Source organism: Mobula birostris, chromosome 24, assembly GCF_030028105.1.
Source record: "Mobula birostris isolate sMobBir1 chromosome 24, sMobBir1.hap1, whole genome shotgun sequence".
NCBI lineage: Eukaryota > Metazoa > Chordata > Chondrichthyes > Myliobatiformes > Myliobatidae > Mobula > Mobula birostris.
The window spans coordinates 57,483,300-57,887,525 of record NC_092393.1 but is presented as its reverse complement, the minus strand read 5'-3'; the positions used below and the strand labels follow the sequence as shown (position 1 = coordinate 57,887,525).

General features: G+C 42.9%; 2 protein-coding genes across 5 annotated transcripts; both read left to right on the top strand.

The window, feature by feature from the left end:
• The first annotated feature begins 25,112 nt into the window (after positions 1-25,112).
• LOC140187369 (protein kinase C alpha type) lies at positions 25,113-340,018 on the top strand. Of its 2 annotated transcripts, XM_072242638.1 has the most exons (18): positions 25,113-25,459; positions 25,765-25,796; positions 142,871-142,953; positions 199,242-199,353; positions 203,827-203,958; positions 251,255-251,411; positions 256,182-256,316; positions 257,754-257,844; positions 275,084-275,215; positions 275,877-276,050; positions 303,267-303,358; positions 304,647-304,709; positions 307,896-308,034; positions 320,413-320,493; positions 323,781-323,888; positions 326,282-326,422; positions 330,923-330,952; positions 337,922-340,018. In XM_072242638.1, the coding sequence occupies exons 1-18, from the start codon at positions 25,293-25,295 to the stop codon at positions 338,084-338,086; spliced, it is 2,034 nt and encodes a 677-aa protein (XP_072098739.1). In that variant the 5' UTR covers positions 25,113-25,292; the 3' UTR covers positions 338,087-340,018. The 2 variants fall into 2 exon arrangements, with proteins under 2 accessions (XP_072098739.1, XP_072098741.1); XM_072242640.1 differs by lacking the exon at positions 330,923-330,952 and having other exon boundaries at positions 25,114-25,459.
• Positions 340,019-359,699: 19,681 nt separating this feature from the next.
• LOC140187080 (voltage-dependent calcium channel gamma-5 subunit) lies at positions 359,700-403,509 on the top strand. 3 transcript variants are annotated; one of them, XM_072242013.1, is made up of 6 exons: positions 359,700-360,115; positions 394,156-394,363; positions 395,943-396,029; positions 397,798-397,938; positions 399,011-399,156; positions 401,925-403,509. In XM_072242013.1, the coding sequence occupies exons 2-6, from the start codon at positions 394,156-394,158 to the stop codon at positions 402,180-402,182; spliced, it is 840 nt and encodes a 279-aa protein (XP_072098114.1). In that variant the 5' UTR covers positions 359,700-360,115; the 3' UTR covers positions 402,183-403,509. The 3 variants fall into 3 exon arrangements, with proteins under 3 accessions (XP_072098114.1, XP_072098115.1, XP_072098116.1); XM_072242014.1 differs by lacking the exon at positions 395,943-396,029; XM_072242015.1 differs by lacking the exon at positions 397,798-397,938.
• The last annotated feature ends 717 nt before the right edge of the window (positions 403,510-404,226 follow it).

Here is a 404,226-nt window from a genome sequence, read left to right as displayed (position 1 = left end):
TTGAAGGATTCGCTTCTGAACACCACCGTTGTAATCTGAGTTATTTTCACATTCCTATTAGCTTGAACTCATTCCGACCATTTTCCTCTGACCTCTCTCATCAACAAAGCATTTTTGCCCACAGAACTGCTGCTCACTGGATATTTTTGGGGGGTTTCTTGCACCATTCTCTGTAAACTTTGGACACTGCTGTGCATGAAAACTCCAGGAGATCAGTAGTTTCTAAGGTACTCAAACCTGATACTCAAATCTGGCACCAACAATTATTCCATGGTCAAAGTTACTTAGATCACATTTCTTCCCCATTCTGATGTTTGGTCTGCACAACAACTGAATCTCTTGACCATGTCTGCATGCTTTTATTCATTGTGTTGCTGCCACATGATTGGCTGATTAGATATTTGCATAAATGAGCAAGTGTACAGGTTGTCCTAATGAAGTGGCCACTGAGTATAAATCACAAGTCTGAACACCTTCTCAGGAATGCTCCCTACAATAGCTCAACTCTGTAGCCCACCAGCCAGTATCAACAGTAAACCAATAGTAAGGAGTGCACATTTCACCATGAGTCTATGTGTGTACAGCATGGACTGCAGTATTATCCATTATTGTATGAGTTCACCGTATAGCCTGGGGTTCCAGCAAAATGAATGTTAATTCTGGATACAGTAGGTGAGGTATTAGCTATGAGTGAGTGCGTGAGGCCTCCGTCAGTCAAGGTCGACCATGGATGTTGCGTCCTAACTGTCTAGATACACAAGCCAGGGCAGTGTAGTATGGAGAGCAAGTTGTCACTTATTTAGCAAAGTCTCTCTCTCCATGCATCTGATGAACCCAAAGACATGGCAGAGATGATACAGTTTAGTACCAGCAGTGTTTCAGGAGTTGCCAGTCAACATTGAACTCATCGTAGGAGTGCCTTGGGGACTCCAGCTCTGGATTTTTCCCTCATGGTTTACTCCTGAAGCCTTCCCCATGAGTGGGTATAGCTGCAAGGCAGCAGAGGTTTGAGATCAGAGTTTTCCTTCTCCTATGTGAGCAGCCAACCACAGCTGATGAACCCATCTGCCCGAAACGACTGGTTTTAAGGCACCAGTAACCAGCCTTTGCTCCTTCACCTGTCAGTAGAAATGGTTCCGCCAGGCTTAATAATAATAATAGTAAGTACTTTATTGATCACGAGTGGAAAATTCTTTCATTACAGCAGCAACATTTAAAAACACGGAACAGTGTGCATACTTAATTAACCATAATATAAACAAATAATTTACCAATGTGTAATAATAATGTACAAAATAATAAAGCGGAGACTATCGTACAATTATGTGTGTTCTCCAGTCGCACAGAGATGAACTGTTGTATACAGTACCTATAAAAAGTATTCACCCCACCCCCACCCCAGAAATTTTCATGTTTTATTGGTTTACAATGTTGAATCACAGTGGATTTAATTTGGCTTGTTTGACTCTGCTCAACAGAAGAAGACTCTTTTATGTCAAAGTGAAAACAAATTGTTACAAAGTGATCTAAATTAATTGCAAATATAAAGCACAAAGTAATTGATTGCATAAGTATTCACCCCCTATAATATGATACACCAAATCATCACTGGTGCAGCCAATTGGTTCTAGAAGTTACATAATTAGCTTTTAGAATCCTATGTGCAGTCAAGGTGTTTCAATGAATTGTAGTAAAAGTACACCTGTATCTGGAAGATCCAACTGCTGGTGAGTCAGTATCCTGGCAAAAACTACACCATGAAGACAAAAGAACTCTCCAAGCAACTCTGTGAAAAAGTTATTGAAAAGCACAAGTCAAGAGACAGATACAAGAAAATTTCCAAGTTGCTGAATATCCTTTGGGGTACAGTTAGGTGAATCATCAAGAACTGGAAAGAATATGACAAGGCTGTAAATCTGCCTAGAGCGGGCTGTTCTCAAAAACTGTGACCAGGCAAGAAGGGGACTAGTGAGGGAGGCCACCAAGAGACCTATAACAACTCTGGAGGAGCTACAAGCTTCAGTGGCTGAGATGGGAGATTAGATTATTAGATTATGAGGACACTCAGTCCTCGTTTATTGTCATTTAGAAATGCATGCATTAAAAAATGATACAATGTTCCTCCAGAGAGATATCACAGAAACACAGAACAGACCAAGACTAAAACTGACAAAACCACATAATTATAACATGTAGTTACAATAGTGCAAAGCAATACCGTAATTTGATAAAGAGCAGACCATGGGCACGGTAAAAAAAAGTCTCAAGTCCCAATAGCCCCATCATCTCACGCAGGCGGTAGAAGGGAGAAGCTCTCTCTGCCATGAACTCCAAGTGCCGCAAACTTGCCGATGCATTGGAAGCACCCGACCGCAGCCGAATCTATGAGTCCATCCAAAAACTTCGAGCCTCCGACCAGCCCTCTGACACTGAGCACCAAGCACCATCTCTGCCAAGGGCTTCGACCCCGCCCCGGCCACCGAGCGACAAGCAAAGCCGAGGACTCGGGGCCTTCTCCTCTGGAGATTCTGGATCACACAGTAACAGCGGCAGCGAAACAGGCATTTCAGAAGTTTCACAGATGTTCCTCTGTGCTCTCACGTCTGACTCCATCAAATCAAGATTGTGCACAGCACCCTACTTGACAGATAACAGGTATCATTCACCAGAGTGGCCGCTGCAAGCTGCGTTGCGCCGCCATCTTCTCCTCCTGAGAGACTGTGCATACAACAACTGTTGCCTGGGTGCTTCACCAGTTGCAGTGTTATGGGAGAGTGGCAAAGAGAAAGCCACTGTTGAAAAAAACTCACATGAGATCTGGGCTAGAGTTTGGCAAAAGGCATGTGGGAGGCTAAAGCCAGCTGGAAGAAGATTCTATGGTCTGATGAAACCAAAATTGAGCTTATTGTCCATAAGACTAATTGCTATGTTTGGCATAAGCTAAACACCACACATCATCAAAAACACACTATCCCTAGGCGAAGCATGGTATTGGCTGCATCACGCTGTGGAGATGCTTTACTGCAGCAAGCCCTGGAAGACTTATGAAGATAGAGGGTAAAATTAATGCAACAAAATACAGGAAAATCAGGATGCAGTCTGCAAGGGAACTGTGACTTGGGAGAAGATTTATTTTCCAGCAAGACAAAGACCTAAAGCATAAAGCCAAAGCTACATAGGAATGGCTTAAAAACAACAAAGTTAATGTCCTGGAGTGGCCAAGTCAGAGTCCAGACCTCAATTCAATTGAGAATTTGTGGCTGGACTTGATAAGGGCTGTTCACTCATGATCCCCATGCAGTCTACAGAGCTTGAGCAGCTTTGTAAAGAACAATGGGGAAAAATTGCAGTGTCCAGATGTGCAAAGCTGAGACTCAAGGCTGTAATTGCTGCCAAAGATGCATCTACCGAATACTGACTTGAAAGGAGTGAATACTTATGCAATCAATTATTTTCTGTTTTATATTTGTAATTAATTTAGATCACTCTGTAGAGATTTATTTTCACTTTGACATGAAAGAGTCTTTTTCTGTCGATCAGTGTCCAAAACAGCCAAATTAAATCCACTGTGATTTAATGTTGAAAAACAGTAAAACATGAAAACTTCCAAGAGGGGTAGGGATGAATACTGTTTATAAACACCGTTTGCTTATTGCATTTGGTAGGAAAGATTTTCTGTAACAATCCTTGTGACAGCGGAGCGGAATGAGTCTGTTTGAAAACGTGCTCTGCTGCTTATTCAGTAGGTCATGGAGACGATGTGCCTGATTGTCCATAATGGATAACAGTTTGTATAGTGACCTCCTTTCCACCATTAACTCAAAAGAGTCCGGGTTGTAACCAAGGACAGATCCAGCCTTTCTGATCAGTTTGCTTTGTCTTTTTGCATCACCAGCATTGATGCTGTTCCCCCAACATAAAGCAGCAAAAAAGACTGCACTCGCAAGAACAGACTGGTAAAAGATCTCCAACATCCTACTGCACACATTGAAGGATCTCAGCTTCCTTAGAAAATAGACTCTGCTCATCCCCTTCTTGTAAACAGCCTTGGTGTTGGCTTTCCAGTCAAGGAGAACATCCAGGTATTTGTACTCGACCACCTCTGCAACTTCTCCCAGAATGTATACAGGACTTGTCACAGTCCTCTTCCTCCTAAAATCGATCACCATCTCCCTGGTTTTGGCCATATTCGGGAACAGGTGATTCCTCCCACTCCACTCCACAAACTTGACCACCAGTCATCTGTACTCTGATTCCTGCCCATCTCTGATACACCCAACCACTGCAAAGACAACAGAGAACTTCTGTAACTGGCAAGACTCAGAGTTGTACTGAAAGTCTGAGGTGTACAGTGTAATAGCTAAGCCACACGTGAAGGCCAGGAGATGGACTGGGTTGTCAGAGGGTATTTGAGGTGCACACCACTAAGTGCATTTAATAAGTAATGGGAGCTTGCCCCAATACCACTCCCAGCTGTAACAACCTCAAGGAACTGTTAGCTGTGAAGTGTATGTGAAAGAGTAGGGTGTGGGATTTTAGCTGTGCATGTATGTATTGCAATAGAAAGTGGGAATTATCTATGAGATGATGTGAATAACAAGGAGAGCAGTATGAGGTCTTAATATATATGTAGAGATTGTGATTTTACTCTTGATCGTGTATATACTAAACCTAAGTGTGTGTTATGCAACAATGAAGAGTGGGGCATTAGCTTTGAGTGTTTCTGAAGAGCCGAGAGTTTGTCATTGGTTTATTATTGTCAGATGTACCAGTATACAGTGAAAAAGTTTGTTTTGCATGCCTTGCAAATCGATAATTTCATAAGTGCATCATGGTAATACAAAGGGGAAACCAATGGCAGAATATAGTGTTACAAACACAAGTTCTAATGATCCACATGATCCTGGCGTCTTCCCTTCTTAGCCCTGATGAAGGGTCTCAGTCCAAAACGTCAATTGTTTACTCTTTTTCACAGATGCTGCCTGGCCTGCTGAGTTCCTCCAGTGTTTTCTGTGTGTTGTTATTGTGTTACAGTTACAGATAAAGGAATTAAACTTAAATCAGAATAGCATCAGGTTGTAAACACAAGAGATTAGCAGTTGCTGAAAATCCAGAGTAACACACTCAAATTGCTGGAAGAACTCAGCAGGTCAGACAGCATCTATGGAAAGGAATAAGCAGTGAAGGTTTTGGGCCAAGACCTAGCCCCAAAAGTTGACTTTTTATTCCTCTCCATAAATGCTATCTGATCTACTGTGTTCCTTCCTCCAGCATTCTGTGTGTGCTACGTAGCATCAGATTGACAATCCTGCACACTTCTGTGGGTCACTGTTGTGAAACCCACTTAATGTTGATCTCACATAAATGACCAGGCACTGACATTTCAGTTTATGAATAATCTTGAGTTTGTTCCAAAATTTCAGCAAATCAATCAATGTTGTCTTTTATAGAAATGCAGAGAATTTGTGTGTTTTGACTGCAGAATTCAGTGAAAATTATTTTATAGCCTTTATAAGTCCTAGAAATTCAGCAACAATTGTAAACAGAGGATTTCATAACTCTCTGCTTGCCATCTTGTTAATAATTATCTCTGCACCAGACTGACCCTTCCTTCTCCAGGCTTGTGCATAAATCATGGCTCCCAGATATGGTAGCAGACAAATTCTACAAAGCCCTTGTTTGGAAACTTAGCAAAATTAGGACTGGTGCTCAGTTTAGAAGCTCACTGGTCAGCTGCTCTATATGACAACAAAAAATCAGGAACACAAAACCTAAGAATAAAGATAAAGATTAGCTTCATATGTCACATTGAAACTTACAGTGAAATGTGTCATTTGCATTAAATTAAGTCAGCAAGGACTATACTAAGCAGACCACAAATATGGCCATACTTCCAGAACCAACATAGCATGCTCTGAACTTACTAACCCTAATTGTACACCTTTAGACTGTGGGAAGAAATCAGAGCACTGGAAGAAACCTACACAGTTACCCAGAGAATGTAGAAACTCTTTACAGGCAGTAGCAGGAATCAAACCCTGATCTTACAGTAGGTGCTATAAAGCATTGTGCTAACCAGCTGGAGTGCGTTGGCAGCAGTTACTTAATACATATAGATAAACAGACATTCTGTCCAGTGCTAAGAGCAGTACTTACGGAGGTGTGTGTGGGAAACTATGTTTAATTTTAAGAGTGAAGCGCAGATCAATATACATCAGCAGTGGCTCTGAAGGTTTCATTCTTGCCTCTGGAGTCAGAAAGTTGTTGATTTCAAATACACTCTAAAGATGAGCAGAAAGATTTTAGGATGAAGTCTGGTTTGTACTTTCAAACTAAAAGATCACATGATAAAATTTTGAGGAAGAGCAGAAGAGTCGCGCAGGCCAACATTTATCCTTCAAACAACATAACAGAAAGAGGTTTCCTGGTCATTATCACTCTGCTGCCTGTGTCGTGCAAATTGGTTGCTGTATTTCTGACGGTCTTATAGTGACGCCAGTTTAAAACAACTTAATTAGCTTAGGATGACTTCAGATGAACTAAAAGTGTCACAAAAGACTCCTTTAAATGCAAGCCTTTATTTCTTTCGAAGTAAATTATTGTAATTTGTTAAGGGGGCCACCTGGCTGGCACGTACGTGACATCTCCCTGCAATTCTTAACCAGAAAGCTGTTAAAAGTGTTACGTCAGCAGATGTTCCTTCATTAGAATTACAACTCAGGCCACACACTGCATTTCAAACAGTATTTTTGTTCAGTATTTAAAAATTGAAAAGCTGTAGGTGTAGATAATAACAACAGAAAATACTTGAAGTACTCAGCAGGCTGAGCAGTATCAGTGGACAGAAAATCAGTGCAAGTGTTTCAAATCGGTGGTCCTTTGTCAGAACAATAATGTTTGGTCTGTGTCTGTCTTACTGATGAGAGCAGAGCTGCTCAGTTTTCCCAGCAGCAGTCTAACTGGGAGTGACAGTGTAGCATAGGACCGGCGATTGGAATATCAGAGTTCAAGTCCACCCACCATCTGTACATCATGGGTAAAGCCCTCCCAACCATTGAGCACATCTACATGAAACACTGTCATAGGAAAGCAGCATCCATCATCAGTGATCCTCACCACACAGTCCATGCTCTTTTCTTGCTGTTGCCATTAGGTCGAATGTACAAGATCTTCAGGACTTACACCACAGGTTCAAGAACAGTTATGTTGAGGAGATGAGGAGAGAAGACGTGAATGGAGAGAGTTGGTAGACCGCTGGATGGAGTGGACTTGAAGCGAGGGTCTGAAGGTCAGCGATGACTGGAGGAGATCGATGGCGGACATTGGCCTTATCAGTGAGCTCTAACATTTGCGCATTAGACTGTTTCATGAAAATGGGCCCTTTTCTTTTTTTTGTTTCTTTACTAACCAGATAGTCAAATTAAGAATTATAAAGCTGAATCATTTAATCGCATACTGTATTGTGTACTGTTTGTTATTTCGTGGCACTGATTTGTAACAGGGGACACATGGCGCAGCACCCACCCAAACAAGATTTCTTAACTTTGGCCGGGCTGGGGGCTATCATCCCCTAGATTAAGCTGCTGTCGTAGGAAGTCTGCAATTTCTGCGTGTCTGAGTCCAGATCCTGGTCCGCTGGAGGCTGAAGAATACTGACTGTCTTGGGTTTAGAGGACAGTTCACGTGCCTGGGTGGAATAGGGACTTGTTTCGCTGCTGTCATCTTTTTGCTTGTTGTATTCTGTGTTGTTCTGCTGTACATTGTGCGCGTGCTATGTTGGCACTGGAATGTGCAGTGACACGTGTAGACTGCCCCAGCACACCCTCTGGTGTGTTGGTGGTTGATGCTAATGCCACATTTCACTGTATGCTTCAATGTACACCTGAGAAATAAACTTGAACCTTGAATCGTTTGGAGCACTTCTGCTCCAACTTTGAAGTTCCTTTCTTTCTCTTTAAAACATCTTAAAGTCTGACCGCCATCTTAACTTCAAGTCACCTCACCTGAATGTTGGTTAATAAATGCAGAAAATGCCAGAAACATTCTACCTGGGTATTGTAATTAGGAATATGCTAGCTTGGCTACTGAATTGGTGTGGAAATATGGTGACCTGGCAGGACGTTTGTGATCAGGATGCCAGCTAAGATGAGCTGCAATGATTTGTGTCTTTCTGTGCACAGGTGTGCACATTCTATTCACCCTGTCAAGGTAGCAGTTTCCTGAGGTCACCACAGCGATGTCATTTACAGATGTGAGCAAACTCTTGTAATGTTTGGTTATCTTGAATGGTCATACCTATACTTAATTCAGAGGAATCACCTGGATTATTGATCCAGTAGCTTTAGTTTCTATAGTTTGTAAGAAAGCACAAAGTGGGAAAAAGCCATTCATTGATCAAGTCCATCACATACCTGGTCTCTGAAGGGAATATTCTCCATGAATCACATCTTCCCTTCATCCTTCTGCTTGCCGCAGTTCAATTACATAAACACAAAAGATTCTGCAGATGCTGGAAATCTTGAGCAACACGCAAAAAATGCTGGAGGAACTCAGCAAGTCAGACAGCATCAATGGAGGAGAATAAACAGAATGTTTTAACCCAAAATAATAATTGGTTATTCCCCTCCAAAGATGCTTTCAAACATTCAGCATTAAACCTGAGTGTATCAATGCAAGGAGCATTGTTGCTACACACACTGTAATTCTGAAAGCCTCTTATTCAAAATAATTTCCACAATCCAAAGGGATTCCATTTAAACTTAGTGAAATAGCCCGAAACCAAGGATGATCAGATTGACAGGCTACGCTCCCAACCTTCTGACATTGATAATTCAGTGTGACCATATCATTGTAAGACCAATCTCTCCAGTCTTGCTCCCAGCTTTCAGATGTCCTGTCGATATTCTTCCAAAAAAACAATAAACATCCAGCTGAACCAAAGCTTCTTTTGGGCAAAATCTGTTTCTATGTCACAAACCATCCAGGGTTTATGCTCCTGTAGGATATCGTGGGAGGGGTTGCTGTGTTAAGAGGCTTGGATAGGAGGTAACTGAGGGGCTGGGTTGTTGTTCCTTTAAAGCCAGCACATTTTTAAGGGTTGTATCATATGACTAACTGTGTGTTTCATCAGCCTGGTGTGGAACATTCCAGAAGCAGTCCATGTGTGTGGAAATGCCACAGTAGGAGATACTGAGTGGCCCTTTTGTCAATAAAGAATCATTTCCATTAGTTTAATTTCTATTTTTCCATATCTTGTATATTACCTAAGGGAGATACTGTGATCCGATAATCCTTGACCTTCTTGCTGGTTAGATGAGTAACTATTACTGCAGAGGTAGGACTGCCCGTATTAGCAACAATACAGGGGTGTGAGATTATCCGCACAGTTCCATTATTATCAGTGACAATAGTATTGTGATTCCCAACACCAGTCAGTTCCATCGCGCGTGCAGAGCAATGTCAACCAAAGGGCAGCGGGACATCAACAGGACGCTGAGCTGGGCTGAGAAATGGCAGATGGAGTTCAACCCAGAGGTGCCCAGCACAGTACATATAACTCACACATACAACTCATAAAGCTACCACCAATAAATTAACAAATAATAAGGTGTATTAATGATACACATTAAAAGGTAAACAATATGATGCTACTGACGCTTCTTACCTGATGAGACGGCCTGGGGGAAGAAGCTGTTTCCCTTCCTAACGTGCCTGATGGTAGGGAGTCAAGGAGATTGTTGGAAAGATGGGAAGGATCAGTGACAATAATGCTAAGGGTCCTGCATATACGCAGCACTCTGAAAAATATCTCTGATGGGTGGAAGGGAGATACCAATGATCCTCTCACCAGTGATTCATTCAGTGCAGCATGAAGTGATACATTTTGGAAGGTGAAATTTAAAGGCAGAGCACAGGGTTATTGGCAGAATTCTTGGCAGTGGGGAGGAATAGAAGGATCTTGGGGCCCTCGTCCAGTAGTCCTTTAAGGCTGCTGCATATATTGATAGCTTTTTTAAAAGGGCAAATGGTGTGTTGGCCTTCTTAGTTGGAGGTTTGAGATCAAGAACCATGAGGTAATGTTGCAGCTCTACAAAACCCTGGTTATACCTCACTTGGAATATTGCGTTCAGTTCTGATCACCTCATTATAGGAAGGATGTGCAAGCCTTGGGGAGTGTGCAGAGCAGATTTCCCAGGATGCTGCCTGAATTAGAAGACATGTCTTATGAAGATAGGTTGAGCAAGCTAGTGTTTTCTGTTTGGATGTAAAGAGGATGAGTTGGGACTTGATAGCATTGTTCAAAATGATAAGAGGCATAAATCGAGTGGATAACCAAAGACTTTTCCCAGAAACTGCTAACACAAGAGGGCATAATCTTAATGTGATTGGAGAAAGTATAGAGGGGAGGTCAGAGATAGGTTCTTTACACAGAGAGTAGTAGGTGCATGGAATGCCCTGCCACCAGTAGTGGTAAAGGTAGGGGCCTTTTAGGAAACTCTTAGATAGACACATGGATGATAGAAAATGGAGGGCTATGTGGGAGGGAAGGGTTAGATTGATCTTAGTGTGGTTAAAAGGTTGGCACTGCATCATGGGCAGAAGGGCCTGTACTGTGCTGTAATGTCCTGTGTTGTAAAGTGAGTATGGCTGGAAGTCAGCACAGCCTGAAGGATAATAAACAGACTGCTGGAGAAATTCAAGCAGCGACTTTGGAGAGAAATAGACGTTGACATTCTGGATACCAGCTTGTTTGTTGCTCTGGATTTCAGTACCTCCATAGCCTCAAGAATGTTGAACTGCACAGCCAATTACAAAAGATAAGTTTGAGGGTGTTGTGTCCAGGTCACAGAATGCAGCCAGAAAATAACAGTGACCTTGAAAGGGGTGAAGCAGCAGCAAGAAGAGCTCCTGTAGCTTGAAATAGGATATTTGCTGCTTCTTTTCTACAGGTCATCAAAATACTTGTAGTTCCTCCATTCATAAGGATGCTAAGGCTTAGAAGCAATCAGAGGAAACCCATACAGTAAACGTCTATAAATATATATAAACATCTTACAAACAACGGCAGGAATTGAATCCCAATTTTCCAATTGCTGGTGCTGTAAAACTTTATGTTAACCACTGTGCTATTGAGGGGCTGAATGGTCTACCCCTGTTCCTAACTCTTATCTTCCTAAGTAAGTGGTAGTTGTGGCTTTATAAGTCTTGGATATAGTGAGGGAAGTGAAATTGCACTGGTGTTTGGATGATGATGTGGGTAAATCTCAGCCTGCTGAATTTTGTGATGTCACTGGTGAGGGCTATTCCTGTGTAGCAAATGACTGGGACTTAAAGGGATATCCTTGGATCTCAGAAAAGTTCTCTTCTTGTACATTTGACTCCTTATATAACACTACGTATTACAGAGCTGCAGTATTGTGCTACAGTCTTTGGCACATATACTGGCTAGGATGCTGCAGAATTTTGCACAGTACTTTATTTGTCAATGTCAAGAGGAGAGTGAGTTTTTAAAGCTGGTGGGAGCAAAGGATATTGGGAATGGCGAGGGTGGATCGCTGCGGGAGGGGTGTGGAATAGGTGGTAGAGGAGGAGTGCCAGGAGCAGGGAGTGGTGCGTGTGCAGTTCTGAGACACCAGGCAAGGTAATTTGATTCTAAACAATTGGTTTATTCATCATTACAGAATATCTCTCTGGTGCTTCCTGCTCCCTCCCCTCTCCCTTCCCCTTTTCCCAACCATGATTTCCCCGCTCCCTGCCCCCTTCCCACTCTCAGTCCACAATAGAGACCCATATCAGAATCAGGTTTATCATCACTCACATATGTCATGACATTTGCTTTTCTTAGTGGCAGCAGTACAGTGCAATACTTAAAATTACTACAGTGCTGTGCAAAAGTCTAAGACACACTAGCTATATAGATTTCACTTAGATGTTTGCACATTACTGTAGACCTAATGCTGTACTCCATATTGTCTTTTAAGATGGTGGTTCCTTTTGTAATGTAGAAGATCTGTCAGTGGATCTTTTCCTCTCTATTTGATCTTCCTAGTCTTGCCAAGACCTAACATTCTCACATTCTCCTTGGTGATCATCAAGTCAAATTCACAGGGGAGCTATCATTGATTGTGATCTCCTCACCATGTTTTTACATCCTCTTCACTATAACAGCTCTTCCTGTGTGATATCAGATGCACTTCCAGGAGAAACTTCCTGAGCACCAACATTTATTTTGTGTGTTTTGTTCAGGATTGTTTCTGTCATTTCACTTCTACTATTATATCCATCTTCATATCCGTGTTGCAGCTTGCAGTGATTTCTGAGAGAAGATGCAATCTTCAGAGCTGTTGAGGCATTTTGGAGGCATCTCAAGGGAAGCATAGATTGAACTATATTGAATCCTGACAAGAAAGGAACACTGCAGCCTTGATGATCTCAATGAAGATGAAAATATTGTGGGAGGTAGTTCAAAATGTACTATGGGCAGAGATTGGCATGGCATTAATGATGGTGAAAACATCCAGGATTTACAACCTAGACCTGGTGACCACTGACTTATGCATTGTAGATGGCAAGAAGGCTTTGGGAGGCAGTCAGGAGTCAAACACATTACTGTGGGTTTGGAGTGTTAAGGAGGTAAGAATTGCAGATGAGTGCAACAGATGGATTTTTACGAAGAAATCATATTGTTATGGTCACCATCTTAGAGACTTAATTTTTAGATTCCAGATTAGTAACAGAATTTAAATTCTGCAGTTGCCCCTGGGATCTGACCGCTTACTTGCTTGACTTGCTAATAGGGCAAATCAAACAAAACCACATCATCAAAGTATTGGAGCATCCATAATGTGTGTAATCGCTGTACTTTGAATTTCAGTGGTTTATGTGCAAATTCACTCAGCTTCTTCTGGATACAACTCATTACACCCCTCTTTGCTTTTCTTTGTCTTGGAGGTTCTCCACGTGCCAGGTTCTGGCCCTCCTGCTCCTAACTCACTTTCCCATCCAGTTTTATACAGCTAACCAACTTGGATAAGTTACGCTGGCTTTAGAACAAGAGCTAGAGGAAAACAGCATCCATCACCAAGGACCTCCACCATCCAGGCCATGCTCTCTACTCACTGCTGTCATCGGGCAGGTAGTAAAGGAGCTTTTGTGTCCCACACCACCAGGTTCAGGGACAGTAATACGCTGGAGGAACTCAGCAGGTCGGGCAGCATCCTTGGAAACGACGAGTTGATGTTTTGGGCTGGAACCCTTCGTCAGGACTGTCGGGGGAAGGGGCAGACGCCCTATAAAGAAGGTGGGGGAGAGGGTGGGAAGGAGAAGGCTGGTAGGTTCCAGGTGAACAACCAGTAAGGGGAAAGATAAAGGGGTGGGGGGGGGGGAGGTGATAGGCAGGAAAGGTGAAGAAGGAATAGGGGAAAACACAATGGGTAGTAGAAGGAGGCAGAATCATGAGGGAGGTGATAGGCAGCTGGGGGAGGGGGCAGAGTGACATAGGGATAGAGGAAGGGAGGGGGAGGGAATTACCGGAAGTTGGAGAATTCTATGTTCATACCAAGGAGCTGGAGACTACCTAGACGGTATATGAGGTGTTGCTGCTCCAACCTGAGTTTAGCCTCATTGGCCCTTAGTAATCAAAGTATTCAGTATAAGAGCTGGAATGTTATGATGGGGTTGTATAAGGCATTGGTGAGGCCGAATCTGGAGTATTGTGTTCAGTTTTGGTCACCAAATTACAGGAAGGATATTAATAAGGTCGAAAGAGTGCAGAGAAGGTTTACAAGGATGTTGCCAGGACTTGAGAAGCTCAGTTACAGAGAAAGGCTGAATAGGTTAGGACTTTATTCCCTGGAGTGTAGAAGAATGAGGGGAGATTTGATAGAGGTATATAAAATTATGATGGGTATAGATAGAGTGAATGCAAGCAGGCTTTTTCCACTGAGGCAAGGGGAGAAAAAAACCAGAGGACATGGGTTAAGGGTGAAGGGGGAAGAGTTTAAAGGGAATATTAAGGGAGGCTTCTTCCCACAGAGAGTGGTGGGAGTGTGGAATGAGCTGCCAGACGAGGTGTTAAATGCGGTTTCTTTTTTAACATTTAAGAATAAATTGGACAGATACATGGATGGGAGGTGTATGGAGGGATATGGTCCATGTGCAGGTCAGTGGGACTAAGCAGAAAATGGTTCAGCACAGCCAAGAAGGGCCAAAAGGCCTGTTTCTGTGCTGTAGTTTTTTTTCATCATGGCAGTAGAGGAGGCCATGTATGGATATATCTGAATGGGAGTGGGAAGCAGAGTTGAAGTGGGTGGCTACTGGGAGATCCTGTCTGTTGTGGCGGACGGAGTGGAGGTGCTCGACGAAGCGGTCCCCCAATCTGCGTCGGCTTTCACCGATGTAGAGGAGGCCGCACCGGGAGTAGACAGGATCTCCCAGTAGCCACCCACTTCAACTCTGCTTCCCACTCCCATTCAGATATGTCCATACATGGCCTCCTCTACTGCTATGATGGGGCTAAACTCAGGTTGGAGGAGCAACACCCCATATACCATCTAGGTAGTCTCCAGCCCCTTGGTATGAGCATAGAATTCTCCAACTTCTGGTAATTCCCTCCCCCTCCCTTCCCCTATCCCTATTTCACTCTGCCCCCTCCGCCAGCTGCCTATCACCTCCCTCATGGTTCCGCCTCCTTCTACTACCCATTGTGTTTTCCCCTATTCCTTCTTCACCTTTCCTGCCTATCACCTCCCTACCTCCCTTCCCTCACCCCTTTATCTTTCCCCTTACTGGTTTTTCACCTGGCACCTACCAGTCTTCTCTTTCCCACCCTCCGCACCTTCTTTATAGGGCCTCTGCCCCTTCTCTCTACAGTCCTGACGAAGGGTTCCAGCCCGAAACGTCGACTCATCTTTTCCATGGATGCTGCCCGACCTGCTGAGTTCCTCCAGCATGTTGTGAGTATTACTTTGACCCCAGCATCTGCAGATTATTTTGTGTTCAGGAACAGTAATTACCCCTCAGCCATCAAGCTCCTGAACCAACGTGGACCACAACTTTGAAATGATCACTGAACACAACCAATGGACCTACTTTCAGGGACATTCCAACTCATATTCTCAGTATTGTTTATTTATTTGTTTACTATTTGCTATTTGTATTTGCACTGTTTGGTCTTCTTTGCACATTGGTTATATGTTAGACTTTGTGTGGTAGTTTTTCATTGCATTTCTGATGTGACTCTTTGTTTTATTATGAATGCCCATAAGAAATTGAATCTCAGAGTAGTGTATGATGACATATGTATACTTTGATAATACATTTGCTTTGAACATTGAACATTATAGCATAAGATAGGCCATTCAGCCCTAAAGTGCTATGCTGACTTTTTAACCTGCTCTAAGATCAATCTTACCCTTCCCTCTGACATAGTCCTCCATTTTTCTAGCATCCATGTCCCCATCTAAGGGTTTCTTAAATGTCCCTTATGTACCTGCCTCTACCACCAACTGTGTTATGACGCTCTATGCACCCCCACCCTCCATGTAAAGCACCTACCTCTGACATCCCCCTCCCCTCATACTTTCCTCATCTATTTTACTGGTGAGCATTGTGAACAGTTAAGGCTCAAACATAAATCCTTTCACCATTCCGCTCTTTGTAACCAGACAACTAGAAAATTACCCATTTGTTCCAGCACTCTGTTCTGTCCATTGCTTAATTCAAATCCAATTCCACGTTGTCTCAGAAAGGCAACGTCCAAGATTAAGGATCTCCAGCACCCAGGGCATGCCCTTTTCTCACTGTTACCATCAGGTAGGAGGTACAGAAGCCTGAAGGCACACACTCAGAGATTCAGGAACAGCTTCTTCCCCTCTGCCATCCGATTCCTAAATGGACATTGAACCCTTGGACACTACCTCACTTTTTAAATATATATTATTTCTATTTTTTGCACGATTTTTAATCTATTCAATATACGTATACAGTAATTTATTTTTTATTTATTATTATCATCATTTTTTCTTCTACATTATGTATTGCATTGAACTTCTGCTGCTGTTAACAAATTTCACATCATATGCCAGTGATAATAAACTTGATTATGATTAATTCTCCAAAAACCTGTCTTGTGATTGCAAATCCTGATGGAGTATCATTTGGTTTACCCAGGGGAGGTACTCTGTGCTCCCTTGAAACTCACGAGGGTTGTGGTTTCCATGCTCCTTTTAAACTTACTGGGTTCATGGGAAAATTTATTATAACGCTGTATTTTATAACAGTAATGGGACCACTTCTTTTCACCTTATATTTCACAGATTTGGACGACAGATTCAATGGCTTTGAGGCCTAGTTTTCAGATGATACAAGGATAGGTGGAGGGGCAGATAGTCTGCTGATGGGAGAATGGGTAAAGAAGTGACAGATGGAGAGAAATACACTTGGTAGGAGGAATAAAAGCATTGACTATTTTCTAAGTGGGGAGAAAATTCAAAAATCAGAGGTGGAAAGGGACTTGGGAGTTCTTGTGCAGGATTCCCTAAAGGTTAACTTTCAGGTTGAGGCAGTGGTAAGGAAGGCAAATGCAATGTTAGCATTCATTTTGACAGGACTAGAATATAAGAGCAAGGATGCAATGCTGAGTCATTATAAGGCACTTGTGAGACTGCACTTGGAGCATTCTGAGCATTTTTGGGCCCCTTATACAGTAGCTTAGAAAAGATAGTCTGGCATTGGAGAGAGTCCAGAGGAGGCCCATGAGAATGATTGTGGGAATGAAAGGGTTAATGTATGAAGAGTGTTTGATGGTTCAGGGCCTATACTCACTTGAGTTTAGAAGAATGAAAGGGAACTCATTGAAGCCCACCAAATATTAAATAGGCAAACACGAGAAAATCTGCAGATGCTAGAAATTCAAGTAACACACACAAAATGCTGGTGGAACGCAGCAGGCCAGGCAGAGCGCATCTATAGGAAGAAGTACAGTCGACGTTTCGGGCCGAGACCCTTCGTCAGGACTAACTGAAAGAAGAGATAGTAAGAGATTTGAAAGTGGGAGGGGGAGGGGAAGATCAGAAATGATAGGAGAATACAGGAGGGGAAGGGATGGAGCCAAGAGCTGGACAGGTGATTGGCAAAAGGGATACAGAGCTGGAAAAGGGGGAGGATCATGGGACCGGAAGCCTAGGGAGAAAGAAAAGGAAGGGGAGGCCAGAGGAAGATGGAGAGCAGACAATGAGTGATTGTGAGAGTGACAGAGAGAGAAGGAAAAAAAAGAGGGGGAAATAATAAATAAGGGATGGGGTAAGAAGGGGAGGAGGGGCATTAACAGAAGTTAGAGAAATCAATGTTCATGCCATCAGGTTGGAGGTTATCCAGATGGAATATAAGGTGTTGTTCCTCCAACCTGAGTGTGGCTTCATCTTGACAGTAGAGGAGGCCGTGGATTAACATATCAGAATGGGAATTGGACATGGAATTAAAATGTGTGGCCACTGGGAGATCCTGCTTTCTCTGGCGGACAGAGCGTAAGTAATATTAAATAGCCTTGAAAAGAGTGGGTGTGGACAGGATGTTTCATAGTGGGGGAACTCTATGACCAGAGGGCACAAACTCAGATTAGAGGGATGTAGGTTTGGAACAGAGATGAGGAGGAATTTATTTAGCCACAGAGTGGTGAATCTGTGCAATGAATTACCACGGACAGCTGTGGAGGCCAAGTCATTGAGTATATTTAAAGTGGAGGTTGATAGGTTCTTCAATCACAAACAAGAGATGCTAGAAATGCAGAAACAGATGTGTGTGTTGATAGGTTTTTGATTAGTCAGGGTGTCAAAGGTTACGGGGAGAAGATAGGAGAATGGGATTGAGAAAATTAGCCATGATGAAATGATGGAGAGTCTCGATTGGCCAAATAGCCTAGTTGTTTCCTGTGTCTTATGGTCTTATTTTTAAAGAAACATGGCATACTACATCATTAATGGAATAACATCCAATAGTCCAAAAAAATCTGCCAGTCAGGTACCACCAATATTCTAATGGTGTTGCATTATTAGAATTTTACTGTATAATTATCCTAGTCTTGTGTAACAACTTGAATCTCAAGAAAATTTCTGGAATGGCATCTTATTGAATCCCTTCTAAGGATTTAAACCTACATCCGCTGGGCACTTTCATCCCTTGCCCATTGCATCGTCACAAAAATGTTTCACTTTATCAACCAGAATTGGGTATTCTGATAAAATGTACAATCAGTGGCCACTTTATTAGCTCAATCCTATACCTAATGAAGTGGCCACTAAATGTATATTCCTGGTCTTCTGCTGTTTGAGCCCATCCACTTCAAGATTCAATGTCCATTCAGAGAAGCTCTTCTGCACACCACTGTTGTGACATGTGGTTATTTGAGTTACTGTCACCCTCCTGTCAGCCTGAACCAGTCTGGCCATTCTCTTCTGACCTCTCTCATTAACAAGGTGCTTTCACCCACAGAACTGCCGCTCATCGGATGTTATTTTTTGTTTCTCGCGCCCCTCTCTGTAAACTCTAGAGACTGTTGTGTGTGAAAATTCCAGAAGATCAGCAGTTTCTGAGATACTGAAACCACCCCATCTCGCACCAACAATCATTCCATAGACAAGGTCATTTAGATCAAGTTTCTTCCCCATCCTGATGTTTGGTCTGAACAACAACTGAACTTCTGACCATGTCTGCATGCTTTTATACATTGAGTTTCTGTCACATGATTGGCTAATGAGACATTTGCATAACAAGCAGGGGGACAGGTGTCCCTAATACTGAGTATAACTTTTTGAAGTGCCTTGCTAACAAGCCCCACATCATAGATGCATTCCTTGTTGACAATGATGTTCTGCTCACGGGTCTGTGTTGTAGATCCAGGACTCTCAGTCTCAAAATGACAATTCAGAATTGAGTTGTGCAGAAAGTTCTCTGTTCAAAGAATAGTGATCTTTTGGTATTGTCCATCAAAAGAATAACAAACATTCAGTTACTGACACTGTTGAAAACAGAGACTGATAGAACTTTATAGATGTAGGAGTTAAGGTAAGTGATGAACCTTTATCATATTGAATATGGAACAGGTATAAGGCTTATTTCTGTCTCTTAAGTAGTTCCCTGATTTCTCTCTCCTTCCTTTCTTGAAGTTTATCTGTGTCATGTTCTCATCCTTGTGGACTGTACCTGAACCTCAGGAGTTTTGGCAGACAAAAACCACAGCAATGACAACTACTTTTAAATGCACAGATAATGGGTGATTTGAGTTGAGGAACTTGTTCACTCATAGTCTTTTTGCTATTCCCTTTTCTCAGTTCCTCTGTCTCCGCTGCATCTGTTCTCGAGATGAGGGTTTATATTCCGGAATATCTGAGATGTTCTTTTTCTTCACACAGTGGGGTTCCCTTCCTCCACTACTGATGCTGCCCTCACCCACATCTCCTCCATTTCCCGGACATCTACCCTCATGCCATCTTCCTGCCACCAGAACAGGGATAGAGTTCCCCTTGCCCATACCTACCAACCTACAAGCCTCCGCAACTAGCACGTAGTTCTTGGTAATTTCTCCCATCTTCAACAAGATCCTACCACTAAACACATCTCCCCCAACCCCAACTCTCTGTTTTCCACAAGGATCACTCTCTACATGACTCCCTTGTCTATTCAACCCTCCCCACTGTTCTCCCCCTTGGCAGTTCTACCCGCAAGCAGGGCAAGCAGCACCTGCCCTTTTACCTGCCCCCTCACCACTATTCAAGGTGCCAAACAGTCATTCCAGGTGAGGCAACACTCAAGTTGGAGGAGCAACACCTCCTATTCCATCTGGGTAGCCTTCAACCTGACACTAACATTGAATTTTCTAACTCAGTGATTCCCAGTGGGGGCAGTTACGTGTCCTAAGGGGGCGTTTGGGGAAATAGAAATCGTCAGGGGTGGTAAGCGGCACCCTAACTTGAGGCACGATACCTGACCAACTGTGTTAACTTGCTGCTGTCGTCAACATTCAATAGGCATTCCCAGTTTGTGTTAATTTTTCTTTTAATTTAGCCCCATTAATAATGGATAAATATGTATGGCACGATCTCTATGAGTCTGATGCCAGTGAAGCCTTGAATTCTAATCCTGCTAAGAAACAGAAACTACAGGAAGTGTGTCAGTACAATGTTACATACCTGGAGTGTGGTTTTATTCCATTCTCATCAGATCAGCAATGCCCATGTGTCTTATTTGTAATACTGTATTGTCTAATGAAGCCATGAAACCATCAAGATTGATGGAATACTCCCGTAAAATACACCCTGAAAAGGCTACTTACGGTATTACTCAGTTCCAGAAGATGAAAGAAGCATTTGAAAAGCGTTGCACATTTGCCAAGAAAGCTAGAAATGACCTTTAAAGTGGTTTCATTGTTTCTTATAACATTTACAAAATGATAACAAAGTGTGGAAAATCTTATACAATTAGTGAAAGATGAATAATTCTGGCTGTATCTGAAGTGCTTACCACTGTTCTCAAAATGGACACCTGTGTTTTAAAATCAATTCCTCTGAGTAATAACTTTGTAGCTCATTGTATTGATGAAATGAGTGAAGACATTGAGTATCAGCTATGCACAGAGCTACAAAAAACAGATTTTGGGACACAACTGGATGAATCAACTGTGTGAGGCAAAAAAGCATTGCTAATGGCATATGTAGGGTTTACCAACAATAGAAATGTTTTTGAAGAGATTCTCTTCTGCAAAAAGTTAAAAACAAATAGCAATGGAGAATCAATCTACAAATTCGAAATGTATATTGAGGATAGAAGTATTCTGAATAGGAACATGATTTTTTTGTGCAACAGATGGAGCACTATATATGACAGGTAACCATGCTAGTTTAGTGCCATTTATGAAAAAAAGACATTCCAAGTCTGTTTGTAATCCATTGTGTAATTCATTGTCAACATCTCACAGCCAAAAACTCAGCCAGTGGCTTTTTTCAAGCATGACTCTTGTATTATCTGCTATCAACAAAATTAAAGGTCATCCATTGAATGCAGAATATTTCACCAGTTATGCCAAGATATTGATGAAGAGTTTGAATGCTTGCTCCTTTGCACTGAAGTGCATTGGCTGTCAAAAGGCTGCTGCTTAAAGCGTTTCTTTGATCCTTTTCACACAGTGGTTGAATTTTTGCTCAAAGTTGACAAGAGCTTGGGAAACAAGATTGAACTTCTGTATGAAGATTTGGCATATCTAACTGATCTGTATCACAAAATGAACACTCTAAATATTAGATTATTAGATTATGAGGGCACTCAGTCCTCATTTATTGTCATTTAGGAATGCATGCATTAAAAAATGATGCAACGTTCCCCCAGAACGATATCACAAGAAAACACAGGACAAACCAAGACTAGAATTGAAAAAAAAACACATAATTATAACGTATAGTTACAACAGTGCAAAGCAATACCATAATTTGATAAAGAACAGACCATGGGCACGGTTAAAAAAAAGTCTCAAAGTCCCGATAGACTCATAATCTTATGCAGGTGGTAGAAGGGAGAAACTCTCCCTGCCATGAACCTCCAAGCGCCGCCAACTTGCCAATGCAGCACCATTGGAAGCACTCGACCGCAGCAGACTCTGAATCCATCCGAAATCTTTGAGCCTCCGACCAGCCCCTCCGACACAGCCTCTCCAAGCACCATCCTCTGCCGAGCGCTTCGACCTTGCCCCAGCCGCCGAGCAACAAGCAAAGCGGAGGACTTGGGACCTTTTCCTCCGGAGATTCTGGACCACACAGTAGCAGCAGTAGCGAAGCAGGCATTTCAGAAGTTTCACCAGATGTTCCTCCGTGCTCTCATGTCCGTCTCCATCAAATCAGGATTGTGCACGGCATCCTACTTGACAAATAGCAGACATCACCACCAGAGTGGCCACTGCAAGCTGCGTCGCGCAGCCATCTTCTCCTCCCTCCTTACATGAAACTGCAGGGTGAGAATTTCAATTTAATCCAGGCAAAAAGTGTAGTGCCCACTTTTGTCAGAAAGTTGGAGATATATAAGCAAAACATTGAGAGAAGGATGTTCTCACAGTCCCCCTGCATGGAAATACAGCACTTTCTTTCACAGATGCAATTTGCAAGAGTACTGCTTATACCTGCAGTCACTGAAGAAAGATTTTCAGAATTGATTCAAGGATTTGAACAATCTGGAGATTCTGGGCTGGTTAATTAACCCATTTCTTTGCAAGGTGGAAGTACAGGAAGAAAGCTTGCAAGAAAAAATTATTGAAATTCAGAATGAAGCAGCAAAAATGCTTTTCTAGAATGTCAGCTTTTGTGGTATGTGGGTACACTGTCATATGAAGTTTTCTGATCTTTGGAGAAGAGCCAATCTGCTCTTTGTTGCATTTCCATCCTCCTACCTTGTCGATAGAGGCTTCATATACTCACAAAAACCAGAAGCCACTAGGACATGTTATATGTGGGGACTTAAGGCTTTTGTTGTTACAACTTGAACCAAGTAGTTCAACTCTTGCTAAAGACCATTAAGCTCAAGGATCATATTGATATTGAAACTATTGTACAGTGCACAGGTCCTGTGTAGGCTAATTTTAAAGACAAATAAAAATTCAAAGCTGAATCATTTTTCTCTTAGACACTGGAACGTAAATTGTGCCAAGAGGGGTGTGGGAAATATGAAAATCCTTTGGGAGTGTTGGGCTAAAAAAGGTTGGGAAACACTGCTCTAACTTCTGGTAATTTCTCTCTCCTCCCCTTCTCTCTTTTTCTCCTAATACCCCTTCTCTTCTCCTCATCTGCCCATCACCTCTCTGTGGTTCCCCTCCTCCTTTCCTTTCTCTTATGGTCCACAGTCCTCTCCTGTCTGATGTCTTCTTCAGCCTTTACGTCTTCCACTTATCACCTCCCAGCTTCTCATTTCATCTCCCTCGCCCACCCACTCACTTTCCCCCTCACCTGGTCCCACTAGCTCATACTCCTTCACCTCCCCTTCTGCTACTTCTCTCTTCTTCTACGTCTCTCTTCTTCTTCCCTCTTTTCCAGTTATGATGAAGGATCTTGTCTCTTCATAGATACTGCCTGACCTGCTGAGTTCCTCCATCATTAGTTGTTGTTGCTCATAGACTGATTGTTGCTCCAATATACTTTATCTCTTTAATGAAATTAATCACATTCATTAATCTTTCATTAAAGAGATGAAATTAATCCCTTGTCAGAACATTGATCCACAACTCTGTCTTTCCATTTGATTTTCTACTGCGAAGGAGTAGGCAAGGTATTTGTCAATGCTTCAACCATTCCAAAGTTCAAAGTAAATTTATTATCAAAGTACATATACAGTATGTCACCACATACAATCCTGAGATTCATTTTATTCACAGTAAATACAAAGAAACAATAGAATGTGCAAAAGACAATGAATTGTGCAAATATAAAAAGAAATTAAAACATACAAAATAATAATAATAAATAAATAAACAATAAATATTAAGAACATAAGTTGAAGAGTCCTTGAAAGTGAGTCTATAGGCTATGGGAACAATTCCATGTTGGGGTGAGTGAAGTTGAGTGATGTTATCCCCCCTGTTTCAAGAGCCTGATGGTTGAGGGGTAATAACTGTTCCTGAACCTAGTGGTGTGAGTCCTGAGACTCTTGTATCTCCTTCCTGATGGCAGTAGTGAGAAGAAAGGATGACCTGTGGGTTGGGCAGGGGGTGGTCCTTGATGATGGTTGCTGTTTTCCTGTGACAGCACTCCTTGTAGAAGTACTCAACATTGAGGAGGGCTTTTCCTGTGATAGACTGGGCTGTATCTGTTATTTTGTAGCACCTTTCTGTATACATGTCCTTGATGGCAGGTAGGCTGGGCAGCTTTGAGTACCTGTTGTAGAGCCTACTTGTCCACTGCTGTGCAATTTCCATACCATGCAGTGATGCAACTTGTTAGGAAGCTCTCTTCTGCACATCTGTAGAATGATGTGAGTATGGATGTGCAAAGTCCAGCACTCTTCAGCCTCCTCAGAAAGTAGAGGCATTGGTGAGCTTCCCTGATTGTGCAGAATGTGTTCTGGGACAATGAAGGGTGTGTGAGATGTGCACCCCCAGGAGTTTGAAACTGCTCATAAACAGTTGTCTGAGTGGTGCGAGTTTTTCTGAAGTTGATAACCACTTCCTTTGCCTTGTTGACATTGAGGACAACGTTATTTGCCTTGCACCAGGCTTCGAGCTCTTCCTCTCTCCCTGTGTAGGCCTTCTCATCATTACTGGTGATGAGCCTTGATTGAAGCCCAATTGAGGTTTACTGGCTCTATCTTGCTTCGAACTCCTCAACCACATTCATTCTATGGAGCAGTTTCCACATTGCTTTAGTGGAGTTGATGAAATCCCCTCTGAGGATGAAGACCTCTTAATGGAGACAGAAGACTACAGATGCTAGAATCTAGAGAAAGAGGGTCTACTTGAGGAACTTAGTGGGTCAAGCAGCATCTCAGAGAGGAAGGAATTGTTGATGTTTCGGTGATTATCAACATGTTGACAGTTCTTTGCCCTTCATGGATACTGTTTGATATACTAAGTTTCTCTAGCAGATTGTTTGCTGCTCAATAATATCTTGATCTTTTCCTTGATCGCTTCCCACCAGTGCATGGAGGAAATGATCTCAAAGGCAAGTCATGAACCATAGAGACAGCAGCACTGGCTGGTGTTGAGCTGGTAGCTGGCTCTATAGCGGTGTCAGCATGTATTCCTGAGCATTCCAGTGGCTCAAACAGGGAGCAGGTATGAGCTCTGATGGAAGGTGCTGAAGAATAGTGAACCAGTCAAATCGGGGACACGAGTCTGGTGTAGTTTGGTGTCTGGGCGGGGGTAATGGCCATCTGTAGCATTGACACCACGCTAAGGCCAGGGGGCGCTGCCGAGCTGCAGCTCTTTTTTCTTCGCGCTGGGGCAGGGGACAGTGTGGAGCTGTAGCCGTTTTCCTTCGCACAGGGACCAGGGGGCGCTGTCGAGGCTGCAGTTGTTTTCCTCTGCACAGGGGCCAGGGGGCGATGTCGAGCCGCTTGGCGTTGGGACCCGGGTTCTGACGCTTCTCTGCGGTGGTTCCCGGGCGGAGCTCTCAGTCAGCGATAAAGAGCGAAGGTTCGGCTCTGTGCTCCCCTCACTTAGCCTGGCAGCGTCCGTCCTGCTACATGGGCTCCTCTGCCACACAGTAGGCGGTTGGCTGGGGGAACGTGTGGTGACCATTGCGCGCTGAGCTCGGGCTGGGATTATGGCTGATTCGGAGAGCGGCGAGAGCGGTGGCAGTGAGCCGGGCAACCGGTTCGCTCGGCAGGGTGCCCTGCGCCAGAAGAACGTGTGCGAGGTTAAGGACCATAAATTCATCGCTCGCTTCTTCAAGCAACCTACATTCTGCAGCCACTGCACCGACTTCATCTGGTGAGGGCGGCCGGAGGGAGGGAGGGGACGTCTTTCGCACCCCGAGCACTTTTCTTCTTCTCTCCAAACTTTCCCCGAACTCTGTGAACTTCGTGCAAATTTCACCCCACCTCTCAACTCCCCCACCCACTGGTCTTCGGTGATAACCTTCCCCTACTCTTCTTTAGTTGTGTTTTGTCCACGTTGTGCTTCCTTGTTTTTAGGTTCCTAACCCTTTGCGACTTTTTTTGGTAAATATTACTCTGTTTTATTTCCTGTCTTCCTTCCTCCCTCCCCCCTCTAATGTTTTTGTTTTGGTTTTGCAGGGGCTTTGGGAAACAAGGATTCCAGTGTCAAGGTACGTGGCTGCTCCTGGTCTGAGGTCAGTGGGGCGCGGGAGTTCTGACTGAACGGCCGAGGATGTTTTTGCAAAAACTTTGTAAAACGTTGGCAGGGATTGGGATCCAGAAAGCGAGGAAGTAGAGGGTGTAACTTGCGACAGAAGAAAAAGAGGGAAGTCTTGCAGCTAGTGGAGATCAGAGCCTGCCTACTTAATTTCCGTTTTAACCTGAAAGTGATGTGCCGTATTCCTTCTCCGCGCTGCCTTTTGATCAGAACTAGGAAGTCCAGGCGAAATGTTTTCATTACAAAGCTGTGCTGATAATTGCGGATTGATTCTTAACGATAGCCGGTGTGTGTGTGACTGATTCCTGTGGGTGTAAATATATAATAATAACAGGGTAGTTGTTCTTCCTCTGTTTGCTGTTGTCAGTTCGACTGTGACAGAGCTTTAACCAGAGCATAATAACAATAAAAAAAACAATTGCTCTGAGATGCTTTTAAAAGAGGAAATGAATTGAATTCGTCTAGGTTGCATTAATTCTGGAGAGCCCTCAAGTAAACTTTTATTGTTAGCGGTGCGTAATTGTCGCAAACCCATCCTGTGGTTATAAATCATCTGTTGATGCTATTTTTTAAAAAAAGCAGTTTCCCACCTCCCCTCTTGCGGCTGTTGCTCTGAAGTCTGATGCATTCCTCCCCCACACCCTGTCTGTTTCGCAGTTTCTGATTCTCCAGCTAATTCTAAAAGTGCCAGAAATCAAAAGCTGGAGTGCTTCAGGTATAACGGATTTAGAATTTTATTTTGCACCTCTGCTGTTGAATGGGAGGTTTTTCTTTTAAAGAAATGCCAGCACTTTAACTCCTTATCTAAAATTACCTTGGAAATGTCTGAATGCATTTCTAAGATTTTTTTATGTTAAAGATGGAAGTTCTTGGGTAAGAGCCCTGTCTGGTTCCTTCTGCAGCATGCTATTGATGACAGCAATGTTTTCCATCACTGAATCATCTGACTAGTCTTGCAGTGAAGTTTGAGAACTCCAAAAATGCGGCTTTGCTGCAGATCTTCCTACGGGTTTGAGGAATGCACTTGGAGGTAGAAACGGGAATTGTAATTTCTGGAGCTTGTGACTGTCAGTCTTGTGACCCATTCACCAGCTCTTGTAATTGTATAATAATGCTATTTGTGTGTGTGTGTGTTATTGATTGATTGATTGTTGCCTCGGGTTTAAAGTTGCAATTTCCTGTTGGTTTTTGTCCCTGGCTGCAATGTTGTTCAGAATCAACATTGGCAATGGAGTGCTGAGTCTATTCAGAAAGGTGGAGCTCTCTGCTGAACTGCAGAGCGAAGAGATACCGAACTCCTGAGGCTGCCTCAGGGTGCTTAATCTGCCGTCTGCCTGATGTTGTGAACAGAGTGTATGGTAGCCAAGCGGATCGTATGCTTTACTGCACTAGCGATCAGGGTTCAATTCCCGCCGCTGTCCTGTACGGACTTTGTACATTTTCTCCTCGACCAGTTTCCTCCCCCGTCCCAAAGACGCTGAGGTTAGGGTTAGTAAGTTGTGGGTGTGCTTTGTTGGGGAAGCATGGCAGTGCTGGCGGGCTGCTCCCTGTACAACGTCTGGACTGTGTTAGCCATTGACTCAAACAAAGCATTTCACTGTATGTTTTGATGTACAGGTGACAGATAAAACTAATCCATTCTCTGGTGTTCGCCTGTACTCAGAGCTCCATGGCACTGATAGCCATCCAGAGTGGGATGGAGTGTGTTTACTGAGCTCCTGTTAGATGTGGAACACCTTGAATGGATGTCTCCTGCTTGGAGCAAGTGTACAGTACATGTCAGTTGGGGGTATAATATTCCCTGTTGGAGATCTCTCAGAAGTGCTGCAGGCTGGGTGGTATCAGACAAAAATATTTAAACTGGTAATATGGGAATGTTTTAAAAAGATAGGACAGGTGCAATGCGAAAACCAATTTCCCTCTGGGATCAATAAAGTATGACTATGACTATTCCTCGCAGGAACCTTCGGGAATTCTCTACCCAGAGAGATGTGAATGCTTGGTTGTAGAGTGCTCTAAGTCTAGGGTTGGTTTGATTTTAGACATAGAGGAGAGAAGGACCAGACATAGAGACAGTCTAGATGGAGTACACTTGGGTTGAATGGTCTTCTGATCCTGTTTCTGGAAGTACAATGGGTTAGAGGGAAGGTGCGTCCTCACTGTTGTGAGGTAGTGTCTGCCATTACATTTAGATGCGGATCAGCCTGGGTACAGGTTCCAAACTCTGATCCCAGTCCTGATGAAGGGTCTCTGCCTGAAATATCGATTGTGTATTCCTCTCCGTAGATGCTGCCTGACCAGCCGAGTTCCTCCAGCATTTTCTGAAATTCCTGATCTGCAGTACCTCGTGTGTTTCTAATCTAAGCCTGAGTGTGTTTCCCTTGCCTGACCTCACCATCGCTGTGGGTATGACAACTCCACACCTGCAAGGGCAAAGCCAAAACCTGACTGAGGGAGAGAGGACAAACGCAGTAATACCGAGCAAATCATCGGGGCTTGGACCACGGTTGAGACTCTGCTGACTGGCCTGGCTGATCTGAGCTCTAATTTTTTTTAATCCAATATGGACTGACCAAATCCTAAAAAAGAGATCCTGCAGATGCTGGAAATCTTGGGCAACACACACCAAATGGTGGAGGAAATCAGCAGGTCTGGCAGCATCTATGGAGGAGAATAAACAGTCGATGTTCTGGGCCGAGACCTTCATCTAGCCTGAAATGTTGATTGTTTATTCCCCACCATAGATGCCAGCTACTTTGCTCAGTTCCTCCAGCATTTTGTGTATGTGACCCAATTGTAACTTGAGGTTAGAGGTAAAGTTACTTGGGGCTTTGAGCCTACTGTTGTTTAAATGCAATAATGACCATGCTTGCCTCTTTCTGGCTGTGTTGCTGGGAACATTTAAGATGACATATCCTTGTTCATGGCAGCAGTGGCGTCTCCTATACAGCTGGGCCTTTATTTGCTGCCTTAACCCAAGGAGGGAGCTTAATCCTTTTCTGCGTGATAAGACTCCCAACCCTTCGACCAGAATTGAGCGCTGACAGTCTGACCAATAGTTTGCCTTTATCTCCTAATATCCGATTCAGAAAGTTGTGCCTCTCACTGTTGTTTTCGAACACTGCCTGAAACTCTCATCTGTTCTTGGGTACTGTGCAGCAACCTTGGTTCAGAATCGGGTTTATCATCACTGACACATGTCAAGAAATTTGTTTTGTGACAGCTGTGTGGTGCAATATATAATTCAAATTACTATAAATTACAATAAGAAATATAAAAGTAAATAAGTAGGGCAAAAAGAGCAAAATAATGAGGAAGTATTCATAGTCCATTCATAAATCTGATGACAGAGGAGACGGAGCTGTTCCTAAAACGCTGTGTGTCTTTAGGTTCCTCTCCCTCTTCTCTGATGGTAGTAATGAGAAGAGTGCATGTCCTGGGTTGTGAGAGTCCTTAATGATGGATGCTGCCTTCTTAAGGAATTGCCTTTTGAAGATGGCCTTGATGCTGGAGGAGTCTAGTGTCCATGATGGAGCTGGTTTAGTTTACAACCCTCTGCAGCTTTTTTTGATCCTGCGCATTGTTGCCTCCACACCAGATGGTGATCTGAATGCTCTCCGTGGTACGTCTACAGGAATTTGCGAGAGCTATTGGTGACAGGCCAAATCTCAAACTCCTGATGAGGTACGGCCGGTGGAATTCCTTGTTCATAATTGCAGAACTGTGTTGGGCCTGGGAACGATCTTCAGCGATGTTGACACCCAGGAATGTGAAGCAGCTCACCCTTGATCCCTTGATGAGGACTGGTGTTGCCTGGTTTTTTCTCCCCTCCCTTCCTGAGGCCCACAATCAATTCCTTGGTTTAGGCCAGGGGTTCCCAATCTGTGTCCACTGACCCCCTTGCTTAATAGTATTGGTCCATAGCATTAAAAAAAAAAGTTGGGAACCATTGGTTTAGGGTGACTTTGAATAGGGAACAACTTAGACCAAATTCTGTCCTGCTGGCTACCTGATTTTGTTTCCAGTGTCACACTGGATGGTTCTGAAGCACAAATTTCCTGATTTGATGTTTTAATATTGATAGTCACTCGCCTAACACTGATGTGTGGTTCTATTGTTAGTGAAGTTATTTTCTGATTTGGTGAAGTAAACTGAGAAATGTACTGCGTATATTGTTTGGGATATCTCCAGTGCCCTCCTCGGGATATTTCCTGATCTTTCACGCCCACCCAGTGATAAATGGCACCTTGGATTGAGGTTTTGTCTGACAGATGGTGGCTTTTACAATGTTGTCCTCTTGGACGTGTGGCAGTAGATTGTTGCTGGATCTGGAAAAGGTCTTGAACCCACACTTGTTGATCACAAGTGTCTGGTTTAAAAGGTGAGAGTGCTGTGCCAGTGTGCGTGACATCACACTGATACTCTGCCACACTGTGCGTCTCGGTGGGGGGGGGGGAGCGGTGGAGGCAAAATTGCAGCTGGCTTGCGATGAAGGAGTTTTGACTTGTCGTCCTTGTGCTCATCTCCCCTACTGGGGCATAGGCTGCTGACAGCTGCTCGCCACAGTCCTCCATCCTGGGCCAGTCTTTCAAGTTGTCTCCAGTTGTAGCCCATCTTCTTGGCATATCCTTCCTCTCCCAGGATGAGGTCTTTGGAACTTTCGTTGGCTTTTCTGTGGGTCTGGGTTTTTTACAGGATGGGGTGCTAGCCCCATGCCCAACCCCTCCCCCCCTTTTTTCAGTTGGGCTTGGCACCATCTGTGGCAGAGTTTTGACTTGTGAGTGGTTGAAATTGCTCATGATCCTGGCAAGCTGTCGGGCTCCTCCAGTGCTGCCCGTGAAGTTCCCTTTTTAAGGATTGTGTTGAAACAGTTCTTGATGCCCCCTTGTTTTGGAGGAGCGTGCCTGCTGGAAAATGCTCTGAGCTGACTGGTCCAGTTGTGGGCTTGTACTAATTCAGCACCCTCCTCACCACCTCCCCCAATAACTGAGGTGAGTAGATCAGCTTCTGAGAGCCAAGTGTGAATGCAGTTGCATCAGTCCTTCTGAATCATCAGGTCCTGAGCCAAAGACCTGTGATGAGGGAGAATTTCTTAAGCCAAAGGGTGGTAAATCCGTGGAATTCATTACCACAGGAAGCTGCGGAGACTTGACATTAGGTATATTTAAAGTGGAGGTTGATAGGTTCTTGTTTAGAAGGCAGGAGAATCAGAATTATGTTTAATATGACTGGCATACATCATGAATTTGTTAGCAGCAGCAGTACAGTGAAATGCATAATATAGAAGAAAAAATAAGTAAATGAATTACATTACGTGTGTGTGTATGTGTATAATATTTAAATTAAAAATAGTGCAAAAACAGAAATGAAAAAAGTGAGCGTGTTCATGGGTTCACTGTCCATTCAGAAATCAGATGGCAGAGGGGAAGAAGCTGTTCCTGAATCATTGAGTGTGTGCCTTCAGGCTTCTGTACCTCCTTCCTGATGGTAGCATTGAAAAGAGGGCATGCCCTGGGTGATTGGAATCCTTAATGATGGATGCCACCTTTCTGAGGCATGCCCTTTGATGTCTCGGATGGGATGGGCTTGAGAGGGATAATAAATCAGCCATGATGGAATGGTGGAGCAGATTTGATGGGCCAAAATGGCCTTATTCTGTTCCTGTGACTTGTGGTGCTATGAATCCAGTTGAACAATCCATTGTAATGCACTTCTGAGGAGCTGCCTTTTGAGATAAAATGTACAATTGAAGCCTCAGTTTCCCCTTAGTTGGAAGTTAAAGATTTACAGTGACAGTTTTAGAAAGTCTCACTGGTGCTTGGGGCTAGTATTGATGTTCTTCATTAAAAACAGTAGAGAATCAATTTTTCAGTTGTTATCATGTTGCTTGTTTGTGGGGTTATAAATTGTTCCAGGCAGTACATTAGTGACTACACTTGACAACAGCTTCATTGGCTGTAAAGTGTTTGGGAATATCCCAAGGTATTGGTACAGTACAAAGGCTGTTCAAATCATTGTGGAGCTCATTGCATTAGTGCTGAACTTGGGGCAGGAGGCTCTGTTTGGTGCACCTCAAGGTAGCAGTCAGCATAACGCTTTACAGCACCAGCGACCCAGGTTCACCTGCTGTTGCTGTCTGTAAGGAATCTGTATTGTCTCCCCGTGACCATGTGGATTTCCTCTGTCTGCTGAGGTTCTCCCTCGCGTTGCAAAGATGCACAGTTAGGGCTTATGAGATGTGGGCATTGTACGTTGGTGCTGGTGGGGTGGTGACACTTGCGAGCTGTGTCCAGCACATCCCTGAACTGTGGTCACTGACACAAACAGCACATCTCACTGTATCAATGTCTGTGTGAGAACTTTTGTCTCCTTCACCTTACCCACTGAATGCTGCTGGAGGTGGGAATGGATGTGCAGGCAAACCCAGTGACATTTAAACTCCCGTGGTTTCTAATGCCTGGTCTTTTTAAAACCTGTTTCCAATCTGCATCCCTGTGTGAAGATTGTATCAGTTTTCAAAGAAAATAATTTAAAGAAATGTTCCAAGGCCGTTAAACCACTCAGTCCCCATGTACAAGCAACCTTTAAATAATCAACTGTCTCACTGTGTGTCTGTATAGTTTTTAGGTTTTTAATACTGAGTAAAAGGCTCCTGTGATCAAATCCTTGTTCTCCTGGATACATTATGATTTATAATATGTAAAAACCCTCACTGGCCTCTCTTCTTGTCCCAGCCACGATTCCTTGCCCACTCTCGGCTTGGATTTTTTGAGATTTCATCAGCAAGTTATTTTGCTTCCCTTTGGCAACGTGTCAACCGTTAGCAAAGTTCCAAATAACTTGTCTTGATTTGAAGCCTTTCAGATTGCTCCTACTCCTTGTCATGTCGAAATTCCGATCAGCTCGTTTGCAAGCCGACGTTTCTCGAACTTCACCCGCAGGCCTGTCTGTTAATGAAGGCCCTTTCACGTGGGATGCATCTTGTGTCCCCGCCCTAGAGACTTTTCTGTGCAGTGGGGGGCACTGTACCGGGTCAGAATTGCAAACCTGTGTCCTGTGATACGGCAGTAGCTGTGGCTGCTAGTGGGCGACACCAGGTCTCCTGTTGAAAAGTGCAGGCTCAACATTCCATTTGCTTCAGCACTGACTGTTCCGAAACCTCTGGGGCCTGAAGGTATCCCATCCTATGAGCAACACCTCCTATTCCATCTGGCTAGTCTCCAACTTGATGGATTGAGCATTGACTTCTTTATCTTATGGTGATCTCTCCCCCCCACCCTTTTTCTGGTTCATCTCACCCCTTCTCACCTCATTACATCCCTCTGGAACCCCTCAATGTTCTCACCTATCACCTGCCAGCTTGCACTCCTTTCCTCCCCCGCCACCTTCTTAATCTGACTTCTTCCCCCTGATGTAGGGTCTCGGCCCAAATCATCGACTGTTTGTTTCCTCCATTGAGCTGCCTGACCTGCTGAGTTCCTCCAGCATTTTACTCTGGACTTGCAGCATCTCTTGTGTTTATGCTTTACTGTGATCTGTTCCCTGAAGCATTGTTGGTATTTGTCCGTCCCATGGCATTGCACTTTCCAGAGCTTAGTATTGTTATCAGTAATCAAATCTCTGGAGTGAGACACACACTTCCTTTAGGAAATTTTCAGCCTCTTCAGTACCTATAACTAGATCCCAGGAGACAGAACTCGTGTCCCAGTGTGGGTTCTGGCAAGTGGCTGAAACACTGGGCTTCAGAATTCATTCATTTTGTGCCGTGTCGTATAACATGGGCAGTCATGGTCTTTCCATGACCATGATTGTTTTTGGCAAATTTTTCTACAGGAGTGATTTGCCATTGCCGCCTTCTGGGCAGTGTCTTTACAAGGCAGGTGACCCCAACCATTATCAATACTCTTCAGAAACTGTCTGCCTGGTGTCAGTGGCTGCATAACATTTCAGGCCGAGACCCTTCATCAAGATTTGAAAGGAAGGGGGAAGAAGCCAGAATAGAAAAGTAGAGGGAGGGATAGAAGTATAAAGATGGCAAGTGGTGGGTGAGAGGGTAGGGCCAGGGGGATGAAGTGAGAAGCTAGGAGGGGCTAGGTGGGAGAAGTGAAGGCTAAAGGGGGAGGTCCTCTGTAGGAGAGGGCAGAGGACCATGGGAGAAAAGGAAGGGGAGGGGAACCAGAAGGAGCAATCCCAGACCTGAAGGAGGGGGTCCCGGTGGGGGGTGGGGGGCAGGAATGTCCCAGATCTGAGGGAGGGGGTCCAGAAGTGGGGGGATGTCCCAGACCTGAGGGAGGGGGTCCGGAGGTGGGGGGTGGGGGATGTCCCAGACCAGAAACATTAACTGTTGCTCTTTCCCAATCTGACTGTTTCAAGTATTTTCCGAAACCCTTATTTTTCCCTCCTCCCAGTACCTGTTCAAATTGAGGTATTTCCCCAAAGTCCTCTTCCCCGCCCACTTGACTGTGGCTCACTCTAGTCAGTTCCGGCCTTGTAATGCTCACTTTCATGTGCCATGCCTTCAGGAGGAAAGGCAGATTGGAAAGGGCAGGCTGTTGTGGCCTAGCTGCTAGTGAGTGTTGTGATGTTCTTGTGCTGGTGGAGCCAAATCTACAGTTATGGATGATAGGTTAGCTTTTGCTGAGGAGAAGAGAAGGCCAAGATTACATCAACTCTTCCAGTTGTCTTACCAAGGGTGGAAATAAGTTTCTGCACTAGTTTTGCCCCATAGCAGCTATTTGCAGTGGGGTTGCCTGTATTCCATCTCTGACATTGACGCTCCCTATCCCATTATGAATTGGGCGCTGGCACCAGGTTCCTTGTGGTAACACTTTGTATTGATACCGACTATTGCAACTCCCCACTTAGAATAGTAGCTGGCACAGTGCCAAGGTCCTTGGGTTTCTCTGGCTGTGCGGTGACTGAAAAGGAGGTTTGTCAGTAACTCAAGCCTGCTCTGCCATGCAATGTGATCCCAGTGAATCTCTGTCCCAGTGCCATCCACCTGCCTTGGTTCCATGTTCTGCCTCTTTCTCCCCACCCCCCACCCCCACCCTTGGCTGACAAAATCTACAAGCTTTCATTTTTCGTGGTGGTGCTCAAGGCTCTCTGTGGGAGAGGGTCCCACCCACTGGATGAAGGATCTCTGCCCAAAATCTCAGCTGTTTCCTCCTCTTCCTGACTTGCTGAGTTCCTCCACTATTTTGTGTGTGTTTCTTAAGATTTCCAGCATCTGCAAAGTCTTTTGTGTTCCTCATTTAGTGAGGAATTAATTCTAACAGTCCTGAGTTGGCCTACCTCTGTAGGAAAGGATGTGTCCAGCCTCTTCTAGACTGAAGCATGTTTGACTAGCCTTAATCACTTTCCTTTCTGCCAGCCCAGCCCAAACTGCCAATCCCCTCTTTTCAAACAAAGAAAACCTTGGAGAGGTGGTGTCTTGACTCTGCCCCTTAAGTGGTTCCCTCAGGATAGAGGCTTCTGAGGGTTTGGAGGTGGCTCACGGGAAGGGTAGGTGATCCTCAGCTAGTTGGAGTGGGGCAACTCTTCCCCACTTGCCTGTGTCTTCCTTCGTGGAAAGCACACGTATTGGAACAGTGATCCAGCATCAGCAGTTGATTATTTTGTCCTGTTTACTTTTTCAAATGCAGCTGTTTTTGAATTTAACCCTATGGCAGAACGAACTTATTGTATTAAAACATCTTCAGTCCCTTCAGCATTTCTGACAATCCCCTCCTTGTCCTTCTGCTTTCTCACGTGGCTCCCCTCCCTCTATAACTGAATTCAGACTAATGACCTTCCACCAATAACTGAGCCCTGGCTACAACCTGAAGATCAGAGCTTGGAGTGTCAGACGAGAGAGCAGAGTTAGGCCATTCAGCTTAGTAAGTCTTCTCTGCCGTTCTATCATGGGTGATTTATTATCCCTCTCAGTCCCACTCTATGTAACAGAACTCAGCAGGTCAGACACAATCTATGGAAATGAATAAACGGTCAGTGTTTCAGACTGACGCTGTTCATTCAGACTGGAAAGGAAGGGGGAAGAAGCCAGAATAATAAGGTGGGAGGAGGGAAAGAAGTACAAGCTAGAAGGTGATGGGTAAAGCCAGGTAGATTGGGGAGAGGAAATGAAATAAGAAACTGGGAGGTGATGGGTAGAAAAGGTAAAAGGCTGAAGAAGGAATTTGATAGGAGAGTGGACCATGGGAAGAAGGAGGGGCACTCGTGGGAGGTGATAGGCAGGTGAGGAGAAATGAAGAGGTAAGAGGGGAGCCATAATGGGGAATGGAAGGGGAGGGGGAAAATTACCGTATGTTTCAGAAATTGGTGTTCCATGCCATCAGGTTGGAGGCTACCCAAACAAAAAAATGAGATGTTGCTCCTCTAACCTGGGTGTGGCCTCACCATGGCTATAGAAACCCCACTCTCCTTCCTTCTTTTGACGTCCTTACTAATCAAGAACCTATCGATCTCTAAATGTATTGAAATATACCCAATGACTTGGCCTCGACAGCCACCTGTGACAATGAATTCCACATATTCACCACTGTCTGGCTAAAAAAATTACACCTCATCTCCGTTCTAAAGGAGCATGTTTCTATTCTGAGGCTGTGTCCACTGGTCCGAGACTCCCTCACGATAGGAAACGCCCTCTCCACTTGCACTCTATCTCGGCCTTTCAATATTCGGTAGATTTCAAGGAGATCCCCATTCACACCAGCTGAGGGCAGCTGCAACAAGTCATCTTTGAATGACTCTCTCCTGGTTGTGGCATTTGACCAGCCAAGCATTCTGGCTTATCTGCCTTTCAACATCAGGCATCTGTTTGCTGTTCAGCCCAACCTCTTGACCTTTTTCTTGTTTGTTGCCCTAACCTATATCCATTCAGTAATCTGCTTCTCTCTGCCAAATCTCACTTCTCCAAATTAAATTGCATCTGGTTGCAGATTACGGTTTACACTTGATTTTGTGAACCACTGTTCGGTCACATTTGCAGACGTCAAATCCCTTAGACATGCTTTCATCATGCAGATTGGTTTAATAATGCCCCAGGTCTGGATACAACCTAAAGAGGTGTGTTCAAGCCACAGCACCCATTGTGGCTATGGTAATATTAACTTGATGGTCAGGCCATGAGTTCAGAATCAGTTTTATTATCACTGACATACTCTATCATGGAATTAGTTGTTCCGCAGCAGCAATGCAGTGCAATACACTAAAAATTACTCTATGTTGCAATAAAAATATGAAAAATAAGTAGTGCAAAAAGAGAGCAAAATTGGTGAGATAGTATTCATGGACTGTTCAGAAATCTGGTGGCAGAGAGGAATAAGCTGTTTCTATCTAAAACATTGAGTGTGTGTCTTTGGGCTTCCATATCTCCTCCCTGATAGTAGCAATGATTAAAGAACAGTCCAGGGTGGTGGGGGTCCTTAATCATAGATGCTGCCTTTTTGAGGTATTGCCTCAGTTAGTGTTACTGTAAGAAGTTATTCAGATCGTTGTCCCGTTTCTGTCTGGGATCATGCTCAGGTCGGTTGTTCAGTTTGTCACATTATGGCACTTCTACTTCTTTAGAATTATTTCTGAAATTGCAACATTATCATTGTTGGTCTTCCACTTTAACAGAGGGACTGTATTGGTCGTGGGACACTTAGAGTCTCTTATTTAATCATGCTGCCTTATTTAAAAACAAGATATTTAAGGTGCCTTCTATCTGTTCCAGATGTCCAATAAAATATACTTGCAATAAACAGAAGGTGAGGCTTGTTTTGATGCATATATCCAAAGCATTGCTTCTCACTGCATCCACACAGTGATAGTATAATTGATCATTGACTTGTTAACTTGAGAATCTTCAATATGTTATTAGGTAATTTGCTAGTTATGTTTGTCCACTTGCTGCATTGTTACGGTGGGCCTGGCAGTAAAGAGGAGTGATATCTGTTGATCGCAGTTTGTCCCCTCTGGCACTGCTCTGTGTGCATTTGTGTGTGTACACCAAGTTCTGGGGCAAGAGGTTGGAAGAAAGTAGGGGAAGTGAATGTTTGGTAATGGGTTTACTATACTTGTGTGTGTCAAGATGCAGTAGAAATCTTTGTTTTGCCTGCCATCCCTACAGATCATTCCCAGACATCCAAGCACAGAGAAAAAGCAATAACAACGAAGAGGACTATTACAAAGAAAGTAGTACAGGGAGACGAATAACGTGCGAGCACCATGCTAAAGTTTATTGTGAGATCAAGGCCATTATTATTGTACAAGAGATCCTTTCAAGAGTTGTACAGAATTTTGATGTTCATACAGTGAAATCTAAAGACTTGCATTGCCGTAGTGCCTTTCACATTAAAGTACTTTTGCAGCTAATGAAGAATGGTCTTGAATGTTCAAACTCATCAAGTAAATGACCAGCACGACCTATTGGAGGAACTCAGCAGTCAGGCAGTATTAATGGAGGGAATAAGCATTCCCTCCACCAACACCACCTTCCAGCTTCTGCTCTCTTCCTTTCCAGTCCTGACCGGAAAAGTTTCCTGAAAAGTTTACTCTTTTCCATGGATGCTGCCTGACTGGCTGAGTTCTTCCAGCATTTTGAGTATATTGTTGAAGGTTTCCAGCTTCTGCAGTCCTTGTGTCAAGGAAATGACCATTTTCTTCACAGCAGCTTTCATTAGTTGTCAATTTGAGCACAACCTCCACACCACCCCTCAACTGAGTAATGTTGGGCTACACAATGCCCAAGTGTGCAGTTTGCTTCCCAAGGCGATATGTATGTTTACTTAGCTGTCTGACCTGAACTTTGGTCAAAAGTTGAAGGTCATTTGTGTGATCTGGGCTAGCTACAAGACTTTGACCTTCTTGTACAGAGACAAGGAGGCCCTGTTTAGTTAGAGAAAGGGTGGCCAACCTTTTACATTCCATGCATCAATTTTTTCACGCACAAGTTCTATATTAACATATTTTTACAAGAATTGAATGGGGGGGTACAAGAGTTGTATGGCGCATCTGAACTCGTGAGTGGAAAAAATTGACGCATGGAATGTAAAAGGTTGGCCACACCTGAGTTAGCGGGTGATGAATGTCTGAGATTCATTGCCACAGATGGCTGTGGAGACCAAATCATTGAGAATATTTAAATTGGTTGATAGGTTTTTGATTAGTAAGGATGTCAAAGGTTACAGTGACAAGGCAGAAGAATGGCATTGAGAGGGCTAAAAAATAAGCCATAATGCAATGGTGGAGCAAATTCAAAGGACTGAATGGTCTAATTCTGCTCCTGTGTCTTATGGTATTTGTTTAGCACTTTTTTCATGAAGAGTATTCCTCTTAGATGGTGAGCAAATTTCATCTTTTCTGTTTCAATTTAAAATGTTTTTGATACTTTTAAAGCAGCAGGGTATCAGCGAGCTGACTTTGTTCTGCACTGGACACAATGGGCTTGTCAAGTTGACAGTAATGTAGCAAACCAAGTGAATTTGGTTGTGTAATGTTGTGTTGATCCATTCTCTTTTTCTACTTCTTGCGTCTTAAACCACTGAGCCATAAGCTCACTGATGGATTAATAATGGATCAAACATAGTTAAAGCAATAAGCACTCGAAAGACTGCTGCCTATCAGTGTGTCATCCTCTTCCCTCATGTATGTGTGCCTATGTCTCACCTGTTATCTTTCTCGTAAACTTTTTAGACCAGATTCTTCAATAGTCTGAGACTCTCTGCCAATGTTGGGGGTGGTGTCAGAGGTCGCACTCACTTTGTTTTGTCTGATTACACTGTGGCCACTTTATTTGATACACCCTTGTTAATGCAAATATCTAATCGGCCAATTGTGGCACCATCTCATTACATTAAAGCACGCTGATGTAGTCAAGACCAAACATCAGACTGGGAAAGAAATGTGATCTAAGAGTGCTTGATCATAGAGTGATTGTTGGTGCCAGATAGGGTGGCTTGAGTATCTCAGAAACTGCTGATCTCCTGGGATTTTCACACACAACAGTCTCTAGAGTTTACAGAGAATAGTGCAAAAATGTTAAAAAGAAATCTAGTGATTTGGCAGTTCTGCCTTGTTAATGAGAGTGAACAGAGGAGAATGGCCAGACTGGTTCAAACTGACAGGAAGGCGACAGTAACTCAGATAACCACACAGTACAACAGTGGTGTGTAGGAGAGCAGCTCTGAACACACCTTGATGTAGGTGGGCTCGAACAGCAGGAGATCACAAACATACACTTGGTGGCCACTTTATTAGGTACAGGAGGTTTCTAATAAAGTAGAAACTGAGTGCATATCCTTGTGTCTGTATTGGAGATGATCTGATGAGCGTGATTTGTAGTTTGGGAGGGTGCATGTCATTTCCTGAGGTTCTGGGCTGTGAGAATCTGTTAATTTTGTGAAAATGCTCTAAGAGGAATTGACACTAGGACCTGGGAAAATTGGGAGTGTTGAACAAAGGGTAAATACCACCCAGGCCACCACAGATGTTGGGGAGTAGAATGAGTCAGGAAGGTGATGAGTGTGGATAGGTGGAAGAGATGAGAGCTTCAGCATTCTGTGTGCATTGCTGAAGATTTCCAACGTCTGCAGAATCTGTGTTTACCACCAAATGATGATCTGGTCGTTATCGTGGAGTTTGCCCAACTTGGCTGTTTCATGACCTACATCAGAGCAGTGATATCACTTCAGAGATGCCTCCAGTTGGATTTGGGAGATCCTTCAACAACGAAAGCCATTCTGTAATTACTAATGGGAAGTGAGGGAACAGCTACACAGTGGCTGGGGTCTGGGGTGCACGGCCAGGTGTAGTGTTGGAGATGGCTTCCTTCATAGTGTTCAGAAAGTGGTGAGCAAGCATGTGAGGAAGTTTTCAAGGCAGGTGGGAGAAGGCAGGGTATGGGAGCCGGATCAAGGCGGTGGGGAGAAGGCAGGGTATGGGGGCCGGATCAAGGCGGTGGGGAGAAGGCAGGGTATGGGGGCCGGATCAAGGCGGTGGGGAGAAGGCAGGGTATGGGGGCCGGATCAAGGCGGTGGGGAGAAGGCAGGGTATGGGGGCCGGATCAAGGCGGTGGGGAGAAGGCAGGGTATGGGGGCCGGATCAAGGCGGTGGGGAGAAGGCAGGGTATGGGGGCCAGATGAATTGCTGTGCTGATGAACCAGTATACACTTGATGGGCCTCTGGTGCAACTGCTGATGAATTCTGTGTAACTTTCCGTTGCCTCATGACTGCTGTGCCCTTTGTTAATTCTCTTTGCCTCTTCATTTTGCCTTGTGCTGAATTCCTAGACAGTGCAGGAAGAATCCAGCTAGAGTTCCCAATGCCTTGATCACATTTTCCCTTTCACCGTGATGGGAGCTTTCTGCTCTCTCTACCTATCTTGTACCTCCCTTGAAAGGGAGATGCACTGTCATCTTGAAACTGCCTCTCCTTGCAGACTGCTTGTTCTCCCTCCTACAACGACCCTCCCAGGATCAGAGTCCACTTGTCCATATTGACTGCCTGGTTTTGCAGCTTCTAAACTAGATCCCAATGATTTCAAAGGCATTGAGCAACCTATTCCCCTCCAACTCTTCATACCCCCATAACTCCACTTCTCCATGACAAAAGAAATACTTGCAAAATTAGCTCCCAAAAATAAAAGCATCTTGTATGCTTGTTTACTCTGTAATTATACGTTTGTGTGGCTTCTGTGTTCTGGTTCTTTGTTTCACACACGTGCTGGGATATTGAAGCAGCATTTTAATATTTCAGCTATTCTTGTCCTACAGAAGTGGGGCAGGACCTTTCTGTGCTGCGTCTACCTTTCGATGATGCCAGTAATTTGCACTGGATGTTTCTTGAATGGTGAAACTGATTTTTGCTGATCCCAGCAATCTCCCACCTTTGGTGATCATGATGAGGGACTGGCTGATTTTTTTTTTTTTTTTGCCTTCCACTGTGTCTTCAGGTTTATTTTTTTTTATTTATTGAAATGCAGCATGGAATCGGCCCTTTGAGCTACACGACCCAGCAAACCCCAAGTTAATCCAGGCCTAATTATGAGACAATTTAAATGATCAATTAACCTACAAACCGGTATGTCATTGGAAGCGGTAGGAAACCGGAGCACCCAGAGGAAACGTGCCAGGAGAACATACAAACTCCCTCCAGACAGTGGCAGGTCACAGCTTTGTTTTCTTGAGCTAGTCTTGGGCGTGCATACTGTTCGATCTTTTCCCTCCTTCCAGGGCAGGGTTTAACTATTTATCTTGGGTTACATTTTCAACAAAGTGATTTGAAGGGTTAATGTAGAACTGTGCCAGGCAGACAACCTTCATGGACGTAGACATTGGCTCCCTCTTTAAATGTGTGTCTAATTTGGATGTTTTTCCTTTTGTATTCTGCCTCTGGCTTGAGTATTCAAGTACACAGAACATAGAATATTTCAGCATAGAACAGGTCTTTTGGCTCACAATGTTGTGCCAATGTTTTAACCTGTTCCAAGATCAATCTGACCCTTTCCTCCTACAAAGTCCTCCATTTTTCCATCATCCATCAGCCTATCTAAGTAGCTTGTGTTGAATTATTGATTACAAGATCCTGCGGGATCCTCCTTGGGAAATGTGATACAAATGGTTGAGGTAAGACGACCAAGAGGTCTGACTAGATAGATGATGTGAAACCATTTTGCATATTTTTAATTTAAGAAAAACTTCTGATGCACTTTCAGTTGTTTTCTGTAGAAAAGGGTTGTGAACCGAAGATGTTCAGTAGTGTGTATAGAATGTTGCTGCTTAGATGCTATTTTAAATTAGTTGAATCACTTTGATCAAGGGGCAGATTGCAGACAAGTGAAGTTAATTAGATGGATTGTGCATCTGCACTTTGGTTAACACTGAGCTGCCAGCTCCAGTCCCTGAGGACAGTGGCCCATTAGTTACCCAGGGAGTGCATAGGCCCAAAGGATTGTAGGCTACAAAGGTGGGGTCTTGCATTCTGTTGATCCTGTTTTCCAGCTTTATCTGAGGGGAATTGCTCAAATGTGCCATTTCTCTATTTATCAGCACATTTGGAGGTGGGGCGGGGAATAAAAAATATTGAGCATTCGGGGCCAAGGACTGGAGGCCTAGTGGCGGCCTGTCCAGGGGTTGGAAGCCTGCCTGTGGTTGGATGGACGGGAAAGAGGCCTGTTTTGTTGTTGCTGCTTGTGTTATTCTGTCGAGCATTGTGGCCATGCTGTGCTGGTGCTAGAATGTGTGGTGGCACTTGCGGGCTGCCCCCAGCCTGGGTATACGGATTGTTAACGCAAATGGCGCATTTCGCAGTATACTTTTGATGTAGGTGTGATAAATAAATCTGGTGAATGGTGAGCCCGCAGTAGTTTGGCATTCAAAAGCTGTGTTTAATAGAGTCAGTGTACAGGTACGGTTGCCATGATCCCGAAGATGTCCTGAGCACTGGCACGTGGCGACACCAGTTACATGTGGCTTGGAAGCTGTGCTTATTACTATTCTTGGGTAGGGTTGGCATTTCCAGAAGATATCCTGAGCGTTGGCATGGGGATACTGGTTACATATTCTGTCTGATGGTCTTAGTTTGACTGTAGGTAATGAGTGCTATTGGTAGTAATAAGACTTAGGAGCAGAATTAGGCTATTTGGCCCATTAAGCCTGCTCCATCATTCAATCTTTGCTCATTTATTTTCCCTCTCAACCCCATTCTCCTGCCTTCTTCCCATAAATTCCTTCATCTGTCTTAAATTTGCCCTTATCTTGAGATGGTGATCCATAGTTGCATCTGACTGCTTACTCGTGTATAATGTGCAACACACACAAAATGCTGGAGGAACTCAGCAGGTCGGGTAGCACCTATGGTAAGGAATGAACAGTCAACGTTTTGGGTCAAGACCCTTCATCAGGACTGGAAAGGAGGAGGGGAAAAGGGTAACAGGAACTCTTTCCAGTGCCTTAACTTGCATCATGTCCCCTGCTCCTGTACTCATGGGCTCCCTGTTCAAGATTGCCTCTTCAATTCCCAGCTGAGCTGCTGTGTAATCTTCCCCTTGATGATCTGTCACTCTCTCACTTGTCAGCCATGGTTTTCCTGCCTTTCTGCCGCTGGGGGCTGTGGCTCTGAAACCCTCTCAATCATCCTGTTTCTGGTACGAGTTCCTTAGGTGAAAACATTCAAAGTAAATTTATTATAAATGTGTCTGGGTCAGGTTCAGTTTATTGTCATTCAACTGTACACATATACCACCAAACGAAGCAACGTTCCTCCAGACCAAGGTACACAGCACAGTACATACAACTCACACACAAAACACAAAGTAATATTACCTCACTTAAAATAACAAGTAATAATGTGCATGTATCATACAAGCATTTTTTTAAAAAAAACAACTTTGTATGTGATAAGATGATTCGTACATGATGGCAGAGAGTTCAGTAATCATATGGTCTGGGGGAAGAAGCTGTTTCTCATCCTTACAGTTCTTGTCCTAATGCCTACAGTACTTCCTGTTTGATGATAGAAGGTCAAAGAGATTGTTGGAGGGATGGAAGGGATCATTGACAATGCTAAGGGCCCCACAGATGCAGTGCCCCTGATAAATATCTCCAAAGGGGAGGAAGAGAGACCCTCTTGGCAGTCTTCACAATCCTTCATAGGGACTTGCGGTCAGATTCCTTGCAATTTCTGTACCAGACGGTGATGTAGCTGGTTGGGGCACTCTTGATGGTGTTCCTGTTCAAATGGCTGGGAGTTTGGGGGGGGGGGGTGGCTCATTTTCCTCAATCTCTTCAGGAAGTGGAAACACTGCTCTGTGCATTTTTTTGACCAAAAGTCCTCAACCATTTACTTGGTCTTTTCTACGTTGGGACAAAGTTGTTGTGCTCTCACCATTCTACAAGCTGCTCTACCTCCTCTCTGTACACCGTCTTGCTGTTAATGAAGCCAACCATTATTGTGTCATCAGGGAACTTGATGATTCGGTTTGAGCTGAATCTAGCAGTGCAGTCATGCGTCAGCAGCGGACTAAGCACACAGCCCTGGGGCGTGTCAGTGCCCAGCGTGATGGAGCTAGAGATGTTTCTGCCAATACGGACTGACTGTGCCCTTTGTCAAGAAGAGCAGGGCCCAGTTACAGAGAGGTGTTGCGACCCAATGAAAACAGTTTACCCACCAGCTTATGAGGGATGACCGTATTAAATGCCAAGCTGAAGTCAATAAACAGCATCATGGTATATGAGGCGACATTTTCCAGTTTGGACAGGACGGAACAGATTGCAGAAGCTGCAGCATCATCAATGAATTGATTTGAGTGATAAGCGAACTGGAAAGTATACAGAGATTCATTTTCTTCTGGACATTGGAGAAAAATAAAGAAATACAACAGAAGTTATGGAAAAACTATACATAAAGACTGACTACTAATATGCAAAAGACAAAATGTGCTAGACAGATTTACAGCCAAACAGATAACACGAGCTGTAGAGTCCTTGAAAGTGAGTTTGTAGGTGTGGAATCAGTTTGGAGTAGAGGTGAGTGAAGTTATCCACACCGGTTCAGGAGTCTGGTGGCTGAAGGGTAATAACTGTTCCTGAGCCTGGTGGTGTGGGACCTGAGACTCCAATATTCCTGTCCAACGGTAGTAGCGAGAAGAGAGCATGGCCGAGATGGTGGTGGTCCTTGGTGTATGCTGCTTTCTGTGGCAATGCTCCATGTAAATGTGCTCAATGGTGGGGAAGGCTTTGCCTGTCATAAATTGGGCTGTATCCACCACTTTCAGTAGATTTACCTGTTCTTGGAATTTGGTGTTTGCATACCAGGCTATGATGCAACCAGTTACTGTGTACTCATCTCCTATGCATTGCCCCCACCACCCTCACTGCTGGCCTTCCAGCCTGAGAAAACAGCCTCTGGTATTATTGCCTGAGTGGATTTGCTCTGGAGGAGGTGGGGATTGCAGAGGTTGGTAGTGGGAGGGTTGGGAAAAAAATAATTGCCCTCAGACTGCACAGCGAGGTCTCCACATATATTTATGGCTGCCTGTGCATTGGGCAGTTAGATGTGTCGCACAGCAGCACAAGTACATTGGACATCTGCTGCATTGCCTGATGTGAGAAGTAACAGATGGAAAATCCACAGGCTTTAAACTCTAGAGGTGAGCTTTCATTAAAGTGCCCTGTAGTTCAGACCTCTTGATTCTGTGCTGATATTTGAGGTAGAGCTACTGTTGGAAGCTGTGTGATCTTAGATTCTTTGAAAAATCTCATCTAATGAGCACAGACCAAAATAAAGATAAAGATTAGCTTTATTTATCACATGTACATTACAGTGAAATGCTTCATTCTGCGTCAACAACCAGTCTAAGGTTGGAAGCTTGTAGGTGTCGCCAGGTTTCTGGAGCCAACATGGCCTGCTCCCAATGTAATAACCCTAACCCGCATGTCTTTGGAATGTGGGAGGAAATCGGAGCACTCGGAGGAAACCCATGCAGTCACGGGGAGAACGTCCAAACTCCTTGTGCGCGGTGGCAGGGACTGAACCCTGTTTGCTAGCACTGTAATAGCATTGCACTAACCGCTACATTACCATTCCACTTCTGCCAATAGCAATTCATGGGCTTGTGGATATTTGGAATGGCTTGGGCCCTGTGACTGATCTTCCCCTCCCAAGACCCTTGAGGGTCATTTGGGGATGGGGACTAGAATCCGGTATTGCCCACGTCCCCGGTCTTTGTGGTGGCAGGCCTCTAGGTGAGGGGATGATTGTCCTCTGGACATTGCCGAGGTTTGTGTTGATAAAACACAGAGGACCTTCACACAGCGGACCAGGCCGAGAGCTATGTCATGCACAAGGTGTTGGAGGAACTCAGCAGGTCAGGTGACATCTAAGGAGGAGAATAAACAATCCATGTTTTTGCCTGAGATCCTTCATCCTATGAAGTGTCTGAGCCTGAACATTTTGTGTGTGTGTTGCTCAAGATTTCCAGCATCTGCTGTATCTCGTTTTTATAGTTGGATGTGCACAGTTACCCCAGTAGTTAGTTAACATCTCTCCACGTTGTGCACCTGTTGGGGCAATTACCTTCTTCCCCCAGCCCCAGCCTCAGCAGCCCTTGACCTACGTGCTGGGCATCATTTGTTTGGATGCAATTACACATGCCGCTGGGTACGAGGTTGCATTGAGAACTGAGCAGGATGGGTTCACCAGTTGCTGATAACGGCTGGTAGAGGCACTCAAGAAGTCTCCTCACTGCCAGAAAGGAAGACAGTTATAGTATTATCACTGGCAATAAACTGAAGTAACGGCACAGAACAAGTGTCCTGACGAAGGGTCTCGGCCTGAAACGTCGACTGCACCTCTTCCTACAGATGCTGCCTGGCCTGCTGAGTTCACCAGCAACTTTGATGTGTGTTGCTTGAATTTCCAGCATCTGCAGAGTTCCTGTTGTTTACAAGTGTACTCTTGTGACTTTTATTTACTCGTGCACAAGAGGAACGGCATGGGCCCCTGTCACCCACACTGTTCTGAAGTCTGAGCTGAAAACTATTTTTATACAGAATTAGCTTATCAGTTACGGATATTGGTTATTGTAAATGTGTCTGAGTTCTTTACACTTCAGTTAGAAACATAGAAAACCTACAGCACAATACAGGTCCTTTGGCCCACAAAGCTGTGTCGAACATGTACTTACCTGAGAAATTACCTAGGGTTACCCATAGCCCTCTATTTTTCTGAGCTCCATATACCTGTCCAGGAGTCTCTTAGACGATCGTATCCGCCTCCACCACCATTGCCGGCAGCCCATTCTATGCACTGACCACTCTGTGTAGTTTTAAAAAAAAAACTTACCCCTAATATCTCTTCTGTACCTGCTTCCAAGCACCTTAAAACTGTGCCCTCTCGTGCAAGCCATTTCAGCTCTGGGGAAAAAACCTCTGACTATCCACATGATCAATGCCTCTCATCATCTTATACACTGCTGAAATTTCACCTGTGCCATTTGAAACCTTGGCCACACTCTCTCTTGTTCGGGAACTGTTTGGCAGCAGTGTTGGATGTGTACTGTCAAGTTCACCAGTAATCCTTTTGCTTGTGGAACAATCTCTGTGGATGCTTCTATCCCCCAGAACTATCTGGTGTGTCCCTCTCATTCTAGCCTCTTGTGAATCATATAACCACATAACAATTACAGCATGGAAACAGGCCATCTTGGCCCTTCTAGTCCGTGCCAAACTCTTACTCTCACCTAGTCCCACCGACCTGCACTCAGCCCATAACCTTCCGTTCCTTTCCTGTCTATATCGCTGTCCAATTTTACTTTAAATGACATAAACGAACCTGCCTCTACCACTTCTGCTGAAGTTCGTTCCACACAGCCACCACTCTGAGTAAAGAAGTTCCCCCTCGTGTTACCCCTAAACTTTTGCCCTTTAATTCTCAGCTCATGTCCTCTTGTTTGAATCTCCCCCACTCTCAGTGGAAAAGGCCTATCCATGTCAACTCTATCTATCCCCCTCATAATTTTAAATACGTCTATCAAGTCCCCCCTCAACCTTCTACGCTCACTGGCCTCTTACTGCACCACTTGGGAACCATACCTCTTTCAGCCTGCACCCTAACCTCGCTCTCTCCCTGGAAAGGAAAAGAGGAGAAACTAGAAAAGAAGGTGGGAGTTAGAATGGGGGGGAAAAAGAGAGGAGGGTCTTTCTGGTTACCCTCTGCTCCCCTCCCCCACTTCTGTCCTCACCTGTTCATCACTTCCCTCTGGTTCCCCTCCTCTTTTCCCTTCCAGTGTCCTCTCCTATTAGATTCCTCCTTCTGCTCTTCACCTTTTCCACCTATCACTTCCATCCTTTCAATTCATCCTCCTCCCCCAACCACCCACCTGATCTCACTTATTCCCTGCCAGCTTCTACTCCTGCCCTCTTCTCTCCCCCACCCCACCTTATTCTGGCTTCTAGCCCATTCTTTTCCAGTCTTCCTGAAGGGTCTCGGCCCGAAGCGTCAACTGTTTATTCCTCTCTACAGATGATGCCTGACCTTTAACAGAATCTCTTTTGTTAGTATTTCTGATTTTCTGCCTGCCTTGGAATGCTTATAAAGAGCCCCAGGCCTCATTCTTTGTGTTTGCTATCAACATGGCATTGATTCCAGGAAACATTCCTAGAAGTGAGGAGCAAAGACATAGTTTGGTGATCTCAATGTTCACACTGGATTATCTCAAATTCCTGTAATCTTTGGGGGAGGGGTGACCTCATGGTGAAATGTTTGAATCTCCTGTAATTCTTTCATACCCTAACCAATCCTGGAAAACGTTGGGCTTGGTTTTTTTTTGGTTTTTGGGAGTTTTATTGAGAGGCACTGTAGGCTTGAACTTGTCAATGCTTGAATGTGAGTGTGTGTGCTGAACTATTGGAGAGTCCTTCTTTCTGGCACACTGTATTAGACCGTTTCCCTGCTGGAGGGGAAGGGCCATGGGAAGTGTTTCTGAAAAGAAGGACAGTGTGTAGATCCCAGAAAGTGGCATTAGAGATAGACAGAGTGGTGTAAGAGGCTTTTCGCTTACTGGCCTTCATCAGTCAGGACTCTCAGTGTAGAAGTCGCGATGTTATATTGCAGCCACGAAGATGGTGAGCTTGTATTTGGAATAGTGTGCTCAGATTTGGTCACCCTGCTATAGAGAGAGTGCAGAGGAGATTTACGAGGATGTTTGGACTTGAGGAACTAAGTTACAGAAGAGAGATTGAGAAGGTTGAGACTGTTTTCATTGGAGCGGAGGAGAATGAGGGATAATCTTAAGGGGTATAAAGTTGAGAGGAATAGATAGGGTGAACGTGCAGCCTGTTTCCCAGGGTTGAGGAATTAAGAACTAGAGGCCATATGTTTAAGGTGAGAGGGAGAGGCTTATTTTGGAACATGTTCTCAGTATTACAGTTTGTCATTTCTTTTTGCATATTGATTGTTTGTCTATGTATAGAGTTTTTTGGGCAAATTCCATTCTATTTTCCCTGTAAATGACTGGAAGAAAATAATTCTTAAGTTAGTAGTTTATGGTAACATGCATGTTGTTATTGTTCCTCCACACCTTGTGGCGCATCGGGCGGCAACCTTATCATTTCTTTAGCAATTTGTCGGGTTTTTTTTCTGGGGCTGTGTTGCTAGCTCAACGCTCAACCCAGCACGGATGGAATGCGTGCAAGGAGCTAGCGGGATTTGAACTTGGGATCACTGCCCTCCAAGTCCAGTGCTGATGCTGCTACACCACTGGCTGGCAAAATGCATGTACTTTGATATTAAATTTACTTTGAATTTGAAAGAATATTTTTTTCCGCACAGTATATGGATTGAGCTACCTGAGGGAGAGGTTGATTCAGGTATGTTAACAATATTTAAAAGGTACTCAAGTGCATGGACAGGAAACATTCAAAGGGAAATGGGGCAAACATGGACAAATGGGTCTACTTTAGATGGGAATCTTGGTTTGGCATTGACCAGTTAGTCTGAAAGGCCTGTTTCTATGATAGGTGACTATGAAAGTCTCATCTCTTGGGGACAGAATGCTCTTCCTACCCCTCCAGTCACAAAGCTGTGGAGTACTAGGTTATTAGTTCAATTCTCAGCTTTTTGTGTTAGCTGTTCTCTTTGCCCAGTTTTAACGTCTACTCCCATCCTTTGATCAGTTGCTTGGAATGGAGGACAACTTCCAGGCTGATTCTGAGGAGACTGAAGCCATATTGGAATCTAAATGAGGCAGAAGGTGTCTGCAGAGATGGGTAGATGGTGCATTTCTTCCACTGCTTATGGAGGTCCTTTTGTGTGCTTCTGCTTGAACCGGTGGTTTTCTGAATGTGGCTGCTCTGTGTCCTTGTGGGTCAGGGGTGCATGAATATTTGAACACATCTTGGAATCCACACAGTAATTTCATCCTATAAACGAACTTGGAATGAAGTGTCCATTTATGGAAATGGCTGTGGGAGGCCATGTTGATCACAAGTCCAATGGAGTGTAACCAGGAACTTGGTGCAGGGAGTAGATGCTGATATTGGTTTGTTCTAGCAGTGAACTTGGAGGATTTTGTGTGGCCACTGGAGGCATTTTCCAATGCCCCGAGATGTAGTTCAGATGAAAGAAGCATCCTGCCAAGCGTTGCCCAGCAGAATGTGTGTTCTGTGCCATGTCTGAGATCAAGACTTTGACAAACTTCTATAGTGGAGAGTATATTGACTGGCTGCATCACAGCCTGGTACGGAAACAACAATACCCTTGAAATGAAAATCCCGCAAAAAGTAGTGGATACGGCTCAGTCCATCATGGGTAAAACCCTCCCCATCATTGAGAACATCTACATGGAGCATTGTAGCAGGAAAGCAGCATCCATCATCAGGTATCCCCACCATACAGGCCAGTTATTACCCCTCAGCCATTAGATGCTTGTACCAAAGGGGATAATTTCACTTGCCTCATCACTGAAATGTTCCCACAACTTATGGACTCACTTTCAAGGACTCTTCATCTCATGTTCTCAATATTTATTGTTTATTTATCATTATTATTTCTTTCTGTATTTGCACAATTTGTTTTCTGCACACTGAGTTGAACGCCCAAGTTGTTGCAGTCTTTTGTTGATTCTATTATGGTTATTATTCTATTTTGGATTTATTGAGTATGCCCACATGAAAAAAAAATTTAGGGTTGTATATGGTGACATATTTGTTAGTTGACAATAAATTGATTGGTACTAAGATTTTTCGTCAGCTGCCATGGTTTCTCATAGTGCATATATGTGACGGTTCTATCCTAGTCCTGCTTGCTGGACCTGAAGCATTAGCGATCAAATGTTGCCCATTGTATCGACTGTTGGAAGTTTTCAGTACATTCCACCTCAGGCCCATGTCAAATAGGCTCTAGACCGGGGCTCCCAGCTTGAGGTCCCTGGACCTCTCAGTTAATGGCATAAAAAAGGTTGGGAACCACTACTCTAGACTTCTGGTGAACAAGTCCACCCCCCCCCCCCCCCACCATTCCCCACTCCAACCTTTCACTTCTCACCAGCCTATTACTTCCCCTGGGTCTCTCCCCTACACCTTCGCTTTCTCCCATTGTCCCCTCTCCTCTCCTATCAGATTTGTTCTTCTCCTACCCTTGACCTTTCCCACCTCGGTTTCACCTATCATCTTCCAATTAGCCTCTTTCCCTTCTTCCCTTTCCACCCCCCTCCCCAATCTTTTTAAGGCATCTTCTCCCTTCCTTTCCAGTCCTGAAGAAGGGTATCGGCCCGAAACATTGGCTGTTTGCTCTTTTCCATAGATGCTGCCTGACCTGATGAGGTGTGTTGCTTTGGACTTCCAGCATCTGCAGAATCTCTTGTGTTTTAAATGAATTGTGTGCTACATTCATTGGTTTGTGGGCTTGCAGCCAGATCTCTGTCCTGCACGGTTTACAATTACACTCCCAATGAATCAGGTGGAGCCAGCGATCGGGGTTCAATTCCCACTGCTGTCTCTAGGGAGGTGTACATTTTTCTCATGACCACGTGGGTGTCCTCCAGGTGCTCTGGTTTTCCTCTTCATTCCAAAGACGTACTGGTTAGGGTTAGTAAGTTGTGGGTATGCTGTACTGGCACCGGAAGCCTAGTGACTCTTGTGGTGTTAACCACGAACCCATATTCAGACTGATGGTCATTGAGGCAAATTGTGCATTTCACTGTTTGTTTCAATGTCTGTGTGACAAATAAAACTCATCTTCCTTTCTCTCTGCCCTTGTTGAAGACACTGAGGGATTAGATGGTCTTGATTTCATTTGGTAAACCTAAATTTTTCTGTGTCCTGTGAGAGAAGTGGGCAGGGACAGAGAAAGATGGGGCGAAGGGTAAGAATTGGGATGTAATAAGAGTCAGAAAGCCTGTCATCCTTGTGAAAAGGAGAGACTGGAGGCTGTTTCTTTCTCTGTCAATGACCTTCAATGTTATGCTTCAAGTCCGCTGTCGGGTTTCATTGAAAAGTGTGAAACCACCCAGAGTATTGGATTCCTGACAGAATGTAGGTGTGTTCCAAAACCCTCTAGCTGCTAAATAAGATGCAGTTGTCAGTGTAGGGGTTTTCAGTGCTGTTTCCTTTTGTGGTTTTCAACTCCTTCCTCTCTAACGGTCAACACCGGATCTAAATTGTTCTCCACGCTCTCTCCTCCTCCACTGAGCTCGCCTGCTCACTCTTCCTGTTGGGCTGGGATGATAACCGTGGCTCCCAGACATTGAGCCTGTGGCCCAACCTCTTTAGTTTTACAGGGAGATGGTTATAGTTAGTAGGCAGAAGGTGAGGATTGACTGGGATGAAGGACCTGGAGACGACTGCTTGTCCCACTGTGCAGACTGGCAACATTTTGACATGTATTATCTATGCCTTAATCCTATTCACGAGCTCTTGAACCACAGCTCTAAGTATGGGCTTTTCCAAATAGTCATCCTGGTGGAAGAATAATAAGATTCTTATTTTTGCTTCTCATTGAGTGAGTGAGTGAGGCCTTCATCAGCCAGGGTCAGCCATGGATGTTGCATTCTGGCTGGCTATATATGCAAGCCTGACCAGTACAATATGGAGAGCCAGCTGTTACCGATGTAGCAACCTCCCACTCTCCACACATCTGATGAACCCAAAGGAACACCAGAGGAAGATGCAGTTTGGCACCAACAGCATCACAGGAGTCGTCATCAGTGTTGAACTCAATGTAGGACTGCCTTAGGGACTCCAGCTCCACATTTTTCTCTCTGGGTTTACTCCCGAAGCCTTTCCCAAGAGTGGGTATAGCCCCAAAGCAGCAGAGGTTTGAGATCTGAGTTTTCCTTCTCCCAGACGAGCTGCCAACCATGGTGGATGAGCTCCATCTGCCAGAAGCCACTGGTTTTAAGGTGCCATTAATCTGCCTTTGCCCCTTCTCCTGTCAGTAGAAACAGTTCTGCTGGGCTTAGTAGCAAAGCCACACGTGAAGGTCAGAAGCTGGACTTGGTTGTTAGAGGCTATTTGAGATGCACACCACTGGGAACATTTAATAGGTAGTGGCAGCTTGTCCTCACTACCACTCCTGGCTATAACAACCTTAAGGAATTACTGAGTGAAAACTTTCTTTAATTCTTCTGCCAATCTCTGCCTTCTTGATATTGACATTCAAAGGAAATATGTTTACTATATGCCCAGTCTGGACACCTCTTCATTTTGTACACCAATACGCTGGTTTATGTATATCCTTCCAAAGGGTACAGGGGCAAGAGTACGCCACACTACTCTGCCATTCATGGTCTAACCCAGGTCCCTCTCCTATGCCAATTTCTTATAGCCTTTAATTCCCTGATCTTTGGTGGGGGGAGTGTCTGTTTGTTCTTTAAGTATGGCAATGATTTAGCCTCCACAATCCAGCTGGGGTATAAAATTCCAGAGATTCACCCCCTTTACAAGAAGCCCAAACTGTTTCTCTTATGATCTACACTTTTCTAGTCTTTGCAATCTCTTGACAAAGAGCAGACTTATGAGCGGCTTCACTTTTCTACCATCTTCTGAAGCATCAGTGATGTAACAAGGGCCTGTCTTTGACACCTCTGGTTAAAGGAGTGTTAGGCGGACGTAGAAAGCCTTTTAGTTTCTTGGAGAGTTTTTCTTCTCTGATGCCTCAATGTGTCCCCTCTCCACCACCATCTTTCCTCATTGCCTTCCTACAGTGATGTGGACTGCTCATATTTTGTGCTTTTGGGGGTGGGGTGGGATTGGAAATGGTCCTGGTACAGGCAGGAGGAAAGCTGTCCCATGTCCCAAGGGCAAAGAGCACAAGCTGTGGGTCGGGGGGGGGGGGGGTGGTATTGGAATAACCATTCTGGAATTGCCGAAACTCTGGTATCTGATCAGCATGCTAGAATTTAAATTCTGCTAAATGCCTTTGAGCAATCAGGGCTAATGATCCAGAGAAAGAAGTTTGAATTCCACTGGGGAAATTTAAATTTAGCTAAACAAACATTGAGGGAAAGTTGACAATTTTTGCCAGCCTTAAAATATTGGTCTGTTTCATGAATCCTTGGGGGAGCAAATCTGCTGATGCCTGGTCCAGCCTGTATGTAACCAAATCCACAGCAGCCAGTCATTAATTTAGTCTCGGACTTGTGCAGTTCCTCTGCCTGACTTGTGAGTATTATGGGAACCCAGATGTCAATCCCTGCTGCCTGCCCTTGGGTGTTCGTCCAACCATTTTTAAGGAGCTTAATTGGCCCTCAGTCGTTCATTAGCCACAGCTACGGGGCATTTATGTCCCAAGGCGATTCATTATTCAGTCTTAATTCATTCTTGTCTGAAGTATTGCATGGAGCATTCTAACTTGTGTTGGCCCATGATTTAGGCACACGTTTGAATAACATGTTTCCAGTCACATTATCCACATCTGCTGTCACTTACAATTGAGATGTCTCTAAACCCCCCCTCCCCCCACCTGTGTGACTCTGACACTGCAATGGGACTGTTAGGAGATCCCTTGGAGGCAGAGGATTTGGCTGAACTCAGCACTATTTGTGTCATTTTTGTGGGTTTGGATTTAAACTAGATAGAGATGAACAAAAACACTCTAGGCCTGGGGTTCCCAACCTTTTTTATGCCATGGACCCCTATCATTTTCTGAGGGGTCTGAAGGCTGACTTTCAAGTGTGAGACAATGATAGTAATGAGATGCTCACTATATCTCACCTGCTATATTGAGAAGGGTGGGGGAATTCTCCTTTAGTTACTGGCTCAGTATTAACCCCATGGGAGGGGGTGGCATCATGGTGTAGCGGTTAGTGTAATGTTTTACAGTGCCAGCAACCTGGGTGCTCCCATATTCCAAAGATGTTTGGGTGAATAAGTTGTGGGCATACTATGCTGGTGCTGGAACCTACAGGCTGTTCCCCACATATTGTTGACCTGCCCTTGGTTTATTGTTGTGGGAGTCCTGGACACTGGTCCCTCTTTCTCTCCTCTCCCATGCTCTGTCGCTCGCCCCCTCATCCAGTCATTGTGGTGCTGTCAAGATTGGATTGCTTCCACAATTCGGCAGAATAGTTCCACAACTCAGCTCTGCAGTGAGATTGCAGCTTGTCCGGATTATTTCCATCTTCTGCTTCTGAATTACTGGTATCACTAGTAGGCCTGACCTTGGCCATTTATTTTTGGTTGTCTGTTGAGCTGAGCCTTGCTGTGGACCAGGGGTGGGGGGTGCAGAGCTGGAGGTTGCCTCTGTGATCAGTGGGACCCCTTGAGTGGCTGGCCATGGGGTAGGCTGCAGCCTTGTATTGTGTTCCTTTATATTGCACTGGGCTCCACCCCTGATGTGAAGCACTTTCGCAGCACCCCATCTATGATTGGCTCAGATTTGGTGTGCAGCGTTCTTGTGGGAAGAGATTTGTTTTTTGTAAACACGAGCTAAGTCTTCAGAGGCTAGAAATCCAAAGTAACACACGCACAATGCTGGAGGAACTCAGCAGGTCAGGCAGCATCAATGGAAATGAATAGATAGTTGACATTCCAGGCTGAGTCAGTTCTTCAGGACTGAGAAGGAAGGGGGAAGACACTAAAATAAAAAGGTGGGGGAGAGGGGAAGGAGGCTAGCTGGAAGGTGATAGGTGAAGCCAGGTGGGTGGGTAAGGTCAAGGGCTGGAGAGGAAGGAATCTGACAGGGGAGGAGAGTGGACCATATGAAAAAGGGAAGGAGGAGGAGGACCCGGGGGAAGTTGTAGGCAGGTGAGAAGAGCTAAAAGGTTAGTGGGGAATTGGGGGGGGGGTGCGGTTTGCTTACTGGAAGAAGAAATCAATGTTTGTGCCATTAGGTTGGTATAAAGTGTTGTTCCTCCACCCTGAGGGTGGCCTAATCTTGACATGAGGAGGTTATGGACTAACATGTTGGAACATGAATTGGAATTAAAATGTTGAGCCACCAGGAAGTCCCACTTGTGGTGGATGTTATGGAGGTACTTTGTCTTTTGTCTCTGCTTGTGGTGAAAGATGTTCTTGCCCTTGCATCTTGCAGGAAGTCTTGTGAATTCTGTACATTTACCATTTATTCATTTCCATAGATGCCTGACCTGCTGAGTACCTCCAGCATTTTGTGTGTGTGTTCCTTGAGTTCTGATATTGTCGCTTGAATCAGATAACGTTCAGATTAAGAAAGTTTAAAGTTATCATTTGACACATCAGAAATAAGAGAATTAGGAAGGCATTTGGCCCTTTGAGTCTGCTGTACTCCCCAGGTTCATGACTTTTTCTTTGTCATTGGGTCCATGTTCCTACCTGATCCCTACTCCCTCTGAATTCCTTCATATCCCAGAATGACGATAGTCTTCCAACTCAACAGCAGTCCTCTGAGTAGGAGACTTCAAAGACTCCATTAGGGTAACATTCTCTCCTTATTTGCTATAGTTTGCCAACAGGGCTGAGAGTCATGAGGGGATCACTGCCCAGCCACAGAGAGTCGGAAAACCCTCTCCTCTCTTTCAGTAGGCACTCTGACAATATCACCACTCTGACTGTGGCCTCAGAATTGTCTGAATGGTGATGGCTGCCTCCCTTTGCCTCTCTCCATTAACATCCAATGAGATTTTATTTATATTTCCAATGGTTTCACTGAGTAAAATCGGGATTAAGGCTTGGCAACACAACTGTTTATGCAATTAGATTTGTATGATTAATGTTTCTGCCTTAACCGGAGTCTGTGGATGATGGTGTTGCCCTGTTCATGTTCATTTTTGTACTGTTTTATCAACCTGCCCATCTTTTTTTCCATGTTCCCTCTTAGTGTTTGGCAACCCACCCAAGATTTCCTGTTTGCTGCTGAGCCCTGTGATAGAGGTTGGACAAGTACTGAGGTGGGATGGGTGGTGGATGATGGTTGTCGAAGGAAGGAAGGCACATGGAGCAGTGAAGAAAGGGGCATGTTTGCAGCATCTGCCACATTCCTTTCCAGGTGTCCCAAATCCTTCATAGGCAACAAAGATTCAAGATTGCTTCATGTCATTTGCAGTCCACAAGCATAAATGAGAATAAAACAATTGTGCTGCACTGCATCTGCAGTAACAAAAAAACCAATATGATGGAGAACACAATAAATATAAATACACAAAGTAGCTTATTTACAATGTGTCCATAAAATGACACTAGGCACAGGAGTGTCTGTACATAAGGTGACTGACAGGAAATGATAAAGTAGTGGTGTTTGGGGGTGTAAAGGGGTGGGTTTGTGTCCAGAGGTGTTGATCACCCTTACTACTTGGTGGAACATAAGAGTTTTTGAGTCTGCTGGTCCTTGCGTGGATGCTATGTAGCCTCATCCCTGATGGGACTGGACAAACAGTCCATGAGCAGGGTGGGTGGGATCCCCTATGATGTTACTGGCCCTTTTCCTCTGCCTTTCAGTAGATGTGTCCTTGATGGCATGTAGGCTGGTGTCAGTGATGCATTGGGGAGTTTTGACTACCTGTTGTGCGCCTTCCTATCCACAGTGCTTTTTTTAAAAAATAAAAAAAACACTGGGTTGTAATGTCTCTGCAGCACACACCATACCTCACTGCTGATCTCTCTGCCTTCTGCCTGTTTCGCTTAGAATCCAGTGCTTCACAATGAAATTCCAATGATCTCAGTCTCCTCCCTGCACCCTGGTGTTTAAGAGCAGCCTGGAGTCCTCCTGACTTATTTTTTTCTCTCTCTCTCCTGAAGCTCATTGTCGTCTTGGCATAGGCTAAGGAGCCTTAGGAGCAGTTACGGCCCTTCAACCATTAGGGTCACCTCAACACTGAACTGATTCCACAACCTATGTGACTTAGTTTCACAGACTCTACAACTCGTGTTCTCGGTATTATTTATTTATTATGTTTTCTTTTATTGGAATGCTTGTTTTCTGTACATTGATTGCTTGTCCATCTTTGTGTGTAGATTTTCATTGATTCTACTGTGTTTCTTTGTATTTATTGTGAATGCCCACAAGAAAACAAATCTGAAGAAAGTATATGGTGATATTTACATATTTTGATAATAAACTTACTCAAACTCTGGCATGGTCTAATTTGATTGTTTCCTTCATGTTGGCGTCCTCAATAGTTCTTGGATCTTCTCTTTGGAGCCGAGCCAACTTGAGCCTGCAACTAGTATTAATGTTTAATGTTTATCCCTCTGCTGTTTTTCCTGTTATGGTCACTGCTGATGTGTTTGTAGATGGGCTGATGAAGCTTGCAGGGAAAGTGGAGAGTGCCAAAGTACAAAGTGGCGAAGAGCTGTGTGCAGCATTGCTATGGTTGCCTGCAATGTGAGCTATCGGTGTATGAGGTCAGGACGCAAGGTGTGTGGGTGTTCTGAGGGACCCAGTGAATCTGATCTTGTGTCGCTGCCAGTCATCGACATTCAAGCCTTGCAGGGGTTTCCTGTCAGGGGAAGCCCAGGCTCAGTTCACTGAGCTGGAAGGAAACCTTGCAGCGAGAGCACCTGGTGACATACGAGCCGTGCGGGAGATATCTGCTTGTGTTAGCGGAGCAGGTTGTGTGCTGACAAATTGCCATATCTTGCAGATTTTGTGGCTTCCAACCCTTTTCGCTAAATTATGTTGCAGGAAGATTTTGATTAATCTGCCCTGATCCTGTGGGTTTCCCGACGTCAGACAGAGAAGCTTAATGGAGAATGCTTGTAGTAAGCCCGGCCTGGCCTGTAAATACACTGACCAGGCTGCCAACAGTGCCATTAATTGATTTTGTTTAAAATATTGTTTCACCAGCAGCATTCAGTCCTGTGCCCGTGTCCTTTCCTGCATTTAACGTTGCTTTCCTGGAAGCACTGTAGGGCTCTCGAGGCTGCTTTGGCCAGTAGCCCTGACCTTTGTATTGGAGGATATGGCGTGGTGCCAGGCGATGGGTAGGTCAGGGCGCAAGTACTGATCGTGGCCCAGGAAGGCTTGCAAGTTACCATTTCTGCTACAACAGGGAAAAGATTTTTCCATTCCCGTCCCTCTTTTGGAAGGAGTTATATCAGTTTTCCATAAGAAATAGGAGCAAATTGGGCCATTCGGCCCATTGAGTGTTCTCTGCCATTCCATTTTATTTTCCCCCTCAACCCCATTCTCCTACTTTCCATAACCTTTGACACCCTTACTAATCAAGAACCTATCGACTCCTGCTGTAAATATAACCCAATGACCTGGCTCCGCAACTGTCTGTGGCAATGAATTCCACAGAATCACCACCTTCTGGCTAAAGAAATTCCTCCTCATCTCTGTTCTAAATGGATATCATTGTATTTTGAGGCTGTGCTCTTTGGTCCTAGATGCTCTCACTATAGAAAATATCCTCTCCATGTCCACTCTATCTAAGCCTTTCAGTATTCAGCAGGTTTCAATTAGATTCCACCCCCCCCCCACCCATTCTTCTAAACTCCAGTGGGTACTGGCCCAGAACCATCAAATGCTCCTCAAATGTTAACCTTTTATTCCTGGATCATTCTCATAAAACTCCTCTGAATGCTCTTCAAAGCCAGCACCAGTATTCCACCCACCCTTCACCCGGTCTCTATTGCTTATTGTGGCAAGGTAGGGTAATGGATAGCAACAATGATCGCTAATCTGGGCTCATTTCCCTCCACTGTCTGTAAGGAGCTTGCACATTCTCCCCGAGACTGTGTTTCCTTCCAGCAACCTGCTTGTTAGAGTTAGTGAGTCGATGGCATCGGAAGTGTGCTGACACTTGCGGGCTACCCCCAGTGCGATCCTTACTAACTTGATTTGACACAAATAAGGCATTTCACTGTTTTGATGTGTGTGACAATTAAATCTAATCTTTGTATAGGATCTACCTGTCCAGAATTTGGCTGCTCTGTTTCCTCAGTGACAGTCGTGACTACATTTCAAGCAAAGAGCTGCTGATCTGCTGAAGTCTTTTTCAACAGAGTGCCACACTGCCATCTTTGGATGGCCTCACCAGCAATAGCCACCTCAGTGTTAATTTTACAGAGTACCTGGGACCTCCTGATATGCCACCAGAAATGCAAACATTGTATTTATGGGAAGCTGGTAAAGGGTCATCGCCTGGCCAGACCTCCCTGATAACTGCCCATGGTCTCACTGACTCTGCATCAGGCTGTGAAGTACAGCCTCATGGCTGAGAGTACTTGAATCAAATCATCTGGTTCACGAGGGCAGAGTTTTGCTTGCCCTCTGTGCACTTCATTTCCTTGTTTGGGACATCCTGGGGTGCTTTATCACCAGTGCAGGCACCACGGTTGTAAGGCAGGAAACAACATTCAAATGTGTTACAGCAAGATCCCACAAACAACTGTGACTGAGTAGATGCCCAACCTCCCCAGAACAGATAAAATGGTGAAGACCATAAGGTATAGGAGCAGAGTTAGGCCATTCAGCCCATCAAATCTCTGCCATTCCATCATGACTAATTTATTGTCCACCTTAGCCCTCCCTTGATCACATTCTCGGCAGAATAGTGCCTGTGATCGTTTGCACTTTTCTGGATTTGAGCTCACTCAACAACTGATTAATACTGTCAGCTAGGTGAGGCCGGTGAAGTAATTCTGCTCTACCTTGCTGGCAGTAGTCAGTGGGTTAAAGTCCAACTGCTGCCTCCAGGGATTGGGGAATCAATATTTGCTGTCTAAGCAGCAACTTGTTCTATTGGTCTAGTGTTTCTTTCTGTAATTTCAAAGTTGAAAGTAAATTTATTATCAAAGTACAGAATATGCATATCATTTTATAAAACCTGTGATTCATTTTCTTGTGGGCATACTCAATAAATCCATAATAGAATAACAATAAAAAAAAAATCAGTGAAAGACCACACCAATTTGGGTGTTCAACCAGGGTGCAAAAAAACAACACACTGTGTAAATACAAAAAGAAAGTAGTAGGTAAGTAAGAAAGAAATAAATATATAAGCAAGCAAGCAACAAATATAGAGAACATGAGAAGAAAGTTGTGGGAAAATCTCAACGATAGAGCAAGTGAAATTATTCCTTTTGGTTCAGGTGGCTGAGGGGCAAGAACTGTTCCTGAACCTGGTGGTGTGAGTCCTGAGGCTTCTGTACCACCTCCCTGATGGCAGCAGTGAGAAAAGAGCATGGCCTTGGTAGTGAGGGTCCCTGATACTGGATGCTGCTTTCCTGCGACAGCTCTTTGTGTAGATGTGCTTGATGGTGGGGAGGGCTTTACCCATGACGGACTGGGTTTCCATACCAGGCTGTGATGCAGCCAGTCAATACACTCTCCATTACACATCTACAGAAGTTTGTCAAAGTTCTGGAATTCATGCCAGATGTAACGTTGTAATGGGATGTAATGTTGAAATTGTATAAGGCATTGGTAAGGGCAAATTTGGAGTATTGTGTACAGTTCTGGTCACTGAATTATAGGAAAGATGTCAATAAAATTGAGAGAGTACAGAGGAGATTTACTAGAATGTTGCCTGGGTTTCATCTCCTAAGTTACAGAGAAAGGTTGAACAAGTTGGGTCTTTATTCTTTGGAGCGTAGAAGATTGAGGGGGGACTTGATAGAGGTATTGAAAATTATGAGGGGGATAGATAGAGTTGACGTGGATAGGTTTTTTCCATTGAGAGTGGGGGGGATTCAAACAAGAGGACACGAGTTGAGAGTTAAAGGGCAAAAGTTTAGGTGTAACATGAGGGGGAACTTTACCCAGAGAGTGGTAGCTGTGTGGAACGAGCTTCCAGCAGAAGTGGTAGAGGCAGGTTCGATTATTGTCATTTAAAGTTAAATTGGATAGCTATATGGACAGGAAAGGAATGGAAGGTTATGGGCTGAGTGCAGGTCGGTGGGACTAGGTGAGAGTTAGAGTTTGGCATGGATTAGAAGAGCCGAGATGGCCTGTTTCTGTGCTGTAATTGTTATATGGTTATATCTCTGCGAACTCCTAAGGAAGTAGAGGCACTGTCATGCTTTGTTGGTAATTGCTCTTGCTGTACGTACATTGATAGATTCCTGATTGGTTGGGGCATTAAGGGATATGGTGAGAGGGCAGGTGTATGGGGTTGAATGGGATAAGAGGATCAGCCATGAGTGAATGGCAGAGCGGACTTGATGGGCTGAATGGCCTAATTCTGCTCCTATGTCTTATGATCTTATGGAGTCTATGCCAATATTCTCCTCAATCTTATTGCTTCAGTTATTTTCCTGTAAACCATTGTCCCTCGCTTCCTCTCTATATTCTTATTCTGTCATCGTTAAGCTACCTGTGCAGCTTGGAGATGTGGGAGAAGGAGATGGTGTTGGGGGGTGGGGGAGGAATCCACAGAATGTGTAAGCTACAGTCTGTCGACTGTGTAAGATTTCCTTGGCTGTACTTTGAATTGGAGCTGGGAGATGACATATCGTTCTTCACGATTTTCTTTCTTGTTTCTTTATTGAGTCATCACTGGCTGATTATCTGCTTGTTGCTATTTGTGAGAGCTTGCTGTGTACAGGTTGACTGCCAACTTTGCTACATTATGCACTCAGTTGTCACCTTAATGTGTACCTCCTGTACCTAATAAAGTGGCCACTGAGTGTATGTTCATGGTCTTCTGCTGCTGTAGCCCACCCAGTTCGAGGTGTGACAAGTTGTGTATTAGGAAGGCTCTTCTGGCCACCACTGTTAAATTTTGTAACTTTAACACATTAGACTGACTGAAGGCAAAAAGATGGGAGCCCAGGAAAACTTGTTTTTTTTTTCACTTTAAGCAAGGCAAACACATTTCACATGGAAGACTCATGGCGTAAGCTATTTACATACTTTTACACATAACCCATTATGTAAACAAAAAATGCTTGAATGATATATTTACAATATTACCCAAATATTACAGAAATATTAAATGCACCATGCTCCTCCCTTGTTAGCTGTTAACTCTAGCTCAATAGAGACAGCCTCTCAACTATAAATAGGGTATACTATATAATAAAAATATTATGCAGACATTAACAGCATAGTAATTTTTTAACTTGTCCCATTCAGGCTTAAAGATGTAATCTGTGGAGGAGTTTTTACACTCGTGGCTTTTCTGACGAGGGAGGTCTCTCTGCTTGGCAGGTGAAACTTGTGGCTGTGAAAACAATCTCAGGTTCTGGGCGCTCTTCTGTGGTGGTTGTAGGACTTGATTCTGAAACTGATAGCTCTGGACACCTTTCTTCTGCTTTTCTCGGCATTTCTCTCTGGATCTACTTTGTTTGCTTCTCTCTGGTCTTGGCTCCTCCTCTCCCTTTATCCTGCTTTTTCTTTCTCATGTTCTTCCCCTCTCATACCTTTCTTTCTCATTCATATTCTTTCTCTCTGTCTTCTCTCCTTTTCAACTTGTCTGTCTTTTTCTCACCTTTTTCTTTTAGCTTCTTGTGGGTGTGTATCTCTGAATTTGCTATTTTCTCAAATGTAAGTCTGGTTTATCCTTTTGCATAACACTTATGTCATCCAGTACCTTTCTTAATTCACTTTCAGTTGAGTCTCTTGCAGTGGATGTGGCATGCAAATGCTGAATGGATCTCCAATCAAGTTGTAGTTGCCTCAGCCAGTTACACCCCCACAATGCTGGTTCTCCTGGTTTTTAACCACATACAAGCCCAATGTGGCTTGTTGGTTGTTCTATTTCACTGTTAGGAATGTGATACCCACAGGAGTTCTCCTTTCTCCAGTATAAAGTTATTAGCTGGATATCTGCAGGCTACAGTTCAGTATCTTTGAAATGCCATTCAAACTCATTTTGTGGAATGACTTAAACAGCAGAGCCAGTGTCCAATTCCATGTTAATTAATTTGCCGTTCATTTCTGGCCTAAGTTCCAGCAGTGACGACAGCAAAACAATAATGGCATGCGTTTCTAGGATAAATAAGGAAGGTGCAAGATGGATTTATTTCAAAAACAAAGAAATACTCAAGTGGCAAAATAGTACAACCGTGGCTGACAAGGGAAGGCAAAGCTAATGAAAAGAAGGGGCATACAACAAAGGAAAAATTAGTGGGAAGACAGAGAATTGGAAAGCTTTTGAAACCTTACAGAGAGCAACTAAAAGAATCATTGGGAGGGAAAAGATGAAATATGAAAGCAAATTAGAAAACAACATTAAAGTAAAGCTTTTTCAAGTATGTTTTTTTTAAAAAAAAAATAAGATGAGAGTAGATACAGGACTGCAAGAAAATGAGGCCAGAGCAATCATAACGGGGGCCAAGGAGATGGCAGATGGACGAAATGAGTATTTTGCATCAGTCTTCCCTGTGGAAAACGCTAGCATTTGTGCCAGATTTTAAAGGGTGTGAGTGGAATTACTATTACAAGGGAGAAGGTGCTCAAAAAGCTGAAAGATCTAAGGGTACATCATTTACCCAGCCCAGATGAACTACACCCAAGGGTTCTGAAGGAAGTAGTAGAGATTGTGGAGGCATTAGTAATGATATTTCAAAAATCATTGGACTCTGGCATGGTGCCAGAGGACTAGAAAACTGCAAATGTCACTCCATTCTTCAAGAAAGGAGGAAGGCAACAGAAAGGAAATTATAGACCAGTTAGCCTGACCTCAGAAGGGAAGAAGATGTTGGAGTCAATTGTTGAGGATGAGGTTTTGGAGTACTTGGTGACACAGGATAAGACAGGACAAAGTCAGCATGGTTTCCTTAAGGGAAAATCTTGCCTGACAAACCTGTTAGAATTCTTTGAGGAGATTGCACATAGGATCGATAAAGAGAATGCAGTGGATGTTGTATATTTGGATTTCCGGAAGGTCTTTGACAAGGCTGCTTACTAAGTTAAGGGCCCATGGCATTACATGAAAGTTACTGGCATGGTTAGAGCATTGGCTGCTTGGTAGGAGGCAATGAATGGGATTAAAAGGATCCTTTTCTGGTTGGCTGCCAGTGACTAGTGGCGTTGGGACCACTTCATTTTATGTTGTATATCAATGATTTAGATGGTGGAATAAATGGCTTTGTTGCCAAGTTTGCAGATGGTACAAAGATTAGTGGAGGGGCGGGTAGTATTGAGGAACCAGGTAGGCTGCAGAAGGACTTGGAATGATTCAGAGAATGGGAAAAAAAAAAGCGGCAAATAAAATACAATGTTGGGAAATGAATGGTCAGGCACTTTGGTAGAAGAAATAAATGTGCAGACTATTTTCAAAATGAGGAGAAAATCCAAAAATCTGAGATGCAACGGGACTTGGGAGTCGGTGGTGAGGAAGGCAAATGCAGTGTTAGCATTCATTTCAAGAGGTGTAGAATAAAAGAGCAGAGATGTGATACTGAGGCTTTATAAGGCACTGGTCAGGCCTTACCTTGAGTATTTTGAACAGTTTTGGGCTCCTTGTCTAAGAAAAGATGTGCTGGCATTGGAAAGTGTTCAGAGGAGGTTCACGAGGATGATTCCAGGAATGAAAGGGTTATCATACAAGGAATGTTTGTTGGCTCTGGGTCTGTACTCACTGGAATTTAGAAGGATGGGGGGAGGGATCTTATTGAAACCTTTTGAATGTTGAAAGGCCAAGACAGAGTAGATGTGGAAAGGATGTTTCCCATGGTGGAGGCTAGGACAAAAGGGAATAGCCTCAGAATAGAGAGGCATCCATTTAAAATGGAGATCTGGAGAAACTCCTTTGGCCAGAGGGTGATGAAATTGGGGAATTTATTACCACAGGCAGCTGTGGAGGCCAGGTCGTTGGGTGTATTTAAGGTGGAGCTTGATAGGTTCTTAATTGGATATGGCATCAAAGGTTATGGGAAGAGGACTGGGAGTGGGGTTGAGGAGGATCGGCCATAATTGAATGGTGGAGGAGACTGGATGGGCCAAATGGCCTAATTTCTGCTCTTGTGCCCTATGATCTTGTGGTCTAAGCAATATTGCTCATCTGTTGGTAGTTTTCACATTGTAAATCTCAAGGCTACTCAGTCTTTTGTCACTCTCATCATTATCAGATTTTTCATCAGCAGCATGCAGATTAGTCCTCTTTTTGCAACTGCAACTTTTTAAATATTTTTCTCTTCCCTGTGCCGTCCATTTATTTTTGTCATGCTCTTTGTATGTGTTGTACTTTATTGCATTTTCTACAAGTTTTACCTTTAAATTGCATCAGTCTGGTGTATGTGAGCCCTTCCTCAACTGTCATACAATTTGTTCAGCCAGGCAGGTTTCTGTTTAGACGTTGTAATTTTGTTCATGTCGCTCATTCCTGACTGCAACTCAATTGTCTCTATTTCCATTGATACAGTAATTTCAACTGTTCTTTTTAAATGTAAGGTGTACTTCAGTTACAAGCTGTTTTTGAATGCTTTCTTGTAAGATTCCACAAACTAAATGATCTCTGTGGATTGTTAAGCCCATTACTGAAATGACAATGCCCAGACAATCTGTTCAATTCATTTGCATATGCTGAAATGGACTCCCCTTTCTTTTTGATTCTGCTTATGAAACAGAAAGCATTCTGCAAATGATAATCGCTTTGGTTCTACATGTTCCTGCATTACTTCCACAATAGCAGCAAAGCACATTTCAGCTGGTTTGGTTGGAGCAGTCAAACTCCTAAGCAAACTGGGTAGAAAAGCATAAAATGAACTCAACAGGACTCGTACTTGTTTCTCATTGGCTATTACATTTGTTTTAAAATACTGCTCAATCCATTCAGTATACATATTCTAGTTATCTTTTGTGTAATCAAACATGTCAATTTTTCCAATGAAGTCTGTCATTTGTTTTTTTATAAATGATTATTGTCACTCGGTAGTCACAGTCTATGAACCCGTATCCTTCCATTATCTTGTCTTTTTGAAAAAATCTTGATTATCTCTGTCTCCTTTCTGAAAAGACATGCTGCACTGCTTTCTTTTACTCAACCTTTTTGCAGCATTTAAATAAAACACTCCAACTTCTTGATGCACTTCATCAAGTAGGTAGTTGTCTTGGGTTTGTTTTAAAACTTTCTCATCGCCATTGTTATGGAATATGAAACTAATTGAAAGCAAAAAGATGGGAACCCTGGAAGACTAGTTGTAGTTCATTTTTCTTTTTACTTTAAGCAAGGCATACACATCACATGGTAGCGTCATGACGCATGCTATTTGTGTACTTTTACAGAACACCCGCAATAATGGTAAAAAAGAATGATTAATCAAACAATATATTTACAAATATATTACTGAAAATCTAAATGCACAATGCACACCACTGTTGCAAAGCACAGTTATTTGAGTTGTTGTCTGGCCAATCACCTGACTTCTGTTATTAACAAGACATTTTTGCCCACGGAGCTGCTGCTCGCAGGATGTTTTTTTGTTTTTCACACTATTTTCTGAAAACTCTAGGTAAGTGTTGTGTGTGAAAATCCCAGGAGATCAGCCGTTTCTGAGGTACTGAAACCACCCCATCTGGCACCAACAATCATTCCACAGTCAAAGTCACTGAGATCACATTTCTTCCCCATTCTGATGTTTGGTCCGAACAACAACTCTTAACCATGTCTGCATGTTTTTGTGCATTGAGTTGCTGCCACTTAATTGGCTAATTAGATATTTGCTTTAATAAACAGGTCTGCCTAATAAAATGTATCTATCTTGAATTAGAGCTGGGAGATTGCTTGCTGTTCTTTGTGGAATTCTTTCTTGTATTTTCACTGAATCATTATTGGCTGATTGCCTGTATTTATTTGTGGGAGCATCACAAATATGACTGGAATTCAAAGCTGCTTCATTGCAGGTAGAACACGTTTTTTGAACATGAAAGGACTGGAATGGTACTATGTAAGTACTGTAGTTTGCAGTCCTGAGCTGTCTTTCAAAAAGTTACACCAAACCAGTCAAGTCTTTTTAAAGAACTGTTGCTGGAGATTATTCTGGATGATAGATTCAGGGTCCTGTTCACTGAAAATTGGAAAGAGCTCCCTAAACTACTGTGTGGGTGTATCTGATGAAATTTTAGTTATGCGTGTGCTCCCGGCCAATCCAAGACTGATTGTGCATAATGTGCTGCATTTTATGTTCTTTTAGGACTAAGAAGACCAAATTAAGGTGTTGGTCATGACGCAAGTTTCATGTTTATAATTGACAGACCCAAACACTTGCTGATGGTAATCTGTTGGTATTAGACTGAGCTTGAGATATGAGCTCTGTTTTGTTGTTGGATATTTAACACATTCCATTCACACTTGCTCTCATCAAAATTGCTGTTATTGCTTCATAAAAATTTCATATTTACTACAGAACATTTATATCACCATTATCAGTGTAAGTATTTTGCATGTGTGACAGAAGCTTTTCTTTGTGTACATTCCTTGAGGAAATGGTCTCTTTTTTGACTGTACTTTTTCCCCATGGATGCTGCCTGACCTGCTGAGCTCCTCCAGCATTTTGAGTGTGTTGCTCGGATTTCCAGCATCTGCAGGTTCTCTGTCTCTCCTGTTTACATGCTGGTTTGAACTCTACAACAGCTGGAGGGCCTGACCTCATTCAGCTTTGGGCTATTGCACCAAGGTCTTTTGGCATTTCCAGACCTTGAAATGTGCCAGTCTACAACGTTCAGTTAAGGACAACCCCTCACTGGAAGATCACTGTTTCAGAGTCCAAAATGTGGCATTCCACCAAGTTAGAACATTGAACGTAAGAACACAGCACAGTGTAGGCTCTTCAGCCCACCATGTTGTGCTGACCTTTTAACCTACTCTAAGATCAATATATCCTTTCTCTCCTAATAGCCCTCCCATTTTTCTATCATTCATGTGCCTATCGAAGAGTTTCTTAAATGCCTCTAATATATCTGCCTCTACCAACACCCCTGGTAGGGCATTCCAGGCATCCATCACTCTGTGTGGAAAAGCTTGCTTCTGATGTTCAATAGTCCTAATTTTAATAGTAGAGTATGTGGACAATATACAACCTGAAATCTGTGTTCTTCACAGACATCCACAAAAACAGAACCATACCCCAAGGAATAAGTGGTAGTGAAAAATGTAAGAAGCAAAAGCACCCTCCGCACACACGATCAGTAGTAAAGCATCAACCCTCCCCGCCTCCCCCACTTAGTTCAGCTAAAAGCATTAGCGCCTTCTACCCACCAAGTAAGCAAACAGCAAAGCCCCCAAGAAAGACCATGATCTGTAGTACAACAAAAACTAATCATTCGCCTGATGACATACCACAGGCACTTTCTCCCAAATAAAGGGGCAGAGAGGTGTCACAAAGCGAGAAGGGAGACTGATAAGACAAAAAATTACACTTAATGGTTTATGATGTTCAGGTCTGCCGTGTCACTTTTCTCCTCCCTTGACAATAGGCAACAAACTTCCCCCACCAATGCGAGTGAGAGAGAGAGAGAGAAATTCACTGAGTATGGAGACCTCTGACAGCTGATCTGCTGTTAACGATATTCCCTTTTCTCTCTCTCTCCCCCACCCCCACCCCCACAACGCTTCAGTCAGTGACACTGGCATAGAATCCTGATCTTTTATGCCACATCCTTGGGATATCGAAAAATGGCTGGTTGGTGAGCCCCAGGAGCAGGAATCATCGCCGTAAAGAACCAAAGTTTGAGTGCAGCTATAGGTCAGGAATTTCAACAGAAGCCCATCCAACCTGAAAAGGAAAAAAATAGACATTAAAGGCAGAAATTAAGCTGTTTCTTTAGATGAGCTCAAATAAGTTGCTGTCTAACACCATAGAAGCTTCACACACTACAGCCATTGTCCCTATACGTTCCTCCAATCGTCCTTGTATTATCTGTTTCCACCCTGGGGAAAGCTCTCTGGCTATCCACTCAGTCTGTGCCTCTTATTATCTTATTATGCACCTGTATCAAGTCACGCCTCGTCCTCCTTTATTCCAGAGAGAAAAGCTCTAGCTTCCTCACCCAATCTTCATAAGACATGTCCTCTAGTCCAGGTAGCATCCTTGTAAATCTGCACCCCCTCTAAAGTTTTCACATTCTTCCTATAATGAAATGGCCAGAACTGAACACAATACTTCGTGTGGTCCAACCAGGGTTTTATGGAACTGCAACATTACCTTGCAGTTCCTGAACTCAGTCCTTCCTCCATATATTTGTAATGCCCTGGCTAAGATTTCTACTGCTAATGCTGCGGGGTATTTTACTTGGTAGCTTTCTGTAAAAGTGTATCCTGTTGGTAGAATGGGTTGGTTTTGGTTAAAGATACGGGACTATGGTGGTCAACTTGTGTCAACCAATCAGGATGGTGGAATTGGGAGAAGGTTCTAGAAGAGCTGGGCAGAGAGAGATTTCTGACAGATACTGGTGGGGTTTGTAGTCTTTTTGGTGGGAGATGAAGAGAAAATCGGGAGAGACGGCCGCAGGATTTAATCCCACTGGAAGAAACGATAGGAGACAGAGTTCAAGATGAGAAGCTCGATCGATGAGAATTCAGTGCCGTGAGCAATGGCCATACCCAGATTTTGGACAATACAAGCTCCAATGATGTGCACACTTAGACTGGTTTAACTGTAACGGGCCCTTTGTTTTGTTTTCTTTTCTTTCTTTTGTTTCTCAAGTGTTTGTTAGAGCTGAAATTAGTACATGTACTTCCTTTATAATTTTATGTGGTGTACAATTGGTTATTTCTTGCCGACTGATAATTATGTATGGGCGGTATTTACACAGCATTTGCTCAAATTGGGCTTCTGTTAACCATCGCTCCTATTTGGTTGAACCCCAAATCATACTGACCCTAGATGTATATTGTTTAAGAAAGATGGTCTCACTGCAGAGCTGCCGAACGAGCCAAGTTTGTATACAAGCCCGGTGAGAGGGAGCTACCCATTAACTATCAAAGTTGATCATCTTCCGGCAGAGTTTGCAATTTGTCCCTTTTGTTCTCAGTAATGCACATGGCGACAGAGCCCAGCGTTACACACCAATGGGTGAACCTCAGCCGAGACCCAGAGCATCTCCTTCCAAACCTCCTTGGTCAATACACATCCCAGGAGGAGTTTCTCCCAGTACAACGGTGGCACTGAGGCTCGAGGAAGGACCTGATGAGCCAGCTGTCTCGGCCAAGCACGGTGTTGGAGCCTGAGTGTTCTTGTGATAAGAGATTCTACCAGGTTACTCCACCATTCCAAGACTCATCCAGGAGCATTTGGCATCCCCTTCCTGGCTGATACCAAAAGCAAGCCAAAAAAAACCCCTTAAATTTTTGTGTGTAGAAGGAAACTGTTGTGGTTACGAGCTGCTCTTTCTTCAATGATTTCACTGATGCAGAAAGTGTGGGTTTGGTGACTGTGGATTTTGCACATTCCTTTCTAGCAAGAGCTGCCTCCGTAGCAGCAAGATGTCTTTGCCATGCTATAAATAGGTCCTACCTTGTGAATGGCTGTGCTACTGCTGAAAGCTTCAGGCAAACCAGTAATTTTTTTTTCTCTATTTCCCTTTTATCTAAGTGCAACCTTTCTGTCATTGAGTGTTACTGAGCTATTATACCAACAGCGCTGCTGATCAGCCCAGGGCAGGAGAATTCAGCAGGGAAACACAAAAGACAGCTACTAATTTTATTTATTTATTTTTTAAAAAAGGAAATGATTGCTGTCTGAGTTGCGGCCTGTGGATCTGACTTGTTCTCTTTCTGGCCTCAGCACACCGTCAGTACCGTGTCCCTTCCCAGAGTCCTGGGTACAGACTCCACACTGGTTTTAGCACCACTGTAGGGACCCCTCTCTCGACTGGCAGCAAAGGAACCCAAGATCACTCTGCGGAAGAGAAGGGGAACTTTCGTTATCGCCATGGTGGGAGGCAGCTGATCCCAGCCCCTGTGTTGTTGCTGAGTGAAAGTCTCGGAAATGACGTGGTTTGGTGTAAAAACAATAGATTCTGCAGATGTTGGAACTCCAGAGCAACACACCACCAAATGAAGGAACTCGGCGGGTTAGGCAGTACCTACCGAGAGGAATAAACATTCGACGTTTCAGGCCGAGGCCTTTCACCAGGTCTGCATTTTCTTTGGCTAGAAAAGGTACTAGTGTGTGTGGCTGGAAGGCCACTGCCTGTGCTAACCAAATGAGTTGATGAATGCTTTCCCTTGGAACGTGTGCTGCTTCTGTCAACTTCAAATGAAAATAAATCTATTTGAGGTCCTCTGGGGAGGGGGAGAGAGGTGTAGTCTGTTCTGTGACTCTTTCCCTCCTGGACTCCAGACGAGTGTCCGGAGGGTAGCAGGATGTGGCAGGGAAGGTTAGAGGTGACATGATGCTTTGGAGGGGTTTAACTAACCTCCCTTGTGCAGCCTTTTACTCTGAACCATGTTTGCTGAGCCTGAGCTGCTGTTGCTGCAGAGTACTTGCTGACACAATGGAATCAGAATGCGTGGTTCCTTGACAAATAATACACTGTAAAATCTGCTGTGACGGGCAAAACGTTGCCCAACTCTTGATGTGAAAGAATTTTTTTTCTCTACTATAAAGTTAGCAGTGGAAAAGCTGATTGAATCACTGAGGTGTTTTGTGCTTGGACTGCTTCAGAGCAGAAGGTCCCCCTACGTACTTCAGACTTCACTCGCATGTTTTTCCCCAAAGATGGGGTTACAGAGACTCAATGGCCCAATGAGGAAACAAGCATAGTCACACAGCCAGGTGACTTCACCAGAATAAAGTGTGTGCATGTTCAACACTTCAGGTTTCTTGCATTGCTCGTATACTCTGCATTTCCGCCGCTGTCTGCAAGGAGCTTGTACCTTCCCCTGTGACTGTGTGGGTTTCCTCCGTGTGCTCGGGTTTCCTCCTGCAGTCCAAACATCTACCAGTTGATAGGTTAATTGGTCATTGTAAATTGTCCCATGATTAGGCTAGGGTTAAGTCGGGGACTGCTGGGCAACATGTCTGGAAGGGAAGAGTTGTTCCACACTGTATCTCGATTTTAAAAAGGTCTCCTCTGTCCAGGGTGTGTAATTGGAGGAAATGTGTGTATAGCTCCAGCCAACTCTGTCCCAAGTGAACTGAACTCCCACACCCTTCTAAGTTGTTAGCCTGACCTGAGAACACAGACAGAGCATGCAAAGGGTAGTATCTCTGAGGGTGTGGTGCTCTTTGTTGCTTTGGAAGGGTTGGTGTGGGCACCACCGTTAGATTCGCTGATGGCTGGGACAGTGGGCGAAACGGAAACAGTGGTTAGCGTAATGCTTTGCAGTGCCAGCAGTCATTGATTAGGGTTCCATTCCCACCACAGTCTGTAAGAAGTGTGTATGTTCTCATGACCATTTCCCCCAACACTCAGACGTTGTATAGGTAAGTCGTGGGCAGCTATGTTTGTGCCGGAAGTGCGGCGACACTTGTGGACTGCCCCCAGCACGTCCGCCGGCTGTGTTTGCAGTTGACATAAGATGACGCATTTCTCTGTATGTTGCGATGTACTTATCTTGTCTCATTCTGAGCTTGAGGGCTGTGTGGGTTTAATGCCCTTCCAGGGATGAGTGCAGAATTCCACATCAGCACGGACAGAGTGCTACACAGTTGCCGTTCGGAATGGATGAGTGGGCCGGAGGGCTCTCGTGTGCTATTTTAAGGAGGAATGGATCTCCCCCCAAGCCCTGGCCAATTCATCATCAGAAATGAAGGCTAGCTGGACGTTACCTTCTGTTTGTGGAAGCTTGCTGTGCATAATTTAGATGTGTCGTGCTTTTCAGACACTATCGTCAGTGAAGGTTGCTATAGGAATTTAAATATTCCTGCTTCTCCATCACAACAATTCCATGTAGTGCAGTAAACACTAAGGTTGAGTTCCATTCCCACTGTGTTCCACCTCTAATGATCTAAAATGTATCTGTTGCTGTGATCTTAAACTGAGTTCAAAACTTTAGTGGACCTAAAGGGTGGAGAGTTTTTTTTCTTTCTAAGCAGCATTTGTTTAACTTGGCTTCCAGTTACAGGGGCTGTCCCTGGAGTAGGCAGGTACATAAATGGGAGAATGTCAGACTGCAGTGGGAATGCAGATTAATCACTGGTAATAAATTGAAAACTTAAGAGCTGTGAGGTGTTATTCTAAATTGTAGCCTTTCAGAACATGCTATTGTGAGCAGATTTGAGGCCCCTTATCTGAGAAAGGATGTCCTCACATCAGAGAGATGTCTAGAGGAGGTTCACGAAAATGATTCCATTAATGAAAGTGTTATTATATGACTAGTGTTTGATGGCTGTGGGCTTGTCCTTGCTGGAGTTTAGAAGAATTCGTGGGGTGGCGGGGGTGGTGGTTCCCATTGTAACCTATCGACTATTGAAAGACTCGGATAGAATGCACATGGAGAGGATGTTTTTTTATAGTGGGGGAGTCTATAATCGCAGAGCCCAGCCTCAGAATAGATAGGCATCCCTTTAGAACAGATGAGGAGGAATTTTTTTTAACCAGAGGGTGGTGAATATCTGTGGAATTTATTGCCACAGACCGTTGTGGAGCCCAAGTCATTTGGGTATATTAAGAGCAAAGATTGATAGGTCCTGATTAATCAGGGCAGCAAGGTTTACCGGGAGAAGGCAGGAGAATGTGGTGAGAAGGAAAATAAATTAGTCACAATGGAATGGTGGCGCAGACTTGATGTACCGAATGGCCTAATTCTGTTAATGGCTGATGGTTTTCTGACAGGTGCAGTGTACTGGAGACAACGTATGTTATCAAAGCAATGCTTTATTCTGAGCCGGGGACGCGACGTTGGGCTGGGGCGAGGGATGTTGATGGAGGGTGGTGTGGGGAATGCTCATGGGGCAAATCCAAGAAGAGAGTCTGTCAAGTGAGTGATGTTGCCCATCGGACCTCTGCCCATCTGCATTACTCTTATTTTACAGGCGCTGTCTTGATGTGGGTGAATGTAATTAATAGGTAAATTATGTTGCGAAAACATTTATATTAGGTCATTAAACTTGCACGGAACTAAATACAGTCATAAATCAGCAGAATGAGGTGAAATTGCATGTAGTTTTGTTTGTTTTTCCTTATTAATGAAAAGTTATTTTTGTAAATGTTCATCAGGAGCAGAATAGTGAGCATGGTAGCTCGGTGCTGCCTGATGGAAAGTCGCCGGACGTGTGCTTTATTTATTTACAGATCGTTTGGAACAGGCCCTTCCAATCCAACTATTTAACCCGAGCCTAAACACAGACAATTCACAATGACTAATGAACCTACTAATTGTTATCTCTTTGGACTGTGGGAGGAAACCAGAGTACGGGAGGAAACCCATGCACTCACAGAAAGACCACAAGATCTAGGAGCAGAATCAGGCCATTTGGCCCATCAAGTCTGTTCCACTATTTCATCATGTTTGATGCATTTTCCTCCTCAACACCAATCTCCTGCCGCCTTCCTGTATCCCTTCATGTCCTGACTAATCAAGAATCTATCAACCTCTGCTTTAAATAGACCCAATGACCTGGCCTCCACAGCTGCCTGTGACAACAAATTCCACAGATTCACCACTCTGGCTGAAGAAATTCCTCATTATCCCTGTTCTAAAAGGACACCCCTCTATTCTGAGGCTGAGTCCTCTGGTCTTGACTTCCCCCACCATAGGATGTACGAATGTCTTACAGATGGTGGCAGAACTGACCTTTGAACTGAGCAGTGATAGATCAAATTCTGCTGAAGAACATTACTTTGGGGAGATTTCATTTATTTACCAAATGTACATCAAAGCCTAGTGAAATGTGTTTGTATCAGTGAACAGCACAATCCAAGGCTGTGCAGGAGACTGTCCTTGCATTCTGGTGCTAACATCGCATGTGGATAATGTTCACTGGAACGACATAACCGCAACAACAGAACAATGACAGTAAAAACAAAGCCCCCTTTCATTCCCTTCCCTACCCCGCTCACAGGCAAGCCTCCAATCCCAGGACAGGCTGCTTCTCAAGTTCTTGGCCCTGAACTCTTGGACTTGTTGACATTGGGCTGGACGCACTGACCCAGACCATCAAGCCTCAACTTTGATCTGCACCCTTTTGGCTTTGATCTAGTATTGATCCCAGGACTGAGACTCTGAACTCACACTGACCTGCAACCCTGGGACTTGCCAACCTGGGAGATCGCCAACTTTCTGCTTGCATGGACCTCCAATCCCGGTACTCGCTGACCTTGGGGGGGGGGGGGAGCGGGTGGTAACTAGCCCTTGTCCAAGGAGCCTGCTGACCACAGGATCAGTGGTCTTGATCCTTAGTGCCTGCTAACCCAGGATCACTGGCCTTCTACTGCTCCTGACCTCTAACAAAGGTTTATTTATTATCAAAGTATGTATGCAGTATACAACGCTGAGACTTGCCTTCTCCAGGTAACCACAAAACAAAGAAAACCATAGTTGTTCAAAGAAAAACATCAAACCCACTCCCTGCACAAAAATAACTAATAAAATGCGCCAACAAGAAAGAACGGGTAAAAACAAGAATGTAAAAACCTTAAGACTGGAAGAAGTGCAGAACCATGGTAACATCTTCTGACAGCATTCAAAGAGAGTGAGATACCACTCAAATGCAGAGACCTACCCTCCAACAACACCGAGCGATAGGCTGCCACACAGCCAATCTCTGACAGTAGAGAGATCCGTCCCAGCAGTGATCAAAAGCAGGCAGTTAGCGCTGAACCTTCCCTCACCTTCCACACTCGCCTCCATTTCAATCTTCCTCCTCGCTTTAATCAGTGAAATGGAGTCAACCACTGGCTCACACCCTGTGTCTAGTCTTCTTCGCAAGGCCACTTGAGCTCATGCTCACTTCCTGGAATCTCCTCGGAGACAACAAAGTGCTAGGTCACTCAATTGACTTCAAACTGTAAATCACAAGCTCTAACAGCTCCAGAAACACGTTTAAGATTAAAAGCAGATGTAAAAGAAGTGAATTAAACTCCTCCTCCCCCCCCATCCCTTATCCTAAACTCTAATGTGACCCCCAGCTCCCTGCACTGCTCCCAAAGCCATTCCTATGAACCTGAAAAACAATTAGGTCTGCTCAATAACCTCATCAGATATCGCTACTTTGCACCCTCTAGACTGAATGATCTGCCTGGCTCTTGCTGGTGTTTAGAGCAAGGTTTTATTCATCATCAACTGTTGTAGACTGGGGCATTGTCAGATCAAGGATGATGTGCTGAAGCTGCCTATAGCTGCTGCCGTTAATCTGAAAGGCCACGATTTAAGGCTCTTGTGCAATCGGTGTTAAAACAGCAAACTACTCACTAAAGAGTTGTGTGTAACTGATGCCATGCTAAAGATAATGCAATTGGAATAACATCTCTTCTGCTCAAAATGTTGGCAGGAATGTTCTAAAGTACTATTTGAAAATTCCTGACGTTCTGAAACTAAGACAGGTTGGGAAAGCTCAGCAAGTCAGACAGCATCTGTGGGGAGAAAAACCTGAGATAATAACCCTTCTTTACAAATGAATCCGTACACTGAGCTTGATTTCCAACAGCTGGGAATCTGGATTTAAGAAAACAAATCCAGAATATGTAGTAATCACTATGAAACAAACAAATTGTAAAAACATCTGGTCTAGTATGTCTAATCATTCCTGGTCTGTGGAGAAATGTTGATGCTGCCAAATTGATTTTGCATTGGTCCTTTTGCAGTTAAGGCACATTTCTCAAAATGCAGTTCATAAGTGAAAGGACATTTCTTAATCTGGCTGTAAGTCCTGCTCATTGTACAAACTGCTAACAGTCAGTGTAGCAGATACCTCAGCTGTCTGACTGGGAGCAAATTGGAAAATGGATCATCTGCTGTTTCTTTTCCAACGTGAACAGCTTGCATTTGACAGAGCATCCAAGACATTTCATGAGGGTGGACGGCAGGATGTCAAAGGCCTGGAAAGGAGTTTAAGAACGGAATGCCAGATTTTAGTACCTGGGCAGATGGAGACACAGCCGCCAGTGAGGGAAGCTGGGGCTCATGTGGGCTTGCATTTCTGATGAGATGCAGATTCAATGCTTGATGTTGTTGGAAGGATGAGTTAAGGCTATTTTTATTTTCTGTCAGTTCTCACTGTGGAAGACACGAACAAATTGCAGAAGTTCAAGAGTGTCGGGGGCAGAGATGAGTGAGTTGCCATTACTAGGGAGAAGGTGCTCGGGAAACTGAAAGGTCTGAAGGTAGATAAGTCACCTGAACCAGATGGACTACACCCCAAGGTTCTGAAAGAAGTAGCTGAAGGGATTGTGGAGGCATTAGTAGTGATCTTTCAAGAATCACTCGATTCTGAAATGGTTCTGGAGTACCAGAAAATTGCAACTATCACTACTCCAAGAAGGAAGAGGGGCAGAATAAAGGAAATTATAGGCCAGTTAGCTGGACTTAAATGGTTGGGAAGATGTTGGAGTTGATTGTTAAGGATGAGGTTTCAGGGTACTTGGAGGCAAATGGTAAGATGGGCCAAAGTCAGCATGGTTTCCTTGAAATTCTGTTGGAATTCTTTGAGTAAATAATAGGCAGGATAGACAAAGGGAGAGTCTGTGATGTTGTGTACTTGGATTTTCAGAAGGCCTTTGACAATGTGCCATGCATGAGGCTGCTTAACAAACTGCGAGCCCATGATTTTACAGGAAAAATACTAGCATGGATAGAAGATTTGCTGACTGGCAGGAAGCAAAGAATGAGAATAAAGGGGGCCCGTTCTGGTTGATTGCCACGGGGATTGGTGCTGGGACTGCTTTTCACTTGTGTGATCAACAATTTGGATGATGGATTTAATGGCTTTGCAGATGATATAAAGGTAGGTGGAGGAGCAGGTAGTGTTGAGGAAGCAGGGAGTCTGCAGAAGGACTTGAACAGATTGTGAGAATGGGCAAAGTGTCAGATGGAATACAGTTCAGGGAAGTGTATGGTCATGAGTACATTTAAAATTGAGTCTGATACGTTCTTGATTAGTCAGTGTGTCAAATGTTACGGGAAGAAGGCAGGAGAATAGGGTTGAGAGGGATAATAAATCAGTCATGATGGAATGGTGGAGCAGACTTGATGGGCTGAGTGGCCTATTTCTGCTCCAATGTCTCATGCTCTTTAGTCAGAACCTTGTAAAGGTTGTCATCTGAGGGATGAGATGCTTATTTCTGAGATATTTAAGGTCATAGAGCACTACAGCATAGAAACAGGTCTGTCAGCCCCAGCTGTTATTCTGTCTAGTCCTGTCAACATGCACCCGGACCATAGCATTCCATACTTGTACTTGTTCAAACTTCTCTTAAAGGCTGCAATCAAACCAACATCCAGCACTACTGCTGGCAGCTCACACAGTCCTCTGAGAGAAGTTTTGCTTAAATATTTCATTATTAGTAACAACAGAGCACAAATTGTGTCTATACTGGATCTCTGTATAACCTCATCAATTAGCAATTGTCCAATCAATCGACTTCTTCCCCCACCCACCCGATTCTCCCACGCAAGGGGCAATTTAAAGAAGGTGGTTTAAAATCTAAGAACCCTCCCAGCTTTTGAGATATTAGATGAAACTCAGTATCCAGAGGAATTGCATGGGGTCCTGGAGGGAATGCAGACTGCCCACAGATGGATGACAGACCTGGAACTGTATTTGGGTTGCTTGAGCTCCAGGATGGGTGCACCAACTGCTCCCTGAGAGCTGACAGGTTGTCATCCCTTCCCTGGGATTTGACCCGTGGAAGCTGGCCACTCGTTGCTTGACTGCAGAGGTGACTGCTTGAGCTGTGAGAGGCTTTGAGTCCATGATGAATTGTGGTAGTCTTCAGGGGAGGTTTGTTGGTATTGATTTATTATTGTTGCAGTGAAAAACTTGTCGTCCTCACTGTTTATGCAGATCAAATCATTACATAGTGCATTGAAGTTGTATGACATCATCTTTATGTGCCATGTTGTATGACATGGGCGATCATGGTCTTTCCATGACCATGATTGTTCTTGGCAAAGTTTTCTACAGAAGTGGTTTGCCATTGCCTCCTTCTGGGCAGTGTCTTTACAAGACAGTGACCCCAGCCATTATCAAGACTCTTCAGAGACTGTCTGCTTGGCGTCAGTGGTCACATAACCAGGACTCGTGATATGTACCAACTGCTCAGACGACTATCCATGCTCCCGTGGCTTCACGCGACCCTGATTGGGGGGGCTAAGCAGGTGCTCCACTTTGCCCAAGGGTCACCCGCAGGCTAGCGGTGGGAAGGAGAGCCATGTGCCGCCTATGGTAGAGACGCATTTCCACACCGCCACCCGGCGTGGAGGTAGAACGAGGTAAAATTATAACAATGCAGAATAAAGTGTGAAAACTACTGAAAAAGTCCAGGCAACACACACACAAAGTGCTGGTGGAACTCAGCTGGCCAGGTAGCATCTATGGAAATGAGTTTCAGGTCGAGACCCTTTAGCAGGTCCAGTGCAGGTAAATGCAGAATTGTAATGACCTATGTTGTGAGGCTAAGAGTCCATCATGTTGTACAAAAGGTCAAGAGTCTAATAAGTGTGAAAGAAGTTGTTCTTTCAAGTTCAAAGTATATGTATTATCAGAGTGTATATATACATTATACAACCTTGAAATTCATCTCCTTACAAACAGCTGCAAAACAACCCATTTAAAAAAAACAACAAACATCCTTCTGCAGGGAGGGAAAAAAAAACAAAAATTGTGCAAACAATAAAAGCAAGCAGCAGCATTGCGAGTGAAAGTGAGTCCACTGACGCAAAGCCTGGAGCAGCTGGAGCAGGCCCTCGGCCTCAGCCTTTAGCCTGATGGTACGTGATTTCAGGCTTTTGCATTTTTTGCCCAGTGTGAGAGGAAGGAAGAGAAAATGTCCAGTTCTGCGGGGTCTTTAATTATGTTGGCTGCTTTACTGAGGTAGTGAGAATTGTAGACAGAGCCTGGAGAGAAGGGGGCTGGTTCCTGTGACGTGCTGAACTGTCTGCAACTCTGCACTTTCTTGGGTCACGTACGGAGCAGATGCACACCAAGCTGTTGTGCATTCAGATGGAATGCTTCCTCTGGTGTATTGAGTAAAAATTGGTAATGGTCAACAGGGATATGCTGAGTTTCTTCAGCTTCCTGAGGAAGTAGAGGAATTGGGAAGTTTTCTTAGCAGTGACATGAACATATTTGGACCAGGACAGGTTTTTGGTGATGTTTGCAGCGAAAAGCTTGAAGCTCCTTAAACCCTTCAACTTCAACACCGTTGATGTTGACAGGAACGTGTGTTCTGACCCCGTTCCTGAAGACACTGACCAGCTCTTTGTTGACATTGAGGGAAAGGTTGTTATGACACCATGGCAGTAAGCTCTCTATCTCCTTGTGTAGTCTAAACTGTTGTTTAAGGTACTGCCTTGTTGCACCCATGTGAGCTGGGATGTCGGAGGAACCTGGTGCAGCTGAAGGAAACCCACATGGTCACGGGGAGAATGTACAAACTCCTTACAGACAGCAGTGGGAATCGAGCCCTGTTCTGTGATCACTGGCGCTGTAAAGTGATTGTGCCTAACTGCAATGCTACCATATGCTGAAAGCAATGGATTTTAAATGATATGAAGGGAGCTGTGCTCAGGGCAAAGTCTGAGGCTAGCAAGCAGGGAATCTGAAAGCTCATAGCAACAGATATCTCAATAGGACTGGAACTAGGAGTATGGAGAGATCTTGAGATGGTAATGGGCCAGAGGAGGATTCGGATAATGAGGAATTTGGGTGCAGGTGTGAGAATTTTATGCGAGGATGTTGTTTAAATTGCTGATTTATTCATTATGATGCTACTGGGAGAAGAGGAAGGTATGCGCTGGAATGTGAACAGTTTATTGGAGAATAATCTGTTAAGTGATTAATTAGTAACCTGTTCTTCATAAAATTACAAGGTTGCTGGAAGTACTCAGCAGCTCAGGCAGCATCCGTAGAGAACGGAATAGGATTAATGTCTTGGGTCGCATGTATTTTTCAATTAAGCAAGCTGGATTTCTTTCAGACAGGACAGTCCAATATTCCCTCCCCTGTCATGCTTTGTGCCCCTCCTGCACTTTCCCTCAGCCATTCCTCAGACGGATGCATGAATGGGATTAGGCAGAATAACAGTCTGGCATGGACTAGCTGGGCAGAGTGCTGTAGCTGTCTGACATTGTTTTTGCTGGTTGAGCAGGCTGAGGCAGGGACTGAAGTGCCTTTCATTTCTTTGCTCTGATTAAGATTTGCTGGTCCCATGCTGTGTAAAGCAGAGTTCTAGCTGTCAGCTGTAATGGTTTTGATGACCCTGTTAAGACTTCCCTCAGTTACCAAGGACACACGACTAAGTATAAATCAGAATGTGAAATTGGCCAGCGCTGTGCTAGCAAACACCAGACTGTGAGGAGCAATAGAGCTGCCTGCTGCCCTGTCAGTCACTGTGGGGGTGTGATTCAGGGAGGTGGGGGAGCCAGTTCAGATCCTGCTGTGAGAGATTGCAGGGTTTGGTACACAGTAACCGATTCCTCAGACCACCGTTGAAGAGGGGGTCAAGTTTTTGGGATGATGTGTTGCTTGACTTTTTAAAATGGAGCTGGTGATGGAGAGTGATTGCTGGCATAATTCACCAGAGCAAGTTCTTCCTGGAAGAGGGAGATGGTGAAGTAATAATGAAACGTCTGAAGAGAAAGATGAGCTTTATTTGTCCCATGTACATTGAAACATACAGTGAAATATTCATTTGCGTCAGTGACCAGCACAGCCCAAGGATGCACTGGGGGCAGCCCGCAAGTGTCACCATGCTTCCAGTGCCAACATAACATGCTCACAGCTTACTAACCTTAACACTTTGGAATGTGGGAGGAAACTGTAGCACCTGGAGGAAACCTACATGGTCACGGAGTGTGTATGAACTCCGTACAGATAGTAGTGGGAATTGATCCTTAATCACTGGTACTGTAGAGTGCCACTCTAGTGTGTTACCTGAAGACATTCGGTCATTCAAACCATGGAGGATTTGCCAGCCTTTCCCTGGTATGCTCCTGCCCTTCCTCTTCCCATCCAGATTCAACAAATATACAGTACTATTTCTTCAAATGCAATTCAGCAATGCTGTTTGAACAATGCCTTCGGCAGATCCCTCAGTTAGTGGTAGGGCGTCCGTGGCACATAAAAGATTGGGAACCCCTTCCCTTGTTGCTGTGTGCTTCATACTTCATGCTGCTCACGACGATGCCCTGTGGAACATGGTGAACCCCAGGGCGGTGGCCTTTTGGCAGACTCACCTGCTTTGACCTGAGTTGCTTTCCATTGACGCTGTCCTGAAATCCTGTGCCGCTGGAGCCATAAGGAGCTTACAACCCATTTAATCAAATGGATAATGTGATTTCTTAATGAGTGGTATTAACTAAAGCTCGCTACATGCTGGTGGAGGCGTGGTGGTGTAAATTTAAAATGCCAACTCTGCCTGCAGGTACCTTATCTCTAATCTCTCCCCACTCAGTGATATATTTGGAAATCAATTTGACAAGAGATGTCAGCTCTGAGGTGGATTGATATGAAGATGACATTGTTCTCAGTGTTTTGATTCCATCTTTCTTTGTTTTCAGACTTGGCCATAGAGCACTACAACACAAAAGCAGGCCCTTCAGCCCATCTAGTCTGTTAAACTGTAATTCTGACTAATCCCATCAACCCACACCTGGACCGTAACCTTCCATATCCCTCCCATCCATGTACTCATCCAAGCTTCTCTTAAATGTTGCAATAGAACCTGCTTCCACTGGCAGCTCATTCCACACTTGCACCACTTTCTGAGTAAAGAAGTTACCCCTCAGGTTCCCCTCAAATATTTCACCTTTCACCCTTGAGTAGCTCTAGTCTCACCCAACCTCAATGGAAGAAGCATACTTGCATTTACCCTATCTATGCTCAATTTTGTATACCTCTTCTCTTGATCACTCCTCGCTGAGGCCAACATGAGATCTTGAACTCCCCCACCGGTGGTGCAGGAGTTGTTTAAAGGGATGGATAGCTGGGTGCTTGGAGGTAAGGGGGCTGAGGTTCTTGGTGACTGCTGCTTGTTTTGGTGGCTTCCAATCTGAGAACACCACTCTTTCCATTAATTTAGCCTCTGATCTTCCTCAGCCTCTATTACCCTTTTTAAATCCCATGTTTCTCAAGTCACCATTCTTCCTAACAAACGGTGATTGAAGTTAGGCACAGACTCGGGTTGAAGGGCCTTTTTGGGGCAGCGGGGTAGGGTAGCAGTTAGCGTAATGCTAATACAGCAACCGCAGCCCAGGTTCAATTCCGCTGCTCTCTGTAAGGAGTTTGTACATTTTCCCCATGACCATGTGGGTGCTGCTGTAACCCCCCCCCCACACACATTCCAAAGGCATGAGAGTTGGTAGGGTAATTAGTCCCATGGTCTGTAATCAGGAGGTGAAGTGCCTGTTAAGGCTGATTTATACTTGTGCGGCAAATGTACACCATAGGTATGGCATAGCTGCGAACCCTACGCTGAACCCTACGCCGTAGCCTAACGCATACCTCTCCCAAAATGTAACTGCGCGTCGCAGACCGCAACAACTATGATTGGTCACTTGGTAGCATCGCATTTCCTCCTACGCTGCAATAGGTTGCCATTGGGCGACTGAAGGGCAGAGAAGGAACTCTGGCTGCATTGCTTACCTCCGAAATTATGGAGGACCCTGTGCTTGACGTCAGTTTGTAGCTAGCTGCTACAACCTGTTGACTTCCACCTGAAGCTAAAACTCGAATGGTGATTGCCAGTCTCTGAGTATACAGTGCGTACACTGATGCAAAATAAATGGTTGGAGACAATGAACCAAATTGTCAAATTTACCTGCCGACATCCGAAAATATTTGAAATGTATTTCCTCGTCCATGTCTCTCAATGGCCGGACAAGCACAGAAAATTCACCCTCCTTCAGTTTCAGTCGCCATTGTTTGAAGTTTGAGTTTCTTCCTGTTGGGTTTCAACATGGAGAAACTCAACACAGTGGCATAGAAACCCCACTGCCGACGAGCATTTTCGCGGTGAATTGCAGAGCGACACAGACACACCAACACACAAGTATAAGTGCTCACAACGGCGTAGCCCACTTGTGTAGGCTGCGGTGTAAGCTAGTATGCACAAGTATAAATCAGCCTTTACTCTGCTGTATCTGAATGAATAAACTAAGCAGCAGTCGCCACGGTGACAGATGCCCTTGATAAGTAGCGTGTATCAAACTGCGGCAAATGGGTTACTGATCAATTCCACTTTCGGACTAGATTGCTGAAGCGTGGTAGCAGCTCCCTTGGCAAGGATCACAGGAACTGGCAGAGTCTGATCTTGTCCTTCACTCCCTGTATCATGACTTGCTGCCTTCCTCTCATACACTGCCAGGGGGAAGTCAGCAGTGACTGGCCTGGCTTTGAGTGTGAATGTGGGGAAGGAGGAATGGGGCTTGTTTCACTGTTGCTGGTTTGTCACTGAATGTGTTCTGTTATTATTGTGTTCCATGTCGTTATGGTGAGCATGCTATGATGGTGCCAGAATGTGCAGCGACACTTGTGGCTCCCCCGAGCACATCCTTGAACGTGTTGGTTATTAACGCAACCGGCACATTTCAACTGTATGTTTCAATGTATGTGTGATCAGTAAATCTGGATCACCCCCCCCCCCCCACCCGTGAACTGATATTCCCCCACAGGATGCAGACTGTTGATCGACGGGCATCCTGGAACTGAGAGCCATGCGTTGGTCTTTTTGTCACTTTCTCCGGTTTCTCGATTTGTATCCATTTTACAGTCGCTACAGCTTGCATTTACTCACACTCACTGTGTCTGTATCTGTTAAAAGGGATTTCAGTTAATAGTCTTGCTGGTTGAAGGATTCCCGTCTGTGTTGCTATATGAAGAATCCTTTGTGGAATTATTCCTGCCAGGAAGTCTGGATGTCGTTGCTATTGGATTTGGCAGGAAATGCAAAGGAAACAATCAAGTTAATAACCAGGGCGTGGGATTCTTAGAGGAAGGATATTTATTATCCACTGGTATTGCTTCAGAGACTTTTACTGCCCATCAGCTTCATAATTACACGGCAGGCGGTTACTGTATAATCCAAGTGTTGTAGAATCATGTTTGTATGGAGAAACAGGACCATCCCAACTTCAGAATCAGAATTGAATGGGGTTTATTGGTACTGACCCATGTTGTGAAATTTGCTGCCCATCTACACTAATCCTACAAGGTCCATGTTCTTCTCTGCCTTGCCTGCCAGGGGTGATAGCAGAGGCAGATACACTAGGAGCATCTAACAAACTCTTAGGTAGCACATGGATAATATAAAAATGGAGGGCTTTGTAGAAGGGAAGGGTGAGGCACAACATCGTACACCTGTACTGTGCACTAACGTTCTATGTTTGCCAACAATATTGAAGTGATGTTTTAATAAATTCTAAAGATAGTTGGCATAAACCTCAATTTCTCTAACTTCCAGTAATTTCCCCTCCCCTCCCTCTCTTTTTCTGGCTTCCCTTTTGCCCCTTCTGTTCTACTCACCTGCCTATCACCACCCTCGTGTGTCCCTGCTCCCTCCCTTTCTCCCATGGTCCACCGTCCTCTCCGATACTGGAGCATCCCACCCTTATGTGCATTCTGCGTGTGGAGATGAGACCTCGGTGTCAATTATTTGTGGCCAAGCCTGAGCAGCCTCCCCCAACAATGGCAGTATCTCTTCCTGCTGAGGCTGTTCTTGATGCTGATAATACTGTAGGTAGAGAAGGAGGCTATCCCTCCTCCCTTGGCTTCAGTGCCATTCAAAAAGATCACATCTCATCTCTGACCTATATTGCAGTATGCACTCTTTCCCCCTCTCCGCTTAATGTATCCGCTTATAAAAATCTCTTCGATAGATAAAGTGACCATTGACCTGACATTTACCTCTATGGTGGAGAGTTCCCAATTAGCTTGTTTTTCTCCATGTCCTGTCACAGACTGGAATGTCACTCATGTCCTCAGACATCACAACCCATCAGCCCAAACAAAGGACTATTGAAGGAAGCACGATGGTTGGGTTGTCCACATCGAGTTCCCACAAACAGCAGTATTTAACCTGTTGGTGGGGTATGTTGATCTGAGAAGCAACTTCTGGTCAAGTGACATGGGTACCCCTCTGCCCGGGGCGGGGCTGGGTGGCACCACCCCTCTGCCCGGGGCGGGGCTGGGTGGCACCACCCCTCTGCCCGGGGTGGGGCTGGGTGGCACCACCCCTCTGCCCGGGGTGGGGCTGGGTGGCACCACCCCTCTGCCCGGGGTGGGGCTGGGTGGCACCACCCCGCTGCCCGGGGTGGGGCTGGGTGGCAACACCCCTCTGCCTGGGGCGGGGCTGCGCAACAGAGGAAGAAGCCCCTTTGTCTCTGATGCTCGTGCTGAGCTTTTTGCTCATCACTAATCCCATTTATCCACATTAAGTCTTTATTCTTTTAAGCTTTGCCAATTAAATTGCCTGTCTAAATGTTTCATACACAGCATTTTATATCTGATTTCACAACCTTTGTCAGTGTGTTCTGAATATTCACTACTTGAAATCTCCTTTAAAACTCCTTCCTTAAACCGCATGACTTGCTGTCTTTGACACACTACCACTTGGAAAAAATTGTGACTGACTGATTTGCATAGTAAATGGTGTCTGCAAGATTTCCACATGCTTCCCCCCCCCCCCCCCCACCGCAAGACACTGCTGAGTATCCACAGTGCTGATCCAGAATTCTGTGAATGCTTCCCTATTGCTAGGACTTCTACAGTGCAGGCTCAGCTTGGAATGCTGAGGGATGTGGCAGACCTGGCTCAGTCCTTGCTTCGGGTGAGGCATGGAGGGAGGCAGCTGTGTGAGGAAGCTCACCCTAGCTCGGGCCAACAAAGTGAGCAAGACTGTGGCTGAGATTGTGGAGTATGAAGCTCGTTGTGTGTGTGCGTCTGTGTGTATACATACACATCCTTAAGGATTAGAGAAACCTGGACTGTTTGTTTATTGTGAGAAGCATTATCTGCCTCACCTGACACTGGTACTTTGCTGGGATCTGTGGTACATTCCAGGATATCAGCATAGCTCCAGTCAACATCTTGGCATAGAGCAATGTGTTCCATAGGCCCCTGACTAAGATTCTTGCCCTCTCCATCCAGCTACTATGAGCAGTGCTACCATAATGCCACTGGCACCTCTACATGGAACCACTCAGGGCATGCTCTCTTTGTGCTGCTGCTGTCTGGAAGAAGGTACAGGAGCCTCAGGACTCGCACCACCAGGTTCAGGAACAGTTATTATCCCTCAGTCATCAGACTCTCGAACCAGTGGGGTAACTTCACTCGCCCTATCACTGAACAGTTCCCACAACCAATGGACTCTCTTTCAAGGACTCTTCATCTCATGCTCTTGGTATTTACAGTTTGTTTTTTATCTTTTGTATTTGCAGTTTGTTGTCTTTTGTATGTTGGTTGTGTGTGTGTGTCTGCCCTGTTGGGTGAGGTCTTTCATTGATTCTACGACGGTTCTTAGATTTACTGGGTATGTCCACAAGAAAACAAACCTCAGGGTTGTACATGTTGAATATATGTACTTTGAAAATAAATTTACTTTGAACTTTGAAACTTTTTCCTTGCTGCCTTCAGGTATGACCAGAGCTTGTTTGCAGCCATGACCATCCCACTTACTCATCACTACTAATCCTGTTGGCCCACAGGCTCTCTACATGCCTTCAGCCTGTTTAATTACTTATCCCAATATTCCTATCCCACCTTCCATAGTTCCAGAAATTCTTCCCAGATAATGTCCTCTCCAATTAAAGTTCTATATAAATGTATTATCAAAGTACTTGTAGGTCACCATATACAATCCCTGAGATTCATTTTCTTGCAGACATCCTCAATAAATGCCTTATAGAATCAGTGAAAGACGGCACAACAGGGTCGAAGAAAGCAGCATCCATCATCAAAGACCCTACCTAACCAGGCCATGTTCTCTTCTTGCTACTTCCATTGGGCAGGAGGTACAGGAGCCTTGGCTGTCACATTCCCAGGTTTAGGAACAGCTATTACTCCTCAACCTGCGGGTTCTCAGGCCAGTGTGGATACATTCACTGACCACAACTGAACTTATTCTACAACCTGCCGACTCACTTTCAAGAACTTTTTCCAGCTCATGTTCTCAGTATTACTTTATTTGCATAGTTTGCCTTTGATACAGTTTGCATTAAATGCTGTTGTATTTCTTTGTTTCAATAAATGCTGCAAGAAAGTGATCCCAGGTTAGTATATGGCAATAAATATGTACATTGATAATAAATTGACTTTGAACCACTTTCCTTACCTCATGGTCTCTGGAATCCTGATCTCAGGAATTCTGCTGCCGTGACAACAAGAGTTGCACAGTTGGCTGTAGTGGTACTTCGAGATTTTGATTAAAGAATTGCCTGCACCTATCTGATGGACTTCATCACCTGGGACCACTGGTCATTACAAATTAGAGGGAACATTGCCAGCAAGTCTCTGTCCATCGCAGGAACTGGATTATAGGCCCTTCATCAGCAACGGGTGTAAATCAGGGGTTCCTACCCTGAGGTCTATGGACCCCTCAGATAATGATAGGATTCCATGGCATAAAAAAGGTTGGGAACTCCTGGTCCAAATCTTTGAAGTCAACCCCCAGGGTTTTGCCTACATTGGAGGACTTTGGCTGCCCCTCTTTCTATTCTCCATCCCCTTCTCCCTCTCTCTCCTTATCTCCTTGCCTGCCCATCATCTCTGGTGCTCCTCCCTCTTTTTCTTCCTGGCCTTCTCTCCCCTTCTATTAGATTCCCCTTTCTCCAGCCTGCATCTCTTTCACCAATCAACTTCTCAACTCTACTCCATCCCATCCTCTAATCCTGACTTCTCATCTTTTTTTTTTCTGACCCTGCTGAAGGGTCTCTGCCTGAAATGTCAATTGTACTCTCTTCTATAGACGCTGCCTGGCCTACTGAGCTCCTCTGGCATTTTGTGTGTGTTACTTAGATTTCCAGCATCTGCAGGTTTTCTGTTTGTGAGAATCTGGGGAGATTTGTTTCCCCTGGAGCAGAGGGGTAACCTTGAAAAGGCATACAAAATTATAAAAGGCTTATGGAGATGGTCCAAACCTCCTTTCTCTGGTAGTAGTATCACAATCGAAAGGCTTAGAACATAGTGCAGTACTTGTCCTTTTGGCCCAAAATGTTGTGCCAACCTTTTAACCTCCTCAAAGGTCAATCTAACCCTTCCCTCCTACATAACACTCCATTTTTTCCATCCATGTGCCTGTGAAAGAGTCAACTACATGCCCCTAATGTACTTGCCCTTTTCTAGGTTTAAAGTGGGGATTTGAAAAGCAAATGTTTTTATATGGTGCGTGATTGATATCTGGAGCCCTCTGAGGAGTTGATGGAATCAGATAATGTTACCACGTGCGAGATATTTAAACAGGCACTTGAGTGGAGGAGGCAGGTCGGGTTCCAATTCCGTTGTGGGCAAATGAGATGAGTGCAGAAATGTCAGTGTGGATGAGGTGGACCAGAGATCCACCTCTGTGCTGTGTGGTCCTTGCCAGAGGGGCTGCTGGACTCTGTCGCCACCAGCAGTAAACGCTGGCCTTGCCTGTGATGGTGGCCTTCCCAGAACGACAGAGAGAAATGACTGCTGCACTGCCCAGCTGGATCTTGCTGTCAAGTCAACTTGGTTAGGCTAGTGGTTTTATTTATAGAGATGCAGATCGTATGTATGGGGAATGAGTGAATTCCTTACTCTTGTAAGGCCAGGACTGGAGCATCTGAGGTTCCATCTCTCACCTTAGCTGCCTCAAGGTTTCAAGGCACTGATCGGGACAGAAACAGCCATTCGATTGCTCTGTGGTTTATTTCTCCCTCATTTCCTCTAACCCCCACCAGGTCTTTACCTTACAGCTGTTTGTCTCCTCTTTGCGTCCACAACCCATTTTCAGGAATGAGTCCGTAGTTCCGAAGGCCCACCATCTCCGAGGAGTTGAGGTTCACGGCCGTGGGAATAGAAAGTTACCTAAAGACTGCAGAGAGGGAAAGTGATCAAGGATCCATCCCAAAGGACTGTGCAGCAGTAGGTTTGGGTTGGGCATCCAACGGTAGCTCCCCAGTTTCTGGATCACTGCTCACGTGCTCCAACCTTCCAACAACCACCAGTGACTAGATCGTCCCCTGCCCCACACAGCCCCAACCCAGATGGATATACAGAGAGATGACTGAGTCTGGGCTGAGCGTGTGAGTAATTTTTGAACAAGTGGCTCTCTTTAGATTATTTATCAGGATCAGGTTTAATTTCTCCTGCGTACGTTGTGAAATTTGTTGAATTTGCGGTAGCAATACAATGCAATATATAATAGATAAAAACTGAATTGCAGTAAGTGTGTGTATATGTTGTGCAAAAAGTAGCGGGGTAGTGTTCATGGGTTCAGAAATTGGATGGCAAAGGGGAAGAAGCTGTTACCTGAATTGCTGAGTGTGTGTCTTAAGGCTTCTGTACCTCTTACCTGATGGTAGCAATGAGAAGAGGGCATGTTCTGGATGATGGAGGTTTTTAATGATGGATGCCTTTATGAGGCATTGCTCCTTGATGTCCTGGATACTGGAGGCTAGTGCTCATGATGGAGCTTGCTCTCTGCAGCTTGCTTCGATCCTGTGCAGTACCCGACTGTAATGCAGCCAGTTAGAATGCTCTCTTCTGTGCTTCAAGTGTTTTTGGTGTTGTACCAGATTTTCTCAAACTTTTAATGAAAGGCTGCTGTATTGATATGTGGGTCCAGGTTAGATCTTCAGAAATAGATGCCCAGGAACTTGAAATTGCTCACTCTCTCCTCTGAACCCTCTGAGGATTGGTTTGTGTTCCTCGTATTACCCTTCCTGAAGTCCACAATTGGTTCTTTGGTCTTACTGACGTTGAGTGCAAGGTTGTTGCTGTGACGCCACTCAACTGGCTGATCGATCTTGCTCCTGTATGCCCTCTTGTCACCATCTGAAATTCAACCAACAATGGTTGTGTCATTAGCAAATTTATAGATGATGTTTGAGCTGTGTCAAGTTGCTCGGTCATGACTGTAGAGAGAGTAGAGCAGTGGGCTAAGCACACATCCCTGAGGCGCACCAGTGTTGATTGTCAGTGATCACATACATCAAAATATATAATGAAATGTGTCGTTTGCATTAACAACCAACACAGTCCGAGGATGTGCTGGGGGTAGCCTGCAAGTGTCGACACACACTCCAGTACCAGCATAGCATGTCCGCAATGTTCAGCAGAACAGCACGTGCCATGATGACAACAAACAAGCTCCTTTCTTCTTCCATAACCCCACACTCACACAGTCTCTCACACAGTCTCTCACACAGTCTCTCACACAGTCTCTCACACAGTCTCTCACACACTCTCTCACACACTCTCTCACACACTCTCACACTCTCACCCCTCCCAACCCTGATCCGAGTTTGGAAGGTTGACCTTGCTGGGATTTGTTCACTGGGTGGTGAGGCTTTGCTCCAGTGCGTTTCTCCTGGCTGTGTTCAGTGCTGGTGTTTGAGCTTTGCCTTTGGGGACGTTGTGTCAGTGCTGTTTCATCTGTTGGGTTCTGCTTCCCGGTGTCTAGGGCAGCACTGCCTCTGCAGTCACTTTCAGCCTGTTTCCAAGTTGTTCCTGGGATATTCTCCCTTTAGGGAATATTAATATGGAAGCTTATTAACTCAAAAGCAGATTTGCCAATTGCATAACAATCCATATACAGTCTAATCCTCTCTCCGAGAGTGTTGTTGCCAAGTCATCGGGATCAGTAAATTGAATTGCAATTAAGCATGTTGGTCCTGTGCTTATGCTCCTGTCAATTGCAAATGACTGGCTCAATTGTAGTTTTAACATAATCCTTTCCAATACGGATTATGTTAGTGTTCTTGTGCTCTGGCCCTATGTCAGTTTGATGTGATGCAGAGTGGGTGTGATTTCAGGGATGGGGTTGTTGCTCAGAGACACTCTGGAAAATTTGCACCAGAATCAGAAACAGGCCTCTTGGCCCATCTGTTCTGTGCCAGACTTATTCTGTTTACTCCTTGCAAGACTTCAAGATCAGAGTTGCTGATGGTTACTACTTTAAATTAACATATTTGCCTTGAGATCCATGTTCATAGCTTCAGTGATTCTCCCTGTATTTGGAGAAATGCCATCGCATTTTACACGAGACACCAGGTTATGTCTGAAAACGAGAGAAAAATCCCACAAATTAGAGGAAATCTGTTTTCACCTGCAAAGTATTAACAAAACTTCTATTTCTCCAGCTGTTTTAAATTCCCTTACAGTATATCTTGAGTCTTGGAGTCATTGGGCAGTACAGCAGAGAAACAGGCCCTTCAGCCAATCTAGTTCATGCCAATTGTACTCTGCCTACTCCAGTTAACCATACCTCTCCCAACCATTTACTTGTCCAATCTTCTCTCAAATATTGCAATCAAACCCAAGTCCACCACTTCCACTGGCAACTCATTCCACACTTGCACCATCCTCTGAGTGAAGAAGTTTCCCTTCAGGTTCCCTGTCAATATTTTACCTTTCACCCTTAACCTATGACCTTTAGTTCTTGTCTCACCCAACTGTAGGGTGAATATAAGCAGGCTTTTTCCACTGTCTGTATCCCTCAATTTTCTATGCTTCTATCAAATCTCCTCTCATTCTCCTTTGCTTGGGAATATAATGTCCCAATCTATTCAACCTTTCCCTACAACTCAGGTTCACAAGTCTTGGCAATAGCCCTTTAAATTTCCTCTGTAAATTTACCATTCTGCGCACTGCTCCCCGGGGGTTGCACAATTGCTGGTTCATGTGATGAAGGGAGCCCTTCATGAGGGAATTGCCCCCAAAGAGAGATTGAGGACTCTTGCTTCTGGTTTATTGGTTCAACGTTTCTAATATCAGAGAATGTTTCACTGTACAACATGAAATTCTTGCTCTTCACAGACATCCACAAAACAAAAAAAAACACAATGAATGGCAGAAACATTAGAACCCCAAAGCCCCCTCTCCCCCCACTTGCTCCAGCAAAAGAACAGACCCCTCCCCTCACCATGCAAGTAATAGCAAAGTCCATGATCAAGAGTTCTGCAAAAAAACTATGGGTTATAGCAGTGTTTTCATTGGTACAAGATTTTGCAAGGGGTTGAAGGGTTAATGTTGAGTTGCTGATCCCTTGGGGATAAGGTGGTAGATCTGGTGTGTGATGCTCTCAGAATAGAACTCAACCATTTGGAACTGAAATGGAGAGAAAGCAATTTACACTGAGGGACGTGAATCTTACTTCACATTTTTTAGACATTCTGGATGCTCAGGTGCAGGGTTTGTTGAAGTCTGGGGGTCAGAGTTCTGGGTTGTAAGGGATGTGTGGTTAGAGGCGAACTGGATGTTGATTGGAGGAGCAGGCCTGAGCTGCGTGATTCCATTGGCCCTATTTCTAAGGGTTGAGGAATATTTGCTCTATGTTGGTAGCCAAGGTCCCAGCCTGCAGTGTTCTGAACAGTGATTAGACAGATCTCATCAGAAAGATCTTTGGTTATTGGATATCACTCATAACTTTCCTAGAGGAAGTGGTGGATATGGGTTCAATTGCAACATCTGAGCGAACTTTGGAGAAATACATGGTTGTGGGGTAGTACTTCTCCTATCCTTCAGGCTCTTGAATAAAAGGGGATAACTACACTCATTGAGATGTTCCCACAGCCAATGATCTCACTTTAAGGGCTCTATCTTGTTAATTCATGTTCTGGTTATTTATTGCTTATTATTTATATTTTCATTTGCTCAGTGTGCTGTCTTCTACACTCTGGTTGATCCTGTTATAGTTACTATTCTATGGATTTGCTGAGTATGCCCACAGGCAAATGAATCTCAGGGTTATATATGGTGACATGTATGCACTCTGATAATAAAATTTCCTTTGAGCTTTAAGGAGGGCTATGGTCTGGGTACGAGTTGGTGGGACAAAGCAGAATAATAATTCGGCATGGACTAGATAAGTCGAAGGGCCTGTTTCTGTGCCGAGGGACTCTAATCTCTCCTCCTTTCTCCAAAAGCCAATCCACATGGGTGGACAGGTCATGATCCTGTGATGAGAGAGTCCAGGGTGAGTGAAGAACATGCTCTGCTGGATTGAGGGGCCACCTGCTCTATAGGCATTATAGATTTACAGTGGAGCTGGAGGATCGTACGGAATGGCTCGTTGTAACACCAAATACTGACAGTGCTTGTGATACTTGGGAGGTCGGGCAGCATCTGTGGAGCGAGGGGTGGGGGAATTAACATTTTTGTCTCAGTGCTTCAGAAGGCGAATACTCAAGGCTAGAAACTTTTGTGGACACTTTACCAGATTAAAAATAATGCCATTGTTCGACTAACTTGCCAGTCTCCATTCGAAATGCCAGTTTCCAAATATACGCATGAGATTGCCGCAATGAAAGGCCACAATATAATGACACCATCTTGGCTTCATTTTCTTCCCTTGACTGGCTTGTGCACGTTAATTATGTGCTGTTTATTTCAGAGACATGTCTGTGCAGTGACAGCTCAATGGTGGCCCTTCACTGGGGTTCAGCAGTGTTTACACAGCCTGGTGTCTCGAGGTGAAAGCTTGTCCAAGGATGAAACAGATTAATCATGAAAGACTTCAGAGATAAAAATAACAGTTCCTAAATCTTGTGCAAAACTCACATCTGTAGAAATTTGCAAGCTGCAGTCCCTATCATTTGAACTGTGTGTACAACAGAGCAACAAGGGCAGTTCGATTTTCTTCACATTCCCAATTGCAGGTGTATATATAAAACTCTACCATCTTTTTTTATTATTATTAAGAAAATAAGACTTGGAGCATTGAACATGGATTTAAGGCCAGTGTGGAAGTTCTGGCTGATAATCACCCTCACATCATGAAGGAAAAAGTTCCAGTAGTGCAAAGGGAGTGAATGAGACTTCCGCAGACACAGGGATGCACATAATCGGATGAAGCTACAAAGCTTTTTAAAGTTTAATGGTATTTTAGAATGTGTATAAAGATTAGCTTTGTTTGCAACATGCGCATCAAACCGTACAGTGAAATGTGTCGTTTGTGTTGATGGCCAACACAAGGCGAGAATGTGCCCGGGGCGGCCCACAAGTGCCACAGTGCTCCCAGCGCCAGCGTGGTGTGCCCACAATTTACTGTGCCTTTGGAATGTGAGCAGAAACTGGAGCACCAAAGTGTTTGTGTGGAGAACATACAAACTCCCAGCAGACGCTGGAGGAATTTGAAACCCGATTGTTGGCACTGTAAAGCGTTATGCCACCTGCTGCAGTACTGTGCCACCGACACTGTGTGGAATTAATCTGCCCATAGCGAGAGACTGCGCTAGCTTGATTTACTTTGAGGCATCGAGGAAGATTCTTCCGTTTGGTTGCGTGGTTCCCGCCAAGTTAAAGCAAAACCCCAGGCTGAGGATTGCTGATGGTGATGTAGATTATCAGTTTGAATTACCATATCTGCCTTGAGATCTATATTCATAGCTTCAAGAATTCACCCTCTATTGGGTGCATTTTACACAGGACGCTAGATTATGTCCAAAAATGTGAGGGAACGATCCCAACAATTGGTGGAAATCTGTTTTCACATGAAAAATATCAAGAAAACTTGCATTTCTCCATGCAAACAACAGGAATTCTGCAGATGCTGGAAATTCAAGCAACACACATCAAAGTTGCTGGTGAACGCAGCAGGCCAGGCAGCATCTCTAGGAAGAGGTACAGTTGACGTTTCAGGCCAAGACCCTTCGTCAGGACTAACTGAAGGAAGAGTTAATAAGAGATTTGAAAGTGGGAGGGGGAGATCCAAAATAATAGGAGAAGACAAGAGGGGGAGGAATGGAGCCAAGAGCTGGACAGGTGATTGGCAAAGGGGATACGAGAGGATCATGGGACAGGAGGTCTGGGGAGAAAGACAAGGGCATGAACATCGACTTCTCTAACTTCCGCTAAGGCCCCACCTCCCCCTCGTACCCCATCCGTTATTTATTTTTATACACGCATTCTTTCTCTCACTCTCCTTTTTCTCCCTCTGTCCCTCTGACTATACCCCTTGCCCATCCTCTGGGTTTCCCCTCCGCTCTTGTCTTTCTCCCCGGACCTCCTGTCCCATGATCCTCTCATATCCCTTTTGCCAATCACCTGTCCAGCTCTTGGCTCCATCCCTCCCCCTCCTGTCTTCTCCTATCATTTTGGATCTCCCCCTCCCACTTTCAAATCTCTTACTAACTCTTCCTTCAGTTAGTCCTGACGAAGGGTCTCGGCCTGAAATGTCGACTGCACCTCTTCCTACAGATGCTGCCTGGCCTGCTGAGTTCCACCAGCAACTTTGATATGTGTTGCTTGCATTTCTCCAGCTGCTTTAATCTCCCTTTCAGAATATCTTGAGTTACAGAATCATGTGGCTTGACAACATAGAAACAGGCCATTTGGCTCACCTAATGGGTGCTTAGTCATTCTGGCTGACAGTTATTCTTCGATTTATTATTAAAGTATGTATGCTGTAAACCTTGAGATTTGTCTCCATGCAGGCAGCCACAAAACAAAAAACCCAATAGAGCCCATTTTATATAAAAAAAAACTATCAGATACCCAATACGGGGTGGGCGGGAAGGACAGAGTGTAAACAATAAAAATAAGCAAATAACATTCAGAACTGAAGTTCATGGCAGTGAGTCCACAGCCAATCCAGGAGCCTGTAAGTTGCAGGCCACAGCTTCAGTTTGATGCAGAGATGAGTAAACCTTATGGATTAGCGAGCTGAGCACTGGCTGGTCTCTTGCCTCTGGCCCTGATACCCTGTCCTTTTCAGTCTGGTGCCTAACTCAGCCAAAGCTCGGATCATTTCTCTCTCTCGGACCTGGGCCTTGTCGCCTTGACTCTGCCTCTTCTCCGCTTGCCTTGCTGCGGTTCTGCCACATTGAATCCAAGTCTGCTCCAGCAACGGCCAAACATCAGCTCATTCCCTGTTCTCGGGCCTGGGCCCTGCTGCCGCGAGTCAGCCTGGACCCGTCATGATGCATCTGTCCTGCACCTTTGAGACTGCTGTTCACACCACAAAAATGCACGGTCGTGCAGACAGTTCAACAGCTTAAAAACTCCAAAATGGACGTTTAGGCTATTGATTGCAGTAATCGTATCTGTTTGCAGCCAGCAAGCCATTGCTTTGCTTCACCAGCCCCATCTTAAACTGGACGTTTAGCTGTGGGAAATGGACTGGCAAGTTGGTGTCTGCAATCTTCCATGAGGGACAAATCTAGTTTAGTGGTGTTATTGAAGGATAACAGTTGTCCAGGAGACTACTTTAATGGAACCTTTTGCCACAAAGGCGGAAATCTGCAGATGTTGGAAGTCTGAAGACACAGACTCAACATTTTGGGGACAGCTTCTTCCCCTCCAGCATCAGATTTTTGAATGGCCCATGGACAGTACCTTGCTGTTTTGCTCCTTTTTTGGTAACGTAGTAATTTATAAACTACATTGTCCTGTACTGGTGTTGCAAAGCAGACTTCACCATGTATCATCGATAGTAAACCTGATTCGAATTGGAAATGCCCAGCACCCTGTGTTAATTGATAAAAGGTCATCAACCTGTAACACAAACTCAGTTTCTCTCTCCACAGACACTGCCTGAGCTGATGAGTACATGAAGTATTTTCGCTGCCCTTTGAGAGGGTGGTGCCTCAGACACTCCTGCACTTCCTCGGTACTGCATGCATCGGACAAGAGCCTCATGCAGATTTTATAAGGGCAGTGGGAACACAGTTAATACATTCCCTTGCTTTAAGCTCATTTATTTTGTATGTATTTGGCATTGAGGGGGCCCCCCGTTGTCTTGCACTCCATACCACTGGACCCCGATCTATCAAGGACCATATGGTGGCCGCCCGTGAATTAGCCACTGTATGTTAAACAAAGTCACGCACGTATGTTCTCAGTCATTTTCCTGAGGAATTGAGGGAATCCATCCTAACATCCCAGATTACAGCCACGTGAGGACCCAACAATAATCAGCCCCTTATCTTCGACTCGAGTGATTGCAGTACTACCATTTGCACCAAGATTCTTGTGAAGCTTCTTGTCTTAAAACTTCAAAGATCAGCAGCTTCAGAGAAGTGAGTGTTGGTGAGCAGGCAATTGGAAAGTGTGAGCAGTTTGGGGTTGGGTGCCGGTTGATCTCCTAGGTAACGCTCAATAAAACCTGGACACTGTCTCCATTGATGGTGTTCCTGTTTCCTCCTTTGTATCACGTGTACTTTGAAACAAGAAATGGCAAACAACTTTTTTTTTATTTCAAAATATACTTTATTCAGAAATAAATATATACAATAAACCATTCAATAACTTTTCATCCTTTACATACGTTTCCATTATACTCAGTAAAATATCCGTGTTTATAGCCACCCACATGGCACTCCAGTAGTTCAGCTTAGCATCTCATTGTTGAGGGGTATACCCCTCTCCCACCGACCCCTCCCACTCCCACGGGTGGAGAAAACCTATACTGTGGTCCTTCCCCACCGGGCCCTTGCAGTGGCTGCACCAGGTTTCAGTGCGTCCCTCAGCACGTACTCCTGCAGCCGAGAATGTGCCAGTCGGCAGCATTCTCCCACGGACATCTCCATGTGCTGGTAGATCATCAAGTTTCGGGCTGACCAAAGAGCGTCTTTCACCGAGTTGATGATCTGCCAGCAGCACCGGATGTTGGTCTCCGTGTGCATCCCCGGGAACAGCCCGTAGATCAGAGAGTGTTCTGTTACGCAGCTGCTGGGGATAAAACGTGACACTAGCCCGTCCATCCTCCTCCACACCCTCTTTGCGAACTGGCAGTGTGCAAAGAGGTGGGTCACCGACTCCTCCTCACTGCAGTCCTCCCGTGGGCAGTGGGGTGCGGGGACGACATTCCGGGCGTACAGGAGGGCTCTGACTGGGAGGGCCCCTCTCACCGCCAGCCAGGCGAGGTCTTGGTGCCTGTTGGTGAGATCTGGCGATGAGGCATTTTGCCAGATGAACTGGACAGTCTGCTCAGGGAACCACCCCACTGTGTCCATCACGTCCTTCTCCTGCAGTGCCTGCAGGACACTTCGTGCCGACCACTGCCTGATGGCCTTGTGGTCAAAGGTGTTCTCCTGGAAGAACTTTGCTACGTGGGACAGGTATGCCGGCAACGACCAGCTGACTGGGGCGTTGCGCGGGAGTGGGGCCAGACCCATCCTTCGTAGCCAGGGCGACAAGTAGAACCTGGGCACATAGTGGTACTTGGTGCCCACATACCTGGGCTCTACACACAACCTGATGCAGCCACGTACGAAGCTGGCCATCAGGGTGAGGGCGACATTGGGGACGTTCTTGCCCCCGTTGTCCAGGGACTTGTGCATGGCGGTCCGTCTCACCCGCTCCATCTTGGAACCCCAGATGAATCTGAAGACAGCCCGGGTGATTTCCGAGCTGTAGGAGCGGGGGATGGGCCAGACCTGCGCCAAGTACAGCAGCCCTGAGAGCACCTCACACCTGATGACCAGGTTCTTGCCCGTTATCGACAGGGAGCGCCCTCCCCACAGTCCCAGTTTCTGTTTCACCTTGGCAGTCCGCTCCTGCCAGTTCTTGTTGCACGCCTCCGCCCCTCCGAACCAGATCCCCAACACCTTCACGTGGTCAGACCTGATGGTGAAGGGGACACTGGATCGGTCGGGCCAGTTGCCAAAGAGCATGGCTTCGCTCTTCGTGCGGTTGACCCTGGCCCCCGACGCTAGCTCGAACTGTTCGCAGGTGCCAATCAACCTGCGAACTGACCTCGGATCAGAGCAGAAGATGGTGACGTCGTCCATGTACAGGGAGGTTTTCACTTGGGTCCCTCCACTGCCTGGCAGCGTCACCCCTCTTATGCCCTCATCCCTCCTGATGGCTTCCACAAAGGGTTCTATGCAGCAGACAAACAAGACAGGGGAGAGGGGACAGCCCTGCCTGACTCCAGACCTGATGGGGAAGCTGTCTGTTTCCCACCCGTTGACCTGGACTGCACTACGGATGTCTGTGTAGAGCAGTCTGATCCAATCCCGGATTCCCTCCCCAAATCCCGTTTTGGAGAGCACGTCCGCCATGTACGTGTGCGATATCCTGTCGAAGGCTTTCTCCTGGTCCAAGCTGACCAGGCAGGCGTCCACCCCCCTGTCCTGCACGTTGGCGATGGTGTCCCTCAGCAGCGCGAGGCTGTCTGAGATCTTCCTGCCCGGTACAGCACAGGTTTGGTCCGGGTGGATCACCTGTCCCAGAGCAGACTTGACCCTGTTGGCGATAGCCTTGGACAGGATCTTGTAGTCCACATTCAGGAGAGAGATGGGTCTCCAATTCCTAATGTCCTCCCTTTCCCCCTTCTGCTTGTAGATGAGGGTGATGATGCCCTTCCTCATGGACTTAGACATACTGCCGGCCAGAAGCATAGCGTTGTACACTTCCAGCAGGTCTGGGCCCATCCAGTTCCACAGAGCCGAGTACAACTCAGCCGGTAAGCCGTCGCTTCCGGGAGTCTTACCCGACCCAAAGGAACGGATGGAGCCTGTCAGCTCGTCCAGGGTCAGTGGCTGATCCAGACTCTCCTGCTTGCCGTCGTCTAAGACCTGCGTGATAGACGACAGGAAGTTGCGGGAGGCTGTGGATTCTGTGGCCTTTTCGTCGTACAGACCGGCATAGAAGGACTTGCAGATCCTCAGTATGTCGGTCTGCGAGGACGCGACTGAGCCGTCCTCTTCCTTAAGGTTGTGGATCACAGAGCTCCCCCTGTGCACCTTTTGGAAGAAGAAGCGTGAGCACGTCTCGTCCTGCTCCACGGTTTGGACCCTTGATCGGAAGATGATCTTGGAGGATTCAGCGGCGAGGTGCTGGGCTTGCCGGCCCTTCACCTCTCGCAATTCCTCTCTGACATCCACCCCCTTTGACTGCAGAAGGAGAAGTTGCTGCAACTCTGTCTGGAGTTTACGCAGTTCCCTCTGCTCCTGCCTTGCCTTCTGCAATGGCAAACTGGTGAGCTGCCAGATCCCACAAGATACTTTTTCCAGTATTACAACTGTGGCTGGACTTGAGTCCTTCAGTTGTGAAGCCCCCAAAACTTGCAGTGGTGTCGCCTGTTTCAGTCTTCGCTCTTGTCCCAGGAAGTGCCCATTTGATCTTTTGCTTGCACCACTTATCAGTGGGTGACAGCTCACACACTGGTCTGGGTTTTGTAGACTGTAACCAGCACAGGAGATTTTCCTGAATTTGCATAGGCTTCTATTGAAGTCTGTTGCAGTTTTTTCCTGGTAAATGCGGCTGGATTTCATTGAGATGCTGATCTCTGCAGATCCTGTTTCTTTGACCTTTTAGCTCTGTCAGAGGGGCAACAGTTTTAACATCTCACCTGGACTGGAGCACTGTCCCGGGACAAGGCTGCAGACATTCACCCAGCCTCCTGGAGAAGAGGGGAGGGAGCAAGGGGCAATTGGGAACCAACACTGGAGAACAGACAGTGCTTAAAATGGGTCAGGAGAGGTTGTGTCAGTGTTTGGTGGAATGATCTATGCCCCTGGCACTTGGGCTATAAAACGTAGGAGTAGAATTAGGTCATTTGGCCCATCGAGTCTACTGTGCCATAATAAATCATGGCTGATTTATTTTCTCACTCAACCCCATTCTCTTGCCTCCCCTCTGTAACCTTTGATGCCCTTACTAATTAAGAACCTATCGATCACCGCTTTAAAAATATGCAAAGACTTGATCTACACAGCTGACTTTGGCCATGATCTACACAGCTGCCTTTGGCCATGAATTCCGGAGATTCACCCTCTGCCTAAAGAAATTTCTCCTCATTTCTGTTCTAAAGAGACATCCTTGTATTCGAAGGCCATGCCATCTGTTGCTAGACTCCCCCACTGGAAATATCCTCCTGATGTCCTCTCTATCCTGACCTTTCAATACTCCGTAGGTTTCAATGAAATCTTCAACCCCACCATCTCTCCCCTCACCCCCCCATTCTTCTGAACTCCAGTGAGCACAGGCCCAGAACCATCAAACATTGGCTGTTGATATTCTTTTCTGTTGGTATATGTTTAAACAACTCTGCCTGTAAACAAGCCCTCTAGCACCTTGATTTCTGCATTACTTACCCCTCTTGTTGCTTTTAGGAAGATGTACTGACTGAGATATTCGAGGGAGCCATGGCCTTGCATTATTCTAACAGCTTCCCACATATAGGCCCCTGGCTATTTCACTTAAGATTAATGAGGTTCTGTTTACTGAGTTCTGGTGTCTGTGTCTACCATATCCCTTTCAACCATCTCCTGTATCTTGCAGAAACAGTGAGTGAATAATATTGATTTCTTCACTCCCAATGCATGAATGATTCACATACAATCAGCTTTGTGCCAGATAGATAGGGCATAACTTGTAAATCACAAATGGAGATGAATCAGCAGAGATGAATTTGAGGTGAGAGGATGTTGCTCGCTGGTGATTGCTGAGTTGTATCCGTGTCTGACCCAGTGCATAGAAGACTGTTGGCAGAGCAGGAGGTGGAGATGGGGCGCGGCGGTTTATGGAGACGTCAGTAAAACCCCTTGTAGCTGGCACACACCATAGTGCTTTTGAAATCCAATGGAGTTTCGCTGTGCAGGTGTGAGCCCTGCTGCCTGCAGCAAGTTTATGTTTACCTGAACTGTTACACTGAAGAGATTAAGCTGAAAAGCATCAGCTTTTAAGATGCAATGAGGTAGCTAGCTGAGTGGTTAAGGCGATGGACTGCTAATCCATTGTGCTTTGCACTCTTGCCAAATGGGGTAATTCCAATTGGGATATAGGGCAGCATGGTAATGTAATGGTTAGCATAACGCTGTTACCGGTTCAATTCCCACTGCTGCTGTCTCCTGGGGGTGCTCTGTACGTTCCTGCTGTTACCGTGTGGGCTTCCTCCGGGTGCTCTGTGTCCCTGCCACATTCCAAAGACATGGATTAGTAGATTACTGGGTCATGTGGGTCTAATTGTTCAACGTGAGCTCATTGGGACAGACAAACCTGTTCCTGTGCCATATTCCTAAATTAATCAATAAGAAAAATAATAATGCAAACTTAGAAACCCGCAGACTAAACCAATGCTGGGAATATTCAGGTGGTCAGGCAGTATCTGTGAAGGGGAAAGCAGTTGATGTTGACCCTATGTTAGGACTCGATGGTGCCTGACAGGAGAACTAGAAGGGCAGCAGGAATGTTCACTGGGCTCAGAGTAATTAGCTGGGGTATTGTACAAGAAAACCAGGAACTAGGTTGGAGATGGGAATGGCAGAGTGGGGGTGGGGTGCGGAGTAGTGGGTGAGGTTGGGATAGAGGGGAAGACTACAGCAACATTAAGGCATCATCAGTGGCGGCTGAATGGACTGTCTTGTGATTCAGGAACTTGAGCCAAACATTATTCAATGGTAGCTGGGGCTAGGGTAAAGTGCTGAGTGCAGATTTGACCGGAGATTGTTCCCTACCCTGTACCGTAGTGAGAGAGTGGAGCAGTCCTCCTCGATTGGCAGCTGAGTTCACCGCAGGGAGCCTGGGAATGGCAGAGTAACAACTTGGCTCAAGTTGCCTGCCTGACGGTCCCTGGAGCCAGAGAGCTGCAGAGCAGGAATGGAAGCCCGAGGAGTTTGATTTCAGCTGAGGTGATCTTCCTGCTGCCTGGAGCACAATCTCATCTTCAGCTGACAGAGCGATTGCTTCCAAGTGGCTCCATATTCACAGGAGTTCATGTCTTCAGAATTGACTTTTTTTTGTAGCTCAGCCTTGTTATTTTTGTTTGTAAGGATGGTTTTGGGCAGCATGGGGGGTTAGAGGACAGGTTGGGGTTTAGTGACAGGGATGAGGAGAATCAGAGGCCAGAAATGAAGAGACAGATAAAGGAGCCAGTGGTGGCTGGAGTCCAGATCAGAGCATTCCACCCAGCAATCCACGAGTGCAAGTCTGAGCCAGGGACTGCCAGCTGGAGAGCCTGGGGCTTGGGCCTGGAGGTGGCCTGTCCTGGGGTGGGAGGCCTGATGTGTGAGTGGCTGGCAGGGAAAGGGTATGTTATGCTGTCGTCGTCGCTGCTGCTTGTGTTGTACTGAATACCATGGACGTGCTATGTTGGCACCAGAATGTGTGCTGACACTTGCCGGCTGCCCCCACATCCTTGGGTTGTGTTGGTCGTTAACACAACAACATATTTCGCTGTATGTTTTGATGTACCTGCGATAAATAGATGAATCCCGATCTGAGTTTGGATGGGATCAAACTGACCACGTGTTGCGTGATGCAACTGAAGACTTTGCCATCAGCAAGATATTCCTAACGTACAACAGGGATTGGTGGGCCAGCTCCAGAGCATTTCCATTATTACTTGTACTCTCTATCCCAATGGGCTTGCTGGAACATCACTGGAAATGGAGCCCGAGTGATAAGATAATTAGAGACTGTACATCAGGAGTTCCCAACCTGGGTCCATGGACCCCTTGCTTAATGGTATTGGTCTATGGCACAAAAAAGGTTTGGAACCCCATACTGTAGATGCTGGAATTTAGAGCAACAACCAACCTGTTGGAGGAACTCTGGGTCAGAAGGCATCTGTGGGAGGAAAGGAATTAGTCATAGAAAAGTACAGCACAGAAACAGGCCCTTTGGCCCATCTTGTCCACTTAAACAGCCTACTTCCATTGATCTGCACTCAGACCAGAGCCCTCCATACCCCTACCATCCATGTACCTATCCAAACTTTTCAATGTTGAAATTGAGCTTGTATGCACCACTTATGCTGGCAGCTCATTCCACACTTCCACAACCCTGAGCGAATGTTTCTCTTCATATTCCCCTTAAATTTTTTGCCTTTCACCCTTAACCCATGACCTCTAGATCTAGTCCTACCCAACCTCAATGGAAAAGCCTGTTTGCATTTACACCCCTCAGAATTTTGTATACCTCTGTCAAATCTCCTCTCATTTCCTACATTCCAGGAAATAAAATCCTAATCTACTCAATCTTTCCTTATAATTTAAGTCCTCCCATCCTGGCAACATCCTTGTAAGTTTTCTCTGCACTCTTTCAACCTAATTTGTATCTTTCCTGTAGGTAGGTGACCAAAACTGCACACAAAACTGTACTGTCCTGGTCCTGGAGCCAATAGACTGGTCCTGGACTTATTTTCCATCTGGCATAGTTTGCATTTTGTTGTTAGATTGCTGGGATTTTTTGTATTGCTATATTTATGCTCTATTCTTGGTTGGTGTGGCTGTAACGAAACCAAATTTTCCTCGGGATTAATAAAGTATATCTATCTATCTATCACTCCAAATTAGGCCTCACCGATTGTACAACTTCAGCATAACATCTCATCTCCTGTACTCAAAACTTTGATATGAAGGCCAATGCACCAATAGCTCTCCTTATGACCCTCTCAACCTTATGGACCTGTATTTCCAGATCCCTTTGTTTTACTGCAATCCTCAGTGCCCTACTGTTCACTGTGTAAGACCTATGCTGGTTGGTCCTACCAACGTGCAACATCTCGCACTTGTCTGCATTAAATTCCACCTGCCAATTGTCAGCCCAGTTTTACAGCTGATCCAGATCCCACTGCAAGCTTTGACAGTCTTCCTCGCTGTCCACTACACCCCCAATCTTGGATGTCATCTGCAAATTTGCTGGTCTAGTTAACGTATTATCATCTAGATCGTTGATATAGATGTCAAACAACAATGGACCCAACACTGATCCCTACGGCATACCACTAGTCACTGGCCTTCAGTCAGAGAGGTAACCATCAACTACCACTCTCTGGCTTCTCCCACAAAGCCAATGTCTAATCCAATTTGCTACCTCATCTTGAATGCCCAGCAACTGAACCTTCTTGACCAATTTCCCATGTGGGACCTTGTCAAATGGCTTGCTGAAGTCCATGTAGACAGCATCCAGCACCTTGCCTTCATTCACTTTCCTAATAACTTCCTTGAAAATCTGATTGATTAGACATGACCCACCACACATGAAGCCATGCTGACTATCTTTAATCAGTCTGTGTCTATCCAAATATTCATATATCTGGTCCCTTGTAATACATTCCAATATCTTTCCCAGAACTGATGTCAGACTCACTGGCATATAATTTCCTGGTTTATGTTTAGAGCCATTCTTAAACAGTGGAACAACATAGGCTATCCTCCAATCCAATGGTACCTCACCTGCAACAAAGGAGGATTTAAAAATCTGAGAGCCCCAGTCAATTTCTGCACTTGCCTCTCACAGGGTCCAAGGGAACACCTTGTCAGGCCCTGGGGATTTATCCACTCTAATTTGCCTCAAGCCAGTAAACACCACCTCATCTGTTATCTGTGCAGGGTCCTGAGTAAATACAGGCTCAAAAGTTAATTTAAGATTTTCCATCTGTTTTGGCTCCATGCAAGGATTATCATTCTGATCTTCCAGAGGACCAAGTTTGTCCCTTGCTCTTAACATAAATGTAGCATTCCTTAGGATTCTCCTTCATCTTGTCAGCTAAGGCAACTTCATGCCTTCTTTTAGCCATTCTGATTTCTTAATTGCTTTCTTGCATTTTTTTATACTCCACAAGCACCTCATTTGTTCCTACCTGCCTATACCTGGAATGCACCTTTTTTTTCCCCTTAAGCAGAGCCTCAACATCTCTTGAAAACCAAGGTTCCTTTCACCTGTTATCTTTACCTTTTATTCTGATAGGCACATACAAGCATTGAAATCTTAAAATTACATTTCTGAAGGCCTCCCACTTACCAAGTACACCTTTGCCAGATAACAGCCTCTCCCAATCCACATTTGCCGGATCATTTCTGATACCATCAAAGTTGGCCTTTCTCCAATTTTGACAACCTGCGGACCTAATCTATCTTTTTGCATATTTACTTTGAAATTAATGGCATTGTGCTCTCTAGATGAAAAGTGTTCGCCTACACAAACTTCTGTCACCTGCTGTTTAATTCCCTAATAGGAGATTTACTCTCTCTCTCTCATTGGAATTTGTATGTACTGGTTAAGAAAATTTTCCTGAACACATTTGACAAACTCTATCCCATCTAGTCCTCGTACAGTATGGGCTCCTAGTCAATATGTGGAAAGTTAAAATCACCTACTATAACAACCCTGCAACAGTCTGCGACCTCTGCAAATTTGTTCCTCTAAATCCCTCGGACTGTTGGATAGTCTGTAATATAGCCCCGTTAACAGGGTCATACCTTTCTTGCTTCTCAGTTCCAGCTATAACACCTCACTAGAAGAGTTCTCCAGTCTGTCCAGATTGAGCACTGCTGTGACTCTTTCCCTGTCTTTAATCCCTCCTCTGTTACCACCTCCTTTAATCCCTCCTTGCTCTATCCTGTCTAAAACAACGGACCCCAGAATATTAAGCTGCCAGTTCTGCGCCTCATGCAAGCAAGTCTCACTAATGGCAACAATATCATAATTGCAGGTGGTGTTCTATGCCCTGAGCTGATTCATCTCCCCTATGACACTTGCATTGAAATATACACAACTCAGGGCATTTAGTTGCACTCTGCTCCACCTTTGATTCCTGACTTGGTAAGCTTAATAACATCTTTCTCTAGAACCACTCCGCTCTCTGATCTGGCACTCTGGTTCCCACCTCCCTGCAACTGTAGTTTAAACCCCCACCCTGCCCAGTGCAGCACAAGCAAACCTTCCTGCTGGGATATTAGTCCCCTTACATTTCAGTACAGATCATTCCCCTGTATAGATTATTCTGTACAGACCTTGAGCTTGTCCAACAGGTCTGAGATTCTTGCTCCCTGTGTGGATGAGAGTGGGGCTTGTAGGAAGGATGAGCAACCTAACTGTGACACTGTGGTTCAGGGAGCCATTCAAGAGGGAGGAGAGAAATGTAGTGGTAATTGGGGATAGTGTAGTCAGGGGGGTAGGCAAAATTCTCTGTTGCAGTGATAGAGCGTCCTGAAGGCTGTGTTGCCTGCCTGGTGCCCGGGTTCGGGATATCTTGTCTGACCTGCAGAGGAATTTGCAGCGGGAGGGGATCGATCCAGTTGTCGTCGTCCATATGGGTATCAAGGACGTAGGTAGAACGAGGAAAGGGGTTCTATCAAGGGAATTTGAGCAACTAGGGACTAAATTAAAAAGCAGAACCAAAAAGGTGGTAAACTCTGGATTACTACTTGAGCCATGTGTAAATTGGCACAGGGTCAAGAAGATTAGAGAGTTAAATGTGTGGCTCAAGGATTGGTGTGAATCCATAGGAAACTGCTGCCAGAATTGGGGAAGGGGGGAGCTGTACCACTGGGACGGGCTCCACCTGAGCCATAATGAGATGTGGATCCTGATGAATTGCATAACTGGGGCTGTGGAGAAGGCTTTAAACTAAATAGCTGGGGGGGGGGTGGTAGATTCAACAGATTGGAGAGGTATGGATAAAGTAAAAGAGAAAAGTGTAGATAAAGTAACATCAGAAGTTTTAAAAAAAGAGAAGTAAGGATGGAGTACAGAAAAGAAAAGTGCTTAAGAGACAAAGATTAGTAGATTTTTGAGGCACAATGAGTGTAAGGACACTTTATCTGAATGCCTGTAGTATTTGTAACAAGGTCAGTGAACTTGTGGCACAAATCACTATAAAGGGGTATGATTTAGTGGCCATTACAGAAAGGTAGTTGCAGGGTGGAGATTGGGAATTAAATATCCAAGGATATCAGGTAATACGGAAGGACAGGCAGGAAGGTAAGGGAGGTGGAGTAGCGCTCTTAATTAAGGATGAGGTCAGGACGATAATGAGAGACTATCTAAAGAGCAGACTGTTGAATCCATCTGGGTAGAGATTGGAATAGTTAAGGGGGAAAAAAAGTCACTGGTGGGAGTTGTCTAATGCAGCGGTCCCCTGGTACCAGGCCACAAAGCATGTGCTACCAGGCTGCGAGGAAATGATATGAGTCAGCTGCACCTTTCCTCATTCCCTGTCACGCACCGTTGAACTTGAACATGGGGTTGCCAACTGTCCCATATTTGCCGGGACATCCCGTATATTGGGCTAAATTGGTTTGTCCCATATGGGACCACCCTTGTCCCGTATTTCCCCTGCTAAGGTAGAGCGTTCCTATGAAACCTTTTGTGCCGAAATGGCATAAAGCGAAGAAGCAATTACCATTCATTTATATGGGAAAAATTTTGAACGTTCCCCGACCCAAAAAATAACCTACCAAATAACACACAAAACCTAAAATAACACTAACATATAGTAAAAGCAGGAATGATATGATAAATACACAGCCTATATAAAGTAGAAATAATGTATGTACAGTGTAGTTGGAAAACCGATTTGTGGGAAAAAATCGGCACTTACGCGCATGTGCACACAGGTGCCCGCGCAAGGCTTCATGGTAGTCTTTCTTGGGGTAAACACAAGTGTCCCATATTTGACTGCCTACTTTTATCCCTTATTTGGGAGCGAGAAAGTTGGCAACCCTAACTGTAAAAGACATGTTGAGGTGAGTTTAACCCTACTTGAACCCCCCCCCCCCCCCCCCCGTTGGCCGGTCCGCAAGAATATTGTCAATATTAAACCGGTCCGCGGTGCAAAAAAAGTTGGGGACCCCAGGTCTAATGGCCACTGAATAATAACATTACAGTGACACAGTCAATAAAGTAAGAAATATCTGAGGCATGTGGCAATGGAACAGCAGTTATTGTGGGGGACTTTAACTTGACATAAATGGGGTGAATCAAGTTGGTCGAGGCAGTCTTGAGGACTTCATAGAATGCATCCATGATAGCTTTTGAACTGCATGTCACTGAAACTACAAGGGAACATGCTTTCTTGGATCTGGCCCTGTACAATGACAGAAGTAAAATTAGCAATCTTGTAGCTAGGGATCCTTTTGGAAAGAGTGATCACAGTTTAATTGAGTTTCTCATACAAATGGAGGATGCAATAGTTCGACCTAAAACCAGTGTATTATGCCTAAACAATGGAGACTACAACAGGATGAGAGAGGAGTTGGGTAGGGTAGGCTGGGAACACAGGTTATATGGTGGGACGGTTGAGGAATAGTGGAAGACTTTCAAAGAGATTTTTCACAGTGCTCAACAAAAGTATATTCCAGTTAACAGCAAGGACAGTAAGGCTGGGGAGAGCCAGCCATGGATAACTAAGGAAATAAAGGAAGGCATCAAACTAAAAGCTTATGCTTACAAAGTCGCCAAGAGTAGTGGGAAACTGGAAGATTGGGAAAACTTTAAAAAGCAACAAAGAACCACCAAGCAAGCAATAAAGAAAGGGAAGATGGTTTATAAAAATAAACTAGCACAAAATATAAAGACGGATGGTAAAAGATTTTCTAATTATATAAAGTGGAAAGGGTGGCTAAAGTGAACATAACTCCCTTGGAGGACAAGAAAGGGGAAATCAATACTGGGTAATGAGGAAGTGGCCGAGGCTTTGAATGATTATTCTGTGTCGGTCTTCACGGTGGAGGACGCACCTAAAATACAGAAGAGATATGTTATGGATGCGATGGGAGGTGAGGATCTCGATGCAAAAGAGGTAGTGCTGAGCAAACTTGTGGGCCTAAAGATAGACAAGTACCTGGGTTCTGACGGACCAGCATTGAACCTGTGACCAGTTGCGCTGTGAAGTAGGTGGGTGGAGTGCTCACCTCACTGGATGGACTTGCTGTGCTGAAGTTGGCTGCTGCATCTTGCACTCCAACAGACTTGCTGCTGCCTTTTCTTAAATTTGATCTCTTAATCTCCGATTATTTGTTGCTACAGATTCCAGTATCTGCAGTCTCTGAGGTACAAATGCTGGTGAAGCTGCAATTGGAATATTGTGTTCAGATTTGATCGCCCTGCTGTAGGAAGCATGCAGTTAAGCTGGAGAGAGTGCAGAAGAGATTTACGAGGGTGTTGCTGGCACTGGAGGGACTGAGTTATAGGGAGAGGTTGAGCAGATTGGGACTGTTTTCATTGGAGCCTAGAAGAATGAACAGTCCTCTTATGAGGCACTAAAAAATCATGAGGGGCACTCATTACTGTATATACACAGTCTTTTTCCCATCATTGGGAATCGAGAATTAGAGCACACGTTTAAGGTGACATGGGAGAATTTTAATAGAAATGTGAAGAGTAATGTTTTTCCCCATGGAAGATGGTCTGTCTGTGGAACAAGCTGCCAGAGGAGGTGGGTGAAGAAGATATGTTAACAACATCAGGAAGGTATTTCGACGGGTAGATGGATCAGAAAAGTTCGGAAGGATACGGGCCAAACACAGATAAATAGGATGAGCTTAGCTGGGATCTTGGCCGGCACTGACCATTTGGGCCAGTGGGTCGGGGGGTGGGGAGAGGTTGGGGAGGACGCTGGGGTTGAGCTGCACTCTCACTCTCACTCTCAGGGACTCCTGGGATGGCAATGCCAGGCTCCTCTGGGATCAGAGCAGGAAGATCCTCAGGAAGTGGATATGTGTGAAGGAATTATATGTCTATGTTGTATATGTGTATTGGGCCACGTGTGGGTAATCGGTGATGGACTGTCCCATGAGCTCTCTGGTTGTTGTCTGTGGGTGTGAAACATCATAATCTGCCCTCTAACCCAAGCCGTCGTCTCTCTTTACACACCCCAGCCACGCCGTCAAACAGACCTGTTGCCTGCCATTCAGGAGCACGAGAGTGAGACAACAGCAACCAGACATGACACTGTTAATGTGGTCAAGAGTTGAGGGAGTTCCAAATGGTGCTGAGACACAACACTGCCAGAGAATGTTAAGCTGTTTGTCTCTGTGCTTTGCATACTTTCACTTGAAGGCTGTTCAAGCCTGGATTGCATGGAGCATGTGAGATCCTCAATGGACTGTACCCTGTACTACGTAGTTAACCCTCAGTTGGTTTAGTTGAATGAGATGAGGTAATTGATGTCAAATGCAGCTTGGCATTGTGTGTGGTTTACTGGCCGTGGGGGAATTGCGCTGACAGGCTGTTGGCCCTTCAGTTTAGCTAGCATCCTGGTTGTCAGGGTCAGGGCAGCTTCTTACTCAGCCTCCTGCGAAGCTGAAGCCTATTGCTTGCTCCTCTGTTCCCTGCTGGTTTCTGTCCTTGCATCAAGGTTGTAGGCAGAACTCTGCTGGCAATGAGTAAAAATCAGTGCTTGTCCTTGTCAGCCTGAATATTTCTGTGGAACAGTTGGAGAGATGAATCCTCCCTATGGATGATACTTCTGGTTGTCCGGGATGTAGAAATTGGAGGAAGTTACTTAGCACCTTTAGACTTGCTCTGCATTGGAGTGGCACACAAAATGCCCGGGTGGGGTGGTGAGGGGGAATATCAGCAAGTGCGGCAGCATTTAAGGAGATGAGTAAACAGTCGATGTTTCAGGCTGAGACCTTTCATCTTGACTGGAATAGAAGGGGGAAGAAGCCAGAGTAAGATGGTCAGTGGAGGGGGAGAAGTACAATCTGACAGGTGATAGGTGGGGGTGGGGGAGAATAAAGTAATAAGCTTGGAGGTGATTGGTGGAAGAGGTCAAGGGCTGAAGAAGGAGGAATCTGATAGGACAAGACAGTGGAAGGAAGGAAGGAGGAGGACACGAGGGAGATGATGAGCAGGAGAGGAGAAGGTGACGGTTGGAGAGGCAAATTTGTACCTAGATTCTGTGGAATTACTTTGATACTCCAACGCTTACCAGATGTTGAGAAGGATGTGCTTGGAGTCTTGTGTACAATTTTGGTCTCCTTTTTATATGAAGGATATCATTAAACTGGAGAGAGTACAGAGGGTTTTTACAAGGGTGCTGTCAGGATTCAAGGGACTGAACTCTAGGGAGAGTTTAGGCAGACTCAGACTTCATTCCTTGGTATGTGGGGGCAGAGGAGTGACCTGATAGAGTGGTGTAAAATCATGAGAGACATGGTTAAGATGAATACACAGTCATTTTTTTCACCAGGGAAGGGCAACGGCAAACCAGAGGGTGTAGGTGCGAGGGAGGGGTTTAAAGGGCCTGAGGGGCAACTACTTCATCCAGAGGGTGTTGTCTATATGGAATAATCTGCCAGAGAAATTTAGTTGTTTGTATATTTATTTATTAAGATAGAGCACAGAATGGGCCCTTCCGGTCCTTGAGTCCAGCAATCCCCGATTTAATCCTAGCCTAATCACAGGGCAATTGACAATGACCAATTAACCCACCAACCAGCAAGTCTTTGGACTGTCGGTGGGGTGGGGGGGGGGGAACCCACACATTCACGGGGAGAACGTACAAACTCCTTACAGGCAGCAGTGGGAATTGAATCCGGGTTGCCTGTACTGTAAAATGTGCTAGCCACTGGGCTACCATGCGGAGTTGAAGCAGTCACATGAACAATATTTAAATGGTACTTGGGTAGGTACACGGAGGGATTTGGGCCAAACGCAGGCAAACAGAAATGGCTTAGTGGACCCCGTGGTCAGCATGAGCAAGCTGGGCTGAATGGCCTGTTTTCATGCTGTACTGCTCTATGATTTAATCTTCTTACCAGATAAAACCTATCTGATATTTGCCTCAACTGCTCAAGTTGGTGTGATCTTTCATTGATTCTGTTCTGTTTATTATTCTATAGATTTACTGAGTATGTCCATAAGAAAATGAATCTCAGGGTTGTATATGGTGATATATATGTACTTTGAAATCCAGTCACTGATAGCAGTTCAAAGTAAATTTATTATTAAAGTCAAAGTAGATTTATTATCTAAGTATGTATGTGTTACCATAAACCCTGAGCATTTTCTTCTGGGCATTTACAGGAAAATAAAGGAATACAATAGAATTTGTGAAGAACTGGACATAACAAAGACTGGCAAGCAAGCAATGTGCCAGAGAAAATTGTGCAAATGAAAAAATATATACTGATAACGTGAGTTATAGAGTCTGTAGGTTATGGAGTTGTGATTGAAGTTATCTGCACTGGTTCAGAAGCTGATGGTTCTTTCTTTATTCCTCTGTGTCTTGCGGCACAGCAGGCAGCAACCCTACTGTTACTTTAGCATTTTTTTTGTCTGTTTGCTGGATGCTTGGAGCTGATGGTTGAAGGGTAATAACTGTCCCTGAACCTGGTGGTGTGGGATTCAAGGCTCCTTTGCCTCCTGCCATATGGGACTGGTGAGAAGAGAGTGTGGCTTGGGTGGTGGATTTCACTTCCGTTTTGTGTTTGCTGGGGATGTGTTAGGTGTGGTTGTCCACTCCCAGGTGCTCATGTGAAGGTGCTGGTGAGAATTACAGGAGCTCTCCTGGTGTAGGGACTTGGGCAGTGCTGTGGGATGGGGAGTGGGTGAAATTTTAGGTTGTACATCAAGCAGTGCTGAAGGACAAGGAGTGTATTTGTGTTGATGCTGTCTGTGTGTGTGTGTGTGTGTGTGTGTGAGAGAGAGAGAGAGAGAGGGACCAGAGTGGTGGGGTGGTTGTCACGGACCCTTCCTCCCAATGGTGGAGATTGTCGATTTGGAAGGTGATGTGGGCTGAAACCAAGGCGACCAACTGCAGTGGCGCGGTAGCATATCGCCATATGGTGCCAGGGCCGATGATCACCAATTGCAGTTCAACTCCTGCCAGGTCTGTCTGTGAGGAATCTTTACATTCTCCAGGTTCCCCCTCTCACTCCAAAAATGTATGGGTTAAGGGTACTGAGTTGTAGGTATGCTACATTAGCAGAGGAAGCATGGCCACACTTGTGGGCTGCCCAGCACAATCCTTGCTGATTTGATCTGACACGACACAAGTGATGCATTACACTGCATGTTTTGATGCACATGTAATAAATAAAGCTAATCTTTATCTTTTGGGCCCAGTTTGCAGCCATGGTGTGCCACTGCAGGAATGTTTCAGAGTGTTTGGGGTAAGCTGGGTTGTTTTGTTCTGATTGTCGAGCTTCTTTGTTGAAAATATTCACCTTAGCAAATAGAGAGGTTGTCCTGCAGATGGTGAAAAGCCTTGAGAAATGGAGCTGAGAGTTGCTCACTAATTCCTTGGAACCACTTAGCCTGGAGAGTTGGGCTGTCACTTCACTGAATGTGCTCGAGGCCGAGGTTTGTCCTGGCTGAGGACTGAGTGGGAAGGCAGTGATGTCGGGATTGGAGAAGCCGTGAAGTCATTGAATGGTGGGGCAATCTAGGGCTTGTCCAGTTCACTGCTGCTTCTCCCACTTGTGTTCCTGTATAAGTCAGCCCCCTCCCCACCCAAGGCTGTTTGTGTTTGACTGTGATCTGCTTTCAGACCACTGTCACACCATAGTTTGGAGTTGGTCTTTGAATTATTGCACAAAGTGGTTGGGACATCATTGGTGGGACACCACAGCAGTGTAAGCGGTGACATGCTGGAGTAGCCCTGAGTACAACACTTCACAGCACCACTGATCACCATTCAGGGTTCAATTCCCGCCGTAGTCTGTAAGGAGTTTGTATGTTTTCCCCATAACCACAGAGATTTCCACCAGGTTCTCTGGTTTCCTCCCACATTCTGAAGATGTGGGGTTTGTGTTGGTAAGTTGTGATCATGCCATGTGGCGCTGGAAACGTGGTGATATTTGTGGGCTGTTCCCAACACATCCTCAGACTGTGTTGGTCACTGATGCAAACGATGCATTTCACTGTGTGTTTCAATATACATATGACAAATAAATTAAATCTTTATTTTGTAGAAGTATTTATAAGTTGGGAACTGCTTTGGGGTCTGCTCATTACTGTGCTTGGCAAGAGCTGGACCGAAGGAAGGACTTGCAGTAGGAAGTGAGTTGGTTTTGACCTCCCTGTCATGTCCACCTTTCCAGACTGAGGCAATGTTTGGCCTTCGATCACCTAGTCAGAACACAGCCAAATCCAAGTATGTCCTGACAGACTCAAAGGGGGGAAGTGACCAGAGATTACAACTAAATTTGCTGAAGGAACTTCAGTGGGTTAGGCAGCATTTATGGAGGGAAATGGACAGTGGACATTTTGGATCAAAAATCCTCATCTTGATGTGGAGTTCAATTGGAGGTGTCACAGAACTCTGGCTTGTGTTTGTTGGCTGGAGACCATAGAACCATTACAGCACAGAAACAGGCCTTTTGGCCCTTTTCGGCTGTGCGGAACCATTTTTCTGCCTAGTCCCACTGACCTGCACCTGGGCCATATTCCTCCATACACCTCTCATCCATGTACCTGCCCAAGTTTTTCTTAAATGTTAAAAGTGAGCCGGCATTTACCACGTCATCTGGCAGCTCATTCCACACTCCCACCACTCTCTGTGTGAAGAAGCCAACCCTCCCCCCCCAATGTTCCCTTTAAACTTCACCCTTCACCCTTAACCCATGTCCTCTGGGTTTTTTCTCTCCCCTAGCCTCAGTGGAAAAAGCCTGCTTGCATTCACTCTATCTATACCCATCATAATTTTATATACCTCTATCAAATCTCCCCTCATTCTTCTATGCTTCAGGGAATAAAGTCCTAACCTATTCAACCTTTCTCTGTAACTCAGTTTCTCAAGTCCCGGCAGCATCCTTGTAAACCCCTGCACTCTTTCAACCTTATTAATATCCTTCCTGTAATTTGGAGACGACGATCATTCCAAGATTCCTCAGTAGCTATGACCCCATGTGATGTCCTCTCCTCTGGGCATTAGCAAATTCTCAATTTGATGCAGTTTTCTTATATCCTAACCTAGGATGAAAAGACATTGATAAAGCAACTGAGAGACCCATAGTCATACAGGATCCTTCATTTCAAACAGCCCATGTCACCCATCATGCCCAACCAGCTGGTCCCAATTTTCTGCATGAGCCCGTATCCCTCTAAACCCCAACCCTCCAAGAGCTGCTTGAATAGTTTTCTTGTATCCTGCACACTGCTGTGTTGAACCACTTGTGATGCACTTGCTCTGTGAACAGCGTCTTATTTATATTCAGAGCTTACTGGTGTCAGGAGCAGACAGAATGTGTTGGGTGTTCAAAGCCAGGGCGTGCTGGCAGTATTCAGAATGTTTCTTCTGCCTTCTCTGAATTTAATCTTGTCCATTATTGTTATGCGTTTGCTTTGATCGTGAAAACTGGGTTCCTTTGTTTGGACTGAATGGTTTAAACATCAGCCCTGTTTCAATTTGCAGCTTGGCAAAGATCTTGCTGAAGTCAGTTGGATCAGTCGGCTGTTCCCTTCCTCATCCAGCACTGGTATTGTTTAAGAAGTTTGGGGTTTAGAGGGATACGGGCCTCGTGCAGGAAATTAGGACCAGCTGGTTGGGCTTTGTGGTGACATGGGCTATTTGAACTGAAGAATCCTCTATGACTCTGGGTCTGTCAGCTGTTGCATCAATGTCTTTTAGGTCAAAGTTAGAAGCAAGTGAGTTAATTGAATCAGAATCAGGTTTATTATCACTGACATATGACATGAAATGTGTTGTTTTGTGGCAGTGGTATAGTGAGTGCACTGCATAAAAGTTACTATAAATTATGATAAGAATAAATTTAAAAATAAATAGTGCAAAAAGAAGGCAAACTAGTGAGGTAGTGTTATTGGAACATTCAGAAATCTGATGGCAGAGGGGAAGAAGTTGTTCTAAAAACATTGTGTGTATCTTCAGCCTCCTGTATCACCTTATTGATGGTTGTAATGAAGAGCGCACAACCTGGATGGTGAGGGCCTTCATGATGAACACTACCTTCTTGAGGCATTGCCTTTTGAAGAAGTCTTTGATACTAGGGAGGATAGTCCCCATAATGGAGCTGGCTGAGCTTACAACTTAAGTTTAACCTTCCTTAAGTTTCCCCTTGTATATTCAGGGGAATAAAAGTTTCCCCCAGCTTGTATTCCAATCATAAATTGTCCAACAGTAAATTAAATCCGAGAAACGAGATGCCAGAAATCTTAAATAAAATACAGAAGATAGTAGAAACACTAGGCATGTTGAGGCAGCATCTGTGGAGAGAGAAATAGTTAATGGTCCACAGACCTTTCATTGGAATAGGAAAGAGGCACAAGTTGGTTCCAGTTTGTGGAGAAGGTGGTGGGAGGGATGGATAGTGTAGCATTTAGCGCAACACTTCACAATGCCAACGATCTGAGTTCAATTCCCGCTGCTGCCTGTAAGGAGTTTGTACATTCTCTCTGTGACTGCATGGGTTTCCTGCCATATCCCAGAGTTTGGGTTAGTATGTTGGTGCTGGAACATACTGGCTGTATTGATGCAAATGACACATTTTCACTGTGTTTCGATGTACACGTGGCAAAGCCAATCTCTGATCTCTTAATCTCCGATTATTTGTTGCTACAGATTCCACTATCTGCAGTCTCTGAGGTACAAATGCTGGTGAAGCTGCAAATGGAATATTGTGTTCAGATTTGATCGCCCTGCTGTAGGAAGCATGCTGTTAAGCTGGAGAGAGTGCAGAAGAGATTTACGAGGGTGTTGCTGGCACTGGAGGGACTGAGTTATAGGGAGAGGTTGAGCAAATTGGGACTGTTTTCATTGGAGCCTAGGAGAATGAACAGTCCTCTTATGAGGCATTAAAAAATCATGAGGGGCACTCATTACTGTATATACACAGTGAATTTCCCATGATTGGGAATCGAGAATTAGAGCACATATGTTTAAGGTGACATGGGAGAATTTTAATGGAAATGTGAAGGGTAATGTTTTTCCCCATGGAAGGTGGTCTGTCTGTGGAACAAGCTGCCAGAGGAGGTGGCTGAGGAAGATATGTTAACAACATCAGGAAGGTATTTCGACGGGTAGATGGAACAGAAAAGTTTGGAAGGATATGGGCCAAACACAGATAAATAGGATGAGCTTAGCTGGGACCTTGGCCGGCACTGACCATTTGGGCCAGTGGGTCGGGGGTGGGGGGAGGTTGGGGAAGACGCTGGGGTTGAGCTGCACTCTCATTCTCAGGGACTCCTGGGATGGCAATGCTCAGGAAGTGGATATGTTGTATATGTGTATTGGGCCACGTGTGGGTAATTGGTGATGGACTGTCCCATGAGCTCTCTGGTTGTTGTCTGTGGGTGTGAAACATCATAATCTGCCCTCTAACCCAAGCCGTCGTCTCTCTTTACACACCCCAGCCACGCCGTCAAACAGCCCTGTTGCCTGCCATTCAGGAGCACGAGAGTGAGACAACAGCAACCAGACATGACACTGTTAATGTGGTCAAGAGTTGATGGAGTTCCAAATGGTGCTGAGACACAACACTGCCAGAGAATGTTAAGCTGTTTGTCTCTGTGCTTTGCATACTTTCACTTGAAGGCTGTTCAAGCCTGGATTGCATGGAGCATGTGAGATCCTCAATGGACTGTACCCTGTACTACGTGGTTAACCCTCAGCTGGTTTAGTTGAATGAGATGAGGTAATTGATGTCAAATGCAGCTTGGCATTGTGTGTGGTTTACTGGCCGTGGGGGAATTGTGCTGACAGGTGTTGGCCCTTCAGTTGAGCCAGCATCCTGACTGTCAGGGTCAGAGCAGCTTCTTACTCAGCCTCCTGCGAAGCTGAAGCCTATTGCTTGCTCCTCTGTTCCCTGCTGGTTTCTATCCTTGCATCAAGTGTAGCATAGCTCTAGGGTGAAGTAATAAAGGCAAATAGTGTCAAGGTGTGCTGTGGGTAGTTTGAGAGTGATAATAAAATCAGTAATTTTTGTCACATGTAACCAGGTGCGATGGAAAAACTTTTGTTTTGTGTACCACCCATGCTTCTCATTTCATCACATTGGTGGATCAAGATGGTGCAATGGAGAATAGTAACAGTGCAGAATAAAGCTACATTTAAAGAGCAAGTGCAGGGCATGCAGACAATAAGTCACAAAGCCAGAATGAAATAAATTGTGAGGTCAGGAGACCATCTTGTATACTAGTCGGCACTTCTAGACTTAACACAGCAGGATAGGAGCTGTCCTTGAGCCCAGGAGAACGTGCTTTCGGGCTTTTGTCTTTTCTGCCTGAATGATGTCAGGTATTAAATTTTAAAAAAAGATGAGGTAGCCAAGAAGTTAGGTCAATGAAATGCTAATTCATTGTGCTTTGCACATGGGTTCAAATCCCATCCTCGTCGTAATCTGTCAGTTTGGGTAACAGTGTTGTTAACACTTCGGGGGTAGCATAATAGTGTATTGGTGAGTGTAACAACTGGGTTCAATTCCTGCCACTGTCTGTAAGGAGTTTGTACATTCTCCCTGCGATCGAGTGGCTTTCCTTTAGGTGCTCCCGTTTTGTCCCACAAATTTTAAAGTTCAAAGTAAATTTATTATGAAAATATGTATATGTTACATTCTTCCTTCTGCTAACCTGCAAGTCACCCTGGGTAAGGTGTAGTACCTGCTTTTCCCCCCGATCAGGGTCACATGAAGCCATGGGAACAGGTGATGGATGGTTGGATGAGCAGCCGGTGCACATCACAAGTCCTGATTATGCGACCACTGATGCCAGGCAGACAATCTGTGAAGAGTATCAATAATGACTGGGGAGGTATCACCCGTCTTCTAAGGACACTGCCCAGAAGAAGGCAATGGCAAACCACTTGTGTAGAAAAATTTGCGAAGAGCAGCCATGGTCGAGACCATTATCACCCATGTCATACGATACGGCATATGATGATGTACATATTACCGTGTACGACTTTGAGATTAATTTCCTTGCAGGCATTTACAGGAAAATAGAAAATACATTAGAATTAATGAAAGACTATACATAAAGACTGACAACCAATGTGCAAAAGACAAATTGCACAAATAAAAATTAATTAATAAATAAATAATATTGAGAACATGAGTTCAAAGGTCCAATTTAATATCAGAGAAATGTATACAATATACATCCTGAAATGCTTTTTCTTTGCAGACATCCATGAAAGCAGAGAAGTGCCCCCAAAGAATGAATGACAGTTAAACGTAAGAACCCCAAAGACCTCTCCACCCCCCTGCTGCATGTAAGAGGCAGCAAGCAACGATCACCCCCCCCCACAAAAAAAAGTGCACCTGCTACTGAGCACAAACGTGAGCTAGGCGATAGCAAAGACACAGACTTGCAGTTACCTCAAAGACTATTGCATTTCATCCAGCATTCAGCAAACCACAAGTTCTCTCTCTCCCTAATAAGGGAGAGGGAGGTGTCCCCCCATTTTCACAGTGAGCGGGAGACATAACAACAACCCACTGGTTTACAATGTTAAAAGTCCGTTTTGTTGCTTTTTACGAGCTCTGTGCCTGAAGATCGCAAAGATCTCAAGTTGTAGAGTCCTTGAAAGTAGATCCATAGGTTGTGGAATCAGTTCAGTGTTCAGGTGAGTGAAATTATCCACGCTGGTTTAAGAGACTGATGGATCCAAAAATGAGCAGGTTAATAGGTTAATTGGTCACATGCGTAATTGGGCGGTGTGGGCTCGTTGGGCTGCAAGGGCCTGTTACTCTGTAGGATCTCTAAAGAAGAGGAAGGGGTGTAAGATGGCGTAAAGCGCACAGTTGTAGTTCATGCACAGCAAGTCAAAGGTGCAGTTAAGGTCTACGGGAATGTTGTATTAAATGTTAGATTTGGAGGTGTGGTATGGGCATGCTACTGCCTGCTGCTTTGAAGCCGTCTGCTTTACTTGGCGAGAATCCTGTAGCATATGCTGTTCTTTTCGGGGGCAGGAGGAGCAAATCTGGCTAGGAATTGGGAGCCAAGCATGGGTTGAGATTGTGAGACTCGAGCTCAGACCTTCCTATATTGGAAGGGGAGAAAATGTGGAAATTCTGCTGTCCGATAGCAGATGGTGATCAGGAGGCAAAAACACATTTTGCAGGGATCCAACAACTTGAAAGCAGCAGCTTGTTTACTAAAAGTATTGACAGGAGCATCGACAGTGATCATATCGGGAGAGGTTGGGGCAGGTAAACTAAACCTTGGCAGCAATGTAGGTCTGGAGGAGAAAAGGAGGGAGAGAGCAGCGCTGGTATTTGGGAGTAGATTCCAGAATTACGGAATAAGGCATTGCCAATTTAAAGACAGGTGAAGGATTGTAGGTTAAAAGGACGGAGGGGTAACTGAGTGACCCAATCACCCTGGAGGTGTTGTCAGATCAGTTGGTGGAGGTTGGTAAGTATGACCAGTGGATGTGTATGCAGGGCACGAGATGGGAGATAATGGTTAGTGCTGATTCCTTGGTTTGCAGAAAGACTCGGCCAAGGCCGAGTTCAAGCCCCTCCCACCAGCATGTCCTTGGGAGTCGCCATTGATGGTCAGTTTCTGGAGCCATATTTAATTATAACTCTTTCCCCCCCCTTATCCTCCCCCCCAGCATTGCTCCCATTCCATTTTCTTGAGGGGAGAGTGGGCTTCTGTTATCACTGAATATGCTTACGGATTGGCGAATTTTAGAATGGTGGAACGTTTGCCCTTGATATAATGGAGGCTACTTCTATCTAAAAATTATCATGAGAATTATTAAATGCAGGAGCAGAATTAAGCCATTCAGTGCATTGAGTCTGCTCTGCCAATCAATCCTAGCTGATTTATTTTTCCTCTCAATCCCATTCTCCTGCCTTCTCCCCATAAGCATTAATGGCCTTACTAATCCAGAACCGCTCTACCTCTGCTTTAAATATACCCTATGACTTGGTATCCACATGGCATCTGTGGCAATGATTGCTAGAGATCATCCTCTGGATAAAGAAATTCTTTTTTGAAAATAGTTTTAGAGATGCAGCACTGTAACAGGACCTTCCAGGCTGATGAGCCAGCACTGCCCATTTACACACATGTTATCAATCAACCTACTAACCGGTGCGTTTTGGATTGTGGGAGGAAACTGGAGCACCTGGAAGAAACCTGCACTGCCATGGGGAGAAGGACATACTCCTTACAGACAGTGGCGGAAATTCCTCCTCATTTCTGTTCTATTCTGAGGCTGTTGTCCGCTGGTCCTGGACTCTCCCACTGTCGGAGACATCCTCTCCACATCCATAAGATATATCAGCAGAAGTAAGCCATTCAGCCCATCGAGTCTGCTCCACCATTCAATCATGGTCTGATCCAATTCTTCCAGTCATCCCCGCTCCCCTGTATTCTCCCTATACCCTTTGATACCCTGGCTAATCAAGAACCTATCTATCTCCACCTTAAATACACCTAATGAGTTGGCCTCCACAGCCGCTCATGGCAACAAATTCCAGAGATTTACCACCCTCTGCCTAAAATAATTTCTCCGCATCTCTGTTCTAAATGGACACCTTTCAATCCTGAAGTCGTACGCTCTTGTCCTAGACTCCCCTACCATGGGAAATAACTTTGCCATATCTATTCTCTTCAGGCCTTTTAACATTTGGAATGTTTCTATGAGAACCCCTCCCTCATTCTTCTGAACGCCAGGGAATACAGCCCAAGAGCTGCCAAATGTTCCTCATACGGGTAACCCTTTCATTCCTGGAATCATTCTCGTGAATCTTTTCTGAACCCTCTCCAATGTCAGTATATCCTTTCTAAAATAAGGAGCCCAAAACTGCACACAATACTCCATGTGGTCTCACGAGTGCATTATAGAGCCTCAACATCACAACCCTGCTCTTATTGAATGCTAATATTGCATTAGCCTTCTGAATGACTAACTCTACCTGCAAGTTAACCTCCCAAGTCCTTTGCACTTCCAATTTCTGAAACCTGTCCTGAAGAAGGGTCTCTGCCTGAAACGTCGACTGTTTACTCTTTCGAATGGCTGCGGCCAGGCCTGCTGAGTTCCTTCAGCAGTGTGTTGGGTATGTACTCCCACGATCTGGAATGTGCCAGTCGGCAGCATTTGCCTGTGGACAGCTCGAGGTGCTGGCAGACCAACACATTTCGGGCAGATCAAAGGGCATCTTTTACCAAGCTGATGATCTTTCAGTGGCACCTGATGCCTTTCTCTTGGTGAGCAGGGAGTCCCCTCATTCAGCTGTTCAGGATGAACTGTGACACAGGCCTTTGCATCTTTCTTCACACCCTCATCGCTGTGAAGTTGAACTATCTTGCCATCTCTTTCCAAAGGCAGCAGGAGCAGACAGAAGTCCAGGCCACATTCCTGCCCCCTTCATCAACATCCCCTCTCCCTGACATTGGCAGTGGGTTAGGATAAATCTGGCCTTCTGTCCAGCCTGATTGGAGCTGACACGAATTCCATCAGTGTGCCTGAAAATAACTTTGATGCTAAGAGGCCTTGTTGACTGTAAGCAGGATAATAAAACAGCTGTGTTTCCTTCCAAAGTGGCCAATCAGGGGAAGGAATTGTATCTGTAAATGGCTTAGCTCTGTGTAACATGGTGCAACCATGTTTGCTGAACTTTGTTTGATCTGGAAACATGAATGTTCCCAGACATCGGCCAGCTGCTGGCTGCACCCAGGACCTTTCCTTGCAGTACATTCAAATTCATGTACTTATCACATGTACATCGAAACAGTGAAACGCATTGTTGCATTCACAACAAACGCAACCTAACGATGTGCTGGGGGCAGCCCTCAAAAGTTGCCACAAACTCTGGCACCAGCTTAGCCTGCCCACAAAGTTCAGCAAAACAACACAAGCAACAACAGCAAAACAAGTCTCTTTCCTCCCTTCCATCCACCCACTCGCCCTGATAGTCCTCCAGATCCCAGGCCAGGCCACATGTGTGCCTCCACTTCCAGCGGACCCAGGGCTTCAGCCATCGGGCCTCAACTTGCAATCAACCTTTGGGCTTCGATCTTCAGTATCGACCACAGGACTCACAGATGATGGGGGCCCCATACCCCTGGCCTCAAACTCGGGTCTTATCTATGACTGGACAACTAACTCCAAGTCTCAAACTCCAGGCTTGCAAATGACGGGACCTCCCAATTCGCCAATTCATGTACATAGGAGGTCCCAGGCCCTCATGCCTCTTGCCCGCACAGAACTCCAATCTCAGTACTTGCTGCCCTAGGGGGCCACCAACCCTCATTTCCGCTGGTCTTTATCTACAACACTTTCTCCAGTGATTGCCTGGATTTTGATTGTTCATAGGTTGGAGAGAGTGGGCTTAAACCATCTTTCTGTCTTGGAGGCTATTCTGCTATTTGAGTGCTTTCTCCAAAAGCTGCTGTCTGCCCTCATCTTGGGGCAGATCTGTCACTGCCTCCTGTCCAGCCAGGAGCCTTTCCACTGCGAGTTTGCCTTGGATGTAGAAGCTTGCTGGCCTAGCTGAATAATTCAATGCCTATCACTTCCCGAGGCTGGGAGTGATGAGGTGATTAGAGGCTTTTGAAGCTGGAGATTGCTAGATCTCTGGTTCCTGGATGTTCACCAGGAGCTTTCTCTAGTTTCAGTCTTCTCTCCTGCACCAGGCTTTAAGTCTTGCACTGCTACACGAGTTGCCAAATCAGATTTATCACTGGCTTATTGTTGGTTGTGAAATTTGTTACTTTGCAGCAATATTACAGTGCAATACATTCTCACCACTGTCTGAAATGAGTTTGTGCATTTTCCCTGTCACCGCATGGGTTTCCTCTGGGTGCTGAAACACAACGGGTGTAATTGGGTGGTGTGGGCTTGTAGAGCTGGAATAACCTGTTACTATGCTGTATCTCTAGATAAAATATCTAACACTGAGATGTACATAAACAAATGAATAGTGCAGAAAAGAGAAAAAATAGTGTTGCCTTCCCTTACTCAGTACAGGAGGCCCCTCCCCGACTCTGTCACTGATGCCAGCGTCTAAGCACCAGGCCACATCAATCATTACCGCAGACGGCCGTAGAAGTCAAGTAATCACAATGTTTATAGTGGAGGTTATAGGTTGTTAATAAGGGTGTCAAAGGTTACGGTAAGAAGGCCGGAGAATGAGACTGAGAGGGATAGTGTAACGGTTTGGGAATTCAATTCCAGTGCTGCCTTTAAGGACTTTGCACATTCCTCCCCGTGAACGTGTTGGTTTCCTCTCCCATTCCAAAGACTTACCAGTTAGTAGGTTAATTGGTCATTGTAAATTGTCCTGCGACTAGGACAGGGTTAAATAGGTGAGCTGCTGGGCGGTGCGGTTCGTTAGGACAGAAAGGCCTGTTCCACGCTGTGTCTCGAAGGATAAATGGGGGTGAAAAAATAAAATCAGCCGTGATGGAGTGAATGGTGGAGCAGACTCAATGGGCTGAATGGTTAGGTTCTGCTCCTGTCTCTTGTGGTCTAGTCCCAGCCCCTTTCCCACTTGGAGGTAGTGAGTACCTGAGGGTTCCCACATGCATGGTGCTGAGGGATGTGCTGTGGAATGAAAAACCTCTGGAAAGCCAAGTGTGTGAGTGTGTCATTTTTATTTATAATGGTTTTTAAATTAATCTTTTTTCAAATAGAATCCTGTAAATTTGATTCATTACATCTCATTGATCTTCGTGTTTGAATAAATCTCGCTCTGCGTCATTACATTAGTGTCTGGGTTCTTCCACCCCTCCCCCATCACTCGAGCATGTTTACGGCTGAATTTTACAAGTTCCCTTGCCCTGAAGGCTGTGAGTCAGGGGTCTGCGGGTGTTAGAGCTTGGCTCCATGCGTGCTGTTGGTGGTAGGAGGGAGGCTGTGCTTGGTCTGCTGGCTGTTTGTCGAGCAGCTCACAGCCTGCTGGTAATACATCATTAAAAGCCTGCTGTTAAATGCAATCTCTGTTCCTTTGAATTGTATTCCTGTTCCATTTTGGCTTTTCCTGAAATTAATATGAAATTCAGACCAGTTAATTTATCATCTGAATAATTTAAGAGCAGGAATCTGGTTTCCTCTGCAGGGACTGGGACACTAGTGTGAAGTGTCATGCTATTAATATAAAAAATGGCTTTAATATGTCCAAGCTCCGTGGATTATTGGCTGTGTATGGGATTTGCCACTAAGTAATTCTGGCAGTTTCTGTCTCCTAGGTGCATGTGCTGCTTATTGTTGGGATGAGGAAACCCTGTTTGTCACTATGGAGAGGGTTGGTATGTTTCAACAGGCAAGGTTATTGCCTTTCTGGGCGTCAGAAGTCCCAATCATTGTGGCTTAATGGTTCTTGTCACAAGCAAGAGAAAATCTGCAGATGCTGGAAATCCAAAGCAACACACGCAAAATTCTGGAGGAAGTCTGCAGGCCAGGCAGTATTAATGGAAAAGAGTAGACATTAAACGTTTTTGGCCGAGGTCCTTCTTCAGGACTTGTGCCCAGGATTCAAGGTAATAGGTTCTGGTCTCACACCGTAGCTGCTGTACCTTGGCAGTCATAAGTAGAATGTGCAAACTCCACACATTCCGGGAGTTGGGATGGACCCCAGGGTGCAGGAACTGTGAGGCAGCACCTCTGCTCTATGTTTCCGAGAGCGTAGCGTTGGAAACTGAGTCCTGCAGTGTGCTATCCTGGCAAGTTTCCAGAATGCTGGGTATTTAACATGTGTGGAGTTTTGCCCACTGCTGACGGTGCTGTCTGTGTAATGTTGCATGAGCTGTGAGTTGTGACCTGGCCTGTGGTTGTCGTCTGTCTGGCATTTGTCTTGGCCTGCGATGGGAGGCGGTGAATAGGATGCGAACATGAAAAAATAGTCCCTGCTCCAAGCTTTTGCTTCAGTGAGTGCCCTGTTAAATTCAGCAAAATACTAATAAATCATAAGATCTAGGAGCAGAATTAGGCCATTCCATTATGGCTAGTTTATTACCCCCTCAACCCAATTCTCATGCCTTCTCCCTGTAACCTTTGACACCCTGACTAATCAAGAACCTGTTAACCTCTGCCTTAAATATACCCAATGACTTGGCCCACACAGAATTCTGTAGTAAAGAGTTCCACAGATTCACCATCCCCTGGCTAAATAATTCTTTTCTCATCTCTGTTCTAAATGGACATACTTCAATTTTAAAGCTCTGCCCTCTGATCCCAGACTCTCCCACTATAGGAAACATACTCTCCACGTTCACTCAGTCCAGACCTTTCAACATTCAAAATAAGGGTCGCTTGCTATAAGTAACCATCAACTTTAATCCCCATTCAGCAGTGAGTAACAGCAAGAATCAACTGAGGAAAGGAGAACCTGGTGTCCTACTGCCAACCTCAGCCTCCGGGCAAGTATTTCTTGCCTGGATGTGGTGATGTGTGATCCAGGTCTCCTCATCTACTGCCCATTGCACGTGATGCTTGTTACAGTGTCTTCTCCCAGAAAGTAATATACAATATGCGTCCCTGGAGCACCACGCACAAAATGCTGGAGGAATGCAGATCGACAGCATAAATGGAGAGGAGTAAACAGTTCACATTTCGGGCCAAGATCCCTCATCAGGAACTCACTAGCTTAGAATGTAGAGGAATCAGGTGCAATGACCATAGATTCCTAGATTTGTATGAGCAGGAAACACTCCTTTTACCTGAGCTCTTCCTTATTTATTTACTGCCCATTAAGGGCAACAATGAAAATCCTCCACCTCTGTCCCTACAGTCGCACACAGATATAAAAGGATCCGACAATGCTGTTTCCGTGACATTTGTTTTACCAGTTAGGGTTGTTAGCCCTGAGCTAAACCCCCAAGTCTGGAGGACTGGTGGACCACTCTAAATCTGCCCTCTACCTTTTGACCTGTTTGGTATGGGTGACCCTACCAAGAGCCAAAGAACAAGGCCCTGACTCCAGCCAATGTAGGTCTCTGGATCATTGAGGCACTCAAGCCTCCAAACCCTACAACAAGATTGTGGTCCTCTTGGAGGTTAGTTCTTCCATGCTGATCATTCTGTGCTCTTCCCATTTATCTGCATCCCTCTTACCTTTCCTTATCCCTGTCCAAATGCTGCAATTTTTACTTGTTCCTGCCTCTACCACTTCTTCTGGCAGCTTGTTGCATATACTCACCATTCTCTTTTGTAGAGAAACTCCCCCCTCAGGTCCTCTTTTTAAAAAAAACTTTCCTCTTCCACCTTAAATCTGCCCCTCCCCCCAGTTTTAGACCACCATACCCTGAGGGGTAGGAGCAGAGTGGAGGTATATCCCTACCAAAGAAGGTGTAAGGTGCTCCTTCGCTCTGCTAGCCTGCAGATCTCCCTTGGGCAAGGTGTAGCACCTGATTAGCCCCTCAATCAGGGTCACGTGAAATCACGGAAGTAGGTGGTAGAGGGTCATATGAGCAGCTGGTGCATATCACAAGTCGTGGTTATCCAACCACTGATGCCAGGCAGACAATCTCTGAAGAGTATTGACAATGGCTGGGGTCACCCGTCTTGTAAAGATGCTGGCCTGTAGAAGGCAATGGCAAACCACTCCTGTAGAGAAATTTGCCACAAACAATGTAAACCAGAGACACAATTGTAAAAGAGTTTGAGAACACAGATCTGGGTATGAATTTGTACATTGGCTGAGTTAGCTGATCAGGTTGAGAAATTGGTGAATGAAAAATCTTTCCAGGTCCTTGGCTCTACAATGAAATGGCACAGTCAATGTTCACCTGCACTGGTAAGCAGCAACTTCCGTTCCTTTGTTGTTGAGAATGTTGTTCAAAATTCATTAGCAAATCGTCTACTGTTAGTTTTGCGTTGCTGAGATTGCAAATTCCTCAGCTGATGGACATGGCCATGGTGTGAGATCTGGTATCGGAAAACTCTGAGTATTTCATGTGACCTTGTGTACTTGTTAATTACAGAGTTGTGCATGATTACACAGGAGTTTCATGAACATAGGAGACGCTTCCCACAAGGTGACTAGAGTGAGTGATTTGGGCAAGCACCTTGCTCGATCTGTGATAATTCTGAAAAGTTCTGACTTTACACCCAGCGGCATAATACCCAGTGCAGTGGCTTTACAGTGCCAGTGATGGTTCAATTCCCACCACTGTACATAGGGAGTTTGTACATTCTCCCCGTGACCATGTGGGTTTCCTCCGGGTGCTCCGGTTTCCCCCCACATTCCAAAGATGTCCAGTTAGGGTTAGTGAGTTGTGGGTGTGCTATATTGGCGCCGGGAGCACAATGACAATTACAGGTTGCCTCCAACACATCCTCAGGCTACGTCTACACTACGCCGGATAATTTTGAAAATGCCAGTTTCAAGTAAAAACGATAGGCGTCCACACTAAGCGTTTTTCAAAATATCTCTGTCCACATTAGATGGATATTTGGGCGAATCTCCTCCTACTGGGCACGCGCAGGACACACAGAAAACAAGCAAAGAGGAAACAATATAATTGGTGCGCATTTGTCCAGTTACAGAGTAGAAAAACTTAAAAGGAATTGCTCTTGGCTCTCGCGCAGGAGGACTTAAAACAAAAAAAAAAACAACAAATACTGGGGCGTATGGAGGCAACGGACAGGGAGTTCAGGGACAGTATGACCCAGCTGATGATGAACATTGAAAAACTGACTAACTCTGTTGCATTAATAAAGCACCTTGTTAAATGTATAAAACATGCCTGCATCAGTGTTATCTTGTATTTCCATACAATGTTACATTAGGCTGTTACACATCTACTGTCAGAGAAGTATTTGCATAAATAGGTAAACCACCTTTATACAAGCAAGGACAGAAAACAGGGCAAAGTGAGTATACTTATTTATTCAGTAAGCTGTGGGTCAAAGTGTTTGGTGAGTACATTTCTAACTCTTCTGGCTTCAGTCTCATTGCCATCTGTTCTGAAATTGTTAGGTTCTGTGAAGCGCAGAATCAAATATTGCTGTGACGATTGTACGCTCTAATATCAATTGTTTGGCTACAATAAAGTAGTAAGAATAAGAAGAAGAATAATAAGAAAACAATGAAAGGCCGGGCTGTCGCCATCTGTTCCAGCACGTCATGACAGCGGTTTTAAAAAGCTCCGGTTACCCCGTACACATTGCAATGGATATTAGGCGTTTTCAGATTTATTCACTCTGGAGACCGTTTCCGAAAATCTCCGTTTTCGGGGGCTGAAAACGCCATTTCAGTGTGGACGGAAGGTCAAAACAAAGAGAAAAAGCTTTGTTTTCAACATTATCCGGCGTAGTGTAGACATAGCCTCAGACTGTGTTGGTCTTTGACACAAAATAATGCATTTCACTGTTTCGATATGTCTGGGGAGCATGTAAAGTGAAGATACATTCAAAAGTAATGAAATGAAAAGTTTCTAAATATCAAAAAAACTATAAAGAGTAGTAAGCAATTAAAAAACAAACTAAATCCAATTAATATTTGGTGTGACCACTCTTTGCTTTTAAAACTGCATCAATTCTCTTAGGTACATTGTCGTGCAGTTTCATTAGAAAATTGACTGATAGGTTGTTCCAATTATCTTGGAGAACCTGCCACAGTTTTTCTGCAGATGTTGGCTGTCTTGCTTGTTTCTGTTTCTCTAGATAATTCCAGGCAAACTCGATGTTGAGATGAAGGCTGTGTGGAGGACAGACCATTTGAAACAATGTTTAACAAAAAAAATAAATCCAGGCTGCCTATAAACTTCTGCACAGTACTGTACATGTGACAAATACAACTAATCTCTACCTTGTGTGAATGGTGTTCAGATGTGAGGTGTTGAATGCGACTGTCCTCGAAAGGAGCCAGAGCATCAATGAGAGAACTCCCTGTCTCAGGAATCACTGTGAGCTCTTTCCTTACCTTTACCCTCGACTCTGTCTGGAGCTGATTGACTGGACTGGTGTCCTTTGACCTGTTCCTGGAGCTACTGTGAACCCTCTGAATGGTACTCTGGGAAATGTTGCCTCAAGTTCAAGTTTATTGTCATCTGTATACATGTACTGTACAGCCAAATGAAACATAGAAAACCTACAGCACAATACAGGCCCTACTGCCAACAAAGTTATGCCAAACATGTCCCTACCTTAGAAATTACTAGGCTTACCTATAGCCCTCTATTTTACTAAGCTCCATGTACCTATCCAAAAGTCTTTTAAAAGACCTATTGTATCCGCCTCCACCACCGTTGCTGGCAGCCCATTCCACGCACTCACCACTCTCTGCGTAAAAAAGCTTACCCCTGACAACTCCTCTGTACCTACTCCCCAGCACCTTAAACCTGTGTCCTCTTGTGGCAACCATTTCAGCCCTGAGAAAAAGCCCCTGACTATCCACACAATCAATGCCTCTCATCATCTTATACACCTCTATCAGGTCACCTGTCATCCTCCATCGCTCCAAGGAGAAAAGGCTGAGTTCACTCAACCTATTCTCATAAGGCATGCTCCCCAATCCAGGCAACGTCCTTGTAAATCTATCTTCTCTGCACCCTTTCTATGGCTTCCATATCCTTCCTGTAGTGAGGCAACCAATGTTCTGCCTGTCCACAATGCACCCACAATATATATTAATCACACAGCACATAAACCAAAATCTTACCACAAATAAATTGATAAAATATAATCCAAAATGCTTGTAGTGCACAGCACAGGTAAACAGTAAGTGACTCCCTGTCCTCGTGACGACACCAGTGACGGCAGGGTATTCATTAGTCTCACAGCCTGGGGGAAGAAGCTGTTACCCAGTCTGGCGCTCCTAGTCCTGATGCTCCTGTACCACCTCCCTGACTGTAGTTGGTCAATGAATTTGTGGGATGGGTGGTAGGGATCTTCAACAATGCTTATATACACAACGCTCCCAGTAAATATCTTAAATAAGAGGGAGGGAGAACCCAGTGATCCTGTGAGCAGATTTTACTACGCTCGGTAGGGTCTTGTGGCCTGATGCCTCACAGCTCCTGCCTGCATGGGAGTGGGATGAATCAGTCACAGAGAGTGCTATAGATAGCATCTAGTCTCTGCTGACTGAATCTTCTTCCCCATCACATCTATCCACACCCGGACCATATATAAACCCTTCCTATCTATGTACTATCCAGCCTGCTCTTAAATGTTACAACTGAACTCTCATTTACACTTGTTCTGCACTTGCAGCAGCCTCTGAGTGAAGAAGTTCCCCCTTAGATTCCTGTTAAATATTTCAACCTCAACCTATGACCTCTAGTGCTGGTCTTGTACAACCTGAGGGGAGAAAATGTCTGCATGTATTCACGTTATTGAAATCCCTGGTAATTTTTATACCTGTATAAGATTTCCACTCATTTTGTTCAGTGAAAGAAGTTTAGCCTATTCAACCTTTAATAGGTTGGGACTTCATTCACTGGAGTGCAGGAGAATGAATCATCATCATTATGTGCCGTATTGTATGACGTGGGTGATCATGGTCTTTGACCATGATTGCTCTTGGCAAGTGTTTCTACAGAAGTGGTTTGCAATTGCCCTTTTCTGGCCAGTGTCTTTACAAAATGCGTGGCCCCAGCCATTATCAATACTCTTCAGAGACAGTCTGCCTGGTGTCAGTGGTGCATAGCCAGGACTTGTGATATACACCGGCCGCTCATACGACCATTCTCCACCTGCTATCATGGCTTCACATGACCCTGATCAGGGACTAAGCAGCTGCTGCACCCTGCCCAAGGGTGACCTGCAGGCTGGCGGAGGGAAGGAGCACCTTACACCTCCTTTGGTAGAGACGTATCTCCACCCCGCCTCCCAAGGAGAATAAGTGGAGATCTTAGAGTTAAACAAGATCAGTAGCTGGGCAGCCTTCATGTGGGGTGCTTCCTGACACCACACGTGAACACCTGGCTCCCATGTGAATCTCTTGATTTAGTTTCTTCAAAATCTGGCACAACTGCATTATCAAGTTCTTCATAAATTCATTAGACCAGCCGTCAATCTTTGCTTCTCCAGGACTGAGCTTCATAACTGAATTGTTATTGACTTACCTATCTGGGGAGATGTGTTGGGTAGAATGATGACACTGAATATTTGGTCATAGCAGCTAGAAGCTTTCTTCAGTTATTTGAATCACTTCGCTGTTTGGGATCTCTGGTGACTGTTTTATTAATTGCAACAAATCTGTTTGTGAAGAAGAGGTGGTGATGTCAGCAAAGTGCAGAGCCTTTTCAATTGATGACTTGTGGTTAAGGAAGGCAATGTTCAGAATGGAGGAAATTTAACGAGTGGTGTATACATTCAGCTCTAAGCCCTGCGTATTTCAGTCATGTTTTACAGAGAGGAAATCATTATTAAATGTCATCATCTTCTCTTTCACCAGTTTAAACTGATCAACTGCTGGATTAGCTGGCTGCTTTGAAGCAGATACAGAAGCTAATTTAAAACTCAGAAATTCAGCAGGCATCTCACTTCCTAATGCTGTAATTTGTGCCTTAAAGTAGCCTAATCTTATTTCAGCCTCTGATTCATACATTAGATCCAATTAGTGGGATGTGAGATGGGCAGAGGTTTGATAGCGAAGGTGCTAAGCCTCAGTACTAATCCTCCTTGCTGACGATTTGTGGCAGGGCAGGGTGACTGCAATTAAGTGGCTTCTTTTTGAGGGGTAGATGTTATTTGGAGATTAAAATTGATTGTTCATTATAAACATCACACTGGAGATGTGTGTGAGTTCTGTTCTCCTTCAAGGACCTTGGGCTAAATAGTCAAAGGTGTACAGCGTGCAGACAGCCCCTTATACCCACCATGACCATATGGTCGACATCACGTACCTATCAAAACTAATCCTGTTTCCTAGCACTCAGCCTGTAGCGGTCAAATCTGTTCTATCTCAGGTGCTCGTATTGTGAGGGTGCACGATCAGGAAGTGCTTTCTAGATTTCAAATTCTTTCTCCAATCTTCTCTTAAGGTCCTGCAACATATTCTTAAACCCATGGTCAAGGGCTAAAGGTGAAGATTGAAATGTTTAAGAGGAACATGAGGGGGAACTTCTTCACTCAGAAGGTGGTGAGAGTACGGAACAAGCTGCCAAGAAGTGGTGGATGTGGGTTTGATTTCAACATTTAAGAGAAATTTGGATAAGTAAATGGATGGGAGGTGTGGAGGGGTATGGTCCAGGTGCAGGTTGCAGACATCCCACCCAGCATAAACTCATTTCAGGGAGGTAACACCATCAATTTGCGGGAGATTCCCGGAACTTCCAGGAAAGGTGGGATGTCTGCAATAGAGTAGCTCCTTAGCAGCTAGCCAGCTAGTTTAAATAATGCAAACAACAGGAATTCTGCAGATGCTGGAAATTCGAGCAACACACATCAAAGTTGCTGGTGAACGCAACAGGCCAGGCAGCATCTCTAGGAAGAGGTACAGTCGACGTTTCAGGCGGAGACCCTTCGTCAGGACTAACTTCCTAGAGATGCTGCCTGGCCTGCTGCGTTCACCAGCAACTTTGATGTGTGTTGCTGTTAGTTTAAATAACATTAGCTATGCTAATAAACAAATGACACCTGTTAAACTCACCTCAATATGTCTTTTACAGTCTTAGCCCACCATGGGCAATAGAAAAGTCACTGTTGCAAACACTGCAGCCTGCAACGCTGTCGTTATTTTTGACCCTTATTAGGCAGGGGTTCACTTTAGGGTAGTCTGGGGTGACATGTTTTATATTTTCTTTTTTTTTTTTGGAACACTCTGCCATGGTGCGCTCCCTCCCCCCCCCCCCAAAAAAAATAGATTTCCGGGGTATTGTATATAATTTGCAGGCATCAGGGAGCCACTATCAATATGCGGGAGACTCCCAGAACTTCCGGGAGAGGTAGGATGTCTGAGGTTGATGGGACCAGGCAGATTAATGGTTCAGCATGGACTAGATGGGCTGAAGGGCCTGTTTCTGTGCTGCATGTATTCTCTGTCTCTGCCTTTGCCTTCTAATTTTAGGCTATCTCTGCACACAGGGAAGAAGTTTCTCATCATCTATCCTATTCATACTCTCAGCAATTCTCTGACCCAGAGAACATTGGAGGCTGGATCAGTAGAAGTTTTTAACGACGAGGTTGATAGATTTTTGACAGATTGGGCAAATGAGGGTTGGGATCTGGCACAGAGGAGGAGCTCAGGCTTGGGTTACATCAGGCTTGAGGGGACGAGTGGCCTACTCGTGTTCCAACTTTGCATTCTGCTGCAATGGCATAAATGAGCCCCTCACAGAAACTGATATTGTCCGGTATATTTGGACATGGCAATTGAACAGGCAGAAAGAGGTGGTCAATGGGTGACAAGAAAATGAAAGAAAAGTAAATTATTTTTACTTGTCACATCAACATGAAGGCATGCAGCTTAGTTTTGTGTCAACAACCAACTTAGTCCAAGGATATGCTGGGGCAGCCCGCAATTTTCACCAAACTTCACGTGCTCACAACTTCCTAATCCGAACGTAGGAGGAAACAACGCTGTCGCGAGAAGAGCCAACAAACTCCTTCTGGACAGCAGTGGGAATTGAATCAGAATCAGGTTTCATATGACCAGTGCATGTCATGAAATTTGTTGTCTTTGTGGCAGCAGTACATTGCAATACATAATAATAGAAAGGTGAATTACAGTAATATATACAGTATATTAAGTAGTTATCTTAAATAAGTAGTACAAAAAATAAAAATAACAAAGCAGTGAGGTCATGGGTTCAACGTCCATTCAGAAATCAGATGGCAGAGGGTAAGAAGCTGTTTCTGAATCACTGACTGTGTGCCTTCAGACTTCTTTTCCTCCTTCCTGATGGTAACAATGAGAACAAGGATGACCTGGGTGATAGGGGTCCTTAATCATGGATGCCACCTTTTTGAGGCATCACTCCTTGAAGACGTCCTGGATACCACAGAGGCATGATGGAGCTGACTAAGTTTACAACTCTCTGCAGCTCATTTCGATCCTGTGAAATGCCCCCTGCCCCCCACACCAGACAGTGATGCAGCCAGTTAGAATGCTCTCCTCGATACATCTGTAGAAATTGGTGAAACACCAATCGCTGGCACGGTAAAGTATTATGCTAACCCCTATGCTACTGTGCTATCATGTGACCCAGAAAAGGCTGTAGGGAGTTTCACACACAGTAAAATTCATTTTCAATTGGGTATAGTTGAACAAACGTGTTTGAATTTCTAGGAGAAGGCGTCATTGAGCTTGGTTCAGCCTTCCAGGGAGTAGGCTGGCAATGAGGAAGAGCCTCTGTTACCACAGGACCCTCTCACCTCTATGGAGACGTCACTGCTCTCTGCTGGTCAAGTTCTGGGGCCAGATTTTGAAAGACATTGCATAAAAACCTATCAGTCAGGGACTGACAGAATGATGAGTTTGATTGGGATGTTTAATCCTTCAGTTTGTGAATATCTGTGCACTTCAAGCTCTTTCTTTTTCCCTTCCCTAACATGCAAATCAAATCCACAATCTCCGCAGGGCAGCAGGTTTTGTAATTTGGCCCTGGCATTTAGTTGGCATTACAAAGATTATATCTTTTCTTTTTGGTTTTGAAACCTAAGCAAGATCACTCAGCAGTGAGTGACAATGATAGAAGGCGTAATAATATGTTTATTATAATGAAATTTGCAGCAGTTCCTTGTGCAGTGAAAATTAATTCTTTTCTCTACAAGCCAGAGTCTTTTTTTAATGAGGTGAGTTCTTGTGGCTAGTGTTTAGGGCCAGCCGCAATTGCCTGCATTTACATAAAACTGTTCGGCAGAATGTGTTAAGGTGGCTTACAGGTCTGTTATGAAACAAAACTTGACTTGGTCTCAGGGGTCACAAACACAAGAGATTCTGCAGAGGCTGGAAATCCAGAACAATGCACGCAAAATGCTGGAGGAACTCAGCAGGTTAGACGGCTTATATGGGCAGGGAATAAACGTTGCTGTTTGGGGCCGAGGCCCCTGGTCCTGATAAAGATTCACAGCCTGAAATGTCCTGATGGTGCCTCACCTGCTGAGTTCCTCCAGCATTTTGTGTGTGTTGCTCTAGGTCACCGGAGATCATGTGAGCAAAAGCTTGGTCATCCAGTGAGGGTTTAAGGAGGGAATGTCACAGCTCAGAGCCCAGGCACGGAAATTGGCAACGGAGTGGATAAAGACAGTAACTCCACCTCTGCCGGATGACTGAGACTTGGGAGGGTGCAAGGAGGGTGCAGGCAGGGCTGGATGGTAGAAATCTGACATAAAAATCGAATGCTGAAACTGAAACCCACAGCAAGTAGTGCGGCAGCTTTGAAGAGGAGCAAAAGGTGAGCTTTACTTGTCATATGTCCATCAAGCATACAGTAAAACATGTGGCTTGCCTCAACGGTTAACACAATCCAAACATTGTGCTGGGGGCAGCCCGCAAAAATCATTACACTTCTGGTGTCTCCATAGCATTCGCACAACGTAATAACCAGTATGTTTTTGGAATGTGGGAATAAACTGGAGCATCCGGGGGTAACCCATGTTGTCCTGGGGAGAACATACAAACTTCTTGCAGGCAGTGGCGGGAATTGAACTCTGGTCACGGGTACTGGTAAGTGTTGTGCTAGCCACTACGTTACCGTGCCACCCCTCTGTGATTCAAGTAAACATTTTTTATGTTCATTGATCTTGGTCTTGAATATTCTTGAAATGTCAGAGAATGCGCCAGAGTACTTGTAGAGCAGGGCATGGCAATCAGTTTATTACTGTTGTTGTGTGCACGGAGATTTGTTAACGTGCTGCCCAGATTAATCATTGCATACATCAGTGCATTGAGGTCGTTGAAAAGGAAAACAATAACAGAACACAGAATATAGCGTTACATTTTCAGAGAAAGTACGATGCAGATTGTTGGATGTGGCGCAAGAACTACAGGAAGGTAGACTGAAAGATCAAGTTCATTTTTATCGTATAAGATGTTCGTTCAAGATTCTTGTACCAGCAAGATACGAGCCTGTAGGTGTGTGTTGTCAAGCTGCTGTTTCTCTGCCCAGTGGTGAGGGGAGTAGAGAATAGCTGGGTTGGGAGGGGTCTTTGATTATTTATTTTTTATTTATTGAGATACAGTGTGGAATAGGCCCTTCAGGCCCTTTGAGCTGTGCTGGCCAGCAATCCCCCAGTTTAATCCTAGCCCAATCACAGGACAATTTACAATGACCAATTAACTTACCAACCAGTACGTCTTTGGACTGTGGGAGGAACCCCACACAGTCACAGGGAGAATGGACAAACCCCTTACCGGCAGTGGTGGGATTTGAACCCAGGCCGCCTATACTGGAAAGCGTGTTAACCGCTACACTGCCGTGGCCACCCTTCAAATATGGAGTGCCACGGTTGTGTAGCGGTTAGTGGAACGTTATACCTGCAGTGACCCGGATTCAGTTTCTGCCACTGTCTGTAAGGAGATTGTACACTCTCCCCGTGACTGTGTGGGTTTCCTCCGGGTGCTCTGGTTTCCTCCTACGTTCCAAAGACATACTGGTTCAGTTAGTTAATAGTCACATGAGAGTATTTGGGTGGTGTGGACTTGTTACTGTGCTGTATCTCTAAATAAAAATAGAAAATAAATTTTGGCTGCTTTCCTAAGGCAGCAGGAAATGTTGACAGAATCAGTGGAGGGGAGGCTAGTGTTTGTGACGGAGTGGGCTGCGCTTCTGGTGGACTGGGACAGCATTGGTTCCTTAAGTTTGTTATAGCCAGTGGGAATAAGCTGCCACAATCTATTAAATGCTCCCAATGGCGTGTGTGTGAAATAGCCTCTGACAACCAAGTCCAGCTCCTGGCCTTCATGTGTGGCTTGGCTACCAAGCCCAGTGGAACTGTTTCTACTGACAGGAAAGGGGGCAAAGGCGGGATACTGGTGCCTTAAAACCAGTCGTTTTGGACAGGTGGGGCTCGTCAGCCATGGCTGGCAGCTCATCTGAGAGAAGGAAAACTCTGATCTCAAACCTCCGCTGCCTTCCAGCTCTACCTACAGATGGGGAAGGCCTTGGGAGTAAACCCTGGGGGAAAAATCCGGAGCTGGCATCCCTAATCCCCAACACTGACAGGCAAATCCTGTGACCTGCTGATGCCATACGGTGTCAGTCTCTGATGATTGTTTGGATTCGTTAGCTGCATGGAGAGAGGGAACCTGCTACATGGGCAACAATTGGCTCTCCATATTGTACTGCCCTAGCTTGCATATCACGAAGACTGCTAGGAAACAACAGCCATGGTCAACCCCCAACTAACAAGCCCAGCAGAGAGCCCCGGAGGTCAGCAGTGACAAATGTGAACTGGGTAATGGTGAGCAGCTGGAGTTGGATATACCGTCTGGTGCCGGTGGGTTGAGCCAGAGCTGATGGTTTAATACTGAGGGGAGGCAGGCCACCAAGAGCTGACTGTCAGATGGTGGCTGTGAGCCTTTGTCTGACAGGTTAGAGCTCTCACTGAATTGTTGGGAAGCAGTGACCTGTGAATTAGACGCTGGAAATCTGAAATAAAAAGCGACAAAGCTGGAAGCACTAAGCAAGTCGGGCAGCGTCTGTGGGAGGAAAAACAGTGAATGTTTCAGATCACTGAACTGAGACTTGCTTTCAGCTTGTCGCCCGCCCACATCGAGTTGCTGAGTTAACATTGTGATTAGACCCCTTGTGTAGGTGAGAGGTCGAATGTGGGGGGTCGGGGGTTAATAAACTAGGGTTATTGTAGGATTTGTGTAGCTGGTTACCTGATGGTTGGTACAGATGGGATGGCCACAGGGCTTATTTTGTGATGTTTGAATCAATGTCTCTTAAAAACAGTTGAGAAGGCACTGAGGCATGACAGCAACACAGTTGATATGATCTCTACAGTAAGGTTGAAAAATGGCAAAAGGTCAGAAAGGGATGTCTAAAAGCAACCATCTTGACTCAACAATGTAAAATGTCCTTTTCCCTCCCCAAATGTTTCCTGACTCACTGATTTTTTTCCAGAGTACTGGTGGTTGCAGGCCATGATCCAGAGCCAGTTCGGCACTGAAGCAACTTGATCAAATCGCACAAATAATTTTAACAAAAAGTTAACAAAAACACATGGAGCACGAACTGAGCTTTTTCACACAGAGTGGTGGATGGCAGGAATGCCCTGGCAGAGGTGGTGTTAAAGGCCGATGCATTAGGGACATTTAAGAGACTCTAAGATAGCACATGGATGAAAGTCAAATGGAGGGTTATGTGGGAGGGAAGCGTTAGATTGATCTTGGAGTAGGTTAAAAGATCAGCACAAGATCAGTGTTGTGAAGGGTCTGTCTGCAGCGTGCTGTACTATTCTATGTCATCTGGCAGAGAGCAGTTCATGATTGTTCTAACCGCTGTCTCTCTTTGCTTCTCTCCTGTTCAGTTTGCTGCTTCGTGGTACACAAGAGGTGTCATGAGTTTGTTACCTTCTCCTGCCCTGGAGCAGACAAAGGACCCGATACCGACGTGAGTATGAGGCTTTTGTGGTCAGGACCTGACCACTCGTGATCCGTGGGTATCTGTGTGGTTGGGAGCGTCCTGTTGCTCGGATACTGGGGTTAATGTCAAAGTTTTCTCTGGAGAATGTTGGTGTGTCGTGGGTTCTCCGCTTGAAGTTTGCTGTTGACGGGACCCCACGTATATGCCAGCCTGCAGACAGGGATGTACTGCTGACTTGCGTTTATTCGCAACCTTCCCGTTCCCTCCTCTTGAAGATCTGTAAGGCAGCACTCCTCAGCTTCTCGAGAGTCAAGTTTGCTGCCATTTTCACAGATGTATTGAAAAGCTTTCAGCAGCACCACAGGCGCCAAAGCTCTACATTGAATCGGAAACAGGATTATTATCTATTTATTTAATTGGAAACACAGTGTGGAGTCTGCTCTCCGGCTCATCGCGCCACACTGCACTGCAACCACTGACAAGCCCAATTTAACCGTAACCCGATCATGGGTCAAAGTACAATAACCACTTAACCTACCCAGTATGTCAGTTAGGGGAGGGGTGTTTGATGGTGAGGGTCAGGGGAGGGTTGTTGATAGCGTGAGTTTGGGCCAATTAAGTCAGGGGTAGATGCATCGACTTCTGGGCAGCTCTGGGAAAAGTGGTTTGAGTTGCTCTGCATTTATTATCTCTGACAAAGACAGACATTTTAATGACGATCTTTAACAACTTGTGAAACGTTCTTTACGCCATAAACTTCACGGGATAGTAATCTAAGTTGTTCATAAATCTAAATGTCTGCACCTCTGTTCTTCCTCCAACACATCCCTAGCTCCCAAAACAGCTGCAAGTATGTCAGTTGCTGTTCATATTTGGCACAAGGTTCATCTCCACTGAGCAAGTTCAGGGAGGCAACTTGGTCAGAATGGGCTAGTTGGGCTGAATGGCCCATTTCCATGCCATATGGCTGTATTTCACCATACCCTCCCACCTGAAGGTAACTTAGCTTTGTCCAGTGTGCCTGTGTTTGGACAGTATCCCTCTAAACTAGGGGTTCCCAATCTGGGGCCGACAGACCACTCGGTTAACAGTGAAGCTCCATGCATTAAAAAAAGTTGCGAATTGCTACTCTAAATCTTTCCTATCTGTGTACTTGTCCGAATCTCCTTTAAACGCTGGAATTGTACCTACCTCTACGGCTTCCCCTGGTAGCTTGTTCCATATAGCCACCAACCTCAGTGTGGGGGGAAAGGTTGCCTGTGAGGTTTTTTTTTAACTTTTTCTCCTTTTACCTCTGTCCTCTAGTAACCAATGCCCCTACCTTGGAGAAAGAAGCTGAGAACATTAATCTTATCTGTGCTTGTGCAGATTTCATATTCTGATTATAAGACCAACTCTCAGCCTCCTAGATTACAGAGGTAAAAAAAATAAGCCCCAGCATTTCTATACAACTCAAGCCCTCCATCTCTGGCAACCTTCAACACCGTTTCCAACTTAAAGACATCCTTCTGTAGCTGAGCAATAGAACTGCACACCAGAGTCCAAGTGTAGTGTCACCAATACCTTGTACAGTTGTTACACAACGCTCAATCCCTGTTCACATTTTCCTTCAACTGGCTTCAGGAGCCCTCATAACCAATGAGTAAGTGGCTGTCCCAAGAATCTGGTGCCAGTGGATGTCTCTTGGAACAGGCCAGATAACAGTCTTGCCCACATATCTTCCATCTTGCCACCCTCTCACACCCCACTCCTCCCCCCCTCCCCCCTCCACCCCTCCCCCTCCCCCCATCCTCCCTCCTCCTCCACCCCCCTCCTCCCCCCTCCCCCAATGTTTTTCCTGTGTCTTCTGGTTTATGTCATATGGTTGATGCACAGAAGCTGCTTTGCTGTGCAAACCATAAATTAGAGAAGTGATTAGAGTTGTACCATTGCCGCTGGAAGTGACTGCTGTGCCCTCATGGTTTGTCTGTCTGGAAATGTTGCAAGTGTGTTTCTGATGCTAAAATTTTCAAATGGACGGCTGGCGATGAGGTAAAGTGTGCAGGGGAGTTTTGTTATTTGTAGGCCCTGGGCGATGACCGAAACTTTGAAAATTTCCACGACTCAGGATGTGTTTTCTATACTGGAGTCATTTTTAAGATTCCACATATTGTGTTAGTTCCTGTTTATCCACGTTTAATCCAAAAAAAATTCCAAGCAACTTAGTAACTTGCTTCGCTGATCTTAGAGGCTCTCCATGCACACTATACTGGCAGACTTTGTACTGATTACAATGTAGTGTTTGGTCTGTTTTGTATCTGCTGTGAGCTGCGCCCAAGCACCAGTTAGAACTCCTTTCCAGCTGGTTTCTCCTGTGCAGGACAAATATATTTTAATGTTGCATTTACAAGTTTCGTAGAATAATTCTTGTACACTTTAAATATTGTGATTTGGTGGCTGTGTATCATTTAACCTCTGAATAGATCTGATTAAATACCTGATAATACCTGACTAATTCACTAATGGAACAGAAAAATGCTCCCATCTTCCATTCTGGGCTGTAAGTGACACCAGACCAATAGCTGAGGCTGACAATTAACTCAAAGTTTAAAGTAAATTTATTATCAAAGTACGTAGAATACTGTGCAAAAGTCTTAGGCTAGGGTGCCTAAGACTTTTGCACACTACTGCTGTAATTTTATGTATTGCGCTGGACTGCTGCTGCAAAAGTAAACAAATTTCATGACATATATGAGTGATGATAATAAACCTGATTCTGATATGGATTTCTATAATGGGCTGAGAGTGGGAAGGGGGCAGGGAGAGGGGAATCATGGTTGGGAAAAGGGGAAAGGAGTGGGGATGGAGCAGGAAGAACCAGAGAGACATTCTGATCAATAACTACTTGCTTGGAAGCAAATAACTTTGCCTGGCAGCTCAGAGCTGGGTGTGTCTGCACCAGTGCCACCCTTGCCCCGGCACCCCTTTTCTGCCACGTCCCACACCCTCCCGCGGCGACCCACGACGACCCATCGCGTCCCACACCCTCCTGCGGTGACCCACGACGACCCACCACGTCCCACACCCTCCCGTGGCGACCCACCACATCCCACACCTGCGGCAACCCACGACGACCCACCGTGTCCCACACCCTCCCGCGGCAACCCACCCTCCCCATTCCCAACATCCTTTGCTCCTGCCAGATTCACAAACTCGCTTTCAGCTCTACGTTGACAAATGCAGTACTGTGTACAAGTCTTGGACACCCTTACTATATATACGTGCCTAAGACTTTTACGCAGTACTGTAGATGTCACCATATACTACACTGAGATTCATTTTCTTACAGACTCTGACAGGAAAATAAAGAAATGAAATCGAGCTTATGAACAACTATACATAACGAAGACTGACAAACATCCAATGTGCAAAAGAGGACAAATCGTGCCAATAATACTGAGAACGTGAGTTGTAGAGCCCTTGAAAGTGAATCTGTAGGTTGTGGAGTCAGTGCAATGTTGAGATGAGTGAGAGTGAAGTTATCCACGCCGGTTCAGGAGCCTGATAGTTGAGAGGTAATAACTATTCCTGGACCTGGTGGTATAGGACCTAAGGCTCCTGTACCTCCTGCCTGATGGCAGCTGCAAGAAGTGAACATGGCCTGGATGGTGGGTGTCTTTGACGATGAATGTGGCAGCTCTCCTTGCAATTGCCTCCAAAAATCCGAGGTATTACGGCTGCTGAGTTTCTGCCAACAATTACACTCCATTTAAACCACACAGCACTTGCCCTGTTTGTAAATGTGGCTGTTTTGCAGTCTCTGCAATTGTTACAGTGTGAAGTAGGTCAGGAATTTTCACTTAAAAGCTGCCATATGATTACAAATTGTTGTTGAATATTAGCACTTGATGAGTTAGAAGCACTCAGTGGAGCGGAGGTCAAGCACCTCCAAGCAAAGCTCAATAAATAGGATTGAACTAGCTTTGCTTGATAGAGATGTACTAGATGACAAGGGCGTAGATACAACAGCTAGAGATGTTTCCTCAGGACGGGAATGGCTAATACCAGGGGCCATAACTTTAAGCTGCTTGGAGGAAAGTTTGCGGGCAGGATGTCAGAGGTAATTTTTTTTACACGGAGAGTGGTGGATGCGTGAAACCACTGTGGTAGAGGCAGAGACATTAGGGACACTTGGGGGACTCTTGGGCATGTGGATGTGAGGAAAATGGAGGGCCATGTGGTCGGGAAGGGTTACTGACCTTGTCACAACATTGCGGACTGACGGGTCTGTACTTTGGAGTTGTCTTCTATGTTCTTGTGTCTGAGCTCTGAGCTAATGATTGTCTCCTCCAATCCTACCACAGCACTTTGAAGATTCAAATTCGGCAAGTGAAATGAATTCATGATTTAAATGCTATTTTCATTAACAGTGACCAATTAATACAGTGTGTTCTTGATGAAAGCCCATCTGCTGCTCTAATGATACTTGGAACCCCTGCCACATTGGCTTGTGTGTGACTCTAGACTTAGCGATCTAATTGACTCTGACTCTCGGCTGCTCCTAAAATCAGAGAGAATTTAGAATAAAGAATAAATGTTTTCATTGTTTGCGCTGTTCAGTCTTAAGCTGGCCAATGGTGTGGTCGTATCTGCACCAGATTTCAAGGCGAGTGGTCCCGGGTTCGAATCCGGCTGGCTCCTTGCAGACTTTCCATTCATGTTGGGTCGAGCATCAAGCTAGCAACTTAGCCTCATATATTAAAAAAAAATGGGCAGATGCTGAAAAAACAGCAAGATTGACACGCAATGTGCCACAATGAACAGCAACTGTTCAGTCTTGAGACAAGCAAGTAAAGGATGCAAGATTTCCGGTGTCTCTCCATGGCTTTGTGTCACAGACATGGAGGCTCTTTTGAATATTTTCCCATTAGTGCTCAGACTGAATGTGAGTTGCGGGTGATCTCAGGACTGTCACCTGTAATGAAGCACAGATAATAACTGCCTGAGATTACAGGCTTCTCAAAGCACAATGAGCAATGATTACTGGCTTTCAGACATTCTAATGATAAAGACCTCTTCCAAATATGGTTATCAAAGTGAACATTAAAATTCATTAGCCACACTTCCAGTTCTTGCATCTTTGTTGACAGATGAGTGGCTCAGTAACCAATTCCAGGTGAAGGATGTTGAGATCAATGTTTCTTTTCATCTTTTTTCCTCAGAGAGAGGGAAACGTTTTAGTTAATTTTCTCTAAACTTGCTGAGTATGCCCATAAGGAAATGAATCTCAGGGCTGTATATGGTGACATATATGTATTTTGCTAATAAAGTTATTTTGAAACTGGAACTTTGAAATGTAACTCTTCTCAGTTCATTCCTGGGACTTAGGCAAATCAAGTTCAAGTTCATCTCGAGTTTATTATCATGTACACATGTATACTAAGCCAGCTGGTGGTGTAGTGGCATCGGTGCCGGACTGCGGAGCGAAAGCTCCCGAGTTCAAACCCAGCTGGCTCCCCAGGCACGCTTTCCATCCATGCTGGGCTGAGCGTTGAGCTAGCAACTCCACCTCGTAAAAAAGAAATTGCCTGCTACAGAAACATCAACAGCAAAAAGTTGATGGCCTATGCTCTCTCGTGAGTTTAAAAGGCAATTTCCTTTTTTTTTTTACACGTGTATACTGCCAATCGAAACAATATCCCTCCAGACCAAGGTGTACAACACAGTACATATAACTCACATAAAACATATAAAGTAAGATTACAAATAAACTTCTGTTAATCACAGTTTAGTTCAGTTCATTTTAGCGCTGTGACGTTCATTGACTGTGGGCCACTGAGCCAGTCTGCCCTGATCAAAATTGCACTAACTAGAAATAACAAAAAAAGGAGGAACCAGAAGCACATCATATCATGAACTACACAGTCCAACCTGCAATTAAACCTTGCCCAAGACCCAAGACCCAAGACACTGGTACTATGTTCTTGCAGCAGTGAGTGAAGGGAAGAGGGAGACCGGTCAAATGCAGGCACCTTTCTCCGGTTAGCAGCAAGCGAGGGGGGGAGAGAGAGAGACTGGTTAAATGCAGACAGATGGCACTGAACATCCGGTTGCCTCCTGCTCTCGTCCCGGTTGATTTCATTCTTCCTCGACGCTTTAATTGATGAGATCGGTGAAAAATGGAGTCAATCGTGGGCTCATGACCCATCTCCCAGCTTCTTGACCTCCAGGTCACACACTCCGCTCCAAACCTCACTGAACTCCCTCGCAGACAGCAAAATGCCAGATCACTCCATCAACCTGAAAACACACTATCAAAATGTAAATCTCAGGTTCCAACCACACACAGCTAAGTAGTGGAATCATATTTGAAAGAAATAGTTTTATGAACTGTCTGAAGGAACAGAGGGATATTGGGGTCCATGTCAGTGGTTGCTGTATGTTGATAAGGTGGTTAAGAAGGTATTTGGTGTGTTGGCTTTCAATACTGAGGGAATTGAGTTCAATGTTTGCAGCTCTATAAAACTGGTTAGAGTTTACTTGGAGTATTGTGTTCAGTTCTGGTCACCTCATTATAGGAAGGGTGTGGAAGCTTTCGGGAGGGTGCAGAGGAGATTTACCAAGATGCTGCCTGAATTAGAGAGCATGTCTTATGAGGAAAGTTTGAGCAAGCTAGGGCTGTACTCTTTGAAGCGAAGGACAATAAGAGGTGACTTAATAGAGTTGTACAAGATAAGGGGCATAGATTGGGTGGACAGCCAGACTTTTTCCCAGGATGAAAATGACTGATACGAGGATGCATAACTTTAAGGTGAAAAAGGATTTAGTGTTTTCCCGTTGTATATGATGAATAGACTCTTCTCAGGCTTTGAGTGATAGGTGATTGGAACGCACTGCCAGGGTGGTGGTAGAGGCAGATATATTAGGGAAATTTAAAACACTATTAGGTAGGTATATGAATGAATGAAAAGTGGAGGGCTATCTAGAGGGAAGGGCCAGATTGATCTTAAAGTAGGTTAAAGGGCTAGCAGAACAGTTGTGGTCCGTAGAGCCTGTACTGTGCTGTATGTTCTGTGTTAGAACACTCTGAAGTGACTTCCTGAAAACTATTTACTCCGCTCCTTTAAGTCTGCACTAACACCCACTTTTTCGATGTAATCATTGATCTGAAACCTCACTCATGCGAAGAGTTTTCAGTGTGAGCTATCCACGTGGCAACTACCCCCAGTCCTGACGAAGGGTCTCGGCCTGAAACGTCGACTGCACCTCTTCCTACAGATGCTGCCTGGCCTGCTGCGTTCACCAGCAACTTTGATGTGTGTTGCTTGAATTTCCAGCATCTGCAGAATTCCTGTTGTTTACCCCCTGTAACTTGCCACTTTCTGAACCCGCCGCTCCCTACTCGCTGAGGACCAAGCCCAACATGGTCATTAAAACTGCTGACGAGGAAGGTGTTGGAGTTTAGTCGATGCCCCTCTTAGGGACGGGAGGAGTGAGAGTTGTGCCATATGGAACTGGAAACAGTCACGTTCTGTCTGAGGGCAGGAAGCAGCAACAGGTCAGTTGTAAATGTGCCAGCAGAGGCTGTGTCGGATGGAAACTGTTAACCCTTTCCTCTGTCAACTAACTTCATGAGATATAGGGAAGGGTTGAATAGGTAAGGACTTCATTTCCTGGAGTGAAGTTAGAGGTACATAATATTGAGTGGTATAGCTGGGGTAAATGTGAACAGCTTTTACCACTGAGGCTGGGTGAGATTAGAACTAAAGGTCATAGGTTAAGGGTGAAAGGTGAAATAATTAAGGGGAAAACCTGAGGGGGAAGTGAGTGGGTGAGTCTTGAATGAGATACCAGCAGAAGTGGTGGATGCAGGATGGATTGCAACATTTAAGAGAAGTTTAGATAAGTACATGGATGGGAGGGGTGTCGAGGGCTGTTGTTCGGGTGTGGGTTAATAGGATCAGGCAGAATAAAAGTTCGACATTGACGAGATGGGCCGCATGACCTGTTTCTGTGCTGTGGTATTCTGACTCTCTAAAACTCGCCGTTTATTGTATCAATATAAATGTTCTGTGTTAGCTTTTAGAAATGACCCCTGGCAAATGAGCTTGGCTCATTTTCCTTATGTACCAACATCCACCTTGTTCCTCGCTCCAACTCCTCCAACCTGTAATATTGAAATAGAGGATCTCCTGTTGGCCAGTGGATCGATCTCCCACCCTGCCCCTGGTACATGAAACTTCCTTGCGATCTTTAGTCTCCAGAATTCTACCTCGCTACACATCTGAAATCCTTCAATTTTCATTTCTTCAGAATCAGGTGCAATATCACTGGTGAATGTTATGAAATCTGTTTTATAGCAGCAATACGTTGCAATACATAAAAAACCTATAAATGACAGTAAAAAAATAATATATATAATTAGTGCAAAAAGAGAGAAAAAACGGAGATGTTATTGGTGAGTTCAATGTTCGTTCAGAAATCTGATGGCAGAAGGGAATAAGCTGTCCTGAAATGTTGAGTGTGTTCCTTTAGGTTCCTGTACCACCTCCTTGAAGGTAGCATTGAGAAGAGGGCATGTCCAAGGTGATGGGGTCCTTAATGATGAACGCTGCCTTTTTGAGATATTGCTCCTTGAAGGTGTCCTAGGTACAATGGATGCTAGTGCTCATGATGGAGCTGACTAGATCTACAACTCTCTGCAGCTTACTTTGACCCTGTGCAATAGCCACTGTCATGTCTTCTTCATAATTGCATCAATATGTTAGACCCAGGATAGATCTTCAGAGATGTTGACACCCAGGAACTTGAAGCTACTCACCATTTCCGCTGCTGATCCCTTGATGAGGACTGGTGTGTGTTCCCTCGACTTCCCCTTCCTGAAGTCCACAATCCACTCCTTGGTCTTACTGACATTGAGTGCAAGTTTGTTGTTGTGACACCAGTCAACTAACGGATTTATCTTGCTCCTTTTTGCCTCCTCGTCAGACGAATAGAAGCTCTCTTCCACATATCCTAGTCTCAGTCCTAGTCTGGCTGCCTCCCTGAATTGTTTTCAGGGTACATTGAAGGCACGTGTATGAAACTAGACAATTTCACCAACTCTGCTGCCAATTCCCAACCTGCTCTTTTCACAAAAGTCATCTCTGACCCCTCCTTTCTCTTGCCCAATTGGACTATTTCTATCTCACGGGTCTCTTCCACCAGGGATTCTTTCCATTCCCGCACTTACTCCAGATCTGTATCTGTTCCGAGAACAGGCATTCCCGCCAGAGATTCTGAAATAAACTTCTTTTTCTTTCATCATGGTTTACCCTCTAGTGTCACTGACAGAGCTGTCATTTACTTCCCACACTTCTGCTCGCACCCAGAACGTGACATGGTTCACCCTGTCTTTGTTCCATAGTCACATCCAACCAATCGCCATTTGTAATTTTTCTTGCCTTCAACAAGATGCCACCACTGGACACGCAAGTGATCTATAAAGAGATTAGCTTTACTTGTCACCTCGACAGTGAAATGCATCATTTGCATCAAATTGAATTAGTGAGGATTGTGCTGGACAGCCCACTAGTGTCACTGTGCTTCTGGGGCCAACATAATGTACCCGTTACTCATTAACTCTAACCTGCACATCTTTGGAATGTGAGAGGAAACCCGAGTGGTCACAGGAAGAACGTATAGACTCCTTGCAGATAGTGGGGGACATTGAACCCTGATCTTACAGCTGCTCCCCCAATACCTCTGTGGATCTCTCTTCCATCCCCACCAATCACTGCCCTCCTCAACTGCCTTCCTAAGTAAACACAGTAGGTGCAGCACCTGTCCTTTATTTTCAACTTGATCCATTGAGCCTAGCAGATCTTCCAGATATAGCAGCACTTCATTATCACTTAACAATTACCGGTTTATATGGTCCATTCTACTTTGAAGAAGCCAAACAGAGATTGATTGCCTTCTACATGACTTCTCTGTTCTGCTCCCAGCCACATCAGTGACTTTGCCCTCCTGTGCTGTTCCACCAAAGCCCAACTCGAGCCTGAAGCACATCTCATCTTCGACTCAGCATTCTTGCATCCCTTGGGATTTGATACTGAATTCAGCAATTTCACATAACTAGCATTTCCTGTTTATGTTAGAGCTGAGCAGTCATCATGCAAGAGGTCTTTGATTTGTAACTTGAGGTCTAGTTCTCAGCCTCCACAGATGCATCCTGACCTGATGAGTATTTTTGTTTCAGATATTTTGCATTTTACAGTTGTAGCACTGTGTTTGACCTTCTCTGCCCTTCCTCATTACTCTCTTCACAAAGATTAATGGTGGTGAGGAGGCATGTGCCGCACCAACGTCAGAATATATTGGGTTTAGTTGGTCTTTGTCTCATTGCTTCCCTTCCCTTCTTCTTCCTCCCCCACTTTCTCTGCAATGAAAACTATACCTGTCTGCTCATTGCCCTCTTTGATCAAAGGCCATTGACCTGAAGCATGAATTCAACACCTGCGGTTGTTTTAGAATATAGAACGATACAGTACAGTACTTTCCACCACCCCATACTTTCCGCCAGTCACCTTAAATTATGCCCCTTGGTATTAGTCATTTCTGCACTGGGGAGAAGTCTGGCGGTGCCTTTTATCATCTTGTACACCTGATTTTCTGATTTTATTTTGGATTTCCAGCACCTGCAGGTTTTCTCCCCCCCCCCCCCCCCCCCAGACCTTTTTTTAAATTTGTTAGGACTGGTCTTGGATCTGGGCTTGCGGTTGGTTTTGCACATCTTTCACCTGCTGTGCCTTCCCTCCACCTCCATCTCTCCCTGGAGCCCTGGCTCTGCACTTAGGGCTCATCTTTCTGAGATACAGCACAACAGTTAGCACTGCAGCCTTGGGGACTGTCTGTGTGGAGTTTGCATGTTCTCTCTCAGGTATTCTGCACTTGGCTTTCCTTCCACGTGCCAGGGAATTCTGGGTTAATATACCGACTACTCCTATTATAAGTGGGTGACGGGAGAATGGTGGGGGAAGGGGGAAGGTGGAAGGTGAGTGGGAAAATTGGGATTGATGCAGGATTCTTGCAAATAGGTGCTTTACAGTTGGTGTGGGACCTGAAGGGCCATTTTCCAGCTTTAACTCTCTGGTCCTTCAGTTCATATTGGCAAAGGTTTTGGAGCATTGCAAGACTTGGACATCAGGCTTTGTCTAGGAGATGTGCAAACCATGAGACATAGGAGCAGAATTAGGCTATTCAGCCCATCAAGTCTGCTCCACTATTCAATTATGGCTTGTTTATTATTCCCTCATAACCTTTGACGCCCGTACTGATCAATAACTCATGAACCTCTGCTTTAAATATAGCCAATTACTTGACCTCTGCAGCCACCTATGCCAAAGAATTCCAGAGATTCGCCATCCATTGGCTAAAGAAACTCCTCCTCATCTCTTTACTAAAGGGACATCCTTTTATTCTGAAGCTGTACCCTCTGGTCCTAGACTCTCCTACTACTGAAAAAATACTTTCCTTGTCCACGCTACCCAGGCCTTTCAATATTCAGTAGATTTTAATGAGACCCCCTCACCCTTCTAAACTCCAGCAAGTACAAGCCCAGAGCCATCAAATACTCCTTATACGTTCACCCTTTCGTTCCCCGGATCAGTCAGACCAGTGCTTTATAAATACTCAACATTAAATCCTTGCTTTTATGGTCTAGCCCTTTCGAAATGAATGCCGATGTTGTATTTGCCTTCCTCACTACCAACTCAACCTGCAAGTTAACCTTTAGGAAATCTTGCACAAGGATCCCAAGTTCCTTTGCATCTCTGATTTCTGAATTCTTTCCCCTTTATCCCTTCTAGCAAAGTGTATGGCAAGGAACCTAAGGAGGAGGATTCTGATTAATTCAGATTCTTGCGCATTGAGTCAACATTGGAAATACTTTGACGTTTATATCAACACGCAAGAGGCTCGGATTTATTTTTATAATTCATTTTGACATACTGAGTGCTGTTCAGTACTGCAGAATAAAGGCAGACTTTCACTTCTACAACACCAGCTTGACCTCAATATCTCAAATCTCAGAGTCAATGAGTTTTGAAATATTGCCTGATTTGAAGGAGTTATAGCAACAAATTCCCACAGAAGCAGTAAGGCTGTAACCAAATCAGAATCAGAATCCTTTATTATCACCAAGTATGTGGATACATACAGGGAATTTGATGCGGGTTTCCTTGAGCTGTCGCTGTACAGAATCAAAAAGCAAACAAAACAATAGTGCAAATAATTGTGAACTATATACAATGAGGTATACCTGTGTATGTACAGGTGGACTTGGTTTATAATAGACTAAAATTCAAGTGTTCATGAGGCTGATGGCATACGGAAAGAAACTGTTCTTGTACCTTTTTGTCCGGGCATACAGTGATCTAAAGCGCCTACCAGAAGGAAGGAGTTGGAACAGGTGATGTCCAGGGTGTGATGGGTCTACAATGATGCTGCTTGCTCGCTTCCTGACTCTAGATGCAGATAAGTCCTGGATCGAGGGACTTATATAAGTTGCTTTAGGTGATTTTATTTGTGACATTTACAAGGACCACTGTCACAGGAAAGCAACATCCATCATCAGGGATTCCCACCATCCAGGCCATGCTCTCTTGTCACTGCTTTTATCAGGAAGGAGGTATAGGAGCCTCAGGACCAACGCCACCAGCTTCAGGAACAGTTAGTACCTTCAACCATCAAGCTCCATCAGCCGAGTGAGTAACTTCACTCAACTAATACTGTGAACTGATTCCACAACCTACAGGCTCGCATTCAAAGACTCTACAACATATGTTCTCTATTATTTATTTATTGTATATTTGCAGTATGTCTTTTTTTTTGCATATTGTTTGTCAGTCTTTGTGTGTAGTTTTAAAAAAATTGATTCTATTGTTTCTTTGTTCTACTGCAAGGAAATAAACCTCTGGGTAATATATTGTGACATATATGTACTTTGATACTAAATTTACTTTGAACTTTGAAAAGGTTTTTGTGAAAATCCTAGTGCAAAAGGATATTTTCTCATTATTTTGATATTTTCTTGGGACAGAAAAAGAGGCCACCTGGTGCTTTGAACCTTTACTCACAGAGCAATCTCATCCAACCCACTCACCCACTTCTTGCCCAGTAACCCTGTCTCCCATTAACATGTCCCCAGTTCCCCTCCAACTCACTGAACAAGGGACAATTGACAGTGACCGACAGCAATAACTATGACACAGCTGCATTACCAGGAGTCTTGCTGTGCTGCCTATTTTTGCCTGAAAGGGTGTGGGGGCTTCATTGCTGGATAGGTGGACAGTCTATGAAACTGTTGAGTGGATTTAATGGGAAGCCAAAAGCAGTAATGAACTACGTTACTTTGATATATTGAAGTGGCAGGCACTTTGCAAATGATCTCTGTGGTTAACGATCAATGTTCAGTTTGTGGTTTGGTTGCACAGCCAGAGACAGTGAGGTGATCATTTAACATGCTGATGTTGGCCAGGACTGATGAGGGACTTCCCTGCCTCTGAGAGTTCTGCTCCAGGGTGGAAGGAATCTCAACCACAGGCTTGCTCTGACACTGCTGCTGTGCATTTCAGAGACGTGCAGGTTGAGATGCTAGACAAGTACAATGTTAGCATTCATTTCGAGAGAACTACAAAATTAAAACAAGCAAGGATGTAATGCTGAGACTTTATAAGGCATTGGTCAAATCTCATTTGGAGTATTGTGAGCAGTTTTGGGCCCTCATCTAAGAAAGGATGTGCTGACATTGGAGAGGGCCCTGAGGAGGTTCATGAGAATGATCCCAGGAATGAAAGGGTTAACATATGTGGAGCATTTGATCACTCTGGGCCTATACTCACTGAAGTTTAGAAGGATGATGGGAATTTCATTGAAACCTACTGAATATTGGAAGATGCAGACACAAGGAAATCTGTAGATGCTGGAAATTCAAGCAACACACACAAAAAATGCTGGTGGAACGAGGTACAGGCGACGTTTCGGGCCGGGACCCTTCGTCAGGACTAGATGAAGGGTCCCGGCCCGAAACATCGACTGTACCTCTTCCTATGAATATTGGAAGGCCTAGATCGAGTGGATGTGGAGAGGATGTTTCCAATAGTGGGAGAGTCTAGGAGCAGAGAACAAAGCCTCAGAATACTAGGATGCTCTTTTAGAACAGAAATGAAGAGGAATTTCTTTCATCAGAGCATGATGAATCTGTGGAACTCATTGTCACAGACAGCTGTAGAGGACAAGTTGTTGGTATATTTGAAAAAGAGGTTGATAGGTTCTTGATAGTAAGGGCATCAAAGGTTAAGGGGAGGAGGCAGAAGAACAGAGTTGAGAAGGAAAATAACTCAGCCTTGATTGAATAGCAGAACAGACTCTGGGCCAAATGAACTAATCTTGCTCCAATGTCTAGTGAAGAAGTGGCCAGAGAATCCAAGCGACTGGACACATCACAGGACTGAGGGAATGCTGCACCATCAGAGTGCCATATTTTAGGTGGCTCATTAAATCAATACTTTGACTATCCTTAGAGGAGGGCATTGGAGATGCCCAGTACCCTGGCACATATTGGTTCCGTGGTTAGCTTCATTAATAATAATTCTACCCATGCTTCATTATGTTGTATTTTGTGGTCTCTTCCTGTGCTTATGTTGGCAGCTGTGTTTCCACAATGCTACTGTGTGACTACTGCACTGGCTATAGACCTCTCTGGGCTTGTTTGTGCCATGAAACATGATGGCAGGTGTTTTGCTCCTGAGAAAAATCAAACATCTTGGAAGGGTAGCCTTTGGAAATTTCTATTCTATTCATTTTGGGAAACTGGACGTTCACAGCACAGCCAGCATTTATTGCCCATCCATGTTTTCCTTCAAGAAGTGTTGGTGAGCTGCCTTCTTGAATATCTGTAGACCTTCTATTGAAGATGCTCTCAACAGATGGTTCTCTAGTCATGGGAACTCAAATAAGCGATGCTGCAGATTGTAACATCAAAACAGTCTCCCCTCCTGCTGCAGGAGCAGTATCTCTCTCTCCTCGTTAGTGAGAAAGAGGGCCTGTTGAGATGTTGAAGTATTGGGATGGACAGCAGCTTTTGACCTTTGATCTTCTTGATGGACTCTAGATCAAGGTCTCTGGGGTCTTGCTATTGCTTGCATGGTGGGTAGTTTGGGGGGGGGAGGGTTTGATGCTTTTGTGGAATTCTTTGCCACAGGCAGCTGTGGAGGCAAGTCTTTATGTATATTTAATGCAGAGGTGAATAGATTCTTGATTTGTCAGGGCATGAAGAGATATGGGGAGAAGGCAGGATATTGGGGCTGAGAGGAAAATTGGATCAGCCATGATGAAATGGCAAAGTACACTCAATCGGTCAAATGGCCAAATTCTGCTCCTATGTCTTATGGTCTTTTGCTGCAGTGTGTGTGTGTGTGTGTGGGGGGGGGGGGGAACGCTTTGGCGTTCTAAAGTTTTTCTGTCATTTATATTTTGAGGGTTTTTTCTCTGTTTCGTAGATGTATGAGAAGAGTAAGGATTTCAGGTTGTATACTGCATACATTCTCTGATATTAAATTGAACTATTGAACCATGAACTGTGGCTGCATATTCCATGATTTTGATACAACAATGATTGAGAGAGTAGCAATATAAACTCAAGTCAGAGTTGCAGAGAAAATTTACAAGGATATTACAGGGAAATATTGACTAATTAGGACTTTATGCCTTGCAGTGTAGGAGGGATTTGATGAAGGGGTATAAATAGGATAAATGCAAGCGGATTTTTTCCACTGAGGCTGAGTGAAAATAGAACTAGAGGTTTTATGTTAAGGGTGAAAAGTGAAATATTTAAGGGGAGCCTTTTGGTAAATGTCTTCACTCAGAGGGTGGTGAGAGTGTGGAATGAGCTGCCAGCGAAATGGAGGATGCAGGTTCAATTCAACATTTGATTTGGGTAGGTACATGGATGGGAGGGGTTTGAAGTGCTATGATCCAGGTGCAGGTCAATGGGACTAGACAGAATAACAGTTCAGCATGGACTAGATGGATCGAAGGGCCTGCATCTGTACTCTAATGCTCAATGACTTTCTGACTCTATATCATGTGCTTGGAGAGAAAACTTGAGATGACTGTGTACTGACGAGTCTACTGTCCGTAAACCTCACGTTGGCAGGTTCGGATGTTAACTGCCGGGTGTTTAGTAGATGCTGTGCACTGCAGCCATTGTGTTCAGGGATTGAATGTGTTGCACAGTCAGTGGAATGGCAGTCCTAGATGGTATCAAGATGCTGTTGAGTTGTTGGCGCTGCACTTAAAACATAGAAACGTAGAAAACCTACAGCACAATACAGGCCTTTCGGCCCACAAAGTTGTGCGGAACATGTCCCTACCTTAGAAATTACTAGGGTTACCCATAGCCCTCTATTTTTCTAAGCTCCATGTATCTATCCAAAAGTCTCTTAAAAGACCCTATCGTATCCACCTCCACCACCCTTGCTGGCAGCCCATTCCACGCACTCACCACTCCCTGTGTTTAAAAAAAAAACACAACTTACCCCTGACATCTCCTCTGTACCCACTCCCAAGCATCTTAAACCTGTGTCCTCTTGTGGCAGCCATTTCAGTCCTGGGAAAAAGCCACTGACTATCCACACGATCAATGCCTCTCATCATCTTATACACCTCTATCAGGTCACCCCTCATCCTCCGTCGCTCCAAGGAGAAAAGGCCAAGTTCACTCAACCTATTCTCATAAGGCATGTTCCCCAATCCAGGCAACATTCTTGTAAATCTCCCCTGCACCCTTTCTATGGTTTCCACATCCTTCCTGTAGTGAGGCGACCAGAACAGAGCACAATACTCCCAAGTGTGGTCTGACCAGGGTCCTATAGAGCTGCAACATTACCTGTCGGCTCCTAAATTCAATTCCACGATAGATGAAAGTCAATGCACCGTATGCCTTCTTAACCACAGAGTCAACCTGCGCAGCTGCTTTGAGCATCCTATGGACTTTGACCCCAAGATCCTTCTGATCCTCCACACTGCCAAGAGTCTTACTATTAGTACTATATTCTGCCATCATATTTGACCTACCAAAGTGAACCACCTCACACTTATCTGGGTTGAACTCCATTTGCCACTTCTCAGCCCAGTTTTGCATCCTATCAATGTCCTGCTGTAACCTCTGACAGCCCTCCACACTATCCACAACATCTCCAACCTTTGTGTCATCAGGAAACTTAGTAACCCATCCCTCCACTTTCACATCCAGGTCATTTATAAAAATCACGAAGAGTATGGGTCCCAGAACAGATCCCTGAGACACACCACTGGTCACCGACCTCCATGCAAAATATGACCTGTTTACAACCACTCTTTACCTTCTGTGAGCAGCCAGTTCTGGATCCACAAAGCAATGCCCCCTTGGATCCCCTGCCTCCTTCCTTTCTCAATAAGCCTTGCATGGGGTACCTTATCAAATGCCTTGCTGAAATCCATATACACTATATCTACTGCTCTTCCTTCATCCATGTGTTTAGTCACCTCCTCAAAAAAATTCACTCAGGCTCTAAGGCACGACCTGCCCTTAACGAAGCCATGCTGACTGTTTCTAATCATATTATACTTCTCCAAATGCTCATAAATCCTGCCTCTCAGGATCTTCTCAATCAACTTACCAACCACTGAAGTAGGACTCACTGGTCTATAATTTCCTGGGCTATCTCTACTCCCTTTCTTGAATAAGGGAACAACATCCGCAACTCTCCAATCCTCTGGAACATCTCCTGTCCCCATTGATGATGCAAAGATCATCGCCAGAGGCTCAGCAATCTCCTCCCTCACCTCCCACAGTAGCCTGGGGTACATCTCATCCGGTCCCGGCGACTTATCTAACTTGATGCTTTCCAAAAGCTCGAGCACATCCTCTTATAATATCTGCATGCTCAAGCTTTTCAGTCCACTGCAAGTTATCACCATACTCACCAAGATCCTTTTCCATAGTGAATACTGAAGTAAAGTATTCATTAAGTACCTCTGCTATTTCCTCCGGTTCCATACACACTTTCCCACTGTCACACTTGATGGGTCCTATTCTTTCACATCTTATCCTCTTGCTCTTCACATACTTGTAGAATGCCTTGGGTTTTCCTTAATCCTGCCCGCCAGGCCTTCTCATGGCCCCATGTAACCATATAATATATAACCATATAACAATTACAGCACGGAAACAGGCCATCTCGGCCCTTCTAGTCTGTGCCGAACTCTTACTCTCACCTAGTCCCACCGACCTGCACTCAGCCCATAACTCTCCATTCCTTTCCTGTCCATATAGCTTCCGACTCTCCTAATTTCCTCCTTGATTTCCTTCCTGTTAGCCTTATAATCTTCTAGATTTCTGAACCTTTCGCAAGTTTTTCTTCTTGACTAGATTTACTACAGCCTTTGTACACCACAGTTCCTGTACCCTCCCATAACTTCCCTGTGTCATTGGAATGTACCTATGCAGAACTCCACACAAATATCCCCTAAATATTTGCCATATTTCTTTCATACCTTTCCCTGAGAACATCTGTTCCCAGTTTAAGATTCCAAGTTCCTGCCTGATAGCCTCATAATTCCCCTTACTCCAATTAAACGCTTTTCCAGCTGGTCAGTTCCTATCTCTCTCCAATGCTATTGTAAAGGAGATAGAATTATGATCACTATCTCCAAAATGCTCTCCCACTGAGAGATCTGACACCTGACCAGGTTCATTTCCCAATACCAAATTCAAGTAATTGTTGAGGATAGTTTTATTGTTACTTGTTAATAACCCTGTGCTGCAGTATTGTGGTTCTTTGTTCTAGGGAACAGGCAGTGACACAATAAAATTGACCTTTGTTTGGCAGCCTATAAGGAGACAGAAGTTTGCCAGTAGCAATTTCCTGTAGTTTCCAACTTCCTCAGAGTGAATCCAACAGCTAAATGTTTATTGATTTTCAGAGAAGTTGACCAGAGAATCTTCATGCTGGGGAGACAATGACATGGCAGCAGTCTTTCGTAGCACTGTGTGGGGCTTCTCAGTGCAGTGGGGGTGGAGGGTTGGGGCTGCTGTTCCCTTTGCTTCATAATCTGTGGGATGGGAAAGAGTGGTAGAACTTTTTTTTCAGAGCTCCTTGTAGAACAGCCCAGTGTGTGTGCTGCCAAGTGTTCCTGCTGTAACACGCAAAATGCTGAAATAGTTTAGCAGATCAGGCAGTATCTATGAAATGAATAAACATTTGCCATTTTGGGCCAAGACCCTTTATCTTGATTGAAAGGAAGGGGGTAGAAACCTGAATAAGAAGGTGATAGGACGAGAAGGAGTACAAACTGGCAGGTAATGGGTGAGGACAAAGATGGGGGGGTGGTGATGTAAGAAGGTAGGAAGTGGTAGGCGGAGGAGGTAAAGGGCTGAAGAAGGGAACTGATGAGAGAGGAGAGTGGACCATGGGAGATTCCCCCGGGATCAATAAAGTATAACTATGACTATGAGAGGGAGGAGGGGCAGTAGAGGGCAGTGATGAGGAGAAGGAAAGGGGTGAGATGTAAGCCAAAGCCAAAGGAGGAACTCAGGAGGTCAGGTTAAATGTTTTCAGGATGCCTTGTTTCTACCACCATGTCTTATCCAAAGTTCAATGTAAATTTATTATCAAAGTACATATATGTCACCATATGCAACCCAGAGATTCATTTTCTTGTGGACATACTTAATAAGTCTATGGAATAATAACCATATTAACCAGAGTGCAGAAGACAACAAACTGTGCGGTACGCAAAAAAAAAAAAGCAATAAATATCAAGAACCTGAAATAAGCCCTTGAAGGTGAGTCCATTGTTGTGGGAACATTTCAATAATGGGGCAAGTGAATTATGATATTGTATCCATTAGAGAGACTTGGTTGCAGGAGGGGCTGGACTGGCAGCTTAATATTCCGGGATTCTGTTGTCTTAGATGAGACAGAGCAGGAAAGATTCCAGGAGGAGGGATGGCTTTACTAGCCAAGGAAGATGACACTGCAGTGCTCAGTCAGGATAGACTTGTCTAGTGAGGTGTTATAGGTGGAATTGGGTAATGAGAAAGATGTTGTTCGTCCATCGTTGATGTCAATGAGGACCTCGACACCATTATAATGGTGTCGAGACTAGCGCGTGATTTGGATTTAAGTGAAGGAGAGTTGCGCAGCGTCAGCCTCACTCTCTCTTCCCAATTCCCATCTGGATCCAGTGGCAAGACAGAGTCTAGACGGCTGGAGATGGGACTAGGTGCAGTGGATGACCAGGACGTCTTCTGTGTCTTGTCCCGCTCTACACGTTCCATGACACTTGCAGAGACCGCCTTCTTGACCGTTGGACCTTCCATTGGTCTCGTCTGCTCAATCAGAAAGATATGACCATGTAAATGGGTCTATGTTACAGACCACCTAACAGTCCGAGGGATTTAGAGGAACAAATTTGTAGAGAGGCCTCAGACTGTTGAAAGAAGCATAAGATTGTTAAAGTTGGTGATTTTAACATTCCACATACTGACTGGGACTCCCATACTGTAAAAGGACTAGATGGGATGTTATGTTGAAGTTATATAAGACATTGGTAAGGCCTAATTTGGAGTAATAAGTGTGGTTCTGGTCACCTACCTATAGGAAAGATTTAAATAAGGTTGAAAAAGTACAGAGAAAATTTACAAGGATGTTGCTGAGTCTGGAGGACCTGAGTTGTGTAGAAAGATTGAATAGGTTGGGACTTTATTCCTTAGAATTGAGAGGAGATTTGATAAATGTATACAAAATTATGAGGGGTATATCTAGGGTAAATGCAAACAGGGTTTTTCTACTGAGATTGGATGGGATTACAAGGAGAGGTCATTGGTTAAGGGTGAAAGGTGAAAAGTTTAAGGGGAACATGAGAATCTACTTCACTCAGAGTCATGTGAGTGTGGAACGAACTGTCAGCACAAGTGGTACATATGAGCTCGGTTTCAACATTTAAGTGAAGTTTGGGTAGGTACATGGAGGATAGGGCATTGCAGGCCTATGGTCCTGGTGCAAGTTATTGGTAGAAGGCATTTTAAATGGGTTGACACAGACTAGATGGGCCAAAGGGCCTTTTACTGTGCTGTATTTTTCTATGACTCTCTGAAGTTGAGTGAAATGATCCCCTTTGGTTCAAGAACCTGATGGTTGAGGGATAATAACTATTCTTGAACCTGGTGTGTTGAGTCCTGAGGCCCCTGTACCTCCTTCCTGTTGGCAGCAGTGAGAAAAGAGGATGTCCAGAGTGGTGGGGGTCCCTGATGAAGAATGCTGTTTTCCTGTGACATTTCATTTAGATGTGCTCGATTGTGGGGAGTGCTTTACCTATGAATGACCAGGCTGTATCCACTGCATTTTGTAGGATTTTCCATTCAAGGGAATTGATATTTCCATACCAGGCTGTGATGCAGCTGGTCAGTACACTCTCCATTACAGATCTATAGAAGTTTGTCAAAAGTTTTGGATGTCGTGCCGAATCTGCGCAAGTTAGTGGTGCTGCCTTGCCTTCTTCGTAATTGCACTGATGTGCTCGGCCCAGGACAGGTCCTGCGAGATAATAACACCAAGGAATTCAAATTTGCTGACCCTCTCCACTTCTGATTCATGGACCTCTGATTTCCTTCTCCTGAAATCAATCATCAGCTGCTGAGTCTTGCTGGCATTGAATGAGGGAGTTTTATCCCCACCGTTGTTAATCATGTAGCACCATGGTCCTGAAAAACGTTGTACTGTACCAGCAGTTATGGTCGAAATGACAATAAAAAGTGTCAGTGACTAGACTTGAAATATGTTTAACTTACACTCAAAATAAACAAGTTCTTTTCTCTGCATATCCAGGACTGTAGTTTATCCAAAAAAGTACTTTGTGCTCATAACCCCAATCAAATGCTTCAGAGCTGAATTAATGCTCTGTGCATGTGAGTTTTGCCCAGAAAACTTGCAAACAGAGATATGGATCTTTCACAATCTGTTGACGTCATAAAGAAAGTTGAAATGACGCATGTCATTTTGAGGTATGGATTTGTTGTAATAAGATTGAAAATGTTGACAGTCAGTGGTACACTGGTCTAGGCTCAACTATTCTGAGCTAAGCTGTCCATAGTTACACTGATCTATGTGACGTTACCCTGAGTTTGTGCATTCTCCCTGTGACTATGTGGGTTTTCTCTGGGTGCTCCAGAGGAGAGGCTAACAACCCAACACAGTGGTGCCAAGATAACAACCTCTCCCTCAATGTCCAAAAAACAAATGAGCTGATCATAGATTACAGGAGGAACGGAGACAGGCTCGCCCCGATCAACATTAATGGGACAGCAGCTGAGAGGGTGAGCAGCTTCAAGCTCCTTGGTATACACGTCACTGAAGATCTCACCTGGACTGTACACACTGGCTGTGTGGCAGAAGCAGCACAACAGCGTCTCTTCCATTTCAGGCGACTGAAGAAGTTCAGCATGAGCCCCCAAATCTTCAAGGGGCACCATTGAGAGCGTCTTGACTGGCTGTATCACCACCTGGTACGAGAACTACACCAACCTTGATCACTGGGCACTGCAGAGAGTGGTACAGACAGCCCAGCACATCTGTGGATGTGATCTTCCCTCCACTGAGGACATTTGCAGCAGCAGGTGAGAAAGAAGGCCTGGAAGATCATCGGGGACACCAGTCACCCCAACCATAACCTGTTTCAGCTGCTTCCGTCTGGCAAATGATACTGCAGCATTAAAGCCAAGACCAACAGGCTACAGGACAGCTTTTTTCTTCAAGCCATTAGACTTATAGATTCACATGTCCGTACATTGCGACAGAGTCATAACATAAAGGTTTTTACTCCCTCACATTGTGGGATGGATGTAAGATTTAAATAAATTCAAATTCTGTCTGCATTCTAAAGATGTATGATTCGGCTCGGTAAATTATGGACATGCTGTTGCCACCAGAAGCATGGTGACACTTACGGGGATGTTCCCGGCGTGATATGATGTGACACAAGCAATGCGTTTCACTGTGTTTTGATGTGCATGTGAAGAATAAAGCTTTCCTTCTATCTGTGTAATGTTACCCTGAGCCACGTTGTTCACAGTTACACTGGTAAATAAAGCACTGCTCTTTGTCACGCTGCCCTGAGTTGGCCTGAAATAATTTGCCACTCTCCCTCTGTAGCCTGGCAGCAAACTTAACAACTGAATTTGATTCATTGTCAAGTTGTTTCCAGGAATGTTCAGGGAGTGTGTTCTTTGAAATGTGACAGGAACCACTCCTCTCAGACCACTGAGTGAGTTGTTGGAGGAACCTGTCTTGTAGTCTCCTATTCGATGATGGGGCACGTTTTGCAAAGGGGCAGGCTGGTAGAGTGGCGTCTCTTGTTTGAGCCTGTAACTGAAGAAGTGCTACATTGTCTCTCAGATGAGTTAATCCAATGCCCGACCAGCTTCCTCAGCTGGATGTAAATCATTCCGTTCCATACTGTGCTCTGCCCAACATTTGTCCCTCGGTCAACACAGTTAAAACAGATTGTCTCTTTATTATCACATTACGGTTTATGAGATCTTGCTGAGCACAAATTGGCATCAAAAGTCCTTCATTTGTTGCAAAGTGCTTTAGATTGTCTTGAAAGGGGTATAGAAAAGCTTTATAGAAATACGAATCTGGAAAGTCTGTGTTTAATCTGTCATGTTAAGGACTGATCTCACTTGCCAAGCACCATGTTTAATTAATGCTTGATGTGATGTTTTCAGCAGCATGTGTGAACATTAAAAATAACATTCTGAGATGTAAGTGTTTTCCACTCCAACGTGTACATAACTACTTGAGACTATCCAGCTCCCTGCAGGCTGGAACAGCCTAGTCCATCACCGTCAAAGCCCTCCCCACTATTGAGTGCCTTTACATGGAGCGCTGTCTCAAGGAAAGCACCATTCATCGTCAGCATCCTCACCATCAAGGCCATGCTGTCTTCTCACTACTCCAGAAGCGAGTTCCACACCACCAGGTTCAGGAATAGTTGTTACTCTACAGCCATCAGAGTAACGGCATCTAACTAACGTAGATAGCTTTACTTGCCACAACTCTGAACTGATTCTATGATCTACAGACTCTATTTTAGGGACTCTTTACAATCCCTGTTCTCAACAGATATATTTTTTTCTTTGCCTGGCAGTGAATTTCACAGCTCAAAGGCACTCCTTTCCTCTGCTAGCCTGCAGGTCACCCTTGGGCAAGGTGTGATCGGGGTCACGTGAAGCCATGGGAGCAGGTGGTGGATGGTTGTATGAGCAGCCGGTGGATATCACAAGTCCTGGTTATGTGACAGCTGGTGCCAGGCAGACAGTCTCTGAAGAATATTGATAATGGCTGGGGTCACCCGTCTTGTAAAGATACTGCCCAGAAGAAGGCAATGGTAAATCATTTCTGTAGAAAAAATTGCCAAGAACAATCATCGTCAAAGACCACAATCACCTACGTCATATGGCATGGCACATGATGATGGTGATTTCTTCTGCACATTGGTTGTTTGTTCATCTTTGTTGATGCATATGTTTTCATAAATTCTATACTATTTCTTTATTTTCCTGTGCATGCTTGCAAGAAGATGAATTTCAAGGTAGTATATGCTGTTCGATAATATATTTAATTTGAACTTTGAACTGTGCCAGTAGAGATCTTGGTGTTACCTTTATGACTGAGCACCTCAAGTGCCAGCTGTGGCTCCACAGGTCATACCGTTCCCTCTGGATGGAAAGCAGTGGGTTCAAAGCTGGTTCCTGAGGCACCGGCTTGGAATCTGGAGCTGTGGCAGGGCTGCTCTGCGTAGCGGGACATTAAATTGGGACCCTCAGTCAAAATGTATGAAAGTACTTCCAGCTGCTTCAGTGGAGAGTGGAGGGAATCCAGCTCTGCTAAGTATCCCTCTGGTAATACAACAGAGTTCAAGTTCTTGTTTATTGTCTTTTGACTGTACATGTATACAACCAAACGACACCATGTTCCTCCAGACCATGGTGCACCCACACAACATACAGTACATCACACAGCCCATAAATCAAAATATTACCGCAAATAAGGTAATGCAGCACAAGTAAAGAGTTCAGTAAGCAGCTTGCTGTCCTAGTGATGAGAGCTCAATGGTGGCAGGGTATTCATTAGTCTCACAGCCTGAGGGAAGAAGCTGTTACCCGGTCTGGCAGTCCTAGTCCTGATGCTCCTGTACCTCCTTCCCGATGACAGTGGGTCAGAGAGATAGTGGGATGGGTGGTAGGGATCCTCAACAATGCTTCATGTAGAACACTCCCAGTAAATGTCACAAATAGGCGAGAAGGAGACCCCTGTGATCCTGTCAGTGGTTTTTACTGTCCTCTGTAGCATCTTTCGGTCCGATGCCTTGCAGTTTCCATACCACACATGGATGCAGCCAGGCAGGATGCATTCAATGGTGTTCCTGTAGAAAGCTGTTAGAATGGGGTGGGGAGCCTTCCATTCCTCAATCTCCTCAAAATGTGGTTTCTTGCCTAATGAGGAGGTATTGTGGGTCCTGATTAGATCATCCGTTATGTGCGCATCAACGAACTTCGTGCTCTTCACTGTCTCCATAGCTTAGCCATTGATACGCACGGGAGAGTGGTCGACCTGCACCTTCCTGAAGTCCACAATGATCGATTTTATCTTGTCCACATTGAAACCCAAGTTGTTGTTCTCACACTGTTTGACATTCATCATTGTTGCCAATGAGATCAGCTACTATTGCAACAGCAGCGAACTTGAGCTGGATTTGACAGTGCAGTCATGAGTCTGCAGTGCAAACGCTGGGGCCAAGGTGCAAGACACAGTACCAATAGTCATACACAGCACAAGGCACACATAACACATATAAGGTCACTGTAAAGTACAGTCATACAAAAAAAGATATAGTCCAAATCCATGAATCTTGCAGCAGTGTACAGTCAAAAACAATATAGCTTGTCTTCTACTGAGTGAACACTGAGAGGGGGCAGCAGTAACTCCAACATGGACGCCACGCCACACTGCCTCTGGCGTTCCGGTGGAGCACAGACTCTGAGTCCAGCACCTCCGCAGGGTAATTGCAGATGGACCACACTGCAGCTCGAGGCCTAGTCCTTGCTACGACGGAGGCCACGCAGCTCCCCTGCCATTTGCCAAACAAGCCAATGAATTGGACTTGCAGCATTCCAAATCACCCATGTTCAACGGGGTCTTACAGTCACAAGAAAAGCGATGAAGGTGACCACTTGCTGTAAGACTGCACACCAACTCCTCTGACATAGACAGTAGCATGATTCACACCAGGTCCAACACCTTCTGATTCTCCATCAACAAGCAACTAGCTAATGGGTAGACCTGAAGTACTTTAAGTTTTTAATGTCCAGCAGAGTCTTTTGATCATTAAAAATACATTAAAAAAAAAGACATTAACACCTTTGGTTGACCTGTAGAAGCTGCTGCATTGGAGCGTGCTGTCATCTTACCAGAATCATGTTGTGTGTATTACACCACAAAATGGTGAGTACTGTATATTGTATCTCCTGAGCCACCTTGTTGAAGGCAGACGTAGATCATGACATTCACCATCACTTTAGCTTTGCTGAAACCTGCTGAGTTCCTCCAGCAATTTGAATGTGTTGCTTTTAGCATGCTGATGGATTCAGAATATTTATCACATATGCATTAAAACACACAGTGAACTGTGTCATTTGTGTTAACAATCAGCACAAGCTAAGAATGTGCTGGGGAAGCCACATTCTGACGCCAACATAATGTACCCACAGTGTTCAGCAGAACAACACCAGCAGCCAAACCAAGAGCAAACCAAAATGTTCCCACCCACCCAACCATTCACACATGCAGACAGGCTGCCTTCAGGCCTCCTGTTCTTGGCCCTAAGCTCACAGGCGTTGTCCCTGTCCCGATACAACCTCTGGTTGCCTGGAGAAGTGTCAGATGGTAAATCTTGAACATGGGGCATCCACACCTGGTGAGGATGGGCATCCTGCCCTGCTGTGGACTCTGTTCCTCATGTTGAGATGGTGTAAACACTTCAGAGGCTCTTCACATGTTAATTGCCTGAGGAATCCTGTGGCTTCTCAACAGAAGGAGAGAATTTAATTCCACCTAGAGGCATTGTGGTATAGGAATTGGTATATCTCTGTATCAGGAGGAGAGATGCTGTTTAACTTGGCAGGTGTTACCATTTGTAATGAAACTCCAGATCTATTCGCAGAAACTGTAATTATGTGGAGTAAGGTTCCACAACATGACTGTAATTTTAACTCTTTGCACAGTGTCATGAGCTGAGGGGTCTGTAAATAGGAAGTGAATCATTGAAAATGACTGCACTATCATTTAACTGGCTGCAGCAGGCCGACTGCACAGCAATTGTGCAGTTATTGTGACAGTAATCAACCTGTCACACAGCTGTAGATCCTTTTAAAAATTGATCGAGATACAGCGCTGAGTGCACCTGTCCGGCCCTTCGAGCTAGCCTGCCCAGCGATCCCCCTAATTTAATCTGAGCCTAATCATAATGACCAAATAACCTGCCAACCAGTAGATCTTTGCACTGTGGGTGGAAACTGGAACACCCAGAGGAAACCCACAGGGAGAGCGTACAGATTCCTTACAGGCAGCGGCAGGAATTGAACCTGGATCAGTACAGCCCGTACTGTAAAGTGTTGTGCTAACCTCTGCAGTACCGAGGCACTGTAGAGATGGATGCTACAACGGAAGAATGAATTTAAGGGAGAATATGACCAGGTGGGGAGGACAAAATAGAAGGAAGGTGATGTGCTGTCAGCCGTAACGTGGTATTGCCTGTGTTCCTGCAGTACAGTTGTTGCATTTATTTATCACACATACATCGAAGCAAGCAGTGAAGTGCGTCATTGGCGTTGGCAACATACCCATCCAAGGTTGCGCTGCAGGTAGCCAGTGAGGGTTGCCACACATTCCAGCGTCAGCATGGCCCACAATGCTCGGCGGGACAACAAATTACAAAACTACCACAGTAAAACAAGCCCTATTCCTCCCTCCCATCCACAGACCTACACAGTTCTCTAACACCAGGCCACCTAGCACATATACACAGTATGGACTATCCGTTGAGTTCTGAGTGCCTCTGGCTCAAAGTTCCTACAGCAAAGATTGTGATGGCTGCTTCGTAGGAGGCAAGTTTCCGGTGAGGAAAAAGTGACCTTTAACCATGTGACATTTCCTCTTAATGTCTGTGCTTTGCGGGAGGAATTGCTTCTCAGTGACACTGGTGGCTGTGGTTTTTTTTAGGAGCAGAGCCGCGTGGAGCTGTGTGACAGCCATGTACTGCAGGGCTGGGAGAACGGAACACTGTTTCATTTGCTCTGGGCTCTGGAGTTACTTGCTGTTTGTCTAATTGTGCTCAAGAAAGCCATCCAGAATAATAATTTCACTTCTCCCACATTCCCCCCCCCCGCCCCCGAGGGCAGTCTGACAGAATCTCTGCACAGGCACTTTCTTTGGAGGAAAGGAGGCAAGAATAGTTGAAAGAATTATTTAAATGCATTTATGTTAATTAGCTTTGGCAAGCCCAGCTACTGTGCCCTTTAATATCAAATTCTAGAGTGGAGCACCATGGAAAGCTGTTCGGCCCACTTCCCTGAAATTCAGTTATCAGTCCTTCTAAAGTTCAAAGTAAATTCTATTGTCGAAGTACATATATGTCACTATATACAACGCCGAGATTCAGCAGACGTATAGAATAGTAGCTATAGCAGGATCAATGAAAGTTCAACCAGAGGGCAGAAGACAACAAATTATGCAAATGCATATATAAATAAGTAGTAATAAATAACAAGAACATGACATAACAAGATAAAGTGAGATCATTGGTCGTGGGAACTTCTCAATAGATGGGTAAGTGAGTGAAGTTATCCCCTTTTGATCAAGAGTCCGATGGTTGAGGAGTAGTAACTGTTTAACCCACCCACCCACCATGTAACATTGTTTCCCTTTGTTTGTGCTGGAAACATGGCGACACTTGCGAGCTGCGCCCCCCCCCCCCGGCGCATCCTCAGACTGTGTTGGTCGTTGACTCAAACAACGCATTTCACTGGATGTTTTGAATGTATGGTACATGTGACAAATCAAGCAAATTTTTATCTCTAATCATTTAGTTGTTGAAAAGTGAGCCGTGCATATGTTGCATTGTGAAGCGGTTACTCAGACTGTTGTGGGACACGTGATGAGAGGGAATGAAGATGTTTGGCAAGTGGTGGATGGAGAACAGCCGTCCTCTATGGGCTGTGTTCTCAGAAACATCGGTTCAGTCAAAGTTAACCCTCGGCAGCGGGCCTGTGAGAAACTGAGGATAAAATTCTCAAACCTTCCTCTCCAAGTGGTGAACATCAAGAAGGGAAAACAACAACAAGGTCACACCAGTGTGCAGGGAAAGACAGCCACGGCAGGCTTTGAGTAGATGATTCATCATCAGTCAAGTCAGTCCATGGGTGGATAGATCTTGCTGTGTGATGGGACTTGTGCTGCAGATGAACTCTGGCATGCAGGATGGCAGGCTAGCTGATTCTGGGGGGTGAGAAATCTTGGATCAGCTAGGGTACAGTCTAAAGCAGGTTGAAATCAGGTGATGTTTGAGCAGGAACTAGCTGAGGAGAAGCAGCAGAGCCAATAAACCTGGCTGAGGGCCAAGGCTTCAGGCAGACTGGTTCAATGTGAGACAACACCATGTAGCCCATACGCTCTCCTCAATACTGCCTTTGGGCAAGAGGTACAGGAGACTTAAGTCCAACACCCACAGGTTCAGAAACAGTTATTACCTTACAACCATCAGGCTGCTGAACAAACGTGGATAATTTCACTCATCTCTGCACTGAGCTGATTCCACAATCTACAGGCTCACTTTCAAGGAATCTGCGACTCGTGCTCTCAGTATTATTTATCTATTGATTGTTTTTATTTGTACTATTTGTCTTCTTTTGCACATTGGTTGTTTGTCAGGTCTTTATGTATCATTTTTCATAAATTTTATTGTGTTTCTTTATTTTCCTGTAAATGCCTGCAAGAAAACAAATCTCAACGTAGTATATGGTAACAAAGTAATATAGGTTGATAATAAACCTCCTTGGACGTGGATGTTTGATTTGCAGAGGGGAATGGAATGATTGGTAAGGCTGAGGGGTTGTGTTAGGGAGAAAAGCTTCCCTCCTGCTCAGTGAGAGGAAATTGCAGCTTATCTGCAAGGCAGTGTGATGCCGGCTGACTGAGTCATAGCAGAACTCACTGCCCTGATGACTGAACGTGTGTTTACTCGATATAAGATTACATTCATCTGCAAAAGCAATGAATGCTGAAAGTTCCAGAGAACCCTGGAATCTGGGATGTGAAGCTGTGTGGAAGGGGAACGGTCTCTCACTCTCTGCAATCACACTCCTAAACCTCACTCTGCAGTCAAATTCGTATTGTTTTCCATGCAGTTAGACTTTGGTTTGCCAATTCTTTTTTTTTATTTTATTGATGAACTAACTCAGCACTCATGCAGCAGGATGAGAGGAAGCAGCCGCCAACTTTCACATCCAGGGATTATGAGCAAAAACTTTGCCAGATAAGTCAAAGCTGATCAAGGCTGCAAAGTAAATTTATTATCAAAGGACATATATGTCATCATATACTAGCCCGAGATTCATTTTCTTGCAGGCATTTACAGGAAAATAAAGAATATGATTGAATTTACATAAAACTACATAAGCAAAGACTCCCAAGCAACCGATGTGCAAAAGTAGATGAACGGTCCAAATAAGAAAAATTAATATTGAGAATTTGAGCTGCAAAGAGTCTTAAAAGTGAGTCTACAGGTCATAAAGTCAGTTCAGAGTTGTAAGTGAACTTATCCACACTGCTCCAGAAACCTGATGGTTGTAGGATAATAACTGCTCTTGAATCTAGTGGTGTGGCTTCTGTGCTGATGGTAGTAAAGAGAAGAGACCATAGTCTGGATAGTGGGGGTGTTTGATGATGGATGTGACAGCACTCCTTGTAAACGTGCTCTGTTGGTGGGGAGGGCTTTGCTTGTAATGGACTGGACTGTATCCATGGCTTCCTGCAGACTTTACCATTCCTGGGCATTGGTGTTTCCATACCAGGCTGCAATGCAGCCAGTCAGGATACTCTCCACTGTGCACCTACAGAAGTTTGTCAAAGTTTGTCATGACGACTGAATCTGCACCAACTTTTAACAAAGTAAAAATGCTGTTGTGACTTTATTATGACTGCAATTATGTGCTAGTCCTGGGACAGATCGTCTGGTTTGATAATGCCAAGAAATTTCAAGCTACTGACCCACTCCACCTCTGATTCCCTAATGGACTCATGGGCCTCACAACATCATCAACCTCAGTGCCATTTTCCAGTACTATCCTCACAATAGTGCCTTCAATATAGAGAAACATCCTAGAGGGACCAATAGGGGGATAGTAGGCCAGTCCTCATCGGCGGATCAGACTTGAGCTACACTGATCCACAGCTCAGCAGAAGCTAGTGCAAGCAACGTGCTGCAACTAATCACACTGAACTTGACATTGCTCAGCCCCAGGGCAGTGCCTCCAGCTGCTGGTGGATTTCGGTGAGCCTCGTCCAGCTACCCGTCTGATCCTTGTCTCTTGCTTTTAAGATTTTTATATCCTTAGCAAACGACAGCTGTCCATTAATTAAAGCGGACGGCCTTCGAGCCCGTGGCATGGTTTACACAGAGTCAAGAAGCGCAGGAGGAGGAAGCTGTCCAATTAGTCCCGATTCCCAACTCCCGACTCCTTCACCAGATTCCTGCAGCTACTTTCCCTGTCAAGAATGAATTAAGTTTCAAAGTGAGGGTCCAGAATGATCCCGGGAACGTCAGGGTTAATTTATATCGAGAGCTTGATGGCTATGGGCCTGTACTCACTGGAGTTTAAAAGAATGAGGGAGGATTTCATTCAATCATATCAAATATTGAAAGGCCTAGACAGAGTGGACCTGCAGAGGATCTTTCTTATAGTGGGGGAGTCAGAATACAAGGATGTCTCTTAATACAGAGATGAGGAGAAATTTCTTTAATCAGAGGGTGGTGAATCTGTGGAATTCATCGACACAGATGGCTGTGGAGGACATGTCACTGGGTATATTTAAAGCGGAGGTTGATAGGTTCTTGATTAGTAACAGTGTTAAAGGTTACCGGGAGAATGGAGTTGAGAGGGATAGTAAATCAGCCATGATGGAATGGCCGAGCAGACCCAGTGAGCCAAATGGCCTAATTCTGCTCCGAGGTCTCATGCTCTTTTGGTCTAAATTTACTTTTCTTGCCTATTCGAGTGCTCCATTCCTTGAGTTACAGCAGGTCACTCCCCTTTTTTCTTCACCTTGGAGTCTAGTACTGTGTAATGGGGGGGGAGGTTTAATTGATGATCTGGTAGTTAAGGGGAAGTGATCATTATATCACAACATTTTACAGAGAAATAATGTTTCTCTTCATTCTGAATCGAACACCTTACTTAACTCTGATTAAAACAGCAATGAAGACATTGTGGGGATGAATATAACGTAACATTTACGAGAATATTGCTAAGACGACAGGGCCTGAGCTAGAGTTAGAGCTTGACCTGGATTGATCTTTAAACTTTGGCAGGGTAGCATAGCAAATTAGTGCAACGCCAATACAGCTCCAGCGACCTATATTCAATTCCCATTGCTGTCTGTAAGGAGTTTGCAGGTTCTGCCGGTAGCCGGGTGCATTTCCTCTGGGTGCTGTGTTTCCTCTCTCACTCCAAAGATGTTCAGGCTAGTAACTTAGAGCATCACGTGTGTGTAATTGAGCAGTGCGGGCTTGTTGTGCTAGCAGGGCCTGTACAATATTGTATCTCTAAATAAAAAACTTTTAAAAATAAATAAATAACATCAGAGCAATCTGGTAGAAATATTTAAAATGATGAGAGACATAAATAAGGTGGTTTATAGCAGTCTTTTCCCAGGGAAGGGTGCCCAGAAGTAGGGGGTACAGATTAAGGGCAAGAGGGGAATGATTTAAAAGGGAGCCAAGGAGCAGGTTTTTCACACACAGGTTGGTGAGTATGTCGAACGAGCTGCCGGAGGAAGTCATTGAGGCAGGTACAATGCTATCATTTAGACAGGTACATGAGAGCAGCTTAATTGTTTTGGTTCATGACATAAAAAAAAACTTGGAAACCCGTGGCTTAGGGAGATATGGGGCTAACACAGGAAATGTAACCGGCCGTTTGGCCACTATGATTGGTATGTTCTGGTTAGGCCAAAGAGCCTTTATTTGTGCCGTGTTCTCTCTGACTCGAGATTGGAAGATTATATTAAAAGATGACGGTAAATGAGCAGTTACTGATTACTTCTAGTCCTGCATGTTCCAATCTTGTACAGTTTTGCCTAGAAGAGAGTAAACCCATGGACCTCTTTGTTTTCATGGCTTTGTTCAGGACCAATCTTTTAGCGCATCACTTTGACCCTAATCCCTGGACTCGCTTAATAATCAAGAATTTAATTAGCTCTGTGTTGAGGATACAACTGAGCCATCACAGTCTTTAGGAGGAGGGGAGGGAATTGCAGATGCCCTCTCAATACAAAGGTGCCTTGTCACCTTTGTCCTAGTGGGCAGACATCTTTGTGGGATTAAGAGCCCTAATGAGAGGCGACTTTTCAAAGTTTCAAAGGTCAAATTTAATGTCAGAGAAATGTATACAATATACATCCTGAAATGCTTTTTCTTCACAAACATCTACGAAAACAGAGAAGTGTCCCCAAAGAATGAACGACAGTTAAATGTAAGAACCCCAAAGCCCCCCCCAGCTCCCCTCGCAGCAGCAAACAACAATCCCCCTTCCCCCCACCGAGCACTCAAGCATGAGCAAAGCAATAGCAAAGACACAAACTTGCAGTTACCCTAAAGCCTTCGCGTTTCACCCGGCATTCGACATACCACAGGTTCTCTCTCTCTCCCTAATAAGAGAGAAGAAGGTGTCTCCATTTTCCCAGCGAGCGGGGAGACATAACAAACAGCTCGTTGGTTTACGATGTTAAATGTCTGATCACGTTGCTTTTTCTGAGCTCTGTTCCCTAAGATTGGAAGATCTGGGGTCTTTGGGCACACAGCAGTAGATTTTCCGACTCTCCCGACGACACACAGGTCTCCTGCCGTAACACCGACCCTCAATCCGCCCGTCTCCAGAGCCCTGATATCTTAGGCTTCCAAATCCAAGCCGGACTCTCAGGCAGAACCCTTGGTATGCCGAACAACGGCCAGTCTTGTAACCCCGAGAACAGGTCCCATTCCTGCAAAGAACTGAAGTCAGCATGTAACTCCAGGTCACGGTCTTCAAAAGAACCCTGAAAGGGAAAAATAAAGATATTAAAGATGGAAATAGAGCTGTTTCCGAAGATGCAAGCAAAGGAGTTGCCATGAAACGCCATCTTCACTCCGCTTCGCCTCCTCAAGATGATGTATAAACAAACCAGAGACTTCCTCCTAGGACAGAAGTGGCTGAAATGAGAGGGAGATAATTACGGTGATTGGTGGTATATATACAGGAGGAGATGTCAGAGGTAGGTATTTTTTATACGGTGAGTGTTGGGTGTGTAGAACATAGCGCTGGGGATCTGGTAATGGCAGATACATTAGGGATGTTTAATAGATTTGTAGATAGGAGGGAAGTATTGGATTGATTTTGGAGTAGGTTAAAGGCTCTGCACAACATCGTGGGCCAAAGGGCCTGTACTGCACTGTTAGGTTCTATGACATTGTATATTCCAGCAAGGCCAAAGAGAAGCCCCACCCTGTCTACCTGTCACATGTTGCACATTTCAATAAGAAAACCAATATTTCTTCTAATTCAAGAGAATTTGGGCCCATGCCGTATTATCCTTGTCTGATAACAGTTAAATCCCAGGGAGCAATCTGGTGAAGCCTCACCTGTATTTCCATATCATGATGATGTACGTCCCTCCATAGGTGGGAAGACCAGACCTCAGTAGCTCAGGTATGGTCCCACCAGGACTTTGTACAGTTAGAACTTGACATCTATATCCTTTGTCATCTTGTGCTCAGATTCTTCCTGATGTTACTCGGTACCAGTGTTGTGCATTGATAACAAGCAGTGAGTGCTGTAGGTACTGGGTAAAGCTTCTTTCTCTTCTGAGCAAAATTAAGCAGGTTGTGAAAACCCTGACAATAATAGGAAAAAAAAATCTACAGTTTCTCATTAATTGGATTCAGAGACCTGCCATGTATTATTCAGGTGATTAATCTCATAACTTTTGACTGCAAGGCTTGGGTGTCAGTCTCTTTCGTGGCATTGGAAGTTATGGTGGAGCAGTTGGTGACGAGTCAATCACTGAGCAGTCTTTCAGCCAGTTTTGGAAGGGCCGTCCTCCCACTCACCTACCTGATGTTTCCCACAGATTGTTCCCTTTCAAGTGCTTATCCAACTCCCTTGTGAAACTTGCTTGCCTAGTCTGCTTCCATCTCTCTTTTGAGCTGTGCGGTTTGGTTTATTGTAACTCATTGCATGAAGGTACCTCTCCTCTCTGATTCCTTCACCAGTTATCATAAATCCATGTTGTCTGGTTACTAGCCTATTCGTGGAAACAGGTTCTCCTTTCATAATCCTAAAACTTTATTCAATTTCTTAGCAACACACACAAGATGCTGGAGGAACTCAGCAGGTCAGGCAGCATCTTCGGAAATGAACAAATAGTCCAAAGTTTCGGGCTGAGCCTCTTCACGAGACTAAGTGAAGGGTCCTGGTCCAAAATGTCGACTGTTTATTCATTTCCGTAGATGTTACCTGACCTACTGAGTTCTTCCAGCACTTTGTGTGCGTTGCTTTGGATTTCCAGCACTTGCAGAATCTCTGATGTTTATCATTCTCTTAGCCTTCTCTACTAAGTGATCTGGTCTTTCCTCAAAACTAAAATCACGACTTCCTGAGTTAATTTTAGAAATTTCTTCTCTCCCCCCCCCCCCCCCTTCCTAATTCTCTGAAATGTGATTTATCTTCTGGGCAGATTCTAAACAGTCAGTTTCTGAGGATGTTACAAGACAAAGATACATAATAACTTCAAATGTTGCAGAGAAGTAAGTGAAGGTAAAGCCAACATTTCAAAGGTTCCAGGGAGAAGGCAGGAGAACAGGGTTGAGAGGGATACCCAATCAGCCATGATGGAATGTCAGAGCAGACTCTGTGAGCTGGTCAGGATTATAAGCCAGAGGTCCGGAGTTGTGTTAAGACTCAGGAGTTTAATTACCCCTATGCTTAGGTAGGGTGTTTCACACACCCACTCTACCTCTGTGTAAAGAACTTACCTCTAACATTCCCCCTCCAAGTATGTCAAATTTATGCCCCCTTGTATTAGCCATTTCCGCACTGGGATAAAGTTTCTGACGGTCCACATAAGATGTGCCGTTTATCATCTTGTACACCTCTATCATATCTCCTCTATTCCTCCTTCGTTCTAAAGAGAAAACCCTAGCTCTCTCAGCCTATCCTCATAGGACATGCTCTCTAATCCAGACAGCATCCTGGTAAATCTCCTCTGCATCCCTCCTAGAGCTTACACATCCTTCCTCTAATGAGGTGACCCAGAACTGGACCAAGTGTGGTCTGCATCTGGAGAAAAATTTGCATAATGTGTGACAGAAATGTGTCAGTGAGCACCACAAGAGATGCCTGAACAGTGACATATAAAAGACAGCTCGGCTGAAGTGGACAGGGATTGTGCTGTCAAAGGTTATCAGAGCATTCTGTCCTGCCGAAGGGTTTCTGCCCAAAACGTCGACTGTACTCTTTTCCTAGATGCTGCCTGGCCCGCTGAGTTCCTCCAGCATTTTGTGTGTGTTGCTTGGATTTCTAGCATCTGCAGATTTTCTCTTGATTCTGAGCCATACTTGCTGCTGAGAGCCTACTCTGTTTTGCCGGATCTCAGCAGGGTGTGGAGCTTTCCAGCAGTCTGCCTTTGCATGAGGTAAGTGTGGTACTGTGTCTGGCTTGTGGGTCCCGAGCCCAGGCTGTGGACTGGCACTTCGCTGTTGGTGAAGCAGATGAGCAGGAGGATGCGGGCAGGGAGTTTGCGGAGGTGAACAGAGGCACGGTTTGCAAGCTGTCATTTCTCTTTGGGGAGTGGAGAGATAACAGGTGTCCCTGATTCAGGGAGAGGATTCCAGAGTGGTGGGGAGTGACGACTATCAGATTGATAGGTAATACTGTCAGACACTGAAGTGACAGGCAATGAGAAGGAGTCAGGTACTTGCACTCTTTCTGCTCTGAATTATTCAGTAGTGTCGGTTGCTGGTTCATTAGTTTTAAATAATTCACAGGCACATTACAAAGGACCAGTTGTTAAACAGTAAATGACTTTTGTACTGTTATTAAACCAAGGCAAGGATCCAACACCTTGTCCAAACATGTTTGACTGATAATCAGCAGACCCCTAATAACAACAATCTGCAAATAATAGAACAGTACAGTGCACGAACAGGCAGCCCATGATAAATTCATCAGAATCAGTTTTATTATCGCTGACGTGTCGTGAACTGCAGTGCAGTGAAATACTTAAAATGTACTAAAAATCACAATAAGGAGTAGAGCAGGGGACTGAGAATGCAACCTTGTAGAGGGACAGGGTTGAGGATAATCATGGCGGAGGTGCTGCTGGGTACCCTTACTGATTACAGTCTGTTGGTCAGAAAGTCAAGGGTCCAGTTGCAGATGGAGATGTTGACTCCCAGGATCCAGAATTTGGCAATGTTTGCTTGGAATAATGGTATTCAAGGCGGATCTGCAGTAAATAAACAATAGTCTGATGTAGTTATCTTTGCCAATAAACACAAAATGCTGGAGGAACCCTGCAGGCCAGGCGGCATTTATGGAAAGGAATAAACATCTGACATTTTGGGTCAAGACCCTTCTTCAGGTCTGGAAAGGAAGGGGGAAGACATCAGAATAAAAAGGTGTGGAGAGGTGAATGGGGACTAGCAATCCAGTAGTAGTATCCAGCTACAATCTAGAATAGATAACTACTGTCTAGTTACTAAATAGTTGTTATCTTTACTGGCCAGGTGTTCCAGGGATGAGTTTAGGGCCAGGGAGATGGCATCCACAGTAGACCTGTTTCTGCAGTATGCATGTTTCAGTGGGTCCCAGTTGTCGGGAAAGCTGGAGTTGATGTGTGCCATGACCAGCCTCTCAAAGCACTTCATGAGAGTGGATGTTAGAGCCACTGGGCGATAGTCATTAAGGCACATTATCTTGTTTTTCTTGGGTACTGAGATGATTGTGGTCTTCTTAAAACATAAGAGAACTGCAGCTGAAGCAGGGAGATGTTAAAAATGTCTGCAAATATCCCTGCCAACTGATCTGCACAGGATCTAACAATATGGCCAGGATGCCTTCCATGTTAAATTTAAATAAATCTGAAATAAAAATAATTTTGTAATGATGAGCATGAAACCACCACGTTGCCGCCATAATCCCTATCGTTCATTAATACTCTTCACAGAAGAAAATGTAACGTCCTCACCAGTCTAACTACAGACTTATCAACATGGCTGATTCTTCCCTACCCTGTGAAATGCTGGTTTGGGTGAAACTCTAGATAGGAGGGAACAAGCACAAAGTACTGAAGGAACTCAGTGAATCAAGCAGCATCTGTGAACTATCCTGATGAGGGGTCTTGGCATGAAACGTCAACTCTTCATTCCCTTTTCCAGCTACATCCATATACCACCACCAAATAAGAAAGAAATAAAATGCCTATTGCTGAGTCTCTAACCCACATGTAGAGTTGTTACCGACCCACTGATAACACTTGAGCTCTCTAACTTCTGGCAGGAGATCACAGAAGAAAGAAAGGTGACCTTATTCTGGAGTGATAGCAGGAGGTTCACAAAAAGGGGAACAAAAATCTGTTGAGGCCGGAGTTTAATTGGAAGTGTAAAAGCTGAAATTAATAGAACTTTCTATGATCTCAGTATTAAGAGGATCCAAGGTACAGTCGGCTGTGATCAGTCCTCAATGGGCTGAATGGCCTACTCAGAATTAGCAAAAGAGATGGCATCAAAAGAAGTCGCATGGCCCTCCTTGTCCACGCTGACTAAATGAAGAGCAATCCAAACTAATTCCTTTTCTAGCTTCTGGGCTGTTACTTTGGTTTACAGAAGTTCAGAGAGTTTTCAAAACAACAGTACTTCTGTCATCCTTAAAAATACGCCCCATCGTCCTCTTGGGCTGAATTCCATTCCCAACACCCAATCTCTTTCAGTCTCTTCTGCCAGTTTCCTCAAATACCTGTCCCTTACTTGAGTACCAGTTCCTTCAGAAGATTCCTAACCTGATGGACTCCCCATGTTCAACTCTGACTAATCAACATCAGTTATATTTTCTGCCTTTTGACTTCTGATATGAAGGCCTTCATGAGATTGTTCTCATGATTTCAGCTATACTTGGCTGCACTTGATACTTAAGGCCATGTGTAAGGAGGCTAGGCATTGTCTACCTCTTAACTATTTAACAACAGGCAAGTCACAAGCCAATCATCTCCTCACTAAAGTTCTACACGTTCTTCGACTGTGAGGGGTCAGGACTCTTGAGGATCAGAGGCCTTAGTTGATGAATCTCTCCCACCAATTTCTAGTAACACAGACAAAATACCGGAGAAACTCAGCAAGTCAGGCAACATCTATGGAGGGGAGTAAAGAGTCAATGTTTCAAGCTAAGACCCTTCATCAGGATAGTCCGTAGATGCTGCTTGATTTGCTGAGTTCCTCCAGTATTTTGTGTTTGCTCCCTACTATCTAGTGTCCTGAGGCTAAATGTGGGGCCCAATACTGACTCCAAACCACACCTGCAGGACAATTCTGTCTCACTGATGAAACTTCTGGTGTTTGGCAGTTTGATGTGAGCTGCAGCTTAATAGTTTGAGTCTTTACCGAAATCTGCAGTGTGAGCTACATCGATGACGTTGGTCCATAATGACTTATAAACTATCTCCTGTCCATCTGTGGATTGTGTGATCATGTGAAACGATCCAGAGCATGGGAATGAGGAGTAATTCCACCAGCAGTGTTTCTTCAATGTTCGTTTACTTTTCCACATCTCCAGATCCCGCTGTAATGGTTAGTAGATTGAATCCCAGGACTGATCACACTCCTGGAGTCTCTGCACATGAAGCCACTGACCATGCAAATTTGAAGCTTAGTTCGGAATGACACATTGCACGTTCATTATCAGCTCAGGTTTTGGTCAGCTCAGAAACGTTGAGGCACTGGAAAAAATAGAAGGTACAGGACCTCTGCTGCCCCAGCCAGTGTGGTATGTGCAAGTGACCGTGAGACAAACCCAGCCATCTAAGCTCACGCAGTGAACTCAGTTTGGATCAAATCCAACAAATCTTGGAAGCCACAATGTGCCAAGATTTTAAGACCATAAGATATAAGAATAGAATTAGCCTATTCGGATCATGGGGTCTACTCCGCTATTTCATCATAGCTGATCCATTCACTTTCAAGCTCATTCTCCTGCCTTCTCTCTGTAACCTTTCACACCCTGAGTCTTTCAACCTCCGCCTCCACATCCACCTGCAGCAATGAATTGTAGATTCACCATCTTCTGGCTAAAAAAATTCCTGTTCACCTTTGTTCTAAATGGATGTCCCTCTATTCTAAGCATGTATCTTCTGGTCCTAGGAAACATCCTCTCCACATCCACTCTATTTAGCCCTTTCAACACTTGATAGGTTTCAATGAGATTCCCCTCAAATTCTTCTGAACACTAGCGAGTAAAGGACCAGAGCCATCAATTGCTTATCATGCGCACCTCAGCCTTTCATTCCTGGAATCATTCTCGTGAACCTCCTCTGAACCCTCTCCAATGTCAGCACATCTTTTCTTAAATGGAGGGCCCAAAATGGTTCACAATACAGTCGGCTCTCCTTATCCGTGAGTTCCGCATGCGCGAATTCAACCAACCGCGAATCGGGAAAACCCGGAAGTTCTCTCTCCAGCACTCATTGTTCAAGCATTGTTCGCCTTGCATCTCGTTCGTTGGCTACTTTGTTTCTGTGAAAAAATGGCTCCTAAAAAGCAATTGAGTGGTCAAAGCAATTCCTCAAAGGCTAAGAGGGAGCGTAAAGTGCTCTCTCTCGCCGAGAAATTAGAAACACTAGATCTTTTGAAAAGTGGCATGTCGCATTCTGAAGTGAGCCATAAGGTTGGTAAGAATGAATCGAGCATTTACACAATAAAGCAGAAAGAAGCTGAAATTTGTGGAAGTGTTAGTGCTAGGGATGGCTGGCTGGCTATGTAAAGCGCTACAGCCTCAAGAACTTAAAGATCACGGGAGAATCGGCATCGGCTGATGCCAAGGTGGCATCAGCGTTCCCAGAAGAGCTACGATGGTTGCATCTGTACTGAACATGAACGAACTTTTTTTCTTATCATTATTGCCTAAACAATACAGTACAACTATTTACATAGCATTTACATTGTATTAGGTATTATAAGTCAACGGAACAGAAACACTGTAGGCGGCGGGTCCTGTACTGCCCTGGGTCCTAAAGTCTACCTGCACTGAGATAGGTTAAATAAAGGACTTGAGCATCCGCGTTTTTTGGTATCCGCGGGGGAGTCGGGGAACCAATCCCAAGCAGATAAGGAGGGCCGACTGTACTCTCAAGTGAGGCCTCACCAGTGCCTTACGAAGCCTCAGCGTTACACCCTTGCTTTTATATTCTCCTCCTCTCATTGTTCTAAATTTCAACACGTACAGGCCTAGGGCCATCAAATACTCCTCATGTGTTAACCCTTTCATTCACAGAATCACACTCGTGAAACTTTCCTATATCCCCTCCAATGCCAGCACATCCTTTTCTAAGATATGAAGCCCAAAGCAGCTCAAAGTACTCCAAATATGGTCTGGTCAATGCTCTAAGCATGTTCTATCATGCAGTATTTTAGAACAGGAGCAGCTATGTAGGAACTTGGAGTATGGAAAAGTGCTGTGCATAAATTGATGGAAGTTCTGCAATCTTGAGCCTATCTATCACAATAGTGGAGGCGCTGAAGGACAGTTAGCCTCAGTTCATCGACCCTGCTGCTTTGTGGCCAGTGGCTATAGAACAGAGGTTCCCAACCTGGGATCCACAGAGCCCTTGGTTAATGGTAGGGGTCCATGGCATAAAAAAGGTTGGAAACTCCTGCTGTAGAAGCTGAGGCTAGAGTGATGGGGTGGAGGGGGGGGGAAGTAATTTAAATGTGAAGGCATCATGACACTATTACTGCTGCAGTGTCCCTCACCCTCCCTACCCCACTCTCAGACTGTCAGTGAGAGCTCCCTTATACTGTTTGCAAGGCGAACAATGCTCCCTTATACTGCTCGTCACGCATGCTGCAAAGCTCCCTGCATAACACAAAGAGCTGCACTTTGTAAGTGCAATGTTTTGTGCTCACCACACAGGGTGCCCAACTGTGAAATGACTCTCAAGGCAATCGATCCCAGTCTCTTGATTGGCACGGGAGACATTTTAAAATGAGATCCAACTCAAGGAGGGCAGTCGGCTTTTGCAGTCTGCTGCATCGCATTGAGCTAGTTTCTGACTAACTTGTTCCTTAAACTCCATCCCTGTCATTGAAAATCTATCGATCTGTCTTGAAAGCATGTACACAGATAGTAGTTCATAAACATTACTTTGAACATTTAAGCTTGGATGCAATGACCTCGGGGTGAGACTCAGGAGGGAGCAGCATCTATCAGATATGGTTAGTACAGACATTAGCAGTGACTGGCCCAGGAAGCTTGTGCGAGTATTAACTGTTCTAACACTTTGATGATCTGTGACAGTGAGGTGTGAAATGACTACTTCAACAGTGAAGAGCATTGTGTAGAACAGAAATGGATGGAACGAGAGTATGTTGGTGAAGTGGTAACGTTGCTGGACCAGTAAAGAAGAGAACTAGGTTAATGAATGGTGATAGAAGCAGTCAATCAAACGCAGGTATCTGTGACCCTCGTTGGGTTCATATGGGGAGGCCTGAAAATGGAGGTGAAAGCCATGTAGAACAAGATGGAAGCAAAGACAAGTTCCCAGGAAGGAGATGTGGCTGTGGTAGTGAATCTGGGTGATCACATGGGTGAAGAGTTGGAAGACGGCAGAGATCGCAGAGGAGGCGTCACTGAACTATCAAAGAGAAGATTTAATTTTCTTCAGGCATACCTTGAAGACACTTTGCAGTGGAGCAGCAAATCATAAACATGACTTTATGCAGTTGCTGAATCTCTTGATCTTAGTAGGTTAAAGGTTAGTACAAGATCATGGACCGAAGGGCCTGTTCTCTGCTGTAGTGTTCTATGTTCATTTCTGTAAGAGTACCTTCACTGAGACGAGCTATTCAAAAACCAGCTTGCACTACTTCTCAGCCAGTTAGGAATAGGTAATAAATTACTAATTAATTAAGAATTTGGCAATGCTCAGAACCCAAAATCTAAATTTAAAAAAAAAACCCACCCAGGTAGACGGTGAACTGAAATTCAGTTAATTACGTAATCAGGAATAAAAAGATGGTGACCGTGAACCAATCAGAGCAACACCAGGAAAAGAAACCCAATGTCATTATTCTAGTCTGTAACTCCATACAGTGAGCAATGCGATTTACTGACGTTCAGTGCAAGAACATTCAATAATAAATAAATTAAACACTTTCCTTCCAGCAGCCCCTAATAATGAATGACTAATGCAACACTCAGATGAGTGAACAACACAGCAGTGAGAAATACGGTGGACTGAATCTTGCCGGGAAAGGTGCACAGGAAGATATCTCCATTCACCCTGACAGGTCCCAGCACGTTGAGGGAGTTCCTTGTTGGCTCGCGTTTGCTGATGATTCTGTGGCAGTGCTCCACTGCTTGACGCTGCATGGCAATAGAGCACAGACTTGTTGAAATTCCACAGTATTTACACTGGGGATTTTTTGCTTTTGGATCCTGCACCAAGAATGACCGTGTACAGGATCCAGCCATTTCAACATCTTAGAAGATGGAAAAGATCTGTAACACTTTAACCATTTATTTGTTTAGGTGTTTCCGTTGAACTGTTGAGTTTTTAAATGCGTTTTTGCGTGGTAAAACAGCAAGGTAGTAGTTGGAGTAACTCTTTACAGCACCAGCAATCAGGGTTCATTTTCTGCCGCTGTCTGTAAGGAATGTGTACGTTCTCCCCATGACTGTGGGTTTCCTCCAGGTGCCGTGGTTTCCTTCCACATTCTAAAGACGTACAGGTTAGGGTTAGTAAGTTGCGGGCATGCTATGTTGGTGCCTGAAGCGTGGTGACACTTGTGTGCTGCCCCCAGCACATCCTCGGACTGTGTTGGTTATTGACTTAATGTCGTATTTCACTGTACATGTGAGAAATCAAGCTAATCTGTTCTTTCAAATCTTCTAGTTGAAATTTAGATTTTAAAGCAACTTAAGTAACTCTGATATTTAGCAGTTTGTGAATGCTTTTGAATGCCATGGGTATACAGTAGAAAACCTTAACCTAATAGGAGCAGCTTTGTGACCAGGAAAAGGGAGCATCATTGGTCCTATGAAGAGTAGCTTTTGTTCTGGTGCAGATATAGGATTTTGGGACTTCCTCGGGAAAGGATCTACCAATCACACCTTAAAGACTTGAGAATATATTTGAATGGTTTCTCCACTTATGGAAGTGAACTCTGGAATGACCCAGTATCTGGCCCTGGCTGCAGTATTGAGGTGGAATGTTGTAACGCAGGCAGCAGTACTTAATTTCTATAAAAAGTGCCGGCATGGTAGTGTAGTGGTCAGCACAATGCTTTACAGTACCATTGACCTCGGTTCAATTCCCACTGCTACCTGTAAGGAGTTCGTATGTTCTCCCCTGACCTCTGGGTGTTCTGGTTTCCTCTCACAGTCCAAAGATATACTAGTTGGTAGGTTAATTGGTCATTGTAAGTTGTCCTGTGATTGGGCTAGGATTAAATTGGGGGATTGCTGGGAGGCATGACGTGAAGGGCTGGAAGGGTCTGTTTCATGCTGTATCTCAATCAATAAATAAATAAACCTCCCTGCTTGATAGTGCCAGAGACACTCAGGAGCACAGAAAGACTTTACCACTTGGACAGTAGGCAAGACTGTGTTAACCGCTTGTCAAAGGTTTCCTTGGCTTTTCTTTGGGCAGGACTTGCTCTGGGCCTGAACACTACCTGATTTTGTTCCATGACACTTGACTGCCACTTGGTGGTATTTGGCTGTAGGAGGCTTTGATCTGTTAAGTTCTTCAGCAATGCACATAAGGAAAATTTAAGAGAAATGTGTATCATAATGGCAAGTGCAGACAGAGAGGGAGGAAATGCCCTGCAGTTCAGACTGTGTCAATGGAAAGAGGAAAACTGAGTCAGTATTACGGATAACCTACAGCAAAACTGGCCAGTTACTTTAGAAACAGAAGGGAAGTTAACTAAAATTGTCCTAATTCAACTGGCCTGTCTGTGGCCTCCAGTCCTGTTCTAATGAGACCCAATGAAAACTTCAGGAAGAGCAACTTTCCTACCATCTGGGCATGTAATGTAGCTTTCTCAACTCAATAACGAATTTTAAGAAACTCCACAGTTGCTGCCTGACTTGAGTTTTCCCAGCATTTTCTGATAACTGATGGATGTTCAGCCTTTGAACATCAAGGGTAGGTAATTAGATTGCCTCGTGGAGACAGTCAGAACCAGGCACCTTTGCAAATAGATGTTCCTTGCCATTTATTAGCTAATTTTTATTGAGTTAGTTATTTACTCAGAGATGCAGCATAGTAACAGGCCCTTCTAGCCCAGTGACCTCATGCTATCCAGTTACTCCCATGTGACCAATTAACCTACTAACTTGGACATCTTTGGAATGTTGAAGGAAACCGAGGCACCATGCAGTCTCGGGGAGAGCGTACAAACTCCTTCCAGACGGCGGCAGAATTGACCTGGGTCACTGGTGTTGTAATAGCATTACACAGGCCACTGTGCTAAAAATGCCCCTAATAGCTTATTGTTGCAAAAATCTTGCTGCATTTAAGTGTACACAGTTTCATTTGCCACACGGTCGTGTGCAGAACTGAACATTGTTCAGTCATCAGCAAACATCCTCGCTCCTGACTTAGTGATGGAAGGGAGACATTTAGGTGAAGCACATGACTCCGAAGAAGTCCTGGTGTGACGCCCCAGGACTGACTATGGCTGTGACTCCAAACGTCGCGATGTTTCCCCATTCGCTTGAGGGTTGTCACATCACATCAGCCATGACTGTCCGGTTTGATGCAGCATTCTCTCACAAAATGTGAAAACTACAGTGAACTGCTGAGTCCCCAGGAAAGGTCATTGGCTACAGTCTACTGTCACTGCAGAACTTAAATACACGACAAAGAAGCAAGCAGGAAAAATCATTGCAGACATTACCCACCCTGCAAACCATCTTTTACCAAAAGCTCTCTTCTGTAAAGCACTGTAGATCTATTGAAACAAAAATCTAATGCCTCCTTAAAAATTTCTTCCCCCAGGCAGTTAATCTGATAACCATTCTAGTTAGCCCCCCCCACCTCTGTCTATTACCCCTGCCACTGCACTGCATGCTAAACACTGTAACCCACATTTATAATGCTGTTTACATTGTGGGTACATATTGGTATTTATGTATTTGTGCACATTTTATTCTACATCTGTTCTTTATCCTCTAACTTTATATTTTATATAATCCTTTATTCTTGATAGTTGTTAAATGCTTTTTTGTTGCATGTCATGCCTCAATTCTTAATACACATAAATGCATATGGTGAATAAAGTTGATCCTCGTTATCTGGGGGCTTTGAGCCATGTTCAGACAGATGTCACTCTCAGCTCATCTCCAGAGCAGAGCGCTGGAACCCAAACTTGGCATTGGTAGGCAAGGCTCGGGTGAAAAGTTTCCCTGAGTATTGAGAGTAGACTGACCACTGATTCGGCCATAAATAGCGGGGTCAGATTTGCCCTGCTTTTTATAAACTAGATGTGTGTTGGAATTTTCCATGTTGTTGGGTGGGTATCACTCAGTGACCCTACTGCAAAACCTGTCCCCAGGGTACAGTTAGTTCTGGAGCACAGAATTTCAGAGCTACAGCTAGACCATGGTTGTTTCCAAACTCTCATTCAAGCTTCCCTGAATTCTGACCCAAATTATTAACAATGGTAACTTACATCGTACTGTGAGTGTCACAAAACATCAAAAGCTGACCTGGAACAGTGAATGACAGGCAAAGTGATTGGTACATTGATTAGGGAGAGCTTTTAAGAGGGTCTGAAGGGAGGAGTGGTGGCGAGGTTCTAGAAGGATTTTCAGGTGCACAGCGTTAGGCAGGGCTGGTTAATTTCAGGCCTTTTGCAACATTCTTGGATAAAACATGTCATTGTTTTTGCAGTTGATTGGCCATTTGTCCCACAGCCAAGTTTGTGGTCCTTCCATGCTCTGTCTTCCAGATGTAACGTGGGTGATACACTGATTGTTATACTGTCTTTCACTGGCAGAGTTTTGGTTTACAATCATGAGAAAAGATCGAGGTGTTACCATGGCAATACGTCCTCGTTTAGTTTATGCTAGTTTGATACCATCAGCAGCTCCACTGATGTGTCATGTAGTTGTTCTGATGGGTGTGTGTGTGTCAGGACTGTTGCCATGGTGAATGTGACCAGGGTGATGGGATTGTGTAAGGCTCCTTCTCACAGGTCATCACACTATTTGACAGGTTATCGTGTGATAAGTCATACCGCTGGATTGTATCACTTCTCACTACCTCCTCTTGTATACTGCCGCAGGCAGTTCCTAGATCATCTTGCTTTGAGCAAAGAACATCCCTCATCTTGCTTTGTCTTTCAGATCAGCCTTAACTCCTGCTTTCCTGTCACCATTTTTATCGCAGCCATTTCCCATATCTAACCCTCACACTCTCAACTACTCTGAGAAGACTTTCCACAAGAAAGAGATGTGTAGAAAAGGAAAGACCTCTTGCTGGTTCTGCAGACCACTCAGAACTTCCTGTCCAGTATCCTGACCATCTTAAGAGTAGAGCCAGACCATTTAGGTGTGGGATCAGGTGAGTAGTTCCACAGTAGCTTAGTGGTTACACTTCAGAGTTCAGAGTTCAATCCCAGCATCCTCCGAATTTGTACGTCCTCCCTGTGAAAAACATGGTAAAAGTCTGGATTGCTCTTGCCAAATACTGAAAGATCAGAGGATCAATTTACATTTTTTAAAAAAGTGGTTGATAAATTTTCTTTGGGAAAGAGTTGAGAAACACACAATAAGGAAGATTCAAAGGGCTGATCTGCTTGTGAACAGGGGAGTTTATGGGTCAGTGCACATTAGGTGGGCACATTTTGCTATTCTTGGCCATTCTGATGCCCTGCAAAATCCCAGGAATGGGGAATCCTTGAATCCCACTCTCAGGTGGGAGGAAGCTTCCCCTTTGGATCGGGACTACAGAGCGTCGTGGGAGCTGAATTCTGAAGGAAGGCAGTTTTTTTTAAAAACTTCGAGTGCAAGAAGGGCAAGACTGTGCAGGCGCGTGACGTTAACAGGACTGTGCGGAGAGTTTAAAAAGGAGACCACCCTATACAACGGGCAGCTGTCGGAGCGGGCAGCGGAGTGAGTGGGAGCAGAGTGTAGGGCTTTGGCTTCAATGGGCTTCAGCAGTAAACGGGAAGAGGCGAGAGCGAAGCACCGACTCTTTTTTTTTCTCCCCCCCCCCCCCCCCAACCCCTTTCGCGAATCAGCCCGGACAGACAGGAACAGCAGGGCTCTCACAGCTAACATTTAAAAAGTTTGTCTGTTTGGCGAGGTAAGTGGGTGAATAGACTTATTTTTCCTGTTTCATTCCTGTAGAATTAGGTAGCATGCCTGCAGGGTTAGTGCTTTGTTCAGGGTGTCAGATGTGGGAATCCTGGGAGGCCTCCAGCCTCCCTGATGGCCACATCTGCGCCAGGTGCACCGAGTTACAGCTCCTCAGAGACCGTGTTAGGGATCTGGAGCTGCAGCTTGATGACCTACTGCTTATCAGGGAAAGTGAAGAGGTGATAGACTGGAGCTACAGGCAGGTAGGTAGTCATCCCTAGGCTACAGGGGTCAGAAAACTGGGTCACTGTCAAGAGAGGGAAGGGAAATGCCCGGATAGTGGAGAGCACATCTGTGGCTGTTCCCCTCAGCAACAAATATCTTGTTCTGGATGCTGTTGAGGGGGATGACCTGACAGGGGACGCCCACTGTGACCGGGTCTCCAGTACTGAACCTGACGCTGTTGTGCAGGAGAGAAGGAGGGAGAAGAGAAATGCGGTAGTCGTAGGGGATTCCATAGTCAGGGGAACAGACAGGAGATTCTGTGAGCCTGACAGAGATACCCGCATGGTGTATTGCCTCCCAGGTGCCAGGGTACGGGATGTCTTGGATCGGGTCCTGAATATTCAGGACCTCCCCCTTTAGTGAGCAGCCAGTTGTCTTGGTACATGTTGGTACCAATGACATAGACAGGACAAAGGAGGAGGTCCTGAAGAGAGATTTCTAGGAGTTAGGAAGGAAGCTGAGAAGCAGGACCTCCAGGGTAGTAATCTCGGGATTGCTACCTGTGCCACGTGCTAGCGAGGGCAAGAGTAGTCAGATCAGGCAGATGAATGCCTGGCTGAGAGACTGGTGTAGGGGGCAGGGCTTCAGATTCTTGGATAATTGGGATCTCTTCTGGGGGAAGTATGACCTGTTCAAAAAGGACAGGTTACACCTGAACCCGAAGGGGACCAATATCCTGGCGGGAAGGTTTAATAGAGCTGTTAGGGAGGTTTAAACTAATTTGGCAGGGGGATGGGAACCGGAATGATAGAGCGGAGGAAGGGGAAAACAGAAATAAATCTAAGATAGTGAGCAGTAAAGATGTCAGGAAAGACAGGCAGGTGATGGGGCAAATTTGTAGCCATTGGGATGAGTTGCAGTGAAATCAAAGCAAAAAGTATCAAATACTGGTCTTAAGGTGTTGTACTTAAATGCACACAGCATAAGGAATAAGGTGGATGATCTTGTTGTACAGCTACAGATTGGCAGGTATGATATTGTGGCCATCACTGAGACCTGGCTAAAGGATGCATGTCTCTGGGAGCTGAACGCCCAAGGATACACGGTGTATCGGAAGGATAAGAAGGTTGGAAGAGGGGGAGGCGTGGCTTTATTGGTAAGAAATGATATTAAATCATTACAAAGAGGTGATGTAGGATCGGAAGGTGCAGAATCTTTATGGGTTGAGCTAAGAAATCGCAGGGGTAAAAGGACCCTGATGGCAGTTATTTATAGGCCTCCAAACAGCTGCAGGGATGTGGATTACAAATTACAACAGGAAATAGAAAAGGCTTGTCAGAAGGGCAGTTTTATGATAATTGTGGGGGATTTTAACATGCGAGTAGATTGGGAAAATCAGGTCAGCACTGGATCTCGAGAGAGAATTTGTAGAATGTCTGCAAGATGGCTTTTTATAACAGCTTGTTGTTGAGCACACTAGGGGATCGGCTGTACTGGATTGGGTATTGTGTAATGAACCGGAGGTGATTAGAGAGATTGAGGTGAAGGAACCCTTAGGAGGCAGTGATCATAACATGATTGAGTTCACTGTGAAATTAGAAAAAGAGAAGCCGAAATCTGATGTGTCGGTATTTCAGTGGAATAAAGGAAATTACAGTGGCATGAGAGAGGAACTGGCCAAAGTTGACTGGAAAGGGACACTGGCGGGAAAGACAGCAGAGCAGCAGTGACTGGAGTTTATGCGAGAAATGAGGAATGTGCAAGACAGGTATGTTCCAAAAAAGAAGAAAATTTCGAATGGAAAAAGGATGCAACCATGGTTGACAAGAGAAGTCAAAGCCAAAATTAAAGCAAAAGAGAGGGCATACAAGGAAGCAAAAATTAGTGGGAAAACAGAGGATTGGGAAGTTTTTAAAACCTTACAAAAGGAAACCAAGAAGGTCATTAAGAGAGAAAAGATTAACTATGAAAGGAAGCTAGCAAATAATATCAAAGAGGATACTAAAAGCTTTTTCAAGTATATGAAGAGTAAAAGACAGGTGAGAATAGATATAGGACCGATAGAAAATGATGCTGAAGAAATTGTAATGGGAGATAAGGAGATGGCAGAGGAACTGAACGAGTATTTTGCATCAGTCTTCACTGAGGAAGACAGCAGGATACCGGACACTCAAGGGTGGCAGGGAAGAGAAGTGTGCGCAGTCACAATTACGACAGAGAAAGTACTCAGGAAGCTGAATAGGCTAAAGGTCGATAAATCTCGAGATGGAATGCACCCTCGTGTTCTGAAGGAAGTAGCTGTGGAGATTGTGGAGGCATTAGTGATGATCTTTCAAAAGTCGATAGATTCTGGCATGGTTCCAGAAGACTGGAAGATTGCAAATGTCACTTCGCTATTTAAGAAGGGGGCAAGAAAGCAAAAAGGAAATTATAGACCTGTTAGCTTGACGTCGGTGGTTGGGAAGTTGTTGGAATCGATTGTCAAGGATGAGGTTACAGAGTACCTGGAGGCATATGACAAGATAGGCAGAACTCAGCATGGATTCCTTAAAGGAAAATCCTGCCTGACAAACCTATTACAATTTTTTGAGGAAATTACCAGTAGGCTAGACAAGGGAGATGTAGTGGATGTTGTATATTTGGATTTTCAGAAGGCCTTTGACAAGGTGCCATACATGAGGCTACTTAACAAGATAAGAGCCCATGGAATTATGGGAAAGTTACATACGTGGATAGAGCGTTGGCTGATTGGCAGGAAACAGAGAGTGGGAATAAAGGGATCCTATTCTGGTTGGCTGCTGGTTACCAGTGGTGTTCCACAGGGATCAGTGTTGGGGCCGCTTCTTTTTACATTGTACATCAACGATTTGGATTATGGAATAGATGGCTTTGTGGCTAAGTTTGCTGACGATACGAAGATAGGTGGAGGGGCCGGTAGTGCTGAGGAAACGGAGAGTCTGCAGAGAGACTTGGATAGATCGGAAGAATGGGCAGAGAAGTGGCAAATGAAGTACAATGTTGGAAAGTGTATGGTTATGTACTTTGGCAGAAAAAAATAAATGGGCAGACTATTATTTAAATTGGGAAAGAATTCAAAGTTCTGAGATGCAACGGGACTTGGGAGTCCTCGTACAGGATACCTTTAAAGTTAACCTCCAGGTTGAGTCAGTAGTGAAGAAGGTGAATGCAATGTTGGCATTCATTTCTAGAGGAATAGAGTATAGGAGCAGGGATGTGATGTTGAGGCTCTATAAGGTGCTGGTGAGACCTCACTTGGAGTACTGTGGGCAGTTTTGGTCTCCTTATTTAAGAAAGGATGTGCTGACGTTGGAGAGAGTACAGAGAAGATTCACTAGAATGATTCTGGAAATGAGAGGGTTAACATATGAGGAATGTTTGTCCGCTCTTGGACTGTATTCCTTGGAGTTTAGAAGAATGAGGGGAGACCTCATAGAAACATTTAAAATATTAAAAGGCATGGACAGAGTGGATGTGGCAAAGTTGTTTCCCATGATGGGGGAGTCTAGTACGAGAGGGCATGACTTAAGGATTGAAGGGCGCCCATTCAGAACAGAAATACGAAGAAATTTTTTTAGTCAGAGGGTGGTGAATCTATGGAATTTGTTGCCACGGGCAGCAGTGAAGACCAAGTCATTGGGTGTATTTAAGGCAGAGATTGCTAGGTATCTGAGTAGCCAGGGCATCAAAGGTTATGGTGAGAAGGCAGGGGAGTGGGACTAAATAGGAGAATGGATCAGCTCATGATAAAATGGCGGAGCAGACTCGATGGGCCGAATGGCCTACTGCTCCTTCGTCTTATGGTCTAATGGTCCTATCTGCCTCATTCCAATCATGGGCCAAGATTGGAAAACTTCAGTGATTATTGCAGTAGTGGGTTTGTGACTGATCAGTCACATCATGGACTTCGAAGAGACAGATTGTAACCTTACAAATTTGTAGGGCTTGTGTGCTACTTTCAAGAGTGTTTTTAATCATCACTCTATGGGGGACAGGGTTATAGGAACTCTTTAAACCCCAGAATAGGATGAGAAAGATGGGAGAACTGCCCAGAGGTTTTCTGCTGCTCAGTAAGCAGTCTCACCTGTTGACTTTCATCGCGGCGTCACAGAGAAAATAATGGAACCCTAAATGCGGAAGAAAACAAGGAGCAAGCAGAGACAGTAAACCACTTTGGCCCTTGTTCCAAAAGCAAATGTGTAAATCTTCAAAATTCACAGCATCAGGTGCAAGAACTGGAATTTAGACTGTATTGTTATGTTAATATTTTCATTTAATTTGCCATCGCACCAGCAGAATAATTAGGGAATTAACACACTGACAGCTCAAGTTTTTTTTTTATCAATAACAGGTTGTAACCATGGCAACTCAGTGACAGGGTAAAAGGTATGTAAGACAAAGCACAACTCCAAAGCAGGGCCCAATTACTTCCTTCGCACAGCCATATCACAATCTGGAGCACATTTGATGCTGTATAAGACACTCGTGGGTTACGTGATAGAGCTTAATGTGATTTGTAGAAATTGTGGTGTTAGTGCATGGCCATTAACTGATTTAAAGCCCCAGCATCTCAGATAAGCCTCAGGATAGTGTTGTCCTTTTTAAGGAGATCGGAAACATAATTACATGTGATTTCCCCTTTTAACTTGCTGTTGAGCTGTTGGCCAGGAAACTAACTCAGCAGTAGCTAGTCTCTGCTTTCAGCCTGATCAGACATAGATCAAAGGTAAAAACCTGTAGATGTCTTACTGAAAGCAAAACAACCATCGTTAACTGTTTGTAACACGTTGGGAGTGAAATTGCACTCAAAGCCAGGAAAGGTGATGCAGCCAAGGCAATGGTTATCACATGGGGAGCAAAGTGAAGGTTTATCCTCTTCTAGAACACGCCAAGTACTAAACCACAATGATAGCAACACAGTGCACCATGTGATAAGCCATGTAACAATTAAAGAGTTAAACACTGATTAGCTTTATTTATCACATGTACGTCAAACACACAGTGAATTGTGATATTTGTGTCAACGACCAGTACCGTCCAAGGATTGTGGTGGGGGCAGCCCGCAAGTGTCGCCTTGCTTTCAGTGCCAACAACTTACTGACCCGTATGTGAGAAGAAACCAGAGCTCTTTGGAAGAAACCCACATAGTGACAAGGAGAACGTACAAACGCCTTACAGATAACGGGCGGGAATTGAACCTCGATCACTGGTGCTGGCGCTAACCACTATGCTACCATGCTGCCCAACTATACAAAGCCTCACAGCCATCTGAATGCAAGGAATAGTCTGTTTGATTGGAATTTTATGCAGTCCAATTGGACAGTGTATTTGGATAAACAAATTTGGAGCAACTAGGCAAATCAGGCAGCATCTGTGGAGGGAAGTGGCAAGTGGAAGCTGCAGGGTCAGGACATGTCCTCTGGGCTGAAGGAGGGGAGTAGCCAGTAAAACAAAGGACGACGAGAACGAGTGGGGCAAGAGCTATCTGGTGATAGGTGGATCCGGGTGAGGGCAGGTGACGGGTGAGAGAGAAAATGGTGACAGAGGCTGGGAAGTGAGAGGTGGAGAGGACAAAGAGCTGAAGATGATAGAACCTGATAGGAGAAGAAGGTGAGGATCTCTCCTCTAACTTACATTCTTGACCTGAAATATTGGCTGTCCATTTCTCTCTACCTGCTGAGTTTCTCCAGCATCTCGTCTTTTTTTTGCTTCAGATTCCAGCATCCACAATCTTTTGTGCCACCAGGATATTTGCACCAACTAGGGAGCCCATCCAGGCCAATAGGAGAGCACCAGACTGATTCTTGGGATAGGAGGACTGCCATATTTGAGAAATTAAGTTGACTATTTTCAGATTCACAAGAGTTAAAGGTAGGACAAACTGATGTGGAAAGCATGTTTCTTCTGCCTGCGGTATCTACAAAGGGACGTTACGGTCTCAGGTTAATGAGCAAGAGATAAAGGACTGAGATGAGAAGAAATGTCTTCAAGATGGCGATGAACCATTGGAATTCACTACCACAGTTCTGTCGCAACTATATTCATGGAAGGAGCTGGATTTCTAGACCCACAAAGCATTAAGCGCTATGGGGAAAGAGTAGGAATTTGGTCATTTGAAATGGAAAACCAGCCATAATCGTATTAAATTGAGGAGCGGGCTCAGAGAGCCTATTTCTGATCCAATTTTTATGTTTCAGTGGACTGAGATTTGATTTTTGAGTTACTAAAAGCAGGCTTGAGCACATGAAGGTTGTCTGGATGAAAAGGCTTCTCGTTGAGACATTCGTGATGCCATTACAGCAAAGAGTTAACAACTTTGCAGTGATATGCAGAAAATGCAATGGCACATGAATTGGAAGGGGCAAGGTTTGCAGTCAACAGTGTCTTTCGGGTCTTGGAAATTGACTCTACTGCCTCCTACACTGTAGGGCAGAAGAATGGGGCTAAATGGGATAATAAATCAGCCACGATGGAATATCGGAGCAGACTTGATGGGCTGAATGGCTGAATTCTGCTCCCATGCCTTATGGTATTACATGACCTCTCCACTAACAGTGTGTTGCTTTGTGATCTTTGATTGTGGTGGCAACATGAATGAACAATTTATTCTGTTAACAGTGTAAATTCTTAATTTAAATCCAGCAATTTTACATTTTGAACAGTTTCATGCCAACATGATTATGTAAATGAGGTAACGATTTGACTCGGTGGGGGACAGATGGTATTTTTAATGAAGATCTGTTCATTCCTACAGATATTTATTCCAAAACTTCAGCATTTAGTTTTTGTGGAATCTCTGATTATCCTGACACCTGTGCCGTTTAGTTCTTAGATGTTCCCCTTTTTGATGTATTCAGTTCAGAAGCATTGAATCTTTGGGCTGTGTTGGTTGTTGGTGCAAACACCACATTTCACTGTATGTTTTGATGTACATGCGACAAATAAAACTAACCTTTATCTTCTTGAAGAAGGGTGTTGGCCCGAAAGATCAACTATTTATTCATTTCCATAGATGCTGTCTGGCCTGCTGAGTTCCTCCAGCATTTTGTGTGTATTGTTCTGGATTTCCAGCATCTGCAGACTTTCTCATGCTTAATCTTTACGTTTGCTTTTTTTCTAGGATCCAAGGAGCAAACACAAATTTAAAATCCACACTTATGGAAGTCCTACTTTCTGTGATCACTGCGGCTCTCTGTTATATGGCCTCATCCACCAAGGGATGAAATGTGACAGTAAGTTTTCTGTTGATGTTTGCAGAATTCCTGAGGAAAGCTGAATTGTGTAGTACTTAAAGCCGGGGCTCATTGGTGGGAAAACCAAAATCTAAGTAACTTAAGGGTTTGATGGTTCTGGTTCTGGGCCTGCACTTGCTGGAGTTAGAGGAATGAAGAGGATCTTATTGAAAACTATGGAATATTGAAAGGTCTAGAGTGGATGTGGAGTGTGAGAGTTTAGGACCAGAAGAAGATAGTCTCAGAATAGAAGGGCATCCCTCTAGGACAGAGATGAGGAGGAATTTCTTTAGCCAGACGGTGGTGAATCTGCGGAATTCATTGCCACAGGCAGCTGTGGAGGCCAAGTGATTGGGTTTACTTAAAGCAGTAGTCAATGAGTTTAAGAGGAAAAATAAATCAACCATGATGGAATGACAGAGACGAATCAATGGGCCAAATGGCCTAATTCTATTCCTCTGTCGTATGCCCTTATATTTGAACATAATTTAGACACACAACCAAAATGCTAGAGGAACTCAGCAAGTCAGGCAGCATCTATAGAAAAGGGTGAACAGTCACTGTTTTTGGCTGACACCCTGCTTCAGGGCTGAGGAGGAAGGGGGAAGATGCCAGAATAAAATGGAGGAGGGAAGGGGAAAGAGGTTAGCTGGAAGGTGTAAGGAGAAGCCAGATTGGTGGGAAAGGTCAAAGGGCTGGAAAAAAGAAGAAAGAATCTGATAGGAGAGCGAAGGAGGAGAGTATCCAAACAGAATATAAGGTGCGTCTCATCTTGGCACAAGAGACCCTGGACCGATACATCAGAATGGGAATCGGAATTAAAATGTTTGGCCACCAGGAGGTCCCACTTGTGGTGGATGGTGCGGAGTTGCTCAACAAAGCAGTCCCCCAGTTTCCGACGGTTCTCACCAATGTGGGGGAGGTCACATCGGGAGCACCGGACACAATAGATAACCCCAGCAGTTTTGCCTTACCTGGAAGGACTGTTCGGGGCCCTGAATGAAGGTGAGGGAGTGGGTGTGTGGACAAGTGTAGCACTTCGGCCACTTACAAGGATAAGTGTCTGGAGGGAGATTAGTGGGAAGGGCCGAATGGGCAAGGGAATCGTGAAGGGAGCAATCACACTGTGGGAAGTGGGGAGGAAAGGGGAAAGTAAAGATCTGTTTAGTGTTAGGATCGTTTTGGAGACGGCAGAGTTGTGGAGGATAATGTGTTGGATGTGGAGGCTGATGGAATGGTAGGTAAGGAAAGAGGGACTCTATCACCATTGAGGCGGTGGGAAGATGGGGTGAACGCAGATATATGATTGTACATTGCGACGGAGATGCAACATAAAGATTTTTACTCCCTTGGATGTGAGAAATAAAGTAAGTACAATACAATACGGAAATGGAGAAGATGCGGGTGAGTGCGGCGTCAATAGTAGAGGGAGGGGAACCCGTCCTTTAAAGAAGGATGTTCTGGAATGGAAAGCCACATCCTGGGAACAGATGCAGCGGAGCAAAGAAACTGAGAGAAGAGAACGGCATTTTTACAGGAGACGGGATGGGAAAAGGTATTGTCGAGATAATCGTGGGAATCAGGTTTATAAAAGATGTCGGTTGACAGTTTGTCTCCAGAGATGGAGACAGAGAGTTTGAGAAAGGGGAAAGAGATGTCAGAGAGGGACAAAGTGAATTTAAGGGCAGCGTGGAAGTTGGAGGCAAAGTTGATGAAATTAACGAGCTCAGCATGGGTGCATGAAGCAGGCCAATGCAATCCTTGGTGTAGTTCAGGAACAGTTGGTGAGTATAACTGGGGAAGGCTTCGAACATGCACTGTTCCATGTAGCCAACGAAGAAGCAAGCATAGCTGAGGCCCATGCCAGTGCCCATGGCTATTCCTGTAATTTGGATAAAGTGGGAGGAGGCGAAGGAAAAATTGTTCAGGGTGAGGACCAGTTCTGCCAGATGGAGGAAGGTGGTGGTGGAGGGGAATTGATTGGTTCTTTTGTCAAGAAAGGAGCAGAGAGCCTTGATGCCTTCCTGATGGGGGATAGAAGTGTATCAGAACTGAACATCCGTGGTGAAGATGAGGCGGTGAGGCCCAGGGGATTGAAAGTGACTGAGATCCAGGGCATGAGAAGTGTCACGGATGTAGGTGGGAAGGGACTGAACCAAGGGGGATAGAAAGGAATCAAGATATGAGGACACGAGTTCAGTGGGGCAAGAGCAGGCAGAGACAATAGGCCTACCTGGATAGTCTGGTTTGTGGATTTTGCATAGGAGTGGAAGCGAGCAGTGTGGGGTACAGGAACTGTGAGTTTGGTGGCAGTGGGTGGGAGTCCTCCAGAGTGGATGAGGTCAGTGATGGTGTCAGAGACAGTTTTTTGATGATGTGGAGTGAGGTCCTCCTTGAGAGGTAGGTATGAGGAGGTGTCTGAGAGTTGTAGCCTGGACTCAGCAGGGCAGAGGTCAGTGTGCCACACTACAACAGCACCTCCTTTGCGGGTTTGATAAACTGGGATTGGTATAGAAAGAGTGGAGGGCAGTGCATTCAGAAGGGGTAAGTTTGGAGGAGGAGAAAGGGTTCCTGGAGTTGAGATGGTTAATGTCTCGTTGGCAATTCAAGATGAAAAGATCCAGAGCAGGCAGAGAACCAGAGTGGGGTGTCCAAGAAGAGGAGGAGGGTTGAAGACAGGAGAAGGGGTCATCAGCATGGGGTGTGGAATCCTTGTCAAAGAAGTGGACGTGGAGACAGAGGCAATGGTAGAAGAGCTCGACGTCATGGCGGGCGCAGAACTCACTGAGGTGTGAGTGAATGGGGACTAGGGTGAGACACTGAGGACAGAATGTTCTGCTTCAGAGAGGAGAAGGCTGAAGGTAATTGTGAAGACATGGGAAGGATTAGAGCTGGGATCGGTGGGGGAAGAGATGTCAAAGAAGGGAGAAGGGATGGGGTGTTCAGGGAAGGTGGGGTGGGAAGAAGATGGAGGCTCCAACGACCCAGAGCTGATGGTGGGGCCTGAGAGTCACTGGATTGCAAAGTGGTGGTGAGGAAAGGTGTAAAGTCTGGGCTTGGAGGTGCTGGCGGTCAAGGTCCAGGCTAGAGCTAGAGGTTGTGCAATTAGCGGTCCGAAGGTGTCCAAGGTTGTAGGAATTGGCATTGACGGTGATGAAATCCAGGTTCTGCATCCGCTCGGGGTCATTGGAACCGGTGTTGGCAATAATAGTGTCGCTGGTTCAGAAGTGCCCAGAGCGGTCGGGGCTGGGGATGGAGTCAGAGAGATCCGTAATCTGGGGATCCATAATTCAGAGACACACATGCAGATGTACACACAGACATGGACACAGACACACACAAGCAGGAAAGAATTGTAGGATATGAGAGAAAAATGCATTGCAGGCGTTTCTGTGATAAGCTAACCCTCACGTTGATCTTCATGATGCAAAACCTTAGAAAATTAAATTCACGATCAGGCAATGCTTTTGCAGGAATGCAATTTGAGGCTTGGTTCACATAAACCTATTAAAAGGATATATATATATATAGATGAAAGGATATATATGATTATAAATCTCCAGATAAGCTGCTTATTATATCTGCTGAGAGTCAGCAGTTCTGTGATTCAGATTTCTCATTTGTGAACTTCACTTGTGGAATAAAATATTGAACATTACAGCATGGTACAGGCCCTTCGGCCCATGATATTGTACTGACCTTTTAACCTACTCCAAACCAACCTTCAGTCCCACATAACCCTCTATTTTTCTTTCATCCATCTGCCTATTTAAGAGTCTCTTAAATGTCCATAATGTAACTGCCTCTACTATCAACCCAGACAGTGTGTTCTGTGAGCCCACCACTCTCTGTAGGGAAAAAGAAACTATCTCCAACATCCCACCCCCATACTTTCCTCCAGTCACCTTCAAATTATGTTCTCTCATATTAGATATTGCCACGCTGGAAAAAAAGTTACTGACTGTCCAATCCAACTATTTCTCTTATCTTCTCGTACACCTCTTTTGTGTCCTCTCACCTCTCCTTTATTTCAAACAACAATGCTGCCTAATCCAGACAGCATCCTGGTAAGCCTCCTCTGCACCCTCTCTAAAGTTTCCACATTCTTCCTATAATGAGGCAACCAGAACTGAACACAGTATTCCAAGTGTGGTCTAACCAGAGCTTTATAGAGCTGTAACGTTACGTTGGTATGGTGCATTTCAGAATCCGAATCAGGTTATCATCGCTGGCATATGTTGTGAAATTTGTGCATTCCCAGTTAAATGAATTTTCTTTCCCCTTCCTCTCTCTATTCCCTACGAATGGGGCAGATTGTTTTCCTGAAGACCCTCTCCATTATTTTGGTACAAAATGCATTGTGGAGCCATACAGCACAGAAATGGGCCTTTCGGCCCATCTCGTCAAACTAACCCCTGAGCTGTATTATTGTAATGACAGCTTTTTAATGTGTGTACCTTTGCCACTCCACAGCCTGCGACTTGAATGTACACAAGAAGTGTGTCATAAATGTACCCAGCATGTGTGGGACTGACCACACTGAGAGGAGGGGCAGGATTTACCTGAAAGTGGAGGTTGCCGATGACAGCGTGCTTCGTGTCACAGGTAAGCAGCCAATGACAATAGTAGCAGGCACATAACATAGTAAAATGGGAGCTGGCCGACCATCCCTCAGTACTGTCCTGTTGTTCAGTGTTATCATGCCAGATCTTTTAAGTCAGTACCACTTCCCCACACACCCGATTCACAAAGTATCCAAAAATCTATTGGTCAGTAATTAACTTTGTATGGTACCTTGATCAATAAATTCCAAAGATCACCAGTGAAAATGTTTGTTCTCAACCTTTATTCTAGAAGCATGGAGCTTGTTCTATATGTCTCAGCCAAGCAAACCTTTAACTCAACATGTACTCCGAAATGGCCTTTCAGAATTTTGTTTATTTTGTTTCATAATTTATCCCTTTTTAATGGCCTGGTTCTGGTTTTAAGGTTATACCTTCTTGATCTGGAGATTTTATTATATCTACCCTGAGAATTATTCCAAGATCCTAAATATTAAACCATAATTTCATTTTCACTTTCTCCAAGGAAAATGGGATTTATCTGGATAAGCTAAATCCCCAGCTTGATAGTGGTCTGTGAATCTGTGTCAGTTTATACCACACACAAAGAATGGACAGCTCTTCTAAAGCCAAAATGAGCTGGACGGTCTCCCTCACGGCCCACTGACGTCAAGCGGAACTACTTCCTGTCCTGCTCTGTGTGTGCTCGCCACTGTTTTGTCATGGTAAATGCTGCGGCAGTGACTGGAGCTGGCATGACCTGTGGTGGAGCCCTGTGTCTATCTGCCAGGGGCCTTGCATATATTAACAATCATCTCAAGGCCTGTGATCCATACTGCTAAAACATTCAAAGCAAAAGCCAGCCATTCAATGGAATCACATTATATCCCAAAACTGAATTTCTCAAGCCTAAATTTGATAAATATCAAAAAGAGGCAGTTTGATGGCACTGCTTAAGGCCAGAACTTAGGAGAATATGATTAGTCATAGTCATACTTTATTGATCCCGGAGGAAATTGGTTTTCATTACAGTTGTACCATAAGTAATTAAATAGTAATAAAACCATAAATAGTTAAATAGTAATGTGTAAGTTATGCCAGGAAATAAGTCCAGGACCAGCCTATTGGCTCAGGGTGTCTGACCCTCCAAGGGAGGAGTTGTAAAGTTTGATGGCCACAGGCAGAAATGACTTCCTATGACGCTCTGTGTTGCATCTCGGTGGAATGAGTCTCTGGCTGAATGTACTCCTGTGCCCAACCAGTACATTATGTAGTGGATGGGAGACATTGTCCAAGATGGCATGCAACTTAGACAGCATCCTCTTTTCAGACACCACCGTGAGAGAGTCCAGTTCCATCCCCACAATATCACTGGCCTTACGAGTGAGTTTGTTGATTCTGTTGGTGTCTGCTACCCTCAGCCTGCTGCCCCAGCACACAACAGCAAACATGATCGCTGCTATCTGGATTGATATCTGGAACACTGAGCCATAAAACGCTATGCTTCATCCTCCTGGGTTTCTGTGCCTGCTATTCAGAAAGGCTGCCTATAGTTGAGGTGCGATGTGGAAGTTTGGAGGTAAAGGTGGTTTACGGCCAAACTTCAGGTGATGTGTCTCAGACAGTATAGGTCAGATATGTAACTTATGGCCACATTTAACTTGGCATGGGACAGAGAAAACTGAGAGTGTGCGGACAGGTAGGATCTGGGGTGATTCAGAAGTAGGCTCAGCGAATGGCCGAACTTCAGTCTCTGATTCATGGGTCTGCAGGTTGGTGGGTTGTGACACCCTACCACTTGAAGCTCAATGGCAGAAATCATTGGATGCATGGAAACTCTGGCAGGTCTGCAAGACATTACTTCCTGCAAAGCGCAACCCAATAGCATGAATGGCAGCAATGCTTCACTACCAGATGAACTCAACGCCTTCTATGCACGCTTCGAAAGGGAGAACCCTGTGATCTCCATCTCAGAGGCCGATATTAGACTCTCTTTAAAGTGAGTGAACCCTCACAAGGCAGAAGGTCCCGATGGAGTACCTGGTAAGGCTCTGAAAACCTGTGCCAACCAACTAGCAGGAGTATTCAAGGACATTCTTAACCTCTCACTGCTATGGGCAGAAGTTCCCACTTACTTCAAAAAGGCAACAATTATACCAGTGCCTAAGAAGAATAATATGAGCTGCTTTCATGACTATCGCCCAGTAGCACCCACATCAAAAGTGATGAAATGCTGGTGATGACTAGACTGAACTCCTGCCTCAGCAAGGACCTGGACCCATTGCAATTTGCCTATCACCACAATAGGTCAACAGCAGACGCAATCTCAATGGCTCTCCACACAGCTTTAGACAACACAACCACCTACGTCTGGATGCTGTTCATCGACTATAGTTCAGCATTTAATACCATCATTCCCACAATCCTGATTGAGAAGTTGCAGAACCTGGGCCTCTGTACCTCCCTCTGTAATTGGATCCTCGACTTCCTAACCAGAAGACCACAATCTGTGCAGATTGGTGATAATATATCCTCCTCGCTGACGATCAACACTGGCGCACCTTGGGGGTGTGTGCTTAGCCCACTGCTCTACTCTCTATGTACACATAACTGTGTGGCTAGGCATAGCTCAAATTCCATCTATAAATTTGCTGATGATACAACCATTGTTGGTAGAATTTCACGTGGTGACAAGAAGATGTACAGGAGTGAGATATGCCAACTAGTGGAGTGGTGCTGCAGCAACAACCTGGCACTCAACGTCAGTAAGACGAAAGAGCTGATTGTGGACTTCAGGAAGGGTAAGATGAAGGAACACATACCAATCCTCATGGAGGAATCAGAAGTGGAGAGAGTGAGCAGTTTCAAGTTCCTGGGTGTCAAGATCTCTGAGGATCTAAACTGCCCCAACATATCGATGTAGTTATAAAGAAGAGAAGACAGTAGCTATACTTTATTAGGAGTTTGAAGAGATTTGGCATGTTAACAAATACACTCAAAAACTTCTATATTTGTACCATTGAGAGCATTCTGACAGGCTGCGTCACTGTCTAGTATGGAGGGGCTACTGCACAGGACCGAAAGAAGCTGCAGAAGGTTGTAAATCTAGTCAGCTCCATCTTGGGTACTAGCCTACAAAGTACCCAGGGAGAGGTGTCTCAGAAAGGCAGCATCCATTATTAAGGACCTCCAGGACCCAGGGCATGCCCTTTTCTCACTGTTACCATCAGGAGGGAGATACAGAAGCCTGAAGGCACACACTCAGTGATTCAGGAACAGCTTCTTCCCCTCTGCCCTCCGATTCCTAAATGGACATTGAATCTTTGGACACAACCTTACTTTTTTTAATATGCAGTATTTCTGTTTTTGCACATTTTTTAAATCTATTCAATATATGTAATTGATTTACTTGTTGATTTATTATTTTTTAAAATTTTATTTATTAGTATTTCTTTCCTCTGCTGGATTATGTATTGCACTGAACTGCTGCTGCTAGTTAACAAATTTTACGTTACATGTCGGTGATAATAAACCTGATTCTGATTCAGTTCAGAGGTGTTTGGGAAACTGGATCGGATTTGGAACCAGAATAGGAAAGAGTAGTTCATGTTTGGGTTGGGAGGCAGTGACCAGTGGCCGGAGGTTGGGGGGTTGGGTTCTGTGGTCAGTGCTGATACCCCACCTGCCATGATCCTTGATGACAATAGTGTTGAGAGTCTTTGGAGAAACATAGTCGGGCTAAATGAATGGGGAAGGATGGAGTAAAATGCTGAATAAAAGTGAGTGAGATCATCCACTTAGGTCAAAAAAAAGTTTTGAAGTGCAGAGACAGTACAAAGTGTCAGTGTTCAGCGGGATATGAAAGAGAATATGCACAAGCTGCAAGGAATTAGGAAGCCAATTGGAGCTACTGTCTCTACTTTCTGCGAAGGCTGAGAAAAGTCCATCTCCCACCCCCCTCCCGTCCTCACCACATTCTACAGAGGTTGTATTGAGAGCATCCTGAGCAGCTGCATCACTGCCTGCTTCGGAAATTGTACCATCTCGGATCGCAAGACCCTGCAGCGGATAGTGAGGTCAGCTGAGAAGATCATCAGGGTCTCTCTACCAGCCATTAGAGACATTTACACCACACGCTGCATCCGTAAAGCAAACAGCATTATGAAGGACCCCACGCACCCCTCATACAAACTCTTCTCCCTCCTGCCATCTGGCAAAAGGCACCGAAGTATTCGGGCTCTCACGACCAGACTATGTAACAGTTTCTTCCCTAAGTCATCAGACTCTTTAATACCCAGAGCCTGGACTGACACCAACCTACTGCCCTCTACTGTGCCTATTGTCTTGTTTATTATTTATTGCAATGCCTGCACTGTTTTGTGCACTTTATGCAGTCCTGGGTAGGTCTGTAGTCTAGTGTAGTTTTGTGTTGTTTTTTACGTAGTTCAGTGTAGTTTTTGTATTGTTCATGTAGCACCATGGTCCTGAAAACATTGTCTCATTTTTATTGTGTACTGTACCAGCAATTATGGTGGAAGTGACAATAAAAAGTGACTTGACTTGACTACTGGAGTAAAGACACCTCACTACATTACATAGGTCCCTCGTGAGACTGCACTGTGAATATTATGCACAGTCTCCTTTTCCCTGAATGGAACGGATTGATTTGTGTAGCAAAGGTTTGCCAGATTACTGCCTAAAATGAGAGGTGGGGAGTGGGGGGAAATGCAAGGAGCCATCTTCCATCAAACTGAAGTGTGGAAGTGGTATTCCAAACAACTTAGTGAGATGGAGTATTTTTTAACGAGGCGTGGGAAGGGGTGAGGAATGAGAAAGGCAGTTTTCTCTCTGGGAATGAGGTTAGGATGACTGTTTTCTGCTTGGAACCTGGGCAGGGATTCGAGGGAAGAAAGGAGTTCAGTTTTAAGTGTGGAGCTATGGAGGGGGAGGGAACTGAGTTGAAAGGAGGGAAGAAAGCTTTCTGAGAACTTCCACAATACCCAGTCTACCACGCAATTGCAAAGAGATTGAAAAATTCAGAGCATCTCAATTTGCAGAGGCTTGTTATGGAGCACTACAGAACAGGAACAGGCCCTGTTGTCTATTCAGTCTGTGCTGAACTGTTAGTCTGCACCTAGTTTCCTCCAACGCTAAAGCTCAAAGGCTTTAATCTTCAAATTATTGCGTAAATTTCTTCTGGATACTGAAGCAGTGCACCACTTAGCCTTTCTTGCCTGTCAGTGTTTGGCCGCCAATATGTTTCACTTTTATTTCCTTTTCGTCACATGTAAATCGAAACATCCCCTTAATAAAGGACGTTCAGATAATGTGAGCAATCACAGTAGGTCCTCATTGATGAGGAGGCTGTAAGAAATGAAAATTGATTGTCCCTTGGACGAGTATGGATTAAAGACGCTATGGAATTGTTCAAAGCAAATGGTGTCTTGATTAATCTTTCTGATAACAGAGGATTGATGAGGGTAGTGAATATTGTATGCATGAGGTATCCACAGGGGCCGATAAAGCACATAGACAGCAAAGTTGAGGTCCGTTAATTAAGAGATGTGGCAAAACAAATACTCCCATGGCTAGGAGACTGGAAAGAGGGAAAAGTTGTAGAGATTGCTCATTTCTTTCGGATGGGACCAATGCTCTTCTTGGTGTATATTAATGACTTAAGCCTGAGTGGTTAAGGCCCTGTTCAAGGATAGGAGTGTATTAAGCAGACGGAGGAGAATTACAATCTTTGGAGGGATAGTGGACAGGTTGGTGGTACGAGCAGAGACATAACAGATGAAATAGAGCACAAGTGATATACTTTGGTTGGAAAAGCAAGGAACGACGAAGAGGTATAATGAGAATCATTCTGAGGTGGGCACTGGAGCACAGAGACTTGGGCAAATTAATGCAAAGGCCCCTAAAAACAGCAGAACAGATTAAGGAAGATCATTACTTGCTCTCAGTAATGGACTGAAGTGTCATCCATGCTTAGAGTCTGTGTGTATATCCAGCAAGTACATGTGGGGAAAACGGGTGATTGCAGAAACTGGGATCTGGAGCAACATGCAAATCTGCTGAAGGAAATCAGTGGGTCGAGCAGCATCTGTGGGGGACGTTGTGACCTTGAGGGAGCAGTGGGAATACAGTCATGGGTAAATTAATTTAAATTTAATTGTACTTGACTACCGGTGGTTCCTTAGTGTGCAGGGTGTACCAGTACAGTTGTTGTTCTTTCAGTCAAGCTCCATATACAGCTGGTTTGAGGGAGAAACCGAAGGGGAGCAGTGCAGCAATATAACAGTTTATAAGGAACAAATCTAAATAGATTGAATAGAGGTTGTGCTCTGTAGCATTTAATTGAATCCAATTTGATGTTTAGAACCTTAGATGTGAAACTGATAACAGTGATATTAGTACCCTGGAGTTGTGTCATTGTTGAGTGTGTGTTGCTGAACTAGGGAGTTGAAGGAGGTCCAGACAACTAGAGGATCCTGGCACTGAAGACATAAATATTTCAGAAGTGTCAGCGTTGGGTTTTTCCTACTACCTGTGCTGGGATTATTTTAACTTATGATACCTTTAATGAAATATCAGTCTGCAGCAGTGTTGGCATGGGTCACACATCAGTCAGCAGTATCATGGCCAAGTGGCTATTTCTATAACTAACTTTGGTCAGCCTAGAAAGTGGAAACCAGCAGGTTATCGCCTCATGCAGGGAAGCAGCATGATACTGTAGTGGTTAGGGTAATGCTGTTACAGTGCCTGTGGCCCAGGTCCAGTTCCTGCCGCGGTCTGTAAGGAGCTTGTTTGTTCTCCCAGTGACTGCGTGCTGCAGTTCCCTCCCACGTTGCAAAGACATACGGGTTAGGTTGGGTAAGTTGTGGGCATATTACGTGGTGTCAGAAGAATGGCAACACTTGTGGGCCGCCTCCAGCTTAATCCTTGAACTGTGTTGGTCGTTGATACAGATGACACATTTCACTGTATGCTTTAATATTTTGATGTACAAGTGACAAATAAAATTAATCTCATCTAATTAATCTGATCTAATGATGGAGGGTATTTTGTCCCACTCTACTCCCATCTCCCGACTTGTGTGCCATTAAGGATCACTGCATAATAGCTGCAGAACTTTCTATACCATCCCCACCCCCATCTTAGAGCTTTAAAGATTCCTCCTTTTCGCTCTCCCTGCCCTGACTGCAATTAGCTCAAATCACAATGTGCCCCTACTCTGATCCTACAGCCCCTGGGCTCAGTGTTACCAACTGTGTGAGGAGGAAATTGAAGGTTTTTTACTGTATACCAGAAGAGGAGACTGAAATTGAAGTTCTTAACTGGAAGTAACTGTCAACAGCTGATGCTTATGAGGATTATAGTGCTAAAATGCAGTCAGAGAAAGCTGGAAAGATTGGACAAACTTGCATCATTTTCACTGAAGTGCAGCAGCTGAGCGGTGACTTGACAGAAGTTTCTGGAATTGTGAGAAGCCTAGGTAGAGTAGGTAGTCTTTTTCCCAGGGTAGCAATGTCAAATGCTAGAGCTCAGTTTAAAGGAGATCTACAGTGTAAATTGTTTTTACACACAATGTGGAACATGTCTGGATGGAGAATCAGATATGATAACAACATTTAAGAGGTTTTTAGACAGGAAGTGGAGAGGGATGGAGACCTTGAGCGGGCAGATGTCCGGTTTAAATTGGAATCAAGATCATGGGCCAAAGGGTATGTTCTTGTGCTGAGCTGCTCTGTGTTCAAAAACAGGACAGCAAGATCTGGACATTAGAAGGTTTGTTTGGTGATGAACTTCAATAAAAAATAAATTACAATAAAAAAGGAGGTTATCAGTGGACCCGAGAAAGCACAAATTGGATGCTGAGTACATCCTCTGTGGTTGGGTGAGAAGAGGCTGAATGACACTAGCTGTACTCGCTAGCACTCAGACCCCTGCTTTTTTGTCAAATGATCATGTTGAACCTGTACTGACCAAACTATTGCCTCTTGTGCATTGCTGGGTAATGAGCGTGAAAGCATTTATATAGTCCCTTTCTTAACTCTGGGTACTCCTAAGGATCAATAAGCTATTGTTTTTAGCACTTGGGAACTAATTTGTGCACTGTAAATAATAACACATTGGAGGTCAGATAATTCTAATGAAATTGGTTCAAAGGTAAATGTTCATGAGAATACTGGGCAGAACTTTCATGATCTCCTTTGATGTAGTTGCATGGATCTTGTGCATCCTCCTGGCAGCACAGGCAGGGAATCAAACTAATGGCTGTAAAGGGCAAATCAGAATCAGGTTTATTATCACCCGCAAGTGACATGAAATTTGTTAACTTAGCAGCTGCAGTTCAATGCAATACATAATCTAGCAGAGAGAAAAAAAATAATAAATAAATAAACAAGTAAATCAATTACGTATATTGAATAGATTTTTTAAAACGTGCAGAAACAGAAATACTGTATATTTTTAAAAAAAGTGAGGTAGTGTCCAAGGGTTCAATGTTCATTTAGGAATTGGTTGGCAGAGGGGAAGAAGCTGTTCCTGAATCGCTGAGTGTGTGCCTTCAGGCTTCTGTACCTCCTACCTGACGGTAACAGTGAGAAAAGGGCATGTCCTGGGTGCTGGAGGTCCTTAATAATGACACTGCCTTTCTGAGATACCGCTCCCTTGAAGGCTAGTACCCAAGATGGAGTTGACTAGATTTACATCCCAACAAATGTCCCAGCAGTGTGGCTGGGCCAGCCTAGATGATGACATTTCAACATCATGAAGTCGGATTTGAACCTATGACCTGACAGAGTAAACAGTGCTACCCAGAGCTAAGGCTTGTCCTTCATGGAGAGAAATCTGCAGGGCTCACCCGCTCCACCCCACTGCATCACAAACTGGTTTTTATTTGTATCCAATATCTAAATAAAGCAGAAATCTAAATAGTCAGGACCAAGGCAGCTTGGTTGCATGCTCAGTATGGATTGCTTCAGAATTACTTAACTCCATACCTTTTAACACCCTTGGCATATGCACAGCCCAGAGTGGTGAGTTCCAGAGATAAAGTGCCAATGATTGGTCTTGACAGCAAGCCAGCATTTAATCAATTGAGTGTGGCTACAAGAGGTTATAAAATGAACTGAAGTCAAATGGGAGTCAGGGGAACACTCCCTGCTGGCTGGCATTAGAACTTGTCCAGAGAAAGATGGATTTTAAATTAATTGTTAGACGTCAGTCAGTGTTCGTCACGGTTTTAGATTCGACCAGCATCTTCAGATGCTTTATCAATGAACTTCCTTCCATTGTGAGATAAGATCTGTGTTTTATCACTGCTTATCAGGCAACTAGTCCCAGATTTAAGTGTAAGTAATAAGCGACTTTATAATCTCTCAAATGCCAGGCAATAACCACCTCCAACAAAAGAAAGGGTAGCTACCTCACTTTGACATTTGAGAGCAATCTCTTTGCCGCGCCCTCGAAACCAACTCCTTGAGGATCACCAGATTATCAAAAGCGTAACTGTGCCAGGCACACAGGTACTGTAGCAACAAGAATACGTCACTGTGTGGGTACCCTGCAGCACGCTCCACTTGGAATGAGATGGAAAGCTCTCTGTTTCCCTGGATGACTGCAGTTTCAGCAGCACATGCTATAAATGTGATGCCTTTCAGGGCAAATATTTGACTGGTGATGTAGCGGTATCTTCACTGGACTTCAAGGCAAATGGTCCTGAGTTTAAATCTGGAAGGCTCCTGGTTCGCTGTCCATCCATGCTGGGTTGAGTGTCGAGCTAGCAACTCGGCCTCTTGACGAAACAAAGAAAATATTATAGAAAAGGCAAGGTTGCTGCCATGCACCACAAAGTGCGGAAAGGAGCAAGTAAACTTTCAGGATGAAACAGCCCACTTGGCAAGAAATCTCTCTGTCACTGGAGCACCATTCCTTCTTTGACAGTGTTTTCCCCAGTGAATGACCGGTGTTGCTCAACTGAACAAAGACAGCAGTAGAACAGTATCTGCAGATCCTCCTCCAGGCCACACAATCTTCACTTGGAAGCAAATAGTCATTTCCCGAAAAACACAAACCTAACAGTACTGTTTGAGGATCTTGGCTTGAAGCTTCGACTGTTTGTCCGCCTCCGTAGACGCTGCTTGACCTGCTGAGTTCCTCTGGCAGTTTGTATGTTTTGCAATCATTTCCCAGTCTAAAACCCAGTACTCCCTATCCAAGAACAGTGCGAGTTGCCTCACCAAGTGGACTGCAGTGATTCAAGAAAGTGACTCAGCAGCACTTTCTGAAGAATGTTTACAGATGTGCTGCTTCATTATCAGAGCAATTGCATATGGATGTAAGCTCTGTAGCTATCAGTAAACAATTCCTACTTTTGACTTTGTAAGGAAGATTATTAATAATGCCATTGAAAATGGTTGGGCTGGGGACATAACCCTGAGGAGCTCCTGTCACAATGTCCGACAGCCAGAATTACGGACTGGACAAGCTTAAGAGTCTTCAGCTCTGAATAAAGACAAAATTTTGTGGAGGGCTGGACTAGATAGAGATCTGTTTTCTAAGTTAACCGCTGACCGTAGAGTGGCCTTAAACCGATAAAAAGAAAAATCAGAATATAAAGAATACTAACTGTCAGGCAGGATACTGAAAGCATCCTGACGAAGGGTCTCGGCCCGAAACATCGACTGTACCTCTTCCTAGAGATGCTGCCTGGCCTGCTGCGTTCACCAGCAATTTTGATGTGTGATACTGAAAGCAAAATGGTTTGAAATCAGCATGTGGTGTAGAATGCACAGGATATACTGAGACTACTAGCCTTGATTTCAAATCCATGTTTACCCTTCCCTTGTTCTGTAATCTCCTCCAGTCCATAAAACTATAAGACAGGAGCAGAATTAGGCCATTTGGCCCATCAAGTCTGCTCCTCCATTTCATCACCGCTGATCCATTTTCCTCTGAACACTATTCTCCTGCCTTCTCCCCATAACCTTTCACACCCTGACTAATCAAGAACCTATCAAACTCCATCTAAAATGTACCCAGTGACCTGGCCTCCACAGCTGCCTGTAGTAACAAATTCCCAGATTCACCACCCTCTGGCTAAAGAAATTTCTCCTCATCTCTGTTTTAAAAGGATGTCCCTCTATTCTGAGGCTGGGACCTCTGGTCCTAGTCTCCCCCACCAAAGGAAACTTCCACCTCACATCCACTCTGTCTAGACCTTTCCACGTTCAATAAGTCCTGGGAAACTCAGAAGTGTTTGCTCTTCTTTCTCTGCTGTCTGGACTCTGACTTCAGGAATTCCCTCTCTGCTTCCTTAAAACAGCTCTTGATTTAACTGCCCAAACAGCTCTTGTGCCTTGAAGTTACTCTTTGGATTAGACTTCAATTTTAGTGAGACTGGTATAATCCAGTTTGTTTTGATCCATCCTTAAATGTTGAAGTCTGGGTGTTGGGAAATGGTGTTGTGAGAGGCTGTTTCGTGTGTTCCTAGATTTGCACATGACAGAATTCATGGAGTGGGAGAGCTTCATACTGTAAGTAGGGACACCAGAGATGAAACCAGATTGTGAAGCCTGTATCTGTTTTAAATCTCAACAAGGCTTCTTTTGACAGTATAATGATAACACAGGGCTATGTTAATACACTAACTTTAACATGGCACACCATTAAACGATTGCTTTGAGTTTTTGAAAAAAAAAATTGGCGCAAGTAAAAAGACAATTGCCCTTGTTTCAAGATCTAAATCCAGTTTTTTTAGATAAGGTAATAAAATAAACTTGCTCTGTTAAAGGTATCTGGCGAACATCAAAGCAACAATATCCTTTTATCCTTTCTGTCACCATTTTCAGCACAATTTTATTCCAGTGCACTCAGACTCTTCATGAACGAACCATTGTCTCACAGATAGAGCTTAACGTAGATTATATGAAGCTGCTCAGATGGTTTGGTACATAAAAACAGGTGCCGCTATTGGCATTGAGCAGCACAGGACCAGAAAATGCCAGCTTCACTCCTGCGTTCCCTGTCTGAGAACAGCCAGACGTTTAATTACAGATTCAGGACATGAAATGACATGGAGAAAGGACAACAAAACCGGTGCCCATGGAAGCTTCTTTTAGGATGTAAGAAATCCAGTAGTAGGTCATGTTGTCTCTCAAGCCTGCTTTGGCATTCAGAGTGACCATGGCTGATTGCCGTAACCCACCCTCACATACACCAATTCCTTTAATTCATCTCACCCTTGAATATACTCAGTGGCCTTCACAGAGAAGGAGAATTCCAATAATTTTACAACTCCCTGCTTTTCCATTTCTCCTCATTTTAGTCCTAGCTGGCTGAGCGCTTGCTCTAATTCAAACACCCTGTGGTTCCCAACTCTCCAACCTGACAGTGCATGTCTCCCTCAGAGAGGACTTGCCTTAATTCCCGCCATTCTCTGTAAGGAGTTTGTACGTTCTCCCCGTGACCACGTGAGATTCCTCCTGATGGCTCTGATTTCTTCCGTGGATGTACGATTTAGAAGATTAATTGGTCACGTAGGTGTAATTGTGCGGTGCTGTCTCTTTGGGCCAGAAGGGCCTGTTACTGTGCTATACCTCTAATAAAGTGCAGCTCACCCTCAGTACTGCAGCCAGTATCAAGGTAGATTTTGTGTTTCTCTGGAGTGGTACTTGAGCCTTGTGAGTCTCCTGTTAGTCTAAAAGACATTCTTGTTCCATTTGTATGGTTGACACCTTGATACCCTTGAGTTTTGCTACCAGCTTTATGTGTAATTGCTTTTCAGTTCTTTTGGGAATTAACTCCTGTGCTCTTGTGGAAGTCTGCCTCTGAGTAACGCAGGCTGTGACAATGTCAAAAATCTATTATGTTGAATCAGAATCATTTGTATCAGGTTTATTATCAGTGACATTTGTCATGGAATTTGTTGTTTTGCAGCAGCAGTACAATGCAATACATAAAAATTAGAATATTACAGGAAGACTATATCAAATTATTCATTCTTTGTTGTGTGCCATGTTGTATGATGTGGGCGATCATGGTCTTTCCACGACCGTGGTTGCCCTTGGCAAAATTTTCTACAGAAGTGGTTTGCTGTTGCCTTCTTCTGGGCGGTGCCTATACAAGATGGGTGACCCCAGCTATTATCAGTACTCTTCAGGGGTTGTCTGCATGGCATCAGTGGTTGGCATAACCAGGACTTGTGATGTGCAACAGCTGGTCACATGACCACCCACCACCTGCTCCCATGGCTGCACGTGACCCTGATCGAGGGTCGAAGCGGGTGCTACCCCTTGCCCAGAGGTGACCTGCAGGCTAGCGGAGGGAAGGAATGCCTTACGCCTCCTTTGGTGGAGACGTGTCTCTACCCCGCCACCCTATAAAATAAATAGTAAAGGGAGCAAAATAGTGAGGTAGTGTTTATTGACTCATGAAGCATTCCGAAATCTATGGTGGAGGGTCAAAGCTGTTCTAAAGCATTGAGTGTGCATCCACAGATGCCTATACCTCTTCCCCGATGGTAGTAGTGGGAAGAGGACATGTCCCAGATGGTGAGGGTCCTTCATGATAGATGCCACCTTGAGGCATTTCCTTTTGAAGATGTCCGTGATGATGGGGAGGGTCGTGTCCATGAAGGAGCTGGCTGAATCTACAACTCTCTGGCACCTCCATACTAGACAATAATCTCAGAGTGCCTTCCACAGTACTTCTGTGGAAATTTGCTATAATCTTTGGTGACATATAACATTGTGCTACTAATTTGGGTCATTTGGAGCCACACTAACGTCTGAAGGTTATGGATTTGAGTACCTCTTGAGATTTGAGCGCGCTGTCTATGCCTGGGGTTGGCAACCTTTTTGCCTCTGTGGGCTGGATCACGTATTAGTGAGCGGACGGTGGGCCAGATAAATGCCATAAAAAACTTGAAATATGGGAATTATCCATTTAAATACATCTATTTATACTTTGCCTCAAATCAATGAATAACACATGCTAGAAAATCATTTGTGCTTAACCAAGGATGCCAATTAGTAATCAAAGATCTCAGTTTTTCTGTCCCACCATTGCTGGTGCCCTATCAGTTGTGATGCCAATTACCTTCAACACACTAAGTTTCATTTCTGACATCATTTTCAGCAAAGCTTCAAAAATGTCTGCTTCAGTAACCGTGTCCTTCATAGGAATTAATTGAATAAACTCTTCAAAAATTTGAAAAGTTGAGGTCAGTCCTTGCACAAACACTGCAAGTTGAGCAGTGTCTATCAAGTCTGTACTCTCATCAAGCGCTGTCTGTCTGTATGTCTAGGTACCATATCCGATGCGGACTTTGGTGACCGTGGTTTTCCATATAGATCTATCCCTCGTTTTTTGGATGACTTCCATTTCCTCGATGTGTAGCCACCTGGCTGTGCTTTTGATGTACATAAGCCGAGGTCTTCCTCTAGGTTTACTCCCCTCAATCTTTCCAGAGAGTATGAGTTTTTCTAGTTCATCTTTCCGCATGATGTGTGCTAGGAATCTGAGTTGTCGTTCTCTTATTGTTGGTATGAGTGATCGAACTGCTTGGGGTCTTCTGAGAACTTCATCAAGCGCAATTGAAAAAAATGCAATTTGTTGCAGGCATCCCTTAAACAACTTTTAACATCTGCTGACATTTCTTCAACTCGCCGTGTGATCGTTCTTGCTGACAGGCTGATAGATGTAAATAAAGATTTCTTTTCAGGACAAACAATATCCACCACTGCCAGTAAACATTCTTTGACAAACTCTCCATTTGTAAAAGGCTTCATCTTTTCTGCAATACGTCTTGAGACTTTGTAGCTGGCACAGGTATTTCCTTCATTTTCACTGCTTTTTCGACACTCAGCGTCTACTTTCCTGCGTTTTGCATTCATTGCCATTGGAATTTTTTTCTTTGATTTTATTTCGAAACGCGAGTTATTCAACACGTATCGTAGCACATGTGAATATCTGGATATTTAGCGTGGATTTCTTGTTAAAACACAATGACGCTATTTCTGTTTACAAATTTGAACAATCCCATCTGAAAACCTGCGCATGCACGGAGAGTATCTAATACATATTAATAAGGTAGTCTGCCTTTCTGTCATTCATATATACCAGTGTTTGGTTTGGAACAAAACGGAACCTGGGGCCAGTGTAACAAGATGCCATGCATTCCATCAGTGTGGTTATGTGAAACACTCAGAATAAGGAAAAATCGTTCACAGGCCGGTTAAGCATAGTATCTCAATATTTGCTCGCGGGCCAGATGTGGCCCGCAGGCCTTAGGTTGCCTACCCCTGGTCTATGCTGTCTGGGCAATATTGGAGGTTAGTTGGGTAAGGGCTTGCCTGGCTCCACTGTGAATAAATCAAGCCTAGCATGAGAGATGTCTCCATGTGTTGCAAGCTGAAATAGAAATCACCTCCATCAAAATTACTGGGCTCAATCTTAATTTAAAATGAATGCTGTTGCACCCATAAACACAAGAGATTCTGCAGATGCTGGAAGTCCAGAGTAAAGCATACAAAATTCTGGAGAAACTCAGCAGTCAGGCAGCACCTGTGGAAAGAAATGAATTGTCAACGTTTCAGGCCAAGACCCTTCATCAAGGCTTGTTGCACCCAGCTTGTCTCCACAACATTTGGCATCTAGTTCTGGATCAGTAACAATTCCTTCCAGTTCAATATTGAGAAGAGAGGCTTTCATCTTCAGCCTATGCCACAAGCGTGGTTCCCTCCCAGCTGAATTCACCTTTATCCTTGGACACTGATTGAATCCAGGCTGACCTCGTATGCAATCTTTGTATTTTATTAGGCATTGACTTCAAATCTGTCCTTTTAAGAAGCTGTCAAACTTCATCAACCATTGGAAATGTTCAGCACGGGTGGTAATTTCAGCAGCATCCCCCATCTCAACATATCTGCTGCTGAACCTACCACCCGTGCTGAACTTTCCCAATGGTCTCCTGGCTGCCCCCCTGGATTTTTGTTTTTTGCTTTGAGAACCACTTTATGCTACATTTGGGAGGCTGGAGTTGATTTCTAAACAGAGGAGCTGAGTGGTCACTTTCTTACTGGAATCATTTCCTTCTTCGTGACATACTCTCAACCATCTTCTCATATTCTCCATTTCTCAAAGCTCCTTCAAGATGTTTGTTGAAATATCTCTTTTTGATACTCCTACATGAGTGTGATGGTGTTTGCTGACGTTCTGGTGGAGCATAATTGGTGTTTTACAACATGTAAATGAACTGTGTAAATTCCAATTAGTGTCAGTACACTTAAAGCATTGGTTGTGATGAAAGCAAGACTCTGTCAACGCAGTTTTAATTCTGTTTTGTAATACCAAAGTTCTGTTAATGAGTGTTTGTACTAAGCAGAAAATCCACAATTGTTCTTGAATCGTGACCAATTGCTGAATTAGTCCTTGGATATAACAAATGAACACCATAAAACTATAAATGTATTCACCTAGAGTTTGAGAATGATTATTTATGTTGATTAGATTAAGCTTGGAACATTCCTGATATGAACTGCAGGATCCATCTAAGTAGTTGTTTGAGAACTGTGAAGCAGACTGCAGAACATCTATGCCGTGTACTACAACATATTGACAGTTGATGGCCCGGGAGACAATGATATCAGCACATAACAATGTTGCCTGTAACAATAATCTTGAAATGCCAGGGAACATTAAACAAAGAAGGACCTTCCATTTCCACAGCACCGTTCATAACTCAGGATGTTCTACTGACATTGTCAAGGCATCAGTGTGGTTTTGCAGGCAATACTTCTGCCTCTGAATTAGAAGTTTTCAAATTCATCCACTCTAGAGATTTCGCAATGAGTTTGCTCAAACTGAGGCTCTCCTGCCTTCTCACATGTTGTTAAAAAATCCCTTAAAGACACAAGCAAGAGTAAACCATTCAGCATTGCGCAACCTGTTCATTCATTCAATAAGATAGAAGCTGATTCTATTTATAGCTCAATCCCACAAACCCCTTACTCTTTTGGTTTACTTAATGTTGAGAAATCTACCACCCTCTTCCTCAGATATATTCAACAGTTTAGCTTCCATAGTCCTCTTGGGCTGAGAATTCCAAATGTTCACTACCCTCTGGGCAATTGCTTCTCTGAGATTGTGGACACTGGGTGTAGACCAGTGGATCCCAACCATGGAAAATGTTCTCCTTGAATCTACCCTGACTTCCAAACTCTTAAGAACATAGACCAAATCTCCTAATTAGCACAATCTCCTCATTATGGGAATCAATCTCCCTCAGTGGGAGGCCTTCCCAAAGCTCAAGTATGACTCTTCCACTGGTTTGCCCCAATTGTTCTGCTAATTACATTCCCAAATATCAATATGATTTCATTCTGCCCTATCGTGATATTTTTTAAGCAGCCACTTAATAAATGCTCAAGAATAGATTCTAGTGTTTTGCCTAGAACTGCTGATGAATCCCTAGAATAGTATCAGAGGACAGCAGGGATGATTCCCCCGTGACGTAGCCAGTATTGATCACTTAATCAATATCACTAAAAACAGATTATGTGGTCAGCATCTTACAGCTGTGTGGTAGTTCTTATTGTGTATCATTTGCTATGTTTTGCACCTTAAAGCAGTTTTGACTGTTCATAGGTATTTTATTGAGTGTGAAGTGCTTTGGGACATCCTGAAATTGACGTGGAAGATGTATTATTAATGCCAGTCTTTTGTTCTAGCTGTAAGCAAATAAAGGATCTATTTTAAGCACAGCATCTCCTACAAACGGCAATAAATAATTCTATTTTTAGTCAGTTGAGGAATAATTATTGTTCAGTTCTTCGAGTTAATTTCAAATGCCATGCTTTAAGTTATTGTTAGTGAATTGCTTGCATCCACCAGAACATGCAGTATTTAATCATACTCAGAATCAGGTTTAATTTTACTGGCATATGTCATGAAATTCTTTGTTATACAGCAGCAGTATATTGCAATGCATAATAATAAAAACTGCGAATTATAGTAAATGTTTTATATATGTGTTAAATTAAATAGGTAGTGCAAAATGAAACAACAAGGTGGTGTTCATCAGTTCATTATACATTCAGAAATCGGATGGCAGAGGGGAATTGTTGAGTGTGTGCCTTCAGACGACTTTGCCTCCTTCCCAATGGTAGCAAGGAGAAGAGGGCATGTCCTGGGTGATGAGGATCCTTAATGATAGACACCACCTTTTTGAGGCATCACTCCTTTAAGATGTCCACGTGCTACAGAGGCTAGTGCCCATGGTGGAGCTGACTTGAGTTTACAACTTTCTAAAGCTTCTTTCAATCCTGTGCAGTAGCCCTCCCATACCAGACGATGATTCAGCCAGTTAGAATGCTGTCCACGGTATAGCTGTAGAAATTTGTGAAAGTCTTTGGTGATGGTGACATAACAAATCTCTTTAAACTCTTAATGAAATATAGCCTCTGTAGTGCCTTCTTTATAATTACATCAATTTGCTGGGTCCACGTCAGATCCTCAGAGATGTTGACACCCAGGAACTTGAAACTGCTCACTCTTTCCACTTCTGATCCCTCAATGAGGACTGTGTGTGTTCCCTCATCTTACCCTTCTGAAGTCCACAATCAATTCCTTGGTCTTACTGAAATTGAGTGGTTGACACCACTCAACTAGCCGATAAATCTTGCTCCTCTACGCCCTCCCGCCACCATCTGAACTTCTGTCAACAATAGTTGCATCATCAGCAAATTTATAGATGGCATTTGAGCTGTGCCTAGCCACGTTGTCATGAGTGTAGAGAGAGAAGAGCAGTTGGCTAAGCATACATCCTTGAGGTGCGCCAGTGTTGATTAGTAAAGATTTAAACATTAGCTTTATTTGTCACACGAGCATCAAAACATACAGTGAAATGTGTCCTTTGCATGAACAACCAACACAGTCCCAAATGTGCTGGGGCAGCCCACAAGTGTTGCCATGCTCTCAGTGCCAATATAGCTTGTCCACAGCTTACTAACACTAACCCCTATGTCTTTGGAATGTGAGAAGAAACTGCAATACACAGTGGAAACCCACGCAGTCACGGAGAGAACATGCAAAGTCCTCACGGACAGGGTTATGGCAGCACAAGCAAAGGACGTGCGAACCTACAACTTAGAAGCAAGGTTGAGACTTACTGAACACGACTGGCTCTATGTTAGATTTAAGTGCATTGAATTCTTTTAGTTAGAACCAATTGGTGTTTAAATGGAGATCGAGAAATGGAGAAAGGGAAGAGAAAGTTTAGTGATGGACCATCAAAATGTGGAAATTGGCATGAAGTTAATGAGAGCTGAATTACATGTGAATGCAAGTGAACAATTGTCAGTGAACTGGAGAAAGGATTCAGGAAGTATCCTCGAATGGGATTGAAACAAAGACTTCTTGATTTCCACAATGCTTTTTATAGTGTCTAAACGTTCTGGGACAATGAAGTGCCACTGCTGTAGAATGTCGATGTGCCAAAATTTACAACTGGGAAGTGGAATGACAGGGAGAAAATCTGGAGTCGCATGTCAAATGAGAGGAGAACATTTGGCTGTCAGTGGATCCTTAATCTATGTTTCATAAATAAAGATAACTTACTGTCCATTACACCGTTGTGTTTAGGGCAGCTGTGAAGGTCCTCCATCTCTGTTTCTATAGAACAGGGGTAGGCAACCTTAAGCACAAATGATTTCCTAGCATGCGTTATTCATGAATTTGAGGCAAAACATAACTAGATGTACTTAAATGGATAATTCCCATATTCCAAGTTTTTTATGGCATTTATCTGGCCCACCGTCTGCTCATTAATACGCAATCCGGTGCGCAGAGGCAAAAAGGTTGCCGGCCCCTGGTATAGAAGGATTGCTGTTTCTAAAACAATGGTATTTTGACCATTTAGGGTTGTTAGGCCTGAGCTGAATCCCTGAACCTGGAGGAGTTTTAGTCTGGCCTCTACCCTTTGACCTTTTTAGCATTGGTGATCCTACCAAGAGCCAAAGCATAAAGTCCTGACTCCAGCCAACATCGCTCTCCTGGTCATTGAGGCACACAAGCCTCTTAACCCTACAACAAGGTTATGGTCCTCTTGGAAGAAATAAAGGTCAAGATTAGTTTATTTATCACATGTACATTGAAACATATAGAGAAATGCAGTCCGAGATTTGCTGGGGACAGCCACAAGTGTTACCATACTTCCGGCACCGACATAGCATGCCCACAACTTAACAACCCGTATGTCTTTGGAACAAAGGAGGAAACCCGAGCACCCAAAGGCAACCCACGCAGTCATAGGGTGAACGTACAAACTCCTTATAGACAGCAGTGGGAATTGAACCCTGATCTTACACCAGCCACTACACTACCGAGCTGTCGACATTTGGGCCCCTCAAGTCAGAAAAGACCACACTTAGAGTAGTAAATGGTCAACTAAGAAAGTCAGCCACTTACTTCCTTTCCCAGAATGAGCACTGGTTGCTTGGGATGGTGGGATGGGAGGAGGTGAATGGACAGCTATTATATAACCTGCACTTGCAGGCATTGGTGAACAGGAAACAGCAAAGACAAGGGAGTGAAGAAAGCTGTCATGTCCTTCAGTAACTGGAGAATGGAGGAGTTGGTGTATTTGAGTGCAGAATCATTGTATAAGAGATAACTATTGGTTTCCTTCTGTGAAAGCTGAAGATTGGCTGTGACAGGCCAGTTATTTCCTCTGAACACCAAGGACTGCTTTAAGCCATTTTACAGTGAGCAAGGCAACAAGGAATAAAATTTGTTGAATTAAGGACTGTAAATGGCAAGTGTGTACTCTGCGCATCCTTCCCTGCTTCCTTCGAGCTGTAATTTGCATTGATAATCCCTGGCTGGGCGAGAAATGTCGTCGGCAGAGAAAAGCAAAATGTCACATACTGGTACGAACTCTGCCGTGTACATAAACAAATCCACCCCACACTGTTGATCATTACTCTGACCTCCGTCCTCCCTCACTCTCCACTCCCATGCGGCTAACAGTGTCATCCTCTCTGCCATACAGCATTCCCTTGACAACACCCCTGGCAACTAACAACTAACCTAGTGACAGCAAATGTATGTGCATGTCAGAAGGTGCAAGACGAAACACAGTACTGTGAAGACCAGATTTATTTCACAGAATAGAACAGCGAGAGAAAGAAAAATCTTTTAACACAGTGAGGTATTGAATTTGCAATACAGTGCCAAGGGCAGGAGCTCAATCAGATTTAATTGGTATTGGTTTATTATTGTCACGTGTACCAAGTTACAATGAAAAGCTTGCTTGCATACTGTTCATACAGATCAAATCATTTCATAGTGGAATATAAGGACCATAAGAAGCTGCGGAGGTTTGTAAATCTAGTCAGCTCCATCCTAGGTACTAGCCTACAAGTATCCAGGACATAGAACATAGAATAGTACAGCACATTACAGGCCCTTCGGCCCACAATGTTGTGCCGACCCTCAAACCCTGCCTCCCATATAACCCCCACCTTAAATTCCTCCATATACCTGTCTAGTAGTCTCTTAAACTTCCTAGTGTATCTGCCTCCACCACTGACTCAGGCAGTGTATTCCATGCACCAACCACCCTCTGAGTAAAAAACATCCCTCTATTATCCCCCTTGAACTTCCCACCCCTTACCTTAAAGCCATGACTTCTTGCATTGAGCAGTGGTGCCCTGGGGAAGAGGCGCTGGCTATCCACTCTATCTATTCCTCTTATTATCTTGTACACCTCTATCATGTCTCCTCTCATCCTCCTTCTCTCCAAAGAGTAAAGCCCTAGCTCCCTTAATCTTCAGGGAGCAGTGCCTCAGAAAGGCAGCGTCCATTATTAAGGACCTCCAGCACCCAGGGCATGCCCTTTTCTCACTGTTACTATCAGGTAGGAGGTACAGAAGCCTGAAGGCACACACTCAGTGATTCAGGAACAACTTCTTCCCCTCTGCCATCCAAGGGTCTCGGCCTGAAATGTCGACTGTACCTCTTCCTAGAGATGCTGCCTGGCCTGCTGCGTTCACCAGCAACTTTGATGTGTGTTGCTTGAATTTCCAGCATCTGCAGTATTCCTCGTGTTTGCCTTGGACACTACCTCACTTTTTTTTAAAATATACAGTACTTTGACTTTTGCACATTTTTATATCTATTCAATATATTATACTGTAATTTATTTACTTATTGTTATTATTTTATTTATTTTATTTTTCTCTTCTATGTTATGTATTGCATTGAACTGCTGCTGCTAAGTTAACAAATTTCACATCACATGCCGGTGATAATAAACTTGATTCTGAGGTAAAACAATAATGCAGAATAAAGTGGAAAAGCTGCTGAAAAAGTGCAGTGTGCAGGCAAGCAATAAAGTGCAAGGTCATAACAAAGTAGACCGTGAGACCAAGAGTCCATCTTATTGTACCAGGTCCTTTCAAGAGTCTGATAACAGTGTGATAGAAGCTGTCCTTGACCCTAGGGGTACGTGCTTTCAGGCTTTTGCATCTTCTGCCTGATAGGAGAGGGGAGAAGAGGGAATTCGGGTGGGTGGGGTCTTCGACTATCTTGGCTGTGTCACTTAGGCAGCTAGAAGTATAGACAGATTCCTGTGATGTGTCCAGAACTCTGCAACTTTTTGTGGTCACAAGCAAAACAGATGCCATACCGAGCTTTTATGCATAAAAACAGAACACTTTTCTATGGTGCGTCTCACCTAGATCCACCCATCACCCACCAGGTTTTGCTCCACCCTTTCCCTTCATCTCTACTCTTTCCAGTTCCGATGAAAGACCTTGATCTCTATCTCTTCCCTCCATTGATGCTGCCAAACCTGTTGAGCTCCCCTGGTTTTTTGCTTGTTGCTTCAGATTTCCAGCAGCTGCAATCTGTCCTGTGTCTCCTTTAAATGCACTGATGAATGTTAGTGATTAAGTTTTGGTGAGCTGGGTTTAGTTATGTGGAAAGGAGGTTAGGTATATGTAGTAGGCAGTGTTCAAATAGCTCTGGTGGTTAAAGTTTATTTATGGAGATGTGATCCTGGAGTGTATAGTCCTTTAGTTTCCAAGCATTAGCTTTGATGGGCAGTTTAATGATAATTTGAAGCATAATTGTATTTAAAACAATTATTGGATATCAAAACAACATCTCTGTGAGGAGCCCAAATTGCAGACAGAACCTTTCTGTGGCCAGAGGGGAGCAAATGCATACTGCACTGGCGATGAATGCTGCATGTTCTTCCTGCCCTATCACATTACAAATATACTGTTATGCTTTTTTTTTGCAAGCAATGTAGCAGGAAGATAATTGCTAATTGCATGGCGGGGAATGTGCACAGGCGGTTTCTGTATTGCTGGCTTGTTGCAGTTCGCTGCGGGATTGGAAAACAAAAGCATTACCAGTGACTGTCTTCTGCCAAAAATTCAGCCCACACGCGAGACTGCACCCTTTCAAATGTAGTTTCTATTTTGGTATGAGAGTTGAATTTTGTGTCCTCCCAGCATCTGGAGGATCGTGAGACCAGTATTCCTGGTCCTAGCCACTTACAACAGCCAAGATGCAAAGGCTTTTGAAACACATGGAGATATTAAAGGAAGTTTATTCTTCCTTTGCCAAATAAATGAATGAAGTTGTGTAAAAAATGAAATTGCATATCTATAGCATCCTGTATGACCTCAGGACATAGCCAAGAGGTTTGTGACTATGAATTACTTTGAAACCACAGATGTTGTTGAACGGGTCTCCAGTGTTACATGGCAAGATTCCACAAAGAGAAATGTGAGAGAACCAGACTGTCTGCTTTTGTGATGCTGGTCAAGGGGTAAAACATTGGCTCAGGGTACTGATCGAACCTTTGCTTTTTATGGGATCTTCTACACCATTTTGAGGAATAGGTGGGGCCATGGTGTGACATCTCTTTCAGCTCTGACAGTGGAACAGCCTTTCGGATTTATGTGGGTGGGGGAGTTTCTGTTCTGAAGTGGTAAAGAGTGGCAGACATGATATGATGAAGAGGAAAGACATGTCAAACCTGATACTCTGGCTGGGGCAGAACAAGGGCAGCACAGGAGGTGGGACAGGCTCATTTAATGAAACAATGTGAACAGTGAGGGGAGGACAGTGGGTTCTATAGGAAGCCTCTGAGGTCTGCTTGGTCTTCCAGTTCTGTTCTGATGTAGTGATCAGCTTCACTACAGTTTGGAGAGGAAGGGAGAGCAGCTAGATGTCTTGGCACATATTGGTGCCAATGACATAGGAAGGAAAAGCAGAGAGATCCTGATAAAAGAATTTAGAGAGCTAGGTAGAAAGCTGAGAAGCAGGATCTCCAGGGTGGTAATTTCTGGATTGCTACCTGTGTCACGCACCAGTGAGGGTAGAAACAGGATGATTTGGCAGATTATTGCATGGCTGAGAAGCTGGTGCAGGGGGCAAGGCTTCAGGTTCTTGGATCATTGGGATCTCTTCTGGGGGAGGTATGACCTGTTCAAAAGTGACGGGTTGCACCTGAACCCGAGGGGAGCCAATATTCTTGTGAGCAGGTTTGTTAGAGCTGTTGGGGAGGGTTTAAACTAATTTGGCAGGGGGATGGGAACCAAACTGAACGTACTCAGGATAGGACAGAAGGTAAAAAAGCAAAGATAGCATGCAGTCAGTCGGGAAGGGCAGGCAGATGATAGGACATAATTGCAGCCAGCGGCGTGGAGTATCAGTGTACAGTATTAGGGATGCAGAATCAAAAAGGGTAGCAAATATAATACTCTAAGTGTTATATCCCAATGTGCGGAGAATAAGAAATAAGGTGGAAGATATTGTTGCACTATTACAGATTGTCAGGTATGATGTTGTGGCCATCACTGAATCGTGGCAGGAGGATGGTTATACTTGGGAGGTGAATGTCCCAGGTTACATGTTATATCAAAGAGATAGGAAAGTAGGTATAGGGAGTGGCTTTGCTGATGAAGAATGGCATCAGATCAGTAGAAAGATGTGACATAAGGTCAGATGTTGAATCCTTGTGAGTTGAGTTGAGAAACTGCAAGGGTGAAAGGACTCTGGTGGCAGTTATATACAGGCCTCCCAACAGTAGCTGGGATGTGGACAACAGATTATAACAGGAAATAGAAAAGTCATGTCAAAAAGGCAATGTTATGATAGTCATGGGAGATTTCAACATGCAAGTTGATTGAGAAAATCAGGTTGATAATGGGTCTCAAGAGAGTGAGTTTGTTGAATGCTATGAGTTGGCTTTTTAGAGCAGTTTGTTGTTGAGCCTACTTGGGACCAGCGATACTGGATTGGGTGTTATGTAATGAACCGGAGGCGATTAGGGAGCTTCAAGTAAGAGAACCCTTAAGCAGCAGTGATCACAATATGATTAAGCTCAACCTGACATTTGACGGGGAGAAAGTGAAGTCTGATATAGCTGTATTTCTTTTGAGTAAAGGAAATTACAGTGGTATGATAGAGGAGTTGATCAAAGTAAATTGGGAAGAGATGCTGGCAGGGATGATAGCAAAGCAGCAATGGCATGAGTTTCTGGGGAAAATCAGGAAGGTACAGAATAAATGCATTCCAAAAACAAAGAAATACTCAAATGGCAAAGTAGCACAACCGTGGCTAACAAGGGAAGTAAAAGCTAATGTAAAAGCAAATGAAAGAGTGTACAACAAAGCAAAAATTAGTGGGAAGACAGATTGGGAAGCTTTTAAAACCCTACAGAGAGCAACTAAAAGAATCATTAGGAGGGAAAAGATAAAATATGAAAGTAACCTAGCAAGCAATATCAAAGTGGGTAGTAAAAGCCTTTTCTTTCATTTTCAATATTTTTATTGATTTCTTACATAAAAGAATACAGAGTACAGTAAGATATATAATATATCAATTACAATATATTGGAATCACAAATATAGTTTCATTACCCCATATCCATATACATTAAATTTAAACATAATATTGGAAAGATATACTTTGTTATACAAAAAAAAATCTAAACCCACTACCAGAGGGGAGAAAAATACAGCTGTTTGGTTTAAAAAAAAAGAAAAGGAAAAAATCCTCATCATATAATAAAACACATTGTTAGCCAACATCTGTGCTTAATAGCAAATCAAAGATTTTGAAAGTAATTCAAAAAAGGTCCCCACAATGTTAAAAAATCTTGTCTAGGTTCAGAAATTGAACAGCGAATCTTCACTAGATTTAAACAAGACATAACATCATTTAACCAAAGAGTATGAGTAGGCGGAGTGACATCCTTCCACTTAAGCAACAATGCCCTCCTGGCTATAAGAGACATGAAGGCCAAAATGTGCAAATCATGTGTCTCCAAAATAATATCATTTCCTCCAACAATACCAAATAAGGCAGTCAAAGGACTAGGTTTAAAATTTACTTTAAAAAGCACCGAAAAAGTTTGGAACACTTCCTTCCAATATTTTTCAAGACTCGGACAAGTCCAAAACATATGAATTGGTGAAACTTCTCCATTGTTACGTCTATCACAATAGGGAGATATATCCGAATAAAAACGAGAGAGCTTATCTTTAGTCATGTGAGCCCTATGAACCACTTTAAATTGTAGAAGGGAATGACGGGCACATAATGATGAGGTATTAACCAATTTAAAAATTTCATTTCAAGTATCCTCAGAAATTGGAATCTGTAAATCTTGTTCCCAGAGATTTTTAATTTTGTCTAAAGGAATATTTCTCATTCAGAAAAGGCTTTTTCAAGTATGTAAAAAAAATGAGAGAGATGAGAGTGGATATAGGACCTCTAGAAAATGAGGCCGGAGAAATAATAATGGGGGCCAAGGAGATGACAGATTAACTAAATGAGTATTTTGCATCAGTCTTCACTGTGGAAGACACTAGCAGTGTGCCAAATGTTGAAGGGTGTAGGGAAGAGAAGTGAGTGCAGTTACTATTACAGGGGAGAAGGTGCTCAAAAAGCTGAAAGACCTAAGGGTACATAAGTCACCCGGACCAGATAGGCTGCACCCTAGGGTTCTGAAAGAGGTTGCAGTAGAGATTGTGGAGGCATTCGTAATGATTATTGGTCTCTGGCATGGTGCCAGAGGACTGGAAAATTGCAAATGTCGCTCCACTCTTTAAGAAAGGAAGAAGGCAGCAGAAAGAAAATTATAGATCAGTTAGCCTGACCTCAGTGGTTGGGAAGATGTTGGAGTCAGTTGTTGAGGCTGAGGTTATGGAGTACTTGGAAACACAGGACAAGATAGGACAAAGTCAGCAAGGTTTCCTTAAGGGAAAATCTTGCCAGATGAACCTGTTGGAATTATTTGAGGGGATTATACGTAGGATAGATAAAGGGGATGCAGTGGATGTTGTATATTTTGACTTTCAGAAGGCCTTTGACAAAGTGTCACACATGAGGCTGCTTATCAAGTTAACAGCCCATGGTATTACAGGAAAGTTACTGACATGGTTAGAGCAGTGGCTGATTCCTCCAGCGTGTTGTGAGCGTTGCCTTGAACCCAGCATCTGCAGATTATTTTTTGTAAAGGATCAGCCATGATTGAATGGTGGAGCAAACTCAACGGGCCAAATGGGCCTAATTCTGCTCCTATATCGTATGGTCTAAGAGGAATTTATTCATTTCAGGTGCGACAATAATCAGGTGGGGGATGGAAAATTGGGCAAACAGTAATCCCAATATACACATGAAATGCTGAAGAAACTCAGCAGATCAGGCAGGGTCTATGGAAATGAATAAACTGTCGGTGTTTTGGACTGAGACCCTTCTTTGGGACTGGAAAGGAAGGGGGAAGATGCCAGAATAAAAAGGTGGGGGAGGGAGGGGAAGGAAGATAGCTAGAAGGTGCTAGGTGAAGCAAGGTGGGTGGGAAAGGTAAAGGGCAGGAGAAGAAGGAATCCAATAGGAGAGGAGAGTGGATGAAGGAGGGGCTTCAGGAGGAGGTGACAGGCAGGGGAGGAGAAGAGGTAAGAAGTCTGAGTGGGCAATAGAAGAAGAGGGAAGGGTAAAGGAAAGAAATATCTGGAACGAGAAATAGATGTTTGTGCCATCAGGTTGGAGGCTACCTAGACAGAGTATGAGGTGTTGCTCTTAAACCTTGAGTGGCCTCATCATTATAAAGAAGAGACCATGGACTGACATATCAGAACAGGACTGGGGACAAGAATTAAAATAGTTGGCCATCGGGAAATTCCACTTTGGGCGAATGGAGCAGAGGTGCTTGACAAAGTGGTGAGACTGAATTTACATTGGGTCTCACCAGTGTAGAGGAGGCCAAATGGGGAGCACTGGATACAGTGGATGACCCCAGAAGTTTCGCAGTTGAAGTATTGCCTCTCCTGTAAGGACTGTCTGGGGCTCTGAAAGAAGACTAGGGAGGAAATGAAAGGGCAGGTGTAGCATTTATGTCACTTGCAAAGGATAAGTGTGGGGATGAAGATTCATAGAGAAAGGTGACTGGACAAGGGGATCATGGAGGGAGGGATCACTGTTGAAAATGGAAAGTGGGAGGGAGGTAAAGAAGTGTTTGGTGGTAAGATCCCATTGAAGTTGCGGAGAATAGTGTGTTGGATGCAGAAGCTCATGGGGTGGTGCGTGAGGACAAGAGGAACTCTATTCCTGTTAAGACAGTGGGAAGATGGGGTGAGTGCGTGGATGTCTGGGAAATGTTGGAGCTGTGGATGAGGGCAGCACCAATGGTGGAGGAAGGGAAACCTTGTTCTTTGAAGGAGGAGGACATCTCTGATGTCCTGGAAAGGAAACCCTCATCCTGGGAACAGACGCAGTGGGGATGAAAGAACTGAGAAAAGGGAATAGCATTTTTACAGGAGACAGAGTGGGAAGAGGAATATCAAGATAGTGTGGGAATTGATAGATTTATAAAAAATGTTCTTTGACAGTTTGTCTCCAGAGATGGAGAGAGAGATCGAGAAAGGGGAGAGAGTTGTCAGAAATGGACCAAGTGAATTTAAGGGTAGGGTGGACGTTGGAGGTGATGTTGATGAAACTCTATGCTGTTATCAATGTAGCGCAGGAAGATTTGGGGAGCATTACTAGGGAAGGCTTGGAACATGGACTGTTCTATGTGGCCAGTGAAAAGGCAGGACTACCACTCTAGTTTGAAGAAAGTGTTAGGAGCCAAAGGAGAAGATGTTAAGGGTGAGGATCAGTTCTGTTAGAGGTGGGTTAATCTGGGGAAGTTGTGAACTGAGTTACGAGCATCTCTTGCCCAAGCTCCGCAAGATGGAAATGAACAACTGTAAAGTTATGCAAGGGAAACCTGCTTTTGGCAGGTAAATCTTCGTATTGTGACTGCAAAATGATCCTTTTCCCTTTGGCTTCTATTTAGGTAGCCGGCTGGTGGCGCAGTGGCATCAGCGCCGCACTTCGGAGCCAAGGCTCCTGAGTTCGAATCCAGCCGGCTCCCTTGCACGCTTTCCATCTGTGCTGGGTTGAGTGTTGAGCTAGCAACTCGGCCTCGTAAAAACAAGAAAGCCTGCTAAAAAAACGCCGTCATGACGGTGTCCTGATGACTCCACTCGGAGTTAAGGTCTTTCTTCTCCTTCTTCTTCCTATTTAGGTTGGAGGCATCAAAGTTGGTGTTCATCTGAAATGAAACAGTCAGGTCAGGGACTCTTTCACAGAACAGGAAAAGAATTAAAAGAAGCACATTGAGTTGATAGGTGGAGACAACAGAGAGAATGCCTGTAATAGTTCTGCACCCTGAGTTGTCAAGGTAACAATTACTTTAAATACTAACAGTCAGAGACAAAGAGGAAGAAAAAAATAAACTGAAACAAAAAAAAAGGTGTGGCCACGTGTGGAGAAAAGTGGTAGTTACCAAAACCCTTTATTTATCTCTACACAGATGTGGCCTAACCTTTCTATTTTAATTTATTTTTTCTCAAGTTTCAATAAACTGTTCTTGACCTAAAATGTCAACTATTTCTTCCTCCACAATTGCCGTTTGACCTGCTGAGTGCTTCTACCACTTTCTATATTTTTTCTGACATCATCTGTAATCTTTTGCTCCAATTAAAACCTAAGCTAATTCAACAAGGCAATAGAGGTGTCTTGATCTGTCTAGTACTATGTTCATCAAACTGGACTTCTGACTGTAGAAAATCCCATGGATCATGTTGAAGAAGAGCAGAGGAATTCTGGCCTACAGCCAATATTTATCCCTCAAAATTCTGAAATTAATTATTGAGTTATTATCAGAATGCTGTTGATGGAAACTGGCTGTCTGTGAATTGGCAAATGGGTTTCCTGCAGTGTGGTGACATGAGGCTGCAGATATTGGAATGTGGAGCAAAAGGTGAGCTGCTGGAGGAACTCAGCAGGTTAGATGGCATCTGCAGAGGGAAGTGGGCAGTCAGCATGTCAGGTTGAGACCCTTTATCCCCAGAAACAATAACTGTCCATTTCCCTCCACATAGGCATCCGTTAGTCTCGTGAGACCATGGATTTGCGCCTTGGAAAGTTTCCAGGGCGCAGGCCTGGGCAAGGTTGTATGGAAGACCAACAGTTGCTCATGCTGCAAGTCTCCCCTCTCCATGCCACCGATGCTGTCCAAGGGAAGGGCACTAGGGCCGATACAGCTTGGCACCAGTGTCGTCACAGAGCGATGTGTGGTTAAGTGCCTTGCTCAAGGACATAACACGCTGCCTTCAGCTGAAGCTCGATCTAGCGACACCTTAACCACTTGACCACACGCCAACACCCCCACAGATGCAGCTTATTTTTTGCTCCATCTTTCCTGCAGAACTTCTTGGAACAATTGGAATTGTTTTTTTTTTCTTGTTGGATGTACCAAGATACAGTGAAAAGCTTGTCTTGCAAACTGTATGTACCGATCAAATCATTACACATAGGTGAATAGAACACAGAAAGTTTTAAAGTGTAAAAGCTTCAGAAAAAATGCAGTGTAGGTAACCGATTAAAGTGCAAGATCATAAAGTAGATTCTGAGACCATGAATCCATCGTATCGTACAAGACGTCCATTCAAGAGTCTGATAACAGTGGATAGAAACTGCCCTTAAACCTGGTTGTATGTGCTTTTAGGCTTTTGTATCTTCTGCCCAGTGGGAAAGGGGAGAAGAGAGAAAGTTGAAGATGAGTGGAGTCGTTGATTATGCTGGCTATGGATTATGATCAGAGATTAAGGGAGCTAGGGCTTTACTCTTTGGAGAGGAGGAGGATGAGAGGAGACATGATAGAGGTATACAAGATATTAAGAGGAATAGATAGAGTGGATAGCCAGCGCCTCTTCCCCAGGGCACCGCTGCTCAATACAAGAGGTTATGGCTTTAAGGTAAGGGATGGGAAGTTCAAGGAGGATATTAGAGGAAGGTTTTTTACTCAGAGAGTGGTTGGTGCATGGAATACACTGCCTGAGTCAGTGGTGGAGGCAGATACACTAGTGAAATTTAAGAGACTATTAGACAGGTATATGGAGGAATTTAAAGTGGGGGGGGGGTTATATGGGAGGCAGGGTCGGCGCAACATTGTGGGCCGAAGGGCCTGTACTATGCTGTACTATTCTATGTTCTAAGTTCTACTTTACTGAGGCAGCAAAAAGTATAGGCAGAGTCCATAGAAGAGATTTCATAAATGACCATTTCCTGATTAGGTGACCTTAGTTAACATTAGTATGAACAAAGTGTACCAGCCGGCAGGTCCTGAGGATGCTTCAGATAATTGTGAGAAAGATTGGCTTTTGATTAAATTCTCACCTTATAACTCAGGCAAGCAACACCAAATCCCATGTAACAGCTCTTTTCTATCTGACAGAAGCCCATTACTCTGGCAAAAAAAAAGTTTGATAACAATGTGAATCGCAGCAGTTCATTTTGTCACTACCACTTGATGTCAAGGTCGTCTAGCTGCTTCTTTCCCAAAGACAGACCAGAATTATTCACAAATCCTCTCAAGTTTCCCTTCAATTTCCATTTTCATTCTGAGGACATTATTTTCACAGACAGCAGCAATCAGAATCAGGTTTATTGTCACTGTATTATGTAATGTGAAGTGTGTTGTTTTGTGGTTACAGTACAAAGGCATAAAATGATTTTTAAAAAACTATAAAATGCAGGAAAAAAGAATAATGAGATAGTGTTCATGAATTCTTCAGAAATCTCATGGTAGAGAGGAAAAAGCTGTTTCTGAATCATTAAGTGTGGGTCTTCAGGTTCCTTTTCTTCTTCCCTGATGATATTAACGAGAAGAGGGCAAATCCTGGATGGTGAAGGCCTTTAATCATGGATGCCATCTTTTTGTGTTACAGTCTCATGGCCTCTTAAGGATGTCCTCAGTGGTGGGCATTGGGGGTTGTGCCTCTTATGGTACTGGCTGAATCTACAATGCTCTGCAGCCGGTAGCAATCCTGTGCATCAACGTCTCCATACCAGTTGGTGATTCAACCAGTCAATGTTCTACACAGTACATGTACAGAAATTTGCAAAAGTTTTTGGTGACATAGAACATAGAATAGTACAGGCCCTTCAATCCATGGTGTTGTGCTGACCTTTTAACCTACTCTAAGATCAATCTAATGCCTCCCTCCTACATAACCTATTTTTCTTTCATCCCATGAGCCTATCTAAGAGTTTTTTAAATGTCCTTAATGTATCTGCCTCTATCACCATCCTTGTGAGCGTGCTTTATGCACTTGCCACTTTGTGTAAAATAACACCCCCTTTATGCTTTCCTCCAATCACCTTAAAATTATGCCTTCTCATGTTAGCCACTTACACTCAAGGGAAAAGGCACTAGCTGTCTACTCTAGCTATGCCTCTCATCATCTTATGTGCCTCTTGCCTTCCTTCACTCCAAAGAGAAAAGCCCTAGCTTGTTCAGCCTTTTCTCATAAGACATGCTCTCTAATCCAGGCAGTATCCTGGTAAATCTCCTCTGCACTCTTTTTAAAGCTTCCACATCCTTCCTATAAAAACATGAGCAGATCTGCACACAATACTCCAAGTGTGATCTAACCAAAGTTTTCTAGAGCTGCAACTTTAACTCAGGGCTCGTGATCTTGAACTCATTCCAAATCTTCTCAAACTCTTAGCAAAGTAGAGCCACTGATGTGCCTTCTTCATGATTGCATTAATGTATTGGTCCCAAGGACAGATCCTCTGAGATGTTGATACCCAGAAACTTGAAGCTGCTCACCTCTTCCGCCACTAACCATTCAGTAAGGACTGGTGTGTGTTCTCCCAACTTCCCCTTCCCCAAGTCCACAATCAACTCCTTGGCCTTACTGACATTAAATGCAAGGTTGTAATTGCAACACCACTTAACCAGCCAATCTGGCTTCTGTACACTTCCTCATGGCCATCCTGAGATTCTCCCAACAGCACAGGTGTCGTTAGTAAATTTATGGATGCCTCGCAAACTGTGCCTAGTCACACAGTCATGAGTGTAGAGAGAGTAGACCTGTGGGCTAAGATCACATCTTTGAGGTGTGTCAGTGTTGACTGTCAGCAAGGAGGAGATGTTATCGCTGATCCATTCTGACTATGGCTTTCTGATAAGGATTTCAAGGATCCAGTTGCAGAGGGATGTACAGAGGTCCAGGTTTAGAAGCTTGATGATTAACACTGAGGGTATGAGGCTGTTGAATACTGAGTTTTAATCGATAAGCAGCAGCCTGATGAATCTTTCAACAAATAGTGTTACCCACAACTAATCGCATGAAGCCCCAGCTGAGCCGTAAGCTGAATTTTCAAATGGAAATCGAATGGCTAATTAATGCACAGTGAGAAAGCCGAAGGGTATATTCATTTGCAACTGATCTTCCTATTATAGTAGAGCATTATTTCATCGGGTTATTGATCTCTTCCCATGTATCCTGGCCTCTGTATAATTTGTCTGGATTCATCACTGGAGGGATGGTTTATATCGGGGTCCCCAACCTTTTTTGCACCGTGGACCGGTTTAATATCGACAATATTCTTGCGGACTGGCCAACGGGGGTGGGGGGTGTTAATCATGACCGGAATATAGGTGAAACTATAAGTCACTTACAAGGGGTTAATAATACACTCAATTTCATTTCTAAAAGCATTTATCTAATGAATTTAATGTTAAATACAGTGCATATTTTCCTCCCATGAATATAGTGATAAGTCAATTATAAGTCACTTATAAGTCAATAGCATCATAACATTTTAAGTAACGTTTGGATATTAAACACACAGCGCATATTTTCCTCGTATGAACATATAAAATCATTGCAACACACCAGTATCGCTGAATCAGTGGGAACCCTGGGCTTGTTTCCCTGCAACACGACGGTCCTATCGAGGGGTGATGGGAGATAGCGATACTCAAAGGGGGTTCCTTATGTCCAGTCTATTCCGCAATTTAGTTTTCATTGCAGAAAATCCTGCTTCACAGAGGTATGACGTTGGAAATGGAAGCAATGTTTTCAGTGCTTTCGTGGCTATCTCAGGATATTCAGCCTTGACTTTGATCCAGAATGCCGGCAGAGATGTTATGTCAAGCATACTTTTCAGCCCACCGTCATTTGCAAGCTCGAGGAGTTGATCTTCTTCCTGCGCTGACATGGATGATTCACCGGGGACATTCACAAAGGGGTCACGGACCTATTCCTTTGCACGTCTTGGGTCATTTGCGGTTGGGAAGTAACGCTCGAATTCTGTCGACAGCGAAGATAGGTGATCACGCACCAGCTGTGAGAAAGACGGTGCAGCCTCAGTCTCTCCGAAAATTCCAGCTAACGCTGGGAACAAGTCAAATATGCCCCTGTCCACTCGCTGTCCCCACAGTTCCAGTTTGGCTTTGAAAGCAGACACTTTATCTGCCAACTTGAAGACAGTTGTCATTCTCCCCTGAAGTGACAAACAGTTCATTGAGCAGGTTGAAGATGTCACACAGCTAGCCACTAAGTACGACACTCTCAGAGCAGCAGCATTTGTGGAGGTGGTTGCTCTCAGTACTTGCTTCTGTCCCGCTTGCTCACGTTTTTTCCTCTCAAAAAACTCAACAGGTTTATCTTTAAGGGCAGGGTGCTTGGACTGAAGGTTCTGAAGCAGTTTTGAGGGCTTCATTGCTTCATTAGACAGCTTGTCTGCACATATCATACACTGGGAGCTTGGAGCGTGCGAGTCACTGATTGCAATAAAGCCATATTTTATGTATGACTCGTATTTTCTGTTGAAGGAAGCTTTCTTTTTTTTTTGCAGTCTCTGCCTCAGCTGTCTCTGCATTATCATCATCGTTAGGCCTTTTATGTCCTCTTCCACCTCTTCCACCTCTTCCAAAGAAACTCTCAAGTGATGTTTGTTTTTTACTCATACCGACTGATGACCTCACGTGGGTAATGACCTTGTGTACGTCCAAGTTCAACAGTGGACGTGACAGGGAATGAGGAAAGGTGCAACTGACACATATCGCTTCATACCGCCAAATAATATCGTTTCCTTGTGGCCAGGTAGCACATGCTTTGTGGCCCGGCGGCTGGGGACCACTGGTTTATATAGTCTTGCAATTCTACAGGGCCTTTCATGACCAAAGAATATTCCAAGGCTCACAACAGCCATTGAGATATTTATGAACCAGTCAGTGTGAAATGTAGAAACACAAGAGATTCTGCAGATGCTGTAGACCTTGAGCAACACCCACAAAGTGTTGGAAGATCTCAGCAGGTCAGGCAGCATCTATAAGCAGTTGGAGTTTCAGGCCAAGACCCTTCATCAGCCCTGGAAGGGAAGGGGGCAGAAGCCAGAATAGGAAAGTGGGGTGGGGGAGGAGTATAAACTCACAAGTGATGGGTGAGAGCAGGTGAGGGGGAAGGTAGGTGGGTGGGGGAGGGGGAGATGAAGGGAGAAGCTGGGAGGGGATAGGTGTAAGAGGAATAGGGCTGAAGAAGAAGGAATCTAATAGAAGAAGACAGTGGACCATGGAAGAAAGGGAGGGAGGAGAGGAACCAGAGGAAGGTAATGGGCAGGTGAAAGAGTGAGAGGGTAACCAGAAGGAGAGAGGGGTAGGAGTTACTGGAAATTAGATAAATCAATGTTTATGCCCTCCAGCTCATTATGATGCTGGATGTCGAAGATAACCAATGTTGAACACTTCCGCTTTGTCTGCAACATAAAGCAGGATCCTTCCAATGGCTATCCATTTCAATCCAATTTCCCATTTCGATTCTGACATGGCCTTCTCTACTGCCATGATGAGGCAAGGCTCAACTCAGATTGGAGGAGCATATTCCATCTGGGTAGCCTCCATCTGGAATGTCTGCCTATTCCTGCCATCCAGTTTCCATCTCTGGGACAGCCAGTCTGCAGAAGCAACTTATCTACAGATTGGGGCGGGGGGGGGGGGGGTCGGGGTTTGGATTGGTAGGTCTAACTAAAATATGTTATAAGGATCCATGATATAGCCTATTCTACAATTCAGCAGCAAAGTGGGACTTAGTTTTGGTCTTTTGATCATCCTTAGACTTAAGTCACTCCACTGCTAGAGTTCCAGAGCACAAAAATCCCCAACAGAAGGTGTTTGTTAAAAATTACCTTTTCAACTAAGCTTTTCCTTATCTGGCCTAACTTCAAATTTTGTTTGACACTTGTAAAGCACCTCAGAATCTTTTTGTACATCAAAGAAGTAGCTGGTGTTGATAGTGAAGAGATGTTAGTGAGGATTGTTAGTACCTCAGGGGCTGGATAATTGACTGACTTCTCTGATGGTGAATTACTTCACACGAGCTACATTTTCCAGTTCCACAAAATGACGCATTGCTTCTTAATGTGCCAACAAAAGACACATCCTTTATGAAAGCTTTCTAGCACAAATATCTCCACCTGGTGGAATCAGACTTCTTTCCCTGCATTACCACAGTGATGTCCAAGCACAGATATCAAACCCGTCAGTGCCCCAGCACAGTAATCCCTCGGTTGTGTCCCACCATTATGTGTGCATTCAGTCTGAGGCATTACAAAGTATGTCCGTAATGGTTCATGGGGTAGGTATTTATTGCAAGTGACAATTTCACTAACTTATCGTTAACACATTTTTAAGATAAGTTGTATGTAATGAATGTTATAATATGAACTAATGCAACCAGGTTAAAGTGTATGTGTGATCATTGGTGGAAATTTTTGTCAAGTAGATGCAGAATTAGGCTATTTGGTCGCTATTCAATCAGGGCTGATTTATTATTCCTCTCAATCCCCCACTCTCCTGCCTTCCCCCATAACTTTTGTTGCCCTTATTAATGAAGAACCTATCAACCTTCGTTTTAAATATACCCAATTACTTGACATCCACAGTCATCTGTGACAATAAATTCCACAGATTTACTCCCTCCTGACTGAAGAAATTCCTCCTCATTTCTGTTCTAAAGGGACGTCCTTGTGTTTTGAGGCTGGCCCTCTAGTCCTGGACTCTCCCACTATAGGAAAGCATCCTCTCCATGTCTACTGTATCTAGGCTTTCAATATCCAGTAGGTTTTTTAATGAACCCCCGCCCCCCCCATTCTTCTAAATTCCAGTTTATACAGACCCAGAGCTATAAAACACTCAAGTGTTAATCCTTTCATTCCCAGAATCATTCCTATTAAATCTCCTCTGGACCCACTCCAATGCCAGCACACCCTTCCTTAGATAAGGGGCCTATAACTGCTCATAACTCTCCAAATTTTTTATATACAGTGGATTCCAGTTAATTGGGGCAGCTGCTTATTTGGGATAACTCTTAAAGAACAAAAACTAATCAAGAAAATTGTCAGGATTCCCTTTGTTTATTTGGGATACTATGCTACTTAATTGGGAGAGGAGACTATTGCCAAATAATTTCAAACTAGCATCAGTCACATGCACTTCTGTGGCTGATTATGCACGACACTGTACTTAGAGCAAACAGCTTAAAAAAATCTTCAGTTGTGTATGCTTGTATTCAAAAGGCAGTGATTTTTGTCACTGATAGTTGGCGAGAAATAAGCAGTAAGACAATTCAGAAATGTTTTGCTCACTGTGGTTTCAAGCAATCAGGCTTGGAGATGTCAGAAATGGCCAGGAGTGAAAAAGAAACAATTTCACCACTTCAACAAGTTAGGAACTATGAAGAATTGAAGTTATCAGTCATTTTGCATGGTACAATGAAGATGAAGATTTGGAGGATGCAGTCATCAAAGCATTGTATGAAGGCATTCCATTATCTGCACTAGGTGTCTGTGCAGATTTTGGTCATTTACAGTCAATCAAAAGAACATAGCGTCATACAATGGATGACTCCTCCGTCGATAACAGTTGGAAACTAATACACAGTTTTATAGTACTGTATTATTAGTGGTGGTGTTCTAATTTGTTCTGTATTTCATTTCAATAAATTATTTGTTACTCAGTTTAATGGTAAGTTTGTCTTTTAATACCTATTTTTTAACAATTTCTATGAAACTTTGGCTAATTGGGGCAATTGCTTAATTGACCCAAAATGTACTAATCTCAATGTGTCCCAATTAATCTCAACCTTGCCTCTGTGTGTGTGTATGTATTTGTATTTCTTATTGTAGTACACAGTTAGTTTTTATTATTGCATACTACACTGTACTGCTGCCGCGAAGCAACAGATTTCACAACATACGCCAGTAATATTTAACTGATTCTTATTATGACCAGTGCCTTATAAAGCCTCACATTATATCCTTGCTTTTGTATTCTAGTCCTCTCAAAATAAATGCTAACATTGTATTTGCTTTCCTTACCACCTGCAAGTTAACCTTTAGGGAATTCTGCAAGTCCACTTGCACCTCTGATTTCTGAATTGCCTCCACTTTTATTCCTTCTATCAAAGTGCATGACCATACGCTTCCCTACAGTAGAATCAGATTTAATATCACTGGCATTTAGTATGTCAGGAAATGAGTTGTTTTATGGCAGCAGTACATTAGAACACATTTTTAGATCTGTAAATTACAATAAGAAATACAGTACTGTGCAAAAGTCTGAGGCACCCTACATTTTAACATAAATTAAGTTTTAGATGTTTATTTTTTGTCTTCTGCATTAGTGTGTCAGTAGAAAAGAGCAAATTTTAGATTTCCAAACATACATTTTCCAAAAAATTAAATGTTATAGAGAATTTTTTATAGTTTGTTAAAGGAAGGAACATATTAAGTAACAGACCACTTTTCAAATAAAAACTTGATTATTTTGTAGGTATATAGACCAATGCATGATTAAACAAAGATAACAAACAGGATGTTAGTGATCAATGATGTAATGAGTTGAATGAACTGAACTGATGAACTGGAACAGAAACAGGTATGGAAGGAATCAAACTGGGTAAAGGACAAACAAGCTAAAAGGTGTGGGCACGGCAGATGTGACAGTTTACCATTCAAATCATCGATTCTTACACTGTGGCAAGAGTGAGCATAGTAACAAAACACAATGTGGTCATTCTGCATCAGCAACATCTCTCCCAAGCAGAAACTTCGTGGCAGACAGGAGTTTCAAGATGTGCGGTCCAAGCTCTTCTGAAGAAGCACAAAGAAATGGCAAGGTTGAGGGCCAGAAATTCAGTGACCGGCCATGGAAACTGAGTGCAGTAGACAAGAGATCCATGAAATGAATGTCCCTTCTAAGTTGGTAGAAGCCCAGCACTGCTATCAGCTCTGAACTCAGAAACTACTGAAACCCAAATACACACCTCTACAGTCTCGAGAAGGCTGGTCAGAAGTGGTCTTCATGGAAGAGTTGCTGCCAAAAAGCCATTCCTCTGAAGCGGAAGCAATGCCAAGAGACTGACCTACACACAGAAACACGAGGACTGAGGTGCTGAACAATGGCAGCGAGTGCTTTGGACTGACGAGTCAAAGTTTGAAAATTTTGGCTCAAACAGGAGACACTTTGTCTATAGAAGGGGTGGAAGCATGACATAGATGGGTGTCTGCAGCCAACAGTGAAGCAAAGCAGAGATTCCTTGGAGGTTTGGGTCTGCCTTTCTGCAAATGGGGTTGGTAATTTGGTCAGAGTTAATGGAATCCTTAATGCTGAGAAGTACAAACAGATGCTCATCCATCACACAATACCATCTGATTGGTCCCAACTTCATTCTGCCACAGGATAATGACCCCAAGCACACAGCCAAGATCAATAAGAGTTACTTTCAGTGAAAAGAACAAGGAGTCCCAGAACAGATGGTATGGCCTCCATGGAGCCCTGATCCCAACATCATCGAGGCTGCCTGGGATCACCTGGAGAGAGAAGCAAACGAGGCAGCCAAAGTCTGCAGAAGAACTGTAGTAGGTTCGCCAAGATGGTTGGAACAACCTACTAGCTGATTTTCCTATAAAACTGCACAACAGTATATTTAAGAGAATTGCGTCTTCGCTATACAGTATTTTTTACACATGCCTAAGACTTTTGCTCAGTACTGTACTCTTTTTAAAAACTGAATTAAATAAGTAGTGCAGAATGAGAGTAAAATAAAAAGAAAAAAATATAATGAGGGAGTGTCCATGGGATCATTATCCATTCAGAAATCTGACGGCAGAGGGGAAGAAGCTGTGTGTACCTCCTCCTTGATGGTAGCAGTGAGAAAAGGGCATGTCCTGGTGACGAGGGTCCTTTTGAAGATATCCTGGATGCCCACAATGGAGCTGACTGAGTTTGCAGCTTTCTGCAGCTGTTAATGAGACTGTGCAGTGGCCCCCTCCACGCCATACGGTGATGCGACCAGTTAGAATCCGCTCCACGGTACATCTGTAGAAATTTGCTAGAGTCTTCGGTGACAAGTTGAGTGAACTCGGCCTTTTCTCCTTGGAGCGACAGACGATGAGAGGTGTATAAGATGATGAGAGGCATTGATCGTGTGGATAGTCAGAGGCTTTTACCCAGGGCTGAAATGGCTGCCACAAGAGAGCACAGGTTTAAGGTGCTGGGGAGTAGGTACAGAGGAGATGTCAGGGGTAAGTTTTTTACGCAGAGAGTGATGAATGCATGAAATGGGTTGCCGGCAGCAGTGGTGGAGGCAGATACGATAGGGTCTTTTAAGAGACTTTTGGATAGGTACATGGAGCTTAGAAAAATAGAGGGCTCTGGGTAACCCTAGTAATTTCTAAGGTAGGGAGATGTTCAGCACAACTTTGTGGGCCGAAGGGCCTGTATTGTGCTGTAGGTTTTCTATGTTTCTATGATATACCAATTCTCCTGAAGCTCCTACTGAAATAAGCCACTGTCATGCCTTCTTTATAGCTGCATCAGTATATTGGGCTCATGATGGATCTTAAGCGATGTTGACCCCAGGAACTTGAAACTGCTCACCCCTTCCACTGCTGATCCCTCGATGAGGACTGGTGTGTGTTCCCTCGCCTCTCCCTTCCTGCAGTCAATCAGTTCCTTGGTCTTACTGATGCATAGTTGTTGTTGCGACACCAGCTGATCGATCTCAATCCTTTACGCCTCCTCGACACCACCTGAAATTCTGCCAACAATTGTTGTGTCATCAACAAATTAATAGAAAGTGTTTGGGTTGTACCTAGCCACTCAGTCGTGGGTGCAGTGAGAGTAGAGCAGTGGAATATGCATGCATCAACACTGCCACTTCTTTGCGCATTCTTCCAATCTGCCTGAGCCCTTCTGCAGACTCCCTGCTTTCTCAATACTACCTGCTCCTCCATCTATCTCTGTATTATTTGCAAACTTGGCCACAAAGCCATCAATTCTGTTAACCAGATCATTAACATATAACATAAAAAGTAGCGGCCCCAACCCCAGCCACTGGGGAATGCCATTAGTCAACTGGTCTATAGCTTCAGTCAACCAATCTTCTGTCCATGTTTGATTAAGTTTTGATTGTTTTGTGCACACTGGGAGATAACTTTTAAAGTTTATTTTGAAGTTTGGTTCTTTAAATTTCCATTTAAGATTTTTTGAACCTATTTAAAAACTCACTAGTTACTTTTAATGGCACATCAATGCATTGTACTGATTTGCCAAGTTCCCCAGTTTCCCAGTGTGCTCTGATATCGACAGCATACTGTTGAATTCAACCAGAAACACGGTCAGCTCCTCTTTGCTTTTCACCAATGTAAATTCTGATCAATACTGTCCCTGCCCTCTCACTGATCTTCTGCTCACACTTCCTTGGCTTTTCCTCCCTATTTCTTCCTTGTTTCCAATGTTACAACAGTAACAGCACATTAAATCTGAGGCATTCTTTGAAGAAGGTGCTATGTAAATGGATGAGGTGTGTCTAACCTTGTGTATGTTTCTTATATATGTGATGTTTAAAGTCAGTGTGCAACATATCAATGCTCTGGACGTTACAAACAAAGGATTTCAATGGGGCTCCCTGAGCTAAGAATCTCAAGGTTTGCCATAGTCAGTGAACCGCATTTAATATCTGGGATTGACTCCTACTGCCGCTGTGAAATGTTGAGACATTTTTTAGAGACGCAGGTTGAAGGGTAAGTGTTGACCAGGGTGCTGGTGAGGACTGCTGTTTCAATATAATGAAATAGATCTTTTGCTTTCATCTGAAGGGAAAGATGGGTCAAAATCAGAATACTTGGATCAATTGTAAAGAGGTCATCAACCTGTAAAGTTAACTGCTCTTGCTTACATCATGGGTGCCAATCTGGAGTCCACTGACCCTTCAGTTGATGGTAAGGCTCCATGGGGGGAAAAAAAGGGTTAGGAACTCCTGTTTTAGATGAAGGACTGGAGAGCATTCCCTTTGTTGTGCACAAGAGCATCCATGCAGATAAGTGCTGTTCAACCCTCTGGAGTGGGGCTTGAACCTTCAGGTTTCTGGCGGTCTGAATCCAAGACTGGCATCAAGCTGGTTTACTTAAAAACAGTAGGGCATATGTCTAAGGTGAAAGTAAGGAATTCTAAAGGGGAACTAATGAGAAAGTTGTTTGTAATAGAGAGATCTGCAATGCATTGACTGGAGAGTTGGTGAAATCACATAGTCACTATATTTAAGAGGTGCTTAAACAGGCCATGTCTTGCCCATTCAAGTGAATTAAAATCAGAAGAAACACATGGTAATTTGTGTCTTCTACTGTGCAGCAGTCACAAAACAAGAAACTTCACGATGTATGTCAGTGATAATAAATTCACTAGGTCCCTAAAGATCAGAAGTCCCTTTCTCAATCTCCAAACAGCCATGTCTCTCTCCCACAGAACTGCTCTTTTGTGCTTATTCCTTTGATTCAGCTTTGGGCTTTCGATTCCAATATCTTCTTCTAGACCAAGTGCCAGTTTTGATTTGACACTGCTCTGTGGTACCATGAGATGCTTTGTCAAGGCAAAGCTTCCAGACAAATCCAAGTTGCTCTGAGCAAGGATGAGGAACTTGGGGCTGTTTCACACAGTGAAAGAGTGCTGACATATCAATAACAACAAAAGCACAGTTCAGAGTTATTGCAAGAAAATGAAAGTTTCTGTAAGGAACAGATAGAGGAATTGGTTTCAAATTCCTCAACTAGCTCACTGTAAATATCATCTTCAATTTTTGTTTCTACGTACATCTGTGAGTTAATTTCCGTACGGAATTGATGGTTTGACCAACAGAAGCACATGTGGTGACAGCTAATCTTTCTTTCCCGGTCCCTATGTTATTCTCCAGAAATTCCTGGCAGGTGATGTTCACACATTGCTGACCCTTGCTGATGGCTAGCTCCAGGAAAACAAGAAACATGTGGGGTACAGCCTAACTGAAAGAACAAAATTGTGCATTCACTTACTCAACTTCTGTGGAAAGAAAAGTAGAGTTAACAAACTATGTCAGAATTGGATGATGAAATATTATTGTCTAAAATGTTCTTCTGGAATAGATGCTGTCTGTGTGCAGAGTATTTATAATATTTTCTTTTCCTGCAGTATTTGCTTTTGTGTAAGTGTGAAGATTGTGTTATTGAAAGACACAAAACCTGATCTGTGCTAGGACCAGCTACGGCGCAACCCAGCTTTGAAAATGTCAAACCATTTGTGTTCCGTCTTTACAGAATTATCATCGAGGACTTTGTTTTGCAGAAACTGTGCACTCTGAGATATTAGCGTGGTCCCTTAGCTCCCCCTCCTGGACATAATTTGCATTGTGGCTGAGCAACATTAAAGTACTCATTGATTGCATTACCTTGTTACATTCACTCCTAATCTCCTGATTTAAACTGTGTTACATCTCTGTAAGTGCTAGCGAGCCTATTGTCACTTCCCTCCAATGTATTCTGCACCTTGTAGCTTCTTTGCTGCACCCTAACTGATCTGATGACTTTGATTTCTTCCCCTCCCTGCTCTTGTCCCTCACTTTAAATCAGTCATTTTGCAATCTTGTCTGTAATTATTTTAGATAGTACCTACTTATTTCTTTATGTGCAATTTATTCACTTATCTTTTTACAAATGCTCTGTGCATTTTGATAAAGATCCTCAATTTTGTCATTTTCCACTTTAGACCAGCTGCAGCTCTGATTGGAGGTACGTTGTCTCTCTCCTGACAGTGTGTCAGGAACCTGTATGTCACACATATGCTGCCCTATAATTTCTCTTTTCTCTAACTTCTTCAATTTCTCTTCACCAGAACCTTTCCCGTCCCATCTCCCCCCCCACCCCAAGTACACCACAAATACTCAGTGTATTGCCTGTCTGCAGCCCTGCTTATTCAACTGTCTGAATAGTCATAGTACAGTTCATGTGGAGACCCTCCAAATGAACAGCTCCTTCCTTCCCCAATATTGCTGCTAGAGTCCAAAGAAATAGAAACTCATGTCTCCTCTGCAGGTATTTGAGGAGACATTTAGTTTGTGATCTTAATTAGCCTTTTCTAGTTTACACATAGCTCGGGTGGTTATCCAAAGATTATCACTTTTGTGATTCTGTTTTGGATTTGGATCCAGGTTACTCATATCCTGCGAAAAAGCCATCTCCTTTGTTCCTAATAATTAGATTTCTCCCTTCTCATACCAATTTCCTGCCCAATCCTTAATCCTGGCACTTGACAGGCAGCACAGTTTTTGGGACTTGCACTTATGTCTGTGCTGGCTGTAAAGTAGCTATCCTTACTAATCCCATTTTCCACATGGTGCAGACAACAGCAGTTGTACTAGTCTTACCTACAGTTAGTAACCTCTTAAAAAATCCATGATAATAGATAAGACCTCAGTTGAACAAAACCATGCAGATTATCCTTGATTATTCTTCACCTTTCCAGGTATAAATTAATCCTGTTCCTCACATTGCCACTTCCCCCTAAATGAGCTCTACTCTCTCCTGAGTTAGCCTGTTGTAGATTTGCTCCTGCCCTTTGTAGTTTCAGTTGTTACCCACAAAGACTACAAGAGTCCTATATCTGTTGGACAAGTGTAAAGGCTGAGGGTCTTCCAGTCTCCATGCCTGCCTCACCCAGTCACATTCTCCTGGGCCCATTGACTGGTCAGTTCTACAGTTCTAAGAGTTGCGACCTCTCCTGGATAACTTTCCCCCTCTCTGATGCATCAGTGTTGAAATCTTGGGCTCCAACTCATCATCTGATCTGCAAATACTTGCTGCATATTTGTAGCCGTGGATCCATCCATCAATGGTTTCCATCAACTCCCACCACGTACTGGTGCAATACATCACCTCCCCAAACATGCACACCTTAAACCTATTTATTTATTTAAATTAGTTTATTTAATTAAGTCATATCACATTTAATCTCACAAAAGCCACTTACCTTACTGAGCAATGTGCTGGAGGAGCTCAGCAGGTCAGGCAGCATCTATGGATGGGAATAGACAGTCGGTGTTTTATCCCCATCCATTGATGCTGCCTGACCTGCTGAACTGCTCCAGTTCATTGTGTGTATTGCTCTAGGCTTCCAGAATCTGCACTACCTCTTGTGGTATTATCTTACTGAAGTCTTGCAGAAACAGACAATCCTGTGCTGCAGACATACTGGGGGATGGCAGCCTCAAAGGGGAAGAGAGCAGTGCTTCAAAAATGGACAATACAAATTGGAGTGAAGTCAGGGAAGCATGGTAGCTTATTACAAGTTTAACAGAGAAAAAAAGATCAGGGGAGACTGAAATGGGTCTTGCAGATGCAATGAGTGTGGACAGAGTTGGAAATACAACTAGAGACACCATTGGTCAGTAGAAGCAGGGAGAAGAATGAAAGATTTACTTAGTAGGAGAAGGGGATGGAACATAAGTGAGTGAAATGAATAATCACAAATTAACTAAGTCTGAAAATGATAGTGAAAGGAACCGAGTAAGGGAGACTATTAAGAAGAATAATGAAGCCAAGCCTATCTTTGTTCTTTGGTATTGTTTGAAAGTATTGCGTGATTTTGGCAGGTGAGTAAAGATCCATAGCTTTAAGATAGTTGATAATCTAATGATAGGTAAACTATTTGAGCAACAGATCCACATATCTTGAACCCACGACTTAATCAAATATTTATCTGATTCCTTCTTAAATAACTGTTATAGATTTCACTTCTATTTTTAAGCAATGGCCAAAGAACCCTTTGTGTAAAATAACTTCTCCTTGGCTCTCAGTTTGTTGATGATCTTGCATTTACCACTTTTCAGTCCTCTGAAGATGAAATGTCATCTGCTAAATGAAATTCAACAGAGAAAAATGCAGTGTCACATTTCAGTAGTAAGACTGAGGAGAGGTGATATGAACTGTAGGACGCAGTTGTTAGAAGGGCACAGAAACACTTGGAGCATTGTGTGCAGTTTTGGGCTCCTTATTTTAGAAAGGATATACTGACATTGGAGAGGGTTCAGAGAAGATTCATGAGAATGATTCCAGGAACGAGAGGGTTACTGTATGAGGAACATCTGGCAGCTCTTGGGCTGTATTCCCTGGAGTTCAGGAGAATGAGGGGGGGATCTCATAGAAACATTCCAAATGTTAAAAGGCCTGAATAGATTAGATATGGCAAAGTTATTTCCCATGGTAGGGGATTCTAGGACAAGAAGGCACGACTTCAGGATTGAAGGACATCCTTTTAGTACTGAGATGCGGAGAAATTACTTTAGTTGGAGGTGGTAAACCTGTGGAATTTGTTGCCACAAGTGGCTGTGGTGGCCAAGTCATTGGGTGTATTTAAGGCAGAGATCGATAGGTTCTTGATTTGCCAGGCAATCAAAAGTTATGGGGTGAGAGCAGGGGAGTGGGGATGACTGGATGAAGTGGATCAGCCCATGATTGAATGGTGGAGCAGACTCCTTGGGCCGAATGGCCTACTTCTGCTCCTAAATCTTATGGTCTTATGGAACAGAGAAATCTGAGGCATAAACATAAACATCCCTGCTCTTTCAGCTTTTTAAACACAAATTTGTTTTTCTGTTTTACAGTGAGGGATGCTAAAAATCTAATCCCCATGGATCCAAATGGCCTTTCCGATCCCTACGTTAAACTCAAACTCATCCCTGATCCCAAAAGTGAAAGCAAACAGAAGACAAAGACTATCCGGTCAACCCTCAACCCCACCTGGAATGAATCGTTCTCTTTGTGAGTATGGTATTATTCCTATTTTATAAACATACCTTTTATGATTTTTTTCCTTCAAGGATGAACATCTTGAAGATGAAAGTACAGTACCATGCAAAAGTCTTGGGGGCGCGCGCACACACACACACACACACGCACGCACGCACATGCACACACACAGTAGGAGGGAGTCAGGGAGAGGGGAATCATGTTTGGGAAAAGGGGAAGGGGAAGGAACGGGAAGCACCAGAGAGACTTCTGTAATGATCAGTAAACTGATTGGAATCAAATGACCTTGCCTGGTGTCTCAGGGCTGGGTGTGTCCACATTGCACCACCCCTGCTCCTGACACTCTTTCTCTGCCACATGCCTCACACCCCTCCCACGACACTCCACCCTCACCATTCTCAACATCTTTTACTCTGGCCAGATTTACAAATTCGCTCTCCACTCCACATTGACAAATAAAGTACTGTGCATAAGTCTTAGGCACCCTACCTATATATATGTGCCTAAGACTTTTGCGCCATTACTGTGTCCAGTCAATTCTGCTAAATGTGACCTACTGTAGCAATGGCATAATATACCCCACTTCCAAAATTGATGACCCAGTAACACAGAGCAAGTACCTTCATCAGTGCCGTAACATTTCACAGTGAATATGCAACAGTCATTTCTACTTTCTCCTCTTAGTCTGTCCCTCAGGGTTTAGGATGACTTGCTTCTATTCCAATCCTGAGGTTATTTACAAAAGGCCCTACTACTACTTCCTTAAATAATTGATTCTAGCATTTAATCTGCTAATGTCCGACTAGTTGGTCCGTATTTTGTTTTTTCTCAGGTTATGTTTCCTGCTTTCCTATCTAAGGTAGCCATTTTAAATTATGGAATTTAAGAAGACAGTAATGAGTGTTTTCGTCATCGCTGTAGCCACCTCTTTCAAAACCATGCGATGCATGTCACTGGAACCTGGTGACTTACAAATGTCCATTTCTACCAATTTCTCCAATTCCATTTTTTCACTCATTACAGACCATTGTTCTTTACCATGCCTGGTGAGTTTTCTGAGTGGTATTTCAATAAGGTACAGAGCTTTTGTTTGATTTATCTGGCATCTCTCTTATTCTTGACTAACTCTGTGAGGGACCCACATTAATTGCTGTTTATCTTATCTATCATTGTATTTATAGTCTGTTGTGCTTCCCTCATATTTAACTTTCTCTTTCTTAATCAGTTTTTGCTTTACTTGGAACTCTAACTTTTTCTCAATTCTCTTGACCAACATTATAAGATTTTTCTTTAATCTAATACTAATTTTGATTATTCTTCTTTGCCAAACGTAGGCCAGTTTTTCTGTTGGGATTTTGTCTTAAAGAGACGTGTATTTGTCCTAAGTAATCTATTAATTCTTTCTGTGTTAGATACTGCTCACTTACCGCAATATTTTTATTGTGGTTTCCCGGTTGACCATAGGAAACTTGTGCACCACACCTCTGTCGTTGGTTTTGTTTAAATGTAAGATCCAGATTTCAGATTGAAGTAAAACACTTTCAATCTTTATATTAAATTCCAGCATGTGATCACTCATTCCTAACAACTAAAGCTTACTAATTCTCACCATTACACAACATTAAATCTAATATAATTTCTTCCCTTGTTGATTCTAGCAAAGCAGCTTGTATACACATGATGAATTTGTTTTCCCAGCTGTACTTGCTAATTTAGTTTGCCCAGGCTGTATGTATATTAAATTCTGCATGATTATTATTATAATTACTCTTGTTATATGCCTCTCTAGTTTCCTAAATTATTCTGTTGTCTATATTACCATTGCTTTTTAAAAACCTACAGACAATTCCCACCAATGTTTTCTGTATCTTGCTGTTTCTTAACTCCAACCAAACGGTTTCTTCCGCTTGATTTTCTGAGCTAAGATTTTTTCTTACTGTAGAAAAAGTAATACGTATCATAATCTTTTACTATCAGGGCAATTATCGCTCTCTTGCATTCACCTATAATTTCTAAGAATTAATTATCGTGGATTATTTAAATCCTAACCTTGGTCACTTTGCACCATGAAATGTTTTGAATGGCTTGTCAAGCCTCATATCACAGCCAGCCTCCCCTCATCGCTGGATCCTCTACAGTTTGCTTATCGTCCAAATCGCTCTACGATTGCTCCACACTGCACACAGTTCTCTCTCACTTGGACAATAAACCCTTATGCCAGAATCCTGTACGTTGAGTTCAGTTCAGCGTTCAATACCATCATCTCGCAGAGACTAGTGGAGAAACAGTCGCTGCTTGGCCTTAACACTGCCATGTGTTGCTGGATTCTGGATTTCTTGACAGAGAGACCACAGTCAGTCCGTGTTGGCAGGAACATCTCTGACTCCATCACACTGAGCACTGGATCCCCACAAGGCTGTGTGCTTAGCCCATTGCTGCTTACACTGCTAACACACGACTGTGCAGCCAGATTCAAGGAGAACCTGATCATTAAATTTACTGATGATACCACAGTGGTGGGGCTCATCAGCAAAAGGGATGAAACAATGTACAGGGAGGAGGTCAAACACCTAGAGAGCTGGTGCAGTGATAACAACTTGATGCTTAATGTCACTAAAACCAAGGAGATGATCGTCCATTTCAGACGGTCTCAGCCCGAGCACACACCCCTCAGCATCAGTGGCTCCACAGTGGAGAGAGTGGGAAAACATCAAGTTCTTTGGGTGCAGATCTTGGACAATCTCACCTGGTCCAGGAACACCACTGGGATTGTGAAACGGGCCCAGCAGAGATTGCACTTTCTGAGGAAGCTTAAACAAGCATCACTCCCCACTAACGTCTTAACTACATTCTACAGAGGCGTGGTTGAGAGTGTGTTGACCTTTTGCATCACAACCTGGTACTCCAGCTGCAGTGCTGTCGACAAAAAAGCCTTGTAGAGGGTGGTTAGGGGAGCAGAGAAGGTTATTGGGGTCTCCCTACCTTCTGTCCAAGACCTCTTTCAGAGTCGATGCCTCCAGAAGACACGGTACATCATTAAGGACCCCTCACACCCTCTCCATGAACTGTTTGTTCTTCTGCCATCAGGAAAACGTTACAGGAGCATCAAAACTAAAACCACAAGGCTACTAAACAGCTTCCTCTCACAGGCAGTCAGACTGCTGAATAGCTGCTCCACCTGACTCTGCTTTGGACACTTTTAACTTGCGCTGGACACTTACAACTTGATTTTAACTGACATGTGGCTGTTGTGTTTTACTATTTATTGTTATGTTTATTATTTAGTGTTGCGTTTGTTATGTTATGATTGCACTGCTCCTGGGAAACGCTGTCTCATTCTGCCCTGCAGAGCTGATGTACGGTTAGAATGACAAAGTTTTTTTTGAATCTTTGAACTTAGCAATGGATTTTACATCATACCCATTTATTTCTATTTGCCATCGTTCATCTATATTGTTAATGAGTGCTGATTAAACTTTTCCCTGCTGTGACTCCAGTTGGAGTTGTAAGCTTTTTTCTTTGAATGCTCTGCAACTACCCACAAGTTCCAGACATTTACTGCAGGTTTGGTCACGACCTGAGTGATACATGTCCCACCCTGCCACACGTCCCCCCAAAAGCCCATGGGCCACGCGTAGTTTGCGTCCCCACCAAAGACCACTGGCCATGTGTGGCACATGACTCCCCCCCCCCAAAGCCCAAGGGCCATGCATGGTGCATATTCGCACCCCATGGATTATCTGAGCATGAAGGGACTTAATCCAATCATTCTGCCACCTAAAAGTGTAACAGCAGCAAGGGCAAGAATGAGTCAACATCTGCAATGGTTACACGCATTTCAATTGTCTGGTTACTGTTCTTTAATTGTTTGAGAAACATATTCTCATGTTCTCAATATTTATTGTTTATTATTAATATTTTGTTTTTGCACACTTCGTTATCTTTTATGGACGTTGTCCACCCTGTTGGGGGCAGTCCTTTATTGATTCTATTATTGTTATTGGATCTATTGAGTATTGAAATGAATCTCAGGGTTGTATATGGTGACATATATGTACTTTGATAATGAATCTACATCGACTTTGACTGCAAGAAACTTGTGTTACTTGAAACTCTAGTTTTGTTTTCTCTTACCCTGCTCATGACTTCAAGGACTAAAGCAGAATTAGATGGATTCCTTTATTCTGATTTGAACTTGTAGCTGTATGGTATATTTCTCTGACCTAACCCCACTCTAGAACAATAATATAAGCAATATTAAAGATGCCTTCCTGTAAGTGAAAAGTTAATTTGCAATTGGACTATCTGTTCTATTGATATTAGCAATCTTTTTAAAAGGATAAAAGAGATCTTCTTCTATTGTCCTGCCCATCATTTCCCATCAATGAATCAAGTAACAAGTTCAGCCATTCACCATGCTGCTACTCGCCAGCTCTTGTACAATGACTTGCTGAATTAGTACTTCTTGTTGCTTGGAGGTTGCTTCCATCTTGCTTGCAGATATTGCAAAAGTAATTCCTGCCTTTGTGATGCAATCACCAGCCCACCCTCATGCTGGGACTTTGTAGGTTTTGCCATGAATCTGTGGAACCTCCTGAAATCTCAGTGATATTACATCATCTGCTCTTGAACGCTCTCAGTGAGGACATCACAGTGTGGATATATTAACAGTTACAGAACATTCAGCTTGACCCCAGTTGCATGATTAACATTATCGCTGGGTTCTTATAGGTGTAAAATGATGGCAACTTTTACCCCATCTCTCTCTTATTCGTCCTGCAGTAAACTGAAGAATAGTGACAAAGATCGACGACTCTCGGTAGAAATCTGGGACTGGGATCGCACCACCAGGAATGACTTCATGGGAGCCTTGTCCTTCGGTGTATCTGAGCTGATGAAGTCCGGAGCATCTGGTTGGTACGTGTTCCCTCAGGCCTTTGGGAATAAAAACCTTTTCTCTTCAGTTGATAAAGGGAGACTATTTACTCTTTTGGAACAGACCTGAACAAGGACACATAGACTTATAACTAGATCCCACTTTGGTTCAGGGGTGAGGTTAGGAAACTCATCTGATGGTAGGAATCTCAGATTGGTTCACTCCAGAAAGCTCTTGTAACTGGAGGTCAATTCATTTCAAATCTCAAACTGTAGGTTTTGTTGGATAAAAAGTCATGATCGTGGAACCAAGTAAGGTAGAGGGAATCAACATACATTGTGATTCGATGAGGCGAGAGGTTTGAATGGCTGACTCCTATTTCTACATTTCCAAATTTAAACAAGGTGCGTGGAATGGACTGCCAGCGACGGTGGTAGAGGCAGATATGACAGGGTCTTTTAAGAGGCTCCTGGACAGGCACATGGAGCTCAGAAAAATAGAGGGCTATGGGTAACCCAAGGTAATTTCTAAGGTAAGGACATGTTCGGCACAGCTTTGTGGGCCGAAGGGCCTGTATTGTGCTGTAGGTTTTCTATGTTTCTAAGATGGCGTTTTAATTCAAGTAAATTCAAGTTAAGTTTATTGTCATGTGCACACGTACGATGAGATACAGATGCAACCTGCTTGCAGCAGCATCACAGACATGTAGATTTAAACAACACACATCAATAATACATAAATTATATAAAATAATGAAAAAAGTGTGCACACACACAATTTAAAGAGAAGTCCATTGTGCAAGAGATGGTCTGTAGTGTTCTTAATTTCCGCTGGGCATGTGTGATCACTGTGCACACCTGGGTCTCCCAAGACTCTGCTTTTTAAGTGTGCAATTCACTGCTCCAAATTCTGCTGCCATCCATCTTGTCATATTGATTCCCAGTGCAGCACTTCTGCTCTCTGCCTGATTTAAGTCCCATCCAACCTTGCTAGCTAACATTTGACTGATGGAATGCAATTGATTGCGTCAGGTTTGGTGTGGGCCAGACGCACTTAGCCTCAGTAACATTGATAGGATAGGGCTGACAGTTACAAGTGGTCAGGAAATTGCTGAGAGTACACAACACTTCCTGCTTCTCAAGCCATAACTTCATTGCAAGGCCTGGGTTATCTAAACTGGATCTGTTGGGTTAGGTGGGGTCAACCATGGAAAAAAGTTCATGTCCTTGAGGTCAGGTTAAGTTTAAGTCGACTGTGGTCAGTCTGGATTTGAGTTAGTAGTTAATTTTATATCCAATCAGGTCTCTACTGCACCTCACTGTCCACTGAATTTTATCTTGACAGTATTCACTTTCTCTGACAGTTTGTGTTAGCCAGTGCTTCCATGTCATTGTTGTAACTCCATAATTTGATCAGATGATTCTCCTCTCATATTGTAGCTGTCAGCAGTAACATTACCCATTGTGTCACTTCCACAGGTTCAAGCTGCTAAGCCAAGAAGAAGGAGAGTACTACAATGTTCCCATCATGGAGGATAATGGGGATTCTGAGCTACATCAGAAATTTGAGGTGAGAACTTCCAAGCGTGGATTCCTTTCCCTCGCAAATGGGCTTAATTTGTGGTTTGTCTTTCAATTTGACTTTTCAGGAATAGTGTTCGGAGACTTCACAAAGAGTCAAGTGTTATTCAAACAATTGGACACTCAGACACATCACAATTTAATCTCATACATTGAGGAAAGATGAAAGGAATCGAAGGGAGAGTGGGTGAGGGAGGGAGTGCAAGGAAGAATCAATAAACAATAATAAACATGCCTGAGCCCACACATGTATTTGTGAATGTTTGTGCACGTGCTTGTGCATGGTTCAACGTATCTGTGTTAATGTATACGAGTAGGGCTTGATCTCCAGTCAGTTTGGACTCCTTGCCACTTGGACCAAGTTTCACTCTGTCCAGTCTGTACTGGAATCGTTGTCCAATTGTTAAGCAAAATCATGCACAAGCTTTTTCACTCTCTCTAGAAACACCAGTCTGTTATCATAGCAGAGGAACCTAAAAGCTCTGACACTGATGTGATGGTAGGAGAGAGCCAGTTTAATGAACAAGACAGTGGTACACCTTCTTCTGGAAGTGCACATCTAAACATGAATGCAGTCTTCATGGGTTGTCTTTCACCTTCAATAATAAGCTGAGTTGGTCCTTCAAGGGCTACTTTGGGATCAGCAACATCTCAAGACTCTCCTGATCACTCTAACATGGAATCAGAGAGCTGCAGTCATCAGCATGTGCTCCAGCCTCAGAAATTACAGATGAAATTGTTTGCAACTCAGACACAGGCAATGTTTAACACAAGAGATTCTTCAGATGCTGTAAATCCAGAGTAACACACACACAAAATGCTGAGGAACTCAGCAGGTCAGGCAGCATCTCCGGAGAGGAATAAATAATCAACTTTTCAGGTCGAGACCTGACGAAGGGTCTTGGCCCGAATTGTCAACTGTTTATGCCTGACCTGTTGAATTCCTCCAGAAAAGACTTCATACCCATACTTTTTTTGTGTTTAGTAAGATTCCTATCCCAGTGTGGTTGTCGTGGATGGAAGGGGAATAGGAGAGGCCCCAAAACTTGAATGAGGCTCTCCCTGTTCTCAGCTGAAGAGATTGAAGTCTGTATGTATCACTCAAGACACTATGATCATTGCCCTTGGAAGTGCAGCGAGAGTGATGGTCACATCATTGCTAGGAGTGAGCTGGAGAGGTCATTGATAAATACTGCACTCCACAGGTGTAATGCTAAGGGTATGCTAATATGCTGCCTGTTCACAAGGTAGAGGAATTGTAGATGTTGATGAATTACAAATGTTGGAATTAGTCAGCAGTTCAGGCATTACCTGAGCAGGAAGAAACAGTTGACATTTTGAGTTGATAACCTTTCATCAGAAATTAAGAAGAAAGGTTGGTCGTCCTAAAACATTTACTCTGATTCACTCTCCATAGATGCTACTCCAACTGCTAAGCAACGCCAGGACTTCTAGTGTTTATCTCAGATGGCCAATGTGTTTTTTTTGTCTACTGGTTATGTGCATCCATCCATCAAACTTAATTTTTTTCATCCAGTGATGTCCCTCAAGAGGCAGTGCTGGACAACTTCAGTTTTTGGATAGCTACAACTGATTAGGCATTGGTGCTCAGTGTAAACTCTCTGGTCTGCAGATGATAGAAGACTTTGGTGAAATAATCGTTGTGAGGTGTAGTTATATACTGTAAGGGGGCAGAGATAAGGTTGGTAAAATGCAGAAGAACATGAAATTGTACAGTATGGTGGAAAGAGTAAAGATATCAAAAGAAGTGACTAAACATGAAAAGGGAATGTAGGACAGAGGGATCTGGATGTATATGCAGATAAATCTTTGAAAGTGTCACAATGTGTTGTGAGAGTAGATAGCAAAGCTCAGGACCCTGTTGTTCGTAACTGAAGGCACAGAGTATAAATGTAGAGAGGTTATCACTCCAATTAAGACAGCATTAAACAACAGTGAAATTGTGAGACCCAGGAGTTGTCCTAATAAACTTCCTTGATGCGTCACTGCCTTAAAATGTGTATGTTGGAATGTTTACTTTGCCATCTTCTGAACTGCAGTTAAGTTTGCTTTGGCCACTGTCCCAATGTTTTAGCACATTTGCACTTTATCCGTGACTTTATGATTATTTATGGTAGGATTTTAAAAAAAATAAGGTGAGGAAGATAGGAAACAATTCTGAAGTTCCTTTGTTAAACAGTGATGATGAATATCAAAACATCTCAAAAATTCACAGTAAAAAACATTTGCTCCCAGCAAAATTGAATTAGCTTCAGATTCATTCAGCAGGTTATGAAATACTGTGATTGAATTAAGAAAAAGAACCAAACAGGGTCCAGATGAAGAATTGGAAAGAGGGGGAGGATTGAGAGCTAGGAGATGCTGGAAAGGAATGAAGTAACTCCAACTCCACTAACCTTTCAAAGCAGGGGCAGATTCCCATTTGCTGCCAGATCACTGGGTGCTTGCCTGTTTCTTTGTGTTAGCTTTATGTGACTGCTAGAGCAATCTTCAGCTGCATCCCTGGCTTGTGCCCTGTGGCTTGGCCCAGAACATGATGGGGCTGTCTATCTGATGACTGTCCGTTCAAAGGAAGGGGTTAAAATCAAGTTGACCTTATGGTTTTGCATATGGTTACACAGGATTTACAGCTCAGAAACAGGTCATTTGGCCCAAAAAGTACATGTGAGTATTTATGTTCAAAATGAGCTTCCTCCTATCAGCAATTTAAACATTTCCTTTGTACATGTCCTTATCTAACTTTGCTTTAGATGTTGTTTGAATCAGCCACTCAGTGAGAAAATTTTTTTTTAACTCTAACCACTACCTAGGTCAAGAACCTTCTCATAAATTTTCTGTTAAATCAGTTGCTATCCTTTATTCAAATACCCTTATTTTCGTAAACAACAGGAATTCTGCAGATGCTGGAAACTCAAGCAACACATATCAAAGTTGCTGGTGAACGCAGCAGGCCAGGCAGCATCTCTAGGAAGAGGTGCAGTCGACGCTTCAGACCGAGACCCTTCGTCAGGACTGACGAGTCCTGACTGACAAAGGGTCTCGGCCTGAAACGTCGACTGCACCTCTTCCTAGAGATGCTGCCTGGCCTGCTGCGTTCACCAGCAACTTTGATGTGTGTTACCCTTATTTTCGTCCCGTTCACAAGTGGAAATAAATTCTCTAATCCGCCCATCAACTATTTCCATAATATTTATGATCTCGGTACCCTCAGCTCTCTCCTCTCTGGAATAGGCTGTTCAATACTTCCAAATGCTGACCCTACCATGCAGCCCTGTATAACTAGCACAATTGTTATTAGACTAGTGCTATATGTTAGGTGTGAGATTTCCAGCAGGTAACATTACACATTGGTCAGTTATGAAAGTTCTGGAAGTCACGCAGGACAGGGTGGAAACGGGGTGGACATCTTCTGTTTGAGCTTCCTGACCTTTTCAGGCCATTGATACACATTGCCAATGTCTGAAGAGGATCAGAGTTTTTTAAGTTCCTGTTTCCTGGCAACAAAATGAAAAGAGTTTTGAATCAATTGCCTGTCAGAACCAGGTGGCTATAAAATAAAGGTAGCTGGTTCAAAGCTTTTCTAAGGAACTCCATAAGCCCACTCTATCACCATTCTGTCAGCTGTCTGAATAATTAAAACTTACACTGGCAGCTCATTCCACACTCTCACCACCCTCAAAGTAGTTCCCCCTTAGCTTTCTCTTAAATATTTCACCTTTCATCCCAAACCTTTGATCTAGTTCTAGTCTCAGCTGGGCTCAGGGGTAAAAGCTTGCTTATATTTACCCTATCTACTGTATATTCCTCATATGTGCCTCTATAAGATCTCTCCTCATTCTCCCATGCTCCAGGATATAAAGTCCTAACCTACTCAATCTTTTCCTAAGATGCAAGTCCTCCAGTCCCGGCAACACCCTGTAAATTTTCTTTGCACTCTTTCGCTCTTTCCTGTAGGTAGGTGACCAAAACTGCACACAGTACTCAAAATTCAGTCTCACCAGTCCTATACAATTTTTCAATGTAAAATCCCAACTCCTGTACTCAATGTTCTGATTTATGAAGGTGATATTTTGGAGCATTCAATCTATTGCCCACTCTTACATGTTACTTGTCATCATCAGCTGTTACAACCTGTCCTTGGTCAGGTTGAATTTCTTGAGTATATGATAAATTTCCATGCAAGTGGAAAGCATTCCATTATTCAAAATTTACCACAACACTCTGCTTGGTCTCTTTATAAACACACATACAGCAATCTTAGCAAAAAAATTAAGTTCAGTAGCTGAAAATCTGAGATAAAAGCATAAAATAATGGAAACATGGAGCAGGTCAGGAAGTATATTGTTAACGTTACTGGTCAAAGTTCCTTTATTAGAATATTGGTTTTGACATTGCTTTATTATTGTCAGAGATATGAAGATACAGTGAAAATCTGTCTTGCATACTGTTTAATATAGATCAAATCAATACACAGTACATTGAGGTACAACTCGGTAAAACAATAACTACGCAGAATAGAGTGTTAAAGCTACCAAAAGATGTACGGTGCTGGTAAACAATAAAGTACAAGCTCATAGGGTAGATTGTGAAGCCAAGAGTTCATCTTATTGTACAACAGGCCCATTCAAGAGTCTGATAACAGTGGGATAGAAGCTGTCCTTGGGCCTGGTGGCAGGCTTTTGCATCTTCTGCCCGATGAGAGAGGGGAGACGAAAGACTGTCTATGGTGGGTGGGGTTTTTGCATGTGCTGACTGCTTTATGTGGGCTCCAAACTTGAATCAACATCTACTAAAATTATAAATTATAAATGTTTAACAAGTTTATATATTAAGAAACTTAGAGTGGAAGATCAGAGGATAAGACCACTGCACATGGGAGTAGAATCAGGCCGTTTGGCCTGTCAAGTCTGCTCCACCATTTCATTATGGCTGATTTATTATCTTTTTCAACCTTCTTCTCTAGCTTCTCCCCGTAACCTTTGACGCCCTACCTAAACAGGAACCTATCAACTTCTGCTTTAAATATATCCAATGATTTGGTCTCCACAGCTATCCGTGGCAATGAATTCCACAGACTCACCACCTTCCGGCTAAAGGAATTCCCCCTCATTTCTGTTCTAAAGGAATGTCCTTGGATTATGAGACTGTGTCCACTGGTCCTAGACTCACCCACAATCAGAAACATACTCCCCACTCCATTCTATCTTGGCCTTTCAATACTCAATAGGTTTCAATGTCTCCCCCCCATTCTTCTAAACTTCAGTGAGTACAGACCTGGAGCCATCAAACTGTCCTTGTGCATTAACCCTTTCATTCCTGGAATCATTCTCATGTACCTCCCTGGACCCTCTCCAATCCCAGCACATCTTTTCATAGGTAAGGGGCCAAAAACTACTCTCAATACTTCGAGTGGAGTCTGACCGATGCCTTATAAAGCCTCAGCATTACATCCTTACTTTTATATCCCATTCTTCTCAAAATGAGTGCTAACATTGCATTTGCCTTCCTTACCATTGATTCAACCTGCAAGTTAACGCTTAAGCAATCTTGCATGAGGATTCTCAAATCCTTTTACAATTATTTTTTAATTCCTCTGTTTATGCCTTTATTCCTTCTACCAAAGTGAATGACCATATATTTCCCTACGGTATATTCCACCAGCCACTTCTTTGTCCATTCTCCTAATCTGTTTAAGTCCTTCTGCAGACTCGCTGCTTCCTCAACACTACCTGCCCCTCCATCTGACTTTGTATTATCCACAAACTTGGCCACAAAGCCTTCAATTCCATCATCCAAATGATTGACACGCAACAGGAAAAGAAGCGGAACACCACTAGTCACTGCAGCCAACCAGAAGAAGTCCCCTTTATTCTCCCTCTTTGTCTCCTGCCAGTCAGCCAATCTTCTGTCCTTGCTAGTATCTTTCCTGTAATGCCGTGGGCTCTTATCTTGTTAAACAGCCTCATGTGCACCACCTTGTCAAAGGCCTTCCCAAAATACAGGTATATGACATCCACCAACTCTCCTTTGTCTATCCTACCTATTATTTCCTCAAAGAATTTAACAGAATTCCCCTTAAGGAAACCATGCTCACTTTGGCTTATTTTATCATGTGCCTCTATGTACCCTGAAACCTCATCCTTGATAATGCACTTCAAGGTCCTTCCAGCTACTGAAGTCAGCGTTACAGGCCTATAATTTCTCTTCTTCTGTCTCCCTCCCTTCTTAGAGTGGAGTGACATTTGCACTTTCCAGTCCTCCAGAAACATCCCAAGATCTAGTGATTCGTGAAAGGTCACTACTAATGCCTCTACAGTCTCTTCAGCTATCTTTCAGAACCCTCGAGCGTAGTCCATCTGGTTCAGGTGACTTATTTACCTTCAGTCCTTTCAGCTTCCCAAGCACCTTCTCCTTAGTAATAGCAACTACATTCATTTCTGCCCTGGTACTCGAATTTCTGGCATACTACTAGTGTCTTCCACAGTGAAGACTGATGCAAAATACTTATTAAGTGCATCCACCATTTCCTTGTTCCCCATTACTGCCTCTCCAGCATCAATTTCCATCCGTCCAATGTCAACTCTCACCTTTCTTTTACCCTTTATATATCTGAAAAAAAAACATTTTGTATCCTCGTTTATACTGTTGGCTAGTTTACCTTCGTATTTCATCTTTTCTCTCCTGTTTTTAGTTGCCTTCTGTTGTTTTTTAAAAGCTTCCCAATCCTTTGAATTTCCCACTAATTTTTGCTATCTTAAATGCCCTCTCTTTTGATAAACTTTTTGATAAATTGAATGTTTGGCTTCTCTTGTAAAATTAGAATTAACATTCCTAGGTGTTATCCTTGATTCAGATTTGAATTTTAAATCCCTCATAAAGTGACCAGAGCAGCATTTCTCACTTAAGAAATATTGCAACGGTAAGTCAGTTTCTGTCACGTAATGATGCTGAAAAACTAATTCACGCCTTTTTATTGAATAGATTGCTGCAATGCACTTTTTGCTGGCCTTCCAAAGTAATCTATTGACAAACTTCAGCTCATTCAGAATGCTGCTGCTAGATTTTTAGCTAAAAGCAGAATGAGGAAACATATCACTTCAGTCCTAGGTAATCTGCATTGGCTTCCTTATCTTTTAGAATTGTTTTTAAAGTTCTTTTGTTTTTAAAGCTCTCAATTGTCTGGGACCGGAGTACATCACAGAATTGCTTTCATTTGTTTGAGTTCTCAGGTCTCCTTTTTCTGGCCTCTTAAATTTAAACAATTTCTCTCAAAAGATGATTTTCCAGTCAGTCAGCCTTTTTAAACTACGGTCCTAAACTGTGAAACTCAATATGTAAAACTGTAAGTGATGCAGATGTAGCTGAAAATTTTAAACAATAGCCTAAAAGCTATTTATTTAACCTTGCTTTTAACTAACATCTATTTGTCTTTTATTTTTATATTTGCATTTTATCCCTTTGTAAGTCACTTTGAACTACATTGACTGTATGAAAAGTGCTCTATAAATAAGTTACTATTATGTTTTTATGATGTATTTGACTTCCCCTGTCAGCCAAGTTGCATCATCTTCCCTTTAGAATATTTCTTTTTTGGGATGTATCTATCCTGCACCTTCCAAATGGCTCTCGGAAACTCCAGCCCTCCAGCTGTTTTACCATCATCCCTGCTGGTGTCCCCTTCCAATCAACTTTGGCCAGTTCCTCTCTCATGCCACTGTAATTCCCTTTACTTCACTATAATACTGATATATCTGACTTTAGTTTCTCCCCCTCAAACCGCAGGGTGAATTCTATCATATTATGATCACTGGCTCCTCAAGTTTCCTTTACCTCAAGCTTCTGGCCAATCCACCTCCTTCTAAGGATTTCATGTCATTTTTATAATAGAACCAACTCACCCTCTCTGCCTACCTGCCTGTCCTTTTGAAACAATGTGTATGCTTGGATACAAACACGAGGAAATCTGCAGATGCTGGAAATTCAAGCAACACACACAAAATGCTGGTGGAACGCAGCAGGCCAGACAGCATCTATAGGAAGAAGCACAGTCGATGTTTTGGGCCGAGACCCTTCGTCAGGACTAACTGGAAGAAGAGATAGTAAGAGATTTGAAAGTGGGAGGGGGAGGGAGAGGGATAAAGCTAAGAGCTGGAAAGTTGATTGGCAAAAAGGATACAAGGCTGGAGAAGGGAGAGGATCATGGGTCGGGAGGTCTAGGGAGAAAGAAAGGCGGAGGGGAGCACCAGAGGAAGATGGAGAGCAGGCAAGGGGTTATTGTGAGAGGGAAAGAGAGAGAAAAAAAGGGGAAAAATAATAAATAAATAAGGGATGGGGCAAGAACGGGAGGAGGGGCATTAACGGAAGTTAGAAAAGTCATCAGGTTGGAGGCTACCCAGATGGAATATAAGGTGTTGTGCCTCCAACCTGAGGGTGGCTTCATCTTCACAGTAGAGAGGCCGTGGATAGACATGTCAGAATGGGAATGGTACATGGTATGCTTAGATGTTAAACCAAGGATGTTAAGATATTGTCGTATAAATGTCTGCAAGAAAATGAATCTCAAAGTAATAGATGATGACATATACATATTTTGATAATAAATTTACTTTGAATATGAGATATTGTGTACTTTTCACTGTGGCAAAAATGAAAATCAACAGAACTGCAGATACTGGGAGAATCTGCAGTTTTTTTTATTTTCAGTAACTTTGAATTCATTGCCATTTCTCCAGGAATGCCTAACTTTAAGGAAATCTGCTCTTCAATCAGAATTCTGTCCCTCTTGCCCTGTTCACCTCGATGGTTGTTGTTTTCCTGCTTGTCTTTGATAAGGTGTTCACCAAATCCACTTTCACAGCCACATCTCTTCACCGCTCACCAACAGTTACAAAAATCTGGGCTCAAATTACGATGCCACATGAAGGGTTAAAGTAGCTTACGATAACAGTTGCAGGGTCTTGAACATACTGTAGACCCACAACTTCCTGTTCTCCGTGCCTTTGAACCTGTCAGCACTCAGAGTGAAAATAAGAAACAACTTAGATATTATTATCCCCAACCACATCCTCAATAGTCAAAGTACTTCACAGCCACTAAATTTCTTCTGACACGCAATAACTTCTGTCATGTAGACCAGGGGTCCCCAACCTTTCTTGCATCACGGACCGGTTTAATATTGACAATATTCTTGCGGACTGGGGGGGGAGGTGTTCAAGTAGGGTTAAACTCACCTCAACGTGTCTTTTACAGTTAGGGTTGCCAACTTTCTCACTCCCAAATAAGGGACAAAAGTAGCAGTCAAATCCCGGGACACTTTACCCCAGGAAAGACTACCATGACCATGAAGCCTTGCACGGAGACCTCTGTGCACATGCGCATATGTGACGTGCGCATGCGCGTACATGCTAATCTTCCCAACTATACTGTATGTACATTATTTCTACATTATATAGGCTGTGCATTTATCATATCATTCTTGCTTTTACTATATGTTAAGTTTTTTATGTTATTTGGTATGATTTAGTTATTTTTTGGGTCTGGGAACACTCAAAAATTTTTCCTATTTAAGTTAATGGTAATTGCTTCTTCGCTTCACGCCATTTCAGCACGAAAGGTTTCATAGGAACGCTCTACCTTAGCAGGGGAAATACGGGACAAGGGCGGTCCCGTATGGGACAAACCAATTTAGCCCAATATACGGGATGTCCCAGCAAATACAGGACAGTTAGCAACCCTATGTTCAAGTTCAACAGTGCGTGACAGGGAATGAGGAAAGGCGCAGCTGACTCATATTGTTTCCTCACGGCCCGGTAGCACTGAGTAGACAATCATGGTAATAAATCTCATCCCAACGACGTCTTGTAAACAGAAGAGCAGATAATTAAACTGTTTCTCAGTTGAGGAATTGAGGTGGACAAGGACAATGGTATTATTTACTGTTGCAATATGTTGTCACTAGTTCTCTTGAGTGAACAGGCAAATAGGTTCAGTTCAATATCTTCTCAAAGACCCAGACCTCTGTCAACGTGCATTTATAAAGTGTCTTCAATATAGTGAGTTCCCAGGATACTTCACAGGAGGGAATATTGAACAAAGCTTGCAAACTTGCCACATAGAAGATAGATTTAAACAGCATCCTAAAGTAGGAGAAAGAGAGGCACAGCGATTTCAGGAGAGAATTCCACCAAGTGGAAACTTAGCAAAGTCACGTAAGCTCACACTGAAGTGGGGAAAACGTACTTACTTACTTGAGCCCTTGGCTCCCAGTGGAGCATAGGCCCCTGATGACCTCCATCTCCATTGACCTCCAAAGTCAATAGGTACATTTAATGTCAGAGGAATGTATACAATATACATCCTGAGATTCTTTTTCTTTGCAAACATCCATGAAAACAGAGGAGTGCACCAAAGAATGAATGACAGTTAAATGTTAGAACCCCACCCCCCAGTCAATGGTACAGAGGAGTTCATTCATGTTTCTGTAATCTGTTGTATCTGCTGTACAGGGGATTGGGTTAGACAGCTTCACCAGGGCCCTGTCGGCCAGCCTTACCCATTTCCACTTCTTGTAATGGGGATGTAGGGTTGACAATTAAGGAAAAAATCTGCACAAAGTCTGGGGCTGAAGATGTGAAGCAATCTCAGGGAACTTCCGAACTGGTACATTGATGTGCCAGTTAGACTGAACCTAAACCTTAAAAATGTAGAGGCAAGAAACTGATTCAAAGTGGTGGCACTGTTATTGGAATTATTTGACACTGTACTATGCCAGGGTTTAATTTTGGCCTTTTGATTGAGTTAAGCAGCATTATGCACCTGTGATAAAACACATACTGAAGGTGGCAGAGCAGTCTAACCAGTCTGTGTTGTCCTTGCAATTGTCCGATATTTCATGAATTTCTCCCGAGCATAATCTACTAACGTCATGTGGCATCTGTGCTCTTCAGCTAACTGCAGGTGATGACAATCCATATGACAGTAGTGGACCACCAGAGGGCAGCGTGGGAACACAAGATAAATGGCAAACTGAATTTCTGAAGTTCAGGAATGATAATGGAATACTTGTATTATATCCTTGAATAAAAAATAGTTAATATAGGAAAACAATCAATTCAAACAGGTTTATTTGTACCAAGACCTTTACGTTAATAGCACACAGTGAATCGCAACTTGTCCTGTTGATGTTCAAATACAGCAAGGCATCAGGAAGCCAAACTCTAGCTGGCCTTTCTTGTAAGGGAACTCTAAGTAAAAGAGCAAAAATGTCTTATTGTAATAAGAACCCTGGTGAGAACACACTTGCAATACTGCTGTATTGTGTATCTGCTCTGGTCTTCCAACCCAAGGAAGCAGATGGGTGAGATAAAGGGAACGTGGCAAACGTTCACCAGATTAATTCTCCGAATTAGGAGATTGCTCAATGAGGATAAATGGGTCAAATCTGAGCACAATAGGTCTCTTGTATTTAGAAGGATGTCAGGTGATTTAATTAAACATAACAAAATCCAATGGGGATAGAGTAGAAGTAAGTTAATTGAGATGTAATTAATGATAACTCATTTTCTCCCTCCATAGATGATGACTGACTTGCTGAGTATTTGGAACACTTTATTTTTATTTGAGTTCAGGATGATGTTTTCCTTTGCTGGGGTATTTAAAAATGAGGGCCACCATCTCAGAACAAGAGTTGGCTATTCAGGATGAGAAGTTTTTGTTAGGAATACCCTACACAAGAGGACTGAGTATGTTTGATCAAGACAGGGTCTGATGGATTTTGGATATGAAAGGCTTTGAAGGATATGTGATTAATAGATTAGTTCTGATTGATGGGTAGAGTAGTTCTGAGTGGCCCCAAGGTCCATTCCTGCTGCTGTCGGTTATGTGCTTTTGATGCATTGCTTCTGCAGCTGCCAGCCTGCACCGATACTCCCTCACCATATCTCTATCTTCAGGTTGGAGAATAGAGTTTAGTTCTTCACTATTACCTGTTGGATATGTCCTACCAAGTCCTGTTCACTTCAACCAAAGTGTGCGCATCTTTGGGAACTTGCTGGAATACAAGGTCAACGTTGCTAACTGTGCAGCTCTGTGATTTAACAGCCCACTTCCCAACATACTTGAAATGTTAGCGGTTTCTCACTGCACTCTCGATAGCTGGCTGCTCTTGACAAAATGATTCACATTCTACACACCCTTCCACTGGCATGTCAATGGTTGGAAAACAAGCATCACCTCAAATTCCTCCTACTCTGACCACTCCAACCCAATAACTTAACTTAGCCTTTTGTGATTTGTCTGAGACCAGTGATTCACTGCCCTCTGCTATTAAAATAGCAAGCTAAACTTTTCCTTCACATGCATGGTGTCTCTCCCACAATGACCATGTACAGGAATTGAGAACATGATAGTTCAGAAGCAGAGCTTGCAAAGTTGCAAGCATTCTGGTTGCTGAAAAACCTTGGTTCATTGTGTTGTTCAGCTGGAAACCCAGGCCCTTTGACCTTATACTCTAGCTGCAGCATATCTATCTTATGGTTTTGTATCAACTTTTAAAACAAAAGTCTTTGTTCTAGCGCACTGCTTGGTAATTTTCAAGAGGTGGCAGATTGAGTGAGAGGTTCATTGCATCACAAGGGAATTTGTTGTAGATATAACACATTGCTCAGACTAGAATTAAAATATTAGTCATTCAGAACCATTGTCTCTGGCAGCTATAGAATTTGAGTTGACACAGGAACCGCTAATTTTCCTTAACCCAGTTAAGCTCTGAGATCTGTCAGACTATAAATTCTATTGTTCAGTGGAGAGTCATTGAATCTCTTGTTCATGAACCCTCTGCTGTGTTGCATTCTTCTATTTTGGAAAGTGCATCATCTGAGACTGACACTGTATGTTGGGGTTTAATGGAATTTGATGGGCATCAAGGCCTCAGGTTGCATCATCAAGGTAAGAGACTGAAAGACTTTTAGATATGTATGTCATATCTGAAACATTGGGGTTAAAAACAATGGTTAGAAACCGAAGATCAGGACCTGATATTGCCAGGGTAGGTAAGTAGCCAGTTTGGGAAGGAAGGATCAGTCTTAAGAAGGTTTAGGGCCTGAGGTTTAGAGTGATGATCGTGTAAGTTAGATACAATTTAGAGAGTGGGATCTTCATCACTGCTGGTCAAATGATCTTGTTTCTGAGGCAATTAGGGGGTTAGGAGAAGTCAGCTGCAAGAATGGAAGTGCCATAGAGTCACGGAGTAATACAGCACAAAAGAAGGCCCTTCAGCCCTGCTGGTCTATATCAACCACAGCATCCTCCCTGCTAGTTGCAGTTGCCCGTTTTCAGCCCATAACCCTCCAAGACCTTCCCTTCCATGCACCTATCCAAGTGCCTCTTAAATACTGCCTCAACCACTTCCTCTGGTAGTTCATTCCAGGCATTCCTACCTTCTGTGTAAAGAAGTGACCGTTCATGTGTCTCTTAAACAGTACAATACCATAACAGACCACACAATAGCAACCAACAATTTACAAGATAAAGTGCAAAACATCCATGAGGAATTAACAATTAGCAGAATGGTCACATGTGCAAATGTCAATAATCAAACTTAAATAAATGTGAACATATGAATAGAACAAGGAGAGTAGAAAAGACTATTTAATGTTGTGCAGGGACAGTTGGAGTATTACACCAGAGTGAATTTTGAGAGCCTGGTTAGCTACAGGAAAGAAGCTTTGGAGATGACATATAGCCCTGATGGTGATGGACTTGTAGCATCTCCCTGACATCAGTTTAGTGAATAGGTGACTATTTTCAGCTCTTTTCTTTACTCTGGCGATGAACAGATCTTCTAATGTCGGTAGGTGACGGCCAATGATCTTCCCCACTGAGTGGACCGCTCGCTGCCTGGAGAGGGAGGAGGCAGCAGGAAACCAAACAGTGATAGAGTTGGTCACAACACTCTCAATGATGGCTGAGTAAAAATTCATCAGGATATGCCTTGAGATGCTCCAAGTGTGGCCTCACCAATGATTTATATAACTGCAACATAAGGTCACTACTCCTAAAGTCAATGCCCTGACTGATAAAGGCCAGCATGCTCAACACCTTCTTCACCATTCTGTCCCCTTGTGCAGTGACTTTCAACATACTCTATACTTGTACTCCCAAGTCCCTCTGTTTCACATTTCCCAGTCCTTGCCATTCACTGTACAAGTCCTGGCCTAGTTTAAATATCCAAAATACATCACCTCACACTTACCTTAGCTGAAATCAATCTGCCATTCCTCAGCCTATCTCCCTAAATGATCAAGATCGCTTTGCAATTCTTTGTAACTTACTTCAATATCAACAAGTTTTTCAAGATACTTTATTTAGTATCACTGGCAAACTTGCCAATTGCGTCATCTACATTCACATCCAAATCATTTACATATATAATAAATAACAGAGATCCCAACAATTGCCCCCGGACACCCCACTAATCACAAAACTCCAGTTGGAAAATCGAGCTTCAACCATTACCCTCTGCTTTCTATCATTCAGCAAATTCTGAATCCACCTCACTAGAGCCCCCTGAATTCCATGCTATGTAATCTTCCAGGACCTTGTCATAGTCCATATAGACAGGATCCATTGTTCTGCCTTGCTTTGTCACAAGGAGAGATTAGGCCAGGGGTTTCTAACCTTTTTATGTCATGGATCTCTACTGTTAACAAAGGGGTCGGTGTATCCCAGGCTGGGAACCACTGGATGAGACAGACCTGGCTGGTACCCTGGCCTTGAGTGTAGAAGAACAAGGTAAAATTTGATGTTCCTTTTGCCTGAGGTATGTGGAACCAAAAGTGACAAAAATAAGAGATTGGCCGTTCAGGACAGACAGATGAGAAGAAATTTCTTCACCCAGAAGGTGATAAATCTTTGCAACTCGGGAGGCACAGTCTCGGGGATTAATAGGTTTTCAGAATCAGGGTGTAGGGGTGAGTGAAGAGAAGTCATACCATGGTAAAGACTGGCTGTGATATCAGTCAACACCAGCTTCCCAGCCCAAACATCTCCCATTTATCTGTTCTAGCTCTGTTTACTGTCTATCAACCAGTCCTTAATTACCGCCAGTACAGTGTCCTGTTTGTGTGTGCTCTAATTTTGTTTAAAAACCTCTGAATTTTAAACACATCATTGGTTCTCCTTTATCTATTAGGCTACTCCAATCTACGTTGACACTGTGCATTTTCATTGCCAGTTCCATAGTGATAGATTCTAATATTTTTCCTACTTTTGAGGTCAGGCTGACTGCTCTGATCTGTGTTGTTAAACGATGAGGTTACATTTGTAACTTACCATTTTATGGGAACCATTCTAGAGTCTCAGGAACTTTGGAAGATGTCAGCCATTGTCCCCGCCATCTCCATTGTCACTTCTTTCAGACTATGGGTCATCAGTTCCTAGTAACTTAATAACCTCCCGTCCCATTAATTTCCAAAATGTTTTTATTTTCTTCAGCTCTTCACCCACTCTAAACATGTTGCTCTCTGCTATTTCCAGGAAATTTTGTTTAACTTCTTAGCTTTTTCCTTATAGTGTTCAAACCTATCTAACTTTGGAAAATTTTTTTTTTACTTCAGTAGAAAGGATTTAATAGTTTGTTTTTACGTTTCTCATCAGATTACTCTCATATTTAACTTTCCTCATCAATTTCTTGGTGCTCCCCAGCGAACCGTGACCCAGAATTTTCATTTAAACTGGTTTCCTTGCATGAAAAATCAATTGTCACTGTTGAAATACTAATAAAAAAAATAAGCAGCCTTATGCTGGTCAGTTTTGGAGGTTTTTCTTTTCCAATGGCAAGGTCTGACCCAGACCCGGTTTATGTTGTAAACACTCAAGTCTTCTTACAGGGCTAAAGGAAACTTTGGATTTTAAAGGGTATTTAAATGACATTTTATAAAATGTTTTTATCTTGGAGTTAATTTAAAACTTGCAATTACATTAACATATCGTTCTTCCAAACACATAATAAACAAATTAACCTGATTAAAACTCATAAGCTTAGCACTCCTACTTTTTAGATATTATTAGAGCAGCATTATATGCCACCCTAACAGTCTACTGTAACACCCTAAAGTTACATAAAGATTAAATTTTTCTTGAAAATTGCATGGTTTTGCTGCCAGTTTCAGTGTACGCGGTTGTTTTGATCTGCAGAATCACGCAGCAACCAACACTTAGCTGTGCAGCTGTGACCTTGGGAGGAAGGAAAATATGCAGAATACAAGCAATACTGTTCTAGTTCCAAAAGAATGTTTCTGCTGGCTTCATGAATAGCTGCTATAACCTATAGCTTCTTTCAGACCATGGGACATCAAGATAACTACCATTTATGAAGATCAGAACTATACTTTTGCAGTGAATATTAGGCATTGTATTATTGTTAATGACATTTTGTAGAGCTTAGTGCAATAACTATGTTTCTCATGCTGACAAAATTCCTGCCTGGAAGTCAGTAATTGTACCTCTTGCTGGACGCTAAAGCCTGAAAAAGGATGCAGTATTGGTTCAACCTATTTTCAACTGCACAGGATTGGGTTTTCTCTGTGATGTGCGAGGAACCTCCTGTTCAAGTATTTGAAGAAATATTAATCTGTGTCACATAAGCTGTGCAGATCAACATGCTGGTCTGTGATGATAAGTTGATCTCCAGCTAACATCGCAATACTTCCACCAGAATTGGCTTCAACATCCCGTGATTCCAGTGTGGGGAAGCAGGCAGGGTTCCTGCTGCCCATCTGTTTTCACTAGCTTCCACATTCAAAGTATCTCCATGGTCTAACAAAAGGCAGGTTCAGGCTCAGCAATGATGCTCTCTGAAGTACAGCAGCCTACTGATCTGATCTTTTTGGGCTCATGTATTTAAAGATATTGTAGAGCCTTCTATCTTGCATTTCCAGCACAGGTTGGAGCTTTCAGTATTACTCAGAAGGAAGCATAAAACAAAAGCAAACGGAGGTATCACAATGACATCCTACTTGGTCTTTTAGCTATTCTGTACAAGAACCTCCCTGGAGAAGGTAGGATTCCATGTGCAGTATGGTGCTGTATGAACCCATTGCTTGAATTGTCAGAATCCATTCATGTATTTACTTCAGTGCAAGGACTACACATAGTATTCCACCAGCCAGCGATATTAAAGCTATATTCTTCCTTTATGTTTCCAATAGAAAGCCAAACTTGGACCAGCTGGTAAAAAGGTGATTGAAAAGAAAGCAAGTTCGCCATCAAATAATTTGGACCATGTGAATATATCAGACTTCAACTTCTTAATGGTGTTGGGCAAAGGAAGTTTTGGCAAGGTTTGTAAAAACGCATTGGGGAAAATCGTTTCAAAGGGGATGATATTGGTTTCTGAGGATGTTAAGGGGAAGAATTTTAGCCCACAATGAAAGACTCAGCAGGTCCTTGAGGAAGTTGCCGCACTTAATATATTTTACATTTGTTATGATATTAACAGAGTAAAAAGGGCCAACATTTTGCAGGAATAACTTCAGAAAAAACTTAAGAATCAAGCATGGAGGAAGGTTTTAATGACTTGGAGAGAGGTTCAGAGTTTAAGGTCTAGCTAATATATATTTAATGGAATGTGATGGAATTATTTTCCTATGAATACACACTAGCAAGGTGCCTAAGCATCCAATCGACTCCGTAATAGCTCAGAGGAATTGTCGGCTGGTTGAAGCTAAAGATTGATTGTATCATCTAGGACACTGGTACTTTCTTGAGCAATTTCCATTTGGCCTTATAGAAAAATTTGAGAGAGGGACAATGAAAGTGCACTTTTTATTGTGCCTATACTTGATCTGGAAGAACAAAATATTAGGTGCCAAAAACCTTAACTACTTTTGTCTCAAAGTGCACCCCCCTACCCCCCACTATTAGCAAAATTAAAAGGATAATCAAGATCAGTGGCCTTTGTATGGTTCACAGTTCCTTAAGGCATTCAATTATCTTCTACAGGTCATGCTATCGGAGAGGAAGGGAACAAATGAGCTTTACGCCATCAAGATTTTAAAGAAAGATGTGGTCATTCAGGATGATGATGTTGAATGTACCATGATTGAAAAGAGAGTCCTTGCCCTGATGGAGAAGCCCCATTTCCTAACACAGCTCCACTCTTGTTTTCAAACTATGGTAAGTCTCTAGTTCCAGAAAGTAAACATCGCAAAAGATGGTCACCAAGGACTTCATGCCTATAATTAAAATCTTTGAAAAATATTACACTAGTTCCTGTTTATATGTTTTTTGTTTTAAATGGCTGTTGGTGTGTTTACATTGTTTTGAAATTACGAGGATAGTTTTATTTTCTTGATCTCCTTGTGCCCATTTCTTCATGCTGTTGGGCTTTGAGTTTCCCTTTTTAGACTTCTGAACATTTGTTCTCATGTAAAGCAGTGCTGATAATAGGCGAGGTGCAATGCCCAGATGTTTCTTCCAATTGATTCATGGTTCCTATGGTTCCTAGTCGTTATTTCACTGTGTCATTCAGTTAGTTTCTTCGCACCTGATAGAACTGATTTTGTTGTTAGAAATGAGGCAGAAAGCAACAGTTTAGGCAAGCCTCGACAGGAACAGATTTTATAACTGTAGGATGAATCTGTGTCAGAAAATAGACTTTAAAGTAGGTCAATGTAAGTGAATAAAGACATTTGACATTATATTTTATAGACAATCTATAAATGAGCCATCAGTGATTTGGACCAACATGCTGATATTTTTAGTTTCTTTAATTACTGATGTGCATTCTTCTCATATCTAAAATGTTTACCAGATTTTTTTGATTCACTCTGTCTCACATGCTTATTTGACTTCCTCTTAAGTAGATCTCTGCTTTATACTTTCATGTTTCTACATGTAAATATTCCCTTCTAGATTTATTGGTGAATGTTTTCTCTTTAATAATTTAATATTGCACTCCCCACACGAGTGGAAACTGCACTTTTATGACTGTGCTTTCAAGCCCTTTTATAATTTTATAAAAGGTCCGTTAACATCTGCCGGACGATGCTGAGGATGTTCTACGAGTCTGTGGTGGCCAGTGCTATCATGTTTGCTGTTGTGTGCTGGGGCAGCAGGCTGAGGGTAGCAGACACCAACAGAATCAACAAACTCATTCGTAAGGCCAGTGATGTTGTGGGGATGGAACTGGACTCTCTGACGGTGGTGACTGAGAAGAGGATGCTGTCCAAGTTGCATGCCATCTTGGACAATGTCTCCCATCCACTACATAATGTACTGGTTGGGCACAGGAGTACATTCAGCCAGAGACTCATTCCACCGAGATGCAACACAGAGTGTCATAGGAAGTCATTCCTGCCTGTGGCCATCAAACTTTACAACTCCTCCCTTGGAGGGTCAGATACCCTGAGCCAATAGGCTGGTCCTGGACTTATTTCCTGTAAATAATAATTTACATATTATTATTTAATTATTTATGGTTTTATATTGCTATATCTATACTCTATTCTTGGTTGGTGCAACTGTAACGAAACCCAATTTCCCCCGGGATCAATAAAGTATGACTATGACTAACAACTCTTAGTAAGGTGGCCAGTGATGTTCCATATTCATATAACAGATCACCATCTCCCTCAGAATCAGAGCATGCCATTCTTGATCTAAAGAGACTACAGAAGGAGGTTATTTATAAATGATAGAAAACAAGATGTCTGGAACAGGAACATGTGGAAGCAAATCTGTAAATTGGCTTAGATATGATATTCAATTTTTTATGTGTTAGATATGAGATGCAGTTATGTTAAGATATGTAATAGTAAATGTGCATAGCTTAAAAGGATCCTCTGTTCCTACGCATTTGTTCAATTTAAGATCACTGCTAGTATAAAGCAAAGATTAAGTACTGAAGATAAGACCCTCATAGTGTTGGGCACGTTGGCCAAGTGCGTTATCTCAAGGTCAGTTCGAGCCTCAGCTGTGGCAGCGTGTTTGTGCCCTTGAGCAAGGCACTTAATCACACATTGCTCTAGTCTGTGTGAGGAGTGGCGCCCCACATAGACTTCCAATCTGCGCCTTGTAAGACATGAAAATGCCCGACACAGGCCTCTCATGGTCTGAGTCGACGTACCCTCCTCATAGTCTGTAGATGTGATGTCCACATAGTGTCAGCTATGGGCCAATGGATGGTGTTGTTGCTGTGCCAAACTGAAGCTGGCAGCTCAGTATTACTCTGGATTTGATTGTGACTGAAGTTTTTGTATTCTAGCATTGAACGAACATCTGGCCAAAGTGGTGTCACATTTCCAGCATTACAAGAATAATTAGACTTTGAAGTTACAGTGAGGCATGGATCTCACTCTCTTCCCTTTGTTGTTAGATTAAAGGCCCTGGATACAAGTAAAAAAGTAAACTTTATGGCTGGCTTCAGAGCATTGCAGAGACTACAGAAAAGTGTTTCTCACAGCACTTACTGACAATCCTCAGAACATTATCACTTTAAATACAATCCTGGCAATTGGTTTTGAAAAGGTAACTTTGATCTTGAATATCATGCAGGGAAAAACTTATCTGAGGTGGCTTCAAACTGATGTGAAAATTGAAAACTTTATCCTTCTTAAGCTCTATTTATATCATCACTTGTTTCTAGTACTTGATAGAGGAAGAAAAAATAAATACAAGGGACAAACTTTTAATGTGCTAAGGGAGAGTGCGAACCAAAGGAAAGATTTTCAAACCAAACTAGGCACCATGTTTTGAAATAAAGTCAGAATCAGAATAAGGTTTAATATCACTGGCACATGTTGTGAAATTTGTTGCCATGTGGCAGCAGTATATTGCAATACATAATAAAACTGTAAATTATAGTTAGAGGTGTTTATATATTTTAAAAGTTAAATAAGTTGTGCAAAAAGAGAGAAAAAAAAGTAAGGTTGTGTTCATGTGTTCAATGTCCATTCAAAAATCTGATGGTAGAGGGGAAGAAGCTGTTCCAGAATCTTTGAGATTGTGCCTTCAGGGTCTCGTACCTGATGGTAGCATGAGAAGAGGGTATGTCCTGGGTGACAGGGGTCTTTAATCATGAATGCCACCTCCTTGTCAATGTCCTGGATGCTGGGGAGGCTGGTGCCAATGATGGAGATGACCGAGTTTACAGCTTTCTGCAGCTTATTTGGATCCTGTGCAGTCTCCCCCTCCATACCAGACGGTAATGCAACCAGTTAGAAAGCTCTCCACAGTACATCTGTAGAAATTTGCAAGTATCTTTGGTAACATACCAAATCTCGTCAAGCTCCTAATGAAAGCTTTTGTGCCTTCTTTGTAACTGCATTGGTATGTTGGGCCCAGGATAAATCATCAGAGATGTTGACGCTCAGGAACATGAAATTCCTTTCCACATCTGATTTGCTGATGAGAACCCCACCTTACCCTTTCCAAAGTCCGTAGTCAATTCTTTGGTCTTACTGACGTTGAGTACAAGGTTGTTGCTGCAACACCTCTCAACCAGCTGATCTGTCATGCTCCTGTATGCCTTCTAGTCATCATCTGAAATTCTACCAACAGTAGTTGTGTTGTCAGCAAATTAATAGCTGGCATTTACACTGTGCCTAGCCACACAGTCATGGATGTAGAGAGAGTAGAGCAGTGGGCTAAGCACATATCCCTGAGGTCTACCAGTGTTGATTATCAATAAGCTGGAGATGTTATTTCTGATCTGCACAGACTGTGGTCTTTCAGTGAGGAAAGTTTGGGAAATCTGAAAATGGGACTAACGAATTGCACTTTACACTGTGCTTTTTGCAGTCGTTGCAGCCATTAAAACATTTTTGTAGCAAAACCACATGCTGGAAGGACTTGCCCAATTAAGCAGCATCTATTAAAAGATAAACCAATGAATGTTTCAAGTCAGCAACTCTTCCTCCAGAATTGAGAATCCCTGACTGGCTGAGTTCTTCCAGCATTTCTGCTTTTGGTTCATATTCCAGCACATGCAGCTTACTTTGTTTTCCACTATTGCAGAATTGCTAATATTGTAATAGAGGAGAACAAAGCAGCCAGTCTGTGACAGCAACCGGGCGATCTGTCTTCTAATGTAGGGACAAGTGATGACTAGGTCATTCACCTGAGATGACAGTCTTGAATTGCAGTGTTTTACAGCAAGTTGTCCCAGAGATGTACACTGATACGTACATACAGAAAGACAAGTTTTTAAGTTTCTAATAGTTGCAGAGGTATATTTTTTTCCTATCCTGTTCAATCCACTGCTGTTTAGAGAAGCAGTATTTATAATTTTGATGTCTGTAGTGGGCAAAGCCATGCAAGGAAAAGCATCCTTTCTGTTCTGGCAGAATACCACGTCTCCAAGAAAATAATTGCATTCTAGCTATGCTGGCAGCAGACAGTGTAATTTGGTTTCGATTGAAACCTGAGGGAGCCTCACAACAGGAATGCCAGTTTGCTCCTCCTGTTTAATGCATCTTTCTTTAGTTCAAAACTAGTGAATTAAGTTAATTCACAGTCAAAGGCATTATTACTAACAATCCCGTCCCCCTCTGTACGTTAGGTTGAAACATTTTCAATACAGAAGTATGTATACAACAATCGAGTTAAACAAAATTATGAAGGGCAAAAGGGTAGATTAAGGCATCTGTTAGTCTTGCGAGACAATGGATCTGCGCCTGGAAAGTCTTCACTCTCCAGGGTGCAGGCCTGGGCAAGGTTGTATGGAAGACCAGCAGTTGCCCATGCTGCAAGTCTCCCCTCTCCACGACACTGATGTTGTTCAAGGGAAGGGCAAGGGCCGATAACAGCTTGGCACCAGTGCCATCACAGAGCAATGTCCGATTAAGTGCCTTGCTCAAGGACACAACACGCTGCCTCGGCTGGGGCTGGAACTCACGACCTTCAGATCACTAGTCCAATGCTTTAACCACTTGGCCATGTGCCCACAAAAGGGTAGATAGTAAGGATTTTTTCCCCCACAAACAATGGACTCACTTCAAAGAACTCTTCATCTCATGTTCTTGAAATTTATTGTTTATTTAATTTTTAAATTTTTTTTGTATTTGCAGTTTGTCTTTTCACATTGATTGTCTGTCTTGTGTGCATTTTTTCATTGATTCTATTGTGTTTCTTTGTATTTACTGTGAATGCCTACAAGAAAATGAATCTCAGGGCTGTATGTGGAGACATGTATGTACTTTGATAATTAAATAACTTAGAAAGCATAGGTTTAGAGTAGTGAATAAGACACAGAAGGAATCTGAGGAAGAACTTTTTCACTCAGAGGGTGGTTGGAAACTGAAATGCACTGTTTGAGGGGCAGGTCGAAGCAAAGACACTCACAACACTTCAGTAGTATTCAGTCGAGCACTTGCACTGCCATGACAAAGTAAGGTTTTAGATAAAGTGCTGTTAAATGGATTAGAATAATTAGCTACTTGATGGTCAGTACAATTTTCTGTGCTGTACAATTTTGTGATATTTCATCTTTGGGTGCTGCAGACTTTGGAACCTGGCATGCTGAAACTTTGGCTCACTTCTTACTAGCTGAGCTTCATAGCCCAGCATTGACATCAGGGTTTCATCAATACGTGCAATTAGCAAGTTTATTGATGACACAAAAAGTGCTAGTGGTGTTGATAATCAAAGGATTCTCTTCGGTTGACGAACAATAACTGGCCAGCTGGAGAGTTTGCTCGAGCGAAGGGAGATGAAACTTAATCCTGATAAGGGCAAGTTATGCATTTTGTATGGCCCAATAAGAATATATGATGCACTAACCAAGTGGTTAAGGTGTCAGTCTAGTGATCTGAAGGTCGCTAGTTCCAGCCTCAGCTGAGGCAGCGTGTTGTGTCCTTCAGCAAGGCACTTAACGACACAGTGCTCTGTAACGACACCAGTGCCAATCTGTATTGGCCCTAGTGCCCTTGCCTTGGACAACATCGGTGGCATGGAGAGGGGAGACTTGCAGCATGGGCAACTGCCGGTCTTCCATACAACCTTGCCCAGGCCTGCGCCCTGGAAACCTTCCAAGGCGCAAATCCATGGTCTCACGAGAGTAACGGATGCCTATTAATAAGGATATATCATGCATGGCATGGCCTTTGGGAGTAGTGAGGGAATTTGATCTATGACTCCACAGACTCTCACATGTAGGTGAGGTAGTGAAGAAGGCATGTAAGTTGTTGGTCTTTATTTATTGGGGTATGGAATAAAACAATATGAAGGCCATTATAAAACTTTGTTTAAACCACAGCTGGCCACTTGTGTGCAGTTTTAATTACCACTTTACAGAATGGATGTGAATGAACTGGGGAGATATAGAGCAGATTCACCAGGATGTTGCCCAGGATGGAAAGTTCAAATTTTGTGGGGGAGACCGAATGAACTGAATTTGAAGACAGGATAAATGATGGCACCTTCAGTTCTGCATGTGATGTCACCAAACTTAAATATTTTAGATAGTGAGATATGCGAGAAATGTACTGAACCAGTCTGTCATGAATCACAATCCAGCACAGACTTGTTGCAGGAGGTAGATAAAATACTAATTCCTTTATTAGTTTAAGCCAAGTCTTGAGGAGCATGCTTCACAAAGCGGGAACATTTCACTGATAGGGCAAATGAGTGTAGTTGTCTACTTTTATTCAAGGGCCGAATGGTTGAGGGGTAGAAACTGTTCTTGAACCTGGTGGTGTGAGTCCTGAGGCTCTTGTACCTTCTACCTGATGACAGCAGTGAGAAGAGAGCATGACCTGGGTGGTGGGGATCTCTGACAATGCACGTCTGCTCTCCCCCATCCTCCCGCCACCCTACTTGGGATAGGATTCCCCTTGTCCTCACCAGCCTCCGCATCCAGCACATAATTCTCCAAAACTTCCACCATCTCCAATGGGATCCCACCACCAAGCAGCACATCTTTCCCTCCCCACTTTCTGCTTTCCGAAGGGATTGCTCCCTATGTGACTCCCTTGTGTATTTGTCCTTTCTGGCACTTCCCCTTGCAAGCAGAACATGCCCTATACCAGCGGTCCCCAACCACCGGGCCGCAGACTGGTACCGGGCCGTGAGGAAACCTTTCCTCATTCCCTGTCACGCCCACTGTTGAACTTGAACGCATGCGAGGTCATTATCTACGCATCATCCATGTCAGCGTGGGAAGATCAACTCCTCAAGCTTGCAAATGACGACGGGCTGAAAAGTATGTTTGACATAACATCTCTGCTGGCATTCTGGATCGAAGTCAAGGCTGAATATCCTGAGATAGCCATGAAAGCACTGAAAACATTGCTTCCATTTCCAACATTTTTCTGCAAAGCAGAGATTTCTGCAATGAATGCAACAAAAACTAAATTGCGGAATAGACTGGACATAAGGAACCCCCTTCGAGTATCGCTGTCTCCCTTCACCCCTCAATAGGACCGTCTTGTTGCAGGAAAACAAGCCCAGGGCTCCCACTGATTCAGCGATATTGGTGTGTTGCAATGATTTTATATGTTCATACGAGGAAAATATGTGCTACGTGATTAATATCCAAATGTTACTTAAAATGTTATGATGCTACTGACTTATAAGTGACTTATATAACCATATAACAATTACAGCACGGAAACAGACCATCTCTGCCCTGCTAGTCCATGCTGAACGCTACTCTCACCTAGTCCCACCGACCTGCACTCAGCCCATAACCCTCCATTCCTTTCCTGTCCCCTTTCCTGTCCATATACCTATCCAATTTTTCTTTAAATGATAACATCGAACCTGCCTCTACCATTTCTACTATAAGTTCGTTCAACACTTACTTCAAGCTCCCCTGTCCTCCCCGATAATTGACTTATCACTATATTCATGCGAGGAAAAGATGCGCTGTGTGTTTAATATTAAATTCGTTAGATAAATGCTTTTAGAAACGAAATTGAGTGCATTAGCCACTTATCACCTATATTCCGGTTGTGATTAACACCCCCCCAAACAGAATCGCCAAAAACGACCTGATAGAGGTTTATATGCTTACAATAGGCATCGATAGAGTAGACAGACATTATCTTTTTTCCAAGGTTAAAATGTCTAATAGCAGAGGGCATTCATTTAAGGTGAGAGGGTGTAAGTTTAAAGAAGACAGGTGGGCCAAGTTTTTTTTTACGCAGGGAATGATGGACATTGCCAGAAATAGTGGTGAAGGCCAATGCAATAGAGGCGTCCAAGAGACTTAGATAGGTACAGGAACGTACAAGGAATGGAAGGATATGAATATTGTACAGAGAGAAGGAATTAGTTTAGTTGGGCATTTAATGACTAATTATTTCATCTTAATACTGTGGGGCCCCTTTTCCTGTGCTGTACTGTTCTGTGTTTTTACGTTTAATTGTTAGAATTATTCTTAACTTAAAATTTGTTAGGAAATTCCAGTTTCTACTTTAACCTCATGTTTTCCTAATCATTTTTACATTTTTTTCTGTAACTTCTGTGCTTAGAACTGACACTTTCAACAACAGCTCTGAAGCAACCTCAATCAAATTAATTCCCGGTGTAATACCTAATATTCCTTCAAGTATTAAGGAGCCACAAGGTTTTGAGTTTGGACTTTCTCAAACTAGAAGATCCTTGTGATGCAGATGAATGCTTCGTAAGCATGAAATCTAATTATGAATCCCCTTCTCCAAACCCCCTCAACTCCAAATCCAGTTTCAGTCCATTTGTAACCTTAATTTATTGCTTTATTTTATTAATAGGCATTAATTTATTTCTGAGTGCTTGATTTTCTTACATATTTTCATGCTACTTCTCCTGTATATACATTCAAATTTAGTGCAGAAAAATCCTTCATTAAATCTCTACTTCAAAATAAAAATTTTGTCATTCGCAGAACTGTTGCAGTTTAATCTGAACCCTCAAAGTCTTCCACAGGATGAGGCTTTTTTTGGCTTTGTTTTGTACCTTTTCTACTTCACTCTTAATTCCTGTCAGAGCACAACAATATCTGGTGGTTTTTAGATTAATTTTCATTGGGCTGTATTTTTTTTATTTCACATGTAGTTCTAGCTGACAAAACTATATTCTTAAAGGGAAATATTGAACTATTCTAGAATCTTAATAGAACTGGATAATTCCAAATAGCATTGGCATTTAACAAGGAACTTTGTTTAAAAAGAGCATAATCCTCCATCTCTTGCTAATTCAAGTTTATCATTTGACTGTACAGTACATGCATATAACCAAACAAACAACGTTTCTCCAGAACACAGTGCACCCATAATACATGTATCACACACAACACATCAAATAAAATATTACCACAATTTAGTTAATAAAATATAATTCAAACGGCATGTAGTGCGCAGCACAGGTAAACAGTAAACAGCTCACTGTCCTAGTGGTGGCAGGGTATTCGGTAGTCTCACAGCCTGAGGGAAGAAGCTGTTACCCAGTCTGGCAGTCCTGGTCCTGATGCTCTTGTACTTTCCTCTTGACTGTAGTGAGTGTGTCAAAAAGATTACAGGATGGGTGGAAGGGATCCTCAACAATGCTTCAGGCCCTTCACATATAACGTTCCCAGTAAATGTCGCAAATAGTGGGGAAGGAGACCCTGGTCATCCCCTCAGCAGTTTCTTATTGTGCACTGTAAGGTCGTGCAGTCCAATGCTTTGTAGCTTCCATTCCACACAATGATGCAGCCAGACAGGATATTCTTGATTGTGCTCCTTTAGAAAGTTATTAGAATTAGGGCAGAAAGCTTTGCATGCCTTAATCTTATCAGGAAGTGTAGACATTGCTGTGCCTTCTTGACTAATGAGGAGGTGTTGTGGGTCCAGTTTAGATCAGTCATTAAGTGCACATCGAGGAACTTTGTGTTCTTCACTCTCTCCACGGCAGAGTCATTGATGTGCAATGCAGAGTGGTTGACCTGCGCCTTCCTGAAGTCCCCAATCATCTCTTTTGTCTGGTCCATGCTGAGACTCAGGTTGTTGTTCTCACACCATGTGACAAGCCTGTCTACCTCCTCTCTGTATGCCGACTCATCGTTGTTGATGATGAAGCCAACCACTGTGGCATCTTCAGCGAACTTGATGATGTGGTTTGAGCTGGATCTGGCAGTGCAGTCGAGAGTGAGCAGTGGGCTGAGCACACATCCCTGCGGGACATCAGTGCTCAGCATGATGGAGCTTGAGATGTTGCTGCTAATGTGATTTGATTGGGATCAAGTAGTCCAAGATCCAGTTATAGAGAGGGGTGTTGAGCCCCAGTGAGGGTAATTTACCCACCAGCCTCTGAGGAATGACCATGTTAAATGTCGAGCTGAGGTCGATGAACGATAACCTGGCCTATGAGGCATTGTTTTCTAGGTGGGGCAGGACGGAGTGGAGGGCTGAAGCACCCATTTGAGTGAGTCATAAGCAAACTGGAAGAGGTCCAAACTGGAAGAGGTGAGACTTTATACGATCCATTACCAGCCACTCAAAGCACTTAATGATTGTTGAGGTCAGTGCCACTGGGTGGTAATTGTTTAGGCCGGTTACCATACTCTCTTGGGCAATGGAATGGTGGTGGCTGCCTTGAAGCCTGTAGGTACAGTGAACTGTTGCAAAGAGACATTAAGCCTATTCATTAAGACCTCTGTTAGCTGGGCTGCACAATCGGGTATGTTGTGTGGCCCTTCAGCTTTGCGTTGATTTACCCTGGCTAGGATCCTCCTCACCTTGACTGTGGTCAGACGGTGCCTGTTCCTCAGGGGGAGAAGGGGCTTTCCTTTTGTTGCATCACTCAATGTGTCAAATCATGCTTAGAAGGCATTCAGCCTATCAGGAAGGGAGGTGTTGCTTGTAATGTGTCATGGTTTGTATACCATTCCACATGCACTGCATAGCCTTGCTGTCACAAAGGTTTCTGTAAGCAGTTTATGTTGACATTAAATATTAACGTTAAACAGTTACTTAAGATGATTCTAAGATTGTGCATGTTTGAAGCCACTGTCAGCGAAGAAATGTTCAAAAGATAATGTACAAGAAGTAGGCATGTTTATGCAAAAGGTATTAACAGAGAGCTGGTCAATTAAAGCATGCAGTTTTATTAATCAGTTACATAATTTGAAAGATCTGAAGAAGTTTCTAATCAACCCCCCTATGTTAAATCATGAGTACACCTACTTTTATCTCCCTGCGGACTTCTTTCCACTCCTAATGTGCATGTCCGCTCTCAATAATTTAACTTCTAGGACTTCATTAGTTTCCTTCCTTGGTCTCTAACCTCATCCTCTGATCAATCCTGTTGGCCCACACTCTTCTTTATTTAGCTCAATCAACACTGAAAAAATTTACTCACATACTGTCATATAATCCCTCTCACTCTCAATCACTTCAGGATTCCCTTCCTCTCTAATATCCTGCTCTTAGCAAAAACCAAAAGGGAAATAATTATTACATAATTGATCATTGGTGTTGCTATCCAACAGACCTCACCCCCGTGATTCCATTTGTTTTTTTCTACTTGCATGTTTATAAAATAATGATCCTTTTATAGCGTTCTCCACATTCTCATCTTGTCTATAGCCACTTATTTAGAATGTTATTCTTACAAACTTAATAGCCCTCTTCAATTTCACAGTAAGTGTTCAGTAATATTCTTTCAATGACATAATGAAACTGGAGCAATTGGCTTTTTTTTAAAGGATATTACAACAAATTCAATCTCCTAGCTTTTGCCCCTTCAGTGCTACATGATTGAGATGAACTTTCAGGAGTGAACTGCAGTAATGAGAATTATAGGATCAGTAGATGTTAGAGAGGAAATTTGACCGATTCCCCAAACCACAAGCAACCTCCAACAATTGTTCTCTTTCCACAGGCTCAGTGACTCCACAAGGCTTATATCAGAGGCCCAAACATCCATCTGATTGCTGCCTCTGAGGCCCCAATCTAGATATTCCAGGCTTTGATTCATCTAATTATCCTTGAATTATCACTGCCCCCAACACCCTCAGTCCCTCCCTGGGTCTCCTTCTCATCAACCTGACCCTAAGTCCCAATCCTCAGCCTATGGTGTGAAAGTATTGGGTGCTTCTAAAGTTTACAGCAAGGGATCCACAACCAAAGCAGTTTTAAAACCAAGTATGCAATTTCTTTTTGGAAATCTCCCAGTTTTATTCCTTTACCTCTTCTACTTCATTTGGCTTGATCCTGGAGTTCATGAAATCTCCAAATATCCCATTGTCTCAGCTTGCTCCTGCCCCACTGAACTCATTTTTGCATACCTTGACACTGTTTTATCCCCCCTTATCCAATGCCTTCCCACCTATGTTCGTGACACTTCTCACGCTCTGAATTTTTTCAATGATTTTCAGTTCCCTGGCCCCCACTGCCTTATTTTCACCATGGATGTCCAGACCCTATATACCTCCATCCCCCACCCGGAAGGTCTCAAAGCTCTCCACTTCTTTTTGGATTCCAGATGTAACCAGTTCCCCTCTACCACCACTCTCCTCTGTCTAGGAGAATTAGTCCTCACTCTTAATAATTTCTCCTTTGGCTCCTCCCACTTCCTCCAAACTAATGGTGTAGCCATGGGCACCTGTATGGGTCCCAGCTATGCCTGCCTTTTTGTTGGCTTTGTGGAACAGTCCATGTTCCAAGCATATACTGGTATCCGTCCCCCACTTTTCCTTCGCTACATCGACAACTGCATTGGCGCTGCTTCCTGCACACATGATGAGTTCGTTGACTTCATTAACTTTGCCTCCAACTTTCACCCTGCCCTCAAATTTACCTGGTCCATTTCCGACACCTCCCTCCCCTTTCTTGATCTTTCTGTCTCTGTCTCTGGAGACAGCTTGTCTACTGATGTCCACTATAAGCCTATGGACTCTCACAACTACCTGGACTATTCCTCTTCCCACCTTGTCTCTTGAAAAAATGCCATCCCCTTCTTGCAATTCCTCCGTCTCCGCCGCATCTGCTCTCAGGATGAGGCTTTTCATTCTAGGACGAAGGCGATGTCTTCCTTTTTTAAAACGGGGCTTCCCCTCATCCACCATCAACTCTGCTCTCAAACGCATCTCCCCCATTTCACGCACATCTGCTCTCACTCCATCCTCCCGCCACCCCACTAGGAATAGGGTTCCCCTGGTCTTCACCTACCACCCCACCAGCCTCCAGGTCCAACATATTATTCTCCGTAACTTCCGCCACCTCCAACGGGATCCCACCACTAAGCACATCTTTCCCTCCCCACCCCTGCTTTCTGCAGGGATCGCTTCCTACGCGACTCCCTTGTCCATTCGTCCCCCCCATCCCTCCCCACTGATCTCCCTCCTGGCACTTATCCTTGTAAGCGGAACAAGTGCTACACATGCCCTTACACTTCCTCCCTTACCACCATTAAGGGCTCCAGACAGTCCTTCCAGGTGAGGCGACACTTCACCTGTGAGTCGGCTGGGGTGATATACTGCGTCCGGTGCTCCCGATGTGGCCTTCTATATATTGGCGAGACCCGACACAAACTGGGAGACCACTTTGCTGAACACCTACGCTCTGTCCACCAGAGAAAGCAGGATCTCCCAGTGGGCACACATTTTAATTCCACATCCCATTCCCATTCTGACATGTCTATCCACAGCCTCCTCTACTGTTAAGATGGAGCCACACTCAGGTTGGAGAAACAACACCTCATATTCTGTCTGGGTAGCCTCCAACCTGATGGCATGAACATTGACTTCTCAAACTTCTGCTAATGCCCCACCTCCCCCTCGTACCCCATCTGTTACTTATTTTTATACACACATTCTTTTTCTCACTCTCCTTTTTCTCCCTCTGTCCCTCTGACTCTGGGTTCCTTGCCCATCCTCTGGGTTCCCTCCCCCCCTTGTCTTTCTCCCTGGGCCTCCTGTCCCATGATCCTCTCGTATCCCCTTTGCCAATCACCTGTCCAACTCTTGGCTCCATCCCTCCCCCTTCTGTCTTCCCCTATCATTTCGGATCTCCCCCTCCCCCTCCCACTTTCAAATCTCTTACTAACTCTTCCTTCAGTTAGTCCTGACGAAGGGTCTCAGCCCGAAACGTCGACTGTACCTCTTCCTAGAGATGCTGCCTGGCCTGCTGCGTTCACCAGCAACTTTGATGTGTGTTGCTTTTTATTTTGCTGCTTGCCGCTGTACCAGGGTCTTTACCCACATTTAACTCATCTGATTGACGTGGTTAGTTTTAACCAGAACAGCTTACATCTCTGTTCCTGCAGGGCTCAAAAAATTCAGCTGAGGAAGGAGTCTGTTGTACATTCCAGGAATTCAGCTTTCTTTTCTCCATGCACTTACTCTGTGTCTGAATCAAAGTGGAAAGTTAAAATCAATTTTGTAATTGCTAATTATTTCCCATTGATTCCATCTTCTATTGCCTCTTCATAATTTAAAAATTTGTTATACACACTGATTGATCCAATTCTTCCAACACGGTAGCATAGTGGTTAGCGTAACCCTAGTATAGCTTGGGGCATCAGAGTTCAGAATTTGATCCCAGTACCCTCTGTAAAGAGTCTCTGTATGTCCTCCAAGTGGATTGTGTGGATTTTTTTTTTCCGGGTCCTCCGGTTTCTTCCCACAGTCCAAAGGCATACCAAGTAGGTTAACTGGTCATTGTAAATTGTCTTGCGATTAGTTTAAGGTTAAATCAGGGTTGCTGGACGGTGTGGCTGGAAGAGCTGGAACGGCCTTTTCCGCACTGTATCTCTAAATAAAAATAAATACTGTGAAAATTGAAAATGGGATTTGGGATTTTGATAATTTTATCAACATGACAAGTTGCTTTGTAGGAGAAACATAATAGTTGCATTTCTGTCATTCATGCTTCTGTGACAAAGGCCAAACAAGGCTTTGCAGTGAATATGCTCAGCAGTACAGAAGTCTCAACCACAGATAAAAATACGAAGAAAACTGGGTGGTAAACATAAAGACAGGCTTGATCATTTGGTACTAGAAATTTGAGTACATAGTCAAAGTTGAGTCACTGTTGTAATACTTGCCCACTGAAAGAACTGTGTGGTTGTAGATAGAGCATATTCTGCCTGGAAGACTGTGACTAGTGGTGTTCTGTAGGGATCTGTTCTGGGGCCCCTGCTCTTCATGATTTTTAAAACTGACTTAGATGAGGAAGTAGAGAGGTGTGTTAGTAAGAATGCAGTTGACACAAAGGTTGATGGTGTGTTGTGGATAGTGTAGTAGGTTTTCATTGGTCACAGTGAGACATTGATAGGATGCAGAAGTGGCAAATGGAGTTCAATCGGGAAAAGTGTGAAGTGATTCACTTTGGTAAGTTGAATCTGATGGCAGAGTACAAAGTTAATGGCAGGAACAAAGGGATCTTGGGGTCCAAGTCCACAGGTTCCTTAGAGATGCAGCTCAAATTGATAGGGTGTGTATGTTGTGTTGGCCTTCATAGGTGGGGGCGGGATTGAATTCAAGTGCTGCAAGATAATGTTGTAGCTCTATAAAACTCTGGTTAGACTACACTGTGCTCAGTTCTGGTCACCTCATTATAGGAAGTTTGTGGAGGCTTTGGAGAGGTTACTGAGGAGATTTATCAGGACTAGATAACATGTTTTATGAAGAAAGGTTGAACAAGCTAAGGTTTTTCTCTTTGAGGTGAGGGAGGGTGAGAGGAGAGTTGATGGAGGTGTGTAAGATGATGAGAGGCATTGATCGAGTGAACAGCCAGCACTTTTCCCCCAGGATGGCAAAGGCTAATACCACTGGGGACCCGAGTCACCCCAACCACAAGCTGTTACAGCTGCTACCATCCGGGAAACGGTACCACAGCATAAACGCCAGGACCAACAGTCTCCAGGACAGCTTCTTCCACCAGGCCATCAGACTGATTAATTCACCCTGATACAATTGTATTTGTATGTTATATTGACTGTCCTGTTCTACATACTATTTATTACAAATTACTATAAATTGCACATTTAGACTAAGATTTAACGTAAAGATTTTTACTCCTCATGTATGTGAAGGATGTAAGTAATAAAGTCGATTCAATTTGGAGGACGTAATTTTATGATGATTGGAGGAAATTATAGGGGTGATGTCAGTTTTGTGCTTACACAGAGAGTAATGAGTGTGTGGAAGGCACTGTCAGAGCGATCATAGTGGCAGATACATATTGAATAGGCAAATGGAGGGGCATGTGGGATGGAATCATGATTAGATTAAAAGACCTTCATCACGAAGGATGATTGCATTTCTTACTTTAATAGCTAGAAGGTCCATTTTGTTGAATTGGAAAGAGATCAACCCTCCTACAGTATTTCATTGGTTTTCACAAACTATGGTGTGTCTGAATCTGGAGAAAATTAGAAGTGCAGTTTATGACCCTTCTATTAAGTTTGAAAAAATTTGGAGGCCATTTATTCAGCATTTTCATTTGATCATTTCCAAACTTGTTTTATTTCTCTGTACTGTTGTTGGAGGGGAATGGAATCGTCGACGCTGAGGTTTTCTTCTTTTCCATTTTTAAGTTGTTAGTTTTGCCCAAGTCTTTTAGTTTAGTTTAGTTGTTTTTTTTTTCTTTTGGGATGGGTTTTTTTTTTCTCTTTTTCTTTTTTTTTTGCTTTATATTATCCGTGATCAGTTCTACATGTATGGGAGTTTTGGTAATTTCCACTATTTGGTTTTGCAATTACTCTTTTTTTAAATGTAACAATACATTTCATATTATCTGTATTATTGTTATGTTTTGTTTCTATATTTTGAAATTAATAAAAAGATTGAAAAGATTAAAAGACCAACACTCTGAAACCCAGAACTTCTTCACAACTGAGGAAATCTGCAGATGCTGGAATTTCAAGCAACACACATCAAAGTTGCTGGTGAACACCGCGGGCCAGGCAGCATCTCTAGGAAGAGGTAGAGTCGACGTTTCAGGCCAAGACCCTTCGTCAGGACTAACTGAAAGAACAGCTAGTAAGAGATTTGAAAGTGGGAAGGGGAGGGGGAGATCCAAAATGATAGGAGAAGGGAGTCTGAGTCAAAATGTTGTCAAAAAGTTGAAGAGCTGAAGAAATTATAGATGGGGAGCACTGAGAGGTGGTTTCACTGAACTCCCGTCGAAGAGAAGATTTAAACTTCCTCTCTTACAAATCGTGAGGGGGTGGTGTCGCAAGCACAACAAATATGACCATGAGCTTGTTTGAAGTGCTAATTAGCAAAATGCCTATCTGTCATTTCCTGTGACCTCATTCTGGGGTTGGAAACACGGAGCAAAATATGTGCAAAGCCCAAGATGTCTCACTTCTGATGCATGGTTCTAATGCTTATAACTTCATTCATAGTTTCTCTGGATGAATGCATTTCCCTCTCAACGTAGTCATGGCTGGGGTTTCAATATGATCAAATTAACCTAGCACCACTGTCTTTACATTTGGCCAGTGCATATTGGAATAATTTCCTTTGCTTTGTCCCAATGTTTAACAGATACAGTACCTTTATGCAGGTATTTGTGGAGAGATCAAGCACCGACTTGTCAGTCTCCAAAGCACATCTTTTCAATTTCCTCCTACTGCTCCTGACATCAACAAGCATTTGTTTGTGCTGCCAACCATATAATTTTGAGACCTATTACTGCATGTCCATCACATTTGGAAGTGGTAAGCTAGTTCTTGCTTATATTAATAATTACTGTACTTCATACCCTCTGACTACAATTCCCTATTTTCTAACAGTCACTAAGACTACAACTATCCAAAGCAAGTACAGTAATTTTTGTGCCAAGCTAATCGTTGTTGAAATCTTAATAAAAATGATACCATTTACACTCATGTGTAAGCATTTTTCCAACATGGCTAAGTGCTGTCCATCTCAATGTCAGGGTTTGGGCAATCACTTCAAATCACACTGAGAATGCATGAACTATAGCTACTTTAATCATGTCCTCCCCATGGTATATTGGATCCCCATTGGCTATTATTATTCTCCCTCTGCACAGTCTGTCTTAGCCACAAGTACCACTGGCAGCTCTTCTGGGGCTACCCTCATCAACCATTTAAGCAGAAGCCTTAACCTTTTTGGTTCTACAACTCCTTAGGATCCCCAATTTCCGCTACCCCAACATCAGCAAACATGCTTTCTACAGCAAAATCTCAAACCTTCTGCCTCCATCTTCTCTTTTTGTGTGCGCCTCAGAATTGGCTTCTGGTCAGGCCTTTGACTGTCCATATTAGTACAAGTTTTATAGTACTCCTGTGCAGTATCTTGAGATATTTATTGAGCTGCATAAATGTAAGGTTACTATATAGCTGTGCTGATCACTGGATAAATTCAATATTCAGTTTTAGGGTATTGTTCTTGTAAATGATCCATTCTGGGTGCCAGTGTAAGCTGTACTATCTCCATAGCAACTCTAACATATTGATTTTAAGGCAGTCCCCTGACTTGTGCTAGAGGCAATGAATCTTTTTGGTTATAATAAGGTATCTTGTTTGCTGTGTGATAGTCGTAGAATGACATTCTCCTATGCAAGTGGTGGGTGTCAGCTTACTTTACACCATGGGTTCATATCTTATAATGTTATCATATAATCTGTTATGTTAATTGTGTTATTTTTCACCTGGGGTATGAAAATGATTATTGTTGGCTTCTGCAACAGTAGATTTCTGCTTTTGCACATTAAAGGGAAAGGTAAATATATTGCTAGAACAATAAAACAGAGAGAAATAACTCGACTTGTACATCAGCCAGTGCAGGTTGGAAATATCTCAATTAATAAATGATGCTGTAGTTGCCATTTTGTGGGTGAATTCCAGTTTATATTCAGCAAGCTCTCACATGTAGGTACAGAGTCAAATCATCAGGTTGGCCTAGTTTCTGTTCGAGGAGAAGATAACAAAGCCCTGAGTAAACAGGAGGAGGAGTGAGCCACAGAGTCGTAGAGAAACATAGCACAGAAGCAGACCCCTCAGCCCATCTAGTCCATGCTGAAACCACTTAATCTGCTTACTCCCATTGACCTGCACTGGGACTACAGTCATCCATACCCCTACTATTCAAACTTCTCTTAAGTGTTGAAATCTACCTCACATGCACCACTTGTGCTGGCAGGTCATTCCACACTCTCACAACCCTCTGAGTGAGGAAGTTTCCCAGTAAACTTTTCACCTTTCACCCTTAACCAATGACTCCTGATTGTAGACCTCCCAGCCTCAGTGGGAAAAGCCTGCTTGCATTTACCCCATCGATACCCATCCCTCAAATAAACCAGTGGCATAGCCTGTCAAGGGCCTACAGTGGAAAAATCTGTGGTTTCACCAGTTTATAATTAACAGCTAGTTATCCTCAGCCCACAGGGACTGCCTTAATAGGAGAAGGCCGATGGTAAAATTCACCATAATACCATTTACTAACAATGGATTGATTCATTTTAATAATGGGATATATTGTAAAGCAATTTGTTTTTTTACACATTCATGTTTAATAGATTAGAGGTAGGAGCTATATGACGTCTCAACCTAGTTGTCCAAAAAGACAGCATTGAGATGAATCACAGGATATTGCAGAAAAGATTTGATCATCTAGTCCTGGGGATTAAGAGATACACCATGTGTTGTAAATCTCCCCAACCTGCTAGTTGATTTGCATCTTTTGCATTGCTACCCAGTAATTGGTACTTTGCTCTCACCGAACTTGTGGGATTTCTATTTCAAATACTGCAAAAAGTTAGCATCAAAAGGTAGTGCAAGTATATTTTAACAACAGGATTATTGCAAATGTAATAGCAGTCGACTCAAAAGTGGTTCAATTTAAATAATTCATTCTTATTCCTGCAGATAGCCAGTTCCTAGAAAATAAATCAATATTGTACAATTTCTACTTTTTCTCTTATTCTGTTCTTACCCTGTATTTTTATTTCTATACATCATTTGACTCTAAGTTACTCATCTCTGTGGTTCCTCTTGTTCTTTCTCAGCCCTTTACATATATGTCACAAATATTTACTACAGCATTATTATTTTACTTGCCTTAATTTGTGAGTAACTAATTCAAACTGAAAAGTGCCAGATAGAACCCAACACATTATGGGATGTCCAGATTATATTAGGAGGTATTAAATGAAAATAGATATTGAGAAATCATTGGCTTTTTCTATAAAGTGACATGAATAATTGAAGTAAAAGGGGGGGAAATCTGGAAATATATAAGATTACTGGTATCTATAAAGTGCTTGCCTCCAAGTATTTGGATGTATACAACATACCATATTTGATTGATGGTGCATTATCTTCCTACTTTCTGCTTATGCCGTGTCTCACAGGATCAAAAACAAATAATTGAAGTATGGTAGCCAGCTTTAAAAAATCTGGAACATTTCTTTCTGATGCCACTAGAATCAGGTTAATTACAAGAGACACAGGCTGCCCATGATTCCTCATAAGAGAACAAAGTAGCTCTTTACCCCTCGGCTTTGGGCTGTCCTTTTTCTTAGGCAGTTATACTCTCTCAGAAATCACAGCTTCAACACAAATTCACATCAATACCACACCCATTTGCATTAACAACACATCAACAAAATACTGACTTGGAATCAGGGACTGCAAGGGTTCAGAACTTCTATTTATTAATGGTAAAATTGAAAGGAAGTAGGATATGCCTTTGGAAACCTTGCAGACCCCACTGCAGTCTCAGAGTGGAGTTCTCATCTACAGGTGTTTTGGAATGCACTCTTGCACTAACCCAAGTGATCAATAGAGTGACAGATGTCACAGCCAGATCACTCCCACAGCACAGTGGTGGTTAGTGTACGTAATACTTTACAGCACCGGCGATCCGAAGATCAGGGTTCAATCCCCACCACCGTCTGTAAAGAGTTTGGACACTGTCCCCGTGACTCCAATTTCCTCCGAGTGCTCCAGTCTCCTCCCACATTCCAAAGATGTACAAATTAGAGTTAGTAACTTGTGGGCTGCCCCCCACACATCCTCAGACTATGCTGGTCACTGAATCAAACAACACATTTCACGGTATGTTTCAAGGTGCATATGACAAAGACAGCTAATCTTTAATCTTGCACCACCTTCCATCGAACAAAGGGAAATAATAGCAAGCTGGGGCCTCCGTACAGTCCTGGTCTGCATCTGGACAGCACTGCTTTTCCCCAAATCATCTGTCATAGTTTTACAAAGTTAGAGAAGCTAAAAAATCAATCAGTTTTGTAGTCCTTATGTATTGGCTACTTAAAGACAGCCATGTTTTTGTCTGCAAAGATCAAATGACAGTTCTTTATTTACACATGGCTGAACTACCAGTTTTCGAAAATTGGTCTCTGAGCAGAAATTCAGGAGGCATAGCTCTTTCACAAAACAACCAATTAAAAACATTCTGTTCAATTCAGTGATCCTTTGACAACATATATTGTTACTTACTGGTAATTGGTAATAAAGCTCCCTATGCTTAATCCTTCTGCTACATAGGCTAAAGACGGTTAGTCACAATTTTAGAATGTTCAGTAGTTAGCACAAATTTAATACTCAGCACTAACACTGTGTTTCATATATATTGACGAGAATCACCCCATCATCCTGCAAGAGATCTCCATGTACCAAGCATGGCATCGCTCAAGATGACATAGCTCAAGATGACATATACTGACATCAAAGGGTTAGGTGCAAAGACAGCCACCTCCACCTTAGCCAGCATTACATTGAACAAAATTCTAAAGGAATTAAAGTGATGCTTCTATAATTGAAAACCACATCTCAATCTATCCAAAGTAGTAACTGCGGTGGTATGTGCAAATGTATGACATAAATGTGTGACACATACAGACATGCTAGTTAGACAAGCAAGTTTCACATGTTCCAGCAGCTCTCCACATCTTCTGTGTTTCTCCTATTTTCTGTATTATTAGTGTTCAGAGTAAGGATTGAGAGCATACACTACATACTAGCAATGACTAGATAGGATGAATCTTCAAGTTATGCAATTACTTGTTTCCATTTTGATCTTACACAAAGATTAGGTTGAGGACCTACCAAATGCTGCATTGTTAGAAACAACAGAAATAGGATAAAATGCATGCAAGCAGTGCCATGATGTGTAATAGTGCGCCAGGAGAAATAGGATCAGGATAAAACAGCCGTCCAACTCAGACTAATCATTCTGGAAGCCTTAGTCATCCAATTGGGTATGTTATTCTTTCAGTTCATGCACAGAATGACTGAAAAGATATTTTCTATCAAATAATTATATACTACTAGCTCATAGTGTTCAGGAAAGAGACATTAATAGAATCAGCACTAAACGGGTGAATTTGTATAGAGAATGGGTTGCTGATAGCACCACTGTGCTGAGAATCTCAAGTGAAACTCTGCTCTCTGTTGGTGTTCTCATACTAAAGACAGATAGGAATTGCTTTTATAATGTAACAGAAGCTATTCCTTCATTACACCAATGCTAATTAAAGTGGCAAATATTTAACCCTTAGTATACAAGTTAAAAGCCTTAGTAGCAAATCAAAGCTATTCTGATCATCTAATTTCTACACCCAAGTCTAGTGTAAGAGGTATACCTGAGAAAATTGTTAAATGATTATGAGTGTAATCCAGAAGTTGATGTAATGGAGGTGATGGAAGAAATAACATGAGGCTTACTTAATTGAGTCAGAAGCAGACGCAGCATCAACAATGCAAATTCCCTGTGATGATCAGCGTAACTTGGTGAACCTGTAAATAGTTTAGGTCCTGCAGATGACTTGACTGTATGAATCCCTCCTTCCAAAATGAGAATAGTGAAAAGTATGTAAATATAGGGCATTAATTGGTGATATATGCACAGTGCAGTTAGAGAGTTAAATAAACCCTCCCCAACATTGAGTGCATTTACAGGGAGGGAGCCCTGCCAAAGAAAGCAGCATCCATCACAGACCCCCACCATCACTGCTGCTGTCGAGCAGGAGGTACAGAGACTTGTGTCCCGTGCCACCACATTCAGGTTACTTATCTACAACCCACAGGCTCCTGAACCAGTGTGAATAACTTCAGTTACCACTACTGTGCTTTCAAGCATTCTTCACAACTCATGTTCTCAGTGTTATTCTTAATTGCACAATTTGTCTTCTCTTGCACAGTGATGTTTGTCAGTCTTTGTCCGGATATGAACAGCTTTTTCTGTAAAATTCTATCACATTTCCTTTTTCCTGTAAATGCCTGGAAGAAAATGAATGTCAGAATAGCATATGGTAATATATACATACTTTGATCATACATTTACTTTGAACTTTGGTCTACATGGTTCAAAGAACCACAGCTTTATTATGCTGCATCACAGAGTATGGATGGACGATCACCAAAGATGCTGAATATGCAGCTAAGCAGAGTATACAGATTGTGGAACAGTGAAAGTCCACAACATTGCCCAGCTCCTGACACTGATGAACATCACATCCTGAGACTTTAGTTGAACCCATTGCCCTCTTCACCAGCTGCACTTCTGGTACTTCGTTAAAACCGATTTACAACGAGATGGAAGACGTGCCAAGAATAAAGCTGAACTTAAGACAAATGCCATGGGAAAGGGCTTCATTGATGTACCTCCTTCATCAAGATACATGGATGTTTCTGATTTAATAGCAAAGATCAATGATATTATTGTAACAACATTTTTTGTGAAGACCTCTATCACTGTTCCAATAGAACCAATGCCAACACATTGGCAGCCCTAACCCAGATGTAAAGGACCAAGATTTTTTTTTACACCACCAATAGAAATTTAAATCAATTTGTATCTGCACAACAGAAGTCAAACAAGGGAACACATCACATTTTCCCATGGCCTGCGCTGACTTCATGCAGTCACACCAGATGCCATAAACTCTCTAAGATTTGTTGCATATGATAGAGTACTAGCAAAAGTGACGCTGTCCAGGCTGGAGGATTCATATTGTGTAATCAAGCTAGAGCCCATATGCATGTTACAAGGCAATAAGATATAGGAGTGGAATCGGGCCATTTGGCCCATCGTCTGCTCTGCTGTTCCATCATGGCTGATCCATTTTTCCTCTCAGCCCCAATCTCCTGCCTTCTCCCCATATCCCTTCATGCCCTGAACAATCAAAAATCTATCAACCTCTGCCTTAAATATACCCAATGACTTGGCCTCCACAGCTGTCTGTGGCAACAAATTCCACAGACTCACTATCAATAATTTCTCCTTCGGCTCCTTCCATTTGCTTCAAACAATGTAGCCATTGGGACTCACATGGGTCCAGCTAGGCTTGCCTTTTTGTCATCTACATGGAACAGTCTATATTCCAAGCCTACACTGGTGTCACTCGCCAACTTTTCCAGCACTACATCAACAACTGCACTGGTGCTGCTTCCTGGGCCAAGTGGAACTTGTCGAGCTCATCAACTTCGTCTCCAACTTCTGCCCTGCCCTCAAATTTACCTGGACCATTTACTTCCTCCTTCCCCTTTCTTGATCTCTCTCTATCTCTCAAGGCAGCTTATCTACTGATGTCTCTGACTCTCATAGCCACCTGGACTATACCTCTTCCCACCCTGTTACTTGTAAAAATGCCATCCCCTTCTCTCAATTCTTCCATCTCTGCTGCATCTGCTCTCAGGATGAGGGTTTTCATTCCAGAACAAAGGAAATGTTCTCCTTTTTTAAAAAAAAGGGGGCTTCCCATCCTCCACCATCAGTGCTGCCCTCAACCGCATCGCTTCCATTTCACACCCTTCTGTCATCACCCCATCCTCCCACCAGGGATAGGTTTGCTCTTGTCCTCACCAACCACCCTCCCAGCCTCTGCATCCAGCACATAATTCTCTGTAACTTACACTATCTCCAATGGGATCCCACCACCAAACACATCTCTCCCTCCCATTTTCTGCTTTCCGCAAGGATCACTCCCTCCGCAACCTGTCCATTCATCCCTCCCCGCTAATCTCCCTTCCAACACTTAACTTCGCAAGCGGAACAAGTGCTACACCTGCCCCTCCACCACCTCCCTCACTACCATTCCAGGCCTCAAGCAACCCTTCCAGGTGAGGCAACAATTCACCTGTGAGTCTGTTGGAGTCATCTACTGTATCCAGTGCTCTCAGTGTGGCTTTCTGTATATCGGTACCTGACATAGATTGGGAGACCACTTTGCCAAGCACCTATGCTCCATCCACCAGAAAAAGCGGGATATCCCAGTGCCTACCCATTTTAATTCCACTTCCCATTCCCATGTCAGTCCATGGCCTTTTCTACTGTCACAATGAGGCAACACTCAGGTTGGAGGAGCCTTATATTCCGTCTGGGTAGCTTCCAACCTGATGCCATGAACATTGATTTCTTGTACTTCCGGTAGTGCCCCCCCCTTCACCATTTCCTATTCCCTTTTCCCTGTTTCACCTTATCTCCTTACTTGATCATCATATCCCTCTGGCGCTCCTCCTCCTTTTCTTTCTTCCGTGGCCTTCTGTCCTCTCCTTTCAGATTCCCACTTCTCCAGCCCTATATTTCTTTCACCAATCAACTTCCCAGCTTTATTTTACCCTACCCCCACCCAATTTCACCTATCATCTTGTGTTCCTCCTTCCACTCCCCCCCCCCCACCTTGTAACTCTGACTGGTCATCTTTTTTCCTTCCATCCCAATGAAGGGTCTCGGTACAAAATGTCAACTATACTCTTTTTCCATGGATGCTGCCTGGCCTGCTGAGTTCCTCTAGCATATTGTGTGTATTCCACAGCTTCAGTATTTTGGCTAAAGAAATTCCTCCTCATCTCTGTTCTAAAAGGACAACCCTCTATTCTGAAGTTGTATCCTCTGGTCCTAGACTCTTCCATAACAGGAAACATCCTCTCCACATCCACTCTGTCAAGGCTTTTCACCATTCGATAGGTTTCAATTTGCTCACCCCTCATTCTTCAGAATTCTAGTGAATACAGGCCCAGAGTCATCAAACACTCTTCATAGTACTATCAATACTTATTAATATTTTTTTAAATCACAAATTATTCTACTTTCAATCCTTGAAACTGATCAATTCTAAAATAATGTTTGCTGTTTCTAAATATACTTTCATTAATTAATTAGATCGACTGCCTCTGAATTCTGAGATTTATATTTCCACTCTGTCATCATGGCTACTCAATTTGGCACAAGATTGGTTATGTTCAGTTACTTAATGATTTATTATCTATGTTTCCTCACCATTATCCATCATTTCACTATTATCTACTGGTACACAGACCTGGGGTGTTTGCTCTGATGTCAATAATTTTTTCTTGACCAAATTCAGTTTACTCTTCCCTTGTAAATTTTAAATAGTGTTTCACTTTCAGCTGTTTCTTTTAAATCTCAAAAGATCTTTTTTCCTGTTTTTTTTGGGGGGGGGGGTCAAGAGAATAATTCCAAAGAAACAATTATTAAAATGGATCATTTTCCTACAATAAAAACAGCCCTCCATAAGTTTACTGTATTATTGCAAACACTGAAAAGCTTTGAGCACATAACTAATTTAGCCTTTAAAAGGAGCCAGTGGGTAATTATGAGGTAATTTTATGAATCTGAGAATCAATGAAACCAACATTTTCTCCATGCCATGTTTTCCTCCCCGCTGTGTGCACATATCCTCTCCTACTACAGTGCATCCAGATAACCTGAACCAATTTATCTTTGCATTGGAGTGCCTTCTGCCAGCTATAATCCCATCCTAGTCATTGGCCAGATCCGGGTCCTGGTAAGAATCAGAAGAGAAAGTCACTTGGGAGCTGGCAGTGAGGCCCGGACATAATTTAATATCATTAGTCTCAGTAGCCAACTGCAAGCTGGAGACTCACCATGCTACCCCCAGTAGTCTCAAGCTCAATATGCCCAGCTACTTCATGCTGTTACTTCTCATAATGAGGAAGAGTGAAAGAGAATCTGCAATGAAAAATCTTCACTCTGTAAAGTTAACACAAGTGATGCCTGACCCACTGAATTTTTCCAACATTTCCTGTTTTCATTACTGTACCTTAGTTTTATTTTGAGATGTTTATCCTTATTATAAACAATTTTTGTTACTGACACACTGCAGTTGATATCCTGGCTAATTCCTCATGCTCACAATAGTTAAAAGTTGTGAAGTCATTTTATGGAAGTGTTGTTATAAAGCTGCTGCCAAAAAACCCCTGCATTTTTAATGTGGTTCCCGAGACTTTATGTGTATATAAGGCAGAGGTTCTTGATTGATCAGGGCGTGAAGAGATATAGGGAGAAGGGAGGAGACTGGGGCTGAGAAGAAAAATGGATTAGCCATGATGAAATGGTGGAGCAAACTTGATGGGCCAAATGGCCTAATTCTGCTGCTATATCTTACGGTTTTAACAAAAACAATTAGGACACGTTCCTCCTTCTTTCATAGCTGTCTCCTTTTGTTTCAGGATCGTCTTTATTTTGTCATGGAATATGTGAATGGTGGTGATCTCATGTACCACATTCAGCAAGTTGGCAAGTTTAAGGAACCCCAAGCAGTGTAAGTGTTGATCCCTTTTAACCAGGGAGTAAGGATAAGCAAATGCGATTAATGGCAACCCAGAAAAATTTGAGTTAGAATTTAACCTGATCTAGTGCTTTCCTGGTGTATATGATGAATAAGCTCTTTTCAGAACCTTTGAGAGAGACCCTTGTCTTTGTTAAAATTCTTTTTCTCTAGTTTTACTTCAATAGCTTCCTTTACCAGGCGGTCCCAGATCCCACTGGCGTAGCACAGTAGTTTTGTGCTGTCAGACTCAATCCTATGGCGCATGCAGTGTTCTGCTACCGCCAATTTCTCTGGCTAACCCAAACAGATACATAAAGGTCTTCCTCTAAGTAAGAACTGGAATTTGATTGTAAGCAAGGTGGGGCAGCGGAAACCTGATTGAATGAGGACTAACCAAACAGGAGGGATGGATAACGGAGGTATATATACCACTGGACTAGACATGCCCAGGCATCATCCCTGATGAAGATGGCATAGTTTGTCTTCAAAACGTCGGATAAAATCCATATGTTTACCTGGCTGAAAGCCCAAGAAGTGTTTATTTGTAGAATTTATCTCTTCACCATACTAATGATTTAGATGATGCATTAGAAAATCTAATTATTTAGGATTCTGATGAGGTAATGGGAGACATTTTGACTAGTATAGAAAGTGGTGTTAAATTACAAAGAATATATATATTAAGCTAAATTATGAAACATCTCGATGTTGGCAAATAGATTTAAATGTTAGTTATTAGGAGGTCAAATACTAGATAGGACCAGGTAATTGTTAGTTTATTTAAAATAGGAAACAGAAGGTTCAGGGACCTGGAGTTCAGGTATCGGATTCCCTCTAATTTTTAAAATTATTCAAATTAGAGGGAACTATAAACTATTAAAATCAGAGAGAACCAAATATTAACCAAGTCTAATGAAATGCTGACCTTTATATCTGCCAGACAACGCTACAAGTTTAGCAGTCATGCAAGTTATTAGTTAAATCATACAGAAGTAATGCACGTTGTAGAAATGCATCTTGAATTACAAGGGTTAAATTACCAAGAAGGATATGAAAAATAACTACAGCTGTATTCAGTGGAATTTAGAAAGTTATGTGAGGATACCATTATGGTTTCAAAAAAAACCAGATAGAACTGATAACTTAAATCTAAAAACAATCTGCAAGGAAAACAATCTGCAAGGTATGACTGTATCACGTCGGTTGAGAGATTTGAAATTTACCATTTTGATCATGTGTCCATTGCAGCTTACTTTAATATTGCTCTCTGTCATTTTAGTTTTTATGCAGCAGAGATTGCAGTTGGACTGTTCTTCTTGCATCAGAAAGGAATAATTTACAGGTAAGAGAGTTGATGCTGAATGGAAGATGATAATAATAAGAAAACTGCAGATGCTATAAATCTAAGATCGAAAGAACAATTGACTAGGTAGCATCTGCAGGGAGAGAAATAACTCTTCAGGCCACTGCCCTTTCATTTGCATTAAGAAATCAAAGGTGTTTTAAATAGCAGGAAAAATCATGGGCAAGAGAGAATGGTGAAGACTTGTTAATCATAGCTGATTTTTCTTGAAGGATTATAAACAGAAAACAATGAATAAAGGCAACAGGGAGAAAGAGAAAAAGGCCAGGAACTGTAATACAGAACAGTTGTAAATCTGAAATAAAACAGAGTTTGGGAAATGCCCAGGTCAGACAGCATCTGTGGAAAGAGAAAACTTGAGTTGATGTAACAGGTCAAATCACCTTTCATCAGGTTCTGACAGAAACTGGAAAGGCTGGTTTTCTGAAGTTGTTGATTTCAGTGTTGAGTGCTACCTGGCACAGCAACTTTGATGGGTGTCAGTGTTAGGTTGCAATGCGCCTAGTCAGAAAATGAATTGCTGCTTTTTAGTGCAAGAGGCCAAAGTGAGAGCGGAATGGAGAATTAAAGTGACAGGTAACTAGAACCTCAAATTCTCCTTTACAGAGCAATTTCTCCCTATATAGAGGAGACCAAATGAGGTACTAAATTGTAAGTAATACTGTAGGAGCTCCATTTCATTACCTCATGTTTTCCAGCTGCACTGTACCTGTTCAGATAATAACTCTCTCCACATGAATTTTCCAAAACACCTTCCCATTTTGTTAACTATGCTACCCCTTCTCCCATAGTTGACAAGGCACTTGACAGCATCGGTTCCATTTTGACATTTGATGCTCACAGTGTAGTTTCCTTTTGAAAGATCATTTCCATTCAGACTACTGGTGTGATCCTGAATGTCATATTGCTTGTCTCTTTGGTTCTCCACTCCATTCCCACTCTGACATCTCTGCCTTTATTCCAACACAGCCGAACAAAATGGAAGGCAAAATACTGCCCACCAAACCTAATACTAGATTTAACAATTTCAGATAACTTTTCTATTCCACAGTGCAGACGAAAAGTCATCATTCTATAACATGAATTCAGTTTTATTCCCTCTCTTGACAAGGCCTGTTGGCTATTTGCAAAATATAATTTCATTTTAAATTTGTAGCCACTGCAGTGTTTTGTATCTCAATTCTGGCAGGGAGTTTTCTTTCCCCTTTGTCCTCATTCATACATTTCCTTCTCTTTCAGATAGATCAGCCTCTGTTACCTTTTACATTGTTCAGTCTACTCTCATAACATAGGCATTCCCATTCTCCACTCTACACCCAAACCTCACAATTAAAAACGTGTTCATTTTCTAAATACACAGTTCTGATGGAAGATCATGGACTTCATTCATTAGCAATTTCTCTCTTCACATATGCTAATTGACCTGCTGAATATTTCCAGCAATGTCATTCATAATGTTTATACATCTGTTCATTATTCCAACATGCATACATTTATAAAAAATAAGGCATCAAATAATACAATTCATTCCTTTTAAAATTAGGGTCATCAATGCTTATCTGTTGTCATCAGTGGATTGACTTTTTGGTGAAATAATTGCAATAAAAATATCAGATGTCTGAATGAAAGCATGGCATTTCTGTTATTTCCTGGATGTCCTGCGATCAGTGCAGGATAAAGAGTAAAAGATTCATAGTAATATTTTATGGTTTTCTAATTGCATGGTATTTATTTTCCACCGGTGGCTGAAGCAGATGCAGATTGGTGCTAATGGGATCTGCTGTCCGATAAAGTAGAGTCTATTGCAGTGGCTCCCATCCCGAGACCTTCATTCAAAAAGAACAGGAAGCACTGGCCTGAAGGAGGAAAATGTGGAAAAGAACCTTAATAAATAATGGGCCAGATATTCTCCTTTACTATTTGTAAGAACTTAGCCAAGCAGAACAATGGCTAAACTGCAGCATTCCACTATAATTCAGTTCACTGACACCCTCGCTGTGCTGGGATCACAGAGTAATACAGCAAGGAAGCAAGCCTTCAGCTCAACTGGTCGATGCGACCATAGTATCCTCCGTGCTAGTCCCAGCTACCCACAATCTGCCTATAAACCTCCAAATCTATCTGAGTGCCTCTTAAATACTGCAGTCGGACTTCTCTCAACCATTTCCTCTGGCAGCTCGTTACCCTCTGAACAAAGACGTTACCTCTCAGATATCTTTTAAGTCTCTGTCTCTTATCTTTTATCTGTGCCCTCAAGTTTCAGACTCCTGGGGGGGAAGACTATGACTGTCCACTTTATCCCTACTCCTCATGAATTTATAAACTTCCGTGAGGCCACCTCTCATTCCCCTGCACTTCATAAGATCCAGCCAAGTCAACCTCGCTGTATAACTCAGGCCCTCTATTCCTGACAGCATCCTCATAAAGCTCTTCGGCATCATCTTCAGCTTGACAGTTTCCTTCCTGTGACAGGGTGATCATAACTGTACACAATACTTCAAGTGTGGCCTCACCAACAGTTTGCATAACTGCAACATAAAGACCCTACTTCTAAACTGAAGGCCAGTGTGTAAGTGCCTTCTTCACTACCCTGGCTATTTGTGTGGCCACTTTCAGCAAGTTATGCACTTATAGTCACAGGTCACACTGTTGTACAACACTCATACATTAAATGCCAAGTCATTGACAAGTCCTATACTGATTGATTTCCAAAATGTTGAGCACCACGTTCTATAGATCTCCCATCTCTGATGCCCACTGAGCCCAGCCCAGGTTAGATCTGGAATCAGGAGGTCAGGGAACAAATGACTGTTTGAAAATTTAAGTGTATTTTATATTCAGCAAGCCTAAATTTATTTAATATCTTAGATCTGTTTTTCCCCATTAAAAAAGTCTTTTTGTGTTTTTTAAATAATGCCTCTATCTCTTCGAATGGGCAAACATTGATAAGCATTCAATTTCACTAACAGCTATCAGTAACAGATGTTATTTGATGTATTTCCAGTATGATTTCAGTCTTTTCAGTTTTCCAGCATCTGCAGTTTTTTTTATATATATACTTCAACTGCTGTTCCTTGTTTCATAAGGGACAATTAGATTCAGTAATTTGCAGATAATCTACTTTCAAAATTATATCTAAAGTGAATGCAACTGATTTCTTTGCAGGGACTTGAAACTGGATAATGTGATGCTGGATGCAGAGGGACACATCAAAATTGCTGATTTTGGCATGTGCAAAGAAAACATATTCGACAACGTAACAACTCGGACTTTCTGTGGGACCCCAGACTACATAGCACCAGAGGTGAGGCCAGTTACCAGGTATCAGCTCATTTATAGATGGGAATATTAAGTATCATCAAACAAGAGAGGGAGCATGAAAGACCCAGTGGTTTAACTGTAACTTTAATGCAAGGAGTCTCACAAGTAGGATAGATGTGTTGAGAGTATGGATCAGATGTAGGGCTATGATACATTTATAATCTCAGAAACGTGGTTGATGGAGGGACGGGACTGGCAACTCTAAGCAAAGTAATAACTTTGGCGTGAAAGGGGAGGGTTACGCTGAGAAGATCATGGCAGTACTCAGGAAGAATGTCCTGGAGGGATTAACTAATGACGTTATACGAGTAGACAAAGGAATAAGAGAGGGGCAATCCCTTTGATGGGATTATTCTACAGGCCTCCCAATAGTCAGTGAATGTGGAGGTCACAGAAGAGGATTACCATGATGCTGCCTGGATTAGAGACTATCAGTTAAAAGGAATGATTGGATAAATAATGGTTTCCTCTGGGTTATCAGAGACTGAGAGAGACCTGGTAGAAGTTTATAAAATTATGAGAGGCATAGATAAGGTTTACAGTCAGTATTTTTCCCAGGGTAGAAATGTCAAATACTGGAGGACATGTATTTAACGTGAGAGGGGAAAGTTTAAAGGTGATGTGTGGGCAAGATTTTTTTTTAACACCAACAGTGATAGGAACCTGGTACAGACTGCCCAGATAGTAGTTAAAACAGATACAGTATTGGCATTTAAGAGGCCTTTAGACAAACCATACAGGAAATGAAAGGATACGGATTATGTGCAGACAAAAGGGATTTACTTTAATCTGGCATCATATTTGGTGCAGACGTCATAGGCCAAAAGGCCTGTTCCTGTGCTATACTGTTCTGTGTTCAAAATGAAGGCACGATGGATATGACTACCCTTTCAACAATTCCTAACGTTTTGTATATGCATGGTTTATTTTGAAAAGTAAAACAATGTTACAGATGAGGGGCCATCTTCCCTCAATGTAGATATTAGTAATAAATTGCATCTGTTTATTTTTGCTATATTTTATATGGTGCTTTGAGCAACTTAATCTAAAGAAACATTAATTACTATTAGTGGTTCATGTTTACAATTATGAATTCATATCATAAAAATCCTAGTAAACAGTTTAAGATATGTAATGAGCATTCTGCTTACCTCCTCCAAATACCATTCTTTATTTCTCTACTCACTCATGAAGGTGCTAATTTATATAGGATGCATTTGAACTCTTGTCTACAAATTTCACCCAAGCGAATATGGACAGTAAATGTAACAGGCCAGTTGACTTTCAAATCAAATCTTGTGATAGCCTTGATGTTCCTCCCTCAGCTGGCCTCGGCTACACTTTCAAGTACAATTGGCAACATTTACGCAGACATGTATCCTAAATTGACCCTGAGTCACTGCAGCAAAGCAGATGTGCAGTCACATCATGTGTGCATTCAGCATTCCTCTCCCCGATGAATCACAAGTCCCATCAGAAATGCAAATGCACATCCTTTTCCTAACTTATTGAAATGAAGGTCTGCTGAGAAATGAACCATATCTCCCAATACTGTACTAATGTTTGAAGAAAGAAATGCCATTTTTATACATAAATTGACAAATTGGATGTAGTAATTGACCAATTGGTAACCTTGAGAATGTTCAAATTCCTTATTTGCATAATCAATCACCAATCATATACGATATTACAGGTGTTAATAGCCAGTAGAATCTACCTTAAAGACTAATAATAACTGTTCAGCAAATTTCACCCTTGAACTCTTCGTTTGCATGCTTATTTTCTCTCAGTATACCAAATGGCTCCAGTCCCATACTGTGTAAGGAGGACCTATCTCAGTTCAGTTGACTGCACATTGAAAACTATCCTTGCCTTGCCTCAATCTCCACAGCAGCTCTCTGAACAGAGAATTCCCAAATATTTATGACTTCTGTCCTTCTCAAAAAAGGGATGACTTTTTTGAAGCAATGTCTCCTATAAAGTTACAGCAAACCTCCTTTACTTTCATACGGTATATCCCTTGAAATAAATTGCATCATTCATTAGCCTTCATGATTATTTGCTGTAGCTGAAGACAACTTGTTTCAAAAAGAGTATGGAACTTGAAGATCACCACAATAAATGAATCTGGTTAGTTTCTAATCTAAATTTACCTCATGTCAGCTGACATTCTCATTGTAATTGTTGTAATAAGATCTGAACATGATTTGAAAAGTTTATTATCCCCGAGACCATTACATCTAGAACCCTATTTATACCATAGTGGTTTCAGCAGCAAGATTTACTGATGAAATGTAGTTTGTTTCTGAAATTATGGGTGTTAATTACCATGTGAACAGTTAGCAACTTATAGCGTTTGTAAAATTCTATTAAAAAGTTTGCATTTTCATATTTTGTTTGGAATAAAACATAATAAAGAACTACAAGGGTTCAATGTGAAACTCCTGGTAGCTATGAGAAGCACTTGTGTCTCCCTTATGGGTGCATTAAATCAAGACCTCAAAATTGCCAGAACTTTGATTAATCATCCTGTGATAGGAACAATTAATCAACTTAAAAATTAGGAAATAGTGTAACTAACTGGGATTTAATACTTTATGAACTATATGACGCAGATCCAACCACTGGAGATATTCCCTACTTTTATCCTCAATTCAAATCATCTTTCAATGAATGTTTCTAAATTTGCCACAGTTCATATTATGCTGTGTTAAAAATAGTGTGAAAGATTATTTATGATACGTTGATTACTCATGGACTTCCACAGGAAATGTAATCGAATTTCTTTGCAGTCGTGCCTTACTCTATGTGGTATCTTTGGCTCAATTTAGAATTTTAATTTGGAAGAAGTACTGGAACATCAGTATCTGAGCCTTACAGGCAGGCAATGGCTTTCTAACAGTTTAATAACAGATACATAAAAAGCATAAATTGAGTAAATCATCCTATATTAAAAATTATGAGGTCTGTAGGAAAAAGCAAAATTTTGAAGGCTACAGAGGGTAAATGCAAACAGGCTTTTTCCACTGAGGTTGGGTGAGACTAGAACTAGAGGTCATCGGGTAAAGGTGATAGGTGAAACATTTAAGTGGAATACAAGAAGGAATTTCTTCACTTAGAGGGTGAGAGTGTGGAACAAGCTGTGAGCAGAAGCGCTAGATGCGGGTTTGATTTGAACATTTCTGAGAAATTTGGTTAGATGCAGATTGATGGGACTAGGCAAAATAATAGCTCAGCATGGACTAAATGGACCAAAGGGCCTGTTTCTATGCTGTAGTGTTGTTTGACTATATTAGGTTAGGTGGGGAAATCATTACTGTACACAAATTGGCTGCTGTCAAATCAACTGTACTATGTTACTTGATCAGAGGCTATTTGCACCAGTTCATAAAGAAATCCTTATAAATAAAAGAAAAGTAATGCACCACTATATGGCACAGGACCCCATAACTACAGTGGAAATGGTATCTTTGTGATTGCACATTGCAATTTGAATCTGAACAAGTATAAAGTGATTCAAATGAATCTGAAGCTATAGTATTTTCCAAATCTTCAATCTCTGAATGTTTCACCAGTTGCATCTTGATCATAATATTGTCCCACTATGAACCACAGTATACCTTCTGGAGGTTCAAGTATCCTGTTCCTATTTCATATGCTCATGGGTAGAAATACAATGATGTCATTGGAATAATCCAGAGAAGCCATAAGATAATACTCTTGCAACCTTAAATAATTTCATTTAAGGATGAAGTTAAATATTCAGCAGTTAAATATAAAGGCAGGGTGGGATAACCAAAATAAATTGTTGACTTAAATTGCTTTAGTTAGGATGCTCGTTTGTAAAAATAACTAAAAAGAATATGATTAATTTAGGGAAAGGAAGAAACAAGTGAAAAGGGAAATGCTACTTTGATAACTGCTATACAGCATGGTACTTTTTGTTTTGTGGTAGGTTACAGGCAGGATTACTAATATATATTTCTACCATCCATTATTTCTAAGGTTTTGCAATCTTGAAACCACATGGCAGAATTTGAGAAACACACTAGTGGTCGATTTTGAAAGCGGAAGAATTTGATACCTATGTCAAGAAATAAAATTAATGGGTTTATAGTTAGTAATATAAGGTTGGCATTTAATTTCCCTAAGCTTTCACCTCTCCACCCCGATGGCATTAATTTCCTTGGCAATTTATGGATCAACAGATGGACACTAATTCATGTGAAAGCCTAGATAGTGAATGGCAGCCTATCAGAGTAGAGGATGTCATCATGCGGTTCAACACAAAATGTAGGGTGAAGTGTCTAGAAAGCTGTTGAGGTCAGAAGTCTCGTTAGCATTCCCTTCTTCAGTAAATCCTGGTGCCTCTTGTGCTTCTGAACTAAAAATAGCTGTTTCAGCATAATGCTTATAAAAGCTGTGATACCCCATAGCTCCAAGGAGAGGTGTTATGATATCTAAACCTCAGGGAACCTGTGATTGGCGTCCCACCTTCACTAAATGTTTGCTCAATACAGATCTTAATTAGATTGACACAGAATTTATTAATTATCCTTGTAATGATATGACTGGGAACTGTGGAAGAACCAAAACATTTTTGTATTTTTGTACTGAAATTACCAACAACTTGCGGCCAGGTAAAAATAACCAAAATGGGTAACAGAATGCTGTTTTTATCTCAAGGGTTTTAAAATTCAAAAAGGTGAAAGGGATACAGTGGTTGAATGAAATCTTACTTATGTAGAATTCAGTATTGAGTTTCAGACATTGAACCTCAATAAAGCAAGCCTTAAGAATGTACAGTGCAAATTGTCTGGAGTACTGCAATGTTTTCAAAGGCTAGTGGGCATAATATTAAAATTAGAACTAGCCCATTCAGGATTGAGTTTGGACAGAATTTTTCATGCAAAAGATAATGAAAATTTCAGACTCATTCAAGTGGCTATAACAGTCAACTAAATTTATCAAAACAGACTATTAGACCTGTTATGCAAAGCTCTAGGTTTGATACAGATGAATATAATTAAGATGCAGATGAAGAATAAGTAATAACAGAATTCGCCTGTGGGATTAAATAGTCCATTCCTATTGACGTACTTAAAGTATTCTGAGCTTAAGTAAAGGTGCAAATAAGAAACAGAAAAAATATAATTCTATGTTATGAAATGGAAAGTATAAGTGCTTATTTTGCTGAAAGTGACATTACAGGCAGACAGGGTGGTGAAGACAATGTTTGGCACATTGGCTTTCATTAGTCAGGGCACTAAATATAGGGGATGGGAAGTTATGTTGCAGTTATAATCTAGATATTGGTGAGGCCCTATGGAGTATTGTGTACAGTTTTGGTCACCCTGTTATAAGAAAGATATCACTAAATGAGAAAGACGCAGAAAAAATTTACTAGAAGTTGCTTGGACGTGGGTGCCTGAGTTACAAGGAAAGGTTGTGTTGATTAGCACAGGAAATTGAGGGGTAACCTGATAGCAGTATATACAGTAAGATCATGAGGGGCATAGACAGGGTGAAGCTCAAAGGATACAGATCTATACATTTTTTTAGTCGTTCATTATAGTACATTCCATTCATATCAGAAAATGCTTCTACATTCACAAATTAAGGGACCAAAACATTACCTTAGGTGAGGTATAATCAACACTGTGTACAACTGAATCAACAAAATTGTTTCTGAACTCCAACTCATATCAATTTGCTCCTAAGATGGGCAAGAAAGCAGCTGCAAGGAACACCACCATAAGCAAGTTCCCTTTAACTCATCACAACTTTAAATATATGACTTCTGTTTCCCTGTTATTGGGTGTATATCCTGGAATTCTCCCCACAATGACAGTCTGAAAAGTACCTTTACCAGGTGAACTTGTAGCAGTTCAAGGAGGCAGCTCACTATTACCTATTCATGGTAGTTAAGGATGGGCAATATATGCTGCTCTACTCAGTATATAAATACATTTCCAAACAGTTAGGCCTTGTAATTTTCATAAATAATTCATCAACTTGAAAAGTGGACCTCAGTCTTTAAATCTTACAGTGGAACATATATATAGATTATAATTTTCATTTAAACGTGCTTACTAGGCAGTCTCTAATGATTTGGGACAGTTTTACTTTCAGTATCAGGTGTAAGATGGGATTGGACACCATCCTATCTAACCTCACCCTCCATTAAGAATGAAGATCTCATACATGACACCATAATCATTGGATTGATTAGTGAGGATTACTTGGCTAGCTTCAGTAGCCCACTCCCCAAACTGACATAGACAAGGGTGCTTCTTCAATCAAATCCCACAACTCTTACCTCTTGTATGTATGCCAAACGTTCACTTGATCCTGACTGATCTCACAAAATTCTTTATCCACAGCCTTCACTCATAAGCACTTCATGAGAAGGAAAGACCAAAATAGCTCTCCATTGCCCACAAGCAATTGTTTCCCAGAAGTCTTTCATATAGCACATAAAATCTTTCTTGTATTACCAGCCACCTCAATAAACGTAAATGCTTCTCCACCCCAAGGGACAGCCTAGAGAGGAAAAAAAATCACTGAACTAAATGGCAGAATTTCTTTAGGAGTTTTATCAACCCAATTCTGATCTGATCTTAAAAAGCTTGTTCAGTGAAACAGATTGGTGCTAAAGAAAGAAAAAGGGAGTTGGTGAGTGATTGTACATCTTGCACTAGAAGCATTGTCTCTATTTATAGGAAGGTGGCAGAGAATGATTAATCTTCTAGCAAACATTCTGCCACCTATCTTTTAGTCTAAAGTCTGAAAATAGAATTCTGCAACGTGATAGCATAAACATTAAGCAAATCTCAAGGCACGTTTGTAATGAAGGAGTGCAGCTGGCAGCACATTCGATTTTCTTCTTACCAGTGGCACTACAGATAAAAGAAAGATGTGAATTTTTAAAAATGCCAACCGGAGGGGCTTAATTCGGTTCCTACGTAAAGTTCAAATAGGACTTAGAAAGATTAAGTGAGGTAACAAGGCCAGAGTCTTTAGAAAAATAGGATGTTAAGTATAGTAAAAAAAAAAGAAACTTGCATTTTAGTCGTACCATTGACACTTTATTGTTCCTTAAAATGCTTTGCAGCTACTCTTTGAGGTATATTACTTTAAGCAGATTAGACACTCGATTTATGTACAGTGGTTCACAAATGAAAGATAAACTTTATTTGTCACATGTACGTCAAAACATACATGGAAATGTGTCATTTACGTCAACGACTAACACAGGCCAAGGATGCTAGGGGCAGCCCACAAGTGTGGCCATACTTCCAGTACCACCACAGTATGCCCACAATTAACCCAAACCCAGAAGACTTTTGAGCTGGCTGGTGGTGTAGTGGCATCAGTGCCAGAATTCGGAGCGAAGGCTCCTGAGTTCAAATCCAGCCGGCTCCCTTGCACGCTTTCCATCCGTGCTAGGTTGAGCGTTGAGCTAGCAACTCGGCCTTGTAAAAATAAGAAAGCCTGTTAAAAAAAGCACACCATCACGACGGCGTCCCAATGACTCCACTCGGAGTTAAGGGCTTTCTTCATAAGACTTTGGAAGGAAATCAGAGCACCAAGAGAAACCCCACACAGTCACAAGAAGAACATTTTACAGACAGCAGCAAGAATTGAACCCCGAATTCCGGTCGCCAGTGCTGTACAGCATTATTACTAACCGCTACGTTACTGTGCCACACAAAATGTTAGTAAATTGACAAACTTGCATCTGCCAGAATACAGATACTGTAAAATTGAATCCATTTGTGCCTGTTTCACTTACATTTTGTACTATTTTCACCCAAATCCCACAGTTGTTAAGTATTGAAAGCTGTACAAAGGACTTGGACAATTTTCAGAAATGAAGCATGTTGATGATAATACACTAATCATTTAAACATTCGACAATTCACCAGTTAATCCTGTGAAAGACAAATTTTACTTCCAGTTTGAGCTTAGAACTCTGATTTTTTTTGTGGGTGCCAGTAGCACGGTTGGCATTTGCTGCCCCTAACTACCAAAACTGAGTAATTTAGCCAGAGTAGCCAGGCAAGGGTGGCAGATAATACTGAACCAACAATCCATTAGTTTCATGGCCACCATTGTTAATACTGACTTCTGAACTGAATTTCAGTTCTCCCACAAGGTATGGTAGTTTCAAACTTCAGTCTACAGTCCTGACTTCAGGAATCAACGCAATAACAACTACTGTAGTACCCATACCTTGCTGGAGCTTTGTGCTTTTACCCCACTAAATAATACTAATTCTGTTTTCTCTTTTGTAGTTTTGATCCACATATCATTAAGGTGCTACTCTTCCGTTCTGTCACCTAAATGAAATCCAGTTTGAGCGGGAATGAAATGAAAGCTGGAAATACTGATCAAGTTGAGCAGCATCAATGGAGGGAGGCCCCTGCCACCTCAGCAGGACTGAGAAACTTAGAAATCAAACATTTTAAATTGAAGTGAAGTGGGTGATCTACCTCCTATACCTAATAAAGTGGCCACTAAGTGTATGTTTGGGCTCCTTTGCTGCTGTAGTCCACCCACTTCAAGGTTCAACATGTGCATTCAGAGAAGCTCTTCTGCACACCTCTGTTGTAAAATGGGGTTACTTGAGTTACTGTCACCTTTCTGTCAGTTTGAACCAGTCTGGCCATTCTCCTCTGACCTCTCCCATTAACAAGGCATTTTTGCCAACTAGAACTGCCACTCAATGGATTTTTTTTCCATTTATTGCACCATTCTCTGTAAAAACGCTAGAGCCTGTTATGTGTGAAAATCCCAGGAGATCAGCAGTTTTTGCCATACTCAAGCCACTCGTCTGGTATCAACAATCATTCCATGGTCAAAGTCACATAAATCACATTTCTTCCCAATCAGATACTCGGTCCGAACTGCAACTCAACCTCTTGACCATGTCTGCATGTTTTTTTAGTATTGAGTTGCTGCCATTTGATTGGCTGATTAGATAAATGCATTGACAAATAGGTGAACAGGTAAACATAATCAAGTGGTTTCTGAGTGTTTATCATAAGGTAGAAACCAATAGAGCAAGTAAGAAATGGCTTCGCAAACACAAATGATCTTTATGAGGAACTGTACAAAAATAAAATTCTGGAACTATACGCAGCCATGGAACAATAGCACTGGAGATGTTGAGAATCTCAACTAAAACCAGAATGTTGGAAGTGGTAAGAAACCAGCATGCAAATGATCAATATTTGGCAGATAACAATGATACAATCGTAATATTAATAGTGGACTCCAAAACACAAAAAAAGCACCTGCCTATCAGAAATCAGTCTGATCATTGATACAAAGTGTTAATGCCTAGAAATTCATCTCTTGCCAATGCAGCACGTTGTATTCCATTTACAAAATTGTTTAATTGCTTCGGAGCAGAATTTCAGAAAGTAGAACAAACTGACTCTTCTATGTGAAGCAGTATTGCCCATGGATGAATTTCTAGATAGAAATGTTTCTTCCTTGCCCAATGCTGCCACTCAAATTAATATTTACAGCATTTTCTGTTTTACCAGACTTTCATACATCCTTTCAAAATGCTCATATTGCCTGTAGAAACTCAAATCTTATGTAAATATACTTTTTCTCTTGTTTCTCAGCAAATTATAAATAGTATTGCTCATAGCAGGAATTGCACTTTAAGACTACAGCTACCATAAGATTTGTAAATGTAGCTGGACTTCTGACATATGCAGTGGGAGTTTGTTGAGCAAATAGTAGCACAATGCTCCATTATGGCTGATCTTGCCAGCTCTGGGGATAGGATTTATAATTTCAGCCTCTCACTCCTGCAGTCAGAGATTCCAACATGCTTCACAAAGGCATCAAAGGTGCCCAAGAAGAGCAAAATGAACCGACTCAGCAACTACCATCCTGTAGCATTCACATCTACTGTGAAGTGCTTTGAGGGGTCGGTCATGGCTCAGATTAACGCCTGCCTGAGCAAGGACCTGGACCCACTGCAATTTGCCTACCACCACAACTGGCCTACAGTGGATGCAGCCTCACTGCCTCTTCACTTGGCTCTGGAGCACCTAGACAACAGCAAGGCTGCTGTGTATCAATTACAGCACGGTGTTTAATACCATCTTCCCTCGGTACTAATCAAAAAGCCTCAACACCTCAGCTTCTGTACTTCCCTCTGCAACTGGATTGTCGACTTTCTTGTTGGGAGATCAGGAGACCACAGTCAGTGCGAATCAGTAATAACATCTCTTCCTCGCTTACAATCAACACTAGTGCACCTCAAGGATGTGTGATTAGCCCACTGCTCTGCTCTTTCTACACTCATGACTGTGTGGTTAGGAACAACTCAATCGCCATCAACAAATTTGCCGATGACACCATTCAGGTGGCCCTGAGGGATACAGCAGTGACATAGATCAGCTGGTTGAGTGGTGTCACAACAACAACCTTGCACTCGCTGTCAGCAAGATCAAGGAATTGTGCACTTAAGGAAGGACAAATTAGGAGAACCTACACCAGTCCTCACTGAAGGGTCAGCAGTGGAAAGGACAAGCAGCTTCAAGTTCCTGGGCATCAGTGTCCCAGAGGATGAAGAATATTGATGCATCACGAAGACTCACCAATAGCTGTACTTCATTAAGACTTTGACGAGATTTGAGTAGTCTTATGTCACCAAAAACTCTTAACAATTTTCTATAGATGTACATAGAAACATAGAAAACCTACAGCACAATACAGGCCCTTCAGTTCACAAAGCTGTGCCGAACATGTCCTTACCTGAGAACTTACCTAGGGTTACCCATAGCCCATTATTTTTCTGAGCTCCATGTACCTATCCAGGAGTCTCTTAAAAGACCCTATCATATCCGCCTCTATCACTGTCACCAGCAGCCCATTCCACGCACTCACCACTCTCATCATAAAAAAAACTTACCCCTAACATCTCCTCTGTACCTACTTCCAAGCACCTTAAAACTGTGTCCTCTCATGCTAGCGATTTCAGCCCCGGGAAAAAGCCTCTCACTATCCACACGATCAATGCCTCTCATCACCTTATGCACCTATGGTAGTGAGTATTCTGGCTGGTTGCCTGATTTAGGAGCTCCAATGTGCAGGGTCAAAAGATGCTGCAAAGGGTGTATACACAGCCACAGGCATAACCCTCCCCACCAGAAGATATCTTCAAACGGCAGTGCCTCAAGAAGGTAGGATCCATCATTAAGGACTGTCACCATCTGAGTCATGCCATTTTCTCATCATGGAGTCTGCTCCCCACAGCTTCTTCCCCTCTGACATTAGATTTTGGAACAGTCCATGATTCTGGTTCTGACAAATATCAGTGGTTTTTATCTGATAAAATTGAATTCTTTTTTATATACACTCTTAAGTACTTGTCACTCCCAGTACCCTAGCATCATTTTAATGTGGAAGGAAATGGATGCTGCATCTTTTTCACTTTCTGTACTACAGTCATTGAAAATATGAGATATTGTTAATAAGTCATAAGGCAGTAATTCAGTCAATCAACCTTATAGTCACACACGGAGGAAAAAAACCCAGTGAATTGAAGGCACATGGAGCAAACATATTTCAGCATGATCTAACCAAATGGTGGAACAGATTCAAGAAACTGTTTCTCTAACATTTGATTTAATTACTTTAAACTTGCTGCAGTTACTTATAAAAATAGATTATGTCAAGTCTTTTTTTAAAAATCCTTATGCAGCAGTTCCTCTGCGTACTACAGTGATATCCTGAATAAGTGTTAAAAAAAACATTTATGGATAGGAGGAAGCAACGGGCGTACATGGTGAAAACTGGCACTGTTTGAATCCAATTTTAGGATTCTGTATGTTACATAATGGTGGTTCCCTCGTTAGCCTCATTAATCACTTTAGGACTGGCATGCCAAAGGTATTATCATTACATATGGAAAGCTGCAGTAAGGATCGAGTGATGCCATTCATGGATTAGTTCCAGTATTTTTTGTAACTTACATTAAAACAAATTTAAAGCAATTGTGCTTTATGGTACTGATGGAAAGCAAATTTTAAACAGGAGCCATTGGATTAGCCTTTCTAATGTTCGTAATACTGTGTCCCTTCAACAAAGAGAGTTGAGAATAGTAAACACTGCCATCTGTGTGTGGGAGCACCCACTGCCCATAAATGGCCCAGGTGATACCACGACCAGAAAAGGTACACTTCGGAAATATAACCAAGCTCATTGAAAGTATCTTGCTTAATGTTTTGGCAGGGACTGGGATGGCAAAATGGTCTCAGCTTCTTATAAACACTTATAATCCTTATAAAAGTATTTAAGGTGTACAGTAATTGCATCAATTTCCTATTTTTAGATTATTGCTTATCAGCCATATGGAAAATCCGTGGACTGGTGGGCCTATGGAGTATTGCTTTATGAAATGCTGGCTGGTCAGGTAAGAAACTCAGGCAAATGCAATTTTTTTTTAATGAAAATGCTTTCAAGCTTTTTTTTTACAAAATAGTTATGAAAGTTGGTATCGGAATGATATAAACGGTTGGATGTTGATTTTTTTCCCTCTTCTGCTTATTCATTCAAAAATATGATTATGTAGTAAAATGATTGGAGTATCACAAACAAGAGAAAATCCGCAGATGCTGGAAATCCAAGCAACACACACAAAATGCTGGAGCAACTCAGCAGGCCAGGCAGCATCTACGGAAAAGAGTATTGTCGCCTTTTGGGCCGAGACCCTTCAACGGGACTGGAGATTAAAAGATGTGGAGTTGGGGTTAGAAGGTGGAGAGAGGGGAGGAAGAAACACAGGGTCGTGGGTGAAACTGGGAAGGAGTTTTGCTCCAGTCCTGATGAAGGGTCTCGGCCTGAAACATCGACTATACTCTTTCCCATAGATGCTAGCTTTTGCACTTGTACATGCCTATGCTTATGTGGACAAGACTCTGGTACACTTGCCTGGAAAGGAGTTTGAGATGTCTCTTTTACACAAGGACCTCAAAGGCAAAGCAAATTGCTTTGCAGCCTTCTAAAATTGCCTGTTGTTAACTTGCAATAAACTGCACACAAGAATACATACTGAAAGGAAATCAACAGTGTAATTGACAAATGAGCCAACTGTGAAACTGTAGAGAGTTAAATTCAGAGGTTGCTGTCAAATTTTGTCTCACCAGGCCATTGAGTAAACAGTAAACATCAGTTGCTAAGCTGACAAATGCAGAGGTGCAGAAAAGCACATGGCGAGAGAGAGAACATTGCTTCTTGTAGTGATACCCTGCGGCATCATAACATGTTACATATTCTTACCAATGTTCTGTCTTAGTAAATTTTCAGCTGTTGTCTGAATCACTGATACAGCAATTGTAGAATATCATAAGTCCAGATTTTCAAGAGAAAATTGATTTTCAAGGTAGATTCAGAACAAGGTTAAAAAAAAACTTTCAGGATCCCAGATATTAATAGAGCAAGGAAGTCATGAAAATAACCACAAACTACACACCGTCTTTAAAATACATTCATTAGGTAGGTATTTTTGGCTTGTACTATTAATAATGATGAAAGGAAAATCAGGCCACTCTTCAAACAGATGATGTGGCAGATTCTGGAGGAAAAGTGATTTCAAATGCAGCAAATGTTTGTTGCTGCTGCAGCACCCTTTAATTATTCACTCACTACTATTTTCTGTAAGATGCTTATTCCAACTTATATGGTTTATAGCAAGAAAGGATTGCTGTGATCTCATCTTTTTCATATCCTCCCAATGCAGCAAGGCAAGAGGATTATCAGCCCTGCTACAGTTGTTTGTTCATGACTAATGAAAGCTGTGCAATAGCAATTTTGAATGCTGTTCTTCTGATATATAGCCATTGCTAAACCCTATAGAATTCTACCCAAAGCCTTTGTACTATTAACATTTCTGAGATGAAAACAACATTCGTGTGGAATGAGAAGCAATACTGCACTGTTGCAGGGCACCAGCAGAAGACCTCAAGCAAAAACCCATGGAAACAAAATCAGAGATTTCATCACCCACTATTTCTTGCACATACTTATGAGTTATCCATGACTTTTGGAGCAGGTCACCAACCCATCACCAGTGATGCTAGGTTATGGAGTCATAGAGTTATAGATCAAAGAAACAAATCTGTTGGGGCAACTCATATATGCCGACCAAGGTATCTTCCGGAGATCATCTATTTCCTACGTTTGGTTCATATCCCACTAAACTTTTTCTATACATGAACCTGTCTAAATGTCCACTTAATGTTGGAATTGTACCCACATCTATCACTTTCTCTGGCAGTTTGTTCAATAATTCCACCATCCTTTCCAAGTTCTTGTCTATGCCCTCAAAATTAACCTTCCCCAATTTTGGACTTTAACTTGTGGACCTGACCACCTTTTTTCCTTAACTATTGTAAAATTAATAGAATTACTGTCACTGGTTCTGATGTGTTTCACCAAAGCACTTCAGCCACTTTCCCAGCCTTGCTTTCCAAGAGAAGATCCAATGTTTCCCTTCTCTGTACTTGTAGATAGGGCCATCTACAAATTGCTTGAGAAAACCTTCCTGGCCACAAGTTCAACCCCTTCTAATGCCCCAGCTCTATGACAGCCCTGGTCAATAGATGCAAAGTTAAAACTACAACTATATGATTCCTACAGTTGCCTAAAATCTCCCTACATACTTGGTCTTCTAATGCCTACTAACTATTGGGGAACCTTTAGTACAATCCCGTCAAAGTGATTACCCCGATCTTATTTCTAAGTTCTACATATAGAGGCTTACTGAACGTTCCCCCAGGAATATCCTCTCAATGCACTACCATGATATCGGCCCTAATTAAAAATATAATTCCCGCTCTTCCTTCCACCTCTATCACACCTATACCTCAGAACATTCAAGTGTCAGTCCTGCCTATCCTTCAACGATGCTTTTATAATGATTATAATATCACAACTCATGGGCCCACCCATGCCCTAACCTCATCTGCTTTCGATATCAAAACTTTTTTTTTGCATTAGATGTAGTTCAGCCTTCCTTGCTCCCTCTCCTGTACCCCCAGTCCTGCCTACCGGACTAGCTCACTTTAACTTCTATATTTGCCTTTTTCATCGGCCAACTCTGGGTCCCAGCCCTGCCAAAATAGTTTACCACTCCACCCCCACAGCTAAATGTACCTGGCAGGATATTGATCCCCCATAAGTTCAGATTCAATCTATCCCTCTTCTACAGATCACCTCTGTCCCATAAGAGATCTTAATGGTTCATAAACCTGAATTCCTCTCTCCTGCAGCAACTCCTCAGCACTCATCTGCCCTCTCCTCTTTTCCCTACTTTTAATAGTGTGCGGCACCAAACGTAATCCAGGAGATGACAAGTTTTGAGATCCTGTTTTTTTAACACTCTTAACGTAACACATTTGGGAGGTGGTACAGAAAATTAAGTATACACAAATATTTTTCTATTGTTGGTCTCATTTCCAAATAGTCTGAAGAAGGAAAGTTAAAAAGCGCTAAAATAAAACAAAGTAACACCTCGTAAAAACTTGAGCATAGGTTGGTCCATGAAGTCTTTAAAGGAAAACAAAAGCTAAACTGTCAAATATAAATTAGACGAACTTTAAAACCTGTTTGTGCTTACAGCATTAAATAACCTTTCTTATCTTGGCAGTTTTATGGGTGTTTTAACTAAAGATTTTTTTTTTGCTTTATACATTCTGACAGCCTCCATTTGATGGGGAAGATGAGGATGAGCTCTTCCAATCTATCATGGAACATAATGTATCTTATCCTAAATCCCTGTCAAAGGAAGCCGTTTTGATCTGCAAAGGGGTAAGACATCAATCTGGTAGCATGACAACACTTGTATAGTATCATCACATTTCATATTATAATGTTAATAATTGCTTCTCTGTGCAATGTGATAGACCAATGGGATAAAAACTCTTAATAAGATCATTGACAATTATGGCATCGGTGGCTATTCAATACTTCTTGTCCAGGCCAACCAAATAAGAAAGAGGCACCCAGCATTTTCCAGCTCTCAGTTTGTAATTAGCACGTTCTAACACTATTTTTAAATGGGATGAGGGTATATGCCTTTCCCATCCTTTCAAACATAAAACTCTTGACCCCATCACTCTCTGGATCAAATATTTTTCCTCAACTTCCTTCTGAACCATCGAAGATTACTATAATCCTATTTTCTCCAGGTTATTCACCTCTGAGCTGGGAGAAATAGGTCCTTCCTTCCTATCTGTAGATCTCTCATTTTTTCTATATGTCTTAATCAAAATTCTTCAGTCCATGCATTATCCTCAAATATCTTGTGATCTTCCTTCTCTTATATTCTTAGTGAAAATGTATCAAAATCCCTTCATAATTACTTTTTCTTTTACTTCTTGTTACCTTTAGGGATTTGTGGACATGAACTCTATGGTCTGCATGTTCCAACTCTTCTCAGTCATAAGTTATACAGCACACAACCAGGTCTTTGGCCTAGTTTATCCATCTGACCATTGATTAATAATCATAACTCTTACATTCACGTTCAAAGCATAACTGCAACAAACAGAAAGAGCCAGATAACATGCCTTCAGGAGTTTGGAGGATAAAAACAAAGACATTTTAATGGCACCACTGAGACCACACCTAGAGTACTTGTGTCGTTTAGGTCACCATTTGTAAGGGTGGATGTCTTTACATTGTAGGCAATGTAGATTAGGTTCACCAGGTTGATTCTTGCAATAACAGTGTTGATGTATGAAGAAAAGTAGTTTGCAGGTTGGGCCTATGCTGAATGGAGTAGAGACAAATAATTAGTTAGTGTCCTGATTGAAACATAAGATTCTGAAGGGGATTAACAAGGAGGACAATGAGAAGACGTTTCCATCCAAATAGTATAGAGGACTAGTAGGGACAGTTTCCAAATAGAGGTTCACTCATTTCAGGTGAGGTGGAGGAGGAATTTATTTTGTCATAGCTTTTGGAATTTTCCATGCCAGGCAACAATAGAAACACTCAATGCAGAGAATGAGAAACACTTAAACTACAGGAAGGTGAAATCTATGTGGAGAGAGCAGGAAAGTAATGTTAAGGCCATGACTGGATCAGCAAATATTTTACTGAATGACACTGTCATTTTTTTAATGTTCTTTTAAGAACTTCTTGTTAATAAATAAAGTGGATTCCAGTTAAATTGGATCATCAGTTAATCAGGGCAGCTCTTTTTTTTGAGCAACACTTCAAGAACAAAAACTAATTTAAAAAGTAACCAAGATTCCCTATATGTTTATTTGGGACACTATACTGTTGCCAGACAGTTTCTAACTAGCGTCAGTCATGTGTACTTTAGTGGCCGTTAGACACTACACCACGCTGAGACTGAACAGTTTCTAAATAGAGTCAGTTGCACATGCATGCATTACGTTATCAATTTGGGCTGATGGACACCAATTCAAAAAGCAGTTTCTTTTATCGTTTTGTTTTTTTATTTTGATTTTTAAAAATTCAGACCCTTGCCAAGACATCTAATGCATATAGGTGTGGTGTCTGCTCTGATTTTGTTCATTTGCAGTCAATCAAAAGAACATGGCAGCGTACACTGGGTGAATTCTTCCGTCAATTAACTATTAGGAACTAATAGTTTTATAGTATTGTAGTAGTATTGGTAGTGCTCTAATTAATTTGAATTTCATTTAAATACATAATTTGTTACTCATTTAAATGGTAGTTTGTCTTTTTTTAATATACCTTTCTAACTACTTCCATGAAACTTCGGCTAATTGGGGCAGCCACTTAATTGGGCCAAAAGATACTGGTCCCAATGTGTCCCAATTAACCAGAATCCACTGTATATGCTGAATTTGCAAACACATTTATATGTTCTATATCTTACAGTTAACAACCTGCTGGAAAATAACACATGCAGTTATTTCTGCTCTTGTTGAGCCATCAAAAAAGTAAAGAAAACTAGAAAATTTCTTCCAACTGTGTAGTATTTTCACAATAAAGGCAAGGATGATATGACACACTTTATAAAAGTGATTTTTACTAAATGTTTTACAAAGTAGTTGCAATAGAAATTTCCATTTAAGTGGGGCTTGTGGCTTTATTTTTGAACCACTTGATTCCAAGAAACAAATCTCACTACTCAAAGTCGCTCTTAATTGTAAGACATATGATGTTGTAATCTCAAAGTTGCTTTTAATATTTTCCCTTGCCAGTTGATGACAAAGCATCCAGCAAAACGTCTTGGATGTGGACCTGAGGGAGAAAGGGACATTCGGGATCATGCTTTCTTCCGAAGAATTGACTGGGAGAAACTGGAACAAAGGGAGATACAGCCTCCATTCAAACCGAAAGTGGTGAGTGTGCCAAAGTACAAATAGCATTGATGTTGCATCTAGGAAAGCTGGGTTGTGTGCACCTATAGTAACTGCTGAGTTCCAATTTACAGAACACTTTATTAAATAGATGGACCGATAGTATTAGGAGATTAAACAATGAATCGGTTACAATTGGAAGTGTGAGGTTTTAAGCCTGTGTTTCCAGTATGAGGTTTTCTCAGTGATTGAACTTTTATCTGTCCAGTCATTTTTTTTTAATCTTCCAGTGTTGAGCAAAGCCAGAGGAATAAGCGTGAAATTGTGATTCAGCAAATTGTGTGCAGGACTGATAATCAAATGTGTGTCCAGTGTGTGACAAATGTTGTTGGGAATATTAGTGGCACTTAAAAAAAAAATCACAGTTAAGGGAACAAAAGAACCTAAAGCTCACTGAAAAGCAGCTCATGTTAATGTCTCAAACTGTTTTCAGATTAATTCTGCAGTGGAAAAATATTCTTCTACCAGTTTAAAGATGTGGATTGTAGGATTTTATCCACAGAAGCTGTATGCTCCTTTGCTCAGGTTTCAACAAAATGTTGATGATTAAGTTTCTAAGAGTACCTACTGTTGTGCCATTTCTTTACAGTTATAGTCTACAGGAGAAGAATGTTCACATACACCTTGCAATGCCACATAAAGAAAGAGTAGGTAGTAGAATTACTGAGCTGCTACAGATTACTGTGGCATAAATTAAAGTAAAAACAGCACTCTCCCACCATGAGGTAAATAGAAACAAAACAGCAGATCAGCTGCCTCATCTAAGAAAGTAGTGGCACCAGTAGTGAACAAGGAACAGATATAGATCGTGTCATTTTACTGAAAGATCAGTAGCTGACACATACTCTGCAAAAGTCTTAGCCACGTATACGTACACAACTAGGGTGCACAATACTGTATTTGTCAACGTGTAAAGGGGAGCAAAGGATGTTGGGAATGGCGAGGGTGGAATGCCACGGGAGGGACGTGGGACCGGTGGCAGAAAAGGACAGACAGCAGCAGGAAAAGGTTGAGGGGGGGGGAAGGGAAGGGGTGGCATGGGTGCAAACACACCCAGCCCCTGAGACACCAGGCAACGTCATTTTATTCCAAACAATTGTTTTATTGCTTACAGAATGTCTCTCTGGTGCTTCCCGCTCCCTCCCCCCTTTTCCCAACCATGACTCCCCTCTCCCTGACCCCTTCCCACTCTCAGTCCACAATAGAGTCTCATATCAGAATCAGGTCCCCCATCACTGGCATGTGTCATGAAATTTGGTTTATCTGTGGCAGCAGTACAGTGCAATGCATAAAATTATTACAGTACTGTGTAGAAGTCTGAGGCAGCCTAGCTATATATGTATGTTAGACTTTTGCACAGTACCGTAGGTATGAAGTAACAAAAAATCTCATTTACCTTCCAGTGTCCAATCTCACACATAGCTCCATATCCTTGCAATATTATAATGCAACAGCCAATAATTTTTGTTAATACACAGATATTTCACAAAGTGAACAAAATGGTTGAAGTATGTATTCAGTAACTAGTGTTGAAATACGTAGAAATAAAATTGAAAGAAGCTATGTAAGTTTATCTTTGAATCCCTCTAAAAACCAACAGCAAGTTGAATACAAGCTGGTGTGGCCAGCTGTCAAAACATGATCTGTGTACAGATTATGTTTTGTACAGGGGATAGACTACAGGGGAATTTGGCAAATCTGAACTGAAATTCATTTAGTAATGGGAGGGCAGAAGGTGATCACAGAGTTTTGTTTTTGAGGTTGGAAGCTAGTGATCGATGATGTTAAGCAGGGATCAATCCCAGTGATACAGCTAGTAAAGTGGCTGGTCGACAGTTCCCGTAACCCAGGTTCAATGCTAGCATTCAGCGGTATCTACTCCAGATCAACTATAGTAATTTGGAACTCCAAGGACTAATGTTAGAGGACTGACAGACTTTCTAATGGATATTTCACATGCCATACACTTCTATTTTTTTTTAATGATTCTACATACAGTAATGGAATAATAAATATTCCAGAGAACCTGGTGGGCTTAACGGGTACAGAGAGAAAAGGGGTCCCAATAAGCCAGATATTACACCATCAGGATGTCAGAGTAACAGGATAGTGATGTTTATTAATTTAAATATTATCTGCTTTACTGGATATAACATATTCCACTATATGGATTGCACAAATAGCTATTATGCCCTTTCATTCTCAAAAGTCTAACAGTAATTTACATACATTGAAACATAGGTTAATGGTATAATGCAGGTTAGATGCCAGGATCTAATGATTCAACAAAAAGTAAGAGAAAGTGTTATCTGTAATCCACTACCAACTTCATGTGATCTTTCTGTGAAAGACTTTCATTCTCAGGAACTTTTTTTTTATTAGCATCATAATTCTTAGGGCTTCAAACATTAAAATAAAGAGGCAAGATAAGTTTTTAAAATCAAGAATAATGTTGAAATGGGAAAATGTGACCTGATTCTATTTTTCAAATCTTTAATCTATATTGAAAAATTGTTTACAGGTGAAAATAACAGATCATTTGATCATGGCTGATTTATTATCCCTCTTAACCTCATTATCTTACCTTCTCCCCATAACCTTTGACACCCTGATTAATCAAAAGCCTTCACCTTAAATATACCCACAGCCACCTGTGACAGTGAACTCCACAGTTTCACATCCTGTGAAGTAGTAATAGTTAAGGAAGAAAATTTTCAATTTGAAATTATTTCTTGTACACCATTTGTTGTATTTAATTAGCAGAAAGAAACTATAATGTAAAACAAAGCAAAATAAAAAATATACTTATGGAACAACAATTACAAGATATTAATACACTAAGCATTCTAATAACTTATATGACTAAAACAATGTAAACTAACAACAGAGATGCCCCAAATTTGATCTGGTCTACACTAATGCAAGCCAGACTTCAATCTCCTAATTGTTATTTATTGACCTCTGCTAGAAATTATGTATCTGTGGATATGAAGACTGAAAATATTATTTATGTATAAGTAATCTATCTGAAGAAGGGGTGTTTAGCTGATACATTCCAAGGTCATAGAACAGCAGGCTATTAAGGGAAGTAAATATTTTGGCATATTGATACAGTGAGTCATACAGATTCATGCCTAATATATATTTGCACTTTTTCTCATCTGCAGCAGTTTTAGTGATTTTAGATTATGTGGACGCTCAGTCCTCGTTTATTGTCATTTAGAAATGCATGCATTAAGAAATGATACAATGTTCCTCCAGTACGATATCACAGAAACACAGGACAGACCAAGACTAAAACTGACAAAAACCATGTAATTATAACATATAGTTACAATAGTGCAAAGCAATACCGTAATTTGATAAAGAGCAGACCATGGGCACAGTTTAAAAAAAAACATTTGACTGGCAACAAAGAGCCATGTGCATTAGGGTCCCATGGCATACAGGGTTCAAAAAGGAAAGGCCTGCATTTACATTGTCTTCCATGCTTGGGCTCAGTATATCCAGTAATTTTTTTTTTAAGTACTGTAATATTAAATATGGTAGCCAGCTTCTGTAAATGAGATATTAATAAACGCCAGATAAGGGGCAAATTCTAACATCCACTTTTATACTGGGACGTGCCCAGGTATCTCAACAAAAGCAAAAGGCAAAACAAACAGAAAATATTGAAAATGCTCAGCAGGTTTGGCATAATTTGTGGAGAAAAGTGGTATTAACGTTTCAGGTTGATGACCTTTCATCTGGTGAAAGACCATTCACCTGAAATGTCAATTCAAATGTTTGTGAATGTCAAAGTCAGTATCAGGGCTTTAATCATCAGTGAGATGCACGGATTCACTGTCAAAGCATTACCGAGTGCAGCAGGCTCAGTGCACTGAGATACTGTAGTACCTACACTGAACCACTCCTCACCACCGTGCTGAGTCTACACCCTGCTAATGCAGGATTATGATCAGGGTGGGCTAGGGCAAGTAGCACAATTTAGAGGCAGCAGCAGACTGCCCAAATAGATAATGGTTAACAGATCAAGTATTAACCAGGACCTCCGTGAAATAGTCCCCTTCCATTTTCTTTGTCCTCGACCTAAGGCAAGACTTTTGCTTAATTTCTTATCCAAAAGCAGAATCTCCAACCGTGCAGAACTATTAAATTGTAATGTTTATACTCAAATCTCTGGATTGGGGCGCAAATCCTGAATTATCTAACTAGGAGGAGAGGGTTCTACCTCCTGACCAATCACTGAAAGAAGATTCTGAACCCCACATGAAGACATTTCAGAACAGTCTGGTTCCCTGTATTATTTGTTGTTGTATCTCTAAATTAACTTGGGAATGTAAGAACACTTTCCAATTGTAATCATTGTGTATGCAAGACAATTAGTAATTTATGAGCAATCAACATTTCAACAAAACAAAGCTGCTATGTGTCCGTAGTAAAGTTTTTTTTAAAGATCATAAATTAGTTTTCATTTTACAGAGTGCCACATACAAGGCAGATTTCACAAGTGTAAGTCTTACCTCTTTTCCTTTAAGAAGCACTGCAAAGGCTTTGTTTCATTAATTCTTTCAGAGTGGTTACAGTGTTTTGGCAACAATGTGATCTTGTTTCGGATCACAAAGCAATTGTGTGTGCGCTTGGGTTTCTTTATTCTAATGTCTAGCAGAATTTGAGCTCTGGGTTTATACTATAGCATGTTTGTGTGTGTGTTTGTGTTCAAATCGCAATGAATATGTGTACTCAGGGAACAGGACTAAGTATTTTAATACTAAAGAATCACGAGCTGTACTGTTTCCTGAATCCTTTAATCTCCCTCTAAGTATACAATGAAGGAAAAGTACTTTAAGATTTCCCACAATGTAAATGAAACAAAGCATTTCAACTTGCACCAAAGGTGCTCTAACACTAATCCTTCTTTATTTTCCATTTCCAGAGGATTAACAGTCATACGTTATCTTCTGTTGTTCCTAATAATAAAAACAACTCCCTTATCTCAGCAACAAAATTGTAACCCCATATAAAACTTATTTCCTTCAGTATTATTGTGCATTCATCACCTTCCCTTTCCCCTAATATGATGTCAGAGGAAAAATGACAGGGACTTTAACAGAAGCAAACCAGCTCATATTTGCTAGACTCTCAAAATTCAGAACAAGTTATCTTTTGCAAATAGGTTAAAATTCTTTAAAACTATGAAATGGAGTGACCTTTTCAAAATTACAAGTTGGACCAAAGGGCCTGTTTCTATGCTGTATAACTATAAATTCATAAATGAACAATTACATTTATGCTCAAATTACAGAATAAAGAGATTTGCTGCAATTGATTGGTGTGTGCATGATACTGTTAATAGATTTGATAGGCAAAAGGTTTGCAAGCACAATTATGCCCTCAGTCTACATTCTGTGGGCAACGTGCATGAGGGGTAAAGCACTGTCCCACAGGTAGACATGCAGCCAATCAACTTGTGCTGGCCCTCAGGCATCTGACAGCAATCAGTTGGAGTGGTGCAGATTCACTGCCCATGTCAAAGATAAATATGCTAAAAGCAGAAACGCTGAAATGAAACAAACTGCTGGAAGTATTCAGCACATCAAACAACATCTCTGAAGGGGATAGAGTTAACATGTTATATCAATAACCTTTCATTTGAACTTCCTGCAGTCTTAGAATACCACGTAATGTAGTAGGAAAAATACATACAAATTAAAGATTTTTAAGTAACAGGTCATGTCTGGATCAATACCAAATTTGATATAATGTAATAACAAACATATCTTCATGAAGTAGTTCCAATTTTAATTTTTTTTAAAACCAAAGTAAATTACATGTGGGTGAATTAACAAATTGTATGCTAATTGAAGATGTTTGAATTTTACTATGCACTCATGCTACTGCTTTGCTATAATACTAATTGAGATCTGATTTGCAGTGAACTGTTGCAGCTTACTACATGTTTGTTGCAGCTAACCATTTCAAAATTGGCACCGTTATTTTTGATGGAAAGAATATATATATAAAATATAACTATTGTTAACTTTATCATTTAACTTGCATTAACAAAAGCTCATTCTATTAAATATTAATGTTCAGGGTTGAAATTTCTTGACCCAATTTTAAAGTGAGCCTAATGGCCAACAAATTAGTATAAAGTATGGTATCAGACATGACAACAGCAAATGGGAGGGCCTTCTGTGTGCAAAGATGGATGGAGTGGTTACAATATTGGAGAAAATATAAAAATAAAGGCAATGAGTAAAATAGTAATAAAAAAGGAAAAAATAGAATATATTTTAGTTAGATTTATTAAAAAAGATGGCAGGAGTTTCTATAGATATTTTAAAAATTGATTTATAAAAGTTAATCTGGATTATTATTGAAAAACAGGGGGATGACAGATGAATTGAACAAGTTTTTTACATTGGTATTCTCTATCAAAATACATGTAACTGCCCTGAAATAGATAACAGTTAGGAAATGGAAGGAAAAATTTCAAGAGGATTACAAATCTCCCTGCAAGTGATGGACATGGCAGGCTGATGAGGCAGCAGATCTTACTAAGCATCATCCTAAAGTTTTAAAAGTTTAGGTGTATAATGCAATTCATACATCAATTTTAAATTTCTGTAGTTCACTAGATTCCCCTAATGTTTCATTAAATTTCTAAATAGTAAATGTAACTGTTTTATTCTGAAAGGTGGCTGGTGGGGGGGGGGGGGGGGGGGCCTAATACAGGAAACACCAGGCCAGTTAGCTTCAACATCTGTCAGATGGAGAAGGTAAGATCTGATTACTGAGGATAGTGCAATAACTCTGCAGGGGCTTACATTCCTAGAAAAAGATCCATGAGCTTCTGTTACATGAAGCTGCATCATCTGCAATTGCGCCAAGGAAAGCAAGCTGAAAAAATGTACATTTTGTTCACTTTATTCCACGTAAATTGTGGAAGAACAAATTTTATTCTGTCCTTTTTCGCTGAATTGTGAATTTCCCAAGGGCAAATTTTCATTTCCCAAATAACCAGGGGTGCCTGTAGTAGCTTTGCACTAAGAAAAATTCAAGGTAATCAGCCAGAATCAACAGTTTTGTGAGAGAGAAATCACGTTTGATCCAATTATTGGAATTTTTTGAAAATGTAATATATGTTCTGGATAATAAAAAAATACAACAGATATTCTAGTCAGGAAGATATTTGATAAGAAGGGACTATCGGGGTTAATATGAAAACAGGAACTCATGACGTGAAAGATGTGGATAGGGGACTGCCTGGCTAATGAAAAAAGACAGTAGACATAAATGGGTCTTTTCTGCTTGACAAATACTATATGATTTAAATAAAATGCTGAAAGTTGCAATGGTACAAACATGGGGTAAAGCAACTTGTGAAGGGGGCGCAAGGAGAAGACAAAGGGATATATAGATAGGTAACTGAGTTGAGAACAATCTGGCAAGTACAGCATAATGTGGGAAAATATAAAATATCTATTTTGGCTGGGAAAATAAAAGTCTACATTATCTAAATAAGAGTTTGCAGGACTATGAGGTGCAGAAAATTTGGGTGGTATATCCGTGTTTCACAAAAAGCTAACATGCAGATATAGAAATTAATTAAGAAAGATAACACAATGTTATTGTTCATTGCTAGGGGAATTGAGAACAAATTAAGGAGGTTCTTTATAGCTTTACAAGCCACGGGTGAAACCACATCTGAGTATGGATTGACTTATGAAGAAAGTTTGAACAGGCTAAACTTAGCTGAAGATTAGGAAAATGAAAAGGGACTTGGTTTCTGAAGGGTCTTGACAGGGTAGATATGGAAATGGTATCTCCTCTTGTGGAAAAATTAACAACTAAGTCATCATTTTAAAATGAGGGATTGTCCATTTAAGGCATTACCAGGACAGGCTTGAAGCATGCACTATTCTACATAGCAAACAAAGAAGCAGTTATAGCTGGGCCAATGTGGCTGGCTGCCCAAGACTACCCCTCGAGTCTGGAGAAAGCAGGAGGAGACAAAGGAAAAATTGTTGAGGGTGAGGACCAGTTTTACCAGACAGTGCTGGAGGAGAACCAGTTGGTTCTTTTATTGAGAAAGGAGCAGAGAGCTTTAAGGCCTTCCTAATGGGGGATAGAAGTGTATAGGGACTGGACATCTGTGATGAAAATGAGGCAGCCAGGGCCAGAGAATTGAAAGCTAGTGAGGAAATTGAGAGCATGAGAAGTGTCACAGGGGTAGGTGGGAACAGACTGAACCAAGAGGGATAGAATGGAGCTGGGGTATGCGGACAGAGTTTAGTGGGGCCGGAGCAGGAAAACATAATGGACCTGCCTGAACAGTCAGGTTTGTCAATTTTGGGCAGAAGGTAGAAGTGCGTAGCACAGTGTAAGTTTGGTGGAAGTGGATGGGAGTTCTTCAGAGTTGATGAGCTCAGTGAAGGTGTTAGAGATGGTTTTCTGATGGTCCAGAGTGGGGCCCTCTTCAAGGGGTAGGTATGTCCTTCCATTCTCACAACTCTATCCACCCTTCAAACACCGTGTCTTTTTATGTTGAAATTACCTAATGCATTCTGCACATCCATATCTAATCCACTACATTTCTTATCAACTTCTCCATAAATTCAACTAATTGATTTAGACGTAAATTAACCTTGACAAGTCCGTAATAGCTTTCAAGCCACTGCCAATTGGCTCAAAATTTCCCTGACTGAGACAAATTTGCCTGTATGATTTCCTGACTGAGTAATTCTTGCTTTGTGACTACAAAGTCTTTATTAAATGCTACTTTGATTGTTCCTTATAGCAGATGAAGTACAAGAATTAGATGAGTATACATTTAGAAAAACACAATTAAATAAATATGTGATGTTACTGTAACATGCTGACCCGAGGACTGTTGTCAAAGTACTTGTGACTGTCCTCTGAAGTCCCTGCATAAAAGTGAGCTGGACACACGTGTTGTTCCGATTGTCTATGGTTGTTTAGTTCTGACATATTGTATACAAAGCTATTCAACAATTTCAGACTTTAGACTCTGTTGATAACACACTGGCATTTCTAGATCTGTGCTGTGCTCCTCCAGCAACTGAAGACTTCAGAAAGCACCTTCACCCAGTAATGTCATTTGCCAATAGGAACAGAGCAAGGTAGCAAATATTCAGGGAAGAACATTTCTTTCTCTTGTCAAAAATTCTCATAAATTAAATAATGTCAATGCAATTCCAAGCAGGCAAGAGATCATACCACTAAATTTAACATTATCACTCAGTGCACAAACCATAGGATTTTCCAGTGATTCGTTTCTAAATTTGAGAAACCAGTCCTTTTCCTTATCCTGCATTGTGGCTGCCAAGTGTAATAAAACGTTTTAATTTCCTCTTGACATACTGTATTTCACTGAAATAGTAAAAATCTAAAAATAATTTTGGATAAAGACTGAAAAGACTTTAGAGCTGCACTGGGGGAATTTTGATACTGATTAATCTATTACTGTAGCTAATGCTACAGCATAAAACCAAAATTATTTCTCCATCTGCAATATCTTCTCTCAGTTTGATATAGGTTTCACTTTAAAAAAGATTATTTAAATAAAAAAGGTGTCTACCTATCGTAATTTCTTTCCCTCAACTATGAACCAACTGCAAAACAGACCAAACTTGTCCACTCAGTACTGCCATTTCCTTTTCAATCACGGTACTTTTTCATTGTAGTGTGTTGAATGAACTACAAACAGATTAAGAGATAGTCACTAAAATGCCTTCCTTTTGCCTTTCTGCACAAAGCAGATTTTTACCACAGCAGGTCACTGTTCACCTCAGGCTATCTCCAGGATATTTTATTAATAGCACCAACCAGCCGTGCAGTTCACTACTTTTGGGAGGCTCTTTGCATGGATAATAACAGAACACTTGCAACCTGCGAACATCTCAAGCACCTGGAAACAATAAAATTTATAAGATTGCTCTGGTGAAACTTAACAGCAACTTTTGGATTCGTACATTTAACTGACTACATTTACACCAAATGTTGACCATTTCATAATGTAGTAACAGCAAATTTGCTATCATGAAATAGCAAAAACTAGGTCAATATCCTACCAAATTGCATGATGACCTTCAAAATATTACAGTCCACACATTAACCACATTCCACTTGCAGTAAACTGTAATTCCTGCCCTCTAATGCAATAATGGATCTGCCAATTGTAGAAAGACTTGATAAATAGATCTGATAGGTTCTTCTCTTCTTGAATTATGAAATTGAGTAAGCTGGGGCTTTTTGTCTCTGGAAAGTGACTGAGAAGAAAGATGATAGCTTTTAAAAATGATAAAATTTAATAGAATAGGTGCAAGGACGCTCTCAACATCTGTGAGTACATCTAAAACAGAGGCACAAATATAAGATAGTCATTAACAGAGAAGATAAAGAATGAGTCATTTCTTTACACAGTTGCTGCAAGACTTTACTGTTGCTACATTGAGTAATTGAAATGGGTAGTGCTTGCTGAGCTAATAAAAATCACACTGCAAATATGAAAGTTGGGGTAATTAAAATGGGAGGATGCTCATCTTACGCACAGATTAGTCTGGCTATTTGGATTATAGCTTATATTTAATTAAACACCCCATAGCAATCTGATGTGGAGCTTGTTGCCATTTGGCCAAAGGAACAAACCATTGCAGGCAAGTTATTTCCTGCATTCAGGAGTGCATATCTACTTATACATAGCAAGAGAACTCCTATGCTTCTCAAAGATTACCTCCCAACTGGAAAGCCTTGGCAGTAGTATGGCAGGAAATCTTAAGTTCTATATTGGAGATGTATTAGCAAAAATTTTAAAGTGCAACTTTATAAAATTCAGTGTCTCGTTCTAAAAGTTCCATTATCAGGTCTTCAATAATTAAAAAGCAACATTGCACTGAGAAATATGCTTCAATTTGCTTTAACTTGGTCAGTTCAATGTATTCAGTACATATAAGTAATCAGAAAGTATGGAATAAATTGTCAAGCAGATCTAATGCAGTAACTTTTGGTTTACTGAAAGTACTGACAGTCATACCATCTGGGCAAAGGTTTCTGATGGGGTGTGGGGTGAAGACAGAAAGACTTACATATTGAAAACTATTTCAATAATTCACTACAATCTGCTTCATGGCCTGTATCCTTGCTGAAGTCATTTGGATTCACTGTATTGTTCGTATAACCTGTGCTCTGACTAGCCAGCTGTGAAGTTCATAACAGAGCATTGTTGGAGCAACTAATGATTGCACTAATATTCATACTGAAAATCTAGAATTAGTATTATTTCAGCCATTGGCTCACATAAAATATCACTTTTGTCATTCACTATTTCCTAAGATCAGGCATTAACTTATGATAGATAAAAGTTTACTACTACTGAACTTTCAATAAGTAGTTGCCTATCTTCTCTCAACAGATACCCTAATATATCTTTCTCTTTCTCTCTCTCTCTCTCTACAGTGTGGCAGAAGTGCTGAAAATTTTGACAAGTTTTTCACAAGAGGCCAGCCAGTGTTGACACCACCTGACCAGTTGGTCATTGCTAATATTGACCAGGCAGAGTTTGAAGGATTCTCATTTGTAAACCAAGATTTCATTCATCCCAGTTTAACCAATGTTATATGAAGAGGACGAGCAAATGCAGCAAGAAACCCTTTGTTTAAAATGACTATAATTAATCGACCATTAACTTTACAAGATTAATAATGTTCAGAAAAAGTTAAGGAACATGCACTTTTAACTTTTAGAGAAAACATTAATATACTTTATGAAGATTTACTGACAAAATTTTAAAGTCCAACTTTAAATTGTCTAATATAATTGTGAACTGATTTTTAGTAAGTCATTCTCCTCTGCTGAATTTTAGCATTTTTTTTTAAAAAAGATGTTGAGGTACAAATTGCAATATACATTTGGCCCCCAAGGGACCAGTTCTTTTCCCTTTGTCTTCCCAATTTTAGGTTGGTTCTATAGCCTTTTCATCAATAAAACAAATGGGAAACAAATTCGTTTCTCCAAAATATAATGGTTGAAATATGTTCAAGTAAATCAAAAATATTATGAAATTCTCATTCTACAACTTGCACTAATATGTACAACATATTTCCTTCTGGATAAATGAACAATAAAGCTTTGTTGAGGACAGAATTAATTGAAGGGAATAAAACAAAATGATCAAGTTATTTTGGCATTTCAACAAGTTCTCGAGATCTTTCATCCAAAGTAAGAAAGGATGCTAATAGATTTTCTCAAGTGAAATATTCAGTTTAACATATTCCCTTTTTTAAGGTACAACTTAATCTAGTGCACAATTCAAATATTCAGAACAGGTGACCATTCTGATTGTATATGAAACTATAAAAATAGAAAAAATCAGTTGTCTAGTTCATTTTACATTACAATTTATTAAATGGAATGACTAATAGTTATTTCCAAAAAACAATCAATGATGTTTTGCTATACCATAATTCAATATGTAAAGGGGGCACACCGTATTACAGCACTTGTCAAGATTTCAATTTTTGTCAGTTATGTTACATATAATAAACTGAATCACAGAAGTAACAGCCAGCCACTTGCACATGCTATTCAGGAAAATGATATGACATTTCTTGCTCGAGTTCCCTTTCATGGCACTGATTGCAGGGTTTTGAGGGTATACCACACCAAGACACAAGGTCATTTTCTTAAGTTGCTCCCTACTACTGATGTAGATCAACTTTTTAAAGCAAATACATCTATTAAAAAAAGAAAGATACATTGTTTGGTTCACATGCCTGGCTCAACTAATTATTTACATCAAACTTGTCATTTTCCTTAAGCTTAAAGAGTAAATGCTAATTCTTAAAGAGTGATACTAAGTCCATTTGGGCATCTTAATTAATTTTTGAAATAAGAGCCAGTTATGAATATTTTTGCCTTGATTTTGGAAATTTTAATTTAGTTTTCAATATTCTGCCTTTGCAAATTGCACGTCAGAATACAATTAGCATGCTGTCGATAGGTGTTGCATGTAACAAGGCCTAAATTTTGGAAGCACGTATGTTTGGTAATTGGTCTAAGTAGTGTTTGTCATTTCCAAGTTGAAAAATTGCTCCTTTTAGAAATAAAATTTAAATTGAAAATGTCAAGTTTTTAAAATCATATCCTTGTTACATTTCTCTATGCTATTCTTCCCATTTCACAAGTCAGTCACATGGTTGACTCTTAAATTATTACCATAGGTACAGTCAATGTACATATGCATTCAGCCCATTGTTAGTCGAAACATTAATATTGAAAACCAGCACTGATTGATGTTACAAACAAATATTTTAGATGAATGATGCAAATAGTTAATTTATAATGCCTAATATAGTTAAAGCACTATCCTACTCAGTTTAAAGTAATCCTGTGGACCAAAATTTTTATTAAGTGAGTTTGCTTAACCAGCTTGAATACAAATATTTAATTAATCAGAGGTAGGAGGGAAGCAAAGAACATGCATGTAAGTTAAATGCTAAAATATGGACATTTTTGTGATGGTTTAAAATTGGAAATAAAGTTCAAGGTTGATCAGGTGTGTGAAATCTATCGGTTATTTAACATCTCAAGATTATTTCAAAAGGCAGTCCCTGCAAAACAATTGATATGATTATTGATTGGAGACAGAAAATGAGGCTGCTTCTTTAACTATTTCTTGGGGTTAGTCTGTAAGAAAGCCTTACATCACTGTATAGACTTTTAATCAGGCTACATTAACTATTATGATTTATAGTATTGTTAAACACTATGTTGCTAGGATTTGCCCATCAGTTCAAAGCCACTCAATTGCCAACTCACAGGTATTTATACAATCATCCCAATCACCACAAAATTGTTTTCTTTTGTATTGAATTAGGTTGTATTTAAAGAATGTCGAATGAATTTCAAGGTGATAATTCAGCCAAGTGGCTCCAGACATTTTTAATAATAGCTGTCTTTTCAGTTTAATTTCCCAAAGCCATTTCTGTTCAACTTCTACCTTGTAATTCTCCTTTCAGGGTAGCTGAGTCCTATTTAAAGATATGGTGCAGATTTTATATCAGATCAGGAAGCTCCTATGGTGAGAGAAACAGAGTTCATGTTTCAAGTTTGGTAACCTGTCATCAGAGTTGGGGAAAAGTCAGAAAACAAGTTACAAGTTGCTGCCAGAGGAAGTGAAAGGTATTCTACTGAGTGGAAGGTGATAATCAGGAGAAATTGGTGCAGGAAGTGCCAGCTGAAAGTGGGCACTCTTTCAAGATGAACTATTGATTCAGTCCATGATGACCCCAAGCTTGCAGTTACCATTACTGTTTATTCCGACTCTGACCTCTGGCTTTGGCCTCTTACACTGTGGTTAAAATAAAACCTCAATGCCAGTTCAAGAAACAGACTAGATATACTATGACCTCCAGTGATGCACTATTTCAGATAATCAGCCATTCCAGCCTTGCAACTCACAATTTCCCAACTTCCTCCTCTCATATTTTCAGATTTAAAATGTTCTTTGCTATGTTTACTTCTTTGAAATACACATTTTATTATTCACTAGCCATTACCAATCCTTTCAGACAGTGGCACCAACTCCACTGTAACATAGTATTAACGGTAAGACTCTTGGCACTGTGGAGGATCAGAGGGATCTTAGGGTCCAAGTCCATAGGACAATCAAAGTTGCTGCGCAGGTTGACTGTGTGGTTAAGGCATACGGTGCATTGGCCTTCTTCAACCGTGGGACTGAGTTCAAGAGCCGAGAGCTAATGTTGCAGCTATATAGGACCCTGGTCAGACCCCACTTGGAGTACTGTGCTCAGTTCTGGTCACCTCACGACAGGAAGGATGTGGAAATCATAGAATGGGTGCAGAGGAGATTTACGAGGATGTTGCCTGGATTGGGGAGCATGCCTTATGAGAATAGGTTGAGTGAACTCGGCCTTTTCTCCTTGGAGCGACGGAGGATGAGAGGTGACTTGATAGAGGTGTACAGGATATTGAGAGGCATTGATTGTGTGGATAGTCAGAGGCTTTTTCCCAGGGCTGAAATGGCTAGCATGAGTTTTAAGGTGCTTGGAGGTAGGTACAGAGGAGATGTCAGGGGTAAGTTGTTTTTTTTTTTAAAACACAGAGTGTAGTGAGAATGTGGAATGGGCTGCCGGCAACAGTGCTGGAGGCGAAAACAATAGGGTCTTTAAAGAGACTCCTGGATAAGTACATGGAGCTTAGAAAAATAGAGGGCTATGGGTAAGCCTACATAGTTCTAAGGTAGGTACATGTTTGGCACAGCTTTGTGGGCCAAAGGGCCTGTATTGTGATGTAGGTTTTCTATGTTACTATTCAGTCTCACCTAGTTCTAAGAATATAAGAAATAGGAGCAGAAATTATCCTGATGTCCTTCAAGCCTACTCCTCCATTCATCTAGATCATGGCTGATCTTCTATCTCATTATCCTTTTCTAGCACTACCACAACCGCATCCCTTGGTTCCCTTAATGTCCAAAAATTACTTAATGTTTTGAACAGTTCAGCCTCCATAACTCTGTGGGTTAGAGAATTCCAAACTTTACCACCCTTCCAGTGAAAAACAATTCTCCTACTTTCAGTTCTAAATGCTTTATCACTTATTCTGAATTTGTGCTCCAAGTTGTAGACTCCTGAGCCAGGGCAAACATTCTCCCTACACCCAGTCTGTCAAGTCTAAGGATTTTGAAACTTCGTTCTCCTCTCAAACAGCAAATCTGTCATTTCTGTCAGAACCAGCCTGGTGAATCTTCATTGCACTCCATCCATGAAAAATATATTGCTTCTTTGGGAAGGAGACCAAAATCGTGCAAAATACTCCAGAATTCAGGTGTCTCCAATCTTTTTTTATGCCGTAGACACATACCATTAACCGAGGGTTCAGTGGACCCCAGACTGGGAACCCCTCCCTGCTCTAAATGCAGCTTCACAAAGGTGCTACTCAGTATAAGACTTTCTTGTTCTTGTTTTCCAACAGTCTCATTTGACTTCCTAATTGCTCATGCACCTGGCTGGGAGGGCCATATGTCACATATTCAAGTTTGCTGACAATACTAAACTAGTGGAATTGTTCCTTTGAACATTCACACTAGACAATCTTTAACCAGCTAGAAAATACCCACATTTTTGGCATGAGGACCAAGGTGGATGACCACACATTTTCCATATTCTATCCTTCAGCCATATTCTCACCACTTCGTCACCCTTTTACAGACAGCAAAATTGACTACAAGACATTTGGTCCTCCCAGCCAAATCACTCACTTGGACTGCAAATAGTGAAGCCCAAACAATGATCCCAGCAATACACTCATCCTGCCAAGCTATGAATTTGTTTATTGCCACTTTTTGCCTTCTGTCTATGGATGAATTCTCAACCTACATCAGTATGTTTCCCCAGTTTGATGTGCGCCAAAATGTTGGCCAACCTTCCAAATGGAAGACCTTATCAAAACCTGGAAGTCCATGCACTGATTCTCTTTTGTCTCCTTGGCACATCCTCAAAGAACTCCAGCAGAGAAGTAAAACATGGTTTTGCCTTAATAAATGAAAGTTGACTCAGCTCGGTCCTATTACTCTCTTCAAAGTGTTCTGTTATTATATGCTTCGTTAAGCATTCTAGCCTTTTCCCCGTAACTGGTATTAGGCTGACAGATTGGTAGCTCTCAAAGAGTAGGGCCACAATTCATAAAAATGAGATCTCTATTCTGTCACAGACCTATCCTCATGTTCCTTCTAATGTTCCCCTCTTCATCTGCATTATTTCTAATTTTGCCCTGTTATGATTAAATATCATGTTAACCCTGTCCGCCACCATAGAGCATTTCTAGCATTTTCTCGGCAATGCTTTTGTCAGCATTTAGCATCTGCAGTATTTTGTTTTTGCAAGCAATGTAACCGTAGTTGTATACATAGAATGACAGAATTACTATAATGGAGCCAGTATAACCAGGTCAGTGAAAAGTGCTGTATGTTTCATACAAGTCCTCCAAACAGGATGGTTCAAATTACAGGCAGCAGTTCCTTTTAAAACAACAGGTGGGGGGTGTTTTTTGAAAATCCAGAAAGATCTGAAGTTTGTATTTTGGTCTAGATCTTCTTAAAGTGTAGAGATTCTGCATGTTGAAGTGTTTGATTTTCTATTCAAAAGAGGTTTTCTAATGCAAGTTTCATACAATATATTGTAGACATCTCTATTCAGTAGCAAAAATACTTGATTTTTCCCTTTCACAGTACAAGCTGAATATCCATCTAATGTTTAGAACTCCATCTATTCTCTCTAAAGTCTGAATAGTACGAAAAGCATGCTATTAAGATAGTTAAACACTTACATCTTCAGAACCAAGAATATTGCAGAAATCTATTAAGGAGATAACACTTACAAGGATGGACTTTAACGAAAATTGATACATGCCTCTAGAGTTTTCTGGGTACATCAGAAGACACGAATCCAGAAGCACAATTCTATGGTAACGTTTAAGCAGCTGTAATCATTCAGCCTGTAGAAAATCTTGCATATTGTGTAGCGTAAGCTGTCACAGCGAGTTACTGCATCTCTTGTTTTAGGCATTTTAAAAATGCAAAGATAGGGATGCAATTCCATCTCAAAATTTACAGATGCAAGGTATGAGGCAAATAGTTTGGCAAGGATAAAAAATGGCATTTCAAACCTTTAAACTTGCAGCTGCAAATTGATGATTTGAAATGCCAGGTCATTCCTGTTTCGCATTTGGAGGCAATGCCATTTCCTTTACTATTTTAAAAACTTTGCAACAACAGCAACTCCACAACAGGTGGAAAAGCCACATTAATTATCTTCAATCAACTTCTAATTGAACATAAAACTTCTTTTTTGTTATATGAGGAACTTCCCTCTGTATGGTATTGTTTGTCATGTGTTAATTCTGGTATGACAATATCTAAAAATAAATAAAGAAAAACATATCCACCAACTGAGTTCTCTGCAGTGCTTCTGTCAAACCTTTTCTACCAAAGTTACTGAATGTTGCCAACCACGTACTGAGTGCAGCTTTTACAGTTTGAGTGTAGACCTCATCAAAGGCAAATCAGATAAGGGAGTGTGGGGAAGTGATGAGGTCAAGATCATTATTTAGTTATTGAGATACAGCGTGGAATAGGCCCTTCTGGCCCTTTAAGCCATGCTGCCCAGCAACCCTCAGTATAACTACACCCTAATACTGAAACGGGACAATTTACAATGGGCAACTAACCTATCAACTGGTGCATGTTTGGACTGTGGGAGGAAATTGGAGCACTCAGAGGAAACCCACTCGGTCACAGGACAAACCCCTTACGGCCAGCAGTGGGATCACTTAGACATCATGAAGTTGCTGGTGATAGAAATACCCCATGGTGTGGCTCTTCAAGTGAAGAGAAAACTAGCATGCTGTGGTTTTATGATGGATGCAGCTCGAAATCAATGGCCACATACAAACAATTGATAGATAATAAGCATGGATTTGCATCATTGTGATTCCGTAAGCGATACGTTATGGACAAGCTAACAATCAGAATAATCCCAATGATTTTTTTCAAAACTATATTGTTTATATAATTTTAAAATGCATTCAAGCCATTTTTAAATTATTCCAATAATGGATAGTGAAATATTCCTTCCTCTATAAATTCCCACTAATGAACAACCACTATCAGATTGGTTTAGCATGTTTCAGGGAACACAATCATGTACACTTCCTCCACAACAGGACTCTACCCACAACTCCAATAGACCATCTTCTTGTCCATTTTCCACACCAATCTGAGTGACAATAAACAGCCATGTTAAAATATTAATATCATTTACATCAGCATCTCCATATTGGTGTCATAGAGCATGGAAGTGTTGCTTGAATTTCTTCTGTGAAATGCAGTAGAAGGGAAACAGATGGCAAGCTGCAAATCTACCTAATGAGCCATGAAATAAGCATGACATGATAAACAAATAAAAACTAAACCTAGCAGGGTTGAAACCACAACTATTTATACAACAAAAATCCACGAACTTTTTTTAAAGGGAGCATTATTGTTCAGTTAAGCAGCAGGATAATATGGCAAAATAACATGAATCAGACTGTTGGCACCGGAATCTGATGAATTGTAATTGATCTAAATTGCCTTCACATTGCACCTGTAATGTAACTACACTACTTTATAATAGGAACCCAAATCATTTAATCACCTTAACCCCATTACCCCCAAAGAGTAAACTATAAATTTGCAATGTCATGGTAGGTGGGATATTAGGTAATCAAGACTAGCAATACTGGAATTGTCTTTTGGCATTAAGAGATCTTGATATTAAAACATCTGAATATGAATGAGAAGTATGCTATGTCTGACAAAGAGTAAGTGGTAAAGCAGAACTCCCCATACGGAATGATGAGAGAATTGTGCTCTATTGTACACTTTAAAGTACTTTCTTATGGACACATTCCTATTTTCTTTCTGGATCTCACAAAGTAGAACTTCCTGTCAAAGTTAAGATTTATTGTTATTCAACCATATACATGTACACCACCAAACGAAATAACATTCTTCCAGACCATGGTGCACAACTCAGTATGTATAACTCACAAACACAAAGTAATATTACCACAAATAAATTAACAAATAGTAAAATATATTCCATAAGATTGACACTTAGCCATAAATGATTCTCAAGACCAGCATTGTAGCAATATTAAAGGTTTATTTTAATATGTAAACTTACAGTAGGCCTTCCACAATTGCATAAGTTTAAACGCAATGTCCTTTTATTTGTTAAAAACTATCTTCTTACTTGCTATTTACATTTTGCATTTCAAACATCAAAAAAGGGGAAATAACACTTCAATAAAGTTTCAATAAAGTTTCAATAAAGTTTGAAAGTTAGGAAGGAATGCAACAAATCAAAGAAAAATAGTGTGCAAGACTATAATATCTAATAATAGTGACAGAAGTTAATATTTCCAATTTCTCCTTTTGTTATTAAATTTATCTGAAAAGAAGATTCTTATTTAAGTGAAGTTATCCACCAGCTTAGTGGAAATACCTAAGAAAATCCACATAAGAAATAGAAGGATTGCCTCTTGAGACTGTTCTGTCATTCAACAAGATCACAGCTGCTAGACTCTCGATCTCAAATCCATTATCCTGACTATTCCCCTTCATGCTCGAGCACCCTTCAGATCAAACTATGGGCATCCGAGACTTGAAAAATTTTATTGACTCAGCTCCAGAACTCTTTAAGGTACAAAATTCCAAAGAATCCTACCTCCCCATCTCCATCTTAAACAAATGACTTCTTATTCTGAAGCAATATCCTCAGTCCTGATGAAATATCTTCATCAAAGCAGGGATTCCCAATCTGGGGTTCATGGCATAAAAAAGGTTAGGGATCCCTGATCCAAAACTGCCCATTTCTTTCCATAGATGCCACCTTATCCAGAGTTCCTCCAGCTTTCTGAAGCATTACAATAGATTTCCTACATTTGCAGTTGTTCTTTTGTCTCTCTCAGATTTCTACTGTTACTTTCCCTCAGAATCTTATATTTCAGTAAGATTGCCTCTCAGTTTTTAAAAAATTCATTGCTAAAGTCAGCATACATCCAACGTATATACAGTATACCCCTCTCTAAAAAAAGGAGACCGAAAATACATCTAGTACTTTAGGTGTGGTTCCACAAATGCCCTGTACAGTACAGCAAGATTTCAATTCTACAATTCCTTTGCAAAAAAAAAACAAAATGTTATTTGGCTTTCTGAATACTTACTAAATCTTCATGCCAACTTTGTGTTTCATGTACAAAGACAGACAAATTCCTCAGTAGCATATTTTGTTTACTCTCTATATTATGTAGTCCTATTCATCATAATTTGGATAAGCACATTTTTTTCACGTTACAAGCTCTTTACATAACCTAACTATAACTCTGTAAATTCAGTACCCTCTCAAAGTTTGCTTTCCTATCCATCTTTGCACCATGTTCCACCTACTAATTTTCATGTCAATTATTTTAATATTTAGCTCTCTAACAGTGTTCTAATATAAGAACACAAGAAATAGAAGCAGGAGTAGGCCATCTGGCCCGTCGAGCCTGCTCCGCCATTTAGTAAGATCATGGCTGATCTGGCCATGGACTCATCTCCACCTACCTGCCTTTTCGCCCATACCCTTAATTCCAACTATGCAAAAATCTATCCAACCTTGTCTTAAATATATTTACTAAGGTAGCCTCCATTGCTTCTAACCTTTAGTAGACATATTCTTTTATTTTACTATTACTCATAGGGATGAAAAGTTCATTGTTTCATTCTTGATGTCTGCATAAAGAAGGCAATTTTAATTATCTCACATGTTTTAATAATTGTTTTACTGGGTTATCCATCTAGCCACCTTCATAAACAAACAGAAAAGCCAACTTACAAAAGGAACCCTATCTAGCATTGCTATTCATCCAGCAGAACAATCCACCATTTAGAACAGGTACAAACCAAAAGCGGTGGGTGACCATCAACATGCATCATGGATTCAACCTGATCTTCCCCAATGGGGCAGGGTTTCTAACTTAAGAAACATTGCAAATACTTTTAATAATAAATAAACTGCACGCACAGACTAATAATTTTCTTAAGTATTTATTATTAAGAAAATTATTTTACAAAAATCTGGGTAATGTTTTTGGAATTGTCTTCCTAACAGAACTTACTAATCACCAGAGCAGACCCTAAGCACCCTGGTCTTGTTGAATGTTATTTCATTTGGCAGTGTGCATGTATACAACTGTGGAGAGCCTAGGATAGCCACATTCCATATTAAAATACACCTTTGTTTAATAATGCTACGGTGCTGGTCATGGGAATTATTGATGGCTAAGTGTCAATCTTCAGGAATATATGTTATTATTTATTTGTGGTAATCTTACTTTATGGGTTGTTTGTGAATTATATATACTGTGCACCTTGTCCAGAAGAATGTTATTTCATTTAGTGGAATACATGTATATGGTTGGATAACAATAAATTTGAACTTGAAGTAGAATGGCTTTGAAGATGCTTGTTATGCTTCTACTTTTGAGAGATCCAAAAGAACATAGGAATGTTTCTTTACAAAAATATTTACTCTACTTCATTTTGTTTATTCTGATAATTCCAGGCCTCCTGTCTTTTTCCCAGCCACTGTCTAAGTTTTACAATTTCCATCCTTGATTTTAAATTCCTTCATGGTCTTAATCCTACAATCCACAAGGTATCTGTACTTCTCTAATCCAAGCATGACTTGGAGAAACTCAGCAGGCTGAGGCAACATCCGTAGAGGAAAGTAATAGATGTTTTGGGCCAAGAGTCTTCATCAGGACTGGAAATAAAGGGGGCAAAAGCCAGAATAACTCCAGCACTGCCAGCTATTTCTAACCATCCTCCACCACCACCCTTCCTACCTATTTTCAATCTACTGTAACTCTTTTGTTTCTTCCAAGACGCTCTTTGAAACCAAACTTACATAGTTCTATGCCAAACACAAAGCTATTTGATAATATTCCTCTGAACCAGCTTAGCATGCTGTCATTGAATTAGCAGACTCTGCTGTTGACAGATCAAAGGAGTTCCCGTGGCAGTATGAGAACAGGAAACTTTCCCCACATCATGTAGAAAAGTGCGAGATTAAAAAGTGCCTCTTCTCACCTGCCCATCGCCTCTCGCTGGTGCTGCTCCTCTTTTCCTATTCCCCATGGTCAACTGCCATTTCCTATCAGATTTCTTCTTCTTCAGCACTTCACCTCTTCCACCTATCATCTCCCCGCTTCTGAAATTAGCCCACCGACCTACCTTCCCCCTCAGCTGATCTCATCTATCAGTTGCCAGCTTATACTCATTCTCCCACCTTCTTATCCTGACCTCTGCTGCCTTTCTTACCAGTCCTAATAAAGAAGCTTGGCCCAAAACACCTACTATTTCCCTCTCCGGATGTTGCCTGACCTTCTGAGTTCCTCCAGAATTTTGTGGCGTTGCTCAACATTTCCAGGGTCTGTAGGATCTCCATGACAACAGTTTTATAACAATGCGGTAAACTCAAAAGAGCAAGGTAGGCACAAAGTGAGGTTCAAAAAAATAACAGCAGCCTCGTAATTAACTTTGAGGCATAAGTACTAGCCAGGATATGAAATTATTACAGATAATAATGACAGATTCAAAATTACAATAAGATGGACTCAACCTCACCATCTACCTTGTTATTACAACACACCTTATTCTCTACTCACTTTGCATTTTCTCTGTAACAATTTATTCTGCATTCTATTATTGTTTTCCCTTGTACTACCTCAATGTACTGTTGTACTGAATTGATCTGTATGGCTGGCATGCAAAACATTGTTTTTTTACTGTACCCAGTACATTTGACAAAAATAAACCAATTTACTAAGTTGTTTCAGGGTTTCATCCATTTTCCAGCTCCCCGAACTCTGCTTTCCTTTAACTTTGGACTTGCCTTTATTCCTCCAATAGCAGCCATGCACTCAAGTGTTTCGATTTCAAGACATACTCTCCCTAAACCTCTTGAGAAATGTCTTTCTTCCTTGAACCCACTCCTTAAAATCTCACAAGCTTCAGGTCATAGAATCCTTGAGCATTGCCGCAAAGGAACAGGCCCAATTAGTTCATGCCAACCTGTTATTCTCATTCATCCCATCCACCTGCATCCGGATCACAGCCCTCAATATCCTTCCCATCCATGTACCTATCCAAATTTCTCTTAAATGTTGAAAATTAACCCATGACTACCACTTGTGCTGGCAGCTCATCCATACTCTCACCAAACTCTTTGCGTAGAAACTCCCTCTCTTCAAGGTTCAAAGTGTTATGCATTCACACCACCTTTATAGCACATGGTAGGGTATCAGGGAGGGGTAGCACCCCTGGTGGGGGGACATGTCGCGTCCTTTTCAGGGCGGTTAGTCCACTTTTGGTCCCCACCTGGAACTCAGCTCTCACCTGTGGCTCCCCGTAGCTGTTTGCATGCGATAGCAGCGACACCCCAGGCAAAAGCTTCAACAAGCCGGCTAAACCAGGTGAGGGTAGCCGATGGGTCTCAAACCCTCGGAGAGATAGGGAGTTGTCTATCCCAGCATGTGATGACAGACTCCAGCTGATTGAATGGACGAGACCAATGGAAGGTCCAACGGTCAAGAAGGCGGTCTCTGCAAGCGTCGTGGAACGTGTAGAGCAGGACAAGACACGGAAGATTCCTGGTCATCCGCTGCGCCGAGTCCCATCTCCAGCCGTCTCGACTCTGTCTTGCCACTGGATCCAGATGGGAATTGGGAAGAGAGAGTGAGGCTGACGCTGCGCAACTCTCCCTCACTTAAATCCAAAACGCGCTAGTCTCGGGTCATCGACTTCGACGCTGAACGAACACAATAGCACATGGTTAACTTGAGTTACTTTTGCCTTCCTGCCAGCTTGAAATGGTCTGGCCACTCTCCTCTGACCACTCTCATTAACAAGGAGTTTAATATTTATATATTTCACCTTTCACCCCTTAACCTATGACCAATAGTGTCATAGATTCATAAATTACATCCGTAGAATAAATTGCAGGCCGATTACTTTTTTAAATTCATTGGGATGTTTCCTGCGTTAAAGCAACAGTGTAGTGAGAATTATTGCATTTCAGAAGGGTACATATTTTCAAATGCAAACAAATAACAAGTACAATACAATCTGATAATTCAAAACCCTCGGGACTTAGTGAATTAAACTGACTTTATTTCTTACATCCTTCACATGAGGAGTAAAAATTTTTATGTTACGTCTCCATATAAATGTGCCATATGCAATCATTGTAATTTATAATCATTTATAATAAATAGAACAGTCAATGTAACATAGAGTACACTCAAAACAGTGTGAGTTAATCAGTCTGATGTTCTGGTGGAAGAAGCTGTCCTGAAGCCTGTTGGTCCTGGCTTTTATGCTGCGGTACCGTTTCCCGGATGGTAGCAGGTGGAATAGATTGTGATTGGGATGGCTTGTATCCCCAGTGATCCTATGGTCCCTTTTTAACACACCTCTCACTGTAAATGTCCTGAATCATGGGAATCCTGAATCACAACTACAGATGCCCTGGGCTGTCCGCACCACTCTCTGCAGAGTCCTGCGATTAAGGGAAGTACAGTTCCCATACCAGGCAGCGATGCAGCCAGTCAGGATGCTCTCAATTGTGCCCCTGTAGAAAGTTCTTAGGATTTGGTGGCCTACACCAAGCTTCCTCAACTGTCTGAGGTGAAAGAGGTGCTGTTGTGTACACACCACATGAGGTCTTTGGTGATGTGGATGCCAAGGAACTTAAAGCTGTTTACCCTCTCAACCCCAGATCCATTGATGTCAATAGGGGTTAGCCCATTGCCATTCCTCCTGTAATCCACAACCAGCTCCTTTGTTTTTGTTACATTGAGGGAGAGGTTGTTTTCTTGACACCACTGTATCAGAGAGATGACTTCTTCTCTGTAGGCCACCTCGTTACTGTTTGAGATAAGGCCAATCAGTGAAGTGTCATCAGCAGATTTAATAAACAGATTGGAGCTGTGGGTGGCGATACAGTCATGAGTACTATGCTGCCAGATTTCCTAGATTATTGGTTGTTATGTACACTAATAGCCAAATACGCTTTTTCATCTTTTTTTTAATATATTGCACAGCAAGAGAATAAATTTTCCCGTGATCCTGGTCTGTGGAAGTGAGAAATGTACTGGCATTCCAGAACTGGCCTCATCAGTAAACCAGCCCGTGTGGTGACATCTGGTGGACCCCAGCATTGGCTCCAGCTGCAAACCAAACCCACATTCCACATTTCAGACTCCTGGCTCTGTACACACAAGCTGTTTACACTTTAAATAAAGAGGGAGAGCTACACTCAGTGGCCACTTGACTAGGTACACATGTATATCTGTCCGTGAATCAAATATCAAATCAGTTAATCAAGTGGGAACAAATGAATGCATAAAAGCATGCAGACATGGTCAAGAGATTCAGTTGCTGCTCAGACCAAACATCAGAATGAGGAAGAAATATGATCTAAGTGACTTTGACCGTGGTATGATTGCTGGTGCCAGATGGGGTGTTTTGAGAAAAATTGCTGATCTCCTGGGATTTTCACACACAAAAGTCTCTGGAGTTTACAGAGAAAGGTGTGAAAAATTGAGCAGCAGTTCTGTGGGCAAGAACACCCAGTTAATGAGAGAGACTGGAATAGAAAGGCCAGACAGGTTCAGGCTGACAGAAAGGTGACAGTAACTCAAATAGCCACGTGTTACAAAGGTGGTGTGCAGAAGAGCATCTCTGAATGCCCAATACGTTGAACCTTGAAGTTGATGAGTGACAGCAGCTGGCAACACCGTAATCCACTCCTGTACCTAATAAAGTGGCCATTGTGTGTCGATTCCAGACCACTGTATTTTCAAACAATCAGATGACAGATTATCAGAGCTTTACTATATACTTGTGAATAAATTCTCAGCATATTGAGAAACAATGCAGTGTAATGCTGTCCTGATAATGTTCTTGTGTTAATTATTTATAGATGTTTTATCAGTGGCCTTGATATGTTTTTGTTAACACAGTCTGTTTTCAAAGGACCAGGAAGAGGATATCGGTTAAATCAGAGCACAAAAAGCTGACCAATTTTAAATCAGGAACTGTAAAATATGGACACAGCTATGATTTTATTTATAGGGTAATAGAAAGAACAGCACAGAAACAGGTCCTTCGACCCATCTACTCCATGCCAAACCATTTAAGCAGCCAACTCCCATCAATCTGTACCAGGACCATAGCCCTCCATACCCCTGCCATCCATATACCTATGCAAACTTAACATAAACATTGAAATCGAGCTTGCATGCACCACTTGTGCTGACAGCTCGTTCCATACGCTCACTGTTCCCCCTCATGTTTCCCTTAAACTTTTCAGCTTTCACCCTTAACCTATGACATCTAGTTGTAGCCCCACTCAGCCTCAGTGGAAAATGCCTACTTGCATTTATCCTATCTATACCCCTCATAATTTTGTATACGTCTATGAAATCTTTCAACTTCTATGTTCCCAGGAATAAAGTCCTAACCTATTCAATCTTTCCTTATAACTCAGGTCCTCCTGACATGGCAACATCATTGTAAATTTTCTCTGTACTCTTTCAACATTATTTACACCTTTCTTGTAGGTCGGTGACCAAACTGCACAAAATACTCCAAATTAGGCCTCACTAATGGCTCATACAACTTCAACATAACATCCCATCTCCTGTACTCCTGTGTTGACACAAAGCCAATGTCTAAACCAATTTACTACCTCATTTTGAAAGTCCAGTGACTGAAACTTCATGACCAACCCTCCAATGCAGGACCTTGTCAAAGTCCATGTAGACAATATCCATTGCATTGCCTTCATCAACTTTCCAGGTAACTTCCTCAAAAAACCCTGTAAGATTGGTTAGAGAGGACCAACAATGTATGAAGCCATGCTGACTATCCTTAATTGGTCCATGTCTATCCAAATCTCATATAACTGGTCCCTTAGAATACCTTCCAATAACTTTCCCACTACTGATGTCAAGCTCACCAGCCTATAATTTCCTGGTTTATTTTTATAGCCTTTTTTAAACAGCAGAACAACATTGGCTATCTTCCAATCCTCGGGTACCTCACCTGTCACTAAGGATGATTTAAATATCTCTGCTAGGGCCCCAGTAATTTCTGCACTTGCCTCCTGTAGGGTCTGAAGGAACACCTTGTCAGGCCCTGGTGATTTATCCACCCTAATTTGCCTCAAAACATCAAACACCTTGTCTTCTGTAATCTGTATAGAGTTCATGAATTTGAAGCTGTTTTGCCTCACTTCTATAGACCCTGTCCATCTCCTGAGTAAACAGAGGTGCAAAAATGCATTTAAGATCTCCCCCATCTCTTTTGACTCCACACATGAATTACCAATCTGATCTTCCAGATGAAAAATTTTGTCCCTTGTTATCCTTTACCTCCTTTGCACCTTGTCTGCTAAGGCAACCTCAGGCCTTCTTTTATCCCTCCTGATTTCTTTCTTAAATGTTCTCTTGTATTTCTTATGCTGCATAAGCACCTCATTGTTCCTACCTGCCTATACCTGTAATGTACCTCCTTTTCTTCTTAACCAGGGCCTCAAAATCACTTGAAAACCAAGGTTCCCTACACTTTTTATTGTTAACTTTTATTTGGACAGGTGCATACAAGCTTTGTACTCCCAAAATTTCACTTTTGAAGGCTTCCCACTTACCAAGTACACCTTTGCCAGAAAACAGCTTGTGCCATCCACACTTGCCAGACCCTTTCTGATACCATCAAAGGTGGCCTTTCTCCAATTTAGAATCTCAACCCATGGACTATCTTCTTGTAAATTTACTTTGAAACTAATGGCATTGTGATCACTAGATGCCAAGTGTTCCCCTACACAAATTTTTGGCACCTGCTCTGTCTCATTCCTTAATAGCAAATCAAGTATAGCACACTCTCTCATCGGGACTTCTACGTACTGATTAAGGAAACTTTCCTGAACATATTTGACAAACTTTATCCCCTCTAGTCCTTTTACAGTATGGTAGTCCCAGTCAATATGTGGGAAGTTAAAATCGCCTACAATAACAACCTTATGGTTCTTGCATTAGTCTGCAATCTCTCTAAATTTTTTCCTCTAAACCACTTGAAACGCTTTTAAAAAATTTAATTATTGATTGATTGATTGAAACATACAGTGTGGAGTACACCCTTCCAGCGCTTCGAGCCACGCTGCCCCAGCAACGCCAATTAATCCTAACCTAATCAAGGGATAATTTACAATGAGCAATTAACCTACACGGTATTTCTTTGTGAGGAAACTGGAGCACCTGGGAAAAACCATACATTCCATAGGGAGGACGTAAAAAGACTCCTTCCTTATAGACGGCACCAGAACGGCACTCTGAACTCCGACAACCCGTGGTGCAATAGCATCGCAGTAACCGCTGCACTACCGTGGTGCCCAATGTGATGATACATCACCTTCTCTGACCCTTTGAGCTGAGACTTTCACTTTGAAGACTATTTGTCATCATTTCTACTTTGATCACAGTGTGTGAAATTAAAATTGGAAGATGAGTCACGACTAATACTTATCTTGAAATATCAATCGTAAATTCTCTCTGGACTTTAAGTACATAGGACATATTTTTAAGTGTGTTTATTGAATACATCGCACCATTAAATATTTACCAGATGGAAGCTATTACCTTCATTTTCACAAATTCTGTTCCTAGGTCACCAGATCCATTGGTCTCTATGCTTGAAAAGTAGTCCTATATATTCAGAGGATGAGAGGAGACTTGATAGAGGTTTACAAGATGATTTGAGGCATAGATTGAGTGGACACCAAGAACTTTTTCCTGGGGAGAAATCATTTTAAGGTGTTTGGAATAAAGTATAAGGGGGGGATGTTAGAGGTAAATTTTTGACAGAAAATGGTGAGTGCGTGGAATACCCTGCCAGATGTAGTGGTAAAGACAGATATATTAGAGGCATTTAAGAAACTCTTAGATAGGCATATGGACATAGGAAAAGGATAACTATGTAGGAGAGAAGGGTTAGATTGAGCTTAGAGTAGGCTATATTATGTGGGCAGAAGAGCCAGTACTGTGCTGTAATGAGCTGAAAATTAAAGCTGTTTCAAATTTCCCCATGAACAGCATCATATTAAACTCCATCACTACTAAATATTCTATATATGCCTGGACCATTTGGTTGTTACGTCTCATTACTCAAAGCTGTTATCTATTCTGAAATTGATTAAAGGCATATTGGTTCTTCATCTTTTTTGAATATACTAGCCCTCTCCTTCCCTATCTTTCATTTATACCTTACAAGCCACTCCTGAGTTATGCCTCAGCAATGGTGAATACCCTCCCAATTTGAATTAATTGAGTGTTTTGCACCCTGTACATTTTATTGATAAATAATTTACTGGAGTCACATTCAAACGTGTTATTAGCTAAACTGCTCTGCTGCATTACTTCATTTCTGAATGCTGATTTATTTACTTAATTTAACTTTCATTTTATAACTGTTTTAGTATTTTGTCTTCGTCATCATCCCAAACTTAATTATTCCACCATTGCCTTTGACTACCAAGGCCCCAGACTCAGGAATTCTCCCCTTAAACCTCTCTACAATTGGTTTCTCCTTTAAAATCACCAAACAACATTTTTGTCATCTGCCGTCATATGTGAACAAGAACATAGAACATTATAGCATAGGAACAGGCAATTCAACTCACTAATCCCATCTCCCTGTACCTGGTCCATATCGCTCCAGTCCCTACATGTTCATGTTCCTGTCTAATGGCTCCTAAATACCTCTATTGTTATCTGCATCCATTACTTCTCCTGGTAACATTGTCCAGGGATGCGGCACTCCCTGTTAAAAAAAACTTGCCCTGCAGGTCTCCTATAAACTTCCCTCTTCTCATCTTAAAGCTATGCCCTCTATTATTAGACATTTACACCCTGGGAAAAAGGCTATCTACCCTATCTGTGGGTGGCGGAGTGGAGATACATCTCTACCGAAGGAGGTGTAAGGTGCTCCTTCCCTCCGCTAGCCTGCAGGTCACCCTTAGGCAAGGTGTAGCACTTGCTTAGCTCCCCAATTAGAATCATGTGAATCCAAGGGACCAGGAGGCGGATGGTCATATGAGCAGCTGGTTCATATCGCAAGTCTTGGTTATGCAACCACTGATGCCAGGCAGACAATCTACGAAGAGTACTGGTAATGGCTGGGGTCACCCACCTTGTAAAGATACTGCCCAGAAGAAGGCAATGGCAAACCACTTGTGTAGCAAAAATTTGCCAAGAACAATCATGCTCATGAGACCATGATCACCCATGTCATACGACATGGCACATGATGATGATGATGATGATGATCACTACTATCAGGAAGTGATAATAAAGTCTTGTTTGTTAATGCCAAATTAAAATAGAGGTTTTTTTCAGATGCCATTATATTAGAACAGATTGAAAAATATTCAGATGATAATTCTTCAACCAGAAATGTTAACTATAAATACAAGAGATTCTGCAGATGCTGGAAACCCAAAATAGCACAAGCAAAATGCTGGGAGAACTCAACAGGTCGGGCAGCATCTGGGGAGGTGAATCAATGTTTCGGAGTGAGACCCTACTTCAGACCAGAAAGGAAGGGGGAAGAAACCAAAATAAGGTTGGGGGGCGGTGGAGGAGAAGGAGATCACAGAATTGGCAAGTCTGGTTGAGCACATAGCCAAAGATTCTGAGAGCAGCAGGGATCACAGAGAGGGAGAAGTGATGTTGACTGCTTCTCTTTCTACATACACAGACTGTACATTTCTAGGTGTTTTCTGATTTCAAGAAGACAAGAAAATAGGAGCAGGAATAGATCACCCAGCCTGTCAAACCTGCCCCACCCCATTCAGTATGATCAAGGCTGATCTATGCTGGCCTCAAATCCCCATCTGTGCTTTTCTGTACATCTCACCATTCCTCCATCTTTCCAGTGTTTATTGGTCTCCACTTGCATATGGTTGGCTTACAAATGATCTTGCTTAACTTGTCCAAGGGCGCATAATTCCATGGATTCATCATCCTATGGGCACCAGGCACCTCAGTCTTAAGTAAACATCTCTCTATTTGGCAGCCTTCGTTCCCAATTTCCAACAGGTGCTTTTGCTTTGTTGTTCTTGCAGGTAGATATTAAATCAAATGAGCAAAAAGAGCCAGGTTTTAAGGGATGATTTTAAGGAAAAAAAGGGTTTGAGGGAGGGAATTCTGGTATTTGTTAATTAATAATTTGAATGCAAGATGTCAGCGTTGAAGAGATTTGATGTTACTCCTTACTAGACCTGCACACACCTTAATGATACACTTCTTTGGGGTTCTACTGACAATCATTTTTACATTGAACAATTAAAACTTGTTCTGAAATAATTCCCCATGGCAGCAGAAATTGAAGCTGGTTCCCCACGAAAGAAGCCGCAACTGAATGCCCTTGTCGGAATTTCTATCGAAGGTGTACCTGCTTTAATGTTTCTGTCCCCAACTAAAGTATAGGGATGACTGTGATCTAAATGGTTTCAGCTAATAAATACAAGTTGATTTTATTAGCTGGACACATCAAAGTTGCTGGTGAACGCGGCAGGCCAGGCATCTCTAGGAAGAGGTACAGTCGACGTTTCGAGCCGAGACCCTTCGTCAGGACTAACCGAAAGAAGAGCTAGTAAGAGATTTGAAAGTGGGAGGGGGAGGGGAGATCCAAAATGATAGGAGAAGGCAGGAGGGGGAGGGATGGAGCCAAGAGCTGGACAGTTGAGACCTAACTAGTTCCCCTCTACCACCACTCCGCTCCCACGTCGACTGTACCTCTTCCTAGAGATGCTGCCTGGCCTGCTGCGTTCACCAGCAACTTTGATGTGTGTTGCTTGAATTTCCAGCATCTGCAGATTTCCTTGTGTTTGCGTGTTTATTAGCTGGATCCGTTTTATGTTTGTTTTTTAATCAAAATAAGCAAGCCATTGTACAGTTTATGGTAATAATAAATTTATCGCAGTTAATTAAAAATATATTTCATGTACGAAATTACAACTGTGTTGGGAGATTCTGACACTTACCAGCGCCTTCAACTATTCACTGGTGGTCGACATGAAAATGAACGAGAAATTGTGATAGAAGAGCGGAGCTCTTGGCAGATTGTCAATTATATTTAATCATCAATATAAATATATGAGCATTGAAAACCATATATGGAAAATGATTTTTTTTCACATTTAAAGTGGATCCTGCTATTTGGGGATTCCTTCTTGTTCGCATCTTCTAGTTTATTAGCTGGCGAAAGTGGAGTTTGGCGTTAGTCCCGGGTCTGGGTTTCCCATCCAGTGATGCAGACGACCTTTCACGTCATTGTGGGTATTTATGAAATATGTTATCTCAGCCCTTAAAAATAGATCCCGCGATTCTCGTGCATTTAGTCTTCATTAACACTTATCTATGTATCCACATTCCTTTCCAGCTAAACTCCCACATAATCCTTATTCAGACCCCAATTCCCACCGGATTTTCCCGGGACTCCCGTTGCATCAGCCTTGGGTTAAAATCACGCACACATCCTATTCTGTGTTCTGGTCTCTTCCGGGCAAGAGCCCAGTTGTGTTTAAGTGTCCTACTGTCTCCTCCATCTGTCCTCTCTGGTGTCGGAATCGTCAGATCGCAGAACACGTGTGCGGTGGTGGCGTGATTCCCTCCTCCTCCTTAAACCCACTTCTCCCTCCCGCCACCTCGCTCGACAGCATCACTTTGTTCCCATTCACTTTGCTTCGAGCAGGCAAACTCTTCAGTCATCTGCTGCCCCGCGTCCCGAGGAGAAGCGACCAAACCCAGGCGCAGGCTGGCGTTTGAAGCGAATTGCCTTATCCCCACAACCGCACCCTCGGCTTCTCTCCGTTGCGTGCGGCGGTCCCGAAACGCTGACCCACACCCAACTGCCGCTTCAGAGGGCGAACAAGACCGTGCGGTAAACTTCGTTGGCGAAGTCGTTTTGTGATCTTGAACAAGGTAAAGACTGGATTGCATGTGCGGTAATTTTGGGTACTGTTTTAGTGTATTTTCACACACACGTGTTTCCCCCTGTCAGCATTAACCGGGTCCCTTTTACAATGAGTGGGCTATTATGAGGGGGATTAATGATTTTTTTTGTTAAATAGTGGATTTCCCCGAGTCTCCCTGGTAAACTCCCAGTTATTCGCCCTGACCCGAACCGGACAGTGTCCAGTATCGAGTCAACAACCTTCGTCAAGCGATAGGTATCCCGTTAAGGTGAGGAAATTTTGCCGAGTGCGCCAGGTACCCAACCAGTCAACATTTCATCGGAAGTCTGCCATATGTTTTACATTACGTCTTCCTTAAATCGAATTTAAAAGATCTGCAAAAATGCGGATTCCTTGACAACAGCAAATGCGATGAAATCGATTACATCTTTTAATTGGTACAGCAAAAATTTGCAGATTCATTGTCTGAAATGTGCATTGTTAAATTTAATCAATCAAAGTATGCTTAATATATAAAACAAAAACCTTTTTATGTAACTATATTAGGAGCCTTGTACGGAATGTTGAAATGATTAGGGTGATGCGGCGAATATTTAGGTTATTACAGTGACCAACAGATTGGTGATCTAGTGCTCTGGGAATAACCACATGTTTAGTTCTCTGGAGAGATTTCGAGCGATCCATTTAACTAATCTCACGTTTCAGTGGAACCATTGGGCAAAAGAGAAGCATTCTGGTCGTTCGACGTTGTGCGTTTATGTCTGCACGGCTTCTCTTCGTTGCAGTGCAAAGATTGCACTGTTTAGTGTTTAAAAGCCTCGATAAATTAACACCCCAGCCCCAATCCCAGCCCTCCTTCGCTTTACTTTTCCAAATCCACTGAAACGCGACCGAATTATCGATAGATGTCGCGACTATCTAACCGCCGCGCCGCTCATTCGATTCCAGTCCTACATTCGTCCCATCAACTCCAGACCAACTGAACAGTAATCCCAACGCGTTTGCCGGCGTTAGTTGGATTACTGAGACACCAAGAAACAGTACTGTATTTCTGGGGACGAATGGTGTCTGGCCGTGGACAGAGGTAATCGGTCTGAAATACAGCAAAGAAATCTTTGCCGAAACACGAAAGAGTACCTGTAAAATATAAAACGACCAATTAGAAACTGAGATTTATTAAGTTTTTAATCAGTCAGTAGTCACCTCCAGGAGGGTGAAGGCAGATTAAATGATAAAAATCGAGAAGGGAATATTTATTACAATTATTACATTGTACCGCAGCTGCTACTGTAAATTAATAAAATTCTGGACACATGCCGGTGATAATAAACTTGATTCTGAATCTGAAAGAAAATTGGACAAATTCTTGAAAGGTACCAATTTCCAGAGCAGTCATAAAGGAAGAGTTGCCAGATTACTTTTAAAGAGCTAGCACCAGCACAATGGACCAAAACAACTGTTTCTGTGCTGCTGTAACTTCCCATTGCTCCAACAAACCAAAGCCAGAAAAGGAAACAAAGGGTTAAGGTAAAGGCTGGATGGGAGTTGTCTGCCATACAGGATTTCTCACATTTTGATTTTCTCACTTTAGAACAAAACATATTGCCTGAGAGAGAAGACAAGATGTTGCTACCATTTGTGAATTGTTTGTGAATATAAATACTTTTTTTTAAAGCGAGTTTTGCCAAATGCTACAAAACTCCCCCTTTGTCAGCAGTGTGGTCTGAAGACTGGCTGGAAGGCCGAGACCCAGCTGTAGAGAATAAGTGAGTCCCTCGTGTTCGATGTGGAGTCCCTCTGGTATTGAAAGCAGTCCTCGGCCTGTGGTCCCTACTCAGCTTTCATAGATTATTCGTTGTGATGTCCTCCCAGAGGGTGCATTATGTTTCAATCCAAACCCATTTGTGTGCAGCTGTGACAATTGTAATTCTAGCAAAAATCCCACAAAGCATATTACAACACATGCAAAATGCTGGAGGAACTCAGCACCTATGGAAATGAGTAAGTCGACATTTTGGGCTGAGACCCTTCATCGGGGTTTCTGACATAAACTTGCTTCACTGGTTGGGACACCAAGTATAAAAGCTGACAAGTCATGTTGCATCTGTATAAAACTTTAGTTACTTTAGTTATGTCACATTTGGAGTATGTGAGCAGTTCTAGTCATCGTATTACAAGTAGGATGTGGAAGATTTGGAGAATGCAGAAGAGGTTCGCAAGGATGTCGTCTGGAGTCTGGACTGAAGAGTATTAGCAATAAGGAGAGGTTGGATAAACGGATTTTTTCCACTTGAGTGCGGGAGGCTTCGGGCAACCTTATAGAAGGCTGTAAAAGTATGAGAGGCGTAAATAGGGTAGATGGTCAGAGTTTTTTCCCTAGGGTGGAAATATCAGATACTACAGGCTATAGGTTTAAGGTGAGGGTGAGAAGTTTAAAGGAGATTTGTGAGACAAGTTTTTTTTACACAGGAAGTGGTAGATACCTCGAACCTGCTACAGGGCAAGAGGCATAAACAGATAGAGTAATACTATTTAAGAAGCAGTTTTACACATTTTTACCTGCAGGGAATTGAGGGATATGACTCTCCTGTAGGCAGTTGGGATTAATTTAGATTAACATTGTGGTTAACACAAGCACTGTGGACCGAAGGACTTGTTTCTATTCTGTATTATACCTATGGGTAACCTATAATGCTACTGTAATATCACCTCAAACATATAGCCACCAAGCGCAAGTAGTAATCTTTATTGTGTCATATTATCTTAGCCTTGAACAGACGATGCTGCTATCAAGATAAGGTTTCATTACAAATTAATTTTGTTTAGACATTTCATTATTTTCTGGCATATTAAAATAATTTCCTACTTCAAAATTTTTCCCATCAGTCCATCACATATTTCATGACATCCTTGGGACTGATGGAAAGGGCATCCAGATTTGCAGATGAATAACACCTCGTGATAAAATCATGAATAAAAATTGTTTTACTGAGCATGATGTATCATATCCTATTTAAAAAAGTAATAATTTAATACGGATGGGAGAAAGTTAAGATGATGTTGCAGAGCTGTGGGAGTGGAGGAATGGTGTTCACAAGGCAATAAGAGGGCCAAATTAAGCCAATAGCACTTTATGAATATTTAACGATAATGTTACAGGCTGCAACACTGGAATGTATTTCCTTGTTTAATGATTCAACCAGAGATTAAATATCAAGAATATGGTTTAGATACCCTGTCACAGGATAAGGGGATTTAGGAATTAACCACACCCAAACAGAACTTTACATTAAGTGATGACAAAATGAATGACCAGTTTGCATGTTTAACTTTCTTGAAATATTGGGATTTACAGAATTATTTTAAAAAGTTGATATGGATCAGATTCAGACTCTCTTGTCACATGTACATTGAAAAGCATCATTTGAGCTAACAACACAACATAATGCTGTTACCAATGTAGCATATTATTCTGCCCACAGTGCTCAGAAGAACAACACAAAACATAACAGAACAGGGAGACTTTTGTTAATAGTAATTTTTGTTTAGATTTGTTATAATATTGGTGTTACAATAAATCTAAAATTTTAAACATCTGTATAGTATGTGGATAAATATGTAATTTTTAAAAACATTATTGCCTTTAATCATTATCGTTACATAAAACTGGTTACTAGAGTTGTACATCAGACAAGATTATCTCCATAGAATTGGCATCTTTTAGCTTTCATTATAAAGGAAGCTACTCATTACACTCGGAACATTTTTGAAAAGATTCAGCTAACTAACTTAATTTAAAGTACAGATAGGATATCGGACCATCTTGAACTTTACAGTTCCACAATATACCAGTCAGTGTAATGAGTAATCCCATCAGAAGGATCGCAGAGTGATTTATGTGGGAAATACAGACACAGTAAAAGCTGCTTTTTCTGGTTGAACTTTATAATAGTGGGGAAGGAGAGAGAACTGAAGTTCTGTTTCATTCACCTTCAGGGTATGTGATGCTGACAATGGATGACTAAAGTGAGACAGCGTCTCACTTTGCCATAAGTGACAAATGTCATCTCATCTATAGAAAGCATCAGAAACAGAAATGCAGCATTTCAATATCAGCCTTAAGACAGCTAGCCATCGAAACCTGACCTAGACCCGAGCTCATTGACTTTAATTTCCTCATTCAGCTTGAGCCCATTTTACAGAGTCTTTCCATTCCGTGCTGCTCCTCTGATTCCGCAGGTGACATTTTGATGGTAATTTCAAAAGCAAGTGTGAGGTATTTGACTCTGAGCTTGTTTTATCAAAATACTGTTCTTAGACTACAAGATATGGAAGCAGAATTTAGGACATTTGACCCATTGAGCCTGCTCTGCTATTCGATCATGGACTAAACTCTCTTTACATTCTCATCCTATGGACGATCCTAGCAGTTTTGTACCATCATCAAATTTCGATATTTGGCCACTTGACCAAGTTGTCTAGGATTTAATAATGGTTGGAAAAAAATGTTCCCATTCGACCATTTTCTTCTCATGTTGATGGATTCCTAATGCCAAAACAAGCACTTCCATTTCACAGTTAGTGGAATTGGTGTCCATTGTTTTATTCTCTCTATTGTTCTGCTCTTTTCCATTCTCCATCTATGACAGAACATGCCCCTGATCAAGAAAAACCTATTCTCGAGCAGCTAGTAGAATTTTTGAACCAAAGTAGAATAAGACATTCACTACTGCTCATTGTTTCCTGTTATTTAGCCAAATTTCTGTTCATGCTATGACAGACCCTTTTGTTCCCTGGCTTTCTATCTTGCTGAGAAACCTATTGTGTGGGACTGTGTCATTTCCAATTGGAAGTCCATTACATGAGCTGCAATTCCCTTATTGACCCTCCACGCGACATCATTAGATAACTGTATCAAGTTAGTAAGACACAATTGACCTTAATTGTCAGGTGCCTAGAAATGCTTTACAGATTTGAAATTTATATTGATTGAGTTAATTATCACATGTACATCAAAACGTACAATGAAATGTGACATTTCCATTAACAACCAACACACCCAGGATGTGCCGGGGGCAGCCCGCAAGTGTTGCCACACAACCCAACACCAACATAACATGCCCACAATGCTTGGTAGGATGACACAGAACACAAGAAACAACAACAGGAAAACAAACCCTGTTTCACACTCCTTCCCAATGTCCTTATGCAGCCCTCTAACCCCAGGACAGACCACTGCCGCACCACTCAACTAGACGATCTGTCTCACTCCTGTATACCTCCTTGTTGCCATCTGAGATTATGCCAACGACAGTGATGTCATTGGCAAATTTATAGATCGTGTTTGAACTGTAATTAGCCACACAGTCATGATTGTAAAGAGAGTAGAGCACTGAGCTAAGCATGCTGCCTTGAGTCGTGCCAGCAAGGAACAAACGAGAAAATCTGCAGATGCTGGAAATCCGAGCAACACACACAAAAGTCCTGCCAAAGGGTTTCGTCCCGAAACGTCGACTGTACTTTTTTTCGTAGATGCTACCTGGCCTGTTGAGTTCCTCCAGTATTTTGTTTGTCGGCAAGGAACAGATATCATTGCTGATCCACATTGACTGTGGTCTCCAAATGAGGAAGTTAGGAATCCAGTTGCAGAGGAAGGTTCAACGGCCCAGGTTTTGAAACTTGTTTATTCATATTGAGGGGATAATAGTGTTAAATGCTGAGCTGTAATCAATAAGCAGCAACCTATTGTATTTCGTGTGGCTCCAAAGCTGATGGGAGGAAGGGGCTCATTGCTTCTTGCTGCTGCTTGTGCGAAGGGAGAGGGGAAGAGCGAGGCTTTGGGCTTCGATGTTTCTATTGTTCTACGGGGTTTCCTTGTTTTGTGGATGTCTGTGAAGAGGATGAATTTCAGGCTGTGTACTGGATACATTTAAGGCATTCGTTAGTCTTGCGAGACCATGGATCTGTGCCTGGAAAGTCTTCACTCTCCAGGGCACAGGCCTGGGCAAGGTTGTATGGAAGCCCAGTAGTTGCCCATGCTGCAAGTCTCCCTTCTCCACGACACCGATGTTGTCCAAGGGAAGGGCATTAGGACCCATACAGCTTGGCACCAGTGTCGTCACAAAGCAATGTGTGATTAAGTGCCTTGCTCAAGGACACAACGCGCTGCCTCGGCTGGGGCTCAAACTCACGACCTTCAGGTCGCTAGTCCAATGCCTTAACCACTTGGCCACATGCCCACACACTGGATACATACTCTTTGATACTAAATGTACTTTGAAACCTGCGAAACCTTGAATGGCGAGCCAGTGAGTTGCAACCACTGTAGACCTGTTGTGGCAGGAGGCAAATTACAGCAGGTCCAGGTCCTTGCTCGGGTAGGAGTTAAATCAAGCCATGACCGACCTCACAAGGCCCTTCATCACAGTAGATGAGAGTGGTACAGGGTGATAGTCATTAAAGCAGTTCACCCTGCTCTTCTTGCGCTCCAGTATGATTGAAACCCTTACGAAGCAGGTGGGAAATTCTGACTGCAGTGGTGAGAGGCTGAGGATGTCCTCGAACACTCCAGGTACACCATCACGGCCTGGTGCCTTTAAAGGATGCTCTGACGTTGGCCTCTGAGACAGAGGTCACAGGGCCACCCAGTGCTGTGGAGATTCGTGCAGGCGTAGTGTTATTCTCCCCATCAATGTGTGCAGTAAAGGCATCGAGCTCATCAGGAAGTGAATCATCCCTGCCATTTCTGCTGTTAGGTTTCGCCTTATAGGAAATAATGGTATGTAAACCCTCCCACAGCTGTTGTGCATCTGATTGTGACTCCAACTTCACATGGAATCGCCTTTTCACTCTCACAGTGGCGTTCTATGGGTGGTACCTGGATTACTTGTGGAGCTTTGGATCACCAGTCTTGAATAGCACAGATCTATCCCTCAGCAAGATGTGAACCTCCTGGTTCATCTAAGACTTGGTTTGGACAGACACAGTATGTTCTCAAAGGCGCACACTCATCCCCACAGGTCTTGATGAAGTCGATGATGGTAATGGCATTTTCATTCAGATCCGAAGATGAATTCTTGAATATGGTCCAGTCCACTGTTTCAAAGCAGTCCTATGAACGCTCCTCTGCCTCCCTTGACCATACCATCGTGGTCTTCACCATTGGTGCTGTTGACCTCAGTGTCTGCCTGTATGCCGGGGTTAATAGTGCAGGGGTGGTATGAAACAGTAAACATCCTGATGGTGGTGCAACAGTGGTCAAGTGTGTTGGCTCCTCTGATTCCACAGGTGACATTTTGATGGCAATTAGCCAGGGACTTCTGAATGTTGGCCTGGTTGAAGTCCCTCACAATGATCAGAAAGTCATCAGGGTGTGTTGTCTTGTGATTATTGATCATGGTGGTCAATTCTTCACTGTCAGCCTGATATTGGCCAGTGGTGGAAGGTAGACTGCAACCAGGATGATAGTGGAAAACTCCCTTGGCAGTTAGAAGAGACAGCATCTGCAGCCAAATGCTTCAGGTCAGGGGAGCATGACTAAGAGAGGACCGTCATATCTATGCACCACAATGAGTTAAGCATGAAGTTATCGTTGCAGCCTCTGCCTTTACCTGAATCTGCCTCATGGTGGATGGTGAAGCCCTTGGGCTAGAGTGCTGTGCCTGGAATGCTGGAGGTGAGCCATGTCTCTGTGAAGCAAAGTACACAGCAGTCCCTGATTGTACTGCCGCCTTGATCTGAGGTCTTCAGTTTTATTTTCCAGAGGCTGTGCACATTAACCAGGAGGTTAGGTAAAGCGGGGGTGTAGGGTGATAGGGCCCTGTGTTTCATTTATACCTGGGTAGCCCACATTTCCTGAAACAATCTTTGCCTTGTATTCACAGGGTTATCATTGATCTGGTCACAGCCTTTGAGGAAGTTCATATGTGGGTTTGTGGACGTGTCATAAGATGCAGCGTAGACAATTTATTGCTTTTCTATTTGCCTGATGTTTTCTTTAATTCATTGAAAAGACTAATCCAGTCCTAATGCAGTGCAATTAAACATGACCTTCAGAGACCGAATAATGGCTCCTCTAAATAAATTACTGTATCTTAATAATTTTTCTAAGAGTTCAGTGCTCCAAGCAGTCAGAAGCCATCATGTCAAAATCAATTATATTTGTTATTCCTCTGTGCACCCTTTTTTAAAATGCATTTGTGACCTTTTTGAGTATACAGGGGTCAGAACTGGATGCTTTATTCTCGGCCTGATCTCTTTGGTATTTCAGACAGTTAAAGTAGAGGGTGGCTTTATTCTAACATTTTCCTTTCCTTAATGCATGGAGTGATAATTCACAGGGCTTTTTAAGCAGAGAGTCTGTTCCATTCAATGCTTAAAGCAGAAAAGTTCTCCAAGCAGATGAGGTTTATGAGAATTATCCCGGGAATGAAATGGAGTATTTGATGGCTCTGAGTCTGTACTTGCTGTAGTTTAGAAGAGAGTGAATCTCATTGAAACCTATCAAATATTGAAAGGCCTAGATTGAGTGGACATGGAAAGGAAGTTGCCTACAATGGGGGAGTCCAGGACCAGAGGGCAAAGCATCAGAATTTAAGGACATCCCTTTTGAACAGAGATGAGGAGGAATTTCTGTAGGCAGTGGGTGGTAAGTCTGTTGAATTCATGAGCACAGGCGACTGTGGGGGTCAGGTCATTGGGTTTATTTAAAGCAGAGGTTGATAGGTCCTTTGTAAGTTAGTAAGGGTATCAAAGGAGAAGGTAGGAGAATGTGGTTGAGAGGATTAATAAATCAGCAATGATGGAATGTCAGAGCAGACTCAATGGGCCAAATGGTTCATGCTGTTCCTAAGTCTATAGTCTCGTGGTCTAAGTAAACATTCAGTTTTGATGTTGATGAGTAGATGTAAGGAAAGCCGTTCTGGTTAGACTGTATCTGTGCAACTTGTCTGCTCTATTAAAGCAAAAAATTCCACAAGTACTTAGCAGGTCAGGTAGCAAGTGTGGAAAGAGAAAGAGCCATCATCAGGTCTGTCTGATGCATCTAGTTGCATGAAGGTTAGATCACTAATGATATGAAACCTTTTCTTTTAAGATCAGAAGCTTGAACAACTGCATGTCTCTGATTGCACGTCTAAAGAGATTAACTTTATTTATCACGTGTACATAGAAACATACAGTGAAATGTATTCATTTGCATCAAATCAGCGAGGATGTGCTGGGGTCAGCCAGCAAGTGTTACCATGTTTTTGGCACCAACATAGCATGTCCACAACTTACTACAAGTTCGGAATGTGGGAGAAAACTGAGGGATCCAGAGGAAGCCGACATGGTCACAGGGAGAATGTGCAAACTCCTTACAGACAGTGGTGGGAATTGAACCCTGATTTTACAGCCGGCACTGTAAAGTATTGCACTAACCACTATACTACCATGCCACCCTCTCAGCAGATTTACCTTTAATATTCGTTTAACCAGGTTTCCACCTTGGTGCAATAATGAAACAGCTCGTATTGAAGCCACTAATGACGCCCTGTGCAATTTCTCACCTCTGTGCTCACTCAATGTATCAGCAGCTTTGACACGTTTTATCACACCACCTCCTCCAGCCCCACTTTATCATTATACAGAGAGGGGGGCCCACAGTCGGCTAAGCTCTATTCTAAAACATCCGGTCACAGCCAGGGCATCACTGCAGAGAGTTTGTTTTCTGTGCCTCAATGTCACCCCCACTGTCCCCGGATGATCTATGGCCCACTTCCATTTGTCATCTATATGCTGTTCCCCATCAACATAATCGCAAAGAGGTCATACAGAGTTCTGAAAACCAGGCACCAAATTCCATTTATCCATCAACTTTTTGCTGAGTGTCTTGTGTTGGCTTGCTGTTTAAAAAAATGTCTTGTTTAAATTCTCATCCTTTTTCTGTTGTCTCGTTCTATGTAATTCAAATACAGTCTTTTGTCCATTTTTAGTTTACTCACTCCACTGTCCGCGCTGTAAGGCCATCAGCTCTGGAATACCCTCTCGAAACCTCTCTACCTTTCTCTTCATTTAAATCTCCATTTCAATCTTTAAATGAGGCATGGGATTCAGAGAAACTTGGATGTGTGGATTCAGAATTGGCTTGCTTGCAGAAGTAGTAGATGGAGCATATTCTGCCCGGAGGTCAGTAACCTGTAGTGTTCTGCAGGGATCTGTTCCGGGACTTCTGATCGTTGTGACTTTTATAAATGACTTGATGATGTAGAAAGGTGGGTTAGTAAGTTTGCAGGTGACATGAAGATTGGTCAAGTCAAGTTAATTGTCACTTAACTATATACATGTATATTGTCAAATGAGACATTTCTCCACAAAGTATAGTAGTACACATAAAATGTAATAATTTATGAGAGTAAGGATTAAATCTACAGATAGTTACTCATAAATAGACAAACTAGAGTGCATAAATTAAATACTGTAAGGTACAGAACAGATTAACCAGTGACTCTTTGAATGTGATGCAGCAGGGAGTTCAGAAGACTAATGGCTTGAGGGAAGAAACTGTTTCTCATCCTGACCATCTTTGTTTTTAGGCATCGGAGTCTCCTACCTGATGGTAGAAAGTCAAAGAGGATGCTGGATGGATGGGTGGGATCCTTAATAATACTAAGGGTCTTGCGTATGAAGCGCTCCTGATAAATGTCCCCGATGGATGGTAGGGGGGCTCCTTTGATTCTCACAGTCCTTTGTAGGGACATCCGATCCAATGCTCAGCTGCTCCTGTAACAGATGGAGATGCAACTTGTCAGGATGCTCTCAACTTGTTAATAGTGTAGGAGGTTGTCATAGATTACATCGGGACGTTAATAGGATACAGAGCTGGGCTGAGAAGTGCCAGATGGAAGTCAATCCGGAAAAGTGTGAAGTGATTCACTTTGGAAGTCAAATCTGAAGGCAGAGTACAGGGTTAATGGCAGGATTCTTAGCTGTGTGGAGGAACAGAGGCGATCTTGGAGGAATGTCTACAGATAGCATTTGAATGAAAGAAAAATGGAGGGCTATGTAGGAGGGAAGAGTTAGATTGACCTTGGAGTAGGTTCAAAGGTCAGCACAACATCATGGGCTGACAGGCCTGAATAGTGCAATACTGTTGTATGGTCTTCATTTAAAACTTACCTCTTTGTTTGCAGTTTGATTCCACAATTCAAAGAGATTTTTTGGAACTGTTCTAATGTAGGACAGTGTCAAGTCCCTCTGAATTCCTCTGGATAATTCTTCCCTTCCTCATCATTTATCACCAGCTGAGCTGCTGCTTACAGCCTAGTGTTTAACAAACTCTAGTATGAAAGGGAATGGTTCATCTTACTGAACTCAACTAGTCACTTTAAGGATTGTCCCAACTATGTTCGCTCTTCTCCCCTCAAAGACAAAATAAATTTGTCAAAGTCATTAATACAGTCTGAGCAGTGGCCAAGTTATCGCTTGTCGATATTTAGTTCTATTGCTTCCAATAATAGACAGTCTGTCCAATACTGATTATTTTACTCAACCATCTAAGATGTAATTCTACACTTAGATTTGCAGGAAATTGATTATTTTTCATGTGTGAAGCAGAGCATTAGGCGCCGACGAGAAATGTAACCTGACAGGAGAAACAATGATGGATTCTACACGCACACACCCACATGTCCGCGCACACGCACACACACACGTTCCATGTAAGTACTCTCATGCTCTATGTAAGTACATGCACGTTACACCTAGAGTTACAGATTCATATAGCATGGAAACATGCCATTCAGCCCAACACTTTCATGTTGATCATTGGGCACCCTTCTATATTCAATCCATTGCCCATCATTTGGTCCACTGCCCTCTATGCCTAAGTGATTCAAATGTTTACATGGACACTTTATTAATGCTGCTGGTGACCCACCTTGCATTCTGGAAACTCACCATGTCTGAGTGAAGAAGGTGCCCCTTGTATCACCTCGGGATGTCTTTTTCCTTATCCTAAATCTACGTCCTCTAGTTTTACCTACCTCTGATACAATGAAAAGTTTCCTGCCGTCCACCCTGTCTGTACACTTCATAATTTTTTACATCTCCTGTAAATTTTCTCTCTCCTCCTTTACAGGGAAGTTAGCATTATGATGATTTTTCAAAAACATATTTGGAGGTTCCTATTACAGCAGAGATATTGGCAGAAGAGAGAAAACAGTCCTGATGAAGGATCTCAGTCCAAAAAACTAACTAACTTATATACTGCTCATTACACCACTGGTGTTTAGGCCAGCAATGAAGGTCCTCCATCTCTGTCTGTCTATGCAGTCGCACACAGATGAGGAAGGATTCTTCAATGCTGTTTCCATAACAAATTTTTTTTTACCAGTCAGCGTTGTTAGCCCTGAGCAAGACCCCCAACCATTCATAGTCTGACTTCTACCCTTTGACCTGTTTAGTGTGGGTGACCCTACCAAGAGCCAAAGCACAAGGCCCAGACAACATAGCTCTTCAGGTCATTGAGGCACTGAAGCCTCCAAAATCTATGACAAAGTTGTGGTCCTGTTGGAAGTCAGCCCAAAAAGTCCACTGTTTATTCCCATCCATAGATGCTGCTTGACCTGCTGAGCTCAGCCAGTATCTTAAGTGTGTTACCCAAGGTTTCCTGCATCTGCAGAATCTCTTGTGTTGAAAACTACTTTCGCATGTGGATAAAGGGAAAAAAAAAACTGAACCTTCACATTTCTACTAAGGGTAGGTTCTCTTTTTAGGGTATTTATACCACTTCCTTTCGTCCCATGTAACACATGTTCAATGGTGTCAAGGTGCCTCCTCACCTTTATCTGAAGTTAGCTGTTGTCATGCACATGAGGGACCATATTGTCCAATTGTATTTTGAAACTTTGATGTCTGCTTCAGATGTCTTGTGGTTTTACAGTTAGTTCAACCTCTGCATTGTTACTCTACACTGCCAGCAATCAGGGTTAAATTCCTACATTTGTTTGTAAGGAGTTTCTACTTTCTCCCTATAACCGTTTGGGTTTCCTCTTGGTGCTCTGATTTCCTTCACATCCCAAACTCATACAAGGTCATACAAGTTAGGGTTAATAAATTGTGGGCATGCTATGTTGGCACTGGAAGCTTGGTGACACTTGCAGGCTGCCCCCAGCACATCCTCGGACGGTGTTGGTTATTTATGCAAACGACACATTTCACTGAATGTTTTGATGTTTCATTGTACATGTGACAAATAAAGTTAATCTTATCTCAACCCGTCTTCTGTGCAAGATCCCCATTACGCTCAATTCATTGATCTATCTATCTCCATCCTGAATGTGTCTAGTGATCTGGCCTCCACTACTCTTGGTGGAAGAGAATTCCAGAGATTTTTTTCCTTTTTGCACTATTTATTTAATTTAACTTTTTTATATACTGCAATTTACAGATTTTGTTAAGTATGACAATGTACTGCTGTCCCATAACAACAAATTTCTCGACATATGCCAGTGATAGTAAACCTGATTCTGATTCCCCATCTTTTGAGACAAGAAATTTCTATCCTCAATTTTAAATGACTGGTCCCTTTGTCTATAGTTGTGACCTTTTGTTCATGACTCTCCCATAAGTGAGAAAGTTTCAACAACTAACATTTCAACCTCTCTTTGGACCTTATAGGATCGAATATGTCCACCACTCATTCCTATAAGCTCTAAGAAATGGAGACTCAAACTGTTTAGCTCCTTATAGGCCAACTCTCTCATCCCAGGAGTTAATCTGGTAAATCTCCTTTGGGCTACCTTCAGAGCGCTTCTTATATAGGCAAGGTGACCAAAACTGTGCCTAGTATTCCAGGCTCACCAACACCCTGTACATCTGTAACAAAACTTCCATATTCTTAAACTCCAACCTGCTCCCAATAAAAGCCAACATGCCATTTGCCTTCTTAACTACCTGCTAACTTTTTGTGATTTCTGCACTAGAACCCCTAGACCCCTCTGAATGTTCATTCATTTGCAGTTTCTCTTCTTTTAGATAATAATCCACCTTTTGATTCCTCTTACTGAAGCACATGCCATCACACTTCACCACATCAAACTTGGCTCACCAGCTTTTCACCCACTCGCTTAATCCATTTGTATCTCATTGCAGAGTAGCAATAACCTTATCACAATATGTTTTTCCACCTAGCATTTCATTCACTCATTCAGGTCATTAATATAAATAGGAAATAATTGAGGGCCAAGAGTTAATCTCTGGGATACTCCACAATTTATATTCTTCCTGCTTGAAAACATTTCTATGTTACAGCCAGGCTTTCTAGCCATGCTAACATTTTGCCCAATACCTTGTACTTTTCGTTAATACAACAGCATCTTCTGAGTCAGCTTAATCCCTTATCACCAATTGAAAGGCATAAATCACATGGAGCAAGCCAAGGGTTAAAGATTGGCTTTATTTGTCACATGTACATCGACACATACAGTGAAAGGGATTGTTTGCATCAAATCAAATCAGTGAAGTTTGTGCTAGCACAGCCCTCGAGTATTGCCGTGCTTCCAGCACCAATATAGCATGCCCTGAACTCACTCACCCTAACCCTAAACCACACCCACACAGCTTTTGAAATGTGGGAAGAAACTGGAGATCCCAGAGGAAACCCATGCCGTCACGGGGAGAACGTACAAATTCCTTACAGACAGCAGCTGGAACTGAACCCCAATCTTACAGCTGGTGCTGTAAAGCGTTACGCCAACTGCCTCGCCAACATGCCATTCATTCAGGGTTATAACTTTGCTATTATAGTGGCAAAAGAATTTAAGTTCACATATCTAAATAAATCTGGATTTTAAAATAGCATTTTGTGTTTGTTTCTCTGGATTTCCAGTGTCTGCAGAATTTCATTGTGTTTATGTTTTCCATCACTGGGTAGGTTTGAGGGATCGATTGGCCTACTTCTCTGTTATTTTCTTGTGTTCTTGTGAGGCACAATCACAATGTACATTAAGGATTTTGCAAAATGCATGTTCAGTTCCCAAATAAAGGAGTGCAATCATTTCGATGCCTAAATTTCAGTTATTACTGCTTAACCTTCCGGGAGAGGCACGGTAGCACAGGGGCTAGTGTAACGCCTTACAGCACTGTTGATCAGGGTACAATTCCTGCCACTGTCTGTAAGGAGTTTGTATGTGCTGGCTGTGACCATGTGGGTTTCCTCCCTCATTCCCCCCAAGTTGTATGGGTTAGTGAGTTGAGCATGCTCTCTTGGTGCCAGAAGAATGGTGACACTGGCAGGTTGTCTCCAGCTCATCCCTGGACTGTAGATGCAAACAATGCACTTCAGTGTATGTTTCGAAATCTCTATGTACATGTGACAAATAAAGCTAATTTCAAAAGTCCATGGCTGAAAATTGAGAACGAGACCTTTTTACGAACTCCTTACAAATACAAGGAAGCAGCCGAAAGACAAAAATACCCATTTTTATGGGGAGAAGTGTTAATCCCTCCTTCACCATCAGCTCTGTCCCTTATCTGCCATGCAGAAACTGTCAGAACAACCAACCCCTGGCAGACTTTGAGATTTGGGGATCACAAGCTTGGGCCATCGAAGCCTACCAGTAGCTAGATGTGAAGTTACACTTCTTCAGATAACCAATACCACCATCTCCCAGTGAAGTATTTAGTGCTCCAGTTTTGTGACACTGCACACTTCAATGCTTTCTCCAATCTGTAACAGTCACATCTACATTTCATGTACCAGGCTGAATGTCTAATTACAGGACAGAAGTCCCGAAGGAAACTTGTGAACAAGAATTTTATCAATCTGAAGAACAGTGATTAAGGCTCCAATAGAAAGCAGAATCTCAATTTGAAACAAAGGGACAAATAATAATTTTTATACACACATTCTTTCTCTCACTCCTTTTTCTCCCTCTGTCCCTCTGACTATACCCCTTGCCTATCCTCTGGTTCCCCCCCCCCCTTTGTCTTTCTCCCCGGACCTCCTGTCCCATGATCCTCTCATATCCCCTTTGCCAATCACCTGTCCAGCTCTTGGCTCCATCCCTCCCCCTTCTGTCTTCCCCTATCATTTTGGATCTCCCCCTCCCCCTCCCACTTTCAAATCTCTTACTAACTCTTCCTTCAGTTAGTCCTGACGAAGGGTCTCGGCCTGAAACGTCGACTGTACCTCTTCCCAGAGATGCTGCCTGGCCTGCTGCATTCACCAGCAACTTTGATGTGTGTTGTTGGACAAATAATAAGACAGGAAAAGCTTCTTTCCCTTCGTTGTCAGATTTCTTCACAGTCCATTGACCATTGAACAGTACCTCATATTCCTTTTCTTCTCATTATTTACTTTGTAATTTATAGTAATTGTATCTCTTTGCATTGTACCGCGGCTGAAAAAGAACTAATTTCACATGATATTAGATGATGATAACCAATCCGATTCTGATTATGGACTCAATGGGCCGAGCAGCCTTTGTAGGAGGAAAAGAATTGTTGACATTTTGGGTCGAAACTCTGCAGGGGGCAGATGCTTTTGATTTGATCAAAGCTAAAGGAACAGCATGGCCAAGACTAAACAATGGCTCAAACCTGGCCAGCTTAGTATTTAAAACAAGAAAGTGGCGAAAAAAAAAGGCACAGATGCTGCTCCACCTGCTGAGTTCTTCCAGCAGAGTGTTTAATGCTCCACGTTCCAGTATCTGCAGCTTCTTGTGTCTCCAATTAATAAAAGAATGAGTTTTTAATAGATGAGATTCTGAATTAAAATACAAGCTACATTACTCACAGCAGAGATGATAATACAAGCATTAAATAACAAGTTTACATCTTGTCAATTAAAACTAAAGCATTTTGTTTTTTAATTTACATGCCAGGACACTAGTCTATCCCAGTAGTTTTGCTGGAAGTTCAAAGAAGAATTCCTCCTCCTGGAAGCGTAGGACTATGCATCCAAAAGGCCACAGATCATTCACTGTTCTTCAGTAACAGTGCATTGCAAAGTATGGGCCCGGTTTCCAAAAAAAGCTCAAGAGTAACCATTCATACTACACTGATTGGTCTAATCTTAAATAATATCGAGGCAGCCTACAGAGAAGAAGTCATCACCCCTGACTCAGTGATGTCAAGAAAACAACCTCTCCCTCAATGTCTCAAAAACAAAGGAGCTGGTTGTGGACTACAGGAGGAACGGAAAGAGTCTAACTCCTATTGACATCAATGGATCTGGGGTTGAGAGGGTGAACAGCTTTAAGTTCTTCGGCATACACATCACTGAGGATCTCACGTGGTCTGTACATACCGGCTGTGTGGTGAAAAAGGCACAACTGCACCTCTTTCACCTCAGATGGTTGAGGAAGTTTGGTATGGGCCCCCAAATCCTAAGGACTTTCTACAGGGGCACAATTGAGAGCATCCTGACTGGCTGCATCACTACCTGGTATGGGAACTGTACCTCCCTCAATCGTAGGACTCTGCAGAGAGTGGTGCAGACAGCCCAGTGCATCTGTAGTTGTGAACTTCCCATGATTCAGGACATTTACAAAGACAGGTGTGTAAAAAGGGCCCGTGGGATCATTGGAGACCCAAGCCATCCCAACCACAATCTATTCCAACTGCTACCAGCCAGGAAGTGGTACCGCAGCATAAAAGCCAGGACCAACAGGCTCCGGGACAGCTTCTTCCACCGGGCCATCAGACTGATTAATTCACGTTGCTACTACTGTATTGTACTTCTATGTTATATTGACTGTCCTGTTGTACATACTATTTATTACAAATTACTATAAATTGCACATTGCACAATTAGACGGAGACATACCGTAAAGATTTTTACTCCTCATGTATGTGAAGGATGTATGAAATAAAGTCAATTCAATTTTTCATGGCTAATACATACTGATGAGCTATTGGACTATGGACAGCATCACCAGCGAGCCTCCTTTACTCCATGGAAAACAGACGTAGCCTATTCAGTTTCTCCTTATAACTCAAGCTCTCCAGTCTCATCGCATCTTTGTGATTCTTTTCGGAGCCCTTGATCACATCCGTCCTATAGTATAACTTCTTTTCCCCAACCCTTTCATTGTTCTGTACATACATACATAATGGAACATGGGCTTGCGCAAAAGAGAGGCTAGAAGCGGAGATGACCTGGTAATTTCCAGGGATTTAGCCAACCACAGTAATAAACATGGCCTTTTAATTTATTTAGAGGTACAGTGCGGAACAGGCTGTCCAGCCCAACGAACCATACTACTTAGCAACCTACACTAGCATAATCACAGGACAATTTAAAATGACCAATTAAACTACTAACCCGTACATCTTTGGACTGTGGGAGGAAACCGGAGCACCCAGAGGAACCCCGCGCACACATGGGAGAACAGACAATCTCCTTACAGGCGGCAGCGGAATTGACCTCTGAGCTCCAAAGTCCCACTGTAATAACGTTGCACTAACTGTGGTGCCTTAAAGGTTGCCAGTGATGCAATGCCTTGCGGTTCAATTTTGAAGGAAGTTTATCCTAATCATTGGGTTGTGGCTGTTCCATTAAACATGAGTTAGATCTAACTGGAAGGCCGCAGATCCTTCCAAAAAAGACTTTTTTTTCCACTTCCTTTTTTTAAATACAAAACTACTTACCAAGTTTGAGCCATTGCTTAGTATTGGCCATGCTGTTCCTTTAGTTTAGATCAAATCAAAAGCCAAGTAGGTAAATCAAATGTTAACCCCTGCAGACTCTCACACAAATCTAAAATCTAATGTGTGCTTTAACTTCAATACCAAAAGCAGTGCATTGGAATAACTCAGTGGGTCAGACATCATCTGTGGATGCAAAGGGTGGAAGTGGGTGTTTTGTGCCCAGACCCTGCATGAGGACTTATTCTCGATTCCAACACCTGTAGATTTTTTTCCTCTGTGTGTTTTTGCTTGCAATAAAGAGAATAATGGAGATTTTGTAATGGGGCAAAGCACAGACATCAAGTCCTGTGTATCATTTGTAGTGCTGCATATTCATGACATTTTTCAGAGATCTCTGTGCGTTTTTAAAAAGCAATCTCGGAAGTTTGGATTTTAATTCGCCTCATCACAAGGAAGGGCCATAATGCACATATTTTAGGAATATGAAATAGACCAAGGAAGTCTTTAATGTGGTGGCAAGAGTTTAAATGTTTCAAACCACATGGTATGATGGCTTCTTCCGCTGAGCAGAGATTTTCTTCGTCTCTCCAGAGCGATGGGTGAAACTGCACACCCTGAAGCTGCTGCGTGATTACTTAATGATGTATCTCACTTCACAGCTCGGACCGTCGGCAATGAAAGGACTTGGGAATACCGCCAGCCTCATTAAGCTATTTCAGTATGAAACGGATAGTCCACTGCCGCCTGCTGTTCAAACAACAGCAGGATTCAGTGAAAGGAAACGGCAGCAGATAGATGTAAAGCTGCTCTGATGTGGTGACTCACAACTGACTGGACGGGAGCCAACAATTCTGTACCACAGTTTTACTCTTGGGGGGGGGGGGTCTACCATCTCTTCTGACACACTTCTCTGGAGACTGTAACAATACTGGCATTGTATTTTTTAAAAAGCCAAATTGCTGAGGGAACTCAGCATGTCAGGCAGCATCTGTGGAGGTAAATTCCCCCCTCCATCTGCCTGTCATTCCTCCTCAGCGGAATCCACCTTTGGCTGGCCAGCACTTGTTCTGCACCTCACCTCACCTACTTATACCGTTACTTCCCCCCTCCACTCTTTCAGTCCAGGTGAAGCGTCTTGCCAGAAACATCGACTGTCCCTTTTCCTGCACAGATGCTGCCTGACTTGCCAAGTTCCTTCAGCAGTTTTCTTTTTACTTCAGATTCCAGCATCTACAGTCTCCTGCTTCATTAGCACGTAGCTCCAGGGTTTAAGCGACTCAAGGCCAGCTTCTACCCCACTGTTATAAGACGATTGAAGGGTCCCCTAGTACAATGAAATGGTCTCTTGACAAAATCCTTTTCAATGCAGACCCACCCGATGTCTACCTGCACTGCACTTTCTCTGAAACTGTAACACTTTATTTTATATTCAGTTACTGATTTCTCCCTTGTACTACCCCAATGTACCAGTGTGATGAAATAATCTGAATGTATGACATGCAAAATAAAGTTTTTTCACTGTGTCTCAGTGCATGTAACCGTAATAGGGAACCAGGGATAATCCAGGAGACTACAGACCAGTGAGTCTCATGTCAGTGGAAGGGAAGTTACTGGAGAGAATTCTTGGGGAAAGGATTTATGAGCATTTTGAAAACCCTGGTCTAATTAGGGAGAGCCAACATGGCTTTGCATAAGGAAGTCATGTCTTACCAACCTGATTGAGTTTTTGTTTTTATGAGGTGATGAGGGTAACTAATGAATGTTGTCTACATGGATTTTAGTAAGGTGTTTGACAAGGTCCCTCACGGGAGTCTCATCCAAAATATTAAGATGCATAGGATCAATGGTAAATCAGCCATTTGGATTCAGAATGGTTTGCCTTTAGAAGACAGAGGGTAGCGGTTGACGGGACTTGTTCTAGTTGGAGGTCTGTGATTAGTGGTGCTCTACAGGGATCTGACTGACACCTCTGATGCTTGTGATGTATATAAATGACCTGAATGAAAATGTAGATGGGTGGGTTGGTAAATTTGCAGATGATACGAAGATTGGTGGTGGTATGGATAGTGCAGAAGATTGGCAAATAATACTTAAGGATACATTGTAGATCAGTTGCAGATATGGGTGGAAAAATGGCCTGTGGAGTTTATCCCAGACAAATGTGAAGTAGGACAAATTTAAATAGACAGTACATTGTTAAGGGCAAGACCTTTAACAATGCTAAGGGGCAGAGGGATCTTAGGGTCCAAGTTCATAAGCTTCCTGAAGATGGTTAAGAAAGCATATGGCATGCTCACCATTATTAGTATAGACATTGAGTTCAAAACTCATGAAGTTATGTTGCAGCTTTATAGAATGCTAGCTAGTTGGCATCTGGAGTATTGCATACTGGTTGCCTGATTACAGAAAGGATGTCGAGGCTATGGGGACGGTGGTGAAGAGGATAACCAGGATGCCACCTGGATTAGAGGGCATGTGTTATAATCAGAGGCTGAATAAACTTGGGTTGTTTTCTTTGTAGCAGCAGAGGCTGAGAGGAGATCTGATAGGGGTTGATAAGTTTATGAGAGGCATAGATAGAGTAGACAGACAGTATCTTTTTCCCCAGGGTTGAAATGTCTAATGCCAGAGGGCATACATTGAAGGTGAGAGAGGGTAAGTCCAGAGGAGATGTGAGGGGCAAGTTTTTTAAGCAGAGTCGTGGGCACTTGGAATGCACTGGTGGAATAGAGGTAAAGGCAGATACAGTACTGTGCAAAATCTTAGGCATGTATATATAGCTAGGGTGGCTAAGGCTTTAACAGTGTACTGTAATAATTTTAAGTATTGTACTGCACTGCTGCTGCAAAAAAAATTCATGAGATATGTGAGTGATGATAAACCAGATTCTGATCTGGGTCTGTATTGTGGACTGAGAGTGGGAAGGGGGCAGGGAGAGGGAAATCATGGTTGGGAAAAGAGAAAGGGAGAGGGGAGGGAGCAGGAAGCACCAGAGAGACATTCTGTTATTTTAATGGATGGATTTATTTCTTTTAGAGTAGTGCCCCCCTTAGCACTACATATTGACTTGTTGTCTGCGCTTGTGTGTCGCTCCCTCTTGTTGCAATGTGAATACTCTAGTTAAAGCCGTCTCCCACATGCATGCTTTTACTAAATTGATATGTAGTTGTGCACAGACACAACAAATTGGTGATGAGTATGAACCTGAATGTCAGAGAATATCACAAACTGCATGGACAGTTAAGGGTCAAAACAGAGAGAATTAAACAGAACGAGAAAACTGAAGGACGCATGAGTAATAGTGAAAGACGTGCTGAATTTAAAGTGCAAATGACATGGCAATGGCTTCAGTCAGGAAAGTTGATGAATTTGATAGTGAAGGCTGGGAATTGTACATCGAGAGTGTGGAACTGTATTGTAATGTGAACAACGTGGAAGAGCAAAAGAAAGCCCCTACACTTCTCAGCTTAATGGGTGCAAGGATGTACAGTCTGTTAAGCAACCTAGTAAACCCTTCAAAGCCAGCAAGCAAGACCTTCAACAAAATTGTTACAATTTTACAAAATCACTGGAGCCCTAAACCGCTGGCAATAGCTGACAGATTTAGATTTTACAAAAGGAACCAGTCAAAAGATGAAAGCCTTTCTGAATATATTGCAGACTGCACAAACTTTCCCAGTATAGTGACTTTAGAAATGGACTTCCTGATACATTAAGGAATAGGCTTGTATGTGACATGCATAGTCAAAGCACTCAAACAAGGCTACTGGCAGAAAGAGACCTAACCTGAGAATGGGCATTGACCATTCCAGTATCATTAGAAACTGCAGCAAAGGGTGCAGCAGAACTACTGAAAGGGAGGTTAGAATGTGAAATGCCCAAAATGTTGCTGAATGGTACAAAAAGCCAAAAATGTGATTGATGTGGCAAATCCTCCCATGATGCAACACACATCAAAGTTGCTGGTGAACGCAGCAGGCCAGGCAGCATCTCTAGGAAGAGGTACAGTCGACATTTCAGGCCGAGACCCTTCATCAGGACCCTGTGTCCTGACAAAGGGTCTCGGCCCGAAACGTTGACTGTACCTCTTCCTAGAGATGCTGCCTGGCCTGCTGCGTTCACCAGCAACTTTGATGTGTGTTGCTTGAATTTCCAGCATCTGCAGAATTCCTGTTGTCCTCCCATGATGCAAATGACTGTTGGTTCAGGGAAGAAGTCTGCAGAAAGTGTTACAGACAAGATCACATGTGTGCAAGGCAGACAGAAAGGACCCAAGTGAAAAGTCTCAAACACAAAACTAAGCAAATGCATAAAGTTAATGAATGATAAACAGACTCAGATAAACAGAGTCTGACAAAGGTGAACTGTCATGCTTAGAACTGCATTGTATAACTGAAGCAGATCACAAAATCATATGGATCACAATGGATGTGTCTAGTGTAAAACTGAAAATGGAGCTGGATACAGGGTCAGCTTTGTCCATAATTCCAGCAGCTGACTACAGCAGGCTGTTTTCTAAGATACCACTGGTACCTCAGTGATACTAAAGACTTACTCAGGTGAAGGTGTCTCCCAAAGGCAAACTGAAAGTAATTGTGATGTATGGAGGCCCAACACAGCAGTTAAAGGTTTATGTATTGAAAAATGGAGGGCCAGCACTTTTTGGACGTGAATGGTTGAGAAAAATCCAACTAGACCGGCACTCAATCAAAGCTCTCAGTGTGGCATCAAAAGGCAACTGCAGCCCAAATGGTAGCACTAACCAGAGACTGGCACAGCTGCCTAATGCTAATGAGAAAGTGTTTGAGAAGGGCATTGGTAAACTGAAAGGCATAAAGGCCAGAAATGAACTGTATGGAACAGCAACACCAAGATTCCATAAAGCACGTCCAGTGCCTCACACATTATGTCCTAAGGTGGACGCTGAACTGCAGAGCTTGGAGACATCTGGTTGAGTGGAGCGATTGGGCCATGCCCATTGTCCCGGTGATCAGGAAAGGAAAAGCTGGAGCCATTTGCCTATGTGGGGATTTCAAGGTGAGCATCAACCCAGTGCTGCATACTGTGCAGTATCTCCTGCCATGAATAGAAGACATTTTTGAATCTTTGGCAGGCAGGGAGAGATTTTCAAAGTCTGACTTGTCACAAGCCTATCTGCAAATGGGGATTGAGGAGTCAAGCAGGAAGTTCCTCACAATCAACACTCACAAGGGATTGTTCCAGTATAATCATCTCATCTTTGCAGCACATCAGCTCCAGCAACTTGGTGAAAAGCAATGGACCAAGTGCTCCAAAGTATCCCAGGAACACAATGTTACCTTGATGACATTGTGACTGGCAAAAATGATTAAGAGCACCTCCAGAACCTTGATAAAGTGAGTATGGTCTGCAAAGAGAGAGAAATGTGAGCTTTTCAAGAATGAAGTCTCATATTGTGGACATGTTATTAACAGTTATGGCTTACATAAGTCACAAAAGAAGACTGAAGCAGTGCTTCAGATACCCAAACCAAAAATGTATCACAACTTGGGCCTTGTAAACTACTACCACCAGTTTCTCCCAAACATTGTTACAGTGCTGCATCTATTGAATGCACTGTTATAGACAGGAGCAAAGTGTGAATGGTCAGAAAGATGTGAAAAAGCATTCAGGGAAACAAAGAGACTAATAACATCAAATGAGCTGCTCACCCATTATGACCCATCCCTGCCCATCAGACTAGTGTGTGATGCATCCCCTTATGGCATTGGAGCCATTTTGTCACAAATTATGAAAGATGGATCTGAACACTCAATTGAATTTGCTTCAAGATCACTGATAAGCGCAGAACGCATCTAGGCACAGATTGACCAAGAGGCCTAAGTCTAGTATGAGGAATAAAGTTTCACCACTACCTCTACAGACAAAAGTTTACGCTGTTGTGGATCACTAGCCCCTTGTGTCCATTTTCAATCCCAGCAAAGGAATTCCAGTGATGACTGCTACCCGGTTACAACACTGGGTGCTATTCCTAGGAGTTCTAGAGTACCAAACAACACAGCAATGCTGATGCTTGTCACATCTTCCACTATTGGCAACTGAAGAAGAGAAGTCTTCATACTGTGACCCAGCAGAAGTGTTCCACACAGCACTGGTGGACCAGTTGCCAGTAACAAATTCTGAAATACAAAGAGAAACAAGGGATGACTCAACATTGTCAAAAGTCTATCAAATGTCTATGCAAGGATGGCCAGCTCACAGTAACACTATGTTTCCAGATTTCTCAGTGAGATGAGACCAACTGTTGGTATGTCAAAGAATGTTGATGTGTGGATTTCGTTTTGTGGTTCCCTCTAAACTATGCACCAGGGTGTTAGAAAATCTGCGTGAAGGACCCGTGGGTACAGTACAGTGAAGATAAAGGGTCTCACTTGGAGCTATGTGTGGTGGGTGGGAATAGATAAACAGATTGTAGACTTGGTCAAAAGCTGTTTGGGATGGCAAAAAGTTCAAAATGCACCCCTGCACGCATTGTTACGGTCATGAGAGTAGCCATGTCGCCATGGCTGGGCCATTCATGGACTTCATGCTCCTGATTGCTGTGGATGCTCATTCAAAGTGACTGGAGGTTATACCAGTGAAGTCAACCACCTCAGCAAAGATTGTCTCCGCTCTCAGGACCACCTTCAGTAGAAATAGCTTACCAGAACAAATAGTGAGTGACAATGGACCATAATAAATGTCAGAAGAATTGCAACTGTTCATGAAGAAAAATGGCATTATTCATTTCAAGTCTCCCAGCAACAAATGGGTTAGCTGAAAGGTTTATCCAAACCTTCAAGAATTCCATTAAAATGGTGGACAAGGAGGACATTTCTCTACAGCACAAGGTGGACAACTTCCTTTTTGTGTATCGGAACTCTATTCATGCAACAACAAATCAAACACCTGCAGTGCTGTTCATGAGCAGGAATCTGAGATCTCGAGTAGACCTCCTGAGACCAGACCTCTGGAGAGAAATGCAGAATAAGCAGTTCTGCCAGTTGCCAAGTGAAGCAGCACGGAGCTTTGAGATTGGACTGGAAGTCCAAGCAGACAAGTGGACACCCGGAAGGATTGCTACAAGAACTGGACGACTGATGTACACAGTGGATGTTGGAGACGTCATGTGGACCAGATACTGGATGCTAAACTGAAGAACACACCTGAGTTGATTGCATCCAACAAAATGGACACATTACAGTCACCAGACTTACCACTTAGTGATGATGTCACTGACAGCAGCGTAACATTGGAAACCAAGAATGTTATCACTGACAAGGCACCTACCAAACCCGATGACACTCAACAGGGCCAGAGATGCTATCCTGAAAGAAACAGCGCCACCCAAAAGACTGAATCTTTAGAACTGTGAAGTTAGTTATGGACTGTTATTGTCAAAGCATTGTTCTCTCTCTTGCCCTGCAATGTGAATACTCCAGTTAAAGCCATCTCCACTTTGAGAATTACAGTACTGTGCAAAAGTCTTAGGCACCCAAGACTTTTGCACACTCCTGTACATTAGAGACTTTTAACACAGGCATGTGAATGTGAGGAAACTGGGTGGATATGGACATTGTGTCGGCAGAGGGGATTAGTTTAGGTGGCCATTTGATTGCGAATTTAATTGATTCAGCACAACATTGTGGGCTGAACGGTCTTCCTGTGATGTACTGTTCTATGTCTTAATAAGTCAAAATACCAATTTTAAAAAGTAAAAGAGACAGTATTGTGCCGTCCGTTGATGAAATTCAGGTTTAAGTAAATTAAGTACACCCCTCCGCTCCAGGAGCATATGGTGAGGAAGTCTCAGTTTAATGTCAGGTCCAATAGACATCACAGTGTTGTCAACCTAGGTAATGATTTGTACTTCCTGCGCCTATAACCTACTGACATACTGTAGAAATGAGATTACGTCACAATGAGCCATGGCTGGCATAACTTTATAAAACCTACAAATACTTTAATGCCATTATATTTCTTTCTAATTTTATTTCTTTTGGGGGTGGGGTGGGGAGTCAGGTATGGGACATGTCTCGTTTAGCTTGTGAACTCGCTTACTTAAAACCACAAGACATAGGAGCAGAAATTAGGCCACCTGGCCCATTGAGTCCAATCATGGCTGATCCTTTTTATCCCCTCCTCAGCCCCACTCCCTGGCCTTCTCCCCATAACCTTTGATGCCGTGTCCAATCAAGAACCTATCAAGCTCTGCTTTAAATACACCCAACAATCTGAACTCCACAGCTGCCTGTGGTAATAAATTCCATGATTTCACCACACTCTGGGTAGAGAGGTTTCTCTGCATCTCTGTTTTAAATGGACAGCCCTCTAGTCCTAGACTCCCCCACCATGGGAAATATCCTTATCACATCTAATCTGTCTAAGCCTTTCAACATTCAAAAGGTTTCAATGAGATCACCCCCTCATCCTTCCAAAGACCAGCAAGTACAGACCCAGAGCCATCAAATGTTCCTCGTGTGATAATCCTCACATTCCCAGAATCATCCTTGTAAACCTCCTCTGAACCCTCTCCAATGCCAGCACATCTTTTCATAGATGAGGAGCCCAAAACTGTTCACAGTACTCAAGGTGAGGCCTCACTAGTGCCTTATAAAGCCTCAGCAACACATCCCTGCCCTTGTATTCTAGACCTCTTGAAATGACTGCTAACACCAACTCAACTGCAAGTTAACCTTCAGGGTGTTCTGCACAAGGACTCCCAAGTCCCCCTGGATTTCTAATTTTTGGATTTTCTCCCCACTTAGAAAATAGTCTGCACATTTATTTCTACTACCAAGGTGCATGACCATCTTGTAGGCATTCAACTGACTCACTCTCTTGAGATCCATTACCATCCTGATTTTTTCCAGTCGACCTGCATGTTGAAATCTCCAACGACTATCATAGCATTGCCCTTCTGACACACTTTTTCTATTTCCTGTTGTAATCTGTGGCCCACACACCAGCTACTGTTGGGAGGCCTGTATATAACCTCCATCAGGGTCCTTTCACCCTTGCAGTTTCTTAACTCAACCCACAAGGATTCAACATCTTCCAATCCTATGTCACATCTTTCTACTGATTTGATGCCATTCTTTACCAGCGGAGTCACACCACCCCCTCTGCCTACTTTCCTATCCCTCCAAAACAACATGTAACCTTGGATATTCAGCTCCCAACCACAACCATCCTTCAGCCACGATTCAGTGATGGCCACCACATCATACCTGACAATCTGTAATTGGTGCAACAAGATCACCCACCTTATTTCTTACTCTCTGCACATTGGGATATAACACTTTGAGTACTGTATTTGCTACCCTTTTTGATTCTGCATCCCTAATACATCAACACGCACCCTGCTGGCTGCAATTTTGTCCTATAATCTGCCTGCCCTTCCTGACAGTCTGACTGCGCACAATCTTTGCTTTTTTAGCATCTGTCCTGTGCTGAGTCTCTTCACTCTGGTTCCCATCCCCCTGCCAAATTAGTTTAAACCCTCCCCAACAGCTCTAACAAACCTGCCCGCGAGAATATTGGACCCCTCGGATTCAAGTGCAAGCCATCAGTATTGAACAGGTCATACCTCCCCCGGAAAAGATCCCAATAATCCAAGAACCTGAACCCCTGCCCCCTACTCCAGCTTCTGAGCCATGCATTAATTTGCCAGATCATCCTGTTTCTACCCTCACTGGCATGTGGCACAAACAGCAATCCAGAAATTACTCCCTGGATGGTCCTGCTTCTCAGCTTTCTACCTAGCTCTCTAAATTCTCTTTTCATGACCTCTTTGCTTTTCCTTCTGATATCATTGGTACCAATAGGTACCAAGACATCTGACTGCTTCCCTCTCCCTCTCCAAAATACTGTGGATGTGATCTGAGACATCCCTGATCCTGGCACCTGAGAGGCAGCATACCAGTTGTTCATGTCCATAGAATCTCCTGTCTTTTCCCCTCACTATCGAATCCCCTATCATTACCACTCCTCTCTTCTCCCTCTTTCCCTTCTGCACCACGGACATATACTCAATGCCAGTAACCCGGTCTCCTTGAATTTCCCTGGGAGGTCATCCCCCACAAAAGTACCCAAAGCAGTAAATTTATTATTGAGAGGAATGGCCACAGGAATGCTCTGTGCTAACTGCCTTTTCACATTTTCATTTCAGCCTCCCAGGTATGATGTACCCAACAGAGCAGTCTTTAACAAGTTCAAGATTAAATCCTGTTACTATCTAAACATGGGGAATAATTCATACAGACATCAGAAAGTGATGCTGACTTATGATGTATAAAACTCCTATGAGATTTGGGAAAAGTTTTCTGATAGGGTGGGAAAGTTGGAGGTGCCAACTCTGCATAGAACCATAGGACACTACAGCACAGAAAACAGGCCATTCGGCCTCTCTAGTCTGTGCCAAAACATTATTCCGCTAGTCCCATTGATCTGCATCCAGTCCATAACCTTCCAGACCTCTCCCATTCATGTACCTATCCAATTTATTCTTAAAACTTAAGAGTGAGCCCGCATTTACCACGTCAGATGGCAGCTCGTTCCACACTCCCACCACCCTCTTGAGTGAAGAAGTTCCACCTAATGTTCCCCGTAAACCTTTTCCCTTCATCCTAAAGCCATGTCCTCTTGTATTTATCTCTCCTAATCTAAGTGGAAAGAGCGTATTCACATTTACTCTGTCTGTACCCCTCATAATTTTGTAAACCTCTATCAAATCTCCCCTCATTCTGCTACGCTCCAAGGAATAAAGTCCTGACCTGTTAACGCTTTCCCTGTAACTCAGCTCCTGAAGACCTGGTAACATCCTAGTAAATCTTCTCTGCACTCTTTCAATCTTACTGATATCCTTCCTATAGTTAAGTGACCAGAACTATACACAATACTCCAAATTTGGCCTCACCAATGTCTCATACAACCTCCCCATAACATCCCAACTCCCATACTCAATACTTTGATTTATGAATGCCAGGATGCCAAAGGCCTTCTTTACAGCCCTGTCTACCCGCGATGCCATTTTCAGGGAATTATGTATCTGAACTCCCAGATCTCTTTGTTCCTCTGCACTCCTCAGTGCCCTACCATTTACTGTGTATGTCCTACCTTGATTTGTCCTTCCAAAATGCAACACCTCACACTTGTCTGCATTAAATTCCATCTGCCATTTTCTGGCCTATTTTTCCAGTTGGTCCAGATCTCTCTGCAAGATTTGAAAGCCTTCCTCACTGACCACAATGCCTCCAATCTTAGTGTCATCAGCAAACTTGCTGATCCAATTTACCACATTATTATCTAGATCATTGATATAGACAACAAACAATGGGCCCAGCACAGATCCTTGAGGCACACCACTAGTCACAGGCCTCCAGTCTGATAAGCAATCATCCACTACCACTCTCTGTCTTCTCCCACACAGCCAATTTCGAATCCAGTTTACAACCTCTCCATGGATACCTAGTGTCTGAACCTTCTGAACTAACCTCCCATGTGGGACCTTGTCAAAGGCCTTACTAAAGTCCATGTAGACAACATCCACAGCCTTTCCTTCATCTGCTTTCTTGGTAACCTCCTCAAAAAACTCTACAAGATTCGTTAAACACGATCTACCATGCACAAAGCCATGCTGACTATCCTTAATCAGCCCTTGGCTGTCCAAATATTTGTATATCCGATCTCTCAGAACACCTTCCAATAATTTACCTACTACTGATGTCAGGCTCCCAGGCCTGTAATTACCTGGTTTACTTTTGGAGCCTTTTTTAAACAACGGAACAACATGAGCTACCCTCCAATCCTCCGGCACCATACCCGTGGCTAAGGACATTTTAAATATTTCTGCCAGGGCCCCTGCAATTTCTACACTAGCCTCTCTCAAGGTCTGAGGAAATAACATGTCAGGCCCGGGAGATTTATCTACCTTTATTCGCTGTAAGGCAGCAAGCATCTCCTCCTCTTTAATCTCTGTATGTTTCATGACACTGCTGCTTGTTTCCCTTCCTTCCATATACGCTACACGCCTAAAAGTTGCTGGTGAATGCAGCAGGCCAGGCAGCATCTATAGGAAGAGGTGCAGTCAACATTTCGGGCCGAGTCCCTTCGTCAAGACTAACTGAAAGAAGAGATAGTAAGAAGTCTCTTACTCTCTTCTCTTACTCTAATCTCTTACTATCTCTTCTTTCAGTTAGTCCTGACGAAGGGTCTCGGCCCGAAACGTCGACTGTACCTCTTCCTATAGATGCTGCCTGGCCTGCTGCGTTCACCAGCAATTTTTATGTGTGTTGCTTGAAATTCCAGCATCTGCAGATTTCCTCGTGTTTGCATTCCATATATGCTATGCCAGTTTCCTGAGTAAATACTGATACAAAAAAATTGTTTAAGATCTCCCCCATCTCGTGAGGCTCCACACATAGACGACCACTTTGATCTTCTAGGGGACCAATTTTGTCCCTTACTATCCTTTTACTCTTAATATACTTGTAGAAACCCTTTGGGTTTACCTTCACATTATCTGCCAAAGCAACCTCATGTCTTCTTTTTGCCTTCTTGATTTCCTTCTTTAGTATTTTCTTACATTTTCTATACTCTTCAAGTACCTCATTTGTTCCTTGTTGTCTATACCTGCTATACACCTCTCTCTTTTTCTTAACCAGATCGCCAATATCCCTTGCAAACCAAGGTTCCCTATGCCTGTTAATTTTGCCTTTAGTACTGGCAGGAACATGCAAACTCTGCACTCTCAAAATTTCGCCTTTGAATACTTTCCACATACTGAATACATCCTTGCCAGAAAACAACTTATCCCAATCCACTCTTCCTAGATCCTTTCTCATTTCCTCAAAATTGGCCCTTCTCCAATTTAGAACATTAACTCGAGGACCAGACCTATCCTTATCCATAATTAACTTGAAACTAATGACATTATGGTCACTGGACCCAAAATGTTCGCCTACACATACTTCTGTCACCTGACCTGTCTGGTTCCCTGATAGGAGATCAAGTATTGCATCCTCTCTCATTGGTACCTCTATATATTGATTTAGAGAACTTTGCTGAACACATTTGACAAACTCCACGCCATCTAACCCTTTCACAATGTGGGAGTCCCAGTCAATATGTGGAAAGTTAAAATCTCCTACTATTACAACTTTCTGTTTCTTACATCGGTCTGCTATCTCTCTATAGATTTGCTCCTCCAATTCTCTCTGACTATTGGGCAGTCTATAATACAACCCTATTAGTGTGGTCACACCTTTCCCGTTCCTCAGCTCCACCCACATGGCCTCCGTAGACAAGCCCTCCGGGCTGTCCCGTCTTTGCATAGCTGTGATATTTTCCCAGACTATTAATGCCACTCCTCCCCCTTTCATCCCTTCCCCTCTGTCACATCTGAAACAACGGAACCCCGGAACAGTAAGCTGCCAGTCCTGCCCCTCCTGCAACCAAGTCTCACTAATAGTAATAATGTCGTAATCCCACATGTCAGTCCATGCCCTAAACTCATCTGCCTTACCTACAATACTCCTTGCATTGAAATAGATGCACCTGAGAACATTTCTATCATGTACAAACCTTTGATTACTGTCTATACATACAGTCTTTGCATGACCTTTATCCTCCTCCACCTCACTATCTGCTCTAACACTCTGGTTCCCCTCCTCCTGCAATCTAGTTTAAACCTCTCTGAGCAGAACTAGCAAACCTACCTGCAAGGGTGTTAGTCCCCCTCCAGTTCAGGTGCAAACCATCTCGTCGGAACAGGTCCCACCTTCCCTGGAACAAAGCCCAATTGTCTAGAAGCATGAAGCTCTCCCTCCTGCACCATCTCCTTAGCCACGTATTTAGCTGCATTATCTTCCTATTTCTAGCCTCACTAGCACGTGGCACGGGTAGCAATCCTGAGATTGCAACCCTGGAGGTCCTGTCCTTCAATTTTGCACCTAACTCCCTATACTCTCTTTGCAGGACCTCCTCCTCCCTTCTATCCATGTCATTGGTCCCTACATGGATCACGACATCTGGCTGCTCACCCTCCCTCCTGAGAATACCGAGAACTCGATCCGAGATATCGCGGATCCTGGCAACAGGGAGACAACAGACCATCCGGGATTCTCGATCTCTCCCACAGAACCTCTTATCTGTCCCCCTAACTATCGAATCCCCTATCACTACTGCTCTCCTCTTTTCCCTCCATCCTTTCTGAGATGAGGGCCCAGTCTTGGTGCCAGAGACGTGACCACCACAACTTGTCCCTGGCAGGTCGTCCCCACCAATATTATCCAAAACGGTATACCTATTATTGATGGGAACGGCCACAGGGGAGCTCTGCTCATTCTGTCTACTCCCCTTCCCTCTCCTGATAGTCACCCAGCTTTCTGCCTCCTGACTTCTAGGGGTGACTATCTCCCTGAAACTCCTGTCTATTTCTGCCTCTGCCTTTGCCTCACGAACGATCCGAAGTTCATCTAACTCCAGTTCCCTAACTCAGTTTGTCAGGAGCTGCAGCTGGATGCACCTTTTACAGGTGTAGTCATCAGGGACAATTGTGCTGTCCCTGACTTCCCACATACTGCATACAGAGCACTCGACTGCCTTAACTGCTGCCTCCATTACCTACTTCGAAGTTAATTAAATTAAATTAAAGGAACCTACCCGGCCTTTCCTCACTAGGAGCAGGCTCGTTCTCAGCCCCTCAAGCCAAAGCCTCAAAACTCCACTCCTACCCTGAGCCACTCACACACTGGCCGCTCCTCGCATGTGAGTCTCTAGATGAGAACCTGTGAAAGGATGTGCTGGTAACGGACGGGGTCCAGAGGAGGTTTGTGAGAATGATCCTGTGAATGAAAGGGTTAACGTATGAGGAGTGCCTGTACTTGCTGGAGTTCTGCAGGGGAAGGGTGGAGGGTGTGGAATCTTATGAAACCTACTGAGTATTGAAAGGCCTAGTTAGATTGGATATGGAGAGGATGTTTTCTATAGTCGAGAAGACTAAGGCCACAGGGCACAGCCTCAGAAGGATGTCCTTCAGAACAGAAATGAGGAGGAATTTCTTTAGCCAGATGGTGGTGAATCTGTGGGATTCAGTGCCACATACGGCTTGGGTATACTTAAAGTTCTTAAATTATAAAGTTCTGTAATTTCTATAATTATAAGTTCTATATTTAAAGCTAAAAAGTTCTTAATTAGTAAGGGAAAGGTGCCAAAGGAGAAGGCAGGAGAATGAGGTTGAAAGGGATAGTAAATCAGCCATAATGGAATGGTGGAGCAAACTCGATGGGCCGAATGGCCCAATTCTGCTTCTATGTTGTATGGTCTTACAGTCTAAATGATTTTACTTGTTTGATTTGTATGCTCTGTCCTATTCAGTTTCTACATTGGTTTCAGATGTTGTGCGGAAAGACATCGTGTGGCAGGAAAGCACTGACACTTCTGAGCAGTGTGTTCGCCGTGTGTGGCCTGGGCCTTCTTGGGGTTGCCGTTAGCACAGACTACTGGTTATACCTCGAGGAAGGAGTCATTTCACCCCAAAACATGACAGCAGAAGTCAAGATGTCTCTGCACTCTGGCCTGTGGAGAGTCTGTTTTCTGGCAGGTACATTATTGTCCCAGTTTTGATTTTGTTGTTTAAGAACTAAAATTGCTAAACAAAGGGGAAAAAGACATGGGAGTTGTTCTACTCAGAACTGGTTTATTTGTGGCTTTTCAGATGTTGAATATCCTGTGAATTTCTGACATTTTGTGTTTTCATTTCATGTCTATTTACAAAAATGCTGAGAGAATGGTCTAGGCTACATAACCAGTTCTTGTGTGAGTTAAGAGGCATGAGTACTGATTGAAGTCAGTCCTGGTGCCTCTCTGCAGGCAACAGACTTGTGCAAAGACTAAAATGCCAGGTTGTTTGCCTCATCAACATTGATGAAGTATGTCATGGGAGAGGAGAAATAAAGAAGAAAAAGAATTGTACTTATTTAGTACCATTCACGCTATATTATCATGCAGTCAACAAAATACTTCTGAAGAGTAATCAATCAGAGCCAACTGTGAAGGGTCATAAGGAAAATGGGTCCCAATTCTCCTGGTGGATATAGAGTTTATGGTCATAGAGCAACACATTATGGATGGAGATCCTTCGGCCCAAAAAGACCATGCTGACCGTAGTGCACACCCAGCGAGCTTGTGTGTAATTGTCCATTGCACCTCCTTGAGCATAGTTGATCCATAAATTACATATTTAAGAGGGCCAGTGCCTGGAGACACTCGTAAAAGGGCTGCCTCAGCATTTAAAAATGTGACCTCATTCGGTGCAGATTGGTAGATAGTTTGTACTGCTGAAATACTGATTACCCTCAGCACCTATGCAATCCAAAATAGCTGAAGTGAGAGGTCATCATTCCAAGACTGGACGATGATCTCCTCACAATAAAAAGGTGTAAAAATTGGGACATTGAGTATTCAAGCCTCTGCTTCCATTTAGTAATATCATTGCTGATATCTGACAACAGCTCTACTTCTCTCCTCCCCTCTGTCTCCACATCCTTCAGATCTCACTAGGCAGCTGTTTGGATTCTGGTGATCCATTACTGGAATTAAAAGCATTAGCTCAGTATATGTTTTACTGCAGAAATTATTGCAGCAAATACAATTTGTTTGTTCACTAGCAAATACAATTTGTTTGTTTGCTATGTGCCGTGTCATATGACATGGCATGATTGTTTTTGGCAAATTTTTCTACAAAAGTGGTTTGCCATTGCCTGGCATCAGTGGTTGTGTAATTTGTGATTTGTACCAGTTATTCATACGACTGTCCATTACCTGCTCCCATAGCTTCACGTGGCCCTGATTTTTGGGGGGGTGGGTGCTAAGCAGATGCTACACCTTGCCCAAAGGTGACCTGCAGGCTACTGGAAGGAAGGAGTGCCTTACATCTCCTTTGATAGAGGTACAGCTCCACCCAACCAATACACTTATCCTTACATTGTTTACTCTGCAGTGACACTAAGCTATTGGGCTGTTAGTGATACTCTGACATAACCCACTGTCTAAGGTGACAGTGCTTTTGGGACTTCTGTTTGAAAGGTTTCCTAATTGTCTTTGATGCAGGCTTTCCTCCTGCTGATGCGTACTTTATAATCAATTAGAGCTTTTTAACAGCCTTTTGTCTGTATCTTCAGGAAAGGAGCGTGGTCACTGCTTTACCATCGAGTATGTGATGCCGATGAACGTGGAGCTGACCTCAGAATCTACCATCAGTATTCTCAGTTAGTATCCATTCTGCCTCCAACTGGAGTGAATTTTTAAAAAATATCTGCAGCCTTTGTCCCAGCAGGTCATGCATGAAGGTGTTCATACCGTGCAGACCTCCCCTACCCCTCTCTGATGGTCTTATTAAGGGCACCAAAAGTTTCAGGGAGGGGGCAGGAGAATGGGGTTGATAGGGATGATAAACGAGCCATGATAAAATGGTGGAGCAGGCTCAATGGGCCAGATGGCCCAATTACACTCCTTTTCTTTTGATCTTATGGTCCTATGACCCCTCTGAACATCGAACAAAGTTACAACAACCCCGTCAGCCCGTAATGTGGTGCTGACTTTTTAAGAGGGTAGGGTACCAGTTAGCGCGATGCAGTTACAGCTCGGGTGTTCCGGAGTTCACCTCCCGGCGGATGCGTGGATTTTCTCTGGCACCGCCAGTTTCCTCCCACAGTCCAAAGGCGTACAGGGTAGGTTAATTGGACATTGTAAATTGTCCCATGATTAGGTCAGGGTTAATCGGGGATGCTGGGATGTCGCAGCCAAGAAGAGCCTACTCTGCGCTGTATGGCTAAATATAATAAATCAGTCTAACCCTTCCCTCCTACATAACCCTCCATGTTTCTTTCATCCATGTGCCTATCTAAAAGTTTCTTAAATGTCCCTAATTGTAGCTGCCTCTATCACTAGCCCTGGCAGTGCATTCCACATACCTATCACTGTTCGTGCAGAACAGTTACCTGTGACATTTTCCCTGCCTGTCAGGATGCTGGAGCAGGGATCCAATCGCAGACCCAGTACTGTGCACACAGTGATATTAATTGAGTAGCAAATCCTGAGATGCAAACAAAGTTGGTGTCAAAGTTCAGGTTGAGATCAAAACATCCAGAGGAATCCAAAAACCAGAATTGGGAAATAGGCAGAGTTGATGTTCAGACAAACAAAGTACAGATACGAATGCTGGAAAGGCTCAGGAAAATTCACTGGCACAATCTGGCAACAAATAGGTGAAAACACAGGACTGAAATACACTGAGCAATAAACAGAGAGGCAGATGATAGGTGGAGGACAATCAGACAGCAGTGGCAGAAGAACAGGTAATAATGAGAAACAGGTGAGTGGGGGAGTACTCAGTAATACAGGGGCCTGAGTAGAGCAGGGACAGGAGCACTTGGGGAATGAAAACAAACAAGAGCACATGGCAATACAAAACCACAGACTGATGGCTAGGGGGAAAACACACAAAAAGACAAAGTTCAACTGGAGGTACTGACACTGCCGCCATACATTCCGCCAATCACCTTAAAGTTACAGTATATGTCCTCTTGATTCAGTCGTTTCTGTCCTGGGAAAAAGGCTCTGGCTGTCTATTTGATCGATGCCTCTTGTCATCTTGTACACCTCTGTCAAGTCACTTCTGGTGTATTCTGCTTCCTCTTTCCTCACGTGTGTTTAACCAAGGCACACTTAATAAAGGGGTTCCTCAATAGGGGTCCATGGCATCAAAAAGGTTGGGAACCAGCCCCTGTCTTAATGCATCTATGCTATTTGCCTCTGGTACTTCAGATGGTAGAAGAAGATTTAATACCCCTCTCTGAAATGTTTCAAAGCTTCATAACAACTGCTTTGAAGTCTAATAATTGATAGTAGACAAGAAGGCAGCCATTTTATATGGATGAAAGCTGGAAGGAAAGATTAGATTATGGAATATGTGGTAGGGATGGATTTCTTTCACTCTAGTGCTTATTGACACCTCAGATCTTTCTCTTTCCACAGAAATGATTCGGTCATCCACCCCTTTCCCACTGGTCAGCCTGTTTTTCATGTTCATTGGCTTTGTGATGAATAACATTGGACATATCAGACCTCACAGGACTATCTTGGCATTTGTATCAGGAATCTTCTTTATCCTTTCAGGTAATGGTCAAAAACAAAAAAAAAACAATAAATCTGAAGAACTGCATCTCATTTTTAGTCACTGTTCCCCTAGTTTTGCTTGGTCACTTTTGGAAGCTGAGTCATACTAGGTCCCTGGAAAAGAGGAAGCAGGTAGGAGAATGGATGTAGCAGTGATTCTGAGTTCTTTATTGCTTTTCACACACCCTCTGGAACAGCAGCAACCTGCAACCCGGAACGTAATAGTGGTTGTAGCCTTGAAAGTGATTTATCTGGTTGGAGCCAAACAAATAGAAAATTTCACTCTCATTTTCCAGCAAACTGCTTGAATGCCACATATCTATATAGCCCTCTCTTGTATGTGCCACTCTGCCCAGGAGTCTATACAAACATGCCATGCCACTGTACAGTTATACTTCCTGGTGCCTCCTTTACGTTTTAGGAGTTTTTAGAAGCTTTAGAACAGTACAGCAATGAACAGGCCCTTCAGCCCAAGGGTTGCTGACCTTTTAACCTACTCCAGGATTAATCTGACCCTTAGCTATCCATTTTTCTTAAATATCCCTAATGTATCTGCCTGTTCCAACACCCCTGTCAGCACTCACAATGACCTGTGTTTAAAAAAAATACCCCTCTATCCTTTCCTCCAATCACCTTACAATTGTGCCCTCTTTTCCGCCCTGGGAAAAAAAGTGAAAACACTCCACTTTGTTGTTTGTTTTTCTTGGCAAGACTGCCATTTAGAGTTCACCCCCTTGAACCAAGAAAGTAATTAATTAATCACATCAGTGTAACCAACAGGGTAAAACAGCAAATTGCCACTGCCTGCATTAGTGAAGCAGGCATGATTTTTACTGTAGTCCAACAGAATAGTCACCATTATTTATTTTGAATGTGTTTAATTATTTGTATTGAAGTTCCCTGCCTGTCATGACAGGATTTAGGATCAATACTCCAGGCCCCCAGATAATAACCCAGAAACAACCACTAATGCATATTTTGATGCGCTTTAACCTGCATTACATGTTAGAATAATGATCTTAATTATGCTTTGGCAATGTTTGTGTAACACCTGTGTTTTACTAAATTACAGGTTTGTCGCTGGTTGTTGGACTCGTTCTGTACATATCCAACATCAATGATGAGATGCTGAACCGAACTCCGGACTCAGAAACCTATTTCCACTACAAGTACGGATGGTCCTTTGCCTTCTCAGCGATATCATTCCTGCTGACTGAGGTAATTCTAGTCCTTCTGCCAAAGTCTGCTCTGTATCTGGCTCAGATCATTAGGTCTAAAGCAAGATCAACGAAGCATTGCTTCAGGTTACGGAGGATCAGTGTGACCCAACTGGACAGAGTCAATTAAAAACAGAAGAGATTCTGGCAATCCAGAGCAACTCACACAAAATGCTGGAGAAAGTCAGCAGGTCTTGCAGCATCTATGGAAATGAATAAACAGTCGACATTTCAGGCTGAGGCCCTTCATCGGGTGGGACTGGAAAGGAAGGGGAAAGCCAACAGAATACAAAGATGGGGTGAGGGGGAGAGGGATAGCTAGAAGGTGATCGGTGAAGCCAGATGGGTGATAAAGGTAAAGGGCTGGAGAGAAAGGAATCTGATAGGAGAGTAGAGTGGACCATAGGAGAATGGGAAGAAGGAAGAGGCCCAAGGGGAGATGACAGGCAGGTGAGAGCAGGTAAGGGGCCAGACTTGTGAATAGAAGAGGGGAGGGAGAGGGAATTTTTTTAAACTGGAAGAAGAAATCAATATTCATGTCATCAGGCTGGAGGCTACCCAAACAAAATATAAGGTGTTGCTCCTGCATCCTGAGGGTGGCCTCATTGTGGCACAAGAGGAGGCCATGAACCGACATGTCGGAACAGGAATGGGAATAAATAAATCTGAACCTGAAACAGTTACTGTTTCCGGTCTGGGATCTTTCATCAGAACCCACAAATATTCATCCCTTCCCTCATCTAACATTTCACATTTCTACCTTCATCCTTCAATTATGTGGTGAATCCTAGGTGCACTTTTTGGGCAAGGTATGGTGAAGAAGACTGCTTGTAATTCACCGGACTGCAAATCTAGATTGCTTTGTCTGGCTAACCTTAAATTAATTAAATATTTTGAAATAGTGCAATAGTCATTGACAAAGAGGAAGTATTTGTCATACTTGATTTTTAGTAGAAGGTGATCAAAGTTTGAGGTTTAAAGTAAATTTGTTATCAAAGTACATATATGTCACCATATACAACCCTGAGATTTATTTTCTTGCAGGCATACTCAGTAAATCCATAATAGAATGATAACCATAATAGAATCAGTGGAAGATCTCACCAACTTGGGCATTCAACCAGTGTGTAAAAGATAACAAAATGTGCAAATAGAAAAAGAAAGAAACAATAATAATAAATACAGAAACAATAAATAATGAGAACATGAGAAGAAGAGTCCTTGAAAGTGTGGAAACATTTTAATGATAGGGCAAGTGAAATTGAATGAAGTTATCCCCTTTTGTTCAAGAGCCTAGTGATTAAGGAGTTGTTCCTGAAACTGGTGGTGTGAGTCCTAAGGCTCCTGTATCTTTTTCCTGATGGCAGTAGTGAGAAGAGAGCATGACCGGGATGGCAGGGGTCATTGATGATGGACGCTGCTTTCCTGCTGTGACAGTGTTTCGGGTAGATGTGCTCAATGGTAGGGAGGGCTTGACCCATGATCGTTATCACTACTTTTTGGAAGATTTTCAGTTCAAGGGCATTGGTGTTTCCATACCAGTCTGTGATGCAGCCAGTCAATATACTCTCCACTACACATCTATAGAAGTTTGTCAAAGTTTTAGATTTCATGCTGAATCTTTGCAAACTCCTAAGGAAGTAAAGGCACTGCCGTGCTTTCTCTGTAATTGCTCTTATGTGCTGGGCTCAGGCCGGGTCCTCCGAAATAATGACACCAAGAAATTTGAAGTTGCTGACCCTGTCCACCTCTGATCCTCCAATAAGGACAGGAACTCCATTTCATTGGAATTTTAATGCAGTTCATGAAAGAAAGCCACTGGAAAGTTGATTGGAGCAATAGGTTGGAATTCTATATAGCCCCAAGGCGCCAGATCAAATCCAAGCTGGGCAGAGGTTACATGATAAAGCTTGAAGCTGGAACATTGTACATATCTCACACCAGTGTAAAGAATGTCAAGGAGGACCCCAGGTTCAGATGGCCATTTCCACAGCATTTGGTCCATTGTGCCTATTGATCCCACACTCTGCTTTACGTCCACAGTTTGCCAATATTTTTCCAAATAAACATCCATATCCCTTTAGAAAATTACTAATCCATTCTAGTGCACATTACATACTTCTTTACTGCTTGTTACTGCTCTGGCTTTTAGGGCAGCAATGGAAGTTCTCCATCTTCGTCCATCCATACAGTCGCACACAGAAATAGAAGAATTCTTCATTGCTGTTTCCATAGCATCTTCTTTTTTTTTTTGACCAATCAAGGTTGTTAGCCCTGAGATGAACACTGAGCCTGGAGGACGGGCCTTAGTCTGGCCTCTACTCTTTGACCTGTTTGGCGTGGGTGACCCTATCAAGAGTCAAAGCACAAGGCCCTGACCCCGGCCAACATAGCTCTCTGGTTCATTGAGGCACACAAGCCTCCAAACCCTACGATAAGGTTGTGGTCCTCCTCGGAGGGCATATTACATGACTGCCCCTAATTCAACACCATGTTGACAATCTCATGTCAAGGAGACATGGATTCTGTAGAAAATGGAATTTTTACATGGCTATGCAACAGCCACATCACAACTGTCTACTCCCAGCTCGTGTCCCTGGGGGAGAAAAACAGGGTCCAATTCATTTATTTGTCAGACGGGACTGAGTTGACCATGGGGCAGAGTGAAGCAATAAAACATTGTGGATGTGGGGAGGGAAAGGGTTCAATTTCTCAATGTGCAGTCTGTGAGCAGGTAGACATTCACAATACGCATTGGTATTTTTACAGAGTGCTGGAGTAATGTCAGTCTACCTTTTCATGAAGAGATACACTGCCGAAGAGATTTACAGACCTCACCCAAGCTTCTACAGACCAAGGCTGAGTAACTGCTCGGACTACTCGGGCCAGTTCCTTCACCCAGATGGCTGGCCCCGTGGACGCAGCCCCTCTGACATTTCCAGCGAAGCCTCCTTGCAGATGAACGCCAGCTACCCAGCACTTCTCAAGTGCCCGGATTATGACCAGATGTCCTCTTCACCCTGCTGAGATCCTGGGCCCACCACAACGATTTGCTACCAAGCTGCTAAAATGCCCTTGATTCTTTCTGTCATTTCCTTTATTGTGAGTGTGAACTGGTCCATCCAGGACTACCTTAACACAAAATGTCAGCTGTGGCCTGGGGTTCGGAGTTTGCACATTTGCAAAGTATGGACTACCAGCTGACTGGGTTGGGGGCACGGCAAGGGGAGAACTGGACACAATTAAAGACATCATGTTGTATTATTTTGTAATAATGTGTAATTTTGTAATGTTTTCAACCACTTAAATTTGGTGGACTATAGATTACAAAGGATCATTGTAAAGTGTTATTTATACAATGCATAATAATTTAAATGCATTCATTTTCTGAAAAGCAATGTGATGCAGTTAATAATGCAATGTTTTTATATGGTACCGTTTTGACAATTTTCTCTATGACGTAATCTTCAAAAGTGATTGACTTGCTGGTATGTACTTGGCACAGAACCAATGGGGACATAATCTGAAGATTAAAGCTCTGTGAATGGGGAATGATGCCATGAAGCAATTCTTTACTCCAATGTATCATGGAGATGTGGGACTTGTTTCCCTTCAAAAGCTGTGGGGACAACTGAAAATTTAGATAGGGACATGAATGTGAGGAAAATGGGAGGGTAAGTACATTATGTAGTAGTTTAGTTGGCTATTTGGTTACTAATTGGTTTGGCACAACATTGTGAGCTGAAGGGCCTGTTCCTGTGCTTTACTGTTCTGTGTTCTGTTTTCAATCTGAAGGCTGATAGATTTTTATGAGGCAAGGGGTTTAATGATTACAGAACCAAGATAGGAAGGTAGATATAAACTACAGATCAGCCATAATCTCATCAAACTACGGTATAGCCTAAAGGGCCTAGATGGCCTACTTCTATTCCCATCCGATTTATGCTTCAGTTTTAAAACTGATTACTAATTCTATGCAATCTGGCATAAATATTGTGTGGAGATAGTTGCTAGGATAAACTTGGTCACCTAGAGCTAGTTGCTAGGATTGATTTTTGCCAATGTAGTTGGTTGCTAGGATATATATTACCTAGAAACGTACTAGCGAATGCTCAGAGTGGAGAGCTGCAGCATTCTGTTTCAGATGTTATCCAAATATCCAGGAGGTAGTGATATTTTGTTCCTATATTAAATCTTCGCACATTTTTAATGTGGCATGTTTCTGAAGTAACAAAACAGCTTCAACGTTGTGTTGTTTTTAAGTGCAACGGTGACTTTTTAACTTGGATGTTAGAATAATTTAAAAACTGTCATGTTCATACCGTCAACTTGATAATAAAATCGATTGTGCATTGACAAGATAATCAATCAAAGCCATTGCTCTGTCACCTCACATGGTATTTAAAAAAAATAAGATGTGAAGCTTGTAATTTCCTCCCAAGACATTTCAGTACTGTACCTCAGTTCTATTTCTTTGTTTCCTTGTTCACTGGCCTAAACCACTGGTGCGCACAATGGTATTGGTTTATATGGTGTACAGCGATAGCAGTATTGATGGCCAGCACGACTCCCAGGATGTGATGCTGAGGCTCCTGCTGTGGTTTCACTATCATTATTGAGAAAGCTCCTCATAAACTCTGCTAACCAAGCCCTATGCTTGTCTCTCAATGTCTCCTCCTTTGCCTGATTACATTTCTGTGAAGCAGCGTAGGACAGGTTATGATGGAATGAGCAAGGCACAAAGAAAGCTAAACTGCAGATGGTGACAGTCCAAGGCAAGGACACTGATGCTGGGTTGTTCCTGGGCCAGTCTCTGTCTTCAGTTCTGGTCACAATGGAGACATTTAAAGCACAGATGCTTGGGAGTGAGGGTGCTTTCAAGAGAGGTTAGAGCCAGTGAGTCTCTACAGTTCTGGAGAGCAGCAAATGAGGAGAGATCTTACAGAAAAGTCAAATGATATGGAAAAGAATAAATTAAATAAGACCGGGGCAATAAGGCAGGAACATGAATTCAAAAGACTGAAACCATGAAAAATTCTTTCCACGAGTGGGAGTTTGGGGAAGCCAGAGA

Excerpts from the sequence above, each read along its gene's own strand:
- LOC140187080 (XM_072242013.1), top strand. The coding sequence starts at position 394,156 with ATGTTGTGCGGAAAGACATCGTGTGGCAGGAAAGCACTGACACTTCTG. Across the intron at positions 397,939-399,010 it reads AATCTTCTTTATCCTTTCAG|GTTTGTCGCTGGTTGTTGGA; the intron begins GTAATGGTCAAA and ends ACTAAATTACAG. Across the intron at positions 399,157-401,924 it reads TATCATTCCTGCTGACTGAG|AGTGCTGGAGTAATGTCAGT; the intron begins GTAATTCTAGTC and ends GTATTTTTACAG.
- LOC140187369 (XM_072242638.1), top strand. The coding sequence starts at position 25,293 with ATGGCTGATTCGGAGAGCGGCGAGAGCGGTGGCAGTGAGCCGGGCAAC. Across the intron at positions 25,460-25,764 it reads CACTGCACCGACTTCATCTG|GGGCTTTGGGAAACAAGGAT; the intron begins GTGAGGGCGGCC and ends TTGGTTTTGCAG. Across the intron at positions 256,317-257,753 it reads AAGTCCGGAGCATCTGGTTG|GTTCAAGCTGCTAAGCCAAG; the intron begins GTACGTGTTCCC and ends TCACTTCCACAG.